The sequence below is a fragment of the Acanthochromis polyacanthus genome, chromosome 13 (assembly GCF_021347895.1).
Source record: "Acanthochromis polyacanthus isolate Apoly-LR-REF ecotype Palm Island chromosome 13, KAUST_Apoly_ChrSc, whole genome shotgun sequence".
NCBI classification, from domain to species: Eukaryota; Metazoa; Chordata; class Actinopteri; family Pomacentridae; genus Acanthochromis; species Acanthochromis polyacanthus.
In genome coordinates, this window is record NC_067125.1 from 2,150,215 (window position 1) to 2,726,930 (window position 576,716).

Below are 576,716 nucleotides of genomic sequence, written 5' to 3' on the forward strand. Positions count from 1 at the left end.
GAACTACAGTTTATTTTACAAGCAGAGACCATGTTTATGACGGCAGCCTTCAGTTTATAACGACTTCTAGAACTCTGGAATCATTGAAGCACACAATAAATAAAAGAAAAAAATCCTGTGTTTTAGTGGATCTGCAGGTTAAAGCCTCTCTGCCTCCTCGCTTCACAGACATGGTTGACGGCAGCATCTTTTTCTCCTTTATTACACGTCGTGTCGTTTTCCTGCCCTTCAGGGTTTTGGCCGTGTTGTGAAATGGAAACTTGTTTTGGGCTGACAGAGGAATGACAGGAAACTAATTAATTTCCAAACAAAGTGAGAGAAGCAGGAAGTCCCACGTCGGTCTGCAGCTCGGTGTCAGAGAGCTCCAGGCGAACGCTGAGCGACCGAGCAGAACAGAGACGAGAAGGAAGGTGGGCGGCCGGTGGACGGAGAACACCGACTCCTCCAGAGGAAAGTCCTGCAGCCTCCTCCATCCACAGCCGCTCTGACTAGAAGGAGAGGAAGGAGTGGGATGGCCGTCTGACCAGGATCTGATCTGGTCCCTAAATAACCCGTCATTGTTATGTAGGGGACCAGAATAAAATGACAAATGACAAAAATGAGACACAAAACGACCAAAATGAGACACAAAATGACCAAAATGAAACACAAAACGACCAAAATGAGACACAAAACGACAGAAATAAGACACAAAACAACCAAAATGAGACACAAAACGACCAAAATGAAACACAAAACGACCAAAATGAGACACAAAACGACAAAAATGAAACACAAAACGACCAAAATGAGACACAAAACGGCAAAAAATGAAACACAAAACGACCAAAATGAGACACAAAATGACAAAAATGAGACACAAAGCGACCAAAATGAAACACAAAACGACCAAAATGAAACACAAAACGACCAAAATGAAACACAAAACGACCAAAATGAGACACAAAACGACAAAAATAAAACACAAAACGACCAAAATGAGACGCAAAACGACAAAAAATAAGACGCAAAACAACCAAAATGAGACACAAAATGACAAAAATAAGACACAAAACGACCAAAATGAGACACAAAGCGACCAAAATGAGACACAAAACGACCAAAATGAGACACAAAATGACAAAAATGAGACACAAAACGACAAAAATAGACACAAAACAAGCAAAATGAAACACAAAACAACCAAAATGGCGAACAAAAATAGCAAAATGAGACACAAAACAACAAAAATGAGACACAAAACAACCAAAATGAGACAAAACGACAAAAACGACACAAAAACAAGACACAAAATGACAAAAAAAACAGGACCTGAAGCAACTAAAATGGGACAAACAAACAACGATAAGTGCCACAAAACGACTAAAGCAGACACAAATGACAAAAAAGACCCAAAACCTCTGAAACGCTTTGATCTGTACAAACTCTCAGAGTATTTTTATCACCCAGTGAGACACAAACGTCACCTGGAGTTAAATTTGTGAGTTTGTCCTTTCTGTCTGCTCGGTTATTTCTGTATGTTTGTGGATTCATAAGGAGCTCGAGTTTGTGGCTAGCTCTTTAAATCACAGTGTGGAGACGTTTAGATGGACCCAACGGAGCTTCATCTGAGGACCAGGGACGTATTTTACCTCTGAAGTTTAGATGAAACTCAGAATGAAATCGTTTTACGACGATGGAAGTCTGATGTGGAAAAAACTCTTTTAGTAGAAATCTGCTATGAAAACCAAGAATGAAAGACTATGAGAAGAACTGGTGATGGATGTGAATCAGCATCATGTGGAGACAGATACTTGACTTAGCTGGGACTTAATACATAATAGCAACAGAGACACATGAATGCAGCTGAAAACACCAAGAAAACTTTCTGACACTAGAAGTTTAAGGATTAAAGCTTCCATGTTGAGGCCCAGAATCCATTTTTCAAAACTTTCAGCTTCAAATGAGACAAAACAACAAAATTTGTTCAAAATGACTAAAACGAGACACAAAATGAGCAAAATGAGACAAAACAACAAGAATGAAACACAAAACGACAGAAACGAGACCACAAATGACAAAGACGAAAATGATGGTGGTTTTTGTTTGAAACTGTTTCAGTTTCTGTAGCTTTAAATGAGTGGCTGCTGTTGGCCCCGCCCCTTCAGGAAGAAGACTTTCTCTGTGACTAACAGAAGACAGAAAGTTTTAACACTCATTCACCTAATGTTTTACTCTGAGGACCATTTTAAAGGAAATATGTGAGAAATATCAGGAACCAAAAGTTACCATGGAGATCTACACACGTGGACAAAATTGTTGGTACCCCTCAGTTAAAGAAGGAAAAACCCACAATTCTCACTGAAATCACTTGAAACTCACAAAAGTAACAATAAATAAAAATTTATTGAAAATTAAATAATCCAAAATAGCCATTACTTTTGAATTGTTGATTAACATAATTATTTTAAAAAACAAACTAATGAAACAGGCCTGGACAAAAATGATGGTACCTCTATAAAAGATTGAAAACTATTTGACCAGAGTGACATGATTAACTCAGGTGTGTCATTTAATTGACATCACAGGTGTTTCCAAACTCATAATCAGTCAGTCTGCCTATTTAAAGGGAGACAAGTAGTCACCCTGCTGTTTGGTGAAAAGGTGTGTACCACACTGAACATGGACAACAGAAAGCGAAGGAGAGAATTGTCCCAGGACATCTGAAAAAAAATGATAGACAAACATCTTAAAGGTAAAGGCTATAAGACCATCTCTAAACAGCTTGAAGTTCCTGTGACAACAGTGGCTCATATTATTCAGAAGTTCAAGACCCACGGGACAGTAGCCAACCTCCCTGGACGTGGCCGCAAGAGGAAAATTGATGACAAATTGAAGAGACGGATCGTTGGAATTGTATCCAAAGAGCCCAGAGCAACCTCCAAAGAAATTAAAGGTGAACTCCAAGGCCAAGGTACATCAGTGTCAGATCGCACCATTCGTCATTGTTTGAGCCAAAGTGGACTTCATGGGAGACGACCAAGGAGGACACCACTGCTGAAAAAAACTCATAAAAAAGCCAGACTGGAATTTGCAAAAATGCATGTTGACAAGCCACAAAGCTTCTGGGAGAATGTCCTTTGGACAGATGAGACCAAACTGGAGCTTTTTGGTAAGGCACATCAACTCTATGTTCATAGACTCAAAAACCAAGCATACGAAGAAAAGAACACTGTCCCTACGGTGAAACATGGAGGAGGCTCAGTAATGTTTTGGGGCTGCTTTGCTGCATCTGGCACAGGGTGTCTTGAAAGTGTGCAAGGTACGATGAAATGTGAAGACTATCAAGGCATTCTGGAGAGAAATGTGCTGCCTAGTGTCAGAAAGCTTGGTCTCAGTCGCAGGTCATGGGTCTTCCAACAGGACAACGATCCAAAACACACAGCCAAAAACACCCAAGAATGGCTGAGAGAAAAGCGTTGGACTATTCTAAAGTGGCCTTCTATGAGCCCAGATCTGAATCCCATTGAACATATGTGGAAGGAGCTGAAACATGCCATTTGGAGAAGAAACCCATCAAACCTGAGACAACTGGAGCTGTTTGCTCATGAGGAGTGGGCCAAAATACCTGTTGACAGCTGCAGAACGCTCATTGACAAATACAGAAATCGTTTAATTGCAGTGATTGCCTCAAAAGGTTGTGCAACAAAATATTAAGTTATGGGTACCATCATTTTTGTCCAGCCCTATTTCATTAGTTTGTTTTTTAAATAATTATGTTAATCAACAATTCAAAAGTGATGGCTGATTTTGATTATTTAATTTTCAATAAATTTTTATTTATTGTTACTTTTGTGAGTTTCAAGTGATTTCAGTGAGAATTGTGGGTTTTTCCTTCTTTAACGGAGGGGTACCAACAATTTTGTCCACGTGTGTAGCTCCTCAGCATCAGTTACCATGGAGATCTAGCTTCTCAGCATCAGATACCATGGAGATCTAGCTCCACAGCATCAGTTACCATGGAGATCTAGCTCCTCAGCATCAGTTACCATGGAGATCTAGCTCCTCAGCATCAGTTACCATGGAGATCTAGCTCCTCAGCATCAGTTACCATGGAGATCTAGCTCCTCAGCATCAGATACCATGGAGATCTAGCTCCACAGCATCAGTTACCATGGAGATCTAGCTCCTCAGCATCAGTTACCATGGAGATCTAGCTCCTCAGCATCAGTTACCATGGAGATCGAGCTCCTCAGCATCAGATACCATGGAGATCTAGCTTCTCAGCATCAGATACCATGGAGATCGAGCTCCACAGCATCAGTTACCATGGAGATCTAGCTCCACAGCATCAGTTACCATGGAGATCTAGCTCCTCAGCATCAGTTACCATGGAGATCTTGCTCCACAGCATCAGTTACCATGGAGATCTAGCTTCTCAGCATCAGTTACCATGGAGCTCTAGCTCCACAGCATCAGTTACCATGGAGATCTAGCTCCTCAGCATCAGTTACCATGGAGATCTAGCTCCTCAGCGTCAGTTACCATGGAGATCTAGTTCCTCAGCATCAGTTACCATGGAGATCTAGCTCTGCCATATCCCGGTTCATTTTCACTTCCTTCCTCACCTGTTCCACCTTTCACCTAGCTCTGGTGTGTTTACAGGAGACTTTGCAGATGTTGTCGAGGATATTTTCTGTTTATCACAGAGCAGATAGTATGACTCCTGGACTTGTAGAAGATGGAGGAGGTTTGTTCTGGTATGTACAGTCGAGATGTGATGAAGACATGCAGACTGCTGCTGTTCTTCCTTAAAGGTTCAGTCTGAAGCGAACAGTCCATCAGGACGATCCATCCAGAAACGAAAGGCTGCAGCTGGTAATCAATGAACTCTGCAGCTTCACGCTGGAGTGTAACAAAATAAATCACACACACACACACACACACACACACACACACACACACACACACACACACACACACACACACACACACACACACACACACACACTGTCAGCTCTACGGTAAATGATGTTTCTCATAAATAAGAAAATCACAGGCTCCTGTGAATCTGCACATAAAGTGAGCTTTATAGAAGGGGAACACACACACACACACACACACACACACACACACACACCGTCACACACATTTACACACATACATGCATACAAACACACACACCGTTGAGTCCATTTCCATTTGTTTCGCTTTGTTATGTCCATGCCCTGCAGCTTTTATTGCGTTGGAAAGTGCATGGAATAAAAATGTTTAATTCATTTTGTTTATTGTAAACACACATCCAGGGAGTCAGAGCAGCTTCAGATCGAACTGAGAGCTTCTGATTTTCTGTCCTACGGCGCCAACATTTGGACTGAAATGAACGACTATAATCAACAGTGGCGTTATAGTTTAATGTGTCTGAAGTGAAACGGTGGAGAAATGTGACTGCATGGTTCTGAAAAATGTCGAAAAGACTTCCAAGTGATTCCATTTAATATGAACTAAATCTCAGTAAAATTTTCCCTGAGAATCATGACATGAAGCATGGCGGTGGCGGCATCATTAGATGAAATGAATCATCAATTGTTAATATTAAGTTAGGACAAAATTAAAGTTACAATTCATAAAAACTGAAAACGGAAAGCATTTCTAAAAATCACATAATAAATTGTACTTTAAATACATTACATACTCTGCAGGTATTTCATGATATAATCTATATATAACTGAATATACAGACTGTTATAAATATGTAAATACTCTGCAGGTATTTTATTACAGACGTGCCGTCCAATCACTGCGGCTGTCTGAGGCTCTGATTTGTGTAACATGTAACTGAGGTGTGCATTATTAACAGCTGCAGTGTTTTTGTTGGTTGTTCTGAAGGATCTCTGAATGTATTTTCTCTAAAAGCTGGACTCAGATTGTGGATGCTGGTCCCAGTGGGAGGGTCGAGGTCAGGTCACTATCATCTGCTTCTGCCTCGGTTTACAGCTCAAAGCTTTTATCCTCTGAAAGCTTCAGCAGCTACAAATAAACCGCTGGACCTGTTTTACAGAATGAAAGCACAGATGTGTGCAGAGTGAACAGAGTATTCCTGAAACCTGACCAGATCTACACGATACCAGGAAGTTTAGATGAACACTAACACCTAGACCTCTATGAACACCTAGACCTCTATGAACACCTAGACCTCTATGAACACCAAGACCTCTATGAACACCTAGACCTTTATGAACACCTAGACCTCTATGAACACCTAGACCTCTGTGAACACCTAGACCTCTATGAACACCTAGACCTTTATGAACACCTAGACCTCTATGAACACCTAGACCTTTATGAACACCTAGACCTTTATGAACACCTAGACCTCTATGGACACCTAGACCTCTATGAACACCTAGACCCCTATGAACACCGAGACCCCTATGAACACCTAGACCCCTATGAACATCTAGACCTCTATGAACATCTAGACCCCTGTGAACATCTAGACCTCTATGAACACCTAGACCTCTATGAACACCTAGACCTCTATGAACACCTAGACCTCTATGAACGCCTAGACCTCTATGAACGCCTAGACCTCTATGAACGCCTAGACCTCTATGAACACCTAGACCTTTATGAACACCTAGACCTCTATGAACACCTAGACCTCTATGAACACCTAGACCCCTATGAACACCTAGACCCCTATGAACATCTAGACCTCTATGAACATCTAGACCCCTGTGAACATCTAGACCTCTATGAACACCTAGACCTCTATGAACACCTAGACCTCTATGAACACCTAGACCTCTATGAACGCCTAGACCTCTATGAACGCCTAGACCTCTATGAACGCCTAGACCTCTATGAACACCTAGACCTTTATGAACACCTAGACCTCTATGAACACCTAGACCTCTATGAACACCTAGACCCCTATGAACACCTAGACCCCTATGAACATCTAGACCTCTATGAACATCTAGACCCCTGTGAACATCAAGACCTCTATGAACACCTAGACCTCTATGAACACCTAGACCTCTATGAACGCCTAGACCTCTATGAACGCCTAGACCTCTATGAACGCCTAGACCTCTATGAACACCTAGACCTTTATGAACACCTAGACCTCTATGAACACCTAGACCTCTATGAACACCTAGACCCCTATGAACACCTAGACCCCTATGAACATCTAGACCTCTATGAACACCTAGACCCCTGTGAACATCTAGACCTCTATGAACACCTAGACCTCTATGAACGCCTCGACCTCTATGAACGCCTAGACCTCTATGAACACCTAGACCTCTATGAACACCAACATCTAGACATTTAACCATCAGATATTTGGGACTTTTGAAGAAAACCAGAATTTCCAGACTCAGAAAGACTAAATTCTCTGTTTTAATGGTGTTGAAATGGAACATACATGTCATTAACATGTTAAAACACATTGAAGCTTTTGTTTCAGACAACATTTTGGTACATTAATGTTCAGTTTTTACTACTTGGAGGTGAAATTATCCATGTTTTTGATGGTTTGGTTGACACAGTTCACGTTTTTTTGTTTTGTTTTTGTTTTGTTTGTTTTTTTACATTTTTGTGTATTAACATTTACATTTTTACCATATGGGATTGATATTATCCAGTTTTGTTTGGTATTAATTGGGTTTTGATGTTTTTTGTTCCACTAAAATTCTTTTTTTTTTACATTTTGGTGAAGTAATGTTCATTTTTTAAAATCATTTGGAAGTGATATTGTCCATGTTTCTTGACAGTTTGGTTGATATGGTCCATGTTTTTAAGCATTTTTTGTGTATGAATGTCCAGATTTTTGACATTTTTGTGCATTAGAATTCAGTTTTTAACAATTAATGTTCTATTTTTACCATTGATGAGTGGTGTTATCCATGTTATTGGTGTTTAAGTCGATAATAGTCATGTTTTTGATTTTTTTTTTTTTTTGCATGTCAATAATTCAGTTCCTGATGGGTATTTTGACATTACAATTCAGGATTGTCATGTTTTGGTGCATTAAGGTTATTTTTTCTGATTCGGAACTGATATTTTTCACATTTTGGATGGTTTGACTGATAATGTTCAGTTTTTTAACATTGTTTGTGTATTAATATGATAAAAACTGAACATTAACGCACCAAAATTTTAAAAATCGTAATTTTAATGTCACAGTACCCATCAAGAACCTAATTATTGATATACAGAAAACATGAACAGCCTGACTATTATCAACTTAAACACCAGAAAACACGGATAATACCACTGTCAAATGGTAAAAACTGAACATCAGTACACCAAAATGTTAACAATCTGAATTTTAAGGCATAAAAAAACATTAAAAATCTGAATATTATCAACCAAAATGTGAAAAACCTGGACAATATCTTTCCTAAATGGTAGAAATTTAACATTAATTGTTAAAAAACAAGATTTTAATGCAGAAGAACCTGAAGAATACCACACTAAAACATTCAAAAACCTGATGTTATTTTTACCAAAAGTCCAAAAATCTGAATTTGACAGTGGTATCATCCATGTTTTTGAAGAAATCCAGAATCTACAGACTCACAAAGACTGAATTCTCTGTTTTAATGGTGTTAAAACGGAGCATAAATGTCGTTAACATGTTAAAACAGATGGAAGCTTGTGTGTAATTAGCGTGTGGAAGAACCTCCATCCGTCCATCTCTTGCTCAGTTTGTCGCCCGTCACGTCTCATCTCTGGAATAGAGGCTGCCGGCGGTGCTGGTCCTCCTCGTTGTTATCCAGCCTCTTCCATCCTCCCTCCACAACGCTGACGGCTGCTCAGCTGACAGGCAGCAGAAGGAGGATGAAGATGGAGGAGGAACCAGAGTACAGTATGAACGATGGTGGAGGAAACGTCGACCTGAATACTAGAACTCCACTCAGAGGACAGAATTAACGAGCCGGGAGGATTGGATCAGAAGAAACTCTGAATTATTGATGATGATTCTATCAAACGATCATGTGATCATCACTTAAACTCAGTAAAACCACTCACACCGTTTGTTTTACTAGAATTCACAAAAAGACTCAGTAAAAGGGGCAGGAATGTTCAATAAAATATAGATTTAAAGGTTATGAACATTTAAAATAAAAATAATGATGTTTTTGGAGTGCTGAGGTGGAAACGTTTCGGACTTGTTTTATCATTAAATGACCCAATTTCCCTTCATGTTGCTTTAATATGTTTTAAAATGTGTAAAATCCAGTTAAATCTCCTGAGTTTGTGTCCATATTAACCAGTAAAGTCATGTTCTTATCCACGATGTGGACGTTTGGGTGCTGAATGATCAATATTTTGATGTTATGCAGATTTTTAATGTTTAAATTGATGGTATACTGTACGGGGTTTTGATGAATTTTGACATTCAAATTCAGGTTTGTACCATTCTGGTGCATTGATGTTAATTTTTTTACCATTTAGGAGTGATATTATCCAACTTTTTGATGTTTTGGTTGATAATATTCAGGTTTTTGATATGAGATTTCAGACGTTTTGGCAGAAATCCAGTAGTTTCATTGTGTCTACATCTTCCAGCTGAGAGCATTGATTGTGTTGTTTTTAAAAGAAACCAGTAAATCAGTCAATGAAGCCTCTGAGGATTCATGAGCAAAGAAGCTTGAATGAATGAAGCTTAAAGACCAAACTGAGCATTCAGACTGACGTGTTCTCCAGGTGAAATGTAAACCAGGTGTGAGCTTCCTGATCCTCAGCAGAACAACATCCATGAATATGAGGCCAGATTCCAGCTCTGGTCAATAAAACAGCCTCTTTATTTGCCCTCCTTTCTGGAGCTCATTTATCTCTGGCAGCGTTGTGCTGAGCTGGCAGCTCTGCTCACCTTCACACCTTCACACCTGCTGCAGGAGCTACAGGAGGAAGATGAAGAACAGCAGGGAGCTGAGGTTTAACCCTCACCTTTACAGAGGAAACGACCAAACCTCTACTGGAGTAAAAGCACCTGAAACCACAGAATCCCTCCAGTAAATAATTAAACCATTCACATCTGATTCTGAATCTACAGTAACTTTAGGATATTTAGTCAGTACATACAAAGTTTTACCTTCATAAGATGAATATTTTCAGAGTTACAGGCCCCTAAAGTCCAGATTCATCATTTTTTAATGGACTTTTTCCATCATTTCTGAGTCTCAGAACTTCATCAGTCCAGCAGATAGAACCATGACATTTAGGAGGAGAAACACATCTGAGTTCTGGGAAAAAAATTATTAAAAAAACTTAAAAGATGGAAAATCACCACAAAAAGAGACAAAATTACCACAATTAAATACAAAATCATCCCCAAAAGAGTCAAAATTACCTTGAAAATTCAAAGATGCCAGCAAAAACACAGCAAATCACCCCAAAATGGACCAAATTATCACAAAAAGGACCAAAATTACCACAAAAAGGACCAAAATTACCACAAAACAGGTACAATTGCAACAAAAACTCAAATTTGACTCAAAAGCAAGCAAAATAACCACAACAAACATTTAAATATGCCAGGAAAACACCCAAAATCACGACATAACGACACAATATGCTGCTGCTACCATGCTTCATCATGATGCTGCCTCCACCGTGCTTCATCATGATGCTGCCTCCACCGTGCTTCATCATGATGCTGCCTCCACCGTGCTTCACATCATGATGCTGCCTCCACCATGCTTCACATCATGATGCTGCCTCCACCATGCTTCATCATGATGCTGCCTCCACCGTGCTTCATCATGATGCTGCCTCCACCGTGCTTCATCATGATGCTGCCTCCACCGTGCTTCATCATGATGCTGCCTCCACCATGCTTCATCATGATGCTGCCTCCACCATGCTTCACATCATGATGCTGCCTCCACCATGCTTCATCATGATGCAGCCTCCACCGTGCTTCACATCATGATGCTGCCTCCACCATGCTTCATCATGATGCAGCCTCCACCGTGCTTCACATCATGATGCTGCCTCCACCATGCTTCATCATGATGCTGCCTCCACCGTGCTTCATCATGATGCAGCCTCCACCGTGCTTCACATCATGATGCTGCCTCCACCATGCTTCATCATGATGCTGCCTCCACCGTGCTTCATCATGATACAGCCTCCACCGTGCTTCACATCATGATGCTGCCTCCACCGTGCTTCACATCATGATGCTGCCTCCACCATGCTTCATCATGATGCAGCCTCCACCATGCTTCATCATGATGCTGCCTCCACCATGCTTCATCATGATGCTGCCTCCACTGTACCATTTGTTTAATTTAACATGAAATGATTGGACTAATTCTTTTTCTTGTGCTTTTTCTCAGGCTGAACTCTCTTTAGTGCCATCTTTTAGCTATTTTCTGCTGTTGTCTGATGTTTTTTTTATTTTGTGTGAAGTTTTTATCATTTTTTTGTGCTTTGTGCTACTTTTGCGATGTTTTAATGTCGTCCTTTAATAATTTATTGTCATTTTCTGATGTTTTTGTGCATTTTATTTCCATCTAAATCTTCCTTTACCTCCAGCTGAAAAGTGCGACTGAACTAAAGTTAATTAATTTTCTTTTCCTCCATCAGACCTCCTCCCTGGGTTTTATGACAAACTAATTGTGAACTTCTGTTCTCCCTCTTTTGTCCTCTGAGCCGATTATTCAGACGTGTGACGTTTGTATCTCAGCGTTAATTGGCTCTAATGATCTTAATAAGTCTCCTTTCAGTCGTACTAATGGACGTTTGTTTCTGTGTGGAGGAGGTCAGGTCTGATGCTGGTCATGGTCTCTACAGAGGCGCTAGCATGTTCTAAATGTGGTAATGTGTTCATGTCAGATGGATCACAGGTTGTCATTTTTGTCATTTTGTGTTTCTTTGTTGTTATTTTGCGTGTCGTTTTTGTCAGTTTGTGTCTCATTTTTTTCATTTTGTGTCTCGTTTTTGTTCTCCATGGGAGCGCTAGCATGTTCTAAGCATGTTATTGTGCTTATGTCAGACGGATCACGGGTTCTCTTGCCGTCATTCATGTTTCCAGATGAGAAAGGACCAAACAGCTCGGTCGACGTCCTCCTCATGCCAGAGCTGCCTGCAGGAGCTCATTAGCGCTAATTAATTGGATAACAGAATCTAATTAAGCTATTAATCATGAGCTTATGTAGACATACTCCTCCTCTTCTTCCTCCTCCTCTTCTTCCTCCTCCTCTTCTTCCTCCTCCTCTTCCTCTGCTTTCTGCTCTGTCAGCGTCTAAAGGTTCCGGAAACAGGAGCTCCATGAAATTCTGTCCTATTTTTCAGAAATAGAACAAAGATTGTCACTTTAAAGGTTTAACAGACACAGAGCCTCATTTTTATTGACCTGAAAACATTTTAAAACACATTTAAAATAAAAATAAGATCAAACACAGGATTCTTCCATTCTAAATGATGTTCCTGTTGCCATCAGATTAAAGATCTCAGCAGGTGAACAGGTAGTTTAAACGAACACAAGTCAGGATAAAACTCAAAGTCCTGCTGGCTTTAAATGTGAAGCTTAATGTGACTCCAACACAAATTAAAATGAATCAGGTTAAATTTGACATTTGTTTTCAGATAGTGACGGCTCTTTTCCCTCTATCTCTCTCTTCGGTGACATGTGTGCCAGTCTCCATCTTTCCTTGCTTGGCCAAAGTCACGGAGAGTCGAGTTCACAGACAGTTAAACCACTTCATTAACTCAAATCACATCCTGTCAGACTTGCAGTCAGGTTTCAGAACTGGCTATGAGTGCATCACTGTCATCCTGAAGGTCCTTGATGACATCTTTACCACTATGGACAACAAGCAGGCCTGCATAGTGACTTCATAGACCTGATCAAGGCCTTTGATTCAGTAGACCACACACTCCTCCTGCAAAGGCTCTCTAGCATCGGCCTGTCCTCAAGCTGTATTAACTGCTCTGCCAGCTACCTGAGATTAATCATTGTATACAGCAAGTAAAGTCAGAGAACTTTAAATCAGGACCTCTGCTCATCACTAAGGGTGTACCTCAAGGCTCCATCTTGGGCCCAACTTTGTTTTCCATCTCCATAAATGATGTGACCACAGCTATTGGCACCTCCCGGATACACCTCTACGCTGATGACACCACTGTTTACTCCACAGGTCCATCACTTCACTCTGCTGCATCTACCCTTCAGCTCAGCCTTCCTTCAGTTCAGGGGTCTTTTAAGGACCTTCACTTGTGCCTCAATTCTAAGAAAACAAAATGTATGCAATTCAACCGGACAAAAATGGTCCCCAGCCCCCCAAAGATCACCTGTGCAGATGGTTCAGATCTGGAGTTCATTAATTCCTACATGTACCTTGGTCTCTGGCTGGACTCTTCACTCTCTTCTATTCCTCACATCAGCATTCTACAGGCTAAAATCAAATCCAGACTGGGGCTTCTTTACCAGAATAAGACCTCCTTTACATATTCTGCCAAAAACACTCTGGTGAAGATGACCATCCTCCCCATGTTTGACGACAGTGATGTCATCTATAAAGTGGCCCCTAAGTGGCCCCTAACTGGCTGGTTGTCCTCCATCATTCATCCTTTCTCCACCCGCCATTACGACCTTTACAAACTGGTGAGTTGGTCCTCCCTTCACACCAGGAGACTCCAGCACTGGCTTCTACTCATCTACCAAAAACTATCAGAGAAGATGTCATGACCTCTCCAACCTCCTGCATCCTCCATAACAACGACCACCTGAGGTCCAGTGGTCTTATGACTCTCTATCTCCAAGGTTCTCACTGTCTTTGGCCTGAATTCCTTTGGATTTGCTGCAGCGATAGATTGGAATTCCCTCCAAAAATCTCTGAAACTTCCATCACCTTAAATTTTAAAACAAAAGCTGCAGCAGACCCCAGCTGACCACTGCACATGCTGAATGTTTTCACTGAACTGTTGCATTAATTTAGGCTGTTGTTAATCTCTGTTTAAGCACTTATGTCATTTTTATATATTTATTTGTTGTCTTTCTTAATGCTGGGGCGTCTGTCCAGGTCGTCATTGGAAATGAGAAATTGCTCTCAACTGATCTTACCTGGTAAAATAAAGAATGATAATAATAATAAAAAACACCAGAAGCTCCCTCCACTGTTATTTTGTGTCTCATTTTTAGCATTTTGTGTCTCATTTTTGTCATTTTGTCTTTGTCATTTTATTTCTTGTTTTGTTTTATGTCTCGTCTTGTTGTTTTGTGTCATGTTTTTCATCATTTTGTGTCTTGTTTTTGTCATTTGTGTCTCATTTTTGTCATTTTGTCTTGTTTTTGTCATTTTGTGTCTTTGTAATTTTGTTTCTCATTTTGTTTTATGTCTCGTTTTGTCGTTTTGTGTCGTTTTAGTTGTTTTGTGTCTTGTTTTAGTTGTTTTGACATTTTGACATTATGTTGTTTTGTGTCGTTTGTGTTCATCTACCAGATTGTGTTATTAGAGTCTGTTCCATGATGTTTCCTCCGGCTCAGAGGCCTTACAGCAGCCGGTTTCCTCTGTCCTCTACTGAGCTTTATTTTTCTTTATTCTTCATTAACTCTCCAGTCAACCAGACCCTGATTGGTTCCTTTCAGAGAGCAGCGATGGGAGGATTGGAGGAACTTCTTCTTCACAGTAAACAGTGATAAAAGGAGGACAGGAAGCTCCCCGGTGGATTCGCTCTGACTCTGAAAAGAGCTTCCTAATCTCAGAGGAGCCACCGGCTAAATAAGCAAATAAATGTCATTCCTCTTATCGCTCCTCTTTCTACTTTTCTTTACTGTCCTCCCAAACACAAAGCAGCCGTGATGTCCATCTCCACGTCCATTGTGGCCTCTCCGTCCTTATCTCACGTCTCCTAATGTGTATTCATGTGCTGTCCAAGGGATCCAGGAGAATATTTTACCTTCAGATCAGCAGAAATGACCTCAGGATTCTTAGAAAGCAGCTAGAAGACAACATTCTGCTCACATCCAAGCTCCCAACACTTCACCACAACACTGTGAACCCTAGATGTATTAACAAAACCAAATTCTAACAAAAGGACGATTACAAAATACAAAACTCTGCTGCTGTTATAGACCAAAAAAAATGTCAACAATAACTAAAATCATGATGCTGCCTCCACCATGCTTCACATCATGATGCTGCCTCCACCATGCTTCACATCATGATGCTGCCTCCACCATGCTTCTCATCATGATGCTGCCTCCACCATGCTTCATCATGATACTGCCTCCACCGTGCTTCATCATGATGCTGCCTCCACCATGCTTCACATCATGATGCTGCCTCCACCGTGCTTCTCATCATGATGCTGCCTCCACCATGCTTCATCATGATGCTGCCACCACCATGCTTCACATCATGATGCTGCCTCCACCGTGCTTCACATCATGATGCTGCCTCCACCATGCTTCATCATGATGCTGCCACCACCATGCTTCACATCATGATGCTACCTCCACCATGCTTCACATCATGATGATGCCTCCACCATGCTTCATCATGATGCTGCCTCCACCATGCTTCACATCATGATGCTGCCTCCACCATGCTTCTCATCATGATGCTGCCTCCACCATGCTTCATCATGATACTGCCTCCACCGTGCTTCATCATGATGCTGCCTCCACCATGCTTCACATCATGATGCTGCCTCCACCGTGCTTCTCATCATGATGCTGCCTCCACCATGCTTCATCATGATGCTGCCACCACCATGCTTCACATCATGATGCTGCCTCCACCATGCTTCACATCATGATGCTGCCTCCACCATGCTTCATCATGATGCTGCCTCCACCGTGCTTCACATCATGATGCTGCCTCCACCGTGCTTCTCATCATGATGCTGCCTCCACCGTGCTTCTCATCATGATGCTGCCTCCACCGTGCTTCATCATGATGCTGCCACCACCATGCTTCACATCATGATGCTGCCTCCACCATGCTTCACATCATGATGATGCCTCCACCATGCTTCATCATGATGCTGCCTCCACCATGCTTCACATCATGATGCTGCCACCACCATGCTTCACATCATGATGCTGCCTCCACCATGCTTCACGTCATGATGCTGCCTCCACCATGCTTCATCATGATGCTGCCTCCACCATGCTTCACATCATGATGCTGCCTCCACCATGCTTCATCATGATGCTGCCTCCACCGTGCTTCACATCATGATACTGCCTCCACCGTGCTTCTCATCATGATGCTGCCTCCACCGTGCTTCTCATCATGATGCTGCCTCCACCATGCTTCATCATGATGCTGCCACCACCATGCTTCATCATGATGCTGCCTCCACCATGCTTCACATCATGATGCTGCCTCCACCATGCTTCACATCATGATGCTGCCTCCACCATGCTTCATCATGATGCTGCCTCCACCATGCTTCACATCATGATGCTGCCTCCACCATGCTTCACATCATGATGCTGCCTCCACCATGCTTCATCATGATGCTGCCTCCACCGTGCTTCACATCATGATGCTGCCTCCACCGTGCTTCTCATCATGATGCTGCCTCCACCATGCTTCATCATGATGCTGCCACCACCATGCTTCATCATGATGCTGCCTCCACCGTGCTTCACATCATGATGCTGCCTCCACCATGCTTCATCATGATGCTGCCTCCACCATGCTTCACATCATGATGCTGCCTCCACCATGCTTCACGTCATGATGCTGCCTCCACCATGCTTCATCATGATGCTGCCTCCACCATGCTTCATCATGATGCTGCCTCCACCATGCTTCACATCATGATGCTGCCTCCACCATGCTTCATCATGATGCTGCCTCCACCGTGCTTCACATCATGATACTGCCTCCACCGTGCTTCTCATCATGATGCTGCCTCCACCGTGCTTCTCATCATGATGCTGCCTCCACCATGCTTCATCATGATGCTGCCACCACCATGCTTCACATCATGATGCTGCCTCCACCATGCTTCATCATGATGCTGCCTCCACCATGCTTCACATCATGATGCTGCCTCCACCATGCTTCACATCATGATGCTGCCTCCACCATGCTTCATCATGATGCTGCCTCCACCGTGCTTCACATCATGATGCTGCCTCCACCGTGCTTCTCATCATGATGCTGCCTCCACCGTGCTTCACATCATGATGCTGCCTCCACCGTGCTTCTCATCATGATGCTGCCTCCACCATGCTTCACATCATGATGCTGCCTCCACCGTGCTTCACATCATGATGCTGCCTCCACCGTGCTTCACATCATGATGCTGCCTCCACCGTGCTTCTCATCATGATGCTGCCTCCACCATGCTTCATCATGATGCTGCCTCCACCGTGCTTCACATCATGATGCTGCCTCCACCGTGCTTCTCATCATGATGCTGCCTCCACCATGCTTCATCATGATGCTGCCACCACCATGCTTCATCATGATGCTGCCTCCACCATGCTTCACATCATGATGCTGCCTCCACCATGCTTCACATCATGATGCTGCCTCCACCATGCTTCATCATGATGCTGCCTCCACCATGCTTCACATCATGATGCTGCCTCCACCATGCTTCACATCATGATGCTGCCTCCACCATGCTTCATCATGATGCTGCCTCCACCGTGCTTCACATCATGATGCTGCCTCCACCGTGCTTCTCATCATGATGCTGCCTCCACCATGCTTCATCATGATGCTGCCACCACCATGCTTCATCATGATGCTGCCTCCACCGTGCTTCACATCATGATGCTGCCTCCACCATGCTTCATCATGATGCTGCCTCCACCATGCTTCACATCATGATGCTGCCTCCACCATGCTTCACGTCATGATGCTGCCTCCACCATGCTTCATCATGATGCTGCCTCCACCATGCTTCATCATGATGCTGCCTCCACCATGCTTCACATCATGATGCTGCCTCCACCATGCTTCATCATGATGCTGCCTCCACCGTGCTTCACATCATGATACTGCCTCCACCGTGCTTCTCATCATGATGCTGCCTCCACCGTGCTTCTCATCATGATGCTGCCTCCACCATGCTTCATCATGATGCTGCCACCACCATGCTTCACATCATGATGCTGCCTCCACCATGCTTCATCATGATGCTGCCTCCACCATGCTTCACATCATGATGCTGCCTCCACCATGCTTCACATCATGATGCTGCCTCCACCATGCTTCATCATGATGCTGCCTCCACCGTGCTTCACATCATGATGCTGCCTCCACCGTGCTTCTCATCATGATGCTGCCTCCACCGTGCTTCACATCATGATGCTGCCTCCACCGTGCTTCTCATCATGATGCTGCCTCCACCGTGCTTCACATCATGATGCTGCCTCCACCGTGCTTCACATCATGATGCTGCCTCCACCGTGCTTCTCATCATGATGCTGCCTCCACCATGCTTCATCATGATGCTGCCTCCACCGTGCTTCACATCATGATGCTGCCACCACCATGCTTCACACCAAAGAACTTTCTTCCAGTTAACTTCAGAGTCTCCATGTCTTTCTGTAACTGCTGTCAGCATGAATATTATGGGATGCACACTAGTTTCAACTTTTAAACCCTTTATAAAGTACCATGTATAAATAAATCAAAACATCGGTATTGTTTGAATAAGTAGACAAAAAGGACAAAGACTGAAAATGTGCATCTGGTTGAGCTTACTACAGGATTTTGTGACAATCAGAGATCCGACAGAAGCCCGTCTGGTTGTGTAAATAAAAACACTGTGCAGACTTGAGCAAGGGAGTCTCCGGTTATTTATCGTGTTTGCAGCAGCTTCAGGCTGTACATCTCTTCAACATCACAGATTAGAGCTCTTCTCCTGCTCCTCCAGGTCTGGGAGGGATTTGCCCTGAGAGAGAGATCTCATGAATCTCTGTTGATGTTTCCCTCCAGGCCTGCAGCTTCCTACCTGGTCCCTCCTCTGTTTGGATTTACGAGTAAATAGCTGCAGTGGAGGAGTACTTCTGAAGTTCATCTCCTCCACATGTCACAATATGTGACATATTGTGTCTTGATTTTGTTGTTTTGTGTCTCATTTTAGTCATTTTGTGTCTTGATTTTGTCATTTCAAGATTTTTTTGGTCGATTTGAGTCTTGTTTTAGTCATTTTGTGTCTCGTTTTAGTCATTTTGTGTCCCGTTTTTTCATTTTGTGTCTCGTTTTAGTCATTTTGTGTCCCGTTTTTTCATTTTGTGTCTCGTTTTAGTCATTCTGTGTCTTGATTTTGTCATTTTTGTCTTGATGTTGTCGTTTCAAGTTTTTTTTGGTCGATTTGAGTCTTGTTTTAGTCATTTTGTGTCTTGATGTTGTTGTTTTGAGTCATGTTTTGCAGTTTTTTGTCTCAATTCTGTCGTTTTATGTCCTGTTATTGTCGTTTTGAGTCTTGTTTTGGTCATTTTGTGTCCTTTTTTGTGGTTTTGTGTCTTGTTTTTGCCGTTCTGAGTCTTGTTTTTGTCAATATCAACACATCACGAGGTAGAGAAACAAACCCCACCACTGAACTTTGCAATGAACGAATGTCAAAAAGTTGTTAAAAGTCGAGGCGGTGGTGTGAACTCACTCAGAGACGGCAGAATGTGAGTAAATGCTCAGATGGTGGAGGACTGGAAGGTTGTTGGCTGTGCGTCTGTGATGTGATTAGTATTTCTGAGGCACCGTGAGCCTTTTAGAGATCTCCTAAAAATAAACAAACCTTAAATCCTCAGCCGCCCAAACACAGCAGTGTGAAATAGGAGCCGGCTGACAGAGAAGCTCTTATCTGAGGCGCAATACATCGAAACAACAGCACAGCTACAGACAGTAGGAGGTTCAAACCCACCGTTTCTGTCTGATAATAAATAATCACACATCCATCCAGACTCATACTGTTGAATCCAACCACTCTGGCCTCCATCTATATCGGAGTTCTGCCACAGATAAAAGGCATTTAACACAGAATAAAGCAGTGACTGTGCGATATTGTGGTATCAGCCCTGGTTCTATGGATTTTTGTGACTACTGGTTGGTGTAAAGTTGTGATTTCTTGATGGAGAAATCAACAGGAGGGTTTGGAGCCACCATCAGGAGAAGAAACAGCAGTTTTTTATTGTTTGAAGCTGCAGTTTCTCAGACTATTGAGGCTGAAACAAAGAGTTTGACTCCGGTGAATCTTAGTTCTCATTGTACAACAGCCAGAAAAACAAATTGCAACAATTGAGCAGTAAAAATAAGGTCAAAGCTGAAGAGAGAAAAATACTAATTAAAGCTGCAAGCAGCGTTGGTTGGGTCCCCACACAAAAAAGTGTAAAATTACCACAAAAACGGCCAAAACGACCACAAAACGACCACAAATCACCACAAAAAGACATCAAATCCCCATCAAAAGAAGTAAAATGAACCCTCAGAACATCTACTTCTTCATCTTCAGTAACTTTATCAGTGATCAGAGTTCTACCTTCATACTATGAATATCTCCAGAGTTCCATAGAGGTGGGTCCAGATTTATCCCTTTCTAATGGACTTATTCCATCATTTTCAGCCTAAATGTTGAGGAGAGAACAGTACTAATTAAAGCTGCAAGCAGCGTTGGTTGGGTCCCCGCACAAAAAAGGCCAAAATGACCACAAAATGACCACAAATCACCACAAAAATAGGGAAATATGCCACAAAACATGCTAAAATTCCACTAAAGGAGTCAAAACGACCACAAAAAAACATCAAATTTCCATCAAAAGAAGTAAAAATAGCCCTCAGAACATCAAGTCCAGATTTGTCACTTTCTAATGGAGTTATTCCATCATTTTGAGCCTAAATGTTGAGGAGAGAACAATACTAATTAAAGCTGCAAGCAGTGTTGGTCAGGTCCTGGTCAGTAAATCCAAACATGTCCACCAGGTGGCGCTGCAGCTGAAAGTGTATTTCAATTTATGGCCTTTTTAAGGTTGAACCATCAAAACTGTCCACCAACCTGCTGTCATTCTGAGTCTTATTTTTATCATTCTGAGTCTTATTTTTATCATTCTGAGTCTTATTTTTGTCATTTTGAGTCTCCTTTTTGTCGTCTTGTTTCTCGCTTTGTCATTTAGTGTCTTGTTTTTGTTGTTTTAGGGTTTGTGTCTTGCTTTCTTGGTTGTGTGTCGTGTTTCACCCTTTTTAGTCTTGTTTTTGTCATTTTAAGTCTTATTTTTGTTGTTTAGCATCACATTCTGTTGTGTTGAGTCTTGTTTATGTTGTTTTGTCTCATTTTGTCGTTTTGAGTCTTGTTTTTGTCATTGTAAGACTTGTTTTGTGTCAGTTTGTGTCTCTTTTTGTCATTTTGTGTCTCTTTTTGTTGTTTTGTGTCTCTTTTTGTCGTTTTGTGTCTCATTTTTGTCATTTTATGCCTTGTTTTTGTCATTTTAAGGCTTCTATAACTTTCTCCTCCATGTCTTCAGATGAATTCAGCTCCGTCGTGACATTTTCTGGCCATATCACAACATTCAGGATTACTTTATCCATCCGTTGGGAAATCTGCCTCGGACATAAAGGCCGCCACATAAATTCGGTGTTGCTGCAGTTCCAGACCTGAGTGCATGGACGAATGCTTCATCATTCCTCTGATTCCTGCGTTAGGAGGTGACGGTGGTTTATTACGGCGTTATCCAGATAGAACGGAGCTGTAGAGGAGAACGCTCTGATTTGTGAGGTTTTTCCGGTAAATATTGCAGATGAGTCAATGTTTATTTCCTCTTTTTTAATTTCTGCCTCTGTTTTTACTCAGTAAATCTGCAGTCTGACGTTATAAAGTCTGTCCAGAAAGCCCAGAACATCGTCCGACATAAAAACATCGTTCTCTGGTGGCTCATTCAAACCAGACGGTGGACAAAAAGAATAACTGTATTTCACACCAGAATACATTAAGTTCTGTGACATTTAGTGCTCTTAAATATTAGAAAGTTTAATAAAAACAAAGTTTATTTCTATAGAACCTTTAAACCTGCTGCTGAGAACAGAAAGGGCAGAAATAAGAGAGTCTATAAAGAAAGTCACACATTATTAGGATCCAGCTGAGGTCAGAAAATCCAACAAAAAGCCGCTCAGACACAAGAACATTCATATTAATATAGATCATTATTGTGGACATTGTGGAGAACAATCTGAGCTGAAACTTTTCTGAAGGAGTCAACTCTGAAGGATGAACAGTTTTCACAACTTTTAATGACAAATAGCATCGATTTTGTTGTTTTCCATCTTATTTTAGTCATTTTGTGTCTTGTTACTCCTGTTGTGTTTCACATTTCTGTAATTTTGAGTCTTGTTTTTGTTGTTTTGTCTTGTTTTTGTTGTTTTGTCTCATTTTTGTTCTGTTGAGTGTCGCTTTTATCGCTTTGTGCCTCGCTTTTGTTTTGTGTCTTGTTTTAGTCCTTTTGACTCTCAGTTTTGTCGTTTTGTGTCATGTTTTTGCTGTTTGTGTCTTGTTGTCGTTTTGAGTCTAGTTTTTGTCATATTGTGTCTTGTTCTTAATTTGAGTCTGGTGTTTTCATTTTATGTCTTGTTTTTGTTGTTTTATTTCGTTTTTGTCAGTTTAAGTCACATTTTTCTCATTTTGTGTCTTGTTTAGTGTCTTGTTTCTGTCAATTTATGTCTTATTTTTGTCATTTTGTGTCTAGTTTTATGCTCGTTTTGAGTCTTACTGTCGTTTGGAGTCTGGTTTTTGTCATTTTGTGTCTTGTTTTATGTTTTGTTTTTATTGTTTTGCATCTCATTTTTGTTTTGTGTGTTGTTTGTGTCATTTAAATCATTTTTGTTGTTTTGTGTCCCATTTTTGTCTTTTTAAATCCTCTTTGTGATGTTTGGGGTCTTGTTTGTGATTAACTTTGCTGGAATTTCTCCTTTTAGACATTCAAACATCTGTAGAGTCTCCAGTAGAACAAACTGGACTTTTGTTGATTCCACAGTTTTCTTAACGGCTTGTCAATCACTGAGGGGTCAACACTTTCAGATTAAACGGTTTCTCCAACTTTGTGAAAAACAGATATCATCGGATTGACAGAACTTCCAGAGATCTGTGTGGATAGGAGCAGAAAGCAGCGCTGCAAACTGTGAACGTCAGTCAGGCTGACAGGAACAGAACTGTAAAGGTCCCGCAGTGGATGACTGACGTGACGAGTGTTCCTGCAGCTAAACACGTCATAAAACAGAACATGCTCACCCATTCCAGGCGTTTTCCGTCTCTGGACACCTAAAAATACATGTGACCACGTCAGACGTCACATTTCATCTGCTCCGTGTTCAGGAGGACGTTCTACCTTCAGGGAGGTCACCGGGTTTACTGAGTTTGTGAAAACATGAGAAGTTAAGATTTAAACCTGCCAGGTCTGTTATCACTGACAAAAACAAATCCAGACGTTGTGATTATTTTGGAAACACAACGACTCCTCTGAGCGACGGGTTCCAGTCGACTGAAAGAAGAGAACGGAAATGGAGGAAAATGGAAAGCTGCTTACTTTTTGTGATATATTCATCTGTCTTTGTGCTGATTTTGTGTCTTTTTGTGGTAATTTGTGTGTTTTTGTGGAACCTTTGTATATTTTTGTCCTGATTTTGTGTACTTTGGACGGTGTTTGTGATGATTTTGTCTCTTTTTGTTAAATTTTGTTTCTTTTTCAGGGATTCTTGGTCTTTTTGTGCTGATTTTTTTCCTTTGGGGTAATTTTGCATCTGTTAGAGGAGATTTTGTGCTTTTTTGTGTTTTATTTACCTATTTTTGTGGTGATTTTCTGATCATTTTACACTTTTTCTGGACATTTTGTGCTTTTTGTGAGATTTCTTGTCTTCTTTTGGTTTCTTTTTGTGATAATTTGTTTTTTTTTTAGATGATTCTAAGGAGGTAATAATTGATCCTGATATTGAACCTGATGCTGCTTTGATCCTAATTTCCTAATCCAGATGATTCTGATGAGTCCTGGTTCTAAACACGAAGCTGCAGCTCTTTAAAGATGTGATCAGAAGTTGCTGTTTAGCCTTTTAAAGGCTGTGGATGAACTCTACTTTTCTGTCTGCGTCCTCCAGAGACATCCGTAAGTGATTTAATATTAGCAGTAAAGGAAGATGAAGGCCTCTCTGGAGCTCACTTAGAGGAGCGTTAACATCAATGAGCGGTTGGAGTAAATATATTTAACATGATGAGAGCAGCAGATAGCGGATACCACCCACCAACTCCCAGAGACGACAGAGCCGCTCAAAGAGTTGAAAAGGAAGCGAAACCTGGAGGATTAGCTCGGATGGCGTCCGCTAAACGGCTTTAGGGTCCAGGAACATGAAAGTGGGAGTCGTGTGGAGGCGTCGTCTTCACGTCTGGAGCTTCTGGTTTGGATTACAGCTCTGAAGAGGCTTGTCAAGGCGGCCAATCAGCAGGCGGGTCTGAAGCCTTCAAGTCGTCGTTGTTCGACTTAAACGAGCCGCTCCAGTCCTGATTATCCAGACTCACCGTTCAGTGCACACAGTTAGACGTCTCATTTTGGACATTTAAGGTCATTACTGGGACATTTGGTGTCTGATTTTATACGATTTTTAATCTCATTTTAGTTGTCTAGTGCCTCATTTTGCTGGTTTTACATTTAGTTACCATTATCTTTTGGACATTTTTTGGTCTAATTTTGGTCATTTTGTGTCACATTTTGGTAGTTGTACGACTTACTGACATTAAAAGTCTAATTTTAGATGGTTTTCTTGGCTTCATTGTGATTATTTTACCTCATTTTAGTGCTTTTGCAATTTGTACATCTCACTTTGGACAGTTTATGCTTATTTTAGTCACTTTAGTCTCATTTTGTTGGTTTTGCATTTTCTTCCTGATATACGTCTTACTCTGGACATTTTAGGTCTGTTTTTTGTATCTCAGTGATGTTGTTCGTCTCATTTCAGATGTCCGCTGCATGGCGTCTATTTCCAGGAACAACTATTTATCCAAGAATAAAGCCTTCTAGCTGTCTCAGAGACACGTTAGAATGAACAGAAATCCGTCTCAGGAACCTCACGTTCTGGGTGATGGAGGTCTAACTGGGCTGAGTGAAGAAAAATCCATCATCAGGATGTAAATGAGGGTGAGCCGCTCTGCTTCTTCATTTAAATAATCAATGAAGAAACCTGCAGAACAGCCACACTTTAATTATATTCCAGAATGAGATGATTCTGCCTCCATTCAGCCACGCTTCCTTCACTGTTGGAACTTTCTGCAGAATAAAAAAGTGAAACTAAACGTTTCTGTTATTGAAGGTGGAGCATGGACCAACATTTAGGAGTTCTACCTGGAGCTCGAACATGTTCCTGGATGTGGAGGATCTTCATGGATCATCAGCAGCATCTATTTCCTCCACATCATGTGGTTGTTCAGTCTGAATCCGTCCTCCATCATAGAACGTCTGGTCCTGAACTGTTGCTGCTCCAGATGATGAAGTTCTTTGACCACGTTCATCCATCTCCACCCGCCTGATGTCCTTAGAATTAAGAACTTAATGAGCTCTGTGGATATTTAAGCAACTTTTCTCTTCTTCAGAACCTCTAAGCTCCTGAAAGAACCTCAAGAAATCAAAGGGGATCCAGAAGGAACTTTGTTAAATGGGGTTCTGTACGTTGTTTTGTCTTTTTGTGGTTGTTTTGCATGATTTTTTGATCCGGTATGTCTTTCTGTGGTTGTTTTGTGTCCTTTGTGGTTGTTTTGTGTCCTTTTGTGGTCGTTTTGTGTCTTTTTGTGGTTGTTTTGCATGATTTTTTGATCCGGTATGTCTTTCTGTGGTTGTTTTGTGTCCTTTGTGGTTGTTTTGTGTCCTTTTGTGGTCGTTTTGTGTCTTTTTGTGGTTGTTTTGCATGATTTTTTCATCCGGTATGTCTTTCTGTGGTTGTTTTGTGTCCTTTGTGGTTGTTTTGTGTCCTTTTGTGGTCGTTTTGTGTCTTTTTGTGGTTGTTTTGCATGATTTTTTGATCCGGTATGTCTTTCTGTGGTTGTTTTGTGTCCTTTGTGGTTGTTTTGTGTCCTTTTGTGGTCGTTTTGTGTCCTTTTGTGGTTGTTTTGCATGGTTTTCTGATCCGGTATGTCTTTCTGTGGTTGTTTTGTGTCCTTTGTGGTTGTTTTGTGTCCTTTTGTGGTCGTTTTGTGTCTTTTTGTGGTTGTTTTGCATGATTTTTTGATCCGGTATGTCTTTCTGTGGTTGTTTTGTGTCCTTTGTGGTTGTTTTGTGTCCTTTTGTGGTCGTTTTGTGTCCTTTTGTGGTTGTTTTGCATGGTTTTCTGATCCGGTATGCCTTTCTGTGGTTGTTTTGTGTCCTTTGTGGTTGTTTGTGTCCTTTGTGGTCGTTTTGTGTCCTTTTGTGGTTGTTTTGTGTCCTTTTGTGGTTGTTTTGTGTCCTTTTGTGGTTGTTTTGCATGGTTTTCTGATCCGGTATGTCTTTCTGTGGTTGTTTTGTGTCCTTTGTGGTTGTTTTGTGTCCTTTGTGGTCGTTTTGTGTCCTTTGTGGTCGTTTTGTGTCCTTTTGTGGTTGTTTTGTGTCCTTTTGTGGTTGTTTTGTGTCCTTTTGTGGTTGTTTTGCATGGTTTTCTGATCCGGTATGCCTTTCTGTGGTTGTTTTGTGTCCTTTGTGGTCGTTTTGTGTCCTTTGTGGTCGTTTTGTGTCCTTTGTGGTCGTTTTGTGTCCTTTTGTGGTTGTTTTGTGTCCTTTTGTGGTCGTTTTGTGTCTTTTTGTGGTCACTGTGTGAGTTTCTGCATTGACTGTTGGTGTTTTTGGCTAAAATTAAACCCACAGACTTCACTTTTATTACAGGTTCTGCCTTCATACACGCTGCTGTGATGGATGGACTAGATGTGGATTCAAAGCAGGAAATGTGTTTTTCCTTCAGCAGCAGCTCCAGGTGGTGATGGTCCTGACCTTCTGGAGTTTCTGCTCTCTGCTCGTTAACCATCAACACCTTCTCACCTTTAGCTCCAGCTCTGTTTGGTTTATTTCTGAGCTCAGTGTGATGAAGAGGAAGACTCCCCACCTCCGTCTTCTTCGTTGGTGTTCAGACAGCAGCAAAAATAAAACGGCATCAAAAGAAGGAACGGAGCGAGGATTTATGATCAAAGACGTGTAAAAGAGCAAAGAGGCCATTGATGTAATTTGTCGCTTTATAAATTTTTTGTCTTATGTTTTTGTCGTTTTGTTTCCCATTTTTGTCATTTTTGTGTCTTGTTTTTATTGTTGGTCCATTCTTTTATTGTTTTGTCTACTTTTTTGTGATGTTTCATGTTGTTTGTGTCATTATATTTCTCATTTTTGTCACTTTGTGTCTTGTTTTTCTCATACTTTGTCTTGTTCTTTGTTGGTTTTTGTCTTTTTTGTCTGACTTTGGTCACTTGTCTCATGTTTTTGTCATTTTGTTTCTCGTTTTTCGTTGTCTTGTTTCCTTTTTGTCTCGCTGGTGTTTGTTTTTTGTCGCTTTGTAACTTTTTTGTCTCTTTTTTATTTTGTTTCATGCTGTTTGTCTTAATTTCTGTCCTTTTGCATCTTGTTTTTGCAATATTTTGTCTTGTTTGTGTCTTATTTTGTCATTTTCTGTTTTTCTTTATTTGTTGTTTTGTGCATCGTTTGTCGTTCGTCCATTTCTTTTGTCATTTTGTAACCTTTTTGTCTCTTTTTTGTTTAGTTTCATGTCATTTGTCTCTTTTTTGTCATTTTATTTCTTGTTTTATCTTTTTGTGTCTCATTTTTGTCCTATTTTGTCTCGTTTTTGCAGTTTTTTGTCTGACTTTGTTGTTTGTCTCGTTTTTGTGGTTTTGTGTTTCCTTTTTGTCTCGCTTGTGCTCATCAATTTGAAGCCAATAACTGAAGATTTTATCCTGCAGAAAACATACACAGGTTTTCTTTCTCTTACATTTTATTTCCTGTTCTTATTGAGCTTTTTGTCGCCGTAACGACGCTCTTCCCTCGGGGATTAATAAACTTCCTCTTATCTTAATGCGATCGTGGCTGAACGAACGAACGTTTCCTCTCAGAACAGGAGAAGTGATTTCCATTATTGAAGGAGACAAGCTGCAGCAGAAATGTTGGAGAGTCTTAGAGGTTAATCAGATTGCTGCAGGCTGAATCATGAATTCTACATTAAGGATAAATAGAATCAAAAATGCATGTCTGACGTGGTTCACCGTGTTCCTCACATGGAGCAGATGTTTCCTTTTATTAAATCAAAACCTTTTCCTCTTATTTCACTCAAAAGAAACATTAATAAGCATACTAACATGACACAATATCCACATTTAAGAGTTTATTTTCCTAAAAAAATTACTTCACGAGTCCAAGAAGACGAATCGTTTTGACTTTGCGCTTTTATTTTGAAATATGGAGGTGTGGCTTTACTTTTGATGCATGTCCTGATTTAATACTTTAAAGACACATTTAGTCAAATTCAGTGAATATTTCCCCATGAAATATTATTGTTGTTTGTTATGCTGGTATGCAGAAAAGGTATTTTTCAAATTAAATTTTTTGTGGTTGTTTTGTATCGCTTTGTGGTCATTTTTTGTCTCTTTGTGGTCATTTTTTGTCTCTTTGTGGTTCTTTTGTGTCTCTTTGTGGTCATTTTTTGTCTCTTTGTGGTTATTTTTTGTCTCTTTGTGGTTCTTTTGTGTCTCTTTGTGGTCATTTTTTGTCTCTTTGTGGTTATTTTTTTGTCTCTTTGTGGTTCTTTTGTGTCTCTTTGTGGTCATTTTTTGTATCTTTGTGGTCATTTTTTGTCTCTTTGTGGTTCTTTTGTGTCTCTTTGTGGTCATTTTTTGTCTCTTTGTGGTTCTTTTGTGTCTCTTTGTGGTTCTTTTGTGTCTCTTTGTGGTCATTTTTGTCTCTTTGTGGTCATTTTTGTCTCTTTCTGGTCATTTTTTGTCTCTTTGTGGTCATTTTTTGTCTCTTTGTGGTTCTTTTGTGTCTCTTTGTGGTCATTTTTGTATCTTTGTGGTCATTTTTTGTCTCTTTGTGGTTCTTTTGTGTCTCTTTGTGGTCATTTTTTGTATCTTTGTGGTCATTTTTTTGTCTCTTTGTGGTTCTTTTGTGTCTCTTTGTGGTCATTTTTTGTCTCTTTGTGGTCATTTTTTGTATCTTTTTGGTTCTTTTGTGTCTCTTTGTGGTCATTTTTTGTATCTTTGTGGTCATTTTTTGTCTCTTTGTGGTTCTTTTGTGTCTCTTTGTGGTCATTTTTTGTATCTTTCTGGTCATTTTTTGTCTCTTTGTGGTTCTTTTGTGTCTCTTTGTGGTCATTTTTTGTCTCTTTGTGGTCATTTTTTGTCTCTTTCTGGTCATTTTTGTCTCTTTGTGGTCATTTTTGTCTCTTTGTGGTTCTTTTGTGTCTCTTTGTGGTCATTTTTTGTATCTTTGTGGTCATTTTTTGTCTCTTTGTGGTTCTTTTGTGTCTCTTTGTGGTCATTTTTTGTCTCTTTGTGGTCATTTTTTTGTATCTTTTTGGTTCTTTTGTGTCTCTTTGTGGTCATTTTTTGTATCTTTGTGGTCATTTTTTGTCTCTTTGTGGTTCTTTGTGTCTCTTTGTGGTCATTTTTTGTATCTTTCTGGTCATTTTTTGTCTCTTTGTGGTTCTTTTGTGTCTCTTTGTGGTCATTTTTTGTCTCTTTGTGGTCATTTTTTGTCTCTTTCTGGTTCTTTTTGTCTCTTTCTGGTCATTTTTTGTCTCTTTGTGGTTCTTTTGTGTCTCTTTGTGGTCATTTTTTGTCTCTTTGTGGTTATTTTTTTGTCTCTTTGTGGTTCTTTTGTGTCTCTTTGTGGTCATTTTTTGTCTCTTTGTGGTTATTTTTTTGTCTCTTTGTGGTTCTTTTGTGTCTCTTTGTGGTCATTTTTTGTATCTTTGTGGTCATTTTTTGTCTCTTTGTGGTTCTTTTGTGTCTCTTTGTGGTCATTTTTTGTCTCTTTGTGGTTCTTTTGTGTCTCTTTGTGGTTCTTTTGTGTCTCTTTGTGGTCATTTTTGTCTCTTTGTGGTCATTTTTTGTCTCTTTCTGGTCATTTTTTGTCTCTTTGTGGTCATTTTTTGTCTCTTTGTGGTTCTTTTGTGTCTCTTTGTGGTCATTTTTTGTCTCTTTCTGGTCATTTTTTGTCTCTTTGTGGTCATTTTTTGTCTCTTTGTGGTTCTTTTGTGTCTCTTTGTGGTCATTTTTTGTATCTTTGTGGTCATTTTTTTGTCTCTTTGTGGTTCTTTTGTGTCTCTTTGTGGTCATTTTTGTATCTTTGTGGTCATTTTTTTGTCTCTTTGTGGTTCTTTTGTGTCTCTTTGTGGTCATTTTTGTCTCTTTGTGGTCATTTTTTGTATCTTTTTGGTTCTTTTGTGTCTCTTTGTGGTCATTTTTTGTATCTTTGTGGTCATTTTTTGTCTCTTTGTGGTTCTTTTGTGTCTCTTTGTGGTCATTTTTTGTATCTTTCTGGTCATTTTTTGTCTCTTTGTGGTTCTTTTGTGTCTCTTTGTGGTCATTTTTTGTCTCTTTGTGGTCATTTTTTGTCTCTTTCTGGTTCTTTTTGTCTCTTTCTGGTCATTTTTTGTCTCTTTGTGGTTGTTTTTTGAGTCTTTGTAAAATGGTAAATGCTCTGTATTTATATACTCTTCCTGAAACAATACTCAAAGCGCTTTACATTATGCATCACATTCACCCATCCAGACACTTTGTGGTCGCTTTGTGTACTTTTGTGGTTATTTTGTGTACTTTTGTGGTTATTTTGTGTGCTTTTGTGGTTATCTTGTGTGCCTGTGTTCATTTTTGTCAGATTCATGAACATTTCCTCATCATTTGTTGCCTGTTTGTTTTGTATATAACATAAAAAGATTTATTTTTCTGCAAATGGGAAACAAAACGCAGCGGTTTTGCTAAGTTACCCAAACTAAGACAATCCACGGTGATGTAGTTCTCCAAAACAATAAGAATTAAAAATAAAACCCAAAGTAACAAAGCAAAATGAATAAACAGGCACAGCTGATGAGGATGATGTCGGTACCTTTCATGTCTTCTATTTAAATCTGTTCCAGCAGCAGACTCTACAGGAGGACAAACAGAGAAGGAAGTTCTTCTGTTCTGTCACATAAAGAGTCAGTTTGGTTTATTTCTATCTGTGATGAAGACGAAGACTTCCAACCTCTGTCTTCTTCGTTGGTATTCAGACACAGCAGTGAAAGTAGAAAATAAAAGAACGAACAGAACGAGGATTTATGATCAAAGACGTCCAGAAGACAACTGAGCGAAGAGGTCAAAACCCAGACAGGAAGTCCTGTAGCTTCAGCTTCCTGCTGTTTTCTGACAGGTTTCATCATCAACGCCTTTTTCTGGACGGATTTATCTTTACTATTTTAGTGTTTACATGTTTTTAAGTGTCTATTTGTGGTAGTTTTGTGTCTTTGTGGTCATTTTGTGTTGCTGTCTTCTTATTTTGTGTCCTTTTGCAGTTGTTTTGTGCCATTTTATGATCTTTTTTGCTTCATTTTGTGAATGTTTTGTGTCTCTTTCTGGTCATTGTGAGTCTTTTGAGGTCAGTTTGCATCATGATCTTTCTTGTGTTTTTGTGGTCAAATAAATTTAGAACTTGAACTGATCCTTTTTATCACCACAAACCCAAACTGTTGGAACCCATTGATTTGCTGTTTGTTGTTGGGTTCCACTAGATTTTCCTGAAGCTCTCTGACAGTTCAAGGTGAACCTTCGTAGCTTCTTCAACACCTTAAAAACTTGGCCAGTTTTGATGTTTTGAGTCATTTAAAATCCGACCACAGAACCAGCTCTCCACCTGAGGATGCTTCCTTTATGTTGGATTTCTGCATTAAGTCGATGACACAACCCAAACAGCAGCCCTGAGCTGCTGAAACACAAGGTCTCCGTCTTGATCTGAAGGTTACGATCCTCCGTCAGGAAGCTCCAGACTCTTCCTCAGCGACTCAGAGCTGCAGATCTGTGAAGTCGGCGGAGCTGAAGGCTGATTGACAGCACGGCGGATGAGATTTGAGTGTGGGAGCATCGGTGGGGAGGCAGCCACTCCGGGAACGTGTGATCTTTCCAGTTTTACTTTCAAAGGCTTGTTATTGGTAGCGCTCAAGGTCAGGGACCCCGCTAAGGCGAGACTTTGAAGTGACAGTGAGCTGAAGGGGAACGAAGCGGCGAGGCTTTAAAAACAGGCGTCCTGAAAACGAGTGGCCGCTGATTAATTGGGACGACAAAACGCTGTCAGTGCTCTTTAATAAACAGCTAAATGTGGGTGGATGGACATGAAAAGTCTCTAATCTGTGCTCAGATACAATCAGCGGGCGCTAATAAGAATCTAATATGGACTAAATGAATGAACGGCGAGTTGGCGGGTGACCAACAAGTCCTCAGACCAGATAAAAAATACAGGAAACACTCCACAAGTCTCTGCTGATGCCTCTGTGGGAGGAATTTAATCATTCTAAGCACTTTCTGATAAAAAACTGACAACAGATCAGTTTTACATCCATTCAGGTGTTAAAGTCTGAAGAATAATTCTGGTTTCTGGAACAAAATGAGACAAAATAAGACTCAGAAAGTAAATTAAACTTTCTGAAAGAGACACAAACGAACATCCATCCATCCATCCTCTATACACCGCTTTATCCTCACTAGGGTCATGGGGGGTGCTGGAGTCTATCCCAGCTGACTCGGGTGAAGGCAGGGGACACCCTGGACAGGTCACCAGTCTGTCACAGGGCTACATATACAGACACACAATCACACTCACATTCACACCTACGGACAATTTAGAGTAACCAATTAACCTCAGCATATTTTTGGACTGTGGGAGGAAGCCGGAGTACCCGGAGAAAACCCACGCATGCACAGGGAGAACATGTAAACTCCATGCAGAAAGACCCCAGGCCGGGATTTGAACCGGGGATCTTCTTTCTGCAAGGGGAAAGTGCTAACCATTACCCACCACAAATGAATAATATGACACAAAATGACAAAAATGTGCAAAAAAAGAGACAAACGAGACAAGAAATGACAAAAGCAAGACACAAAATTGATGATGCCTCCACCGTGCTTCACATCATGATGCTGCCTCCACCGTGCTTCACATCATGACGCTGCCACCACCGTGCTTCACATCATGATGCTGCCTCCACCGTGCTTCACATCATGACGCTGCCACCACCGTGCTTCACATCATGATGCTGCCTCCACCGTGCTTCACATCATGATGCTGCCTCCACCGTGCTTCACATCATGATGCTGCCTCCACCGTGCTTCACGTCATGACGCTGCCACCACCGTGCTTCACATCATGATGCTGCCTCCACCGTGCTTCACGTCATGATGCTGCCACCACCGTGCTTCACATCATGATGCTGCCTCCACCGTGCTTCACATCATGACGCTGCCTCCACCGTGCTTCACATCATGACGCTGCCACCACCGTGCTTCACATCATGATGCTGCCTCCACCGTGCTTCACATCATGATGCTGCCTCTACCGTGCTTCATGTCACATCATGATGTATGACCTTTTTAACAGCAGTATCAGTTTTAATTTCCAACTCATGATTTGCAAGAACATAAAGTTTTTATAAGTTAATTAAGGGATTTTTGGGTGTTTTGTTCTTAATTACCATAAATATAATCATGAAAACATAAGTTGCTGAGATGTAGAGTTTAAAGTCCACACAAAATGAGTTTGATGCAACGTTATTAAACAGCTCAGTGCATCAAATGAATGTTTGTACTTTTATCTTTATTTAATTAGGTGGTAGGAAAACAACGAGTCCATTAAATCCATGTTCAGAGTGTTTGTTAGCAGATCCTTGTTGCTGTTTACCGGTTTTAATTCCCATTCGCAGATCTTCAAAGAGAACGGCAGCGAGAAGCGACACAAGGTCGAGTTTCTCTTTGTTCTAATGAACTTGAGGACGTGTGAATAAATTGCAGTGGGCCATCTGAAGCATCTGAAGACTAATGAATGGAGATCTGTGTGGTGAAGGTCAACCACCGTAGAGATGAGAAACCTGCTGAACCAGTCCATCAGCCGGCATCAAGGCTGGTTTAAACACATAGCAGGAACTAAAACAGGCTGGATTCATGTCTCGTTTGGGTTGTTTTGTGTCTTTTGTGGTAATGTTGCATGGTTTTGTGATCCGTTGTGTGTTTTTGTGGTTGTTTTTGGTCCTCTTATTATTGTTTTGTGTATTTTTGTTGTCACGTTGTGTGCTATTATGGTTGTTTGATGTCTTGTTTGGGTTGGTTTGTGTCTTTTTGCAGTTGTTTTGTCTCATCTTGTGATCCGTTGTGTCTTTTCACGGTTGTTTGTGGTCTTCTTATGGTTGATTTGTGTCTCTTTGTGGTCATTTTGTGTGTTTTTATGGTTGTTTTGTGTCTTTGTGGTCATTTTTTGTCCTTTTGTGATTGTTTTGCTTGTCTTTGTGCTTGCTTTGTATCTGTTTGTGGTCACTGTGTGCCTCTTTTAGGTCAGTTTGCATCCTTTCATGATCTTTGTGTTTCAGTCTTTTTGCATGATTTGTGTCATTTTATGTGTTTTTGTGGTCAACCAGAGAACTTCAACTCCTTCTTGAGTGTCACTTCTGTTCCTGTAAGTCATGATTTGACTATTTTTTAAAACTACAGTGGTTATTTATTCTGTTCTTTGCCTGTTTTTGTCACCATAAACCCAAAACATTGGAACTTGTTGATTTGCTGTTTGCTGTTGGATTCCAGTAGTTCTTCCTGAAGTTCTTTGACAGTTCAAGGTGAACCTTCGAAGCTTCTTCAGCACCTTTAAAACTAAAAAAAAAAGCCGGTTTTGATGCTATGAGTTGTTTAAAATCCATCCACAGAACCGGTTCTGTACCTGAGGGTTCAACCCAAACAGGAGCTCAGAGCTGCTGAAGCACAAGGTCTTTGTCAGTAAAAGTAAGACTCAGACATGTAGCAGGAACTAAAACATGGTTTTATATTAATGTGCTCCACCAGAAGATGTTCCTGGAGGTCTTTTTCTCTCCATAGTAACCAGAACCTTCAGTCTTTCTATAATCTGTCCAGAGTTTGGTGAACTTTCTACCTGTGTATATGTAATGTCTGTCCTCAGATGACTTCCTGTGTGGAGTTTTAAAAAGATGGAGTCGATGCGAGCAGCTGCCTGGGAGAAGATTAAAACCCAGCTGTGTTTTTTACCATCTACAGGAGTCATCCATAAAAACTCTGTCAGGTTTCTCTTTTGATAAACGGCGTGTTTTTATCGATTCCAGCCAGATAAGTGATTGCAGCCGGCGGCCTCGGTGAAGGGATGGCGTAACGACGGCCAACGATTAAGGCGCCACTTTATCTCCATGCAGAGCTGATCGTTTACAGGGAGGAAGTCAGATTGTGTGGCGGCTGTAAAGGCAGAGGTAGAGCCGGATCAAACCAGACATCGGACTTTCCTGACTTCCTGTGCAGACTTAGCAGCAGCACTGACAAGATGCAAGCTGTGATCAGAAGGATTTCTCTCTGTTCAAGATGAAGTGTGAGTCAGCATTCTGCAGGATCAGCGTCAACACCTTTTGTATTTGCACATTTGGGGTTTCATCATGCAGCTCCATGAAAAGGCCAAAACTAACACAAACACACGCAGAACTGGCTCAAAGAAATGTTACAGTTCCACAAAAGACACAAAAATAGACAAAATCACTGCAAACAGGATACAAACTACCACAAAAAACACAAAGTCATCACTAAAAGGTTGAAAATTACCACAAAACTACCCTAAATCACCACAAAAATAAGTGAATACACCAGAAAAAGAGACAAAATCTCCACAGACAGATGAAATATGACCAAAAATTCTCTTCAGTTGTTCCTGAATCAAGCCTTCCACTGGATCAGGATGATTTGTTTTAAAGATATACTGATAAATTATGTTTAGATCTGAGCTGAGTGTTTTCCACCAAATCTACCTGATCCATTATTGCTGTTCCGGCTCAGTTTCTGTCTTTTACGTCTTCCAAACCTGCAGCTCGGCTCGTCTGGGCCACAGAATTCATTAACAAGCTGTACACTGATTCCTTTCAGTTTTTGGTCGACCTGCGACACAAAGAGAGTTCAGTCGTGGACAGACTCATTCGTCAGACGGGTTTGGCTGCTTTCATTATGCATCAAGGCCACATGGACCGGTGGGAGTAAATTAAATTCAGATTTATGTGTGTGGTTTCACAAAAAGTGGACAAAAGCAGTGAGCAGTCTGAGAATCTTCAGCGACAAACTACCGGCGGATTCACAAAGCATCGGTTCTGTTCTCTGTCTAACGAGGAAACCACAACACACCTGAGCTGCTTCACTCTGTCAGAGCAGGAGGAAGAAAAAGGAGTGCGTTGCCGTGGTTACCGAATCATTCCAGACAGGCTGCTGCAGATCGCCTGTTTGACACTTCTGTACACCGTCAGCAGATGTGAGCAGCAGCCGGACGGTTCGGTTTCAGGCTGGAAGTGAAGCGGATCAGATCCACCTGGAGCTGGAGTCAGATCTTACAGTCAGAGTTACGGTGACGGAGGAAAGACGGAAATAACATCTGCTTATGTAGATTATTCTCTGAGTCGTGGTTCCAGAACCACAGAGATGAAAACCAAGGTCAGATCAATAAACTAACGCAATATGTTGAGCTTGAATCCAGAGTTTTCAGGGTCAGGAAGGTTAACCAGCCAGATCACCATGGTAACTGATGCTACACAGCCAGATCACCATGGTAACTGATGCTACACAGCTAACTTCCTTGGAGTTTTTGGTTTAACCTGTTAAACTTTACATTAATTACCCCAGTGAGTGAAGCCATGCAGTTAGAGCATCATAACTGGATGTTCCCATGGTTACCTACATGTGTTCTTCGTATGAATATGTTTTCATGTTTGGTCCTGATTAGCTGCCCGTTTGGTTTTACCGTGCTAAAGCTACAGCTGACAGAACACAGACTAGAAAAGTGATCAGTCCATTATTCTCTGTCTCAGAGAATATTCAATCAGTGACATTAATCTTGATTTGTCCAGAAACGTCTCCGTCGTTCTGGGACGGTGCCAGCCTAAATGTTGACGTTAAAATGAAGGAGGACATGCAGAAGAACAGTCTAATGATGCGTCTGTTATTATTGTTCACAGCATTCATTCAGAAAACGTTTTATACTGGTGTCACAAAGCATTTTTAGAACATCTGTAGCTGTCACAGCCTTTAGAAGGAACGTTCTGGGAACTAGAGGAGAACTAGCCACTGAAAGTTTGACTTGAACTTTACAGAACACCATCAGACAAATTCATTTTAGCTAAAAACATAATTACACTACCGTTCAAAGGTTTGGGCTCATCCAGACAATTCCATGTTTTCCATTAAACTCCCACTTTTATCCATGTGCTAACAAAACTGTACAAGGGTTTTCTAACCATCAATGAGCCTTTCAGCACCATTAGCTAACACAATGTAGCATTAGAACACAGGAGTGATGGTTGCTGGAAATGTTCCTCTGTACCCCTATGGAGATATTCCATTAAAAATCAGCTGTTTACAGATAGAATAGTCATTTAACACATTAACTATGTCTGCACTGGATTTATCATTCATTGACTTTTATCTGCACTGGAAAAAAATGATTTTCTTTCAACAATAAGAGACCCTAAACTTTTGAATGGTAGTGTACATGAGTGTATCGGGGTCCTCGGTTTATGGCCTTTTGTCGTTACGTAGAACTACTTGGTGAGTGAAGTGGATGAACACGTCGTCACGCGTCGCTGTCAGATGGCTTTGTTTCCATTCTCCGGTTGTACGCCATCTTGGCTACATTCGCTAACTTTTTGCCTTCATTATGGCTTCCAAACGTAAGTCAGACTCTGAAGGAAGGCAGGCGTCGCTATGAGGTTCAGTTTGGGTCACAAACCTCTACGAAAAGACGATCCCAGAAAGGTGAATAATAGTGTCTGATTTTCATCCAGAACGTTGAAGCTAACATGACCTCGGAGGAGATTCGCTGCTTCTTTGTGTTAAAAAGAGCTTTTCTGAGGTGGTTCAACATCTGATCTGAACCTTTTGGGAGTTTCTGTTTGCATTTGGTGGACCCAGAACTTTCTGGAGGGATTACATATCTCATCTGGCCTGGGAACACCTGGAGGAAGTGGAAATGATCCTGGGATGACCTGATTAGCCTGGAACCTGGAGAAATGGAAGAAAATGGACGTCTTTAAACAGCTGCTGACTGATAGTTTGATCACTGCTGGGCTTCACTGATGAACCTCTGGAGATGATGCAGAGTCTACAAACACTGAAGGAGGGAAGGCGTCGCTACGAAGGTTCAGTTTGGACCACAAGCCTCTATGAGAACAGAGAACAAAGGATTCCAGACAGGTGAATAATCATTTCTGATTTGCATCCAGAACTTTGAAGCTGCATCTCGAGTGTTTCAAAAATAGCAGAACTTTAACCAAGCTGGGATCTTGTAGAGGAAAACAGAAGCTCTGGTGGAAAGGTGGGCTGATCTGCATGAACACTAATGTTGTATTGGACTGTTGGGCTGTAAAAAGGACTTTCTGTGAGACGTCTCTTCTGATGCTTGGAATAAAAGGAAAGGCGTCTCCATGGGTACAGGGCCAAACACCAGTATCATGATGTACACAATGGCTTTGTTTACATTTTCACTGGAGTTTCGAGTGAAGGTGAAAATCGACTGACTTTGGAGTTCCGTTTTAACGTAAGTCCATTTTCGCTGATTGCTCCATAGGAACTGAACTCCAACATAAATCAAGGACCTGCTGTGTATTTAAAGAATTTTTCTCCCCAAAAACAGGTAAACAAATGGAGGTCCGACTCATCCAAAAAGCAAAAGCTTCACATAAAACCCCTGTATCTGTATGTACAGATATAAATCCACCACATCAGTGAAGCGCTGCTTTGATTCTCCTTCTTTATGGATGGATGCTGCGTAAACCAAACACTCTGTCTTCAGTGTGTTTGTTTCCTGATGCTTTTTCCTTTCAGCTCCATCTGACTTGTGTTTGCTGAGCAAAGATCCTGCAGCTGCTGCTTTCACTGTTTCCACTCGTGTGACGCCTCCAAGTCGGTGGAGTATCTGGACGTTAAAGAAAAGCAGCATGAGACTCTTCAGAGTGCTTCTGTCATACATGTGTGTTCTGCTTTATTAGCCTCTTATCTCAGGGCCTAACTGCCCAGATAAATGAAGCAAACCATCCTGAACACACAGCGGAGAATTCATCCAGAGCAGCAGAAGTTGTGACCTTTTCTGCCGACTGTGTGCTGTCGGCGCTGGAGCTGTGGCTCTTTAAGCCGGCTAATGATCCGTGGAGGAGCCCCGTGGCTCAACCTCTGTAATTATACTCTGTTTCAGTGTGTGTGTTTCTGCAGCTCACACTATCGCTCTCCGTCAGCTTCCTCTCGCCTCCATCCCTCCCTCTGATCCGCGGCTCTCCTCCATCCCTCCGCTTGCCTTTTGTTTCCGTCATCCCTCCGTCTCCTGCAGATTAATTACGTTCTAATGTATGCTCAGCTCTCCTCCTGGGGAAGCCTCCTCCACATCCACCGCCCTGAACGATGGAGCGCTCCGTTCGCAGCACGGGGCGGCCCACACGGGTGGAGCTGCAACTCAAGAGGCCGGGAGTAGATGACAATGCGTCTGTCAAGTGTTTCTTCAGTTTTCTGTCTCTGATAGAAACACGACTTTGCTCTCAAAGAAAAGCAGCAGAGAGACAGACAGCTCTGATTTAACCTTAAAAATTAACCTTTAGAAATGATATGCATCATTTTGTGGTTATTTTGCATCATTTTGTGATTATTTTGTATCATTTTATGATTATTTTGTATCATTTTGTATCAATTTGTGGTTGTTTTGCATTATTTTGTGGTTATCTTGCATCATTTTGTGATTGTTTTGCATCATTTTGTTGTTGTTTTTTTAGTCTTTTTGTTGGATGTTTTCTCTCTTGGTGGCTGTTTTGTGTCTCTGTGGTAATCTTGTATCATTTTGTGGTTATTTTGTGTCTCTTTGTGGTCATTTTGCATCATTTTGTGGTCATTTTGTATCATTTTGTGTCTCTTTGTGGTCATTTTGTATCATTTTGTGTCTCTGTGGTAATCTTGCATCATTTTGTGGTTGTTTTGCATAATTTTGTGGTTGTTTTGGGTCTTCTTGTTGGATGTTTTCTCTCTTGGTGGTCGCTTTGTGTCTCTCTGGTAATCTTGCATCATTTTGTGGTTGTTTTGCATCATTTTGTGGTTGTTTTGCATCATTTTGTGGTCATTTTGTATCATTTTGTGGTTGTTTTGAGTCTTTTTGTTGGATGTTTTCTCTCTTGGTGGTCGCTTTGTGTCTCTCTGGTAATCTTGCATCATTTTGTGGTTGTTTTGCATCATTTTGTGGTTGTTTTGCATCATTTTGTGGTTGTTTTGCATAATTTTGTGGTCATTTTGTATCATTTTGTGCTTGTTTTGAGTCTTTTTGTTGGATGTTTTCTCTCTTGGTGGTCACTTTGTGTCTCTCTGGTAATCTTGCATCATTTTGTGTATGTTTTCTATCTCTTTTCGGTCATGTTGCATCATTTTGTGGTTATTTTGTGTCTCTCTGATCATTTTGCATCATACACAATAGATGATGTATCTGTCAAGTGTTTCTTCAGTTTTCTGCCTTTGATAGAAACACGACTTTGCTCTCAAGGAAAAGCAGCAGAGAGACAGACAGCTCTGATTTAACCTTACAAGTGAACTTTTACAAATGTTACGTCGAGATTAATGTCGGAGTTTTTTGAGTGTGTTTTCTGGCAGAAAGAAACTCAACGTCTCTGCATGACCTTGATGTAACATGTCAGTAAAAAAACAGACCTGGAGCTCTGGACTGATTCTGCTGATAAATCTTCTGCCTAGAAACTTTTAGAAACCACAGCTTGTATCACGTACTGGACACTGCATGCTACGCTCCATAATAGTACACAGTATGGATTTTGCAGCTACAACTACAAAGAGCCATAAAACAGCAACTCAGACAATCAAAACACCAATTAAGCCACCACACTGGAAAAAATGCCCCTCTCAAAACAAGAAAAAATCCTTATTTTAAGGAATTTTTACCTTGAAATAAGTGAAAAAAAATCTGCCAATAGAACAAGTGAAAAGTGGCTTGGTTAGATTTCTTGAAATAAGATCTGATATTTAGAATATTGAGATCTTAAATTAGCTGGGAAAACTTATTTCAAGCTTTATTTTACCAGGATTGTCAAGCTTAACCCTCCTGTTGTCCTCATTTATGGCACAAAAAAATATTGTTGTCTTGTCTGAAAAAAATCAAAATATTCAGCAAAAAATTCCCCAAATTTATAAAAATGTGCAAAATCTTCAGGAAGAAAATTCCTTAAAAGTTTCCCTCAAAAGTTTCATTTAAAAAAAAAAACAAAACAAATTTGGCAAGAAATACAAATAAAAAATAAAAAAAATCTAAAAATTGTGAATATATTCACAAAATGAATAAAAATCTTCAAAAGAAATCCTAAAAATATCTAAAGTGATTCCATATATATCAGCAAAAGTTCTAATATTTTCTTTAAGAACATTCAGGAAAAAATCAACCAAAATCCAGCGAATTTCGCTGGATTTTGGTTGATTTTTTCCTGAATGTTCTTAAAGAAACATTTTTTTTTAGCATTTCTTTTTTTTCCACCAAAAAATGTTCAAAAATTTCTCAAAAAATGTTGAAAATGTGGAAGTTTTCACTGTGAAAATATATATTTTTTGCACATTTTAAAACTTTAAAACGGGCCAATTTGACCCGCAGGACGACACGAGGGTCAAAACTCGATCATTTCAAGATTGTTGGACTTAACAAGATATTGCAGATGCATCGTCTTAAAAAAAGTTCCTGTATCTTGCTGAAATGTCACTTGTTAAGAGAAATGACCTTAAATCAAGTGGGATGAGACATTTTGACTTAAAATAAGACAAATAGACTTGGTAAGATTGTGAGTTTTTGCAGAGCACTGGACCCATAACTACAATATTGTGCATTTAATTTGATGCAACAATGAAGGGAATAAAGAGACGGTCCAGGTTTGTGGTGGGCTCCCTGCTAACTTTTCCATAAAGTCCCTTTCTTTGCAGATGATGTGATTCTGTTCGGTCATCGGCCCTTCAGCAGCATTGGGTTGGTTTGAAGCCACAATTATCTGCAGGAAGTTGATGGATTGATCTTGTACAGGAAAGCAGAAGCTCAGGTGGAGAATTGGGTTGTATTGGACCGCTGGGCTGCACGTTTGCTCAACCCAGAACTCTCTGGAGGGATTACATATCTCACCTGGCCTGGAAACACCCTGTGGATCCCTCAGCAGGAAGTGGAATGTCCTGATCAGCCAACTGAACCTGGAGAAATAGAAGGAAATGGACGTCTTTTGAACTTTATCTCTTGTGTTGCTATGAGGCTCAGTTTGGGCCACAAAGTTCGACGAGAGCAGAAACAAATGAAGGATTCCAGACAGGTGAAAAATAATTTCTGATTTGCATCCAGAACTTTAAAGCTGCATCTCAAGTGTTTCAAAAGAAGCAGAACTTTAACCAAGTTCAAGGAAAGTACAGAATTTGTGCAGAAAATCGCCTTTTTTTCTGAACTATTCTCTTGTTTTGTGCTGTTTTCTCCATCAGTGTGACCTAACAGGTTCAAGAATGATGAGTTTGTATCTAAAGAGCAAAAACACTGGTGCTCATGACAAAAAGCTCATCTCTGTTTCCTTTCTCATCTCAACTGTGACTTGCAAACCTCATTAACATTCAGTATTTTTCTTTGTTCTTGCTGCTCCTGTCTGCAGAACGGCACTAAAATAAATTACAATGTCAAAGCAGTATTTAGCCTTATTTACATACTTTCTTCGTCTTTCACAAACTCAAGGTCAATAAATGCTTCGTGAAATGATAATTAAAAGGCGGAACACAGCCTGAACAGGAGTAAAAACAACTGTAACATTTAAATAAATGCCCAAAGGTAAGTCTAGACAGTTTGGACTTTTCAAAGGTGAGAAAGTTTTCATCTTTAGGAGACTTGACCTCAGAACCTCAGTCTCCTTCGGTTTAATCCATGAAGAACAGAACAAAGCTCTAATGTAGGAATGCAAAATCTGATGCAAGAAATTTGACTTTTATTCTGAATTTCTTGTGGCATCAGTGAAAGTAAATGTTCATGGTTTGTGTGTCTAGAAGAAGCAACCAAAGACTAAAAGAATCATAGAAAACAGGCTGACAGTAACAAACATGATGTTAGATTGTGTTTTTTTGGGTCAAACCATCCTGATCAGCAGCAGGTTCTATCAATCTGATGCATCTGATTGTGTTCCTGGCTCCCTGTTCAGTCATTTCAACCTGTTTATTCCCACACATTAATGAGCAAAGCACTAAATGAACCACGTTTCATTTTCAAACAGTGAATTTCACACCATGAAACTTTGTAAGTCTCTCTGTTATTAAAAAGTTAATTGCATCTTGTGATATCAGGAGACGTGCTGAAATGAGGCTACGCTACTCCAAGTGTCAACGAGGTGTTTCCAGAGCAAAGAGGAGGTTTAAAATGTGCTGCAAGAACAAAGAAGAAGAAGAAGATGAAGTTCTGAAAGTCAGAAATACATTACAGCACAGAGGAATTCTGTTTTTGCATATTCCTGTGGAGGTACCATCAACCATGGTAAGGAGCAGAAAGGGTTAAAGGTGGAGCTCAGTGGTTCAAGAGCTTGAATCCCCAATCCCCAATCCCCAGGCTAATCTGATCAGCCAGAGCCTCAACCGTCGAGCCACTGCTGCACCAAGTGAGCCAAAGCTGGAATATAAGGCATTTTAGTCGATACAACAATGAGGGGAATGAAAACATGATCTTGGTTTTCCATAAAACTCAGTTTCTTTGCAGATGGTGTGGTTCTGTTCACTCACTGAACCTTCAGCAGCACCACGTTGGTTTGTAGCTCCTCTGCAGAAGATCAGTGGATTGATCTTTCACAGGAAAACAGAAACTCAGGTGGAAAGGGAGGTGCAAAAATGAGTTTCTTTGAGGACCTCGTAGTAGCATTGCTGCGTCTTTGTCAGGAACATGAAGTCTTTTGAGGTGGTTCAACATTTGATCTCAAACATTTGAGGGTTTTCTGTGCGCATTTGGTCGACCCAGAACTCTCGAGGGTTTACATATCTCATCTGGCCTGGGAACACCTTGTGAACCTCTCAGCAGGAAGTGGAAATGTTCTTGGGCATCTGGAGCGACCTGATTAGCCTGGAACCTGGAAAAATGGAAGAAAATGGAAGAAAATGGCTGTGTGGATGGAACATTCACCTGGATGTTAACATAATTATTCATACATGGATAATTCATGTGGAGACAGGTGTCCTGACATCAGCGTACACCAGACGTTCTGGTTAATTTATGTTCTCAGCTCACAAACCTCATATCTCACAGGAATAAGATGAAAACTGTAATAGCAGCTACGAACAATGGAACACATTATTATTGAAGCTGGTCTAACTCAGTGTCAGCTCATCTAAAATACGAGGTTTAGATTCTGTTTTCAGTCATTTATTTGTCGTCAACACATCCAGACCTTTTTTCTTTTCAGCTTTTCCTTCTCGGCTCATCTGTCAGATCTCTTTAATTCTTTAAATTCTCCACCTGTTATTTCTTCTTCTTTAATCCAGATGACTTCTGGCCGCTCCTTAATGCTTCCTAATGTTTAAGGCTCTTTATGTATAGAGAAAATCCGTCACAGTGTAGATCTACTGCTGATAATGCTCCAGTTGTAGAGAGGACAGTTTTCTAATTATGTTTCAAAGGGTTTTGCTTTGTGCTGGTCAAAGTGAAGTAAATGAGCTCGACAGTTGGCTCGCTTTGTTTCAGCTTTTATGAAGCCAAAAAGAGGTAATTAAAAATACTACAGAAAGATTGTTAGAAACTGTTTGAAATGAAAAAGATCAAAGAACAACCCGAGTGATCTCTTTTCCTGTGTGATCACTGTGGAATAAAATTAAAACTATTAGCATGCAGCACGCGCTCTCTTTCTTTTTTGGCCTTTTTCTTATTCTTCTGTGTATTAATAAGAAAGAACCGGCCTTGAATACTGATGAATCTGCTCCTGTAATAATCCCATTACGCTGCAGAAAGATGGCAGGCTTGACATGGATCTGGCAATTTGTCAGAAGCATAAGAAAGCGCCTGCTTGGAAAATGTGAATAAAGCTCAGATGATGGTTTTATCTGTTTGTTTAAGGGAGAAGATTGAATTCTCTGTTCATGGATAGAAGCTGACATTTTAAGCCCACCATGGGATATGTTTGAAACCACTCAAAAAAAGCAAGTAAGTTTCAAACATCTTAATAAAGACGTGTTTTCAAGACAAGCATGAAACCGCCTGTCACACAAACTGTCCTACAGCAGTCATTCCAACCTGTTTATTGTCATACATTAACAAAAACTACCTGCGACAGCCCTGGGCCCACAGGCTTCACTTTAAAACACAAAAGTCAAAAAGTGAATTTCACAACACGGAGTCGAGAGGCATTAAGGCCAAATGAATTGTATCTTGTGATATCAGGAAACCTGACAAAACGAGACGAGTCCTCCAAGTGTCAATGAGGTGTTTCCAGAGCAAGGAGGAGCTTTAAAAGGTGCTGGAAGAACAAAAAAGAAGCAGAAAAAGGAATTCAGTTTCTGCACAGCCCTGTTAGTGTAAGAGTGAAGGCTCGACTAAGACGAGGAGCAGAAATGGTAAAAAGGTGTTGCTCAGTGGTTCTGGGGCTCAAATCCCAACTTTATGATTGACCAGAACTCCAACCATTGATCTGCTGCAACAAGCAACTTATAATTGGAATATTATGCTTAGAAGTCGAGGCAACAAAGAGGGGAATGAAAGGATGATCATGGTTTTCCATAAAAGTCAGTTTCTTTGCAGATGATGTGGTTCTGTTGGCTCATCAGATCGTCAGCAGCACCGGGTCGGTTTGTAGCTCCAAGTCTGAAGCCGTGATTCTCAGTCAATGGATTGATCTTGAACAGGAAAACAGAAGCTCAGGTGGAAAGGTGGGCTTGACAGTTCAAACGTAGATGTTGTATTGGACCAGTGCGGTGCAAAAATGAGTTTCAGCTGAGAGATTGAGTTTCTGTATATCCCTGTTGGGGTAAGAGTACAGAGTCGACGAAGATAAGGAGCAGAAAGGGTCAAATCAACGGCTCTAGCACTTGAATCCCCAACTTTTTGATTAACCAATCAACTCAGAACTAGAATATTAGGTGTTTAAGCTGGTGCAACAATGAGGTGAATGAAAAGATAAGCATGGTTTTCCATAAAAGTCCATTTCTTTGCAGATGATGTGGTTCTGTTTCTGCTTAAACCAGCTGGGGTTTGAGTGCAGACTGGACCGTGGTAGAGTGACACCGGAGCAGAAAGGCCTTGCTAAAGGACCATAATTCTAATTGATCAGAACAACCTTTCAACAAACAACACTCAAAAGTCCCAATTTGATCTGCTATAATAATTTTTCAACTTGATTTATAAAGATGAATCGATACTTGTTAAGATCCATGAGAGAAACACAAACTGAACAAGGAGTTCCAGGTCAGGAGCATTGTTTCCTTTAACATTTACATGTTTTACAGTTTTGTTCAGTTATTTACGGTTTTATTTTAAGATCCACGTCCTTGAGCGTCTGTTGTTTAACTTCCTCCCTTTGTCTGTTCTTCCCTCCTCTTTTGATTCATCTCTAAGCTGTATCCCTTTGCCCTGATCACTTCTCTCTTTATATAAAGTCTTGCTTCGTCCCATCTTTTCTTAGTTTGCTACCTTCATGTTCACCTGCTGGATTTTCCTTGTGTTCCTCATCTGCATCTGGTTTCTGTTTTTTAGTTTTTTTAATTTAATTTGTCAAACAGATTACCTTCATGTTTCTGAAACTTGGTGTACACTTGCTCCCATGTCTTCCCCCATGTGCCCAGGGATCAAAAGGACCCCCACATGTTCAAGGACCCCAAAGACCCCAAGGACCCCCATGTGTCCAAGGTCCCCCAGCAACCCTATGTGCCACAGTTCCCCAAGGCCCCCCAGCAACCTAAGGTCCTCCAGTGACCCCAGGTACCCAAGTACCAGCTCTAGCAACCTCAGGTGGTACACTATCCATTCAAGAAGCCAGGATACTGGTCCAAAATGCTGCCCAGAAGCCCCATTAAACCACTAACCTTAGCAGCTTAGCAGGTTTTTAGCTTCTGTTTGTAAGGATGCTAGGAAGCATTTATTCAGTGGCTACAGACAGCTTTCTACTTCTAAAACTTAAGATTACTTGTCTGGTTGAAGCCATCAGATATGACTGGATAACAGATATGTCCGGATTGTGTGCAAGAGGAGACATGAAGACTGTTGGAATCAGTTTGTGAAAGCTTCCCTTCTTGCCGTTTTTCTTCTTCCTTCATATGATTTGATGTTTGTTTAAAACTGCAACACTTTTTGTTTTGTTTGTTTGTTTGTCTTCCACAGGCCTCTCAAGGCTGCCTACACTCGTCCTTGCAACCTCGGATTCCTTTCTCCTGTTATGGATTTATTGTGTCAGCAGCAACAGTCGCCTTTTGTTTGCTGTTGTGTGTTTAAGTAAGTTTTTGACGCCATCGATCAGAATCGCAGAATGAAGGCCTGTAGGTTCTCTACACAGCAACACAATCCTCTCAGCAGATTTACCTCACCGTGGCTTCTTCCTCTTCCCCCAAAGTCAGATTCAAGATGAAGGGTCGTCTTTTGGACACGTTCAGGAGTTTCATGTGAACTGTTTGTTACTGGACTCGTAGGAAGACTTAAAAGTGTTGCAGGAGTGTTGAAAGGAAAAAGTTCAACCACTTTTGATTTTTATACCCACAATGTCCATTTTTATTTTCACCCCTTGGACTGGAGTCGTCCTTACACGAGGAGACATGATGATGATGTTCTCCTGGGAGCAGATTTCTAAAAGTGGTGGACTTTTTTATGCATCTCTGCTTCTTGTTATATTAAAGCAGGTGGTCCAACATGAGGCCCGTGGTCCAAAAGTGGTCCTCCAGAGGGTCCAACATGAGGCCCGTGGTTCAAAAGTGGTCCTCCAGAGGGTCCAACATGAGGCCCGTGGTCCAAAAGCGGTCCTCCAGAGGGTCCAACATGAGGCCCGTGGTTCAAAAGCGGTCCTCCAGAGGGTCCAACATGAGGCCCGTGGTCCAAAAGTGGTCCTCCAGAGGGTCCAACATGAGGCCCGTGGTCCAAAAGCGGTCCTCCAGAGGGTCCAACATGAGGCCCGTGGTTCAAAAGTGGTCCTCCAGAGGGTCCAACATGAGGCCCGTGGTCCAAAAGCGGTCCTCCAGAGGGTCCAATCCGGCCCTCAAAGTGTAAAAATTACAGAGAAGACATTAACTGCAGATTGTAAATTAGTAAAACTATAAATTTAAAATCCCTTCTAGACCATGACAAGATGTTTGATCAGAAAGTAAAATACTATTGTTCAATGTTTTTTTTGTCAGTTTGTCTCATTTTTTAAAAATATTTTGTCTTGTCTTTGTTGTTTTTCATCTTTTGTTGTCTGACTTTTATCATTTGTCGCACGTTTTGATCGTCTTGTGTCTCATTTTTATCATTTCATGTCTCGTCTTTGTCATTTTTGTTTTGTATTTATAGTTTCGTATCTTTTTTTGTTGGTTTTTGTCTTGTTTTAGTCGTTTTGTGTCTCTTTTTTCTCATTTTGTGTCTCATTTTGGTTGTTTTGTGTCTCGTTTCTGTCATTTTTTGCTTTGTATTTATAGTTTCGTATCTTTTTTTGTTGGTTTTTGTCTCATTTGGTCGTTTTGTGTCTCTTTTTTTAATTTTTTGTTTTGTATTTATAGTTTCGTGTCTTTTTTGTAGTTTTTTGTCTTGTTTTAGTCGTTTTGTGTCTCGTTGTTGTTGTTTTGTCTCATTTTGTTGTGTTTTTTTTAAGCAAAGGAAACATTAGGACTTGTGGCTATTTCTAGGTTATTATGTTGTGATTTTACTGGTCTGGTCCACTGGAGATCAGACTGGACTGAATGTTTCCCCTGGACTGAGATGATTCTGATACCCTGCATTAATCTTCTAAACAGCCTACAAACCTCTCATTAAACCTGCAAGCTTCGTCATAGGAATTAGAGACTGTCTGGACGACCAGTGCAACAAGTTTGGGAGAAAAGCAAATGACTGAATATGATGAGCTGTGTTAAACCGACTACTCAGGAGTCTATAAAACCAGAGCAGCATTATCATTTGCAGTGACACTTCTGATAGGATTTTGTGTCTTTTTGCATAAAGACACATGCAAAACAGGACTATTTTACGCCCATTAAACAAATCTGAATCCCATTTTCATGAAGCTTTCCACCGAGCGCATTCATGTAAACATTTGTGAAAGTTTCTTTTATATGTCGTCACTATCGGGGGGAGAAAAAAGCTCGTTTAAGCCGCTAAGCTAATTATCGAAGTGTAACAGCCTGAGTGAGTCGCCCAAATCCTCCTCTGTGTAAATATCAGCGGCGGAAATCGATGTAATTTCAACGATAACAAGCTTACAGAGCCGTAATTTGCTCGGCTTGTCACTTTTTTGCGGCGTTCTAACAGCCGTGCCATGAAAGAGGAGCTGAAGGCGAAGACAAACAACCGACACCGCCAAGTTAGCGCCGTGTTCTGCTGATGGAGGCGGATAAGTGCTGATTTATGCTCAGCCGAGGATTCACGGCGTCGACCGGAGCCGGCAGCGCTCCAGAGAAAAGTTATGGAGGGAGGCAAACTCGTCTCACGCTGACCCTCATGATTCAGCTTTAAACGCAATTTAAGACGCTTCCGTAACTCCTGCGGCATTAATGTCTGGAATTATTTAAATCACCTATAAATTATCTACACTGAGAATAAGAGGCACTGCTGCTGAGAGGTTCTTTAATTTGTCATTTTGTGTCTCGTTTTTGGAATATTTGGCCTTGTTTTTGTTGTTTTGTGTCTTGTTTGTGTAATTTTGTGTCTCATTTTGGTAATATTTTGTCTTGTCTTTTTGTTTTTTTGTCTGACTTTTGTCGTTTGTCTCATATTTTTTGTTTTTTTGTGTCTCGTTTTGTCATTTTGTGTCTCGTTTTTGTAATATTTGGCCTTGATTTGTCACTTTGTGTCTAGTTTGTGTAATTTTGTGTCTCATTTTTGTAATATTTGTCTTTGTTTTTGTTGTTTTGTTTCTCATTTTTATCATTTTACGTCTTGTTTTGTCATTTGTGCATTTTTTTGTCTCTGTCACTGTTGTTGTCGTCTCATTTTTGTAATTTTCTTATAATTTTTTGTCATTTTATGTCTCATTTTTGAAATATTTTATCCTTTTCTGTGTATTGTTTGTCTGAGTGTTGTCATTTTAATCATAAATTAAAATCTTTTATGCTGAGAATGTGAGGCGCTGCTGCTGAGAGCTTCTTTTATTACATCCAGAAAACAGTGACAAATGTGGATGTATTACACATGGAGTTACTAAGAGACAATGAAAAACAAACCAGCCGCTGACTAATTAGCAGCTGTTCGTCTTTGCTGTTAATCAGTGGGAGGAACCACTTTGATACGAGGAGAACCTGAATGTTTGATGACAGATTGGACTCATGTGGACTTAAAGGAACATTCACCACAAAAGCAGATGATTCAGTAAACAAGCTGGGAAAGGAAAGAGTTAACAGGAAGTGGCAATCATCCGAAAGTACACCAGTTAAATTTGTAGTTTACTTTTGCATCAGTGGAACCCTGAGGGAGCCGTCTGTTTAGGATTCTAATTTATTCAAGAAATTAATTCCGCTTGGAGTTACAGAGAAACTCGAGAAGAACCTGCAGGAAGAGGTTTAAAGGCAAAAAATGGTAGTATTAGAGGGTAAATGTAGCATGAGAGGGTAAATGTAGTATTAGAGGGTATATGTAGTATTAGAGGGTAAATGTAGCATTAGAGGGTAAATGTAGTACTAGAGGGTATATGTAGTATTAGAGGGTAAATGTAGCATTAGAGGGTAAATGTAGTACTAGAGGGTAAATGTAGTATTAGAGGGTAAATGTAGCATTAGTGGGTAAATGTAGTACTAGAGGGTATATGTAGTATTAGAGGGTAAATGTAGCATTAGTGGGTAAATGTAGCATTAGAGGGTAAATGTAGCATTAGAGGGTAAATGTAGCATTAGAGGGTAAATGTAGCATTAGAGGGTGTATGTAGTATTAGAGGGTAAATGTAGCATTAGAGGGTAAATGTAGTACTAGAGGGTATATGTAGTGTTAGAGGGTAAATGTAGTATTAGAGGGTAAATGTAGCACTAGAGGGTATATGTAGTATTAGAGGGTAAATGTAGCATTAGAGGGTAAATGTAGTACGAGAGGGTATATGTAGTGTTAGAGGGTAAATGTAGTATTAGAGGGTAAATGTAGCACTAGAGGGTATATGTAGCATTAGAGGGTAAATGTAGTACTAAAGGGTATATGTAGTGTTAGAGGGTAAATGTACTATTAGAGGGTAAATGTAGCATTAGTGGGTATATGTAGCATTAGAGGGTATATGTAGTGTTAGAGGGTAAATGTAGTATTAGAGGGTAAATGTAGCATTAGTGGGTAAATGTAGTACTAGAGGGTAAATGTAGCATTAGAGGGTAAATGTAGTACTAGAGGGTATATGTAGTATTAGAGGGTAAATGTAGCATTAGAGGGTAAATGTAGTGTTAGAGGGTAAATGTAGTGTTAGAGGGTAAATGTAGCATTAGAGGGTAAATGTAGTACTAGAGGGTATATGTAGTATTAGAGGGTAAATGTAGCATTAGAGGGTAAATGTAGCATTAGTGGGTAAATGTAGTACTAGAGGGTATATGTAGTATTAGAGGGTAAATGTATCATTAGTGGGTAAATGTAGTACTAGAGGGGAAATGTAGCATTAGAGGGTAAATGTAGTACTAGAGGGTATATGTAGCATTAGAGGGTAAATGTAGCATTAGTGGGTAAATGTAGTACTCGAGGGTATATGTAGCATTAGTGGGTAAATGTAGTACTAGAGGGTATATGTAGTATTAGAGGGTAAATGTAGCATTAGTGGGTATATGTAGTATTAGAGGGTAAATGTAGTACTCGAGGGTATATGTAGCATTAGAGGGTAAATGTAGTATTAGAGGGTAAATGTAGCATTAGAGGGTAAATGTAGCATTAGTGGGTAAATGTAGTACTAGAGGGTATATGTAGTATTAGAGGGTAAATGTAGCATTAGTGGGTATATGTAGTATTAGAGGGTAAATGTAGCATTAGAGGGTAAATGTAGCATTAGTGGGTATATGTAGTATTAGAGGGTAAATGTAGCATTAGAGGGTAAATGTAGTACTAGAGGGTATATGTAGTGTTAGAGGGTAAATGTAGTATTAGAGGGTAAATGTAGCATTAGTGGGTAAATGTAGTACTAGAGGGTAAATGTAGCATTAGAGGGTAAATGTAGCATTAGAGGGTATATGTAGTATTAGAGGGTAAATGTAGCATTAGAGGGTAAATGTAGTACTAGAGGGTATATGTAGTGTTAGAGGGTAAATGTAGTATTAGAGGGTAAATGTAGCACTAGAGGGTATATGTAGTATTAGAGGGTAAATGTAGCATTAGAGGGTAAATGTAGTACTAGAGGGTATATGTAGTGTTAGAGGGTAAATGTAGTATTAGAGGGTAAATGTAGCACTAGAGGGTATATGTAGCATTAGAGGGTAAATGTAGTACTAAAGGGTATATGTAGTGTTAGAGGGTAAATGTACTATTAGAGGGTAAATGTAGCATTAGTGGGTATATGTAGCATTAGAGGGTAAATGTAGCATTAGAGGGTAAATGTAGTACTAGAGGGTATATGTAGTATTAGAGGGTAAATGTAGCATTAGAGGGTAAATGTAGCATTAGTGGGTAAATGTAGTACTAGAGGGTATATGTAGTATTAGAGGGTAAATGTATCATTAGTGGGTAAATGTAGTACTAGAGGGTAAATGTAGCATTAGAGGGTAAATGTAGTACTAGAGGGTATATGTAGCATTAGAGGGTAAATGTAGTACTAGAGGGTATATGTAGCATTAGTGGGTAAATGTAGTACTAGAGGGTATATGTAGCATTAGAGGGTAAATGTAGTATTAGAGGGTAAATGTAGCATTAGAGGGTAAATGTAGCATTAGTGGGTAAATGTAGTACTAGAGGGTAAATGTAGCATTAGAGGGTAAATGTAGCATTAGAGGGTATATGTAGTATTAGAGGGTAAATGTAGCATTAGAGGGTAAATGTAGTACTAGAGGGTATATGTAGTATTAGAGGGTAAATGTAGCATTAGAGGGTAAATGTAGTACTAGAGGGTATATGTAGTCTTAGAGGGTAAATGTAGTATTAGAGGGTAAATGTAGCATTAGAGGGTAAATGTAGTACTGGAGGGTATATGTAGTGTTAGAGGGTAAATGTAGCATTAGAGGGTAAATGTAGCACTAGAGGGTATATGTAGCATTAGAGGGTAAATGTAGTACTAGAGGGTATATGTAGTGTTAGAGGGTAAATGTACTGTTAGAGGGTAAATGTAGCATTAGTGGGTATATGTAGCATTAGAGGGTATATGTAGTGTTAGAGGGTAAATGTACTATTAGAGGGTAAATGTAGTACTAGAGGGTATATGTAGTGTTAGAGGGTAAATGTAGTATTAGAGGGTAAATGTAGCATTAGTGGGTAAATGTAGTACTAGAGGGTAAATGTAGCATTAGAGGGTAAATGTAGCATTAGAGGGTAAATGTAGCATTAGAGGGTATATGTAGTACTAGAGGGTATATGTAGTGTTAGAGGGTAAATGTAGTATTAGAGGGTAAATGTAGCACTAGAGGGTATATGTAGTGTTAGAGGGTATATGTAGCATTAGAGGGTAAATGTAGTACTAGAGGGTATATGTAGTGTTAGAGGGTAAATGTACTATTAGAGGGTAAATGTAGTACTAGAGGGTATATGTAGTGTTAGAGGGTAAATGTAGTTTTAGAGGGTAAATGTAGCATTAGAGGGTAAATGTAGTACTAGAGGGTAAATGTAGCATTAGAGGGTAAATGTAGTACTAGAGGGTAAATGTAGCATTAGAGGGTAAATGTAGTACTAGAGGGTATATGTAGCATTAGAGGGTAAATGTAGTACGAGAGGGTATATGTAGTGTTAGAGGGTAAATGTAGTATTAGAGGGTAAATGTAGCATTAGTGGGTAAATGTAGTACTAGAGGGTATATGTAGCATTAGAGGGTAAATGTAGTACTAGAGGGTATATGTAGCATTAGAGGGTAAATGTAGTACTAGAGGGTAAATGTAGCATTAGTGGGTAAATGTAGTACTAGAGGGTATATGTAGCATTAGAGGGTAAATGTAGTACTAGAGGGTAAATGTAGCATTAGAGGGTAAATGTAGTACTAGAGGGTATATGTAGCATTAGAGGGTAAATGTAGTACGAGAGGGTATATGTAGTGTTAGAGGGTAAATGTAGTACTAGAGGGTAAATGTAGCATTAGAGGGTAAATGTAGTACTAGAGGGTATATGTAGCATTAGAGGGTAAATGTAGTACTAGAGGGTATATGTAGTGTTAGAGGGTAAATGTAGTATTAGAGGGTAAATGTAGCATGAGAGGGTAAATGTAGCATGAAAGGGTAAATGTAGCATTAGAGGGTAAATGTAGTATTAGAGGGTAAATGTAGCGTTAGAGGGTAAATGTAGCATTAGAGGGTAATGTAGTGTTAGAGGGTAAATGTGGTGTTAGAGGGTAAATGTAGCATTAGAGGGTAAATGTAGCACTAGAGGGTAAATGTAGTATTAGAGGGTAAATGTAGCGTTAGAGGGTAAATGTAGCATTAGAGGGTAATGTAGTGTTAGAGGGTAAATGTGGCGTTAGAGGGTAAATGTAGCATTAGAGGGTAAATGTAGTATTAGAGGGTAAATGTAGCGTGAGAGGGTAAATGTAGCATTAGAGGGTAATGTAGTGTTAGAGGGTAAATGTGGCGTTAGAGGGTAAATGTAGCATTAGAGGGTAAATGTAGCACTAGAGGGTAAATGTAGTATTAGAGGGTAAATGAAGCGTTAGAGGGTAAATGTAGCATTAGAGGGTAATGTAGTGTTAGAGGGTAAATGTGGCGTTAGAGGGTAAATGTAGCATTAGAGGGTAAATGTAGTATTAGAGGGTAAATGTAGCGTTAGAGGGTAAATGTAGCATTAGAGGGTAATGTAGTGTTAGAGGGTAAATGTGGCGTTAGAGGGTAAATGTAGCATTAGAGGGTAAATGTAGCACTAGAGGGTAAATGTAGTATTAGAGGGTAAATGAAGCGTTAGAGGGTAAATGTAGCATTAGAGGGTAATGTAGTGTTAGAGGGTAAATGTGGCGTTAGAGGGTAAATGTAGCATTAGAGGGTATATGTAGCATTAGAAGGTAATGTAGCACTAGAGGGTAAATGTAGTGTTAGAGGGTAAATGTAGCATTAGAGGGTAAATGTAGCATTAGAGGGTAAATGTATCGCTAGAGGGTAAATGTAGCATTAGAGGGACAGAAACAGAAACACAATTTGAGTCAAAATTACAAACAATATTCATATCAAAACAATGGTTTCAACCAAAAATATTTAAATTAATCATCTGTCAATCTGAACTTCTAGTAGTCACCTGGTCGTCTGCAGGATCAGTGAACCATTGTCGTCTTGTTTGTTGTGTTCTTTGTTGTTGAATCGTTGTGTAACTGAATCAATACAATAAATTCCTGCAGACGTCGTACTCCTCGTGTTCTTTATAATGAAAAAAGAAAATGTGCTGAGATAACACTGCATGTGTGTGTTTTATTGCAGAACTAACAATAACTCCCACATGCACACGCACACACACATGCACACACACAGACACACACACTAGAATAATGAGGTTATGCAAATGTGTGTGTTGCATGTAGAGGCTGTACGACAGGAGGCAGGAAAACGCACACAAACACACTAATCACGTTATGCAGCCCAGTGTGTTGTGCGACTGCAGACACCAGACACTAACACACACACACCTACGCACACATGCCTACACACACACACAGACACACACTCTGCAGCAGACTGTGCTCCATAACTAGGTTAGTGTGTATCTGTGTGGTTATTGAGCCGAGGCAGATACGACACTTCACACTAAACTGCAGGTAATTGAGCCACAACAAACAGATGCAACAGACACACACACAGACACACACAGACACACACAGACACACACACACACACACAGACACACACACACAGACACACACACACACACACACTGACACACACACACACACATACATGCGCTAACCTGGTTATGGCAGCGAGCGTGGCTGTTGAGGAGGGAGACCAGGCCGAACGGCTTCTCTCAAACTTTATTACTCTGCCTCCATCATTCACACTCTATTAGAGGGAGGAAGAACAGCAGGAGAAGTGAAAGTGAAAGTGAAGCAGAAATCTATAGGAAGAAATGACACCAAAGAGGAGGACTGGGAGCAGAGAGGGTTTTATGGAGAGTTTATTTCATTCCACTGCAGCACCTCTGAACCGAACCGACAGAAAGTAGAAGCCATCGTTCAAACTGTCCACAGTTGTTGCTGTCGTCGGTTAGTAGTGGAAACTCCAACATGGCAGCTGGTGGAACGGGAAGGATTAACTCCCCGGCCAAAGCATACCAGGTATAAACTGGTCTATACTTGGTATAAACTGGTCTATACTTGGTATAAACCGGTCTATACTTGGTATAAACTGGTCTATACTTGGTATAAACTGCTCCATACTTGGTATAAACTGGTCTATACTTGGTATAAACCGGTCTATACTTGGTATAAACTGGTCTATACTTGGTATAAACTGCTCCATACTTGGTATAAACTGCTCCATACTTGGTATAAACTGGTCTATACTTGGTATAAACCGGTCTATACTTGGTATAAACCGGTCTATACTTGGGTATAAACCGGTCTATACTTGGTATAAACCGGTCTATACTTGGTATAAACCGGTCTATACTTGGGTATAAACCGGTCTATACTTGGTATAAACCGGTCTATACTTGGGTATAAACCGGTCTATACTTGGGTATAAACCGGTCTATACTTGGTATAAACCGGTCTATACTTGGGTATAAACCGGTCTATACTTGGGTATAAACCGGTCTATACTTGGTATAAACCGGTCTATACTTGGTATAAACCGGTCTATACTTGGTACAAACTAGTCTATACCAGGTATAAACTGGTCTATACTTGGTATAAACCGGTCTATACTTGGTACAAACTAGTCTATACCAGGTATAAACTGGTCTATACCAGGTATAAACTGGTCTATACCAGGTATAAACTAGTCCAGGGGTCTGCAACCTTTAACACTCAAAGAGCCATTTCGACCCGTTTCCCACAGAAAAGAAAACACCGGGAGCCGCAAAATCCTTTTGGCATTTAAAATGAAGACAACACTGCATATATCGCTTTTTATTTACTTCTATGCCCTTGTTAATCAGTCATGATTAATTAATTACAAAGCCTCTAATTAGATTCATTTTTTAAATTGTGTCCTTCCACTAATATTTATCTTACTTGGTTCATGTTATTTTTGCTCTTGGACCTCATATGTTACGTAATGTTAGCTGGAAATCAATATTTTGCGAATGTCTATTTAACTTGTAAAATCTATTTATCTATTTATCTTGAGCTAATAACTTTTCTCCGGTAAGTCGCTGCCCTGTTTTCCAAGACGACACTCCTCTGCGTCTCTGACCTGCTGCCGTGTTCTTGCGAGTAACGTGTATTACCCTATCATGAGTACTTTTGACTCAAAGACAAGACGTGTCTTTCTTGGAGTGGAGCTTTAATATACAGGCTTGCCATTCTTGAGTACAAAACGATGTGAAACTACAGGTGTTGCTTCTCCATCTCCTCTGCATCAACCTTGCGCTCTCATGTCCCAGCCAGGGGAAAACCCCAGCAGCACATCCGGTGGAGTGACACGTCAAAATAAGAGCGGTAATTTCACAATAAAACTCTCTATATTAAAATGCATTGAAACGCGCCTGAAAGGCAAAACAATTTATTTTCCAAAGTTACAGGGAGCCACAACAGAGGGCTGAAAGAGCCGCATGCGGCTCCGGAGCCGCGGGTTGCCGACCCCTGGACTAGTCTATACTTGGTATAAACTGGTCTATACTTGGTATAAACTGGTCTGTACTTGGGTATAAACTGGTCTGTACTTGGGTATAAACTGGTCTATACTTGGTATAAACTGGTCTATACTTGGTATAAACTGGTCTATACTTGGTATAAACTGGTCTATACTTGGTATAAACTGGTCTATACTTGGTATAAACTAGTCTATACCAAGTATAAACTGGTCTATACCAGGTATAAACTGGTCTATACTTGGTATAAACTGGTCTATACTTGGTATAAACCGGTCTATACTTGGTATAAACCGGTCTATACTTGGTATAAACTAGTCTATACTTGGTATAAACTGGTCTATACTTGGTATAAACCGGTCTATACTTGGTATAAACTGGTCTATACTTGGTATAAACTGGTCTATACTTGGTATAAACTAGTCTATACCAAGTATAAACTGGTCTATACCAGGTATAAACTGGTCTATACTTGGTATAAACTGGTCTATACTTGGTATAAACCGGTCTATACTTGGTATAAACCGGTCTATACTTGGTATAAACCGGTCTATACTTGGTATAAACTGGTCTATACTTGGTATAAACTAGTCTATACCAAGTATAAACTGGTCTATACCAGGTATAAACTGGTCTATACTTGGTATAAACTGGTCTATACTTGGTATAAACTGGTCTATACTTGGGTATAAACCGGTCTATACTTGGTATAAACCGGTCTATACTTGGTATAAACTTGTCTATACCAGGTATAAACTGGTCTATACTTGGTATAAACTGGTCTATACTTGGTATAAACTGGTCTATACCAGGTATAAACTGGTCTATACTTGGTATAAACTGGTCTATACTTGGTATAAACTAGTCCCAGGTATGAACTGCACACAATCTATAAATACAGAATCCCAGTATATACTTTCATTAAAACTTAATGTAATTCCCATTTGTCAAAGTAATCTCAAACACACCGGTGCTCATTTTACATGTGGTTGTATCTTGTTGTAAAATTCCTCCCTGGAGGTCGAACTAATCTCCCTTTAAGCTGCTGTTGTTGGGATGTTCGTGGCTGCTGCTGTATTCTCAGGTAATCTGCTCAACATGTCATCAACATGCAGGTTAATGCGGCTCAGACGGTAATTTGATGGAGCAGGTTGATGCTCTGACAGCGACCTTTGCATCCAAACCTATTGTGGGGATCTTAATTTGATTTATTTAATTAATCTCAGAGCAGATAGGCATGTCATTAGCGGCAGACAAAGACTAATGACAGCTCTCGCTGTCTGTTCCCTGCTGCTCTTTGTGTTTCATCATGTTGTATCTCCACTCCATCATATTTTTATCTCGTGTTTGTCTTTCTCGCCTTTAGCTTTTTCATCTTCCTGTCCGTCAGAATAATCAGAACAAGATCTGACCTCCTTTCTTGTGTTGGTATTTTATCTTACAGACAGGACTGAAGTGCAGCAGCAGCAGCAGTGAGGATGAACACTGCAGTAAAAAGCAGCAGCAGCAGCCTTGTTCATTGACCTCCTCCGGTGCCCCTGAGTGTTATTATTAGCTAGTGATCACTGTTTCAAGGGCAACGCCAGATAGGTCCCTTAACCCCCTCAGTATGTTAGTGACTGACCATGTGTGTGAGTGCGCTAGCCATTATTAGCTCTAGCTTCATCTTCCCTGTTAACTTTGTGAGTGGAGTCTGCAGGTGATGACACTTTGTTTTTAAAACTGAGGTCACAAAGGGCTTCACCTGCAGTTACAGCGCTCATACAAAGCATTCACCTTGCTTAGAAGTTTTACCGCCTTTTCAGCATTAAAGAGGGTCAAATTAATTTGGCTTATTTAAATTTACAAAAAAAAGAGGCTTTCATGTCCAACAGATTCCTTCAAGGTGAAAATAATAAAGGTAATATAAGCGATTGCATCATTATTTACACCCCTTCCATCAGATTAATGTGAGACGCCAAACACTCCTCATCATCATAAACACAACATCCCCAATGTGAATCATGGTGGTGGAAGCATCATGATGAAGCACGGTGGAGGCAGCATCATGATGTGAAGTACGGTGGAGGCAGCCTCCTGATGTGAAGCACGGTGGAGGCAGCATCATGATGTGAAGTACGGTGGTGGCAGCATCATGATGTGAAGTACGGTGGAGGCAGCCTCCTGATGTGAAGCACGGTGGAGGCAGCCTCCTGATGTGAAGCACGGTGGAGGCAGCATCATGATGTGAAGTACGGTGGAGGCAGCCTCCTGATGTGAAGCACGGTGGAGGCAGCATCATGATGTGAAGTACGGTGGTGGCAGCATCATGATGTGAAGCACGGTGGTGGCAGCATCATGATGTGAAGCACGGTGGAGGCAGCATCATGATGTGAAGCACGGTGGAGGCAGCATCATGATGTGAAGCACGGTGGAGGCAGCATCATGATGTGAAGCACGGTGGAGGCAGCCTCCTGATGTGAAGTACGGTGGAGGCAGCATCATGATGTGAAGTACGGTGGAGGCAGCATCATGATGTGAAGCACGGTGGAGGCAGCATCATGATGTGAAGCACGGTGGAGGCAGCATCATGATGTGAAGCACGGTGGAGGCAGCCTCCTGATGTGAAGCACGGTGGAGGCAGCATCATGATGTGAAGTACGGTGGAGGCAGCCTCCTGATGTGAAGCACGGTGGAGGCAGCATCATGATGTGAAGTACGGTGGTGGCAGCATCATGATGTGAAGCACGGTGGAGGCAGCATCATGATGTGAAGCACGGTGGAGGCAGCATCATGATGTGAAGCACGGTGGAGGCAGCCTCCTGATGTGAAGCACGGTGGAGGCAGCATCATGATGTGAAGCACGGTGGAGGCAGCATCATGATGTGAAGCACGGTGGAGGCAGCATCATGATGTGAAGCACGGTGGAGGCAGCCTCCTGATGTGAAGCACGGTGGAGGCAGCATCATGATGTGAAGCACGGTGGAGGCAGCATCATGATGTGAAGCACGGTGGAGGCAGCATCATGATGTGAAGCACGGTGGAGGAAGCATCATGATGTGAAGCACGGTGGAGGCAGCATCATGATGTGAAGTACGGTGGAGGCAGCATCATGATGTGAAGCACGGTGGAGGCAGCATCATGATGTGAAGCACGGTGGAGGCAGCATCATGATGTGAAGTACGGTGGTGGCAGCATCATGGTGTGAAGCACGGTGGAGGCAGCATCATGATGTGAAGCATGGTGGAGGCAGCATCATGATGTGAAGCACGGTGGAGGCAGCCTCCTGATGTGAAGCACGGTGGAGGCAGCATCATGATGTGAAGCATGGTGGAGGCAGCATCATGATGTGAAGTACGGTGGAGGCAGCCTCCTGATGTGAAGCACGGTGGAGGCAGCATCATGATGTGAAGCACGGTGGAGGCAGCATCATGATGTGAAGCACGGTGGAGGCAGCATCATGATGTGAAGCACGGTGGAGGCAGCCTCCTGATGTGAAGCACGGTGGAGGCAGCATCATGATGTGAAGCACGGTGGAGGCAGCATCATGATGTGAAGCATGGTGGAGGCAGCATCATCATGTGAAGCACGGTGGAGGCAGCCTCCTGATGTGAAGCACGGTGGAGGCAGCATCATGATGTGAAGCACGGTGGAGGCAGCCTCCTGATGTGAAGCACGGTGGAGGCAGCATCATGATGTGAAGTACGGTGGAGGCAGCATCATGATGTGAAGCACGGTGGAGGCAGCATCATGATGTGAAGCACGGTGGAGGAAGCATCATGATGTGAAGCACGGTGGAGGCAGCATCATGATGTGAAGCACGGTGGAGGCAGCATCATGATGTGAAGCACGGTGGAGGCAGCATCATGATGTGAAGCACGGTGGAGGCAGCATCATGATGTGAAGCATGGTGGAGGCAGCATCATCAATCTGGCATATCTGACAGATGTTTAGTGTTCAAAAAACTAAAAATGAATGAATCAACCTTTAAAAAATGCAAAATCTTGTATCAATTCATTTTTTTGTAGTCTTTGCATTGCATTGCTATGTTTCTATAGTATTATATGAAAGTAAAGATAATAAATAAACAGGACTGATCCACTGGATGCCACATTCTCACCAGTCTTCTGACTGTGTTAGCTATTAGCTTGGGGTTTTCTGAGGCTAAATAATCAGAAGTACGGGATGTTTTAATGATGTTTTATCAATCACAAAGTGTTTCTGTCTTCTCCTTTCCTGTAAATTAAATGCAGCAGGTCTGCAGGTTTGCTGTTCTGCAAAGAAAACCTGAAGACATTTTAAGAACCAGTTCCACAGTTAGTCATGTGTGCTATCAGAAGCTCGTTACACGTGTAGAAGCTGCAGCAGCTGTTAGCAGATAACGATTATCCTGCAGTAGATGTCTGGGAATACGGCATGAAGACCATTTTATCTGCGTTCCTCCTTGTTCTCATGTGAAAAACGGTTCAGGTTCAAGTCAAAAACACCAGAGGAAATTAAAAAAGAAATGACCCAAAGGATGTGAGAGTTAATTAAAACTGCTATTATCTGCTTCTGCCAGAGATACAAAAAAAAACCAAAAAAAAAAAAACGCTGAAACTCAGAGTGCTGGACTCCTGAGGTGAAGCCAGAGAAAAGCCTCTCATTTTGTAATAATAAGAGCAGAGAGGATTCTTTACCGGCTTTATCACATGTTTAAACACCGAAGTTTGCAGAGGGGGAACTGATAGGAGAAGGTTTTAAATGCATCTTAACCTCCTCTTACAGTCAAAATGACCCATTTTAATGTTAAAAATAAATTAAATTAAAGTTTACTTTTAACACAAACTCTCATCTGTCTTTATTTTAAATGAGCAGCAGAGAACAGAATTTGTAATTTATCAGCTCCATAAAAAGAAAAAAAAGCATGGTGGCAGCATCATCATCAATCTGGCATATTTGACAAATGTTTTGTGTTTAAAGAAAAGTAATTTTACCTTTAAAAAAATGCCAAATATTACCGTGTCAGGTATATTTTTGCATCATTTGTATTGGAGTATTCTTTTAATTTTTTTTTGCGTGTTAGCATGTTAGCATGTTAGCGTGTTAGCATGGATTATGTACGTTTGCTCTGCTTGTTGTTTCTTTGTGTGAAGCTGTTTGTGACTCAGCGGCTAAATATACACGTCCATGCATATTCATGATGCATTGAGGATAAATAAATTATGGGATGTACGGCGCTGCAGGTCTCCCTTCGTTTGGCTGCCGCTGCCTGTCATCCTCCTCATTCTTATTCTCGTTCCGTCCTCCTCCCCGGCTTCCCTCCCGTGTGCTTCTTTTTTTCCATCCTCCTCTCTTCTCATTTACCTCGGCCCACTCGCCGCCTCCCTCTCTTCGTTTTCTTTCCGCTGTCATCTCTTCCCCGTCACTCTCATCTTCCCCGATGACTCCTTCTTCCCCTCCGTCTCCTCATCCGTCCATCCAGCACCTGTTCCGTCAGCCCATTGCCTCCCTCGGCTCTCATATTTCCACCTCTTTTTTCTCTCTATTCTGTCATTTTCACATTTGCTCTTCTTCTTTTTCCGTCATGTTTTTTTATTTCTATCTGTTTACGCTTGGTATTAATCTGCTGCTGGATATCTGCTGTAGGGGAAAAAATAAAAAAAGCTCTTGGTGTCCAGAGGGATGAAAATGGGATTGAATGTGTCAGGGAGGAAAACCTGGAGGGGAATCAGATCTCAGCCAGTGTCAGCCAGGTGGAAATGCAATTCATGCAGCGGTGAGCATAAATGTGGAAAATTTCAGACATCATCAGCCGGGAAACTCTTTCTGGAGGTTTCTGGTGGCCTCATATCAGCCTGTAAACGTTCTGTAGACTCACATCATTTACAGATACTGCAGGAAGCAGCAGTCGGAGGCAGTTATGGTGAAAATAAAACGTGTTGACGGTCGACTGCACAGAACCAGCAGCATAACTGGAGCTGTGGAAACAGGTGCAGATGAAAAATGTTAATGTTTGTCATCTACAGGAAGTTATGCATAATGGAAATGGAAATGCAGATATCATAACTAACCGGTGAGTCCAGATGTTTTTTCCAGTTTCTTCTATTTGCTCTCATCTCCAAATGTGTGGTTTTGACTCTTACAGATTAAAACAGTTTGGCTGAGGAGAAAACATTTTAAACCTGACAGGATGCTTTGATGAAGGGTGCAGGATCAGTTATATTCTGCTGCGTAGTTCTAAATTTGAACCTTCTGCAGGCGTGTCTCCAACAAAAAAACTGGTCCAGAACCCAACTGGACTCTAAATTTGAATATTTCAAATCAAAAAAATGATGAAATAGAAAAACAAGAACGGTTTGCAAATAACAAGCATTTACTTCTATCTTGTAGAATGGTCTGACTGAACCTTACATCAGTTTGTAATTGTGTTGTGTACAACGGTCTGACTGCACCCTGACTGCCATTCTGTGATTCTTTCATGTAGAATGGTCTGCTGCACCTCACCATCATTCTGCGATCATCTGGTTTGTTTGTATTTCTGTCAGCCAATCACACTCATCGTGGGCGTGGCTAAACAAAGGAAGTTGCTCCCTGAAAATAGTGATTCGCTAATTCGCTAACTGCTAATCCGCAGACATAAAACCAGTTGTACAGCTCTTGGAATAACGTTTCAGTTTCGTAGAATGGATTGATCATCCTGGTATCGGTCTGAGAACCAGACTCTCCGCTAACAACGGTTCCCTTCCCGTTCTGCAGACATGTGGCTCTAAATCTGCTTTTGTTCGTGTTTCCAGTGAAGAGCTTTGCCTCTGAGATTGTCGTTCCTCGTGGCGCTGCAGCTCGGGCCAGAAAACATCTTAATCCGAAAGCTCGTGTTGATCTAACTCATTAGCATCATTAGCATCATTAGCATCCAGCCCGAGGCGCCGTGCTGGCTCTCACCCTTCCTCCTCCAGCCTCCGTCCTCGTCTTCGTCGCCAGGGTCCCTCGTGGACACTTGGCACCGCCGTCCTTCTGTTGGCAGGAGAGTGTGGTTTCCATGGAGGGCTGGAAGGAGGAGATTGGGAGAGAAGAGCAGCAGATGTCTGCGATCCATTAAGTCGGTAATGATCTGGGTGGTGGTGAACTCAGCCTCTCAGCAGGGTGGAGCTCTGCAGAAACACCTGCTCACCTTCCTGTACAACATCTCCCACGATTCCCTTTAAATCATCTGCAGAAACTTTTTCCTCCTCCTCCTCTTCTTCTACTTTCTCATCATGAGCAGATGTGTTCCACAGGCTGTTAAGGAGTCATTTCAATAAAAAAAGTTACATTTTTGTAGAGGAATACCAAACATCTATTCGTGCTGGAGCTCTGCATGTTACTAAGTTTGGTTATCAACACAATGAAGCTAACGGTCTGACTGCAGCTCACTGTCATTCTGTAATTATATACAACCGTTCGTTAAATTAGTGTTTAAACGTACTTAAATCAAGGTAATTAACCCTCGTGTCGTCCTGCAGGTCAAATTAACCCGTTTTAAAGTTTGAAAATGTGGAAAAAATAAATATTTTCACAGCAAAATTTCTGATGTCCACATTTTCAACATTTTTGGGAAATCTTTGAACATTCTTTGGTGGAAGATAAAAATCAACTAAAATCCAGCGAATTTTGTTGGATTTTGGTTGATTTTTATGTGAATGTTCTTAAAGAGAACATTAGAAGTTTTGCTGATGAATATGGAATCACATTAGATATTTTTAGGTTTTTTTTGGAAGATTTTTACTCATTTTTTGAAAATATTTACAAGAATTTTCTTGTCAAATTTCAGAAATTTAGGGAATTTTTTGCAAAGAAACAATATTTTTGGTGCCCGTTGTTACGGACCCCATACAAACAAGAAAGCTCACGGCTCAATAAGGGTAGGAGGCTGTGACACATGAAGAAGGACGCCACACAGAAATGTTACAATTAAACCCACAAGTTTTATTTGGGCAACCCAGAGTGATCAACAAAAGAAACACAAAACAAAAAGGAAACAAAGTAAGGCTGGAGACCCCGGCCGTCACTCCCAGCGTCTCCCCCTAAACTACCTGAAAATAGAAACCAAATCTAAAATAAACAGAAGCCGAATAACGGAACTGCCGATAATCTCCAGCCCAAAGTAACACCACAAAAGGAAACAACAACGTTTCAACTTTGGAGTGCACCGACTTGACTTGCCCCTGACCCACAACTTTTCCCAAGTACGTCACCGCAGCCTGACCGAACTCACACTTCACCAAACTGAGTGTGAGGTTGGCATCAGACAGCCTTCCAAACACCGTCTGAAGCTGCTGCAGATGATCATCCCACGAACTCTAATAAACCACAATATCATCCAAATAAGCCTCGCACACTGACAAGCCCGACAAGACGGTGTTTACCAAACACTGAAACATAGCAGGTGCATTACGCACGCCGAATGGCATCACCGTATACTGCAGGAAAGTGTCAGGGGTCACAAATGCGGAAATCTCACTTGCCCGAGGAGTCAGCGACACCTGCCAATACCCTTTTAACAAGTCGAGTTTCGTCACATAATTGGCACTGCCGACACGATCAACACAATCCTCAGCTCGGGGCAAAGGATAGCAGTCCACCTTCGTGACTTCATTCACCTTCTGAAAGTCTGTGCAGAACCGGTCAGAGCCATCAGACTTACCAGCTAAGAGGCACGGCGAACTCCACCGACTAGAGCTGGGTTCTGCAATACCGTTCTCCAGCATATAATTTACCTGCTGCTGTAAACGGAGGCGCTTATCGGGATTTACTCTGTACGCATGCTGCTTTATCGGTGGAGAATCCCCCACATCGATGTCATGTTGCAGCACGTGGGTCCGAGTCGGCACATCTGAGAACAGAGAAATATGAGATTTTATTATACTGAGCACATCCTCGTGTTGTGACCGAGTCAAATGTAGTAAACACTCATCAAGCTTAGACAACATCTCAGAATTTTTCAACCATCCTTGGACAACAGCACTCGACAGATCGACAACATCTTCAACATCAGACACGGCTAAAACCGCCGGTGACTCCATGGGATCAGCACTGGACAGCGCCCCGTCTACCTGAGCCTCATCAATGCTTTCAGCACTGGACAGCGCCCCGTCTACCTGAGACTCATTGATGCTTTCAGCACTGGACAGCACCCCGTCTACCTGAGACTCATTGATGCTTTCAGCACTGGACAGCGCCTCAGCTATCTGAGCCTCATTGATGCTTTCAGCACTGGACAGCGCCCCGTCTACCTGAGCCTCATTGATGCTTTCAGCACTGGACAGCGCCTCAGCTATCTGAGCCTCATTGATGCTTTCAGCACTGGACAGCGCCCCGTCTACCTGAGACTCATTGATGCTTTCAGCACTGGACAGCGCCCCGTCTACCTGAGACTCATTGATGCTTTCAGCACTGGACAGCGCCCCGTCTACCTGAGCCTCATTGATGCTTTCAGCACTGGACAGCGCCTCAGCTATCTGAGCCTCATTGATGCTTTCAGCACTGGACAGCGCCCCGTCTACCTGAGCCTCATTGATGCTTTCAGCACTGGACAGCGCCCCGGCTACCTGAGTCTCATTGATGCTTTCAGTCCTTAACGGACTCCAGGCAGCAGGCGAAGAGCACAGACTTTAGAGTTTGATGGAAACGCTCGACCGCCCCCTGACTCTCTGGGTGATATGCATTTGGACAACAATGAGGGATACCAAGTTGCGTCATCACTTGTGAAAAAACTCACAACATAAAATTAGATCCCTGATCAGTTTGACTTACCTTAGGCTTTCATGACGGCTGGAGCTGTGATTTTTCACATGGGAACGGCTTCAGGAAACCAAGTTGAGGAGCACATAACGGTCAAAAGAAACTTGTTTCCAGCTTTTGTGCGTGAAAAAGGGCCAACACAGTCAACAACAACACACACAGAGAGAGAGAGAGAGACAGAGAGAGAGAGAGAGAGCAGGCTGCTGCATGTAACAGCCGTAAATGAGGACAAGAGGGTTGAAGGGTTTTTATCAAAGTGAAACTAAAACTGCAGTGTGTGTGTGTGTGTGTGTGTGTGTGTGGTCAGTTTGTGCTTCCTGCATCTGAGAGACAATGTGAATTAAAGCGTGTGTGTGTGTGTGTGTGTGTGTGTGTGTGTGTGTGTGTGTGTGTGTGTGTGTGTGTGTGTGTGTGTGTGTAATGTGATTGTAACTCCCAGGTGATTCAGCCTCTTTTACAATTTATGTATTTGAGCCTCAGCTTCAGTTGTGATCCTCCCAGATGACAGACGCAGCAAGTAATCCCATTACACACACACAATAACACACACACACAACAACACACACACAAACACACACAGACAGACACACGCAGACACACACACAGCAACAGGACGCTGCAGGGCTTCATCTAAATCCTGCAGAAATGGTCTGAGCTGTAAAATAGATTCAGATGAATTCCCAGAAAAACACACATTTGTGTTCACAACATCAACACAAACACACTTCCTGTTTACCCACACAGGCTTTTCTGGAAAAAATAAATTAAATATAAAAACATAAACTGATATTTTACTCTATCTTTTTTTGTTAAATTATCATTAAAATTGAGTAAAATCACAGAAGAAAAGAGCAAATTAAATGTTGATAGTAAACAAACAAACAATCAAACAAAAGGCTGTCATTAAAAAACAAAAGTCTTTCGTTTTAGAAACTATGATCAGGTCTCTCTTGAGAATGAGACTCAGTGTCTCAGTGAGACTAACTGTATAAATAAACGCTAAATGAAATAAATAAACATTATTATTGGAATTATTTTTTCTTAACAGATATTTTTTCACGTAATTTTTTGTAATTTTATAAAAATCCACAATTTTCAACTTTATTTGAATTTGCAGAAAAAACACGCTTTATTTTTTATTAACTATTTAAACTCTATTTGTGGTTGTTTTGTGTCTCTTTGTGGTTGTTTTGTGTCTCTTTGGGGTTATTTTGTGTCTATTTGTGGTTGTTTTGTGTCTTTTTCTGGCTGTTTGCATGTCTTTTTTGTCTTTGTCATCATTTTATGTTGTCTTGTAGTTGTGTATCTGATTTCTTTGTGTTTTTCTGCTCATTTTGTTTTTCTTTCTCTTTGGTTTTGTTCTTCCTTTCTGTGATTGTGTGTGACTCCTTGTGGAGGTATTGTGTGACTCCTTGTGGAGGTTTTGTGTGACTCCTTGTGGAGGTATTGTGTGACTCCTTGTGGAGGTTTTGTGTGACTCCTTGTCGTCCTCCAGCCTTTCATTCTCAGCCTTCTCTCCAGCTGCTTCTAGCCTCTGATGACTCTTTGCTCTGTGACCAGCGGACCTTGAAAACTCTTCATTAGGAGTCTGCAGCCTTCAGAGCTGCAGCTCACTGAGTTCAGAGAGCCCCTTTAGAACATCGTAACGTACTAGAACACCTTTAGAACATCATAATGTACCAGAACTCCTTCAAAACATCACAGCATCCATGAACACCTTTAGAACATGCACAGATTACCTGGAGCATTTGGAACCCACGGAAGCTGCTTTTTCTAAAAGGATGTGAATGGTTTTAGACATTTTCAGCTTAAATGTCACAGAAAGCTTGTTAGAACTGTTCCCTTCCTGTGGGGGAAGTAGAACCTTAATTCAACTCGTTATTTCAGAACATGGCACACATTTCCAAAGCCGGCCTCGTCTGGAGGTAGAAACTCCAACGTTCTGGGATGAGCTGCTGTTAGTCATCGCCGAGGCTTCTCTGCTGTTTGTTCTTCAGCAGGAAACGAGGATGATTAATGTGAGACGCCTTCAGGGAGACCCTCCTGGTCTATTCTGGATCTGGTTCTTCCTACGTTCAACCAACCCAGGAACCAGGAGGACAGGAGTATGCATGATGAATAAATCAGCACCGAGGCAGCGTCAGGCTTTACTTATTTACTGGATACGCTGAGGGACGTCTGAAGGTTCCTGCTGCTGCTCCTCACAGTGGAGTCCGATTATTCTTTAGAAGGTGGATTTCTGTGGAATCGTTGATGTATCGACGTTCTCCGTCCTGCTCCATGAGAATCTGTCAGACTGAGTAATTCATAACTTCCTCTGTTACGTTCCAGATTAAAAATAAAAGAGGAAGAGCCCATCAGGAGGAGTTTGTGGAGAACCAGAGCGTCTTTCATCAGAGACTTGAGCGTAAATTTCTCAGAACTTGGATACTGTGACTTGTAAAATAAAATGTAGCTGCAGGAGGTTTGAGGAGATTTGATTTGTTTATGCTCTCATCAATGGAGGCCACGAACAGAGGGAAGTTCTACGTTCTGCAGATGTCTTCTGAGTTCTCCAGAAATCTGCTTAGTTCTTAAGATATCTTCTAAGTTCTCCAGATATCTGCCTAGCTTTCAAGATATCTTCTTAGTTCTCCAGCTATTTCCTTGACTCTCCAGATATCCTCTAAGTTCTCCAGATATCGTCTTAATTCTTCAAATGTCCTCTTAGTTTTCCAGATATCATCGAAGTTCTCAAAGTGTCTTGCAAGTTCTCCTGTTATCTTAACTCTTCAGATACCTTTAAAGTTCTCTAGATATCGTCTTAGTTTTTCAGATATCTTCTATGTTCTCCAGATATCTTTAAAATTCTCCAGCTATCTTCTTAGTTCTGTAACTGTCCTCTTAGTTTTCCAGATATCAGCGAAGTTCACAAAGTGTATCGCAAGTTCTCCAGATATCTTCTTAGTTCTCCAGATATTTTCTCGACTCTCTTGATATATAATTGACAAGACAAAAACAAGATATATATTGATGTATAACTCTGTATACTGTCCATAAACATGGACTCAGCATGCAAAATTAGAGCAATTATCCTTAGCTAGTCAGCTGTAATACTAACTAGCTAACATGAAAAATAACTCAGAGACATGCTAATACAGTTAGCATCATAGCATTTTAGTTTGCTACAGAACAAATCAACACAAATATTTGTGTTTTTAAGTATATCAAATGTTATTTGTCAGTATTTAAGACAAAAAAACTTTAGCATTATAACTTTTTTCTGTATTTCAGTGATGATTCTCTTTCAGTTTTCTGTTGATTAGCAGTTTGTGTCCTTGGATAAAAACAGTTTTCTTTAATAACATGCTAACTCCTCAGTATTATTAATATTCATGCGTGCTGTTATTGATTTCTGATGTATTCCAGTATTTTATTAAAGTCTCTGTTCTCAGAATAACATCAGCTTCATCTCTGCGACCAGAGGAAGCAAAGAATAAATAATTGTCTGCTTCGATTGAGACTTAAATATATCAATGAATATTGGATGTTTGAATTGGTTATCTTCATCTACGGCTTCAAGGCGGTGAAAATGAGGTTTTGTGGTGTTTCTGTTGTCGTACAGTCATGGATTAACTCCCTAAAAGCTTCTGATTGGTACGGACTCAGAGTGGACAGTAAATCCTCCATTTCTGGAACCAAATCTGTGTTCTTCTGTTTTTCTCTGGTTTGCATCTTTGAAAACATTTCTCCGTTTGGGTATTTATCTTCTGCGGTAAAAGGAAACCCCGTTAGTGTCGATTTGTTCTTGAAATGAAATAAATCCATTCAGGTTTCAACATGAACGCTTTAATGATTCGGTTCCATTGATCTGCTGGTCGCCATGAAAAACATCTGAAAGAAGAAGAAGAAGCAAGAAAAGGAAAAAAATGGAGGATTTAAGAGAATCACTGTGGATATTAAACGCTGTATAACACAAAATAACCACAAATAGAAACATAACAACCACAAAGAGACAAAAAACACAAAGAGACAAAAAAAACAATGAATGAACTAACAGCTGTTTGTAGCTCTGAATAAGAAATTGAAACTAGATGGAATAAAGAAGAAAACAATTAAAGTAACTGCTGCGTTGAACATTCAATGCAGCAAAGACGATTAATTATGATGAATAAAACAATGAACTGTATCATCACAGAAGCGTTTAGTGTTTAAACAGAACATTATTATCAACAGAAATCAGCCTAAATGTGTGTGTGTCGTATGAAGTGTGTGTGTCGTATGAAGTGTGTGTGTCGTATGAAGTGTGTGTGTCGTATGAAGTGTGTGTGGGAGGAAAGACTGCTGCTGAGAGGAGCTCCAGAGCTGCTCTACCTGCCTACACAACACAACAACACAACACAACGCTGCAAACACACATTTATGTCCACATATAAACACATAGATGTATGTTTATTTCTGCAACAGGACGGTTTGATGAGGAGCGGCTCCGTTCACATCAATACGATGAGAAATATTTCACTTTCATGTCTGGTTTTAATCAATACCTCAGAATAATTTACCAGATCAGTAAATTTCAGACTCATTCAGGCCATTTTGTGTCTCTTATTGATAATTATATAATCAAAAGGAGACACAAAATGACTTAAAAATCACACAAAATGATCACATACAGAAAGAAAATAGAGATACAAAGCCATCAAAGAGAGATACAACATAACCACAAAAACATGCACACACAAGAAAGACGAACAAAATGTATCGAAGGAGACACGAAACCACCACAAAAACACACAAAGCAACCACAAAATCACACAAAACAACCACAATGAGACACAAAACACTAGAAAGAGACAAAAAACAACCACAAAGAAACAAAAGACACACATATTAAGATACAAAACAGCCACAAAGAGATACAACTACACACAAAACAACTACAAAAGATATAAAACAACTACAAAAAGACACAATACTACCCAAAGATATAGAACTATAACAAGGAAAAACAAAACAACCACAAATAAAGACAAAACAACCACAAAACGACACAAAGTATCATTTTTTATTTTTCTTATCCATATCTGACAAAAGAATTTCCTTTGGGATGAACAAAGTTTTACCTTATTTTATCTTTTACTATCAAACATCTCAACAACAACAGCACTTCCTGGTTGTGGCTGTCATGTGACAATTACAGTCAATCAAAACCATGGAAGTCTCAGACTGAGATAACTGAAATGAAACTATCCTAAACATATAAATATGCGGTACTAAAGGTGTAAACTCAAAAGTGTAAAAGCTTCTATTGATATTTTACTCACGTTTTAAACTAACAGCAAAATTATAAATGATCAACTGGTGTATCTGACAAATATGCTTTTATTTTATATATACTGCACACAGAAAGTCATGTTTGAACAGATCGTCTGCATACAAACCCTCTGACTACACTCTGTAGAGATAACAGAGATGAGTAAATGTGCTGCAGCCCACTCAGTCTTTGTGTTCATCCTGTTTCTCACCTTTTCATCAAAACCCGTCACTCTGTGTTTACATTTCTGCTCTGTTCCTCTGTTCTTGAACAGACGCTCGTTAGCACCGCTGATCTCACACAGACACACAAACCTGCACCAAATAATACTGCTCTGGATGTTAAACTACATGATTTTACTCCTGTAAGGGGTCGAGGTGTTCATAAAGGTCTAGATGTTCACAGAGGTCTAGGTGTTCATAGAGGTCTAGGTGTTCATAGAGGTCTATGTGTTCACAGAGGTCTAGATGTTCACAGAGGTCCAGATGTTCACAGAGGTCTAGATGTTCATAGAGGTCGAGGTGTTCATAGAGGTCTAGATGTTCATAGAGGTCCAGATGTTCACAGAGGTCTAGATGTTCATAGAGGTCTAGGTGTTCATAGAGGTCCAGGTGTTCATAGAGGTCTAGGTGTTCATAGAGGTCTAGATGTTCACAGAGGTCTCGGTGTTCATAGAGGTCTAGGTGTTCATAGAGGTCTAGGTGTTCATAGAGGTCTAGGTGTTCATAGAGGTCTAGGTGTCCATAGAGGTCTAGGTGTTCATAGAGGTCTCGATGTTCACAGAGGTCTAGCTGTTCACAGAGGTCCAGATGTTCACAGAGGTCTAGATGTTCATAGAGGTCTAGGTGTTCATAGAGGTCCAGGTGTTCATAGAGGTGTAGATGTTCATAGAGGTCTAGGTGTTCATAGAGGTCTAGATGTTCACAGAGGTCTAGATGTTCATAGAGGTCTAGGTGTTCATAGAGGTCGAGATGTTCATAGAGGTCTAGATGTTCATAGAGGTCTAGGTGTTCATAGAGGTCTAGATGTTCATAGAAGTCTAGATGTTCATAGAGGTCTAGGTGTTCATAGAGGTCTAGGTGTTCACAGAGGTCTAGGTGTTCATAGAGGTCTAGATGTTCATAGAGGTCTAGATGTTCACAGAGGTCTAGATGTTCATAGAAGTCTAGATGTTCATAGAGGTGTAGATGTTCATAGAGGTCTAGATGTTCATAGAGGTCTAGATGTTCACAGAGGTCTAGATGTTCATAGAGGTCTAGATGTTCATAGAAGTCTAGATGTTCATAGAGGTGTAGATGTTCACAGAGGTCTAGATGTTCAGAGAGGTCTAGATGTTCATAGAGGTCTAGGTGTTCATAGAGGTCTCGGTGTTCATAGAGGTCTCGGTGTTCACAGAGGTCTAGGTGTTCATAGAGGTCTAGATGTTCATAGAGGTCTAGGTGTTCACAGAGGTCTAGATGTTCACAGAGGTCTAGCTGTTCACAGAGGTCTAGATGTTCATAGAGGTCTAGATGTTCATAGAAGTCTAGATGTTCATAGAGGTCTAGATGTTCACAGAGGTCTAGATGTTCAGAGAGGTCTAGATGTTCATAGAAGTCTAGGTGTTCATAGAGGTCTCGGTGTTCATAGAGGTCTCGGTGTTCACAGAGGTCTAGGTGTTCATAGAGGTCTAGATGTTCATAGAGGTCTAGGTGTTCACAGAGGTCTAGATGTTCACAGAGGTCTAGCTGTTCACAGAGGTCTAGATGTTCATAGAGGTCTAGATGTTCACAGAGGTCTAGGTGTTCACAGAGGTCTCGGTCTTCATAGAGGTCTAGGTGTTCATAGAGGTCTAGATGTTCACAGAGGTCTAGGTGTTCATAGAGGTCTAGATGTTCACAGAGGTCTAGATGTTCATAGAGGTCTAGATGTTCATAGAGGTCTAGATGTTCATAGAGGTCTAGGTGTTCATAGGGGTCTAGATGTTCATAGAGGTCTAGATGTTCATAGAGGTCTAGCTGTTCATAGAGGTCTAGATGTTCACAGAGGTCGAGGTGTTCATAGAGGTCTAGGTGTTCATCGAGGTCTAGGTGTTCATAGAGGTCTAGATGTTCATAGAGGTCTAGATGTTCACAGAGGTCTAGATGTTCATAGAGGTCCAGATGTTCATAGAGGTCTTGGTGTTCATAATCCAACATCATTAAAGTTACAAACTGTCTGTTTTTTTAGACTTTTTGAGAAAAAATGTGAAAAAATTGACTACTGCTGCATCTATGAATAACGTCGTAGCAGTTTTTCAAAATAAAATTCCCCTGCTCTTGACATGCCTTTTATTTTATTGGTTTAATTTGAAATGCACACCTATACTATATATATCCGCCTACTATAGTGAGTGTACCAAGATGTTAACAGTTGCAAATGAGACTGGGTTCACTTGGTTCAGTGGAAACTCAGGTTATTCCGTTTATTTCTGGTTTCCGTCATTTAAAAGGAGCAGCAGTGTGTCGGGTGAGTTCAGAGTTTCGTCATCTGATGTCTGATTTCTGTGCAGAGTTAAATATATTCACTCTGAGATGTTTGGATCCATGGCAGACAGGAAGTTCTAAACTCTCCAAACCTCAGCGTGAAACCGGTTGTGACGCAGGATTTAACGGAAACAAAGCGTCAGTGTGGATGTGAAGGAGCTAATTAATACACTGTCAGGAGGCTCCTTCTGATAAAATGCTGAAAGGAAACCGTGTGTTCTGGGTTTCATGTTCAGTGTTTGGACTGAATGCAGCAGCTGGCGATCAGAAAGAAGTCGCCCAGACGAAGCATAAAGAGATGAACTCCTACAGAGAACAGAATCCACCCACAGTGTTCAGAGAAGAACTAAAGTCATAGAAGATGAGCAACCAGCGCTGAGCTCTTAAGTAAGTCCATAAAGTACAGTCTGTGGTCCACATTACTCCAAATATTGAGGCTCTAACATCAGTAGAATCTGATGTGAGGAAAGTTGGACCAGACAAGGTTTCAGTTTTTACATATTTAGACCTGAAAATGTCCAAAATTACTCAAAAAATTGTCCAAAATGACCTAAACTCATCCAAAATAACTTGGAATTTGCCAAAAATTTGTAAAAAATTGCGCAAATTCCACTTGAAAATGAAAAACAAAAACATGTAATTTTCTAAATCCAGGTTGGTCTAGTGTCTCCATAAAGTTCCTGTCAGTGTTTATCTATGGATGGATCCATGTTTCTACTAAAATCCAGTCACATTTCTCCACCTGTTGAGGCTCTAACATCAGTAGAACCTGATATGAGGAAAGTATGACCAGACAAGGGTCCACTTTTGACATGTTTAGTCTGAATGCTGATGTGGACTCATTGGTAGGAACCAGAACCTGGAGTCTAGATGTTCACAGAGGTCTAGATGTTCATAGAGGTCTAGATGTTCATAGAGGTCTAGATGTTCATAGAGGTCTCGGTGTTCATAGAGGTCTAGATGTTCATGTTCATGGAGGTCTAGGTGTTCATAGAGGTCTAGATGTTCATAGAGGTCTAGATGTTCACAGAGGTCTAGGTGTTCATAGAGGTCTAGGTGTTCATAGAGGTCTTGATGTTCATAGAGGTCTCGATGTTCACAGAGGTCTAGATGTTCATGTTCATGGAGGTCTAGGTGTTCATAGAGGTCTAGATGTTCATAGAGGTCTCGATGTTCACAGAGGTCTAGATGTTCACAGAGGTCTAGATGTTCATGTTCATGGAGGTCTAGGTGTTCACAGAGGTCTCGATGTTCACAGAGGTCTAGATGTTCACAGAGGTCTAGATGTTCATGTTCATGGAGGTCTAGGTGTTCATAGAGGTCTAGGTGTTCATAGAGGTCTAGGTGTTCACAGAGGTCTCGATGTTCACAGAGGTCTAGATGTTCACAGAGGTCTAGATGTTCATGTTCATGGAGGTCTAGGTGTTCATGGAGGTCTAGGTGTTCATAGAGGTCTAGATGTTCATAGAGGTCTAGATGTTCACAGAGGTCTAGATGTTCATAGAGGTCTAGATGTTCATAGAGGTCTAGATGTTCATAGAGGTCTCGGTGTTCATAGAGGTCTAGATGTTCATGTTCATGGAGGTCTAGGTGTTCATAGAGGTCTAGATGTTCATAGAGGTCTAGATGTTCACAGAGGTCTAGGTGTTCATAGAGGTCTAGGTGTTCATAGAGGTCTTGATGTTCATAGAGGTCTCGATGTTCACAGAGGTCTAGATGTTCATGTTCATGGAGGTCTAGGTGTTCATAGAGGTCTAGATGTTCATAGAGGTCTCGATGTTCACAGAGGTCTAGATGTTCACAGAGGTCTAGATGTTCATGTTCATGGAGGTCTAGGTGTTCACAGAGGTCTCGATGTTCACAGAGGTCTAGATGTTCACAGAGGTCTAGATGTTCATGTTCATGGAGGTCTAGGTGTTCATAGAGGTCTAGGTGTTCATAGAGGTCTAGGTGTTCACAGAGGTCTCGATGTTCACAGAGGTCTAGATGTTCACAGAGGTCTAGATGTTCATGTTCATGGAGGTCTAGGTGTTCATGGAGGTCTAGGTGTTCATAGAGGTCTAGATGTTCATAGAGGTCTAGATGTTCACAGAGGTCTAGATGTTCATGTTCATGGAGGTCTAGGTGTTCATAGAGGTCTAGATGTTCATGGAGGTCTAGGTGTTCATAGAGGTCTAGGTGTTCATAGAGGTCTAGGTGTTCATAGAGGTCTAGATGTTCACAGAGGTCTAGATGTTCACAGAGGTCTAGATGTTCATGTTCATGGAGGTCTAGGTGTTCATAGAGGTCTAGATGTTCATAGAGGTCTAGGTGTTCATAGAGGTCTAGATGTTCATAGAGGTCTAGATGTTCATAGAGGTCTAGATGTTCACAGAGGTCTAGATGTTCATGTTCATGGAGGTCTAGGTGTTCATAGAGGTCTAGATGTTCATAGAGGTCTAGATGTTCATAGAGGTCTAGATGTTCACAGAGGTCTAGATGTTCATGTTCATGGAGGTCTAGGTGTTCATGTTCACAGAGGTCTAGGTGTTCATAGAGGTCTTGATGTTCATAGAGGTCTAGATGTTCATGGAGGTCTAGGTGTTCATGTTCATGGAGGTCTAGGTGTTCATAGAGGTCTAGATGTTCATAGAGGTCTAGGTGTTCACAGAGGTCTAGATGTTCATAGAGGTCTAGGTGTTCACAGAGGTCTAGATGTTCATAGAGGTCTAGATGTTGGTGTTCATAGAGGTATTTTTACTCCATTTTCGTCTTTGAAAGAATTACATGGCCATAAACTCAGAGATTTTTGTGATGTCACCATGATGATGTCAGACCTTTTAATATCCCAGCAGATATGTGGAATTTAAATTTAAGCTCCTTATCATCTCACAGATGGTTTTTAATGACTCAGTGTGGATCTAAAATAAGAACGAATGTCTCAATGTCTGAGGAGATGTGGCTTTAGAGCTCCTCTCTGCCAGAATAATTAGAATGTAGGTTTAATGTGCAGGTTTAAATAAATAGATTTAGAAAAGACCGGAAGGATTGAACCTCCATGTGGGCAGAAAACTGACTGAATGAAAATGAGAATACGGGTTAATTTCCTTAGAAAAACGTCCAAAAGAGATGGAATAAGTGTCTTTTTTCAAATTTTTGTTATTTTGTGTCTTATGTTTTCAATTTTGTGTCTTTCATTGTTGTGTCGTGTTTCATTTTTTTTCATTTGATGTCTTGTTTTGTTCATTTTGTCTTTTACTGTAGTTTTGTTTTTGTCATTTTGTGTCTCTGCCATTTTTTGTCATTTTTGTTGTTTTGTGTTTCACTTTGATAATTTTGTGTCTCATTTTTATTATTGTGTCTCATTTTTGTCATTTTCTGTCTTGTTGATGTGATCTTGTGTCTCGTTTTTTGCGTTTCTTGTTTCATTTTGGTCATTTTGTGTCTCATTTATATTAAAAAGAGCACAGAAAAATGTTATAGGTTAATTTTCTCAGAAAAATGTTCAAAAGAGATTCAAATTAAGTGAAAATCTGCATTAAAATTGAGTTTTGTGCTGAGAATGTGAACCTTAATCTTCCTGAAAGACATTCTACAGGTCTTGTTGTTGTTTTGTTGAATAAAGCAGGAAATAAAAAGCACTTTATTCTGTTTTTACCTCCATTATTTTCCCAGAAGGAGGTTCAGGGAAACAACCTGAGGACCGATAATGAAAACACTTTGTAAAATGGTCACTTCAGCTCGGTGTGAGTGTCGGTTTGTCGCTGATATGACACGAAAATAAGCGACTGGGATTCATAAAGTCCGACAGATTCGTGTTCCAATTATTTACAAGTTTTCCTCAGACGTCAGAACTCATCTGGGCTCTGATGATGTGGAATATTTCACATCTGACAGCTCTGGAAAAGCAATTTGTCTGTTTTTGTTTCTTCACCGCCTCAAACGTCATCCTGTCTGACTGAAGAGACGCATTAAAGACACAAAACAGACACAAGAAACATTTTAAAGAGGCCCTGAATGTGATTAGTTGATTATTTGTTTATGATTTCACATCCTGTCTTGTTTATGTTGTTTTGTGTCCTATTTTTCTAATTTTGTGACTCATTCCTGTCATTTTATGTCTCGTTTTTTTCATTTTGTGTCTCATTTTCGTCATTTTGTGCCTCATTTTGGTTGTTTTGTTTCTCGTTTTTGCCGTTTTGTGTCTCTTCTTGGTCATTTTGTGCACTGTTTTTGTCATTTTGAGTCTCATTTTTGTTGTTCTGTGTCTCCTTTTTGTCGTTTTGTGTCTTATTTTTGTCGTTCTGTGTCTTGTTTTTGCCGTTTTGTGTGTCTGGTATAGCTGTGTTCACCAATTCTGGTGCAGTTGAACTAAATGTGTTGTCTTTCTGACACTTATATTGATCGCATAATGATACTTCCACCTCCATGCTTGACGGTTGGCTACAGATTCCAGAGGAGTCAAAGATGAACCAGAAGAACCAAACTGTGATTCTTTTTTCTTCATTAGCATCCTCCATTCTCCTCATTTTCTCCTATTTTCTCCAGCCTCTTCTTCCTTCTCGTCCATCTCTTTTCATCTCTTCACCTCCTCCAGCTCTTCTCTTCTCCATCCATCTCTCTGAAGTTCTTCCTTTCTTCTGTTCTGGTGTTTTCAGAGCAGCAGCATCAGCATTCGTTCCACGCCTGCCGTCCTTTGATAGTCCTCTCGGCTGCCCGGCGGAAGCACGAGTCTGCCGTCGCATTAGTAATCGTCCTCCATCCTCCCTTCCTGTCATTCCATCTTCTTCTTCTTCTCCTCCTTCTTCTTTTCCTTTATTTTCCTCCTGCTTTCTCTGCTCAGTATTCAGCTCAGCTCTCCTCTCACAAGTCGTCCTCTCTCCTGCAATTCCCATTCAGGATCTGAATCTGTGTCTGCTGCAGGATGATCGCCATCAAAAGGAACGAGACGCGAGAAAAGTTGAAAAAGTCACTTTTTCAATGAGGGAATTATGGAAACACGGGGATGTATTAGAGGAATACATAAAATGAAGCTGCTTTATGCATGATTCTGATGTTTTCTGGGCAGATGCTTGGTTTTTCTGCAGCACAAAACTCCAAAAGCAGTTTCCATAAAAAATCAAATCACCGAAATGACAAAACCAGCATCATTTGGTACGACAAGATTCTGTCAAAAATGAAACAAATAAATCATGTCGTGTCATTTTGTGTCTCGTTTTTGGCATTTTTGTTTAGTTTTTGTCATTTTCTATTTCATTTTTGTCATTTCTTCTCTTGTGTCAGACTGACAGATATTCTTCTGTCCAACATCAGCAGAACATAAATCAGAAATATTACATCTGTATGTCTGAGGTGCTTCAATGGAAACCCAGAATCGAACCTTGTGGCTCTTTAAATATTAATGATTTCCAAGTTTAAACATTTATTAGGACACAGCATGAGTTAATAATACTGAACCTCCAGCTAGTCTGTCCTTGGTTTGATCAGCATCATCACGTGAAGCATGGTGGAGGCAGCATCATGATGTGAAGCATGGTGGAGGCAGCATCATGATGTGAAGCATGGTGGAGGCAGCATCATGATGTGAAGCACGGTGGAGGCAGCATCATCACGTGAAGCATGGTGGAGGCAGCATCCTGATATGAAGCACGGTGGTGGCAGCATCATGGTGTGAAGCACGGTGGAGGCAGCATCATGATGTCTCCACCATGCCTCCACCATGCTTCATCATGATGATGCCTCCACCATGCTTCATCATGATGCTGCCTCCACCATGCTTCACATCATGATGATGCCTCCACCATGCTTCATCATGATGCTGCCTCCACCATGCTTCACATCATGATGATGCCTCCACTGTGAATTAAATTAAGGATTTTTCTTACATTTATCTTTTCCACTGTTTTAATGTTTTTTACATAACAGGCAGTTCAGATTTGCGGCTGAATTAGTCCAATATTAAAACTGTTCATTGCCTATTTTAAAATAGTTTTACTGTGTTCAGTCGTAGTTGAGCTGGTGTGCTGGAGCTGCAGCGGCTAGCAGAATATTTGGGAGGACAAAGTGTCAGAGATGTCGTAGATCTGCACAATCTCCTGGAATCAACTGCCAACAGTTCCATCTCAGATACTTTCAGACGTGTTTTATCTGAAATAACTTCTAAATGTATAACCGTGATCCACAGAGAGGAGCTTTAAAGAGCGGCTTCACACGTCTGCTGAAGGTCGTTTCTGCTTTCATCTCAGCTAACTCTGACACTCATCCTGCTCTCCGATCTGGAGCTTCTCCACAGAACTCCTCGTGCGTTTTGATTTAATTTCCAGATACTTTTGACATTTTGGCTTCAAACGATGGAAACTTGATATTAAGTGAGGCGATAGCGGCTCAGATGGAGATTTAAATGCATTCTTAGGACGTAGGTTTGTTTGTTCACCTTTCTAGACGATAGAAGGATCGCTGTGTTGATCCTGCAGAGGAATAAAGTCACTGCAGCAAATCAAATATCTTCCTGAATAACAGTTTTCAACTCGAGGGTTTGAGTCTGTTTGAACAATGATGTCTGAGGAATTATTAACTTATTAAGATAAAAACCTGAAAGTTTCTCCATTTTTTGTCATCACAGCATTGATTCTGAATCTGGAATATCAGACAAATTTATCAGAATTTCTCAGGTTATGGAAAACAAGATTTCAGCTGATTCTTTTTTAACTCAGGACTATCAGAAAAAAGTCTGATATATGCAGAAAATAAAGAAAAACCTCGAGTAAATATGAGACGGTGGAACAGAAATAGTCCTAAAATAAAATATAATTTGAGCTGCAGTGACTGATATGTTTGGTAACTAGGGAGAAACTTAACCAATTCTAATGTACTTAAAACTATTTTAGAAGAATTATTGATCTTTAAAATAGTAAATAGTGAAGTAAATTTCATAAAGATGATTTTATTAATATAAAATAAAGGAAAGGAAAGAAGGAAATTAAATAAGTAAAGAAATAGGTAAATAAAAAGTAAATAAACATGTAATTAAAAAGCAAATAAATAAGCTAATAAATAAATAATTAGATAAATTAATTTTAAAAAATGTCAGTAAATAAGTAAATAAATAAAAATGTTATTAAAATGCAAAGAAATAAAAACAGAATCAGATGCAGTAACCATGTGAGTCCTAAATAAAAGCAGAATCGATGCAGTAACCAGGTGAGTCCTGCAGAGGAACAGTGTTTTCTGGTTTCTAATGATCCTCGGCCGTCTGATGGAGGGTCTCCTGAAGCCCTTTAAGCTGTTCTGGGCTCTAAATGTGCTGGAGAACAGGTGTCAGCTCCACTTCCTGTGGACACTCTTCATCATTTCCTCCTGGGACTCCTTCACCCTCCAACTCTCTCTCTCTCTCTCCTGCTCCCCCATTCATTCCGATGCTCGCTCGCCCCTCGTCCTTCCACCGATGCTCATGCCTTCGCTGCCTCTCTGCACTCAATCTGTCTTTATTTTCGCCCTCTCTTTCTGTCCTGATTGAATCTTATCAAGACCTATTAGGGTGCTCCAGGCCACGTGCGCGCCCACGTGCACGCACGCTCCAGAGCAGCCAATCGGAGCGCGGCGTGGCGCCTCGGGGGTTCGGTGACTCAGACTGAATAAAGCAGTGAATCAACAGCAATTTACTGCTGATGTGTTTGTGCCTTTGTGCATGATGTGCAGCCATGTGTGTGTGTGTGTGTGTGTTTGTGTGCGACTGTGTACGACTGTGTGGGCGTCTAATTGCTGATATGGTTGGGGAGTCCCGCCACAGTCTGTCGGCCAGAAAAAGTTGGGTTTGCCCACAAAGTCTTTCCTCATGGCAAAGTCAAAGCCGGTGCGACGTTTGTCATCAGATCACCTCAGCTACAGTCTGCAGCACGTTAGCACGGCGCTAACTGTCCACACCGGGCTAAATAACATCCAAACAGCACCAAAAAACACATGAAAATAAACTGAATCATGTGCAGAACGTCTAAATAAAGAAACACTATCTGTTGTGCAGCATTTTGGCAGTTCATGTAGAATAACTAAACACAATTCTCAAAGAAAATCAGGTTTCCAGTGAAGCATTAAAGAAAACAAACACAAGATACTAAATTTTGCACCTGCTTCCATTCAGTTTTTAGCTATTTTGACTTGCAGTTACTTTAAACTTCTCTAAAATGACTTACAGTTGAAACAAAAGAATATTCAAAATGAGTCGAGGAGGACCTCTATGCAAGCAAACTGTACCTACATACATTATATAATATATAGTCTGAAAACTGTCTCAGAGAGCGAAATGTGACAGAAAACCAAAGAGAACGACACAATCAAGACAAAAATGTGACAAAATGTCTACAGAAAGAAAAAAATGTCCAAAACAGACATGAAATGATCAAAACAAGATATAAAATGACAAACACGAAACACAACATTATCGGTGTGAGGTAAAAATATGACAACAAGACAAAACAACAAAAGATAGACAAGGAACGATCTAAAACAAGACTCAGAATAACACAAAAAAAGAATATGAAAGACAGACTGACAAGAGGAGACAAAAAAACACAAACCTGTAGTTCTGCACATCGACCACCAACTTCAGGCCCTCCATGAACATCTACACCTCTATGAACATCTGGACTTCTATGAACACCTAGACCTCTATGGACATCTAGACCTCTATGAACATCTAGACCTCTATGAACATCTAGACCTCTATGAACATCTAGACCTCTATGAACATCTAGACCTCTATGAACATCTAGACCTCTATGAACACCTAGACCTCTATGGACATCTGGACTTCTATGAACACCTAGACCTCTATGAACATCTGGACTTCTATGAACACCTAGACCTCTATGGACATCTAGACCTCTATGAACACCTTGACCTCTATGAACATCTAGACCTCTGTGAACATCTAGACCTCTGTGAACACCTAGACCTCTATGAGCATCTAGACCTCTATGAACATCTAGACCTCTATGGACATCTAGACCTCTATGAACATCTAGACCTCTATGAACATCTAGACCTCCATGAACATCTAGACCTCTGTGAACACCTAGACCTCTATGAGCATCTAGACCTCTATGAACATCTAGATCTCTATGAACATCTAGACCTCTGTGAACACCTAGACCTCTATGAGCATCTAGACCTCTATGAACATCTAGACCTCTATGAACACCTAGACCTCTATGAGCATCTAGACCTCTATGAACACCAATAATTATTAAATATTGTAATATTGGGGGAAAAAAATTAAGTCATTTGGGAGAAATTTTGTACAAATGTGAGTCATTCTGGACATGTTTAGACTGTTATTTAACACTTAAAAGAACTTCCTGGGAACAGAATACCACTCTGGTTTGAAGATTTTGAGCTTTTTTTTCCAATTTCAAGGGCCAAAAACAAACAAACAAAAAAAATGCCCTCTGTTGGATGCATTCAACCATTCTGATATGATGGAAACTATTCCGTCTGTTCTCACCACATTTCATGGCTGTTGGAGTTTTATTCCTGGAGATATTCAACTACCAGAAGGGCTTCACAGGGAAGATTTTTTAAAGTTGAAAACAAAAACTTTCAGCTCTAAAAGCATCCTCTAAATCCAGCCGAGACATTTTGCAAAGCTTAGTTTTGGGTTAGTGTTGGTTTAGGTTATTAAAACTACATCTTTAGAGAAGATTAGGAGCCTTAGAGGGTAAATAAAACCTAAATCTTTGTCCGGCTTCATCCAGAGAGTCTCAGGGTAAAACATCCCGCTGTGTTGAAGTTTGAAAGTGAAACTAGTCTTCATCTTCAGTCTGAACACACCTCTGCTCCACAGAATAACATGAAACTGAGCATTAAAGGGAATCCTGTATTCAGAGGGAAGTGATGACAGACAACGGCCGTCTCTCCGGGACCACGAAGTCGTTTAATGTGAGCTTTTTATGGATTTGAAGCTCCGGTTTTGTCTTTGTGCCTCCCTCGGCATTATCTCTGCAGAGACAGGAGGGTTGGAGCTCTGTCGTCTCTCCTCCAGCTGCCAGGACCAAACCCTTTGAATCTTATTTCAGCAGGACAGCAGAGAAGCTTCTTCATGTCCAGGATGACTAAAACACATCCAGTATTAGAGGAGGAGGTTTTCATGGATCTATGCTTATCACAGCAGCTTCCTTGCTTCTTCTACGTCTTTTAATATTTCATATTTATCTCTTTAATCTTCTACATTTTTATGTAGAGACATAAAAACCTTTTGGTCTCGAGGGGCAGCGATGGACTCGAATAAGAAACCTTGTTTGTTCAGACAACAGAGGTGAGATCCATGCTTTTTCTGTTGTTTATATGAGCAAAAAGACTTTAAGGATCTTAACTCTTTATTTTGTATGAATGTCCCTGCAGTCCCTTTGGTAAGAGAGACATTAAACAAACCAAAGTAAGGAACACAATGAGAACAATGGAACATGACATTGTTAATGTAAGGCAAAAATATGACAACTACAAGACAAAACAATAAAAAGTGGACATGGAACGACTAAAACGAGGCACAAAGCAAGAAATACGAAAGACAAAACAGACAGGAGACAAAAAACGACAGTTCTGTAGCTCTGCACGTCTAGCACCAACATCTAGACCTCTATGAACATCTAGACCTCCATGAACACCTAGACCTCTATGAACACCTAGACCTCTATGAACACCTAGACCTCCATGAACACCTAGACCTCTATGAACACCTAGACCTCCATGAACACCTAGACCTCCATGAACACCTAGACCTCTATGAACACCTAGACCTCTATGAACACCTAGACCTCCATGAACACCTAGACCTCCATGAACACCTAGACCTCCATGAACACCTAGACCTCTATGAACACCTAGACCTCTATGAACACCTAGACCTCCATGAACACCTAGACCTCTATGAACACCTAGACCTCCATGAACACCTAGACCTCCATGAACACCTAGACCTCTATGAACACCTAGACCTCCATGAACACCTAGACCTCCATGAACACCTAGACCTCTATGAACACCTAGACCTCTATGAACACCAACATCTAGACCCTTCCAGGAGGAGGTCTTTATTGCTCCAAGTTTATCACAGCAGGTTCCTTCCTTCTTCTCCATCTGTTTATCTTTAATATTTGTCTCTTTAAACTTCTACATTTTTACGTTAATAGTTAGAACCTGAATCATATTAATACGTTTAATGTAAACAGAGCAACACAAACAAAGAAAGAAGTTATTTACATTTCTGATGTTGTTCCACTAATATACACATTATCTGAGCTGGCAGTTATTAAAATCCAGTCATATTACAGAACACATCACTTTTAAACTGCAAAGTTCTATTGAACATCCTGTAAAGCAGAACAAATAACAGTGACGGATCTTTTTATTGCTGTTAAACCTCCTGTGATTCGAATAATGTTTTTCTGTGATGCAGATGAAGTTGTCTCGTTTTCTATCTCGTGTTTGTTGTCTTTAATGCTTCACTGGAAACTGGATTTCCTTGGAGAAGAGCATTAATTTATTCTCCACCAACTGCCAGAACGCCGCGCTGCCAACGCTCACACATAGTTTTTCTTTATTTAGACACTTTGCTCAGTCGACAGGCGTATCAGAGCCGTGCTGCCGCCATCATGCTGGCATCATTAGTACCCACAAGTTCTCGTTAACAGAAATTACTATCACACAGAATCCAGAGAAAGACTGAGATCTGTGAAACATTTGGGCTCAATTGTCTTTGCATTGTGACACCGCAACTGTGAAGCCAATTTAATGGTTCAGTGTCTCCAGAAATCACACTTCACAGACATGAAATGTGGTGAGAACTCAGAAACTTCGCCAAAACCATGTCGGACTCTGTAGTTTTCTCTGGACCCTTGCCTGATCTGACCAGCGATGACATGTTTAGCCGCATGTCGTCGTTTCGCCGCTGGTTGTCTATGTGGTGTCCATCAAACGACGTGGGCTTTATTGATAATTGGAGCTCTTTTTGGGGAAAACCTGGTCTGATTAGGAGAGACGGCATCCATCCCACTTTGGCTGGTGCAGCTCTCATTTCTAGGAATATGGCTGATTTTATTAGTACTCCTAAAGCATGACAACCCAGAGTTAAGACCAGGATGCAGAGTTGTAGTCTTACACACCTCTCTGCAGTTTCCTCACAGCTGTCACCCTCCAGTAATTCAGTTAACTTTATTGAGACTGTGTCTGTCCCCCGACCACCAAAATTCAATAAATTACACAAATCAAAAATATACAAAAGAAATAGTAACCACAAAAATTTAATAAAAATTAATACCACTATTTCAACAGAACACAGAGACAGGAAAATTAAATGTGGTCTGTTAAATATTAGATCTCTCTCGTCTAAATCTCTGCTAGTAAATGAGTTGATAACTGATCACCAGATTGATTTGTTCTGTTTGACTGAAACCTGGTTGCAGCAGGAAGAATTTGTTAGCCTAAACGAATCAACTCCCCCTAGTCATATTAACTGTCATATTCCTGGAATCACAGGCCGAGGAGGAGGAGTAGCAGCAATCTACCATTCTAGTTTAAAACTGAACCAGAGGCCTAAACCTGATTACAGCTCATTTGAAAATCTCACTCTTAGTCTCTCTCATCCAAATTTGAAAGCTCAGAAACCAGTTTTATTTGTTGTTATATATCGTCCTCCTGCTCCTTATTCTGAGTTTTTATCTCAATTCTCAGACTTTTTATCTGAATTAGTGCTCAGTTCAGACAAAGTTATTATTGTGGGTGACTTTAACATTCATGTTGACGTAGACAGCGACAGCCTTACAACAGCTTTTAATTCATTATTAGACTCAATTGGGTTTTCTCAACATGTAAATAAACCAACTCATAGTTTTAATCACACTCTTGACCTTGTCCTGACTTATGGCATAGAAATTGAAGAGTTAACAGTATTTCCCCAGAACCCTCTTCTTTCTGACCATTTTATGATAACATTTCAATTTAAAGTAAAGGATTGTTTAGCAGCTGAGAACAAATATCATTACAGTAGGTGTTTGTCTGACAATTCAGTATCTAAATTTAAGGAAATAATACCCTCACTGTTTACTTCAGCAACACTTACTGATAAATCAGAAGGCAATTATTATTATTTTACCCCCACAGAAGTGGATTATTATGTTAATAATGCTTCAGCCTCACTGCGTACAACTCTTGATAGTGTTGCTCCTGTAAAAAAGAAAGTTATATCTCAGAGAAGACTTGCTCCTTGGTATAATTCCAGCTGCGGACTTTAAAGCAGGCATCCCGAAAGCTGGAAAGAAAGTGGTATTCCACTAATTCAGAGGTAGTGTATGTGGCTTGGAAAAATAGTCTAGTAATCTATAAAAAAGCTCTTCATAATGCCAGGACAACTTATTATTCATCTTTAATAGATGAGAACAAGAACAACCCTAGGTTTCTCTTTAGCACTGTAGCCAGGCTGACAAAGAGTCAGAGCTCTGTTGAACCTTGTATTCCTTTAGTTTTAACCAGTAACGACTTCATGAGCTTCTTTACGCATAAAATAGTTCTGATTAGAGATAAAATTAATCTGACCCTTCCTACAAATGTCACAGATGCTTTTGAATTGGCTGTTAGACCTGATGAATCTTTAGAATTCTTCACTCCTATATGTCTCTCTGAACTAATTTCAACAGTTTCTACATCCAAACCATCAACATGTCTTTTAGATCCTATCCCAACTAGACTCTTCAAGGAGATTTTACCTTTAATTAATTCTTCAATGTTAGATCTGATTAATCTCTCTCTAGTAACAGGCTATGTACCACAGGCTTTTAAGGTTGCTGTCATCAAACCTTTGCTTAAAAAAGCCACTCTAGATCCAGATGTGTTAGCTAACTATAGACCGATATCCAACCTACCATTTCTCTCTAAAATTCTGGAAAGAACAGTTGCAAATCAATTATGTGAACACTTACAAAGGAATAATTTGTTTGAAATGTTTCAGTCAGGCTTCAGAGTGCATCATAGCACAGAAACAGCTCTAGTGAAAGTTACTAATGACCTTCTCATAGCATCAGATAATGGACTAGTCTCTATACTTGTTTTGTTAGATCTCAGTGCAGCGTTTGACACAATCGACCACAACATTTTATTACAGCGTCTAGAACATTCAATTGGCATTAAAGGGACAGCACTGGACTGGTTTAAATCCTACTTATCAGATAGGTTCCAGTTTGTGCATGTCAACAATAACTCTTCTGAGCATACTAAAGTTAATCATGGAGTTCCTCAGGGTTCTGTCTTAGGACCGATACTTTTCACATTATACATGCTTCCTTTAGGCAATATTATTAGGAAGCATTGTATTAACTTCCATTGTTATGCAGATGACACACAATTGTGTTTATCTATGAAGCCAGATGAAACTGATCAGTTAGCTAGACTGCAAGATTGTCTTAAGGACATTAAAACCTGGATGACTTTTAACTTCCTACTGCTAAATTCAGACAAAACTGAAGTCATTGTATTTGGCCCCAAACATCTTAGAAACTCGCTTTCAAAGCAAATAGTTACTCTGGATGGCATCACATTGGCCTCCAGTACTACTGTGAGGAATCTTGGAGTTATTTTTGACCAGGACATGTCCTTTAACTCACACATAAAGCAAGTCTGTAGGACTTCCTTTTTCACCTGCGTAATATTGTAAAAATCAGGAACATTCTGTCTCAGAGTGATGCAGAAAAATTAGTTCATGCTTTTGTTACTTCCAGGCTTGACTATTGCAATTCCTTATTATCGGGTTGTCCAAATAGTTCTCTCAAACATCTACAGTTGATCCAAAACGCTGCTGCGAGAGTACTGACAGGAGTTAGCAAAAGAGATCATATTTCCCCTATACTTGCTTCTCTTCACTGGCTTCCTGTTAAATCCAGAATAGAATTTAAAATCCTTCTTCTGACATATAAAGCTCTTAATAACCAATCTCCATCATATCTTAAAGATCTGATAGTACCTTATTATCCTAGTAGAACTCTTCGCTCTCAAGCTGCAGGCTTACTTGTTGTTCCTAGAATTTCTAAAAGTAGAATGGGAGGCAGAGCCTTCAGTTATCAGGCGCCTCTCCTGTGGAACCTGCTCCCAGTTTGGGTTCGGGAGGCAGACACCCTCTCTATTTTTAAGACCAGGCTTAAAACGTTCCTTTTTGACAAATCTTATAGTTGGGGCTGACTGGGTGACCCACAGGGGTTCGGCTTGTGTCTTCATTTGCACAGCTGACTCCTTCTTGGTCGTCCCTTCGTTCTGCCTCTAGTCATGCTGCTATAGGCCTAGGCTGCTGGGGGACTTTTCTTGACGCACTGAGCCCTTCTCTATCTACCTTTACATTTAATATATATACCATTATTGCAGTACATTCACTCTGTTTCCCCCTGTGCTATTTCTCCGAGTGTCCCTGGTCCCAGAGCTGGATGCTTCAGATCTGTGGTTGATGTTCCACCAGCTGGTCCAGTCTCCACCATGTCCACTGTGGGATGCTGCTGCTGACCTTCCTCCAGCCCTCTGCTTCCAACTCCCTTTTTCCACCAGTCAACTCTGCATTGCCTTCACTATACTGTTATGCTAACTTACATACTGTTTGAATTTTACTGCTAGCTATATATGGAGTATGTTTAATGTCAGAGCCGTACATCATAAGAGTAAATTATGAGTCAGTTTTCAATGTTAGCTTATACTTTGTCTGTGTCACATATCCTGTCATGCATGTATCCAAATGTGTGTTGTGTTTTCCTTGCTTTCCCACCCCTCCCTCTCCTCCCATCCCTCCCCCTTGCCCTCTTCTGTCCTTCTCAACCCGCCCGGCCAGCAGGCAGATGGGTCCCCCTATTTAGAGCCGGGTTCTGCTCGAGGTTTCTTCCCTGTTAAAAGGGTGTTTTTCCTTGCCACTGTCGCCTTTGGGCTTGCTCTGGGGGTCAGGCATTTGGGTTCTGTAAAGCGTCTTGAGACGAGTTGACTGTAATTGACGCTATATAAATAAAATTGAATTGAATTGAATTGAAACTGTTTGCATAAGATCTAAATGATCGATGGCTCCAACATAGGACAAATCTGTCATCATCTGACCTAAAAAATACAGTCTGTGGTCGACATTTCACCAACTTTACAGGTTCTAATATCAGTAGAATCTGATATGGGTAAAGTTTGACCAGACATGCTTCCAGTTTTTACATATTTAGACTCAAAATTTTGTCTGAAAATGTCCAAAATTGCTCAAAAATATGTCCAAAATGACTTTCACATTGTTGAGGTTTCTTAAAATTTGCTAGGAATGACCTCAAACCCTTCCAAAATTTTCTGAATCCAGGTTGGTCTCGTGTCTCCATGAAGTTCCTGTCAGTGTTTATCTATCAGTGGATCCATATTTCTACTAAAATCTGGTCTGTGGTCCACATTTCACCAACTGTTGAGGCTCTAACATCAGTAGAATCTGATGCATGGAAAGTCTTTATATATTTAAACTAAATGTTGATGTGGAACCATTGGTAAAAACCAGAACCTGGAGTTCATAGAGGTCTAGATGTTCATAGAGGTCTAGATGCTCATAGAGGTCTAGGTGTTCATAGAGGTCTAGGTGTTCATAGAGGTCTAGGTGTTCATAGAGGTCTAGGTGTTCATAGAGGTCTAGATGTTCATAGGGGTCTAGATGTTCATAGAGGTCTAGGTGTTCATGGAGGTCTAGGTGTTCATGGAGGTCTAGGTGTTCATAGAGGTCTAGGTGTTCATAGAGGTCTAGGTGTTCATAGAGGTCTAGGTGTTCATAGGGGTCTAGGTGTTCACGGAGGTCTAGGTGTTCACGGAGGTCTAGGTGTTCATAGAGGTCTAGGTGTTCATAGAGGTCTAGGTGTTCATAGGGGTCTAGATGTTCATGGAGGTCTAGGTGTTCATGGAGGTCTAGGTGTTCATGGAGGTCTAGGTGTTCATGGAGGTCTAGGTGTTCATAGAGGTCTAGGTGTTCATAGGGGTCTAGGTGTTCATGGAGGTCTAGGTGTTCACGGAGGTCTAGGTGTTCATAGGGGTCAAGGTGTTCACGGAGGTCTAGGTGTTGGTGTTCATAGAGGTCTTTTGTCATGAAGATCTTTAAAACAGAAGAACTCTTTGACTAAAATGAACATATTAGTCTTCATTTCAGTGCTAACATCTTGTAGTTTCAGATTGTTTGGCACAAGCCTGAAACACAATCCAAACTACATTAGCTTAAAACAGCATTTTGTTTCTGTTGTCGTCTACTTGAAGTCACATTTAAATAACCATAACTGGGACATACTTCACAGCAGATCTTTGTAGATTTTCACCAGCCTTCTACATTCAGTTTCAGATCTCTAGACCAAACCTTATGGGAGACTTTTTAACTTTCTGTAAAATTAACTTCGCAGCTGAATTACAGTGAATCTAACCATCTGTGTATACCTTTAAAATCACACCTATTGTCATTTTCTCTGACATTTTTCACTCTATTTTTGAACTTTATGATCCATGTTGTTGCTTGTGTGCAGAAATTATGCTGTACAGTTTCAGTTTTTTCTGAGTGTCCTGAAAATTGTAGATCTCGTTGAAGTGGAGGAACTTTAAAGTGAGTAAGAACAGCAGAGCAGCGTTTACCAGCATGACAGCAGAGAAATAATCTGCTTTGTTCCCCAGAAACATTTTCATCTTCCCCCGAGCTGTTAGAGCCGCCATCAGTCAGAAAGACAGAAAACTGTGCAGCAGCCGATCGGCATCTTTAAACAACCGCTGGAGGACGAAGCAGACGCTGTAAATACACACCATTCTATCAGTACTAGTGGCACGAATACACAGACACAAACAGGAGTAGAGTTATCTGATGGCATCTGAGAGAGTCGTTTTCTTGTCCGATGAACATTTTCTATGTGTTGGCTGTGTTTTTACATCATCCGTTTGTTGGTTTTCCATCCTTCTTTGACTTCCCTCACAGGTTTAAATTTGTCTGGTTCCTGCTTTGTGTTTTTGGATGCCTTTAGTTCCAGCTTTGACTTTTAGTTATTTTAAGGTTGTTGCTAGAGTTACGGACCCTTACAAGTAGCCTGTGGACTATGGATACGGCACTTTCCATTTGCCAATCAGATACGCGAGATCTGGTCACGTGACTCCCGATAGACGCTAGAGGTACGGACCCGTAGCATCGGTACTACAGGTACGGACCCTAAACCTGACCCTAATACTAACCCTAACCTTAACCTTTGCTTACCTTTTAACAGTTTGCAGTGGTTAGCAGCTTCTTGACTCGCGAGACTCGTGTACGGGTCTGTATCTGTCTGGCAAATGGAAAGTGCCGTATCCGTAGGCCACAGGCTACGGGTACGGGTCCGTATCTGTAGACACTACCTTATTTTAACCTTGGTGTCGTCCTGCGGGTCAAATTGACCATTTTAAAGTTTGAAAATGTGGAAAAAATATTTATATTCACAGTGAATCTTCTGATGTCCACATTTTCTACATTTTTGGGAAATATTTGAACATTTTTGGTGGAATAAAGTGTTAAAAAATATATTTTTTAAGAACATTCACAAAAATCAACACAAATCCGGTGACTTTTGCTTGATTTTGGTTGATTTTTATGTGAATGTTCTTAAAGAAAACATAAGAAGTTTTACTGATATATATGTAATCATTTTTGCATGACATCCAAGTTTTGGGCTCTTAACTGCATCAATATCCAAGTTTATGACATTAATGTTTTTGATGCCTTGCTGCTTTTAGGTCCATTTTTTTATGTTTTGGTGAAATGCTAATCAGGTTTTTGACACTTTTGGTGCACTAACATTCAGGGTTTTGTCACCTAGCTTCCTTTCTATCCAGGTTTTGACAGTTAGACGGGTGTCGGAGCAGACGGGGAACTTTAAACCAACTATTCACAGACTCAGAAAGAGGCTCTTTGAAATGCAAATGCTTCAGGAAAGCTGCCGTCCATCAGGCGTTTTTGATTATTCCTCTATTCTTGACCTTCATACATCAGTAGAAAAGGAAAACTGGTGGGTTTCATCCTTTAGCGTCTCCAGATCCAAAGAATTAGGCAGAAAAACAATCGAAACGTGACTCTTTGTGCAGCATCTGAGCTAAAACTTGTTGTGTTTTCTGCTGAAATATCTGCTCTGTTCACCTGAAATATCCTTTTAGAAATAGTCACTAAAAGCAACAACAGGCTCCTAAAGTTCTCCGACCCCCTGGAGATCAGTGGTAGAACTTTACTGTGATGATTGTTGGATTTAAAGCCTTGCTAAAGGACAGTAGCGGTTTAAGGATTCATCCTGGGACTGATCTTCAAACTTCAAACTCTTTTCACACCTTCCAGCTAGAAGATGTTCAGAAAGTTCCTGCCTGCATCCAGATTAACAGAAGCTTCTCTTTTATTCCACGGAAGGCTTCAGGACGTTTAAAGTGACGAAGCTGAAGAATGAGTCCTCAGAAAGCTCGTCAGTGATTAAACCTGAACACTTTAACTCCTCCAAGGTTCCTCTTTAAATAAAGACCAAGATTTATTAGAAGTTCAGAGGAAATGATTCCAGACTTTTATCTGTTAACTGGGAAGAAAACAGTCGAACAGGGACGGACAGTTTTACAAATATGATGAAGGATTCAGAGGTTTGCTCTATTAATGTACAGTTTAATTTGCATTATCTTTCATAATTTGACATTTTGGTTCAATAATATTCAGGTTTATGACAATTTATTGCATTCATATCCATTTTTTTATGTTTTGGTGAAAAAATAATCGGGTTTTTATCATTTTTGTGTAAAAATATCCAAGTTTCTGACATTTAGATGACTGGACATTGATGTTTTGGTAAAATAGTAATAAAATAGTAAGTTTTTGACATTTTTGTGCACTGAAATCCAGATTTTAGGCATTTTTGTGCAATGATATTAAGGTTTTTGAGACTTTGCTGCATTAATATCTAGGTATTTTTATGTTTTGATGCAATAATATTCAGGTCGTTGATGCTTTACTGCATTAATATCGTGTTTTTTGTCATTTGTGAACAACAATATACAGGTTTATGATATTTTACTGCATCAGTATCCATGTTTTTGGCATTTTTGTGTAATAATATCCAGGTTTTGGACACCTAACTGCATTAATATCCTATTTTTAGGTGTTGTGGTGCAATGATTTTCAGGTTTTTGACACTTTGCTGCAATAATAACTGTTTTCTTTATGTTTTGGTGCAATAAAATCCAAGCTTTTGGCATTTTGGTGCAATAATGCCCAGGTTTTTGATATTTTCCTGCTTTAGTATCCAGTTTTTTGACATTCTGGTGCCTGTGACTTCAGTTATTGTGACACATATTCCATTTTTAGAGCTCAGGAAGGCAATGAGCAGCAAAGTTCAGTCGCATAATTAAATCTACACACCTTAACACCTGAAACTCCTCCAGAGTTCCTGTGTAGAGACGATGATTCATTATAAGTTCAGGTGAAACGCTTCAGCTGTCAGACTTTTACCTGCTGACGAAGAGGAAGCTGTTGGGATCGTAGAGCTGAACGCACCAGACGGACATTTTTAGAACTTCACTTTAAAATAATTGGAATCAATCAAACCAATGAAAACGTTCAGGATTAAGATCAAGAATCACGTTCGACCAACATCTGGATAAAGTCTCCAGACTTTTGAAAAATACCTCTCATTAAAACTCAGTGGGACAGTGAATAACACCAATGATCTTATGGAGGAGATCTGTGGCAGAACGTGAAACTTTTTTAGAGCCAGATTCCAAACTTCTTAGACAACAAGAAAGTTTGACTGGTGGCATCTTTTTAATGTTCTAAAATAAAGTATTTTAACCCAAACTGGATCTTTTCCTCAATTCTTTTGACATGGTGGTGCATCAGAATTCTTTTTTTTTTGTTCTGGGGCCTTAACTTTCACGGTTTTGGCATCTTGGTGCAACAGTATGCAGATTTTTTGACACTTTGCTGCATTAATATCCATTTTTTAAGTTTTGGTGAAATAATATTCAAGTTGTTGATGGATTGGTGTATTATATTCAGGTTTTTGACATTGTGGTGTGATAATATTCAGGGTTTTGACATTTTACTGCATAAATATCCAGATTTTTGAGACTTTGGTGCATCAGTATCCATGTTGTTGGCATTTTTGTGCAATAATATTCAGATTCTTGACATTGTGGTGGTGGCTGTGATTTTAGATATTATGAACTCACATTTCCTTTTGGGGGTTATTTCAGGCTGACCAAGATAACTGAAAGTTCAAGAGAAAACTAAAGACAACCAAAAACAGAATCCAAAGAACTAAAAATCCCAAAACACAAAGCAGGAAAAAGACACATGTAAAATCCATCAGGGAAACCAAAAAGGATGGAAAACCAACAAACAGATGCTATAAAACACAGGCAACACTTAAAAGCCTTTAATTTTGTAAAAATTGACGGTGCGCCTTCTAACCCGGTGCGTCTTATGTGTGCACTGAGTTCCAAAATCTGACTGTCAGACCAATTCCTGCCGACATAGGGACATAATACGTACACGACACACGCTGGCAGCGATAAACCTATTAGAGAACATTACATAAAGCTACGTACAGTACTGACTATTGTCTGAGCTTTCGCGAAAGCCGGCATCATTGCTGTTGATGACCTTGTCGTCCGGAGAGTCGACCGCCGCCTGAGCGGGATGCGGCCGCCGGTAACGAGACTCACTCCGACAATGACGAGAGTGAAGCCGGCATGTTTGATGTTGATATTGCCCGGCTGTTCAATTCAGATACAGAAGACGAGGACTTTGATGGATTTATGACAAAAGATTGATCAAAAAATAATGTGAGTGTATTTTTAAATACGTAGCAGAATAACGTTCAACCAAACTCATTGTTTTTTTTCCCCGTTTCCTTGTTTTAGCATGCGCCCAATAATACGGGTGCGCCTTAAATATGGCTGAAGTACAGAAATAAACCCCGTAATCGAGACTGCGCCTTACAGTCCGACACGCCTTATGGTGCGGAAAATACGATAGTCCCTGAATTTGCCTTTTCTCTATGAGAAGTAGTACCTTAAATTGACCACAAGGTGGTAGCGGAAGACTGTTATTGTCCCTAAGATGGAATAGGATTTTTAGGGTGCGAAAAAGTGCTACGGGTGGCCATCTTACTGAGATATGCCATCTGTGCCAGTTGTGTGTGGATGCAACGCTTGATCGAGAGCTGGATTTACTTAGAAAACAAACCATATATGAAGTATTCAACAAAACCACGATATAACACAACAGAACACAACAAAACCCCAACAAACCACAACAAAATCCCAACAAAAGCCCAACAAAACCACAACAAAACCAACAAAACCACAACAAAAACCAACATAACAACAAAATCACAACAAAATCCAACAAAGCCACAACAAAAACCACAACAAAGCCAACAAAACCCCAACAAACCACAACAAAATCCCAACAAAAGCCCAACAAAACCAACAAAACCACAACAAAAACCAACAAAACAACAAAATCACAACAAAATCCAACAAAGCCACAACAAAAACCACAACAAAGCCAACAAAACCACAACAAAACCCAACAAAACCACAACTAAATTCGACAAAGCCACAACAAAACCCCCAACAAAATCGCAATAAAAACCAATAAAACCAACAAAGCCACAACAAACCACAACAAAAACCAACAAAACAACAAAACCCAACAAAACCACAACTAAATTCAACAAAATCACAAAAAACCCACAAGACCCAACAAAACCACAATAATGAGTTGTATGTGGTCACTACTTCAGAAAGTCACTGTATCATGTTGAAATGCTGGAGTACACATCATGCAGCTGGACTGTGGGTTATTGAGTGAAATTCACCACAGAAATCTTCATTTGGTGAGGTTTTTTCTACAGACTGTGGTGCTATTTCCTCCTCTTTAGTCCATCATTGTGTTAATATTCCTCCATGAAGCTTCACTTGGAAACTCACCCCAGAACACCCACAAAATAATGTATCTTTATAGCTTCATTTGTCTCGAGTCTCATAAAAACACAAAACAGTGTGTGTCTTTTATGGATCGTCTGAACACCTATTGATTAGCCCGTTTAAAGACACCAAACCCTCATTATCTGAAGTCCCCTACAACATGCAGGATTCACACCTTTCCTGACTCATTTGCTGTAATTTGCAGAGCGCCATATGTTCCCAGTGATTGTTTTTCTCAGCAGCAGCAGGTGTGGTTTTCTTTTTCTAAAGTGCCAAATCTCACTTTTAACTGCAGAATCTTGTGTGATTTGCAGCCAGAGTTCAGGAAGGAGTTCGAGTCCACATCTGTGCAGCCAGCCGACAGCTTGAAAGGCTTTTCAGACAAACAAACTTCCCTCAGCATCGCTAAAAAACAGCCAGTCGCTCCGGAAAACTTTCCAAATTGGATGTCCTGTAGGACGGAGGGACACCACCGGCTAAGAGGCTTAAAATTAAAGTGTGAACGTAGAGAGAGGCAAAGACTGGACTCAGAACAAGAGAAGTTTGGTAGAGCAGCAGCTTGGGAGGTCAGGCAGAGTTTATGGGTAGGTTAGCATTTTCTTTCTCTCTGACAACTTCGTAATGACTACTAAGGATGTTTTTGGCTTTACATGGTTATACTGTGGTCTTCCTCAGAGCATCATGTGACATGTTGATGATGTGTTAATACGTGTTAATGACATGTTGAGGTGTCTTATCACTTTTCTTGTTGATATTTTTTAGTGATCTCTCCCCAAAGACAAAAACAAATGTACAGTAGCGTCATTTACAAAAATACTGTGCAAGAAAACATACACAGGAGAAACAGGAAGATCATTCATTCATCATGACGTGAAGCACGGTGGAGGCAGCATCATGACGTGAAGCACGGTGGAGGCAGCATCATGACGTGAAGCACGGTGGTGGCAGCATCATGACGTGAAGCACGGTGGAGGCAGCATCATGACGTGAAGCACGGTGGAGGCAGCATCATGACGTGAAGCACGGTGGAGGCATCATCATGACGTGAAGCACGGTGGAGGCAGCATCATGTTGTGAAGCACGGTGGAGGCAGCATCATGTTGTGAAGCACGGTGGAGGCAGCATCATGATGTGAAGCACGGTGGAGGCAGCATCATGATGTGAAGCACGGTGGAGGCAGCATCATGATATGAAGCACGGTGGAGGCAGCATCATGATGTGAAGCACGGTGGAGGCAGCATCATGATGTGAAGCACGGTGGTGGCAGCATCATGACGTGAAGCACGGTGGAGGCAGCATCATGACGTGAAGCACGGTGGTGGCAGCATCATGACGTGAAGCACGGTGGAGGCAGCATCATGACGTGAAGCACGGTGGAGGCAGCATCATGACGTGAAGCACGGTGGAGGCAGCATCATGTTGTGAAGCACGGTGGAGGCAGCATCATGTTGTGAAGCACGGTGGAGGCAGCATCATGTTGTGAAGCACGGTGGAGGCAGCATCATGATGTGAAGCACGGTGGAGGCAGCATCATGATATGAAGCACGGTGGAGGCAGCATCATGATATGAAGCACGGTGGAGGCAGCATCATGATGTGAAGCACGGTGGAGGCAGCATCATGATGTGAAGCACGGTGGAGGCAGCATCATGTTGTGAAGCACGGTGGAGGCAGCATCATGATGTGAAGCACGGTGGAGGCAGCATCATGATGTGAAGCACGGTGGAGGCAGCATCATGATATGAAGCACGGTGGAGGCAGCATCATGTTGTGAAGCACGGTGGAGGCATCATCATGTTGTGAAGCACGGTGGAGGCAGCATCATGATATGAAGCACGGTGGAGGCAGCATCATGATGTGAAGCACGGTGGAGGCATCATCATGTTGTGAAGCATGGTGGAGGCATCATCATGACGTGACAGCCCGATCTCACGAGGATTCGTGAAACTGTCACGTAAATTTTTGTTTCGGCTTCGTGCGCACCAACACGATTTCGTCATGTTTTTCGTGCCGCTCACCACGAAATGCACACCAATGTATTTTAAACGGCGGACTTTTCGTGCCACTCAGAACGTATTTCAAAAGAATGTGTATATTATATTTTTAATGTAAAACCGCGGCGAATCCAACACTATATTTTGCATGACATCGTCCCTAAACATAACCCTAACCATAACCCTAACCATAACCCTAACCATAAGCCGGTGGTACACTTACCAATTTGCATAGGAATTTCAAGAATGTCCGGCGGCCGGCGGCCGCAAACGCGATCACACAAGCAGTATACGCCGATGGACAGCTTAGATCGTCATGAATCCGCCGGTATAAACCACTTTCAGATGTGATTACCACAGCGAAAAACATTTCGTGGTGAGCGGCACGAAAAACATGACGAAATCGTGTTGGTGCGCACGAAACCGAAACTAAAACTTACATGACAGTTTCACGAATCCCCGTGAGACCGGGTTGGACGTGAAGCACGGTGGAGGCAGCATCATGATGTGAAGCATGGTGGAGGCAGCATCATGATGTGAAGCACGGTGGAGGCAGCATCATGATGAAGCACGGTGGAGGCATCATAACCTGTCAGTCCGACCACCTGATCAAAGATACATCAGATGATTCTCTGAGGAAAACTGCAGCTGAAACATGTAAAGGTAAAAACATCCTTAACAATCATTCAGGTGTTGGATAAAATAAGAACCTGATGAAGACAATCAGTCCGTTCAGAGTTTCTGGTTGTCAAGATTAGGAGAATATTGAGTTTCTGTCTGGTTTTGTTTGGTCAAACGATGATTTTAAAGCTACAGGGGGGTGTTCAGCTGTGAAGCTTGCTGCTTGTCACCAGATTATCTTCGGTGTTTGTGTGAAAACTCCAAGTTTTTGTTAAGTGAAGCCTGAAGCAGCGTCCTGCCGACAGGAATAGCCTCGTGTCCGTGGAGATTAGCTTTAAAAGGATTTCCTTTTGTACTCTGGACCCCCGACTCTTCCTTTTGAGCCGCTGGCAGCAGCTTGAATCTCTGAATGTTTGAAGAGGAAGAAACCTTTTCTCCTGTCCAGGTTCTACAGCCTCACAAGGAGATCTCAACAGTTTGACCTCCAGCTGCTTCCTGCTGATGTCCAGCATCACTCACAACTTTAGATGTTTACTTCCTCATCCGGAGGTTTAGCTCTGTGGATTCAGTCTGATCATTCTATATTTTCAGGTAGAAATGTGAACAGACTTTACCGTCAGCTGTGTGTGTTTGGTTTGGTTTAGACACAAAGATTACTAAGAAAGTTCCGACTTAAGTTTTTGTGAGGACTTTCATCAGATACACACTAAAAGAACAGCAGGATCTTGATGAAGTCTGTCAAAAAAGAAAAATTATTGAACAGAAATGCAAAAAAAATAATACAGCTGCACCTTTGCATGAATTAGATGTTTCTTCGGTTTGACTGATTTCTGTGACCACCTACATGATGCTGCCTCCACCGTGCTTCACATCATGATGCTGCCTCCACCGTGCTTCATCATGATGCTGCCACCACCGTGCTTCATCATGATGCTGCCTCCACCGTGCTTCATCATGATGCTGCCTCCACCGTGCTTCACATCATGATGCTGCCTCCACCGTGCTTCATCATGATGCTGCCTCCACCATGCTTCATCATGATGCTGCCACCACCGTGCTTCACGTCATGATGCTGCCTCCACCACCATACTTCATCATGATGCTGCCTCCACCGTGCTTCACATCATGATGCTGCCTCCACCGTGCTTCATCATGATGCTGCCTCCACCATGCTTCATCATGATGCTGCCTCCACCGTGCTTCATCATGATGCTGCCACCACCGTGCTTCACGTTATGATGCTGCCTCCACCGTGCTTCACGTCATGATGCTGCCTCCACCGTGCTTCACGTCATGATGCTGCCTCCACCGTGCTTCACGTCATGATGCTGCCTCCACCGTGCTTCACGTCATGATGCTGCCTCCACCACCGTACTTCACATCATGATGCTGCCTCCACCGTGCTTCATCATGATGCTGCCTCCACCGTGCTTCATCATGATGCTGCCTCCACCGTGCTTCATCATGATGCTGCCTCCACCGTGCTTCATCATGATGCTGCCACCACCGTGCTTCAACATGATGCAGCCTCCACCGTGCTTCATCATGATGCTGCCACCACCGTGCTTCACATTATGACGCTGCCTCCACCGTGCTTCATCATGATGCTGCCTCCACCGTGCTTCATCATGATGCTGCCACCACCGTGCTTCATCATGATGCTGCTACAGTATTTTTACAGGATCAGTTTATTTACAGTTTTTCAGGTCTTTCAAATACTTCCTCTGCTTCCTTTCTTTCATCCTCCTTTTCCTTCCTGCTTTAAACTCAAATCTTTTCTGCTCTGAGCAGGATGCAGGATGACAAATCCAAACAAAAACACTCCATTTCCTCTCAGTCTTTCCTCTCTGTTATTTTTTCTATTTTCTTCTCTGTTTTCAGTGGTTTTTTCTCTGCAGTCTTTTAACTGTCTCAGTCTGCATCACTGCCTCTCCTCCTCTTCTTCTTCTTTAGACTTCTGTCTTGGACAAAAGTCACCTTTACTGTCATGAGGTCGTACGTGCATGCGTGTGTGCACACGTGCATGTGTGTGTGTGTGTGTGTAATATACACACTTCCTCACTTTAACACTGTTATTGGACCAGTGACAGCTCTGATTCTCTGCTCTCTCTCTTAGTTCAACATGCACGTACACACACACACATGCACGTGCACACACACACACGCATACACACCCAGGACAGACTTACTAACTGTAGTGAGAGCTGACAACAATCCATTGCTGTCCCTTTCTATCAAGTCCTTTATCTGGGAGTGTGTGTGTGTGTGTGGCTTTTAAATTGCTATCTTAAAGGTGACCTCCACTGCAGACAGCAGATATAACACTCTGCTCTAAACTGCTACAAACTGGACGTCAGAGAATCAGAGCCTCTATGAGAATTATTGCTGCCTGAATTATAATTATTGGTATTTTTAATTATTTATTAGAATTATTGTCATTGGGACAATTTCTGTGCAAATGCAGCCAAATGTTTTACATGCAGAACACACATAGCTGCTGCTGCTGGGATAATTAAACCTGCAGCAGCAGAAAGGACACGTTTAAAGCTGTAGAGACGATCAGCTGATCTGAACATCCAGAGATTCTGGACAACTGAAACCAAAATGGAACACTTCAGTGGTTTCCCACAGGTCAGCAGAACAGAGTTGAACATCCAGATTGAAATTTTGTGGGGTTTCTTTGTGTGCATTTGTGTTTCTTTGTGGTCGTTTTCTGTTTCTTTATGGTATTTTTGTGTCTTTCTGTGGTTGTTTTGTGTCTTTTGTGATTGTTTTATGTCTCTTTATGGTATTTGTGTCTCTCTGGTTGTTTTGGGTCTTTGTTGTTGTGAAGCCGGTCAGCAGAACAGATTTGTGTATCCAGATTGAAATCTCCGCTGAAACGGCAGCAGATCTGGATGAGATCAGACCCTGAGGCGGTCCAGGCTCCGTGGTCGCTGCTTCCTATCAGAAACTCTGAGGCTAATTACACTCAGAGAAACCATCTCGGCTCATTACAGAACCCAGAATTAGTTCTGGTCTCTGCTGCGCTGCGTTTCAAGTGTTTTCCTTTTCCCTTCGTCTCCTGTTGTCTCGGATTAAAGTCCCTCAGTGGTCATTGAATAAACTCATCTGCAGCCAATTTAAAACTCTCCTCCACCCTGCGGTAGATTAACCTCTTATTGCTTTTCAGCACTGAATCATAAGAGATTTAATTTGGCTTCTCCCACAAGAATTTACTAAAAATAAACTATTTCACATCAAACTGAGCACAGATTTCTCTCTGAGGTTAGGGATTGCAGAATAAAGACTCCTGGATCTGGTGGATCTAAAGAACACTCCAAGAAACTCTGAGGAAAAGTTGTTGAAAACGTCAGTCTGGATGATTCGAGAACATTTCCAAGTTCCTGAAGATCTCCTGGAGTCCAGTTAAATCCATCCTTAGGAAATAGAAAGAAGATGGAACATTAAGAAATGTGACGAGAGGAGGACGTCCTCAAGACCTGAGAGACTAGAGAGGGAGGCCACCAAGACTCCTATGACTCCTCTGAGGGAGAAAGGTAGGCTGAATCCAAATCTCTGGACTTCGCCGCACTTGCGAACTCGCAGACTTTGCGGGCGCGTTCACAGGAAGTCCGGGAGTGCTGAGGGCTGTCCAAATCCACAATTCATCCAGTCCACAAGGGGCCTCAAGCGGACTTTCTGCAGACTTCCAGAGAGTCTGCTTGGGGTGCAGACTTCTGCAGACTTCACCAGTTTGATTACCCACAATTCATTGCAATACGGATGTGACGTTTAAATTTTTCGATGTTATTATTGCGTCTGGCCTATAAAAGCTGTGCAGTCTGAAGCCGAAATCATGAGCTGAGAAAAATAATGGCGGAAAAAGGACGAAAGCAAGTCCTCCAATGTAAGTAATACCCAAATGAATTATTATAGCGCATACATGATAGTTCTTCAAACAGTGTCACGGAAACGACTGAAACGGACTCCAAGTCTGTCTATTAGCTCCATTCATAATGCTGTAGACTCCCACTGTTGCAGACTTTACGTGATGACGGTAAAGACGTCACATTACGTATGACTGAAGTCCGCGAGGCCTCAGTCTGCAAGTCCAGAGGGTGGAGATATGGATGCAGCCAGACTAGAGAGGGAGGCCACCAAGACTCTATGACTCCTCTGAAGGAGAAAGACACTAATGAAGCACAGTGGTGGCACCATCATGAAGTGAAACACGGTTTTCCATCCAGACGATGAAGCAAACAATCTCTAACGTTATGAATCTAGAACTCGTCGTGTCCCTTTAAGCCGTGGGCGTCCAGGCTGAGACCTTCCCGCCCTACAGAGAGGACCCCAGCAGGGCCCTCAGATCCAGCTCCTGGCCCCAGCAGAGAGGATCATCTCCAGGCTCAGGGAGGCCGGCCATCTGCCCGGACCGGTTGGAGCGAGGATGGAGAGAAACAACAAACGGAAACCTCAACGGGCGACCGGCCGACTGGAGAAAGATTCAGCCAAGAAAGCTGCAGGGAGGACGAAGAGAGAGACGAGTTAAAGACGGGAGAGAGACGCATGGAGGGACGGATGGACAGGAAAATATAACAAACAGGAAGACAGAAAAATAATAAAGAAAAGAGGTCAGTAAAGACACAGGAAGTGGTTGAATAAAACTGGAACCAGAGAAAAAGTTCAGCTAATGATTGATTTTTTTTTTTTTTGCCTCTTTGTGGTTGTTTCGTGTTTTTGGGGTTGTTTTGTGTCTTTTTGCTCGTTTTGTGTGTAATTGTGCGTATTTTGTCTTTTGGTGGTTGTTTTATGTCTTTTCGTTATCGTTTTGTGTCTGATTGCTTTGTGTGTTATTGTCGCAGTTTTGTGCCTCCTTGTGGTTGTTTTGTGGCTCTGTGGTGGTTTTGTGGCTCTTTGTGGTGGTTTTGTGGCTCTGTGGTGGTTTTGTGGCTCTTTGTGGTGGTTTTGTGTCACTTTAAGGTCTTTTCTGTCTTGTCTTCTTCATGGTTATTACTGGCATGTAAATTCATGGAGGATATTAAAAGTTTGGCCAAAAAATGATAAAGTCCAAAAATGAAAATGAAAAACTGGTAAAACTGTCGAGTCAGAGTTACAGAAAAACACAACTTAGAAAGCAGAAATAGGAGCAGCAGAACAAAACAGATGTAATGATGGAGTTCTAGGACTGAAGCTCCTCCTCTGAACCCAGTTTTAGATTATATTTGATTAGCTTCTCGCTTCCATTAAACACATCCCGGTTCTCAGGCGTTAGCAGCGATCTTCTGGAATTGGAATTAGATTCATTAGCCTGAAATCATTTGGAAGAACTGCATCCTCCTCTTTCTGACCTTTTCTTTTCCCAACTAAAAGCTGAACTCTTCCAACAGACTATACCGTAGTTATGCTGTCTATAACCTTTACTAGCTCCAGGATGCTAGCAGCCTTTAGCCTCAACAAACACTGCTGACAAACAGATTCAGACGTGTGATCAAACATTTGTGAATGTATGTTCAGATCTCAGGAGCTCCACCTCTGTGACTCTCAGATCTCCATATTTGCAATTATTTTTTGCGCTAATCCCTTGGAGCTGCAGCAGAAATCAGTGCAGCGACCAAAAGAAGTACTGGAGCAGAGAGACGCAGAGATGGAGCCTCGAGAACGTCAATTTCTGTTGTTTTTAAAGAGCTTCGCTGCTCGTTGTGTTCTTTACAGCGACTCAAAAGACACAGCCGATGACCTGAACTGCTCTAATCCGTCCTGGAAGTAGAAACACTGAAAGTGAGGAAGACGAAGCTGAATGTGAAGAACTAAAAAGAGGTCTGGTTTCGTTTTATGGGAGATTCTTTCATGATGAACCCGATCAGTGCTGTGAGCTAAAGGTTCTCTACAACCATGGAAAAAAAAAAAAAGATGCTCTAAAACACCAAGAGATTTTAAAGCTTCTGTGACCACGAGACACAAAAGCAATGTAAACAAACCTTAGTAAGTTTTATTTGTATAGCGCCTTTCTCAGACCAGAGTCACAAGGCGCTTTACATTTAGGCTACAATAAAAAAAAAGTCATCATTTCCCTCCAATCATAGAAGTCTGAAGATAAAAACAATGAAAGGTAAACTAAATATTGTCTGCATTAAGTCTTTTCACAAACAAGACTTTTCCATGAACTTTTTCTGGCGTGACTCTTTGAAACATGCCTGAATGACAGAACAGAGCTGAGCTTGGAGACCAGCAGCAGGTCTGAGATCAGTCTGTCCACAGTCTGAAACCATCTGCAGCTCCAGAGGGTCACAGCAGGATCGCAAATAAAGAAGAGAAATCATTCTTTCTGGGGAGACACAAACTCACACTTCACTCTGACTCGGTCTGAATGTAGATGATTCTGAACACTAATATTCTGTCAAAGGCCTCAGAGCAAAGACTGTGGAGAAGTGGATGAAATCTCCATGTCTAAGACATCAGATACACAAAACTACCACAATGAGACACAAAACTACCACAATTAATTCAATTAAGTTTTATTTATATAGCGCCAATTACAAATTGTCTCAAGACATTTTACAGAACCCATATGAACCTCCAGAGCAGCCCTAAGGAGGCAGACACAAGCACAGTAGCCTATAGCTAACATAGCTTAAAGCTATTATAGCCTACAGCTAACAGAATTTATAGGCAACATAGCCTAAAGTTAACAAAGCCTATAGCTTCAGTTTATTACAGCTAATGTAGCCTATAGCTAATGTAGCTATAGGGCCTATAGCTAATGTAGCCTATAGCTAATGTAGCTATAAGGCCTATAGCTAATGTAACCTATAGCTAATGTAGCTATAGGGACTATTGCTAACAAAGCCTACAGCTAACACACCCTATAACCAAGATAGACAGATAATTAATGTAGCCTTTAGCTAATGTGGATAACATAGCCTACAGCTAATGTAGCCTATAGTGAATGTAGCTATAGGGCCTATAGCTAACATAACCTATAGCTAATGTAGCCTATAGCTAATGCAATCTGTAGCTAAAGTTTATAATAGCTAATCTAGTCTACAGCTGCTAATGTAGCCTATAGCTAATGTAGATAGCATAGCCTATAGCTAACATAGTCTAGATTTTTTGTGCTATTAAATTGCATTTCATATCTGGTAAAAATTGCAGAAATCAGTTGTGATTTACATGTTAATTGTAAAAAGAATAACATGCACATAATTGTTCACATTAAAAATTTGTGCTGTTAAAATGTGAGACTAAAATTTAAATTAGCTAAAAAAAGTATAATTTCCTTCTATTTATCTGTGGATTTTTACGTTACATATTTAACAGCACATTTTTTAAAACTGGTATTTCCTTCTAGAACTGTTCTTCGTGTGTCGACCATCAGCTTTCCTTTCACTGAGTCCTGTCAGTAACGCTGTTGTGAGTCTTTGTCGGCTTCAGGTGGATTCATGAGGCCGATCACACCGACCTGTCCGGACTAATTACAGCACAAAGCATTAATCTGTGTCTGACTGAAACCGAACCGCCTCCCTGGAGTTATTTCTGCTGCGACAACAACAACGACACAAACCGACAGCAGCTAAGTGACAAACAGAGTGTTGTGTTGTCGTCGTTGTCAGGTACATTGTGTGGAGGTGATCCCTCTCCTCTCTTATCTAGTTGTTCTGTCAGCCTGATGCCTGCCGCACAGCAAACACACACCAAAACACACGACACACACTCCCTGCAGGTAATACATATTAAAACACACACTCAGTGCAGGTAATACACACTAAAACACACACTCAGTGCAGGTAATACACACTAAAACACACACTCAGTGCAGGTAATACACACTAAAACACACACTCAGTGCAGGTAATACACACTAAAACACACAGTCCCTGCAGTCAGAGCAAACAGCGTCCTGAGGACAGTGTGTGTTTTACTGGTGAACTGGCAGCTGGACGTGTTGACTGACTGATGAGATCAGATCAGACGATCTGTAGAGTCACAGCTGGATGGAGGAGGACACAAAAATATGAGGAGAAAATAAAAACTAAAGCAGCTCTGGGTAAACATCTGGACACGAGACAATAACCAGAGAAGAGACAAGACATGAAATGACAAAAAAAATGACCAAAACAAGAAAAAGTGGCACAAAATTATGCAAAAATGATAAAGACAAGACATAAAACCACACAAATGAGATGGAAAACAAAAGTGAGACACACAAAAAAAAAAAAAAATCACAAAAATGATGTGAAAAAGGAAAAAAACGACAGAAATAAAACCAAAAAATGACAAAGATGAGACAGTGTTCCAAAAGACACAAAAATTACACAAATGAGACAGAAAACAAAAATGGGACCTAAAAAAAAAAAAAAAAATCACAAAAATGACAGAAAAAGAAAAAAAGTGGCACAAAAATATGACAAAAGTGAAACAACTGTCCCAAAAAGACATAAAACCAGACAAATGAGACATAAAACAATAAAAACACAACTACAAAAACACACAAAAAGAAAAGTGGAACACAACAAAACCACAAAACTGACACACAACTGTCCCAAAAAGACATAAAAAGTACACAAATGAGACAGAAAACAACAAAAATGAGACATGAAATTACAAAAGATGTCACAAAAAGAGGCATAAAAATTGAAAAAGGTGAGACATAAATGTCCTAACATTAAACCACACAAACAAGACAGAACACAACAAAGAGACACAACAGAACAAAAATGAAACGAAGCAAGAAATAAGGTGGCACAAAATGACAGAAATGACACAAGAATGACAAAGATGAGAAGCAACGCGTACAGAGACAAAATCACACAAACAAGACAGAAAAACAAAAACAGGACAAACGCACAACGACGGCAAAGAACAAAATGACAAAGACAATTGTGTCAAACAGATGTAAAAGTACACAAACAAGACTCAAAACAACTGCAAAAAGATGAAAAAAAACGCAAAACGACCACACAGACACAAAAACCACAAATCGACACACTAACCACAAAGAGACACAAAACAACCGCAAAAAGACATTTGTTTTCAGTCTAAAATCGATGTTTCCTTTCATCTCCGTGTCTTCAGGTCGGCTGAGGCTCCGAGAATAAAGAGCAGATGAATATAAAACAAAGAAAAGATGTAAAGTCACCAACAAGTTTTAACTAGATTTTTTTCATCTTCATAATCACAACGGCAGAAATAAAAAACAAAAACAGGAAGAAACATTTCTGCTGTTGGAGTAAAACAATTTGTGTTGATGTGAAATATCAGCAGCTGTACCTGAGGCCAGAAAACACGACAATCGATACGCACACAGACACACAAAGACTCACTCTGGAGCACACTAGAAGCTGAAGTCTCTGCTGATGGAAAACTCTGCATGTCTGAGAGGAAAACATGAGAAATAGGAGCTCTACAAACACACAAACTGAAGTATGAGAAACAGTGTTTTTACCAACAGGAGAGAAAACATTGAATATTAATTCTGCAAAGCAAACACTGACGATTCCAGTAAAAACATGTTTTAACAAGCAACAAAATCTGCAGAAATGCATCCCCACAGAAGACAGAAAATGCTAAACATGAGTTCTACAAATTGATATACGAGGCTTTGAAAACACAGCAATCAGCAGAGAGGAGGCCGGATTTAATTCATTCTGCAAATAAAGACCAAAAAGTACAAAAGATGTCACTAAAAGCACAATTTTAGAAGCAGCTTGTTACAACTCAACCTCAGAGGTCAGCTGGGTGGAACAGAAACAATCAAAGCAACCACAAAGAGACACAAAACAACCACAAAATGATGCAAAACAACCGCAAAAGGATGCAAAACAACCGCAAAAGGATGCAAAACAACCGCAAAAAGACACAAAACAACCGCAAAAAGACACAAAACGACCACAGAGACAAAAATACAAAAGACGCAAAACAACCACAAAATGATGCAAAACAACCGCAAAAGGATGCAAAACAACCGCAAAAGGATGCAAAACAACCGCAAAAGGATGCAAAACAACCGCAAAAAGACACAAAACCGCAAAAAGACACAAAACGACCACAGAGACAAAAACACAAAAGACGCAAAACAACCACAAAATGATGCAAAACAACTGCAAAATGATGCAAAACAACTGCAAAAGGATGCAAAACAACCGCAAAAGGATGCAAAACAACCGCAAAATGATGCAAAACAACCGCAAAAAGACACAAAACCACAAAATTATGCAAAACAACCTCAAAATGATGCAAAGCAACCGCAAAAGGATGCAAAGCAACCGCAAAAGGATGCAAAGCAACCGCAAAAAGACACAAAACAACCGCAAAAAGACACAAAACGACCACAGAGACAAAAATACAAAAGACGCAAAACAACCACAAAATGATGCAAAACAACCGCAAAAGGATGCAAAACAACCGCAAAAAGACGCAAAACAACCTCAAAATGATGCAAAACAACCGCAAAAGGATGCAAAACAACCGCAAAAGGATGCGAAACAACTGCAAAAAGACACAAAACAACCACAAAATTATGCAAAACAACCGCAAAAAGACGCAAAACAACCGCAAAAAGACACAAAACCACAAAATTATGCAAAACAACCTCAAAATGATGCAAAGCAACCGCAAAAGGATGCAAAGCAACCGCAAAAGGATGCGAAGCAACCTCAAAATGATGCGAAGCAACCGCAAAAGGATGCGAAACAACCGCAAAAGGATGCGAAACAACCGCAAAAGGATGCGAAACAACCGCAAAAGGATGCGAAACAACCGCAAAAGGATGCGAAACAACCGCAAAAAGACGCAAAACAACCGCAAAAAGACGCAAAACAACCGCAAAAAGACGCAAAACGACCACAGAGACAAAAACACAAAAGACGCAAAACAACCACAAAATGATGCAAAACAACCGCAAAAGGATGCAAAACAACCGCAAAAGGATGCAAAACAACCGCAAAAGGATGCAAAACAACCGCAAAAGGATGCAAAACAACCGCAAAAAGACACAAAACGACCACAGAGACAAAAACACAAAAGACGCAAAACAACCACAAAATGATGCAAAACAACCGCAAAAGGATGCGAAACAACTGCAAAAAGACACAAAACAACCACAAAATTATGCAAACAACCGCAAAAAGACGCAAAACAACCGCAAAAAGACGCAAAACGACCACAGAGACAAAAACACAAAAGACGCAAAACAACCACAAAATGATGCAAAACAACCGCAAAAGGATGCAAAACAACCGCAAAAAGACACAAAACCACAAAATGATGCAAAACAACCGCAAAAGACGCAAAACGACCACAGAGACAAAAACACAAAAGACGCAAAACAACCACAAAATGATGCAAAACAACCACAAAATGATGCAAAACAACCGCAAAAGGATGCAAAACGACCGCAAAAGGATGCAAAACGACCGCAAAAAGACGCAAAACGACCACAGAGACAAAAACACAAAAGACGCAAAACAACCACAAAATGATGCAAAACAACCGCAAAAGGATGCAAAACAACCGCAAAAGGATGCAAAACAACCGCAAAAGGATGCAAAACAACCGCAAAAAGACGCAAAACCTCAAAATGATGCAAAACAACCGCAAAAAGACACAACAACCTCAAAAGGATGCAAAACAACCGCAAAAGGATGCAAAACAACCGCAAAAGGATGCAAAACAACCGCAAAAGGATGCAAAACAACCGCAAAAGGATGCAAAACAACCGCAAAAAGACGCAAAACGACCACAGAGACAAAAACACAAAAGATGCAAAACAACCACAAAAAGATGCAAAACATCCACAAAGAGACACAAAATGACCACAAAGAGACACAAAACAACCACAGAGACAAAACAACCACAAAAAGACCACACAATGACGCAAACAACCACAAAGAGACAAACTGTCTCTCTAGACTCTGTAGAGGCTAAAAATATAAATGGTTAAATACATAAGTAAGTTTGAAGCTAAAGGTAGCAGAGTTTTTAAGGTAACACAACAAAGCTCTTGATCCAAACCTAAACACTATGCCGACACCAGCCACTCACAACACAAACTAATGCACACTCATGGCTAGTGCACAGAATTAACTAAACAACACTGGTGCCTCTGAACACACATTAACAACAAAAGCACACAATCCACCACCTTCAGTGGCTACAGGACATAACTAGCTTCTCACCTAGCCAAATGTTAGCCGCTAACAGGAGCTACAGTCTTCACTAAGAGTGTAGCTAGTTAGCCGCTAACAGGAGCTACAGTCTTCACCAAGAGTGTAGCTAGTTAGCCGCTAACAGGAGCTACAGTCTTCACCAAGAGTGTAGCTAGTTAGCCGCTAACAGGAGCTACAGTCTTCACCAAGAGTGTAGCTAGTTAGCCGCTAACAGGAGCTACAGTCTTCACCAAACCTGGAGAACCTCTCAGCCAACTAGCAGCCGCTAACAGAAGCTTGACTTCCAGGTCGTCAGCCCTCAGTGGATACAGAACATACAGAACATACAAAGACTCAAGAGGCACCAGGAAGAACTGGTCCCATTAAACCCTGCCTTCTTCTTCTTCTGAGTTTCCGGCAGGCTGGATGTCTTGCGGCACATTGCAGCCTGGGTGAGCATGCAAAATTGAGACCATTCCTACTTCCAAAGATGTAATCCTGTGGAGTTGATAAAGTGAAGGACGTCGTTCACCGTCCTTGCCTGGTCCTCTCTGGGATTAAGGAGACTCCTCATTGTGATTGATTCCATTCCCTCATGTGACAACTCGGCATATAACTGTGTTCTTTGTTCCTCAGACTAAACCCTTCCTGAGTGTGATTGTTGGATTTATCTTCTCCAGGTGTAGTGACGGCTGCGACCGATTGGATGAAGGTGAGGAGAACCGGGTGGTGGACCAATCAGACGGGTCGGGAGGCGGGGAGAACAACGGCTGGCGTTCAGGTCTTCAACTCTGGACTGATCAGCTGAAATGAGTGGCAGCTGGGGTTCTGATGTCTGTTGTGTTGTGTCTCCTTTTTGTGATTTCATGTCTCCGTTTTGTCATTTTGAGTAATATTTTCATCATTTTGTTTATTTTTTATGTCATTTTGTCTCATTTTCATCATTTGGGGTCTCATTTTTGTCGTTTTGTGTCTTTTTTTGTCATTTTAAGTCTCCTTTTCATAATTTTGTGTGTTTTTTGTCATTTTGTGTCACATTTTTATCACTTTGTGTCTCTTTTTCATCATTTTGTTTCTTGTTTCTATTGTTTTGAATCTCATTTTTGTTATTTTGTTTCTTTTTTCTCATTTTGTCTCATTTTCATCATTTTGTGTCTTATTTTAATCATTTTGTCTCATTTTTGTCATTTTGTGTCTCATTTTCGTTGCTTTGTGTCTCGTTTTGTCATTTTGTGTTTCGTTTTTGTCATTTTGTCTCATTTTTGTCATTCTGAGTCTGCTTTTCATCATTTTGTGTGTTTTGTCATTTTGTGTCACAATTTTAACACTTTGTGTCTCTTTTTCATCATTCTGTTTCTTGTTTCAGTTTTATTAAAATCTCATTTTGTCATTTTCTGTTTCATTTTTCTCATTTTGTCTCATTTTCATCATTTTGTGTCTTATTTTAGTGATTTTGTCTCATTTTTGTCATTTTGTGTCTCACTTTCATTGCTTTGTGTCTCATTTTATCATTTTGTGTCACATTTTTTGTCATTTTCTGTCTCTTTTTCATCATTTTGTTTCTTGTTTCTGTCATTTTGAATCTCATTTTTGTCATTTTGTGTTTTGTTTTTCTCCATTATGTCTCATTTTCATCATTTTGTCTCATTTTCACCATTTTGTGGCTTGCTTCTGTCATTTTGTCTCATTTTCACCATTTTGTCATTTTGTTTCTGTCATTTTTGTCTCATTTTCATCATTTTGTGTCTTGTTGTTGTAATTTTGTGCCTTGTTTTATTGCCTTTTATGTTCCTTCATTTCTTGCTTCAGTTTATGTCGTGTTTTTGGTTAATTTTTGCCACTTGACGTCCAAATTTGGATCCTTAGCTCACCGATTTAGAACAGTCTGGAGTTAAATACGATTCTGTGTCAACATATCGAAGCTTTTCCTCCATTTTCTGAGTGACCAAAATGACACGTCCTGCCTGATGAAAGATGGGCTCATTAGAAACACACTGATGGTAAAACACAACAAACAGAACCTGGTAGAAACACAGCCTTTCCTCTAAACGTAGAAGAGCTCCATTTTTGTGAGAAAAGGTTGATTTTTCTTGCAGTCAGAAAGCTGTTTGACCGTGAATACAGAGCAGACATCACATTAAGGGCACATTTCTGATATTCCTCAGTAACCACAGTCCATTCAGCAGCAGGTCAGAGGCAGCTCTCCATGCTTTGTGGTGGAGAGAGGTCCAACATGTTTACTCAGACTGATGAGTTCAGGAGAAGCTTTCAGTACGAGTCAATCAAAATGACAGGATTTGATTTCTGTGTTTGTTTATTCATCGTGACCTTGCAGAGAGACGGTTTTAGCAGCTGGAAGCGGAAAAGTACATGTTAAAGATTCATCTCCATCATCGAGTGTTTGCTGGCTTCACCTGGAAAGTTCTGGAGGAAAAACGGAATCTTTTTTAACCCCAAGAACACAAAAACTTATGATCAAGCATGGTGGTGGCCGTATCATGCTCTGGGCTTTCTGGAAGTCGTTTTGAGCTGGTTTTGGACTTTCCTGGGACTGTTTGGTTTATTTGTTTGGTTTATTTGTGGCTGTGGATCTGGTGCTGGATGAGGACTGGCTTCACACGGTCTTGGACTTTTTTAGGAGTAGTATAAGTTTGGTTTTGGTCCTGATCCTGTCCTGGTTTTAGACTTTTTTTAGGACTGGTTTCAGACTGTATTTTTGATGGGTCTTAGACTTTTTCTTCAGGAGTACTTTGGGTTTGGTTCTGGTCCTGGCTTTGTACTGTCTTTAGCTTCACATTAACTCTGTACTGTCCACCTGTTTCCAGTCTTTCCAATCAGGACTCATCTATAATCCAATCATGTCTGAGGTCCCGTCTACTCAGAGAACCAATAACAGAGCAGCTCTAGAGGCTGTTTCTTCTTAAACTCAAGGACAAGATGGCAGAAGAAACTAACAGGGAAAGATTTCTGCAAATTTAAAGTCATTAATCAACACATAAAATAATCGACAATAATCGACAAATAAACTGAACTTCAAAAAGTAAAATTATGGCTAAAAATAATGCTTAAGGCTAAAAAAACTGTAATTTCTACACATGTATTATGTACAGATTAAACAAGTAGAGGCAGAGCTACGCTAGCAGTTTCCACATATTTCCGGTCTTCACGCTATACTAAGCTAACTAGTGACTGGTTTAGCTTCTTGTTTACCCTGCAGTTTCCACCTGTTTCTAGTCTTTATGCTAAACTAAGCTAACCAGCTACTGGTTCTAGCTTCATATTAATCTAACTTTAAAATTCTCTTTGTGGCTGCTGGAGTTTAAAACTAAACAGATAAATCAGAATACCGTGTGGTTCATGTCTGCATTTAAAGTGTTCAAGTCGGGATTTTTTGCTTCTTACCACAAAGATAGAATGTAAAAGTGACAAAATTGAAAAAGAAATGCATCCTAACCTTCCTCTAACCTCATATTTACATCAGCATGAACCAGATTAACATGAAAATAGCAGTTATATTCATGCTGGATGAGTATAAGCACCCATTTTTCCTGTTACGGTTAACGTGTTGACTCTGATCTGATTATAAATAAATGCATGGAACAGCTCCAGAACCCAGTAAACACCCTGAAATGTTCGACTTCACGCTGCTTTAAAGCTGATCCAGCCTGTAAATGGGACAGAATAGTTAACTGTGCATCACCTCCTTTCCTTCTGCAGAGCATTCAAGCATTAAAGCACCTTTTCCTCGGACGTCTAGCAGCTTTAATCACAGCTGATGCTTACATACGTCCAGGTCAGTCCGGAAGTTTTACTGAGGAAACCCATCGTCTGTATTCACAACCACCGATTGCACTCCAGTGATGACAGCAGGAGTATCCACTGTACTAGAAACACCAAATAGTCGTGGTTGCAGCACGTAAGAAAGGTTTAATCGGTTTTAGAAAGCTATTGTGTTCACAGACGTTTAGTTGCATAACTTCACAAATATGACCTGAGCTGAAGCTGGTTGTGATTTTTCTGTTGCTTTGGAAACTTTGCATCAAACCTGCAGACAGACAGTAAATAAATCTTTAATTAAATGCAAAGTAGAAGAAGCAGACTGGCTCATTCTGTACTGGAGAATTATCCAGAATCAGAATGATATCCAGACATACCCGTTGTTTGATGGACACCAAACACTGAACATCATCACAAACACACCATTTTCACTGAGAAGCACGGTGGAGGCAGCATCATGATGTGAAGCATGGTGGAGGCAGCATCATGATGAAGCACGGTGGAGGCAGCATCATGACGTGAAGCACGGTGGAGGCAGCATCATGATGTGAAGCACGGTGGAGGCAGCATCATGACGTGAAGCACGGTGGAGGCAGCATCATGACGTGAAACACGGTGGAGGCAGCATCATGATGTGAAGCACGGTGGAGGCAGCATCATGACGTGAAGCACGGTGGAGGCAGCATCATGACGTGAAGCATGGTGGAGGCAGCATCATGACGTGAAGCACGGTGGAGGCAGCATCATGATGAAGCACGGTGGAGGCAGCATCATGATGAAGCATGGTGGAGGCAGCATCATGATGAAGCACGGTGGAGGCAGCATCATGACGTGAAGCACGGTGGTGGCAGCATCATGATGTGAAGCACGGTGGAGGCAGCATCATGATGAAGCACGGTGGAGGCAGCATCATGACGTGAAGCACGGTGGAGGCAGCATCATGATGAAGCACGGTGGAGGCAGCATCATGATGTGAAGCACGGTGGAGGCAGCATCATGATGTGAAGCACGGTGGAGGCAGCATCATGATGTGAAACACGGTGGAGGCAGCATCATGATGTGAAGCACGGTGGAGGCAGCATCATGACGTGAAGCACGGTGGAGGCAGCATCATGACGTGAAGCACGGTGGAGGCAGCATCATGACATGAAGCACGGTGGAGGCAGCATCATGACGTGAAACACGGTGGTGGCAGCATCATGACGTGAAGCACGGTGGAGGCAGCATCATGATGTGAAGCACGGTGGTGGCAGCATCATGACGTGAAGCACGGTGGTGGCAGCATCATGACGTGAAGCACGGTGGAGGCAGCATCATGACGTGAAGCACGGTGGAGGCAGCATCATGACGTGAAGCACGGTGGAGGCAGCATCATGACGTGAAACACGGTGGTGGCAGCATCATGATGTGAAGCACGGTGGAGGCAGCATCATGACGTGAAGCACGGTGGAGGCAGCATCATGACGTGAAACACGGTGGAGGCAGCATCATGATGTGAAGCACGGTGGAGGCAGCATCATGACGTGAAGCACGGTGGAGGCAGCATCATGACGTGAAGCATGGTGGAGGCAGCATCATGACGTGAAGCACGGTGGAGGCAGCATCATGATGAAGCACGGTGGAGGCAGCATCATGATGAAGCATGGTGGAGGCAGCATCATGATGAAGCACGGTGGAGGCAGCATCATGACGTGAAGCACGGTGGTGGCAGCATCATGATGTGAAGCACGGTGGAGGCAGCATCATGATGAAGCACGGTGGAGGCAGCATCATGACGTGAAGCACGGTGGAGGCAGCATCATGATGAAGCACGGTGGAGGCAGCATCATGATGTGAAGCACGGTGGAGGCAGCATCATGATGTGAAGCACGGTGGAGGCAGCATCATGATGTGAAACACGGTGGAGGCAGCATCATGATGTGAAGCACGGTGGAGGCAGCATCATGACGTGAAGCACGGTGGAGGCAGCATCATGACGTGAAGCACGGTGGAGGCAGCATCATGACATGAAGCACGGTGGAGGCAGCATCATGACGTGAAACACGGTGGTGGCAGCATCATGACGTGAAGCACGGTGGAGGCAGCATCATGATGTGAAGCACGGTGGTGGCAGCATCATGACGTGAAGCACGGTGGTGGCAGCATCATGACGTGAAGCACGGTGGAGGCAGCATCATGACGTGAAGCACGGTGGAGGCAGCATCATGACGTGAAACACGGTGGTGGCAGCATCATGATGTGAAGCACGGTGGAGGCAGCATCATGACGTGAAGCACGGTGGAGGCAGCATCATGACGTGAAACACGGTGGAGGCAGCATCATGACGTGAAACACGGTGGAGGCAGCATCATGATGAAGCACGGTGGAGGCAGCATCATGATGAAGCACGGTGGAGGCAGCATCATGATGTGAAGCACGGTGGAGGCAGCATCATGATGAAGCACGGTGGAGGCAGCATCATAACGTGAAGCACGGTGGAGGCAGCATCATAACGTGAAGCACGGTGGAGGCAGCATCATAACGTGAAACACGGTGGTGATGGCATAAAGAATGGAAACAGGTAGTGACTGCTAGCCTAGCTCTGCCTCCTTCTACTTCTTCAGTCTGTACAATAATACGTGTTGTTTTTTAACTTTGAGCACAACGTTTAGCCACTTAGCAACACAAAGGGACATTTAATTATCTCTAGAGCTGTTGTTTAAGCCTCCTAACCTGCCAGCTAATCTGAAAAGAGACGATTTGTTTTGTGTTTTTAATGAAAAAGAAAAAATGCAGAAATTATAGCATTTATTAAGACATTGTTTTCCCACTGCAATCATGTGAATATTGAGGTTTTTCCTGAAGGAAGAGGAACTTTTAATCGTTCTCGAGACTTGTTTCTGCCTGTTAATGAAGCTCTGGAGCTTTAGGAGCCGCTTTCTGTCTCTCTGCTGTCGATATGTGGACGGCTATAAATATTAATACTGATGTAGGTTGAAGAGCGGCTGGGATTGATGAGGAGAATCATTTACAAATCAGACAAACAGCGAGCGCCGGTTTAACCTTGGGCTTCCCCTCGATGGCAGCCTCAGCCTGTCCAGGGCCAGGAGTTAATAGAAGTCTGATGTGAGCCACCGAGGCTCCAGGAGGACATCGCCTTCAGCCGGGTGGAGAGTGGATCGATGTGGAGAGCAGCGTGGGCAGCGCCGCTCATAATTACTGCATGGGAGCAAAGCAGCGGTTTGTGGTCCAAACGAGGTCCAAACGTTGGAGGAACAAACTGCAGAGATCAGCTTCTATAGAATATTCAATAAGGCCTCCTCTGGTTGGTCGTCTTTTATTGATGCTGCGCCTGTTTGTGGGGATCCTGAACAAATACAGCTCTGAAGGAAACATGCTGTGGTCTGGATGTTTGCACATCAACACGCTAAATATCTGTAAAACCTGCAGGAGGACAGAGCATTAGCATGAAATATTAAATGTTTCTGCTTTTAAAATTTATTATTTTACTCCAGATATTTTCCTGAGAACACATCTCATCATATTTAACCATGTTTCATGTCATGATGCTGCCACCACCGTGCTTCGTACACTCAGCAAAAATATAAAATTCTCTGAAACGCCTTTGGAGACGGCTTATGGTGGAGAAATGAACATTCAATACACCAGCAACAGCTCTGGTTGACATTCCTGCTGTCAGCATGCCAATTGCACGCTCCCTCAAATCTTTCCACATCTGTGGCATTGTGCTGTGATAAAACTGCACCTTTCAGAGTGTCCTTTTATTGTGGGCAGTCTAAGGCACACCTGTGCACTAATCATGGTGTCTAATCAGCATCTTGATATGGAACACCTGTGAGGTGGGATGGATTATCTCAGCAGAGGAGAAGTGCTCACTATCACACATTTAGACAGATTTGTGAACAATATTGGAGAGAAATGCTGATATTGTGTATGTGGAAAAAGTTTTAGATCTTTGAGTTCATCTCATAAAAAATGGGAGCAAAAACAAAAGTGTTGGTTTATATTTTTGTTGAATGTATAATGATACTGCCACCACCGTGCTTCACATCATGATGCTACCTCCACCATACTATCATATTTAATTTGTTAATTTAATTCGTTTTAGCATCTGTTCAACATCTTTAAATGTTGTGTTACATTAAAATGTAAAGGTTTTTTCTAAATTCCAGTTTTCAATATAAATTAGTATTGAGTTGAGTTTGATGTCTTTTTACATGCTGTTTGAGCTGTTAGCTGAGAATGTGTGAAGTTTCCCACACAAAGACTTTTTTTTTTTAAAGTTTCTAAACATGTTTTTTTTAGAATTGTTCATTGTTTAGCCCATATGTTGGACAGATGTGTGATGTAGCAAGCTTAATGTGTGCTTTTATCCATAAATACGTGCTTTTGTTGGTGCTCTTTGTGGAATCACAGAATGCAGCGATCGTCTGAATGTCAGCTCACCGCCACCTCTCACCTACGATGACAGCTCCACAAAACGGAGGATAACGAGCAATTAGAGCCGTCTCTGTTCGTCCAATCAGGTCCTAATTAGCATGAAACACGATTACTGGCAAAAAAAATGCAGATAAGGCAGAGATGACTCAAATGAGGAATGATTCAGCGCCGTGCCTGTTTCACATAAATGAATTTAAAAGGTGGCGAGCGGCTCAGGCATCTATTCACAGCTGGATCGGGGCAGAAATAGCAGAGCCAGAGGGGGGCGGGGGCGCTTGTTTATTCATCTGGTTCAGAGTTTGTTTCCTTCTCCTCACATTCATTTGCTGCAGTCATGCATCTGATTTCATTTCCTCTAACGCCCCGGTAGCCCCGCTGACACCGACACAGCCTTTAAATCTGCTGTTTGAGTTTGGATTATTATCTTTGTTTTGATGTTTTTGTGTGTTTCTATCGTATTTAACCTTTTGTACACAAATACATTTTTAAATCAGTGAGGCAGAGCCGGGTTTACTCGTTTCTAGTTTAACATCCTGCTAGAGTCAAAACACACAGAAAGGTTTGACTCGTTTGTTTGCTTTTATTTCGGACAGGAGGTAGAAATCGACCTTTAAAGGACCTGCTGCTGAGAAACACGTCATGATACCGCTACCACCATGCTTCATCATGATGCTACCACCACCATGCTTCACATCATGATGCTGCCTCCACCATGCTTCAGTAGTCTCTTTCTAGCGACTCCTTCAGAGGAGTCATAGAGTCTTGGTGGCCTCCCTCTCTAGTCTCTTTCTCCTTCAGAGGAGTCATAGAGTCTTGGTGGCCTCCCTCTCTAGTCTCTTTCTCCTTCAGAGGAGTCATAGAGTCTTGGTGACCTCCCTCTCTAGTCTCTTTCTCCTTCAGAGGAGTCATAGAGTCTTGGTGGCCTCCCTCTCTAGTCTCTTTCTCCTTCAGAGGAGTCATAGAGTCTTGGTGGCCTCCCTCTCTAGTCTCTCAGGTCTTCAGGACGTCCTGCTCTAGTCACATTTATTCATGTTCCTTCTTCCTTCCATTTCTGAATGATGGACTTCCAGGTCTTCATAAACTTGAAATGGTTTTATATCTGACTTTGTGACTTTTTGTCCCTCCCAGGCCTCCGTACAAATGTGACGTCACCTTGTTAAATGTCATATTTCAAAGTAAATCAAACAGTAATCCTCCTGTACAAGCAGAGCTGGGAACATAACCTGGGTGTTTGGGGATTACATCTTCATATATCTAACTATGTAAATGACAGAGTGCAGTAATGTTTAAATCAACACAGACTCTTCCTGCTCTCTGAACACTGACATCACTACCTCTGACTCATACATGAATTTATTAACACGTGAACTTCACGCTCTTCTTCACGCTGGCTAACACTCACATCATCCAGCTCATTTCTGTTCCCTCGTTTATTTTCTCCTAAAGGCGACTAAACCTACAGAAAATAACAGTTGTTTGTGTTCTGGAAGAAGTTTCAAGGATTCAAGGCCCAGAAAAGGTCATTTCTGCAGCACTTAAAGGGAAGCACTCACTCAAAAGACGGCAGCATTCATGACTTTAAAACGTATGCCACTCTGTTATTTCCAGGTTTCTACGGACTGAATTTGTTACGAACTTCAAACCGCCGTCTGTTATTTTACATTCAGGTCAAAAACTCCATTCTGTTAAAGGGCAGCTCTCCGTCTGGAAGCTCTCCACTCCGTATGCAGCGTAATTCACTCTGTTGTTAATAAATCCACTCTTCAGTCGCCTTCTACTCCTGCTTCTGTCACATTCAAAACACCATTAGAGCAGAGGAGTTTTAAATTCTACATCTGTTTCACTTTTTTAGATTCAGCAGCAGATTGATGTGTTGGAGACTCACTTATAGCAGAACTATGTTTTATTTCTCTGTTCGTTTGACATGAAGGCCTCAGAGAAGCTGAAATCTTCTTTGTTTTCAAATTATTTCACCAGCTTTAACTCATGTTGTTGTTCAGGTAAAGATTACAGTGCTTTCTTCTGGTTCAATCGGTTGGTAATTTCTCATTAAACAAGTAAAATGAGAAACGGATGCAGTGAAGCAACTGTAGAAGCTGGAATGTGGGTCAACAAATCCAGCTACCAAATCCTTCTGCAGCAAAGCATCACTTCTGACACACTTGTGAGGCTGTAAAATGCGAATTTTTCTACTTAAATTTCATTTGGGAGAGACAAATACTAAAATCTAGTGAGATTTAGTGAAAGATCAGCAGACTAAAATATATGCATTTTTTACTTTTTTCCCAAAATGTAAAAAAAAAAAAAATGAAACGGATTAATTTATTTTTGTTTATTGAAAACAAAATTAGGAAAACAAGAACAAGTTTTTTGTTTAATAACTTTTCAAAATTTTAATTAAAAGTCAATACTCATCAATTAAAAAACCTAGGAAAACTGGGCTTTTTGTTGTTTTTCTGATTTAAACCAACAATGAAAACAGCCACATTTCTTTTCTCTTGAACATTAAATACACATTTACGTACCGGTTTGATCCCATTTTTAATTTTTCTATTTTAACCCAAATCATGACATGAAGCATGGTGGAGGCAGCATCATGACATGAAGCACGGTGGAGGCAGCATCATGATGTGAAGCATGGTGGAGGCAGCATCATGACGTGAAGCACGGTGGAGGCAGCATCAATGACATGAAGCATGGTGGAGGCAGCATCATGATGTGAAGCATGGTGGAGGCAGCATCATGACATGAAGCACGGTGGAGGCAGCATCATGATGTGAAGCATGGTGGAGGCAGCATCATGACATGAAGCACGGTGGAGGCAGCATCATGATGTGAAGCATGGTGGAGGCAGCATCATGATGTGAAGCATGGTGGAGGCAGCATCATGATGAAGCATGGTGGAGGCAGCATCATCATGTGAAGCACGGTGGAGGCAGCATCATGATGAAGCATGGTGGTGGTAGTATCTATGTAACAGAAATACTGTTTCCTGTTTACTGACCACAAACAACCCATGTTTATTTGTTTATTAATGCAGTAAACTAGCGTGCTAGCTGTTGTCATCTTTAGCTACAGTCTCTGTTTTCATGTAAATGTCCTCCCTGAGCTGAAGGTGTTTCTACCAGATGATCTCCATCACACCTGTCTCCTACATCCTGCTCAGCTGCAGCTCTTCTAAATGCAGTTTCAGGACTGACATGCTTTCATGCCTCTGGCACATACATGAAACACCGCAGACCAACACATGAGGAGGCGCTGCCAAGAATATAAAGTGAAAATGAAGTGGCAGGCCTGGATTCAGCAGTGTCCCTGTTCCTTTTATTCCACTTGACTCCTCACCTGGATGAGTTAACCTCAGTCGTCTCCAGGATAATCTGCAAGAAGCAGGACGGCGGGTCGCTGAGGTCTGGCAGCAGCTCAGGACAGAACTGTCAATTAAAGTGAAATGTTATGACGTTTAGGAGACTAGCAGCAGCTCTGATGAAGGATCTGGACCTGCAGTTTGGTGAAGAAGCTTGAGAAACCAGCCTGTAAAACGAAGTCAGGCTGGTAGAGATGTCGTATGGAGGGATGCCAAACCTTTTTACTGGATAAATCTGAATAAAATGCTGCTTCTCTGGAGCATCAGAGCTGAAAAAGAGGATGGTGTCACCACAACTAGAGCTCTGAAACAAAACTCCGTCTTCAGATGAACTCTTCCTCTTCTGGACAGAAAAGTGGTAAAAACTCAGACAGTTTCCAGGAGAAACAATCACAACCTGTTAGAGCTGATTACAATCTTATCAGTTAGAGCAGAGTTGTTTTAAGTAATAATAGTTTAACTAATTAAGCTTCTTTTCCAGGTTTTTGACCATCAGACTAGATGATATGTTTGATGGAAACCAAACACTGAACATCATCAAAAACACACCATCCCCACTGTGAAGCATGGTGGAGGCAGCATCATGATGAAGCACGGTGGAGGCAGCATCATGATGTGAAGCATGGTGGAGGCAGCATCATGATGTGAAGCATGGTGGAGGAAGCATCATGATGAAGCATGGTGGAGGCAGCATCATGATGTGAAGCATGGTGGAGGCAGCATCATGATGTGAAGCATGGTGGGAGGAAGCATCATGATGAAGCATGGTGGAGGCAGCATCATGATTGTGAAGCACGGTGGAGGCAGCATCCATGATGAAGCATGGTGGAGGCAGCATCATGACGTGAAAGCACGGTGGAGGCACATCATGATGAAGCACGGTGGAGGCAGCATCATGATGAAGCATGGTGGAGGCAGCATCGTGATGAAGCACGGTGGAGGCAGCATCATGATGAAGCACGGTGGAGGCAGCATCAATGACGTGAAAGCACGGTGGAGCAGCATCATGATGTGAAGCACGGTGGAGGCAGCATCATGATGAAGCTTTGGTGGAGGCAGCATCATGATGAAGCTTGGTGGAGGCAGCATCATGACGTGAAGCACGGTGGAGGCAGCATCATGATGAAGCACGGTGGAGGCAGCATCATGAATGAAGCACGGTGGAGGCAGCATCATGATGAAAGCACGGGGTGGGAGGCAGCATCATGACGTGAAGCACGGTGGAGGCAGCATCATGATGAAGCACGGTGGAGGCAAGCATCATGATGTGAAGCACGGTGGAGGCAGCATCATGATGAAGCAACGGTGGAGGCAGCATCATGATGAAGCACGGTGGAGGCCAGCATCATGATGAAGCATGGTGGAGGCAGCATCATGATGAAGCACGGTGGAGGCAGCATCATGATGAAGCATGGTGGAGGCAGCATCATGATGAAGCAGGTGGAGGCAGCATCATGATGAAGCACGGTGGAGGCAGCAATCATGATGAAGCACGGTGGAGGCAGCATCATGACGTGAAGCACGGTGGAGGCAGCATCATGATGAAGCAACGGTGGAGGCAGCATCATGATGTGAAGCACGTGGAGTAGCATCATGATGAAGCACGGTGGAGGCAGCATCATGATGTGAAGCACGGTGGAGGCAAGCATCATGATGAAGCTTGGTGGAGGAAGCATCATGATGAAGACGGTGGAGGCAGCATCGTGATGTGAAGCACGGTGGAGGCAGCATCGTGATGAAGCACGGTGGAGGCAGCATCGTGATGAAGCACGGTGGAGGTAGCATCATGATGAAGCACGGTGGAGGCAGCATCATGAATGTGAAGCACGGTGGAGGCAGCATCATGATGAAGCTTGGTGGAGGCAGCATCATGATGAAGCACGGTGGAGGCAGCATCGTTGATGAAGCACGGTGGGAAGCAGCATCGTGATGAAGCACGGTGGAGGTAGCATCATGATGAAGCACGGTGGAGGCAGCATCATGATGTGAAGCACGGTGGAGGCAGCATCATGACGTGAAGCATGGTGGAGTTATTTTGTATGTTTTTGAGGAAATGTTTCTTTGTGGTAATTTTGGTCATTTTTTGTCGGTTTGGTCTCTTTTGTGTTGATTTGGGGTGATTTATGGTAATTTTGCATCTTTTTATTTGTGTTGTGTGTTTGTGGTAACGTTCATCTTTTTATGGTATATTCGCCTATTTTTGGTTTGGGTCATTTTTGTGGTAATTTTTTACTTTATTTCCGTACAGTCTTTTTTGTTTGCGGTAGTTTTGGCCTCTTTGTGGAAATTTTGTGTCTTTCTGGTAATTTTGGTCATTTTTCTGTTTTATTGGTTCTGTTTTTGTGTTGATTTGGGGAAATTTTAATGGTCATCACACATCCTTTTTGTGACATATTTGCCTCTTTCAATGGTAATTTTTCCATCTTTTTTTGTTACTTTAGTTTCTACCAGAACTCAGATGTTTCTCCTCCTAAATGTCATGGTTCTATCTGCTGGACTGATGAAGTTCTGAAAAAGTCCACTAGAAAGTGATGAATCTGGATTGCCCTCTGTGGACTTCAGGGACCTGGAACTAATATTCCCAGGATGACGGTAGAACTCTGATCCACTGATAAAGTCACTGGAGATAAAGATGGTTCTTTGTGGTCGTTTTACTTCTTTTAGTAGATATCTGATGTCTTTTGTGGTGATCTGGGATAATTTTGTGATTGTTTTGACTTCTTCAGTGGAATTTTAGCATGTTTTGTGGTATATTCACCTATTTTGTGCTGATTTTCCAAGCTGTGCTATTTTCCAGTATGAAGGTAGAACTCTGGTCATTGATGAAGTTTAGTGGAAGGTGATAAAAATCAGCTGGTTCAGGAGGAGGTTTGACTGATGTTTTTCCTCCAGCAGAAATAAATCCTCGGCGTCTCCTAGACGTCTTCAGCGGCAGCAGAACAGAAAACCTGTCAGACATCCCAGAATACCGCCGTCACAGACAAGGAGTTTAAAAAGAGTCCTGGAGACGTTAAACTGTCGGAGAAAATGATTCTGACGCTTCAGCGGTCGGGAACGCCGCTTTGACTGATTCAAATATGGGTTTACATATTCCACTACTTCATGTTTCTGCAGCGACGAGGACTCGGTTATGATGGGATGTCGGAGGACTTTACCCAACGGGGGAATTGAAAAGTGTTAACTGTCCTTGAGACGTCTGTTTTTTAAAGAGAAGTTGGAAAAACATCCCGTATTCACTTCTTTATGGGTCCTACAGAGTAATGTTTGGTTGCAGGACATTCAGTTTTTCAGCATTTTTCTGATAATTTCCCTCCAATAAGGAAGAGATTGTTCTATTATTAGTGAAAGTTTGATTGATTTATCTCAGATGTTACACTCCCATCCTCTTTTTCTTCACATCTGGATACTGTCACACCAAAATGTTAAATATCTGTACATTAATACACAAAAAATGGTAAATACCTGAACAATATCAACCAAACCATCAAATAACGCGGAAACATCACTTCCAAATGGTAAACACTGAACATTCAAACACCAAAATGATAAAAATCTAAATATTAATACACAAAAAACATAAAAAAACCTGAATGTTCAGCCAAATCATTGAAAAGAAATGATTACTCCTAAATGTTAAAAACTGAAAATTAGTGCACCAAAACGTTAAAAATCTAATCATCAAAAAAACAGTGTATTTTCAGCCAAAATAAATTTTAATGCCAGTGGTACTGCAGCTGTCTGTCAGCTGCAGTACCATCACTGTGAAAGGAATCAGAAACCTAACATGAAGATAGTATTTATGGCATCACCAAGTGAATGCGTAGGTAGGTTTCCATGGCATCACGATGCATCCTGTCACCCTGCTGTAGCTGCACAGCCAGAATCTCTGTAGCTCAGAAAAAAATACTGTTAGAGAGAGAAAAGGTTTAGCAGCAGCATCAGTTACCATGGAGATCCAGCTCCTCAGCATCAGTTACCATGGAGATGTAGCTCCTCAGCATCAGTTACCATGGAGATCTAGCTCCTCAGCATCAGTTACCATGGAGATAGCTCCTCAGCATCAGTTACCATGGAGATCTAGCTCCTCAGCATCAGTTACCATGGAGATCCTCCTCAGCATCAGTTACCATGGAGATCTAGCTCCACAGCATCAGTTACCATGGAGATCCAGCTCCTCAGCATCAGTTACCATGGAGATCTAGCTCCACAGCATCAGTTACCATGGAGATGTAGCTCCTCAGCATCAGTTACCATGGAGATGTAGCTCCACAGCATCAGTTACCATGGAGATCTAGCTCCACAGCATTAGTTACCATGGAGATGTAGCTCCTCAGCATCAGTTACCATGGAGATGTAGCTCCACAGCATCAGTTACCATGGAGATCTAGCTCCTCAGCATCAGTTACCATGGAGATGTAGCTCCTCAGCATTCCCTTGCATTTTTCTAGTGGATTCATGTGTCATTTTATGATGATTTTGTGTTATGACTCCTGCTCCAGCCCCTGTTCCTCTCCTTCCTGTTCACTCTGCATCCCTCTGTCCTTCTGTCCTCTCTCCTGTCTCCACTCTGCTGATTGCTGTGATCAGCTGCAGTAATCAGTTCACCTGTCCACCATCAGCTCCAGGTAAATCAGCTCACCTGTCCACCATCAGCTCCAGGTAAATCAGCTCACCTGTTCACCATCAGCTCCAGGTAAATCAGCTCACCTGTTCACCTACATGTGGAGCTGTACTTCTAGTGCTGCTGCATTTTGTGTCCGTTCTGTGTCATTCTTTGTTTGTTCATTTTCTGCTGTTTTGTTCATTAAACTTTTATTTGAGGTCAGCTCGGTTTAATTTTCCTTTTCATTGTCTTAGTTCTGGTTCTTGTTTGTTTAATAAACCTCCTCTTCTTTTTAATGTGACGTTTCTGACATGTTCTGTGTCTGACGTCTGGGTTCCCTGATCCCTCACCACAACAATTAACTGACTTTTTGTGCCCATTTCATGCCTTCTTGTCATGATTTTGAGTGTTTTTGTGGTGATTTTGTGTCTTTCCGTTGTGGTTTTGTAACTTTTGTGGGGGTTTTGAGTCTTTTTGTGTGGAGATCTGGGGGTTTTCTAGTTGATGTTATGCTTGTTAGCTGTGATTTTGTGTCTTTACAGTGATTCCACGTCTTATTTTGGTGATTTGGCAAATGTTTGTGGTGATTTTGTGCTCATTTGATGACTTCTTATCATGTTTTTGTGTTGATTTTGTGTCATTCTGTTGTGATTTTGCATCTTTTGTGGTCATTTTATAATTTTGTTGTTGATTATGAGTTTTCTAGTTGATTTTATGTCTTTTGTGATGTTTTATGTCTTTTTTACTGATTTTCTTTTGTCTTTTGTGGGGATTTTGTGTCTTTTTGTGTTCGTTTGATGCCTTCTTGTCATGATTTTGAGTGTGTTGTGCTGATTTCATGCATTTTCAAGTGATTTTGTGTCTTTCTGTGGAGACTTGGGGCTTTTCTAGTGGATTTTGTGTCTTCTTCTTGTAGTGATTCCACGTCTGATCGTAGAGATCTGGCATACTTATGTGGTGACTTGGTGTCTTTGTCGAGGATTTTTCATTTTTTCTGGTGATTTTGAGCCTCTTTGTGTAGACTTTCAGTGTTTTTGTGTAGCTGATGCGTTGGTTGTTGGTTTTTTTGTTCTTTAAGCTGCTAATAATAAACTGTTGGTTAAATGTTCTCGTATCGACAAGGAAGCAAACTGTAAAACAGGAGGTGACTTTCAGTTCTCTGTTTTTTTTTTCTATTAGCTGAATATTTCCAATAAAAAGCGTGTCGCTGGAGCCTCGGTGACTTTGTGGGTCAGTGGTACAACTTTAAATGAAGCAGCTGCTCCAGGTGTAGTCGATAAATCCTGATTTATTCTCAGCAGGTGAATCTTTTAATGGAGCTGAAGTCCTGCAGTCTGACTCTCTTTATTTATTCAGTTTGTCTCTTCAGCTCCTGATAGATCCTCCAGTGGACCAGACTCTGCTCTTTTCCCACTGAAACTTTCCTTTTCTTCTTTCTTCATGTTTATTTGTGCCTAGCTGCTGTAAAATGTGAGTTTTACCCTTAAATTTAAAACCTGTTTGTGGTCACTTTGTCCAATGTTTTAGTCGTTTTATGTATTTTATGGTGTCCTTAGAATTGCACATTTATTTGCTGTTTTTTTTTTTTTTGTAAAAACTATCTGGTTTAGTTCAGAAACTGATCAGGATCTCACGTTTTAAAAGGATTCATTTCAACATTTACTTCACTGAAATCGATGGACTTTTTCTCATCTGACTGGAAAAGTAAAAACTGCTGCTTTCAGTCCCAGAAACTCTTCATGAATCAACGTTTTATGATTTTCTGACACCAGAGCCGCCGGCCTTCAGTAAGTCGTGTCCTGATCAGGGCTCCTTTGTTTCTGCTGCAGTGCATTGTGGGAAGGCGTCCGTCAAACTGAACTTCAGTCCATTTTTCTGCTCGTGTTCTGAGCTCCATGTCGGTCCTTCTGTGCTGATTTCATGTTGCTGCTGATTGTGTGTCTTTTTGTGCTGCTTTTGTAACTTTTTGTAGAGATTTTCAGAGTTTTTATGGAGAGCTGGTGCCTTTTTTGTGCAGATTTTGAGTTGTAGCTGATTTTTGTGTCTTTCTGATGTGAATTTGCGTCTTTTTGTGGAGATTTTGCATCTTTGTAGTTGATTTTATGTCTTTGTGAAGACTGAGGTTTGACAGTTGATTCTGCATCTTTCTGTTGTGATTTTGCGTTTTTCTGTTGTCATTTTGCGTACTTTAAAGGTGATTTTGTGTTATTATTGTGATTTTTGTTTTTTCATTTTTGTTTTTTTGTCTTTGTATTTTCTTTATTATTTTTGTTCTTTTATTATTTTGTGTTTTGTTGTACTTTCATGGTGATTTGGTCTTTTTGTTGATTTTGCGTACTTTCAGGGTGGCTTTGTGTTTTTTTGTTATTTTGTGTACTTTCATGATGATTTTGGGTTTTTCTGTTGTGATTTTGTGTCTTTTTGTTGTGATTTTGTGTACTTTCATGGTGACTTTGGGTTTTTCTCGTTATTTTGCGTACCTGTAACACCTTGAAATTAACCAGATTCTCAGTGTTTCTCTGTTTTATTTTCCTCCCAGTGTGCAGCTCAGAGATAAAAACCATGTTGTTTTAATGTCACAGCGCCTTGCTGTAACGTTGAGCGTTAATGTGAGGTTTCCCTTAAACACCAACATGAACACACTCCAACACTCTGCTCTCGGCCTCCATTTGTTCCTGTTAGCTGCAGAGACGAGGAGGCGTCGGATCGACACGGAATGGATGGACGGCGGACGTGCTGAGAAGTGTTTACATTATTCATGTGGGAATAACGCTGGTAACCACGGCGACGTCCATCCATCAGCCGGCCACCGTCCTCCCTCCGCTCAGAGAAACTGCATTTATTCTCATTTGCTGCTCGGATTTCCTCCAACCTCTCTGGTTCCTTCCACTTCCTCCGTCTGCCTGGAAGTTTTCTAAGTTCATCACCAGAAAGTTAAACCACCGACGACACGTTAAACCACCGACGACACGTTAAACCACCGACGACACGTTAAACCACCACCGAACGTTAAACCACCACCGACACGTTAAACCACAGACGACACGTTAAACCACACGACACGTTAAACCACCGACGACACGTTTAAACCACCGACGACACGTTAAAACCACCACCGACACGTTAAACCACCGACGACACGTTAAAGCACCGACGACGACACGTTAAACCACCACCGACACGTTAAACCACACCGACACGTTAAAACCACAGACGACACGTTAAACCACACCGACACGTTAAACCACCGCACGACACGTTTAAACCACCGACGACACGTTAAACCACCACCGACACGTTAAACCACCGACGACACGTTAAGCACCGACGACACGTTAAACCACCACCGACACGTTAAAACCACCAGACACGTTAAACCACCGACGACACGTTAAACCACCACCGACACGTTAAACCACCGACGACACGTTAAACACCACCGACACGTTAAACACACCACGACACGTTAAACCACCGACGACACGTTAAACCACCACCGACACGTTAAACCACCACCGACACGTTAAACCACGACGACACGTTAAAGCACCGACGACACGTTAAAGCACACGACGACACGTTAAACCACCAACCGACACGTTAAACCACAGACGACACGTTAAACACAACCACCACACGTTAAACCACCGACGACACGTTAAACCACCGACGACACGTTAAACCACCGATGACACGTTAAAAACCACCGACGACACGTTAAACCACCACCGACACGTTAAACACAGACGACAACGTTAAACCACCGACGACACGTTAAAGCACGACGACCGCTAAACCACCAGACACGTTAAACCACCGACGACACGTTAAACCACCGACGACACGTTAAAGCACCACCGACACGTTAAACCACCGACGACACGTTAAACCCCGACGACACGTTAAACCACAGACGACAGTTAACCACCACCGACACGTTAAACCAAGACGACACGTTAAACACCGACGACACGTTAAAGCACCGACGACACGTTAAACCACCACCGACACGTTAAACCACAGACGACACGTTAAATCACGATGACACGTTAAACCACAGACGACACGTTAAACCACGACGACACGTTAAACCACCACCGACACGTTAAACCACCGACGACACGTTAAACACAGACGACACGTTAAACCACCACCAACACGTTAAACCACAGACGACACGTTAAATCACCGATGACACGTTAAACCACAGACGACACGTTAAACCACCACCGAACGTTAAACCACCGACGACACGTTAAACCACAGACGACACGTTAAACCACCACCGACACGTTAAACCACAGACGACACGTTAAACACACCGACACGTTAAACCACCGACGACACGTTAAAGCCACCGACGACACGTTAAACACCGACGACACGTTAACCACCACCGACACGTTAAACCACCGACGACACGTTAAACCACCGACGACACGTTAAAGCACCGACGACACGTTAAAGCACCAACGACACGTTACCACCACACGACACGTTAAAGCACCACCGACACGTTAAACCACCGATGACACGTTAAAGCACCAACGACACGTTAAACCACCGACGACACGTTAACCACAGACGACACGTTAAACCACCGACGACACGTTAAACCACAGACGACACGTTAAACCACCACCGACACGTTAAACCACCGACGACACGTTAAACCACAGACGACACGTTAAACCACTGCCGATACGTTAAACCACCACACGACACGTTAAACCACCGACGACACGTTAAACCACCGACGACACGTTAAACCACAGACGACACGTTAAACCACCGACGACACGTTAAACCACGACGACACGTTAAACCACCACGACACGTTAAACCACCGACGACACGTTAAACCACACGACACGTTAAACCACCGACGACCGTTAAACCACAGACGACACGTTAAACCACCACCGACACGTTAAACCACCGACGACACGTTAAACACCACGACACGACGTTAAAACACGACGACACGTTAAACCACCGACGACACGTTAAACCACCGACGACACGTTAAACCACCACGTTAAACCACCGACACGAACTAAAGCACCGACGACACGTTAAACCACCACGACACGTTAAAGCACCGACGACACGTTAAACCACCACCGACACGTTAAAGCACCACCGACACGTTAAACCACCGACGACACGTTAAAGCACCAACGACACGTTAAACCACCGACGACACGTTAAACCACAGACGACACGTTAAACCACCGACGACACGTTAAACCACCACCGACACGTTAAACCACCGACGACACGTTAAACCACAGACGACACGTTAAACCACTGCCGATACGTTAAACCACAGACGACACGTTAAACCACCACCGACACGTTAAACCACCGACGACACGTTAAACCACAGACGACACGTTAAACCACTGCCGATACGTTAAACCACAGACGACACGCTAAACCACCACCGACACGTTAAACCACCGACGACACGTTAAACCACAGACGACACGTTAAACCACTGCCGATACGTTAAACCACAGACGACACGTTAAACCACCACCGACACGTTAAACCACCACCGACACGTTAAACCACCACCGACACGTTAAAGCACCGACGATACGTTAAAGCACCGACGACACGTTAAACCACCACCGACACGTTAAACCACCACCGACACGTTAAACCACCGACGACACGTTAAACCACCGACGACACGTTAAAGCACCGACGACACGTTAAACCACAGACGACACGTTAAACACAGACGACACGTTAAACCACCACCGACACGTTAAACCACCACCGACACGTTAAACCACCGACGACACGTTAAACCACCGACGACACGTTAAAGCACCAACGACACGTTAAACCACCGACGACACGTTAAACCACAGACGACACGTTAAACCACCGACGACACGTTAAACCACCACCGACACGTTAAACCACCGACGACACGTTAAACCACAGACGACACGTTAAACCACTGCCGATACGTTAAACCACAGACGACACGTTAAACCACCACCGACACGTTAAACCACCGACGACACGTTAAACCACAGACGACACGTTAAACCACTGCCGATACGTTAAACCACAGACGACACGCTAAACCACCACCGACACGTTAAACCACCGACGACACGTTAAACCACAGACGACACGTTAAACCACTGCCGATACGTTAAACCACAGACGACACGTTAAACCACCACCGACACGTTAAACCACCACCGACACGTTAAACCACCACCGACACGTTAAAGCACCGACGATACGTTAAAGCACCGACGACACGTTAAACCACCACCGACACGTTAAACCACCACCGACACGTTAAACCACCGACGACACGTTAAACCACCGACGACACGTTAAAGCACCGACGACACGTTAAACCACAGACGACACGTTAAACCACAGACGACACGTTAAACCACCACCGACACGTTAAACCACCACCGACACGTTAAACCACCGACGACACGTTAAACCACCGACGACACGTTAAAGCACCGACGACACGTTAAACCACAGACGACACGTTAAACCACCGACGACACGTTAAACCACAGACGACACGTTAAACCACAGACGACACGTTAAACCACCGACGACACGTTAAACCACCGACGACACGTTAAACCACAGACGACACGTTAAACCACCACCGACACGTTAAAGCACCACCGACACGTTAAACCACAGACGACACGTTAAACCACCGACGACACGTTAAACCACCGACAACACGTTAAACCACCACCGACACGTTAAAGCACCGACGACACGTTAAAGCACCGACGACACGTTAAAGCACCGACGACACGTTAAACCACCGACGACACGGTAAACCACCGACGACACGTTAAACCACCGACGACACGTTAAACCACCACCGACACGTTAAACCACAGACGACACGTTAAACCACCACCGACACGTTAAACCACCACCGACACGTTAAACCACAGACGACACGTTAAACCACCGACGACACGTTAAACCACCGACAACACGTTAAACCACCACCGACACGTTAAAGCACCGACGACACGTTAAAGCACCGACGACACGTTAAAGCACCGACGACACGTTAAAGCACCGACGACACGTTAAACCACCGACGACACGGTAAACCACCGACGACACGTTAAACCACCGACGACACGTTAAACCACCACCGACACGTTAAACCACCGACGACACGTTAAACCACCGACGACACGTTAAACCACCGACGACACGTTAAACCACCGACGACACGTTAAACCACCGACGACACGTTAAACCACAGACGACACGTTAAACCACCGACGACACGGTAAACCACCGACTACACGTTAAACCACCGACGACACGTTAAACCACCGACGACACGGTAAACCACCGACGACACGGTAAACCACCGACGACACGTTAAACCACCGACGACACGTTAAACCACCACCGACACGTTAAACCACCGACGACACGTTAAACCACCGACGACACGTTAAACCACCGACGACACGTTAAACCACCGACGACACGTTAAACCACCGACGACACGTTAAACCACAGACGACACGTTAAACCACCGACGACACGGTAAACCACCGACTACACGTTAAACCACCGACGACACGTTAAACCACCGACGACACGGTAAACCACCGACGACACGTTAAAGCACCGACGACACGTTAAACCACCGACGACACGTTAAACCACCGACGACACGTTAAACCACCGACGACACGTTAAACCACCGACGACACGTTAAACCACCACCGACACGTTAAACCACCACCGACGACACGTTAAACCACCGACGACACGTTAAACCACCGAATCCAAGAAGATATGTGTCCAGAATGACCGAGAAGGAAACAACGATGGATCGCTTACTGCGTTAATTAACTTTATGCTGTCTAAAATGTAACAGAATTGCATAAAACTTTCCAAAATGCATGAGAATGTCCCAATATTTGTCCAGAAAGACTTGAAATGTGTCCAAAACTTTTTTTAGTTTGACTTAAAATCCGTCCCAAGTGATTGAAAACACAGAAAATTACCAAAAAAAACCTAAAAAAAAAAAGTTTATCCGTCCGTCATCACAACAGTCTGACATGTGAGTCTTTTCATGATGATTTTTGTCTTTTCCTGATCTTGTATTTTTCATGATAATTTTCTGTCTTTTTATGATTTTGTGGTGATTTTGTCTTTTTGTGCTCATTTGATGCCTTCTTGTCATGATCTTTAGTGTTTTTGTTGAGATTTCATTCATTTTTCTGAGGATTTTATATCTTTCTGTGGGATTTCACATCTTACTGTGTTGGTTTTGTGTCTTTTTGTAGTGATTCCACGTCTTATTGGGTTTATAACGATTTTGTTTGGGTTTTTGTTGTGATTTTACATCTTATTGTGGTGATTTGTGTCTTTTTATGATGATTTCATATTCAAATATTTCATCACATTTCTTCCATGACCATGTGTTCTACGACTTCTTCTGTATAAATACTTTTTATTGTTCTGTTCTAGTGTTACTTATTTCAGTCATTATCTGTCATTTTCTGCTTTTTTCTGAGTCCATCTGCTTTAAGGATGTCCTCACATCTTCATCCATCATCTTTAGTTCTTCTTCTCTGCAGCTCTTTGATTGTTTTTCCTCTTCTTTCCAGTTCTTTTCTGTTTTCCAGGATCATTTTTCCTTTCAAACCTCTCCGTCCTCGTCCGTCTGTTCCGTCACTGTGGCTCTAATCAGACCTCCATCCATCCATCCTGGTTCCTCCGTCTGAATCTTCTAGAACTGATCACGTTTCCAGGATGGATTCGCTCTCTGTTCTTTCATTCTTCATGCTCTACTTCTTCCTCCTCGTTCTGCGGCTGTTCTCTGCATAGATCGGCGGTACGTTGGCAGCATCGATCTTCTTCCTACTCGTCTCTTTGTGGAGGACGGAGCGTCTCGTTCCTCTGGTTCCTCAGAGAATCCCCGTCTCCCTAAATATCCCTTTGTTCTGAGTCAGTCCATGGCCAGGAACACGGAGCAGCAGGTGGAAGAAAAGAACGTTCCACAGCGTTACGTACGTTAGACTGCAGAAAGATGGCGTCAGAGAATGTTTAAGAAAATGTTCTGTTATAGGTTTGAATCCAGTGTTTCACGCCAACGTTCAGAGAATGTTTCAGTAGTTTTCCAGTAAGTTTACGTTTAACGTCAGCGTTCAGATGTTCTCAGGAACGTTGACGATGTTCTACCGATCACAGAGAGGAACGTTCAACAAATGTTGTCCAGATGTTATCGAAGGATTTAGAAGACGTTCCTGTAATGTGAAATATAAACAACTTGGAGAAAATAAACAGAAGTTTGTCTTGTAAACTGAAGTAGAAAACAACTTTATCTGGCTTTTTACCTTAAAACAACCTGATAAGGCTGTAAAAAAAAAAAAAGAGCTGAAAATAGTAAAGAATGTTCTCAAAATCACGCATTTAATAATGTGAAAACAAGCTAAGGAACAGAGAGATGCTTGTTTTCAGATTTGATCTTTTCTCTGAAGCGCTGAAGGTGCAAAACGGTTCAAGATGAGTTCAAAAAAACACATCAAACTCGACCAAAGCTCAGAAAATTACAGAGATTTCTTGTTAAAAGCAGCTTCTATTCTGCTTTTTATGCAAAACAACTCTGCAAGATGTTCTACATTCAAAGAAAAGCAGAAACACGTCATGCATCTTTAGTTGTGATTTCACATTTGCTCATTTGATCTGTTTTGATCAATTTTTATCATTTCCTCGTCTTTTTTTTGTAGTGATCTGACAGATTATTGTTTTTTTTCGCCTCTTTTGGTTGGAAGTTTTCATCTTCTTGTGTTTATTTTGCATCCGTTTGTGATGACTTTGCATAGTTTCCTCATGATTTCATAGATTTTATGCTGATTTTGTGTCTTTCTGTGTTGTTTTCACATCTTCTCGTGTTTATTTTTGCTCCTTTTTCTGTTGACTTTTGCACATTTTGGTGGTAAACTTTCATCTTTTTGTGGTGATTCTGTGCCTTCTTGTGGTAATGCCGTGTTGTTTTGTGTTAATTTTGCTTATTTTTGCGGTGATTTTTCCTCTGTGAGGAATTTTCATCTTGTCCTCATGATTTCACACATTTTTATGATAATTTTGAGTCTTTGTTGCAATTCTGCGTTGTTTTGTGGTGATTTAGCATCTCTTTGAGGAAATTTGTGTCAATTTGCTCCTTTTTAAGAAGTTTTTTAATTAATTTTTCATATTTTTCTGATAATTCTGCATATCTTTGCGACAATTTGCATCTTTTCCTGGTGATTTCATGGATTTTTGTGGTGATTTTGAGTCTTCACTGGGGATTCCGTGTCTTTTTGTGGTGATTTTACGTCTTTGTGATGAATTTCGTCTTTTCCTGGTGATTTCACATTCCTCTTGTGAAATCCTGTGTGGTAATGATCTTTCCACCGTTTTCTGGTTATTTAGCTTCTCTGTTGGTGTACTGTAGCTGTTCGCTGCTCTTTCAGTGTTTTCTTGTGGTTCCCTGCAGTTCTTTTGAGTAATTTTGTCTCTTTTTTTTTTCAGCTTTGCATCCATTTAAATGTCTTTCTCCTCATTCTTTTAATGTTTTGTGTGTTTGGTTGCATTTAGACCTGGAAAATACGCCACAGTTCCTGCAAACACACATTTAGGAGATCTAACACATCACACCTGAAGATCTTCTGTCAGTTGATTTATTCACTCTAAACAAGCTAACATGCAGTTTTGTCATTTTTCAGGCACAGATTTTGTTTTTTTAACACATTTTGTGGCATAAAAACACCCTCAGGAGCTCAGAAACGTGTTTTATTGGTAAAGAACAGGAACCAGTTGCCTTTCTGCATAAAAACACCAAATGATGGAGCGTGCTGCATTAAAAACAGACATAGAGGAGGTTCTGGTCTGCTTCCTTCTCGTCACACTGCTGCATCCAGAGATGGACTTCATTCATCACAGTCTCTGATTAACGTTCCAGAGCAGAGGGACGGCGGTTCAATTACTAAAACAGACGTTCCATCAGACACAGCAGCAGGAACGTTGGAGAGGTTTCATTCAAACACCGATTCTTTCTGAGAGTCCACAAGAGCCTTTCTGTCCTCAGACCGTCATTAAAGCAGGAATTTCCCCTTTTCCTTCTCCAATTCTTCACAGAATGTTTTACAGATCATCACCGTCTTTGGTGTTTCTGTCCTTTTGTCCACATCAGGTTCTACTGATGTTAGAGCCTCAACATTTGAAGAAATGTGGACCAAAGACTGGATTTTAGTAGAAACATGGATCCATCCATAGATAAACAATGACAGGAACTTTATTCAGACACAATTGCCAATAATTAAAACATTTTTAACAAAATCCAAGATGGTGCAACAAAATATGTCCAGAATTCCATCAGAAACACGACACGGACCAATCCAGAACTCAACCGAACGACATGAAAATGTGAATGTTGTGCAACACAAAACAATTAAACAGGAAGTAGATTTAATTTTTCTCTTTCAGAAAGGTCTGAGTCACCAACGATCCATCAATGAAACGACTCTTCTAAAATCCGCTAACATGTAATCAAACTAAAGGTGACATCCTCCAACACTAACTCATTAGTAACTGCGGTTATTCAGTCTCTTCAGTGGGTTTCAGGTTTTTAGGAGGCTGGTCTGAGCTGGACGGAGACTAAAGAGCAGATGAAACGAGGTGGAAGATGTTCTAGATGGAAACAAAGGCTGGACGTGGAGGCTGAAGGTGGAGGGAAGCTGCTCTCACATGCATTTCATCTTTATTTCATCAGTTTCAGGAGCTGGAGGCTGTTTGAGGAGGGATGGAATGAACGGACCGTTTGTTGGATTTTAAGGAGAGACGAGGTTCTGAAGGAAGAATGGAATACTGAGTGTGTTTGACTCGCCTTAAAGTGACGTTTAAGAATCTGATTTTCAGTCTTTGTGCTGATTCCACATCTTTCTGTGACAAATTTGCATCTTTTCCTCATGATTCCACGTTGTATTGTGATGATGTTGGTGCTGAATTTGTATCTTTTTGTGGTAATATTGTGTGTTTTGTGGTAATTTCATGCCTTTTAGTGGTGACTTCACATTTTCTTAGTGATTTTGCCTCTTTTGGTGGTAAATTTTCATCTTTTTCTGTTAATTTTGCATATTTTTGTGGTGTTTTTGCATCTGTTTGTGTCAAATTTGCATCTTTTCCTTGTGATTGCACACTGTTTTGAGTAATTTGTCTCATTTTCCATCTGTTTAAATCTCATTTTTTTCATGTTTTGTGTTTGTTTTTTTCATATAGACCACATTTCATGCAAACACACAGTTAGGAGATCCGACATATCAGACCTAAACGTCTTCTTTCTGTTGACTTATTAAATCTAAAACATGTTGACGTCCATCTAAAGTAAATACTGTAAAGAAAGTGAAACCTGAGGCCTGTTCTGGAACACAGATGGATTTTATCACCTCTCTGCTTCCATAAACTTCAGCCTTCATTCCTTATTTTCTCTCATTTGTTTAAATATTCAGCTGCTCTGGAGAAACGCTGCTGCTACACGTTTAAACTCAGTTATTGGGTTTATTAGAGGAAAGTGTTTAGACTAAATCTAATTCCTCTGCTGTTTTGGAGCTGCTTTTAAACTCTGACACAGTTTGTGTCGCCGCTGTAATTTTAAAGAGGAACGACGGCTGAAGAGGCTTTTTATTAGAACCTGTAAACGTATAGAAGTTCCTCTGACAGGCTAGCCAGGCTTTTATTTTGTAGTTCTTTTAGCAGGAAGCTGAGATTTCCAGAGTTTAAATGGCTTCCATCCATCCATTCATCCATTTATTCATCCATCTTCCATCCATCCATCCATCCATCCATCCATCCATCCATCCATCCATCCATCTATATCAATGAATCCTCCAAGTATATCTCTGGTTTATCTCATGTTTAACTCTGGTTTATCTCATGTTTAACTCTGGTTTATCTCTAAGTTTGACTCTGGTTTATTTCTGGTTTATCTCATGTTTAAGTCTGGTTTATCTCATGTTTAACTCTGGTTTATCTCTGGTTTATCTCTGGTTTATCTCATGTTTAACTCTGGTTTATCTCTGGTTTATCTCTGGTTTGTCTCTGGTTTGTCTCTGGTTTGACTCTGGTTTGTCTCTGGTTTATTTCTGGTTTATCTCTGGTTTGACTCTGGTTTATCTCTGGTTTATCCCTGGTTTATCTCTGGTTTAACTCTAGTTTATCTCTGGTTTATCTCTGGTTTATCCCTGGTTTATCTCTGGTTTGACTCTGGTTTATCTCTGGCTAATCTCATGTTTATCCCTGGTTTATCTCTGGTTTATCTCTGGTTTATCCCTGGTTTATCTCTGGTTTAACTCTAGTTTATCTCTAGTTTATCTCTGGTTTATCTCTGGTTTATCTCTGGTTTAACTCTGGTTTATCTCTGGTTTGACTCTGGTTTATCTCTGGCTAATCTCATGTTTATCCCTGGTTTATCTCTGGTTTATCTCTGGTTTATCTCTGGTTTGACTCTGGTTTATCTCTGGCTAATCTCATGTTTATCCCTGGTTTATCCCTGGTTTATCTCTGGTTTAACTCTAGTTTATCTCTAGTTTATCTCTAGTTTATCTCTGGTTTATCTCTGGTTTATCTCTGGTTTATCTCTGGTTTGTCTCTGATTTATCTCTGGCTAATCTCATGTTTATCCCTGGTTTATCTCTGGTTTATCTCTGGTTTATCTCTGGTTTGACTCTGGTTTATCTCTGGCTAATCTCATGTTTATCCCTGGTTTATCCCTGGTTTATCTCTGGTTTAACTCTAGTTTATCTCTAGTTTATCTCTAGTTTATCTCTGGTTTATCTCTGGTTTATCTCTGGTTTATCTCTGGTTTGTCTCTGATTTATCTCTGGCTAATCTCATGTTTTTCCCTGGTTTATCCCGGGTTTATCTCTGGTTTATCTCTGGTTTAACTCTGGTTTATCTCACGTCTCAGTGACTAATCTCTTCAGAAACAGGACTCTTGAGCAGTCGGTGTGACTTCCTGGATGAATCCTCTGAAGGCTGGCGTCTCAGAGGCGGATCTGCAGGACGTTGGATGAGGACAGATTGTTTTCCATTTGTGTTATTGATGAACTGATCATCTGCTGCTCTAATCAGAGCTCCGTTCCAGAGGGCGTTTGTTCTCTGGTCAGGGATCAATACTTCTATCAATACCTCCGTCTGACAGCGATGACCTAATAAACACTCTGATCTGTGATTCTTCTTCTCCTGGTTTCTGCTGCAGATTCAGGACTGATGATGGTTATTCTAAATAAACTTTACTTCATGGTCAAAATTTCAGTAAAATACATAAAAATGTATGCTTTAATTTTAGCCAAAAACACGAATGACCGTACAGCAGGTAACTGTAAAAAAAAAAACAACAACTTTTAATTCAGTAATAAAAGCTTTTATTTTTAAATACCATTAACATATAAATTATTGTTTTTATTAAACAAAATTGGGATTTTTTTTTTTAATATTTCAGTTTAAAGAAGATAAGTTACTGGTCATTTTGCAGTCCTTCAAATACAGTGTCTGTTAAGTGAATTTATCTTAAATCCAGTGGGATGAGACATTTAGACTAAAAAGACAAACAGACTTGGTAGGATTTAGACTCCTCTGAAGCACTTTTTGGATCGTTATTGCTGCAGAAACTCTACAACCGGCTCTAATTTCTGCGGTTTAGTTCGTACGTTTCCTGTTCATTTTCGTTCACGTGACGTATCTGCCGTCTGAACACGGCTTTAGCGTGTTGCAGCGGCTGACCTCTGGTTCCTGGCGTGTTAAATCCGGAGCAGAGGGCCTCCTCAGACCTCCTGGAGGACCTGGACCTCACGCTAACGGACAGAATGTGGCGTTTGGCAGCAGAACACACGTTTGATCCTCGCTGACCTTTAGTTTGGCTCCCAGTCGCCTCTAATCCCTTCGTATCCGTGCTCCTCTGTTCCATCATCTGTCGTTGAATGTTTATTGATCTCGTAGACGTAAACCGTCACATATCGGTTTTATCTTTAACTCATTCCTCCTCTCTCTCTTCTTGAATTCTTTTCTCCTCAAAGTGAATTTGTTTGAAGTGCTGCTAATTCTTCTTCCTCGTTGTTCCGTGTTTGCACGTCATTTTGGAAATGTCACAAAAGCATAAATAATGAAAATGAGAGACAGTGTTTCATGTTTGTCTCATGTTTTGTTGTTTTGTGTCTCATTTTTGTCATTCTATGTCCTGCTTTTTTATTGTTTTTTGAGGGTTTTTTTTGTCTCACTTGTGTTATCTAAAACTTCATCTCCTGTCTCATTTTTATCATTTCGTGTCTCATTTTTATTGTTTTTTGTTGTTTTATGTCTTGTTTTAGTTGTTTTGTCTTTTTTTGCCGTCTCATTTTTGACATTTTGCATCTTATTGTCATTTTATGTTTCGTTTTTGTCATTTTGTCTCGCTTTGGGTCTCATTTTTGATATTTTGTGTCTTTTTTGTCATTTTATGTCTTGTTTATTACCGTCCAGAAAAACTGCATTTTCCGGAAGGTATTGTTTTCAGCTGCATGGTCTTGCTTGCTTGCTTGTTTATCTGTAACAATTTGGTTTCCGTGCGATAACTCCATAAAATATTGATGTGGCCTCACCATATTTGGTACACAGGTGTACCATAATAAGACACAGGTCAAGTTCGCATTTGGTGATCTTGACCTAATTTTCAAGGTCACAGGGGTCATCTTTGTAAATGTGGTGTCCGATGTCACTGGCTCATGTCCATGACATACAGATGACCTCGCCGGGCGGTCCAAGTTTGGTAAAACTTCTTGTGTCATTTTGTGTCTCATTTTCGATATTTTGTCTCATTTTTGTCATTCTATGTGCTGTTTTTATTGTTTTTTGAGGGTTTTTTGTCTCACTTGTGTGTCTCATTTTTATTGTTTTTGTCTTTTTTGTCGTTTTATGTCTTGTTTTTTTGTTTGTTTGTGTCTCATTTTGTCTCGTTTTAGGTCTCATTCTTGATATTTTGTCTCATTTTTGTGTTTTTGTGTCTTTTTTTGTCATTTTGTGTTTTGTTTCTGCCATTTTGTGTCTCATTCTTGATATTTTGTCTCATTTTTGTCTTTTCGTGTCTCGTGTTTGTCGTTTTATGTCGAACAATGCGTTTGTTTTTTCACAGCAGACAGACTAACAGAGCAGAGTGTTGACCGTTTCCTAACCTCATAGAGCTGACTGTCAGAGGTCATCAGATGTTTTCCTTTAATGTAAATGTTGTCATGTTTGTTGTTAATAATCCACTGAAAGGTGTGTGTTTGCTGGTTGAACATCTACGTCCTCCCACTCTTTGAGTCCTTTCGGGCTGAAAGGAGCCGATCGATGGCTGAAGACCTCTTTGTCCGGGAAGCAGAGACCTCGGTGAGACGTAGAGAAGAGCTTTCCGTCTCCATCCATCCTTCTCTCCGTCCTTCAGACGTCGACCGTTAATTGATTCATAACGGAGGTTTTTATCGCGTCTGTCGCCTTGAAGCAACATGGAGGCCACAAACGGATGCATTTAAAACCCGACACCGACGTTAAAGAAACGTTGATGTTCTTCAGTTCAGCAGTTTTCTCATTAGTTTCTCTGTTGTGTAAAATCAGATGCATTATTTGACACAAAACAACATTATTATTTATATAATCACAACTTAATGCTGTTAGTTTGACTTTTAGACTCCAAGACTGGAGGAAGACGAGACACAAAATCACAAAAACAAGACATAAAATGACAAGAATGAAACAAAAATGAGACAAAACGACAAAAGCAAGACACAAAACGACAAAAATGAGACACAAAAAGACATGACATAACAAAAACAAGACACACAGAATGATGAGAAAGAGACACAAATGACAAAAAGACATGAAATAACAAAAAGCAAGACACAAAATGACAAAAAAGACATGACATAACAAAAACGAGACATAAAACGACAAAAATGAGACACAAAACAAAAAAGCAAGACACAAAACAAAAAACAAGACACAAAACGACAAACTCGAGACACAAAATCAAATAAACAAGACATGAAATGACAAGAATGAAACAAAAAACGACAAAAATGAGACAAAACGACAAAAGCAAGACACAAAACGACAAAAAAAGACATGAAATAACAAAAACGAGACACAAAAAGACAAAAATGAGACACAAAAAGACATGAAATAACAAAAACAAGACACACAGAATGATGAAAAAGAGACACAAAATGACAAAAAGACATGAAATAACAAAAAGCAAGACACAAAATGACCAAAATGAGAGCCAAAGCGACATGCAGCGCTGCTCTCCTGTTCTGGGTTCTTCTGTGTCCAAACAGAACCGGATCCAGGCACAGATTCTCCAGTGAAGCGGTCCGTTTGGAGGCTGGAGCTCTGCAGCAGATCAGTCCTGCTCCAGGATGGTCAGAAACCATAAATAACCCATCTGTATCCTCTGGTTTCACAGCAGCAGCAGACAGACACACAACCAGTAAAAACAGCCCTAGTGGTGGGTTTGAATGAAGCAAGGACAATAAAATGTTTTATGAACCAGTTTAAATGAAATGCAAAGCGGCAGTTCTCCAGACCGGTCAGCAATAAGAAGAAACACAACAACAGAAAAACGTCACATTGTCATAAATACTGAGGAGGAAGAGAGCAGCATGAATGTGTTTAAATGTCTCTTTGTGGTTGTTTTGTGTCTCTTTGTGGTCGTTTTGTGTCTCTGTGGTTGTTTTGTGTGTCTGTGGTTGTTTTGTGTCTCTGTGGTTGTTTTGTGTGTCTTTGTGGTCGTTTTGTGTCTCTTTGTGGTCGTTTTGTGTCTCTTTGTGGTCGTTTTGTGTCTCTTTGTGGTTGTTTTTTGTGTCTTTGTGGTTGTTTTGTGTCTCTGTGTGGTTGTTTTGTGTCTCTTTGTGGTCGTTTTGTGTCTCTTTGTGGTCGTTTTGTGTCTCTTTGTGGTTGTTTTGTGTGTCTTTGTGGTTGTTTTGTGTCTCTTTGTGGTTGTTTTGTGTCTCTTTGTGGTTGTTTTGTGTCTCTGTGTGGTTGTTTTGTGTCTCTTTGTGGTTGTTTTGTGTCTCTTTGTGGTTGTTCTGTGTCTCTTCGTGGTTGTTTTGTCTGTCTGTGGTTGTTTTGTGTCTCTTTTTGGTTTTTTTGTGTCTCTTTGTGGTTGTTTTGTGTGTCTTTGTGGTTGTTTTGTGTCTCTGTGTGGTTGTTTTGTGTCTCTTTGTGGTTGTTTTGTGTGTCTTTGTGGTTGTTCTGTGTCTCTTCGTGGTTGTTTTGTCTCTCTGTGGTTGTTTTGTGTCTCTTTTTGTTTTTTTGTGTCTCTTTGTGGTTGTTTTGTGTGTCTTTGTGGTCGTTTTGAGTCTCTTTGTGGTTGTTTTGTGTGTCTTTGTGGTTGTTTTGTGTCTCTTTGGTTGTTTTGTGTCTCTTTGTGTTTTTTTGTGTGTTTTTTGTCAGCAGCAGCGTCTCTTCAATTCTTTCCATTTCTGATGTTCTGCAGACCAAACCTCCATAAATCTTCTTGTTTTCCGTCTTTTCTTTGGTTCTCCGACTGTTTCAGAGCTTCGGCCTGCAGTGATCAGCCTGTAATGGAACCATCACCCTCGGCTAATGGAGCTGTGTGTTACTGTGTATGTTACTGTGTCTGTGTGTGTGTTACTGTGTGTTTCTGTGTGTGTGTTACTGTTTTAGTGTGTGTTTGTGTGTGTTTGTGTGTTGGAAGAGGCCGGCCTCCGTGGCCTCCTGAAGCTGAGCTAAAAGGGGTGAGCTGCTGTTTCTGCTCGGGTCAAACTCTCCTGTGCTCTGTTTGTTTTTTCTCTTTCTGTCTTTAATGGGAATCTCTCTGGAGCTGGGAGGTTCAACGGGCGGTCCGGGGCCCTCTGGGGTCCTCTGTCCTTCTCAACCCGCCCGGCCAGCAGGCAGATGGGTCCCCCCTATTTAGAGCCGGGTTCTGCTCGAGGTTTCTTCCCTGTTAAAAGGGTGTTTTTCCTTGCCACTGTCGCCTTTGGGCTTGCTCTGGGGGTCAGGCATATGGGTTCTGTAAAGCGTCTTGAGACGATTTGACTGTAATTGACGCTATATAAATAAAATTGAATTGAATTGAATTGAATTGAAGGGACTCTCAGGTCAGATGTTTTAATGAAGCTGCAGATTACAAAATTAAATCAGGGCAGTCCAGAAGATCTGATTCTGTTTCTACAACTAAACCTGAGCTGCTGTGAAGTGTAACAGCCCCTGTCACGTCCATACGTACATGTGTAACAACCTAAATAAAATGACAAAAATGAGACACAAAATGACAAAAATGAGACACAAAATGTCAAAAACAAGAAACAAAGTGACAGGAATGAGATAAAACGACAAAAATAAGAAACAAAATGACAAAAATGAGACCCAAAATGAGAAGAGTGAGACACAAAACGTCAAAAACGAGAAACAAAGTGACACAAAACAACTAAAAAGACACCAAATGAGACTCAAAATGATAAGAATGAGACAAAAAATGACCACAAGAAGAAACAAAATAACTGGAACAAGACACTAGATGACAAAAACGAAACACAAAATGACAAAAAAAACACATGAATAACAACAGGGAGACACAAAATGTCAAAACAAGAAGCAAAATGACCGGAACAAGATAAAACGACAAAAATGAGACACAAAACGACAAAACAGGACATGAAATAACAAAAGTGAGACACAAAGTAAAAACCCTATAGCGTCTGTACATACTACTTCATGTGTAATCACTGAGTAGAAAGTCGATGTTTCTAAACCTACACCCTCAGATCACATCTACACGTACTACTTCATGTGAAACAACCTGATCCTTTATTATATTCTACACGACAGACTGTTCCTCCGTCTTTCCTGCCTTCTGATGCGGATTTTGTGGATCAAATTATTTTGCTTTAAAGCAAAATTACACAGAATTCATGAAACTGCACTTGAGAATGCATTCAGGTTGTATCAGGAGGTAATTTCATGGAGAGTGACTGATATTTAGAGTCATCACAACAAAAGATGAACAAGAAATAAAGCAGATCTGTATGAAATGTAGACATGAAAATACAGGAGAAGACCAGTCCCATAGCAGGAGAATTAGCAGCAAAGAGGAGAGTGCATCAGTAGGGTTAGTATGGGTTATGGTTAGTAGGGTCAGCATGAGTTAGGGTTAGTAGGGTTAGTAGGGTTAAGCTTAGTCGGATTAGTAAGGTTAGTAGGGTTAAGGTTAGTAGGGTTAGTAGGGTTAGTAGGGTTAAGGTTAGTAGGTTTACGCTTAGTAGAGTTAGTAGGGTTAGTAGGGTTAAGGTTAGTAGAGTTAGTCGGGTTAGTAGGGTTAAGGTTAGTAGGTTTACGCTTAGTAGAGTTAGTAGGGTTAGTAGGGTTAAGGTTAGTAGGATTAATAGAGTTAGTCTGAAAATTGTGGTCATTCATTTATGTCGACTGATATTGACCATTTCTGATTCCATCCAGAGACAACGACGACAAAATAAAATCTTTCTCCTTCAGTGGAGTCATAGCTGTCTTGGTGGCCTCAGTCATTAGTCTTTCGTGCACCTGTTTAACTGATTAGTTTCAATTGGAATGTAATTTTTGCTGTGTTACTGAGTTTCATGGCTGCTTGTACAAACCAGATGAGAATCTAATAACTGACTAGATTTTCTGAGAAACATCAGATTCTCTGAACAGCTGCAGCTCCGACGGATTCCATCGATCGTCCAGCTCGTCATCGATCGACATTCTGTGATCTGAAATAAGAGATTTAACGAGTCCAGTCATTAGAACCCGTTAACCAGGAGTCGGAATGTGGGTGTCGATGTTTAATATAATAATATAAGTCTGGAAGTTAAACGACTACAACAAAGTCACAGCAAACAGACTGAGCTGGTCTTTCATTAGAAACCGTCTGATTGTTTCTGTTGGGTTCTGTCTGGTGTTCGTTTCAGATCACTGAACCGTCACACTTTAGAGTTCAGTTTGACCTCCAACACTGATTCATTTAGATGGAAGGAAACTGAACTGGATCCATGCTTCCTGGTGTTATTTATCTCATTCTTTTAACTTTTTCAGTCTTTTTGGTCTTTTTTCGATTTTTTTTTGTCATTTTCATTGTTTTTTGTTTTTTGTTGTCTGTCTCATTTTTGGATGTTTTTTGTCTATATTTTTGTCATTTTTAATCTTTTGGTATCTATTTCTCATTTTTTGTTATTGTCAATCTTTTTGTTGCTCTTTTGTCTCATTTTTATTGTCATTTTCAGTCTCTTCTTTTGTTTGTCTCATTTGCTGTAATTTTCAGTCTGATGTGTAAAGGTCCATTTCTCACCTCCAGCACTGATGGATTTATACAGGATGAAGCTGGACTGAGGAGGTTTTGATGTCGTGTTTCTTGTGATGCAGCAGCTGTGAGAAGAGACGCATTTCTTAGGAAACGACATGAAGCCGGCGATGATTCAATAACTGGATCGATACCGGCCTCGTCTGTTTACCGGAGAGCAGAACATGAGGCCAGCAGAGACACGTTTCCATCGCTGCATGTTTGTGGAGGTCAGCGTTAATCCTCACTGCATCTAATCTGCACTTTAAGGTTTAATGATAGGCGATGTAAACTTCACTCAGCGGCGCATCGATCAATGTGAAAACTCACGTCTCTCCTGGTTCTTCATATTTATGCAGCATGGCTGCCAACTACGCTCACAAAGAGGAGTTCCAGGGATTAGATGGAGCCGGCAGCACTGGCGACTGATCCCAGGACTTAGACCGATCCCCCCCATGAGACAAACGTTTCCCCTAAAACTGTTTGGGAACATTCAGTATGGGTTCTCTGTGGCTGAATTCAGGCTGATCAGAGGACATTGGTCTGAATTATTAATTAAAAAAGGTTAGGGTTAGATTGCCATGGTAACTGATGTTTTACAGGACGATCGCCATGGTAACTGATATTTTACAGGAAGATCGCCATGGTAACTGATGTTTTACAGGAAGATCTCCGTGGTAATTGATGTTTTACAGGATGATCGCCATGGTAACTGATGTTTTACAGGTAGATCGCCATGGTAACTGATGTTTTACAGGTAGATCGCCATGGTAACTGATGTTTTACAGGAAGATCGCCATGGTAACTGATGCTTTACAGGAAGATCTCCATGGTAACTGATGTTTTACAGGTAGATCGTCATGGTAACTGATGTTTTACAGGATGATCGCCATGGTAACTGATGTTTTACAGGAAGATCTCCATGGTAACTGATGTTTTACAGGATGATCTCCATGGTAGCTGATGTTTTACAGGTAGATCGCCATGGTAACTGATGTTTTACAGGATGATCGCCATGGTAACTGATGTTTTACAGGTAGATCGCCATGGTAACTGATGTTTTACAGGAAGATCTCCATGGTAGCTGATGTTTTACAGGTAGATCGCCATGGTAACTGATGTTTTACAGGTAGATCTCCATGGTAACTGATGTTTTACAGCATCTCCTGATGATTCTTTTTCAGCTCCACAGATTCTCAGGTTTCATCTCCAAACTGTTGATCTGTATGTTAATTCCACCAAACAATGTTTTTATGAGCAGAACTCTCCAGATGTTTCCTCCAGTTCTGCAGCTCTTTACTGATATCTGAGCCTCTCACTGCCACAGCTCCGAGAGTTTCCATGGTTTAACTTACTTTAATATGTCATCGTTATCCAGATAAATGTATGTTCACGCCTGCAGGAAACCCTGAGGCTGGTCGGTGACTGAACGAGTCAGATTCCATCCATGCAGTGACACCAGAACATGAACAGAGCTGTAGACTGTAGCTGGAAACACATGGAGGCAGCCAACCTCACCCGGCTAACGAACATACAGACAACAGTCAGGATAACGAGAGCTGCAGCAGAATTCACAGCTCCTGGAAGCTAAAAGAAAAGAAAGACTCCACAGACAGGAAACTAACGATGGACAAAACAGAACTAGACGAGAGCAGAAAGGAAAGATGGAAGAAGAATGTGGAGCTGATGATGCTGCCACCACCATGCTTCACACTTTTAATGCTGTGTTTGTGATGATGCTTGAGGTCTGCTAGTCGGTCAGACAGACATGAGTTCTCTCCATGAAGCACAGCTATCGCCTCCATTTACCTGCTGGAGACGAGCTCTGAGGTTTATGAATATCTCCTCTGTCAGGTGCACTTGGAGGCAACACACCACCTGTCCAAACATCCTCTGGATTCCAGCTGGTCGACGGCGTTTGGCTCCTGAAACAACCGAGATGCAGGAAGAAGAAGAAGAAAAAGAGGGAGTTATCTTCTAGCCTCCAGCAGCAGCAGCAGTCAGAGCGACTGAGCTTCACCAGGTTTTAATGGGAGTCTTTGCTGCTGGGAAAACACTGGACCAGGATCTTAAAGAACCTGCAGGATTCTTCTGAGTGAGACAGATAAAGATGTAGAGACCAGAACAGACAGAATAAATGGATTTAAATCAGCTGCATGTAGAAGGATGGAGGGCAGGAATAACCTCTAACTCCTCTGTCTCATCCACTCCACCGTCCTGCTTTAATCGGACCTGGTTCTGGAGGGGTCTGGGGTTCAGTTCTGGCCCGGGGAGGCTCCAGGGCCGGCTCTGATTGGAGGGTCAGCGGTTCACGGCTGCACCACATCAGAGAAATCAGACAAAGCTGCTCAGCAAATGGAGCTGAGGGCCTCTGAGGGGACGTTTAACCTCGATCTGACCCGACAGAACCAACGGAAACAGGGCCGGTGGTACCTCCAACCTCCCCCGTCCTCCCCCGTCCTCCCCCAGTTGCTAAATTACACCTGTCAGGTAGTGACGCTCACATCCAGGGTGAGTTTATTCATGAGTTACTCAGCTTTCTGCGTCTGTTCAGGCTTAGATTTGTATTTAAAACTCAGGCAGCCATGAAGTGTGGTGAGAACAGAACAGATGAGAATGAAAGTGGACATTGTGACCCCAGAAAGGTCCAAAATAAGAAAAAGATCACTCAAAATCACTTAGAATTGTCCAAATAGACAATAATAATGTATAAATTTATGCATGGACCCATGTTTCCTGCTAAAAATGCAGTCTTTCACCAACTGTTGAGGCTCTAACATCAGTAGAATCTGATTTTTTAGATGTTTAGACTAAATGTTGATGTGGAACCATTGGTAGGAACCAGAACCTGGAGTTCATAGAGGTCTAGGCATTCATGGAGGTCTAGATGTTTATAGAGGTCTCGATGTTCACAGAGGTCTAGATGTTCACAGAGGTCTAGGTGTTCATAGAGGTCTAGGTGTTCATAGAGGTCTAGGTGTTCACAGAGGTCTAGGTGTTCACAGAGGTCTAGATGTTCATAGAGGTCTAGGTGTTCATAGAGGTCTAGGTGTTCACAGAGGTCTAGGTGTTCACAGAGGTCTAGATGTTCACAGAGGTCTAGGTGTTCATAGAGGTCTAGATGTTCACAGAGGTCTAGGTGTTCATAGAGGTCTAGGTGTTCACAGAGGTCTAGATGTTCACAGAGGTCTAGATGTTCACAGAGGTCTAGGTGTTCATAGAGGTCTAGGCGTTCATGGAGGTCTAGATGTTTATAGAGGTCTTGGTGTTCATAGAGGTCTAGGTGTTCATAGAGGTCTAGGTGTTCACAGAGGTCTAGGTGTTCACAGAGGTCTAGATGTTCATAGAGGTCTAGATGTTCACAGAGGTCTAGGTGTTCATAGAGGTCTAGGTGTTCATAGAGGTCTAGATGTTCACAGAGGTCTAGGTGTTCACAGAGGTCTAGGTGTTCACAGAGGTCTAGGTGTTCACAGAGGTCTAGATGTTCATAGAGGTCTAGATGTTCACAGAGGTCTAGGTGTTCATAGAGGTCTAGGTGTTCATAGAGGTCTAGATGTTCATAGAGGTCTAGGTGTTCACAGAGGTCTAGGTGTTCACAGAGGTCTAGATGTTCATAGAGGTCTAGGTGTTCATAGAGGTCTAGGTGTTCATAGAGGTCTAGGTGTTCACAGAGGTCTAGATGTTCACAGAGGTCTAGGTGTTCATAGAGGTCTAGGTGTTCACAGAGGTCTAGGTGTTCACAGAGGTCTAGGTTTTCACAGAGGTCTAGGTGTTCATAGAGGTCTAGATGTTCATAGAGGTCTAGATGTTCACAGAGGTCTAGGTGTTCATAGAGGTCTAGATGTTCATAGAGGTCTAGGTGTTCACAGAGGTCTAGGTGTTCATAGAGGTCTAGATGTTCACAGAGGTCTAGATGTTCACAGAGGTCTAGGTGTTCACATTCAGTCTCAGACTCTTGGTGTTTCCACAAAGAAAAACTAACCTTAACTCAGTCATTTTCCCCTCAGAGTCTTTACATCACATAGTTTCAGTTTATTTCTATCCAGTTCTAAAACCTGTAATCTTGTATTTTTTCCACGTTTAACCAGCTTTAGTAGAAACTGCAGAATGTCTGTGACCTTCATGTTGAGTTTTGTGAATAACAACAGATTTTATAGCGACTTGTAAAGAACGAGGAGCAGAAAGTTCACATTCAGCCGAGCAAACGTGAAACGAGAGCGTAAATGAGAGTTTTCTTCTTTATCTCCGGCTGGAGTGGAGTCAGACTGTGGATATGTTCTGATGTTCTTCCCTGTGGGCCTCAGATGACACCCCGGCGTTCTTCTCTCTGCAGATAATCCAGGAAGGCAGGCAGAGCTGTGGACTTCCAGCCGGACGCAGAGCTCAGACAGACAGAAAACAATTTAGGACGCCGGCGTTCCTCTGGTTTCACTCGCCGCTCTGCATTTTAAACACAGATGATGAAATTATGACTCAACACCAACATCTCTGCTTCTACTTCCACGAAGATAATACCAAGAAGTGACCTGAATTCATTATCAGAGCCTCTGAGGGGGAATGTAGGACAAGAAAACTCTGCTGACTGCGTCTCTGCAGTGATGATGCTGCTGGTTTAGAGATGAAAACCAGCTTTATTAGTTGGTTAGCATGGTTTAATGGTGGTTTTAGTGCACTGGAAGACAAATGAAAAGCAGGAAACTCCTAAAAAACACAGATTTAAACAACCAAAGCAGAAATGAAGTCATAGTAATTTGTCCTATTTTTAATTTGTAAAGTAGAAATTACTAAATAAGTCCCATGAGAATCTGCATTTTGATGATTTGGGGTCACTTTTCATGTTTTTCTGCACTTTTTCCTGCTAAAATCACTCCAGATTTGTCCAAACTACCTCCAAACTCGTACAAACGTGAGGTAAAGTTATCCAAAGTGTCACATTTGGTTTCTTAAAATATGTTTTAAAAGCTTAAATTCAGAGCTGCTGCTGCATCTAAAAGCAGAAAACAGTGAAACCACCAATGATGCCACTTTACTGCTGATCCAGGACGGGATGAATAAGATATGGTATTTTCTGTGTGATTGGGTTTGCAGACAGAGCTGAAAACTTTCAATAAATCCCTTTTTGTCTGATGTTTAAGCTGAGCGTTGCCGGTGAGAGCAGGAACTTCATTATTAAAGTGAATCTCAGATGAATCATACATCAGTAACGGTCTGATTCCTGCATGAGCCGCCGCACTAAACAGCACGTCGTCAATATTTCAGAGAAAAAACAATAAGAAGAACCCCAGTATGTGTTTCATGGAGGCCAGCGGAGCTCCTGCAGGTTGGGAATAATCAGAGGAAGGAGCATGTTTTCTGTTCCACCCATCCTTCACCGTTCTCCTGCTTCATTCCAGCCGACAGCCGCTGACGACGTGTGGGAAGTGTTGTATCCTGTCAGAACGGATACCGAGTGTTCCTGCACACCTTTCAGGACTCCCTGACAGGAAGCAAAGCGTACATTATTCACCCAAACACCACGAAGATGAAAAACGCCACATCACAGGTAGAACTCTGCAAACGTTCTCCCAGAAGTTACGTTCCTCTACCACCAAACTGCTTTCTCCTTCCACTTCCACTGAAGGAAACATTAAGAATTTAGTAAAACTGAAGCATCAAGTTCACATATTGAGGTTAAGACCCAACAGAGCTGTTTAGTTTGGTTTTCCCTCCATAATTTACATTAAAATGATGCAAAATACCACAATTACTTGATGTTTTGACTTGAAAAATGTCCAAAATGATGCAAAATGTGGTCAAAATAAGATCAAGATTGTCCAAAATGATAATAATGAATCATTATTGACTGCTGAAAATGGATAGTAACTGTAAGAACCTTCAACCCAAAGGTGGTCCAGTGTCTCCATAAAGTTCCTGTCAGCTTATATCTATGGATGGATCCATGTTTCCACTAAAATCCAGTCTGTGGTCCACATTTCTCCACCTGCTGAGGCTCTAACATCAGTAGAATCTGATGGTTAAAGTTTGACCAGACAAGGCTCCAGTTTTTACATATTTTGATTTGAAAACTGTGCAAAATAACTCAAAATCTTTTCAAAATGAGATAAAGATTGACCAAAATGACAATAATAAATAAGTATTCATGCTTGAAGATAGGAAAAGAAGTGCTAAATGGAAGTTTCTGGAGCCGAGAACCAGAAAAAAAACCCGCTTCATTTTCCCCAAATGTGAGTCTGGGAGGTTGAGCAGATTATTTGCAGACTGATTGCTATCACAGCTGAGCTTCCTCCGGCCTGCTTTCCACCCAAACTCTGCAGAAACGGAGAGAAAAATCCCATCAGGAGCCACACATGCGGCGTATCCATCACATCCGTCCAGCCTCCTCCTCCTCCTCACACTGCCTCCGATAGCATCGCCGCCTCCTGTAGGGAAAACCTGCGCCGCTTCCTTATCGCAGGAACAATGCGACCGAGTGCACCACCGCCGCCGCCGCCTTATCAGCAGCACGATGCTCCAGTAAAAACCAGCACAATGCCACACTGACTGCTGATTCCAGCCGGACCGTGTTGACGACTGGATACTTAACCCCTCGCTGCTAAACCGTGAACGAAACCATCAACCAAGTCCTTAGTCTACATTTCCTTCCAATGTGCTGCTGCTTTTTCAACATGACACTCAAATCAAAACATAGACTTTAGAGTTTTTTTTGCTAATTTGACTTAAAATGTGCCCAAAATTACTCACATTTTGCCCAAAAGGATTTAAAATGTGTCATCAGATGCCCTACATGACTTAAATTTTGTCCAAAATTGGCAAAAATTGTCCAAAATGACAAAACAATTGCCCAGAATCACTTGAAATTTAAGTAAAATATGTTTAAGATTGTCCAAAATGTCAATATTAACTGAAAATGGAAAACAAAAAAACTTTCAAACCTCTAATCCAGGTTGGTCCAGTGTCTCCATAAAGTTCCTGTCAGTGTCTATCTATGGATGGATCCATGTTTCTACTAAAATCCAGTCTGTGGTCCACATTTCTCCACCTGTTGAGGCTCTAACATCAATAGAATCTGATGGTTAAAGTTGGACCAGACAAGGTTCCAGTTTCTGGATGTTTTTGATTGAACCTCCTCTAAGACGAGTAGGAATTGCTTAAACTTTGTCCATAAAGATTTGAAATCTGTCCAAAACGTCATAGAAATGGTTCAAAATGACTCTTTTCGTCCTGACATGTTGCTGCTTTTCTCAACCAAAGACCTCAAAACAAACAGCTAAAGATGTGAAACGGCCAGAGGAAGGTTGTGTTCGTGTTTCCTGCTTTATTCAATCCTAAATGTTGTGTTAACGCGCTGGAGGTGTGCAGCTTCCCTCTGACTGCAGACACGTTTAAATATTTAACAGTCATTTGCATTGAGAGGACTTTCACGGGTCACTGTTGTCCTGATGGAGGCTTTCAGCTGCAGAAGGAAACAGGAAGCTGGATGAAGGATGCTGCTGGAAACAGTGAGATGATAAGTATTCTGTTTTTACGGTGGAACTGAGACCAGAGCAAACACATCTGAACATTATTTCACTTTTTCACTTCAAAATCTGTCCAAAAATAATCCAAATTAGACTAAACTCTGCCCAAAATGACTCAAAATTAGACTAAAATGATCTGAAATTTGCCCCAAATGAGTAAAAATTGTCCAAAATGACAGAATTGGTTGATTATTGGACCTTGATAGTGGGGAAAAAAGCATTTTTTTTGTCTGACTGGTTTCCGATTGTTTCTAAAACTGTTTTCAGTTTTGGTTTAGGACTGGTTTCAGACTGTATTCTGACTGGTTCTGACTGGTTTAGGTCTGATTTTGGCCCTGGTTTTAGATCTTTTTAGGACCTTTTCAGGACTGGTTTCAGACTGTCTTAGGCAGGTCTTTTTAACGCCAAGAACACCAAACCTACCACCAAGCATGGAGGAGGCAGTATCATGCTCTGGGGCTTCCTAGAAGAGCTTCTGGACTGGTTTCAGACTGGATGCTGGACTGGTTCTGGAAGTTCTTGGGACTATTTGGTTTGGTTTAGGAATTATTTGACTCTGGATCTGGTCCTGGATGAGGACTGGTGTCAGACGCTCTTAGGTGGATCTTGGACTTCTTTTAGGAGGAGTTTAGGTCTGGTTTTAGTCTTGGTACTGTACTGGATTTTCACTTGTTTAGGACTGGTTTCAGAGTGGATTCTAACTGGTTCTGAACATTTTTCTTGGACTGGTTTAGGTTTGATTTTGGTCCTGGTTTTAGGCCTAGTTTTGGACTGGTTTACTTCTGGTTTCAGGACCAGTTAAGGACTGGTTCCAGACTGTATTCTGACCGGTTCTGAATTATTTTTGGGCTGGTTTAGGTTTGATTTTGGTCCTGGTTTTAGATCTTTTTAGGACTGGTTTCAGACTGTTTTTGGGCAGTTCTTGGACTATTTTTAGGAGTAGTTTAGGTTTAGTTTTCGTCTTGATACTGTACTGGTTTTTGATCTTTTTAGGACTGGTTTCAGAGTGTATTCTGACTTGTTCTGAACATTTTTGGTCCTGGTTTTAGATCTTTTTAGGACTGGTTTCAGACTGTTTTTGGGCAGTTCTTGGACTATTTTTAGGAGTAGTTTAGGTTTAGTTTTCGTCTTGATACTGTACTGGTTTTTGATCTTTTTAGGACTGGTTTCAGAGTGTATTCTGACTTGTTCTGAACATTTTTGGTCCTGGTTTTTGATCTTTTTAGGACTGGTTTCAGACTGTCTTGGTCTTTTTTTTAACCCTTAGAACACCAAACTGACCATCAAGCATGGAGGTGGCAGCATCATGCTCTGGGGCTGTTCTGCTGTACGTGTACATGGAATCATTAGCAATAATTCCTGTATTTAGGACATGTTTTCGTGTCTTGCTTTGCCTGTTTCATGTCTCCTCCATTGTGTGATCCAGTCCTACCAGCCGGTCCACTCGTCCCACTTTTTCTGCTCTGGGTTTTCTTTGGGTCAGTACAGCTAATGTATTTTGTTTTCACAGCTTCTCTTCAGTTCTGACCTATTTTCTGGGCCCCGGTGCTTGTTTTGTGCATTTATTATAGTCATTTTCTGGTTTTATCCGACTCCACCTGGTTTCCAGCTGTAGCAGCGTGTCATCGCTCCCTGTGAAGGACTGATTCTGAATAAACATGATCATTCAGCTGATTATTCACTAATGAAGTCAGGATTATCCTTCAGAGTAATCTCCTAATTATCATATGTACAGTAGATTTAACCTGACCCACAGTTTGATGAGTGTTTTTGCTTCTTGAAGATGTTTCATGTAACCATGGTTTCCAGATTGATGATGACGGTTTCATTTCTGTAATCAGTGGATGAATTTAATGTCAGGATTTTACACCAAAATCACAAATGATAATTAATCCTCTGTTCACTGTTTCTGAGCCGAGCTGCATTTATTTATTCATCCAGCAGCTTTGCTTTTACTCTCAGTCTGCTTTGTGGTCTCTGGGTTTTGTGTTGCTCATTGTTTTGTATCTAGTTTTTGTCATTTTGTGTCTCATTTTTATTATTTTTTGTCTCGTTTTTGTCGTTTTCTGTTTCATTTCTGTCATTGTTTCTCATTTTTGTCATTTTGTGTCTTATTTTTGTCATCTTTTGTCTCACTTTACTGTTTTCTGTCTTTTTTCCATTCTGTCTCGTTTTTGTTGTTTTGTGTCTAGTTTTGTTCATTTCTTTCAAATTTTTGTCGTTTTCTGTCTGTATTTTTCAAATATTTTTCTATAATAGAGTCTCATATTTCCTCTCTAATTTTTCTGCTTTTCCTTTAATACTTTCCCGTCTTTCCTCTCTAATTTTTCTGCTTTTCCTTTAATACTTTCCCATCTTTCCTCTCTAATTTTCTGCTTTTCCTTTAATACTTTCCCATCTTTCCTCTCTAATTCTTCAGCTTTTCCTTTAATATTTTCCCGTCTTTCCTCTCTAATTTTTCTGCTTTTCCTTTAATATTTTCCCGTCTTTCCTCTCTAATTTTTCTGCTTTTCCTTTAATACTTTCCCATCTTTCCTCTCTAATTTTTCTGCTTTTCCTTTAATATTTTCCCGTCTTTCCTCTCTAATTTTTCTGCTTTTCCTTTAATACTTTCCCATCTTTCCTCTCTAATTTTTCTGCTTTTCCTTTAATACTTTCCCATCTTTCCTCTCTAATTTTTCTGCTTTTCCTTTAATATTTTCCCGTCTTTCCTCTCTAATTTTTCTGCTTTTCCTTTAATACTTTCCCATCTTTCCTCTCTAATTTTTCTGCTTTTCCTTTAATACTTTCCCGTCTTTCCTCTCTAATTTTTCTGCTTTTCCTTTAATACTTTCCCATCTTTCCTCTCTAATTTTTCTGCTTTTCCTTTAATATTTTCCCGTCTTTCCTCTCTAATTTTTCTGCTTTTCCTTTAATACTTTCCCATCTTTCCTCTCTAATTTTTCTGCTTTTCCTTTAATACTTTCCCATCTTTCCTCTCTAATTTTTCTGCTTTTCCTTTAATACTTTCCCATCTTTCCTCTCTAATTTTTCTGCTTTTCCTTTAATATTTTCCCGTCTTTCCTCTCTAATTTTTCTGCTTTTCCTTTAATACTTTCCCGTCTTTCCTCTCTAATTTTTCTGCTTTTCCTTTAATATTTTCCCGTCTTTCCTCTCTAATTTTTCTGCTTTTCCTTTAATATTTCCCGTCTTTCCTCTCTAATTTTTCTGCTTTTCCTTTAATATTTTCCCGTCTTTCCTCTCTAATTTTTCTGCTTTTCCTTTAATACTTTCCCATCTTTCCTCTCTAATTTTTCTGCTTTTCCTTTAATATTTCCCGTCTTTCCTCTCTAATTCTTCAGCTTTTCCTTTAATACTTTCCCGTCTTTCCTCTCTAATTTTTCTGCTTTTCCTTTAATATTTTCCCATCTTTCCTCTCTAATTTTTCTGCTTTTCCTTTAATATTTTCCCGTCTTTCCTCTCTAATTTTTCTGCTTTTCCTTTAATATTTCCCGTCTTTCCTCTCTAATTTTTCTGCTTTTCCTTTAATATTTCCCGTCTTTCCTCTCTAATTTTCTGCTTTTCCTTTAATATTTTCCCGTCTTTCCTCTCTAATTTTTCTGCTTTTCCTTTAATACTTTCCCATCTTTCCTCTCTAATTTTTCTGCTTTTCCTTTAATATTTCCCGTCTTTCCTCTCTAATTCTTCAGCTTTTCCTTTAATACTTTCCCGTCTTTCCTCTCTAATTTTTCTGCTTTTCCTTTAATACTTTCCCGTCTTTCCTCTCTAATTTTTCTGCTTTTCCTTTAATATTTTCCCGTCTTTCCTCTCTAATTTTTCTGCTTTTCCTTAATATTTCCCGTCTTTCCTCTCTAATTTTTCTGCTTTTCCTTTAATATTTTCCCGTCTTTCCTCTCTAATTTTTCTGCTTTTCCTTTAATATTTTCCCGTCTTTCCTCTCTCATTTTTCTGCTTTTCCTTTAATACTTTCCCGTCTTTCCTCTCTAATTTTTCTGCTTTTCCTTTAATACTTTCCCGTCCTTCCTCTCTAATTTTTCTGCTTTTCCTTTAATATTTCCCGTCTTTCCTCTCTAATTTTTCTGCTTTTCCTTTAATATTTTCCCGTCTTTCCTCTCTAATTTTTCTGCTTTTCCTTTAATATTTTCCCGTCTTTCCTCTCTAATTTTTCTGCTTTTCCTTTAATACTTTCCCGTCTTTCCTCTCTAATTTTTCTGCTTTTCCTTTAATACTTTCCCATCTTTCCTCTCTAATTTTTCTGCTTTTCCTTTAATACTTTCCCGTCTTTCCTCTCTAATTTTTCTGCTTTTCCTTTAATACTTTCCCATCTTTCCTCTCTAATTTTTCTGCTTTTCCTTTAATATTTTCCCGTCTTTCCTCTCTAATTCTTCAGCTTTTCCTTTAATATTTTCCCATCTTTCCTCTCTAATTTTTCTGCTTTTCCTTTAATATTTCCCGTCTTTCCTCTCTAATTCTTCAGCTTTTCCTTTAATATTTTCCCGTCTTTCCTCTCTAATTTTTCTGCTTTTCCTTTAATATTTTCCCGTCTTTCCTCTCTAATTTTTCTGCTTTTCCTTTAATATTTCCCGTCTTTCCTCTCTAATTCTTCAGCTTTTCCTTTAATATTTTCCCGTCTTTCCTCTCTAATTTTTCTGCTTTTCCTTTAATACTTTCCCATCTTTCCTCTCTAATTCTTCAGCTTTTCCTTTAATATTTTCCCGTCTTTCCTCTCTAATTTTTCTGCTTTTCCTTTAATACTTTCCCATCTTTCCTCTCTAATTTTTCTGCTTTTCCTTTAATACTTTCCCGTCTTTCCTCTCTAATTCTTCAGCTTTTCCTTTAATATTTTCCCGTCTTTCCTCTCTAATTTTTCTGCTTTTCCTTTAATACTTTCCCATCTTTCCTCTCTAATTTTTCTGCTTTTCCTTTAATACTTTCCCGTCTTTCCTCTCTAATTCTTCAGCTTTTCCTTTAATACTTTCCCGTCTTTCCTCTCTAATTCTTCAGCTTTTCCTTTAATATTTTCCCGTCTTTCCTCTCTAATTTTTCTGCTTTTCCTTTAATATTTCCCATCTTTCCTCTCTAATTTTTCTGCTTTTCCTTTAATATTTCCCATCTTTCCTCTCTAATTTTTCTGCTTTTCCTTTAATACTTTCCCATCTTTCCTCTCTAATTTTTCTGCTTTTCCTTTAATACTTTCCCATCTTTCCTCTCTAATTCTTCAGCTTTTCCTTTAATATTTTCCCGTCTTTCCTCTCTAATTTTTCTGCTTTTCCTTTAATACTTTCCCATCTTTCCTCTCTAATTTTTCTGCTTTTCCTTTAATATTTTCCCGTCTTTCCTCTCTAATTTTTCTGCTTTTCCTTTAATACTTTCCCATCTTTCCTCTCTAATTTTTCTGCTTTTCCTTTAATACTTTCCCATCTTTCCTCTCTAATTTTTCTGCTTTTCCTTTAATATTTTCCCGTCTTTCCTCTCCTCTCCCCTCCAGTTTTCTCCCTCCTCCGGCTCTAAACCTCCCGCTGGTTCATTAAGGAAAAATGCGAGTTATTAACATATCTGCTCGTGTTTCTGCTCTCGGAAAACATTTGTCTAATGACGCGCTTCTTCCTTTTCATGCCGGCGTTATTTATTATGAGAATTAATTTCCTTTTCCCCTTTAGTTCCAGCTTTATTTATTTATATTTCCCTTCACCTTCCAGCCTCCCGCTGGATCGTAAAGCATCGATTTGCTGCAGGGTTCTTTATTCCAGCTTGATTGTGGTGCTAAAGTGCTGCTAACGGGACCTTTGTTTGTCCGTCTGGGGTTTTAGTTTGATCTGTTTTGGATCGGTGTCCATCAGCAGAGCTCAGCAGGAAGGCGTTCACTCCTGTCCATGAATATGCAATATGTCAGTAATTATGGCTGTGCTGTTCCGCCTCGAGGACAATCTGACGGATTACATAACGGACATAAAGAACGTGGAACATATGCAGATGACGTCCAGGAGGATGTGGACGGAGACGCAGGTTCTCACAGCAGGAAGCTTTAACATTTTATGGACCTTCAGTTGTCAGAGATGAAAGGAGAGGAAGGAAAATAAACATGAAACGAGATGGAATCCTGGCCTCATTAGCAGGACGGCGTACTGTTCCTCATATTCATTCTTTATGTCGTGTATCCTCCTAGATGGTTGGGTTCTGACGCATTTCCAGAGATGTAAAGTTGAGTTTGAGGCCACTTTATGCAAATCAGAGGCATCCATCGCCCAGAAACTACAGAAAAACTGATAAAATAATCAGTCAGAAATGAAGATTCATGTTTGCATCATGTTGTGTCTCATAAACCGAAACACAAATGACACAAACGAGACGCAAAATGACACAAAATTAAGCATATGAGCCACAAAATGACACAAAATGACACAAACAAGAAAAAATTACACAAAATTACTCATATGAGACAGAAAATGACACAAATGAGACACAAAGTGACACAAAATGAGACACTAAGTGACATAAATGAGACACAAAATGATAAACAAGAACAAATGAGACACAAAGTAACATAAATGAGACACAAAATGAAATAAATGAGACACAAAGTAACATAAATGAGACACAAAATGGCATAAATGAGACACAAAATGATAAACAAGAACAAATGAGGCACACGTTGACACAAACAAGACATGAAATGACATAAATGAGACACAAAGTAACATAAATGAGACACAAAGTAACATAAATGAGACACAAAATGGCATAAATGAGACACAAAATGATAAACAAGAACAAATGAGGCACACGTTGACACAAACAAGACATGAAATGACATAAATGAGACACAAAGTAACATAAATGAGACACAAAGTAACATAAATGAGACACAAAATGAGAAACAAGAACAAATGAGGCACACATTGAAACAAACAACACATGAAATGACACAAATGAGACACAAAGTAACATAAATGAGACACAAAACTACAGAACTGTGGCTCGGTGGCATATAGATGCTCCAACATGCTGTGTTCAGTGATCCCACAGACGTTTTTGAGTCTCAACAACAAAATTGTCGCTCTTCACCTGATTTGTGTCCCTATAACGTCTTCATCTAATCAAATTTCAAGTTGAACCGTGTTTGTTTTGACAGAGATTCAGATCCTCACAGACGGAGCTGGACGTCTTTACATAAGTGGACTTCAGGGACTGTTGAAAGTGTAGCAGGAGCTGTGGGAGCAGAGCAGCGCTGCACGAGGGCGTCTCATTAACAGAAATGACCACCGAATGGACTACTTCTGACTGTTATAGATACAGTTTCTGAAAAGTTTTGGCCCCTCAAACACAGAACTTTAAGGAAGTGCTGCTTCAACACCACCCTCAGGTTCACGTCTCTGTTTTCTACCCACTCATGTCGAGACTCGGCGCCTCCGCGGTCCGACTCTGTGGATTTCCTCCTTCAGGCAGCTGAAGTATCCTCCAGTTCTGATCACTTGAGGGGGTAAAGTTGGAAATTGACAGGTGGGCCGACACAGCGCCATCAATAATGTACCAGACTGTTGTAGCGAAGAACCCCGAGGACCAAACTCACACAATCTGTGAGCTCCAGCACTGTGTTTGAAAGAAATCAGACGCCCAGAAGGGACCCAGAGCAGCATCTAATCAAGACTCCTGCTTTATATTTCACCATCCAGCCTCACGGAGAGGAGAAACTGGAGCAGAACCACTGAACCTGGACTGATTGTGTATCCGTTCTGAGGGAAAAGAAAATTAAAGGTGCATTTGAAAAGTAGATTTACCGACAGCTGCCGATAGATTTATAAAACATCGTAACGAGCAGCAACACATTCATTACAGGTGATCTGAATAATTAAAAAGCAATTTATTCAGACGGAAGCAGAGCAGTGGTGGACAACTGGGTCCAAACAGAAACCCCTCCTATAAATAAATAAATAAAAAACCTTTAAAAAGATGTAGAATTACATCACAGAAATTCAATAGAGTCATAAATTACTCAGTAACTGCAAGACGTGAAGAAAGGTGAAGAACCAATGTGGTAAAATGCGACTTAAATGAGTTTTTTCTGCTTCCAGTGAAGAAATGAGGTAACACAACTCCTGTGTAACAACCTAAATGAAGAGCTCCCAGATTGAGATGCAATCAAGCTAATCAGCGTTAGCTTGATTGCTTTTCAATTTTGGACAAATTTGTGCAGATTTGTTGATGATATTAACCATATTTACACTCTAGATTGGTCCCATTCTGCAGAGAAAAGCCGACAACTCCATAAAACACTGAATATTTACGCAGTTTGCTGGTTGGTTGATGCTCAGATATGTAAACACGCCGCAGTCCTAAAACAACACAGAATGAACTTTGTCAGCTCTGTTTTATGAATGCAGATGTGGAATAAAGCCGGGGTGATTCAATTAGGCAGGAAACATCTCGGAGGCCACATACGTAAAGAAAGCTGTCAGCAGCAGATCAGTGTTCCAGGCTGAGGAGGTGGATGGAGGTCAGTCGTCTTCTCTTTGAGGTTCTGGCTCCAGGAGGTCCACGTCTGGAGCTGCTGGGGTTTAAAAAACAGAAAATTACATTGAAGATCCCCTCCAGGTCCAGCGGTGAATTAAATCATGAAATCCACCCATCTGCTTTGTCAGAAACTCCTGTTTTTTTGGGGTTTTTTGGTTTTCTTGCCCTGGACACAACAGTGACTAAAAGAAAATGTGACTTTCATTACTGAGTCAAATGAGGGTTAGGATCCCGGCTGGATGGAGGATGCCTTCTGGAGCGCAGATGAACAATAATCTGTGTGGCAGATGCACCAGAGAGCACACAAGTCATAAAAACAAGGCGCCTGCCAGAGGCCGTGTGCTGAATCACCGCGCTAAATGAGGAATTTATTAAGAAACCAGGATTTGCTTGCTCATGCAATCTGCAGCGACGAAGTGAAATGAGATAAATGGGTGGTATCCGGTGCTTCCTTCAGTGTGCCCTTGGTGTGTTATTACCGGAGGATTTCGCTGATGATGTCCTCAACCGGAGACACTCCTAATGAATGAACAAGTAGGTGAGAGTGTTTGGCTGAAGGACGCTGACAGATGAGGACTCCTCATCAGGGAAATGACAGGTTTCCGCCTGAAAATCACCTGTTTGCAGCAAGCGACATCGTTTGTCATCGTGTTCCGTCTGTTCAGAGCAGTCAAAGTTGTCAACAGGCTTCTCTGAACTTGTTCTGCTGGATGTCAGAGCTGCATTGGTTGTAAAAAGAAAATTAAAACTAAGCTTTTTAAACTCTTATTTATTAAATAATCTCATGTCAACAATGACTACACAATAATTAATAGTGAAGTTCCACAGAGCTCCGTGCTGGGATAGATGTTTTTATGCATGTTCCTTTTAGTTGCTGTTGTTCAGAAACACTACATAAATGTTGGTGTCTATGCAGATGGCATCCCACTTTATTTATCTATGAAACAAGTGAATCAAATCTATATCAACGCGGTAAACATGAAAACTCAGTGTTTTTCTTAATGCTTGTCCTGCTGGACCTCAGAGCTGCATTTTCTACTATAAAGTTCTGATCACTGGTGTCAGAAACTGGAACATTTAGGTGAGATTAAAGGAACAGAAGTGTCCTAGTTTTAGTCTTATTTATCAGATAAACGCATGTCAACAATGACTATTGTGAGCACATAATTTAATTAAGGAGTTCTGTGGTGTTCTGTGCTAGGATAGATGTTTTTTACCTTATACATGCTGTATTTAGGAAATATTTTAAAAATACACTTAGAGATGTTCACTTCGATGCAGACGACTCCGTGCTATGGACAGATATCTGGTGATCTGGACGAAACAAGTTAATCAAATATTAGTCAAAACTGTTAACACGAATACTCAACTGTTTTCTTATTACTGGTTCTGTTGGATCACAAAGCTGTATTTGTAATAGAAAGTTTGAATCAGAGGTGGGAGCATTTATTTGGGTTTAGAGGATCCACACTAGGCTCATTTAAGTCTTATTTTTCAGATACACTCATGTCAACAATGACTATTTCATTTATTAATGGGGTTCCACAGGGTTCAGTGTTAGGACAGATGCTTTTCAATTTTATTCTTTTTATTCAGTTCAATTTATTGTCAATCAAACATGTTAAGACCCGAAGGAATGAAAATAGTTTCCCAGGTCCAGCAGCGCAACAAACAAATTAAAGTTTGCTGTAAAATAGAAAAATAGACCTATAATAAATAAATAAATATCCTAAACACCTATAATGAATCGACTACACTGTTTAAAAAACTTGCACATGCTTCTTTCAGGTAATGTTTATTCGGAAACACTGGACCAATGTTCATTTCTATGCTATATTTACACACAGGCTGATTAAACTTCCAGCACGTCTAAAGAACCTGAAGGTTTCTAATTTCTGCTTCATTAAAGCAACTTTTGTTTTCAAACACCTCAGAGGTCACCAGCATGCACACTACAAGATGATAAAAAACAAAATACATGCAAAATGACAAAAATATCTGTATAGAAGCAGTTATGGAGAACATAACTACTGTGGACTGCACTGTCTTCACTTGCAGTGAGCAAACGAGGACTTATTCCTGACCAGGATACGTCCTTTAGGTCAGTGAACATCAGCTGGTTTTTAACTGCGTCTCTCACCACCTGGTGACACCTCTGACCAAGACGGAAGGCTGTGTCCAAACATGTCAGGGATAAATTTGGACTAAATTACGTGTCTAATCACAGAAATAAGGTTAAAACATTACAGTAACTTTAGACACTGTGGACTTCATTGGATTAATGTTCTGAATTGTTGAATGTTGATTCTTTTCCATGGATTGTTCATGTCTTCTTTTGCTCTCTGTTTTGTTTTCAGGCCAACATTAGTGCTGAACTGTGGAAAACTCCTTCACCATAAAACAACATATGTCACTTAATCTGTTAATGTGCCGACATGCGGTTCAGACTTGTGCTGTGCTGAGCTGTCGCAGCTGTTGTGACTGTAAGAAGAATGGAAAAGTGAGCTCTGTGCTCGTTCACACATGAAGCCAACATGTTCAGATTAATGGAAAACAGAGCGTCTCTCAAAGGGGCTTTTGTTGTAGCACAAAGACCGTAAATCTGCGACAGCTCAGGTCGATTCCAGCTAAACTGGACCATGACTGAAGCTTTTAGGGACAAATCCCATTGAGGAATGCTATTTTAGAGCAAAACTTCCATTTCTGTTGATCTAATGTTCTTGTAATTACAGTCTTACAAATAAAGAGTTGGATAATAAATGTGCTTTCTCAGTTAAAGCAGTGAAAAAGTTGAGTTCTGTCACCACAAATATTAGAGATTCAGGAAGCTTTGCAGTGTTTAAAAGCAGCCTGAAGGTTTGGCCAATGATTTTGTGTTGCTTTTTGGATTAATTGTCCTGTGGTTGTTCTTTTCTGTGCTTGCCCAGAGACAACAGATGCTAATTAGCAACTAGCAAACTAAAGAGAACAATATACAACAGAATGGAACAATGCAGTTGAACTAAGAAGCAGTCATGGTTTATTTTGGGATTTTGTCAGAAAAGAAGATCAACTAAAACTGCTTTGTCAGATGAATGATTCCTGAATTTTTGACCTTTGACAGCAATTTGTCTTACAGTCGTAAAATTATGGCATATGAGCACAGATTTTATGTATTTGTGTTGAAATTACCTTAAAAATCATCATTTAACAACCAACAACCTGCTCCTGATGGGAGCTTTGACTTTCCACTCCAGCCGTCCTTATTTCAAAACCAGATTGTGCTGTTATTGAGGATATTTTTACCCAGATATGTGTCTAAACAGGAGGTGAAGTGGTGTTGAGTGCAGCTCTTGCAGCACAAAAACATTATTTCTTGGAGTGAAACTTGAAGAAGATCGACTTGAAGTGGAGAATATGCTTTGGTGTCTTCGCCAGACGAACATGATGTGAATGAAGAACGCGGCTAATTAACAATCCTCCAACTGTGTTCAAAGAACTCAGCTTCCTGGATGAGAATTAAAAGAAGAACTTCAGCCTGACTGACAGATATTAGTCTGTATAATTTGGGCTCTAATACAGAAACAAATTCAGAAACGAGACTCAGAAGTCATAAAAAACACATCATGTGCCAAAAACACATGGGAGACCATTTAATAAATTAGATACAGTCACCTAATTATTTCATCACAACAGGAATAAACTGATCGACTGGTTGGCCCGAGAGCAGAGATGCAAATAATGAAAGCATGGTGGTGGCAGCATCATGATGAGAAGCATGGTGGTGGCAGCATCATGATGAAGCATGGTGGAGGCAGCATCATGATGAAGCACGGTGGAGGCAGCATCATGATGTGAAGCATAGTGGAGGCAGCATCATGATGAGAAGCACGGTGGAGGCTGCATCATGATGTGAAGCATGGTGGAGGCAGCATCATGATGAAGCACGGTGGAGGCAGCATCATGATGTGAAGCATAGTGGAGGCAGCATCATGATGAAGCATGGTGGAGGCAGCATCATGATGTGAAGCACGGTGGTGGCAGCATCATGATGAAGCATGGTGGAGGCAGCATCATGATGAGAAGCACGGTGGAGGCTGCATCATGATGTGAAGCATAGTGGAGGCTGCATCATGATGAAGCACGGTGGAGGCAGCATCATGATGTGAAGCACGGTGGAGGCTGCATCATGATGTGAAGCATAGTGGAGGCTGCATCATGATGAAGCACGGTGGAGGCAGCATCATGATGTGAAGCACGGTGGAGGCTGCATCATGATGTGAAGCACGGTGGAGGCAGCATCATGATGTGAAGCACGGTGGAGGCAGCATCATGATGTGAAGCACGGGTGGAGGCTGCATCATGATGAAGCATGGTGGAGGCAGCATCATGATGTGAAGCACGGTGGAGGCAGCATCATGATGTGAAGCACGGTGGAGGCAGCATCATGATGTGAAGCACGGTGGAGGCTGCATCATGATGAAGCATGGTGGAGGCAGCATCATGATGTGAAGCACGGTGGAGGCTGCATCATGATGTGAAGCACGGTGGAGGCAGCATCATGATGAAGCACGGTGGTGGCAGCATCATGATGAAGCACGGTGGAGGCAGCATCATGATGTGAAGCATAGTGGAGCTGCATCATGATGAAGCATGGTGGAGGCAGCATCATGATGAGAAGCACAGTGGAGGCTGCATCATGATGTGAAGCATAGTGGAGGCTGCATCATGATGAAGCATGGTGGAGGCAGCATCATGATGTGAAGCACGGTGGAGGCAGCATCATGATGTGAAGCACGGTGGAGGCAGCATCATGATGTGAAGCACGGTGGAGGCAGCATCATGATGAAGCATGGTGGAGGCAGCATCATGATGAAGCACGGTGGAGGCTGCATCATGATGAAGCATGGTGGAGGCAGCATCATGATGTGAAGCACGGTGGTGGCAGCATCATGATGAAGCATGGTGGAGGCAGCATCATGATGTGAAGCATAGTGTGGCAGCATCATGATGTGAAGCACGGTGGAGGCAGCATCATGATGTGAAGCATAGTGGAGGCTGCATCATGATGAAGCATGGTGGAGGCAGCATCATGATGTGAACACGGTGGAGCTGCATCATGATGAAGCATGGTGGAGGCAGCATCATGATGTGAAGCACGGTGGAGGCAGCATCATGATGTGAAGCATAGTGGAGGCAGCATCATGATGAGAAGCACGGTGGAGGCTGCATCATGATGTGAAGCACGGTGGAGGCAGCATCATGATGAAGCACGGTGGTGGCAGCATCATGATGAAGCACGTGGAGGCAGCATCATGATGTGAAGCAAGTGGAGGCTGCATCATGATGAAGCATGGTGGAGGCAGCATCATGATGAGAAGCACGGTGGAGGCTGCATCAGGATGTGAAGGCATAGTGGAGGCTGCATCATGATGAAGCATGGTGGAGGCAGCATCATGATGTGAAGCACGGTGGAGGCAGCATCATGATGTGAAGCACGGAGGAGGCAGCATCATGATGTGAAGCACGGTGGAGGCTGCATCATGATGAAGCATGGTGGAGGCAGCATCATGATGTGAAGCACGGTGAGGCAGCATCATGATGTGAAGCACGGTGGAGGCCAGCATCATGATGTGAAGCACGGTGGAGGCTGCATCATGATGAAGCATGGTGGAGGCAGCATCATGAGTGAAGCACGGTGGTGGCAGGCATCATGATGAAGCATGGTGGAGGCAGCATCATGATGTTGAAGCACGGTGGAGGCTGTATCATGATGAAGCATGGTGGAGCAGCATCATGATGTGAAGCACGGTGGAGGCAGCAATCATGATGTGAAGCACGGTGGAGGCAGCATCATGATGTGAAGCACGGTGGAGGCTGCATCATGATGAAGCATGGTGGAGGCAGCATTCATGATGTGAAGCACGGTGGAGGCTGCATACATGATGAAGCATGTGGAGGCAGCATCATGATGTTGAAAGCACGGTGGAGGCAGCATCATGATGTGAAGCACGGTGGAGGCAGCATCATGATGTGAAGCACGGTGGAGGCTGCATCATGATGAAGCAATGGTGGAGGCAGCATCATGATGTGAAGCACGGTGGTGGCAGCATCATGATGAAGCATGGTGGAGGCAGCATCATGATGTGAAGCACGGTGGAGGCTGCATCAATGATGAAGCATGTGGAGGCAGCATCATGATGGAAGCACGGTGGAGGCAGCATCATGATGTGAAGCACGGTGGAGGCAGCATCATGATGTGAAGCAACGGTGGAGGCCTGCATCATGATGAAGCATGGTGGAGGCAGCATCATGATGTGAAGCACGGTGGAGGCAGCATCATGATGAAGCATGGTGGAGGCAGCATCATGATGTGAAGCACGGTGGTGGCAGCATCATGATGAAGCATGGTGGAGGCAGCATCATGATGTGAAGCACGGTGGAGGCTGCATCATGATGAAGCATGGTGGAGGCAGCATCATGATGTGAAGCACGGTGGAGCAGCATCATGATGTGAAGCACGGTGGAGCTGCATCCATGATGAAGCATGGTGGAGGCAGCATCATGATGTGAAGCACGGTGGAGGCTGCATCATGATGAAGCATGGTGGAGGCAGCATCATGATGTGAAGCACGGTGGAGCAGCATCATGATGTGAAGCACGGTGGAGGCAGCATCATGATGTGAAGCACGGTGGAGGCTGCATCATGATGAAGCATGGTGGAGGCAGCATCATGATGTGAAGCACGGTGGTGGCAGCATCATGATGAAGCATGGTGGAGGCAGCATCATGATGAAGCATGGTGGAGGCAGCATCATGATGTGAAGCACGGTGGAGGCAGCATCATGATGTGAAGCACGGTGGAGGCAGCATCATGATGTGAGCACGGTGGAGGCTGCATCAATGATGAAGCATGGTGGAGGCAAGCATCATGATGTTGAAGCACGGTGGTGGCAGCATCATGATGAAGCATGGTGGAGGCAGCATCATGATGTGAAGCACGGTGGAGGCTGCATCATGATGAAGCATGGTGGAGGCAGCATCATGATGTGAAGCACGGTGGAGGCAGCATCATGATGTGAAGCACGGTGGAGGCAGCATCATGATGTGAAGCACGGTGGAGCTGCATCATGATGAAGCATGGTGGAGGCAGCATCATGATGTGAAGCACGGTGGAGGCAGCATCATGATGAAGCAATGGTGGAGGCAGCATCATGATGTGAAGCACGGTGGGTGGCAGCATCATGATGAAGCATGGTGGAGGCAGCATCATGATGTGAAGCACGGTGGAGGCTGCATCATGATGAAGCATGGTGGAGGCAGCATCATGATGTGAAGCACGGTGGAGGCAGCATCATGATGTGAAGCACGGTGGAGGCTGCATCATGATGAAGCATGGTGGAGGCAGCATCATGATGTGAAGCACGGTGGAGGCTGCATCATGATGAAGCATGGTGGAGGCAGCATCATGATGTGAAGCACGGTGGAGGCAGCATCATGATGTGAAGCACGGTGGAGGCTGCATCATGATGAAGCATGGTGGAGGCAGCATCATGATGTGAAGCACGGTGGTGGCAGCATCATGATGAAGCATGGTGGAGGCAGCATCATGATGAAGCATGGTGGAGGCAGCATCATGATGTGAAGCACGGTGGTGGCAGCATCATGATGAAGCATGGTGGAGGCAGCATCATGATGTGAAGCACGGTGGAGGCTGCATCATGATGAAGCATGGTGGAGGCAGCATCATGATGTGAAGCAGCGGTGGAGGCAGCATCATGATGTGAAGCACGGTGGAGGCTGCATCATGATGAAGCATGGTGGAGGCAGCATCATGATGTGAAGCACGGTGGAGGCTGCATCATGATGAAGCATGGTGGGAGGCAGCATCATGATGTGAAGCACGGTGGAGGCAGCATCATGATGTGAAGCATGGTGGAGCAGCATCATGATGTGAAGCACGGTGGAGGCTGCATCATGATGAAGCATGGTGGAGGCAGCATCATGATGTGAAGCACGGTGGTGGCAGCATCATGATGAAGCATGGTGGAGGCAGCATCATGATGTGAAGCACGGTGGAGGCTGCATCATGATGAAGCATGGTGGTGGCAGCATCATGATGTGAAGCACGGTGGAGGCAGCATCATGATGAAGCATGGTGGAGCAGCATCATGATGTGAAGCACGGTGGAGGCTGCATCATGATGAAGCATGGTGGAGCAGCATCATGATGTGAGCACGGTGGTGGCAGCATCATGATGTGAAGCACGGTGGAGGCAGCATCATGATGTGAAGCACGGTGGAGGCTGCATCATGATGAAGCATGGTGGAGGCAGCATCATGATGAGAAGCACGGTGGAGGCAGCATCATGATGTGAAGCACGGTGGAGGCAGCATCATGATGTGAAGCACGGTGGAGGCTGCATCATGATGAAGCACGGTGGAGGCAGCATCATGATGTGAAGCACGGTGGAGGCAGCATCATGATGAAGCACGGTGGAGGCAGCATCATGATGTGAAGCACGGTGGAGGCTGCATCATGATGAGAAGCATGGTGGAGGCAGCATCATCATGATCTATGGATATCAGTCTGTACAATATGGGCTCTAATGTAGGAAATAAATTCATAAAATCAGATCATCATTGTGCCTAAAAACATGTGGGAAACAGTTTTTCTTTCCATCCATGAGACCTTCAATAATTCAGGTGAAGTCACCTAAATTTTCCATCACAAAGGGAATAAACCGATCGACTGGTTCGCTTCAGAACAGAGAAGCAAATAATGAAAGACTCCAGCTGAAGTCTGAAGACAGAGGTGTTCATGGATGTTTCACTCTCATCTCCAGAAGCAGCAGCCGACGGTATCAAAGTTAAGTCTTCACCGCTGTGAGGAAAGTAAATCAGCAGCGGAGGATGAAAATTTTCCCCTGAAATCCAATTATTTCAGGATCGCTCCGTGCTGCTGCTCCATGCTACCTGTGGCTGATTACCGCTTTCATTAGGAATTATTCCTTGGCTCGTGTCGCCAGTAAAACACACTGTACTGAGCCACAGTTCACTGTCTAGGCTGATTGTTGTTCTGGCAGCAGAAAATAGGCCACCTCTTAGAAATGATTAGACCCAGGCAGCTGCTGTGTTCCGTCTGTGTGGAGAAATAAATGATTTTCTTATTTCCATGAACAACGAGTAAACAGGCCGTCTGCAGTCTCCACCTCTCACAACATTCTCAACACATTTTCTCCTAATTCTGAGGCTAACACACAAATACATGACCTGATGGCGCTAACAGAGGACACAGACAAACAAGATTTAATTAGACAAACACACAAATAGAGGAATAAAACGGGGATTCTCTGAACTCTGTTAGTTCCTGACTCATCACAGAAAGAATCCACTGTTTTATGACAATCGGTCGTCAACATGGAGATAAACTTTTACAGGGAAGCTGGGATTTGGGCATTTTCCAAGAAACGTCCTGGAACTCCGAGCCCAACAACGTCCAGAACCTGAACACTGAACATCATCACAAACACACCATCCCACTGTGAAGCACGGTGGTGGCAGCATCATGATGAAGCATGGTGGAGGCAGCATCATGACGTGTGCAGCTATGACTTTGTTGCTATAGTGAGTGTATAGAAACTCCACGCCTTTCCTCAGATGTAACATTTAGATGATCTCCTTTAGTCCTGATCTGTCTCTGTTCCAGTAACGATGAATAACCAGGATCCATGCTGCCTGTCTTTAGCAGCGCCCAGGGTCTGGTTTGTTTTTCTGTCCTGTTTTTACGGCGTTGGCATCCAGAATGTTGTCTTTATTCCTCTAAAGTGAGCTTGGACGGAGATGCAGGAACAGCAGGAGAGCTGGTGTCTTCAGTGAATCAGAGATGATTCCCCCTCATGCATGAATCACTCGGTAATAACATCTAATTTTACTCTCTACCCTGATGAGGAACACAAGGAAATAGAAACTGTAGTCAGAGCTTAGGGCTGAGGCATCCATCTGAGAGACGTTTAGATGTTTTCATGGATGTTCTGGTCCCAGGTTTAGTCCATAGCTCAGATTTATTTATTATTCAGGATCAAAAACTAAACTCTGCAAAACATTTTGGATGAATTTTAAAGTTTTCTTGTGTTTTCAAACCTGTGAATTTCAAATTTTTACATTCAAGGTCTAGATGTTGGTTTTCACAGAGGTCTAGGTGTTCATAGAGGTCTAGATGTTCATAGAGGTCTAGGTGTTCATAGAGGTCTAGGTGTTCACAGAGGTCTAGGTGTTCATAGAGGTCTAGGTGTTCATAGAGGTCTAGGTGTTCATAGAGGTCTAGGTGTTCATAGAGGTCTAGGTGTTCATAGAGGTCTAGGTGTTCATAGAGGTCTAGGTGTTCATAGAGGTCTAGATGTTCATAGAGGTCTAGATGTTCATAGAGGTCTAGGTGTTCACAGAGGTCTAGGTGTTCACAGAGGTCTAGGTGTTCATAGAGGTCTAGGTGTTCATAGAGGTCTAGGTGTTCATAGAGGTCTAGGTGTTCATAGAGGTCTAGGTGTTCATAGAGGTCTAGGTGTTCATAGAGGTCTAGGTGTTCATAGAGGTCTAGATGTTCATAGAGGTCTAGGTGTCCATAGAGGTCTCGGTGTTCACAGAGGTCTAGGTGTTCATAGAGGTCTAGATGTTCACAGAGGTCTAGGTGTTCATAGAGGTCTAGGTGTTCATAGAGGTCTAGGTGTTCATAGAGGTCTAGGTGTCCAGAGGTCTAGGTGTTCATAGAGGTCTAGGTGTTCATAGAGGTCTAGATGTTCATAGAGGTCTAGATGTACATAGAGGTCTAGGTGTTCATAGAGGTCTAGGTGTTCATAGAGGTCTTGGTGTTCATAGAGGTCTAGGTGTATAGAGGTCTAGGTGTTCATAGAGGTCTAGGTGTCCAGAGGTCTAGGTGTTCATAGAGGTCTAGATGTTCATAGAGGTCTAGGTGTTCACAGAGGTCTAGATGTTCATAGAGGTCTAGATGTTCATAGAGGTCTAGGTGTTCATAGAGGTCTAGGTGTTCAATAGAGGTCGAGGTGTACATAGAGGTCTAGGTGTTCATAGAGGTCTAGGTGTCCACAGAGGTCTAGGTGTTCATAGAGGTCTAGGTGTTCATAGAGGTCTAGATGTTCACAGAGGTCTCGATGTTCATAGAGGTCTAGGTGTTCATAGAGGTCTAGGTGTTCACAGAGAGTCTAGGTGTTTCATAGAGGTCTAGATGTTCATAGAGGTCTAGGTGTTCACAGAGGTCTAGATGTTCATAGAGGTCTAGATGTTCATAGAGGGTCTAGGTGTTTCATAGAGGTCTAGGTGTTCATAGAGGTCTAGGTGTTCATAGAGGTCGAGGTGTACATAGAGGTCTAGGTGTTCATAGAGGTCTAGGTGTCCACAGAGGTCTAGGTTGTTCATAGAGGTCTAGGTGTTCATAGAGGTCTAGATGTTTCACAGAGGTCTCGATGTTCATAGAGGTCTAGGTGTCACAGAGGTCTAGGTGTTCACAGAGGTCTCGGTGTTCATGAGGTCTAGATGTTCATAGAGGTCTAGGTGTTCATTAGAGGTCTAGGTGTTCATAGAGGTCTAGGTGTTCATAGAGGTCTTGGTGTTCATAGAGGTCTAGGTGTACATAGAGGTCTAGGGTTTCATAGAGGTCTAGGTGTCCACAGAGGTCGAGGTGTTCATAGAGGTCTAGATGTTCATAGAGGTCTTGGTGTCCACAGAGGTCTCGGTGTTCACAGAGGCTCGGTGTTCACAGAGGTCTAGGTGTTCATAAGAGGTCTAGATGTTCACAGAGGTCTAGGGTTCATAGAGGTCTAGGTGTTCACAGAGGTCTAGGTGTTCACAGAGGTCTAGGTGTTCATAGAGGTCTAGGTGTTCATAGAGGTCTAGGTGTTCATAAGAGGTCTAGGTGTCCACAGAGGTCTCGGTGTTCATAGAGGTCTAGGTGTTCATAAGAGGTCTAGATGTTCATAGAGGTCTAGATGTTCATAGAGGTCCTAGGTGTTCATTAGAGGTCTAGGTGTTCATAGAGGTCTAGATGTTCATAGAGGTCTCGGTGTTCATAGAGGTCTAGGTGTCCACAGAGGTCTAGGTGTTCATAGAGGTCTAGGTGTTCACAGAGGTCTAGGTGTTCACAGAGGTCTAGATGTTCATAGAGGTCTCGGTGTTCACAGAGGTCTAGGTGTTCATAGAGGTCTAGGTGTCCACAGAGGTCTCGGTGTTCATAGAGGTCTAGGTGTTCATAGAGGTCTAGATGTTCATAGAGGTCTAGATGTTCATAGAGGTCTAGATGTTCATAGAGGTCTAGGTGTTCACAGAGGTCTAGGTGTTCACAGAGGTCTTAGATGTTCAATAGAGGTCTAGGTGTTCATAGAGGTCTAGATGTTCATAGAGGTCTAGATGTTCACAGAGGTCTAGATGTTCATAGAGGTCTAGGTGTTCACAGAGGTCTAGGTGTTCATAGAGGTCTCGATGTTCATAGAGGTCTAGGTGTTCATAGAGGGTCTAGGTGTTCACAGGAGGTCTAGATGTTCATAGAGGTCTGGGTGTTCATAGGGGTCTAGGTGTTCATAGAGGTCTAAGATTGGTGTGTTTTTGTGGTGATTTTGTGGTTTTTAATGATGATTTACCATCTTGTTGTGGTGACTTTGTAATCTTTTCTTCATGATTCTTCATTTTTCATCAGGATTCTGCATGTTTTTCTGGAGATTTTCTATCAGTCTCTTGTGGTTTTGTTCCTTTTTGGGATCATTTTTCGTTTTTTTTACGTGTTTTTGCAGTTTGTCCTGAGATGATCGGAGCAGACCATCAGTCTCCTGGACATTATCAAAAGGGTTTATGAAATTGAATTCCAACAGCTTGTAATTTTGGCTTCTTCTGTGTGGATTCATCCTTTTTCTGTAGAGGTTTTAGTTACATTCATACTGACAAGCCACGTTTCTGCTACATTTCCCTGCATTTAATCATTAAATAAAGCTTATTTTCACCTTGTTCCTCTTTGTGGCTCCAAATTTTCGTCCTAATTTGAGCCATTAAACATCTGTAGTTGGTGAATTTGCTGCCTGGAGCAGAGCTAAAGGTCACAGCCACCCTTCAGTAGAAGACAAGGACTTTAAAGTTGAAATCATCTGACGGAGCAAACGGCTAACTCCTCTCTGATGCCTCATTAGAACGTTCAGCACAGCTGGGTGTTTTTAATTAAAAGTGGATCATTTTTGTTCATTAAACACTAAACTCAGTCCTGAACCTCTGATATCTGGAAACATCACAGAGCCAGGGACTTCCTGTTGTTTCACAATAAAATGTAAAACCTCATCTGGTCATCGATATTTAGGAATCCCTGCAGACCTTAAATCAAAGGGAAACTCTGATTGGTCCACTAATTATGACATCACTACTTTTTCTGGTGATTTTGCATCTTTTGGGTTGATTTTGAAACAGTTTGTGGTGATTTTGTGTCTCTTCTTGAATATTTTACATGTTTTTGTTGTCATTTCGCATCTTTTATGGTTATCTAACATTTTTTGTGGTGATTTTGCATCTTTTGTGGTGATTCTATATCTTCTTATCATGATTTTGCATCTTTTTGTTGTAATTTTGCATCTTTTGTTGTGATTTTGCATGTTGTAGTGACAGTTATAATGTTTATGTGGTAAATTTGTATGTTTTAGTGATGCTTCTGCATCTTTCCATGGGGATTGTGTACCTTCTGTTTCGATTTTTTCCCGTTTTGTTTTGATTTTGTATCTTTTTGTTGTGATTTTGTGTGATTTGATGATGATTTTGCACGTTGTAGTGAATAGTTTTCCTCTTTTTGTGGTGATTTTACATCTTTTGTGGGAGCATTGCATTTCTTCGTGGTGATTCTGCATCTTTTAATCATGATTTAGCACATCTTGGTGATAAATTTGGGTCTTTTGTCGCGATTTTGCACGTTTTACTGCTGATTCTGCATCTTTTTATGGGGATTTTAAACTTTTTGTTTTGATTTTGGATCTTCTTGTTGCGATTTTGCGTGTTTCGATGATAATTTTTCATGTTTTGTGATAGCTTTGCTTGTTTTGAGGGGATTTTGCATCTTTTTGTTGCGATTTTGCATATTTGTGGTGATTTTGCATCTTTTTATAATAATTTTGCACTTTTAGTAGTGTTTTACATTGTTTAGTGATGATTTTGTATCTTTGTGTGATTATTTTGCATCTTTTGTGGTATTTTTCAATATTTTTTGGTGACTTTAAATCTTCTAGTGACAATTTTGCATTTTTTAATGGTGATCTCATGTGTTTCAGTGACAATTTTGTGTCTTTTAATGATGATTTTGTATCTTTAAGTGATGATTTTGCGTCTTTTCAGGATTATTTTCCATTCTTTGTTCTTTTTTACTGCCGTTATCAGAACAGATCGGCCCTCACCTGCTTGTTTTCACATGCAGCCGCAGCAGGAAGCCCTATTTTCTGAAAAGTGAAAGTAAAAATGGGTGTTTGTGGCCTGAGTTTCACCCTGAAGGTTTGGTGTCGGCCGTCATCGTGTTGCTGCCGCTTAATGGAAGAACCTCCAGCAGCGTCTCTCCACAGGAAACTAATGGAGGCAACAGCAGCTTCATCTTTCAGCAGCAGCAGCTCCGGGTTCATTACTGCTCAGAAGAACCACAAGGACGCAGAATAAAAAGCCCTCATTGTGTTTCTGTTCCCTCCAGCTCCACTCAGGCAGGTTTGTCTAGAAGATGTTCAGCTGGAAATAAACCCAGGATCTCAGCTGGAGTGGCTTTGCACCATTTTGTGGTGATTTCACATCTTTTTGTTTTGATTTTACACCAAATTTAAGCAATTTTGCACCATTTTGTGGTGATTTTCTATCTTTTGTTGTAATTTTGCATATTTTTGTGTTGATTTTGCCCATTTTGTGGTGATTTCACATCTTTTTGTGGTAATTGTGCACTCTTTGTGGTGATTTGCACTATTTTTGTGGGGGTTTACATGTTTTGTGGTCATTTAACATCATTTTGTGGTGATTTTTCATATTTTTATGACAATTCAACACTATTTTGTGATATTTCACATGTTTATTTGAGGTTTAGCAGCACCTTGTGTCTGTTTTTCATGTCTTGTGTTGTATTCTTGTAATTTTGTGTCATAATTTTGTTGTTTGTCATGATTTTCTTGTATTCTTTTGTGTAGTTGTGTCTCCTTTGTGTAGTTGTGTTGTCGTGTTGAGTCTCCTTGGTGTAGTTGTGTAGTTGTGTTGTGTCTCCTTTGTGTAGTTGTGTTGTTAACCACAGATAAACGTTTGTGTGGTTTCAGCTGCAGTGTTTCCTGAACAAAGGAGGAAGACCAAAAGTGTGTAGCGGAGGATGAAGGAGGACATTTATCAGGGAGTGTGTGTGTGTGTGTGGTCTGTGTGTGTCTGTGTTAGTGTGTGTGTGTGTGTGTGTGTGTCTGTTGTCGTATCACACCAGTCCAGGTCGTCTCTGCCGAGAGACTGAGAGGTGAAAAGGCGAAGGACAAAGACACACAAAGGCTTTGTTTAGTTCATCATAAACACACACACACACACACACACAGACACACACACAGACACACAGACACACACACACAACACACCACACACACACACACACACACACACACACACACACACACACACAGATGCTGTTATGAAGCACAGAGTCGTGATTCAACCAACAGATGGTGAAGACGGCAGCAGCTTCCACAGTTTTACTCAGACATCTCTACAACTTCACAAAAACGCACAAAAACGAGACAACACTCCTGTGTGTGAAGATGTGTTTCTATACCGGCCTGTTTGTGTTGTTGTGTGTCGTTTTGTGCTTTGTTTCCGTTGTCTGTTTCTCATTTAGTGTCTCATTTATGTCATTTTTTGTTATTTTTTTTTGTTTTTGTGTCATTTTGTGTGTTGTTTTGTGTCTTTTTGTGTATTTTCTCTGTTGTTTTGTATCGTTTTGTGCTGCTTTCTGTCTTTTTTGTGTTGTTTTGTGTCTTTTTTGTCATTTTGTGTGCGTCGTGCTTCACACCATGATGCTGAGTCCTACAAACAATACTGGTTCTGTTTTCTGATAATTCACCAGAAATGTTTCACATGTTTTTGTTGTCCTTGTGTAACATTTTAAGGTTATTTTGTGTTACGCTGTTGTCGTTTCACATTTTTATGGTTACTTTGTCTAACGTTTTAGTCCTTTTATGTGTTTTTGTGGTCATTTTGTTCAATGTTTTAGTCCTTTTATGTCCTTTTGTGCTCATTTTGTTCAATGTTTTAGTCCTTTTATGTCTTTTTGTGCTCATTTTGTTCAATGTTTTAGTCCTTTTATGTCTTTTTGTGCTCATTTTGTTCAATGTTTTAGTCGTTTTATGTCCTTTTGTGCTCATTTTGTTCAATGTTTTAGTCGTTTTATGTCCTTTTGTGCTCATTTTGTTCAATGTTTTAGTCGTTTTATATCTTTTTGTGCTCATTTTGTTCAATGTTTTAGTCGTTTTATGTCCTTTTGTGCTCATTTTGTTCAATGTTTTAGTCATTTTATGTCCTTTTGTGCTCATTTTGTTCAATGTTTTAGTCGTTTTATGTCCTTTTGTGCTCATTTTGTTCAATGTTTTAGTCGTTTTTATATCTTTTTGTGCTCATTTTGTTCAATGTTTTAGTCGTTTTATGTCCTTTTGTGCTCATTTTGTTCAATGTTTTAGTCATTTTATGTCCTTTTGTGCTCATTTTGTTCAATGTTTTAGTCATTTTATGTTTAATGAGACAAAGAGACAGCCAGAAACTGCTGCTCTGAGTTCACAGTGTTAATATTCACATCGTTTTTCATATTTTACTCGTTTCCTAGATGTGTTTCTACTCTACTTTCACCTCTTCATGCCAGATTTCCACAGAAAGCTGCAGCGCCGGCGGTCCAAAGAAGTGAACTAAAGGCAGAGCCGGTTCTTTTTCAATCACGTCCTGCAGAAAGGAAGGAGGAGAGAAGAAAAAGAGACGACGATGACGAGAAACTGAGAGAGGAAGGAGTCAGAGAGTGAGAGACAGAAGGAATTAGAGATGAAGAGGAGGGAGGAGGATAATTACCCATCATCCTCTTCAGAGCTGCAGGAAGTCGGATTCACGGCGTTTTTCTGTCATCAGCAGGTCAGAGGCCGAGGAAGACGAGGAGGAAAGATGAAGGTTTTATTTCAGGAACTGGAGTTTTACTTATTCTAATTATCTCATTAAATCTTCTCCTGTTTTCATCACTTTGTATCTCATTTTTATCATTTTGGGTCTCATTTTTATCACTTTGCATCTCATTTTTATCATTTTGTGTCTCATTTTTATCTCATTTTTGTTAGTTTGTGTTGTTTTGTGACTTGTTTTCATCATTTTGTGTCTCGTTTTGTTTTTTGTGTCTTGTTTGTGTTATTTTGGTTTTCATTTTTGTCATTTTGTGTCTTGTTTTTGTTATTTTGTGTCGTTTTGTGTCAAAAACGCCAAGAATTTGCCACAAAACAACAATAATGAGACACAAAACTACAAAAATGAGACACAAAATGATGAAAACAGGACAAAAATGAGACACAAAATGATGAAAACAGGACACAGAATGACACCTACAGTCCATCATCTGTAGGTTGTGATCACTGATTGTGTAGTTGCTGCTGGTTTTCTGTGCTTTTCGTCCACATTAATGAAACATATTGAGCGTTGTTGTCGTCGTCGTCGTGCTGACTCACCGTTCGGTCCGGACCATTAAAACCTGGACTCGCTGAACTCTGCTCGGCCGTCTGGTGAAAACAGAGTCCAGAGCAGCAGCTGGAGGAGATAATGGGCCGACGGAGCTGCAGGAGAAACACCAGATTCAGGTTTGATTCAGCGGCAGGACGACTCATTCTGGATGATTTTAAACAGAGAAGCCTGTTCTCAGAGCGTTAAAACAAACTTTTTCTCACCTCAAGCTGACAATCTCCTGAAGATCTGAAGCCATGTCTGAAGCTGCAAACGTGATTATACAAACACTATACGCCGATGGAAAGCTTAGATTCTCATGAATCCGCCGTTATAAAACCACTTTCAGATGTGATTACCACAGCGGGTGAGAAAAACACATTTGTCCAACAAATAACGTAAAACAGCACAACTCACCTTTGAAGGCTCAAAACTAGTCACAGATGAAAATATTCCACAAAAACGGCCATAATCCAACCTTGGACATCCAGACAAAACCAGCCAGTAAAATATTTTGTCCAAAACATGTCCTGAAATCAGTAAACAATCCACAAATAGCTAGTTTTCGTGAACGTGCACCTATTTGGGATAGACTCCAGCACCCCCCACAACCCCAGTGAGGATAAAGCGGAGTACAGAGGATGGATGGATGGATGGGTGGGTGGGTGGATGGGTGGATGGATGGATGGATGGGTGGATGGATGGGTGGATGGATGGATGGATGGATGGATGGATGGGTGGATGGATGGATGGATGGATGGGTGGATGGATGGATGGGTGGATGGGTGAGTGGATGGATGGATGGGTGGATGGATGGGTGGGTGGATGGGTGGGTGGGTGGATGGGTGGGTGGATGGATGGATGGATGGGTGGATGGATGGATGGATGGATGGGTGGGTGGGTGGATGGATGGATGGGTGGGTGGATGGATGGATGGGTGGGTGGATGGGTGGATGGATGGATGGGTGGATGGGTGGATGGGTGGGTGGGTGGGTGGATGGATGGATGGATGGGTGGATGGATGGATGGATGGATGGGTGGTGGGTGGATGGATGGATGGATGGATGGATGGATGGATGGATGGATGGGTGGATGGATGGATGGATGGATGGATGGATGGATGGATGGATGGATGGATGGATGGGTATTAGCGAACTTCAGTAGAAATTTCAGGCAGAATTGACTGCAGTATAGAGGGCTACCCACTATTGTCTCTCACTTTCTCATTTTGTGTCGTATTGTTGTCATTTTGTGTCTGATTTTTCTCTGATTTTGTCATTTTGTTTTATTTTACGTCTCGTTTCTGTCAGTTTGTGCCTTATTTTTGTCATTTTTTGTTTCATTTTTGTTATTTTACATCTCGTTTCTGTCATTTGTGTCTTATTTTTGTCATTTTTTGTTTCATTTTGTTATTTTACATCTCGTTTCTGTCACTTTGTGCCTTATTTTCTTTTTCTTTTTCCTCACAGGTCTACAGATGCATCTTTTTCTGTATAATGTCGCATTAAAAAGTGCTAAAAGTCACATTTAAAGCGTGCTTTGTCCTGAACTAAAGGATCTTTGATAAAACTGAACCTGATTTGTGCTCAACAATCAAACAATCCTGATAATGGAGTCAACAGTGGGCGAACCATGAAGCGATGCTGCTTTTAACGGCATAATGGAGCCGATGCCTTTCATCCACAGACTCTGCTGCTGTTATTACCGGCTGCAGATGGAAAAAAACACAATGCAGGACGCAAAAATAGCACTCAAGGTGCACAACAGGACGGAAAAACAATAAAAATGTGGTTAATTAGACGATTATTTGAAAGAAAAGTGGTTAAAATGAAGCTAAAAGGAGGATTTAAGTGTGCAGAGGTGGAGATCTGAGGATCAGAAACAGAAAAACAGCTTGATGTAAAATAAATGAGGTGATGAAGTTCCAGCAGTTAGAGGTCTGTATCATTTATTATGAGGTTTCCATGAGCTCTGATTCTCATCATGTGGGCGTAGAATGACGTCCTGAAGGCAAACGTAGATTCAGATTTAACAAACAAAGCCAGCTGTTTGTTTGTACGTTCATTATCTGTTCAGAATCTTTCAGCGGTTTTTAGACAGAAAACTGAAGGAAGTCGGTTCAAATGAGGACAGGAGAGGAAACGAGACAAAGGACGGATTATTCTGGAAAAGACAACAGAAGAAAAGAAAAGAAACCACAAGACAAAAGTAAGAACAAGACAAATCCACAACAAAACAAAAACAAAACAAAACAAAATCCACAACAAAACAAAACCAAAACAGAACAAAAGAAAATCCACAACAAAACAAAAACAAAACAAAACAAAACAAAATCCACAACAAAACAAAACAAAAACAAAACAAAAATAAAACAAAACAAAATCCACAACAAAACAAAACAAAACAAAGCAAAAGAAAATCCACAACAAAACAAAACAAAAAAAACAAAACAAAATCCACAACAAAACAAAACAAAAACAAAACAAAACAAAGCAAAACAAAAGTAAGAACAAAACAAAACAAAACAAAACAAAATCCACAACAAACAAAACAAAAACAAAACAAAAGTAAGAACAAACAAAACAAAACAAAATAAAATAAAACAAAACAAAATCCACAACAAAACAAAACAAAACAAAACAAAAACAAAACAAAACAAAAGTAAGAACAAAACAAAACAAAATAAACAAAACAAAACAAAATCCACAACAAAACAAAACAAAAACAAAACAAAACAAAAACAAAACAAAACAAAAGTAAGAACAAACAAAACAAAATAAAACAAAACAAAACAAAATCCACAACAAAACAAAACAAAAACAAAAACAAAACAAAACAAAAGTAAGAACAAAACACAACAAACAAAATCCACAACAAAACAAAACAAAAACAAAAACAAAACAAAACAAAACAAAAACAAAACAAAACAAAAGTAAGAACAAAACAAAACAAAACAAAATAAAACAAAACAAAATCCACAACAAAACAAAACAAAAACAAAACAAAACAAAAACAAAACAAAACAAAAGTAAGAACAAAACAAAACAAAATAAAACAAAACAAAACAAAATCCACAACAAAACAAAACAAAAACAAAACAAAACAAAAGTAAGAACAAAACACAACAAAACAAAATCCACAACAAAACAAAACAAAAACAAAACAAAACAAAAGTAAGAACAAAACAAAACAAAATAAAATCCACAACAAAACAAAACAAAAACAAAACAAAATCCACAACAAAACAAAAACCAAAACAGAACAAAAGAAAATCCACAACAAAACAAAAACAAAACAAAACAAAACAAAATCCACAACAAAACAAAAACAAAAACAAAACAAAACAAAACAGAACAAAAGAAAATCCACAACAAAACAAAAACAAAACAAAACAAAACAAAATCCACAACAAAACAAAACAAAAACAAAACAAAATAAAACAAAACAAAATCCACAACAAAACAAAAACAAAACAAAGCAAAAGAAAATCCACAACAAAACAAAAACAAAACAAAACAAAACAAAATCCACAACAAAACAAAACAAAAACAAAACAAAACAAAGCAAAACAAAAGTAAGAACAAAACAAAACAAAACAAAACAAAATCCACAACAAAACAAAACAAAAACAAAACAAAAGTAAGAACAAAACAAAACAAAACAAAATAAAACAAAACAAAACAAAATCCACAACAAAACAAAAACAAAACAAAACAAAACAAAACAAAACAAAAACAAAACAAAAGTAAGAACAAAACAAAACAAACAAACAAAACAAAATCCACAACAAAACAAAACAAAAACAAAACAAAACAAAAGTAAGAACAAAACACAACAAAACAAAATCCACAACAAAACAAAACAAAAACAAAACAAAACAAAAGTAAGAACAAAACAAAACAAAAGAAAATCTACAACAAAACAAAAACAAAAACAGAACAAAATAAAATCCACAACAAAACAAAACAAAAACAAAACAAAACAAAAGTAAGAACAAAAAAGAAACAAAAGAAAATCTACAACAAAACAAAAACAAAAACAGAACAAAACAGAAACAAAAGAAAATCCACAACAAAATACAACAAAGCAAAGCAAAAAGAAAAGAAAACAACAAAACGCAAACAAAACAATGAAAAGAAAACCCAAAACCAAACTAATCACAGAAGACATTTCTCTTTGTGTTCATTCTGCATCTTTTGTCAACAAAACATTTTCTGGTATTTAATATCATGTAAAGTTTTATCTATCGTGGAAAAAAAAGACCTTTTCTGTAGTTTAATTGTGAATCTACAGAATATGAACTGCAAACCCACAAAATATTAGAAAAAAATTGCTGCACTTTCCTGCAAATAAAAACACCTTTAAATGAAGTGTTGAGTTTGTGCTTCATCTGCTGTAATTTCTGTAAATTAATGAAGCAAGAAAGAGTGCTGTGTTCAGAACCAGACTTTCATTCTTCTGTACGACCTTTCTGGAATAATAACTGCATTTTTATGAGCTCATTTCACTGCTTTAGACACTGTTTGGTCGTTTAATCCACAGAAATGCTTCAGTTTCTGTCATATTTTCACATCTTTGGAGCATCACTGACCTGTGAGATCCACAAGTTTGAAAAAAAAATCTGCTCATAAAAACAGCTTCTCTCAAGAAGCTTTTTAAATCATTTATTTATGTCAGACTGTGGGAGGATTTTCCCAAAATGTAAAAGAATCTTTCACAAAGCTTTGAGGAGAAACTCGAACCTGAAGAATACGAATAAAAACAGATTAAAAGTGGAATATCTGAGATGCAGCCGACTAAAAGTATGACTTTAATGACGGAATGAATCAGCTCTGATGTCTTCATTTCTACTAAAAGCTCTCTGGACTGGATCTGATCTGCATATTACAGGAAGCGTTTTTATTGTTTTTAATCATGAAACATCGTTTAGCAGAAAACATCCAGAGTCGTTGACACTTCCTGTTCGTCTTCACGCAAACTTCAACAAACTTCAAGTTATTTTCAGGGTTTGTCGACTCATTTTGGGTCGTCACAACGAATTACAGACAAGTCTGTTCTCAGTGTTTGGTTGTGTGTCTTGTTTTTGTTGTTCTGTTGCTCGTTTTGTTGCTTTTTGTCTAGTTTTTGTCATTTGATGTTTTTTCATTTTGGCTTTGTTATTTTGTGTCTTGTTTTTGTCCTTTTGTGTCGTTTTGTGTCTCGTCTGGTCATTTTGGACACATTCTGAGTCACTTTCTTGATAAATTTTGAGTCATTTGAACTTGATTTGGACCAATTTAATTCTTTCTGGACCATCTTGAGTCATATCTTGTGCGTTCTGCTTCATTCATTCAGAAAATCTTGATGAGGGAGGTCATGGGAGTTCAACCTGCCAGTCTACATGCGTTTGTGGATCTGGAGAAGGTCTCTGTGGGGGTACTGAGGGAGAACAGGGTACCAGACTCTCTGATACAAGACATTCAGTCCCTGAACAACCAAAGTGAGAGCTGTATCCACAGACTCAGCCCAAAGTCAGACTGGTTTCCAGTGGGTGTTGGACTCCTCCAGGGCTGTCCTTGTCTCTGATCCTGTTTGTGGTCTTCATGGATCTCAAGGTTCAGTCAGGGTGAGGAGGGTGTCTGGTTTGGAGACCTCAGGATCTCTGCTTTTTGTAGTTGCTGTGGTTCTGTTGGTTCCTCAGACCTTCAGCAGCACTGGAGGGGTTTGCAGGTGAGTGTGAAGTGGTGGAGATGAAGATCAGAACCTCCATGTCTGAGACCATGGTTCTCTGATGGAAACCAGTGGATTGGTCCCTCTGGGTTGGAGGGAGTTGTTTCCCCAAGAGAATGAGTTCAAGTATCTCAGGATCTTGTTCACTAGTGATGGAAAATGGAGCTAGAGATGAACAGGAGGATTGGTGGAGCATCAGCAGTAATGAAGGCGTTGTACTGAACCATCGTGGTGAAGAGGGAGCTGAGCCTGAAGGAGAAGATCTCAGTTTACCATCCATCTACGTTCCAACCCTCACCTATGGTCATGAGCTCTGGGTAGTGACCCAAAGAATGAGATCATGGATACAAGCGTCTGAAATGAGCTTCCTCTGTAGGGAGTCTGAGCTCAGCCTTAGAGATAGGAGGAGAAGATCAGACATCTGGAGGGAGCTCAGAGTAGAGCTGCTGATCCTTCAGCTCTGAAGGAACCAGTGGAGGTGGTTTGGACATCTGATTCAGATCCTCCAGGGAGACTTCCTTTGGAGGTTTTCTGAACACGTCCTCCTGGGAGGAGACCCCAGGGTAGACCCAGGGGTTATATATCTCATCTGGCCTGGGAACGCCTCAGGAGGAACGTCTAGAATGATCTGCTTCATCTGCTGCCTCCACAACCCAACCCCGGATAAGAGGAAGAACATGGATGAAGGATGGATGGATGGATGGATGGATGGATGATGGATGGATGGATGGATGGATGATGGATGGATGGATGATGGATGGATGGATGGATGGATGATGGATGGATGGATGGATGATGGATGGATGGATGGATGGATGATGGATGGATGGATGGATGATGGATGGATGGATGGATGGATGGATGGATGGATGATGGATGGATGGATGGATGATGGATGATGGATGGATGGATGGATGATGGATGGATGGATGGATGGATGGATGGATGGATGATGGATGATGGATGGATGGATGGATGGATGATGGATGATGGATGGATGGATGGATGGATGGATGGATGATGGATGGATGATGGATGATGGATGGATGGATGGATGGATGATGGATGATGGATGGATGCTTCTGCTTCATCATTCCAAAGAACAGATGAAAACGAGACACAAAAAGAAGAAGAAAGAAAAGCAGATGATGGACGTGAAGGTCAGGAGTTCAGTGAGACGACGTTTCCTCTGAAAGACGACAAACTCTGCAGCAGAATGACTTCATAGAAAGTCTCAAACGGAAACTTTCCTGAATGCAGGTGGGTTTGTTTCCGTCTGTTTCCTCAGCACTTGGTTTTATTCCATCAATCATGAGCTGCTCAGATTACGTTGAGCTCTTCATGAGCGCTGTGCTGTTTGGTTTGATTTGGTTTGTCACAGAGCAGCTGTTCAATTTTTAAAGTGAAGAAACTCATTCTGGTTCCGTCGGCCACAAAAAATAGAAGATTGTTCTGAGCAGATCCAGGTGTGGTTTAGTTATTAAGTTATTCTGCTCATTTACACCATGTTTGGCTTCATTCTGGCTAAAAACAATAAAAACATTTCTTTGCATAAATCAGTTTTTCTTCCTAATAAACAGCTACTTTAAAGATGTTCCATCTGTTAAACCTGGAAAAGTGACTTACTGCAAACTTTTTCAACAGAAAAACCTCCTCAGACCAGAAAACTTTAACTATTTATGGTTAAAACTGTTTTATTTGATGTACAGGCATGAAATATATTTCATTTTGGTTGATGGCTATGACTGGTATTTATATTGTAAGTGACAATTTTGTGGTATTTTCTAAGATTCACAAGAGTCATGGTACTTGTGTCCAAACTTATGGCCATGGCTGTATTTTACAGAATTTTACAGTTCTCAGGATTAGGGATGATAATCGATAAGAAATTATCGATGTCAATGCCATTATCGGTGCTACTTATCGATTCGATTCCTTATCGATTCTCTTATCAATGCAGCGTCACAGTGATTACATTCAGCCTTTTCTTCGTTTCTCTTGAAAAAGTGAAGCCATGCCCGCGATCGCTTCTTCCGCTCCATGGATTGTTCCTGCTGTGGGCTCTAATCTCGCGACAACTGCACCCACGCAACTGAATACGGCAGGTCTCGCGAGGCTTCTTCTTCTTCATTGGTTTTATGACGGTTGGCATCCATCACTTTGGTGCACTACCGCCCCATTCTCACAACGAGGCTAGTGACAGAGTTCAGTTTGGAGAGACAGAACGTTTTTTATTATTATTTTTTAAAAGAATGACATACAGGCAGCAGTGAATGTCCATAGGTCTGTATTTGCCCACCAGCTCTCTGGGTCCAACGTTTCAATGTATTAGTAACGTGTTAATGGTCGTGCGTGGAAGCTAGCCATATCATGCTAGCTCTGAGAAGGAAATGAGGGTGGCGTTCAGCTGACTGTGGTCTCCAGCAGAATAAAATCGCAGATGTAGCACAGGTATGTATGTGAAGTGTGGCAGAGTGTAAGTCGTTTTTAGAGTTGTGGTTTGGAGGTTGTTAGTTGGGAAATTCGCCGACAGAAATTGTGACGGCAGGATGAAGTGACGTCAAGGCATCGATAACGGGAACCGGTTCTCAAAACGACATTCGATTCCGAGAAATTGATCCATTTCTTATCGATGGCATCGAGGAACCGGTTCTCGATTATCATCCCTACTCAGGATTGCTTTTGTCATTTTTTGTCACTTTTTTGTCCAATTTTTTTTGTCTCTTTTTGTTTTGTTTCGTGCTGTTGGTCTAATTTTTTGTCAATTTCTGACTCGTTTTTCTAATATTTTGTCTCGTTTTTGTTGTTTTTTGCCTTTGTCGTTTTGTGTTTCCTTTTTGTCTCGCTTGTGCTGTTAGTTAATTTTTTGTCCTTTTATTTATCGCTTTTGGTCTCATTTTATCATATTTTGTCTTGTTTTGTTGTTTTTTTCATCTTTTTTGTCTTATTATTGTAACATTTGTCTTATTTTGTGTCATATTTTATATCTCATTTTTGTCATATTTAGTCTTGTTTTTATTGTTATTTGTCTTTTCTTGTCTCTTTTTTTTCCCCAATATTTTGTCTCATTTTTGTTGTTTTTGCCGTTGTATCGGTCATTTTGGGAGTATTTTATGTATTTTTTATAGTTTTTGTCTCATTTTTCTCATATTTTGTCTACTTTTTGGTCTTTTTTTGTCTCATTTTCTCATATTTTGTCTAGTTTTTGGTCTTTTTTGTCTCATTATTCTCATATTTTGTCTAGTTTTTGGTCTTTTTTGTCTCATTTTATCATCCCCCCCCACTCTAAAAGGACTTTTTCCGAACACAAAGCTTCATTTTCAACATAAAACACTTTCCTGCTGCTCCGGATCCGTTGGGACAAAGCTGCCGGAGGATTTTAATAAAGCAGGAAGATGTTTGGACTCAGATGGAAGTCCGTTTATCAGCCGTCGGCCAAATTAAAGAACTTTTTATTAAACGTCCAGCAGCAGTAATTACATTACCCAGAGACGCTTCTGTTTGGCCCTTTAGCTGATTTACTCTCTTTAAATGATGATGAAACTATTGTTGGGGAGGTTTTATAAATAACTTTGCTCAGATTAGCTGTGAGCGTTCGGCCTCCAGAGGGAGAAAACTGATAAAAACGGAGTTTAAATGAAGAAAACGGAGGATTTAAATGACATCCTGACCTCAGAAGAACCAAAGACGTTTGGTTGATTCTGAAAATTCTGTTTATTTGTTTGCAGAAGCAACAATATTCAGGTAAAAATACACTTTTAAAGTTGTCATATGCAGCAGAAAATGTGCTTTTAGAGAAACATGATGAGTTTTAATCAACATTATGAGGACATTTGAGCATTTAAACACAAAAAAAACAGTGAAATGTGTTTTAGTTGGACTGTTCTGATGAAAATAAAACATTTAAAGCAGGCAGACTGAAAAATAAACTGCAAAGAAGTGATGATTTTAATTAATTAGTTCTCTCCAATCACATAAAATCCAATAAAGTAACAAACAAACAACCTCACCTTTCTCTTCCATGTTCTCGTTTATTTTATCTTAACCGTCTCTGTAGAAATTAAGCAGACAACGTTTTGACTGAGGGATGCATTTAATAGGAACAAAAAGGTGCAAAACCACCTCAGAAACACACTAAATCACCACATAAAACGTGCAAATTGCCATAAAAGATGCCAAATCATCATAAATATTTGGAAAATCCCAACAAAAATATGCAAAATTACCACTAAAACTTGCTGAATTATCACAGAAAGGTGCAAATCCACCATGAAAAGATGCAAAATCACCACAGAAACATATCAAATCACCACAGAAATACAAAAAAAATCACAACTAAACATGTAAATTACCATGAAAAGATGCCATATCTCTGCAAAACCACAACAAAAATATTCAAAATTACCACTGAAAAGTGCAAAAATCACCACAGAAATGCACTAAAAACATGCAAATTCTAATGAGAATGTGCCAAAGCACAGAAAAAAATGCAGAAACACAACAAAGTGACCACGGCAAGGAGCAAAATCACAATAAAATCTGATCCAAAAGATGCAAAAGCACCACGAGAAAAGCATTTCCTAAAAACAGGAAGCCCCTCCCCAGTTGGTCTGGTCCGTGATGTCACTGTGACATCACCAACACTGAGAGAACCAGGAAGTGCTGAGACCTCTTGATAAACGTCTGGAGAAGGCGGTGAGTCTGAAGCAAAGCGTCTTTTCTTTGACGGAACTTTAAACTAAAACTGGTGAAATTATAGTGAAGTACAGCAGAAAATTCATTTAGTTTTTATCTGTAACACATTAAAAAAAAACAACAGGTGGTTCAGAAAAAGTAGGAAAAAAGCCAAACTACTTCAGGGCATCCGTGTGAATTCATGATATTTAAAATAACACTAAATTAATTTTTCTCTATCGTAAGCTGCTTTTAATTGTAATTTCTGCCATCAAATCCTCATATTTTACAGAATTTTACAACATTTTGCAGATTTTATCCAGTGAGAGATCCATTAAATGAAGAATGAAGAAAAATGATTAAATTCAATTTTAAAAGGGAGATAAAAGCAAAAATAATCTGTTTTAGTGTAAAGTTATGATTTGGAAAATGATATTATTTGCTGCCTAAATCAATTTTTCTCTATAGTAGCCTGCTTTTAATTTGAATTCCTGCAAAAGCAGCATGATATTTCATCATGTTTAACCGCATTTTACTAATTTTCCCAGTGAGAGGTCTATAAAATGTGTCTTATCTTCACTTATGTTTTAGATGTAAAAATTGGGAGAAAAAGCAGATATAGTCTGTTTCAATGCATCAGTGTGAAGTTATTTTAGATTATTTGTCTGTATTTTGGTAAATCTATACACTGCTGTTGTATTTTGTGTCTTTTTCTGGTGGTTTTGATGTTTTTTTTTTTAACATTTCTGGCTGATTTTGGTTCTTTTTGAAGTCATTTTGAATGTTTTTTGTGCTGAATTTTAGCTTCATTTTTGGGATTTCATCTGTTTTGTGGTGATTTTGGGTGTTTTCGCTGACATATTGGAATGCTTCAGGGTGGCTTTGGCTCTTTTTGAGGTGATTTTGTGTCTTTTTGTGGTAATTTTGGCTGGTTTGTGGTGATTTTGCATGTTTATTGTACTAAATTTCAGATTTAGTTGCAACTTCACTTGTTTTGTGGTAGTTTTGGTCCTTTTTGTGGTAAAATTTGGCCGTTCTTGTGATGATTTTCCATGTTTATGCTGGCATATTTCAATGTTTCACTATAATTTTGACTTTTTTTGTCTAATTTTGCAAATTTTTCTTCTAAATATGAGTTTATGTTTTTTTTTGGTAATTTTGGTGTGTTTTGTGGTCATTTAGGCCATTTTCGAGTATTTAGATAATTATTTTAGGTGATTTAACTGTATTTTGGTAAATCTATACTGTACTGCTGTTGTGTTTTCTGATGACACACTGCAGTGGATCTTCTGTACTTCTTGATGCTTTGACTGTAATGTTCAGTCAGCGTTGTTGTTAAATGAAGAATCCTTGGTGTTGCTGCAGAAAATCGATCACAGACTGAATATTTGTCGTATTTTTCACGTCTTTTCTGATTAGTGGGAGCAAACGTTTTGTTTCCAGGAACTCAATCAGTCCTGGAGTGAATAATTCTGGATAAAAAGCTCTTCTTTAATGATCACAAACGCCAGCGGCTGCTCTTTCTGTCTGCAGATTACGGTTTTTATGAAATGAAAACTTTAATGAAATGCAGCTGAAGCGTGGGGATTAAACGTGTCGGCTCATACTTTCAGTCTATCGCGTTAATCTATGCGTTTGTGGCGACATGTGGACATGTAGGTCACAGATTAAACCCCGTAAATAACACCACACTGCAGTTCTTTACTGACCTCTGGACCGGGTTTCCTGAATCAAACCCGCTAATCGCTGCTAAAAGAATGAAGGTTTTAACTCTAAAGTTCACTTTAACTTACTGTTATTCTTTCCATTTTTTTGTTCCGTGTGGTTAAATTGCAGATATTACATTACGGGGAAAATAGCATTAAAGATCAATTTATTGTTAAAAAAGGTGAAAATGTAAATTAAATTCACATAAAAATCTGTAGTTTCTTCTTTGATATTATTTAACTATAAAATTATAGATTTTAAATGAATTTAAAGTAAAGAGTGTTGTTCTTTTACAGCCATTTAAAAGAAAAATTATGACAAAAAAGCATTAATTTACATATTAGCTGTAAAATAACACTAAACAGAAGGCCTGTTGCTGACAGATTTTTAGTTCTGTTGGTACTTATTGTAATGTTTTTACTGTTATTTACTTTTATTACTATATTTTAAGATTTATTTTTGTTATTTACTCTCTGTATTTCCTGATTTAAAAAGGGATGTTTTTCCACCATTTTCAGTTCACTGAGGACATATTAAATCAGGACCAGGTGAGGCTCCGTTCACTCTTTATTACCGGTTTAGTTTCCCAGACGTCTCCTGAGATCCAGTGGTTTAAATCCACTCTGTTTCCTGCTGCATGCATTCATCGTTCACAAAATGACAAAAACAAGACACAAAACGACAAAAAATGAGACAAAAATGACAAAAAATGAGACGAAAATGACAAAAAATGAGACAAAAATGACACAAATTGAGACACAAAAGGATCAAAATGAGACACAAAATGACAAAAAATGAGACAAAAATGGCAAAAAATGAGACAAAAATGACACAAATTGAGACACAAAATGACAAAAAAAAGAGACAAAAAATGAGAAAAATTTAGACATAAAATGATTACAAATTAGACATAAAGTGGCAAAAAGAAAATATGGCAAAAATGAAAAATCAGACATGAAATGACAAAAAACTTGGCGAAAATGACAAAAACGCCACAAAAAATGACAAATGAGACACAAAATGACAATAAATTGGATAAAATGACAAAAATGAGACAGACTCCTGAGATTTTAGTGGTTTAAATCTAGTCCATTTCCTGCTGCTTGTGTTTATCATGGAGGCGTCCCCACTCGTCCATCGTCGGCGTCCCCTCGTCCCTCAGCTCTTTGCTGGAGACTGGAGGCACGTTTCCACGGCGATGCAGCGTTGTGCATTCAGAGCACGCCTGGTGCTGCTAATTGTAATTCAGCGGCGCTAACGGCGGCCGCCCTGAGCGGCTCCACTTCACTCCTCTCCAGCCTCATTTAGGATCATTCTCATGTCAGTCAGTAAACAAGGACTCTGAAACATCGGCTTCTCAGTCCCTTCTGTGAGAGTTAAAACTCATTCCTGCTGCTTCTGAAGCAACAAAACCTACAAACGTCTTCACTTCAGAGCTGAAGACGGACAAGTGTTAAAATCTGATTTAGAGGAAACACATAGAAGAAATAAACCTGAAAGTTAAGGTTCTGTAAAATCTGCCTCCTCAGAGTCAGCTGATTCTGTATCTACAGGAACGTTAGTGGAGTTAGACTCAAAAACAGTAAAACGAGACACAAAGTGACGGCAAAACTTAGACACAAAATGACAAAAATGAGACACAATGTGACAACAAATTATACCAAGTGCACAAAAGAGAACAAAAAAAGAGACCCAAAGCAACATAAACAAGATAAGGAAAACCCCAGAAAAATTCAATAAAGAAAAGAAATGACACAAATCATACATAAAACAATAGAAAAGAGACAAAAAGACACACAAAATGATGACAACTAAAAAGGCAAAACATAAAATGACAAAGTAAGACCAAAAACACAAGAGACAAAGAGAGACAAAAAAGAGACACAAAAGAAAAACAATAAAACGGCAAAACACAACATGAGACACAAAATGCAACAAAACAAAATCAAAATTAATAAATGACACAAATGAAATAAAAAAAATACAAACAACGTGAAACAAGACAAAAAGACACAAAAGGTTGAAAATAATGGCAAAAAAAATGATAATGCTGCCTCCACCGTGCTTCACCTCATGATGCTGCCTCCACCGTGCTTCACATCATGATGCTGCCTCCACCGTGCTTCACCTCACGATGCTGCCTCCACCGTGCTTCACATCATGATGCTGCCTCCACCGTGCTTCACATCATGATGCTGCCACCACCGTGCTTCATCATGATGCTGCCACCACCATGCTTCACATCATGATGCTGCCTCCACCGTGCTTCACATCATGATGCTGCCACCACCGTGCTTCATCATGATGCTGCCACCACCATGCTTCACATCATGATGCTGCCTCCACCGTGCTTCACCTCATGATGCTGCCTCCACCGTGCTTCACCTCATGATGCTGCCTCCACCGTGCTTCATCATGATGCTGCCACCACCATGCTTCACATCATGATGCTGCCACCACCATGCTTCACATCATGATGCTGCCTCCACCGTGCTTCACCTCATGATGCTGCCTCCACCGTGCTTCACCTCATGATGCTGCCTCCACCGTGCTTCATCATGATGCTGCCACCACCATGCTTCACATCATGATGCTGCCTCCACCGTGCTTCACATCATGATGCTGCCACCACCGTGCTTCATCATGATGCTGCCACCACCATGCTTCACATCATGATGCTGCCTCCACCGTGCTTCACATCATGATGCTGCCTCCACCGTGCTTCACATCATAATGCTGCCTCCACCGTGCTTCACCTCATGATGCCGCCTCCACCGTGCTTCACATCATAATGCTGCCTCCACCGTGCTTCATCTCATGATGCTGCCTCCACCGTACTTCACATCATGATGCCGCCTCCACCGTGCTTCACATCATGATGCCGCCTCCACCGTGCTTCACCTCATGATGCCGCCTCCACCGTGCTTCACATCATGATGCCGCCTCCACCGTGCTTCACATCATGATGCTGCCACCACCGTACTTCACATCATGATGCCGCCTCCACCGTGCTTCACATCATGATGCCGCCTCCACCGTGCTTCACATCATGATGCTGCCTCCACCGTGCTTCACATCATGATGCTGCCTCCACCGTGCTTCACCTCATGATGCTGCCTCCACCGTGCTTCACCTCATGATGCTGCCTCCACCGTGCTTCACCTCATGATGCTGCCTCCACCGTGCTTCACATCATGATGCTGCCTCCACCGTGCTTCACATCATGATGCTGCCTCCACCGTGCTTCACCTCATGATGCCGCCTCCACCGTGCTTCACCTCATGATGCCGCCTCCACCGTGCTTCACCTCATGATGCCGCCTCCACCGTGCTTCACATCATGATGCCGCCTCCACCGTGCTTCATCTCATGATGCCGCCTCCACCGTGCTTCACATCATGATGCTGCCACCACCATGCTTCACATCATGATGCTGCCTCCACCGTGCTTCACATCATGATGCTGCCACCACCATGCTTCACATCATGATGCTGCCTCCACCGTGCTTCACATCATGATGCTGCCACCACCATGCTTCACATCATGATGCTGCCTCCACCGTGCTTCACATCATGATGCTGCCTCCACCGTGCTTCACATCATGATGCTGCCACCACCGTGCTTCATCATGATGCTGCCACCACCATGCTTCACATCATGATGCTGCCACCACCATGCTTCACATCATGATGCTGCCTCCACCGTGCTTCACATCATGATGCTGCCACCACCGTGCTTCATCATGATGCTGCCACCACCATGCTTCACATCATGATGCTGCCTCCACCGTGCTTCACCTCATGATGCTGCCTCCACCGTGCTTCACATCATGATGCTGCCTCCACCGTGCTTCACCTCATGATGCCGCCTCCACCGTGCTTCACATCATAATGCTGCCTCCACCGTGCTTCATCTCATGATGCTGCCTCCACCGTGCTTCACATCATGATGCCGCCTCCACCGTGCTTCACATCATGATGCCGCCTCCACCGTGCTTCACCTCATGATGCCGCCTCCACCGTGCTTCACATCATGATGCCGCCTCCACCGTGCTTCACATCATGATGCTGCCACCACCGTACTTCACATCATGATGCCGCCTCCACCGTGCTTCACATCATGATGCCGCCTCCACCGTGCTTCACATCATGATGCCGCCTCCACCGTGCTTCACATCATGATGCCGCCACCACCGTGCTTCACATCATGATGCTGCCTCCACCGTGCTTCACATCATGATGCCGCCTCCACCGTGCTTCACCTCATGATGCTGCCTCCACCGTGCTTCACATCATGATGCTGCCTCCACCGTGCTTCACATCATGATGCCGCCTCCACCGTGCTTCACATCATGATGCTGCCTCCACCGTGCTTCACATCATGATGCTGCCACCACCGTGCTTCACATCATGATGCTGCCTCCACCGTGCTTCACATCATGATGCTGCCTCCACCGTGCTTCACATCATGATGCTGCCTCCACCATGCTTAAATGACATCAGCCTCCATTTCTAACTATTATAGACTTAGTTTTTAATAAACGGTTCATGGCTGTTTAAGACAATTCCCGAAAACAGTTTTGTCATTAAAATCCTGTGAAAATCTAACTAGAAAACATCAGATGTGATAAAATATGATTCATATTCATGTGAACTTCCTAACTTCAGGGTCAGTTATTGAGTAAAGCTGATCACAGTGTTCTGTGACGCTTCGGTACGACCCGTGCTCTCCTGAACACGGATCAAACATGTTAATTCCAGGTGCTTTGATGTCACCGTGACTCCACCTGGACGTTCAACAATGGGACGCCTGTCCTCTGCTGCTTCCTGCTAGCATTCAGACTCTGTCGCTCTCCACATTCAGACTCTTTTTTACACCTGCCGCTCGCTATTTTCCTTTTTGTCATCAAAGAAAGACCTTGTGCTAACTTTCCTCCACACCGCCGGCACATTCTCTGCTTTTCAACACGGAGAACTCAATTATCCTCAGACATAAAAAACAAAATGTTTTAATCTATAACGAGTTGTTCTTCATAAATGAGTAATACGTGTAACTATTGATTCTTATTGATGATAAATAAACCATCTGGCTGCTTCTGATTTATCGATCAGTTAAAGACACGGATCAGAACTCTCTTTTATCCAGTCTGATTCATCTCTACTGTCTATATGTTTAATCCTGATAATAACTGCAAGATCAAGCCTCATTTTTCCATTTTTCATCTTAATAAACCCCCATATGTTGAAATGTACCAGAGAGGGAACACTTGTCTTTGAATAACTGGTGAAAGGCGACAGGATGATGTCTGTAATCCCGCTAAGTCGCCTCATTTGAATCAGCCGTTAGATTTAGTTCAATGTCCAGAAACTGAGATAAATCAGATCCAAACAGAGACATTCTGCAGGCTGTGAGAAGTCCTTTGAAAGTCCTAAAGCCCAGGAACCCCCATCTATCTATCTATCCATCCATCCATCCATCCATCCATCCATCCATCCATCTATCCATCTATCCATCTATCTATCTATCTATCTATCTGCCTATTCGTCTGCAGAGGTGGAAGAAGTGTTCAGATCCTGTATTTATTAAAAGTACCACAGCAGAAATGTGAAAAAGAACTCCATTCTGAGTGTTTTTGTGGCAGCTTGTAGCTCCGGTTTGATGTTCAGGGACAGCAGATGAAGCTGAAGCCTCCACAAGACATGATTAATTCAAGAGGAAGGAAGAAAAATCAAAGTTCTGACACAAATCTGTTCTCAGTTTTACTCTAATCTTTGTTTTTCACTCAGATTTTGGATCAGTTGACAATTTAGTGAAATGTGACACGTTTCATCTAAATCACGAGTCGACTGCAGACACTCACGACTATGAACGACTATACATGATTAAAAACAATCATAGACTACTACACAAAACTACACACGACTATAGATGACAACATATGACTATAGATGACAACACACGACTATAGATGACAACAGACGACCATAGATGACAACACACGACTATAGATAACACACGACTATAGATGACAACACACGACTACAGATGACAACAGCCGACTATAGATGACAACACACGACTATAGATGACAACACACGACTACAGATGACAACACACGACTATAGATGACAACAGACGACCATAGATGACAACACACGACTATAGATAACACACGACTATAGATGACAACACACGACTACAGATGACAACAGACGACTATAGATGACAACACACGACTACAGATGACAACAGACGACTATAGATGACAACACACGACTACAGATGACGACTATAGATGACAACACACGACTATAGATGACAACAGATGACTATAGATGACAACACACGACTATAGATGACATCATATGACTATAGATGACAACATATGACTATAGATGACAACACACGACTATAGATGACAACACACGACTATAGATGACAACATATGACTATAGATGACAACACACGACTATAGATGACAACAGACGACCATAGATGACAACACACGACTATAGATAACACACGACTATAGATGACAACACACGACTACAGATGACAACAGACGACTATAGATGACAACACACGACTACAGATGACAACAGACGACTATAGATGACAACACACGACTATAGATGACAACACACGACTACAGATGACGACTATAGATGACAACACACGACTATAGATGACAACAGATGACTATAGATGACAACATATGACAACATAAGACATCTGTACATGACAATACACCACTATAGACTACAGTGACTATAGACTACTACACACAACTATAGATGACTGTAAACAACTATATATGACAACAGATGACTGTAGACGACAATAGATGACTGTAGATGACTATAGACGACTATAGATGACTGTAGATGAGTGTAAGATAAGATAAGATAGACTTTATTGATCTCACAAAGGAGAAATTTACTGTTACAGGGCTCTTAGGAACAAAAAACAGAGGAGTGCAAAAAGTCACAAAAGTGCAAAAAAACTAGCTGACGCCTGGATTCAAACCCCAACCTTCCTGGTGAAAGACAGCTACTCTACCAACTGAGCCATGCTGCTCCATAGACAACTGTAGATGACTGTAGATGACTATAGAGGATTGTAGACGATTATAGACAAATATAGATGACTATAGATGATTATAGACGACTGTAGACGACTGTAGACGACTGTAGACGACTGTAGACGACTGTAGATGACTGTAGATGACTGTAGACGACAATAGATGACTGTAGACAACTATAGATGACTATAGATGACTATAGATGACTGTAGACGACTATAGACGACTATAGGCGACTATAGAGGACTGTAGACGACTGTAGACGACTGTAGATGACTATAGATGACTATAGATGACTGTAGATGACTGTAGATGACTGTAGATGACTGTAGATGACTGTAGATGGCTGTAGACGACTATAGAGGACTGTAGTTGACTGTCGATGGCTATAGACGACTATAGAGGACTGTAGTTGACTGTCGATGGCTATAGACGACTGTAGATGGCTATAGAGGACTGTAGTTGACTGTAGATGACTGTAGACGACTATAGACGACTGTAGACAACTGTAGATGACTGTAGATGACTGTAGATGACTATAGAGGATTGTAGACGATTATAGACAAATATAGATGACTATAGATGATTATAGATGACTGTAGAAGACTGTAGACGACTGTAGATGACTGTAGATGACTGTAGATGACTGTAGACGACAATAGATGACTGTAGACAACTATAGATGACTATAGATGACTATAGATGACTGTAGACGACTATAGACGACAATAGGCGACTATAGAGGACTGTAGATGACTGTAGACGACTGTAGATGACTATAGATGACTATAGATGACTATAGATGACTATAGATGACTGTAGACGACTATAGACGACTATAGACGACTATAGGCGACTATAGAGGACTGTAGACAACTGTAGATGACTATAGATGACTATAGATGACTGTAGATGACTGTAGATGGCTATAGACGACTATAGAGGACTGTAGTTGACTGTCGATGGCTATAGACGACTGTAGATGGCTATAGAGGACTGTAGTTGACTGTAGATGACTGTAGACGACTATAGACGACTGTAGATGACTGTAGATGACTATAGATGACTGTAGATGGCTGTAGATGACTGTAGATGACTGTAGACGACTATAGACGACTGTAGACAACTGTAGATGACTGTAGATGACTGTAGATGACTATAGAGGATTGTAGACGATTATAGACAAATATAGATGACTATAGATGATTATAGATGACTGTAGACGACTGTAGACGACTGTAGATGACTTTAGATGACTGTAGACGACAATAGATGACTGTAGACAACTATAGATGACTATAGATGACTATAGATGACTATAGATGACTGTAGACGACTATAGACGACTATAGGCGACTATAGAGGACTGTAGACGACTGTAGACGACTGTAGATGACTATAGATGACTATAGATGACTGTAGATGACTGTAGATGACTGTAGATGGCTATAGACGACTATAGAGGACTGTAGTTGACTGTCGATGACTATAGACGACTGTAGATGGCTATAGAGGACTGTAGTTGACTGTAGATGACTGTAGACGACTGTAGACGACTGTAGACGACTGTAGATGACTATAGATGACTGTAGATGGCTGTAGATGACTGTAGATGACTGTAGACGACTATAGACGACTGTAGATGACTGTAGATGACTGTAGATGACTATAGATGACTATAGACGACTGTAGATGACTATAGACGACTATAGAGGACTGTAGATGACTGTAGATGGCTATAGACGACTGTAGATGGCTATAGACGACTGTAGATGACTGTAGATGACTATAGATGACTGCAGATGGCTATAGACGACTGTAGATGACTGTAGATGACTATAGATGACTGCAGACGACTGTAGACGACTGTAGACGACTGTAGATGACTGTAGATGACTGTAGAGGACTGTAGATGACTATAGAGGACTGTAGATGACTATGGATGACTGTAGACGACTGTAGATGACTGTAGATGACTATAGATGACTGTAGATGGCTATAGACGACTGTAGATGACTGTAGATGACTATAGATGACTGCAGACGACTGTAGACGACTGTAGACGACTGTAGATGACTGTAGATGACTGTAGACGACAATAGATGACTGTAGACAACTTTAGATGACTATAGATGACTATAGATGACTGTAGACGACTATAGACGACTATAGGCGACTATAGAGGACTGTAGACGACTGTAGACGACTGTAGATGACTATAGATGACTATAGATGACTGTAGATGACTGTAGATGGCTATAGACGACTATAGAGGACTGTAGTTGACTGTCGATGGCTATAGACGACTGTAGATGGCTATAGATGACTGTAGATGACTGTAGATGGCTGTAGATGACTGTAGATGACTGTAGACGACTATAGACAACTGTAGACAACTGTAGTTGACTGTAGATGACTATAGAGGACTGTAGATGACTATGGATGACTGTAGACGACTGTAGATGACTGTAGATGGCTGTAGATGACTGTAGATGACTGTAGACGACTATAGACAACTGTAGACAACTGTAGTTGACTGTAGATGGCTATAGAGGACTGTAGATGACTGTAGATGGCTGTAGATGACTGTAGATGACTGTAGACGACTATAGACAACTGTAGACAACTGTAGTTGACTGTAGATGACTATAGAGGACTGTAGATGACTATGGATGACTGTAGACGACTGTAGATGACTGTAGATGACTATAGATGACTGTAGATGGCTATAGACGACTGTAGACGACTGTAGACGACTGTAGACAACTGTAGATGACTGTAGATGACTATAGACGACTATAGAGGACTGTAGACGACTGTAGATGACTGTAGACGACTATAGAGGACTGTAGACGACTGTAGATCACTGTAGATGACTATAGACGACTGTAGACGACTATAGATGACTGTAGATGCTATAGACGACTGTAGATCACTGTAGATGACTATAGAGGACTGTAGACGACTGTAGATGACTATAGATGACTATAGATGACTGTAGACGACTATAGATGACTGTAGATGCTATAGACGACTGTAGATGACTGTAGATGACTGTAGACGACAATAGATGACTGTAGACAACTATAGATGACTATAGATGACTATAGATGACTATAGATGACTGTAGACGACTATAGACGACTATAGACGACTATAGGCGACTATAGAGGACTGTAGACGACTGTAGATGACTATAGATGACTATAGATGACTGTAGATGACTGTAGATGGCTATAGACGACTATAGAGGACTGTAGTTGACTGTCGATGGCTATAGACGACTGTAGATGGCTATAGAGGACTGTAGTTGACTGTAGATGACTGTAGACGACTATAGACGACTGTAGATGACTGTAGATGACTATAGATGACTGTAGATGGCTGTAGATGACTGTAGATGACTGTAGACGACTATAGACGACTGTAGACAACTGTAGATGACTGTAGATGACTGTAGATGACTATAGAGGATTGTAGACGATTATAGACAAATATAGATGACTACAGATGATTATAGATGACTGTAGACGACTGTAGACGACTGTAGACGACTGTAGACGACTGTAGATGACTGTAGATGACTGTAGACGACAATAGATGACTGTAGACAACTATAGATGACTATAGATGACTATAGATGACTATAGATGACTGTAGACGACTATAGACGACTATAGGCGACTATAGAGGACTGTAGACGACTGTAGACGACTGTAGATGACTATAGATGACTATAGATGACTGTAGATGACTGTAGATGACTGTAGATGGCTATAGACGACTATAGAGGACTGTAGTTGACTGTCGATGACTATAGACGACTGTAGATGGCTATAGAGGACTGTAGTTGACTGTAGATGACTGTAGACGACTGTAGACGACTGTAGACGACTGTAGATGACTGTAGATGGCTGTAGATGACTGTAGATGACTGTAGACGACTATAGACGACTGTAGATGACTGTAGATGACTGTAGATGACTATAGATGACTATAGACGACTGTAGATGACTATAGACGACTATAGAGGACTGTAGATGACTGTAGATGGCTATAGACGACTGTAGATGGCTATAGACGACTGTAGATGACTGTAGATGACTATAGATGACTGCAGATGGCTATAGACGACTGTAGATGACTGTAGATGACTATAGATGACTGCAGACGACTGTAGACGACTGTAGACGACTGTAGATGACTGTAGATGACTGTAGAGGACTGTAGATGACTATAGAGGACTGCAGACGACTGTAGACGACTGTAGACGACTGTAGATGACTGTAGATGACTATAGATGACTGTAGATGGCTATAGACGACTGTAGATGACTGTAGATGACTATAGATGACTGCAGACGACTGTAGACGACTGTAGACGACTGTAGATGACTGTAGATGACTGTAGACGACAATAGATGACTGTAGACAACTTTAGATGACTATAGATGACTATAGATGACTGTAGACGACTATAGACGACTATAGGCGACTATAGAGGACTGTAGACGACTGTAGACGACTGTAGATGACTATAGATGACTATAGATGACTGTAGATGACTGTAGATGGCTATAGACGACTATAGAGGACTGTAGTTGACTGTCGATGGCTATAGACGACTGTAGATGGCTATAGATGACTGTAGATGACTGTAGATGGCTGTAGATGACTGTAGATGACTGTAGACGACTATAGACAACTGTAGACAACTGTAGTTGACTGTAGATGACTATAGAGGACTGTAGATGACTATGGATGACTGTAGACGACTGTAGATGACTGTAGATGGCTGTAGATGACTGTAGATGACTGTAGACGACTATAGACAACTGTAGACAACTGTAGTTGACTGTAGATGGCTATAGAGGACTGTAGATGACTGTAGATGGCTGTAGATGACTGTAGATGACTGTAGACGACTATAGACAACTGTAGACAACTGTAGTTGACTGTAGATGACTATAGAGGACTGTAGATGACTATGGATGACTGTAGACGACTGTAGATGACTGTAGATGACTATAGATGACTGTAGATGGCTATAGACGACTGTAGACGACTGTAGACGACTGTAGACAACTGTAGATGACTGTAGATGACTATAGACGACTATAGAGGACTGTAGACGACTGTAGATGACTGTAGACGACTATAGAGGACTGTAGACGACTGTAGATCACTGTAGATGACTATAGACGACTGTAGACGACTATAGATGACTGTAGATGCTATAGACGACTGTAGATGACTGTAGATGACTATAGAGGACTGTAGACGACTGTAGATGACTATAGACGACTATAGAGGACTGTAGATGACTAGATGACTATAGATGACTATAGATGGCTATAGACGACTGTAGATGACTGTAGACGACTATAGAGGACTGTAGACGACTGTAGACGACTGTAGATGACTATAGATGACTGTAGATGGCTATAGACAACGGTAGATGACTGTAGACGACTATAGATGACTGTAGACGACTATAGACGACTGTAAATGACTGTAGATGGCTGTAGACGACTGTAGATGACTATAGATGACTGTAGACGACTGTAGATGACTATAGACGACTATAGAGGACTGTAGATGACTAGATGACTATAGATGACTATAGATGGCTATAGACGACTGTAGATGACTGTAGACGACTATAGAGGACTGTAGACGACTGTAGACGACTGTAGATGACTATAGATGACTGTAGATGGCTATAGACAACGGTAGATGACTGTAGACGACTATAGATGACTGTAGACGACTATAGACGACTGTAAATGACTGTAGATGGCTGTAGACGACTGTAGATGACTGTAGATGGCTATAGACGACTGTAGATGACTGTAGACGACAATAGATGACTGTAGACGACTATAGATGACTGTAGACGGCTATAGACAACTGTAGACGACTATAGAGGACTGTAGACGACTATAGATGACTGTAGACGGCTATAGACGACTGTAGACGACTATAGAGGACTGTAGACGACTATAGAGGACTGTAGACGACTATAGAGGACTGTAGAGGACTGTAGACGACTGTAGATGACTGTAAACGACTATAGAGGACTGTAGACGACTATAGACGACTGTAGACGGCTGTAGATGACTGTAGATGGCTGTAGACGACTATAGAGGACTATAGATGACTGTAGACGACTATAGACGACTGTAGACCACTTTACACGATTATACACAACTATGCATGAATCTATTGTACACTTTTCTTAATTGTGTCAAATTCTTCTCCTGAACCTGAACCAGAACTTCTAAATGTTCCTGTTTTGTGTATTTTGTGGTGTCTGATGAAGCTGGATGTTTTTTTGTTTTTACCCTTATCCCCTACAGACTCCTCAGATCCACACTTTATTATTTCTTTAGCCTCATCCTTCTGTGCCGTCTGTTGGGTTGCCAGGTTGCAGCAGAAATCCTTCAGTCAGGTTCAAAAAAAAAAAAGAACTTCTCAAAGGAACAAACTTCTCTGTGTCTGACGATCAACCTGCAGATTGTTAGCTTTAAAATTCACCACCATGATGCTGCCACCACCATGCCCTCTGATATCTAATATGCTTATATTATCTGATGTATTAGATTAATTGATTATTTTGCAGAATTCTGTTTTCACTTTGACATGAAAGAGTCTTTATTGGTCCCGGATAGATAGATAGATAGATAGATAGATAGATAGATAGATAGATAGATAGATAGATAGATAGATAGATAGATAGATAGATATGGGTGTGTCGTTTCTCCGGTGCCCCCCTCCTCCCCCTCCCTCCACCGTCGGTCGTCCTCGTGCGCCAACAGCCGCCTCCGACCGGCGGGAAGCACGCGCTGGATTCCGTGGCAGAAATTCAAACTTTAACGATCCATTAGATGAGAATTTTTTTTAAAAAAAAATCTTCTTCAGCTTCACCTGTACGGGAGGGGACGTACACCGGAGGATCTAACCGGACACCGGACGGAGGTCTGACCGACAATGTGACGCTGTGGAGCGGCGACGGAGGATTATGTGTTCGGTCTGTACCGGAGGCTCTAAAAATAGGCGAGTTTCGGTGCGCGGAGTGAAGCTGCAGCTCTGAAGAAGTGTTTGTGCTCGTTAACGTCTCCGTGGTGGATTAGGAGCGGATACCGGAGGATACCGAGGCTACCGGAGCCAGGCTACCGGACCGGGCTGCTACGGTGGGTGGATGTTTGGATGCTGCACTCAAGGACACCTTCTTCTCTTCTTCTGGGCTTCTAACCGGAGCGGGATTTCTGCACACCGACGTTACCGGAATTAGAGGCTCCGTGCGGCACTTTCTGTGTGGATACCGTGGCTCGGCTCGGCTCGGCTCGGCTCGGCTCACCGGACGGCACTGGCTCCGGTACTTTGGGCGCACCGTTGGAGCATCCCGGGGAGGCTGCGGCTCCGTCCCTCCGCCCACCGGCGTCTCTTTTCAGGATTTATTCCACCGGCACCTGGATCCCGTTGCTTCGGTATTTTTCTCCTCTGACTGCGCGCGCGTCTGCTCCGCTTCTACCGCACACACGCACGCACACACACGCGCGCACAGAAGTCCCCAGATCGGCTCCGAGCAGCCGGGAGTTGGATACGAGCTCCGTTTCTGCCGCCCGCTTTCTGGGCTTCTTGTGATTTAAAACCGGGACCGGGAGTGAAGGAGGATTTACCGGGGAGGAGAGGAGCCGCAGATCGATGAAGGTAAGGCTGCTCTGATCATGCGGGGTGTGCGTGTGACGGTGGCGGGGCTCTGCGGCTCCTCGGTGCCACCGGAGGATGCCCGGCCAGGCGCGCCGCGGTGCCAACAGTTTTATTCTGAGCGGCCGGACAGTGAGTCGTGGCTGTAATGTGGTGAGACTTTGCTGTCCCCTGGCTCGGTGTGTGACTGCTCCGGTTGTTCCCGGTGCTGCGGGGAGCTCCGTGCCCTCCTCCCGGGGCTGCGGACTCCTGATCCCGGAGCTGCGAACATCCCGCTGCTCGCTGCGCTCCGGGGGAGAATTTGTTCGGGATGGTTATTATTTCCGTGTGTGTGTGCTTGCTGGGAGGATGGCGCATGCATGGGAATGTGCGCGCGTGCACGGGCTGCCAGGCGCATGCACTGTGTGTGTGTGTGTGTGTTTTTGTAGAGGAGGAGGAGGAGGAGGAGGAGGGGGCTCTCCGTGTGTTTCTGAAGCTGCCTCATCATGCCGCTCCAGCTGAGTGGCGTTATACAGCCGCATCTATTATGCAGGAGGAGAGGAGATGAGAACACGAGGAGAGGAGAGGAGAGAGAGGAGAAAATAAAACATGAGGCTGCAGAATAAGATCCAGAAAATCACACTTATGCGTTACAGAGGAGCTTCAGGATCTGATGGTGCTTCTGCTTCCTGAAGCTTCCTGGAGCCTGGAGGTGGATTTATGGAGCAAAATGACTCAAAATTTCTCCAAAATTACTCACAAATTCACCAAAATGACACAAACATTGTCCAAAATGTCCAAAATTTGCACAAAATGACTCAAAAATGCTCCAAATGCCTCAAGAATTCCCCAAAATGACTTAGCAATGCTCCAAAGTGTCTCAAAAACTCTCCAAAATGTCAAACGTTTGGGCAGAGTGAGTCAAAAAATTCCACCAAAATGACCAAAAACGCTAAAAAATGTCTTCAATTTGCACAAAATTACTTGAAAATTCTCCAAAATCACACAAAAATTCTCCAAAATAACTCCAAAATTCTACAAAATGACTCAAAGATGAACAGAATGTCATTAAATATCTCCTAAATTACTCACGAATTCCTCAGAATGACTCAAAAAATTCTCCAAAATGTCTGAAGTTTATGCAAAATCACTCAAAGCTCCAAAATGTCTCACATAGAAAGACTCAAAACATCTCAAAATGACTAAAAATTCCCCTAAAATGACTTGAATTTGGACAAAATAACTCAAAAATATCTCTGAAATTGCACACAAATTCCCCAAAATGACTGAAAAATTCCCCAGAATGTCTCAAATTTGAACAAAACTACTCACAATTTCCCCAGAATGACAACAATTCTCCAAAATGTCAAAAGTTTATGCAAATTGTATCCAATTTGTACAGCACGATTCAAAAATTCCCCCAAAATGACTAAAAAATCCTCTAACATGTCTTTAATTTGCACAAAATGACTCAAAAAGTCTCCATAATGACTGAAAAATCCCCCAAAATGACTTGAATTTGGACAAAATTACTCAAAATACCTTTAAAATTACTCATAAATTCCCCCAAAATGACTGAAAAATATCTCCAAAATGTCTCAGATTTGCGCAAAATGAGTAAAAAAACACAAAAAAATCCTCAAAATGACAAAAAAATTCTCCCAAACATCTTAAATTTGTCCAAAATGACTGAAAACTGGAAGCTGTAGTGCTGTAACACGTGAGAACTGAGCGTGCAGATGTTTGTTCTGCTGCTGGTGGCTGCAGATGAGCTGAAGGCTCAAGCTCCAGAGGACGTTCTGCAGGTCTGGCTCCTCAGCTGGAGGTGGATTTGTGGGATTTCTGTGCTTAATTCTTCTTTCTGAAAGATGGAATTGTGTTGTTTTTTCTGACAGAAGTTGCAGTTTGATTGTGATGTGTTTGTTCAAAGCCGAGCCTCAGTTCAAAGTTTAAAGGTTTCTTTCATCACATATATTTTGATTTACAGTCTTTGCAATCCACTAGTTCCTTTTTTTTTCATCAGAAGCGTTTAAAAAAGGAGGACAGCTTTGTAGAACACGACAGGTTGAACCATGGGTCAAACGTGTCGCACAAAATGACTCAAAAATTCTCTAAAATGACTCAAATTGCTGTAAAATACATTAAATTTGCACAAAAGCTCAAACTTTCTTCTAAACGACTCTAAAATGTCTAAAAATTCCTCAAAATGAACGAAAAATGCTCCAAAATGTCTTAAATTTGTGCAACATGATTCAAATATTCTCTAAAATATCTAAAATTTATACAAAATGACTCAGAAATGCTCCAAAATGACTCAAATTTGTAAAGAATGACTCCAATACATCCAAAGCTGCTGGTAGCTGCAGATGAGCTGGTGGAGGATGCAGCTCCAGAACCTCGGAGAGCTCCAGATTCAGGATGCAGAAGAAACAGAATGACTCAAGAATTCACAAAAATGACCGAAAAATACTCCAAAATGTGTCAAAGTTGGACAAAATGACTCAAAAATTCTCGTAAATCATTCAAAATACCCTAAAATGTCTAAAGTTTGCACAAAATAGCTAAAAAATCCCCCCAAAATACTCCAGAATGCTCCAAAATGTCTAAGATTTGTATGAAAATGACTCAAAAACCCTCCAAAATGTCTCAAATTTGGACAAAATGATTCAAAATATCTTTTAAAAGACTCAAAAGTCGCTGAAAAAAACTCAAAAATTCTCCAAAATGACTCAAATTTGCACAGAATGACTTAAATATTCTCTAAAATATCCTAAATTTATGCAAAATGTCTGAAAAATGCATAGAATATCTACATTGGCAGTTGTTGTGATCCGCTGGTTTCATTTTTTCACATTTGGATGTTAAATCGGTTCATCTGTGACTCCTACAGGAGCTGCTGAACACAGCAGACATTTTGTTCTTTGAATCCTCTCATCGATTCTCATCGTCTTTATTTCCTGTTGTTGTTGAGGCGGTGGCAGCTGTAGACCAACACACCTCCCATCCTCCACATGTGGAGTTCACCTCCACTTCCTGTCCTCTCCTCCAGCTGACCTCTGACCTCCTCCATCCCTCAGCAGGTGATGAAGTGATGTTCTGCAGCTCCTCCACGGGGAACCTGAAGCCTCCACTGCTGCAGCTCTGCATGCTTTCCTCTCATTAGCAGCCTCTTCTTCTTCTTCTACCTCCACATTTAGCTCAGTCAGGATCTCTGTCTCCAGGATTTCTCGCTCCAAAAGGTCTCAAATTTGTACAGAATGACTCAGAAATTCTCTAAAATGCCCTACATTTGTAATAAATGACTCAGAATATCTGCAAACAACTAAAAATATGTTCAAAAATGTCTTCAATTTGGACAAAAATTTCCCAAAATGATTCAAATGTTCGACAAAGTGACACAAAAAATTCCATGAAATGACTTAAAATATCTACAAAATGTCTCAAAATGTTTCTAATCGATCAGAATGACTCAGAAATACTAAAAAAGACAAAAGTTCTCTAAAATTACTCAAAATTTCTCTAAAATGTCTAAAATTTTTATAAAATGACTCAGCAATTCTCCAAAATGTCTTAAATTTGCACAAAATGACACAAAAATTCTCCAAAATATTTGCATTGTCCCAAAATGTATGGAGCAGTCTGGATCTCTAAATATACATAATTGTAGAAAATAAAAAAGTAGAAAATTTACAGAAAAATTCACAAGACTGCATGAAAACTGTGGTTTTCTTGGTAGGTATAGTCGTGGACGTTTTGACAAGAAACGGTCGGGTTTCACCTCAAACCCTGAAATGACCTCAGAAATCACCACAAAAAGACGTGAATTCATGTCGAAAAGAGGCAAAATCACAATAAAAACCCATGAAATTACCAGAAAAAGACATGAAGTCATCACAAAGATGCAAAATCATCACAAAAAGATGTGAAATTACAACAAAATAAAAGGAAATCACAACAAAGAGGCAAAATCACAATAAAAACCCATGAAATCACCAGAAAAAGATGTGAAGTCTTGTCAAAAAGTGGCAAAATCACAATAAAAACCCATGAAATCACCAGAAAAAGACATGAAGTCATCACAAAGACGCAAAATCATCACAAAAAGATGTGAAATTACAAACAAATGAAAGGAAATCACAACAAAGAGGCAAAATCACAATAAAAACCCATGAAATCACCAGAAAAAGACATGAAGTCATCACAAAGATGCAAAATCATCACAAAAAGATGTGAAATTACAACAAAATAAAAGGAAATCACAACACAAAAATGCAAAATTACCACAAAAAGACGTAAAATCTGCACAAAAGATGAGAAGTCACTTTAAAAACGATGAAATCACCAGAAAAAGACATGGAGACACAAAATCATCACAAAAATACGGAACCCTAAATCACTGTAAAAGATGTGAATTCACCTCAGAAACCCCCCATAAAAAGATCAGATCAGTTAAAGTTCAGGTTCTGTTTGATTTGTACTCATTTGTGTGTTTTTTACAATCTTTTTTAGTCTGAAACAAATCAAAGAAGCAGAGAACGCGTGGTGTTAGTGTTGGTTAGACAGACAGGTTGGCGTTAGACGGTCAGTACGAGGCCGGCTGGAGGTCTGATAATACAAAGGTGTTCATGCGGCTGGAGTGCTGTGTTGTTTTGTGGCGACTGTTACCGTCTGAGAGCATTACAACGTGCTTCACATCCCACCTCCACACTCACTCTCTGCTGTTTCCATCTCCGACACATTCGCTGCCGTGGCGTCCTTTTGTCAGGCGGCACAGAAAAGACCCAACCTGTCATTTCTGAAAGCAAACATCTCGCTGTAAAATGTTTTCCACAACAAAAAAGATCCCAGCACGACAAGTGGAGGCTACATCGGCTCACGTCGTTCGTTAATCTGCTCTCGACGGCTTTAAATGTGACGCAGACACAAATTGAAAAGTGTTAAGACTTCAATAAACAATCAACACGAATGCTCGTAGCTTTAGCATCCCTCATCTGTGCATGTAAAAGGCTAGCATTGCCTTAGGGTTAGGGTGGACAGGAAGTGATTGATATCTGGCCTGTATATGCTCCAATCTGCCTCACACTTCACATGTATGATCAAAGCCAGGCCTTCTACAGATACATAGGCCAAAATACACTCTCAGTCTCAGCGCCACCTGGTGGACATACTTGGATGTGAGGACCCGATCAACGCTGCTTGCAGCTTTAATTAGGGTCCGAGCACCAAGAGTGTGAAGACCTTGTAGCAGGGACGTCAAACTCATCTTAGTCCAGGTTCCATATTCAGCTGTTTGATCTCCAGTGGACCGGACCAGTAAAACCACAGAATCATAACCTACAACCTGAATGTTCTTAACAAAAATAAGATCAGTTTCAACAACATTCAGCCTCAGATTATCATTTACACATTTCAACTGATGTAGTATTTTAGTTTATGATCAAAACAACAGAAGTCAGTCAAAAAAAGACAAAACAACAAACAGAAGACAAAATATTACAAAAACGAGACACAAAGTGACAAAAACGAGACACAAAACGACAAAAGCAAAAAAAAGATAAATGACACAAAATGAAACAAAAAAGACGCAAACAACACAAGTGAGACAAAAAAATCACACAATGACAAAAATGATGCTCAAAACAAATAAAGCAAGACATGAAGTAAGGACAAAAGTAAGACTAAAAAAACAAGCGAGACAAAAAGGAAACAAAAAACAACAAAAACATGAGACAAATGACAAAATTCAGACAAGAAACAAAAAAGACAAAATATTACAAAAATGAGACACAAAACGACAAAAGCAAAATGAAAAAATTAGATAAACGACATGAAACAAAACAAAAAAGACAAAAAAATTACACAAAAGCTAGAAACAAGACAAAAAAATGACAAAGGGGGAAACAAAACAAGAAAAACTATGCTCAAAAAAACAAATAAAGCAAAACATAAAGACACAAACGAGACAAAAATGAAACAGAAAATGGTAAAAACAAGAGACAAATGTCAAATCAGAAGAAAAAAGGCAAAAAAACAACAAAAACAAAACAAAATATTACAAAAATGAGACGGAAAATGACTAATGAACACCGAACGATCTAGTAACGCTGCTTGCAGCTTTAATTAGGGTCCGAGCATCGAATGGGGTGAAGACCTTCTTGAAGTGTAAGGAACTATTTTCCTCCACTATTTTTCTTTGTTTAGCTGTCTTTTCATTTGGACATTTGAAGGCCTGAAAATACTTCAAAACACGCGAAACATTGCACATGCACCTGAGAAATTTTATATTTCAGGGGAATTGCAAAGACGTGAGCCAAAGTGGCTTCATAGCACCAAATGGCCAACATCTACTACAAACAGTACGTGTCACCTAGAGTTATGAAATTTAATGCACATATGTAATTCATCAAGACGCACAAAAATGTAATTGACACCCATGCCCAAAACACAACAGGAAGTCAGCCATTTTGAATTATGTGTCGCATCTTGGACTATTCTTCTTCATGCCTCAGCTTCTTTAATGTGAACATTTCCCCCATGAGGCATCAATAAGGCATATTTTATCTGATATTAGCAGGTTCTATGAATGCTGTTTTCTCACGTGTGAGCTAAAAAAAAAAATCAAATTAGCTTAAATTTGTGGGACCCAGCTTGTGATTTTTAAATTTTTACCCAATATAAAGACATAAGAATTGAAGAGAAAAGTCAAGATGGCAGCTTCAGTCCTTTTTATTTGGTGGAAACAAGCAGCTTTAAAGTGTGAAGCAGAAGAAAAACACATCCAGAGACGGATGCTTCTCGCTAACATCACACACTATTCATAGAACATCCTGTTTTTAATTGAAAAACACCTCCCGTCTGCTCTGTTAGCTCCTCGCACCTTTAATTGCTAACCAGCGTCACCACCAGCCTGGATTCACGTGTCTCTGAAACAGCAGCAGGGGAATCAGTTACGTCACGTCCAGACTTCCAGATAATTAATTTTAATGCTGATGTGAGGTTATTCTTACTTACAGCGAGATTGAAACTGATCCTGAGTCAGTTTGATGCTAATTAGCCCCAAAGAGGCTAATTTTACACCTTTTGATTGTATATTTTCTGACATCTACACAGTCTGGACACAGTCTTTAGCCTCTTTCAGACCATCTCCAGTGAAAATCAGGAGTCTTTGCTTTGTTAAAATGTCTGACTGGTGGTTTTATCAGCTAGAAGACGCATCATGGGTGAAATAGCAGTAATGTTTGAGTATTTCCATCTTAAAACTGCATCGAATCGAACACCGAACAACGGATTCAAACTTCTGGGGTTTCGTATGTCACAAAGCTTACGGACCAATCCTGTCAGGTTGTAGGTTTTGGTTTCCTGTATCTTGATTCTTCTTCAAAAGATCTGATTGATTAAAACATGGATGGCTGAATCATTATGGCTGAATATGTGCAACAGAAATACGAGTGATGATGCTGAAGTAGCATGTGATGCTATGATGTTCTCCTCTTTATGCTGATCGATCAATTGGTTGGTTGAGATCAATAACAGTTTGTCTGCTGCAGTTCTGTCACTTTTATTTCCCACTATGGTCCAGATCTTAGAGCATTATTAGTTATTCTTTTCCAGACTGTGTTTCTGTTTAATCTGTGGTTGCCTGCTAACTTAGCGGCTGGCCGCTAGCGTAGCATTAGCCCCTGTGAAAGCATCTAATTTCTTCATTTTAAGATATGTTTGTAACTCTTGTACAGATATTACAGGTTGTTTTTCTGCAGAGAGATGAACCAGTCAGTTAGAACAGAGCGTTGAAGTTAACCAGACTTCAGAAAGATGCTGCTACAGATAGCGTTAGCTTCAGGCTAAGTGGCACAAGTTTCAGTTGAAATGACACCAACAAGAGAATTATTGTTTTTTTCTGTAATGGGGAAACAGGGCATGCTTGTAATAGATTGCAGCGTTATTTATAACTTTAGCAACATCTGCTAGCTCATCCTGCAAACACGGCGCTTAATTAGCAGAGCTGCTACATTCTGCTAATGTGCTCGTCTGTCTCTCTGTGTAAACAATCACAATAGATTGCATCAGAGTTAAAGAAGCACCTGGAGTTTATTTAGCATTAATTAGTCAATAAATGCCAATAATTACGGAGGAAAAAGCCAAATATCGGTGTTGATAATTGGTCAGACATTAGCATTAGCCACTGTGAAAACTACTCATGTCCTGCTCTGTGTTGATGGCTGTGCTTATTGTTGAGCTTTTACAGGTCTGTTAAAGTTAATCTGACTGTAGAAATGTCATGGTGCTCCAGATAGCATTAGCTGTGGGCTAAGAGAGACACAGCTAGCCTCTCAGAGATAGCATTAATGCCATCACCAACAAGTGAATTTTTGAAGCATCATTTTGTGTAACAGGAAAACAGCATGTTTTTGTAAGACAACTTTAGCAACAGCCGCTAACTCACCTTCCAAACAGTCCGCTAATTTACAAATTTGCTTTTCTGTCTCTCTGTGTAAACAATCGCAGTTTAAGAGTTTAATTAGCAATAATCCGTCAATAAATACCAATAAATAGAAGAAGTCTTTTGCAGATCTGTCAGTTACAGCAGAGTTAAAGTTGATCTAACTGTAGAAACATGTTGCAATGCTCCAGATAGGGTTAGCTGCAGGCTAAAAGGCACGGCTAGCCTATCAGTAATAACATTAGCGTAGCGCCTTTGACACTTTGTATTTCATTTTTGTTGTGTCATGTCTCATTTTTGTCATTTTGTGTCTATATTTTGTCATTTCATGTTTAATTTTTTACATTTTTTATCTCAATTTTGTTTTTTGTGTCTCCTTTTTGTTTTGTTCCTCATTTTTGTGATTTGTGCCTCACATTTGTGTCATTTTGTCAAATTTTTAAACAGTCCATTAATTTACAAATGTGATTCTTTGTCTCTCTGTGTAAACAATCACATTTTTTGAGTTTAAATAGCAATAATTTGTCATTAAATACCAATAACTGTATTAAAAAAGAGCCAGATTTCTGTTGATTCCTCTTTAAATTCAGTCATTGTGTCGTTTGTCGTTGTTTGAGGACAGCTGCAGGTGAGCTGATGTGGAGGGACTTCATGAATCCAAAGATCTGATTTCCCGGCTGTAAAGGAGGATTATTTTCTCAGTAAAACATTGAAACTCTGCAGCTTTGATTCCCAGAGATGAGTTCTGAGACGGACTTTAAAGCTTCTTAGCGAAACAACAGCAACACTTTTAATTTCCTCGGAGAAGTTTGAAGTTGTTTGGTGAGGTAGTTTGTGTTTTGATGTCTGCAAGCTGTCGAGCAGAACTGTTTCCATCCTGAGGAACTTTGTTTGAAGAAGCGCTGCAGGCAGTCGGCTTTCCTTCTCTTGTCTTTTGTTTATCTGGACGTCTCCGTCAGAGCTGACCACATCATAACGCTGAGTTACATTCCTGGGTGGTTTATTTATTTATTTTACTTATTTTCCTGCATCCTGTCTGGTTAAAGAATTAATCTGAGGCTTAATCTGCGGCTGCAGCTCTACGCCCAATCCCTCCACCCATCCTTCCATCCATCCTCCATCCTTCCATCCATCCTTCCATCCATCCTCCATCCTTCCATCCATCCTCCATCCTTCCATCCATCCTTCCATCCATCCTCCATCTGCCTCCTCGTCCATCTGTCCGTCCAACCGGCCGCCGGTCGCCTCGCCTGAACCTCGCCTTCTACTTTCAATTCCTTCCTCCACGTGTCGTTTGGTGTCATTTTGTGACGTGATTTTCTCCTCTGAGTTGTCATTTTTGTCATTTTTGTGTCTCATTCCTATCGTTTTGTCTCATTTTTATCATTTTCTGTAATTTCATGTCTCATTTTGCCTCATTTTTGTTGTTTCATGTCCAGTTTGTGTCATTTCATGTCTCATTTTTGTCATTTTGTCTCATTTTGACTTATTTTATCATTTTGTGTCTCATTTTGTCTCACTTTTATTTTTAGCATTTTGTCTCCTTTGACTTCCTTTACCTGACATTAAACAATTTGTGTTTTATTTTAAAGATGTTAAGTTACATTTAGAAGATTAAAATATGCAGAAACGTCATGCAAAATGTCTCCATCTTCTCTCTCCTCCTCCTCCTCCTCCTCCTCCTTCTTCTCCTCCTCCTCCTTCTCCTGTGTCCTCCTCCTCCTCCTCCACCTTCTTCTTCTTCTTCTGCTTCCTCCTCTTCCTTCTTCTTCCTCCTCTCCTCCTCCTCCTCCTCCTTCTCCTGTGTCCTCCTCCTCCTCCTCCACCTTCTTCTTCTTCTTCTGCTTCCTCCTCTCCTCCTCCTCCTCTTCCTTCTTCTTCCTCCTCTCCTCCTCCTCCTCCTCCGTCTACTGTGTCCTCCTACTCTCCAGCTGAAGGTCATGTCTAACAGCTGTCTGATGGTGATTTAGGAGAAACCAACACAATAACAGACGGAAGTCTCCATCAGAGCTCAGATTGATCTTCTTCTTCTCTTCTTCTGGAGAACGTTCAGCAGAAACAGCACGGTTTATCTGCTCAGATCCAGAACCTGATGAGTCCTCGGGTCGTTTGTTAGACAGAAATGTAAAATCTTCTCAGATTCCAGCCTCGAGAATGAGAAGGTTCTGTCTGTGGATTGAGTTTGTCGGCTGTCAGAAGAAGCAGGAAGCTTTTCTTTGTTATTCATTCATCTCACAGTTAGCAGCTCTGGAGCAGTGGAAAGATGGACTGCGATGTTGTCTCAATGGGACAGTTTGTCTCATTTTTTGGCCTTTTGAGTCTCATTCTTGTAATTTTGTGTCTCATGTTGTCTCATTTTTGTTGTTTTGTGTCTCATTCTTTCTCATTTTTGTCATTTTGTCTCATTTTTGGCCTTTTGAGTCTCATTCTTGTAATTTTGTGTCTCATGTTGTCTCATTTTTGTTGCTTTGTGTCTCATTCTTTCTCATTTTGTCATTTTGTCTCATTTTTTCGCTTCTTGTCTTGTCTTTGTCATTTTTTCAAATTTTTGTAAGTTTATGTCTCACTTTGTCTCATTTTTCTCATTTTGTGTCTCATTTTTGCCATTTTGCGTCTCATTTTTCTCATTCAGGTCCTGTTGGTGTCGTATTTTTTTTCACAGTTTTTCTTATTTTTGCCATTTTATGTCTGTGGTTTGTGTCATTTTGTCATTTTGTGTAACCTCGGACCAACACCGGGTGCTTTCCTCATGTTTTAGTTTCATGTTTTGTTGTTTTTTTGTCTCATGTTTGCATCAATCTGTCTTCTTTATGTTGTTTTGTGTAATTTTGTGTCTCAGTTTTGTCGCCTTTCATCCCTCTTGTGTCTCCTTTTCTTATTTCATTTTTAATCATTTTGTGTCTCATTTTTGTCATTCAGGTCCTGTTGGTGCCATATTTTTTTCTCAGTTTTTCTTATTTTTGTCATTTTTTGTCTCGTTGTCATCATTCAGGTCCTGTTAGTCACATTTTTATCTCAATTTTCTCATTTTTGTCATTTTTTTGTCTTGATTTTTCTCGTTTTTGTCATTTTGTTACTGTGATTTGTGTCATTTTGTCTATTTTTTATTGTTTTGTTTCTCTGTGGGACAGTTTTCTCTCCTTTGGTGGCTCTTGTTGTCTTGTTTGTGTCACTCTGTGTCCACTTTGTGTGTCTAACGTCGTGTCCTGTCTGTCATGTGGTGTTAAGGCTGCTGGCCTCCTTCTCCTCCTGAATCATCTGAAGCCTCCAAAAGGCCAAAGGCTTTGTGTCTGTATGTGTGTGTGTGTGTGTGTGTGTGTGTGTGTCTGTGTTGTGTGTGTTTTGTGTGGTTGTGTGTCGGTCCCTTCCAGATTAAAAGACTGTGGATTTTACAGGCAGAAACAGAGGAGTGCTGCAGAGAGGGAGGCAGATGGAGGTTAGAGCGAGGTGAAGCCTCTGTAGATTTACCCTCCATTTCACTGTCCATCACACACACACACAAAGCACACACACAGTAACACACACAGTAACACACACAGTAACACAGACATTCAGTAAAGCTGTGTGTTCTTGCTGCTCCTCTCCTGCTTCTTTCTCCTCCTAGTTTAGTTTAAATGAGATCTCTCTAATAGTTTTATGTTTTTCTGCTTCTAATTCGGGAGCGTTTTATTTCTCTGTGTTTTAAAGCTCCTTAACCTGCTCTCACCCTCAGCTTCCTGATCTGGGAGCAGCTTTAGTTCCGACCTGCTGCCGTGTTCAGAGTCGCTTTCCTCATGTTTTAGTTTCATGTTTTGTTGTTTTTTTGTCTCATGTTTGCGTCAATCTGTCTTCTTTATGTTGTTTTGTGTCATTTTGTGTCTCAGTTTTGTCGCCTTTCATCCCTCTTGTGTCTCCTTTTCTTATTTCATTTTTAATCATTTTGTGTCTTGTTTGTGTAATTTTGTCACTTTTCAACTCAGTTTGTTGATTTGTCTTTTTTTGTTGTTTTATGTCTTATTTTGCCATTTTATGTCTCGTTTTTGTCATTTAGTGTCATTTTTTGTCTCTTTTGTCATTTTTGTCTCATTTTTATTTCATTTTGTCTCATGTTTTGTGTGTTTTTTTATCATTTTATGTCTCATTTTTGTCATTTTGTATTTTACTTTTGCCATTTTGTGTCATTTTTGTCATTCTGCATCTTTGGTCATTTTGTGTTGCTTTTTGTCTCGTGTTTTGCTTTGTCAATTTATATCTTATTTATTCCATTTTATCTCATTTTATGTCTCATTTTTGTCATTTCATGTAATGTTTTTATTTTGTGTCTTTATATGTTTTGTTTAGTCAAATTTTTTGTCATTTTGTGCTATTTTGTATTATTTTCTGTCTCATTTTTGTCGTTTCGTGTCTTGTTTTTGTGTCCTTTCTGCTGTTTTGTGTTTTTTAGGCTCTTTTTGACCCGTTGTGTCTCATTTGTGTAGTTTTGTCTCATGGTGAAGGTTATTTTTTCACTGAAGAGTCCTCATGATTCTGATTTTACATCCAATCTGAACCAAGCTCCTGTTTGAGAGTTTTTTTAATCACAGATTAGTGTCACTGAATCATGATTTTAAACACGATATTTCTTCTGTGGTTCTTCAGTTATTTCTGCCCCGGTGTTGGGAGCACGTAGACTGATTATATTCCAGAATTATTTCCTCTCGGAGCTGAAGGTTGTTGGTTCTGACCTCACAGCTGTGGAGGAATCTTTTCCTATAAATATCGGCAGAAGCTCTCGGGGTTGAAATGGTTTTTAAGATCTCCTGGTTTCCCTCCGGAGCTGCTTCAGCTGCTGACGCATCTCATCTGATCGTCAATTCAGTCGTTTAGTGGAGAAAACAGCAACTCTGCTCTTTTACTGAAGGTTAATGTGAGTTATTTCCTGTGGTGATGAACTCTGGGGTTTATGTCACAAATAGACTTTCTCTGGATTTCATCTGTTTTAGTGCAGTAAGAGGACAAACTCTACATTTAAACTGCTAACAATGAAGTTTAGGAATGCAGTCGAGCTTCAGATTTTAACGTTTTTAACGTTATAATTTAGTAAACCTTGAAGCCTACAGTCACAACCTGTCTGTGTTTCTACATCTGTCTGTGGCTGAGTTTAATTTTATCACATTTAACTCCAGTCTGCAGCTGGTGATGGTTTTATTTCTATTTTTTCTGAAAGTCAGAGCTGTTCAGGACCAATCATAGACCTGTGTGTGTGTGTGTGTGTGTGTGTGTGTGTGTGTGTGTGTGTGTGTGTGTGCCGCTGACACACTCCCTGGATGTCATGTTTGATGTAATGAGCTTCATGGGTGAGTGTCTCCATGTCTGGTCATTAAACAGAGATTCTGAGATGAGAGATGATCTGTCTGGAATTGATGGATGGAGGGAAGAGGAAGGAAGGTCATTTTCGGTCTCATTTTTGTCATATTATGTCTCATTTTTTCTCATTTGTCATTTTGTGTCTCATTTTTTTCAAAATTTGGATCATTTTGTGTCTCATTTTTTCTCATTGATGTTATTTTGTGTCTCATTTTTATCATTTTGCATCTCATTTTTTCTCATTTCTGTACTTTTGTGTCTAGTTTTTGTTTTTTGCACCTCATTTTTCATTTTGCGTCTCATTCTTTCTTATTTTGTATCTCATTTTGTCTCATTTTTGATATTTTGTCTCATTTTTTCTCATTTTGTGTCTAATTTTTCTCATTTGTTCTCATTTTGTATCCAATTTTGTCTCTTCAATATTTTGTCTCATTTTTACTATTTGTCTCATTTTTTCCTCGTTTTTCTCATTTTGTGTTTCATTTTTTGTCATTTCTGTAATTTTTTGTCTATTTTTTGTTTTCTGTATCTTTTTTTTAAATTTTAAGTCTCATTTTTGTCTCCCTCCCTCAGGAGGATGGAAGGAAGAGGATGGATGGATTTAGGAAACAGAAATAGAGGCAATCGTGACATTTAACCTAAAAAATGATTCTTTGTTAAGTCAAACATTTTTATTAATTTAAATGTGTTTTTATCCATGTACAGGCTCTATAAACATTGTTTTTTATTAATATCCTTCATTAAATGCTAAAAAACACACAGTCCCGTGTAAAATTAAGGATAAAAAATGACTTTTAATCATGATAAAACGACAAAAACGAGAAACACAATGACTAAAATAAGACACAAAATGACAAAAACAAAACAAAAAAATTACAAAAACAAACATAAAATGGTAAAAATGAGACACAAAATGACAATGAGAAAAATGACTAAAATGAGATAATTTACACATTATCCAGTTGCATTGAAATGACAGAAGGAAAGAAATTTTATTTAAAACAAATATAACACTAAAAACACATCTGAACTCTATGAAATAGTGTCAAAAATCTAGATAATACGTCATCTGTGTAGGTTCTCATTCATCAGGTCATGGTTATCCAGAGTAGTTTAAATCAATCCACTGGACTTTAAGAAAGTCCTTGAAGACGTTTCTCCTCTCATCCAAGAGGCTTCTTCAGTTCTGGTGGTGGTTGGTGTTGCCTCAGCTTTTAAACCTCTGTGAGGTGTGTCCAGGGCTATATAATCTATATAATACATCTTGATGCTATAAAATATTGCTGCTTGGCGACCACCAGCTGCTTTCCTGGTGCATTATGGGATGTTTTTAGTGACTTTATGGGGTTTTAATTCAACACACCAGAAGCACTGAAATCCTTTAAAGTGCGATGGAGAATAACGTCCAGGTCACGGGAGGAAACAGGAAGTAGAAGTTCAATGACACCAGACCAGAGTTGGAATCTCCTGGTGGATCGGTTCTGAAGGTTGTAGCTCCTCTTAGAAGGTTGTTGGATGGTTCTGATTCGTTGGGAAGCAGAAACCTCGGCAGACGGGAAGTGGAGTTACTGAGACTTTTAGACTTTTTTCATGGATCCTGATGAAGCTGGTGAGTGAAATGTGATTCCAACCGGTGAGTTTCCTGGAATGAGGCTGGCTGTTTTCATGTGGAGTCACTGATGATGGGTTTATCCTGGACGAGAACACATCCCTATTAGAATACAGGCAGTTGTTAACACTAATGTGCAGCTTTTGATTCCTAAATGTGGTTAAAAGCAGTCAAAACTGGAGCAATTTTCAGCATCAAAAACAAGAATCGACAGCAGACTATGGGAAATTGATAGAATATTATATTTAGAATGTTATTGGTAGCTTTACAGAGATGCTCTCAAACGGGCCATTTTTACAAATCATTTTGTTTATTGCAGTAAGTAAAGTCATTTTTCCTTTGTTTCTACAATTATCTTTGAATAGATATGTGCAATCCAGCTAAAACCTGCAGAAAACCAACTAAAACCAACTAAAACCAACTAAAACTGTCACGGGCTAGGCTGGACAGACCAACACAGAGAGCACCACTACCAGAACCGGAATGATTGCAAGGATTTATTGAGGGAGGATGAATGTGAAGTGAGAGCAGGAACCAGAGTGCAGGGACCAGGGAATGCGGAAGCAGAGGAATGTGGCCGGGTGGGTCCGGAGCCGGGGATCGGCGGTGGTCTGTGGTCCGGGCGGGAGCCGGAGCGTTTGGATGACGGAGTGGATCCCTGGCGGCCAGACTTCAGGGCTAGAAGTCAGCGGAGGAGGCAGAAGGCAGTTCTCTGATGATCCGGGGGGAACTGAAGGGTTATCCGTGTCAGGCGGGGACGATGCTTTTGTCGGTGCAGTTCTGAGAAGGGGCTCCGGGAGGCTGAGTGCTGATGGTGTCTGGCCGGTAATGTTCCGGGAGGTGAGTCGGAGGGCCGTGAGCAGGCGGCGTCTGCTGCGGCTTCAGCAGCCGGGAGGGAAAAGGGGTTTCAGGAGGGGGTCCAGGCGGAACAGGGAATCCGAAAGGGTAGGGGACTGGCGCCGAATGGGTTGGGGGGTTCGGGTAAGGGTTCCAGGCAGGGAGGCTCCCGGGCAGCGGGTTCTGAAAGAGGGCAGGAGAAGGAACGTTAGAAAACGTCAAAAAACACAATAGACTTCAGGAGGCTAGAAGGTGAACTGACTGAGCAGTATATTTCAACAATCTGGCAGGGTGTGGAGTGCTGAACCGGTATTTATTGCAAGGTGAGTGATCAGGGTGATTTCTTCCAGCTGCCCGGGGCTCGAGGAGGAGACTGATTACCCGAGTAGAGACAGCTGTGAAGCCGAGCTCTACTCGGGTGTCGTCCTGCAAGGAAAAACAGGGGAAGAGGGATGGATGGGAGACCAAAGAGCAGACAGGGAGAGAAAACAGGATAGAGGGTAAGGGAGGGGGGTTAGTTTGGGATGCCAGGTGGGGAGGGATAAGAAGAGGGCCCTGACAGTACCCCCCCCTCAACGGGCGCCTCCCGGCGCCCCTCGAAGCCGATCAGGGTGGTTCCGGTAGAAGTCGGTGATGAGGGAAGGGTCCAAAATCCGACTACTGGGGACCCAGCATCGTTCTTCCGGGCCGTAGCCTTCCCAGTCCACCAGATATTGACGCCCCCTACCCCGGCGGCGGACATCCAAGAGGCGGGAGACTGTGTATATCGGTTCACCGTCTAGCAAGCGGGGGGGTGGAGGGGCCGGAACGGGAGGGGCCAGGGGGCTTTCCTGAACCGGCTTGACCTGGGAAACGTGGAAGGTGGGATGGATTTTCATGGCAGCGGGGAGTTTCAAACGAACTGCGGATGGATTGATTATTTTGTCAATAGGGAAAGGACCAATGAATCGGGGAGCCAGTTTCTTGGAGGGGACACGGAGGGGAAGATCCTTGGCCCGAAGCCAGACCTTCTGGCCCGGGGTGTAGATGGGCGCCTCGGAACGATGGCGATTCGCCTGATCCTGGTTTTTGCGAGAGGCACGGAGGAGGGCGGCGCGAGCCTGGCGCCAGGTGCGGGCGCACCGGCGGAGGTGCGCCTCCACTGATGGAACCTCGATCTCACTCTCCCGGTCTGGGAAGAGAGGCGGAGGGTAGCCGTAGGCGCAGTGAAAAGGCGACAGCCCGGTGGAGGAGCAGGGCAAGGTGTTATGTGCGTATTCCACCCAGGGGAGTTGTGAGTTCCAGGAGCTGGGGTTCTTGGACGCCAGGCAGCGCAGGGTGGCCTCCATTTCCTGGTTCAGCCGCTCCGTCTGGCCGTTGCTTTGCGGATGAAAACCGGAAGATAGGCTCACCTTGGCCCCGAGAGCGGTACAGAAGGACCGCCAGACCTGCGATGTAAATTGGGGTCCACGATCCGAGACGATGTCGGTGGGAATGCCATGGGCTCGGAATACGTGGGCCACCAGCAGGTCGGCGGTCTCACGGGCTGAAGGGAGTTTAGACAGAGCAATGAAATGTGCAAACTTAGAGAGCCGATCAATTATAGAGAGGATGGTTGTCATACCTTGTGATGGGGGTAAGCCAGTGACGAAATCCAGGGAAATATGGGACCAAGGTCGGCGTGGAATTGGGAGGGGTTGTAAGAGACCAGCGACAGGTTGGTTAGGGGTTTTGTTTTGTGCACAGACGGAGCAGGCTGAAACGAACTCACGGCAGTCGTGGTTCATAGAGGGCCACCAGAACCGCCGGCGAAGAACCGCCAATGTCCTGGAGACCCCTGGGTGGCACGTTAACTGACTGGAGTGGCACCAGCGGAGCACGTCTGGACGGACGGTCTCCGGGACGAACAGCGTTCCTGGGGGACCGCTCTCGGGAAAAACTTGGTTTTGTTGGGCCCGGCGGACGGTTGTTTCAATATCCCAGGTTAGGCAAGCCAGGTGACAGGGAGACAGAACTGGTTCAGGATCTTCGGGTGCGTTCTCTTTAGAGTAGACGCGAGACAAGGCATCGGGTTTGGCGTTTCTGGTTCCGGGTCGGTAAGAAAGAGTGAAACAGAATCTATCGAAAAATAGAGCCCACCTGGCTTGCCGGGGATTCAGTCGTTTCGCTGACCGGAGGTACTGGAGGTTCTTGTGGTCGGTCCACACCAGGAACGGCTGTTCTGCCCCCTCCAGCCAGTGCCGCCACTCCTCCAGAGCCAATTTCACTGCCAATAGCTCCCGATCTCCCACCGCATAGTTTCTCTCAGCCGGGGTGAGTTTCCGGGAATAGAAGGCGCACGGATGGAGAATCCCATCTCCGCCGGTGCGCTGCGAAAGCACCGCCCCCACTCCGGTGTCCGAGGCGTCCACTTCCACTATAAACTGCAGGCCAGGGTCCGGCTGGACCAGGATCGGGGCGGAGGTGAAATGGTTCTTGAGGGTCTGGAAGGCGGTTTGTGCCATGGGGGACCAGATGAACTTACGGGAGGTGGACGTGAGGGCGGTCAAGGGTGCAGTGATTTGACTATAGTTCCTGATGAAGCGGCGGTAGAAGTTGGCGAAGCCCAGGAACCGCTGGAGCTGTTTGCGGTCCCCGGGCTCCGGCCAACCCTCCACCGCCGCCACCTTGGCTGGATCCATCCTGATCTTCCCAGCAGCAATGATGTAACCCAGGAAGGGCACCGTCGACGCGTGAAACACGCACTTTTCAGCCTTCAAAAAAAGGCGGTTCTCCCGGAGACGTTCGATTACCTTCCGTACGTGCCGACGGTGCTCCTCCAGGCTGCCGGAGAAGATCAGGATGTCGTCGAGGTATACGAAGACAAACCGGTTCAGGAAGTCACGTAGCACATCATTGACTAGATGTTGGAAGACAGCCGGGGCATTGGTGAGGCCAAAGGGCATGACTAGGTATTCAAAGTGGCCCAAGGGGGTGTTAAAGGCTGTCTTCCATTCATCTCCCTCCCGTATCCGGACCAGGTGGTAGGCGTTGCGTAAGTCCAGTTTAGTGAAAATGGTGGCTCCGTGGAGTGGGGTAAATGCTGAGTCCAGAAGGGGAAGGGGATATTTATTGCGGACGGTAATCTGGTTTACCCCCCGGTAGTCCACACAGGGGCGCAGTCCTCCATCTTTCTTTCCCACGAAGAAGAATCCTGCACCAACAGGAGATGTCGAGGGGCGAATCAACCCAGCCGCTAATGACTCTTTTATGTAATCTTCCATAGCCTTTTGCTCTGGTTTGGAGAGGTTGTATAATTTTCCGCTGGGCAAGGGGGCGTCTTTCTGGAGCTCGATGGCGCAATCGTAAGGTCGGTGGGGAGGGAGAGAGAGGGCTTGGTCTTTATCGAATGCGGGAGCTAGGTCATGATATTCTGTGGGGACTCCAGTGAGATCGGGGGGATTGGGACGGGCAGGCGGCGTGGGACTACCAGGGGCCGGGGCAGAAAGAAGGCAGGTGGCATGGCAGTTGGAACTCCACGAAAGAATCTTCCCCTGGGACCAGTCGATGTGGGGGTTGTGGAGCCTTAGCCAGGGATATCCAAGGACCAGGGGGGTGTGTAGGTTGGGGAGAGAGCAAAAGGAGAGGGATTCGGAGTGATTACCAGATATGCGGATGGAGATGGGGATTGTTTGGGCCTTGATGTGTGCTAGACGGTGACCATTTAGAGAGAATGCCGAAAGGGGTGGTTTAATAAATTCAGTGGGAATCTGTAGTTGTTGAACCAGGGACTCGTCGATAAAGTTCCCCTCTGCACCCGAATCCACCAACGCCGCGACTGAACGCTGGCGACCTCTCCACTCGAGAGTGGTTGTCACCCGGAGGTGAGTCGACGGGGAGGAAATCATCGTTCGGCTCACCAGGACCCCCCCGGTCACTGGCGAGCCACGATTTTTCCCGACTTGGCCGGGCAGGTGGCTGAATAGTGTCCCATCTCTCCACAGTACAGGCAGGCGCCCCGTTGTCGGCGCGCCGCCTTTTCTTCCTCGGAGAGGTGGGCCCGGCCAAGCTGCATGGGCTCCTCCCCTGGCGTGAACTGGACTGGGGCAGAAGGGAACGGCCGACTCTGGGTGACTACGGAACGAGGTGGGCTGGTTTTGGGAGGAGGACCGGTGGCGCCGGGATAGGGGGACCGAGGCTGGGCGGGGAGGCGGGGCCGTTGGTATGAGGAAACCAGGGATCTCCTTTGTCTCCGGCGCTCCCGGAGCCGGTTATCCAACCGGATCGTCAGGTCGATGAGCTCTCTCAGGGATCCCAATTCCTCCTTCGGTGCTAACTCATCCTTAAGTTCCTCATTTAAGCCCTCCTGGAAATGGTAACGGAGAGCCGAATCATTCCAGTCACATTCGGCCGCCAGGGTCCGAAACTCGACAGCATATTCTGCTACGCTCCGGCTTCCCTGCTTTAAACTGCCCAGTCGCTTGGCTGCATTTTGCCCCTGGACCGGGTGGTCGAACACTTCCCTCATGGCCTCGACGAATGCTGTATAGGAGTCACAGACTGGGTTGTCATTCATCCAGACCGCCGATCCCCAGCGCCGCGCTGCTCCCCAGCGCCGCGCTGCTCCAGTGAGTAGACTCAATGTATAGGAAATCTTTTGTTCATCTGTGCTGTAGGTCAGCGGTTGCATCGCAAATACTAGTGACGTCTGCATGAGGAACTCTTGACAGGTTCCTTGGTCTCCTGAATAACGTTCTGGAGTGGGGATGAAAGGTTCACGGGCTGGAGGAGAAGCTGGAGCAGCGGGCCGTCGATCTGGAGGGGGGGAGAAATGGATAACTGGGGGGCTACGACCTGTGGATAGCTGGACAAGGGAGGAAGCTACTTGTGATAACTGGGCTGTAATATTACTCATCTGGGTATTCATATGGCGGGTGGTGTCTGCTAAATCTTGCAGGGCTTGACTATGCTGATTCAGGAGAGACGGGGCTGAAGCTACTTGGACCATTTGGCTGGACAAGGCGGTGAGTTGGGCATTCATCTGCTGGTTGGTTTCAGTTAACTCACGGAGGGTTTGGTGATGTTGTCCTAGTAGATTTCCCTGACTGGTGACGGCCTGCATGATGTCGGGTGAGGATGACTGGTCCGGTGCTGATAGCGGGCTCTCCGGGTCCATGTTTATGGCCAGATTGTTCTGTCACGGGCTAGGCTGGGCAGACCAACACAGAGAGCACCACTACCAGAACCGGAATGATTGCAAGGATTTATTGAGGGAGGATGAATGTGAAGTGAGAGCAGGAACCAGAGTGCAGGGACCAGGGAATGCGGAAGCAGAGGAATGTGGCCGGGTGGGTCCGGAGCCGGGGATCGGCGGTGGTCTGTGGTCCGGGCGGGAGCCGGAGCGTTTGGATGACGGAGTGGATCCCTGGCGGCCAGACTTCAGGGCTAGAAGTCAGCGGAGGAGGCAGAAGGCAGTTCTCTGATGATCCGGGGGGAACTGAAGGGTTATCCGTGTCAGGCGGGGACGATGCTTTTGTCGGTGCAGTTCTGAGAAGGGGCTCCGGGAGGCTGAGTGCTGATGGTGTCTGGCCGGTAATGTTCCGGGAGGTGAGTCGGAGGGCCGTGAGCAGGCGGCGTCTGCTGCGGCTTCAGCAGCCGGGAGGGAAAAGGGGTTTCAGGAGGGGGTCCAGGCGGAACAGGGAATCCGAAAGGGTAGGGGACTGGCGCCGAATGGGTTGGGGGGTTCGGGTAAGGGTTCCAGGCAGGGAGGCTCCCGGGCAGCGGGTTCTGAAAGAGGGCAGGAGAAGGAACGTTAGAAAACGTCAAAAAACACAATAGACTTCAGGAGGCTAGAAGGTGAACTGACTGAGCAGTATATTTCAACAATCTGGCAGGGTGTGGAGTGCTGAACCGGTATTTATTGCAAGGTGAGTGATCAGGGTGATTTCTTCCAGCTGCCCGGGGCTCGAGGAGGAGACTGATTACCCGAGTAGAGACAGCTGTGAAGCCGAGCTCTACTCGGGTGTCGTCCTGCAAGGAAAAACAGGGGAAGAGGGATGGATGGGAGACCAAAGAGCAGACAGGGAGAGAAAACAGGATAGAGGGTAAGGGAGGGGGGTTAGTTTGGGATGCCAGGTGGGGAGGGATAAGAAGAGGGCCCTGACAAAAACCAAGTAAAACCAAGTAAAACCAAGTAAAACCAAGTAAAACCAACTAAAACCTCCAGAAACCCTACTGAAACCTGCAGTTTTAGAACTCTTGGTGCTTCTCAGTCTTATTGTATTTGAAAATCGAGCTTTTGTGCCTAAAATGAACCACAAAGTCTGTAAAAATCAGAACATTTTTCTGTCTTTTCTAATCTTTATCTGGTTCTAAGTGTTGAACAGTGTTGGTGGATCTCAGTTCTGGATCAAAATCAGTAAAGTTATTGATCACAATTAATAGTTTATAGCTTTATGTGAACAGAAATCTGACATTTAGCGATTTCCTCTTTATCTGGTTCATGTCCGTTAGATTCAGTCAAACCTCCATCCATCAGTCCTTCCTCTCCATCACCTCCTCCTCCGTCCTCTAACTTCCTCCCTGACCCCTCCATCACCTCCTCCTCCGTCCTCTAACTTCCTCCCTGACCCCTCCATCACCTCCCCCTCCGTCCTCTAACTTCTTCCCTGACCCCTCCATCACCTCCCCCTCCGTCCTCTAACTTCCTCCCTGACCCCTCCATCACCTCCTCCTCCGTCCTCTAACTTCCTCCCTGACCCCTCCATCACCTCCTCCTCCGTCCTCTAACTTCCTCCCTGACCCCTCCATCACCTCCCCCTCCGTCCTCTAACTTCCTCCCTGACCCCTCCATCACCTCCCCCTCCGTCCTCTAACTTCCTCCCTGACCCCTCCATCACCTCCCCCTCCGTCCTCTAACTTCCTCCCTGACCCCTCCATCACCTCCTCCTCCGTCCTCTAACTTCCTCCCTGACCCCTCCATCACCTCCTCCTCCGTCCTCTAACTTCCTCCCTGACCCCTCCATCACCTCCCCCTCCGTCCTCTAACTTCCTCCCTGACCCCTCCATCACCTCCTCCTCCGTCCTCTAACTTCCTCCCTGACCCCTCCATCACCTCCTCCTCCGTCCTCTAACTTCCTCCCTGACCCCTCCATCACCTCCCCCTCCGTCCTCTAACTTCCTCCCTGACCCCTCCATCACCTCCCCCTCCGTCCTCTAACTTCCTCCCTGACCCCTCCATCACCTCCCCCTCCGTCCTCTAACTTCCTCCCTGACCCCTCCATCACCTCCTCCTCCGTCCTCTAACTTCCTCCCTGACCCCTCCATCACCTCCTCCTCCGTCCTCTAACTTCCTCCCTGACCCCTCCATCACCTCCCCCTCCGTCCTCTAACTTCCTCCCTGACCCCTCCATCACCTCCCCCTCCGTCCTCTAACTTCCTCCCTGACCCCTCCATCACCTCCTCCTCCGTCCTCTAACTTCCTCCCTGACCCCTCCATCACCTCCTCCTCCGTCCTCTAACTTCCTCCCTGACCCCTCCATCACCTCCCCCTCCGTCCTCTAACTTCCTCCCTGACCCCTCCATCACCTCCTCCTCCGTCCTCTAACTTCCTCCCTGACCCTCCATCACCTCCCCCTCCGTCCTCTAACTTCCTCCCTGACCCCTCCATCACCTCCTCCTCCGTCCTCTAACTTCCTCCCTGACCCCTCCATCACCTCCTCTCGGCCTCCATCATCCTCGCCTCTCTGCAGCTCATCAGCGTTATTGCAGAGCCGACCCTCTTTCATCATCATCATCATCGTCGTCGTTACGGGAGGTTAAAGATCCGTCGTTGCCGAGGATGTCGTCAGAACATGTTTTTCTTTCATCCTTCTGCTGCAGAACCGTCCACAGATTTAATAGTTTTAATATCGACTGATGGTGAATCTTTGTGTTTGCAGTTAGATTTGGTGATAATCCGTCTGGTGGGCAGAAATAGAGATGATGTCTGACCTCATTATAGCAACACTCACCTCCGTCTGCAGGAAAACTGAACACAAACCTGCAGAAAAACAGCTACAATCAGAAGAAAATCAGCTACAACCTGCAGAAAACCAACTAAAATCAACTAAAACCCACAGAAAACCAGCTAAGACCTGTAGAAAACCAACTAAAACAAACTATAACCTATAGAAAACCAACTGAAACCTTCAGAAGACCAACTACAACCTGCAAAAAAACAATTAAAACCTGCAGAAAACAGTTAAATCAACTAAAACTTGTAGAAAACCAACTAAAACCAACTGAAACTGCTGCTCTGAGTCTGATTTTGTGCAGCTGTTGTGTTTGCAGAGATTTAAATGTTGGTTTTTGTGTCAGAAATCATCTAAAAAATAAGGAATATGTGACTAAATTAGACCTAACAGGTTGTTGTGACTCATCTGGAGTCAATGAGGAAGAATGGAAAAGACTTAAATGTTAAAGAATCAAGGATCCAAGAAAGTCTCATCGTTAGCCGGTTAAAGCGTTCCTTCTCGGTTCTCCTCTCGGTTCTCCTCTCGGTTCTCCTCTCGGTTCTCCTCTCGGTTAAAGCGTTCCTTCTCGGTTCTCCTCTCGGTTCTCCTCTCGGTTCTCCTCCCAGTTAAAGCGTTCCTTCTCGGTTCTCCTTCTCGGTTCTCCTCCCAGTTAAAGCGTTCCTTCTCGGTTCTCCTCTCGGTTCTCCTCTCGGTTCTCCTCCCAGTTAAAGCGTTCCTTCTCGGTTCTCCTTCTCGGTTCTCCTCCCAGTTAAAGCGTTCCTTCTCGGTTCTCCTTCTCGGTTCTCCTCCCGGTTAAAGCGTTCCTTCTCGGTTCTCCTTCTCGGTTCTCCTCTCGGTTCTCCTCTCGGTTAAAGCGTTCCTTCTCGGTTCTCCTTCTCGGTTCTCCTTCTCGGTTCTCCTCTCGGTTCTCCTCTCGGTTCTCCTCCCAGTTAAAGCGTTCCTTCTCGGTTCTCCTCTCGGTTCTCCTCTCGGTTAAAGCGTTCCTTCTCGGTTCTCCTCTCGGTTCTCCTCTCGGTTCTCCTCTCGGTTAAAGCGTTCCTTCTCGGTTCTCCTCTCGGTTCTCCTCTCGGTTAAAGCGTTCCTTCTTGGTTCTCCTTCTTGGTTCTCCTCTCGGTTCTCCTCTCGGTTAAAGCGTTCCTTCTCGGTTCTCCTCTCGGTTCTCCTCTCGGTTCTCCTCTCGGTTAAAGCGTTCCTTCTCGGTTCTCCTCTCGGTTCTCCTCTCGGTTAAAGCGTTCCTTCTCGGTTCTCCTCCCAGTTAAAGCGTTCCTTCTCGGTTCTCCTCTCGGTTCTCCTCTCGGTTAAAGCGTTCCTTCTCGGTTCTCCTCTCGGTTCTCCTCTCGGTTGAAGGGTCTTGTTCCTCCTGCAGATCCTTGTCCTCCTGACTTCCTCTGGTTCATTCTTTGTGTTTCTTCGTCAGAACAAAGCTCCTCGTATCGATCTTCAGCTTCCCCTTTGCTCTGCAGCTTCGTGCTCTGAATTCAGACCAAGTGTTTTTAAAGGTTCTGCTGCGACCTCTGAGGAACCTTCTGCTGTCCTCAGAACAGTGCGGTTGTTTTCAAACCCTTCAGATCAGGAAAAGCTCCTCTGATTGGACCCTACCATCTGCAGAAGAACCTGGAGCTGTGGGACGTGACGGTCCGTCAGAACGGAGGCGTAGCGTCTTAATTCCACGCTCATCGAGGGAACGCCGCTGCTCAGCTCCGACTAATGAGTCCAGCAGCAGCTTAATCAGGACGTTTAATGAGACACAAATCCCACTTCTGCTCCAGCGGAAGCACAAATATCTGCTGCAGAAAGAACGTCCAAACACCTATCTGTCCGTCCGCTGCAGTGAAACTCATCCACGAACCGTTAAAACGACATCTGATCTGTAAACTTCCTGTATTTTCTGAAAACATTCTGACTGTTTGACTTTTATTCAGGACTTTATTTGCTTTAAATTCACACAAATCTACAGATTTACGTCACAAAAATGCAGCAAAATACAACTGAAAAGGAACATATCTCATAAAAAGCTGTCGTTTATGGGGAATAATTAGAACTAAAGTCTGATCTGATGTGATCTGTGCAGCTGTTTTTTTGCCATCCCATGCTTCTGCTCAGCTCATTTCATGTCTTCCTGTAGCAACACAGTTTCTGCTGTTTGTTGTCAACATGCATCTGGTTTCAGAGATCAATACATCTGATCAGGTATTTCTGATCAGTGGCCATGATAATGACTAAAACAAGACACAAAACGACATAAACGAGACACAAAACAACTAAAATGAGACAGAAGGACGTGGATGAGACACAAAATGACATAAAACGAAATAAACGAGACACAAAGCAACATAAACAAAACAGAAAATGAGACGAAACAACGTAAACGAGACACAAAACAACATAAACAGAACACAAAACGAGACAAAACGACATAAACGAGACACAAAACAACTAAAATGAGACAGAAGGATGTGGATGAGACACAAAATGACATAAAACGAAATAAACGAGACACAAAGCAACATAAACAAAACAGAAAATGAGATGAAACAACGTAAACGAGACACAAAACAACATAAACAGAACACAAAACGAGACAAAACGACATAAACTAGACACAAAACAACTAAAATGAGACAGAAGGACGTGGATGAGACACAAAATGACATAAAACGAAATAAACGAGACACAAAGCAACATAAACAAAACAGAAAATGAGACAAAACGACATAAACGAGACACAAAACAACTAAAATGAGACATAAAATGAGACGAAACGGCATAAACGAGACAAAATGACAAATGAGACAAAATGACAAATGAGACACAAAACAATTAAAATGAGACAAAAGAACGTGAATGAGACATAAAATGACATAAAACGAAATAAACGAGAGACAAAACAACATAAACAAAAATGAAAATGAGATGAAACAACGTAAACGAGACACAAAACAACATAAACAAAACATAAAACGAGACAAAACGACATAAACGAGACATAAAACGAGATAAACAGAACACAAAACGAGACAAAATGACATAAACGAGACACAAAACAACTAAAATGAGACAGAAGGACGTGGATGAGACACAAAATGACATAAAACGAAATAAACGAGACACAAAACAACATAAAAAAAACAGAAAATGAGACAAAACGACATAAACGAGACACAAAACAACTAAAATGAGACATAAAATGAGACGAAACGGCATAAACGAGACAAAATGACAAATGAGACAAAATGACAAATGAGACACAAAACAATTAAAATGAGACAAAAGAACGTGGATGAGACAAAATGACAAAACGAAATAAACGAGACACAAAACAACATAAACAAAAATGAAAATGAGATGAAACAACGTAAACGAGACACAAAATGACATAAACAAAACATAAAACGAGACAAAACGACATAAACGAGACATAAAACGAGATAAACAGAACACAAAACGAGACAAAATGACATAAACGAGACACAAAACGACATAAACAAAACATAAACGAGACAAAACGACATAAACGAGACATAAAACGAGATAAACAGAACACAAAACGAGACAAAATGACATAAACGAGACACAAAACAACTAAAATGAGACAGAAGGACGTGGATGAGACACAAAATGACATAAAACGAAATAAACGAGACACAAAACAACATAAAAAAAACAGAAAATGAGACAAAACGACATAAACGAGACACAAAACAACTAAAATGAGACATAAAATGAGACGAAACGGCATAAACGAGACAAAATGACAAATGAGACACAAAACAATTAAAATGAGACAAAAGAACGTGGATGAGACAAAATGACAAAACGAAATAAACGAGACACAAAACAACATAAACAAAAATGAAAATGAGATGAAACAATGTAAACGAGACACAAAATGACATAAACAAAACATAAAACGAGACAAAACGACATAAAGGAGACATAAAACGAGATAAACAGAACACAAAACGAGACAAAATGACATAAACGAGACACAAAACGACATAAACAAAACATAAAACGAGACAAAACGACATAAACGAGACATAAAACGTTTCCTTTCCGTCCAGAGCTCGCTCCTGACGCTTGAGCCATGAATCCTTCATGTTGCTTCTGAAGTCCTGTTCAGATCAAACGTCGTCTTTTCTCTGGTCTTCTGCTCAGAACAGGAAGTTTGTGGCTGAAGTGAGACGTTTCCAGCAGAAACCAGGTTTTTAGAGCAGCGTTTGGATGTTTTCCTGAGAACAGAACAGCGGGAAGTCGTGTCTGGAGGCTGGTTTAGTGGAAAAGGTTGATGCAGTGTTTGTGGATTAGAAATGCTCGTTAATCTCATTAGATTAAGTCCAGCGGGGCTTAATTCAGTCAATGAGTGGATGAAGATTCCCTTTAATGTGCCAGGAACGGACTTTTCAGGAAAACGCTGGGTTTTTATGTGGATAAATGTTTATTAGAGATTTAAAACGGAGACAGAAAAGAGCTGAAACACGTCAAAGCGTCTACGTGTCCAACAGATTTATGGTTTTATGTCACTGGAACCCTGAAAAACGGAGAATTATCTTCGATTCTGGAGCCCAGAAAACAGATCCAGCAAATATTCAGGAGATAGAACTATTGTCAGTTTAATTTTAGGAGTTTTAAGGAAAATGAGGCGACATTTTTGACACTGGTGGGAGATGGAGTGTTTGTAGAACGACAGAAATCAGAAAGACGAGAAAAGTCTTTGCTTATTTATCCAAGAAAGGTTTTATAAAATGCCTAAAAGGATTTTAACCTGTACAAAATGACTCGAAAATTGGCCAAAACTTCCTAAAATGTGTCAAAATTACTCAAAAATCGGATAAAATCTCGTAAAATATGTTCAAAACGACATGAAAATGTTGCTGAATTGCTAAAACAATTGTCCAACAAGACTTGAAACTTATCACAGCTTCAGTTTGACAGTTTTTGACACATATTTCTTGGCTGTGTTTCAGTTAAACCTGTTTCTTCTGCTCTCTAACATCCAGCAGCAGCTCCGTCTTTTCGTCACCTGAACCCGTCGATCGTAAAAACCTCGTTACGCTTCGGCTGAACGTCGTCTCCGAGGGTTTCTGCTCCTGAACCGCGGCGCTAAATGTGTTTTTAGAGGAAAGCTAATCGGCAGCAGATTGTTTTCTGTCGACATAATGAGGAAACGCAGTTAATTAACTCGTTTGGCAGCTCGTAAATACATTAAGTCACAACTTCTTTCATTCCTCCGCCTGACGCTCTCCGTGTTATTAAGGTTTAATGGAGACGTTGAACGTTTAAGGTCACAGAAGCTTGTCATCGTTCAAACCTAAATGTTGTTTCTGGACCAAATCCAGCAGAACGACTCCATTAGAGACGGAAAAGTCATTTGGTTGTTCCATTATTAGAGCAGATATTAACAGAAACGGTCCGTTATGTGATGAATTTGTTCTCCTCAAGGTGTTTTTTCTACAAGTTTTACGTCGTTTCCTTCACGATGACAGGACAATCTGTGGAGTTGGTTTGACTTTTAGCTTCATTTGGAGGAAATCATTCCGTTTTTTGCAACACAAAGGGCACAATAAGATGCAGAACTATCATGAAACCGTACAAAATCGCCACGAAAGATGCAAATTACCACAAAGAAGCACAAATCAACACAAAAAGATGGAAAATCAGAGAAAAACGATACAAAATTACCACAGAAATGTGCAAAAATCAATGCAAAATGACCCAAAATTACAATTAAACCATAATGAAAAGATGCAAATTTACCACAAAGAGGCTCCGTTTAGTTGAATAATTGAAGATATTTTGATTGAAACCCGTCTGAATTTAAAAACTGGATGTAAAACGTTGAAACCAAATGTTTGGTTTGAGTTTAAATCATCGGAGCAGCAGGAAAGCCGACATCCTCTGGCCTCTCTCTGGGTTTTTACCAGCCGGCTGGAGGTTTGTCAGATTCCCGCTGCTGTTAAATTACAGACGAGATGACGATTCAATGAACAATCTGAAACCAAACCGTCAGAGCGTCTTTAAGCTCAGCGGGAGGCCCAAGACTCCTGACCTCTATCACAAACCTGCTGCAGATTCCAGAGAAAACGTCTAAAACATCCAGATTTAACGGAGAGGGAGGAGAACGGCACAAAAAAAGGCAAAAACCAACACGAAAAGATCCAGGTTAGCCAGAAAAACGAGCAAATTCACCACAAAAAGATGCAAAATCATCATGAAAAGATGCAAAATGATCGCACAAAGGCACAAAATCTACACAAAAACACAAGTTAGCCACAAACTCACCACAACGGCACAAAGTCAGCACAAAATGGTTCAAAATCACCGCGAAAACATGCAACTTAGCCACAAAATGGTGCAAAATCACAACACAAAGTTGTAAAATCACCACAGTGAGGTGCAAAATTATCATAAAGATGCAAAGTCATCATGAAAAAATGAAAAGTTATCGCAGAGGCGCAAAATGAGCACAAAAAGATGCAAAATCATCATGAAAAAGCACAAAATCACCACAGTAGGACGCACAACTATCACGAAAACATGAAAGTTAGCCACAAAAAGGTGCAAAATTCTGACAATAACATGCAAATCAACACAAAAAGGCACAAAATCAACACAATGAACCGCAAAACACTCACAAAAAGACACAAGATCACAACCCAAACATGCAAAATCAACAGAAAAAGACACAAAACCACAACAAAAAGATCCAAAACCTTCTTAAAAACATGTGAAATCACTATAAAGACAAAAAGATAGCACAAAGTCACACAAAACCACCACAAAAGATGCAATGCCATCAGCAAAATATGAAAAATGAACACAATAAGATGCAAAAACCTCAAAAAGGTGCAAAATTAGCATAAAGAGGCGTAACATCTCCACAGTAGGCTGCAAATCCATCCCGAAAAGATGAAAAATTAAAAAGAAAAAAAGCACAAAATCACCACTTAAGGTCCTAAATTATCTCAAAAAGATACAAAACCACCACAAAAAGATGCAAAATCAACACAACAAACATGAAAAACCAACAAAAGAGATGTAAAACGTCTCCGAAAAGACGCAAAACCAATACAAAAGATGTAAAACTACCATGAAAAAACACAAAATGATCAAAAACGGCACAAAATTACAACTAAAGGATGCAAAATGATCACAAAAAGATCCAAAACCTTCTTAAAACCACAAAAAATCACCATAAAGGCGCAAATGTATCACAAAAACATCAAAACCATCTTACACATGCCAAATTAGTAGAAAGACTACAAAAAAATGACATGACCACGAAAAATGGAAGAACTACAAGGAAAAGACACAAAATCCCCATAAATCCCCATAAAATCACACTTGAAAGATGCAAAATCAGCACAAAAACAGACTAAATGACCACGAAGCCCACAAAAATCACCACACTAAGATGCAAAAATGCCACAAAATGACCAAAAAATCCCCACAAAAAGACACCAAGATGAAGAACCTGCTAGTTTTTGGACAAATTTCACTGCTAAATATGACCAACAATGGCCATTTGCAGGAGAACAACACATTCAACGAAAGATGCAAAATCAACACAAAGATGTTAAATCACCAGAGAGTTTCAAAATCATGACAATACCAGTCAAAACCAACCATAGACTGTATATAAAGATGGACGTAGCATCTGGCTCCAGAATTGAAGCCAACCCGGAAGTGTCAAAAACTTACAATATCCCGCCGTCCGCTAGGGTTGGCTCCAAGAAGCTTTTTCTCCATAGACCCCAATTCATTTTTGGAGAAAATAAAATTTGATAGACTGATGTTCTACAGCTCAGGATTTTTTTCCCGTTAGTTTTCATGGTCAAAATGAGAGATCAGGTGGCCGATCTTAACATAAATCAATACTGAATTTTAAATAAATCGTTAAAGTTGGCGGAGCCAGGGGGCGTGGCTATACTTGATGGACAGTCCCATAGACTGGTCCTGCCCCGAGTTGCTCTCCGGTCCAGTCTGTTTGATGACGCTTTTTACGTCACTGGCTCCAAAAAATCCAAAACGGCGACCAGGAAGTAGCAAAATCCGGGCTTCATTTTCTCGGCGTTGAAACCAACGGGTGACGTCACGGTTAGTTTACGCCTGAAACCAACACAGAAAGATGCAAAGTTATCACAGAAGGTGTAAAACCATCATTAAAAGACGTAAAATCAGCAGAAAAAGATGAAAAGCCATCGTGAAAAAATGCAAAATCAACACAAAATAGCACAAAGTCAAAACACAAAGTTACAAATTCACCATTAAAAAGATGTAAAATCTGCACTGAAAAATGCAGAACCATCAGAAAACGATGCAACGTCTCCAGAAAGACGTAAAATCACCACAAAAGATTCTAAACCATCTCAAGGAAAAGCAAATCAACAGAAAACATGTAAAACAACCAAGAAAAGATGTAAAATCACCACAATAAGATGTAAAACCTTTAAAAAAAACGATGTAAAATGACTGAGAAAGATGCAAAACCATCAAAAAGATGCAAACCACCACAACAATATGTGAAATCAGCACAAAAAGGTACAAAATCATCACAGAAAAAGATGCAAAACGACCAGAAAATGACCAGAAAATCAGCACCAAGATGCAAACCACCTGGAAATTCTAGAAAACGTTAAAATATCTGAGAGAAATGTGTTTATTTTATGAATCCACAGCAGAAAGATGGTTCATTTAAAGGCATGAATCAGCAGAAAGAACAGCTAAAATCAGACTTGTCAGTCAGGTTCCACTCTCGGTCTTTGCTTCGTCGTTGCCGTTTGGGTTTTCTTTGTCTTTTCTATTTGCGTCTCTCGTCTTTCTGTGAAGTCGACAAACCGTCTGAGCTGCAGAACTCAGCAGGGATCGACGGATTTAAATCAAAGAATCGTTTCTGATCTGAAGGTGAACTAAAACGTCGCCTCCTCAGCAGGACTCAGAGCCGGATGGATGAAGACTGTCAGCCTGATTGACGAAGCTCCCGACGTTTCTGATGCTGTTCTTCTGCAGTTTGTAGCAGAAAAACAAACAAGGAAACAGTGGATTTATCGGCCTATTTTCAGTTCACACCTAGAAAAGTCGTGTTTGGACTCAACTTTAAAGACATCGTAGCTGCTTTTATCAGACTTCATGAGATATAACAGCTTGGAAGATGTAAAATGGCCTAAAAAGATGCAAAATAGCAACAAAAAAAATGCAAAAAAGACCACAGAAAGATGTGAAATGACCTAAAAAGATGCAAAATAGCAACAAACAAATGTAAAAAGACCACAGAAAGATGTAAAATGACCACAAAAGATGCAAAAAGACCACAGAAAGATGTAAACTGACCTAAAAAGATGCAAAATAGCAACAAACAAATGTAAAAAGATCACAGAAAGATGTAAACTGACCTAAAAAGATGCAAAATAGCAACAAACAAATGTAAAAAGACCACAGAAAGATGTAAACTGAAAAAAAAGATACAAAAAGACCACAGAAAGATGTAAACTGACCTAAAAAAGATACAAAAAGACCACAGAAAGATGTAAAATGACCACAGAAAGATGTAAAATGACCTCAAAAAGATGCAAAAAGACCACAGAAAGATGTAAAATGACCTCAAAAAGATGCAAAAAGACCACAGAAAGATGTAAAATGACCAAAAAACGATGCAAAAAGACCACAGAAAGATGCAAAAAGACCACAGAAAGATGTAAAATGACCTAAAAAGATGCAAAATAGCGACAAACAAATGTAAAAAGACCACAGAGGGATGTAAAATGACCTAAAAAAGATGCAAAAAGACCACAAAATGACAAAAGATACAAAATGACCACAGATGTTAAATGAGCACAAAATGATGCAAAAGAGCACGTAAAGACATAAAAATAATAAAAATCGTCACAAAAAGACCCCAAATGACCCATTCATTCTAAATATTCCTTTTTATTCTTTTATTCCATTCCTCAGTGTAATTCATCCATAGGATCACTAATCTCTCTGATCTTTAGTCCGATTCTTGCTGCTGAAAACTCAATTTGTTGAATCGATGCTCAGCTTGTTGCTGGTCGATGAATCCTGGACAGAAAGACTCCGGTGAAGCTTCTTTCCTTCCAGTCGGCCGTTAAATGGACGGCGTGACTCAGACAAACGTCCCTAATTATCCTCCGTCACGTCGACTGACTCACATCCAGCCTAAATGCTGATTAGTCACCGTCCCAACGCTCTCTCAGTCCTCGTATTCCTGGAAACACCAACCGTAAAACACACCAGAGGATTCAATAATTAGGCTCTGAACGTCGTTTCATCTCCTGGAAGATGTAAAACCAGCAGAAAAGATGTAAAACCGCTATAAAAAGATGCAAAACCAGCAGAGGAAGGCACAAAATCAGCACAGAAGATGCAAAATCGTCATATAAAGATGCTAAATGATCCCAAAAAGATGCTACATTTTCACAAAAAGATGCTAAAACATCACAAAAACATGCAAAACATCATAAAAAGTTGTAAAATCATCACAAAAGATGCTAAACTGTCACATAAAGTTGTGAAATTTCCATAAAAAGATGCAAAATTATCACAAAAAGATGCAAAACATCATGAAAAGTTGGAATCACAAAAAGATGCTAAATCCAATGAAAATCTGCAAAATTATCACAGTAACATGAAAAAGGCATCGTAAAAAGATGTGAAACCAGGAGTTAAAGTATTTCTTTTTCCAGAAATCCTCTGAATGTGTGCAGCGCTCTGCCTGGTCTGATCGTTTCATGGTGTAAAATATTCAGGTTAGAACGATTTAATTTGCTGCAAACGCCAGATTTTAATGCTGATTTAGGATCCATTGAAGCCAGAACTAAGAACTACAGATGTTCCTCATGTCAGACGTTCTGTAGAGCGGCTTCTACATGTCAGATGTTTGTGGTGATTCTGAAAAAGACGAAGGTTTGATCAGCCGGAGGGGAGAAGATCTGGAAGAGAACGGACAAATGAAGCGAAGGCGAGGAGGAGGAGGATAAAAGTGGACGCTGGGCTGAAGCAGATAAATGGAGAGAACCAGAAGAAGGGATTAAGAAAGAGGAAGTAGGAGGAGACGCCTGAACGGTCAGGAACAAAAGGAGGAAGGAAAGGAGAGGAGCTGGGATTAAAGTCTGGAGATAAACTCTGATTTATCCAGGAGTCAGTCGGTGGTTTTACCTCCTCAGTGCTGCTGGTAGTCCATCACATGTTGTTGTTGGTGACTGAAGGAACCAACAAACCAGCAGCTCAGATGGAAAAAGCTCCTCCTAATAGAGCACATTTCTGTTTGTTTCTGTCTCTAGAAGGACTAGATGAGGTTTTCCCTTTCATTCACTGTGTTTCTGTGACGATAAAAGGTCTGATTCGACATTAAATCATGCTAACGGATTCTAATAGATGCCAACAACAAAAATATCAGCCTGTAAATGTGTAGGAAATGGAGCATTTAATGTTTAATTAAGCTAGCAGTGGGCACCAAGACAGAGACCTACTGTGGTGGTTAGTTACCCCCGTAGAAAGCTAACATTTACGACAAAACCACCACACAATGATGTAAAATCACCAAAAAAAACATGTCAAATTACCCCAAAAGGCACAAATTTGTTATGAAAAGATACAAAATCATCACAAAAGCTAAAAAAATTATGCTACAAAAGTAGCAAAACTATGTAAAATGAGCACAAAAGACACAAAATCACCACATTGAAATGCAAAATGACCATAAAATGATTCAGTATCACTAGAAAAACGCAAAATCACCACATAAAAACGTGAAACTCCCAATGCAGTAGTTCTAGAAGTCTTTATGTCCTGTTGATGCAGTAGTTCTAGAAGTCTTTATTTCCTGTTGATGCAGTAGTTCTAGAAGTCTTTATGTCCTGTTGATGCAGTAGTTCTAGAAGTCTTTATGTCCAGTTGATGCAGTAGTTCTAGAAGTCTTTATTTCCTGTTGATGCAGTAGTTCTAGAAGTCTTTATTTCCTGTTGATGCAGTAGTTCTAGAAGTCTATATGTCCTGTTGATGCAGTAGTTCTAGAAGTCTTCATTTCCTGTTGATGCAGTAGTTCTAGAAGTCTTTATTTCCTGTTGATGCAGTAGTTCTAGAAGTCTTCATTTCCTGTTGATGCTGTAGTTCTAGAAGTCTTTATGTCCTGTTGATGCAGTAGTTCTAGAAGTCTTTATGTCCTGTTGATGCAGTAGTTCTAGAAGTCTTTATTTCCTGTTGATGCAGTAGTTCTAGAAGTCTTTATTTCCTGTTGATGCAGTAGTTCTAGAAGTCTTTATGTCCTGTTGATGCAGTAGTTCTAGAAGTCTATATGTCCTGTTGATGCAGTAGTTCTAGAAGTCTTCATTTCCTGTTGATGCAGTAGTTCTAGAAGTCTTCATTTCCTGTTGATGCAGTAGTTCTAGAAGTCTTCATTTCCTGTTGATGCTGTAGTTCTAGAAGTCTTTATTTCCTGTTGATGCAGTAGTTCTAGAAGTCTTTATTTCCTGTTGATGCAGTAGTTCTAGAAGTATTTATTTCCTGTTGATGCAGTAGTTCTAGAAGTCTTTATTTCCTGTTGATGCAGTAGTTCTAGAAGTCTTTATGTCCTGTTGATGCAGTAGTTCTAGAAGTCTATATGTCCTGTTGATGCAGTAGTTCTAGAAGTCTTCATTTCCTGTTGATGCAGTAGTTCTAGAAGTCTTCATTTCCTGTTGATGCAGTAGTTCTAGAAGTCTTCATTTCCTGTTGATGCTGTAGTTCTAGAAGTCTTTATGTCCTGTTGATGCTGTAGTTCTAGAAGTCTTTATGTCCTGTTGATGCAGTAGTTCTAGAAGTCTTTATGTCCTGTTGATGCAGTAGTTCTAGAAGTCTTTATTTCCTGTTGATGCAGTAGTTCTAGAAGTCTTTATGTCCTGTTGATGCAGTAGTTCTAGAAGTCTTTATTTCCTGTTGATGCTGTAGTTCTAGAAGTCTTCATTTCCTGTTGATGCTGTAGTTCTAGAAGTCTTTATTTCCTGTTGATGCAGTAGTTCTAGAAGTCTTTATGTCCTGTTGATGCAGTAGTTCTAGAAGTCTTTATGTCCTGTTGATGCAGTAGTTCTAGAAGTCTTTATGTCCTGTTGATGCAGTAGTTCTAGAAGTCTTTATGTCCTGTTGATGCAGTAGTTCTAGAAGTCTTCATTTCCTGTTGATGCAGTAGTTCTAGAAGTCTTTATTTCCTGTTGATGCAGTAGTTCTAGAAGTCTTCATTTCCTGTTGATGCTGTAGTTCTAGAAGTCTTTATGTCCTGTTGATGCAGTAGTTCTAGAAGTCTTTATGTCCTGTTGATGCAGTAGTTCTAGAAGTCTTCATTTCCTGTTGATGCAGTAGTTCTAGACGTCTTCATTTCCTGTTGATGCAGTAGTTCTAGAAGTCTTTATTTCCTGTTGATGCTGTAGTTCTAGAAGTCTTTATTTCCTGTTGATGCAGTAGTTCTAGAAGTCTTTATGTCCTGTTGATGCAGTAGTTCTAGAAGTCTATATGTCCTGTTGATGCAGTAGTTCTAGAAGTCTTCATTTCCTGTTGATGCAGTAGTTCTAGAAGTCTTCATTTCCTGTTGATGCAGTAGTTCTAGAAGTCTTTATGTCCTGTTGATGCAGTAGTTCTAGAAGTCTTTATGTCCTGTTGATGCAGTAGTTCTAGAAGTCTTTATGTCCTGTTGATGCAGTAGTTCTAGAAGTCTTCATTTCCTGTTGATGCAGTAGTTCTAGAAGTCTTTATTTCCTGTTGATGCAGTAGTTCTAGAAGTCTTCATTTCCTGTTGATGCTGTAGTTCTAGAAGTCTTTATGTCCTGTTGATGCAGTAGTTCTAGAAGTCTTTATGTCCTGTTGATGCAGTAGTTCTAGAAGTCTTCATTTCCTGTTGATGCAGTAGTTCTAGAAGTCTTTATTTCCTGTTGATGCAGTAGTTCTAGAAGTCTTCATTTCCTGTTGATGCTGTAGTTCTAGAAGTCTTTATGTCCTGTTGATGCAGTAGTTCTAGAAGTCTTCATTTCCTGTTGATGCAGTAGTTCTAGAAGTCTTTATTTCCTGTTGATGCTGTAGTTCTAGAAGTCTTTATTTCCTGTTGATGCAGTAGTTCTAGAAGTCTTTATGTCCTGTTGATGCAGTAGTTCTAGAAGTCTATATGTCCTGTTGATGCAGTAGTTCTAGAAGTCTTTATGTCCTGTTGATGCAGTAGTTCTAGAAGTCTTTATGTCCTGTTGATGCAGTAGTTCTAGAAGTCTTTATGTCCTGTTGATGCAGTAGTTCTAGAAGTCTTTATGTCCTGTTCATGCAGTAGTTCTAGAAGTCTTTATTTCCTGTTCATGCAGTAGTTCTAGAAGTCTTTATGTCCTGTTCATGCAGTAGTTCTAGAAGTCTTTATGTCCTGTTGATGCAGTAGTTCTAGAAGTCTTTTATGGTCTCTCCTCACCACTAATCCAATCAGCCTCCATGCTCCTGTTCTCACATTACGCTGTTCTAGAGGAACCAGTGCTGAGTCGGCTGCATTTATTTACATCACAGGAGCTTTGTGTTGCTGGTGTTTTATTTTCTCACCTTCGTCTTCCTGTTTCCTGTCTTCTGCTCTCTGATTGGTTCAGTTCTGTTTTCCTTTTTTCTGTCCTGATTTCCAACTGTTTGTGTTTTTAACTCAGCAGGACGAGTCTGGGAGCAGAAAGAGTCGGTTAGAGGTCTTTATTCATGCTGAGACTCCCAGAAATAGAAGCAAAACCATCTGGTTCTTCTGTTTACGCTCTAATCTCACCTGAACCGACGCAGTAATCAGAGTTTTATCACCTGATGCTAATTCTGAAACAGCAAAAATACTTATTCAACTGTTTGCATCAGTTTTCCGAGAAAATTACAGGATGTTCAGCCAATGAACTACATCGAAATATTCTTATTTATCGGTCTACATCGTCTGAAAAGGTCTGTTAAGATAGATGAAGATGCAAAACCATCACATAAAGACACAAGATCACCACAATAAGATGTGAAACTGCAAAAAGACACATTTGTAATGTAAAGATGCAAAATCATCACAAGTGAATAGAAATTAAATTATCATTAATTTACCATGAATTAAATGTAGTTTAAATCAACTAACGAGGAATTTTGAGCCTAAATTACACATAAAATGACCTAAATGCAGCTTTATATGAACCCATCAATAGAATGTTTGCAGCTTAAATAGTTTGTCTAATTCAGAAAATTTAATTATTATTATTATTTTTTAAAATTTGTTTTGCAGCCAAGTACCAGGAACAGTTTAGTTTTTAGTGTAATTACGACGTCTACCCTTTCATACTACAGGACTCATTAAAATCACTTTTTTTCACCTGCAAATGAATCCTTTTTTCTGTGATTTTACTCATTATTTTCATGTAATTTAACTAAAACAGCAGTAAAATGTCAGGAAATAATTCTTTTACAACAGGAGTGACACAAAAAATGACAACCAGCAACATAAACACAAATAAAAATAGATTTTTTTCCCCATTTTTTTTAGTATAAATCTGCTCCATGTCGGAGCTTCGGGTTTCCACGGCGACATTTCTCCTCTCTGCTGGGAATAAGTCTTTGTTCCTGTGTTGGCTCTGATCATTATCCTTCCAGTTTTATCCTGACAGGAGGATTTAAAGCCATAACAGGAGTCTAATTACAGCTGAGGAGCAGAAAATGTTCAGGCTTTTATTCTGAAGGAACACCACTCCACTATATTTACTTAAAATTAACATTTTTTTAGTTTTACTGTCAGTTACGTCGCTGTTTGTGTATTTTACTGTAAATTTACTCAAACACAGAACTGGAGCTCAGTTGAAAGAATATTTTATGCGTTTTCAAACCTTTACAGAAGAAAAGAAACTTCATTTTTTGTTCAATAGTACAAATATTTTGCCTTGAAATCCCAAAGTTTTCTTCTAAACAGTTTAAAATTCCTATTCTGGGAGTAAATAGTTGATTTTAGATCAATTCTTTGCTCTAAAATACTTTATTTTCAACTCTTCAGTCACTGATTTTATCCTGAAGTGTCTACGTTTTACATTTAAATAATTAAATAATTGCATATTTCTTCAAATATTGTGCATTTTACTGAATTTTATTTAGAGTGTCTGCACTTTTTTTGGAGATAAATGATTGTTATTCTGTCTTTTGGGGGGGGGGGTGTCTCTAAAATGTCAGAAAATCATGAAAAACATGCAGAATTTTTACCTTCAGTGTCCAAAAATACTCCGTTTATTGTCACAGAGGAACGAAACCAGAAAATATTCACATTAAATGACCTAGAATAACTGAATTTAGACTGATTTTATTCAATAAAGTAACTCAAACTGACTAATTCATGAATAAAACATGTGTTTCTGTTATTAATTTAGCGTTTCTACTTTCACAAAGGTAGAAAAATGGAATTAAAAGTGACTTCCCTGCTTTAAAAACCTCTAAACTGGGCCTGTGGTGTCGTCATGTGTTGTTTTCGGAGCAGCAGAGTGAACTGAAGGGAACATTTTGTGCGTTTCTGACCTCGACACAGACTCACATCTCATCACGGAGGACGGCTTCTCTATTAGAAGTGCAGCTGACTAATCCCTGCTCCACAATAATCTCTGTTTCCGTCCAGCCGCTCTCCCACAGACACACATTTGTTCCAGAAAACACAAAACAGAAACCAGAAATCCGCCGTCTCACAAAAAAACAACACAAAAACACAACAACGACACAAAGCAGGAAGAGGAGATTAGCGGCGTTTTCATGCAGAATTCAGAAACAAGAAGCTGAATGTTAACCAGAACCTCCTGAGAGGAAAGAAGCTGTGTGAGGCGACTACAATGAGAGCACAGCAGTAATCTGATTACTTCAGCAGCAGAATGAGGGATTACAGTTACTGGATTACAGATACTGGGAGGAATTTAGTCTTTTTGTGTGACTTTCTGATGTTTGTAGGTCATTTGGGGGCAGAAAAACATGCTTTGTTATGTTTATTCTTACTGTTTTTAAGAGATAGTTCAACTTTTTATACATCTTTCTGTTAGCATTTAATGCTAACTGTGCCCTTCCTGTTATGCAGTTAGCATTCCAGGTGGCTAATTTTGTGTTTCCATGTTTAAAAGCAAACATTTGAAATAATTCATGCAGAAATCTGTGCTTTTCTTGTTTTTAAAAGATAATTCCACCTGTTTTATATATTTCCCGTTAGCATTAAATGCTAACTTTCCTCTTCCTACACAAACATTCCACTTCTGCCTGATGTTAGATGCTAACTTTAGCTTCTGTAGCGTGTTCTCCGCAGACCAGATGTTGAAATATTCACATTTTATTCAGCTACTTTGGTTTGACAGCATTGAATGAATCCATTTTCTCTTGCTTTTGCTCCTCAGTATTTTTTCTGTGTCTTTGTTTTGCAATTCGTGGTCAAAACTGAGAAATTTTGTGTTTTAGCGAAGTTTCAATGCTAAGAAATAGCATTCTCCTGAGACTCTTGATGTAAAACTTCCATGCTATAAGACAAAATGCATCTGCTGTCGAGTAAATAGAGTCACGTTTGAGTCGACTTTTCTTCACTTTTCTTTAAAGGATTTGTCGAAATAAACAGAGAACAGAAAAGACGCTGCCATTTATCTTAACACTGGAAAAATTAGCTTTTATGTGTTTGGTGTTGATGATTAAAGGTGTTGTAGTTGTAACATGAATGATGATTATTCTAAGTTTTTGGGATGAATCCGCTGTTTAGTCTCTAAAATGTCAGAAAATAGTGAAAAATATGCATAGTTTTTACCTTAAATGTCTTGTTTTGTCCAAAAATATTGAATTTACTGTCATAAAGCAGGAAAGAAACCAGGATATTTAAATATTGTACTTTTAATTTCACTATATTTATCTGGAATAAGCAGTTTATTACAAGTTTTACAGTAAATTACATCCTTGTTTATGTGTTTTACTGTAAATTCACTCAAATACGGAACTGGAGCTCCGTTAAATGAGAATTTTATGCATTTTCAGACATTTACAGAAGAAGTCTGTGTAGGTTCTCATTCATCCAGGTCATGGCTATCCAAAGTTGTTTAAATCAAAGTTCTTTAGTCCAGTGGATTGATTTAAACAACTTTACAGAAGAAAAAACTTTTTTGTTTCATCAGTCACAGCTGGATACTGCAGCATCTCTGGCTTCATTTTACCTGAAATATACCAGTTTTCTTCTAAAATACAAGAGAAAATAGTGTTTATTGTAGATCACCGCTGGTGTTCTGGATCTGAAGTTACCTACAGAGACTTCCTGTTGAGAAAAAGTTGGATCGTTCTTCTTCTCTGCAGCCAAAGATCCGTCCAGAATCGTGTGTTTGGGTTGTTTTATCCACCTGCTGGTGTTGTTTAAAAGGAATTTGGCCAAAAAACAGTAAAGCAGAGGGAGAACGTCCCCCGCTAACTGGAAAAGTTTGCATTTGTTGTTGGAAGAAGCTTCGTGTTTCTTCCCGGAGGAAAGGTCCAGCATTAAACATGCGACTACTGATAAAACATCCCATAATTAAGGCTTTGGTCAAGCCGCCCGCTCAGGTTTTAGTGTTTGAGTCGAAGAGCTTCAGTGTCGTAAATAAAAACCTGATTTCAACCTGCAGGGAAACGTTCAGGTCAGAGGTGTTTTCCAGGTTGAAAGCTGTCGTCCTGCTGTTTGTAGCATCAATATTTCATGATTGTTTCCTGAAAAAAACCCAACGTTTGGAGTTCACCAAATATCAGAAGCTGAGGTGTGAAAAATCCATTTGTGTGACATGATGATTCATGCAGAAATCTGTGCTTTTCTTATTGTTTTAAAAGATCGTTCCTCTTGTTTTACGTATTTCCTGTTAGCATTGAATTTAGCCTTTTCACATTCAGTCCTGGTGTTTTTAGTTAGTTCGTTTGGAGGCAGAAAAGAGACACCAAATGAGGAAAGACACGCTTTATTATGGTTTCTTCTTATTGTTTTAAAGATAATTCCACTTTTTAATGTATTCATTGTTAGCATTGAATGCTAACTTTGCACTTCCTGTTATGCAGTTAGCGTTCCAGGTGGCTAATTTCTGTGTTTTCAGGTTTGAAAACGCATATTCATCATAATTCATGGCGAAATTTGTTTTTAGTTCATTTAGGGGCAGAAAAGAGGGACCAAATGAGGAAAAACATGCTTTATTATGCTTTTTGTTATTGTTTTCAAAAGATAAATTCGTTTTTTTTGTATTTTCAGTTAGCGTTGAATGCTAACTTTGCACTTCCTGTTATGCAGTTAGCGTTCCAGGCGGCTAATTTCTGTATTTTCAGGTTTGAAAACAAACATTTGTAATTACTAATGTAGAAATCTGTGGTTTTCTTGTTGTTTTCAAAAGACAAATTCACTTTTTTATGTATTTCCCTTGAGCGTTGAATGCTAACTTTGCCCTTCCTGTTATGCAGTTAGCATTCTGGGCGGCTAATTTCTTTGTATTCAGATTTAAAAGCAAACATTCGTAAGGAATCCTGCAAAGAATGTCCAAGTACTGTCGAAACTGTACAAAAATCCCTCTCTGGATGTGGAGAAGAAGTGGAGGCTTACAGAATCTGAAGTCAGAAGCTTTCGTAGATCTTTCCTTTACTGTCAGTGTTTCTGTAGATTCTGTGAGTTAGTCGTGTTTTTTGTGTCCATCAGGTCTTTGGGGTGAATCTGGTGAAACTTCCTGATGTCAGGAAACAACAGAGAGGCTTAGATGGTGTCCGTCTCATAGAGCTGCTCTGTTTTGTTTGCAGGTGTTGTTCTATGTATGAAGTGAGAGTAAAATGCAGTTTATTACGTTTACATGACGGCCTTCCTCACAGTAATGCACATAATTCTGAAGTACAACGATTACCGAGTCTCTGAGTTCAGGTTTAGTGGCTCTGAAGGTGGAAAACAATCAGCTGGGATTGACTACTAGCTAAATATCAGACTGAAAATGTGGATTTATGAACTAAACAGACTGAACCGTGAGAACATTCATCTTCAGCCTGGATCTTCTTCTTGACCTTTGGCGGCGTTTTACCGTCAGAACTTTCTGCAGAACAAACCGGTCCTTTCTGTCATTTCTGTGAGAGGACGGTTTGAAAGGCGGCGGACCTGAATCGATGTGTCCAGACAGGTCTAAAGCTGCAGATGTTTAAAGGTCAGGAACAGCTGGAACATCTGGAGCTTACAGAATGGGAACCGTCGATGGAGGATCAACGCCGCTGACATCAGGACGAATTAAACGCATCGATTAGCTTCAAGCTGCTGCCCACTTTCAGGTTCAAACCTCTAAAACCTTCGTCAGCAGGTTTCTGTAGAGCATCCAGCCTCAGGTTTCAGTTCTTATCCTGAAATGATCACAACAAACGTTCAGGAGGGTTCACCAGCAGCAGATAAAGTCCTCAGATCGCTTCAGACTAAGCTAGAAACAAAAGATTTTCAATTATTAACACCAGAAAAATGGGAAAATGAGGTAATTTATAGAAACAAGCTGCACAGAAAGTGTCCTAAGTGTCCAACAGTTCTCTCAATTTGTTCAAAATCACTCAAAATTTGCCAAAATGACTTGAAATCTTTCAGAATCTCTCAATACTTGTCTGAAATTACTCAAATTATGTCTGGTGTGACTTGAAATTTGCCAAAATGTGTTCAAAATGAAATAAAATTGGTACAGAATTAACCAAAAATTGCCTAAAATGACTTGAAATGTGTCTAAAGTCTCTCAAAATCTGTCCTAAATCCATGAGTGTCCAACATGACTCATAAATTGATCATTGTGATTCTAAATTTGTCCAAAATTAGTTAAAAACCTCAAAAATGAACTCAGAAATATGATTTAAACCGTATTTAGATGTTCTGGACATGTTTCAAGTCATTTTAGACACATTTTCAGTAATTCTGGGCCAATGTTGAGTCATTTTGGACAAATCCTAAAAGATTTAGGACAAGTCTGGACCATTTCTGAGTCATATTTCAGTCATTTTGAACACATTCACAGGTTTCAGAGCAGTTTCTAGTCATTCTGGACCGTTTTTGATGATGATGTTTTGGACACATGTGGGTCATTTGGGGCTATTTCAGAGTTATGTTTGACACATTTTGAGTCATTTTGAACATATTTTGAGTTGTTTTGGACCAATTCTGAGATATTTAGAACTAGAGACAAGTTTGGACCATTCCCAGTCATTTTGAACACATTCAGAGGTTTCAGAGCAGTCTCTCGGCATTTTGGACATTTTTTGTGGACCAACAAGTTTTAAGACGTTTTGGACAATGTGGACTATTTTAGTTGGACACCTTTTGAGTCATTTTGGACAAATCTTCAATAATTCTGGACCAATCTCGAGTAATTTTGACAGACTGTAGGGTTTTTGGACGAGTTTTAACAATCAAATATTTGGATTCTTTTTCTGATTCTTGTCGTTCTAGCGGTGTTATGCTGAAACCGAAGACATTTCAGAGTTCATATTTGAGGTTTTTAACTCATTTTGGACACAATTAGAGTCATGATGACCAATTTTGGAGTCATACTGGACGCAGTTTGAGTTATTTTGGACAGATGTTGGTTAATTCTGGACCAGCTTTAAGTAATTGTGGCAAATTTTGAGTCATGCTGGACAAAATTTGAGTTGTTTCAGACAAATTTCAAGAGATTTTCCAGCACACTAATGGATTTTAAGTCATTTTTGACAATTCTTTAGACCGATATTTATTTCTCAACATTTAAAGGTTCTTTGAGGACGCTTCCTGCAGATATTTAGACTTAATAATGTTTTAAAACACACAGAATCATTAAAAGCAGCATTTATCACCACTGGAACATAAATATCCTGGTTGTTATTCTGTATACTGCATGATTCAAAGTTTATTTTCCTGAATCATTCCGTCGTGGACCTCAGAGAAGCTCTTAAATGCCAACACGTTGAGCCGTTTACGTTCCTTCATGGCCTCCTCGTCGCTCTTCTCCTCTTTCATTCGTCTTTCTCCTCAGAGTTCTGAAAAAGAAGTTCATTTAATATTGTAAATTAATGTATTTTTTCTGTGACATCAGTAGATATGTTATTAAAAATCTGTGAAATAACAGTTTAAATGTTTACCGTTCTTCAATCCTCAATGGTATTCTTTCAAGTAATGAAAAAAATCTGTAAAATGACAATGTTTTTGTCATAAAATGTCAGGTCTGTATGAAATATTCTGTCATCTGGAGGAAGCGATAAATCAGTGGAGGATGTGGAGGAGCCTCCTGATGTTTGCTCTGTTTGTCCAGGTGAGGACGGAGCAGGTTTAGATCTTCTTTATCTCTTCCTCCAGGCTGGGATTAAATCTGGAACACAAACAGACTGAACTCTCCGTCACACCGAGCCTCGGGTTCTGAAGGAACAAAAACAGAGATAAGAACTCCGTTAGCAGCAGCTGGATCATCAGCAGAGTCTGATCCAGCAGCTTCTACTGACACCACGGCCTTTATTTTTAGATTATGCTGTCAGAAGGAGGATAATTCTACATGATCAGGACCAGAAAGAGTTCATTAATGAGTGGAGGGAAAATGCTCCCAGCTCATCCTTTTCATTTAGGAAGCAGAAAAACATTAAACATGAGGAGAAAAATATCTCCTAATTATATAAAGATAAGGAGAAAAATATGTCCTAAAATATAAACATTAACAGAAAAATGTGTCTCTGTCATCGTCTCAAATGACTCAGTAATTCTCCAGAATTGACTTGATTTCACCAAATTACTGAATATTTCTCCAAACTGACTTCATATTTGTCTGAAATGATTCAATGATTGATTAAAAGACTCAGTAATGGACCAAAATGACTCAGTTGTCCTGGTCCTGGTTCTGGTTCTGGTCCTGGTCCTGGTCTTGGTTCTTTTTTTGTCTCTGGTCCCGGTTCTTTTATTGTTTTTTGTTTTTTGTTTTTCGTGGTCCTGGTCTTGGTCTTGGTCCTGGTTTTGTCTCTGGTCATGGTCATGGTCCTGGTCCTGGTTCTGGTCCTGGTCCTGGTCCTGGTCATGGTCCTGGTTTTGTCTCTGGTCCTGGTTTTGTCTCTGGTCCTGGTCCTGGTTCTGGTCCTGGTCCTGGTCATGGTCCTGGTTTTGTCTCTGGTCCTGGTTTTGTCTCTGGTCCTGGTCATGGTCCTGGTCATGGTCCTGGTCCTTGTCCTTGTCCTGGTCCTGGTCCTGGTTTTGTCTCTGGTCCTGGTCCTGGTCCTTGTCCTTGTCCTTGTCCTTGTCCTTGTCCTTGTCCTTGTCCTTGTCCTTGTCCTGGTCCTGGTCCTGGTCCTTGTCCTTGTCCTTGTCCTTGTCCTGGTCCTGGTCCTTGTCCTTGTCCTTGTCCTTCTCCTTCTCCTTCTCCTTCTCCTTGTCCTGGTCCTGGTCCTGGTCCTGGTCCTGGTCCTGGTCCTGGTCCTGGTCCTTGTCCTTGTCCTTGTCCTGGTCCTGGTCCTGGTCCTTGTCCTGGCCCTGGTCCTGGTTTTGTCTCTGGTCATGGTCCTTTCCTTTCTTTTCCTTTCTAAGCTTCACCCTGAATCTCTGCTGCTGTTTTTCTGTTTGCTGCAGTCAGAGGAGGTCTAGTTTTAGTTAAAGGTTGGAGAGTTTCAGTGAAACACTAAAACAAAGTGATAAAAGATGATTAAAGTGGTGCTAAAGCCTCCTGATGAACGTGTTTCAGTCTTCTTCAGGAGGAAACCGTCCACCGTCTGGTCTAATGTGCTCTTAATGTTCCTCCTTGAATAAGAAGTTTCTGCTTCCTGTTGGACTCATGCAGCTTCTCTGACCTTCTGACCTCCTGACAGCCTTTCAAACCTGCTGCTCCCACACAGAATGTGGAGATAATTAGAGAGTTTAGCAGCTAAAACCTGTTTAAACTGCGGCAGAAATCCAAATGAAGCCCAGAGAAGCCTGGCAGAGCTGGACATCAGACTCATTAAAAGCAGAGCAGTAATAACCTGTAAACACCCACAGCTAGAAACACTGTCTGGACCTGAACAGTCCACTGTTTTACTTTATGATCAAAACCACACAAAAAACACCAAAACAAGACAAAATATGACAAAAACGAGACACAAAACGACAGATTGGACCCCCTGGAGGACCAGTTCTGGGCTGCGTGCCGCATGTTGGACACCCTGGTTAGAGTTTAGTTTGACTTCTTCAGAATATGTGCAGGAATGGTGACTTTTTATAGCTTTTAGCTGCAGAAAATAATTAATTTTGAGTCGATATCGTGAACCTTTCTGCACAAATCTGCATTTTAGTGAAAACCTGCAGCTCCACACTGTCAGTTCCTGTTTATTAAAGGTTAACGTGTTTATTTTACAGCTGTGACGTCACAAATTCTGCCTGTTTTGTTAAAATACAGACAATAAAAAAATATTAAAATTCAGCCCCCAGATGGTGTTTCACCTGCAGTTATGACATTCGGTACGCATGTGTAACTCACCAGGACACACAAGAAAGCCTTTTGCACCAAAACACCCAAAACACAACAGGAAGTCGGCCATTTTGAATTATGACTCATATTTTGGGTCATTTTTGGACGCTTTCAAAGGCTATAAACTCAAACACAGTAACACCGAGAGAGCTGTAATTTGGCCAGGATGTAACGGGGTATAAATCAGGCTATTTTCTCCAGACTTTTGTCTTCCCCACACTTTTTAAGACCCTGAACTCACCAGGTCATGTGACACACCCACATGACCATGGGAGCCAATCTTGTGCCACCAGAGCATTCTGAAGCTCCCCTTTCTCCTCTCATCCTCAGTGGAACTGAACAATAAACATTGAAACCTCAGCATCAGTCTGTTACAATGTTCTGTTATCTTCTATAAAATGATTCATACATGCATGAACGTCGTATTCATGACCTTATGAAGAACTGATGGGTATCGTGATGCACCGATCGGATTTGGTTACATTTTCACTTTCAGACTTCCTGTGAAAATCGAAGTCTGTTAGTCTGAAGGACCAGAACTCTGACGTAGTCATTGTGTGTCTTTATAATGAAGTGTCTCACTGGGTCATTTTGTGTTTTCCTGTGCTCATGTTGTGTCTTTTTTCTGCTTGTTTTGTGTGTCTTTGTGCTCATTTTCCTTCGTTTTTGGTCATTTTGGTAAAAAATTGAAAGAAAAATCTGTCATTTTAGTGATTAGTTATTTTAGTCACTTGTAAAAGTTCCATCCTCCTAAACGTGGAGATCTTTCAGATTTTCTGTCTTTTCTTTCTTTTCATAACAGACTCTATGCAGACTAGAGACCGTTCCAGTGGCCCTCCATGTTCTGATCTCCAGTTCTCTGATTTTATCTCCGTTCGGTCGTCTGTTTCCGTGTTTCCTCAGACTTCTGCTTCAGTTCAGAACCACAGAATCAGATTAACATCTTCCTCTGATCGCTGCTCTGCAACGCCGACTCAATCTGATGTGGACAGCGCCGCCGGCCGGCTCATCACACACCACCATATATGCACACTGAACACACACTGTATGCACACTGAATACACGCTGAACACACACTGTATGCACACTGAACACACACTGAACACACACTGAATACACACTGAATACACACTGTATGCACACTGAACACACACTGAACACACACTGAATACACACTGAACACACACTGAACACACACTGAATACACACTGAACACACACTGTATGCACACTGAACACACACTGAACACACACTGAATACACACTGAACACACACTGAACACACACTGAACACACACTGAATACACACTGAACACACACTGAACACACACTGAATACACACTGAACACACACTGAATACACACTGAATACACACTGAACACACACTGAATACACACTGAACACACACTGAATACACACTGAACACACACTGAACACACACTGAATACACACTGAATACACACTGAACACACACTGAACACACACTGAACACACACTGTATGCACACTGAACACACACTGAACACACACTGAACACACACTGAACACACACTGAACACACACTGAACGCACACTGTACGCACACTGAACACACACTGAACACACACTGAATACACACTGAATACACACTGAACACACACTGAATACACACTGAATACACACTGAACACACACTGAACACACACTGAATACACACTGAACACACACTGTATGCACACTGAACACACACTGAACGCACACTGAACACACACTGAATACACACTGAATACACACTGAACACACACTGAACACACACTGAACACACACTGAATACACACTGAATACACACTGAACACACACTGAACACACACTGAATACACACTGAATACACACTGAACACACACTGAACACACACTGAATACACACTGAACACACACTGTATGCACACTGAACACACACTGAACACACACTGAACACACACTGAACGCACACTGAACACACACTGAATACACACTGAATACACACTGAACACACACTGAACACACACTGAACACACACTGAATACACACTGAATACACACTGAACACACACTGAACACACACTGAATACACACTGAACACACACTGAACACACACTGAATACACACTGAACGCACACTGAACGCACACTGTATGCACACTGTATGCACACTGAACACACACTGAATACACACTGAACACACACTGAATACACACTGAATACACACTGAACACACACTGAATACACACTGAATACACACTGAACACACACTGAACACACACTGAACACACACTGAATACATGCAAAGTACATACTCTATGCACACTGTATGCAGACTAAATACACACTGAACACACACTGAACACACACTGAATACACACTGAATACACACTGTATGCACACTGAACACACACTGAACACACACTGAACACACACTGAACACACACTGAACACACACTGAATACACACTGAACACACACTGAACACACACTGAACACACACTGAATACACACTGAATACACACTGAACGCACACTGAACGCACACTGTATGCACACTGAACACACACTGAACACACACTGAACACACACTGAACACACACTGAATACACACTGAACACACACTGAACACACACTGAATACACACTGAATACACACTGAATACACACTGAACACACACTGAACACACACTGAACACACACTGTACGCACACTGAACACACACTGAACACACACTGAACACACACTGAACACATGCAAAGTACATACTCTATGCACACTGTATGCAGACTAAATACACACTGTATGCAGACTGAATACACACTGTATGCAGACTGAATACACACTAACACACACTGTATGCAGACTGAATACACACTAACACACACTGTATGCAGACTGAATACACACTAACACACTGTATGCAGACTGAATACACACTGTATGCAGACTGAATACACACTGAACACACACTGAACACACACTGAACACACACTGAATACACACTGAATACACACTGAACACACACTGAACACACACTGAATACACACTGAACACACACTGAACGCACACTGAACGCACACTGAACGCACACTGAACGCACACTGTATGCACACTGTATGCACACTGAACACACACTGAATACACACTGAACACACACTGAACACACACTGAATACACACTGAATACACACTGAACACACACTGAACACACACTGAACACACACTGAATACATGCAAAGTACATACTCTATGCACACTGTATGCAGACTAAATACACACTGAACACACACTGAACACACACTGAACACACACTGAATACATGCAAAGTACATACTCTATGCACACTGTATGCAGACTAAATACACACTGAACACACACTGAACACACACTGAACACACACTGAACACACACTGAACACACACTGAACACACACTGAACACACACTGAACACACACTGAATACACACTGAACACACACTGAACGCACACTGTACGCACACTGAACACACACTGAACACACACTGAACACACACTGAACACACACTGAACACACACTGAATACATGCAAAGTACATACTCTATGCACACTGTATGCAGACTAAATACACACTGTATGCAGACTGAATACACACTGTATGCAGACAAAATACACACTGTATGCAGACTGAATACACACTGTATGCAGACTGAATACACACTAACACACACTGTATGCAGACTGAATACACACTAACACACACTGTATGCAGACTGAATACACACTAACACACTGTATGCAGACTGAATACACACTGTATGCAGACTGAATACACACTAACACACACTGTATGCAGACTAAATACACACTAACACACACTGTATGCAGACTAAATACACACTGTATGCAGACTAAATACACACTAACACACACTGTATGCAGACTAAATACACACTAACACACACTGTATGCAGACTGAATACACACTAACACACACTGTATGCAGACTGAATACACACTAACACACACTGTATGCAGACTAAATACACACTAACACACACTGTATGCAGACTAAATACACACTGTATGCAGACTGAATACACACTAACACACACTGTATGCAGACTAAATACACACTAACACACACTGTATGCAGACTAAATACACACTGTATGCAGACTAAATACACACTGTATGCAGACTAAATACACACTGTATGCAGACTAAATACACACTGTATGCAGACTGAATACACACTGTATGCAGACTAAATACACACTGTATGCAGACTAAATACACACTGTATGCAGACTAAATACACACTGTATGCAGACTAAATACACACTGTATGCAGACTAAATACACACTGTATGCAGACTGAATACACACTGTATGCAGACTGAATACACACTGTATGCAGACTGAATACACACTGTATGCAGACTGAATACACACTGTATGCAGACTGAATACACACTGTATGCAGACTGAATACACACTAACACACACTGTATGCAGACTAAATACACACTAACACACACTGTATGCAGACTAAATACACACTAACACACACTGTATGCAGACTAAATACACACTGTATGCAGACTGAATACACACTAACACACACTGTATGCAGACTAAATACACACTAACACACACTGTATGCAGACTGAATACACACTAACACACACTGTATGCAGACTAAATACACACTAACACACACTGTATGCAGACTAAATACACACTAACACACACTGTATGCAGACTAAATACACACTGTATGCAGACTAAATACACACTAACACACTGTATGCAGACTGAATACACACTAACACACACAGTATGCAGACTGAATACACACTGTATGCAGACTGAATACACACTAACACACACAGTATGCAGACTGAATACACACTAACACACTGTATGCAGACTGAATACACACTAACACACACAGTATGCAGACTGAATACACACTGTATGCAGACTGAATACACACTAACACACACTGTATGCAGACTAAATACACACTAACACACACTGTATGCAGACTAAATACACACTAACACACACTGTATGCAGACTAAATACACACTAACACACTGTATGCAGACTGAATACACACTAACACACACAGTATGCAGACTGAATACACACTGTATGCAGACTGAATACACACTGTATGCAGACTGAATACACACTAACACACTGTATGCAGACTGAATACACACTAACACACTGTATGCAGACTGAATACACACTAACACACACAGTATGCAGACTGAATACACACTGTATGCAGACTGAATACACACTAACACACACTGTATGCAGACTGAATACACACTAACACACACAGTATGCAGACTGAATACACACTGTATGCAGACTGAATACACACTAACACACACAGTATGCAGACTGAATACACACTAACACACTGTATGCAGACTGAATACACACTAACACACACTGTATGCAGACTGAATACACACTAACACACACAGTATGCAGACTGAATACACACTGTATGCAGACTGAATACACACTAACACACACAGTATGCAGACTGAATACACACTAACACACTGTATGCAGACTAAATACACACTAACACACTGTATGCAGACTGAATACACACTAACACACACAGTATGCAGACTGAATACACACTGTATGCAGACTGAATACACACTAACACACTGTATGCAGACTGAATACACACTAACACACACAGTATGCAGACTGAATACACACTGTATGCAGACTGAATACACACTGAACACACACTGTATGCAGACTGAATACACACTAACACACACAGTATGCAGACTGAATACACACTGTATGCAGACTGAATACACACTAACACACACTGTATGCAGACTGAATACACACTAACACACACTGTATGCAGACTGAATACACACTAACACACACTGTATGCAGACTGAATACACACTAACACACACTGTATGCAGACTGAATACACACTAACACACACTGTATGCAGACTGAATACACACTAACACACACTGTATGCACGAGGCTGACCAAATTCTCTGCAGGAGCCTCAGATCTCGGTTCTCCGGTCAGAAAGAGACAATTCCACCTTTAGATCGTCTCTGAATGATTCATGAAGCACAGATCTAAACACACACTGAACACACACATGGCTGCTTTCACACACCTGAGGCACGAAGCCCTTATCCTCCACAAAGACACACTGCAGCTCACAGAAGAAGAAGAAGAAGAAGGTCAATCACAGAGACACTTTAGACAATTACTGAGTCAACAACTGTCCTAAATGACTTAATAATTGTCCAAAATAACTCGCTAATTGTCTAAAATGAAGTTTTAATTCCAAAAATGTGCCGTTTTTCTTTTCCTGCTCCGTCTTCTGCAGCTGCTTCATCATTTTATTCTTACTTTAAACTTGTCGTGTTGCTTCAGGACGGCCGTTTGTTTTCTCCTGATGGATTATCTTTAATAAGATAAGCAGACGATCCTCTGCTTTTAATTCTCCCTCCAGAGTTTGTGGCAGCGATGCTTCTGTCCTCTCTGAGGTTTTCTAATCCATAATTCAGATCAAAATTTAATTAGTGAGTGTGGAAATTCTCCCCTGGAGGCAAAAAGTCTGACAGTGGTTTTATATTTTAGAAATCAGACAGAAAGAGTTCTTCTAGAAACCGATTAGAAACTGCCTTTAATTTGACTGAAGCTGGTTTTAAATATGTTTCAGGTTTTTGTGAAAATAATGTTAAGTTTCGGGATTTTCTCTCTTACTCTTTTTTTAAAATAAAAGTTATAATTTTTTTCTCATTTTTCTCATTTTGTGTCATTTTGTGGGTCTTTTCTGCTATTTTATTTTTCCTTTTTTTATCATTTTGTGTCTCATTTTTGTTATTTTTGTCTTGTTTTTGTCATTTTGTGTCATTTTTGTCTTGTTTTTGTTGTTTTGTGTCTCATTTTGTATTTATCATGTTAATTATGGTTCTCAGCTGCTACAAATGCAGTAATGACGACTTTAGATTCGTTTTTATACCACCTGATGAATTAACCTCCTTTAATTGTTTTATCTCTGAGCAGTGGTTTGTGTTTACATGCAGAGTGTGTGTGTGTGTGTGTGTGTTTATTGAACGTATACTGAATGCTAATGCAGTCGCTGCTCAGCACTTCTTGTGGAAACTCTGTGCTGTCATCAGCATAAAAACTTTGCAGCTGAATGCCGTTAGCCCAGAGAGCAGCTTGTGTTCTTAAAGGAATAAAAGGTGGAAAAGAGCCGATCAGAGCTCCATAGAACATCAGCAGAGGTCTGCAGAGAATCACACAGAGCTTCTTCTACAGCATTTACACCTGCAGCTCACTGGAATAATCATAACTTTAGTATCATAATATTTTCATTGTTTTTACTTCTAACAATAATAGCTATTATTATCAATATTAAATACTTAATTATTATTATTGCTAAGTATTTAGCATTATTATCAGTAATACCTGGTGTTTTTAAGAATAACACTTATTAATACTAATTATTATTATTCTATCATGTTATATTTTATTACATTAGGTCACATAACTGTATATTTTGTTATATGACAATTATATTCTATTTATACATATTTTATTTTTATATTCTCACGTCACGTTATTTAGTTTCTGAGCTGTATGTGGCAGAATATTTTTCTCTGGGATTAATAAAATGTTTGTCTTAATTAATGGTCTCAGTCTTTCAGTTTATTGTCATTTAAATATGTTCAAACCAAAAAGGAATGAAATGTATGACCCAGGTCCAGCAGAATAAATCACATTATTCCGTTTAATAGCTCAGACAGACCTGTAATAAATAATTAAAGAAGCTGAAAGCCAATAATAAACACATCACATCGTTAAAAACAACAAACAAGCAGCAGGTTCATAAATTAAAAATGCTTCAGTTGTAATTCTTTGTGTGTTTTTCTGCTTTTCTTGGCGTCTCGGTTCAGTTTTCAGTGTCGTTTTAAATCAGATCTTTATCTGCTAATCATCACATCATAAACGCTCCTTAGCCAATCAGCCGCCGTCGTGTTCACCATCGCAGCTGATTGTCAGGTCGCCGAGGAAACGGCTGCAGACGTAACTTTACATGTCTAAACATTGAAATGGAAACCAGAGATATGAAGGACTATCTGCAGATCAAAGCAGCCGACCGGCTTTTAAAAACTCCAGTAGTCCGATTTCATTCAGCCCGGGAAGGCTTCTGATGATCTGCTCCGTCTGATGAGATTTCCTGAGAAATAAGTCGAGGGAGGAGACGGATGGAGGAAGTAGTGCTGCTTTGTATTCGCAGCTGACTGATCAATCTGTTTTTTACTCGTCGTTCCATTCGCCTCCTCTCTGCCGGTGTGCAGAAGTCGTCCCTCACAAACGTAGACGGAACGTTTCTCCTCATGACGACTTCCATCCGTCTCCACAATGAACCCATTTCCATGCGAGCCGCTCCGTTCTCGTCGTCTCTTTATTGCGAAGGAGACGCAGTTTGGCGACAAAACGTTAAAAGATGAAACGAGAGTTCGATGTTTCCTCCAACATCACGTCTGACTCATGACTTCCTTCCTCTGATGGCAAAGACGAGCAGTTTAATGTGCTTGTTCTGCAGTTTAAGAGCTGCAGTTTGGTGTTTTATTCTAGTTTACTTGTTGTTTGTCTCTTTAAACCTGCAAAGGCTTGAAAGGCGGCTTTGTTTTACAGCTGAACGATTTGAAAATTTAGTCTAGAAGATGTAAAAAATAACCTAAAGGGACTGAAAAGTTTCTGAATCTCGTGCAAACTACCAAATATTGTGTTTTTGTTTGTTTGTGCCATTTTTGTCTGAGATCCATTAAACTAGGAGCTGCAGTAACTTTTAGAACACTGTTGGCTCTTTATAGCTGTAAAAGTAGCAAAGACGGCTTCATATCTGTTAATTTCTGCCATTTTCACCTAAGATTCATCAAACTAAAGTGGTTTCAAGTTGCTGTAACTGCTACAGAACTTACTTTCATGCTAATAAATGTCTTTGTTTGTGTTTCGTTGTCGTTTCAGGTGTCAGGAAGGATTGATTTTGCCTCCAGATGACAGACCGGTAAGTGAAACTCTACATTCAGGTTGTTTTTACGATGCTGGCTGGAGAATCTGTGCATTGTTGTAGCTGTCTGGTGTGCTGTGAGCTGGTCAGGACCTTCTGTCTTCATGTAAACGGTTGGATGGACCGAGATGAAGGAGTAAAAGCTGCATGCACATTCAGACGGTGGGTTTAAGACGATACGATGGCAGGTAGAAAGCCAGACGTCAAACTGTGGACGTGGATGAATTACAGGCTGCTGCAGGGCCGTCCTTTCACTGAAACACAAGTAAAAGCAGCTGAACATCCTGATAGAGCTGCTGGTTATCAGGCCGACAGCTGAATAATGATATCACATCATCCTGGATCGTCCACGTTCCGTTTTAACAAAGACGCTGATTAATGTGGAAGTGATCCGTCTTTTCTCAGAGCCGTGTGGTGAGGTTCAGTCTGAGGTTTTGTTTTGTCGTCAGCGGTCCGATCAGACGGCTAGCAGACCGTGAGCTGATGTTCACTGAATTTGCCAGAAGGTGTGCTGGAATGGAGCCGCTGATTTCAGCTTTAGGATGCGCTTCAGGGCGTTTGGGTTATCGAACCAGTGCAGCTCAGATTTATGCGTCGGGACTCATCAGATCACCGAGGAGTCACGGAAGAGTCACGTTGGCTTCTTTAAGTAAAAATCACACATTACTAGTATGTGGATGGATTTAGGTGCTACTTTGTGCCTCCAAACTCCAAAAGGAAAATGCTTTACTACTAGAAAATAGGCCAAGCGTGTAAATCTGTGTTTTTAGAAATGGCAATTTGGACTTTTGCTACATTAGACTGTAATATGGTACTGCTTTCTTTTACTGTATTTACTCTGGCTGGGTAAATCTGACTTCAGAACTCCTTGTTTCACTGTTTTTAAATCATTTTTGGTCCCATAACTGTCTGAGATGCTGCAGGAACTAAGTGGAGACTAGAAGCTTCTCTGTACACAGCCTTAGGTAGCATCTGATGTAGCCTACATGCTTCAGCTTTGGTAAATCTGACGTGAGAACTTCTAGTTCCACTAGAAAATCTTCACTATAAGCACTGCAATGCTAGTGGGGACTGGAGGCTTCTAGCTAGCATCTCCCATAACCTACATGCTTCAGCTTTGGTAAATCGAACATTACAACATGTTATTTTACTCATTTTAAGCTCATCTTTGGTCTCCTAGCTGTTAGAGTTTCTACACTGCAGTAACTAAGTGGAGACTTGAGGCTTCTCTGTGTACAACCTTCTAGCTAGCATCTGACGTAGCCTACATGCTGTAACTTTTGTAAATCTGACATACCCTGCATGCTTTAAGTTGGGTAAATCTGATATTACAAAACTTTATTTCTCTCTTTTCAAACAAATATCTGGTCTCACAGCTGTCTGCAGAGCTGCACTGTAGTGGAGACTAGAGGCTTCTCCGTGTACAACCTTTCAACTAGCATGTGCTGTGGCTTCCATGTTTTAACTTAGGTAAATCAGACATTAGAACTCCTTATTTCACTAGAAAACCTCCTCTATGAGCACCGTTGTGCTCGTGGAGACGAGAGGCCTCTCTGTGTACCACCTTTCAACTAGCATCTATGTTTAAACTTCAGTAAATCTGACATTAGAGCACTTTATTTCACTTTTTTGAAGTGAATTTGAGATGAATTGTTTGGGGAACTCAGTGAGCCATCTTCGGTGTAATTTTAATTATTTTAGCTCGAGGAGAATCACTGGATTCAGGTGGAAATTAACTGTACTTTGTGTTTAATTTTAGTGCAAAAAATGTCTTTTAGCGGGATTGCAGCACAACATGGAGGTGAAATCAGTGGTTTGTGCATTTTATAACTAAAATCAATGAATAATCTTGTAAAATACACAGTTTGGAGTTTGTTTTTCTTCTTCTCTGCATGACCCTGCATGCAGCCACTACAGGAGAACCTCCTGTTTATGGGGTTTAAAGGAATATCTGTATAAATGGTAAAACTAGCTTCCTGTCAGCACATTGGCTCAGTGTGACGCCACCGTTTCCATACGCTGCTGCTCAGGCATGTCGGACACATCTGTGTGAATGTTGGGAGTATGATTAACGTGATCATGAGCTGCTGTTCCTTCTGCTTTTAGGACTTCAGCCGACACGCACACTGAAGTTCAGGTTTGAAGATGAGCTCCAGTAGAAAGTACCCAGTCAGAGCTTTAATCCTACATTTTTAACATTCCTGCAGTAAAATAACTTCCCCCTTTCAATATTTTACTTCATTTTTTTTAAAATTTTGATATTAAAAAAAAGCTAAAAACTAACACCAGATCTATTTTTGTATCCATCCAAGTGACAGTCTGAAGACAAAATCTGGTTTAGGATCCAAAATTAGACAAACAAGACTTGAAACAAGAAACAAAACTTTTCAAAACGAAGGAAAGGAAGAAAAAACACAAATGACAAAAAACCCCACAAACTTAGACAAAAATCTGACACAAAACGACAGAAATGTGACAACACAAATGAGACAAAAGAGACACAAAATGACAAAAAAATGTCAAAAGAAAAAATAAGACAAAAACTGTCACAGTCTAAACACAAAAAAATCTGGGTTTTCTTCCAAAATGTGACAAAATGATGCAAATGACACTCAAAACAAAACAAAAAAAAGCGAGACACAAAATGGCATGAAATATGTCAGAGACAAAATTAGACAAAGAAGACACAAAGCAATGAAAAAGCAAGACACAAAATGGCCAAAAAACGCAAACAAGATAGCAAAAGAGACACAAAATGACAAAAAATGTGACAAAAATGAAAGAAGTCAGACACAAAACTACAAAAAAATGGCAAAATAATAAAATAAGACACAAAACTACATAGAAGAGACACAAAACTAGACAAAGAAGACAAAAAATTACAAAATAAGATTATAATGTAACTACTATATGTTATACTGTACTAAGATAAGATAAGATAAGATAGACTTTATTAATCTCACAAAGGAGAAATTTAACATTACAGGGCTCTTAGAAACAAAAACAAAAAACAGGAGTGCAAAAGTCACGAAAGTGCAAGAACAAGATAATAAATCTTGCACATAATAACAACTACACAGTAGTGTTCTACAGTCTGATGGCAGTGGGGATGAAGGACCTGCGGTAGCGCTCCTTCTTGCACTGAGGGTGTCTGAGTCTCGTGCTAAAGGAGCTGCTCAGCTCCACTACAGTCCGGTGCAGTGGGTGGGAGCTGTTGTCCATGATGGATGAGAGCTTGGTCAACATCCTCCTCTCACCCACATCCATCACAGAGTCCAGTGGGCAGCCCAGGACAGAGCTGGCCCTCTTGGTCAGCTTGTTCAGTCTCTTCATGTCCCGCTCTGTGCTGCCCGGGGCCCAGCAGACGACAGCGTAGAGGAAAGCAGAGGCTACCACAGTGTCGTAGAAAGTCCTTAGTCGAGGTCTGCACACTCCGAAGGACCTCAGCCTCCTCAGAAGGTGGAGGCGACTCTGGCCCTTCTTGTACAGAGCATCGGTGTTGTGGGACCAGTCCAGTTTATTGTTGAGGTGAACACCCAGGTACTTGAAACTGTCCACTGTTTCAATGTCCTGCCCCTGGATGTTCACTGGTGGATATGGGAGTGTCCTTCTCCTGAAGTCGACCACCATCTCCTTCGTCTTACTGGTGTTGAGACACAGATGGTTGCGCTCACACCAGTCCACAAAGTCCATGATGACCGACCGATATTCCAGCTCGTTCCCCTCAGACACACGGTCCACAATGGCGGAGTCATCGGAGAACTTCTGGAGATGGCAGCTGTCCGTGTTGTAGGTGAAGTCCGAGGTGTAGATGGTGAAGAGGAAGGGCGAGAGGACGGTGCCCTGGGGCGCCCCCGTGCTGCAGACTACCACCTCTGACTCACAGCCACGCAGCCGCACGTACTGTGGACGGTCAGTGAGGTAGTCAGTGGTCCAGGCAGCGAGATGTCCATCAACTCCCGCGTCCACCAGCTTCCCCCGCAGCAGCGCCGGCCTGATGGTGTTGAAGGCGCTGGAGAAGTCAAAGAACATGACTCTCACAGCGCTGCCGGCGCTCTCCAGGTGAGTGAGCGCTCGCTGCAGCAGGTAGATGACGGCGTCTTCTACCCCCATGTTGGGCCTGTAGGCAAACTGCAGCGGGTCCAGGTCGGAGCTCACCACTGAGCGGAGGTGGTGGAGGAGGAGCCTCTCCATGGTCTTCATGAGGTGGGAGGTGAGGGCGACAGGTCTGTAGTGGGCCAGTTCCTTGGCGTGAGCTGTTTTAGGGACTGGGACCACACAGGAGGTTTTCCACAGGACGGGGACCCGCTCCAGGCTGAGGCTCAGGTTGTAGAGGTGACAGAGGACCTCACAGAGCTGGTCTGAGCAGGTCCTCAGCAGCCTGGGACTGATGCCGTCTGGTCCAGCAGATTTCCTCTGCTTCAGTCGCCTCAGCTCTCTCCTCACCTGGTCCAGTGTGAAGGAGAGGGGGGAGTGAGGTGGGCTGCAGGGGGTGGGAGTAGTCCGTGTGGGTGAATTGGGGGCCGGTGAAGGTGTCGCAGGAAGGGGAGGGTCTGCTGGGCTGGGGATGTGTGAAGAGGGGGGAGCAGGAAAGAGGGCAGAGGGGGTGGGGGGAGAGTCAAATCTGTTAAAGTAACAGTTCAGCTCATCCGCCCTGCGCTGGTCTCCATCAGCTGTCCCTCTGGCACTCTGTCCATGTCCAGAAATGTTCTTAAGTCCTCTCCACACGTCCCGCGCGTTGTTCTGAACCAGCTTCTCCTCCAGCCTCTTCCCATAGTCCTTCTTGGCCCTTCTGATCCGCCACTGGAGCTCACGCTGCACTCTCTTCTGCTCCTCTCTGTCCCCTGAGATGAAAGCCCGTTTCTTCTGGTTCAGGAGGGCTTTGAGCTCAGGGGTGACCCAGGGGTGGTTGTTGGAGAAGCACCGTACCGTCCGAGTTGGCACAGTGCTGTCCACGCAGAAGTTGATGTAATCTGTGATGCAGTGCGTGAGGCCATCGATGTCGTCTCCATGAGGACTGTAGAGCACGCTCCAGTCTGTGGTCTGGAAACAGTCTCTGAGTCTCTCACTGGCCTCATCTGTCCATGCCTTCACAGTTCTCTTCTGCACAGGTCCTCTTCTCACCTTGGGTGTGTAGTGGGGGAGCAGATGAACCAGGTTGTGGTCAGAGCGGCCCAGTGGGGGGAGGGGGGCAGCGGTGTAGGCGCCTTTCACATTCACATACAGTAAGTCCAGTGTCTTATCACCCTGTGTGTGACACGTGACATACTGTGTGAAAGTAGGGAGAAAGGCAGAGAGGGAGGCGTGGTTGAAGTCTCCACTGATCAGGACGAGCGCCCGGGGATGGCGGCTCTGGGCTTCGCTCACGGCGCTGTGGAGTCTTTCACACGCTGTCCCTGCATGAGCTGATGGTGGATGTACACGCAAAACACAATCACGTGCGAGAACTCCCTCGGTAGATAATACGGCCGCAGCGCCACCGTAAGCATCTCCAAGTCCCGCGTGCACAGCTGTTCCTTCACGTGCACATTTGCTGGGTTACACCACCGCTCATTCACGTACACAGCCAGTCCTCCCCCAGACTTTTTGCCGCTTCCCACCGCGTTCCGGTCCACACGCGCGAGTGTAAAACCGTTCAGGGAAACCACAGAGTCCGGTGTATGTCCATTCAGCCACGTCTCCGTGAAACACATGAGGCGACACTCACGATGCTCCTTCAGCCGCGTCAGCGTGGCCAGCTCCTCTACCTTGTTGGTGATGGAGAGGACGTTCTCCATGATGATAGAGGGAAAGTAAGTCCTGCGCTTTCGCCGTCCTCCTCTGCAGCCTCTTCTTTTCCTCCGTATATCCGCGGGGACATGGGGCCTCTCCGTGTAGAGAAAGGAGGAGCTGCGGAGGCCGAGAAGGGTCTCAGTGTGTAGCGTCTTTGTTCCTCAGAGCGGCCGCCGCTGTGCCCAGAGGGCTCACCTGAAGCAAGTCCAAAAAGTGCAAAAAACAGCACAACTCCGAATAAAAGTGTGATAAAAGTGGGTTTCCTATATGCACGATGGCACAAAGCTTCACCCACTTTAAGGAAAAATAGGAAAAAGTGCCTATTTACAATAGAAAAAACGAAAAGTAAGAAAAAAGGGTTGAGAGCTCCCGTAACCAGCTGCTGCTCGCACAGCGCCATCTTAATCTGTACTAGTATATTATTACTATTCTATATTATATATACTCTTGTATTATTACTATTATCTGAAATCCTGTGATTCCAGTCGATCTTTCTGGAACAAAACGTGGCTTTAGCAGTGAGTTAAAGTTCAGGTGTCTTCCTGTTTGAAATAAAACAGGACTTTAGCTGTAAATAGCAGCAGTGATGGATGATGTTTTCACTGCAGCAGCTTCTCTCTGCTCTTTTCTGCTCCAATAAAATCTGCTCCAGTGTTTCTGTGTTCACACTTCCTGCTGCAGGAGCTTTTATTGCGTGTTAATGCCGTCCGTGTGCATGCGTGTAGGTGTGACTTCATGCATCTGTGCATTTACATGTGCTTTAAATATGTTTTATGTGTGCTCATGTGTTCATTACGTGTTACTCCCCACGTCACAGTGAAGCTGGAGCAGGAGGTAGGCGGAGATTTAGCAGATTATAAGACTGTAAGAGTCTGAAAATACAAAATCCACAATTATTGGTAATCAGTAAAGGTCTCTGTGGCTGCCTGCTAGCTTAGCTTCTAGCCGTTAGCGTAGTATTAGCTGCTATGAATGTTTTGATTTATGGAGATGTTTGTGCTTCTTGTTCTGTTTTTCTCATTTCCCACTAAGGTGCAGATCTCAAAGCATTGTTAGCTCCTGTTTTCCTGATTCTGTTTCAAGTTAATCTGTGGCTGCCTGCGAACTTAGCTGCTAGCTGTTAGTCGCTAGCTGTTAGCGTAGCGTTAGCTGCTGTGAAATAATATCTAATACATCCTGATTTATGGAGATATATTTCTGCTTCTTGTTCTGTTTTCAGAGGTTTCTGATTCAACCACATATTTATTACATTTTTTTCATTCACTTGAAATGTAAATTCATTTAAAAACAGAAAGTTTTGTTGAATTTTGTACATTTTATGACAATATCTAGAAGTGCGTTATTTTAATGTGAAATATTTTAACATTTTTAGGTTCAGTTCCAACAAACTGTGGTCAATTTGTGTGATTAATTTATCATCTATAACCGTGTGGTTTGGTGGCCTTAAAGGAAACAGGATTTATTTATTTTTTACTTAGATTTTCTCCTAATTGTTCCAAGCAAACGTCTTAATTCTTGTTCTTATGGATCCTCTGAAAGCTCATCAGGAGCTGGATTTCCTCACTTTTTTAAAATGTATGTCTAAAGTTAAAAAGAAAACTTGTCCTCCTTCAGATGTTTGATGGAGTTCCAGGAAGACGTCCCAGATCCCAGATCTGCTCATGAACAGATTCCTCTCATTTCACTGCTTCCAGTCTGCTCCTTTGAAGTTTGTTCAAACCGAAGCGTCGTCCTCAGACTCACCGACGGGAAAAAAAACAGACTTTTCTCTGATGTTTAAAGAAGCAAACCGTCAGTGAAGCTGCATCTGGATTCTGGAGTGATTTATTTAAAAAAAAAAACATAAACTGTTCAAACCTGTCAGAAAGAGGAAAACAGGAGCTTCAGAAACAGTGAAAATAACAAAAATAACCTGCTTTAGCTCATTTAAATCCAGAACAACTCCAGCTTTACCATCACACGCTGTAAAAGAAAGTTGTTTTGTGTCTCGTTTCGGTCCTTTAGTGTCTCATTTTTGTTGTTTTGCTAAACTAGACGCTAACATTAGCATTGATAGACACAGACTTGCCTGCTTTTAAACTTCAGGAGATCCTGGAGGAGCATTTTACAGCTTTAATGAAAAAGCTGCAGAAAAAATTAATTATGTGAAGTTCTGACGCTTTGTTTTGCTCGTTTCAGTCTTTAAACTTAGTTTTTGTAATATTTCAGCACTGATATCATGGAAAATAATACAGTAAATAAGAAATTAGAGGAAGTTTGGGGTGTTATGATGCTTTATTTCAGTCCAGGATAGAACTTTTCCAAGATTGCCACGAGCAAAAATGCAAAAACAATCTCCATTTTATTGGGAAACATCCACAATATTGTTTTCATGTTTGGAGATAATAAAATTAAGTAAATATTAATGATAAATGGTTACAAATGGATCCAAAATCCAACAAAATAGAGCTTTATTTTGGAAGTTCCTCCACAGTGGTGAATGTGAACCAACTCTTTTATTTGTAAGAGTGTAATTTCTGATTTAAATTTCTGATTTCTGATTTATTTTCTAGACTAATAAACAAGCTTATTGGTTTGTAATACGGAAGAAAATGGTGAGAAACGTGCAAATATCTGTTTTTTTTAATATGTTCAGTTTATTGCCACAGAAGAGGAAAGAAACTAGAAAATATCAACAATTAAGAAGCTGCAATCTGACAAAAGTCCTTAAAACTGCTGAATTAATGATAAAAAGAGCCTGCAGATTAATTTAATATTTGATTTCTAACTCATTATTTGCTGCAGTTCTACTCTAAAACCAAACCCGTCCTGATCTTTACCTCCCTTATTAATAACTGAAGCACTTTGCTGCCTTTTAAATTCACATTATTTGTGTTTTTGTGCGTTTCAGGGACACAAAATGAAGAAATAATTGCTGCTCAGAGTCAGAAGTGATTCACTAATTAAACCTGACGGCAGCTTTTTGCTCTTAATCCATGAAAGCGACGACGGCAGCAGCTTTAGGTTCAGTCTGAACTCCACCGATTACAGATAATGAACCTCTTTTTTCTTGTTGGTTGTTGTGAAATAGCAGACATTAGCTGCAAAATTAGTTATTTAATCAAGTTTTTCACACAAAAAAATCAGATTTCAAGCTTTCAAAAGAGGTGCAGCTTCTTCAGTTTATGATAGAAAACAGATTTTTTTGAGTTTCTGACAAATTATAAGACGAGACGAAACACTAGAAGACCTGGACTCAACGATAAAAGGAAGAGCAGCAGATGTTGCAAAAACACAAAGTCTGTAAAGATCTTGCAAAAATTACCAAAACGACCTTGTAAAAAGTACAAAACTGTCTACAAAGATTTTGCAAAAAGTCCACAAATATCTTGCAATAAGTCCAAAAAATTCTATAAAGAGCTTTGGTCTCCTTTGGTTTCAGCGGCCAAATAACCCAACCCGGTCTCACGGGGATTCGTGAAACTGTCACGTAAGTTTTAGTTTCGGTTTCGTGCGCACCAACACGATTTCGTCATGTTTTTCGTGCCGCTCACCACGAAATGTTTTTTGCTGTGGTAATCACATCTGAAAGTGGTTTATACCGGCGGATTCATGACGATCTAAGCTGTCCATCGGCGTATACTGCTTGTGTGATCGCGTTTGCGGCCGCCGGCCGCCGGACATTCTTGAAATTCCTATGCAAATTGGTAAGTGTACCACCGGGTTATGGTTAGGTTATGGTTAGGGTTATGGTTAGGGTTATGGTTAGGTTATGGTTAGGTTATGGTTAGGGTTATGGTTAGGGTTATGTTTAGGAACGATGTCATGCAAAATATAGCGTTGGATTCGCCACGGTTTTACATTAAAAATATAATATACACATTCTTTTGAAATACGTTCTGAGTGGCACGAAAAGTCCGCCGTTTAAAATACATTGGTGCGCATTTCGTGGTGAGCGGCACGAAAAACATGACGAAATCGTGTTGGTGCGCACGAAGCCGAAACAAAAATTTACGTGACAGTTTCACGAATCCTCGTGAGATCGGGCTGAATAACCAGGATTTCCAACATTTTACAGCCTTAGAAACAAGAACTGATCGATCGACACCATTAGGACCATCAGGAAGTCTAAAATGGTTGTTTTCAACACAACAGACGTCCAAAAGAAGAAGTAAGCCAACGAACAGACATGAAACCAAAGTAGAATGGTGGAAATTTAGCCTCCCAACGATTGGTGCTCCCCAACACCGACCTCTGATTGCAGCGACTTTTAAAGCATCGATTGGAGCTGTTTGTGATGTTTGTGTAGATGTGAGATCTTTAGCCTCTGGAAACTGGTTCTTAGAAGGTTCACCAGCTGAACCACTTCTAGTCTGGTTTGTAACAGTGGAAAAAGGAGAATTTGGCCCTGAGGACTTCACAGACATGGTGGTATTTCAGAAAAACACCGTCAGAAAACACCAAATATTTAGCTCTGGTGGTAGAAGTTTCTCTGGAAGACACCAACAGATGATCTTTAAATGGAAATTTTGTATGTTTTTAATGGCAATTCTGTGTCTTTTTGAGACAATTTTGTATCTTCAAGTGATGATTTTGTATCTTTTTGTGGCAATTTTGCATCTTTTGTATCTTTTAGTGGATATTTTGTGTCTGTAATTGGAAATTTTCTCTCTTTCAGTAGCAATTTTGCATCTTTTAGTGACAGGTTTGTGTCTTTTAGTGGCAATTTTGTGACTTTTAGTGGCAATATTGTGTCTGTTAGTGGTGATTTTGCATCTTCTTGTATCGATTTTGTATCTTTAAGTGGCATTTTTGCATCTTTTAGTGGCAAATTTGTATCTTTTGGTGTCAATTTTGTATCTTTTGGTGTCAATTTTGTATCTTTTAGTGGTGATTTTGTATCTTTTAGTTCTGTTGATAAAAGTTCCTCTGAAAGACACCAACAGATGATCTTCTTTGTTCTAAGTTTGACAGTCTGATGGATTTTTTAAAGACGTGTCCACATTTTTCAACAGAAAAACCAGCAGTGGGTTTAAAAATGTGCCGCAGTGCCTCATTGACGACAAAGAACCTTTGACTTCCTGCAGCTGTACGTTCAGGATTCACCTGGCGAAGGGACGACTCTGCTTAATATTTGATATTTCTCCCCTCCCGGCGCTGCACAGCTCCATTAAAATGCTGCATAAATCACCACCTCTCTGAAATAAAGGGCACTTTAGGGCGGCTGATGGAGAGTTTCTCTTATTGCCAAGTCGTCTTTCCATCCAGTTTGAAAAAGTCGAGGCGAGGTCTGAAGTTTGATCAAGTTTTTTTTGGCTCCTGGCCCCGAAAAGTGAAGCAATATGAGCCCTCGTCAAAGGTTAGCGCAGTAAAACGGCTCCAAAGAGAGGTTTGTTCATCTTTACAGACCTGAGAAGGTAATAATCTGCAGCCTTCCACCAGAGAGCAGACATCAGATTGCTTTTCTCTTCTTTCCCAACTCCTTTAAACATTTCATGACCCTTTGGAGGTTCTGCTGCATCTGGAGCAGGAGATATTCTTAAAGTATGGAGCAGAAATCAGTTTTAACACAACGATCCTCACAGGAAGCTGTTTAGCAGACGACTTCTAATGGACGCCACAAAAATGAGGATTTTGTGTCTTTAAGTGATCATTCTGTGCATTTTAGTGGCAATTGTGCATCTTTAAGTGTTACATTTCTTTTAGTGGTTATTTTGTATCTTTTTGTGGAAATTTTGTGTCTTTTAGTGGCAAATTTTCATTTTTTAGTGGCAATTTTGTATCTTTTAGTGGCATTTTTTGTATCTTTTAGCGGCGATTTTTCACTTTTATTGGTAATTTTGTGTCTTTAAGAGGTAATTTTGTAACTTTTTGTGGTGATTTTGCATCTTTAAGTATCAATTTTGCATATCAATTTTAAGTATTTATTTTTGTATATTTAAGTAAAGATTTTCTATCTTTTATTGGCAAATTTGTATTTTTTAGTGCCGATTTTGTGTCTTTTAGCGGCGATTTAGCAGCTTTTAATGGCAATTTTGTGTCTTTAAGTGGTAATTTTCCGTCTTTTTGTGGTGATTTTGCATATTTAAGTATCAATTTTGCGTCATTTAGTGGTATTTTTGTATCTTCAAGTGGTGATTTTCCATCATTTAGTGGTGATTTATCATCTTTTGCTTCTTCTTTAAACACTTCATGACCCTCTAGCGGCTTTGCTGCATTTGTAGAGGGAAATATTCTAATAGCACTCATTGTTGTGCCGTAGAAATCAATCTGAACACAACTGCAGCATCACCGATCCTCACAGGAAGCTGTTTAGTAAACACGTCTTCTAACGGCCGCCGCCTCGGAGGAGCCAATCACCGAACTCTGAGTGTAATTAAATTAAATGTGCTCGTTCTGGATCAAAGTTATACCCGCAATTCATAAAAAATCACATTAAAGCGGCAGTTAGACTGAATCTATTAGCGATTCTAGTAATTGTAGCCATCAGTCTGTGTCGTTAGAGGTGAGCTTTTAGCCTCCATTATCCGTCTCATCTCCCTGCGAGACCACCCATCGCTTTCAATTTACACTCCCACTAGCCCTGCTGCAGCTGGAGGCTCACGTGCACGCTCCTCCCGTGTGTTTTTTAGCAGAAAACACACGTCTGTGCACACGGACAGCGACGGAGGCCCTCGTTAGCGTAGCATCAGGTACGCAGAGGAGGATCCCTTAATTGCGTTCCTCTGGGCTCGACTGGCCTTCCCTGGAGAGTCAACGGTCCTCTTTGATCTTAACGAGTCTTATTGGGCGACATGGCAACGGCAACGGCGGTGCTGGCGGCCCGGTGGTTGTTGGAGCAGAATGAAGGGCTGGACTGGCACGAAGCCGCCGCTGCAGGGAGGTTTGGGATCGACGGGATCGGAGAACACAATGGAAAATATTATCTCTCAGCTGATTGTTCCGAGTCCAGTCAGGGTTTATAGAAACAATAGCGGGAGCTTTATGGGGACAGTTTGGCTGCAGCTCACTGAAGACAAACAGCCAGAAGTCTTCTAAGTTTAGTTAGTTTGCATTTAGAGCAGGAGATATTCTAATGGAGCTCGTCGTACGGTAGGAATCAGTTTTACTGCAGCATCACCGATCCTCACAGGAAGCTGTTTAGCAAACACAACTTCTAATGGACGACACAAAAATGAGGATTTTGTGTCTTTTTGTTGCAATTTTGCATCTTTTAATGGCGATTTTGAATCGTTAAGTGACAATTTTGTATCTTCAAATGGCAATTTTGTATCTTTTTGTTGCAGTTTTGCTTCTTTTTGCTGCAATTTTGTATCTTTAAGTGACAATTTTGCATGTTTTTGTGGCAATTTTGTATCTTTTTGTTGCAGTTTTGCATCTTGAAATGGTGAGTTTGCATCTTAAAGAGTCCTGTCAGGTTTTGCTAAAACAATAGCTGCAGCTTTGTGGGGACGGTTTGGCTGCAGCTCACTGAAGAGGAACAAACATGGAGCGGTGCCGTTAAAGTTTTCTAAGTTTAGATGCTGCAGTTCGTTTGTCAGCAGAGAATCCAGCTCTGAAAGCACAACAACAGCCCATCCCATACGAGGAGAGCAATCTTTTACTGGCTTCCTCTTGTGTAACAGACTTTTATTGATCCGGTTATCATTTTAGAGGCTGCAGTTTGTTGTGTTTTGTCTAATTCAGTTCACCTTCACGTGTCAAACCGACCAATCAGGCAGCAGCTGTTCAGGTAATCAGTTTAACGGAAGAAGGAGAGGTAATTATGATCATTAATTAACCATTTACAGCTCGTCTGCTTCTAATTATTACAAATTATACGTCTTCAGGTTTTGGATTACCATCCTGGATCGACTTCCTGTTTATGCTCTTATTGGATGTAACTGAGTGGTGAAACACAGAATCAATGAACAAACAGGAGGCGTGAACACATAATCAGCTTCTAATTGAAATCACAAATTGAAAACTTGTCTTCACAGATATGATAATTTGGTCCATGATGCGGAAAATCGACCTCAGACTTGTGTTCATGCTGCTGGAAGTGCCAATAAAAAATGCCTCTAATTGTAAGAAAGACTAATTAACTGAACTCAACGTCTTAAAATTGGAATTATGAGCTTCATTGTCATGATAAGGCAATGCAGGACACGATGAATTCTAGATAAACCTTACAAAAAAAGAACGAAAAAGTCTATAAATATCTTGCAAAAAATACAAACAATCTATGTGGAACTTGCAAAAACTACAAAACATTTATATAGACATTGCAAAAAGTACAAAACCTCATAAAGATCTTGCAAAAAGTACAAAAAGTCTATATAGACATTGAAAAAAAAAACACCAAAATATCTATATGTACCTTTCAAAAAGTACAAAAGGTCCATAAAAGACTTACGAAAGTCCATAAAGATCTTGCAAAAAGTACAAAAAGTCTATAACGATCTTGTAAAAAATACAAAATGTCCATAAAGATCTCACAAAAAACACAATGTCCATAAAGATCTTATAAAAAAGTACAAAAGTCTACAAATATCTCACAAGAAGTACAAAATATCTGTATAGATCTTGCAGAAAGTACAGAGTCTATAAAGATTGAACGGCAAGTACAAAAGGTCGATTAATATCTTGCAAAAAGGCCAAAAAGTACAAAAAATCTACAAATGCCTTGCAAAAGATACAAATTGTCTATACAGACCTTTCAAAAAGTTCATAGGGCCCTTGACATTTAGCATCTTTTTGTGGACATTTAGCATCTTTTACTGGACATTTATTGTCTTTTAGTGGACATTTTTCATCTTTTAATGAACATTTATCATCTTTTAGTGGTAATTTTCCATCTTTTTGTGGTCATTTAACATCTCTTATTTTACATCCTCTGGTGCTGATTTCATGTCTTTTAATGGACATTTATCGCCTTTTTGTGGTCATTTTCCATCTTTTACTGGACATTTATTGTCTTTTCCTGCTGATTTTGCATCTAATCCAGCTGAAACCTGTGATGCAGGTTCATGTTTTGGAGCTGCTGCTGGTGTTTGTGGTTTTGCTGATGGCTGCTGTCATCGTTTCTGTCTGTCAGCTCATTTGCACAGCCGGGTTTCACATTCAGCTTTGATCGGCTCTAACACTCTCTGACTAACACCCGGTGAAACAAACCAACAGTCTGCAGAGAGAGAACCTTTATTTAACACACTGACGTCCACACAAATACATCCACGTTATGAACGTAACCGAGGCTGTGATCTCCTCTGAAACTACCTGTCTTTTGTCTGTTTTCACTCATATTTAGAGATTTCCAGGAGATAAACAGAAAATGAGTCAGCGACAGTTTAATTAGCATGGTTGTTTAATCAAAAGAAATATGGAAATCAGTTTTAGCTGCTGTTTTAGTAAAAACTGAGTCATGACCGAAACCAGATGAGTTCTACGCTTTCAGTAAAATGTTCACATTGAAATTATTGCTCCCTAAACAGTGTCGTAAATACACACATGCAGCTAATATGTTAGCAGCTAGCTAGCCATTGTTAAAATCAGTCTGTGTACGTGAAATCTGTTCACCTCTGAGAAAAAAAAACAGACAGAAGCTAACACGAGTTAGCTATACTTAGCTAGTATATGTGCATGATGCTGCCTCCACCGTGCTTAACACCATGATGCTGCCTCCACCATGCTTAACGTCATGATGCTGCCTCCACCATGCTTCACATCATGATGCTGCCTCCACCATGCTTCACATCATGATGCTGCCTCCACCATGCTTCACATCATGATGCTACCTCCACCATGCTTCACATCATGATGCTGCCTCCACCATGCTTCACATCATGATGCTGCCTCCACCATGCTTCACGTCATGATGCTCATCTCCTCAAAGAACCTTCTTCCAGGTGTCTTCAGGGTCTCCTCATGTCTTTCTATAACTGACTGTAAGCATGAATATTATGTGCTGTATCATCATATGTGATAGGTGGTTGGTCAGAACAAGTTCTAGACAATGAAAGAACAAACCTGGATCATCTGTAGATAAAATAATCCTCTAAAGTTTGAAGGTCAAACTGGTCAGTCCTGCTGGTTTCTCCCATACTTCACGTGGTCTCGAGTCTCTTCGGTGTTCCTCAGTGGATCTGAAAGTGGATTTACCGTGGTGTTTCTGAACCATGTTCCTCTGGTGCTGACTAATTGAGTTTTCATGGTGACGAGCGGCAGCAGAAAGCATCATCCTCTGCTCTCTGTGTGGGGAAGAATTAGGAATCATTAGGCGGAGACTCAGATGTTTGGGGATTAGAAGGTGTCGGGCACTGGAGCAGAGGAGCGGCAAATTGTTGTCATGGAGACGGAGGGCGGAGTCGGCTAATCTGAGCGCTAATTAATTTCTCAGTCAGACTGGAGCGGTGAACACAAGGCTCAGAGGCGACGGATGCAGGAGACGCCGTGAAGCTGCAGAAAAATCGAAAAGATGTAAGAGAGGAGCTTCAGCCGAGCATCGACTGCTACATGGTACAGCTAACATGCTAACACGCTAACATGCTAACAGCACTGGAGATCCTTCAACAAACCAACCAAGATGTTTTTCTGTTGCAGTCTGACTTTCAGAAACTCCATATTTACTCTTAAAACCTCATGGATGCGTTTGTTTTCTGCTGTAGGAAGGATTCATTTTGAGGTTTTTCACTGCAGGCAAAATCTAAACGCAAACATGGATGTGCATTTCATAAAAGAACATCTTCCTAATCTGTTTCTTCGATATCTTCTTTGCACAAAAATATGGCTTCATCAGGCTCCAAACCCCAAGATTTTTGTCCTATTCCTTGGTGAAATTGGTAAAATAGTTTGTACATTAATGTTTTTATACTTATTTACTCTCGGGGTACGACTGTAGTTTGTGAATTGTTCCACCAGCAGACCAGATTGTTGAATATCATCACCTAAATACCAACAATTCTGCATTTTTTTTGTAAATGCCAGCCATTTTTGCAACAATTTTGCACATGACAGGAACTTTAGGACCTTATTTCTTCAATCTCTTCTTTGCATAAACAAAATATGGCTTTAAAAGGCCCCAAACCCCACATTTTTGTTCTGTTTCTTGGTGAAACTGGTAAAATAATTTGTATATTAGTGTTTTTGTGCTGGTTTGTACATGAGATTCCACCACAGTGAGTGAATTGTTCCAGCAGTAGACCAGATTTCACCTGAATACCAACAGTTTTGCACTTTTGCTGTAAATAACAGAAACTTTTGCACCTTATTTCTTCAATCTCTTCTTTAGCTAAACAAAATATGGTTTCAAAAGGCTCCAAAATTCAAGATTTTTGTCATATTTCTTGGTGAAGTTGCTAAAATACATTGTAAATATTGTATATTATCACCTACATGACAACAATTTTGCACCTTTTTTGTTGACAGAACAGAATGTCTTTGGGTTTTTGTTGAGCCTGAAGTCTCAGCGTGTCTTTAAGTGTTATTTCTTTTATGTAAACAATCAATTTTATAATTAAATTCCTAATTAGTGACACGTCTGACTTCAGGTTTCTGTACGATGCAACAAACTGATGAGATTATTGGGGGTTCGGTTGTTATTTTTACCCTCCACACGCACCGATGCTAGAGCTAATGTGGAGCTAAAAGGAATGAGAAGCTAACAGAAATTAGAGGTTAACAGGAATGTGAAGCTAAATGTGGAGCTACAGGAATGTGGATCTAACAGAAATGAGGCACTAACCAGAAAGTAGAGCTAATGTGGTGCTAACAGTAATGTGGAGCTAATGTGGAGCTAACAGAAATAAGGAGCTAACAGGAATGAGGCACTAACTGAAATGTAGAGCTAATGTGGAGCTAACAGGAATGAGGAGCTAACAGTAATGTACAGCTAATGTGAAGCTAACAGGAATGAGAAGCTAACAGAAATGTAGAGCTAATGTGAAGCTAACAGGAATGAGAAGCTAACAGAAATGTAGAGCTAATGTGAAGCTAACAGGAATGAGAAGCTAACATAAATGTAGAGCTAATGTGGAGCTAACAGGAATGAGGAGCTAACAGAAATGTAGAGCTAATGTGAAGCTAACAGGAATGAGAAGCGAACAGGAATGAGGAGTTAACAGAAATGTAGAGCTAACGTTAATGTGAAACTAACACAAACAGTGGACATTTCTGCGACCCAAACGGTTTATTTTAACCATTTAAAACGCCAAAATGTCTCTTTTATTTGTGGCGCTGGAAGCTGCAGCGAGTTTCAGTCAAAGGCGTCGAGACTATTTCTGGCTTCTTTCGGTGAAATCAGAAAAGAGTCGAATTTTACAAACTCGTAGGAGGTTTTGGCCCGAAGCCATTCAGAGCAAAGAAGAAGAAGAAATAAAAACCTGTTGATTCTTCTGCCAACCGGCTCTGGAAAGCTGCCTGTGATTCTGCACACAGTAACCTGAAATACTGAAATACACCGCTCTTATTCCTTATTTACTGTAGATATAATATTCAGATATACTGCAGATGAGTCACGCAGCAACAGCACAACTCGTAGTACTACGTGGAACAAAATACACCCAAGAATCACAGAATATCTGAAAGGTAAAACTAGAAATAAAATTAAAGTTAAACCAAGATAATATAAATATGTCCTATCTAGTAAATATGCAAGAATTATTAATGCAGTACCGTCATTTATTTACAGGATAAATGTGGAACTTGGAGCTAGCAGAAATACGGAGCTAACAGGAATGAGATGCTAACAAAATGAGAAGCTAACAGGACTGAGGAGCTAATAGAAATGTAGAGCTAATATGGAGCTAGCAGCAATCAGGAGCTAATTGTGTAGTTAAAAGGAAAGTGATCTAACAGAAATGAAGTGCTAACAGGATTGTGGAGATACCAGAAATGTGGAGCTAATGTGGAGCTAGCACGAATGGAGCACAGACAAAAATGAGAAGCTAACAGGAATGTGGAGCTAACAGGAGTGTAGAAATAATGAGGACCTAACAGAAATGAGAAGCTCACAGAAAACAGGAATGTGGAGCTGACAGAAATGTAGCGGTGATGCAGCGCTAACAGGAATGTAGAACTAATGTGTGACTAACAGGAATGAGAAGCTAACGGAAATGAGAAGCTAATAGAAATAACAAACTAACAGAAATGTGGAGCTAGCAGGAATGTTCGGCTAATGTGGTGCTAACAGGAATGTGTAGCGAACAGAAATGTAGAACTAATGTGTAGTTAACAGGAATGAGAAGCTAACAGAATGAGAAGCTAACAGGACCGAAGAGCTATTAGGAATGTAGAGCTAACGTGGAGCTAACAGAAATAAGGAGCTTGCAGGAATGTGGAGCTAACATTAATATGGAGCTAATATGGAGCAAAGAGGAATGTGGAACTAACAGGAGCGAGGAGCTAATGTGGCGCTAACAGGAATGTGGCGCTAATGTGGAGCTAACGGGACTCAGAAGCTAACAGAATGAGAAGCTAACAGGACTCAGGAGCTAACAGGAATGTAGAGCTAATGTGGCGCTAACAGGAATGAGAAGCTAACAGAATGAGAAGCTGATGTTGAGCTAACAGGATTGAGAATCTAGCAGGAATGAGGACCTAATATGGAGCTAAGAGGAATAGGATGCTAACAAGAATGAGGAGCTAACAGAAATGTGGGGCTAATGAGAAACTACCAGGAATGTGAAACTAATGAGAAGCTAGCAGAAGCATGAAGCTAATGAGAAGCTAACAGGAGCATGAAGCTAGCAGCATGCAGATGTCGGTGTGGGTTTCTGGCTGGAAGCATCTTTCTGTCAGCTCCTCTATTTGTCCAGCTGCTGTCGATCACATTTGACATCGCTAATAGGCTTTAAACGCGAGCTGACACATCTGGCAGCGGCCGGCTGACGTGACGACAGCGAGCCGACAGACTCACACCTCAGCACACAGCAGCTGGCAACACAACACACAGCTGGATTAGCCCAATTAGCTGCTCTGACACGAGCTCTTCTGGCTCCGCTCGTCATGTCTGATTAACATGTCTCACCACTTTGTGCTTCAAAAACACCGTTTTAGATGCTATGAAGTGGTTTTATTTTTAAACCGTTAGCCTTACTTCAGCTTAGCTTATTTAAATGAGCTTCTGAGGAAGCACTAATGTGGGCAGAAAAGTGAGAATTAACACAATATTTCCTCAAAAAGGCCCCAAAACTTAATAGTGAGCTCAGTTTTAGGGATGTTTTTTGACATTTTCTTGGTGAATTTGGTAAAATTATTGCTATTTTAGTGTTTTTGTACTCAATTACACATGAGTGTTCCACCAACAGTCCAGATTATTGTATATTATCACCTAAATACCAACAAATTTACACACTTATTGCAAATACCAACAATTTCTGCTTCACATTTTTTCCATTTTTTCTTTGCATAAATAAAATGCGGCTTTGAAAAAGCCCAAATCTTTCGTGGTGATCTTACTTTTTAGGATATTTTCATTATATCTCTTGGTAAAAATAAATAACTTTATATGAGTGTTTTTGTTTTGATTTCCAAATGTAGTGATGGTGGGTTGTTCCACCAGCAGCCCATACTACTGTATATTTTCACCTAAATACCAACAATTTTGCACATTCATCATAAAAAACAGCAATATTTGGACATTATTTGCAAAGAACAGCAATTTTTTTTCATCTTATTTGTTTCATTTCTTCTTTGCATCAACACAATATGGCTTTAGATATTTTTGTCACATTTCTTGGTAAAAGCTCCTTTATTTCTTCGACCAGCACTGTTTGCACATTAACTGCACGTTGGTTTCCTTATTTTTCTTCAACGTACCGTGACGGATGCCTTGAATTTCCCCAAAGGGATGAATAAAGTCTCCGTCTTTCCATCTGAAACATGTTGAGAACAAGTGATGAACAAATCACAGAGCTCCAGAGACAACAATACATGGATATTTGATGAGTACAAGCCTGTAAAAACAGCCTCGTTGCAGAAAAAATAAATAACTAGCATTGAAAGCTAACGCTATCTTGGCTGCAGGTCTTCTGCTGGGTCACGTCTGCAGCAGAAGACGCTGATGTTTGGTGGCGGCGCTGATGGATTGGACCTGGCTGGGCTGATAAATGGGGCAGCACCCTCTCCTCTCATGTAATGAGTTTTATTGACGAGGGCGGCTCGCTGTGATTAGCGCCGCTAATAGACAAACAACTGTCCGCTCTGATATCCAGCAGCAGCAGCAGGGGAGGTCTGATTCCTCCTGGAGCTTCCACACTTCTAATCTTCTGCTGATGTTGGCAGGAAACGTCGCCTGGAGGCTGAAGGGGTTTAAAGTCACGAACCACAGAAGGAAGAATCAGAAACAGCTCATCGATTCAGAGTCTGAGAAATTTAGAAATTGGTCTTATTTCTGTCATTTTGTGTCTAACTTTTGTCTAATTCTGTCTCTTTTTTGACTTATTTCATGTCAAACTGGATGAATGAAGCGTTGTCCTGCAGCAGTAATAAGAACCAAACTGGTCTGAAGGAAATTAGAAGCTTCATGTAGCTGTAGGTCTGAGGAGGCCTCCTGATCCAAGCTTAAACTTTCATAATGTTCTGTAGTCCGCCTGATGACTGTTCGTCTCCCGGCTTTAATATACATCTTTAATATACATCTTTAATATATATTATTCAGCTTTCATTTTACTTGATGGCCGGCCGGAGCCTCCAAACGTCAGAACCGATCTTAACCCAGGAGCAGAACACCATCGATCAGCTACCAGAGAAGAAGTTCACACAGATTAATGAAGGAGGAGAAATAAAAAGTCAGACGGAGCTCATGAATACGCTCCATCGTTAGGAAGAACTTCTACTGTCAGCAGATAAATGTCAGAGATTCCTCCTTCAGCATTTAAAAAAAACATCCAGACTTCATTCTGGAGGATTTCTGTTCCTGAAACCACTGACAAGATACAAAATCACCACAAAAAGATGCACAACCACAACTTAAAGATGTAAAATCACCACAAAAAGATGCACAACCACAACTTAAAGATGCAAAATCACCACAAAAAGATGCACAACCACAACTTAAAGATGCAAAATCACCACGAAAAGATGCACAACCACAACTTAAAGATGCAAAATCACCACAAAAAGATGCACAACCACAACTTAAAGATGTAAAATCACCACAAAAAGATGCACAACCACAACTTAAAGATGCAAAATCACCACGAAAAGATGCACAACCACAACTTAAAGATGCAAAATCACCACAAAAAGATGCACAACCACAACTTAAAGATGCAAAATCACCACAAAAAGATGCACAACCACAACTTAAAGATGTAAAATCACCACAAAAAGATGCACAACCACAACTTAAAGATGTAAAATCACCACAAAAAGATGCACAACCACAACTTAAAGATGCAAAATCACCACAAAAAGATGCACAACCACAACTTAAAGATGCAAAATCACCACAAAAAGATGCACAACCACAACTTAAAGATGTAAAATCACCACAAAAAGATGCACAACCACAACTTAAAGATGCAAAATCACCACAAAAAGATGCACAACCACAACTTAAAGATGCAAAATCACCACAAAAAGATGCACAACCACAACTTAAAGATGCAAAATTAGCACGAAAAGATGCAAAATTGTAATTTTTTTTATGTCATTTTTGTTGTTTTGTCTAATTTTTTGTCTTGTTTTTGTTGTTTTTTGTCTCACTTGTGTTGTCATATTTCTGTCCCTTGTGTATCTTTTTCATTGTTTTGTGTCTTCTTTTTTACCTCTAGCTTGTTGTTTCTCTGTATTTGTGTCTGATTTTTGTTGTTTTCTGTCTTTTTTCTGTCTAATTGTGTGTTTTCTTGGACTTATTTCACGTCATTTGTCTAATTTTTTTCTCATTTTGTGTCTCATTTTCATTGTTTTGTCATTTTTTGTGTGGGTTTGTCTGTGTTTTTTTTTTTTTTGCCATTTTGTATTTTGTGTAATTTTGTGTCCCTTTTTTTGTCTTGTATCACATCATTTGTCTTTTTTTGTCATTTTGTGTGTGTTTTTGGTCATTTTTGGGTCTTATTTCTGTTATTTTGTGTCTAATTTTTGTCTAATTGTGTGGATATTTTGTATTTTTGTGTCTGTTTTGTAGTTTTATGTTGTCTTGGTCTCATTAAGTCTCTTTTGCAACTTATTTCATGTCATTACTTCATTTTTTGTCCTCTTTTTTGTAATTTCGTGGCTTATTTCATGTCATTTGTGTCTATATTTCCATGGTTGTTGGCATCTTTCAGCTCCTATTTGATCAGAGAATCAGGATTTGTGAAGCAACTTTAATGAAAAAGGAGCTTTTTCTCCCCTCCTTGTTTCCCGTCTTCTACTAAAATCCTGTTTTCTGATTATTTTTCGGCTCCAGTGCTTTGTTGTTTTCGTGTTTTTATTTGGTTGGTAATTGGTTGTAATGTTGCAGCGTGCTCTTAAACTGAAGTAATGTGTTTTAATGAGGCTGTTTTCCCTAAATGTCAGCCTGTTAATGAGCCGTTTGCTGCTCTGACCTTCCTGTTTGCTCTGAAGCTCAACGTTTTAATGAGGAACTCCTGGTTTTAGCGCCGCTGGTCGCAGATATCGGACTTTTAATGAGTCCAAACACAGGCTGGACTCTCTCTGGACGCCTTCACCAAAACTACGTCCCAGTACGAGTTCATTTCACAATAAAAGCTGCTAAATGGTGAAACGTTGTCAGTTTTTAGCATCTGTTTGTGGTGAACCCAGTCGAGCAGATCTGATGACTAATTAATTAAACAGAAAGTTGTGAGGAAAACGGTCCACGTGGATCCATCGTTTGGTCACATTTTCAGAAGGAAACTAAAAAAAACTTCACTCTAGGGTTCGAGTTCTGCAGGTTCTGCCTCTTCGTTTGGACAGAGTCGTTCTTTTTGGGTGTAAAAACAAAGAAATTTAGAAATGACATGAATGCAGGTCAGAGGAAGAGATCAGGTTTTTAACTTGTACAAGAACAAAAGTATCATTTATGTGTGGACACCATTTAGATTTCTGCCAATTAAAAAAATCACATTTTTAAATCAATAATGTGCATTTTCTTTGTTTCAAATAATGACAAATGTGTGTGTCTCTGTGTGTGTGTGTGTGTGTGTGTGTAATTGTACAGGCTACAATTTATAACCGGAAACAAAACAGGAAAAACTGTAAAATAATAACAATAAATTGTTAAAGAGGAAAAACATCAAATTAAAACCATTAACTCTCATGTTGTCCTCATTTACAGGCACCAAAAATATTGTTTCCTTGTCTGAAAAAAATCCAAAAATTTAGCAATTTTGCAAAACCTTCAGGAAGAAAGTTTGAATAATTTCTTAAAAGTTTTATTTTAAAAAAAATCCCCAAATTTGGCACGAAAATTCTTGTAAATATTTTTTAAAAATGAGTAAAAATTGTCCCAAAAAAATCCTAAAAATATCTAAAGTGATTCCATAAATATCAGTAAAACTTCTAATATTTTCTTTAAGAACATTCACATAAAAATCAATCAAAATCCAGCGAATTTTACTGGATTTTGGTTGATTTTTAACATTTCTTTTTTCCACCAAAAAATGTTCAAAAATTTCCCCAAAACTGTTGAGAATGTGGACACCAGAAGTTTTACTGTGAATTTTTTTTCCCCCACACTTTCAAACTTTAAACCGGGTCAATTTTGACCCGCCGGACGACACGAGGGTTAAACCGCTTTATCTGACATTATTTATCATTCTGGCCTTTTTTTATTTTTGTTTTTACAGTTAAGATGGAAATTCATACTTTTTCTCTGATTTTACATTAAATTCTCTGTAATCTGTAAAATAATAACAAATTATTCCAAAGAATGAAGCTAAAAACTATTAAACTGTTAAACATTTAACAAGCAAACTGAGTAAAAAAATCAAGAAACACCAAACATGTTTGTGTTTTTTACTGTTCCACGTCTTCTTCCCTTCTCGCTCTTTTTTGGACCTTTCAGTGGTTCTCAGCAGAACGCTTCTGCAGCTTTGGTCCTTTAAACTTCTCGTGGTCGTAGTTTGTCTTCAGACGGTCAGAAATAATCCAGAGGACTGGAACACCTCCACGTCTCCTGAATCATTCAGAGCCTCGCTGCGTTCCAAAGGAAACCTTCTGCTCGTCTTCGTTTGTCGTCTCTGAGCTAAAAATAAGCCTTTGTCTCCGGGAAGAGAAGCAGCCGAGAGGAGGAAATTCATCAGAGGAACTTTTAGAACGTTCAGCCTCATGGAGAACCAGGAGGGAACGTTCCCACAACGGCAGCCTGACTGAGGTTTTGCTTTTGCTTTTTTACATTTTCAAAGTTTGATCATTATTCATTGTTGTCATTTTGGACAAATTCTGACTCATTCTGCCAAAATTTCAACAAATTTTGGAAGAAATATTTCAGCTAATGTTGGACAGATTGGACTCTTTTTGGACAAACTTTAACACATTCTGCACAGATTTTGACTCTTTTTGGACAAATGTTGACTCCATTGGACTGATGTGACTCATTGTGGAAAAATATCAAAATGAATAAATATTTTACAGCTCTTAATTAGGACTGCTGTTGGTGTAAAAACAGAAAATAATTTGAATAGGTGACATTTTTGGCAGTTTTTTGATGCAGACATTTTTGTCTTTAAGCTCCTGAGTGGGAGATTTTTTATTTCTATTTATTTTTATTTATTTTAATCTGACACTGCACTAAAGAGTACTGCATCAGAAACATCCAGAATAAGTGAACTAAACAAACAGCAGCACTGTGTGAACAAACTGACCTTTGAAGACTTACGGGTCCTCATCCTCAGTGCATATCTCTTCTTCTGTGCTGTTTTCTGCTCTGTGGTGTAAAAAAGCTGCTGCAGCCGAACATGAGACGCAGAAAGAGCTGCATCATTCCTTCACACCAAGAAAAGAAAGTCATTATCCTCCAGCAGCCGCTCTGCAGAGCCGCCGGCCGGCTAACAATCGCAGAGCTAATTAGCTTCTTGAATAGCGAACACGATAAGGAAGACGTCTGACGACGGATAGCGAGCCGAGACGAGGAAATGAAAGAGATAACCAGAGAAGAGAGCGATAGAGGACACTTCACACCATGAAACCAGCCACAGCTCGCAGTTTTTAGGATTTATTTAGAGTCTGTGTGAGTTGATGTTAAACCCAACCGTCCAGAGACCGACCTGATCCATTTTACTGGTCCAACTACATCAAAGTTACTCAAATATATCTGGAAAAAACACAGTGTTCCTGCTCCAGGTTGTTCCTTCATGTTCTGTAGGAGGTCAGGAACCTTCTAGAACACCGTCAGACTGCAGGAAGTTGGTTTTTGGAAGTAAAGAGACACCATGACAAAGACCGATGTACAGACTAATGAGCTCCTACATTCAAGAGAAGAGGAGCTTTATGGCTGGTTTTAGACTGGTTTAAGACCAGTTTACGCTTTGGTTTCAATCCAGTTTCAGACTGGTTTTAGGCTGGTTTCAGACTACCTTTTGGGTTGATTTTAGACAAGTTTTGTACTAGTTTAGGAGTTGGTTTCAGACTGGTTTTTAGACTAGTTTTGGGCCAGTTTACGGTTTGGTTTCAGTCTTGGCTTAGACTGACTTACAACTGCTTCCAGAACAGATTTTAGGCTGATTTTAAACTGGTTTAGGACCAGTTTAGGTCTTGGTTTCAGTCTCGTTTTAGACTGGTTTCAGACTAGCTCTTGGGTTGATTCTAGACTAGTTTTGTACTAGTTTAGGAGTTGGTTTCAGACTGGTTTTAGACTGGTTTTGTTTTAGACTAGTTTTGTACTAGTTTAGGAGTTGGTTTCAGACTGGTTTTAGACTGGTTTTGTTTTAGACTGGTTTTGGACCAGTTTAGGAGTTGGTTTCAGACTGGTTTTAGACTGGTTTTGTTTTAGACTGGTTTTGGACCAGTTTAGGAGTTGGTTTCAGACTGGTTTTAGACTAGTTTCAGACTAGCTTTTGGGCTGATTTTAGAATGGTTTTGGACCACTTTAGGTCTTGGTTTCGGTCTCGTTTTAGACTGGTTTTTCCTGTTTTGTTGCAGACATTTGTGTCTTTGAGGTCCTGAATCTTATGTTTGTTTGTTTGTTTGTTTGTTTGTTTGTTTGTTTGTTTGTCAGTCATGATAAGGACTGAGGCTGGTTTAATAATTCTAAGTTTAAATGCACCATTTATTATTCACCATGTCTGTGGAAAATTGATTTAAAATTTTGGATTTTTCTGAACTGAAAATTAACAAATCTCTGTGTATCTTGATGCTCAAACTGTTAAACCATCTTCAAAGTTTATCTGCAGCACAAACACGTCTCAGCAGGATTATTTTTGCGCTCGGTCAGCAGCTCGCCTCCTCGTTTCTCAGCCGTCGACGGCACAATGGGCCTCGATCAGCCAACAGCCTCCTCCAAAGGCTGGAAAACAGAAAAAAGTGAGAACAATGAGGAGAATGATTCACGTTTTCTTCTGCTCTCAGCTGAAGGAAACACACAAACTGACTTATGAAAGTTTTTATCCCTCCAGGCTGAAGTCTTTCCTCCTGCTGGTCTCAGATCTGCCGCAGCACACTTTTATTTTCCGTCTTATTTAATGAAAACTCAGCAGAACAAGGAGGAAAATAAAAACAACAACAATATTTCTGATGTACAGGAAGCCATGAAGCCCTGCTGGCATTTCTACAGCACACAGTGGCAGGAAAGAGGTTTGTTTCCTGAAAATAAGAACTGTTATCTTCCTTTTTTCTGTGTATTTTTTCATCATTTGTCCTCATTAATGCAGTCCTTCTTAACTTTGGCGGTTTTCTTGTTTTTCCCAGAAACAGCAGCTCTGCTTTGTAAACAAACTGGCATTTAAAAAGTTTAAGACCCCACAAATAATGCAAATTAGTTGTGTTTGTTTATTTATTTAGCAATGTAGCATTTTGGGCTGGTTCCAGACTGGTTTAGACTGGTTTAGACTGGTTTAGACTGGTTCCAGACTGGTTTAGACTGGTTTAGACTGGTTTTAGACTGGTTTAGACTGGTTTAGACTGGTTTTAGACTACCTTTTGGACTCATTTCAGACTGGTTGTGGATGAGTTTAGCACTTGGCTTCAGTCTTGTTTTAGACTGGTTTAGACTGGTTTAGACGAGTTTCAGACTGGTTTAGACTGGTTTAGACTGGTTTAGACGAGTTTCAGACTGGTTTAGACTGGTTTAGACTGGTTTACACTGGTTTAGACTGGTTTTAGGCTGGTTCCAGACTGGTTTAGACTAGAGATGCACCAATCAATCGGCCGCCGATTTAAAAAGCCGGTTTTATATCCAATCGGCCCCAACCGGTGACCGGCCGATCACTGTCTTAATTTGCCGGTTTTCCCCATAGGTTTTCCCAGGGCAAACTGATCCGCATGGGCATGCACCCCGCATGGGCATGCACCGCGCATGCGCATGCGGGTCAAGCACTGCGTATCGGCTCAGAGCAAAACAGCTAAAAACTAGCAAGACTCAGGAACAAAACATGTCGGTAATATGGACTTATTTCACTGTGTGCCAGATCGACCCAAAACACGCTGTTTGTAATGCTTGCAAGTCAAAAGTCAGCCGTGGAGGGTCAACGCCTAAGACATTTGGAACAACAAACTTAATACGCCACTTGGAAAAGAAGCACGCAGGCTTGTTTAGCAAATATAAGGACGACAATGCCGCTAAGAGGAGGGATGTGGCAGAGTCGCAGCAGCCACAACAACCATCCGCCGTGGCTCCTATGTTCGACATCAACACTGAAAAGTCCAAAGCCACCACTATGAAAATAATGGAGTTCATGGCACTGGACGACCAGCCGTTTAGCGTTGTACAGGATAAAGGCTTCGTAAATCTGATGAAACACCTGAATCCACGGTACAAATTACCAAGCAGGCGGTACTTTTCTGACACGGCGCTGCCAGAGTTGTTTGAGAGCGTGTCAGGCCACATACACAAACTGCTGGACGGCACTAAATCCCCGGTCAGTTTCACAACGGACATTTGGACTTCTAACGTGAGCTTAATGTCAATGTTGAGCCTGACTGCTCAGTGGCTGGATGATGAGTTTGAGCTACATCAAGTCCTTCTACACTGTGAAGAATGCCCCGGGTCCCACACCGCCGACAATGTTGTTTGAATATAAGTTAATTATTGACCTGTAAACTGGACTGAATGTTATGGTCAGTGTTGAAAATAAATCTGCTCAGGAGGCACTGTTGAAGGTTTTATTCTTGAAAAGGAGGGTTATGATAGCATATAGCCTATCATTAGTTGTGGTTTTAATTGTAGTTATATAAGAAAAATGTTGTCTGGTAGAGGGGTACTTGTATTAAATTTGGGAAAGGCTACTCAAGCCAAACAAATATGGTGTCTATTATATGATTATAATTATTTCTCAGATAGAAAATCGGTATCGGAAAAACCGGTTTTGGCAGGTCAGACCTCCTTTAAAACCGGAAATCGGTATCGGCCAAGAATTTTGCAATCGGTGCATCTCTAGTTTAGACTGGTTTAGACGAGTTTCAGACTGGTTTAGACTGGTTTAGACTGGTTTAGACTGGTTTTAGACTGGTTTTAGACTACCTTTTGGACTCATTTCAGACTGGTTGTGGATGAGTTTAGCACTTGGCTTCAGTCTTGTTTTAGACTGGTTTCAGATCAGGTTTTGGGCTGATTTTAGACTGGTTTTGGACCAGTTTTGGACTTGTTTGTGGCTGGTTTTTGATACAGGTATTTGTGTTTTTTAGGTCCTTAATTATTATTATTATTATTATTATTATTATTGTTAATAATTACTGTATTTATTTCGTTTTCCACAGTTATGATGAGGATTGATGTTGTTTCTCTTTTATTTTGTAAAAGACAAACAACATCACAGGAGGCTAATCATAACAAGTTGTAGCCAAAAAATATTTTTAAAAATTAGCAAAATGTAACAGAGAATATTAAATTCGATTAAAATCAAATAAATTGGTTTAATTTAATTAAAAAATAATGGTAATAATAAATGAAAAATCTTATTTTATTTTGAGGAAGAGGATCAAGTTGTAGAAAGTTAATTTTATTCAAAATACATTATAAAATCACATAAAATATAAGAGAAAACATTCAAAATAATCTTATTATCAAATAAAAAGCCAAAATTCAACAATATTTTGAAGAGAAAACTTTGTTAATCCTGGAGGGAGATGAAGTTGTTCCTGCAGCTGGAGATTCAATGAAAGAGTAAACACAATTAAATTAAAGTAAATTACATTTAAAAAAAATAAATGGTGTCAAAACAGCTGCTTCTAAACTATAATTTTATTTTGAGGCTAATTCTAGTGAGTTGTGGCAAAAAAAACATTAAAAAATAACAAAATATAAAATAGAACATTCAAAATAATATTAAACATACTTAAAATTAAATTAAATTAAATTAAAAATCAAAAAAATTTAAATAAAATGAAAAATATTAAGTTAAATTAGGTTAGATAGACCTAATTTTATTTTGAAGAAGAGGATCGAATCACAGGAAGTTCATTGTGGTGAACTGTGGCCAATAAAGCATTTTTAAAAATTAGCAAAATGAAGCAGATAACATTGAAAATCAGCTTTTTATCCAACAAAAAGCCAAAATACCGCAATGATCTGTGAAGAGCGTGTGTAAGTTGTAAAGTAAAACATTATTTGTTCGGTTAAACGGGATTAAAGGACCTAAAATCGTGTCTGAAACAGATTCATGTTTTCCTCTTTCCTGAGCTTCTCGTTTTTTTGTTGGTTTTTTTGCAGCGTTTCTGCGCCTCTGATCGCTTCTTTCTGTTTTTCTACAAACCTCAGAAACCTCACAGCCTCTTCAGATCCGTTTAGAATTTAAATGTGAGACCTGGAGCTGAATCTGAGAGAAAAGAAACGGATTATTGTGTCAAACTGCACCGGCCTTTCACCGTCGACTCGCTTCGACCTGAAATTACTGCAAGGAAGGAAATAAAATGCTGCTGCTTCAGAAACAGAACCACAGAAGTCTGAGACTTAAAGTGGAGAATTTTTACCTAATTTGAACCTCAATCCTACAAATATGTGACAGTTAATGAATATTTATGAGCAGAGCTGACTGAAGGGGAAAATAATGTTGGGATGGAACATTTTATGGCACTTTAATGCAGATATTTGTGTCTTTAAGGACCTGAATATGAAGGGAAAGAAATGTTAATATACTGACATTGTTTGATGCAGACATTTGTGTCTTTAACGTCCTGATAAATATGAGTTTTGTTTCTTTATTGCGGCTTTGATCAGGACTGATGCTATTTTAAAGATTTATCATTTAACTTCAGTTTTGTGGATTTTTGGGTGCAGAAATGAGTCTTTAAGGTCCTGAATATGATTTTTGTTTGTTTACTGCAGCTGTGATCAGGACTGATGTTGGTTAAAAATGTCTTTAAGGTCCTGACTTATTTGTTTAAATTATTTTTATTTCTGTGTTTTGTGCCGTTATGATCAGGACTGATTGTAAAACTCCTCATGTAAAGTGGAGAATAATGAATATTTACTGTTTGTGGGAGTTTTTGTGTCTTTAAGGTCCTGAATATCATTTTTGATTGTTTTTTTAAACTTTTTATTCTGCAGATATTTGGCTGGTTTATGACTGAATGTTTTTGTTTTGGCATCCTGACAGACGTTTATGTTTCATCTGATGCATAAAACCAGAAACAAACGCCTTTCATTGACTTCCATTCATTTCCTGGAAACCCAAACGTTCTCCTGAACCGTTTCTGTGGAAACATGAGGATTTGTGTTGGTGGAGGTTTGCTTTAGAGGCTTTCTGTCCTCATAAGACGAGGAATTCACATCATATGAGTGTGCAGCGATCAGAGGAAATCACTGGCTTCCTGCAGTGATGATTGGTGGTCTTTATCTGCAGAAACATGATGCTCCTCATGCTGCTGCCTCTTTGTCTCTTTATTTGTGGAGTTTCAGAGCATTTTTAGCTTTTGGTTTTGATTTTTTTTTGTGCAATCTGAGTGATATTTTTGCATCTTTAACATCAGAAAATGCATCTAAGAGCATGTGTAACATCTGGAAATACATTTACGTTTAAATATTTTCTGTGTTTTTGTGTAATTTGAGGTTTTCTCAGTGATGAGTTTCCATCTTTAATAACAAACAGTGCATCTAAAAGCACGGACATCAACAGTCTGTGTGTTTTTATGTAATCTGAGGTTTGCATTTGGAGATTTTTAAAAAAGATTTAACACTAAAAAATGCCTCTAAAAACATATTATTGTTTATTAGTGAAGTTTTGTTGTGTTTTGTTGCTACTGTGTTGATTTTTATGCACAAACTGTGTTTTTGTGAAATCTGAGGTTTTCTTAATGATGATTTTACTTTTTTTTTTTTTTTTACATCTTTAGCTGCAGAAAATGCATCTAAAACATGTACAGGTATTTATTTATGAAGTTTTAGCTCATTTTTAGCTTCTGTGATGATTTTTACACACCAGGTATGTGTGTGTGTGTGTGTGTGTATGTGTGTGTGTGTGTGCGTGTGTGTGTGTGTGTGTGTGTGTGTGTGTGTGTGTGTGTGTGTGTGTGTGTGTGTGTGTGTGTGTGTGTGTGTGAGAGAGAGAGAGAGAGAGAGAGGACAGTGGGGGGATTTAACCAGGCTGAGCAGGAGATAGATGGTCGCCAGGTGATGGAGGCGGTCGCCGTGGCGACAGTCAGGAGGGTGACTTAGCGACCCGTCATCAAATTACTTCCCCGAAAAAGTACTGAAGATAAATTCACATTTATGTGGAGGAAGTCAGGGGGAGGGAATAGAGATAAGAGGGGGAGGAAATAGAGATAAGAGGGGGAGGAAATAGAGATGAGAGGGGGAGGAAATAGAGATAAGAGGGGGAGGAAATAGAGATGAGAGGGGGAGGAAATAGAGATAAGAGGGGGAGGAAATAGAGATGAGAGGGGGAGGAAATAGAGATAAGAGGGGGAGGAAATAGAGATAAGAGGGGGAGGAAATAGAGATAAGAGGGGGAGGAAATAGAGATGAGAGGGGGAGGAAATAGAGATAAGAGGGGGAGGAAATAGAGATGAGAGGGGGAGGAAATAGAGATAAGAGGGGGAGGAAATAGAGATAAGAGGGGGAGGAAATAGAGATGAGAGGGGGAGGAAATAGAGATAAGAGGGGGAGGAAATAGAGATAAGAGGGGGAGGAAATAGAGATGTGAGAGATGAGGGTAAACGATCGAGATGAAGGTAAATAATTATAGAGATGAGGGTAATCTTTGTCTCCAGAATCTTTGCCTCTTATCTCCTCCATCGATCCCCTGTCAGCTCTAACCGATGGATCGGCGTTTGATTGGCGGGTCCTGTTATCTGTCACCGTGACGATGGAGAAAATTCAATCTCAGTGTCGTCCGTGGAGCGGTTTCCCCCGGTAACGCCCCCCCTCACCGTGGAAACGACACAGAGAGGGTCAGGCTGACAGACACCATCTGTCAGCGTCAGTCAGAGGAGAGACTGAGTGTATGTGTGTGTGTGTGTGTGTGTGTGTGTGTGTGTGTGTGTGTGTGTGTGTGTGTTCTTGTACTTGCTACATGGTGAGTACCATTTTCTGCATTTAACTATCAAAGTGAGGACATTTTTACAAAGTGAGGACATTCTGGCCGGTCCTCTCTTTGAAACAGCCATGTTTGAGGGTGAAGACTTGTTTTTAGAGAACAGGTATGAATTGAGGTTTGGTTAGGGTAAGGATTAGGGTTAGGCGATCAGTTGTGATGGTTAAGGTTAGGGTAAGGCTCTAGGAAATGCATTACGCCTATGGATGTCCTCACTAAGATAGAAGTACAAACATGTGTGTGTGTGTGTGTGTATGTGTGTGTGTGTGTGTGTGTGTGTGTGTCTGTGTGTGTGTGTGTGTGTGTGTGTGTGTGTGTGTGTGTGTGTGTGTGTGTGTGTCTCCATCCAGGTGTGTTTTCTGGGTTCTATCAGTGTTTGTCCAGATGTTCGATGAACTGGATGCTGCTGGACAGATGTTTGTTTGTTTGTTTTCTTATCTGATGTGTATTTGACGGTTTCCATGGTTACGTCTCATAATTTCTGACAGAAAAGAGGCGACGAGACGAATTTATGATCAAGTTTCAGAATAGAGCTTATAATAAATAATAAATACAGTAAATATTACTAATTATTTTATGAGTCTTCTAATAAAGCTTCACTTTGAGACGCAGTCGACAGATTTCCATCGTGGTGTTTTTTTGTTGTTTTTTTTTTACCAGATTTTATTTTTATTTTATTCTTTTCATGCTCAGTGTTTTGTGTTTCCATTCACATGCTTTCTATGAATTCCTCCTAGAAAGGCGTCATGTTTTATTTGTGCAGCAGCTGGATCATGAATTCTGCATCATGGAGGGAGAAGTCTGGATGTTCTAAAGTCTGACATGAGATCAGCTTATCATGGATCCATTAGTCTGGTCTTAATCTGAGTTCTGACCACAGATTCTTCACATTAATCCTCAGATCGGGAGAACAACATGCTCAAAAACCTGCAGAACACGGTTTATCTTTTATTCTGACAGCTCGGAGCAGATGCAGCCTTTATTTTGGTGAATTTAACACTTTTCCTGCTCCTTCTTAAACGACTGTTTACAGCTGCTTATTGACTCTTTACGGCATTTTTTCCTGCAGCTACGACCTGTTTAGAACCTCCAGACCTCCCCCCTGCATGATGCAGAATTCATGATCAAACACGTGACGAGTTTCTAGGAGGAATTCATAGAAAGCATCTGAAAGGAAACACAAAACACTGAGCATGAAAATAGGACAATAAAAGATAAAAATCTGGTTAAAAAAACACGATGAAAATCACTACATTCATACACAAATATACACAATTTACAAAGGTAAACAAAAAACACAAATATAATCCATTTTTAACTGGAAAGATTCATAAAATGTCCAAAAATATTCACAAAATGACCACAAATATACACAAAATAACCGCAAATATACACAAAATGACCACAAATATACACAAGATAGCCGCAAATATACACAAAATGACCACAGATATACAGTTTAACATGTATTAAAGTCACAACACGTCACTTTAACATGTTTTAGAGTCATTTTTGTGTATAATTGTAGTTATTTTATATATATATATATATATATATATATATATAGTCTATCTTTCTCCTGATTGTATAATGTATATTTGTGGTTATTTTGTGTGTATTAGTGATTATTTTATGTGTATTTTTGTAATCATTTTCTGTATATATGTCGTTGTTTTATAAATATTTGAAGACGTGTTCATTCAGTGGCTTATATTCAGAATAATATTTGTTATTTTCCTTTAGCTGTGCTGCGTTTTGGAGGAAAACAAAACATTTACATTGTTTATATTTACAGAATATTCATCATTTAGTTCAAACTTTGTGGGTCATCAACACTTTATTGAAATTCAGTCATTCTCTTTAATAATTTTTTGACAAAACCCCACAAACAAAATGCAAACAGCTATAAAATCCCCTCTAAAATGTGGTGATTTACATATATTTATTAGCCATACTAGCGCTGTTGTAATAATTCTTGGTTTCTGGTGTTTCTGAGCCTGAATCCTCGCCTCCGTCTCCCTCCAGACTTGTTGCTGTTAAATCTGAAGCTAATCTGTAGCTCGGAGTCGTGCTAGCGCTGCTGCTAATCTTCTAGCCTGCAGCATTAGCTTGTTGCTAAGGCTAATCCGGGGCCGTGCTAACGCTAATCCGCTGATCCAGCTGTCAGTCGGGAGACTCACCTGTTTTATTATTTATTATTTATTCTGTAATCTTCTCTGTAATCCACCTGCTGAGACACATGAAGTCGATCCTTCACCTCACATAAACCTGCTGCTGCTGCTCTGAGTCTGCACTTATTTGTGGGAATAAATCACACATGCATGCTGTCCAGGATTAGGATTCTGCTCAGTGCTGTTTTATAAAGTGGTCTATCAGTAAATTTAGCCTGCATGTGTTTTTTTAGAGGATAAAAGTGGATTTATTGTCAGAGCTACTCATCTGAAGCTCATGAGGTCTTACTGAAGTAGACTTACAGAAATGTACAGATTTATTAAAGAAAACTCCTTGAAAGAGCTGAACACTGCTGACTTTAGCACATTTTACCAAACAGAAGGACTGTTTACAGCAGGCTGATCCATAAGTGTTCAAAATGACCGGAATTGGTCCAAAATAAGTCAAAAAGCGGTAGAAATGGTTCAAAATGATGGAAAGTGGTCCAAAATGAGTCCAAAAATGGTTTGAAATGACTGAAAATGGTCCTAAATCAATGAAAAATGTGTCAGGCTTATTTGAAATTACTAAAATTGACCTAAAGTGAAGGAATTATTGGTCAAAATGGCTACAACTGGTATAAAATGAATTAAAAATGGTTAAAATGGGTGAAAACTGGTTCATGAATAAAAAATTGGTCATTAATAGTTTGAAATAACTAAAAGTCTGAAATTATTTTAAAAGTGGTGGTAAATCAATTCAAAATGTTTGGAAGTCACTAAAACTGCTCTAAAGTTATTTAAGATTTGTTAAGAAGTGTTCAGAATGACTGACGGTGGTCAAATGAGTCAGAAATGGTTAAAATGGTTTGTGACTAAAACTGATCACGTGGTTTTAAATGAGTAAAACTGGTCTGACATGGACCAAAATGGTTCCGTTGTTGTTCTTGTGATTGAACCAGATATTATCTGTAATGCAACAAAACAACAGAACAGTGTAAAAACAATGATTTATGGTTTTTTAAATTGTTATTATTCCTGTTTTTTTGCTTTGAAACAGCAAATATCTTCAAAATAACAGTTTGTTTTACCTTTTTAAGTCTCTAATATACAGATTTCTTTCAGTGAAATAACTAAAAATGTTGAACAAAAGAGAGAAACTCTGATGAATGTCACTGTCAGTCAAAGTTCTCTTTTCCTGCATTCCTGCTTTGTTTTGTCTGAAAATGAGATGAAATGACAGAAAGACGACAGAGAAGCTGTTCTCTAACTTCATCCCTCCTGTTGTGACCTGAATCTGACTCCTCAGTGCTTTTATTTCTGCTGCTCTTTGAGGAGAAGTTTCCTCCTCGCTGAGAGGAAGAAGGTGAACCAGGAGAAGAAGCTGCAGGAATATTAATGAATCCTGATGCAACCTGTTGACATTCCTCTTCTTCTCCTTCCTGTTCAGGTGGAGGGCGTCCTCATTAGCTGCTTGTCCCGTCGTCACCCCGAGGAGGCCGGTGATGTGACCGGACTGAGAATCCTCCACAACCTCAGGTAGGTTCTCCAGAGAGGCTCCTTTAGCTTCTTAGAACTTCAGGTAGGTCCTCCAGAGAGGATTCATGAAGCTCTGGTTCTGATGTTTGTCCTGAAGTCTGGAAGGAAACCGTCCAGATGTTCATTCAGTAAAACAGTGGAAATGCTGTGTTGTACATGCCGATAGTGATTCAAGGCTGCAACAAAATGAAAGGCAGAGTTCATAAAGTTCTTCTAGAGGTTGATGTTTGTGTTAGAAGGTGGTGAAAAGTCAAGAAAAGTCATTGTGGTGTTTATTAGATGTATTCTTGAGCAGATTTCATGTGTTTTTTATGAAAATTTAGCATCTTTTAGTAATGATTTAGCATCCTTTAACAGTATTTGAGCATCTTTTGTTGAGGATTTAGCATCTTTTAACAGTATTTTAGCATCTTTTGGTAATGATTTAGCATCTTTTAACAGTATTTTAGCATCTTTTGGTAATGATTTAGCGTCGTTTAACAGTATTTTAGCATCTTTTGATGATGATTTAGCATCCTTTAACAGTATTTTAGCATCTTTTGGTAATGATTTAGCTTCTTTTAACAGTATTTTAGCATCTTTTGATGATGATTTAGCATCCTTTAACAGTATTTTAGCATCTTTTGGTAATGATTTAGCATCTTTTAACAGTATTTTAGCATCTTTTGGTAATGATTTAGCATCTTTTAACAGTATTTTAGCATCTTTTGGTAATGATTTAGCATCTTTTAACAGTATTTTAGCATCTTTTGGTAATGATTTAGCGTCGTTTAACAGTATTTTAGCATCTTTTGATGATGATTTAGCATCCTTTAACAGTATTTTAGCATCTTTTGGTAATGATTTAGCATCTTTTAACAGTATTTTAGCATCTTTTGATGATGATTTAGCTTCTTTTAACAGTATTTTAGCATCTTTTGGTAATGATTTAGCATCTTTTAACAGTATTTTAGCATCTTTTGATGATGATTTAGCTTCTTTTAACAGTATTTTAGCATCTTTTGGTGATGATTTAGCATCCTTTAACAGTATTTTAGCATCTTTTATGAATGATTTAGCATCTTTTTATCAAAATTTAGCATCTTTTGCATTTTTGTGGTATCTTAACATCTTTTACCGTAATTCTGAATATTTTTGAGAAGATTTCATGTCGTTTGATGAGAATTCAGCATCTTCAGCATCTGCTTCTTTTGATCTTTGATGGTAAATATATATATATAAATATATATATATATATATATATATATATATATATATATATATATATACATATATATATATTTATATGAGAAGATTTCAAATCTTTATATGAGAATTTTGTGTCTTTTGGTAACGATTTTGCATTTCTTGTGATATTTTAGCATCTTTTATGGTAATTATATGTATTTTTGAATTGATTTCATGTCTTTTAATGAGAAATTAGCATCTTTTATGGTAAATATACATATGTCTGAGCAGATTTCATATTTTTATATGAAATTTAGCATCTTTTGGTCATAATTTAGTTTCTTTTGGTATTTTTGCATCTTTAATGGTTAGTCTATGGATTTTTGAGCAGATTTTGCATCTGTTTATGAGAATTGAGCGTCTTTTGGTAATTATTTAGCATTTCTTGTGGTTTGTGTACCTATTTTTGACTTCATTCTTGCTCTGTTTGTTGTGGTTTCTATCAGAAATTCACAAAAGTATATTCCTTTTTATTTAATTCCTGCATCTCCCGTTCATTTCCCCTAAATCTGACCCTCACATTCTCCATCGAGGACTTAATTCCTAAAGTCTGTGCAGCTTTTCTTTTTTTCTACGAAATATAAATCCTGGTAAAAACTTCTGTTTAGCCAGCTGATCCAGAGTGACTCACAACAGCACAAAGCTGCAGCGAATCCCAGCGCTGGGCGTCCAGAAGAAGAGCTGTAAGAGGATTTCAGGGGACAAAGGAGGCCGTAAATATTCAGCGTCCGTAAAAAAAGGGATCCCGCTCCGTGCTGCTGTATTATTACTGTAGCGTACCGGGCCATGAAATAGGAGCTGAGAGGACAGGAGTGTTGTTCAGAGTCGCTCGGCCGGGAAAATGAGCTCCATGCAATAATAGAGAACACAAAAAGCCAGGAGTGTCCAGACATGTGGTGAACAGCTGATGATTAAAGCCCAGCCAACGCTCCGACGTCCTGCAGGGCCGATTGATAGCTGCTCAGGTTCCATCACTCCTGCAGATGAACGCTGCTCAGAATGTCACAAATCACAAAATCTGTACAAAAAACAAAAAAAATCCACTGAAAGATGCAAAATGACCACAAAACAAGCAAAAACATCACCACAAAAAGAGATAACTATACCACACAGACACAACACCATAAAAAATCCACTGAAAGATGCAAAATGACCACAAAACAAGCAAAAAAATCACCACAAAAAGAGATAACTATACCACACAGACACAACATCACCATAAAAAAATCCACTGAAAGATGCAAAATGACAACAAAAAGACCAAAAATCTCCACAAAAAAGGTAAATATCCCATAGAGACACAAAATCACCACAACAAAGGTCAAAGCTATCATAAAATGACCCCAAATCACCACAGAAATACACAAATTTACCACAAACGACACAAAATCTCCCCGAAAAGGGAAACATTACCACAGAAGAGACCAAACCGCCAAAACAGAGCCACACTTACCACAAACAAACACAAAATGTGCCCAAAAATCACCATGAAAACCACTCGGTTGGAAAATGAGCTTCATATAGTGAGAGAGAAGACAAAACCCCGGAATGTGACGAGCAGCCGATGATTAAAGCCGAAGAAACGAAGGTTCCATCGCCACGCAGGTAGAAAAAAAATGGGCTTCTCCAGACGACCTTGTTCCGTTTGATGGTTTCTATGGAAACTCCGGTCAATCTAAAGCTGCACAAACATCAAAATGTTCTTTAATCGCTGCCAAAGTTTCACAGGATAGTCTTTTGTTCCCACACAAAATCAAACAAATCACAAAATCTGCACAACAAGACACAAAAAATCCACTGACAGCTGCAAAATCACCACAAACTGACCAAAAATCACCACAAAAAGATGCAAAATGACTGCTGAACGACCAAAACTACCAAAATATGACCCCAAATCACCTCAAAAATAGGCGAGTGTACCACAATAGGACCAAAAATCACAACAGAATCAGTCAACATGACCAGAAAAAGACACTAACTGTCAAAACACGACCACAATTACCACAAAGAAACACAAAATCACCACAAAACAATGTAAATATACCTCTGAACTTCAGTATTATGGGATGTATCGTAGTTTAATGTCACAAAGACACAAAAATACCCCGTTAAATGATCGAAATGTCACTGAACAAGAAAAATAAGCAAGAAACTGTAGACTCAAAGCAAAAACGAGACGCAAAACAAGACAATGTGACCACAAAAAGAAGAAACATTCCCAAACACACAGAAACTAGAACAATGAGACACAAAATGACAAAAAAAAATCAATATTTTCCTTCCTTTACACTCAAAATTCACAAACCTGCTGAGCAACACCATGATGCTGCCTCCACCGTGCTTCACATCATGATGCTGCCTCCACCATGCTTCACATCATGATGCTGCCTCCACCATGCTTCATCATGATGCTGCCACCACCGTGCTTCATCATGATGCTGCCTCCACCGTGCTTCACATCATGATGCTGCCTCCACCATGCTTCATCATGATGCTGCCTCCACCGTGCTTCACATCATGATGCTGCCTCCACCGTGCTTCATCATGATGCTGCCTCCACCGTGCTTCACATCATGATGCTGCCTCCACCGTGCTTCACATCATGATGCTGCCTCCACCATGCTTCATCATGATGCTGCCTCCACCGTGCTTCACATCATGATGCTGCCTCCACCGTGCTTCACATCATGATGCTGCCTCCACCGTGCTTCATCATGATGCTGCCTCCACCGTGCTTCATCATGATGCTGCCTCCACCGTGCTTCACATCATGATGCTGCCTCCACCATGCTTCATCATGATGCTGCCTTCACCATGCTTCATCATGATGCTGCCTCCACCGTGCTTCATCATGATGCTGCCTCCACCGTGCTTCACATCATGATGCTGCCGCCACTGTGCTTCACATCATGATGCTGCCTCCACCATGCTTCATCATGATGCTGCCTCCACCGTGCTTCATATCATGATGCTGCCTCCACCGTGCTTCATATCATGATGCTGCCTCCACCGTGCTTCACATCATGATGCTGCCTCCACCATGCTTCATATCATGATGCTGCCTCCACCGTGCTTCATATCATGATGCTGCCTCCACCGTGCTTCATATCATGATGCTGCCTCCACCGTGCTTCACATCATGATGCTGTCGCCACTGTGCTTCACATCATGATGCTGCCTCCACCATGCTTCATCATGATGCTGCCTCCACCGTGCTTCATATCATGATGCTGCCTCCACCGTGCTTCACATCATGATGCTGCCTCCACCATGCTTCATCATGATGCTGCCTCCACCATGCTTCATCATGATGCTGCCTCCACCGTGCTTCATCATGATGCTGCCTCCACCGTGCTTCATATCATGATGCTGCCTCCACCGTGCTTCATCATGATGCTGCCTCCACCGTGCTTCATCATGATGCTGCCTCCACCGTGCTTCATATCATGATGCTGCCTCCACCGTGCTTCATATCATGATGCTGCCTCCACTGTGCTTCATATCATGATGCTGCCTCCACCGTGCTTCATATCATGATGCTGCCTCCACCGTGCTTCATCATGATGCTGCCTCCACCGTGCTTCATCATGATGCTGCCTCCACCGTGCTTCATCATGATTCTGCCACCACCATGCTTTAGTACAAAATCTGCATTTTCTACTTACTTTTTATGACAATTATTGGAAATTCTGCTGAAAAAAATTAGTCAGTTGTGGTAAAAGTTGCAGAAAAGCAGCATTTTTGTGAATATTTTTTCATTCTTAGTGTTTAATGTGAAATCAAAGTTGGGTTGTAGTAGAATCTTTTTGGGTCCAGTTTTTTGACATGAAACCAGGTTTTATTCCTATTTTTTCCACCGCACATTGATCCTTTAGCTGTCTGTGTGAGTCTTCCTGCTGGTTCTTTGCATACGACTGCAGGATTCTCAGCTGAAGCTTGATTCTTCAGAGCCGGTCCACAAATAATTTCCATTTGCGTAGCGGCTCCGTCCCCAGAGCTCCTGTCGAGGCTAAAAATAAAACTCCTCAAACTGCCTCAGATTGAAAACACAGAGCTCAGCGTGGAACTGGAAAACCATCTGACGCTGCAGATTTAGCGTCTCACGGATCCTTCAGGAGGAGGATGGAACCCGATTCATGGTTCTACCAGGAGGTGTTGGTTCTGGAGGAGGATGGAACCCTTATTAGACCTGGATAGTTAGCAAGTTAGCTAGTTGACACATTCTTTGTTTCTTTCTGTTTATTCTATTTATATTGTTATTTAGCATTCAGCTGGCTAGTTAGCTTATTAGCAAGTTAATTTCTTTCTTTCTTTCTTTCTTTCTTTCTTTCTTTCTTTCTTTCTTGTTGCCATGTATCTCTGTGGTATAAATGACTAAATAATGAATAATAAATTAGCTCTAATAGGACAGAGTTGTGCTCCTGCTGACCTCCATCCCTCTAAATCTGACCTTTAGCTCCTCTCACGTCGTTTTTTCTTGTCGGTTTTATTACCTGAATGAATCCAGAGCGTTGATAAAACTTTCCCCTGAACAGAATCGATGGAGGGACGCTGTGAACTTTGAGAAATGCCATTTAAATGCCACTTCCTGCTTCCTACACTTCAGCCGTCTCGTCACTTTTCTGTTTTTAAATACGTTTTTCCATTAAGTCCCAGTTATTTCTGTCACCACTGCTGAAAACACGACATGTTGGGCCGAGAGACTTCCAGTTCAGACTTTAACCTCCAGATAAACAACGTGTTTACAACCAGTTCAGACTTTAACCTCCAGCTAAACAACGTGTTTACAACCAGTTCAGACTTTAACCTCCAGATAAACAACGTGTTTACAACCAGTTCAGACTTTAACCTCCAGCTAAACAACGTGTTTACAACCAGTTCAGACTTTAACCTCCAGGTAAACAACGTGTTTACAACCAGTTCAGACTTTAACCTCCAGATAAACAACGTGTTTACAACCAGTTCAGACTTTAACCTCCAGATAAACAACGTGTTTACAACCAGTTCAGACTTTAACCTCCAGATAAACAACGTGTTTACAACCAGTTCAGACTTTAACCTCCAGATAAACAACGTGTTTACAACCAGTTCAGACTTTAACCTCCAGATAAACAACGTGTTTACAACCAGTTCAGACTTTAACCTCCAGCTAAACAACGTGTTTACAACCAGTTCAGACTTTAACCTCCAGGTAAACAACGTGTTTACAACCAGTTCAGACTTTAACCTCCAGATAAACAACGTGTTTACAACCAGTTCAGACTTTAACCTCCAGATAAACAACGTGTTTACAACCAGTTCAGACTTTAACCTCCAGATAAACAACGTGTTTACAACCAGTTCAGACTTTAACCTCCAGATAAACAACGTGTTTACAACCAGTTCAGACTTTAACCTCCAGATAAACAACGTGTTTACAACCAGTTCAGACTTTAACCTCCAGATAAACAACGTGTTTACAACCAGTTCAGACTTTAACCTCCAGATAAACAACGTGTTTACAACCAGTTCAGACTTTAACCTCCAGATAAACAACGTGTTTACAACCAGTTCAGACTTTAACCTCCAGATAAACAACGTGTTTACAACCAGTTCAGACTTTAACCTCCAGGTAAACAACGTGTTTACAACCAGTTCAGACTTTAACCTCCAGATAAACAACATGTTTACAACCAGTTCAGACTTTAACCTCCAGGTAAACAACATGTTTACAACCAGTTCAGACTTTAACCTCCAGATAAACAACATGTTTACAACCAGTTCAGACTTTAACCTCCAGGTAAACAACGTGTTTACAACCAGTTCAGACTTTAACCTCCAGATAAACAACGTGTTTACAACCAGTTCAGACTTTAACCTCCAGATAAACAACATGTTTACAACCAGTTCAGACTTTAACCTCCAGATAAACAACATGTTTACAACCAGTTCAGACTTTAACCTCCAGGTAAACAACATGTTTACAACCAGTTCAGACTTTAACCTCCAGATAAACAACGTGTTTACAACCAGTTCAGACTTTAACCTCCAGGTAAACAACATGTTTACAACCAGTTCAGACTTTAACCTCCAGGTAAACAACATGTTTACAACCAGTTCAGACTTTAACCTCCAGGTAAACAACATGTTTACAACCAGTTCAGACTTTAACCTCCAGATAAACAACATGTTTACAACCAGTTCAGACTTTAACCTCCAGGTAAACAACATGTTTACAACCAGTTGGGAGAATAACTGTAGTTTAGGAATTTAAGAGGCTGTAGAGCAGGGGTCGGCAATTAAGTTTGGCCAGATTTTTTCCAACCCATTACATGGCGGGCCACAACCAAAACAATGGTTAATTTATTGAATTAATAGGGGAGGATGAAAATGATAGGCGCTCGTGAAATGACACAACAGATGTACTGAGACATTCAAGCTGGCTGATGGAGGTTAAATTTGCTGACTGTCCATTGGGGGCGCTATTAATTATCTGCACATTTGTTAAAAAACAACAACAACCACCCCACACACATTTCCACGTGTTGCTATTAGCTGTGGAAAAAATGGCACTATCAAAAAATCTAAAGAGAAAAGTTAGCAGTGAAAACAGGATCTTTCATGAGGAATGGACAGAGAACTATGCATTCATCCTGCCCAGTTTTATTAATGCAAAGCCCACCTGCCTGATCTGTAACGAAGTTGTCTCGGTATGCAAAGAATACAATATTAGACGGCACCACGAAACGAAGCATGCTAACTTCAAGGTTGCGTTCCCTCAGAAGACAGAGGCACGAAAGCACAAGATCGAAGCCCTGAAAAGTCCTTATGGACACAGCAACAGGATCTTGGTGTGAGGTCTCACATCCCAACAGAAGGTAACTAGCGCATCTCTAAAAGCGTCCTGGGTGCTCACAAAGCACAACAAGCCATTCACTGATGCAGAGGTCTTCAAGGAGATGATGGTGACAGTTTTGGAGGAACTTGATGCCAACAAGTCGATGGATGGTGTGATCCAGTCAGTGAAACAGATGTCGCTCTCTGCCAGGTCAGCGGCCCGCCGCATAGAAGCGCTGTCTGATGCGGTGGAGGGTGTAATTATCAACGGTGTCAGTCACACAAACTACTTTTCCTTAGCCATTGATGAGAGCACTGACGACTCGGATGTAGCCCAGTTGTGAGATATTTTGATGGGAAGGATTTCAAGGAAGAACTGTTGTCTCTAATTCCATTAGAAGGGCACACCACTGGAGAAGCTATATATGCAAAACTGGAAGGTTTAAGTTGCATTCCTTATCATTTGAGAGGGTTAACCTGATCGTGACAGACGGGGCTCCTGCTATGGTGGGAAAGCACAGAGGCCTGGTGAGCAGGCTGAAAGAACACGCCCCCCAAATGCATGTGCTGCACTGCCTCATCCACCAAAGAGTCCTCTGTGCCAGACTGAATGGTGAGCTCAAGGATGTGATGGACAAAGTGATGAAAGTCATTCATTTTGTCAGAGGTACATCAAGCACCCAGCATAGGCTTTTCCGACAATTTGTGGCTGAGTCAGCAGATGCCACCCACGATGACTTGCTGCTTCACAATGATGTGTGCTGGTTAAGCAAGGGGAAAGCGCTGGATCGCTTCTGTGCGCTACTGAATGAGATCAAAGCATTCCTTGGAATGAGCAAGAGCAAGGCAGCAGCTGACCACCTTATCCTGCTGGAGGATGAAAAGTTCATGTCCAATGTAGCGTTTTTATCTGACATATTTGGCCACCTAAACCTGCTTAACCTTCAGCTACAGAGAAGACACAAAGCCATCGTGAACATGGTTGAAAAACTGGAGTCATTCACGAGGAAGCTTGAGATGCTTGAGGCAGACACATCTACTGGAAGGCTCCTCCATTTCAGCACACTGAAGAAGACAGCGGGAGAAGTGACGGAGCTGATGGTTGACTTCATCAAGGGGCTTCGAGCCAACTTCACTTCTCGGTTTGATGACTACTCCATCCCAAAAGACATCATTGACTTTATACGTGACCCTGCAGTAAAACCAGCCGACAACTTCTCCTCCCTGGCAAAAGAAATGATCCCCTCTTTAGATCAGGCTGCGCTGGAGATGGAAATGGTTGATTTCCAAACCACTTCCGTTGTGCGAGATGCGCTCAGAAGTGCGGAGACTGTTAGTGCCTTTTGGGTGGGCTTACTAGGCTCTGAGGAATACGGCAACCTCAAGAAACTCGCACTTTTCATTCTGACCATGTTCCCTTGCACCTACGTGTTCTTCTCAGCAATGAATGCAATAAAGATGCACGAGAGAAATAGACTGACTAACCAAAACCTCTATTTCGCCAGAAATCCAGAAAATAGTGACCAGCGGGAAATGCCACTTTTCACACTGGATGAGTAGTTATTGTGTCTGAAATCTGAACTGTATTTTTAATGAATGTGGCTGGACATAATTCAGGGCTACTGTAAGCATGTCTGTTCTGTCATTTCTGGGCCGAGCCCGGCAGCCCACGGTCGAATGGATTCAGCCTTTTTGCTCTGATTTGCTCCGATTTGCTTCCGACAGTGCAATGCATTGTTATCTGTTTATATTTGTTGTGCCATCACAGTCATATAAAGGCCTAAATAACATGCACTTTATGTTTGAAACATTTTTGTTTCTACACCTGTGTTTGATGTCTGGCCTGTTTGAAAGAAGTGTTTTAATTTTTACAATAATATGACGCTTATGTCTGTTGTTTGAGTGACAACTTGTGTTCTAGAGACTATTGGAATTTCAGCACCAGGCGCTGTCCGCTGACGTCGTTTGTTTTTGCATGTTGAGCGTCCACGCTGCACCTCGCTGATGCGCTTATTCACCCTCATATCAAATAAGAATTTAGATCGATTGAAATGTTTCTGTTCTGAAAAATGAAGTTTCAAAATAAAAAGCTTTTTTGAGACTATGATTTATTTTTAGTATGATTTATTTTGTTATTTTCATTCTCTAGTTCAAACAATCTCACGGGCCAGATGTTTATGTGCCGCTAATTGCTGTCCTATGCTGTAGAGGGTTTGTATTGGTTAGACTTGTGTTTTACTGGTTTTATTGGAATTTTATTGGTGTTTTACTGGTTGTACTGGTGTTTTTATTGGTGTTTTACTGGTTGTACTGGTGTTTTACTGGTTGTTTACTGTTTTTTTCTGGTTGTTTACTGGTTGTTTACTGTTTTTTTCTGGTTGTTTACTGGTTATACTGGTTTAGAGCTGCCAGGCTTGCTTTCAAGGTCTACATCTGAGTAAATTTGCCCCTCGTTGGTCAGAACTTGAATTGGAAGTGATTTATTTTGCTTAATAAGCTCTAAAATAAAAAGATAAACCACAAAACAATCATTCATCCCTTTAAAACATCGGAGGAAGTTTATTTTCTGTTAGATTTTACAGTAAAAGGTGTCGACGTGTAAATATTCATGCCTTCTTTAAAGCCTGTTGTGCTTTTATCCTGAATATATGCAGAGTTGAATGTGCATTTCTGCTAATTATTCTGTTTGCTGCTGCAGACGGAGGATGTTTGTGAATGGAAATGAGTTTAAGTCCAGAAAGAAACCTCTTTATGTCGGTTTGTTGTCTTCTCTTACTTCGTCTCTCTCTTCTTTTTCCATTTTATTCAAACTTTCTCTGCTCTTTCAAGTTATTCTTTGATTGCTTCTTCCCTCCTCCTCCTCTCTGCTCGCTGGATGATAATGTTGGTATCGTCCGAGAGCTCCTCGATCAAAGACTCCATCGTGAATAATAATTAGGAGGCGATTAGCTGCTGGGAGAGATAGCGACGCCGCTCAGCCACACACGCTTTAAACACCCATTTTAATGCTGTTAGCGTTAGCGTAGCCGCCTGTAGAGCTACAACATGACTCATGTATGAACTCATATGTACACAGAACAAACAGTAAACACAGAATAAACACACAACAACAACATGTTTATCTGGGTACACTCATAAATAATTAGCTGTTTATCATGTTTGTTTATGCGGGGTTATTGTGTTTCATGAAGCTCTGAGTAGCCAAATCACAAAGTAAAAGTCATAAATCGAATAAAAAGTCAACTCAAGTCCACGTTTGAAGCTTTATTTCATGAATCCCTAATAAGTGATGGCTCATCTTTAGGTGGTTTTTGATGTTTCTTTGGTCATTTCGAGTCTAAATTGTAATTTCAGCTCTTTTTGTGGTAATTTGGAGTCATTTTGTAGCTGTTTTGCACCTTTTTGCGATATTATTGTATCTTTTAGTGGTAATTTTCCATCTTTTTGTGGTGGTTTGAAATGTTTCTTTGCTCATTTCGAGTCTTTTCGTGGTAATCTTGAGTCATTATGCGTCAGTTTAGCACCTTCTTGTCTCGGTTTTGCACCTTTGTGTAGCAGTTTCACAACGTTTTGTGGCACTTTTTCATTGTGTTGTGGTCATTTCGGGGTCATTTTGAGTCCTAACTGAAATTTCATGCCTTTTTGTGGTAAATTGGAGTCGTTTTGTAGCTGTTTTACACCTTTTTGTCTCAGTTTTTCATGTTTTTGAGGTGGTTTCATGCCGTTTTGTGGCAATTTTGTGTCATGTTGTGGTGTTTTGTAGCAATTTGCACCATTTAGTATCAGTTTTGCACCTTTTTGCGATGTTTTTGTATCTTTTAGTGGTGGTTTTACATCATTTTGGGACAGTTTTACATTGTGTTGTGGCGATTTTTTGGTAATTCCAAGTCTGAAATGTAATTTTGGCTCTTTTTGTGGCAGTTTGGGGTTATTTTGTAGCTCTATTGCACTTTTTTCCTTGCACCTTTTTGCGATGTTTTTGCATCTTTTCGTGGTGGTTTTAAACGTTTATTTGGCCATTTTGAGTCTTAGTGTGTCTTTTCATGGGAATTTTGAGTCATTTTGTGGCTGTTTAGTACCTTCTTGTCTTGTCTTTTTGTAGCGGTTTCACAATGTTTTGTGGCAGTTTTGCATCATGTTGTGGTGATTTTGAATGTTTTTTGTGGTAGTCTTGAGTTGTTTTGTGGCTGTTGTGGACTTTTTTTCTCAGTTTTACATCATGTTTTGGTGATTTTGTGGTAAGTTTGAATCTGAGCTGTAATTCTGGCTCTTTTTGTGGTGATTTTGAGTCATTTTCTAGCTGTTTTGCACCTTTTTGCGGTGTTTTTGTATCTTTTTGTGGCAGTTTTGCGTCATCTTGTGGTGATTTTGTGGTGGTTTTAAACGTGTCGTTGATCATTTTGACTCTGTGGTGATTTTGAGTCATTTTCTTGCTGTTTTGCACCTTTTTGCAATGTCTTTGTATCTTTTTGTGGCAGTTTTGCATCATCTTGTGGTGATTTTGTGGTGGTTTTAAACGTGTCTTTGATCATTTTGACTCTGATCATTTTGACTTTTTGTGGTGATTTTGAGTCATTTTCTTGCTGTTTTGCACCTTTTTGCAGTGTTTTTGTATCTTTTTGTGGCATTTTGCGTCATCTTGTGGCGATTTTGTGATGGTTTTAAACGTGTCTTTGATCATTTTGACTCTTTGTGGTGATTTTGAGTCATTTTCTTGCTGTTTTGCACCTTTTTGTCTCATTTTTACATTGTCTTGTGGTGTTATTTCCATCTTTTTGTGCTGATTTATTTTGCTTAATAATCTCTAAAGTGAAAAGATACATCACAAATCTGACCGGAGCTGAGGTCACATGACTCCACATCTGCGTTGCCATGGTTACACGAGTCCTCAGAAGCTCTAAAAAGTCCTGCTCTTCGTCTTCTGCTGGCCTGCTTTCATGTGTGTGATGTTAAAAGTGTGAGGAGAGGCAATGGGGTTCTCTGTGTATGGGTTTGTGTGAGTTATTGGCTTTATTTTCGCCCTCGGTCTTTTCATTCCGCCTCTATTGATGTGGATCTCAGTCTTCTCTGTACAAACAGCAGAGCAGCAGTGACTCAGTGAGCATTCCCTTCAGCTGGAGGATCATCCAGGAATAAACACTCACAGCTCCCATCAGCGATCCTCCGACTCCTCTGAATCACGCCGTGGATTCTAGAAAATGTCAGAAACGTAGCGTCCAAACCCATTGCATCATCCAATAGATCGATAGATGTGTTTTAGGGCCAGCTTCGCACCTTTTTGGTGGTTTGGACTGTTTTAGTCGTGGTTTTACATCTTTTTGTGGTGGTTTTGGGCTGACTCTGTCTTGGTTTTAAATGTTTCTTCGGTAATTTGGAGTCTGAACTGTAATTTACTCTGTTTTTGTGGTAATTGTGAGTCATTTTGTGGCAGTATTGTACCTTTTTGCAATGGTTTTGTTTCATGATATCGCATTCCAAATTATTTTCAGTCTTAAGAAGTTTTGTCTCTTTTTGTGGCAGTTCCCAACATGAAGCATGGTGGTGACAGCAGTCTCTTTTGTGGTGATTTATCGCATTTTTGTGGCAGTTCAGCAAGTTTTTGTGATGGTTCCACATCTTCTTGTGGCAATTTTGCGTCGTAATTTGGCGACTTGATGTCTTGTGGTGGTTTTGCATCTTTTTGTGATCGTCTTTTGTTTTTTTTTTGGTTTTGAATGTGTTTTTGGTCATGTTGACTCTATTTTGTCTCTTTTTGTTGTAAGTTGGAATCTTTTTAGCATCTTTTGCGATGATTTTTCATTTTTTCATGATATCACGTACCCAGTTATTTTCAGTCTTCCAGTTTTTGTCTCTATTTGTGGCCAAAGTAAAGCATGGTGGTGGCAGCATCATGGGGATACTTTCCTTCAGCAGGGTTGTAGCTGGACTTGGAAAGAGCTGTTTACTGATGATCCTTGTGTATCTTGAAGGTGAAATCTTTTCTCTTTGAAGGAGATGTTCTTTGTTAGCGTTCATCAAATAATCTGAATTATTTGAATAAAATCCACAGATACTTACATGTTATAGGCGCTGTACATCTTCACAGCTCAGGATTCTGCTGAACCTGATCCAACCTACTGTATGTCCCTTTAATCCTCATTTTTGCAGCAGTGTCTCAGTTGCACAGCGTACTGAACCAAACCCAGCCAGGTTTAGTCGATGTCTTCATCTCCCGCTGGTTGTTCTTTGAAGCTGAATCTGAATCTGCTGCAGGATCCGCTGGGCCTCCTCTCAGACTGAACGTGAGTCAGCAGAGTAAAGTGCAGAGGTCGGAGTCGTGGCTCTGCAGATGATTCATGTTTCCCTCTCTGCTGTGTAAATGACTCACCATTTAAACCACCAAAGGTCACGTTTAATCTTCGTTGCTTTTGTAGTTCCTGCTGCCCCGAAGACAGACAGAAAACACAAACCGAGTCCGGATGTTGATCTGCGTCTCATGCGGTTAGTTCAGAGCATCGTTTATTCCTGCTCTGTCCTCTGCTTTCATTCCCGCCTCCTGGTCCCGTTTCTGTTCAGAAAACATCATAACACCCTCAATTAGCCGCTCGGCTCGGCGTGTCGCCGTGGAACAAACTCACATCGGCCTCTCCGGTGTGGAAACGCTGAATCCTGAAGACAGAGGAAGAGTCGGGGAAGCAGGAAGAATGAAAAGATGCTGCTCAGGTTGTTTTTACTGAGATAAAATCTGAGGTTCAGTCTGGAAGCAGCGACTGCCTCTTTGTTTTACATGATGCTGATCACGATATGTTCACCTCGTCTCTGTTGTTTGCTGTGAAATCACCATAAAAGACACAAAAACATCACATTGTGTAGATCGACATGCCAAGCCACTGCAGGACACAGAATCACCAGAATAAGATGTGAAAAGGGCACAAAAAGACACTAAGGCGCCATAACAAAAGCCATTATTACCACAACAAAAACACATTTCAATCACGTCTGTGAAGGTTCGCAGTCATCTAGGTCATCTTCAGGTCAAGGTTTTAGTTCTGGCAGCTGGACTTATTCTTATGATCTTGAAAACGTTTCGCATCTCATCTGAGCAGAAAACTCCCCCAAAATCCCCCAGAAATCCTCAAAATCCCCACTAAAAGAAACAAAATTACACCAAGACTCAAAGCTACAAGAAAACATTCAAAAATAAACACAATAATGAAAAACCACCACAAAACATGCAGAAACTGTTACAATAAGACTCAACATCACCAGAAAAAGAGCCAAAATGACACTAAGACTGGAAATTACCAAAGACATTTTAAAACCACCACAAAATGATGCAGAACTGCCTCAAAACAGCACGAAGCCGCCAATAAAAGACACAAAAACCCTCACAGCCTGTAGATCGGCATGCTAAGACACCACAGGACACAAAGTAACCACAATGAGATGTGAAAGCGTCACAAAAAATGCTAAACTGACACAAAAATATGAAAACAGTTATAAAAAAAACATGACATCATCACCACAAAACACAAGATTACCACAATAACATGCAAAATTACCAAGAAAAGACGTGGAACCACCACAAAAAGTTGCTAAACTGAAATAAAAAAGACTTCACCACAAAAAGAAACAAAATTACAGGTAAGCAAAAAAGAAAAAAACATTTAAAACCACCACAAAATCACCCAAACATGGTGCAAAACTGCCAGAAAACTGTGAAAGCAGCAAAAGCATTGTCCAGTAACATCAGTCCTATTATAATAGAATATAATGCAATGTGATATAACAGCAGTACTTTGTTGTATTTCATTGTTCAGACGTCATATAACAGTGTATATATATGTGTGTGTTTGTGTGTTTTATGTAATGAGCGGCTAATTTGCAGTTTGTTTGTTTGTTTGTTCTTCTGCATCACGCGTGTGCTTGTGCTCATGTATGTGCTTCATGCGTGATCTCTGCCTGTAATTATAGCAGCTGGAAGTGGGTCAGAGAGACGAGGCTGGAGGAGAAACAATCCATGAACGATGAGAAGATCTGGTAGATCTTTAACCTCCCACAGACTCCATTCTCCTCCTCCTTCTTCTTCTTTTTCTTGTTCTTCTCCTCCTCCTCCTTCTTCTTCTTCTTCTCCTTCTTCTCCTCCTCTTTCTCCTTCCCATCCTCCTTTCTTCCACTCTGCCTCCATCTTTCAGAGAGCTGTGAATAGAAACTCTTTCATCAAGCTGAGATCATTTAAAGTGTTTATCTTCACACAGAAAGAGGTTCTGAAGGCTTCTCAGTCTCCACCGGGGAGACTCTCACTCTTTTCACTGTTTACACTCTACATAAAACACTTTAATATTTATGCATTCTTTACGTAGGACATTTAGAATTTTAGGTTTTTCTTATTGTTACCTGCCAACCAACCAACAAACCAACCAACCAACCAACCAACCAACCAACCAACCAACCAACCAACCAACCCACCAAACAACTGACCGACCGACCAACAAACCAATCAATCAACCAATCAACCAATCGACCGACCGACCGACCAACTGAACAACAAACCAATCAACAAACCAGCCAACCAACCAACCAACTAACCATCCAGCCGACCAACCAAACAACCGACCAACTGACTGACCGGTAATAAATTAAATAGATCGTACTACTACCACTACTACTACTACTACTAATAATAATAATAATAATACTAAAAAATAAATATGGAAATAAGTAAATACATAGTGAAATAGAATACAATTAAATAAAATACAGTAAAAAATAAAGTAGATGGTAATAATAATAATATAGTGGTAATAATAACAAATATAAATATCGTAAAAGAAAATGAATATATAAATACATAGATTATCAATAAAACAGCAACAATGATAATGATAATACAAATAATGTCATTAAATCATTGTTCTGAATGAGGATGTAGGACTGAGGGTCTCAGTTTTCTGAATGAACCTTCCTGTTTGCTCACATAAAAACATGTAGAGCTGATAGAAACTCTTCTCTCCACGGTTCCTGTGAAATCCTGCAGCGTTCGTCTTCCTGTGAATCCCGCTGTTCAGCAGAATGTGCTCTGTCTGGTTCTGAAACTCTCCCACATTCTCATGGAACTAGCTTCACACTAGCCGATGCTAACGGTGATGAATAAAGCCATTATCGGACTCCGTTCTGTGGTTCTTCTACCTGCAGCGTGAAAAGCAGCGAGCTGCAGCGATAATGAAGCTGTCAAACACGCCGTACGTCCTTTAATTATTCACCAGGACTCTGAATGTTCTCTGCAGCCACCGCGCTTCCATTATTAATGAGGCTGCGACACAATTAGAGAGGTGGAAGTCCACGGTGTCCAGAAGGTAAACCAGAGTCTACAAAAGATTCTGACTGATGCTTCATTAAGGCGGAAAAAAACTCATTCCATGTGTTCTTTAACAGAACTACAGGACCTTAATATCTGAAGATTTGTGTGTTTGATCAGTAATCAGGGGCCAATACTCATTCAGTACTGACATTTTGGACAATTCAGAGTTGTTTTGGAGTCATTTTGAGTCACTTTTGGTACATTTTGGACAAATTTCCCGTCAAAATACCAAAAAATGGAACCTTGGCTGATAATACTTAGTACTGTTACCATCTACTCACATTAGAGCCTCAACAGGTGGTGAAATGTGGACCAAAGACTGTATTTAAGTAGAAACATGGATCCATCCATACATAAACACTGACAGGAACTCTATGGAGACACTAGACAAGCCTGGACTGAACATTTGAAAGTTCTTTCTTCATTTTCAAGATCAGTTTGGAAAATTACCAATTCAAGTTATTTTGGACAATTTTTGGAGTAATGTTTGACATCTTTTTATATTTTTGGGCCAGATTAAAGTCAAAACAGAAAAAAAAAAAACTGTCGCACTTTTCCATTTTCAAAGGCAAATTATTACAAATTTGGCCTCTAATGAAGCCACAATATGAAGTTTGAGCAAGAATTTGGACTGAATTCTTCGACTTCACATCCATCTTAAATTCTCAGCATGTTCACACTGAGGTCAGCAGAGCATGTTGTATTTTCTCCACTAGAGTAGATAAATAAAGCCAAATAAAGTCCATATCTTCCAGTGGCCATTGGATGGAACAGGATAGTTGTTTGTGTAAAACAGTTTCCTCCACTTTGGACTGAACCGACTCTGGGATGAAGCAGAGACTGTGGGTGGGAGGGAAAACAAAATCTGTTTCCTGTGAGGATGCAGAGTGACGAAGAGCACGATGTCCTGATCAGAACTCTGCTGCTGGCAGCTTCACAGCAATCGCTTCATACCAGAGGTCCGCTAATGATGACGAGACGGAGCAGGAAACGTAAAGTTACAGCTCCAGAAAAATACTACAGGAAGAAGGCGCTTTATTCTTTAATAAGTCACTGTTAAAATCAGCTAAAAGGAAGCTGACCTGTGGTGTACAGCCGATGTGTTGCATTTATTTTTTATTTATTTATTTATCTTATGTTATTAATACACAGGAAACTGAACATTTCAAGTGAATGAGCAGCAAAGGATTGAGGCTCTATGTCATGTTTATGTACAGTTTTATTACATGTGGAGCTACGTGTGGCTAATTAACCAACCAACCAACCAACCAACCAGCCAATCATCCAACCAACCAACCAACCAACCAACCAACCAATCATCCAACCAACCAACCAACCAACCAACCAACCAACCAACCAACCAACCAACCAACCAACCAACCAGCCAATCATCCAACCAACCAACCAACCAACCAACCAACCAACCAACCAACCAATCATCCAACCAACCAACCAACCAACCAACCAGCCAATCATCCAACCGACCAACCAACCAACCAATCATCCAACCAACCAACCAACCAACCAATCAACCAATCATCCAACCAAGTATCCAACCAACCCATCATCCAACCAACCAACCAACCAATCATCCAACCAACAAACCAACAAACCAATCAACCAATCAAGTATCCAACCAACCAAATAAACCAACCAATCATCCAACCAAGTATCCAGGCAACCAACCAACCAATTATCCAACCACGTATCCAACCAACCAACCAACCAACCAACCATCCAACCAACCAACCAACCAACCAATCATCCAACCAACCAACCAACCATCCATCCAATCAAGTATCCAACCAACAATCCAACCAACCAATCATCCAATCAACCAATCAACCAATCAAGTATCCAACCAACCAACCAACCAACCAATCATCCAACCAACCACTTAAGTAACCAACTAACCACCTCATTTGACAAAATTTCCAATTTTCAGACGTTTAACAAACAAAAAATATCTTCTTATTGCTATTTTTATTCTCAGTTGTCATGATTTTGCTGCTCATGTTTTATATTTTTATTTCCAGCTGCCTGAGATGTCTTTGCAAGAATTTATTACACAAAACACAATCTGAATGCTGTTAAAGATTTCGTCTTTGAGGCCAGAAAAGTGTTCTTTTTTCCATGTTCTGTTGTTAGAATCATTTGAACCGCTCTGTGAAAACACAAGTAGAAGAATCTGTCTGCACTGAATAAACTAACTAAACTTTTATACAACAGAAATAGATGTTTAAAAGACTGTAGATGTGACTAAACTTTACATACATGTAGATTTAAACACGTCTATGTTCTGTTTTCTGCTGATAAAGCCTTTCTTCGTTCATTAATCAGCGGCGTCACTAAACAGACTCCCGACCATCAGCGGCGCCTAAATTGCTTGGAAGATGAACGGCTAAAAGCGGCACTTTGAGATTACTTTTAAAATTAACTACCAAAGTCGGCGGCTCCAAATTGGCTGCAGAATTATCAATTAAAGGCAACAGAACCTAAATAGCTCGCTGCAAAATAACCGCTGTACATTATCAGCAACAAACGGAAAGTTTTTTCTTTTTAAAAAGTGTATGGACTCAGAAAAGAAAATCTCATTAACAGAAAAATCGTTTAAATGAGGAGCATCAGTAACGTTCGTTTTTTTATATTTCTCTCAGTGGTTTTAAAGCTGCAGCTTCATTCTGGAGATAAATTCCTCCTCTGTGCTGTTTCTGGAGGTTTTATGCTCCAACAAAGTGGAAAAATTCTCCATTTTCAGCCTTAAACATGTGAGAAGTCTGGTCTGACCGGATTTTAAACATGGATCCATCCATATGTATCCACTGAAAGGTACTTTATGCAGACATGACACCACCGTTGTTGGAAAAGTTTGGAGTTTTTTCTATTTTCAAGGGCAAACAATCATCCATTATTGACATTTAGGACAATTTTGAGTCATTTTAGGCAATTATAGAGTTTTTTTCAGTCATTTTTCTACAAATTCTGTGTTATTTTAGATAAATTTTGAGTCAAAACAACAAAATCTTGGTGTCTTTGCGTACAATATTTAATACTGGTTACCATCTACTGTTGTTAGAGCCTCAGCAGGTGGAGAAATTTAGACCAAAGACTGGATTTTAGTAGAAATATGGATCCATCCATAGATATACACTGACAGGAATTTTATGGAGACACTAGACCAGCCTGTTTCATGTTATTTTGGTCATATTTTTAGGTGACTTCAGAAAGTTTTTACTAATTTTAGAACATGTACGAGTCATTTTGGACAAATATTGAGTCAGTTTAACACTTAAAGGAACTTTCTGGAGACACTATACCAGCATTGTTTGAAAGTTTAGAACTTTTATTACCCTCAGCAATCATCCATAATCATCCATTTTTGACATTTAGAACAATTTTTACTCATTTTCCCATGTTTAAAGCATTTTGACAGATTTTGAGTCATTTTGCACCATTTTTTAAAACTAATTTGGACCAAATATTAAGTAAAAATATCTGGAACATTGTCTGGTCAAACATCAGGTTCTACTGATGTTAGAGCCTCAACAGTTGGAGAAATGTGGATTTTAGTAGAAACATGGATCCATCCATAGATAGACACTGACAGGAACTTCGTGGAGACACTAGACCAACCTGGATTGGAGGTTTTGCTTTTTTCGTTCCCATTTTCGAGGTCCAGTAGTCCTTCATTATTGACATTTTGGACAATTTTAAGTCACATTCACCAAATCTCAAGTAATTCTGGATTAATTTTAGACAAAGTTTTGGTTATTTTGATAGGAATTACTCGGTATTACCATTCTGGCAGTTAGTTTCAATCATTTCTGCATGTTTGAAGTCATTTTAGACAAACATTGAGTCATTTTGCACAGTCTTACACAGTCTTACAGGAACTTTCTTTGGACATAATCCCACTGTTGTTTGAAAGTTTTACGCTTTTAATGGAACCATATTGATAAATTTTATCAAGAATTTTGCCTAAATCACCAACAAGTGTTGGATAAGGGGCTTGTTTGAGGAAGATTAGAAGGAGAGGAGTGAAACTAAAGCAGAACAATGTGCATATCCAGCTTTGTGTGACGGTTTCATAATCTGTTCAGTGGAACACTAAATTAGCAGAGATTCCTTCAGGGCAGAATCAGCAGCTGATAACACTCGGCTTTATTCTCATCTCGTCGTTACGTCACGTCTCTGAGCTCTGTGATTGGCCGGATGGATGCAGCTACTTTCGTTAGTTAATTATGTGGTTTTAATAAGAAGGAGAAGGGGCTGGAGGGAGGATGAGAGTTCATTCCACCTTCAGCCTGAACAGACGTTTAATCAGCCAGAAGAACTGGAATCTGTCTTTAAGCTGCTGTTGGAGGAAAGTATTCAGTTTCTAGAGGTTTTGAAGGCATGAAAAGGCATCGAGAGCAGCAAAATCAACTTTACATTTCAAACAAGAGGCTGTACAAAGTGACCAAGTACATTTACTCAACCTTTACTGAAGTATTTCCATTTTACGCTCCTTTCTACTCCTACTTCTAATTATGGTATTTTTGCATCTACTGCATTTATTTTACAGCTTTAGTCATGCTGCACGTTTACATGATGAAAACTGAACAGATGAAACAAATAAATTAGGGTTTGGTTGGTTGGTTTACTGGTTGGGTGGTTGGTTAGTTTACTGGCTGGTTGGTTGGTTGGTTGATTGGTTGGTTGGTTTACTGGCTGGTTGGTTGGTTGGTTGGTTGGTTGGTTGGTTGGTTGGTTGGTTGGTTGGTTGGTTGGTTAGTTTACTGGCTGGTTGGTTGGTTGGTTGGTTTACTGGCTGGTTGGTTGGTTGGTTGGTTGGTTAGTTTACTGGCTGGTTGGTTGGTTGGTTGGTTAGTTGGTTTACTGGCTGGTTGGTTGGCTGGTTGGTTGGTTGGTTGGTTTACTGTTTGTTTTACTGGCTGGTTGGTTGGTTGGTTTACTGGTTGGTTGGTTGGTTGGTTTACTGTTTGTTTTACTGGCTGGTTGGTTGGTTGGTTTACTGGCTGGTTGGTTGGTTGGTTTACTGGCTGGTTGATTGGTTGGTTGGTTTACTGTTTGTTTTACTGGCTGGTTGGTTGGTTGGTTGGTTGGTTTACTGGTTGGTTTACTGGTTGATTGGTTGGTTGGTTTACTGGTTGGTTTACTGGTTGATTGGTTGGTTGGTTGGTTAGTTTACTGGTTGTTTACTGGCTGGTTAGTTGGTTGGTTCATGTTTTTGCATGTTTCAAGTCCTTTTTTTTACACATTTTGAGTGATTTTGAGAAGTTTCGTACCAAGTTTAGAACAGGGATGAGTTCTTCTGGACATTTTGCACAGTTTTACTGTTTCTTTGAAGTCTTTATTTGAAAATTTTGCATTTTTTATTCACTTACAAGAGCAAATAATGACACATCCGGACTCTAATGAAGCCATAATAATAAACTTTATCCAGTATTTTGACTAAATCACCAACCAGAAAAGCTGCAGGTCGATCATTTTGTCAGGAAGCTGATTCTGGCTGCAGCTGTGCACGGTGGCGCTAACCAAAGACTCTTAATTATGGAGCAGCCAGACAAGCAGAGAGTTTGTGTGTTTGTTTTCACACGCGTGTGTCGGCGTCTCATCAGCAGCTGAGTTATTATCCTGGAAGTGTTGGATGTCTGCGTTGTGAAATGGAAGCGGTGCTAGCATGCTAAGCTTCCAGGAGAGCAGCCATCTGTTGGCTGTTTGTGTGTTTGTGTCGTCGCCCCCGTGGGTGATGCAAACTCAGTGTCAAAAGAAGGGATTAATTAAGCCGTGAGCGAAACGCCGCCGCGCCGTCCCAAAGAGAAGCGAGGCTTCATAAGAGGAATGCAGGAAGAATAGATTCTTATTAGCAGCTCAGAAATCTGCAGGAAAGAGTCTGAAGAAGAGACTGGAAAGAAATAAAGCAGCTGTTTTAGTTCAGGAAAATAAAGAAAAATGTGTTTTAGTCCAGAACCAAGAAGCTCAGTACTAGCTGGGATTAAATCAGATGTTTGATTGTTCGTATGAATACAGATGTCCTCAGGATGAAGGTAGAACTCTGATCAGTGATGAAGCTACTGCAGATGAAGAACCAGATGGTCTGAGGGGTAATTTAGACCCTTTTTGTGGAGATATGGTGTCTTTTTGTAGTGATTTGGGCTCATTCTTTGGTAGTTTTGACCGTTTTTGTGCTGATTTTGAAACTGAAGGAACTGAAAATAAATGTTCAGAATCCATTGGTGGCGATGAAAGGAGCTGTTTTATTTCAGAAAAAATAACAAAAAAAAAAAATCTTTTAGTCCAGAACCAACCTGTGATTAAATGTTTGGTACGGTGGCCTTTCTGGGACATCTCATTCTGCAGAAGTTCCTTCCTGAATGCTAATGTCACGTTAGCATATTGGGATTCTTTCTGCAGCCGCAGCAGATTAAAACGCTTCAGAATCAATTAAATTCCCATCAGGTCATGAACCGGAGTGTTGATTAAATTCAAATTTGGACCGGCTGGTGGCCGACGGTCGCCGTGGTTCCTCTGATCATGTTTGTCCACTGGATGAATGTAGATCAGCTACCAGTTGTTGATGTTTTTATGGGTGATTATTGTCTGTTTTTATTCATCAGACAGTAATAAACAGAATTTAAAGTGTGTGCAGATAGAAGATGGTTGTTAGAGAATGTAAATGATAAATGTTTCACAGAATGCATTAAAGTTTACCCAGAATGTTTTTCAAGTGTTCTCTGGTGAATTATCAGAAAACGGAAACACATCCAGTCATACCGATGAAAACTATGCTATATCCCATAATATTCATGTTTACAGTCGTTATAGAAACACATGTGGAGCTTTGTGACCATCACATTTAACGCAAAGACCGCCACAGTTTGAAGCATGGTGGTGGCAGCATCATGATGTGAAGCACGGTGGAGGCAGCATCATGATGTGAAGCACGGTGGAGGCAGCATCATGACATGAAGCACGGTGGAGGCAGCATCATGATGTGAAGCACGGTGGAGGCAGCATCATGATGAAGCACGGTGGAGGCAGCATCATGATGTGAAGCACGGTGGAGGCAGCATCATGATGAAGCACGGTGGAGGCAGCATCATGATGTGAAGCACGGTGGAGGCAGCATCATGATGTGAAGCATGGTGGAGGCAGCATCATGATGAAGCACGGTGGAGGCAGCATCATGATGAAGCACGGTGGAGGCAGCATCATGATGTGAAGCATGGTGGAGGCAGCATCATGACGTGAAGCATGGTGGAGGCAGCATCATGATGTGAAGCATGGTGGAGGCAGCATCATGATGTGAAGCACGGTGGAGGCAGCATCATGATGTGAAGCACGGTGGAGGCAGCATCATGATGAAGCACGGTGGAGGCAGCATCATGATGTGAAGCACGGTGGAGGCAGCATCATGATGAAGCATGGTGGAGGCAGCATCATGATGTGAAGCACGGTGGAGGAAGCATCATGGTGTGAAACACTTTTCATTTTTTTGTGCTGGTTTTTGCATAAGTTTGGTCTTTTTGTGGGAATTTTGCATTTTTTTATGGTTATTTTTGGTCTTTTTGTCCAGATTTTGTGTTTATTTGTGGTAATTTTGGCCTTTTTGTGGATATTTTGAGTGTTTTGTTGATTATTCATCTTTTTTTGTGGTCATTTGGAGTCACTCTGTGTTAGTTTTGTATCTTTCAGTGAATTTTTTGAGTATTTTTGTGCAGATTTTGCTTTTTTGTGGTAATTTTGGATATTTTGGGGTAATTGTGGATATTTTTGTGTTAGTTTTGAACCTATTTGTGATAATTTTGTATTATTTGGAGAAAATTTTGTGTCAGTCTGTGGTAATTTTGCACCTTTTTGAAGTAATTGTATGTCTTTTGTGGTGATTTGGGGTCATTTTGTGGTAATTTTGGCTGATTTGTGGTACTTTTGCATCCTTTCAGCTCGTTTTGATTCTGCTTGTAGTAGTGTTGGACTTTTGCATCTTTCAGTGGATTTTTTGTGTCTCTTTGTCCAGATTTTGCTTTTTTTCGTGGTAATTTGGGCCTTTTTTGGTGGTTTGGTCTCTTTTTGTGATAATTTTCCATCATGTTTTTACTTATTTTCGTGTCATTTTATTTTCTATCAGAACTCAGATGTGTCTCCTCCTAAATGTCATGTTTCTGTCTGCTGGACTGATGAAGGTCTGAAAAAGTCCATTAAAAGGAGATAAATCTGGACCACCTCTGTGGACTTCAAGGACCTGGATCTGGAGGTAGAACTTATGGTAGATAAAAACAGAATCAGACGGAGCTCCCATTGATTTTTCTTGGAAGCTTTTTACAGCTGATTGCTTTTCAAACATCTCCAGGTGATTTATTGGTCGTGTTGGAATCTTTTCCTCCTCGTCAGAAAGACCTCGTGTCGTCCGAATCGATACGAATCTGACCTCTGATCTGACCCCAGAGCAGCACAGAGGCTCATGGTAGCACATACTGACAGGAAGTACAGATGGACCGACGTCATGTTGGTCTGAAACCTTCTGGAGGCGGGTTTGCACCATTTAGGGGTCATTTTGCACCTTTTTGTGGTAATATTTGAACTTTTTAATCATCATTTTGCGTCTTTTTGTAGTAATTTTGGCTATTTTTGTGGTAATTTTGGATCTTTTTGTGGTAATTTTGACTCTTTGTAGTAATTTTGCCTCTTTTTGGGAAAATCTTTATCATTTAGTGATAATTTTGCATCTTTTTTTGTTAATATTGGATCTTTTTGTGGTCATTTTGCGTCTTTTTTGTTAATTTTGGATCTTTTTGTGGTAATTTTGGATCTTTTTGTGGTAATTTTGCATCTTTTGGGGGAAATCTTTATCCTTTAGTGATAATTTGGGTCTTTTTGTGGTAATTTTGGATCATTTGGGGACAATTTGAGTCGGTGGTATTTTAGCGTCTTCTTGTAATTTTGGATGTATGTATGTCAGCAAAATTTGCATCCGTTTATGGTAATTTTGTGTCCTCTTGTGATAATTTTGGGTCTTTTTATGATAATTTTACATCTTTCTGTGGTAATTTTGCATCTTTTAGGGAAAATTTGAGTGGGTTTGTGGTAATTTGTAATCTTTTTGTGGTCATTTTGCGTGTTTTTGTGCATTTTTGCACCTATTTGTGGTAATTTTGCGTGTTTTTGGTGTCTGTTGTGGTTTTTGTGCCTCTTGTGTCCTCTTTCAGAATCAGAATCAGAATCACTTTATTCATCCCTGAAGGGAAATTCATTCCTTGAGGATGCTGATGTTTCAGACGTTTATTGAGGCTGTTTCGTTGTTCTGTTGGATAAACAAAGAACAATCCGGTGTGTTCTCGCTGCAGAAACCTCTCAGAGACTAAATGAAGTTGTTTTAGCTGCTGACAGCTCTGAGATGACAGAACTGTAAAAGTTTCCTTCTGGAGTTCAGGACTCTAAAAGCACATCCGACGCCTCGTGTTCTCGCTGGAGACGGGTTTGGCATTTAATTCCAGCCCAGCGATCCGTTGTTTTTTTAAAGGAACAGACAGGATCGTTTGTGTTCTCGTCTGGGTTTGTTCTACGAGCCTCCAGCTGTGACAAGATGATAAATGTGTGAGGGAATAAAACGCTGTCAGAACATTTCCCCCGGTAGAAGACGGCTACAGGAACAAGGCTGGAGATGTTCTGGCGTTAAGTGGACATAAAAACCAGACGGAGAACCGAAGAACGACGACAGGAGACCAGATAGGAACAGGAAGCCTCAGGACAGCAGTCTGTTAGGATCATCTGTACGACAAATAAACCTCGTTTTTGTCTTTAAACTCCAGAGTCAAGCTGGAGTTAGTTTGGTTTATGGTGTCAGGGAACGTTCTCACAACATTGGAGAACGTCACTGACAAGTTCTAATATTATTATAAAGAAAATGTCTCAAAGAGTGTTTGAAAATTTTCAGTAATCTTGGATCTTTTTGTGGTCATTTTGTGTCTTTCTTGGGTAATTTTGGACCTTTTAGGGCAAAATTTCTGTAATTTTTGTGCATATTTTGTGGTCATTTTGCATCTTTTTGACATAATTTTCAATTATCCTCATATTGGGGTAATTTTGGGTAAAATTTGAGTCAGTTTGTGGTCATTGTGTCTCTTTTGTGGAACATTTGTGTTAGTTTTGTATCTTTTGGTTAAAATTTGTGGCAAACTTGCATCTTTTTGTGGTAATTTTGTATCTCTTTGTGGTATTTTTTGCATTTTCTGTGGTAATTTTGCATCTCTTTGTGGTAATTTTGCATCTTTTTGTGGTAATTTTTGCATCTTTTTGTGGTAATTTTTGCATCTTTTTGTGGTATTTTTTGCATCTTCTGTGGTAATTTTGCCTCTTTTGGGTCAGTTTGTCATAATTTTCCATCTCCTTGTGATAATTTTGCATCTCTTTGTGTTGAACATTGACTAGCTAATGCTAGCATGCTGCCGCTAGCTGTTTGTTTTTGGGACTATGGAGGTTCTGGAGTTCTGCTGAGTATAATGCAGCCCTGCAGCGCCTCCTCCTCTGCAGAACGTGGACGGGTTTAAATGGAGAGTCTCCCAGCGGCTCCTCGGCGTGTAAAGCGATCGCCGTCATGAATATTTAACGAGCGTTAATACCGCCAGATATTAGCCGGAGCCACCCGCTCAGGAAATCAATACGATCACGGAGAAGTGGCAGAGAGAGGCGCTGCTCGATGAATTTTTAATAGACTCCATCCACGACTCTGGGGGTTTGGAACAACTGTGACCTGCAGGAGGCTCAGAGGAACAGGAAACAGGAAGTGATGTCAAACTGTGACCTACAGGAGGCTCAGAGGAACAGGAAATAGGAAGTGATCTGCAAGTAATGAAATAAACAAAGTTATGATGTAAAAAAAAGTGTAACACGGTTCAGGATCAATAACCAGATCTATAAATAACTGGATCCATAAATAACCAGATGCATAAATAACCAGGACTGAGTATTAACTGTGTTAAATGTGTGGAGGAAAAAGGAAGAGTCACGTCCTAAAAATGGAGTTGGAGGATAAAACCACAGAAAATCTGGATGACATGAGGAGGATTTAACAACATTTAGGGGCTGTTTGGCGTCTTTTTGTGGTAATTTTGCATGTTTTGGGCATGATTTGAGGTGATGTTGCACTGTTTAGGGGTCATTTTGCATCTTTCTGGAGAAAATTTGAGTCAGTTTGTGTTAATTTTGCTCCTACTTGTGGTAATGTTGCGCCTTTTGGGGAAAATTTATGGTAAAGTTGCATTTTTGTGATAATTTTGTGTCTTTTCGGGAAAATCTGAGTCAGTTTGTGGTAATTTTGTGTTTTCTGTGGTAATTTAGCGGTTTTTGTGGTATTTTTTCATCTTTTTGGGGCAAATTTGAGTCAGTTTGTGGTAATTTTGTATATTTTTGAGTTTGTCTGGTTTCAAATAATCTAATTTGCCATAAATACAAATTTTCTGTACATATTTATAATTTATTTTGGCTAATAAGACTGCAGCTGGATCTCAGTCTGGAATCGAGTCACTACCAACATATTAAGTCTCATAATATCCAGATTTATTTAAATGAGTCAAACTGTAAGGTCTGAAGGATTGCTGCCGTCCTGAAAAACATTTTATTACCTTGTTCTTATTTAGCAGAGACAGTAAAACAACAGCAAACAGCAGCAGGATGTTTAGACTCATTTTTAGTCCTGGAATGATTGAAAACAAAGAAAAGCCATCAGCAGCGACGTGTCAGACGAGTTCAGGCTTTTAGAAACTTAATTAAAAAGCAAGAACTTCATTTAAAACAAATTAATCTCCAGAAACAAGAAACCAAATGTCCTGTAAACAAACATACACGTGAAATATCGGAGCTGTTTGTGTGATTCTGTCATTAAGACGTCAAATAAGTTCATTTCACAGAACCTGAAGCTTCGCTGTCAAAACAAATGAGGCTCTAGTTTTCTTCTTATCGTCCTGAAAGGAAAACAGACGTTGGTTAATTTACCTCCAGAGTCAAACTGCAGCTCAGAGTCACTTAATTAATCGTATTTATTCTGTTTTAATAAAAACAAACTGGTTGTATTTGTTTTTATGTTCATTTCCACTAATTTCTGTCCTAAAGTCACATCCAGTCTCTTGTTTTTAGAGTTTCTATAGGAAGTCTCTTGTTTTTAGAGTTTCTATAGGAAGTCTCTTGTTTTTAGAGTTTCTACAGGAAGTCTCTTGTTTTTAGAGTTTCTATAGGAAGTCTCTTGTTTTTAGAGTTTCTACAGGAAGTCTCTTGTTTTTAGAGTTTCTATAGGAAGTCTCTTGTTTTTAGAGTTTCTACAGGAAGTCTCTTGTTTCTAGAGTTTCTACAGGAAGTCTCTTGTTTCTAGAGTTTCTACAGGAAGTCTCTTGTTTTTAGAGTTTCTATAGGAAGTCTCTTGTTTTTAGAGTTTCTACAGGAAGTCTCTTGTTTCTAGAGTTTCTACAGGAAGTCTCTTGTTTTTAGAGTTTCTATAGGAAGTCTCTTGTTTCTAGAGTTTCTACAGGAAGTCTTTTGTTTCTAGAGTTTTTACAGGAAGTCTTTTGTTTCTAGAGTTTTTACAGGAAGTCTTTTGTTTCTGGAGTTTCTACAGGAAGTCTCTTGTTTCTAGAGTTTTCAAGTTTTTACAGGAAGTCTCTTGTTTCTAGAGTTTTTACAGGAAGTCTATTGTTTCTAAAGTTTTTAAAGGAAGTTTCGTGTTTCTAGTGTTTTTAAAAGAAGTCTCTTGTTTCTAGAGTTTCTACAGGAAGTCTCTTGTTTCTAGAGTTTCTACAGGAAGTCTCTTGTTTCTAGAGTTTTTAAAGGAAGTGTCTTGTTTCTAGAGTTTCTACAGGAAGTCTTTTGTTTCTAGAGTTTTTACAGGAAGTCTCTTGTTTCTAGAGATTCTACAGGAAGTCTCTTGTTTCTAGAGTTTCTACAGGAAGTCTCTTGTTTCTAGAGTTTCTACAGGAAGTCTCTTGTTTCTAGAGTTTCTACAGGAAGTCTCTTGTTTCTAGAGTTTTTAAAGGAAGTGTCTTGTTTCTAGAGTTTCTACAGGAAGTCTTTTGTTTCTAGAGTTTTTACAGGAAGTCTCTTGTTTCTAGAGATTCTACAGGAAGTCTCTTGTTTCTAGAGTTTCTACAGGAAGTCTCTTGTTTCTAGAGTTTCTACAGGAAGTCTCTTGTTTCTAGAGTTTTGATGCAGTTTTCCAGGTTCCTCTGCTGCTGTTGAACCGTGTGAACGTCGGTTTGTTCTCAGTCTTATCTCAGAAGCTGGATTACTGCTGCAGACCCTGGAGGTCTGATGGAGGTCTGAGAGCTTCATTTCCATCGATCAGTCGGTCCTCCAGAGTGCAGCAGCTTCATTAACATTCTGATTAGTTCCTCTCTGAAACAAATAATGAGCTGTGAGCTCCTCTGAAGGTCATGTCCAGGTGACTCCAGTCATCAGTTCGACCTCAATCTGTCATCAGTTTACGTCTTCACCAGGCTGTTTCTGGGAAGTCTGTTCTCTGTAGAGTTTACTCCAACAAAAAGATCAAAATCAGCTCCAGAAAGAAGCAAAATTACCCCTAAAATACATGGATTCTCATAAGAAGATGTGAAATGTCTACAAAAAGATGTGAAATCACCACTAAAACAGACAAAAAAGACACAGTGTCACCACAAAATGCCACACAGTCACCACAAAAACACTCAAACTTACCCCAAAATTTCAAGATTTTCACAAAAACATGAAAATTCTCCACCCAAAAGGAAAAAATCACCAAAAAGATGCAAATCCTAACAACAAGCAAGCTAAATTTCAACAAAAAAAGATGATAAATCACTAAAAAAGAAGCAAAAATATCTACAAATGAACTACATATTTTCAAAAACATGCAAAATTTCAACAAAATGCAAAATCACTTTTTTATTTGAAGCAAATGTATTAAAAAAGAAGCAAAATCTCAAGAAAAACACACAAACATCACAAAAAGTGGTGACTAAGTATGCATTTGATGATCTAATTTAACGTTTAATTTTAAATATCCTCATGAAAACTGAAAATCTGTCGTCTGTTTGTGTTTTTAGTTTTAAAACTGTAAAAATCAGTGTAATTATATGAAAATTGAAGAGATTTTGTAGCCTTTTAGTCCTAAACTCTTTATGCAGTAAATTCTCAGGTTTTGTTTATTTTCTGCCTTTTTCTTTAAGTTTAACTAACTAAAACTTCCTGTCATGAAGCCATGCTGATCAGACTCCTGACTGACGGCAGCAGATGGAGCTTTTTCGTCTTTTCTCTTCTGTTTACTGAACATTTTGCTCTCCAGCTGCTCAGGAATCCTTTCTTCTCGGTTCTTCCTCCTCTGGTCGGAGCATCAGGCCTCATCCAGGAGCTCCGTTTGTTTCTTTCTGAGTTTATTTAACGCTCCTTCAGACTCATCAATGCTGAAACTAGAGAAGAAAGGTTCGTTGATGAGGAACTGGACGGCTTCCTTTGATCTTAATGAGCCTGAAGATCAACTCTAACATTGTCCTTCAGGAATGTCTTCTCTCTGGAAGAAGAGAAAAGGGACTTCAGTCATACGGCAGAAAACCCAGCTGCAGATCCACTCAGATTAGATTCAAAATCACACAAACGAGACATAAAACTATACAAATGAGAAACAAAATGACATAAAATGACACAAAACAACAAATATGAGACACTAAACTACAAATATGAGACACACAACTACAAATATGAGACACTAAACTACAAATATGAGACACAAAGCCACAAATATGAGACACTAAACTACAAATGTGAGACACACAACTACAAATATGAGACAGACAGCTACAAATATGAGACAAAACTACAAATATGAGACAACACTATAAATATGAGACAGAAAACTACAAATATGAGACAGACAACTACAAATATGAGACACTAAACTACAAATGTGAGAAACTAAATTACAAATATGAGACAAAACTACAAATATGAGACAACACTATAAATATGAGACAGAAAGCTACAAATATGAGACACACAACTACAAATATGAGACACTAAACTACAAATATGAGACACTAAACTACAAATATGAGACACAAAGCCACAAATATGAGACACTAAACTACAAATATGAGACACTAAACTACAAATATGAGACACAAAACCACAAATATGAGACACAAAACCACAAATATGAGACACTAAATTACAAATATGAGACACTAAACTACAAATATGAGACACTAAACTACAAATGTGAGACACACAACTACAAATATGAGACAAAACTACAAATATGAGACAACACTATAAATATGAGACAGAAAACTACAAATATGAGACACAAAACTACAAATATGAGACACACAACTACAAATATGAGACACTAAACTACAAATATGAGACACTAAACTACAAATATGAGACACACAACTACAAATATGAGACACTAAACTACAAATATGAGACACACAACTACAAATATGAGACACTAAACTACAAATATGAGACACTAAACTACAAATATGAGACACACAACTACAAATATGAGACACTAAACTACAAATATGAGACACAAAGCCACAAATATGAGACACTAAATGAGACACTAAACTACAAATATGAGACACAAAACCACAAATATGAGACACTAAATTGCAAATATGAGACACTAAATTACAAATATGAGACACTAAACTACAAATATGAGACACAAAGCCACAAATATGAGACACTAAACTACAAATATGAGACACTAAACTACAAATATGAGACACAAAACCACAAATATGAGACACAAAACCACAAATATGAGACACTAAATTACAAATATGAGACACTAAACTACAAATATGAGACACTAAACTACAAATGTGAGACACACAACTACAAATATGAGACAAAACTACAAATATGAGACAACACTATAAATATGAGACAGAAAACTACAAATATGAGACACAAAACTACAAATATGAGACAGAAAACTACAAATATGAGACACAAAGTCACAAATATGAGACACTAAACTACAAATATGAGACACTAAACTACAAATATGAGACACAAAACCACAAATATGAGACACTAAATTACAAATATGAGACACTAAATTACAAATATGAGACACTAAATTACAAATATGAGACACTAAACTACAAATATGAGACACTAAACTACAAATATGAGACACTAAACTACAAATGTGAGACACACAACTACAAATATGAGACAAAACTACAAATATGAGACAACACTATAAATATGAGACAGAAAACTACAAATATGAGACAGAAAACTACAAATATGAGACACTAAACTACAAATATGAGACACTAAACTACAAATATGAGACACAAAACTACAAATATGAGACACTAAACTACAAATATGAGACACAAAACCACAAATATGAGACACAAAACCACAAATATGAGACACTAAATTACAAATATGAGACACTAAACTACAAATATGAGACACTAAACTACAAATGTGAGACACACAACTACAAATATGAGACAAAACTACAAATATGAGACAACACTATAAATATGAGACAGAAAACTACAAATATGAGACACAAAACTACAAATATGAGACAGAAAACTACAAATATGAGACACAAAGTCACAAATATGAGACACTAAACTACAAATATGAGACACTAAACTACAAATATGAGACACAAAACCACAAATATGAGACACTAAATTACAAATATGAGACACTAAATTACAAATATGAGACACTAAACTACAAATATGAGACACTAAACTACAAATATGAGACGCTAAACTACAAATGTGAGACACACAACTACAAATATGAGACAAAACTACAAATATGAGACAACACTATAAATATGAGACAGAAAACTACAAATATGAGACAGAAAACTACAAATATGAGACACTAAACTACAAATATGAGACACTAAACTACAAATATGAGACACAAAACCACAAATATGAGACACTAAATTACAAATATGAGACACTAAATTACAAATATGAGACACTAAACTACAAATATGAGACACTAAACTACAAATATGAGACACTAAACTACAAATGTGAGACACACAACTACAAATATGAGACAAAACTACAAATATTAGACAACACTATAAATATGAGACAGAAAACTACAAATATGAGACACAAAACTACAAATATGAGACAGAAAACTACAAATATGAGACACTAAACTACAAATATGAGACACAAAACTACAAATATGAGACACTAAACTACAAATATGAGACACAAAACTACAAATATGAGACAGAAAACTACAAATATGAGACACAAAGTCACAAATATGAGACACTAAACTACAAATATGAGACACTAAACTACAAATATGAGACACAAAACCACAAATATGAGACACTAAATTACAAATATGAGACACTAAATTACAAATATGAGACACTAAACTACAAATATGAGACACTAAACTACAAATATGAGACACTAAACTACAAATGTGAGACACACAACTACAAATATGAGACAAAACTACAAATATGAGACAACACTATAAATATGAGACAGAAAACTACAAATATGAGACAGAAAACTACAAATATGAGACACTAAACTACAAATATGAGACACTAAACTACAAATATGAGACACAAAACCACAAATATGAGACACTAAATTACAAATATGAGACACTAAATTACAAATATGAGACACTAAACTACAAATATGAGACACTAAACTACAAATATGAGACACTAAACTACAAATGTGAGACACACAACTACAAATATGAGACAAAACTACAAATATGAGACAACACTATAAATATGAGACAGAAAACTACAAATATGAGACACAAAACTACAAATATGAGACAGAAAACTACAAATATGAGACACAAAGTCACAAATATGAGACACTAAACTACAAATATGAGACACTAAACTACAAATATGAGACACAAAACCACAAATATGAGACACTAAATTACAAATATGAGACACTAAATTACAAATATGAGACACTAAATTACAAATATGAGACACTAAACTACAAATATGAGACACAAAGCCACAAATATGAGACACTAAACTACAAATATGAGACACTAAACTACAAATATGAGACACAAAACCACAAATATGAGACACAAAACCACAAATATGAGACACTAAATTACAAATATGAGACACTAAACTACAAATATGAGACACTAAACTACAAATGTGAGACACACAACTACAAATATGAGACAAAACTACAAATATGAGACAACACTATAAATATGAGACAGAAAACTACAAATATGAGACACAAAACTACAAATATGAGACACACAACTACAAATATGAGACACACAACTACAAATATGAGACACTAAACTACAAATATGAGACACTAAACTACAAATATGAGACACAAAACTACAAATATGAGACACACAACTACAAATATGAGACACTAAACTACAAATATGAGACACTAAACTACAAATATGAGACACACAACTACAAATATGAGACACTAAACTACAAATATGAGACACAAAGCCACAAATATGAGACACTAAACTACAAATATGAGACACAAAACCACAAATATGAGACACTAAATTACAAATATGAGACACTAAATTACAAATATGAGACACTAAACTACAAATATGAGACACAAAGCCACAAATATGAGACACTAAACTACAAATATGAGACACTAAACTACAAATATGAGACACAAAGCCACAAATATGAGACACTAAACTACAACACAAATGAATCTCACATGACACAAATGAGACTCAAATTAAATTAGATAATAGATTAAATTAATTGAAGAAACAAAAATAAGAAATTAAAAAGAGAATCAGTGGGAAGAATGAGAAGATACATGAAAATCTGTTTTAATTTCTATACGTTCAATAATCATGAATTAATTAGAAGCATTTGGTTTTTATTTGCTGTTTTACCTTCTCCTTTAGCAGTGATTTTAGCGTTCATCTTCCTGCTGCTCCAGAGGAAAACTCTCCACTGTTGGATTTGACAGAACGACAGTCAAACCTGGTTTCATTTGAGGTAAAGATCTCTGGGTTTATTGATCTCTGCTGGCTTTGAATCTGATTAACTGGTTAAATCCTGAAGCTTCCCAGCAGCCACTGGTTCACATCCAGGAAGTGACTCAGGAAGTTAATTAGATGATAATTAATCAGTCCGGTCCACCATTCATTCAGTGTCACCGTTATTGTACCATAAATATTTCTGATAGGCTCACCACCTGCAGCCTGACCTCGTTTAGCTCGTTAGGAACAAACAGGAAGCAGCAGGCAAGAATCCAGAGCTTCTGATTGGACGAAACACTCAGAGAGATTTGATTTAGGCACAATGATAGTTACATTTACGGTCAATTGATTTAAAATCCTTATCACAATTTGTCATAATGCGCTTAGCAACTGGTAAAGTCTCCATAAAAAGACCAAAATCATCAACAAGACTAAAATTACCACAAAAATCTGTGAGATAAATGAGAAAAAAATATTTAAAATCAACACAAAGAGACAAAAAAAGCAAAATCAATTCACAAAAGCATAAAATGTCCTCACAAAGATTCAAAACCATCAAAAGAAGATTCAAAACAACACAAAACATGTAAAACTGCCAAGAAAGATGCAAAATTAACACAAAATGACCAAAAAAGGAACCAAGATCAACACAAAAACACGTAAAATCATCACAAAAAGTAACAAAAAGATTGTCCAGTTTCTAAGTCTTTACAGCATTGATCCAACCTGGCAACCCAGAACTGTGCAGAAACCGATGCTGAGGAGCTAGATCTCCATGGTAACTGATGCTACACCAGATAATTTTTAAACTGGACTTTATTTACAGTTTTGGACATTAATTGTTTGTTTTCTTCTACAGTAAACACATAAATAAATATTTTGTGTCAACATCAATAATCTGTATTTTCACAATAAAAGTCAGTATTTTTTGGATATTTTATGTTATTTTTAAAAATAATTAGTCCAGTTTTTGAAGCTTATTTTATCGTTTTTGAAGCAATGTTACAGCTCATTTATTAATTTAATAATATTTTTATTCTTTATGTGACTTCTTCAGCTGCTGTAGTTTTTGTGTATTTTTACATCGTGTGTCTGGTTAAACTGATCTGAACCTGGCAACCCACAGCTGCTGTTAAATCCTCCGACTGGAACGTTTCCTCTAAACTCCCGTCTCTAAATCCTCTTGACTCCTCGCCTCCGCAGATTTCAAACGCTCCAACCTGGCAACCCGTGCCCCGCATCGACCCGAACACTTCACTTCTGAAGATGCTTCCCAGCGAGCCGCCTACAAATCCACTCAGAAATCACTCCAACATGGCAACCCTGCACCACTGTAGAGCCTCTTCCAACCTGGCAACCGCAGCAGGAGCAGAGATAATCTGAGGAGGACAAACTCCTCCTCCTCCTCCTCGTCTCCGCCGTTTGTTTTTACAGTTTCAGAGTTTAGAGAAGAAGGAAAACAGATTTTTGCCCTAAATAGCAGCGTGTTTATTTTTTATTGACATATTTACAGATAAATTCATCCACGAGGAACACAGCTGCAGCAAATGTTGATATTTTTTAAATGAGAGAGAAAAAAAGGTGAAAATCAGGCTGCAAACATTCAAAAACAGACCTGGCAACCCTAAACAAACCTGGCAACCCTGAACAGGTTTCAAAATGTATAGATCTTTTCCCCTAAATGTCAAAAACACAGAATAAAATCTTTAAAATAAATCAGTTTTCTTTCTGTCCCTCGGTAAAATCAGGATAATTTAACGACATTAAAGAGCAGAAAAAATCCTCTGGAGTTGATGATTAGATCATTATTAGGCATATTTTATTGAAAAAGGGGGATTTTTACTGTTCCAGTGACTCAAACTCCTCAAAGAATCAACATAATTGAACCTTCAGCTGTTAGAGCCGCTCTGATCAGAACAGGAAAATTAACCGACAGCCGATTGGTCCAGAAGAACTCGTTAGAATTAATTAGTATTTAATTAATAGAAGAAGAAATAAAAAATAAAACCTCCATCAGACGTGATTCTGTGGTTTGATTTACACAGAAAGCAGGAAGTTTATTATTACTGTACAGACCTGGTAACTCTAAACAAACCTGGCAACCCTGGAAACAGCTTCTGTTTGTTGTTGTTTGTTAAAAAATTCTTAATTTGATTTTTTTCTGCAAGAAAATCAGAACTGGACAAAAATGCATACACGACTACACACAAACACACGACTACACACACAAACACACACTAACACACTCCTCCTTTCAGCTGCAGTGTCTCTTCTTCTCCTTCTTTTTTCCTTCTTATTTCTTCTTCTTCTTTCTTCTTCTCCTTCTCCTTCCTCTGTATTTTTCTCTTTCTTTCTGTTTTTAGCTCCGTTTGAAGTCGGGCTGGATTCGGTCACGCAGCTAAAAATCCTTTTATCACAGAAAAAGGAGGAAAGAAAATGGAATCCTTCTTCTGGCTGAACTCTGATGAGTTTCCAGGAGAAAAACCACAACATTTATTTATCATATTATTAGATATATTATTTATTTATTCTACTGAGCAAAAGGAGCCTCAGTGTTACTACAAAACAAAAGCATAAAAACAATAAAACTCTCCTAGAATCGTGGGTTTTCTTAAGTTGTCCTTCAGTGTTTTTGTGCCAGTTTTGCAGGTTTTTGTGTTTTGTTTGAATCTTTTTTCTCATGTATCTCTCATATTTTTGTGGTATTTTGAGTTTTGGGGATGATTTTGCGTCTTTTGTGGTGATTTTTAGCTTTTTGTGCCACGTTTGCATCTTTTTGCGATGCTTTTTCATCTTTTGCAGTAGTTTTCATCTTTATCTGGTGGGTTTAAGATAAGATAAAGATCAATTTTGTGTGTTTCTGTGGTGATTTTAGGTCCATTTCTGGTGATGTTGCATCTTATTTTGGTGGTTTTGCATCTTATTTTGGTGGTGTTGCATCTTATTTTGGTGGTTTTGCATCTTTTTGTTCATCCATCCTCTATACACCGCTTTATCCTCACTAGGGTCATGGGGGTGCTGGAGTCTATCCCAGCTGACTCAGGTGAAGGCAGGGGACACCCTGGACAGGTCACCAGTCTGTCACAGGGCTACATATACAGACACACAATCACACTCACATTCACACCTACGGACAATTTAGAGTAACCAATTAACCTCAGCATGTTTTTGGACTGTGGGAGGAAGCCGGAGTACCCGGAGAAAACCCACGCATGCACAGGGAGAACATGCAAACTCCATGCAGAAAGATCCCAGGCCCAGGCCGGGTACCTTCTTGGGGATCTTCTTGCTGCAAGGCCAAAGTGCTAACTACTACGCCACTGAGCAGCCCATCTTTTTGTTCAGATTTTGTATATTTCTGTGCTGATTTTGTGTCTTTGTGGTGGTCTTTTGTCTGTCATTGCATCAGTTTTCTTCTTTTTAAACACCAGAGATGTTCGGACCAATGAGTCGTTGGGTCAGAGGATTTAGACCAACGCTTCTCTGATCTTACAAAACCAACCTTCAGACATAATCTTCTACATTTTCCTCTTTAAATCTCCTCTAATGAACACTTCAGGTCTCACTCCTACTCCTGAATCTTCTTCCACTCTTCTGGATCCAGCAGACAGAAGCGGTTGGAAGTGGAGGGTGTTGGGTTGCCAGGTCTGTCTTCGGTCAGATAGTTTCCTCTGGAGTGAATCCAGATTCAAATCAGACCTCAGGTGATGGAAATGATCTGAAACGTTGCTGTTGCTGTTCAGAGGTGTTTGCAGAGGGAGAATGAGCGTTTCCAGTTCAGCTACCAACCCCAGGGAGCCGTTATTCTGGTCTTTAGCACGCCGCCGGGTTGCCAGATCTGATTAAACTAAAAATAAGCAGCGACATCAGAGGAAGTCGAGTGTTCCCTGGCTGCAGGGAGCGGCGGGTTGCCAGGTTGGCACGAGTAAAACCCTTCATTTTCACAAATAGAGTCATGTTTTAGGGACAGAATGGAGGAATCTGGAAGTTTTAGGTTGCCAGGTTGGATCAGCGCTTTAAAGAAAATGGACAGTCTCTGTGGTGATTTTGTGTCTTTTGTTGGTGATTTTTTGTTTTTGCTTTTTGTGGTGATTTGATGCCATTATGTGACAATTTTGTGTCTTTTTGTGGTGATTTTGAGTCTTTTTGTGGTGATTTTGTGTATTTTAATGATGATTTTGTCTCTTTCTGTTGTAATTTTCTATCTTTTCATTTTGATTTTGTGACTTCCTGTGGTGATTTTGTGTCTTTTTGTGACGATTTTGTGTCTTTTTGTGGTTATTTTGTGTATTTTAATGATGATTTTGTGTCTTTTTCTGGTGATTTTGTGTTTTTCGTTGTGATTCCACATGTTATTGTGATGATTTTGCATGCTTTTGTGTCTTTTGTTCTCATTTTTGTGTGTTTGTGGTGATTTTGTGTATTTTAATGATGAATATGTGTTTTTTATTGGTGATTATGTGTTTTTTGTTGTGATTCCACATCTTATTGTGATGATTTTGCATACTTTTGTGTCTTTTGTTGTCATTTTTGTGTCTTTCATTGGTGATTTTGTGTCTTTCAGTGATCATTTTCTATCTTTTCATTTTGATTTTGTGACTTCCTGTGATGATTTTGTGTTTTTTTTGTGTTTTTTTGTGGTAATTTCAGGCTTTTAATGGTAACTTTGAGTTCCATTGTGGTGATATGCATGTTTTTGTGGTGATTTTGTGTCTTTTTGTGCCTTTTTATGGTGACTTTGTCTTTGTGTGTTGGTCTTGTGTCTCATTGTGGAGATTTTGTGTTTTTTATGATGATTTTTTGTGTTTTTGTGCTGCTTCGATGACTTTTTGTGGTGATTACGGGTCCTTTTAGTGGATTTTGATTTTGTTTCTTTTTTCTGTTGATTTAATTCCTTTTTTGGTGATTTTGCAGCTGTCAAGATTCTAAATCTTTTTGTGTTGATTTTGTTTCTTTTATGAAGATTTTTTTGTGTTTTTGTGTTGTTTTGATGCATTGTTATGGGGATTTTGAGTGTTTTTGTGGTGATTCTGAGCATTTTTTGGTGATTTTGCATCTTTTTAGGGAGCTTTTGATGGTTTTTGTGGTGATTCTGAGCATTTTTTGCTGATTTTGCATCTTTTCAGAGTGATTTAACACACCGTCGGGTTGCCAGATCTGATTTCTGCAGCTGCTGACCCTAAAAATAAGCAGCGATATCAGAAGAAGTCAAGTGTTTTCTGGCTGCAGGAAGCCGCGGGTTGCCAGGTTGAGGCGGTTTGGGTGTTTATGATGGCTCTACTAGGAGGCCGTTTGATGCTGGAGGAGAGGTTTTATTAATGAGGGGGACGTTGCCAGGTTGGAGGAACAGATGGAGTCATCAGGCGGAGGACAGGAGGGAAAATAAAAACAGGTTATTTCATTTTTACATGGCAGAGAGGGGGACGGGCGCCAGTTTGGCACGAGTAAAACCTGTCACTTAAAATCCAGTCGTGTTGTCGAGGCCAAAAGAAGGAATCTGTAGGTTTTAGGTTGGATCAGTGCTGCAAAGACTGAGAAAATAGACAGTCTTTGTGGTGATTTTGAGTCTTTTTTGGTGATTTTTCATGTTTTGATGGTGATTTTGTGTCCTTTTGTGTTGATTTTGTGTATTTTAATGATGATCTTTTATGGTGATTTCATGCATTTTTAATGTGATTTTGTGCCTTTTTGTGGTGATTTTCCATCTTTTATTGGTGATTTTGAGTGTTTCAGTGGTAATTTCCTTTTTATTTTGATTTTGTGACCTCCTTTGGTGATTTTGTGTCTTTTTCTGGTGATTTTGTGTTGTGTTTTGATGGTGATTTGGTGCGTTTTAGTCTTGATTTTGCATCTTTGATGTGATTTTGTGGTGATTTTGGATCTCTGTCAAGATTCTGCATCTTTTTGTGATGATTTTTTTGTCTTTTTCTGTTGATTTCATGCCTTTTTCTGTTGATTTTGTGTCTTTTTGTGCTGGTTTGATGCCTTTTTCTGGTGATTTCACATCGCTGTCAGCATCCAAACTGAGTTATTTCCTTGAGGAGGGAGATAACGGGAGTCGTTCACCAGCCGTGGGGTTGCCAGGTTAGATTGCTGCAAGTTTGACCTCAACAGTCATTGGGGCCTTTTGAGGAAAAATGGGGTAATGGAGGTAATTTAGAGCAAGAGGAGTCCTACTTTTGCTCGGTGCAGCTGTGCTGTCGGGTTAAATGTGTCGTTTTGTTGGAGTTTACACTGAAACACGTACAGAGGAAGACGGCTGGTGGAAATTTGTGTTATTGGGGACACAATGGAGGAATCTGCACAGCTTTGGGTTGCCAGGTTGGATCCATGCTGTAAAGCCTGGACAGACTTTGTGCTTGTTTGGAGTCTTTTTGTGATTATTTTACATGTTTTGTGATCATTGCATGCCTCTTTGTGGTGATTTTGTATCTTTTTGTGGGGATTTTGTTTCTTTTTATGAAAATTTAACATTTTTTTGTGACATTTTTGCATCTTTTTATGGGATTTAGAATCTTTCCGTGGTAATTTAGAATGTTTTCATGAGTTTTAGCGTCTTTTTGTCATAATTTTGCATCTTTTTGTGGTGACTTTGCACCTTTTTATGGGATTTTGCCTCTTTATGTGATGATTTAACATCTTTTCAAGGGATTTTGAATGTTTCGTATAATTTAGCATCTTTTGTGAAGATTTAGCATCTTTTTGTGGGAATTTCACAACTTCATGTGCTCATTTTGCATCTTTAAGTGGCAATTACACCTATTTTTGTCGTAATTTTACGTCTTGTAATGATTTTGTATCTTTTAATGGCAATTTTCCATATTTTAGTGGTAATTTTACATCTTTTTACGGCAATTTTACATCTTTAATGGTGATTCTACATCTTTTTATGATAATTTAGCATCTTTTAGAGGTAATATTACATCTTATTTTGGTAATTTTGTATCTTTTTTGTGGTTATTTTGGTCAATAATTGTCCCTAATGTTCATGTTTTGTCCTCACAGCTCTTTCGGGTCTAATTTTAGCAGAAAAACTGACTTTACCTCTGTACTGTCAACAAAGACTCGTGTTTTGGTATTTGGTCGACGGAATGTCGCTTTTTTAATGGAATTAAATCAATAATAATTTCACTGAAGCATCATCTTTTATCAGCTGACAGTAAAAGACAACGACCCGCTCAGTAAACTCTCCTGTCCACCGCACACCGTTAACCTTTATCTCCAGCTGCTCCTTCAGTCGCTGTTTTTATGGGACTTTCCTCCTTTGCATCTTTCTGTGTTCCCTTTATACCCGTTTGTAGAGATTTTGAAGTTTGGAGTTGATTCTACATCTTATTTTAGTGATTTTGAGTGTTTTTATGCTGCTTTGATGCCTTTTTGTGGAGATTTTGAATTAGTGTAGTTAATTTTTGGTCTTCTAGTGCTGATTTTGTGTCATTTTGTGGTGATTTTGTGTCATTTTGTGGTGATTTTGTGTCATTTTATGCTGATTTTGTGTCATTTTATGCTGATTTTGTGTCTTTTTGTGGGGATTTGATGCCTTTCTGTAGAGATTTTTAGTTTATGTAGTTTGTTTTATGTGTTTATGCATTGGTCTTATTACTTTTTGTGATAATTTGATGCCATTTGGTGATGGTTTTGTACCTTTTTGGGAGTTTTTGTGGTTCATTCTACATCTTATTGCCGTGATTTTGAGCATTTTATGATCATCTGACGTCTTTTTGTGCTGATTTTGCTTTGATATTATGACTTTTTGTGGGGATTTGATGCCTTTAGTGGTGATTTTGTTGCTTTTTGTGCAGATTTTGCGACCTTTTGTAGCGATTTTAAGTTTGTAGTTGGTTCTACATCGTATTTTAGTGATTTTGAGCATTTTTATGGTTATTTGATTACTTTGAGTAGATTTTGTGCCTTTTTGTGCTGATTTGATTCTTTTTTCTGCTGATTTTTTAATTTTTTGTCGTGGCTTTGAGTTGTAGTTCATTTTGTGTCTTTTGCTGCTGATTTTGTGCGTTTTCAAGGTGATTTTGTGTCTTTTTGTGTTAAATTGGTGCCTTTTTGATGTCATTTTAAGTGTTTTTGTGGTGATTTTGCATCTTTGTCAAGATTCCACATCTTTCTGTGTTGGTTTTATATTTTTCTGTGCTGATTTGATGCTTTTTTTGTGGCAGTTTTATACCTTTCTGTGCTGATTTGATGCCTTTTTGTGGTGGTTTTGAGCCCCTTTGTGTTCATTTTGCATCTCGTTGTGATGACTTAGGAACTGGAGAGTGAGGAGATCTAAAAACTGCAGCTTCCAGAAAACACTGTCAGGTTTCAGTGAAGATTTTTACCTACAAAGGAAGTGGGTTCCTTCCTTCAGAGCTTTTTACCCGACAGACTGGAGATGACTGTAAAGTGGCTTCATTACTGCATAGAAATGCAAACAGTAAATGTTGTCGGACAGACGAAGCACAAAGAGGCTGCAGGCGGTGAAAGTGAAGCGAGGATGTTTTCAAAGCCGCCTATCGAATGCTTTATTTTCAATTAGCCTCATGCATGGAGCAGCCGACAGGAACAGGATCAATATTTGATGTGAGCAACCTTTAAAGACAACAGCGGCTCCTCAGGTGACTGGGGTTTCCAGGTCTTCTTGGTTGTTCACACCATCCGCTGGCCTTCTTGTCGTTTCAAAGAGCTGCTCCACTGTCTCGGGTGTTGTTCAGAGTTTTTGTTGCTATTCTGCTACTAGGGACCCAAAACTAAGCTCTGTGACATGTTTTAACTGAATCTGGAGATTTTTTCATGTTTCAAACCTGGATTTTTTTTTTTTTTTTTGGTATTTTCAACCTCAAACCCCCATCTCACCTGTGAAACCATTTTAGTGCTTCAATGTAAATTTCTCACACATCAAACTTGATGAAAACTCAGAGAATAGATTCCAGCAGATGAGAGTGACTGAATGGACCCAGCAGAGGACACATTTTTATAAATAATTGGATTTTGAAAATGGAATGTAAAAGTTCCATCAAATTCCTGTAAGAATCTGATGTGGGGGAAGTTGGACCATTCAAGGCTGCAGCTTTTAGAAGTTTTGACTTAAAATTTGTCCAAAATAACTTCAAACGTGTCCTAATTTCTCATAATTTACTCAGATTGATTCCAAATCTGTCTAAAATGATTTGAAATTTGCCAAAGATTAGTAAAAAAAAGAATTGTCCAAAATGACCTTGAAAATAGAAAATATTTGCGATTTTTGAAAGCAGGTTGGTCTAGTGTCTCCATAAAGTTCCTGTCAGTGTTTATCTATCAGTGGATCCATGTTTCTACTAAAATCCAGTCTGTGGTCCACATTTCTCCAACTGTTGAGGCTCTAACATCAGTAGAATCTGATGGGTTGAAGTTTTTAGATGTTTAGACTAAATGTTGATGTGGAACCATTGGTAGGAACCAGAACCTCGAGTTCATAGAGTTCTAGATGTTCATAGAGGTCTAGGTGTTCATACAGGTCTAGATGTTCATAGAGGTCTAGGTGTTCATAGAGGTCTAGATGTTCATAGAGGTCTAGGTGTTCATAGAGGTCTAGGTGTCCATAGAGGTCTAAGTGTCCATAGAGGTCTAGATGTTCACAGAGGTCTAGATGTTCACAGAGGTCTAGATGTTCATAGAGGTCTAGGTGTTCATAGAGGTCTAGGTGTTCACAGAGGTCTAGATGTTCACAGAGGTCTAGATGTTCACAGAGGTCTAGATGTTCATAGAGGTCTAGATGTTCATAGAGGTCTAGATGTTCATAGAGGTCTAGGTGTTCATAGAGGTCTAGATGTTCATAGAGGTCTAGATGTTCATAGAGGTCTAGATGTTCATAGAGGTCTAGATGTTCACAGAGGTCTAGGTGTTCACAGAGGTCTAGATGTTCACAGAGGTCTAGATGTTCATAGAGGTCTAGATGTTCATAGAGGTCTAGGTGTTCATAGAGGTCTAGATGTTCATAGAGGTCTAGATGTTCATAGAGGTCTAGGTGTTCATAGAGGTCTAGGTGTTCACAGAGGTCTAGATGTTCACAGAGGTCTAGATGTTCATAGAGGTCTAGATGTTCATAGAGGTCTAGGTGTTCACAGAGGTCTAGATGTTCATAGAGGTCTAGGTGTTCATAGAGGTCTAGATGTTCATAGAGGTCTAGGTGTTCATAGAGGTCTAGGTGTTCATAGAGGTCTAGGTGTTCATAGAGGTCTAGATGTCCATAGAGGTCTAGATGTTCATAGAGGTCTAGGTGTTCATAGAGGTCTAGGTGTTCACAGAGGTCTAGATGTTCATAGAGGTCTAGGTGTTCATAGAGGTCTAGATGTTCATAGAGGTCTAGGTGTTCATAGAGGTCTAGGTGTTCATAGAGGTCTAGGTGTTCATAGAGGTCTAGATGTCCATAGAGGTCTAGATGTTCATAGAGGTCTAGATGTTGATGTTGGTATAAATTCTAATATATTTACATATTTTCTGTTATTTCTACAGCCTCCATGTGTTTTCAAGACAGTCTGTGTGGTATAAATAATTTGTTCTCCGTTTCTCATTGCAATACAAGTAAATGAATAAAAAAATAGAACACCTATTAATTTACACATTAACCATAGAAAGCAGACCAAGCTGTAGATAATATTTACAATTAATTGGTTTAATAATGATTTTTATTTTTTTGTAACTTAACTATGACTTCTAAACCAAACAGCCTTCATCATGCTAAATTCTACATTTTTAAAAAAAATGTTTTTTGTACAAATTGTAATATATTTACAATATTTTCTGATATTTTTCAGATCATAAGTGATGTTTTTCTCCATTTTTCATTAAAATATAACCAGTAAATCCATAAATAGCAGCTATACGGTGTGTTTTAGGTGCATATAGTAGAAAACTGTTGTTTATTAATGTGCTGTTTTCATCTTATTTGTTCTGGCAGCGACGATGCTTTTTTTTAATGATGACTTCTTTCTTTTCCCACAATTAAAGAACCGACAGCATAGTAAAAATAGCAAGGTTTCAGATCTCACAAACAGTTTTTTTCTTCTCTCCTTCACACACTGTTGTACCTGCAAAAATATCTGGATGTGACAGCGATTTTCCACTTCAGGGAACAGACAAACACCTCGCAGCTACCAGACGCTGGGATTCAAATTAAAACGCCAATTGCTGTTTTTTAAAGCGGGTTTTTGCTTCTACCGGCCGCGGCGTCCTCCGGGAAAGTTAAAAAAGAATCAGGACGGTGGACAAAGCAGAGCGGCGGCCAAGATGGCGATATGTTTTCCAGAAGTGCTGACAGTTCCCAACCAGAAAATGTGCTTAGAAACCCAGACAATCTCCTGCAGTCACCTATTTAGTCTTTTCCACTCCGGTCTCAATGGATCTTTTTATGAGTGTGGAAGTTTCGGAAGTGGGCCAAAGTCGCCTCCCATAAGTCTCAGTGGGAGGCTGGAAGTGGTGTTTAGTGGAGAGGTGACAGACAGCAGAGGCGTAAATAAAAGGAAAGTCGAGTGGAAGCGACTTCACACCATCTGGATGTGGTGTTTCTACTCCCAGAGGCCTCCAGCTCGGCTCCATGTTTTAGCATCGCGGCTAACGGTCGCGTTGAGTCCCGACAAGCATCAGACAAGGTCAACGTTAAACCTGCCTGCTGTCCACTGGGAGTTAATGCAGGTACATCCAGCCAGCAGGGCTCCAACTCTCACGCTTTGGCCGTGAGACAAACGCAACTCATTCCTTCACTCGCTCTCACGCCACACTCCAAATATCACACTGGTTAAAAAACAAACGCTCCACTTTGCTGTTATGGGAATATGTAACCTTTGGGTAAATCCAGTTTGCGTTTTTACTCCAGAGAACTCCAGGTTTGTGAGCATCCGGTCCACATTTTCCGTCCTACACGCTCTTCATTCATTGTGCAGCTGCAGGCTGGATGTCTCTGAGTGTAACAGCCTGTGGAGCTGCCCGGCAGTGGCAGATCTGTGGGGCCACTGCTCCCCCGTGATCTCAAAAATTTTATACTATTAATTTCCAAAATTTTTCGTCGGAAATTTACATTACTGAGGCTGCACAGTTGTCTAGTGGTTAGCACTTTTGCCTTGCAGCAAGAAGATCCCCGGTTCAAATCCCAGCCTGGGCCTGGGATCTTTCTGCATGGAGTTTGCATGTTCTCCCTGTGCATGCGTGGGTTTTCTCCGGGTACTCCGGCTTCCTCCCACAGTCCAAAAACATGCTGAGGTTAATTGGTTACTCTAAATTGTCCGTAGGTGTGAATGTGAGTGTGATTGTGTGTCTGTATATGTAGCCCTGTGACAGACTGGTGACCTGTCCAGGGTGTCCCCTGCCTTCAGTCAGCTGGGATAGACTCCAGCACCCCCCATGACCCTAGTGAGGATAAAGAGGTGGATAGAGAGGTGTACATAGCAACATTCAAAACAGTGTATTTTCATAAAAATAAAAACAAGCAAACATGATGCTTCTATTTAATAAAATGAACAAATATTTTTATGAGGAATGTCTCAAACCAAAGTCACAGAAAGGGATTGATTTTTTTAAGTGACTGGCATCAACATCAACCTATGAAATACATTCTTTGGTCGACATTTGACCAACTTTTAAGGCTCTACAGTAGGTACAGAAAGTATTCAGACCCCTTGAAATGTTTCACTCTGTGTGTCATTGCAGCCATTTGCCAAAATCAAAAAAGTTCATTTTATTTCTCATTAATGTACACTCAGCACCCCATCTTGACACAAAAAAACAGAAATGCAGAAATTTTTGCAAATGTATTAAAAAATAAAAACTGAAATATGACATGTTCAGAAGTATTCAGAGCCTGTGCTCAGTATTGAGTAGAAGCTCCTTTTCAGCTCGTACAGCCATGAGTCTTCTCGGGAATGACAAGTTTTTCACACCTGTAACATCAGTAGAATCTGATGGGTTAAAGTTTGACCAGACAAAGGTACAGTTTTTAGATGTCTACACTTGAAATTTGTCAAAAATGGGCAAAAATAAATCAGCCAAAATGAATAAAAAACAGACAATTATGGGACAATATGGGAATTATCAATATGGGACAATATGGGAATGAAGAATTATCTGCCCTTTAAAATAGAAAAAAAGCTTGAAATGTTCATTCTAGGACAGTATTATGTCTCCATAAAGTTCCTGTCAGTGTTTATCTATGGATGGATCCATGTTTCTACTAAAATCCAGTCTTTGGTCCACATTTCTCCACCTTTAGAGCCTCTAACATCAGTAGAACCTGATGGTTAAAGTTGGACCAGACAAGCTTCCAGTTTTTACATATTTTGATTTGAAATTGGTCCAAAATGACTTCAAACTTCTCATAATTTCTCATAATTTACCCAGAATGATTCCAAATCTGTCTTAAAAATTGTGAAAATCAAAAATTGTCCAATATGACCTTAAAAACAGATTTTTTTTTTAATTACAATTTTCTAATCCATGTTGTAGTGTCCCTATAAAGTTCCTGTCAGTGTTTGTCTGTGGATGGATCCAAGGCTGCGGTTTTTACTGTTCTGACTTTTGATCCGTAGCTTGAATCCACGGCCACACAGTAGATATGTAAGAAAGAGACAACACTAGTGGTGGTCATTAAGCTCCACAGAAGTCTTTGTCTTGGTGCCCTTCACTGGCTAAACCTCTGGTCTGTACAGTGTTAAAAATAACACGGTGTGAGGAAACTTCTTACTTTACTTTCAGAGCCTGAATCTGCATCAGTGGTTTTATGTGTGCCTCCAGACACAGCACAGATCTGAGCATATGCTTTTATTTCTGTTTGTATAAAACATCCTGACACCAGTTTTACCTCATCTCAACTCATCATCCTGCCTCTAAAGCTACACAGCGAGCATCTAAACATGTGTTCGTCCCCTGAAAACGTTGATTTCCCTTTAATCACAGCGCTGATTGGTAAAAGATGCCTCCCTTCTGCGCTGCTGATTGTACAAACAACAACGAGAGTTAAATGTGCTAACCACAGAGCTGGTTAACCGTATGTAATTTTCCTCCGTCGCTTCCATCTGTCTTTATGTTCTCATTCATGCGGTCTGCAGGAAATAACTCAGACATGAGCCATCTGTTGGTGATTGTGGCTTTAAACGCTGCAGAACAACAGCGTGGTGTTTTCAGGACACTCAGACCTATAATTTATATTCTACTGGTCATTTACAGGAGCATGATGGACAGCAGTTTTTGGTCATTTTTGGCAAATTTAGATTATTTTCGACAGATCTGGAGTCATTCTAAGTACATTATGAGAATTTGGGACAAGTTTAAAGTCATTTTTCGACAATTTTTTGCGTAATTTTGGACATTAATCTATATTTTTGTACAAGTTTTCAAATCAAAATATGTAAAAAGGGGAACCTTGTCTGGTCAAACTTTAACCATCAGGTTCTGCTGATGTTAGAGCCTCAGCAGGTGGAGAAATGTGGACCAGAGTCTGTATTTTAGGAGAAATATGGATCCATCCATAGATATACACTGACAGGAACTTTATGGAGACACTAGACCAGCCTGGACTGGATATTTTGGGCTTTTTTTCCATTTTTGAAGGCTATTAATTATTGCTTCTTGTCATTTTGGTCAATTTTTTAAAAGATTTTTACATAAATGTTTACCTTATTTCTGACAATTTTTTTGTTACCTTTGACAATTTCCACTCATTTTAGACAAGTTACAAGTTAAAAAAGCAACAGATGGGAACATTGGCTTGTAAAACGAGTCAAATGTCACATTTTTACTAATTTTGGACAAACTTCAGACAGATTTCAAGTCATTTTGGGATTTTTTTTTACTCATTTTGGACATATTTGTCTACTTTTGGACTAGTTTCAAGTTTAAATATGTAAAAGGCGAGACTATAGCTGAACAGGTGATGAGTTTTCTTCACGGATTGATTGATTAGATGCAGCAAACGTTCCCAACTGACTCTGAAAAGTAATATCTAAAAAATAAAGATGAAATAAGTCCTCGCCAAGAAACTTTGTTTGATGTTTGATCTCAAACCGGCAAAACAAACCTCTTCTCTCAAACGCTCCCTCACAAGCACTGACCCTCAAAATTCACCAATAAAGGTCGCCATGGCAACAGATGCGGTAGAAGACAGGCTTCCTATAGGGCGTAGACGGAAACATAGCAGAATAAAAGAATCGCTGGAACAGAAAATGTCATCGAATGAACAAAACACAAGCAGAAGGAGTTCAGGTTGTTTTGTAGAAGCGACTGCAGACGCCATCCTCAAATCAGGTCCACAAATGTACATTCAGATAAAACTAAAGTGCATTTTTAATTCTGTTTTGAGGTTAATATGATGTAACCCTGCTGTTATGTTCCCATTTTCAAGTAAGCAAATCTTTAGAAAGTGAATTCTCCTCATTGAACCATTGGTCTGTGAGAGATAGAAAACAAGTGCACTTATTATTGATAGAAATGGTTCATAACGGAGTTAATAATGAGATATAAACTGTGTTTTGTTGGGATTGTTTCGGTTTCTGACACTTCTGGATATTTAACCCTCCTGTTGTCCTCATTTACAGGCACCAAAAAATATTGTTTCCTTGTCTGAAAAAAATCCAAAAAATCTGCAAAAAAATTTCCCAAATTTCTGAAAATTTACAAAACCTTAAGGAAGAAAATTCCAATAATTCCTTAAAAGTTTCCCTTAAAAAATTTATCTAAAAAATCCCCAATTTTGACAAGAAAATTCTTGTCAATATTTTCAAAAAAACTGAGTAAAAATCTTCAAAAAAATCCTAAAAATATCTAAAGTGATTACATATACATCAGTAAAACTTCTAATATTTTATTTCAGAATATTCACATAAAAATCAACCAAAATCCAGCGAAACTTGCTGGACTTTGGTTGATTTTTATGTGAATGTTCTGAAAGAAACATTTTTAACATTTCTTTTTTTTTTATACCAAAAGAGTTCCAAGATTTCCCCAAAAATGTTTTCACTATGAAAATATATTTTCATTCCACATTTTCAAACTTTAAAACGGGTCAATTTGACCTGCAGGAAAACAGGAGGGTTAAACATCATTGCTGTTTCTGAGAAACAAACTTAACAGGAGGGTTCATTTGGAATTTAACAGAATTTGCTGACAGAGCCACAGAGTCTGATTTTGCCTAAAAACGACAAATATCAGAGTCTGCATCTCATGTAAGACTTAAGTTTTATCCCTTGTGATTGTTTAGGCGGCAAAAATCCTTGGTTTTGTTTTGGTCCATTCGCTGCATTTATTGGCACAAAGTTGTCAAAACAAGGAGAGCACAAGATGTGGTGGGTTGCATTGTATAAAATAAAACTACGTGATTAAGTTCAGAAAAATATTAAGCCTTGGTAGACAGTCTAATATGGACGCTTTGTTTTGTTTAGCTATCAAAATTATTTTGCAAGAGTTAGAAAAAACACCCTGGTTTGGATATTTTAGGAAAACTACAAGGCTAAAATAAAGCTTCTCCTCCATTTTTTAAGGATAACAAGGTGAAAAGTCCTGCTCCATTTCATAAAGGATTAGTTGGCCGAAAAATAACGACAATAAACCAATTAAATAAATGGAAAAGATACATTTTAAATGTAATCTGACTGTCATGGTCTTTGGTTTTTGTTTGCTATTCTTACTTAAAATCAACTTTTAAAACTGGATTAAAAATTACAGTAATTATTTCCATAACACACAAAAATACTTATAAAAATCAGAAAAATTTAAAGTGGGTTGTTGGTTCAACACAAAAAGGTTGATGCAAACTGTTATGTTATTTATTTGGGGCTAACACATGCTAATCAGAGCTAACAGGAGCCAAATGAAGCTAAAAGGCACCAATAGGAGCTAACTAGAGCTACATGGAGGAAAAAGATGCTAATATGATTCATCAGAAGCTAACAGGAGATATCTGTCATTCACAAATATTATTAGAAGTCCTCAGCTACTTGATGCTAACTTGAGCATACAAATGCTAATAAGAGGTAATGAAGCTAATAAGTGCCAACATGAGCTAAGCAACGCTAACTGGATGCTAAATGGAGTAAATGAAAGCTCATAAGAGCTAACAGGGGATATGTGTGGTTAGCAAGAACTAATAGAAGCCCTCAGCTACTTGATGCTAACTGGAGCGTGCCAATGCTAATAAGTGAAGCCAAATGAAGCCAAAAGGCACCAATAGGAGCTAACTAGAGCTACATGGAGCCAAAAGAGGCTAATAGGAGCCATCGAGAGCTAACAGGACATATCTGTAGCTCACAAATGCTAATAGAAGTCCGGCGCTACTTGATGCTAACTGAAGTTCGTTCAACAAGTTATTTTTTGTTTATTTTGTTGTTGTTTAGTCTTTCTGATTGACTGGAACAGTGTTGTTTGGAGCCACTTTGTGTCTGTTGTTTCTGGGTTTTCATCTCACAAAACTTAGATTTAAATGGAATCTTCTGAGGTTGAGTTATTCATAAAGCTGCTTCCTCGTAAATCTTTAAATTTGAATTTAATTAGATTTAATAAACAAGTTCAGATTTGATGAAATGTGAGTGAACTTCAACCCACATCTCATCTTTTACAAGTTTCTGCTGCTGGCTTTGGACCAACTTGGGTTCTTTTCCCCTCTCTGCAGGAATAACTTTGACGGACAGCCGGCCGAGCCAATGACAGGCCTTTTGGACTTATAACTCGTGCACAGTTTTTACGTGCGCACCTGGAGGACGTGCACGTGAACCCGGATGAGCCCGGTGAGCAGAGGTCGGCCGCCCTCCCTGATAAAGAGGTAGGTTTAGATAATTCTATAATCAGCTGAGCCGATGATTGATTCTGATTGGCTCGTTAGCGATGACTCAGCTTTGATTGGAAGAAGTGATTTGGAAATGCTGATTTTTAACAGGTGGAGCTGTTTGATATTATGTTTGGAGCATTTTGGAGGACGTGTGCGGTTGAATTTAATAATGGGTGAATTTAGAGTGGTTTCATCTGTTGTCTTTACATATTTTATGCATTTTTTTACTCGTTGTGCGTCTTAAAACAGACATTACCAGATGAAAATATGACCTACATGGCGTTTAATAACGAAGAACATTTAAATTCCAACTAGTATGAAGCGTTTCTGGACAATAGACAGAGTGTACATTTGAGTAAAAAACTCCACATCCTGTCTGGACCCCATTCCCACTTTACTTCTGAAAAACTGCCTCCCTGTCCTCTCCCCCCTCATCTCCAACATCATCAACACCTCCCTCAGTCCTGGCTCTGTCCCCTCACCCCTCAAACTTGGATCTGTCTCCCCCATCCTCAAAAACCTGGTCTGGATCCAACCTCCCTTTCATCTCCAGAACACTAGAACCTGTCATTGCCGCCCAGTTGAAAACCCATCTCACCTCCAACAACCTGTATGAAACCTTTCAATCTGGATTCCGCTCTCATCACAGCACTGAAACCTCTCTCCTCAAGGTCGCCAACGATCTCCTCCTCTCCTCTGATTCTGGACACATCACCATCCTCATCCTCCTCGACTTCTCTGCAGCATTTGACACAATCAAATCACTCCATCCTCCTGTCCCGCCTTCAATCCTCCATTAACATCACTGGCACCGCCCTCACCTGGTTCACATCCTGTCTCACCAATAGACAGTAGTTCATCAAGGTCAACAACTGCACATCCTCCACTGCCCCTCAGTCCCATGGTGTCCCTCAAGGATCAGTCCTTGGCCCCCTCCTCTTCATCCTGTACCTCCTCCCTCTCAGCAACATCATCAACCGCCATAACCAATAGAAGCTAACTGGAGCTGCATGGAGCAAAAATATGCTAACAGGAGCTACCAGAAGCTATTTGAAGGTCTACTTATATGAGTAATATTGTTTTGAGAAGAAATAAGTTCATATTTTGTTTTTTTTCTTGGGGTCTCAATCAGGAATTCATTCACTCTGAAGGTTTTACTGAAGATGTTGTTCAGTGTTTGTTTCTTCTGGACTCGACAGATAAACTATTCAGGTTATGTTGTTGGAAATAAAGCGTTATGTCAGGGTGAGTGGTATTTATGAGGCTTGTGGTCTGTCAGTGGTTAGGATGTAGTGCAGTATTTGGAATAAATAGACCCAGAGACTCTGTCAGCCGTAAAAGTAAGTCGAGTCCACAGCAGAAGACAAATGACCCCAGAGAGATTAATAAGTTTAACAGGGTTGTTCAGGATGTGACACCGAGACGCCGCCGCCGCTGTAAAGTATCCTGTTTCCACTCGGTCGCAGCAGGTTTGATGGATTAATGTTGGATTTCCATAGTTTGTCGTGTTGTACTTTAAAAAGTCGCCCGTTTTAATTGATTCTATGCTTCAGCAGTAATTTAATCATTTATCGCTTGCAGTCACTTTTATCTTGTTTCTGTCTAATAGAGATTCATTATGAACGGACTTAACGCAGAAATAATAAAGCTGCAAAGTTGTGCAGTTCCAGTGGTATCACATAATCTATCAGGATTAATGCTTAAATTGAGTAAATGTTGCTTTTCTTCTGGTTTCCACCCAACAGATTTGAGAGCTGCTGTTGAATTTTGGATGGTTTACCCCCAAAAAAGAAGTAAAAAAAAAAAACCTGTCCTGAGTCCTGTTTTCTTGGAATATACAACTTTAGTTTACAAAAAAATAAAAGCAGACACCGCGGTTCATTGTGTTCTCACATAAAATATGATTTAAACAAGCTAACAAGAGCCAGCTGGAGCTAAAAGGTGCTAACAGGAGCCCTTTGAAGCTATAGATAAGCACAAAGAGGTCACCAAGAGCTAACAGGAGATATCTGATGCTGACAGGATCCATCAGAATCTAACATTAGCTATCTGACGCTAAAAGGTGCTAACTAAAGCAGACAGTAACCAACAGGAGATAACAAGAGCCAGCTGGAGCTAAGGGGATGCTAACAAGAGCCCTCTGAAAGTATAGATATGCTAATAGAGGCCACCAGGAGCTAATGAGGGATATCTGTCTCTAACACAACCCATCAGAGTCCAGTATTAGCTATCTGACGCTAACAGGTGCTAACTAAAACAGACAGTAACCAACAGGAGATGACAACAGCCAGCTGGAGCTATGGGGATGCTAACAAGAGCTCTCTAAAGCTATAGATACGCTAATAGAGGTGCTAACAGGAGCCCTTTGAATCTCCCAGAAGCCAGTAGAAGCTAGCAGGTGATTTCTGTGGCTACCAAGAGCTGAAAGGAAGCATCAGAGTCAAACATTAGCTTTCTGATGCCAACAAGTGCTAACGGAAGCTAACAGAAGCCAATAAGAGTCGACAAAAGCCATTTGAAGCTAAAGAGTGTCAATTGGAGCTCAGCAGAGCTAAATGGACACTAGTAGAAGCTAACTGATAGGAACTGCTATATACCACTAGGGGCTAACAAGCGATATCTGTTGTTAACAAGAGCTAATCTGAACCATTAGGAACTAACTTAAGCTATCTGATGCTCAGAAGTGCTAACTGGAGCTAACAGACGCTAATATGAACTACTAGGAGTTATCAAGAATTAATAGGATTCATCAGTGCAAGAGGAGTGAACCAGAGCTATGCTAATAGTAGCCAGCTGGGGTCATTATGAGCTAATAGTGGATTTTTGGAGCCAACAGACATTGTGTTTACTTAAGCAAAGCTAATAGGACCTGTCAGGGGCTAACATAAGCTACCTGATTGAATTCAATTCTATTCAATTCAATTCAATTCAATTTTATTTATATAGCGTCAATTACAATCAAATCGTCTCAAGACGCTTTACAGAACCCATAAGCCTGACCCCCAGAGCAAGCCCAAAGGTGACAGTGGCAAGAAAACACCCTTTTAACAGGGAATGATGTGAACACAGGTTAGCTGTAGAAACAGGAGTGAACCATACCTACGCTTATAGGCGCTAGCTGGAGTCATTAGGTGCTAAAAGTTTTTTTTTGGAGCTAACAGAAGTTATGTTTACTAAAGCAGACCTAATAGGATCCACCAGGGGCTAGCATAAGCTCCCTGATGCGAACAGGTGCTAAGTGAAGGTAACAAAAGCTGATACGAACTACTGGGAGTTAAGTCAAGAATTAATAGGATTCATCAGGGCGATTGGAGTGAACCAGAGCTATGCTAATAGGAGCTAGCTGGAGTCATTAGGAGCTAATGGGGGATTTTTGGAGCTAATAGAAGTTACGTTTATTAACGCAGACCCAATAGGATCCACCAGGGGCTAACATAAGCTACCTGATGCCAACACCGGCTAACTGTAGCTACAAGAGTGAACCAGGGCTATGCTAATAGGAGCTACCTGTAGTCATTAGGAGCTAAAAGAGGATTTGTGGAGCTAACAGACGTTCTGTTTACTTTAGCAGAACTAACAAAAGAAGCCTTTTTTTATGGGTTAACGCTCATAAATCTGCAGCTCCAGCGGCCCGATCGTGACCCTACTGAAGGCTTTTATTCACCGTCATAATCGAAGGAGAAAACATTTCAAACGGCTCGCAATTACAGCGAGCGTCGGTGTGTGTGTGCGAGGCGGCGGCGGAGGCTAATGCAGCCTTAATAGCCACATTTAGTCCCTTGTTCCGACTAGATCGTTTGAAGCAACTCCGACAAGCAAATAGCTCCATTAGGTAGCTATAGATCTCATAACACTCTCACACACACACACCTACACGCTGCTGTTTCATTAATTCACACTCATATCTGTTGGAGTGTCGCCCAGGACTCTCCCATCGCAGATAATTTGCTGCTGCAGGAGTTTGCTAATGAGACGGAGTGGCAGCTGTAATGGCAGGTGTGGAGCCGGATCAGAGCGACCAGACGAGCCGAGAATAACGGGCACGAGCCGAATAATAAGAAGGACAGATGAGAGCCATGGTAATAAGAGCCACGGTAACGAGAAAGACGGTAACAAGAGCCACGGTAACGAGAAAGACGGTAACAAGCGCCACGGTAACGAGAAAGTCGGTAACAAGAGCCACGGTAACGAGAAAGACGGTAACAAGAGCCACGGTAACGAGAAAGTCGGTAACAAGAGCCACGGTAACGAGAAAGACGGTAACAAGCGCCACGGTAACGAGAAAGACGGTAACAAGAGCCACGGTAACGAGAAAGTCGGTAACAAGCGCCACGGTAACGAAAGCTCTGACAACGAGAGCCACGGTAACGAGAGCTCTGACAACGAGAGCCACGGTAACGAGAGCTCCAACAGAAGCCCTAATGACCAAACAGCAGAGGGAAGACTCACCTGCTCTGATGAAAACTCACCTGAAAAGGAGAACATTTCAGAAGTTCTTCCTGTTCTTCCAGAGCGGCTCCATAATGAACTCATAAATAGTCTCCATTAGCGGTGAAGCCTCCATGTCGCCGCAGATTCCTGCAGAGCGTCTGGGCAGAATGCTGAAGGTGTTTTTATCTTCACTAGGCCTCCATTATCCACCGTTCTGCTGCTGAACATCCCCCTGTAACCTCAAACACCAACCACAAACCCAAAGCAGGAAAAAGCAGCTTTTATTTCTGATGTGTTGGACTGGAAACCTTCAGGTTGCTGGGAAAAACTGTTGAGAATCAGAAAACACATCTTCAGATTTACTGCTGCTGCCACCAATGACACAAAAGGATGCAAACAAGATGCAAAAGAGACGCAGAATTTTGACACAAAATGATTGTAAAAAAATATGCAAATGGGAAAAAAATGATACAAGTGAGACACAAAATTACCAAATTATGCAAATGAGACACAAAAGGACACAAATAAGACACAAATTGATACAAACAAAAGACACAGAACATCACAAACGAGACACAACATGTTCTAAAGACTGAAGTTGAAAAGTTCTAGAAACTATGGAGTGTTTGTTAAAGACAGCTGGATGGAGGTGGTTACCTCCACTGAAGTCTTTGCCACGGTGACGTCTTTAAAGTCTTACATCTCAATAAACATTAGGAGGATTTATTAATCTTTAACATCTATCAAATCCCTGAAACTAGCACATAAACCTGCTAAATAAAGTGATCTGAATCCTCTAAACTCCTGATGAAGCCTGGGTCACATCCTCTCCTCTCACCGGTCACACCATCGTTTAATGTCAGCAACTTTCCACGCTCTGCCGGAACATTTCTGCTGCCTGAGCATAAAATAATAAAATAAACTCAGTCCAGGAGGTGTGCTGTTGAATAAAGCTACAGTTTGTCAATTAGAATAGAATAGTGGTGATTCAGCAGCAGACGTCTGGTTCTGATGATGGAGGAGCAAATAAAGTCCTGGTATCTGCTGCCCAGAGTTAGCAGAGTTTCAGTGAGACACAAAATGACAAAAAACGAGACACAAAATGACAAAAATGAGACACAAAATGACAAAAAACGAGACACAAAATGACAAAAACGAGACATAAATTGACAAAAACGAGGCACAAAATGACAAAAACAAGACACAAAATGACAAAAACGAGACATAAATTGACAAAAACGAGACACAAAATGGCATAAAATGACAAAACGAGACACAAAATGATAAAAACAAGACACAACATGACAAAACGAGACACAAAATGACAAAAACGAGACACAAAATGACAAAAACGAGACACAAAATGACAAAAACGAGACACAAAATGGCATAAAATGACAAAACGAGACACAAAATGACAAAAACGAGACACAAAATGACAAAAAAACGAGACATAAAATGACAAAAACGAGACACAAAATGACAAAACGAGACACAAAATGACAAAATGAGACACAAAATGACAAAACGAGACATAAAATGACAAAAACGAGACACAAAATGACCAAAACGAGGCACAAAATGGCATAAAATGACAAAACGAGACACAAAATGACAAAAAACGAGACACAAAATGGCATAAAATGACAAAACGAGACACAAAATGACCAAAACGAGACACAAAATGACAAAAAACGAGACACAAAATGGCATAAAATGACAAAACGAGACACAAAATGACCAAAACGAGGCACAAAATGGCATAAAATGACAAAACGAGACACAAAATGACAAAAACGAGACACAAAATGACAAAAAAACGAGACATAAAATGACAAAAACGAGACACAAAATGACAAAAAAACGAGACATAAAATGACAAAAACGAGACACAAAATGACAAAAATGTGTAGTTTCTTGTTTTTTTTTACGTATTTTACGTATTCAGAGTAACCTTTATTGAGGCGATTCATCAAAAACGATGCATAAATTAGTAGAATTAAAGACATTTTTGACCATTTAGTAAATGAAACATCCAGTATTCTTCAGTAAATGACCCCTTAATTAATGAAACTAGTTAAAAACATTGATTTATTTCCCCTTTTCTTCATTCTCACCATGTTGAAGGTGGTGTTATTTTATTTCCTGCTGTTTAACTCGTCTGCGTCCCTCTGTTGTGTTTATTTTGTTGAATATTCTGTTTTAAATGTTGCCAGCGGTGGTAGCGTTCCTCCAGTGTTCCGTCTGCGTTCCAGCGATAGTCTTTCCTGGCGTTTCATTATCTTTTAATTGGCAGCAGAGTCTATAAATACACATTTATTATTTAACGACGTCTGAATGTGTTTCAGGAATAAGAAGCTCTCCTCTTAAGCTCCGGCCTCGTTTCATAAATATTTCCTGCTGGCCTCAGAACGGATTTAAGGAAAGATAATGAGGAGAACTAAGCTGAGAGTTGGAGGAAAAAGCAAAAAGCAAACAGCTCTCAGAGAAATGAGAGATTCAGCTTTCACTGGGAGGAAAACCAAAGTTCAAACGACTTCCCACAAACTGCCTTTAATCAACAGCTGAAGCTGGAAATGTAGAATGGGTTCCTCGGCTTGTTGTCACAATTTATACATTTATAAAGAAAGAAGCTTTAAGCTGAGATCAGAACCAAAGAAAACTCTGATATTAACAATGAAAAAACAAATAAAAACATCTAGTTTAAAAAAAGAAAACTGCTTTTTGGTCATGATTTTATCTGTAATTATTACAAAACATGGAAAACTGGTAAATACCTTTTTTTTCTTTCCAAAAAAAAATGTTATTTAAAATGTAAATTTTTACAGTATGTTAAAATCACTGCAGGAAACTGTTGTTTTTCATATTTTCTGATAATTGAGCCGTTTTAGACCATAATGAAGTCATTTTTTATAATTATTGAGTCATTTTTATAATTATTGAGTCATTTTTATAATTATTGAGTCATTTTTAATAATTATTGAGTCATTTTTATAATTATTGAGTCATTTTTAATAATTACTGAATCATTTTTTATAATTATTGAGTCATTTTTATAATTATTGAGTCATTTTTTATAATTATTGAGTCATTTTTAATAATTATTGAGTCATTTTAATAATTATTGAGTCATTTTTATAATTATTGAGTCATTTTTATAATTATTGAGTCATTTTTAATAATTATTGAGTCATTTTTATAATTATTGAGTCATTTTTATAATTATTGAGTCATTTTTAATAATTACTGAATCATTTTTTATAATTATTGAGTCATTTTTATAATTATTGAGTCATTTTTATAATTATTGAGTCATTTTTAATAATTATTGAGTCATTTTTATAATTATTGAGTCATTTTTATAATTATTGAGTCATTTTTAATAATAATTGAGTCATTTTTTATAATTATTGAGTCATTTTTAATAATAATTGAGTCATTTTTTATAATTATTGAGTCATTTTTTATAATTATTGAGTCATTTTTAATAATTATTGAGTCATTTTTATAATTATTGAGTCATTTTTATAATTATTGAGTCATTTTTAATAATTACTGAATCATTTTTTATAATTATTGAGTCATTTTTATAATTATTGAGTCATTTTTTATAATTATTGAGTCATTTTTATAATTATTGAGTAATTTTTATAATTATTGAATCATTTTTTATAATTATTGAGTCATTTTTATAATTATTGAGTCATTTTTTATAATTATTGACTCATTTTTATAATTATTGAGTCATTTTTATAATTATTGAGTCATTTTTATAATTATTGAGTCATTTTTTATAATTATTGAGTCATTTTTATAATTATTGAGTAATTTTTATAATTATTGAATCATTTTTATAATTATTGAGTCATTTTTATAATTATTGAGTCATTTTTTATAATTATTGACTCATTTTTATAATTATTGAGTCATTTTTATAATTATTGAGTCATTTTTATAATTATTGAGTCATTTTTATAATTATTGAGTCATTTTTAATAATTACTGAATCATTTTTTATAATTATTGAGTCATTTTTATAATTATTGAGTCATTTTTTATAATTATTGAGTCATTTTTATAATTATTGAGTCATTTTTAATAATTATTGAGTCATTTTTATAATTATTGAGTCATTTTTATAATTATTGAGTCATTTTTAATAATTACTGAATCATTTTTTATAATTATTGAGTCATTTTTATAATTATTGAGTCATTTTTATAATTATTGAGTCATTTTTTATAATTATTGAGTCATTTTTATAATTATTGAGTCATTTTTATAATTATTGAATCATTTTTATAATTATTGAATCCTTTTTAATAATTATTGAGTCATTGTTTTATAATTATTGAGTCATTTTTTATAATTATTGAGTCATTTTTATAATTATTGAATCATTTTTATAATTATTGAGTCATTTTTATAATTATTGAGTCATTTTTAATAATTATTGAGTCATTTTTATAATTATTGAGTCATTTTTATAATTATTGAGTCATTTTTAATAATTACTGAATCATTTTTATAATTATTGAGTCATTTTATAATTATTGAGTCATTTTTATAATTATTGAGTCATTTTTTATAATTATTGAGTCATTTTTATAATTATTGAGTCATTTTATAATTATTGAATCATTTTTTATAATTATTGAATCCTTTTTAATAATTATTGAGTCATTGTTTTATAATTATTGAGTCATTTTTTATAATTATTGAGTCATTTTTATAATTATTGAATCATTTTTTATAATTATTGAGTCATTTTTATAATTATTGAGTCATTTTTAATAATTATTGAGTCATTTTTATAATTATTGAGTCATTTTTATAATTATTGAGTCATTTTTAATAATTACTGAATCATTTTTTATAATTATTGAGTCATTTTTATAATTATTGAGTCATTTTATAATTATTGAGTCATTTTTTATAATTATTGAGTCATTTTTATAATTATTGAGTCATTTTTTATAATTATTGAATCATTTTTTATAATTATTGAGTCCTTTTTAATAATTATTGAGTCATTGTTTTATAATTATTGAGTCATTTTTAATAATTATTGTCATTTTATAATTATTGAGTCATTTTTATAATTATTGAATCATTTTTTATAATTATTGAATCATTTTTTATAATTATTGAGTCATTTTTTTTATAATTATTAAGTCATTGTTTTATAATTACTGAGTCTTTTTTATAATTATTGAGTCATTTTTAATAATTATTGAGTCATTTTTAATAATTACTGAGTCATTTTTATAATTACTGAGTCTTTTTATAATTATTGAGTCATTTTTTTTATAATTATTAAGTCATTGTTTTATAATTACTGAGTCTTTTTTATAATTATTGAGTCATTTTTAATAATTATTGAGTCATTTTTAATAATTACTGAGTCATTTTTATAATTACTGAGTCTTTTTTTATAATTATTGAGTCATTTTTAATAATTATTGAGTCATTTTTATAATTATTGAGTCATTTTTATAATTATTGAGTCATTTTTAATAATTATTGAGTCATTTTTATAGTTATTGAGTCGTTTTAAGCTGTTATTGACTCATTTTGAAGCATTATTTCCCCGTCCCAGCTGCATGTGTTTCCTGTTTTTTTCTTGTGAATAAAGTCCAGTAAAAAGGCTGTTAGTGGGTTTAGAGTTTAATTAGCGCTGGGTGTGGATCTTCATTTCCAGGACGCTCCGTCAGCTCGCTGCTGGACCTCGGAGGCTCTAAAAGCAGTGATATTCTGCTTCAGTGGACACAAAACCACCAGGCCTCATTTGCTAAAGTTGGACTGGAGGCTTTATCTGTAACTCCTGCTGCTGAATCCGGCTTTTCTGCTTCAGTTCTGAGCTTCAGTTCTGCTAAAGTCCTTCCTGATGCAGATGTAACATGGACTTAAACTCTGATTCTGTAGTTAATTTAATGCAGACGCTGAATATTTCACTATAAATGATCATTAAATGACGTTATGTCTCTAAAGTGTTGTCAAATCGCTGCAGGTTGTTGTGTTTAATGCTGAATTGGTGATCTGCTCTGTTTCAAATTTAATTCAATTACTGAGTCATTTTAGACAAACACTGAAAAACTGGACAATTGTTGAGTCATTTTGGACAATTATTAAATCCTTTTGGACAATTAATGAGTCATTCTGAGCAGTTGAGTCATTCTGAGTGAATGCTAAGTCATTCAGACAATTGTTGAGAACATTTTTAGATAATTATTGAGTCATTTTAGACCTGAATTGAGTCATTTTGGACAATTAAGTCAATTTGGACAAATATTGAGTAACTTTAGACTGACTTTGAGTCATTTTAGACAGTTATTGAGCCATTTTGGACAAATATGGAAATATTTGGAACACTTGATCCAATGAAGTTCATAGTGTCTAAAGTTACTACAATATTTAGCCTTTTTTCTGTGATCAGACACATAAACACCAGCTGATGTTCACTGGGGCGGTGCCGACCTGTCAGAATTTAACAGATATTTCAGTTCACTATTGAGTCACTTCAGACAATTATCAAGTCATTTTGCAGTCATTGCATCATGTCGGTAGCCTAGCCGCACTAGACCCATGTTCTGAAGACTCAAGGGTCTAGGGAAGCTCGACAGGGAGGGAGGCGGGCTAAAAGGTTGTCTATCAAATCACTCTGCAGCAATCGGGTAGGTATACAACCAATCAGTGCAACGAATGGGCTCCTAGAGCGCCGGAAATCAGAGGATGCGGGAGTTTGGTGAAGCCTTATTTATACTGTCAATGGGTGAAGCTCAAGTATATTCAGGGATGAGAATTTTCCGCGGATCCGTGGAATTCCGCGGATTTTATCATTGCCAGGATCATTCTTGTGAATCGTCTAAATTCGAGGAGAAAATTTTTTTGGGGGGTGAGGTATGTTTATGGTCGGCGAGTCGTAATATTGAACGGCTGCTAATATCCACCGCGCTGAATGCTAGCTGCCACTCAGTGAGAGCAGTCATGTACAGTCCTGTAATCCAATCACCATGAAGTGTAGAGTGCAGGGATGGGAATTTTCCGCCGATTTCCTTTCAAGTTTGAACACTTTATTGTCGCTGATACTCCTGCGAGATGGAAACGACGTTAACGATAGCTTGTTAACGACGATTGTAAACGGCCCAGCGATTGGAAGTCGCTGTGCCGCCGCTGCCGCGGCACACATATCCCCCCACCGCCCCCCCACCCCCACCCCACCCCCGTCAACAACTTTCCGCTGGAATCAGAACTTGCTGATCCCATCCCTGTATATTACAGACATGTTAACAGAAAGATTATTCAGAGTCGGTGCTAATGGAGCTCAACGTCTGTTGTCGTTTTTGTTGTCGACCGTGGCAGAGAATTAAATTCGTTGCTGTGGGTTGTGTAGCACGGCTAGGCTAGCATATTGGGCCATTATTTCATCTTTTTTAGAAATTTTTGGAGTGATTTCAGTCAATTAATAAATCATTTTAGACAATTATTGAATCATTTTCATCAATTATTGAGCCATTTTAGACAATAATGAAGTCACTTTTATCCATGTTTGAGTCATTTCAGACAGCTATTGAGTCATTTCTGTCAGCCATTAAGTCAGTGCAGGGTGTGAATTATCGCGGTTTGGCTTTTATATCTGTGTGCTGTCTGATATCCAGTAAAGGGTGAGCAGACTGTGTGGATTTAATTCTGTGCTGCAGATCCAGAGAGCTGCAGTGAACTGAAAACCTGAATCAGTCGACATGAAACTCCGTCTGAAGGATCCAGAGCCTCGTTTTCACCGTTTTCAGCTCCTCTGGGAGGATAAAAGCTGAGCAAAGAACCAGATCTGCTGATTTCAGAGAGAAACGTGGAAAACTGTGACACAGAAACCTCAGTCTGACCAGTTTGATGTAAATATTCATCAGGATTACAGAGGACAGGATCCGGTTTTAGTGAATAAATAGCAGAATAAATCGTGTCAGTCAGCTCCAGAACGGTTCTGCAAAGTTATTATGTGTCATTTATTTAAAAAAAAAAAAACAAAGCAGAAAAATTATGTCCAAAAATATTTTAAAAATATTAGACAATATATATTTTCTATCCATATGTGTATTTCTTTCAAATGATGGCAAATATCTGTAAAATAATTATATTATTGTGAATTTAAATACAGTAAAATGAGTGCAATTTTAGAATCACACATTAAAGAACAAATAACTTCACAAAAACAATACAGGTTTTTGATGTTAATGTTATTTGGAGCTTTTTGTTTGTTCTATTTGACAATTACTGAATCATTTTAGACAATTATTAAATCATTTTAGACAATTAATGAGTCATTTCGGGGACAATGCCGTCACTTTCAGTACATCCTGGTTAAATTTAGATAATCACTGAGTCATTTTAATCATGATTAAATCATTTTAAACAGTAATGGAGTTGTTTTGTCCAATTCTTCAGTCATTTTGTTCAACTATGGAAATATTTTGGACAAATATTGAGTCATATTCCAAAATTATTGAGTAAATTTCCATGACTAAGTTTCAACAACTCAATTAATTATGAGCAGGTTTTGAATAATGTTGGGTTTTTTGTGCAATTTATGATAATTTTTGATTAATTTCGGGCAGTTTTTCAATATTTTTAAGACCTTTTTCATTGTTTTGTCATTCTGGACAATCACTAAGTCATTGTGGATGATTATAGAGTGACTGTGGTCAGTTTACTGAGTTATTTTGGTCATTATTAAATCATTTTGGACAGTAATTGAGTCGTTTTGGTTATATATTGAGCCGTTTGTCCATTTTCTTGGTGGTTTTGTATGTTTTTCTCTCAGTGCGGGTGTGTTGGACCTCTTTGGTGAGTTGTCTCTTCGCTGTAGTATTTTTGCTTCTTCCTGTTTTCCTGCTGTTTTGCCTCTTTTCTTTCTACATATTTACCTTCTACCGTTGCTAGCGTTCCCCCTCAGCTCCGGATCACTGAGACTTCAGGACTCTCTGGCAGAGATCTGAGCGGTTCAGGTCGGATCGTCTTCGTTTTCTTCGTTGGCTCCAAAGCACAAAGTAAATCTGGTCGTTGGCGAACCGACTGCTGGGGTTCAAACTCGTCTCTCTGAGTCAAACTGCTGCCAAAAGGCTCTGGAAAGATGCCTGCCAGGTTATTTTAGACTTTATTTATTTCTTCACTCATCACAGTTTTCACCCTAAAATGTGCCTGAAGTCGTTTAGGATGCAGCTTTCATGCATAATATGATCAGAGATGTCGAAAACTGCAGCAGAAATGCACTCATACTGGTAAATGTCTGTATTTATAGAGCGCTTTAGTGTGCTTTTAGTGTCTTTTTGTGTAAATTTCACATCTTTTTTTCGTGAATTGAGGTATTTTGTTTGTAATTTTGAGTCTTTTGTGGAGAATATTTGTGTTTTGCAAAGTTGTTTCTTATTTCTTAATGAAATAATGTGTGTTTTTGTTGCAGTTTTACGGCTTTCAGTGGTGATTTTCTTGTGTATTTTTGTGAAGATTTTCAACCTTCAGCTTTAAAAGTTGTCAGCTAAACTAATAATACTGATATTACAACTAATAGCTGGTGATTTTGTGTCTTTTTGTGGAAATTTCATGGATTTTTTTGGTGATTTGGTGTAATTTTGTGTCTTCTATGGAGATTATTTGTGTTTTGCAAAGATCCTGCTTTTTTTTTTAGTGAATTTGTATGTTTTTGTTGCAGTTTTATGCCTTTTGGTCGTAATTTTTGTGAAGATTTGTGGAGATTTTTAACCTTTAGCTGTAAAAGCGGGCAGCTAAATAAGAGCCACTCACAAATGATTTGATATTTGAAGCTAAAATTCAACAGATCTCCTTATAAATATTTATAATTTATGCTCTCATCATCAGTGAAGGTTTTAGTATGAATTTCAGATTCAATAATCGGTGGAATCTGGTGTTTTTCGTGCAGCACGTTGAGGGAATCTGCAGGAAAACAAATCCCAGGCTTTAATAATAAACTTAGCCGGTTCGACTCCAACAAACGGGTTCAGCCGGGTCAAACCAAGAACCGAGGACAGGATTTAAAGGTAGAGCAGCTTTAGTGAAACATCAAACTCATAAAACAGCAGAATCACAGCAGGAAGGTGGAACAGGAGGGTTCAAACATCTGTCCACCTGCAGATAGTTTAGGAAAAAGCCAGAAGTCTTCTTAAATGATTGTACACATAAAAATGCAGTACAACATCCAATGACTCTGTAAATCTGAACTTTCTGTGAAGGAATCATTGAAACACGTGAATCTGTGTCACAAAAACAACCATTAGTTTGGTTATTTCACAGATTTAGGAAAGATCTTCTGGGAAACTGATTGAACTACCAGTTTTCATGATGTGGAAAGTTGTGTTTAACTTTCTTCTCTTCTTTAACTTCTCCTGAGTGATTCTGATTGACTACAGCTGCTGACTCCTCTGAGCCAGTGTCATGTAAATTAATGCGAAAATGACCAAAATGAGGTACAAAACGACACAAAAATAAATAAAATAAGATAGAATTGAGGCAAAAGGAGCCAAAACAGGGAAAACTGTGACTGAATTGTTCAGTTGCTGCACAGAAACATGAATAATACGTAGAAAGCTGTTCATCAAATGAGTCCGTCATCATTATTGATTCCTGTCGACTACAGCTGCTGACTCTGATCCAGTTTAAGAACCCATTAGATCCACTCATTAGAGTCAAACACTACAGGGGGAAAATCTATCACCAAACCCACCATCAGGCATGGAGGAGGCAGTATCATGCTCTGGGGCTTTCTAGAAGAGCTTCTGGACTGGTTTATGTTTGGTTCCAGTCTTAGTTCTCCTGGTTTTGGGTGGATTTAAAGTTGGTTTAGGATTTTTTTGACTCTGGATCTGGTCCTGGATGAGGACTGGTTTAGGACAGTCTTGGACTTTAATTAGGAGTAGTTTAGGTTTGGTTTTGGTCCCGATGCTGTACTGGTTTTTGAAGTTTTAGGACTGGTTTCAGACTGTATTCTGACTGGCGCTGAACATTTTTAGGACTGGTTTTTGGGTGGTTCTTGCACTTGTTCTTCAAGAGTAGCGTTGGTTTGGTTTTGGTCCTTCTCTTGTACTGGTTTTTAACTTTTTTAGGGCTGGTTTCATAATGTTTCTAAGATTGGTTTATTACAAGTTTTAGGACCGGTTCCAGAGTGTCTTTGGCGGGTCCTTTTTTTTAACCCCAAGAACACCAAACATACCATCAAGCATGGAGGAGGCAGTATCATGCTCTGGGGCTTTCTGGGAGAGCTTCTGGACTGGTTTCAGACTGGATGTTGCACTGGTTCTGAATGTTTTTTAGGACTGGTTTAGGTTTGATTTTGGTCCTGGTTTCAGACCTTTTTAGGACTGGTTTAGGACTGGTTTAGGATTGTTTTAGGACTGTCTGGAGCTGGTCTATTTTCCCTCCAGCTCCACTCTAACTTCTCTAGAACTCAGGTTTAGAAGACAGTTGGACTTCTTTCTGCTTTTCTGCTGTGTTGATGCAGTGTGTTTGCCTTTGCTCAGTGTTTCTTTGCTTTGGGTCTGAGTTGGTCTTTTGTCTGAGTTCCTCCTCGCATCGATCCGTTATTAAACTGGTCTTCTCTGCTGCAGCTGGGTGGAAGTTCAGAGTGACTAATGTGGAGTCTGAAGATGATGTCAGTGTTTCTGCATCGACTGAATCCTGATGTTTATGGAGGAATGTAGGTGCTTGTTTGTGTTTCCTCCAGAACTCCCCGGTGGTTCGTTAGAGTTTCTTCTGGTTCCACAGCTCAAACTGAACTCTGTCCTACTTCACTGTTTCTGTAAACAAAGGCGTTAAAACATCCGAACTGACGGTGAATTATCAGGACGATTAGCAGCCACGCTCGTTAAATCCATGAAGAAGAAAGTTCAGCTGTTTGGTTTCTGCAGCTCAGCTTGAAATGAGTTTTAAGAACAGAATTAATGGAAACATTTCAGGGTTTTCTTTCTGTTGGGTCATCAGTAATAGTAGAGGAAGATCATTACCTCCTAATGCAGCAAAGAAGTCTAACTAATGATCCTTTTAGCAGAAACACGGATCCACACATAGATATATAGATATATATGCACTTACAGAAACTGTATGGAGACACTACACCAGCTGGGTTTTTCCATTTTCAGACAATTAATTATTAATTACTGTCCCTTTGGACAATTTTAAACCTTGTTTTGGATGAATTTTGAGTTATTTTCAACAATTTTCACTCATTTGGGCAATTTTGTACTAATTTTGGACAAATTTTGAGAAGTTTTAGACAGATTTCAAGTCACTGTGGCCAGTTTCTGCTCATTTTGGACATATTTTATGAGTCATTTTCTACAGATTTCTTCTGTGGGTGGATTCATCTGTAAACATCCACAGCTCATCTGTCATTGAATTAACAAGAGAAGATAAAGAGTTTGAGTGTTAAATTTACTGCAGCAGCCGCAGGACGTGTGCATGTGTTGTCATGTGGGAAGCCAGCGGGGTCACGTAAAGAACATGGCAGACTGGACATGATGATAGAAACATGCGCTCAACATGCAACTCCCAGTGGAAAGGACAATCTGTTCCAACCTCTCGTCAGCTCAATGCTTCCACACTGCTTCCTGTTAAAAATAAACGTCTTCTTGCTGATTTCAGGCCAACGCAGCAGGAGTTTAACACCAAATATACAGAAAAAGCCGGGAGAGAAGCTCATAGAAAAGGTTTTCAATCGATTCCTGCAGCAGGTGGAAGACAAATGAATCAGTGGATTAAATGCTGCTTTGGTTAAATCAGCCTCATCCAGATGACAGTTTGATGCTAACGGGGTAAATGCTGGAGCCGCTCCAAAGGGCTCCTACCAATGGTTCCACATCAACATTTAGTCTAAACATCTAAAAACCTTCCTCACATCAGATTCTGCTGATGTTAGAGCCTCAGCAGTTGGTGAATTGTGGACCAAAGACTGGATGGATCCATATTTCTATTAAAATACATCTTTGGTCAACATTTTACCAACTTTTGAGGCTCTAATCTCATGTGTGCTTCCAGTTTCTTACTATTTGGACTTGAAAATTGCACCAAATTGCCAAAAAAAAAAAATCCCTAAAGACCTGTCCAAAATGAATAAAAACCATCTGTAATTTGGCAAAATGTGACCAAGATGATTTGATACATGTCCAGAGTTACTCTAGAATATCCACAATTAGTTAAAAACCGTGTTTGAAAGGATTCAAAATTCACTTGAAGCCTGGCCAAGATCACTTACATGCCTTAAAATGACATTACTGAACAATTATTGGTCCTTTAAAATGGGGGGGGGGGGGGGGGGGGGGGGGGGGTAGGAAAATATCCAATCCAGGCTGGTCCAGTGTCTCCATAAAGTTCCTGTCAGTGTTTATCTATGGATGGATCCATGTTTCTGCTAACATACAGTCTTTGGTCCACATTTCTCCACCTGCTGAGGCTCTAACATCAATAGAATGTAATTTTTGGCAAATTTGACCAGACAAGGTTCCAGTTTTTAGATGTTTAGACACAGAATCTGTCCAGAATAAGTTGCAAATGGTCTCAAACAACAACAATAATGACTGTTCTACCTTCATAATTTATATAAAGTGTTAAATTTTCCAGTTTTTGTACATTTTGACTTGACGCCTGATTAAACACAGTGTGTGTTCATATTTATTAGAAGTTCGGTCTTTGTGGTTCCTGCGTGGCTGAAATCCTGATAAAAGCAGCAGAGAGAGCTCCAGACTCCCAGCCTGGTGTGTTTTCTTATTTTGGTGGGCTCAGCGTGAGTGGATCATGTGCTGGGCTGTGTGTCGGCCATCTGTTAGAATATTGAGTGGAACAGACCAGTATTATTCCCACAATCCCTCCCCTGCTGTCCTCCTCTCTGCCATCTCTCATCCCCTCCCTCTCCGTCCACAGCTCTTCTTTTTACTTTCACTTCTTTTAAAACCATCAAATGAAGCTAAAACAGCGCAGTCATCGGCGTGTCGGCGGTTAATTTCCTACACAACAAGCCGACTCTCAGAGAGCTTTAGAGATGTCCCGTTCATTTATTCTGTCCTTGATGTGTAAATATCCACACGTATGCACGGTTTAGTTATTATTTTATTATTCCCTATATTCCTGAAGCAGCACCAACAGCCCAAACCAAATCCCTTTTTAAAAAACATTTCTGATGGAAAAGCCTTTTTTTTTTGTCTTGTTTGGGTCATTTATGTCTCATTTATGTCTGTTTTTTGGTCATATTTTGCCTCTTTTTTGATAGTGATCTGTCATTTTTGTCTATTTTGGACCATTTTTGTCTCATTTTGATAATTTTTGTCTAATTATTGGCCATTTATTATGTCTATTTTTTGGTAATTTGTGTCTACTTTTGGCCATTTTTGTCTATTTTTGGTTATATTTTGCTTCTTTCTGTAGTAATTTTTGTCATTTCTATTTATTTTTTAGTCATTTGTGTCTAATTTTGGCCATTTTTGTCTATTTTTGGTTACATTAGTCTCTTTTCTGTAGTAATCTTTGTCATTTTTGTCATTTTACGTTATATTTTTCCTATTTTTCCATTTTTTTTTGGTCTCATCTTTGTCATTTTTGGCTATTTTTTTGCCTTGTCTTTGGTTGTTTTATTGTAATTATTTGTTATTTTTTTGCTGCGGTTTTATTTTGGTCATTTCATTTATTTTGTTCATGTTTTGTCTCTTTTTGTAGGTTTTTTAAATTTAATTTTGGTCATTTTATATCATATTTTCTCTCTTTTTTTGCCAGTTTTTTGGTCTCATTTGGTCATTGTACTTCATATTTTACCTCGTCTTTGGTATTTTTATTGTCTTATTTTGGTAGATTTTTGTCTATTTTTGGACATATTTTGTCTGTCAGGTAATTTTTTGTCTTTTTTGGGGTAAATTTTGTCAGTATTTCATCATATTTTGCTTTTCTGTTGTTTTAAAACAAATGAGGCAAAAAGAACAGTGTCATTGGTGAATCTTCATTTACATTTTCCACACAACAAGCCGATGAGCTGAGTGGATAACTGAGGCGCAGTGTGTTGGAGTTTAGAGTGTGAAACGTAAATAATGTGAGTCATGTAGGAGAACAGCAAACAGTGGAGGAAGAACTTAACGTGAAATACAGCGACAGCAACGATGTTAAAAAGCTCTGTCCAAAGGTGGAAGCTGGAGAAATGTGGACCAAAGACTGGATTTTAGCAGAAATATGGATCCATCCATAGATACACCCCCTGTCAAAAGTTTTGGGACACTTTCTTATTCAAATAAATACGAACCCGTCTGAAAACTTTTGACAGTGGGTGTACACACTGACAGGAGCTTTATGGAGACACTAGACCAGACTTTCTACCATTTTCAAACGTCAATAATCTTTCATTATTGACATTTTGGATGATTCCCCCCCTCTTTTTTTTTTTTTTTACAAACTAAAAGTCATTTCTTATTTTGGCTCACTTTGGTAAAAATTCAAATAGAACTCAGTTTATAGCAGTTCCAAGTCAAATATTTAACATTTACACCCCCTGTCAAAAGTTTTGGGACACTTTCTCATTCAAATAAATTAGAACCCGTCTCAAAACTTTTGACAGGGAGTGTACATATTTTGATTCAAATCAGAGAATAAGGAACATTTTCACTGTTTTCAGGAGGTTTCCTTTTGGAGTTGCACTGATGACTTCTGTACATTTATTTCCATGTTAACGCCACAGTTTTTCACTTAAATCTGAGTATTTTTATGGTTTAACCTGCAGTGGAGGATCTAATATCTTTACTCAGAGTCAAAGTTGTTCATATCTTGCTGCTTTCCACATCAGTTTGCTTTTCTTTTCTTGACTAAATTACGTTAATTTTACTGTTTATTAGTAGATTTTCAAATCCAAACGCTCCATTTAACGAGTTTAAATGCAGAAATCGTAGACGTTGAAGCTCCGTACGTCTCTAAAACATCCACATCTCTGGTTCTGTATTATAATGCACTTTCAGTAATGACAGTTTCTCTACACATTTATCTATCCACTCTTGATTTTCCTCCATAAAAAGCAGAACAACGGTTTAAGTTTATTCCAGCAAACTGTATTAAAATCACAGTGTGAAATGGAAGCAAAGGTTCATATTTATATTCAAAGTGTCTTATAAAGTCCTGAAGCAGCTAATAAACCGTAAAGTCAACATGTTTTAGTCAAGAAAAGGAAAGAAAACTCATCTAGAAAGCAGCAAGTCTGCAGATATAAACAACTTTCATGCTGAGTAAAGATATTAGATCCTCCACTGCAGGTTAAACCATAAAAATATTAATATTCTGAGGATTAAATCTACTGGGAGGTCGACTACAGCAGTCCTAAAGTCTGACAAAGTTCTGTTATCAGGCTGTAGGTCTCCCAGTAACCACGTTTTTTTTCTCCAGATTCATGTAAAACTCTTGATTTTCCTCCATAAAAAGCAAAATAACCATTTAGTTTAAGTTCATGTAAGTTTATTAAACATACATTTTGCTTTTTATGGAGGAAAATCAAGTCAGTAGATTAATCTGTAGAAAAACAAGAACTCTGTGTGAATGATTTGTTGCTTTTCTTTCCTTTCCTTCTCTAAAACACATTAATTTACTGTTAATGAGTGGATTTTCAGATCAAAACGCTCCATTTAAAGAGTCTAAATGCAGAAATTGTTGACTTGAAGTCTCTAAAATGTCCACATTTCTGGCTGTAAAGGAAATCCATCCTGGAGGTCCATAACTCTTCTGTTAGAACAAGAGTTGACGTTCAGACGACAGGAATCTCATTTCTGTTGTTCCATCCGTTTTAAATCTCTGACGGCTCACAGCCAGATGATTTGGTGCCGACTGACGGATCGTCCTTGACTCTCGGTTCCATCCAGAGGTTTTTATTCCTCACACGATCCTGACCTCCGACCTCCTGGGAAGAGAGCGATCAGAGAAAGCTTCATGTTAGCGTCAGGAGGTTTTACAGCAGCAGCCACATTATAAAATACCACACTCTCATATTCCTGCATTAAAATCACTTAAAAATAAATGTTCAATTACAAGCACAGCTTATCATGAAATCTTTTATGAAAAATAATTCTATATGTTGATAAGTTGGACCTGTAGAATGATGTATTGTGTTTTGGTTATTTCCTCATAGAACAGGCAGAATATTTTTAGTTTATGGACTAAATGAACTTAGTGATGTTAGCAGCTATGTTAGCCCCAAATAAGTAGCATTAGCAGATACATTAGCCCAAATAAGTAGCATTAGCAGCTACATTAGCCCAAATAAGTAGCATTAGCAGCTACATTAGCCCAAATAAGTAACATTAGCAGCTACGTTAGCCCAAATAAGTAACATTAGCAGATACGTTAGCCCAAATAAGTAGCATTAGCAGCTACATTAGCCCAAATAAGTAACATTAGCAGCTACATTATCCCAAATACGTAGCATTAGCAGATACATTAGCCCAAATAAGTAGCATTAGCAGCTACATTAGCCCAAATAAGTAACATTAGCAGCTACGTTAGCCCAAATAAGTAACATTAGCAGATACGTTAGCCCAAATAAGTAGCATTAGCAGCTACATTAGCCCAAATAAGTAACATTAGCAGCTACATTATCCCAAATACGTAGCATTAGCAGATACATTAGCCCAAATAAGTAGCATTAGCAGATACATTAGCCCAAATAAGTAGCATTAGCAGCTACATTAGCCCAAATAAGTAGCACTAGCAGATACATTAGCCCAAATAAGTAGCATTAGCAGCTACATTAGCCCAAATAAGTAGCATTAGCAGCTACATTAGCCCAAATAAGTAACATTAGCAGATACGTTAGCCCAAATAAGTAGCATTAGCAGCTACATTAGCCCAAATAAGTAGCATTAGCAGCTACGTTAGCCCCAAATAAGTAACGTTAGCAGCTAAGTTAGCCCAAATAAGTAGCATTAGCAGCTACATTAGCCTAAACAAGTAGCATTAGCAGCTACGTTAGCCCCAAATAAGTAACGTTAGCAGCTAAGTTAGCCCAAATAAGTAGCATTAGCAGCTACATTAGCCTAAACAAGTAACGTTATTCACCATGTTTGCGCTAGCACTCAACACTGCCTGCTACATTAGCCTAGGCTTGTAACAATAACTGCTACATTAGCCCAAACACATAGCATTAGCTCCCGTGTTAGCATTAACAAGTAAAATTAGCTGCCAGGTTAGCTCAAATGAGTAGTATTAGCTACCAATGTAGCCCAAATGAGGAGCATTCTGTTACTGTCTCAGAGTTCCTCCTGTAGAGGAAGGAATGGGATTAAGTTTAAACCTCTGAGCTGCTCTTAAAGAAGAACAACTGGTGGTGAATTAATGAGAGGAGGATAAATATGGATGAGGTTCTCCTCTCAGGGATCTTTATTTTCCTCATTACTCTGGACCACCCGGTTCAGGAGGTTTCTCTTCAGACGTCTAAAAGCTCTGCTGGAGGTTTTTATTTTTCTCTGACCGTCTGATTCTCAGGAGAAGATCTCAGGATTTATTCTCCTTCTGCTCACAAACAAGAACGAAACTACAACTTTTAGCTTTGAAACTTTAACTTTTCTGGTGAATCATTTGAATGCTGTTTTTTGTTTGTCTCATTTTAGTCATTTTTCCCCCATTTGTATCTCATTTATATCGAATTTGTCTCATTTAATCTCATTTTGGACATTTATGTCACATTTTGGTTGTTTTGGTCTAATTTATTTCTCATTTTGGTCATTTTATATTATTTATATATATTGATATCTCATTTATATATTTTGTTTAAGAAGCTGTGTTTTTTAAAATAAATCTTTCACAATATTTGACCGTCAAATTACACTTTTTTAATTTTATTTTAAAAAAATAGACATAAAATGTGTTATTTTTTATTCATTTTTATATATTTTTTTCCATTTTCCTCATCTGCATTTTTACAAATATTCACATTTTATTATTTTTACTTAATTTCAATGAGCAAAAATGTCATAATTTCACAGATATTGAACGAAGTATTAACATGTTTTCTTTATAAATGTTATATTACAGGCTTTTCCTGTTTTATTGGTTTATAAACATTTTCTTGGTGAGAATCAGTTTTTCTGTTGAATGTTTCTCTTCTTAAAGTTCTCCCAGATGGTGAAACTGCAGTAATACAAAGTAAAACGCAGTAAAACGCAGTAATACTCAGTAGTACGCAGTAACAAATGTGTGATGATCTGCTTTAATCACTGCGGATGAGTTCACCAGGAGTGCTGCTATTTTTATTCCTTCATTGTTTTATCGTTCTTCTCCGTCTTCGTTTCTAATCGCTGCTGATTTTTCACGTTTTATTTGCAGGAACACAAATAAAAGTCTCTTTTTTTAGTTTTATTGATGATTTTCTGCAGCCGTGACCTCGTTTAAAGGAGGGAATAAAAAGAAACGCAGCTCTAGAGTCTGAATAAATCAGCTTTATTGTTATTATTATTATCATTGTTATTCATCCTGCAGCTTCAGATGTTGCTTATTATGGGATGGCAAAATGCAAAATGACCATGAAGACACGCAAAAAGAACACAAAGACACACGAAACAGCAGGAAGTGGATTCAAATTAACACAAACACGTGCAAAACCAACACAAACAGAGAAAAAACAACAACCAGAAAGACGTGAAAAAATCCTGAAAACAAACATTAAAGATCACAAAAGCACAAGAAAGACAAAAATTAGCACAAACACATGCTAGATCAATGAAAACAGTCATGAAGCCTCCTCTCAGACACACAGAAGTACCACAACGTGATGCAAACAGGATGCAAAGAGACACACAACAACCACAAAAAGACTTAAAACTGTGAAAAAAAGATGCAAAATGACCGCAAAGACGCACAAAAGGGCCAGAAAAAGATTAAAAGTGACTGAAAATTAGTAAAATGCATGAAAAACTAAAGCACATAGAGATAAAAAAAAAATCCTTAGACACACAAAAACATCATAACTAGATGTAGAATGTCTGAAAAGAAACACAACAACCACAAAATACTTGAATTCATAATTATGTCTCATTTATATCTCATTTTGGTCATATTAACATCTCATTTGTATTTCATTTATATCTCTTTCTAGTTGTATTTGTCTCATTTTTACCTAATTTTGCAAATAGAAATGTAGCTCTAGAGTCTGAATAAATCTACTTTTTGATCTAATTATGGTTGTTGATATCTAATTTTGGTCATTTTAGTCTCATTTTGGTCATTTTAGTCTCATCTATATCTCATTTTTGTTTCATTTACACCTCGTTTCGGTCATTTATATCTCATTTATATCTCACTTTGGTCATTTTTGTCTCATTTTTATCTTATTTGTGTCTCATCAATATCTCCTTTACTTCCTTTTGTCTCATTTATATTTCATTTGTCTTATGTATATCTCACGTATTTCTCATTTTTGCCATTTACATCTCAAATAGATCTGCTTTTGGTCATTTATATCTCATCTATATCTCATTTATATCTCATTTTGGTCATTTTTCTTGTCATTTTTATCTCATTTGGGTTATTATTGTCTCATTTGTATCTCATTTATATCTCATTAGTCTCATTTATATCTCATTTTGGTCATTTTTCTTGTCATTTTTATCTCATTTGGGTCATTTTTGTCTCATTTGTATCTCATTTATATCTCATTAGTCTCATTTATATCTCATTTTGGTCGTTTTCTTGTCATTTTTATCTCATTTGGGTCATTTTTGTCTCATTTGTATCTCATTTATATCTCATTAGTCTAATTTATATCTCATTTTGGTTGTTTTTGTCTCATTAAACCACAAAACACTTCAACTTATTAAAACAAGATGCAAAATGACTGTAAACACACAAAATGTCCAGAAAAAGACTAGAATTGACCAACAATGGCACAAAATGAACATGAATACATGCAAAACCAAAGCAATCACAGATAAAACTACCTGTTAGACACACAGAGAGGCTTCTAAGAGACACAAAACAACCACAAAAAAGTTATTTTTCATGTTTTGTTTGCAGGAATCATCGTTTTTTTTAGTTTTATTGCGGCTCCATGATGATTTTCTGCAGCCGTGACCTCGTTTAAAGGCGAGAATAAAAAGAAACGCAGCTCTAGAGTCTGAATAAATCAGCTTTATTGTTATTATTTTTATCATTATTCATTCCTGTGGTCGGGCTCTAATTAACAGCATCAGTTTCTGGTATTGATTATCTCCTCGGCTGCTTGTCCAATCGATCGCTTCTAATCTCCTCTAACGTCGCTTCTTCTGATCGATCGATGATTCGTGGAGTTTTTCTCTGAATCAGATGCAAATAATCACATCATAAACAGAAAAAACACATAAAACATGGCAGGAATGAACAGAATCTGCTTTCTCCATGAAGAACAGCAGCTTCAGACGCTCTGAACCCTCTGAACGTTTGCATGATGTCAGTTTGAAAATAAAACGTGTCGTCCTTTCACAACGTTTGCTCCTGACTGTTGGTGTGGATGTTCTGTTGAAGCTGTGGCTCTGCGTTAATCAGCTGAAACGGAAAAACTGCTGACGGTTCCAAAGTTTCTCTGGTTTCCTTTCAAAGTTCCTGAAGTTCTCTCAGAACAAACATCACAGAAATAGAAGTTAATTAACAGAATCTTTTAATCCTTCGTCCTGAACATTTAATCTGCATCAGATCTTTCTCTTTTTGTGTGTTTTTGTGTCATTTCGTGCCTCAATCTGGTGATTTTACATCTAATTTTGTATTGATTTACAGAACTTTTTGACTCTTTTGTTACAAATTTCTCCTATTTTTAAAAAAATTTGTCTCATTTTGGTCAAATTTTTTTGCTCCATTTCGGTAGTTTAATCTAATTTTGCACCAATTTACGATATTTTGCCTCATTTTTGTCTTATTTTATTCATTTTTGTGTCATTCAGGTCATTTTCTGTCTAGTTTTATATTGATTTCCAGTATTTCTACTCTTTTCACTTCAATTTTCTCTTTTTGTGTTATACATTTTTGTGTAATTTTCTGGCCCATTTTTGGTCGTTTAATATCTAATTTTGGTCATTTTTGCATCAGTTTATACTATTCTGGGTGTTTTTGCCTCAGTTATCTCATATTTTGCTTCTTTTTGTATCATTTCAGTCATTTTATATCAAATTTTGGTCATTTTTGTGTCAATTTAGATTATTTTTGGTGTTTTTGCCTCAGTTTTGTATTATTTTATTCATTTTTGTGCCTCATTTTTGGTCATTTTACATCTAATTTTGGTCATTTCGGCATCAATCCACATCATTTTGGCTGTTTTTAACTTGACAGAGAGGGAAGCTTAGTCGCAAAAAAAAAAAAAGAAACAGTCAGAATGAAACCCGCTCTTAATGATGACAAAGGATGAAAGCTAAAACTTCACCAATAATCCACCATCCTGCACATTTAATCTGCTTTAAATCACACATTTAACTGCGTCGTGTTTATATGTCGTAGTTTCCACGCCGTTTTCTGGGTCGTCTGAGTTTTTAGGAGGCATTTTCCACATAAAAATACTGGATATTTAAAAGCCTCCCACAGGAACTACCGCTGCTTTGCAGAAATGATCCTGAAGCGGCGCATCGACGCTTCGTTTCCTTTCGCTGTAGAAACTGTCACCTCTCCATCAGCTCGCCAACAGCCTCCATCTGCTGCCGAGTCGGAGCTGTCAAAAGAAAGAGTCGGAAAAACGACGCTAAGAGGAAGACGGAGGAGAAGAAAGGAATGTAAATCACCGTCTGATTGTTCTGCTTCCACACAGGCAAAAGAAACAAAGGATGACGGTCGATTTATTGAGTCTTATTCAGCGAGAGAAGCTTTAATCTGAGACTTCTGGACTCTCCAGCTGGTGGAAGCCTGCAGAGAAAAACATGATTTGTTTTCAGAGGACGGATTTTGGACGAACAAACACGGACTGGTGCATGCATAGCAGAAAGAACTACAGTGGAAATATGAGTCAAATTATGCATGAGGAAAGATTTTCTGGACAAAAACATCCTGTTTGGAGTTTCCCAGGCTTTAAGAGTGTAGTTTGGTTTTCCAAAATATGCGTTTCTTTGCAGATGATACCCTTATAATATTAGACCAACCATGCAGCTGCTTTAAGAAAGGTTTTTCAAGGTTCTACCTGTAATTTTGCTGCAAAAACCAACATCATCCATGGACTCGTGCATCTATATTACAAAAAGTGCGGTTAAAATATCTTTACTAAATCAATTTTTACATTAAATATGATCATTTTTCAAAATAAAACTGTCCCATTTGGAGTTTCCCATGCTTTAAGAGCGTAGTTTGGTTTTTCTTTGCAGATGATACCCTTATAATATTAGACCAACCATGCAGCTGCTTTAAGAAAGATTTTTCAAGGTTCTACCTGTAATTTTGCTGCAAAAACCAACATCATCCATGGACTCATGCGCGTATAGTACAAAAACTAAGGTGAAAATATCATTACTAAATAAAAATATACCTTAAATTTGATTATTTTCTGGAAAAAAAACAACATTACATTGGGAGTTCCGGATGCTTTAAGAGTGTAGTTTGGTTTCTAAAAAATGTGTTTCTTTGCAGATGACATCCTCATAATATTAGACAAACCATGCAGCTGCTCTAAGAAAGATTCTACCTGCAACTTCACCGTGTTCTAACCTGTAATGTTGTGTTGTAGCCCTATAAGCTTCAGTCAATTCCAGCCATTTTCAGTACAAAAAATCGCTAATATTCTATTTGTAAATAAAAATATGACGAGAAATACAGGGAATTTGGACGCGCATCGCGAGGTGCATTTCTTCGAAAACGACCGATTCGTGGATTTTATACCGACTTCAGGACATGTTTTGGACAAAATAGTTTACTGGCTTGTTTCATCTGGATGTCCAAGGTTGGATTATGGCCGTTTTTTGTGGAATATTTTCTTCTGTGTGTAATAATGAACCCGGAAATGTGAGTCGCGCTGTGTACGTTAAAGCCGTGTACAGAGAACGGATGGATGGATATTCGTTGTTTGTCGGACAAATGTGTTTATATTACCCGCTGTGGTAATCACATCTGAAAGTGGTTTATACCGGCGGATTCATGAGAATCTAAGCTTTCCATCGGTGTATAATATTTCTATTATCGAGTTGGCAGTGTCGTTCTGTTTCGAAAAATGCTTATGCAGATATCAAAACGACCTGCCCGCAGGCCGCTGAACCGCAACGGGTTAACCAGAGGATTGTTGTTTTCAGACTAACTTCACCCTGTTCTAACCTGTAATGTTGTTTCTAACCAGAGGATTGTTGTTTTCAGACTAACTTCACCCTGTTCTAACCTGTAATGTCGTTTCTAACCAGAGGATTGTTGTTTTCAGACTAACTTCACCCTGTTCTAACCTGTAATGTCGTTTCTAACCAGAGGATTGTTGTTTTCAGACTAACTTCACCCTGTTCTAACCTGTAATGTCGTTTCTAACCAGAGGATTGTTGTTTTCAGACTAACTTCACCCTGTTCTAACCTGTTATATTGTGTTGTAGAGAGGATTGTTGTGTTTTCAGACTAACTTCACCCTGTTCTAACCTGTAATGTTGTTTTGTGTTTGCAGGCTGTTGCAGATTGAATCCTGTTGACTGTTCCTGACTGGATCCTGCTGATACTGAAGCCCTGAACCGGTGGGTCGGATGGTTTCCTGGTTAACACTGTTGATTTTAAAAGGTTTCAGAATCCTGCTAAAGACATAAAAACTGGTGTTAAACGTGCAGTTAGTTGTGATTTACGGACAGTTTGTGGCAGCAGATCGGTGGTTTGGCGTTATTTTGCCGTCGTCTTGTTTTATGGTAGTTTTGCATTTCTTTGTACTGATTTTGCATCTGTTTCTGGTAGTTCAGGTGCTTTTGTGGTGATTTTTGCATTTTGTATTGTAGTTTTGGCCGTTTATGGAAATTTTGTGTCTTTTTGTGGTGATTTGTGTTTGTTTGTGATAATTGTGGCCCTGTTTTGGCGGTTTGGTCTCTTTTTGTCGTCATTTTGTATCTTTTGGTGGTGACTTTGTGTCTTTTGTATATTGTGGTGGTTTGGGGTCATTTTGTGGTGTTTTTGTGTCTTTTGTGCTATATTCACCAATATTTGTGGTGATTTAGGGTCATTTTGTGGTATTTTTGACAGTTTTTGTGGGACTGTTGCTTTTTTATTGCTGATTTTGCATCTCTTTGTGGTAGTTTGGCTAGGGTTAGGGTTGTGATGACGTTACATTTTTTTGTGGTAGTTTTGGCCTCTGTGTGGGAATTTTGTGCTTTTTGTGGTGATTTTGATCTTTTTGTGCAGATCTTGTGTTTCTTTGTGGTAACTGTGGCTCTATTTTGGTGGATTGGTCTCATTTTGTGGACATTTTGTGTCTTTTTGTGGTATATTCGCCTATATTTGTGGTGGTTTGGGGTCGTTTTCTGGTAGTTTTGTCCATTTTTGTGGTAATTATTCTTTTTTTCTGCTGACTTTGTGTCATTTTACTTTTTTGTGGTGATTTTGTGTTTTTTTTCTGATGATTTTGCATGTTTTTTGTCATTTAGACAGTAAAGACAGAAGAATAGAGACACTAATAATAAATGTAGACGGAGCTGCAGAACTTTAATTCATTACTTTTATTCCATCAGAGATCAGTTTGTGTTTCCGCGTGATCAGCTGCTTTGTGTTGACGTTGATCATCTTCAAGACTTTGTTGGTTTCTTTTGGGTTCTTCTGTTCTTTGAGGAGAACTTTTGGTCTCCGTCAGCAGAAACAGAAAATAGAGAGAAAGAAAAAAACAAAACAGTAGAACGCTGGAGGCCAAAAATCTGCAGCTGGAAGAAAGCAGCATCCAGATAAAAAAACACACACACTACAAACACACACCATGCACACGACAAACACACTATTTTTATCTCACTGCTTTTCCTCTTTCCCTCCTTCTTCTCCTCATCTTTCTTCCTTTTATTTATCTTCTTCTTTTCTCTTCTTTTTTCTTATCAGCAGAACCCAAATAAAAACAACTAAAATGTGACGGAAAACAACAGAAAACAACCAAAACGAGACACAAAATTAGGAAAATGAGACCCAAAAAACTCAGATTTTCTGAATTTACATGTCATTTTTTTGTACATAAACTGATCATAACTGATAAAAACCAACATAACATTGAGCTAATTGATCTTATTTATAAATAAATTCTTAGAAATTATGATATTTGTCCTAAGAATTATGACAGAGTCGGCAAATAATGTAAGATCTTGTCCGATTTCCATATTAAATGCTGGAGTTTAAATCCTTATTTTATGAGTTAAACGTGTCAAAAACATCTCAGCTTACAGAACATTAGAGAGACAACAAATCCACATTTTTACAGGAAATAAAGCAGACATAAAGCAGCATTTATCTTTGAATTCTGTGGAGCAATAAGGGAGTTCTCCTGGTAAATCCTCAGAAGTCATTAAGCTTTTATTTTGAAGGTGACGCTTCAGAGGAAACGTAGATTTATGTGTTTTGAAGTGGAGGTGAAAGGTTTAAAATGTTTTGACGTCAAAAGGCTGAAGTGTTGCATGTTTTTAAAAAGTGTTTGTGTGAAATAAAGACACAATAATCTGGAGCTGTTAACGGATCCAGGCGTTAAGCTTCCTGTTGTCTTGGTAACCTGCCCGACGGAGCGTTTGAAGTTCCCTTGTTTAGATGAAAACCTCCTGACACTTGTGTGTTTTTAATGCTGCGTTTGTGTCTCTGTGTGTTTTTGTTGGAAGAAGCCGAGAGAACAACAACCAGGCCGTTTTTGGATGTTTTCAAGAGCGAGTTCCTCATAGGGGAAACTTTGAGAGACGTGACGAAGATGCGAGCACCCGGCCAACGCTGCTTGCAGCTTTAATTAGTATCAACATCCAAGCACTGAGAGTGAGGACCCTAATGAAATGCAAGGAATCGCTATTATTTTTCGGTGGACTTTTGAATCCTTGTTTTGTCGGCCTAAAGATACTTGAGAACGCATCAAAATTTGTGCATACATACCAGAAACCCAACAGGAAGTCAGCCATTTTGAATTAATTGTCAGATTTGGGGCGTTTTTGGACATTTTTAAGAGTAAACTCCTCATAGGGGAAACTCCACAAGACGTGAAGTTTGGGCAGAAGAAAAAAGAGGAATGAGTGATGAAAGGTTAGAAATATCTTCTGTAAAGGTCTGAGGGCGTGGCCATGTCTGAGCAGCAAGGATGCAAGGACCCGACCAATGGTGCTTGCAGCTTTAATTATTACTAGCATCCAAGCACTGAAAGTACAAGAACCCTATTGGAACGCAAAGAATTAATATTATTTTTCAGCAGACTTTTGAATTGCGTGTTTGTCGGCCTAAAGATGCTCAAAAACACACCAAAATTTGCACATACATACCCGGAACCCAACAGGAAATTGGCTATTGTGAATTAATTGTCAGATTTTTTGTTTGTGTGTCTTCAATAAAGACACAATAATCTGGAAGTGTTTGCATTAAGCTTCCTGTTGTCTCGGTACCCTGCCTGACGGAGCGTTTGAAGTTCCCTCATTGAGATGAAAACCTCCTGACACTTGTGTGTTTTTAACGCCGGTGCATGTTTTTGTTGTGAGAAGCCGACAGAACAACAAGGTGCTTTACCTGGACGCTGCCAGACACCTGTCGGCTGCAGCCGCACAGCCGGACTCACCTTCCAATGGAAGGAGTGTGTGTGTGTGTCCCGCTGTGAGTGTGAACACACCTGAGCACACACACAGGTGGACAGATGGTCGGCAGACAATGGAAATTTCCATGACAGACACTCGGGGTTCAGGTCATCTCCGGTGGTTTCTCAAGTTCAGGCTTTTAATCTGAAGTTATTGTGGCCGTTTAACCTACTGGGACGAATGTTTTTTAAATTTGGCATAAATATTAGCTTTTATGCTGCTGCTAATGGCCAGAATGAGACACAAACAACAGAAAAGAGACAGAAAACAACAGAAAACAACAAAAATGAAAATCAAAACAACACAAAGGAGACACAAAATGATAACAATGAGACACAAACAACAGAAAACCAAAGCAAAACACAAAACAGCAGAAATGAGACGAAGAGCAACACAAAACAACAGCAATAAGACATGAACTAAAACAACACACTAAACAACAAAATATGACACAAAATGACCAAAATAAGACATCAAACAAAAGCAATGAGACACAAAACAACAGAAAACAACAAAAATGAGACACAAAATGTGACACAAAACAACAGAAATGAGAAACAAAACAGCAAAAAATACCAGAAAATTGTTGCTGTTTAACTCACTGGGACGAATTTTTTTTTCTTGAAGTTGCCCCAAACAGTACTTTTTATGCTGCTGCATGTCAGAGCACACAAAAAAGCCTCTTGCATGTATACCCGAAACCCAACAGGAAGTCGGCCATTTTGAATTAATTGTTAGATTTGGGCCATTTTTTGGCCGTTTTCATGAGCAAACTCCTCATAGGAGGTAACTCCTAGAGATGTGAAATTTGGTCAGTAGATAAAACAGACATTAGTGATGAAAGTTATAAAAAGTATTCCACAATCGTCTTAAGAGCGTGGCCATGGCTAAGGAGCAAAGAGGCGAGTTCCCGACCAATGGTGCTTGCAGCTTTAATTATTATTATTACTTCTGTGCCCTTTGAGCCGTGTATTATTTATAACATTATGTATAAAATCTAAGTTTAAGCAGCTCTTCTTGGTGTTTAATTGTTCTCTGTACATTCTACGGATGCTTTATTGTTATTTTTTGATATTTAATGTACATCCCCTGTCAAAAGTTTTAGGACGCTTTCTCATTTAAATGAATGAGAAAGCGTCCTGAAACTTTTGACAGGGGGTGTATAATCCAGTACGCTGGTGTTTACTTCTGCATCCCTAGCACTCACATTAAACAGTTTGACAGTACTATAACTTACGTTAAGTAAGTAATATTTATTTATTGTCTTTGTAGGTCATGAGAATAATCAAACTGAAGTAAAAATCATCTTTTATCTTCCGCCTGATGAAACACATCTACACACTCTTCAGTCCAACACGTATACGTACTTTAAATTAAATTCACTCCTGACACTTTTGTCGCCTGTTTAATTTGTTTGGGAGCATTTAAATGTTATTTTCTTCCACTTCACCTCCTCTGCACCCGCTCAGTGAATAGATTTGATTTCAGCACAATGCGTCTGATTAAAGAGTCATAAAAGATTAAGGTGATGCCACTTAACGGCCGTGGAAAGTCTTAAATGGCTGCTTGAGCTCCCACGTTCAAACAGAGCAAACAGAAAGATTGAATTAAAGAAGAAACCTGAAGCAGGAGTCACCGAACTTCTGCAAATAAAAACCATCGCCTGAGCTTCCTGTTTGAAATGAAAGCATCAGTTGAACCGTAAAAAGTAAATAAATCAACACAGTTTGTGCCGGTTTCTCTTTTTGAACCATTGATCTTCATATTTTAATGGAATAAACAGTTCAGTCGAGCAGAGATTCCTGGAAAAACAGAATAAAGTTCATATTAACATGGAATCAGCACCAATTTTCTGGCATTTACCAGCAAGGAAAGACTTTTATTGTGTATATTTAACTGTATTTTAAAACATCTTGCAGGTTTCCCAACATTTAGATTAATTAAATCAGTGTGATTTTATAGTCTGGATGGTGTTTCTAAGCTTAAAAATGAATCCAACACTCAAGCTTCATTCAATTCAAAGACATTTATTCCAATAAAAGTTTGAATTAATGAGATTTTACTGCATTTTGAAGATTCTTACATGTTTTTGGAAGCAGAATTGGACTTTAAGGTGTCAAAGAAAATGTACAAAACAACGTTAGTATAACAAATATTCAATAATATTTAGAAGATGTTTTACAATATGCCAACATTTAGGCCAATTTAATGTGGTATTATGGTCCAGACAGTGTCATTAAACTTAAAATAACTTCTTCATTCCATTCAAAGACATTTATTCCAATAAAGTTAGAATTAATGAGATTTTTTTTTGAAGATTCTTAGATAGTTTTTTGTTGCTGGAATTGAAATCTAGGGCTGGAAGTTTCCAAAACAATATTAATACCACAAAAATGTGATAATAATAATTAGATTTAATTTGATAAAATGTGGAAAATTTGCAAGATTTTGTCATCTTTACATTAATTCAGTGTGATTAGTGTTTGTTGAGATTGCACCGATGGCACAAGTGGGACAATAAAGTATATTTAATCAATTTTATCGTCTAGAAAGTGTCGATAAAATTCATTATTTATTTATTAAAGTTATTTGAAAATTCAAGTTTCATTCAGTTCAAGGAAGTTTATTCCAGTACAAATTAGAATTAATGACATTTTGCTGTATTTTGAAGGTTTTTTGATGCTTTGTCAGAAATGTGCAAAACCATGTTAATGTCGTAAAATTTTCAAAAAAGATATTCTACAAAAGCTGCCCTGTGACAGACTGGTGACCTGTCCAGGGTGTCCCCTGCCTTCGCCCCAGTCAGCTGGGATAGACTCCAGCAACCCCCCCCCCACCCCACCCCCCCCCCCCGCGACCCCAGTGAGGATAAAGCGGTGTATAGAGAATGGATGGATATTCTACAAAAGCTTGCAGATTTTGTAATCTTTTCAATCATTCAGTTTGGTTTTCCAGTCCAGGCAGTGTTAACAATCTATTAGGCTAGCATATTTTCAAGATTTTGTAATACAGTGAACCCTCGTTTATCGCGGGGGTTACGTTCCAAAAAGAACCCGCGATAGGTGAAATCCGTGAAGTAGTCAGCTTTATTTTTTACAGTTATTATACAATACTGCACTTGGGGGAGCGCTGCAGCTGCAGCCAGGTGGACGCCGCAGCGGTACTCTTGCCTCAGAGAGCGGGCGGCTGAATCAATTGGAGCAGTCGGGGGTGGGGAAGGCTCGCACCGGCGCTCTTCTCCTGGGGAACGCGGCTGCGGTGGCCAGAGACGGCTGGGGACCACGTCCACTGTCCGGTTGACGGCGGGGGAAAAGAAGGCTGCTCTGTCGGCTCCGTCTTTCAGGGTGTCTCACCAGTGGCGTATCCAGGACTTTTTTACCGGGGTGGCCTTGATGGGACACAAAGCTAGTGTGGGGTGGCTATGGCATAGCGGAGTTTAATGCCATGTACGCAGCCGACCACATCCCCTCTTTCTCCCATGTTTTCCTGTCTCATAAGTGTTAAATAAAGGTGTCTATTCTGGTTTATTTTTAAATTCCATTTCCCATTATTACATGGGCGTAACCACCATCTCAGAAGTGAGGGGGACAAATTTTTCAGAGCGATTTAATTACATTTAATTGCACCGTCCTTAGTGGCTAAAGAACCACATAATCCCTAACAGCCACAGTACAATACCAGGGGACCAACTAGGCTGGTTCTTTAAACTATAAAGTATAAAACTTTAAACCATAAAATCTAAAGTTTTAGTGGCCAAACTCTAGTTGAGTTGACAACAATGTCCCTTGAACATCTACTGGACGAGTAGCCAAAGGTGCCAAACACTGAACATGAAATGATCAGTACTGCCTGGTTTCTCCCTGCAATAGATATCTTATTTTCAGGAAGTTATAATCTCTCCTTACCTGTAAAGACCCTACATCCTTGTCCCTGCTGCTGGCCTCTGATCCATCTCCTCCCTGACTCTGCTCTTTCTGTTATGGCAATAAACATAAAAAATGTGGTAAGAAAAATTCTGAAATAGCATTAGGAAGAGTAAAAATTGCAGTAGAATTTAACCTCAAAATCACTTTAACCCATAGATACATATTTTTTTTTCACCTCTGCAGACCCTGCATGGTCACATTACTGCTGGCCTCTGGTCCATCTCCTGCCTGACTCTGCTCTTTTTTATGGAAATAATCATTAAAAAATCTGAAAATCAAAATTCTGAGATAGAATTAGAAAGAGAAGCAGTAAAAATAGTTGTAAATTTATACCATAGATAGCCTATTCTTTTTTCTCCTCCCTGACTCTCCTCTTTTGGGACCAAAAGACTTAAATACATGGAGAGCAATTGTGAGCACATCTTCTGCCCAGAAATGAAAGAGGACTGGGTTTATTCCAAGAATAGACTAATTAGCAGTAATGTAACAGAGGCAACCACATTTAAATTATTAACTAGCTTAACATACTGATATATTGCCACGTTTTACCTTGTCATCATTTAGCTAACAAGTCTAACATTGTTTGCATCCAACAAGGTCACACAACTTACACGGTTTGTTTGGAAAAAACAGTGTAAAGTTTTTTGCTTCTTGCTAGCTCTGGCTGGTTTGCTAAACATTACTCCAGACGCACGTTCAGCACTGCTCAGCACAGCAGCACGTCTCCTGTGGAACACCTGCGTTAGCATGCGCTCATGGTGCATTCAAAGACGGCTCGGGAAAACACGTTACTGGATGCTAATAACGGGTTTAGCTGTTGTAACGGCTGAAAAAAGTGCGGGGGACAGAGGGGACAGATGTGGAAAGTGCGGGGGACATGTCCCACGCGTACCCCGCGTCCGTTACGCCCATGTGACCAACTACCTATCAGATCTGGGGTGGCCGCAGGGGTGGCCAATGAGATTTCAGGGGTGGCCCCGGCCACCCCAGGCCACCCCCTAAAATCACCATTGTGTCTCACTACATGAAGACCAAGGAGAGAAATGATCCAGCGCTCCACAGCAGGCAGCGCTGGCCTGTATGGCAGAGGAGACGAGGCGCGGAGACTGTTCACGTTGGTCAGTCCCTTAGCCAATCAGGATGCAGAACACAATGCGCTGTTTAAAAAAAGCATAAAAAAACTGCCCTAAAAAAATCTGTGAAACAGTGAAGCCGTGAAAGGTGAACCACGTTATAGCGAGGGTTCACTGTATTTGAATTAATTCAGTGTGATTATATATTCCAGACTGTCAGTAGGCTAAAAAATTATTTTAAAAATCAAGTTTCATTCAATTCCCAGACATTTATTTCAATAAAAGTTAGAATTATTAATATTATACAGCATTTTGAAGGGTCATTGATGCTTTTTTTGGCTTTCTAAGGTTTCAAAAATGTATGAAAGAACATTAAAATTACAAATAGCTGATAACTGCTTCAAAAGATTTGCCAAAAAAGATTTTACATGGTAATAATTTCCATTTTATCCAACTCTTTCTTTTGAAACAGGCAGTATATAAGTCATGTGGATGCCATATTTGATGCTTTTTAATGACAGTTTTAATAATTTTCCAGTTTTCTGCTCCACTATTGAACTCATTTATAAAACTACGATCACAGCTGGAGATTTAACAGTTAAATAATAACAAGAGCTTCTAAAGTTTAGATTTTAGCTCATTTTAGGGGATAAATCACCAGTTTTTGAGTCATTCTGTGATTTTAAACCGGTCTGATTCCTTCCTGTTGGGATGTGTGTGGACTTTGTTGTGATTGTGGCATCGATTGAGTGTCGTCCCGTTTGACAAACAGCCTCTAATGTGTTTCTGTGTTTAGGTTGCAGCAGCATCAGCAGCTTTTTAACAAGTGCCCCCGGTGTGATCTTAGCCGTGATGAACAGCTTCATCTATAGCTTTATTAACAGCCCCGACGCGACACTCCCGCTCTGATAAACGCTCTCATATTTGTAGTTGTGTCTGGGCTAAGAGGCCCAGAGTGTCCATCGTCTGCTGCTTGGTTAAATGATCTACAGCCTCAGCGTCTCCGTGCTTTATGGTGTAAAGTTGTATCTATTGAGGTACATCTTCCTTTAAATCTCATCATTGATGCCCTTTATGACAACATCTGTTTAAACATATTTTATGCCGTGCAGCTTTATGGGACGCTGCACACGCGTCGCCCTGAAATGTTCGTAAAATATTTCCCCTGCAGCACGTTTGACTTACATCTATGACATGTGGTAGACATGTGCAGCACGTCAGGACACAGAAAAAAGAATCTTGCACACATACCCAAAACCCAACAGGAAGTCGGCCATTTTGAATTAAATTTCATATTTTCTGACTTTTTGCATTCAAAAGTGAACTCCTCATAGGGGGTAACTCTAAGAGATGGGAAGTTTGGGCAGTAGGTAAAGAGGCAATTAGTGACGAAAAGTTATCAAAATTTTCCATAAAAGTCTCAGGGCTGGCCCTGGCTTAGGAGCCGACCAATGATGCTTGCAGCTTTAATTATTATTAGGGTCCAAGTACTGAAAATGTAAGAACCCTATCGAAATGCAAGGAATTATTATTATTTTTCAGTGGACTTTTGAATCACATTTTTGTCAGCCTAAAGATCCTCAAAAATGCATCAAAATTTGCACGCTCATACCCGAACCCAACAGGAAGTCAGCCATTTTGAAGTAATTGTCAGATTTGGGGCATTTTGGGGTTATTTTTCAAGAGCGACCTCCTCATAGGGGGTAACTGTAAGAGACGTGAAGTGTGGGCAGGAGATCAAAGAGGCATTAGTGATCAAATGTTATCAAGATCTTCCACAAAAGTCTCAGGGTGTGGATATAGCTGAGGAGCAAGGATATGAGGACCTGACGAGCGCTGCTTGCAGCTTTAATTATTCTTAGGCTCCAAACACTGGAAGTGTAAAAACCATACTGGAATGCAAGGAATTATTACTTATTTTCATTTGAGTCATTTTACATCTAATTTTGGTCATTTTGGCATCAATTTACATTATTGTGGCTCTTTTTGAATCAATTTTGTGTCATGTCACATAAAATGTTGTCATATTTTTGTAATTTTGCATCTAATTTTGGTTATTTCAGCACCTGAATAAAATGTGATAAACACACCTTTGTACATCAACAAAACAGATCATTGAAGTAGCTTTATGTATATTATTTACCCATCTATAAATATATAAAAGTGGATGGACTGATTGTGACTTTACACTGAAGTGAGGATTTAATATGTTTCTTTAATTAACAAGTCGGTTCTGTCCTCTGCTTCACCCCGGTTCTGGTTCTGGTTCTGGTTCCTCCTCTCTAAAGCCTGCAGACTAATTAGCAGAGCGGAGGAACCGTTGTTCTTTAAACAGAGCTAGCGGCTGAACAGAGTCCGAGGCTAATGAGCTGCTTCCCTCCCACACATTAAACGGGTTTACGCTGTTTTCATCCAGCAGCAGCTCCATGAAGACGACAAATATTATTCAGCTTATTACAATCCAATTATGGAAACGTTCCGGGGATCTTTGATTTCTTTCTGGAGATTATAGTAAACGCAGGATATCTAATTAAAATCTAATGTTCTCGTCCTGGAACATGGTTTTTATGTATCGACGTTAAACAGTTTCACTTCCTTAAACTCGCGTTCTTCCACTTTATGCTGCACTTCAATTAAAAACTCCTGTTCAGAGTCTCTGAGGGAAACTTTATGTCCAATCCTGATCAAGTTTTCCTAAAAAAAATGTTCTTTTTGCATGTGAAGTGTTGGAAAATGGTGAATGTTGTTTAAATTGTTCAAATCAATCCAAACAGGAAATAAATATATAAGAAAAAATCCAGTAAAATACAGAAACAAAAGGATTCATTTTCATATAGAAACAAGTTCAAAACCATAAATAATCCACATTAAATATCTGTATTATTATGAATGTAATTTATAACCATAAAATTACACTAATTTTCAGTATTTAAATAATAATAATAATTAAAATAGTTTTCATGCAGATATTTGCCAAAACTTTTTTAGAATTTTTGAATGCTGGACTGTTTGTAAACATATTTTTTCAACATGATTGAATAAAATTAATTAATTTATTATTATCATATTATTATGATCAATATTCAATATATTACATGTTATGTATGTTATATGTAATCCTATTATTATATGCACATCTTATGTAGTATTTTAGATGAACTGGCAGATTTGGGGCGTTTTGGGGCCATTTTTGGACATTTTGAAGAGCGAGCTCCTCATAGGGGGTAACTTTAAGAGACGTGAAGTTTAGGCAGCAGAAAAAAGAGGCATTAGTGATGAAAAACTATTAAAATATTCTGCAAAAGCCTAAGGGAGTGGCCATGGGGGCCCCTGGATGTTTTTGGCCCCATCAGTGCTTGGACATGAGCAGCACTACTTGCAGCTTTAATTATTATCAGGGTCCAAACACGGAAAGTACGAAAACCCTGCTGGAAAGCAAGGAATTGTTATTGTTTTTTCAGTGGACTTTTGAATCGCATTTTTGTTGGCCTATAGGTAATCGAAAATGCATCAGAATTTGCACACACGTACCCAAACCCAACAGGCCATTTTGACTTAATTGTCAAACTTGGGTCCATTTTTGGACATTTTTAAAGAGTGAGCTCCGCATAGGGGGTAACTTTAAGAGACATGAAGTTTTGTCAGTAGAAAAAAGAGGCATTAGTGACGGCCATGATGGTCTTAACTAACTCTGAAATCTATTGTCGGCTTCTTTTTTTTTTGAAGAGGTCCGTGTACTTTGACAGATAAACAAAGGTGGAACATTCTGCAGAAAACCCATTTTAGAATCTATAAAACGTTCCCGCAACGTTGCAGATAATCAAGGTTCTCGGTGCGGCATTCGGTTTTGAGAGCATTGAAGCGTAACGGCGTTCTCATCGAAACGTTTTCCTGCCTTTACGACGAACATTCTGAGAACTAAAAGAAAACATCAGCAGAACTTCCTCAGAATGTTTTCAGAATTAAAACATCCCAATAATGGCTCCATTAGATCAGCTGCAGCGGTCTCAGATGATGATGCAGTGAAGTTGTTCCTGCAGAATGTCGACGGTTCTTATTTTAGTGGAACGTTATCCTCAGTGAGCTGAGCTAACAGAACCCTGCAGCTTTAAGGCTTGAATCCTGATCAGAACGCTCATTTCCATCCTCCTGCTGTTGTTTCCCTGAAGGCTTTACGGCAGCAGCAGCAGCGTTCACCTTCAGCCCGGTGACTCAGAGCCTCTCAGACTGACTCAGAGACGCTCAGACGGACCTTTTGTGCTTCGTTCAGCTGAAAATAGACGGATGTGGACGAGTGTTTGGGTCGATACTGCAGAACGGAGAGCAGAAACAAACGAGTGAACGGAAACAAACGAGTGAACGGAAACAAACGAGTGAACAGAAACCCGGATGACAAATTGACCACAAACGTTTCATATCAGAGAGGAAGAAGGAGCTCATCACAGAGAAAAGATGTTCAGGAAATGAACTTTCTCTGCTCAGTTTCTTCATTCAAACATGATGAAATTCCATTCCATTGTTTGAAAAGAAAATTCTGAATATTAAATGATTAAAAAGGGCAAAAACGTTTTTTTAAATGAAAGAAGTTTTTAATTGTAATTTTAAAATCAATTTAGTGTGCTATTCTTTTCACCAAAATTTATCACAAAAGCTACATCACCATGGGAAAGTAAAATCACTGCAAAAAGATGTAAAATTGCCAGAAAAAGACGCAAAATCACCAAAAAATGATGCACAATCACCAGAAAAAGATGCAAAACCATCACAAAAATATGTAAAATCACCACAAAAAGATGTAAATTTAACACAAAAAGATGCAACATCATGAGAAAACATGCACCGTTTGAAGCGTTTGCTTCTCCTTCTGCTCTTTTTGTGTCTGTGGGGTTTTTTTGTCTCAGTTTGTCGTCATTTTGTGTCTTTCTGTGTTTCATTTCTACACTTTTGTGTCTCCAGTCGACCTCTACAGAAATGAAACCCGTCTGACTGTGAATTTCTAAACTTTCTCTGAATCTGGGATCGTTTGGTTTCCCTCAGAGGACACAGACTGGTTTTCTGTTTCAGTGATTTTCACACCAGCTGCTCTCAGATCAGTGCTGGGCTCTGAAGAAAACACCGGCAGCTCCGTTATCGTTTAGAATAAATCTACTGGAGACGATTAATGTCACCTGCAGCATCTTCTGGGTTCAGTTTCATGCAGTGGAGCAAAAAAAATACCCCAAAATACCCATGAAATACCTTAAAATACCTAAAAATACCCATAAAACACCTGAGGTGAAACTGCCCCAGTGAGGAACACGTCCATGGACCAGCAGAAGATCAAAGCTGCTGTTCAGACAGATCCATGAAGAGGTTTTATTTCCACACATTGATTTCTCTGGTGTCTCCTCTGACTGATTGCTGCTCACATTCAGTTTCATGTTAATGAAATCCTCTCTGGGTTTTATTATTTCCTCTGTTGTTCCTCAGTAATTATGGAAATGTTTTCATTCCTCCTGCCGGCTTATCTGGGCTCCGATACCGACGGAGGCGAGGAAACGGTTCTGGTGGGTCTGTTAACGAGCAAACAAACACAAAAAGACAGAGAACAATCACAAAGACACACAAAACTACCAGAAAAATACACAAAACAACCGTAAGGACGCACAAAGCAAACACAAAAAGAAAGAGAATAATCCAAAAGAGATGCAAAACTACTAGAAAAATACACAAAACAACCGTAAAGATGCACAAACACAAAAATACACAAAACAACCGTAAAGATGCACAAAGCAAACACAAAAAGACAGAGAATAATCACAAAGACACACAAAACTACTAGAAAAATACACAAAACAACCGTAAAGATGCACAAAGCAAACACAAAAAGAAAGAGAATAATCCAAAAGAGATGCAAAACTACTAGAAAAATACACAAAACAATCACAAAGACGCACACAGCAAGCACAAAAAGACACAATACTACTCTAAAAATACTGAAAAAGTCAAAAAGAGACAGAAAATTAACACAGACAAAAAACGACCACAAAAAGACAAAACAACCAAAAAGAGACAGAAAATTAACACAAAAAGGCACCAAAACGACGACAAAGATGCAAAACATCAACAAAGAGACACAAAACAAACACAGACACACAAAACAACCACAAAGACACAAAACAACCACAGAGAGACAGAAAATGGAAACGCAACACAAAGACGTTCCACCTGCAGATTTAAAGGTCTCTGCTGCTGGTTTGGTTCAGAATCTCTGACATTGATGCTGCTGGCCGTCGACCACCTCATTGTCTCATTTAGTGTCGCATACACACACACACACGCACACACACACACACACACACACACACACACACACACACACACACACACACACACACACACACACACACACACACACACACACTCCTATTGTCTGCAGCTTATCACCGGGCAGCATGTTTGTGTTCCTGCAGACACACAAACACACAGCAGGCGTTGTTGTTGTTGTTGTTTACCTGCAGGATCGCTGCCAGTCCATCCCCCAGGACAGACACACACACACACACACACACACACACAAACAAACACACACTCACACGCAAACCTCCGGCGCTTTGTCCAAAACACACACATGCATGAATACGTTCAACAGCTCCAAATTTAGACACAAAGACACACAGGAAACACACAAAGACACACAGACACACACACACACACACACACACACACACAGACAGACACACACACACACACACAGACAGACACACACAGACACACAACGTGGAGGTGAGAAGAGATGAGAGCTGAAACTAAAAGAGGACGAAGCCGACGGGACGTTCAGGTTCAGGTTCAGTGAGACGGAAACCAGAAAACCTCCAGGAGGAAAGAAGATGTCATCACCTGAACACACGTCACCTGGAAGTACCCCCAACAGGCTGGAAAGTGCCTTAGAATGCACAGAAAATACATCAAAATACACAGAAAATGCCTCAAAATACACAAAAAATACATCAAAATACACAGAAAATACATCAAAATACACAAAAAATACCTGAAAGTACCCCCAGCAGGCTGGAAAGTGCCTCAGAATGCACAGAAAATACATCAAAATACATAAAAAATGCCTCAAAATACACAGAAAATACATCAAAATACACAAAAAATACCTGGAAGTACCCCCAGCAGGCTGGAAAGTGCCTCAGAATGCACAGAAAATACATCAAAATACACAGAAAATGCCTCAAAATACACAAAAAATACATCAAAATACACAGAAAATACATCAAAATACACAAAAAATACCTGAAAGTACCCCCAGCAGGCTGGAAAGTGCCTCAAAATACACAGAAAATACATCAAAATACACAGAAAATACATCAAAATACACAGAAAATACCCCAATATACACAGAAAATACCCCAATATACACAGAAAGTGCCTCAAAATACACAGAAAGTGCCTCAAAAATACACAGAAAACGCCTCATAATATCCCCAAAGTTTGGGGGTGACGTAAAATAACCACCAAAAGATTCTAAATCGCCACAAAAGATGCAACATTTATGAAAAATTAGGTAGAATCACCACAAAAACATGCTAAAGCAACATGCTAAATCACTCCAAACAGATGCGGAATTCACAAAATATTCAAAATTATCAAAAAAAAGACACAAAATTACCACAAAGAGACGCAAAATTACCACCAAAAGATACAAAATCACCACAAAAGCTATGCAAAATCAATGCAAAAATATGCAGAATTACTGCAAAATGACCACAAAAACATGCAAAATCATCTAAAAACAGTATACAAAGTCACCAGAAAAAGACACAAAATAACCAAAAATGGTGCAAAAATCTCCCAAAAATACACAAAATTATTACCAGAAGGATGCGAATTAACCAAAAAAAGGATGCGAAATTTGTGACAAAAATAGAATTACCAAAAAAGATGCTAAGTCACTGCAAAAAGATGCAAAATTACCACAAAGGACACAACATTTGTGAGAAAAATAGACAAAATTACCAAAAAAAGATGCAAAATCACCACCAAAAAACACAAAATTACAAAAAAATAAGCAAAATCCTCCAAAAATATACAAAATTTTCACCAAATGATGCAAAATAACCAAGAAAGGATGCAAAAATGGTGACAAAAATAGACAGAATTAGAGAAATAGATGCAAAATCACCACAAAGAGATGCAAAATTACAAAAAATAAGCAAAATCCTCCAAAAATATATAGTTTTCACGAAATGATGCAAAAATAACCAAGAAAGGATGCAAAAATGGTGACAAAAATAGACAGAATTACCAAAAAAAGATGCTAAATCACTGCAAAAATGATGCAAAATCACCACAAAATATGCTAAATTATCTCTAAATGATACAAAAGTACCAAAAAATGATGAAAAATTTGTTACAAAAACAGACAGAATTACCAAAAAGATGCAGATGTCGTTTGCACCTGTCTTGGCCATTCTTGATTTTCTGCTGATTATGTGGAGAATTCTGGAGCGTTCTGGTCGTTTGATGAACCCGTCTTGGATCTTTTTAGCGTCGGTGGAGCGCGTGTTCTTCACAGATCTTCGTGTTTATCCAACAAACATGTCTTAAAGCAGCACGTCGTCTTCTGTCCGGTGTCAGAGAGGAGCTTCCATCCCCAGACGAGGCGGTGATGATTCGTGTCCGAACAAAGACTCGGCCTCCCGATGCGCTTCGAGTGCTCGGCTAATGAGGCGTCCGTCCCTCGCCGTCTGTCCGGCAGCCAGCGGGGTGATGAACTCTCCGTCTGTCAGATTCCTCTGAAGCTCCGAGAAACGCTCCGATTCAGGCGTTTCCAGGAGTCGGCTTCGTCCAGCGACCCCGAGCTCTTTGGATCCTCCTCCGTCTGTTGAAACTTGTTCACGACGACTCAGATCTGTCCAGAAAGACAGGAAGGAATATTTACCTGCCCCAAAATATCCAAACAATAAAACAGAATGTAAGGCGAAACGCAACCGGTAGAAAACTGGTGGCAGCATCAGTTACCATGGCGACAGTCCGACGGGTTTGAAGATGAAGGTCAGCGATGAAGGTCAGCCATTTATTCAGGTGCTAAACTGAGCGTTTACACGACCGATACGTGTAAAAATATGACAAGAAACACATAAAGCATCAGTGTTCAGGTCCACGGGTGGAAATTATGCTCAGCAGAAAAAAATAGGTCCTAAAAATATGAATATAAGAAGAAACATATGTCCCAAAATAATAAAAGATAGGTAATAAAAATATGAATATAATAAGAAAAATATGTCCCAAAATATTAAAAGATAGGTAATAAAAATATGAATATAATAAGAAAAATATGTCCCAAAATATTAAAAGATAGGTAATAAAAATATGAATATAATAAGAAAAATATGTCCCAAAATATTAAAAGATAGGTAATAAAAATATGAATATAATAAGAAAAATATGTCCCAAAATATTAAAAGATAGGTAATAAAAATATGAATATAATAAGAAAAATATGTCCCAAAATATTAAAAGATAGGTAATAAAAATATGACCATAAGAAGAAACATATGTCCCAAAATATTAAAAGATAGGTAATAAAAATATGAATTTAAGAAGAAACATATGTCCCAAAATATTAAAAGATAGATCATAAAAATATGAATATAATAAGAAACATATGTCCCAAAATTAATATAAAAAATGTTTCCTATAAATAGGAAAATATGTCCTAAAATTATGGAAAAATACGTCTTTGAAATATAAAAAAATCTGTCATACAAATATAAATATAAACAGAGAAATAGGTCCTAAAATACTATTTTTTTAAAATAATCTTAAAAATATAAATAAAATATGTTCTGAAATAATATAAAAATATGTCCTGAAAATTTAAATATATGTCACAAAAATATGTTAAAAATCTGTCATAAAAATATAAACATGAGAAGAAAAAATATTTCCCAAAATAATATAAAAATATACTCTGAAAATATAAACATAACCAGAAAAATATGTACTAAAATGATATTAAAAATAATTCATAAAAATATAAAATATCTCCTAAAATAGTATTTAAATTATATGTTCATATATTCATTTGAACACATTTAGATTGAATTGGGACCAGCAGTTAGACGATACATCCAGCATGGTGAAACATCTCTCTAGATCTGATCTGTGGAGGCTTAGAAATGGACTAAAACTTGTTAGAATGATTAAAACCGTGTCCAAATCCCTCACGTTTCCTCTCCGATGCCACTTGTAGCTTCTGTTAACACATCATCATCCTCCTCGTCCAATCAGACGGCGTTTCTCTGAACAGTAGAACATCCCCGGTCTTCTTGTTATCTGCTGTCTCTTCCTGTCGTCCTCCTCCTCCTCGGCTTATTGACATGCTAATCCTCTTGTCGGCGGCCGGCGGTGAGCTCCGTGTTCTCTTATCTCGCTCAGGTGATTGTTTGTGGAGCTTTCTTCTGCAGGAATATGAGACTGTGGAGGTGAACACAATCACAGTAATTACAGACGCCGCTTAGCTGCCGACACGGCGGCTTTTTCAAGAGGCTGCTGCTGCCACAGATGTTTATTTTCTGTTTGAAAAAAAACCTCGTCGGTGTAAAAGACACAGTTTGGTGTTTGGTTATTCAGAATGCAGCTTTAAAAACTCAATAACACACAAACTGTGCTGCTTCTACTCAGCAGTTTAACCTTCTGAATTCATAAAACACATCTTTTATTTGGAAAAAAGCCCAAACTAAAGCAGTTTCTCTGAGCCACAAACTGTAAATAGTCGTCTGCTAAAACAGTTCTGTTGGGAAATTAATCAAGAATAAACTTGAATCGGTGGTTAAACTGGACTGAAAGTGGTTCAAAATACCAAATATAACGTCCAAAATGGCTCAAAGTGGTCATAAAATCTAAAAAAAATGTCAGTGTTAAACTAGTTTCAGTCATTTTTGGACTATTCTCAACTTATTTTTTATTTTAGGCTTAAAGGACCATCAAACTTAAAAAATGGTTTTAAGCAAAGGCTTAATTTGGTGGAAACTGGACTAAAAGTGTTTCAGAATATTAACAATTGTCCAAAATCGCTCAAGTTGTTCATAATAACCGGACAAGAATATCATTTCAAGTAGTTTTTGGACAATTTTAGACTTAGAGACAATTAAACTTTAAATAAAGGCTTAAATTGGTGATAACTGGACTAAAGGTTGTTCAAAATATCAGAAATTGTTGTTGGTTTTGGACACGTTTTAAGTCAGACAGTCATACTTAAAACATTAATCACATATAAGCTGACATTGATGGAAAACTGGACTGAAAGTTGTTCAAAATACCAAAAACATGTTTAAATTCATTCAAGTTGTTCGTAATGACTGAAAAATTCTCATTTTGAACCAGTTTCAAGTCATTTTTGGACATTTTTTGAGTCATTTTGAACACTTTTAGACTAAAAAGACCATCAAACGTTAAAAAAATCAATCAATTAAAGGCTTAAATTTGTAGAAAACTGGACTAAAAGTGTTTAAAATTTCAAAAATGTGGTTAAATTGATGCTAGTTTTTCATAAAGACTGAAAAACTGTCAATTTGAACCAGTTTCAAGTCACTTTTGAACTTTTTTTTAGTAATTTTAGGACATTTTTGGACTGCGGGTCGATTAAACCTACCGGTTCATAAAATAAAATCAGCTCGGCTCAGAAACAGTGAACAGAGAAGACAGTTGTTGGAGATCCATTCAGCATGAGGAAACATCTTTCTATTGTCTGTTCTGTCCTCATTATAAACATTTTAGTCATTCTGAACTACTTTCAAGTAATTATTGAGAGTTTTCATGTTAGTTTGGACGAGTTTTGAGTCATTTTTGGCATTTTTTGTTACTTTGGACAAAGTTTTAGTCAAATTTGGACAATTTTATACGACTCTGGGCAAGTTTTAGGTTATTTTAGAAACGTTTTTAGTCATTTTGGACGGGGGTTTTTTAGGTATTTTGGACATTTAGACTGAGAGGGAAGTGCAGCTCGGCTCAGAAACAACAGAGCAGACAGTTGTTCAGCATGGTGAAACATCTCTGTAGATTTGATGAGCTGAGGCTCAAAACTGGATGAAAAATTGTTGGAAATACCAAAAAAATCTAATGAAATGCTCAAATCTTCCACGATGACTGAAAAAAAGTCATTTTAATGCAGTTTGTAGAACTTTTGGTGGGTTTTTAAGCTATTTTGGACACATTTAGTTCATTTTCTGTTACTCTGGATGACTTCTGAGTCCGTTTGGAGAATAAAACCTTATTTTGGAGAGATTTCAGGATCATTTTACGCCTTAATTTCAAGTTTTTGTTCAAGCAAAAGGCAACATTCTGGATAAAAGCCAACATAAATGCAGATAATTACTGTTTAAAGCCATAAACAGCTGATAATGTTGGATAACGTGTGAATGACACACGTCTCTTCTTTCTTCACGTCAAATTAAACCAACTTTATTTCTATAATAAGCTTTAAAACAGAAACATCTGACGGCTTAAAGTCTCGTTTCTTCACTTGATCTGAGCAGGAATCGTGGTTCTGATCTTTACAAACCGTTTGCTGTTTTTCTGGAAGAAGAGTTGATGCAAAAATATTCAAGAAGAATTGTGCTCACCAGGAGACGCACACAATCAGCAGATTAAATACAGGAGAACACACACACACATGGTGTGAGTTTAGAGGAGAACACACACAGAGCGCTGACATTCAGGAACAGAGTTAGACAAAACACAATCGCACACATAAAGTCACACACACACGATGCTGGAAAACATTCACATAAATAATGAAAAAAAGCAGTTTTTACCAGAATTAAACATAAGAATTTACTGATATTTGATTATTTATTGTTAAATTATAGAAAAAAAGTGAATTTGTTCCTTCATTTGAGCCAAAAAATGATAAAAACAACATTTTTTTGCTGTCTGTAGGTCAGAAACAGACGAATATTTGATGTTTTTTGTTATTTGAAAAGAAGAAAATATAGATGTTAAGAACTGGAAAAGAGTAAATACATTTTTGATTTGTTATTCTATTGATTTTTCCTTTTTTGTGTTTTTCATTGCAGATATTATTTAGTAAAAATCCTAAAAATATATATATAAGTTGAATGTAAAAGAAATTAAATTAAATTTAGCTGTATAAATTCTGCTCAAATGTAAAAAATAGAGAAATAAAACATATGTTGACTGTAAAAAAAATATTAAAATAAATGAATATTAAATTAAAATATAGACAGGCCAAAAGTATTAATAATATTTACTTCAAAAAATCACATAAATAAAAAGATACTGACTGTAAAATGATAAAAATAAAATAAAATAAAATACAAACAGGCCCATTCAGTAAATATTGTCCACGTCAAAAATCTGTATAAATAGCAAATTATTATTTTGTGACTCTATTTTAAAATGGCTAAAATATTATTGTTTTAAAGAAATTTGCTGGTATTTGAAAAAAAGGTTGAAAAATTGTTTTAAAAAATTTAATATGTGACTTAAATTTCACAGTTTTACTGCAATTAATTTAAAAAATCTGATTATTTTACAGATATTTGCCGTTAACTTTACCATTTTTCAATCTTGTACTGCTTTTTAAATTTATTTTTTACTGACAGTCATGAGGACAGATTCTCTTTTTTCCATATTTTTTTCCAGATTTTTATTCTTATTTTTTCCAAAAATTTTTATTCTTTTTTTCCAGATTTTGTTTTATTTATTTTTTTTCCAGATTTTTATTCTTATTTTTTCCAAAAATTTTTATTCTTATTTTTTCCAGATTTTGTTTTATTTTTTTTTCCAGATTTTTATTCTTATTTTTTCCAAAAATTTTTATTCTTATTTTTTCCAGATTTTGTTTTATTTTTTTTCCAGATTTTTATTCTTATTTTTTCCAGATTTTTTTCTTTTTTCCATATTTTTATTCTTATAATTTCCAGATTTTTTTCTTATTTTCTCCAGATTTATTTTTATTTTTCAGTATTTTTATAATTCAGTGTTGAAGTTGAACCACAGAAATAAAAAGCGTCAGAATAATTGTCCTCCGTCTCGCTGTGACCTGATTCAGCCTCAGAGTCCCGCTGAGACGAAGACGATCCCACTGATGATGATGATGATTGTCTTCATCAAACACACACACACACACACACACACTGTAACACACACACACACACACACACACACACACACACACACACACACACACACACACCTTTACAGTCTGCAGGAAGCTCACAGTTTGTTCACAGCTTGAACTAAAACCTCGTCAGTTTCCTCGGCGTGAAGAAGAATCTGCTTCTGAAGCGTCCAGGTGTGTCTCAGTTCATCGTCCTCCTGAAACTCCGTCTGATTGGTTCTCTGACGCTAATGATGATGTCACAGCGGGGCGTCCTGGTGCATGCTGGGAAGGAGAGCTTCTGCTATAAAAAAATAAGAAAAACTGGACAAATATGGAAAAAAATGTCCACATACCCAAAAATAAAAAATAAAGCACAGAAATACAAAGATGTTGACTGTAAAAAATCAAATAAAATCAAATACAAACAGGCCAAATCTGTAAATAATATCCACATTAATAATCACAGAAATACAAAGTTGTTGACTGTAAAAAATAAAAAAGTAAAAAATATTTTCAAAAAATCAAAAAAATAAAATATAATATAAACAGGTTAAATATTTTAATGATTTTCACATTAAAAAAAATCACAGAAATACAAAGATGTTGACTGTAAAAAATAAAAAAGTAAAAAATATTTTCAAAAAATCAAAAAAATAAAATATAATATAAACAGGTTAAATATTTTAATGATTTTCACATTAAAAAAATCACAGAAATACAAAGATGTTGACTGTAAAAAATAAAAAAGTAAAAAATATTTTCAAAAAATCAAAAAATAAAATATAATATAAACAGGTTAAATATTTTAATGATTTTCACATTAAAAAAATCACAGAAATACAAAGATGTTGACTGTAAAAATAAAATAAAAATATCTAAAACGTAACGTTTTCAGGAGTAAATGAAATGACATAGAAGGTGCAGATAAGTTTCCATCATGAATAAACGGTCCGTCTTTGCTCTCAGATGATAAAACTTGTTTTATTCAGTTCTGAGTTAAATGTTCAGAAAAAAAAATGTTTCCATCCAACATGAAGCTCAATATCTATTTAATCAAAGTCTAAAACCACCTAAAAACACTTTATTTTTAGTGAAACTGAAGAGGTTTACTGAAAATCCATCTACCTTTTCCAATGAAATGCTTTAAATGCTTCAGCAATTCTTCATGATATTAAACTTTAAACTTCACTAAAACCATCCGTCTTTGCGTCTCAGAGGATAAAACTGTATTCTGCTCCTGCTAGACTTTACTGTGTAGAAGACTGAGGCTCAGAACCTCATCACTGACTGCCATTATCATGAAGTACTGCTGGTTTAATACCAGATTTTGAAGCATTTCATGGGAAAAGGTTGATGGATTTCCATCAGACCTCTTCAGTTTTATCAAAAACAAAAGAGTTTTAGGTGCTTTTTGACTTTTACTAGATAGTTACTGAGCTTCATGTTGGATGGAAACAACTTTTTCTGAACATTTAACTAATAAAACTGATCAGTTTCTACTTCTAGAGACTCCAAACAGAATCAAACTCGTCCGATTCCCTCTGATGTTAAAGAATAATTTGACCAAATTGGCAAATTTGTCTGATTCCAGCTGATTTCTTCAACCTCATCAAACTTTTCCAGCAAAATGCTTCAAAATCTGGTGTTTAAACTCATTTAGAATGAAGTGAAACTCGTCAGAAAACCAGATAAGCACTGAGAAACAACAAACTGAGCAGCTTTCTGGGGCCTGCAGCTGCTGAAAGTCTCTTTAAAATGCAGAGAGAAGCTCGATTATGAACACACTAAGTCCGGTTCCGATGGAGGAAATGAGAGTAAATATGTGTGAAACGTATAAATAAGAAATCAGACGCGGTGGACGCTCCAATCAAACCGGGCTCGGATCAAAAACAGCGACACAATCAGCGTTTTGTGGACGGCATCCAGGAATGAGAGGTGGCCGATCAAAGCCTCATTAGACGCTTTTCTCTGAGAGGAACTTTGATCTCTGCAGCCTTTGAGCCGCTGATTGATTCCGGCAGCGTTAATGTGGACGACAGAGCCGAGACGGAACAAATAGTTCGGCTCCTCGATGGCTTTGTTCAGCATAAATTAGTAGAAAACCAACAAGTGCCCTGGAAACACCGAGTCTGGTGCAGTCGTTTGACGTACAACACCAAAAACCTGCAGTTTAATGAGTGTTTAGTGGTTTAATTTTCAGAATCTAACAACCATAAAACGAGCAAAATATTCCACAAAACAACCACAAAAACACATACAACAACCAAAATGTGACACTAAAACAGTAAGATGAAGGCATGAAACGAGCAAAATGTGACGCAAACACCACAAAAAGATGGAAACGATGCTAAACACTCAAAATGAACACAAAAAAGTGTAAAGTTATCAGAATATCGTACAAAAGAAGTGATGCAAACAGTCACAAAAACACAGAAAATTACCAAGATGTCCCATAAATTAACCACAAAGACGTTTTTAGTTGATTAATGTGTGTTTGACCTGTGTTTAGCATGTTTTAAGTGGTTCAATATTTAACGTGTTTTTAGTGGTTTAACGTGTGTTTAGCGTGTTTTTAGTGGTTCAATATTTAACGTGTTTTTAGTGGTTTAATGTGCGTTTAGCGTGTTTTTAGTGGTTTAACGTGTGTTTAGCGTGTTTTTAGTGGTTCAATATTTAACGTGTTTTTAGTGGTTTAACGTGTGTTTAGCATGTTTTAAGTGGTTCAATATTTAACGTGTTTTTAGTGGTTTAACGTGTGTTTAGCATGTTTTTAGTGGTTCAATATTTAACGTGTTTTTAGTGGTTTAATGTGCGTTTAGCGTGTTTTTAGTGGTTTAACGTGTGTTTAGCGTGTTTTTAGTGGTTCAATATTTAACGTGTTTTTAGTGGTTTAATGTGCGTTTAGCGTGTTTTTAGTGGTTTAACGTGTGTTTAGCGTGTTTTTAGTGGTTCAATATTTAACGTGTTTTTAGTGGTTTAACGTGTGTTTAGCGTGTTTTTAGTGGTTCAATATTTAACGTGTTTTTAGTGGTTTAATGTGCGTTTAGCGTGTTTTTAGTGGTTTAACGTGTGTTTAGCATGTTTTAAGTGGTTCAATATTTAACGTGTTTTTAGTGGTTTAACGTGTGTTTAGCGTGTTTTTAGTGGTTCAATATTTAACGTGTTTTTAGTGGTTTAATGTGCGTTTAGCGTGTTTTTAGTGGTTTAACGTGTGTTTAGCGTGTTTTTAGTGGTTCAATATTTAACGTGTTTTTAGTGGTTTAACGTGTGTTTAACATGTTTTAAGCGGTTTAATGTGTGTTTAACGTGTGTTTAGCATGTTATTAGTGGTTCAAGATTTAACGTGTTTTTAGTGGTTTAACGTGTGTTTAACGTGTGTTTAACGTGTGTTTAGCGTGTTTTTAGTGCTTCAATATTTAACGTGTTTTTAGTGGTTTAATATTTAACGTGTTTTTAGTGGTTTAACGTGTTTTTAGCGTGTTTTTTTTGTGGTTCAGTGTCATCAGAATCTGGTTCTAACGTGGAGGAAGAATCTTCAGGATGATGATGAAATGATTTATAGAGAAAATGTAGAAAATTGGCCCTAAAAGCTCCTTTTCTGCTCACATCCATCACAGCTGACGTCTTAATGGATCTGCAGAAACAGGAAGCGTTTGAATGTCGTTTATTTCTGTCACTGTGATGCTAATTAGCCGCCGCGGCGCTCAGATGTGAGACTTTAAACCTGCAGCTGGAATCAGAATCAGTGAGTAGACATCAGTCATTTCAACTGTTGTTATCTAGCAGTGAAATTATGATTCATTTACACTTTGACACGTTAAATGAATGAATGAATAAATAAATGAATAAATGTATCAAACTGACCCAAACTGTAAATAATGTCCAAATCAAAAATCTGCATTTTTATAAATAATTTGTTCTTTTACAGTGTTTGACAGGAAAATTACACATTTTTAAATGCATTCTAGACAGACTTAGACAGGTTTAGTTTGCTAGCTACCTAACAGACAGGTCCCAGGGAGTTTTTACTGATGGTCACAAGTCAGACTTTCTGGAAATACGCAAAGGTGTGCCACAAGGTTCAGTTTTAGCCCCCATCCTGTTTTCTCTTCTTATATGACCTTGGAAAAGATATTCTTAACCCTCCTGCTGTCTTCATTTATGGGCACCAAAAATATTCCTTGCCTGAAAAAATTCCAAAAATTCAGAAAAAATTCCCCAAATTTCTAAAAATTTGCAAAACCTTCGGGAAGAAAATTCCAATAATTCCTTTGAAATTTCCCTTAAAAGTTTTATTTAAAAAATCCCCCAAATTTGTCAAGAAAATTCTTGTATTTTCAAAAAATTAGTAAAAATCTTCCAGAAAAATCCTAAAAATATATGTCATGATTTCATTTACATAAATAAACTTCTAATATTCTCTTAAGAACATTTTTAATATTTATTTTTTCTCATCAAAAAATGTTCAAAGATTTCCAAAAAATGTTGAAAATGTGGACATCAGAAGTTTCACTGTCAAAATATTTTTTTCCCACTTTTTCGAACTTTAAAAAGGATCAAGTTGACCTGCAGGACGACACGAGGGTGAAAGCTAAACTACGCCTGTATGCAGACGATACTGTCATCTATTCATCTGCTTCTTCTCCAAATCAAGCCATTGATGATCTCCACTGACCCGTTTTAAAGTTTGAAAATGTGGGAAAAATAACTTCTGATGTCCACATTTTGAACATTTTTGGGAAATCTTTAAACATTTTTTGGTGGAATAAAAGAAATACGAAAAAAATGCTTCTTTAAGACCATGTGAATGGTCTTAATATCATCCAGAAGATGATCTAAGGTACTAATGAGGCTGCAGTGCTTCTTACAGATGGTTGTGTAGCAGAGAGTCGATGTTCTGAAACGTCTGTGTGATGGTGAGCGAGTATTGACATGAAATCTTATTGATTTGAATCCAAATGCAGCAGCAGAGAGATGAACAGAATGTAAACAGAAAGCTGCTGCTGAGACATGATATGATGGTAAAATAACAACAGTGTGACACAAAACAACCCCAGAATGATGTAAACCGACCACACTGTAGCGGAAAACGATGTAAAACAGCTGCAATGTAAAACAGGTGAAATGCGTCAGTAAATGACCACAAAAAAGCACAAAATGACCAAAATTTCACACAAAACAACCTCAAATTGACATAAAAATAATCAAGAAGTGACGCTACCACAGAAATGATATGAAATGAACACAATTTTTAAAAAATGACCACGAAACACAAGAAACAACCAAACTGCTTCACATCATGATGCTGCCACCACCATGCTTCACATCATGATGCTGCCACCACCATGCTTCACATCATGATGCTGCCACCACCATGCTTCACATCATGATGCTGCCACCACCATGCTTCATCATGATGCTGCCTCCACCGTGCTTCACATCATGATGCTGCCTCCACCGTGCTTCACATGATGATGCTGCCTCCACCGTGCTTCACATCATGATGCTGCCACCACCGTGCTTCACATCATGATGCTGCCACCACCATGCTTCATCATGATGCTGCCTCCACCGTGCTTCACATCATGATGCTGCCTCCACCGTGCTTCACATCATGATGCTGCCTCCACCGTGCTTCACATCATGATGCTGCCACCACCGTGCTTCACATCATGATGCTGCCACCACCATGCTTCATCATGATGCTGCCTCCACCGTGCTTCACATCATGATGCTGCCTCCACCGTGCTTCACATGATGATGCTGCCTCCACCGTGCTTCACATCATGATGCTGCCTCCACCGTGCTTCACATGATGATGCTGCCTCCACCATGCTTCACATCATGATGCTGCCACCACCGTGCTTCACATCATGATGCTGCCACCACCATGCTTCATCATGATGCTGCCTCCACCGTGCTTCACATCATGATGCTGCCTCCACCATGCTTCATCATGATGCTGCCTCCACCGTGCTTCACATCATGATGCTGCCTCCACCGTGCTTCACATGATGATGCTGCCTCCACCGTGCTTCACATCATGATGCTGCCTCCACCGTGCTTCACATGATGATGCTGCCTCCACCATGCTTCACATCATGATGCTGCCACCACCGTGCTTCACATCATGATGCTGCCTCCACCATGCTTCACATCATGATGCTGCCACCACCATGCTTCATCATGATGCTGCCTCCACCGTGCTTCACATCATGATGCTGCCACCACCATGCTTCATCATGATGCTGCCTCCACCGTGCTTCACATCATGATGCTGCCACCACCGTGCTTCACATCATGATGCTGCCACCACCATGCTTCACATCATGATGCTGCCTCCACCGTGCTTCACATCATGATGCTGCCTCCACCGTGCTTCATCATGATGCTGCCTCCACCGTGCTTCACATCATGATGCTGCCTCCACCGTGCTTCACATCATGATGCTGCCTCCACCGTGCTTCACATGATGATGCTGCCTCCACCGTGCTTCACATGATGATGCTGCCTCCACCGTGCTTCACATCATGATGCTGCCACCACCGTGCTTCACATCATGATGCTGCCTCCACCGTGCTTCACATCATGATGCTGCCTCCACCGTGCTTCACATCATGATGCTGCCTCCACTGTGCTTCACAGAGGAGATGCTGTCCAACATTTTGTTTTGTTTGGCAGTAAAATCCCTTTAAGGAAAGATGGTTCATGTGAGATTTTTTTTTGTGTTAGTTTTTGCGTTTAATATAAACATAATGAAAGCATAATCTAATCCTCTCTGAACATAATGGGAATTGTAAATGCATGTAAATGTGAACAGAAGTGGAGTTAGAGCAGAGAGCAGCAGCGTTTCATTCTGATGAAGATGCAGCAGCAGCTTATTGAGACCAACAGGAGCTCAGAATATTTACAGTCACATGAATATGAAGTGTTTCCTCTCCGTGTACTCATCTCTTTAACTCAGTGGCCTTCAGTGTGCACGTCGTTGGTGTGCACATGTGTGTTAGCATGATTTCATTAGCGCTAAACAGGCAGCCCAACATCCCCCCCAGCTGGTTGGAAACCGTAACTTCCTCCGTCTCTTTATTTTCCTCCTCCCTCCTCCTCCATCATGTTGTTTATCAGCCAGGATAATTAGCTGCACCTCAAGTCTCTGTAGGTCTGATTGCATTTCTGGGTTTTGTTCCCCCTCGGCTCGACTTCCTCACCCTGTTTGTGTTGCTTCGTTTGTTGCAGCGTCGGTTTAAAAGGAAGCAGGCGATGGCTGACATTTTTATGTTGCACAAAATGATCACAAAAAGCACAAAATGGCGCAAATTTCCACACAAAACAACCCCAAATTGACATGCAATAAACAAAAAAGGATGCAAGAGATCATGAAATAATATGAAATGGCTGAAATATGAGGGAAAATGACCCTAAAGCACATAAAATTACCAAAATGTTTCACAAGACAACCCCAAATTGACATAAATAACAAACACATGGATGGGAAATTATAACAAAATGATATGAAATTACAAAAATGTGAAGAAAATGTTCACAGAAACACATAAAATAACCAAAATGTCAAACAAGACGGTCACAAAAAGACACTAAATTTAAAAAAAAAAAAGCATAAAATGGCCAAAGTTTACACACTGAGCAAGCCCAAGTTGGCGTTAAACAACCAGCAAGGGATGCAAACGATCACAAAATGGCCCAAATAGGGTGCAAAATGGCCATGAAAACACATAATATTACCAAAATGTTGCACAAAATGACCACAAAAAGACCCATACCACACAAAAAAACTTGACAAAAGCACCAAAAAAAGGGAAAAAAACAACTATAATGGAATACAAAACAACCAGAAAATAATGTAAAACGACCAAACTGTAACGTAAAAAGACGTAAAACTGGAAAATTACCAAAATGTGACACTAAATGACTTCAAAAAAGCATAAAATGACCCAAATTTTGACACAAAACAACCTCAAATTGACATAAAATGACCAAAAAGGGATGCAAATGACAACAAAATTCTATGAAATAAACAAAATATGAGACAAATGGTCACAAAAATACATAAAATTACAATATATTGCACAAAATGATCACAAAAAGACACAAAACAAACAAAATGTGACACAAAACAGCCCTAAATGATATAAAATGATCAAACTGTAATGAAAAAAGACATAAAACAGCTGAAATGTTGCACAAAAACAATCACAAAAAGACATAAAATGACCAAAATGTGACGCAAACACCACAGAAAGATGGAAAATTAATGAACTGTGATGCTAATGATGACAAAAAGGTACAAAATGAAAAAAAGAATGTCTACAAAACAATCCCAAAGTGACAACAAATAACCAAAAAAATATGCAAATGACTACAAAATGATATGAAATGACCAAAATGTGAGGAAAAATAATCACATTTAGGCTTAAAATGGATAAAATGTGATGCAAACACCACAAAAACTCATAAAATGGTGTCTCTCTAGTCTCTTTCTCCTTCAGAGGAGTCATAGAGTCTTGGTGTCCTCCCTCTCTGGTCTCTTTCTCCTTCAGAGGAATCATAGAGTCTTGGTGGCCTCCCTCTCTGGTCTCTTTCTCCATCAGAGGAGTCATAGAGTCTTGGTGGCCTCCCTCTCTAGTCTCTTTCTCCTTCAGAGGAGTCATGGAGTCTTGGTGGCCTCCCTCTCTAGTCTCTTTCTCCTTCAGAGGAGTCATGGAGTCTTGGTGTCCTCCCTCTCTAGTCTCTTTCTCCTTCAGAGGAGTCATGGAGTCTTGGTGGCCTCCCTCTCTAGTCTCTTTCTCCTTCAGAGGAGTCATGGAGTCTTGGTGGCCTCCCTCTCTGGTCTCTTTCTCCATCAGAGGAGTCACAGAGTCTTGGTGTCCTCCCTCTCTGGTCTCTTTCTCCTTCAGAGGAGTCATAGAGTCTTGGTGGCCTCCCTCTCTGGTCTCTTTCTCCTTCAGAGGAGTCATATAGTCTTGGTGGCCTCCCTCTCTGGTCTCTTTCTCCATCAGAGGAGTCACAGAGTCTTGGTGGCCTCCCTCTCTGGTCTCTTTCTCCTTCAGAGGAGTCATATAGTCTTGGTGGCCTCCCTCTCTGGTCTCTTTCTCCATCAGAGGAGTCATAGAGTCTTGGTGTCCTCCCTCTCTAGTCTCTTTCTCCTTCAGAGGAGTCATAGAGTCTTGGTGGCCTCCCTCTCTAGTCTCTTTCTCCTTCAGAGGAGTCATAGAGTCTTGGTGGCCTCCCTCTCTAGTCTCTTTCTCCTTCAGAGGAGTCATAGAGTCTTGGTGGCCTCCCTCTCTAGTCTCTTTCTCCTTCAGAGGAGTCATAGAGTCTTGGTGGCCTCCCTCTCTAGTCTCTTTCTCCTTCCAAGGAGTCATAGAGTCTTGGTGGCCTCCCTCTCTAGTCTCTTTCTCCTTCAGAGGAGTCATAGAGTCTTGGTGGCCTCCTTCTCTAGTCTCTTTCTCATTAGCGGCTGGGATTGAGGCGTTTCTCTAAGAGACTGACGAAGCGTGAAACTCAATCAACATGTAAATGAACACGTCAGCCTCCGATCACACGTTTCATTACGGTGAGGAGCGAGGGACGTGTCAGCCTGCGTGTCCTGGTGGCATGTGCGTATGTACATGCTAATATTAAACACACTGTTTTTGAGGGTGGATGAAGGGAAGCAGAGAGGATGGAGGAGTGCCTGTGAGTCTGAAAAGAGAACTGTTTTGCATTTTTCTCACGCTAGGCCGGCCTGGCCAAACAAATTAAATCTGTTCTCAGAAGCTCCAGTGTTCCTCGGAGACTCCGGCACCTAAATTCAACCGCAGCCTCGGCCTGAAAGTCGTCCCATAAATCAGCATACATTAATGCTGATACGGTCGCACACTCCGAGGATTTCTGCTCTCGTTAGTTTAACGTTTTATTTGGGTTTTTTTGACCACAGTTCACCAAAAAAAGACTCTAGAAGCAGCAGTTTCACCTCATTCCTCTTCAAAAAACTAATCAAACGGTCAGTTTTCAACCATTTCTGTGGAGATTTGGCTGTTTGAGGCACACCATGATGCTGCCTCCACCATGCCTCAAGTCATGATGCTGCCACCACCATGTTTCGTCATGATGCTGCCACCACCATGCTTCATCATGACGCTGCCTCCACCGTGCTTCATCATGATGCTGCCTCCACCATACTTCATCATGACGCTGCCTCCACCGTGCTTCATCATGACGCTGTCACCACCATACTTCATCATGATGCTGCCTCCACCGTGCTTCATCATGACGCTGTCACCACCGTGCTTCATCATGATGCTGCCACCACCATACTTCATCATGACGCTGCCTCCACCATGCTTCATCATGACGCTGCCTCCACCGTGCTTCATCATGACGCTGCCTCCCCCGTGCTTCATCATGATGCTGCCACCACCATACTTCATCATGACGCTGCCACCACCATGCTTCATCATGACGCTGCCTCCACCGTGCTTCATCATGACGCTGCCTCCACCGTGCTTCATCATGACGCTGTCACCACCGTGCTTCATCATGATGCTGCCTCCACCATACTTCATCATGACGCTGCCTCCACCGTGCTTCATCATGACGCTGCCTCCACCGTGCTTCATCATGATGCTGCCTCCACCATACTTCATCATGACGCTGCCTCCACCGTGCTTCATCATGATGCTGCCTCCACCATACTTCATCATGACGCTGCCTCCACCGTGCTTCATCATGACGCTGTCACCACCGTGCTTCATCATGATGCTGCCACCACCATGCTTCATCATGATGCTGCCTCCACCGTGCTTCATCATGACGCTGCCTCCACCATACTTCATCATGATGCTGCCACCACCGTGCTTCATCATGACGCTGCCTCCACCGTGCTTCATCATGACGCTGCCTCCACCGTGCTTCATCATGACGCTGCCTCCCCCGTGCTTCATCATGATGCTGCCACCACCATGCTTCATCATGATGCTGCCTCCACCATACTTCATCATGACGCTGCCTCCACCGTGCTTCATCATGATGCTGCCTCCACCATACTTCATCATGATGCTGCCACCACCATGCTTCATCATGACGCTGCCTCCACCGTGCTTCATCATGACGCTGCCTCCCCCGTGCTTCATCATGATGCTGCCACCACCATGCTTCATCATGATGCTGCCTCCACCGTGCTTCATCATGACGCTGCCTCCACCGTGCTTCATCATGACGCTGTCACCACCGTGCTTCATCATGATGCTGTCACCACCATGCTTCATCATGATGCTGCCTCCACCATACTTCATCATGACGCTGCCTCCACCGTGCTTCATCATGATGCTGCCTCCACCATACTTCATCATGACGCTGCCTCCACCGTGCTTCATCATGACGCTGCCTCCACCATACTTCATCATGACGCTGCCTCCACCGTGCTTCATCATGATGCTGCCTCCACCATACTTCATCATGACGCTGCCTCCACCGTGCTTCATCATGACGCTGCCTCCACCATACTTCATCATGACGCTGCCTCCCCCGTGCTTCATCATGATGCTGCCACCACCATGCTTCATCATGATGCTGCCTCCACCATACTTCATCATGACGCTGCCTCCACCGTGCTTCATCATGACGCTGCCTCCACCGTGCTTCATCATGATGCTGCCACCACCATGCTTCATCATGACGCTGCCTCCACCGTGCTTCATCATGACGCTGCCTCCCCCATGCTTCATCATGATGCTGCCTCCACCATACTTCATCATGATGCTGCCTCCACCATGCTTCATCATGATGCTGCCTCCACCATACTTCATCATGACGCTGCCTCCACCGTGCTTCATCATGACGCTGCCTCCACCGTGCTTCATCATGATGCTGCCACCACCATGCTTCATCATGACGCTGCCTCCCCCATGCTTCATCATGATGCTGCCACCACCATGCTTCATCATGATGCTGCCTCCACCATACTTCATCATGATGCTGCCTCCACCATGCTCCATCATGATGCTGCCTCCCCCATGCTTCATCATGATGCTGCCACCACCATGCTTCATCATGATGCTGCCTCCACCATACTTCATCATGATGCTGCCTCCACCATGCTCCATCATGATGCTGCCTCCACCGTGCTTCACATCATGATGCTGCCTCCACCATGCTTCATCGTTTTTGAATTCCACCAGATCAGATATGAGGAACATGAAGGAGATCTGAGCTTCAAATTCTGATATTTTATCTAAAAACTCAACAAAAATAATCAGTGATTTGGTTTTGAAGAGGCCCATCACGTTAAAAGATGAGTGAGTAATTTACTGAACTAACTTCTTCTTCTTCTTCTCCTCTTATTGCAGCATCTCAGCAGCCATGGACGTCTCTTCTTCGTTGGTGTGTCCCCTCCTGGTCCTCCTCCTGGTCCTCCTGTCCTCACTGCCCTCTGGTTCCTCCTCCATGTTGTGTCCAAAGCGCTGTACCTGCCAGAACCTCCTCCCGTCCTACACGGTCCTCTGCGCCAAGACGGGCCTCCTCTTCGTTCCTCCCAACATCGACCGGCAGACGGCCGAGCTCCGTCTGATGGACAACTTCATCACCACGCTGAGACACCGGGACTTCGCCAACATGTCCAGCCTGGTGGGTGTTAGAGCCTTTACAGAACCTTTACAGAACATTTAGACAGCCTTTACAGAACCTTTAGAGAACCTTTGCGAAACTTTTAAGAAACCTTTACAGAACCTTTGCAAAACCTTCACAGAGCCTTTAGAAAACCTTTACAGAACCTTTACTGAACCTTTCGAAAACCTACCCATGATCTTTAGAGAACCTTTACAGAACCTTTGCAAAACCTTTATGGAACCTTTACAGAAGTTTTAGAGAGCCTTTAGAAAACCTTTACAGAACCTTTACTGGACCTTTACAGAACATTTACAGAGCCTTTATAAAACCTTGACACAACCTTTATGTGATGTTTGCAGAGCTTTTACAGAACCTTTACAGAACCTTTACAGAACTTTCACAGAACATTTAGAGAACCTTTACAGAACCTTTACAGAACCTTTTCAAACACATTTTTGTAGCAGAAGGTGTGAGGAGGATCTGATCGATCTGGGCTATTTGGATTGAACTGATTTGTTGGGATGGAATTGATCTGTTTAGACTGAATTGATTTGTTTTGACTGAATTGATCTGTTGGGATTGGTCGGTTCCTCTTCTGGTGGTGTCTCAGATTCTGATCAGCATCACTTTAGTGTTTTTTTTTTGTTAAGGTCAGTGGAATTTGGGAACCCAAAAGAGAACACATAGAGTGGAAATACAGAGGGTACAGTCAGATTTATTCTCAATCAACCAAAAACTAGCCCCTAAGGCCAAAAACCTCCCTATCAAAGGGAAAGAGGGCGGTCGGCTCTGAAGGCTGACCGTGTGAGTGGAGGTACCACTGAGTCCAACAGCAAGGCAGAGCTGGTCGGTGTAGTCCACAGATCCAGGACCTTCATGTGGAGGTCTGGAGGCCTCACTGGAGCAGGCAGCTCCATCGATCAGTGTGGTGGAGGCACAAAGTCACTCACCGTCCAAACAGTTCCACACCGCATGCTGTGTGAAACCTGCTTTAAGGCCGATGATGATGACGATCAGCCACAGCTGCTCTTCCTCTGCTGATCAGCAGAAGGAGGAGGCAACAGCAGCACTGTAAAAAATGAAAGTTTTCCAAAGTTTTTACCTTTATTTTGTTGGAAAGATGAACTCTTTTACAGATTTAGAGTACGGTACTATTTACTATAAAAACTCTATCAGATGGCAAATTAAAGTGTTATTTTTATTAAATGACAGAAAATAAATCACTGAAACAATAGTATTTATTGAAATGCTGCCAGTAAAATGTAGTTCAAAATGTCACAAGTCTGAGTTGTAACTAATTATTATTCGTTCTTTTAAGACATTCGACCATAAATTTTTAACAATTTTTTCCTGTTAAAATGAAAAACAAATATTATTATTTTACAGATATTTGAAATAGTTGAAAAATGAGACACCAAATAACAAAAATGTGACTTTAAATGACGAAAATGAGACACAAAATGATAACAAATGAGACATTAAGTTGTGGCGATAGCCAAAGTAAAAGGAATTCTATGGAATATGTTCAGATAGTGTGCATTCACCTGACCTCCACGCCCATCCGCCCATCTGCATTCCAGCAAAATCCAGCACAAAATGATATAAATGAGATACGATATAATAAAATTGAGACAAAAAAAGTGACACAAAATAATCAAAAACAACACAAATGAGACACAAAAGGAGTTTTTAAAATGGTAGAATTAATTTTCATCTCAATTTTAAAGCTGGAAAAAATAACTAAATTACAATATTGTTTTTAATAAATAATATTATTTTACAGATATTACCACTTATTTGATCTGTTTGTTTGCTTATTTGGTTTATTTTTATTTATTTATTTAGCAAACGATGGAATTAATTTAATTTGAAGCTGCAAATATTAAACTAAAAAAATTACAATATCATTTTTAATAAATAATATTAATTTACACTGTTTTATTATTTTATTTTTTTGGTTTAGTTTTTCTTTGTCCTTTTAAAAAAATGTATAATTATTTTTTTACAAGTGGTAGAATTAATTTGCATCTCAACTTTAAAGCTGGAAATAATGAAATAAATAAAATTACACGTTTTACAAAAATAAATCTTATTTTATAGACTGTACAGATCTACATAGTTGTTTGTTTAATAAGGGATATTTAAAAAAATTTCATCTATTTTTCATCTATTAATTATTATTACGATTCATTATAAATGTTATTAATTATTGATATTATTAATTATTAACATTAATTTTTTGGAGAGTTTATCTTGTGAACTGTTGGATCCTGAGGTCGGCTTTTAGCCCCACATGGACAGATCTGCTCCCTGAACGTTTCACTGACGTTTACTTTGTTCTATCAGATCCACCTGACGCTGAGCAGGAACACCATCAGTCAGATCCGACCGTACGCCTTCGCTGACCTCCAGGACCTCCACGCCCTCCACCTGGACGCCAACCGCCTCACCGTCCTGGACGACGCCCACTTCCAGGGTCTGGTCAACCTGAGACACCTGATCCTGGCCAACAACCAGCTGCACAGCATCTCAGAGGGAGCTTTTCAGGTATTAATTAATAAAGATATTAAAATATTTTCATGTTAGCATCAATGTTAGCATCTCAGTGGGAGCCTTTCAGGTAAATAAATTAAAATAAAACTGTTTTAATTAATGTTAAATCAATGTTAGCATCTCAGATCAAATCTTCCAGGTACATAATGATAAAAACGCAAATTTTTTGGTCATTTTGTGTAAAAATTTTTTCATTTAGTTACTTGTTTTTCTCATTTAGTGTCTCATTTTTATCATTTTGTGTCTCATTTTTGGTCACTTAATGTTTAAGTTTTATAATTTAGTGTCTCATTTTTGTCATTTTGTGTCTCTTTTTTGTCATTTAGTGCCTCATTTTTTTTTTATCATTTTGTGTCTCATTTTTGGTCACTTAATGTTTAAATTTTAAAATTTATGTCTAATTTTTGTAGTTTTGTGTCTTAATTTTTGTCATTTAGTGTCTCATTTTTGTCATTTTTGGTCATTTCATGCCAAAATTCTGTCATTTCGTGTCTCATTTTTGTAGTTTTGTGCTTCATTTTTGTCATTTAGTGTTTCATATTTCTGTTTTTTGGTCATTTAAGTTTTCTCATTTTGCGTGTCATTTGTCATGTTTTGGTCATTTTATGCCAAATTGTCGTCATTTAATGTCTCGTTTTTGCCATTTTTGGTCATTTTATGTCTAGATTTCATCATGTTGTGTCTTATTTTTAGCATTTTGTGTCTCATTTTTTTAGCTTTATGTCTCATTTTGTGTCTGGCATTCTTCTTTTAGTGTCTTGTTCGTCTCATTTTTGGTATTTTTTTGTTAAAATTCTGTCATTTTTATGTCTTGTTTTTGTCAGTGTGAGTTTCTTTTGTGTCATTTTTTGTCTCATATTTGCCATTGTGTGTCTCTTATTTGTCATTTTGTGTCTCTTTTGTCTTGTTTTGTTTTATAGTAAGTTTGCTTAATTGATCATATAATTTAAATATGCACAGAAGGCTGATAGAGACACAAAACTCACAGAAATTGGAGCTACAAATGCAGAAACAACAGGTTAAACATTCATAGAACCTTTTTAAAATACAACAGGAGAAACTCTACATGAATTAATGAGTGAAAAAGTCGACACTAAAAACCTAAAACTATTATTTTATTGATGTGTGGTTCAGTTTGTAGCAGAATAAGTTCTACTTCGGTTTAATTTCCTATTTTAATGTGCTATAGAGAAACAGTCCTATGATAAATAAATGAGGACAGACAGAATTAGCCAGTTAGCCTCTGGCCTTCATCAGCTGGAATTATCATTTTAATTTAAAGCTAATCTTTGTTCAGCTACAAATGGACTTTTACTTCACTAATGTGCAACAGAATTTACTGTTTCTCAGTTTAATTAAAGCAGCGCTCTGAAAATGGACCAGAATCTGTCAGAAAATCATCAAGAAACATTCAGAAAAATCCATCATTCACAGACAACAACAAATAAGTGCAGAACGCAGTTCTATTGCACACTAAATGGTAAAAAATAAGACACTAAATGTTAAAGAAGAGACAAATGAGAAGTAAAATGATAAAAATGACATGCTGGATGTTAAAATCCACACAAATGAGAATTAAAATGACAACAAATGAGACACTACTTGACAAAAATGAGACAAATGAGAATTAAAATGACAAAAATGAGACATTAGATTTAAAAGAACAGAGAAATGAGAAATAAAATGACAAAAATGAGACACTGACAAAAACGAGACATCAAATGACAAAAATGAGACAAATGAGAAATAAAATGACAAAAATGAGACACTTCTTGATAAAAACGTAACAAATGAGATGCAAAACAACAAAAACAGCACACCAAATGACCAAAATGAGACACTAGATGTGAAAAAAACAGACAAATAAGAGATAACATGACAAAAATGAGACAAATGAGATGTAAAGCATCAATAACATCCACGCCTGACTCATTAATGCCCCATATACTAAAAATATTCAAAAGAACAATAAAAAATAGATTAAATTAAGTTAAATAAGCCATTGTACATAAATACTGTAAGACGTTAGGACGATATTTACTGAAAAAAAAAAAATTCTGCAGATTTAAACAGTTCAAAGCTCCCCAAAGCAGTGGCTTAAAGAACTTAAATGTACTTAAAAATGTGCAGCTGTAATTTATTAGTTTGTTTGTTGTTTCTTCTCATTTTTTTGTCTTGGTTTTCTATTTTTGTGTCTCATTTATCTCATTTTTGTCATTTTATTTCTCATTTGTCCTATTTATTTTTTACATGCAGTGTTTCATTTTCATCATTTTATTTCTCATTTGTGTCATTTCTTTACATCTAGTGTGTCATTTTTGTCATTCACTTCGTTGTTATTGACATTTTGCATCTCAATTGTCTAATTCTTGTCATTCTTCATCTCATTTATCTCATTCATTGTCATTTCATGTCTCATTTGTCTCTTTTCTCTACATTTAATGTCTCATTTTTTTCATTTATTGTCTCATTGTGTAATTTTATTTCTCATTTGTCTCATTTTTTATCATTTAGTGTGTTGTTACTGTCATTTTACGTGTCATTTATCCCATTTTTGTCATTGCATTTCTCATTTGTCTCTTTTTGTTTGAATCTAGTTCATTTCTTCTCATTTTCTGCTGTTAAAACTGGTCTCACAGCTCTTAAAGTTCCTTTTGTGTAGAAACGAGGTGATAAATGAGCTGTGGTGAATAATTCCAGTAATTACAGGCGGATCAGCGGCTGCTTTATCTGCTGTTCTGATGATCACAATAACCTGGAGGCAATTAGACCAACAACCAGCTCTGATTGCATGTCTTCCTCTGTTTTAAACCTAAAATCTCTTCTCCTCTTCATCTGAAACATCCCATTAGTGCAGCTTTTCTGCTTTCAGTTGCTCCTTTCTTATTATTTTCTCCTCTATGTTTTAAAGATAAGACATTTGCATCAAAGCAGCAAATAATAAACTGCAAAAATGTAGAAATATCAGTTTAAAAAGTGTAAAAATAAACAAGAAACATGCACAGATTCCCTGGAAAGAGGAAATGAATGGAGTTATTCTTTCCTCCTTCTGGCTGTCGTCTCTTTTTTTTTCAAACTTTTTCTTAATTTTTCTCCTGTAAAACTGTAAATCACATCTGAAATGTCGACTTTATTCTATTTTACTTTACAGCATTTCATCGTTAAATTACACTCTTCACTACAGTGTATTTCTTGTTGTTATTTTACAGATTTTCTCTGTTATTTTATCTGAATTTACAAATATGTAAGAAAATCACGGTAAAATGTTTTATGTTGATTGGAAAAAAAACAAATATAAAGCTTAACAAATATCATCTATATCAGAAATTACCTTTGTTTTTTGTTTTTTCACAATAATTTGTAAACTTGGTCAAAGTGACTCAAAATGATTCATAAAATTATTAAATACTCGTCCAAAGACTGAAACATGCACAAAATGTCACAAATATTCTCCAAATTGACCAAAACAAATCCACAAAATGACTCAAAGACTCTACTTATAATATTAATAACAACAACTTGTACAGCAGGTTTGTTTTTTAAAAAGTTATCTTTCTAACATATTTTCTGTATTTTTAAGGTGAATGTGGAAACAAACGTTTTTCTACAGTGTGCATTCCTTTTCTGTGCATTCATGTTATAACACTGTCATCTGACTTCCTGTGACATCACTTCCTGTCAGGACTTCCTGGAGACCCTGGAGGACCTGGACCTGAGCTACAACAACCTGGTGGACATCCCCTGGGAGACGGTGGCCCTGCTGGTCAGCGTCAACACCCTGAGTCTGGACCACAACCTGATCGAGAGCGTCCCTGAAGGCATCTTCTCCAACCTGCACAAGCTGGCCAGGTGAGGAGACCCGAGCGTTCCCTCTGACCTCCGTAATGAAACACGGCAGAATAAAAGCTCCGGAGCCGACAGCTGCAGCTTGTTTACAGCTCCATCTGGGTATTTTTAGGCTCCACTCGCTTTTTATTTTTGTAGCTCAAACGCTGATGATCCAGTCTGAGCTGCTGGCGTCGCCCACACATCCAGATCCTCCTTCAGTTAAACCTCCACAGCTCCTCGTTTCCACCAGAAATCTGCAGCTAGAGGCTGAGGAGGCAGATATTCCACCAGATTATTTAAGTTTCATGTCAAACGTTCCTGAAAAGATGATTTTCATGAAGAAACAACCAACAAAATCCATCCAAAAATATGTCCAAAATTACTCAAACTTCAAGCAAAATTACTTACAAGTGGCCATAAATGACTCAAAAGTAGCCTAAAATAACTTAAAACTGACTGATTTTTTTTTAAAAAAAGATTCAAACTACTTCAAAATGTTTAAAATTTACACAAAATCACTCAGAAATGCTCCAAAATTTCTTACTTTTGAACAAAATGGCTCAAATTCACCCAAAATGGCTCAAAAAATGTCTCAAAAATCCCCAAAATGTCTCAAAAATTCTCCAAAATGACTGAAAATGACCAAAATTAATCCAAAAGGACTCAGAATGACTCAAAATTAATCCAGAATCATTCAAAATTTAATCAAAATGACTTTGAAATGGTCATAAAAGACTCTAAAATTCTATGAAATGACTCAAACATTACCCAAAATGACTCATAAATGCTCCGAAATTACTCTAAATTCCCCCAAAGCACTCAAAATTCTCCAAAGTGACTCACAAATTTTCAAAAAGAAATTTTAAAAATCTGTAAAATAACTCAAAAAATCCCCTGAATGATACAAAAATCCTCTAAAATGACTCAAAAAATCCCCAAAATGTCTCAAAAATCATCAAAATGACTCAAAAATTGTCCAAAATGTCCCAAAAACTCTCAAAATGACTCAAAAATAAAAAAAAAATGATTCAAAAGTGACTCAAAGATTGCACAGAGCTTCACATTTCCGTCATAAATCTGCAGCTAGAGGCTGAATAGGCAGATATTCCATCAGATAGTTCAAGTTTCAGGAGAAATGTGCCTGAAAAGATGCTTTTCATGAAGAAACAACGAACGCTCAGCTGTTTATTTCGGTAAACAGGTTTAAGACTCATCTCCAGGATGTTTTGTTTCCTCTGAAGCCTCAGCTTTAAAATAAACCGTTCATAATCACGTTTTGTTGATGAGCTGCTCGTTAATTTAATACATTTCTGAACCAATTTCACGTAAAAGTGGAGCAGCTAAACTAAATCCTCCACGTCGCACCGCGCTTCCAGGGAATATTTCGCTTTCCAGACTCATCAGAAGCTCAGAAATATTGTTCAAAATAACCTGAACCTCGTCCAGAATTCCTCCAAAATGAATCAGAATTCCTCCACATGACTCCACAATCCTCCAAAATTCAACCAAAATGACTCAAAATATCTCCAAAATGTCTTAAATTTGTATAAAATGACAAAAAAAATCTACAAAATGAGTGAAAAATCTCTGAAATATGTAAAATTTGTATTAAATAACTCAAAATTCTACAAAGTGACTCAAAAATGACCCAAAATGATTTTAAAAATGTCCCTCATGTCTTAAACATGCACAACATGACTGAAACAATCTCCAAAATGACTCAAAATTTGTTTCAAATTTGCACAAAAGATTCAAAAATTCCCCAAAATGACTCAAATTTGTACAAAATTTCTCAAAGATTTCTTTAAAAAATGACCCAGAAATTTCCCAAATTGTTCCAAAATGACTCAAAATTTGTCCAAACCATCCAGTGAAAGTAAGAAATGTGATGTTAAAATGAAGAATAATAATATAAAATTGGATTTTTGTGAATTTTTGAACGAATAAAGTGATTTTGTAATGATTTTTTAAGGTTTTAAGTCCAGATGAACTCATGAAACCTTCAGCGTTCATTTAAAAGCTAAAACTCTGACAGTTTCTGGCTCTGAAAGTTTGGTTTTGTTTCCCATTTTGTTCATTAATCCCATTTTTTAGCTTCAACTCGACCTTTTCCTGTGCTTTTCGGCCTGCAGGTCTCTTCTGTGTTTACACGTCGGCAGTAATTTCACTAAAAGCCGTTTTAAACTCCATCTGTCAACTTTTCCAGCTGACGGCGCTTTATTAACGTCGTCGGGTTCAGGAGGAACGACTTCCTGCTCCGTCTGCTTTCCCCTTAATTAGAAATGTTTTACACCATGGATCTGCTGACGCTGCACGTTGGAGGAACTCTGGAGTTTAATTTTGGAGATTTATTGCAGTTCAAAGCTTTAGTTGGTATTTTATATCCAACACAGATTCAGCCACAACATTAAAACCAGCCGTCTAACAGCGTTTGTTTCAAATGCCTCCAAAAATGAATCCAAAAATCGTCAAAAAATACTAAAATATTCAGAAATGAGGGAAAATTTCTCCAAGATGTTTTGCATTTTGTCCAAAATGACTCAAAATTGGTCCAAAACAATGTCTAATCTGTCCTAAAGTACTTACAATGACGGCAAATTAACTTTAAATTGTCCAAAATTACTAATTATAATTGTTCCACATGACTCAAAATTTCCTCAAACTACCCAAAATTGGTCGAAAATAACCTGAAGTAGACTCAAAACATTTCCAAAATGACTCAGATTTTTACAAAATGACTAAAAAATTCTACAAAATTACTCAGAAATTCCCCCAACTGACTCAAATTTTTACAAATTGACTCAAAAATTCTACAAAATGACTCAAATTTGTAGAAAATTATTCAAAAATTTCCCAAAATGACTCAAAAATTCTACACAATGACAAAAAAATGCCCCAAAATGACAAAAAAAAAGTCCCAAAATGGCTCAAATTTGTACAAAATGTCTCAGAAATGTCCCAAAATGGCTCAAAAATGCTCAGGAATGTCTCAACAAAACACAAAATCATTCGAAAATTCTCTAGAATGACTCATAAATGCTCCAGAATGTCTGAAATTTGTACAAAATCACTCAAAAATGTGTCCGATTTATAATTTTTTATTTTCTTCTATTTATTTAACCTGTATTTTACCAGGTAAGTTAATTGAGAACTAGTTCTCATTTTCGATAAAGACCTGGTCAAATGTTTCACAAATTCTCCAAAATGACTCAAAAAAAGTCAGCATTGACTCAATAAATATCATAATAAGTTGAAATCTGTCTAAATGGACTCAAAGATGAAGAAAGTTTGATGAAAAAGAGCCAATAAAACATCCAAAGGAGAGAAAAAGTGAAACTGAAGGAGAGGAAACGATTGAATCTGTGGTCAGAATGAAGTTTTCATTTAAAGGAAACCATGAAGCCGATGTCTCTGATTGGCTTCAATAAGCTGGAGAACCGGTGGATGCACACGTTTGCCTTTTTTCTGCTTCACCTGGACTCACTAAAGAGGGAATGTTTGAATAATTACACAGAAACGATAAGAAAACAGCAACTAAACTGGAATTAAAGTGACTTCAAAGACGCCGCGGACACTTTGAAGATTAGAAATTAAACGAGTGACGGTTCAGTTTAAAGAGTTTCCTCCAAAGAACCGCTCAGCATGCCGGTTTATTTCAGCCAAATGATCCGAAAACTGTAGCGGATGACTAGTTTACATGTAAATAATGACAATAAAGGCTTTCATTGTCTTTTTCTCTGTATTTTATGCCTTTGTTAGTTTAAAATTAGTCCTATTAGCTCCTTTGAACGTTACCTTCTTCCTACAAATCCAACAAATCACCTCCTTCTTTTTCATTTAGCTCAAGTCAAATGTGCAATATTTGGCCTCACAAATAGACACTCACTGAAATCCACTCGGATGGATTGCTGTAAGTTAAAGAGTTGATGCCTTTAAACCATCGTGGAAGATAGCAAGTGATTCAAAATAACTCAAAATGGTTTAAAATACCTTCAAAGATGTCCTAAATGTGCCCAAAGTGACTCGGAGTTAAACTCATGAGCAAAAAGAACGAGACTTGTCCCAAATTACTTGAAACATGTCCCAAATGCTTTAAATTTGTCCCTAAACGATTTAATTTTGGTCATAAATCACTTGAAACATTGCCTAAATTACTAAAAATGTGTCCAGACTTACTTAGAGTTGTTCAACATGATTGAAAACTTGTTCCAAGTGACTCAAAAATTGTCCCAAATGGATTCAAAATTGCTCCAAAATACCTTGAAAGATGTTCAAATTGGCTCAAAACTTGTTTAAAACGACTAAAGACTACTCCAAAAACACTCACATTTGTCCAAAATTACCTGAAATTTGTCCTGAATGTTTTAAATTTTGCCCCAAATGACTCAATTTTGGTCAGAAATAACTTGAAATGTTGCCTAAATTACTAAAACTGTGTCTGTTCAAAATGGCTCAGCATTTGTTCTAACTCTTCACATCTCCTCCACCAGGCTGGACATGACGTCCAACAAGCTGAAGAAGATCCCTCCAGACCCGCTGTTCCTCAGGATCCCCGTCTACGCCAAGATGAAGGGTTCTCCTCTGACGGCGCTGGTTCTGAGTTTCGGAGGAAACCCGCTGCACTGTAACTGTGAACTGGTTTGGCTTCGTCGACTGACCCGAGAGGACGACCTGGAAACCTGCGCTTCGCCCAAAGACCTGGCTGGGAAGTACTTCTGGACCATCAGAGAGGTCAGTAGCATCTTACTAGGATCATGTCAGAAGAATGGTCTGGTACAGCTGCAATATAGTACAGTATCTCAGAAATCGTCCAACAATGTCCAGCAACAACAATTGTTGGACTGTCTTGGCTGACACGTCTCTACAATGTCGCCTGGGCATCGGGTAAAGTGTCTGTGGAAAGTTTAGTCCAGTGTGCTGGAAGGGAGACTGACCAACTGTCGAACCTCGGATTCAGGAGGAACAATGTGGATTCTGTCCTGGTCGTGGAACGGTGGATCAGCTGCTGAGGAGGTCATGGGAGTTGGACCTGCCAGTCTACATGCGTTTATGGATCTGGAGGTCTACGACTGTGTCCTCTGAGGGTCTCTGTGGGGGTACTGAGGGAGAACAGGGTACCAGACTCTCTGATACAAGACATTCAGTCCCTGAACAACCAAAGTGAGAGCTGTATCCAAAGCTCAGCAGAAAGTCAGACTGGTTTCCAGTGGGTGTTGGACTCCTCCAGGGCTGTCCCTCGTCTCTGATCCTGTTTGTGGTCTTCATGGATCTCAAGGTTCAGTCAGGGTGAGGAGGGTGTCTGGTTTGGAGACCTCAGGATCTCTGCTTTTTGTAGTTGCTGTGGTTCTGTTGGTTCCTCAGACCTTCAGCAGCACTGGAGCGGTTTGCAGGTGAGTGTGAAGTGGTGGAGATGAAGATCAGAACCTCCATGTCTGAGACCATGGTTCTCTGATGGAAACCGGTGGATTGGTCCTTCTGGGTTGGAGGGAGTTGTTTCCCCAAGAGAATGAGTTCAAGTATCTCAGGATCTTGTTCACTAGTGATGGTAAAATGAAGCATGAGATGAACAGGAGGATTGGTGCAGCGTCAGCAGTGATGAAGGCGTTGTACTGAACCATCGCGGTGAAGAAGGAGCTGAGCCTGAAGGAGAAGATCTCAGTTTACCATCCATCTACGTTCCAACTCTCACCTATGGTCATGAGCTCTGGGTAGTGACCCAAAGAATGAGATCATGGATACAAGCGTCTGAAATGAGCTTCCTCTGTAGGGTGTCTGGGCTCAGCCTTAGAGATAGGAGGAGAAGATCAGACATCTGGAGGAAGCTCAGAGTAGAGCTGCTGATCCTTCAGCTCTGAAGGAACCAGTGGAGGTGGTTTGGACATCTGATTCAGATCCTCCAGGGAGATTTCCTTTAGAGGTTTTCTGAACATGTCCTCCTGGGAGGAGACCCCAGGGTAGACCCAGAACCCTCTGGAGGGATTATGTATCTCATCTGGCCCAGGAACGCCTCGGGATCCCCAGGAAGAGCTGGAAAGTGCTGCTGGTGGAAGGAACGTCTGGAACGACCTGCTGCATCTGCTGCCTCCAAAACCCAAACCCGGATGGATGGATGGATGGATGGATGGATGGATGGATGGATGGATGGATGGATGGATGGATGGATGGATGGATGGCGCTCAGTAACATCGCATCAGAATAATGTGGGATTTCCGCTGATTTAAATGTGACTTTGACATCTAGAACTTTCTTTAGCTTCAGTTTCACCATTTATCCCTAAAAACAGAAAAGTTCTGAGTCACTGTTTCCAGCCAAACGTGGAGCTGTAACCTCCCGACGACGGAATCTGCCCTCGGAGTGTGTTTTGGGTCCTAATGCTCCAAACTCAGTGGTGAAATGTGATTTTCCAGCGTGTTAACTCCAGCCCTCTGTGGATATTTAATCAGTTCGTTCCTCAAGGACACACGATCCGGCAGATGGTCGGTGTCGCCGTGGACCCAACCTTCTGCTCAAAGTGACGAGTTTGAAATGCAAAAAGATTCATTCCGAGGAAATGCCGAAGGTTTATTGAGCCACATAGATGATGAAGTACGAGGGAAAATTAGGCCGCGAGAGGAATAAATAAAGCAGATGCGGTCCGGTGTTTAGCCTTTACCCGCACACACACGCTTTTATTGGTCTATTTAACAAGGAAAGTGCACATTAAATAAACATTACTGCAAATGTAGCAGCTATTTTTCACCAGCGTTCCCCGGAGACTTGTTACAAAGGACGGCAAGAATAACACAAAAACAGATTTTTTAATAAAATATGAGCATGTAGGGAAATAAGAGGAAGTTAACCCCTTCACTCTTCAAATCCACAAGCTCATTTATTTAGCTTCCATCCTTTTTAGGCAAAGCAAGAGACTTTGCTTGGTTCCGACTGAGTTTAAGTTTGGTTTCCCATTTTTTAAAAAAAATAAAGACCAAGTGCTGAGTAAAAGTGTTATTTAGGGGTTATTAGGTTGATGAAGCTCAAAAATATAACTGTTCGATGTGTCATCCCCTGTAATGTGCTCTCATATTTATAAAAGTCTAATGAAATTCCTTTAATAACAACAGAGGACTGTAAAACAAAAGCTGTCCAATAGCTTTTGGACAGGGGAACATCAAGAAAATCAAAAAAATTGAGCTTATTGTTGTTTTTGGGCATTTAAACCTGCACAACATATCCTGTTTTTTAACCCTAAAAAGTTCCTACAATGGAAAACAACCTTATTTTTATCTGAAAGGGACCGAAAATGACAAAACAAACATCATTTTGTATTGAAGGAGATTTGAGACTAGAGATTAAGATCGTAAAATCATTAGGTAGTGCCTGGTTGTTCCACCAGGTGGAACCTCTTACTGTTTAACACAGTAGAGACCAGAGGGCAAGCAGGGAGCATTGTGGGGATTTAGCTAACAATGGGCACCATGACAAATACTTCTATGATGCTGAATGACCTCCAGAATACGTAACAGTTGATTCAGCAACCAGTAGTATGCGTCTGTAGCTTTACTTTAGCAACCAGCGGAGGCAGGCAGTTCATGTTAGAGCATTGTGGGAGTTTATCTTGTAAAGGGGCACCATGACAAAGACTTCTGTGATGATTAAGGATCTCCAGTAAACATAACAGTAATTGTCAAAAATAACTGAAAATTCATCAAAAATTACTCTAAACATGTCTAGATTGACCTACAATTGCATCCAGTTGTTCAAAAATGGTCAAAAAAGACTCCTAACTGGCCAAAATGATCCAACGTTTGTTCCACATGACCCAAAAACTGTCCATATCAGCTACAAAATTGTCCAGAACTCCTTTAAATTAATCCAAAATGATTTGAAACCTGTTCTAAGTTACTAAAAATGTGCAAACATGACTAAATTGACTCAAAAAGACTCAGATTTGCATAAAATATAAAATATCTTGTAATTTCCCAAGAAGTTACTAAATGTTTCCCAATGATTCAAAAATTGTCAAAAATGACTCCAAACGTGTTTAGATTTACCTAAAATTGCCCAAAAATGGCCAAAAGAAGACTCCTAATTGGTCTAAAATAACTTGAAACCCATCTTAAATAACACAAAACTGGACCAAGATGATCCAGGGTTTGCTTTAGTTTCACCATTTACCCAGATAAACAGAGAAGATCTGAGTCACTGTATAATATTGCACTGATCCTTTCACATGTTATAGCATAATCTGTGTTTTTTTATGATAATTCTGCGGAAAAAGGTCAAGAAAGTCATCTAAGACTCACATCCCCAGTTGCTATCCTCCTATAAATGCCGGTAACTACATTATAAAGAAGCTCAGACGGCTTTAAAGAAGGTCTGCTGGAGATTAGTTACAGGTAGATATGGAGGGAGTAAAGGTTGGAGGAACCCGCCGCGAGAACTGTTCTTCATCCAAACGCCTGCTGGGAAAAGGCCTCGGTGTATGTCTGAGCTAGCGCCGATACACGAGGAGATAAAAACAGAATTAAGTGGAGCGTCTGGAGAGGATGATGCAGAGGGCTTCATCACCTGGAGATCCCACAGAGCCCCGAGAGCGATAAGTGTTGGTGCACCTCCAGATAAAGGCGGGATTAATTGGAGTCGTCTTAAGGAGGACGGCGTTCAGAACCTCAGGTAATAGCCGCGGATCTCCCTGGGAGAGGTGCTGTAGGATCGCTTTAAGAGGATTAGCCTGGTGAAGAGCTCGACCCCCAGGCCTCCATGTCACTCAAGTGCATATTAACACTGGCAGAGGTAATAGCTTCTTTGGCACCGCAAGGACAAGAGAGTTCTTCCATCAGGGGTCAGGTGTTAGCCGGAGACGGAAGACGGTCCACTGGACATCCAGCTGAACATAAAATACCATCATTTATTGATTCTAGTAGGGAAAACTTTGTTACAGCAACTCAGAACCAACATCTGACATCTCTGGTATCTGAGGTGTTTGTTGGATGTAAAATGCAAAAAAAAAGGGACAAGTGACACAAAAAAAGACAAAAAATGACAAAAGTGAGAAACAAAATGACAAAAACATGGGACAAATGACAAAAGTCAGACAAAAAAAAGACTAAAAACATCAAAAATGAGACAAACAACACGGAAAAACCTAAAATGAGACCAAAAATGAGACAAAATAGTTAAAAAGCGTTACCAAAAAAATGGACATAGAAGGACAAAAACAAGACAAAAATGACAAAAATTAGAAACAAAATGACAAAAGTCAGACAAAAACAACAAAAACAAGACAAAATAGTACAAAAATGAGACACAAAATGACAAAAACATGAGACAAACGACATGAAACAAAAAAACTAGCCAAAAAATAACAAACCAACAAAATATGAACACAAGTGAGACAAAAAAGACACAAAAGGACAGAACTCTTTGCCAAAAGTATTTTTAGTCTGACTTTTGCCAAAGTATACAGTCTAGATAATATAAACAAATGTCTCATGAGCAAAGAAGATTATTTGCATATCTCAACTTAAATGTCAACTAAACATACTGTTGAAAAAATGTCCACATAAGCATATAGAAAGGTCTTTGAAAATGTGTAAAATATGCGTGGAAATAAACATTTGTACCCTGAAGGCTCCAGACTGACACTTGAGGGTTTGAAGTTGTGAATAACAGACTTCAGGCTGTTTCTCCTCTAAACATCCTCCTGCTTTCACACTTTCCACCCAGCAGCCCCGCTCAATCACCGCCTTTTACCCCGAGCTCAACGGGAGCATCGGAGGGTCAGACCGTGATACGCCATCGAGAGGTTTATTTGAAGCCACGGTCATCAGGTCGGCAATCATCTCTGTTGGTAACAGGACCCGAGAAAGGACCCAGAAATAAAGGGTTTGGAGGCACGCTGAGTGATAAGAAGCCTGGATAAGCCTCGGCCGGCCTGCAGGAAGACTCTGGACAGCTTTACGCAGGCTTAGGAGCCACTGGGTGGGTTTTAAATAATGCAAGGGCTGAAAAACTCCGAGATCACTTAATCTCCATGTGCAAACAAGGCTCCTGAAAACTCTGGAGGAGCACAACATCGCCAGCTAGTCAGAGCAAGCACATATCTGGAGTTTTATCTGGTAGAATCTGTTCATGTTGGTTTTGTTTCTGTCAACAGGAGGAGTTTGTCTGCAAGCCAGAAACACCAGAGAGACAAAAACGAGACACAAAATGACAAAAAATTGGACAGAAGACATGAAACAAAACAAAAAATTGGACACACACTAGACAAAAAATGACAAAAAAGGACAATACAAAACAACAAGAGTGAGACGCAAAACAATGAATAAAGTGAAACACAAAAAGATAAAAACAAGACCAAAAAAAACACAAGTGAGACATAGAATAAAACGTGTTGGTTTGTTTTGTGCCAACAGGAGGAGTTTGTCTGCGAGCCGCCAATGATCACTCGCCACACCTCCAAGATGTTCGTGATGGAGGGCCAGGAGGTGAGTCTGCGCTGCAAGTCCATCGGAGACCCCGAACCGTCCACCCACTGGGTCAGTCCGGACGGGAAGCTGATCGGAAACACGTCCAGGACCGTCTGCTACGAGAACGGCTCGCTGGACATCCTGAAGGCCTCCGTCAAGGTAAACAAGCAGCTTCAGCGTTTAAGGAATAATGTCATGTTTGTCCCCAAGGTCAATGTTAGTTACATGTTTGTGCATCTTGACGAGGTACATATGTGTACCAAATTTCATAACTCTAGGTAACACGTACTTGCCATAGTTCCTGTTTGGAATTTTCCAGGTCGCACTATGGAGGCATTTTGGCATGGACATGTGCAATCCCCCGAAAATATCAAATTTTTTGCCAATCCTGATGTGTGTGCAAATTTTCACGCCTTTTTGGGTATTTTTAGACCTTCAAAAGTCCAATTCAAAAAGTGGACAAAGAACTAATTAAAGCTGCAAGTAGCACTGAACGGGTCCTTGCATCCTTGCTGGTCAGCGAATTCAAGCATGTCCATCAGGTGGCACTGCAACCCAGAGTTTGACATTTTTGATGGCGATCTATCATAGCTGTCCACCAGGTGGCGTTACCACTGTGAATATGTATAGTTATATGGATGTGATGAGGGCTGGAGTCTGATCAAACGTAAAGTTTGAGGCAGATTAGAGCATGTACAGGCTACTTAGACAGCACTTCCTGTTTCATGGCGAATTGTCGAAATTACGCTGGCCACCATTTCCATGTCCTCAGACTTGTTGGGAGCATTTCACTAACTTTTGATCACAGCGGCTGGTTGTACATCCTGGGCAAATTTCGGGTTTCTCTTCATTACCAAGTTTGAGTTTGTAGCTTTTGAAAATGTCCACAACTGACCATAAATTGTCTAAAATATGGCATATAATTCAATTCTTCCTGTTGTGTTTTGAGCATGGCTGTCATTTACATTTTTGTGCGTCTTGACGAGTTACATCTGCCTACCAAATTTCACAGCTGTAAGTGACACAACGTGTGCAGTTCCACTAAAATATCAAATTTTTCACTTGTCCTGATGTGAGCACAAATTTTCGAGTATTTCTAGACCTTCAAAAGTCCAAGTAAAGAAGCAGACAGAATGAAAAAGAAGAAAAACCCAATGACCCAAAGAAAGAAAGAAACTGGTTGTTGGTTGGTTGGTAGGTAAGTACTTTGGTTGGTAGGTAGGTAAATTCCAGAGAAATTCAAGTTCAATTCAAATAATATAGTGATGTTTTGTGGAGTCAGAGGTCTGCTCAGATTAATTCAGAAGTTTGCAAACATGATAAAATAAGACGCAAATGACGCGTTGAGCTGAATCTCTGATGGATCTGTTACCTTGTCTTGAGTCAAAAGCTGCTGCTGATGTTGGAGCTGAGGCCGCTATCGGTCTCGTACAGTTTTTATTTTGACATCCCATTCAGAGTTCGATCCATGGAGGATAGTCCTCCTGTTTAAATGCAGCGCTGCACACCATCAGGTCCTCATTATAGATGCAGCAGTCAGACAGAAAAGCAGCTCTGGACTTTACACAACCTGCAGAAACACAGCGGTTCAACACAGAGACGCATGTTTTGATGCTGAACGTCTTCATGAGTCCATCAAATGAATTCAGCTCAGCACACTTTTCCAAATATACTGATAAATTTTTTTAAAACTATGGACAGTTCATGTTGGCAAGCAGAGAGCATTGTGCGGGTTTAGCTAGTGAACGTGCACCATGACAAAGGCTTGTGTGGAGCTTAACGACTTCCAACCAGAGCTCAGTTGGAATCTAGTAGCATTAGCGGCTTGTTGTTAAACAGTAAGAGACTCCACCTGGTGGAACAACCAGGTACTGCAGCTAATCTGCGATACATTTTCTGACTTGCACAACCTTCTTCCTGATATTTTGCATCTCATTTTTGTCATTTTGTATTTTCTTTCTGGTGGTTTGTCTCATTTTGTGTCTCAGTTGTCATTTTGTCTCAGGTTTTGGCATTTTCTGCCTTGAACACTGTGGCTGGTGTCCATTAACTGTCACAGAAGTCTTTGTCATGGTGCCCATTCCTAGCTACATATTTACTGACATTGTGACCCTCTTCTTATTCTGTCTTATCGGTTTTTATATTTATATTCGGTTAAATAATTAACAAAGTGTAGAATCAGCTCAAAAGCTAGTCTAAAACCAGTATAAAACCAATCTGAAACCAAGCCCTTAACTGGTCCAAAACCAGTATAAAATCAGCCCCAAAGCTATTCTCAACACGCATTCATGAGTTCTGGTTGGAGGTCATTGTCATGGTGCCCGTTGCTGCTAAACTCTCACAATGCTCTCTGCTTTAACATGAACTGTGGTCTGAGTGACGCCTCCTCTGGTCTCTACAGTGTTAAACAGGAAGAGGCTCCACCTGGTGAAACAACCAGGAACTGCAGCTGATAAAATGTGGATAAATGTTCTTTTTCTCTGTTTCTGTGGTTTCCAGGATTCAGGAAAGTTCACCTGCATCGCCTCCAACGCTGCCGGAGAGGCCACGGCTCCCGTCGAGTTGGTCGTCAACCCGTCTCCGCACTTCGACCCAAAGCTGGACCCCGACCCGGGACCGTCGGACATCCCCACGTCCATCAAGTCCAACATCAGCGGGGGCCAGGCCCGGTCCGACCAGCAGAGGGTCAGCGTGTCTGACCTGACGTCCAGCTCCGCCACCATCCGCTGGCCTCCACAGAACCACATCCCAGGAGTCCGGATGTACCAGATCCAGTACAACAGCTCCACCGACGACATCCTCATCTACAGGTAGGACCGGGGGCTTGGTTCTGTCAGGTTTGGTTCAGATGGAATGAACGTTTCTGGGTCACAACTGTGAAGAGATCCTGCAATGTGCTTTACGTTGTGTTGCACTGAATCGTGGGTAAATCAAGAAGATGGATGTTCATGGAATATTTCTCATTTCCTGTCGGCCGTGCTCTGAATTGTTCATCTATTTGTAGACGTGTGGAGTTACTGCTGGTTGTAATTATCTGCCTGAAACTGGAGCTTATAAATAACAAAAGTTATTAGAAGGAAAACGGTCGTGCAGCAGATTAAGATGGGTTAGACGTGGAATTCCCTCATAAATCTTTTAGATTTCTAGCAAACAGTGAACTCTTGGCAATGCAAAGTTTGCCGCAGTCATATTATAACATGCAAATTAGATTTTTGACTAATTTGATGCAGATTTCAGCTAAAACAGTAAAAAAAAATCATTGCAAACAGCTGATTTTAGTCCTGTTTATGGCTGCAGGTTTACTGTTTTGCAGGAAGTTGATCCACTGTTTTTAAAAAATAGTGAAATTCTGGTAGGAGACCAGAATAAACCACCTTAAAGCAGTCTGGACTGGTTGGTTCTGGCTTTCTGCTTGTCAGATGCAACAACAGAAAGATCCTGACATGACAAACAGAGGCAGTTTCAGGTTTTTTTTTGTTGTTTTGAAATCAAACATCTCAGCGAGCAACAAAGGAAGCGATTTGGATTCAGGCAGCAGCATTTATTTTTCAAAAAACCAACTCGTCAGTGATGCCGGAGAGGAACAGGTGGAGAGAGGAAGAGTCCAGCCTCGAGCAAACATCTGTTAATGAAAACCTTCAATGTTCTCACGACGGTCCGCCTGGAAAAGCCCGAGACCCTCGGCGGGATTCAGACGGCAGACAGGTGGAGACGGAAAAACAGAAGAACGTGATGACAGAAGATGGGATGGAGGCTGATGGATCCTGCTGGGAAATCAGCGGCGAGGAGGATGTGAAAACCTGGAATGAAAAGAGCCGATGGAAAAACCAGAAAGACGAACAAAACGCAAAAAATAGACAAAAAACACAAGCGAGACAAAAAGGAAACACAAAACGACAACAAACGAGACAAATGACAAGGTAGATAAAAAGACCAAAAAACAACAAAAACAAGATAAAATATTACAAAATTGAAACACAAAGCAACAAAAAATGACAAAAAAGGAACAAAATGCAAAAAAATAGACAAAAAAGTGAGACAAAAAGGAAACACAAAACAACAAAAACGAAAACGAAAGTGACAAAAACATGAGACAAACGACACGTAACAAAACAAAAAGTAGATAAAAATTAGACAAGAAAGCTACAAAGCGACAAAAAATGGACGTGACATAAAAAAGACACAAAAGGACAAAAACAAGACAAAAAGTTGCAACAGTGAGAAACAAAATGACAAAAACATGAGACAAACAAAACAAGGCAAAATATTAACAAATGACAGAAATGAGACACAAAACAACAAAACAATGGGCAAAAAACACAAGAGAGACAAAAAGGAAACACAAAACGACAAAAAACAAGAAGCAAAATGACATAAACATGAGATAAACGACAAAAGCAGACAAAAAAGACAAAAAAACAAAAAGTATTACAAAATGAGACACAAAACAATTTTAAAAAATTAACATAAAACAGAAGCGAAACAAAAAGAAAACACAAAACGACAAAAATGAAAAACAAAATGACAAAAAATGAGACGAAGGACAAAAGTCAGACAAAAAAGACAAAAAAATCACAAAATATGACAAAATCAGACACAAAAGAGCAAAAATGAGAAAAAATGACAAACAATTTTTTAAAAAATTAACAAAAAACAGAAGCGAGACAAAAAGGAAACACAAAATGACAAAAAATGAGACAAACGACAAAAGTCAAACAAAAAAACAACAAAAACATCCCAAAATATTACAAAATCAGACACAAAAGAACAAGAATGAGAAACAAAATGACAAAAAATGACATAAACAACAAAAAGTCAAACAAAAGAGACAAAAAGATACGAAGTGACAAAAAATAAATGACACAAAAAAGACACAAAAGGACAAAAATGAAAGAAAAAATTACAAAAGCAAGAAACAACAAAGGAACAAAGAACAATCTAGTATTTTACTTTATGATCCAAACAACTTGTCATGGTCTAGAAATGATTTAAATTTATAGTTTCACTAATCTACAATCTACAGTTAATGTCTTCTCTGTAATTTTTACACTTTGAGGGCCGGATTGGACCCTCTGGAGGACCACTTTTGGACCACGGGCCTCATGTTGGACCCTCTGGAGGACCACTTTTGGACCACGGGCCTCATGTTGGACCCTCTGGAGGACCGCTTTTGGACCACGGGCCTCATGTTGGACCCTCTGGAGGACCGCTTTTGGTCCACGGGCCTCACGTTGGACCCTCTGGAGGACCGCTTTTGGACCACGGGCCTCACGTTGGACCCTCTGGAGGACCGCTTTTGGACCACGGGCCTCACGTTGGACCCTCTGGAGGACCGCTTTTGGACCACGGGCCTCACGTTGGACCCTCTGGAGGACCGCTTTTGGCCCACGGGCCTCACGTTGGACCCTCTGGAGGACCGCTTTTGGACCACGGGCCTCATATTGGACCCTCTGGAGGACCGCTTTTGGCCCACGGGCCTCATGTTGGACCCTCTGGAGGACCGCTTTTGGACCACGGGCCTCATGTTGGACCCTCTGGAGGACCGCTTTTGGACCACGGGCCTCATGTTGGACCCTCTGGAGGACCGCTTTTGGACCACGGGCCTCATGTTGGACCCTCTGGAGGACCGCTTTTGGACCACGGGCCTCATGTTGGACCCTCTGGAGGACCGCTTTTGGACCACGGGCCTCATGTTGGACCCTCTGGAGGACCGCTTTTGGTCCACGGGCCTCATGTTGGACCTTCTGGAGGACCGCTTTTGGACCACGGGCCTCATGTTGGACCCTCTGGAGGACCGCTTTTGGACCACGGGCCTCATGTCGGACCCTCTGGAGGACCGCTTTTGGCCCACGGGCCTCATGTTGGACCCTCTGGAGGACCGCTTTTGGCCCACGGGCCTCATGTTGGACCCTCTGGAGGACCGCTTTTGGACCACGGGCCTCATGTTGGACCTTCTGGAGGACCGCTTTTGGCCCACGGGCCTCATGTTGGACCCTCTGGATTTTGCAGAGTTTTTGATCAATTGTTTAGCTGCTAACCTCCAGATGTGGATTTCAGAGAGTTTTTGAGGCTCTAGCGTCACTCCGACCGGCCACTCAGCCGTCGCCTAGCAACCCCATCCAGGATGCATAATGGAGTGTTATTACGGAGCGCTTGGAGGGCGACAGATGACGGTTTGAAACATCCACCGCCTTAATTCCCGTTTTAACCTCAGAGTAAATCACCGTTTTCTGGCCACAGCACTCTGGATGTTTTATACGGCGCTCCATGGAGGTGATGTGGTCGTTTTATTTTTTATTGACCGGTGAACAGAAACGAAACGTCCTGGAATGCACCGACTGAGTCCTAATGGGACAGCAAAGCATCTTTTATCAGCCGAATGAAGCCATTTTGTGGTCTGATTTTGTTGGGTTTCGGTGAAAAACAACAACGTCAGAGGTTAAATTAAACTTCCACCTCATTTTTCCATCGATAAGCAGACAGTAGAAGATGTGGCAAGGGTTTTAATTTAACCACCTCCATCGATGGCCGAACCCTAGTAACGCATTTTAGAGGAAGAAGAAGAAAAAGTTTATGAAGTCGTTTGAATAATTAGGCGTCTGTTGAAAATTTTAATTGGAAGAACATAATCTAATAACCACACAGTTAAGATTAGGGGAAATGATAGTTGTAATTTAAGAAAATTACCCTGAAATTAGTCAGATGTATTACTGACCCATCCATCCACTGATCTCCTCCCTGAGCCAGTTTCCATATTGTACATCAAAAATTAACTATTTCTTGCTTTTTCATGCAACTAAAGTAGCAAAATGGAAAATAAATTACACGAACAGACCACAATACACAAAAATCACAGTCATAATTAGAGAAAATGATGTTTATCTTGCATTTCATTGGTCCATCCATCTACCCCAACCTCCTCCATGAGCTATATATTCTTTACAACGAGCTGTTTCCTGCTTTCTTCATACAACTTTTTGACAGATTTGTTACTTTAAAATAATCTTAAATCATCTTTTGACGCTGTTCTGAGTCTATTGTCCCAAATATGTACTTCAGAGATTAAAAATGAGGTTTTTTTTGCAGCTGCAGAATCATAAACTCGACTAAATGAGCAACAGAAGTGTCATCAATCAGCGATTAAATGCTTTTTAAATCTAAATATAATCAGCTAATAAACTGTTAAAGAGAATCATAAAAGGAAAAACTCATTTAGGTTTAATTTCCTTTAATCTTAGGCGACCCAGATTAGTCATTTAGTGAAACAGGAAGGACTTGGTTTTACTTCCTGTTTCCTCTTGTTGGGTACCTGAGCTGCACAGGTGTTTGTTTCTGTGTATTTTCTGCAGTTTCACCGTCGGTTCTTGGTTCCTGCGCTAACGTTCCGTCCTCTGAGGCAGTCTGAGGCGCCGTCATGCAGCTTCTCTTCTCTTCTGAAGGTCAACAGTTTGGAAACCAGAGTTCAGGGCGGTAAAATAAAATAAGTGCAGCTGTTGTTCCCAGAGAACCCGGAGCTGCTGCAGCAGAACGTTAGAAATGAAAACAGCTCCATCCGGTCCACAGGCAGGGAAGAACTGGACGTTACATCTGGCAGGGAACGTTCCCACGTCGGATAACGTTACCCACAAGTTCTAATGATGTTTTAAAGTTCGAGTCTGATGTTCAAAGAACGTTTTAAGAATGTTTCTGCTTTCAAATAATGTTCTAGTGAGAATAACCGTCCTCCAAACAATCAGAGGATGTTCTATCGTTCAACGGAGGAACGTTCTCAAACCAACCTTCAATAAATGTCCTCCAGATGTGATGACAGAACATTTTATAATGTTCCTGTAGTGTGATGTATTGAAGGTAGAACGCACATTTTACAGATTTTCCCTGTTTTGCTTCAAATAACAGACATGAAAATGACAGAAAAGGTGTAAAAATACATTATTTAAATGTTTATTTATTAAAGAAGGATTGAGAAATGGTAAATATATAAATTTAGATTAAGTTTATTTTAATGAAATTTAGTTAATGTTAACTGTAAAAAAAGAATATATTAATAAAAATAAACAAGCAGGCCAGAACTTTTACAAAAAATAAATAGTTCTCTTACAATCTGTAAAACGAGCATTTATTAAATCACCTGAAGATGTTATTTAACATTTTTTAAACATTTATTTAATGTGATATTATTCAGCTGGCTTTAATTTTTTCTGCTGCCAGATTTCACAGTTTTTTCTACGTTTTTTTTTTTACCGTTTTAGTTTTAGTGTGGAAGGATGAAGGGAGGAAATGAGATCAGATTGTGCTGAGCAACGAGGCTTCAGGTTTCCTCAAAGTCACTCTAAAGTCATTTCTTCCTTCTCCATCCTCGGTCTCTTCATCTTTTCATCTTTCCTCTCCTTCAGCTGAATGTCGTCGGGTCCCTCCGGCTCAGAAAAACCTCCGTCCAGCTTCTAGAACCGCATCAGAAGATTTTACTGTCGAGGAAATCTAAAAACAGAAGCTCAACACGGATTTTCACGTCTGAGAATGAAAATATCAGCGGTCGGTCCTGAAATCTGAATCAAAAACAGCAAAAACATTATTTTACACATATTTACCTTCATTTGAAAGAAGAATTGTGTACAATAAGCAGTGAAAAATGGGAAGTAATTCAAAATACAGATTATTTTAATGATTTTCCCGGGTAGAGTTCGAGTCGTTGTTTTCAGCTTTTCTAAACATCCCAGTTTTTAAAGTCTAATTTCTATTTAATGATAAAATAATTATCAGCTGGAAGAACAGAACTCTGATCAGAAGGAGGGAACCAGACAGAACAAATCATCAGGACTCCTGGAAAAAATTATTGATTGAGTTTTTAATGATGGGAGTCAATGGGAGCCAGATGGTTATAGAGGCAGCACCTAGTGGCGGCCAGTGGTACTACATACATATACATATACACTTCCTGTCAGAAGTTTTGAGACACTTTCTCATTCAAATAAATTAGAACTCGTCTCAAAACTTTTGACAGAGGGTGTACATATGTGTGTGTGTGTGTGTGTGTGTGTGTGTGTGTGTGTGTGTGTGTGTGTAGTTGCATTGTACTAACCCTTTTTACTGTACTTAAATAAAATGTTCTCCTTTTTTTCAAATTACAGAAATTTCTTGCAAAATCACCTGAAAAAAGTTTGAATTTTCATGTTAATGGTTAAAAAACAAACATTTTTTTTTACTATATTTAAATTAGTAATTAATTTATTTTATGTATATTCTGGTGTTATTTGAAAAAAAACTATGCATATTAACAGAAAATGATGAATAATTTGATGATTTTTCTGTTTTGTTAAAGTACAGAAAATATTTAGTGGAGGCAAGAAATAGACGCTTTAAATCTGTATTTTCATAAATGATAATTAAGTCTTTTAAAATGTGTGCACTGCACTTAATTTAGCTAAAAAATATCAGTATTTCGCAGATATTTGAGTGATGAAAGTGTGACTGCATCTTGTTTGACGGTTAAACAGTTTAATACAGTTTAAACCTCTGAGGAGAAGCAAAGATTCCTGCAGCTGTTTGCAGAGACAGATTCAGATTCTCACCGTTTAATAATGAAGCTTTCAAACACGGAGCGGTTAAAGCGAGCCGTAACCGTGTTGGATAAATAATCCAGGTTGGGTTTGTGCTGCTGAATTATTCACCGGGCTGACAAAGAGGAAACCTCCAGGTCCTGATTCTCTCCAAACTACATTATTCAGATTTAAAGTGGTTTTCATTATGTAGGATTCTAACTGGTTCTCCGCCTGGAGCAACGTAAAGTCTGACGGTAACCTTGACTGTAAGTCCAGCAGCAGATCTTCATTTAATCTAAGTCACAGCTTTAAAACACTGCAGTTATACAGAAGGGCACACAAAAGGACAAAGCGGGGTGTTTGAGTGCAGTAGTCTCTGATTTCATTATTAAAAACAGTAAAACAGCCGCAGGAAAACTGGAATTTATTGTCAGTTCATCATCAGAACTACCGGGAGGTGCTGATCTGAACAAAAGTACAATATAACACAACATAAACGACAGCAAGCGATAAAAATACAGCAGAAAGCATCAAAAGCCAGAGACAAAGAGAGATACAAAGGACACAAAACTGAACAAAAAACACATGAAACAACAGAAATGAGACACAAAACTGAGAAGATACAACATGAATGAAAGACAAAACAAGACCCAAAACAACAGAAACGAGACACAAAATGACCGAAAGAAGACAAAGCTGTCCCAAAGAGACACAAAGCAACAAGAATGAGTCGTAAAGCAACAAACATCCATCCATCCATCCATCTTCTTCCTCTTATCGGGGTCGGGTATTGGAGGCATCAGATGATCCAGGTCGTTCCAGATGTTCCTCCTACCAGCAACACTTTCCAGCTCTTCCTGGAGGCCCGAGGCATTCCCAGATGAGATACATAATCCCTCCAGAGGGTTCTGGGTCTACCCCGTGGTCTCCTCCCAGGAGGACGTGTTCAGAAAACCTCCAAAGGAAGTCTCCCTGGAGGATCTGAATCAGATGTCCAAACCACCTCCACTGGTTCCTTCAGAGGTGAAGGATCAGCAGCTCTACTCTGAGCTCCCTCCAGATGTCGGATCTTCTCCTCCTATCTCTAAGGCTGAGCTCAGACTCCCTACAGAGGAAGCTCATTTCAGATGCTTGTATCCATGATCTCATTCTTTGGGTCTCTACCCAGAGCTCATGACCATAGGTGAGAGTTGGAACGTAGATGGATGGTAAACTGAGATCTTCTCCTTCAGGCTCAGCTCCCTCTTGACCACGATGGTTCAGTACAACGCCTTCATTACTGCTGATGCTGCACCAATCCTCCTGTTCATCTCTAGCTCCATTTTCCATCACTAGTGAACAAGATCCTGAGATACTTGAACTCATTCTCTTGGGGAAACAACTCCCTCCAACCCAGAGGGACCAATCCACTGGCTTCCATCAGAGAACCATGGTCTCAGACTTGGAGGTTCTGATCTTCATCTCCACCACTTCACACTGACCTGCAAACCGCTCCAGTGCTGCTGAAGGTCTGAGGAACCAACAGAACCACATCAACTACAAAAAGCAGAGATCCTGAGGTCTCCAAACCAGACACCCTCCTCACCCTGACTGAACCTTGAGATCCATGAAGACCACAAACAGGATCAGAGACCAGGACAGCCCTGGAGGAGTCCAACACCCACTGGAAACCAGTCTGACTTTGGGCTGAGTCTGTGGATACAGCTCTCACTTTGGTTGTTCAGGGACTGAATGTCTTGTATCAGAGAGTTTGGTACCCTGTTCTCCTTCAGTACCCCCACAGAGACCCTCAGGGGACACGGTCGTAGACCTTCTCCAAATCCTCAAAGCACATGTAGACTGGCAGGTCTAACTTCCATGACCTCCTCAGCAGCTCTGCAGGGTAAAGATCTGGTCCACTGTACAACAATCAGGATGGAATCTGCATTGTTCCTCCTGAATCCGAGGTTTGACAGTCGGGTGGAGCCTCTCTTATCACACTTCTCCGGCACCCTAGAGGAAACTAGGGTGCTGGAGAAGTGTGATACCCCTGTAGTCGGAACACACTCTCTGGTCCTCCTTTTTGAAGATGGGAACCACCACCCCGATCTGCCACTCCACAGCTACCATACTCGAAGCTCATGCAACATTAAAGAGACATGTCAACCAGGACAGTCCAACAATGTCCAGAGCCTTCAGCATCTCAGGGCGGATCTCTTCCACACCTGGCACCTTCCAACCGAGGAGCTTCTTAACTCTTTGATGTGCAGTGTGGGTCAGGAGATAAAGATTTGATGCACAAAATGTGTCATTTTTTAACCATTTTATGCATCAAAGGGTTAACTACCTCGGCAACTTCTGCCATGGATGTGGACGAAGTTTCCTCCAAGTCTTCAGGTTCTGCCTCCCTCACAGAGGGCGTGTTTATGGAATTAGGAGTTCCTCAAAGTGCTCTTTCCACCATCCGACACTATCCCCAGAACGGGTCAGCAGTTCTCCACTCGACTGTATACAGCCTGAGCAAATCCCTGCCTCCCCTTCCTGAGGCATCGAACAGTTTGCCAGAACTTCCTATTTCACCTATCTTTGTCCTAAGGCGCTCTGGTACCAGGTGTACTTAAGAGAACCTTCTGCTCCAACATGGTGTTTGTTATGGATAATCTATGACTAGAACAGAAGTCCAGTAGCAAATCAGATCGGGCAGGCAGTTCCTCTCAGTCACCTCCTCCAGGTTTCTCCATCGGTGCCCACATGAACATTGAAGTCCTCCAGGAGAACTATGGAGTCCCCGGGTGGAACCCCTTCCAGGAACCACCCAGAGACTCCAAGAAGGTCGAGTATTCTGAGCTGCTGTTTGGTGCATCAACACCAACAACAGTCAGAGTTTTCCCCTCTACAACACACACGAGACACAAAATGGCACAAACAAAAGACAAAACAACAAAAACTAGTCAAAAAAAGAGAACAAAAATCAGATGCAAAACACCAAAAACAGAAAAAAATAACAAAAATCAGTACAACAATGAGACACAAAACAAAAAGTAGAAACGATAAAACAAAAACTGGAAACACCAAAACAAAAGTGAGAAAAAACAACAAAAATGAGAACAAACAAAAAAATGAGAAGCAAAATAACAAATACCAGAAATAAAACAACAAAATCAGACAGCACAACAAAAACTACAAACAAGAAAAGAGACACAAAAACTGGAAACAAAACAACAAAAACTAGAAACAAAACAACAAAAATGAGACACAAAACAACAAAAACACAAAACACAACATCACAAATGAGACACAAAATGACAAAAAAATAGACTAAATGACACAAATGAGACAAAACAACAAAGATGAGATGCAAACTTTCACATTGAGGCCGACGGTGATGACAGCGGCTGCATTTGTTTGTTGAAGCGTTAGCGTTAGCATTAGCAGAGAACCGTCCATATCTAGAATGAAAACACCTCTAGAAGAGAACACCAGAACTGACCTCTGAACACCGACGCTTTATCTCCGTCACCCTGAAGCTGTGAAAGGCCTGCAGGTCCTCCAGGGTTTCTAATTCCACCCTTCTGCTGCTGATAAATAGAAGGAACCCGGCAACAGCTGACACCAGCGCAATAAATGGACCTCCAGCAGATAAAGGACACACACATCTGGACAGAAATACAAATGGAGACACCTCTCCATGCCGTTTCCGTGACCACAATCATAAAAGCAGCTGGTCTGAAGCTGTGTTAGCCTTTAAATGGAAAGAAAACCATGAGGAGGGAGTTTAAAACCACCTGGGGCTTTAAAACGCTGCATTTATACATAAAAATTCACAGTAGGACGGTGTTTGATGATATATTCTCTTTTTTTATTAGTAAAAGCAGCAAAACGCAAGCAAGAAAGCGGGAATTCAACATAAAAATAAAAACTAAAGGGAAAATGAGACAAAATGACACAAGTGAGACACAAACCAAGCAAAATAAGACACAACATGACGGGTGAGACGCAAAATGACACAAAATTAGGCACAAAATGACACAAACGAGACACAAAGCAACACAAATAAAGCGTAAAACAACAGAAATGAGGAACAAAACAAATGACGTAAAGTTGACACAATCCAGACACAAAGCAACACGAAGGAGACAAAACAGTAGCAGACACAAAAAACGAGACATAAAATGACTACAATAAGACAGAAAATGACAAAAACAAGACACAGAATGACTAAAATGAGAAACAAAACAACAAAAACAAGACACAAAGCGACATAAATGAGACACAAAATAACAAACTTAAAATACAAAACGGAAAAATTGCCACCACCATGCTTCATCATGATGCTGCCTCCACCATGCTTCATCATGATGCTGCCTCCACCGTGCTTCACATCATGATGCTGCCTCCACCATGCTTCACATCATGATGCTGCCTCCACCGTGCTTCATGTCATGATGCTGCCTCCACCGTGCTTCACGTCATGATGCTGCCTCCACCGTGCTTCACATGATGATGCTGCCTCCACCGTGCTTCATCATGATGCTGCCTCCACCGTGCTTCACGTCATGATGCTGCCTCCACCGTGCTTCACATCATGATGCTGCCTCCACCATGCTTCATCATGATGCTGCCTCCACCGTGCTTCACATCATGATGCTGCCACCACCGTGCTTCATCATGATGCTGCCTCCACCGTGCTTCACGTCATGATGCTGCCTCCACCGTGCTTCACATCATGATGCTGCCTCCACCGTGCTTCACATCATGATGCTGCCTCCACCATGCTTCATCATGATGCTGCCTCCACCGTGCTTCACATGATGATGCTGCCTCCACCGTGCTTCACATCATGATGCTGCCACCACCGTGCTTCATCATGATGCTGCCACCACCGTGCTTCACATCATGATGCTGCCACCACCATGCTTCATCATGATGCTGCCACCACCATGCTTCATCATGATGCTGCCTCCACCGTGCTTCACATCATGATGCTGCCTCCACCATGCTTCACGTCATGATGCTGCCTCCACCATGCTTCACATCATGATGCTGCCTCCACCGTGCTTCACATCATGATGCTGCCTCCACCATGCTTCATCATGATGCTGCCTCCACCATGCTTCACATCATGATGCTGCCTCCACCATGCTTCACATCATGATGCTGCCTCCACCGTGCTTCACATCATGATGCTGCCTCCACCATGCTTCACGTCATGATGCTGCCTCCACCATGCTTCACATCATGATGCTGCCTCCACCGTGCTTCACATCATGATGCTGCCTCCACCATGCTTCATCATGATACTGCCTCCACCGTGCTTCACATCATGATGCTGCCTCCACCGTGCTTCACATCATGATGCTGCCTCCACCATGCTTCATCATGATGCTGCCTCCACCGTGCTTCACATCATGATGCTGCCTCCACCGTGCTTCACATCATGATGCTGCCTCCACCGTGCTTTACATCAAATTGCCAGCTGTCAGTTCAGAAACCTGCTTTATATTTCCATCTCAGGCTGAAAAGTTGCAGAGTTTCTATTTATTCTCGATGGATTCATTTTCTCAGGGACTTCCTACATTGTAAAACACAAACTTAAACACCAACAGGACTCTTCTGAGCTCTGTGAAGCGTCCAGCTGCATCTTTTATTTAATTCTCCTGCTATTAGAGTGGTTCTGTCTCCTGGCTGCCGTAGCAACACGATCCCCCCTCAGGGATTCATAAAAAGGTCGTATTTTCTGTGTGTTTGTGCAGCAGAACAAATGTCCACGTTCCTCTGCTCAATTATCATTCCATCGATAGCATCTCCTCCCTCCGTCTTTGTTCTCTTTCCTTTTTTTAGCCGCTCTCTGCTCTCACATTAGTCGAAGGAATCTCTGCAGGCTCTTCAGGGTGGTGAGTGGTTAAAATCCTGCTCTGATTTTTAGACTGCAGCGGCTGCAGCTCTGCTGGGGAGTTTAAAAGGTAAAAGTTGAATTCCTGTGATAAAGTTCAACAGCAGAATGTGTCTCTTTTAGCAAATTACAGCAGAAATGCACCTAAAACATGCAGTAGTTGTTCAGTAGTTCAGTGTTCAGTAATGCAGTAAATGTTCTTGTCCCGACACCACATCTAAAAAAAACAAGGAGAAAAGAATGTTTGGAAATATTTTTTTAAACACCAAATAAGACTGGAGTTCCCCCTAAAATGACATGACCTCTTGTCCTGCCCCCCGATGACCAAACTGGATAATAAAACACTTCAAATGAAATTTAAATCTCCTTTTTATGGTTTTATTTTTTCATTGATGTCTCTTGTAATTGTGGGAACATTTTTTTAATCAACTTAATATTTGACATAATTATTATTATTTAGGGAACGTGTCCTATAACATGTTAGCAGAACCCGTTAATAAGGTTTTTGTCATTTTCTGTCTTGTTTTTACCATTTTATATCTTGTTTGTGTCATTTTGTGTCTTGTTATTGCCATTTTGTCTCATTTTTCTCATTTTCTGTCTTGTTTTTACCATTTTTATCTTGTTTTTGTCTTTCTGTGTCTCGTTTTTCTCATTTTCTGTCTTGTTTTTAACATTTTTTAACTCATTTTTGTCATTTTATGTCTTGTTTTTGTTATTTTGTGTCTCGTTTTTGTCATTTTGTGTCTCGTTTATTATTTTGTGTCTCGTTTTGTCATTTTTCATCTCATTTTTGTCATTTTGTGTCTCATTTTTGTCATTTTGTGTCTCGTTTTTGTCATTTTGTGTCTCGTTTTTGTCATTTTTCATCTCGTTTTTGTCATTTTGTGTCTCATTTTTGTTGTTTTGTCTCATTTTGAAATTTTGTGTCTCGTTTATCATTTTGTGTCCCATTTTTGTCATTTTGTGTCTCATTTTTGTCGTTTTGTGTCTCATTTTTGTTGTTTTGTCTCTCATTTCTGTCATTTTGTGTCTCATTTTGTCGTTTTGTGTCTCGTTTTTGTCATTTTGTGTCTCATTTTGTCGTTTTATGTCTCATTTTCGTCGTTTTGTGTCTCGTTTATCATTTTGTGTCTCATTTTTGTTATTTTGTGTCTCGTTTTTGTCATTTTGTGTCTCGTTTATTATTTTGTGTCTCGTTTTGTCATTTTTCATCTCATTTTTGTCATTTTGTGTCTCATTTTTGTCATTTTGTGTCTCGTTTTTGTCATTTTTCATCTCATTTTTGTCATTTTGTGTCTCATTTTTGTCATTTTTCATCTTGTTTTTGTCATTTTGTGTCTCATTTTTGTTGTTTTGTGTCTCATTTTGAAATTTTGTGTCTTGTTTATCATTTTGTGTCCCATTTTTGTCATTTTGTGTCTCATTTTTGTCGTTTTGTGTCTCATTTTTGTCGTTTTGTGTCTCATTTTTGTCATTTGGTGCCTTATTTTTGTGACTGACTAATCTTGCACACAGACAGACGTACTGTATGCATTCCTTGACTGAGTAATGAATGGGATGCAAGAAATTGAGGCATCCTGTGGACAGAGTTTCAGCTGGAACCAATCTGTCTGGTTTTTACAAACTGTATTTTTCTAGTTTTCCATTCTGAGCTGCCACAGAGCCTCCGTTTTATCTCGGCTGCTCCCGGTGTTGATGTGTGTCGTCGTTAATCTCACCATAAATAAAGATGCAGCAGCAGAACAAACACTGTTCCCTGATCTGGTTCACATTTCCAATGCCGAGTTTTCCAGCCTCACAGGAGATTGGAGTTGAAGTAGAAAACTGAAGTGGAGGGAAAATACAGACAGAAAAGAGACAAGAGGACGCTGCAGTTTCAATCATCGGTCTGGAAATCAAAGGTTGGAGGAAGATGAAAGAAGAAGAAGTAGGAGAAATAAAGAATATGTCACAGAGGAAAAGAGATGTTAATACACAAACTTCACATCTTTCATTCTCAGCTGTGACAGCGACGCAGAGAATAAAACCCTCCGTTCGTCTGAGTGTCAGCAGTTTACCGGACAGACCACAGAGAGCTATTCATCAGAAAAAGAGAAATAATAAATTAGGAAATAGAGTCACAGCTCTGCTTCCTGCAGAGATCTGAGGGACGTCTTCATGTTGAAACAACACCAGAAACCGGAATTCACGGCTTCACCTGCTGCTGACGAGAAAAACATCAAATTTATCTGCATGTTTTCTGATCATTCAGGCTCTTATAAGATGAAAACACGTGAAAACATGCAGGAATCCATGAATTAAGACAGAGGAGTCAGTCAGTTTCAGGGTCAGAGACGAGAAAAGCCCTCAGAGAGCCCAGTCCTCCTCCAAGGCTGCGCATTCCCCCTTATGGAACTGTCAGGACCGCAGTGGAGTTATGTGACGACCTGCACTGGTTTAAAAACAGCAAAAACGAGACGCAATATGACAACAAGAAGACACAAAACGACGAAAACAAGACAAAAAATGACAAAATGAGACACAAAACCACAGAAACGAGACACAAAATAAAAAAACAAGGCACACAATGACAAAATGAGACACACAATGACAAAACGAGACACAAAACAACAAAAACAAGACAAAAAATGACAAATTGAGACACAAAACCACAGAAACGAGACACAAAATGAAAAAAACGAGACACAAAATGACAAAAACAAGGCACACAATGACAAAATAAGACACACAATGACAAAATGAGACTCAAAACAACAAAAATGAGACACAAAATGACAAAATGAGACTCAAAACAACAAAAATGAGACACAAAATGACAAAATGAGACTCAAAACGACAGAAATGAGACACAAAATGTCAAAATGAGACGTAATATGACAACAAGACTACACAAAATGACAAAAACAAGACACAAAATGACAAGACACAAAATGACAAAAATGGGACACAAAACGACAAAAATGAGACACAAAATGTCAAACATGAGACACAAAATGACAAAATGAGACACAAGCAATGAAACGAGACACAAAATGACAAAAACAAGACACAAAACCGTCAGGATCTTGCTCTGGCCCCTGTCCTTCTTCCCCCTTTCTTCCTCTTTTCCCTCCTTTCTTGTTTCCTGATCTGTTTGGGTTTTGTCCGGTCTTTTTGGTTCCCTGTCTGTCACCTCTCATGTCTCTCTCTCTACCTTCACTCTACCTGCTGATGACCTCAATGACCGTCAGCTGCAGTAATCAGTAAACTCAGCTCACCTGTCCATGAGCTCTGAATTGTCGGTTCAAATAAACAACACTATCGTATAGTAATAACGACAAAATGAACCTAATCCAACTAGAATTTTAAAAAATTCAACAGTTTTTTTTCTCCTTCTTGAGGATTCTTGAGTCATTTATGCACCAACATTCATGTGACTTCTGAAGCTACATCAGTCAGTTAGAACTGAATAAACTTCTTAAATGAAGGTGAAACATGAAGGATCATGGCTCAGTTAAAAGCAGAACAATCTAACTCTGAGTTTCTTCTTCTGTGGTCGTCTCCTCCAGGATGATCCCAGCCAACCATAAATACTTCCTGCTGAGCGACCTGGCGTCTTCCAGGGATTATGAGCTCTGTGTTTTGGCCGTTTACGACGACGGCATCACAGCTCTGACCGGAACCAAGCTGGTCGGCTGCGTTTCCTTCAGTACCGACTCCGAGTACGGACGCTGCCACTCCATACGAGACCAGGTGAGACTCTCTGGAGTCTTCTGGACAGATCTGTTGGGTCAAAAACAAACGGACAGCAACTTAGATGATCAGGTTTGGTAGAATGAAGGTGAGGCCTTTAACCCCAACAACACCAACCGACCACCCAGCATGGTGGTGGCAGTATCATGCTCTGTGGTGCTCTTTAGGGAGGTCTGAGACTTTTTATTCAGGAGCAGTTTTGGTTTTGTTCTGGTTTTTTTACTTTGTTTTTTACTGGTTTACGACTGGTTTTAAGAAAGAGTAAGGACTGGTTTCACACGGTCTTAGACGAGTCTTGGACTTTTCCTAGAAGGAGTTAAGGTTTGTTTTTGTTCTCAAATTTGTGCTGGTTTGACTTTTTCAGGACTGGTTTTAGACTGTATTCTGACTGCTTCTGAACTTTTTTTTGGTTGGTTTAGGTTTGATTTTTGGACTATTTTAGGAGTAGTTTAGGTTTGGTGTTGGTCCCAATTTTGTACTGGTTTTAGACTTTTTGTGACTGGTTTAGGACCGTCTTGGGCGGGTCTCTGACTTTATTTTTAGAAATTGTTTAAGTTTGATTTTGGTTCTGATGTGCTGGTTTTAGACTTCATGTAACTGGTTTCAGACTAGTTTACTACTGGTTTTAGGACTGAATAAGGACAGTTTCAGACTGTATTTTGAGCAGTTTTTTTTGACTAGTTTAAGTTTGGTTTTGGTCCCAAATCTTCTATATTTTGACTAGTTCAATCTGTATTCTGACTGGTTCTGAACATTTCAGGACTGGTTTAGATTTGATTTTGGACGTCTTTAGGACTAGTTTCACACTTTCTTGGGTGGGTCTTGGACTGTTTTTCAGGACTAGTTTGGTTTTGGTCCTGATTCTGTACTGGGTTTTGACTGTTTCAGGACTGGTTTCAGACTGTTTCTAAAACTGGTTTTGGTTTAGGACTGGTTTCAGACTGTATTGACTGGTTCTGAACACTTGTTGGACTGGTTTAGGTTTGATGGTGGTCCTGATTTTAGATATTTTTAGGACTGGTCTCAGACTGTCTTGGCAGGTGTTTTGTTTTGTTTTTTTAACCCCAAGCTCACCAAACCTACCATAAAGCATGGTAGTGACAGTATCATGCCCCGGGGCTTTCTAGAAGAGCTGCTTTAAAGAACTTTAAAGTGTTGTTGCACCATTTCTGACATGCTTTCATACCAATGGGACATTTTCTACCTTCCTTATCCCTCCTGTTCCACCTTTAAATCTATAGTGTGGTTTCTCTTCTAGGGTCGTTCTTATATGTTGGTGTTAAACCTCGTCCCAGAGTTCAGGAACCAACTTTTTAGGACTCCTGAATCACACATTCTGTACTCCAGACTGAGTCGGTGCATCTTCCTGATCTTCCCTTGCAGTTCCTGGGCGGCACCATGATCATCATCATCGGCGGGATCATCGTGGCGTCCGTCCTCGTCTTCATCTTCATCCTGCTAATGAAGTACAAGCTGCACAGTAACCACTACAAGCAGAAGGCCGTGGCTCGCCACGCCAACGTCTGCTCGCAGACCAATGGGGGAGGAGGGGGCGGGGCCAACATCCTGGCCCTGCCGCCGTCCTCCTCCTCAGCAGGACAAGGTGAGCAGAAGAGGAATCAGGTGAGTCGTCTTCAAACCTGCTTCTCATGATCTGATGCCATGTTGTTGTTGTTCTCCAGGCGGAGGCGCCAATAAAAACTCCCAACCTTCGTCCTCGTCGGAGGCGATGGGCGGAGCTTCCCTTCGAGGGACGACCGTAGTGGACTTAAACCCCGCCCACGACGACGACGCCATCTCCCAATAACACACGAGAAAACTGTCATCACTCCCACAAGCCACCAAACCAATACTCCACCTCCCCACCCCTCTTTTTTATTTGTTGCTGGTGCCTGGAGCCAAACTCCGCCTTACCCGAGGAGCAGCTCCTGTCATTGGTGAGTAACAGCGGTCAGGTGGGGAAATCGGCCAATCAGAAGCAAGGATGGTAGTAAACAAACAGTTGAATGTTTAGACACTTCCTCTGATTGTTTAAAAATGTTTTTTGTTGTGATTTCTCATCATTTTGAGGTGATTTTGAGTCTTTGTCATAGTTTCATATCTTTTTGTGGTGATTTTGCAATTTTCCATTTTAGTTTTGAAAGGTTTTTCATCTATTTGTGGGGGTTTTAAGTGTTGTCATGATTTTGTCATTTTTGTTGTGATTTCTCATTTTGAGGTGATTTGGAATCTTTGTCGTAGTTTCATATCTATTTGTGGAGATTTTACATATTTTCATGTTGGTTTTGTGTGTTTTTGACGTGATTTTATCTCTTTTTAAAGTAATTTCTATGAGGTGATTTTGAGTCTTTGTACCAGTTTCAGATCTTTTTGTGGCAATTCTGTGCCCATTTGTGGTGGTTTACATATTTTCATGGTGGTTTTTCATCCTTTCATGGCAGTTTTGTGTCTTTTCATGGTGGTTTTGGGGATTTTTGTCATGCTTTTGTCTCTTTTGTAGTAATTTGTTACCTTTGTGAGGTGATTTTGAGTCTTTGTGGAAGTTTCACATGCTTTTTTTTAGGATTTTGAAACTTTTCATGGTAATTTTGCATCTTTTTGTCGTGGTTTTTCATCGTCTCATGCTGGTTTTGCATGTCTTTGTCGTGATTTTCTCTCTTTTTGTCGTAATTTGGCGTCTCTATGAGGGGATTTAGAGTCTTTGTGGTAATTACACATCTTAACGTGGGATTTTTCATTTTTTCATCCTACTTTTGTACTGCTTTGAATGGTTTCTCATCTTTACATGGTGGTTTTGTGTGTTTTTTCCATGAATTTGTCTCTTTTTATAGTGTTTTGAGTCTTTGTAGTGGTTTCGTATCTTTCCGTGACGATTTTGCGATTCATCTTTTTGTAGTGATTTTGTGTGTTTTTGTTGTTTAAGTCTCTTTTTTGCAGTGATTTCTCATCTCTATGAAATGATTTGGAGTCTTTGTAGTGGTTTTGTGGCAATTTTATGCCTTTTGCCGTGATTTTTTTAATCTTTTCATGCTAGTTTCTCATGTTTTTGTCTCTTTCTGTATTAATTTAGCATTTTTGTGAGGGGATTTTGAATCTTTCTGCTAGTTTCACGTCTTTATGTGGTGATTTAATATATTTTCTTAGTGGTACTGTGTCTGTCTGGAGTGACTGTATTTTTTTATGGAGATTTAGCGTCTTTTTTTAACTTTGTACTGAAATGATCAGAGAACTTTATCAACTCATGATTTCACATATTTTTATAGCATTTTTTCGCATTTTCAGGGTGGTTTTTGCATGTTTTTATCTTGATTTCACCTGTCTTTGTGGTAATCTGGCGTCTTTATGTGGAGATTTTCAGCCTCCTCAGAGTTCTGGAGGCAGAAACAGGTGATTCTCTCGGATAAAGCGAAACTGTCACAAGTTGCCGTTACGGTTGTCAGTTTTAATTATTGCGGCTTAATTTCTGAGAAACTGCAGCTCTAAATATGACTTCAACAGCCGGAAAAGTCAGTTTATGAATCAGAGCCGTAGAGAATTCAAAAGTCTTTTTCATCGCAGGTGGGAAGGAAACATGAAGCAACGGGTGGAAGCGAGTCAGAGTTTAGAAGTTTAATGTCACTAGTTTAGCTGCACATGGAGACGCATTGGACAGCAATCGAAGCTCCTTTACATGCTGTTTGGCTGAAAAACATGAAAACAAAGTGTGCAAACAAGCTAAAGCGTAGTGAAACACACACAGTCAGGCTTAAACTAGGATTGTTGATGTGCAGAATCATCAGAACATATAAATACAAATAGTTGTTTTATGCATTGTTCAAAATATGCACTATAGAAAATATACACTGTGCAAAATGTCATGCATATTAAAATCAAAATATATTATAAATAAAAGCAAATTATTTTATCTTCACTATTGTCTTTGAATTGTACTGGCAATGCAATTGTACACATGTAAAGAATTTGTAGAAACAGCAAACATCTAACATTAAAAACTACAAAAATAACTAATATCTATAAAATATTTTTACTGATTTAAATGCAGTAAAAGAGAGAAATTTAACAGTCACACATTGTAAATTAGCAACTTACTATTTGTGAAAATACGTACAAGTCAACGTTAAATTAATGCTTATCTTCCGTGACTTTACCAGATGTTATCTGTAATTTAACAAGGCAAGAAAAACATCTGTAAAGACTACGGTTTAAAAAGTATTGATCATTTTTAATCCTTTACATAAAAACAAAACTCAAATGACAAAAATGTAAATCACGGTATTTTGATATCTGATGTAAATATAGTAAAAAATACTCTAACTTTAGATTCAAATCATGTAAATGCACAAATTATTGATAAAAAACACAGTTTTTAGTTGTTTTTAATTACTAATATTATTTCTATGTCTTTTTCTATTTCTAATTTAACAAACAGGGAAAATATCTACTATTGTTTAAAAAATTCAGGTAAACTATGTGGAAGCAATATTTTTTAATAGTGATCGTTAAAGAGAGGAAAAGAAAATTGCATTTCTTCTAACAGCCAGCAGGGGGCGACTCTTCTGGCTGCTAAAGGAAACCTGATTTGTATCGATGTCTATTAGAAAATGAGACTCTTTCTTACTTGGTAAACATTTTGTAAGAACATTTATGGTCTCGGTTGTTAGTTTTAAGCCTCCTTTATTGCAGCATGATGCTACTTTAGCAAATTATTGATGCATTTTATAGAAAATAAATGATAAAGCAGTTTTTATTTGGGGGAAAGACTGTCTTGTTATGATGCCTTCTATCTTTTTTTAGTCGCATCTACGTCTAAATTTTACAATAAAAGCTTCAAAATGGCAGTTTACAAACCAACGCAGTGGCTGCAGATTTAAGAACTAAGAGATGATAATATTCTTTCTAAATAATAATTATAGTAATGATAACAACCAAATTAGTAAACACTTTGAAGATGCAAAATAAATCACTGCACTGTAATTTTAGCACTTTTCCGCACATTTACATCAAATTTCAATATTTGCATGCCATACGCTTAAATATATGCATAAATATTGTGCTAAGGAAGCTAAATTAGCTGTTTCCATAAATAATAAAGCTATCAGCTGACGGTGTGAGATAAATCAGCCAAAACTAGACTTAAACTTTCTCAGTTTTTATGAAACAGCCTGAGGAATAACCTCCGCCGAGTGCTGCAGTCGTTCATCTGTTCCAGTACAAATATATATTTCTGGTTTTATTGCCCGCAGCCTCATGAGCACCAGTCTACAACGCCACAACCTCGGCTGGTTTCTGCACACTTTCTTTGTTTTCGAGGGAGTTTCCGAACGTTTATTTGACGATGAAAACGAAGCGCTTTATTGCTTTCCACCTCGAGCAAACGCCCTCCCTCCTTCACTCAGAGTCGTCTCTCCCTCTCAGTACAAACAAGCCGTGTCTCCCTGTAGTCGTTTGTTTGATTTTAATGAGTTGTTTTGTTGTTGCCGCTTCCTTTTCTTTCTTTTCTCCGAGTTGAAGGTCGTTTTGTTTGTCTGTCATCCTTCAGCGCGGCCTTTTTCCTCTTCATCTTGTGATATTTCTGCTCCCAATTTCACTCCCAAATTGATATGTATTCCCTATCTCGAGATATCCTTCAAAGCTCCGGAGGATTGCCTCTCCTTCGCACAGTTTACGAGCTGTTTCTCTTCTTTTTATCTCCGTGTGAATTGTAATATCAGCGCCGTGTAGCTCGACACGAACGCCGTCAAGGTGAGCATCTTAACCGAGTGAGTCGTGACGCCGGTAGTTCGTGTCCTGTTTGGCTTTTTGCAACTAGAGAAGTGGCAGGAACATGACGGAGGATCGTCTTTTATCTATCGTGTGGTTTTGCCTTGACCTGTTTCACGTATTTTCCAGGAGTTTACTTGTTTTTTAAAGCCATATTTATGCAGTTGCTCTGGGCTGACTTTTGGATGCCTTTTTGTGATGCAGAAGTTCCAGTTGGAAAATAAAAATCAGGTTTTAAGGCAGTCAGATATACCACATAAACAAAGGCACACAACACAAAATTAAAGCTGCAAGCGGTGTTGAACGGGTCCTCGAATCTTTTTGCCTTGACTATCCCACTCCTGTCCACCAGCTCTACAACTGAGTGCATATCGGCCTGTGAATGTGATTATGGACGGACTCTGATCATACATGTAAAGTTTCAGGCAGACTGGTGCATGTACAGGCTAGTTATACATCACTTACTGTGTGATGGTGAAACATCCAAAATGGCCACATTCCGCTGTTCACCATTTCCATGCTCTCAGACTTTTGTGGAGCATTTTGATAACTTTTGATCGCCTGTGTCTAGTGTACGTCCTGGACGATTTTCAGCTCTCTCGAGGTTAGTCTGTTTGAGTTTATAGCTTTAAAAAATATCCAAATATGACAAATTGTCCAAAATATGAATCATATTTAAAATTCCTGACTTCCTGTTGGATTTTGGGTATCGATGCAAGACTTTTTTGTGCATCCTGACGAGTTACATATGCGTACGGAATTTTGTAGTTGTAGGTGAAACGCTGTCCGGGGAGTGAATTTTCACAATATTCCAGGGGGCGCTATGAAGCCATTTTGGCACACACGTGTTCCCCTACAATATCAAATTTTCTGCCGGTCCTGATGTCTCCCAATTTCCCCCCGTTTTCGAGTATGTGTAGGGCGTCAAAAATGCATTTCTTCAGGCCAACACAAAGTGTAATAATAAATCCTTGCATTCCAATAGGTTCCTCGTACCACTGCGTGGTTCTCGGCCCCTAATTAAAGCTGCAAGCACCTTGAATGGGTCCTCACATCCTTGCTGGTCAGTGAATCCAAGCATGTCCACTAGGTGGCGCCGTGACTGAGTGTATTCCGGCCTAGGTATGTTATCTGATCCCACATGTAAAGTTTGAGGCAGATTGGAGCATGTACAGGCTAGTTGTACCGCCCTTCCTGTTTCATGGCGAATTGTCGAAATTGCCACCATTTCCCGGCCCTCAGACTTTTCTGGTCCAAAATTGTCCAAAACATGACCCATAAATCAATGTGGCTGACTTCCTGTTGGGTTTTGGGCATGGGTGTCATTTACATTTTTGTTCGTCTTGATGAGTTACTTATGTCTACCAAATTTCTTAGCTGTCGGTGACACGTAGTGGCTGTAGTTCCTGTTAGCTAAGTGCTCTGGTTAATTGACTGTAATCAGTTTTACAGACAAAATATTCGAAACGAAAAACACGGGCTAAACAAAGAAACTTACTGAGGCCTCTAGCCTTGATCTGATCTGCTGTGATAGCTCGTTGGCTTTCATGATGCTTAATCAGCCTCTAAAGTCAGCAGATCTCGAACCGATCGAGGACTGGAGGGACGTGAATTAAAATTAAGTCCAGTAATTAAGTCTTCACATCCCAACTCCAGGGATTTAGGGGATTTACCGCTGAAGCCTTGTTGCCTGAAACCACCAGAGACCTCCAGAAGTCTGTAGAGTCCAAACCTCAACAGATCAGACCTGCTTAGGAGGGAATACCGCGGCTAGTCGCTGTAAATGGAGAAAAGTATTATCGTTTCCCAAATTACAAGATGCTTCGCAGCGCCTGAATTAGTCTGCCAAGAACTTCTGTGGTTTAAATTTGGCTTAATAAACACATTTCACTAAAAAAAAAAAACTCTGAGGCGAACCCATAATGCAGCACAGCAAACAGACACTCCTGGGAATGTGGAAACGTCTCGCTGTTATATTACGACTCAATTTCTTTAATGACCAGGAGCAAAATATCTTCATCTTCCACCACTTTTTCTCCCCTCTGTCCTCTCCTTCCTCGTACATGGAACATTTATGATCTATTCTCTCGTGTGTCTCGACTCCATCTCCTTCTCCTTCTGGTCGTCCCATCCTCCGTCCGTCCGTCCATTCATCATCCCTCCATACTGCTGCTTCCTCTTTCATCTAACCGTGGCACCGTCCCTCCTCTACTGCTTGTAATAACACACTTCCCGACTAAAAAACACACATTTCATCACACACACCTCCGTGTTGTTGTTTTTTCTGGTGGAAGTAATCTCAGCTGCCCTGAGGCCATTTGTTGTGGGTTTAATATCCATCACACAAACAGAAGTAATCTCCACGCACCTGCTTCCTCTCTCCGGCCCGAATCAACCGAACTGCCGTTTTTGCCACAAAACGCATTGCGCTGCCTGCATTCCTGCTGCACATGCAAACCGCTTTTTTATTTTGCTTTCACAACACTTTCCTGATTAAAAATTCCAGCCCTGTGTCGGCAGATTTTCACTCATCCACTTTAAGCAGTTGTCTCAAACTCTGGCATCTTTTCTGGTTCGGTGGGTCTTTTTAACCGGTTTGGTTTGGGTCCAAGCATCCTGTTGAAAAGGAAAAATCACTGCAGATCGATGCAAAGTTGTGTTGAACGATCCCCATCTCTACCAGGATGACAATACCTCCATTTTCAGGGCAGAAATGGTCAATAAATGGCAAAAAAAAAAGATGCAAATTGGACACTTAAAGTGGATTTTGGACAGATCTGTTAGACAACGTCCTCCAAAAGCATCGAATATCTTTCAGACAAGTAGTTTGTCCCTCAGCATGGTTTAAAGACTTGGTAAATCAGTTCAAAGCTGCATTGAAGCTATTCTGGTGACTTCATGTATTGCTAGGGCACTATAAGTTGGTTTTTCCTTTAGTTTCTACAAACATATATAATATGAAAATATCGTATAAATGGAATACGTTTAAGGATAATCTGTGAAAACTGCAAAAAGAGGAGCGTAACTGATTTTGTTCTGGATAGTGAACATTGCTGAACATATCCGTGATAATTTAAATGTACAAATGAGAATTAAAATGTACAAAAAGTACATATAAAGGTGCAACTTTATCTAAATATATGTTGGGTCAATACTGTAGTCATCTGCCGTGTTTTCTGCTTTAAAATGAAATGATATAGATGCCAAGACAAGATTTTTGTGGTTTGATGACGACGTTAGGCAAGTTAAGCCGAAATCATCGTAGTTGTCCAAAAATCTACCTGATGTGACTGATTTAATGTATGAAAGTTCAGTCATGTTATGTAATCTCTTTTTAATGAAATAGCTAATGCTAAATGCTACCTTAACATTAGAGAAATTGGCTGCCCATACAGCTACTTTGGCTAGTGTTATACGGCGCATTCAGTCAAAACTAACAACCTAAAATAGTTGTGATAAATACAGATTAAAAAACAACAGATTAGCTAGCTAGTTCAGCTTTGTCTTCTTCTTTTCACTGCTTTTCCTAATCTTGGATTGTACACAAAAGGAAAGCCTCTGGGTCAAAAAAGTGCCTTAAACCTGCAGTTTTTCTGCTGGCCAGCAGGGGGGAAAGCCATAATCGCAATCCAGTTGCATGAAAGTCTGAGAAAATGAGCCGACTTGTTGCCTCAGTAAACATTTTCCTTCCGAGTTTATGGACTCCATGGCTTGTTTTCATCAGACAGATCCTCATTTTGTCAATTCTGATTGCAATTCGAGGAAATTAGAATGGAAAATAGTCTAAAAACTAAAATAACGGCCAAATCCAAGGTTTAAAGCTTCAAACAGTAAATCCACAAGCCAATAAGAGATGACATGGTGGCTTTGTCCATGTTTTATATACAGTTTAAGCCAGTGACGCATCATTTGGCATTTATTTGGTCATTCAGTGACCAGAAGGATCTGTATCTGAATGAGATTGTGGAAATTCTATCAGTCTAAACAATGTCAGAATTATTTGGGATAGCACAAGAATGCAAATCAGTTATCAATATCCAACGTTTTTCTGGGTTTTTTAAACGTTTTAATGTGGAAATTTTACATATTCTGCCTTCATATTCGTCGTTATGTTGGAACTGGTTGGCAAACGGAGGATAAACGTGTCGTCACGCGGCGCTACAAGACGGTTTGTTTCCATTCTCTGGTTGTACGCTACCTTGGATTGCGCTACTTTTGCTAAGGTTTTGCCCTTCATTAAGGCTCCCAAGAGTGATCAGGTTGTAAAAACAGAACAATATATTCTGTTATCTTCTTGTAGAATGATTCATACAAGCATGAAAGTCGTAGGTGTTCATGGCTCTTCTGAAGAACTGATCGATATCGTGATGCACAGAACGACGTTGGTCAAGGACCCCCTGTATGTCTTCAGTGGTTTTGGACATTCGGTCAGACAGTTTAGATGAAAATTGTAGTCATTTGTCTTGCTTTCAGCTTTAAAATGAAACGATGTAGATGCCAAGAAAAGCTTTTTAGATTAGGAGATGCAGTGCTCGAGATGGAGTACAAAGAAACCGGACTTCTCTTAAAGACATTTCACCTCTCATCAAGGAGGCTTCTTCAGCTTTGAAGAGCCGATGGACGGTGGATAAGAGGTGAAACACGAGGTGAAACATCTTTAACAAGCAGAAAGAGTCCGGTTTGCTTTCACTGCAGCTCTTAGCGTTATTAAGACCGAGAGTCTCTGCAGACATTTAAACGTGGAGCTGAAAAAGAAGCCGATGATGCTGATATTAGCGGCCGACGCTAACGCCATCCCACCATCCCAGCCACGATTACCACAAACAGGGAGGCAGGGAGCAGATATCACGGCAGGGAGCTGTCGTTCACTCGGCTTTTATTATTTTATTATCCCCAGCAGCAGCAGAACAGCAGCGTAGAGCCACAGTGGCACCCGGTGGCCGCTCCGGGCACTGCAGCGCATTCTCAGGCTTTTATTTTTACCCTCATGTATCCAGGGAAAATATAACGATACCGCTGTTCACTTTCATCCATTCACACTCGTGTAGTCCCACTGGGAGCTCCGGTGCAGCGAAGCGAGAGCAAACAAAGATTTAAAACCAGGAAGATGTCTGTATGTGAGCTTTACAGGGAGAGGATGTGCTCCGTTAGCCACCTAGGAGCAAAGAGTCACTCCTTATAATAACTGTCCTCAGTAAATATGATCAAAGCTTCGCATCTGTATACAGAGGATCCACAAAAAGTCCGATTTAGGTATTACTTTAACAGATTTGCCTTAATCTTATCTTCATTATCTGAGAAAATGAACCAACCGCAGATTTAGTCCTTAGATTGTGACACCTGGAGTGGATGGAAAACTGATTTGGTCTGAATGCATCAAGTCTGCCATAATGTGACGCAAAATGATGTAAAACAAGCAAACTGTGATGAGAAAAGACATTGAAAAGAAATACAGGGTGACCCAAAAGTCTGGAAACAAAGTTTAACTGCAGTGTCTGTTTGAGTTGGGGGTGCATGAATTCACTCTTATTTTACCCATTTTTGTTATAGCATAATAAAATAACTTAAAAGCATAGTATTTGCCGAGTGCAATAACTCAGAAGAAAATGAATAGAAGCATCAGGTCCAGGTATGCTGGAGCATCACTTCTAAATGCAGCCATCAGTGTCAGATTTCTAAACTCTTGATGCTAAAGTATCTGACAGTTTTAATTTTTTTAAACATCCAAAAGTACTATGAGGCAACATTTACTGGCCAGTTTGAGGAACCTTCATAAGCATGAATTCCAGAAGATACACTAATCTGTGACTCTTCTGAATATATCTGTGGTACTGATTTATTGAAATAAGATTATATTATTTGGATTATAGACTTTTCATTTGTTTCCAAACTTTTGGGTCACCCTGTATTGCAAAAAATGGCCACATAAAGACATAAAACAACCAAAATGTGACACAAAATAACCACAAAAATATGGAAAATGACCAAAATGTTATAAAACAAACAGGATTGAGTACAAAACTACCAAAAAACGGTTCTTTTGGGTCCAGTTTTTGCTGTTTTGTATTGTGGTTTTTTTTTGTAGTTTTGTGTCTCATTTGTGTGGTTTTGTGTTCTTTTGTCTCTTGTTTGTTTCTTCTGTTTAATTTTTGTAGTTTTGTGCCTCTTTTGTCATTTTATGTCTTTTTGTCCAATTTTGTGTCTAATTTTCTGAATTTATGTTGTGTTTTTGTCATTTTGTATTTTGTTTTTTTTTCTCATTTGTTTCCTGTCTCGCGTGCTGTTTAGTGTCTTGTTTGGGTTTCTTTTGTGTTTTGTCTCATTTTCATCGTGTGTAATTTTTGTTGCCCTATTTCTCTTATGTATTTCTTTTCTCATTTTCCGTCTCATTTTTTTGTCATCTTGTATTATTTTGTGTTTTTCTTAACATTTCGTTTCTTGTTTTGTTTGTTTTTTTAACATTTTGTCTCTTGCTTTGTTTTATTAACATTGTCTCTTGCTTTGTTTGTTTTTCTAACATTTCGTCTCTTGTTTTGTGTTTGTTTTTTTAACATTTTGTCTCTTGTTTTGTGTTTGTTTTTTTAACATTGTCTCTTGTTTTGTGTTTGTTTTTTTTAACATTTCGTCTCTTGTTTTGTTTGTTTTTATACATTTCGTCTCTTGTTTTGTGTTTGTTTTTTTAACATTTCTTCTCTTGTTTTGTTTGTTTTTTAACATTTCGTCTCTTGTTTTGTTTGTTTTTATAAATTCCGTCTCTTGTTTTGTGTTTGTTTTTTTAACATTTCATCTCTTGTTTTGTTTGTTTTTTAACATTCCGTCTCTTGTTTTGTGTTTGTTTTTTTTAACATTTCGTCTCTTGTTTGTTTTTTTAAAATTGTCTCTTGTTTTGTGTTTGTTTTTTTCACATTCCGTCTCTTGTTTTGTGTTTGTTTTTTTAACATTTCGTCTCTTGTTTGTTTTTTTAAAATTGTCTCTTGTTTTGTGTTTGTTTTTTTAACATTCCGTCTCTTGTTTTGTGTTTGTTTTTTTAACATTTCGTCTCTTGTTTGTTTTTTTAAAATTGTCTCTTGTTTTGTGTTTGTTTTTCTAACATTTCGTCTCTTGTTTTGTGTTTGTTTTTTTAACATTGTCTCTTGTTTTGTGTTTGTTTTTTTAACATTTCGTCTCTTGTTTTGTTTGTTTTTATACATTTCGTCTCTTGTTTTGTGTTTGTTTTTTTAACATTTCTTCTCTTGTTTTGTTTGTTTTTTAACATTTCGTCTCTTGTTTTGTTTGTTTTTATAAATTCCGTCTCTTGTTTTGTGTTTGTTTTTTTAACATTTCGTCTCTTGTTTTGTTTGTTTTTTTAACATTCCGTCTCTTGTTTTGTTTGTTTTTTTAACATTCCGTCTCTTGTTTTGTGTTTGTTTTTTTTAACATTTCGTCTCTTGTTTGTTTTTTTAAAATTGTCTCTTGTTTTGTGTTTGTTTTTTTAACATTCCGTCTCTTGTTTTGTGTTTGTTTTTTTAACATTTCGTCTCTTGTTTGTTTTTTTAAAATTGTCTCTTGTTTTGTGTTTTTTAAACATTGTCTCTTGTTCTGTTTTTTTCTTAACATTTGGTCACTTGTGCCTCATTTGTGTTGTTTCCTGTTTGTTTTTCGTCATGCTGTCATTCCTGTCATTTCATGCCTCCTGTTCATCATGTTGTCATGTCATGTTTGTGTTTTGTGTTTGTGTTGACATGTCCTCTATTTCTAAATTCCTGACACATCTCTTGGATAACTAAACAGAACTTTTTCAAGATGATCTGATGTAATTTATACGCCTGGGACGTTGGTAAAAAATCCCTCTGCTCAGGAAAACCTTGAATGTTCACCAACGCTGCAGCTAATTCAGGAAACTCTGAGCCCGTCTTCATTTGACCTGGAAACAGCTTCATAATTGCTCTCTGCTGCTAAACCGAGGCGTTACATCTCCACTTCAGAAGCTAATTTCAACTTAAAGTTTCCTCCCGGTAAATGCGGCGAGCGTGCGTTAGCAGAGCATCTATTTCTGCAGCCTCTCGGCGTGAGAGGTGGCTCGCTGAAGCTAAAATAAAACAATAAAACAAAGGCTGGTTTTAATCTCCCATTGAGGAGACAGAGAGACGAGGACAGACGGACAGATTTACCAAGACAGGCAGACAGAAGGATGGATTACGGTATATTTAGAGGAAGGAGAGAAGAGGCGAACAAACAGCAGAAGAACAGATGAGTCACCGAGACAGTTATTGACGAGGAGAGATGGAGGGATAAAGGAGGAGGAGGATGAAGATGAAGAGTCTGGAAATAGAAAGCTGGAGCTTAGATTTACTGACTGACAGAAAATATTTACTGTAGAATCATGAAGAAACACCAGCAGCTGGTTTACGGTTCATTAATGTAGAACTAGAGCCAGTAGATTAATGTAGAAACAGACACAGTAGGATATGAGCTTATAGTTTTGTTTCTTTTGTGTCCTTTTTCTTGTTTTAGTAGCTTTCTCTCTTTTTCATCATTTCGAGTCTCTTTCTCTCATTGTGTCTCATTGCTCTCATTTCTCTGGTTTTGTCTGATTCAGTGTCTTTTTTTCATTTTGTCTCATCTCCTGTCTCATTTCTTTCAATTTGTCTAATCTATCATTTTGTCTCTCACTTTCTGTAATTTCTCTCATTTTGTCATGTTTTTCTCATTGTCTCATTTCTCTTTGTCTCATTTTCTCATTTATCTAATTTTCTCTCATTTTGCCACATTTCTATCATTTTGTGTCATTTTCTATCTTTCTGTCTTATTTTCTCTCATTTTTCGTATTTCTTCTCATTTAGTGTCTTTTTTCAATCATTTTGTCTCACTTCTCTCATTGCCTCATTTTGTACCTCATTTCTCTCATTTTGTGTCTCATTTCTCTCTGTCCTGTTTTGAGTCTCGTTCATGTAATGTCTTGTTTGTGTCATTTTATGTCTTGTTTTTTGTGTCCCATTCATTATTTTGTATCTTTTTTGTGTAATTTTCTCTCATTTTCGTCATTTTCCGTGTGTTTCAGGTCGTTTTGTTTCCTTTCTTGTCTCATTTTTGTGTTGTGGTGCGTCTTTTTCCTTCTGTCCGTCACTCAGTCGGTGTATTTTTGCTCTCGGACAGACGGATGTTTGAACTCTGGTCTCCTCTGTGTGTTTTCAGATTCCTACATTGAGCTTCACAACGCTGGAGGGAGTCGAAGCTGGAAGGAGGTGAGTCGACACACCGACAGACACACAACTGTAGAGAATCCAGTTATAGGCTGGACACACCGACAGACACTCGGTAAACCTCAGGAACCTGTTATTATGTCACTTCCCCCTTCTCCTTCCACCACTTCCTGGCTGCTCATTAACACTTCCTGTCTACAGTCGTTATTCTTCTTCTCTTCTCCGCGCCTTGTTTCTTTCTTTCTGATACACTTTCTTCCATCGTCTCTTTTATGTATCTCCCTTCCACATCTGTCAGTTTCTGTAATGTCATTTTGTGTCTCATTTTTTGTCGTTTTGTGTCTTGTTTGTTGTTTTAAGTCACGGCCCTGGGTCTCTGCTGTGATTTGCATTGTGAGCAGCTGGTTGTCCTGTATCTGAAGACTGATTGGTTCTGGAAATCGACCTCCACCAATCCAGATGCCAGGTGGATTGGCTTGTTTGTGTCTCATGCAGCGTTCGTCGGCGGTTCTAGAGTCGAGCTGCCCAGTTAGGGACAGGAATACTGATTGTGGTGCTTATTGTGTGTGTGGAGAGGAATCCATTGTTTGGTTTAGGGGTGCTACTGCCCTGTGTTTTGGTTAGGAGGTTCCTTTGTATGATCTTTGATTTTCTTTCAGTCGGGTAAAAACAGCTTCTGAACAAAGTTAACTTGACGTGTTTTTTCTTTCTTTTTCAGTAGCACCCATCCGCATTTAATTCATTCAACTTTTTGTATTTTATTGTGAATCTACTTTGACCAGAATAAATTGCAGCCATCCTCTGTAAATCACCGTTGGTTTTGTTTTCTTTGGTTCCAGTGAATGGTTCAGTGTGTGAATGTGTGAATGTGACGCATCGTGTAAATCGCTTTGGGTATCTTTCAGGTATAGTAAAGCACTATATAAACACAGACATTTACCAGCCGGGTTGTAACATTTTATGTCTTGTTTGTATCATTTTTGTGCCTCATTTGTAGCCATTTTGTCTCGTTTTTGTCATTTTTTTGTCCAGTTTTTGTAGTTTTGTCTTATTTGTCTCATGATTGTTGTTGTGTCTCAATGATGTCATTTTGTGTGTTATGTTTGTTATTTTGTGTCTTGTTTTTATTATGTTTCCTGCTTTGTTGTTTGCTTAGTGTATCATTGTTGTCATTTTGTGTCGTTTTTGTAGTTTTATGTCTGATTCATGTCAGTTTGTCTCATTTTTGTCATTGCGTGTCTCTTTGTGACAGTTGCGTCCTTTCTGTACTTTTGGGTCTCGTTTTTGTTGTTTTGTGTCGATTTTGTGTCTAATTTTTTTCCTGTTTTGCTTGTGTTGCCTTGTTTATTTTTGTTGTTTTGTGTCATCTTATGTTGTTGTTTTCATTTTGTGTCATTTTATATGACTCCGCCAAGGAACGCGGTGGACTGATGTGACGGCGTACGTTTGTGAATCTGTGTGTAACGTGACTCACAAACAGACTGAGGGATTTGGATGAAATTTTCAGTGAAAGTCAGAAATGACACAAAGACCACCTCATTAAAATTTCACAATGATGCGGCTTACAGTCTGGATCCACGGCTTTAAGGATTTCCCATTGCGAGATACAGCTGCTGGCACAGCATCACTGTAACCATGACAACAAGTGAACACTGTCAGTTAGCTGTTTATGATCACATGATTGTGATCCTACGACAAAATGACTGATTTATCAGTTGGAAATCACACAAGGAACAACTGATTAAACTGTGGGGGGCTTCTGAGTCCCATCAATTCCTGCTGCCCGCTACAGATTTAGGTCACGTATGTCGCAACATGGAAACACAACGCCATAGTTTAGTATGTCATCCAAAATGTGGGAAAAAACATCATGGATTGGTGAGTTATTCAACAAATGAAAACAGATTTCACATTGCATTGTTGAGACATGACAGTTCAGAGTGGTGATGGCGATTGGAAGGAAGCTGTTTCTATGTCTGTTTGTTCTCGTTTTAATTCATCTGCAACACCGTCCAGAGGACAACAGATCACCGAGCTGAGAACCAGGATGTGAACTGTGCTTGATGTTCTGAGCTCTGCTGAGACGCCGGGTGGAGTAGGTGTCCATGAGGGAGAGGAGAGGACGGCAAACACTGCTGTGCTGCGTTGACAGTCCTGTCTAGTATGTCAAGGAAATTATGGTCTAAGACGTTATAGTTTAGTAGGTCATCCAAAACGTGGAAAAAAGTAATGCAAGCCGTGAAAGCACTATAGAGCAGTTTTCTTTGAAAAAAAAAACTCATCATGAATTTTGTCCAAAAAAACAAAAAACGTCATAGGATAATATGTAGGAAAAAATGCCATTTTTTCAACATGTCTGAAAAACATGCCATATGATGAAAAAATGTAAAATAGGCTGTTTAAAACATGTTGGAGCAGTTTTCTTTGGAAAAAAAAACTCATCATGAATTTTGTCCAAAAAAACGTCATAGTATAACATGTCGGAAAAAAATGCGATTTTTCAACATGTGGTAAAAACATGCTATATGATGAAATAATGTAAATTACGCCGCAAAAAAACACCATAGAGCAGTTTTCTTTGAAAAAAAAATATCATGAATTTTGTCCAAAAAAAAAACGTCATAGTATAGTATGTCGAAAAAATGCGATTTTTTAAAAATGTCTTAGAAACATGCCATATGAATGAATAATGTAAAGTAGACCATTTAAAACACTATAGAGCAGTTTTTTTGAAAAAGAAATATCATGAATTTTGTCCAAAAAAAAACGTCAGTATACTATGTCGAGAAAAAAATGCTATTTTTTCAACATGTGGTAAAAATATGCCATATGATGAAATAATGTAAAGTAGGCCGTGAAAAACACTGTATGATGGGGTCCCTGTATAGCTCAACAGATTAAGTGAGTGAACCATGTATAAGGGCTGTTTCCTGATCCAGTGGCCTGGGTTCAGTTCCCTCTTAAGGCATGTTTCCCCCCCTCACTGCCTGTTAATCTCTCTACACTGCACCTATCTCATAAAGCAGGAGAAAGAAAAAAAAGAATAACACTTCTCTAAAAAATACCATATGATGAAATAATGTAAAGTAGACCATTTAAAACACTATAGAGCAGTTTTCTTTAAAAAAGAATCATCAAGAATTTTGTCCAAAAAAAACGTCATAGTATAGTATGTCGAAAAAAAATGCGATTTTTCAACATGTGGTAAAAACATGCTATATGATGAAATAATGTAAAATGGGCCGTGAAAAACACTGTAGAGCAGTTTTCTTTGAAAAAAAATACCATGAATTTTGTCCAAAAAAAACGTCATAGTATAGTATGTCGAAAAAAAAGCCATTTTTTAAAAATGTCTTAGAAACATGCCATATGATGAAATAATGTAAAGTAGGCCATGAAAAACACTGTATGACGGGGTCCCTGTATAGCTCAACAGATTAAGTGAGTGAACCATGTATAAGGGCTGTTCTCTGATCCAGCAGCCTGGGTTCAATTCCCTCTTAAGGCATATTTCCCCCCCTCACTGCCTGTTAATCTCTCTACACTGCACCTATCTCATAAAGCAGGAGAAAGAAAAAAAGAATAACACTTCTCTAAAAAATACCATATGATGAAATAATGTAAAGTAGACCATTTAAAACACTACAGAGCAGTTTTCTTTAAAAAAGAATCATCAAGAATTTTGTCCAAAAAAAACGTCATAGTATAGTATGTCGAAAAAAAATGCGATTTTTTAAAAATGTTTTAGAAACATGCCATAATAATAAATAATGTAAAGTAGACCATTTAAAACACTATAGAGCAGTTTTTTTGAAAAAAAATATAATGAATTTTGTCCAAAAAAAAACGTGAGTATACTATGTCGAGAAAAAAATGCTATTTTTCAACATGTGGTAAAAATATGCCATATGATGAAATAATGTAAAGTAGACCATTTAAAACACTATAGAGCAGTTTTCTTTAAAAAAGAATCATCATGAATTTTGTCCAAAAAAAACGTCATAGTATAGTATGTCGAAAAAAAATGCGATTTTTTGAAAATGTTTTAGAAACATGCCATATGATGAAAAAATGTAAAGTAGACCATTTAAAACACTATAGAGCAGTTTTTTTGAAAAAAAATATAATGAATTTTGTCCAAAAAAACGTGAGTATACTATGTCGAGAAAAAAATGCTATTTTTCAACATGTGGTAAAAACATGCCATATGATGAAATAATGTAAAGTAGACCATTTAAAACACTATAGAGCAGTTTTCTTTAAAAAAGAATCATCATGAATTTTGTCCAAAAAAACGTCATAGTATAGTATGTCGAAAAAAAATGCGATTTTTTAAAAATGTTTTAGAAACATGCCATATGAATAAATAATGTAAAGTAGACCATTTAAAACACTATAGAGCAGTTTTCTTTGAAAAAAAATTATCATGAATTTTGTGCAAAAACCGCAATAGTATACTATGTGGAAAAAAATGCTATTTTTCAACATGTGGTAAAAACATGCTATATGATGAAATAATGTAAAGTAGGCCGTGAAAAACACTATAGAGCAGTTTTCTTGGAAAAAAAATCATCATGAATTTTGTCCAAAAAAACGTCATAGTATAGTATGTTGGAAAAAAATGCGATTTTTTAAAAATGTCTTAGAAACATGCCATATGATGAAAAAATGTAAAGTAGACCATTTAAAACACCATAGAGCAGTTTTTTTGAAAAAAAAATATCATGAATTTTGTCCAAAAAAAAACGTGAGTATACTATGTCGAGAAAAAAATGCTATTTTTCAACATGTGGTAAAAACATGCCATATGATGAAATAATGTAAAGTAGGCCATGAAAAACACTGTATGACAGGGTCCCTGTATAGCTCAACAGATTAAGTGAGTGAACCATGTATAAGGGCTGTTTCCTGATCCAGTGGCCTGGGTTCGATTCCCTCTTAAGGCATGTTTCCCCCCCTCACTGCCTGTTAATCTCTCTACACTGCACCTATCTCATAAAGCAGGAGAAAGAAAAAAAAGAATAACACTTCTCTAAAAAAATACCATATGATGAAATAATGTAAAGTAGACCATTTAAAACACTATAGAGCAGTTTTCTTTAAAAAAGAATCATCAAGAATTTTGTCCAAAAAAAACGTCATAGTATAGTATGTCGAAAAAAAATGCGATTTTTTAAAAATGTTTTAGAAACATGCCATAATAATAAATAATGTAAAGTAGACCATTTAAAACACCATAGAGCAGTTTTTTTGAAAAAAAATATAATGAATTTTGTCCAAAAAAAACGTGAGTATACTATGTCGAGAAAAAAATGCTATTTTTCAACATGTGGTAAAAATATGCCATATGATGAAATAATGTAAAGTAGACCATTTAAAACACTATTGAGCAGTTTTCTTTAAAAAAGAATCATCATGAATTTTGTCCAAAAAAAAGTCATAGTATAGTATGTCGAAAAAAAATGCGATTTTTTAAAAATGTTTTAGAAACATGCCATATGAATAAATAATGTAAAGTAGACCATTTAAAACACTATAGAGCAGTTTTCTTTAAAGAAAATATCATGAATTTTGTCCAAAAAAAACGTCATAGTATAGTATGTCGAAAAAAAATGCGATTTTTTGAAAATGTTTTAGAAACATGCCATATGAATAAATAATGTAAAGTAGACCATTTAAAACACTATAGAGCAGTTTTCTTTGAAAAAAAATTATCATGAATTTTGTGCAAAAACCGCAATAGTATACTATGTGGAAAAAAATGCTATTTTTCAACATGTGGTAAAAACATGCTATATGATGAAATAATGTAAAATGGGCCGTGAAAAACACTATAGAGCAGTTTTCTTTGAAAAAAAAATACCATGAATTTTGTCCAAAAAAAACGTCATAGTATAGTATGTCGAAAAAAAAGCCATTTTTTAAAAATGTCTTAGAAACATGCCATATGATGAAATAATGTAAAGTAGGCCATGAAAAACACTGTATGACGGGGTCCCTGTATAGCTCAACAGATTAAGTGAGTGAACCATGTATAAGGGCTGTTCTCTGATCCAGTGGCCTGGGTTCGATTCCCTCTTAAGGCATGTTTCCCCCCCTCACTGCCTGTTAATCTCTCTACACTGCACCTATCTCATAAAGCAGGAGAAAGAAAAAAAGAATAACACTTCTCTAAAAAAAATACCATATGATGAAATAATGTAAAGTAGACCATTTAAAACACTACAGAGCAGTTTTCTTTAAAAAAGAATCATCAAGAATTTTGTCCAAAAAAAACGTCATAGTATAGTATGTCGAAAAAAAATGCGATGTTTTAGAAACATGCCATAATAATAAATAATGTAAAGTAGACCATTTAAAACACTATAGAGCAGTTTTTTTGAAAAAAAAATATAATGAATTTTGTCCAAAAAAAAACGTGAGTATACTATGTCGAGAAAAAATGCTATTTTTCAACATGTGGTAAAAACATGCCATATGATGAAATAATGTAAAGTAGACCATTTAAAACACTATAGAGCAGTTTTCTTTAAAAAAGAATCATCATGAATTTTGTCCAAAAAAAACGTCATAGTATAGTATGTCGAAAAAAAATGCGATTTTTTAAAAATGTTTTAGAAACATGCCATATGAATAAATAATGTAAAGTAGACCATTTAAAACACTATTGAGCAGTTTTCTTTAGAAAAGAATCATCATGAATTTTGTCCAAAAAAAACGTCATAGTATAGTATGTCGAAAAAAATGCGATTTTTTAAAAATGTTTTAGAAACATGCCATATGATGAAATAATGTAAAGTAGGCCATGAAAAACACTGTATGACGGGGTCCCTGTATAGCTCAACAGATTAAGTGAGTGAACCATGTATAAGGGCTGTTTCCTGATCCAGTGGCCTGGGTTCGATTCCCTCTTAAGGCATGTTTCCCCCCCTCACTGCCTGTTAATCTCTCTACACTGCACCTATCTCATAAAGCAGGAGAAAGAAAAAAAAGAATAACACTTCTCTAAAAAAATACCATATGATGAAATAATGTAAAGTAGACCATTTAAAACACTATAGAGCAGTTTTCTTTAAAAAAGAATCATCAAGAATTTTGTCCAAAAAAAACGTCATAGTATAGTATGTCGAAAAAAAATGCGATGTTTTAGAAACATGCCATAATAATAAATAATGTAAAGTAGACCATTTAAAACACTATAGAGCAGTTTTTTTGAAAAAAAAATATAATGAATTTTGTCCAAAAAAAAACGTGAGTATACTATGTCGAGAAAAAAATGCTATTTTTCAACATGTGGTAAAAACATGCCATATGATGAAATAATGTAAAGTAGACCATTTAAAACACTATAGAGCAGTTTTCTTTAAAAAAGAATCATCATGAATTTTGTCCAAAAAAAACGTCATAGTATAGTATGTCGAAAAAAAATGCGATTTTTTAAAAATGTTTTAGAAACATGCCATATGAATAAATAATGTAAAGTAGACCATTTAAAACACTATAGAGCAGTTTTCTTTAGAAAAGAATCATCATGAATTTTGTCCAAAAAAAACGTCATAGTATAGTATGTCGAAAAAAAATGCGATTTTTTAAAAATGTTTTAGAAACATGCCATATGATGAAATAATGTAAAGTAGGCCATGAAAAACACTGTATGACGGGGTCCCTGTATAGCTCAACAGATTAAGTGAGTGAACCATGTATAAGGGCTGTTCTCTGATCCAGTGGCCTGGGTTCGATTCCCTCTTAAGGCATGTTTCCCCCCCTCACTGCCTGTTAATCTCTCTACACTGCACCTATCTCATAAAGCAGGAGAAAGAAAAAAAAGAATAACACTTCTCTAAAAAAATACCATATGATGAAATAATGTAAAGTAGACCATTTAAAACACTATAGAGCAGTTTTCTTTAAAAAAGAATCATCAAGAATTTTGTCCAAAAAAAACGTCATAGTATAGTATGTCGAAAAAAAATGCGATGTTTTAGAAACATGCCATAATAATAAATAATGTAAAGTAGACCATTTAAAACACTACAGAGCAGTTTTCTTTAAAAAAGAATCATCAAGAATTTTGTCCAAAAAAAACGTCATAGTATAGTATGTCGAAAAAAAATGCGATTTTTTAAAAATGTTTTAGAAACATGCCATAATAATAAATAATGTAAAGTAGACCATTTAAAACACCATAGAGCAGTTTTTTTGAAAAAAAATATAATGAATTTTGTCCAAAAAAAACATGAGTATACTATGTCGAGAAAAAAATGCTATTTTTCAACATGTGGTAAAAATATGCCATATGATGAAATAATGTAAAGTAGACCATTTAAAACACTATTGAGCAGTTTTCTTTAAAAAGAATCATCATGAATTTTGTCCAAAAAAAAGTCATAGTATAGTATGTCGAAAAAAAATGCGATTTTTTAAAAATGTTTTAGAAACATGCCATATGAATAAATAATGTAAAGTAGACCATTTAAAACACTATAGAGCAGTTTTCTTTAAAGAAAATATCATGAATTTTGTCCAAAAAAAAGGTCATAGTATAGTATGTCGAAAAAAAATGCGATTTTTTGAAAATGTTTTAGAAACATGCCATATGATGAAATAATGTAAAGTAGACCATTTAAAACACTATAGAGCAGTTTTCTTTAAAGAAAATATCATGAATTTTGTCCAAAAAAAACGTCATAGTATAGTATGTCGAAAAAAAATGCGATTTTTTAAAAATGTTTTAGAAACATGCCATATGAATAAATAATGTAAAGTAGACCATTTAAAACACTATAGAGCAGTTTTCTTTTAAAAAAAATATCATGAATTTTGTCCAAAAAAAAACATGAGTATAGTATGTCGAGAAAAAATGCTATTTTTCAACATGTGGTAAAAACATGCCATATGATGAAATAATGTAGACCATTTAAAACACTATAGAGCAGTTTTCTTTCAAAATGAAATCATCATGAATTTTGTCCAAAAAAACGTCATAGTATAGTATGTCGAAAAAAAAGCTATTTTTCAACATGTGGTAAAAACATGCCATATGATGAAATAATGTAAAATAGACCATTTAAAACACCATAGAGCAGTTTTCTGTGAAAAAAATCATTATGAATTTTTTCCCCAAAAAATGTCATTTTTCCAACATGTGATAAAAACATGTTCTATGGGCGCACTCGTATAGCCTCACAGGTTCAGCAGGTGACCCATGTACAGGGGCTGGTCTCTGACAGAACGACCTGGGTTTGATTCCTGCTCAAGGTCCTTTGCTGCATGTCTTCATCCAACTCTTCTTCTCTCCAATTTCATGTTTACCTTCACTGCCACTGTCTAAAGAAGGCAAAAACAAAATATTAACCGAAAAAACGCCACAGTGTAGTTAGTATGTTGGAAAAAACGGGTTTTTTTCAACATGTCATTAAAACATGCCATATGATGAAATAATGTAAAGTCGACCATTTAAAACACTATAGAGCAGTTTTCTTTGAAAAAGAAATCATCATGAATTTTGTCCAAAAAACCGTCATAGTATAGTATGTCGAGAAAAAAATGCGATTTTTCAACATGTCATTAAAACATGCTATATGATGAAATAATGTAAAGTAGGCCGTGAAAATCACTGTAGAGCAGTTTTCTTTGAAAAAAAATCATCATGAATTTTGTCCTTGTTCTTGTGCATTCTGGTCAAATTTAACGCATCATTTAGTGTCGTTCCTGCCTTTAAGGGTCATTTCTGTGTCATTTTTTGTCATTTTCTTCTATTTGGTGTTATTTTAGCATCCTTTTTTGTCATTTTGTGTCATCTTGGTGCTGTTTAAAATCTGAAGCTGGAGTGGTGGACGGTGGAAGCGGCATACTTCAGACCCCTGCAGAGTTCTGCTGGCCGTTGTGTGATTTTCTCGGAGTTGTGGGAGGATCTGAGCTCCATTTGTTTTCTGTAAATAAACGGGGAAGTCTCGAGTGTGAAGCAGAAAACAAAGAACATGTTGAAGGAATCCGCAGCCTAAAAATAAAAAGAGCGACGAAGCAGAAAAACAAAAGTGAACAACGGAATAAATTAGACGGTTTTTAGTCACTTCAGCGATTATTTATTCAGAGGATTAAATTCAGATCCAGAGATGAGAGGGAAAACAAAAACAGTAGGTCTTCTTTAAACCAGCTGATGTCTCCATGCTTCAGCTGCAACCACCAACTTTCACTCACTTTGATGCTTTATTTATGTAAAAATAGTGAAATAATGACACATTTGCAACATTTGCATATACATACATTTGCATTTTTCAATTCTTCATATTTTCTCTTTAAATAACACAGATTTTAGCTGATCTGAATACAGTAAAAACACAGTTTTTGTTGGTTGTTTGGTTAAACATTAAGGCATCTTTTTCTGTAATTTAACTCAACAGGAAAATCTGTAAAATTCTAAAAGCGTGTTGACAAAATAAAAGTCTAAAGTCAAACATTTTATTCCATAAATGAGTGAATCTTCTCTCTTTATTCTCCTCCAGGGTTCAACCTTCACACCCTGACCATCAGGTATCTGAGCCCTGGACTCACCTGGACCCTCCGACACCACCAGGACCAGGACCAGGACCAGGACCAGGACCTTCGTGGGTGGGACCTGTTGGAGCAGACGAACCAGAGCGATCACTGTGGACGCTCTTCTTCTTCTTCTTCTGCTCCGGTTCTGCTGGATTTAATCCTGGATTACTCCGAACGGATTACTTGACGTTTTATTTTTTCCAGGATGTTGTCGTGGTCGTCGGGCGGCGCCACTTCCTGTTTCCTCCAGCCAGCGTCCAGTCACATGCCAAAGGATCTCAGCTTCGGTATTCTAACCCCGGGAGAATATGCAGACGCCTCTCTACCGTCAGTAATAACAAAACCAGACTCTCTCTTTCTTCTTCTGGCACTTTAGTCTCACGTTTCCGTCCCATCTCCCCCTCCGTCCCTCCGTCCCTCCGTCCCTCCCTCCGTCCGTCGTTTCCCTCTCCAGCAGCTCGATGGTATATCTGCAGTAATCTTCTGGCTGTGGACGGCATAGATCAATAGTCGGTGTGTTTGGTGGATCGGTTCTTCTTCTCTGTGTCGGAGTGTGAAATAAAACCCTGAAGAAGAGCAAGCGGTTTGTAAAAGACGGCCGGCAGAACTCGTCCTTCCTCTTCCTCCTCCTTCTTCTTCTTCTTCTACTTCTTCCCTCTTTGCCGTTCGACAGTGTCTGTGTTTGTACGTGACATACACCTTACAGTCTGCGATGGTTTGATACTCATGATTTACTTTGAATATAACGAAACAAACGACCACAACGAGGAGAAAACTAAAGAAAAAACAACACCATGAAGACTACGACATGCGACATGGGGATTTTATGCTTTCATAGATACAATTATGTGGATTTATAATGAAATAAAAAGGTATTTTTCTTGGAAAAAAGCGATGTGTTGTTACTCAGATGTCAACAGATCAAGAAAAGATGTTTTGAAAGTGAAGAAAATGAGTTCATGATAAGGAAAAATGAGCCTTTAGTGATGAAAAATTAGTTAAAACCGGGGAAAACGAGCCCCAAGGGAGGAAAAATTTGTTCACAATGGGGAGAAATGAGTTCAAAGGGAGGAAAATCAGCCTACAGTGAGGAAAATTTAGGTCACAGCGGGGTAAAATGATGGGAAAGTGAGTGAAAATGAGCTCATATTGAGTAAAAATGAACCAACAGTGAGGGAAAATGAGGCCTTGTTGATCTACTAGAGGACCTGCTATCGATGCTGCTTTGAGTCCTTGTTTCCTGACACTTTCACAATAAAAGCTTTCAGGGTTTTCAGCTCCGTCTTCTGCCCTGAACTCAGCAGAAATGAAACACCTGAGCGGCCGACTCGTCGCAGCGCCTCCACGTTTTCCTTCTTCTCAGAGCAGCGGCATCAAAACAATCGATGCTGAAACCAGCTGAGTAAGGAGAAGAAAACCCAGAATTATCCACAGAGCTGGAGGGTTTAGAGCGATAAGAAAGGTTTGTTTAGGAGGCTTTGAACTAAAACTGGCTGAATATTTACATCCTACCAGGACGTCATGTTGGGTTTCCAGAAACGCCCATCGTCATTTTTCACCTTCACTGGATTTTAGAGAGCAAATAATGAAATAATTCAGTAAATCATCGACTACAGTTAACCTTCCTGCTCCTCTCTCAGAGGTTCGGTAATGTGGGCTGGATTTTGAAGATGTTCTGTTTTTCCAGATCTGAAATTTAGTAATTTCATTCCTCAAAGAAGAAACTAATTCTGAAACCAGTTTTAAGGATGATATCTACAAAAATAAAACGTCTACGTCCAAAAACTGTGGTGAGAACTCAGACTGGATAGTTTCCATCAGAGGACAAAAATGTAATTATTCATCATTAAAAGTGGAAAAAAATGTCATTTTTTCTATCCAGCTTGGTCTAGTATCTCCATAAAGTGCCTGTAAGTCAGTGCCATCCGTTTTTGAGAAGACATCGATGCAACAAAAACAGAATTCAGGATTTTAGCTGAAAGCTGCTGCATCAAATCCAGAACGGATCTAAAAAAAAACATCTGAAGAACAGAAGGAAATGAAACCAGCAGCTGCTAGTAACAGCTCAGAACGTCTTTAAAATCCATCCTGTCTGTAGCAATGAAATCCAAAACATAAAACTAAACAAACACTGATGGAGGAATGAAACTGAAATTTATTTTACAAACAAAAACATCATTTCAAAGAGAAATTATGTTTAACAAATACTTTGTTAAACAGTAACGATCCTCAGGGCCAGTGACCCCCTAATTAACTTATTCAGCTGTCAGGGAATCACCGGACCAGCTCTCCATCCTACGGGTCCGGTTCTACTGCCCCCTGAGATCTAGCTCAGAGGGATGCTGCAGAACTGTTAAGCTGGTAGACGAGGAAAATTCACCTAGCTTCTCACTGCCTCCATCCAGATGCTTAATCCTGCTTCCTCTGATTATTAATTTAACTGAGTCGCCACTTTGGTAAAGTTAAACTTAATCACCAGACACGCCTGTTAACGGCAGCTTTTCCTCTCATGGATCTTACACTTGGTAAGTTTCTAGGTTTAATTCAGAGCTTATGGACATTTAGACAACCTCTAGGATATGTTTATACAGGGCCAACCTGACCCTATGACTAGGTAACCTTTCAGAACCTCTACTGCTGTTATGCACACAATAACCTGACTTTTTACATCCAGAGCTCGATGTATAAGTATCATTCAGGGATAAAAATAGCACTTCCAATCTGTTGTCTTTAATTGCAGAATAAAGCTTTATTAAAATAGATCTCAGCAGGGCAAAAGCATCGCCAATAAATCATCAGACAAATAATCAAACATTAGATAATATTCAAATCCCTCATCATAACTCCTAACTGGTACCATGCTTTCATTAAAGAAGAGTAATAATCACCCAAAATATGTCATTTGGAGGGAGTAGAGCAGACGGTGTGGCCACACCCGGCCGCTCACCTGAGACCCGACAGGAACCCAGGGGGAAGCTGGAGAGAGTGTTTACCCACACTGCACATTTCTGCACAATGTGCACAGACTTACCAGAAACTCCCCAAAAATATATACAGAGCTAATGAACCTCTACGGGCGTTATTTAATACTAACCTATCTTAGCTCCAGATTACTCACTAGTTCAGTAATCCCTTATCTTCCCAGGGTGATCAGACTCTTCTGTAAACATCTACATTTCACAGTAATCTAAACCTTGAAAGCATTCTCATTTATCTAGTGCTAGTAAACCTGAACCTCCTGACCCCTCTGCTAACCAAGGCCCTCACTGCTCCCAGTGAGGTGCTGCCCTCTAGTGGTCACTTCTGATACAAAGGTTCAGGAACATGCATTTGAAAAACACAATCACTCCTCTCCTCCTGAACCCTATCAGACAGTATTCATCGTTCAACATCAAAGAATGTAAAAAGGACACATTTAAAGAAACAACCGACTTATAACAATGTATAAAAATAATCAACCCATCATTCTTCTGAATGAGGCACTCTGCTGATTTCTACACTGTTTCAAAATTAAAGAAGATAAAAAGTAGCGTTTGGTCAGTTCACACATTCATCAGGTTACAGCATTTAGCATTATAAATCACAGTTATAATATCACACTGTGCTCTCTCATTCTGCTGCCACTCCTTCATAATCCTCATGGCTGACTAGGGGATCCCATCCATGAAAACTGACAACAGTTATTATACTGAATTTTACAGTTTCACTAAATTACAGAAAATATTGAGTGAAATCTCTGAACAAAAGTGATAACTGTTTAAAAAAACAGGTGAAGACTGTAAATCATGTCTGCCATTCTTATTGTATAGAAATTCATAAAAATGTGATTATTTTACAGACATTTGATTTCATTTTTAAGAAAAATTACCAATGAGGGACTAAAATATTTTATGTTTTTTACTGTTAGATGACAGATTTTCTAAGTTTTGCTAAATTCCAGATAATATCCATTAAAAACACTAAAAAAACAATATTAATTTAGATTTTAACCATGAAAAACAGACCAAAACTGTAAATAACGTCCACATTAAAAATCAGTATTTTTCCAACCTGACTGTATTTTTTCCTGGATTTAAATCAGCTGAAATATTGTTGTTTTCTGTAGAAGTTGTTGTTGTTTCACTTCTGGATGAAAGTTTATTTCATGGACAAAAGCAGACAGATCATTTTCTGGATGTTTCTTGGTAAATCGTGGATCACTGGAGCTCAGCGACGACGTTTGTTTCTTCATTTCTGCTTCTGGTTTCTACAGAGCTGGAAAGATGAGACAGAAAACAAGTCTGATAAAGACTAAAACAGCTTTTCTGTTTCTATGAAACATTTATTCTACGTACAGTGTTTTCTGTTTCTGTTAAACGTGTATTATACGTACTATTTTCTAGAGTAGAAGCAGGTGACAGAGATGAGAAGAACCATCACCAGCAGGTGGACGACAAGTCTGATGATCAAATCCATCAGAGGAGCTGAAAAACAGAAGAAAACACATTATTACTGACATTATTTTAGGATTAAACACATTATTGTTGCAGTTAAACGTGATAAGTAGCTTCAGTTTTGGTTCCTGTCTTTGTGAAATAAGTAGGATTCAGAAAGTTGACAAACTTCAGTTTTAGCAGCCTCCTTGTGCAGCGATAAACTGCTCCCAGAGCTCCTGCTACACTTCAGACACAACCGTGACACACTCACACAAGTTAGCTTGTTTAGTCCACGTTTCCTCCCTTCAAACAACTTGTTTTCAGCAGTTTTTTTAACAGAATTTAAGACTAAATGAATCCATAAATGAATGCTCTTTCACCAACAAACCTGTCTGTGTCTTTATAACGCTAAAACAAAGAATAAAATAACAGAAAACCTGTTAAATCTTTGCTCCTGACACTCGGCAGACTGTTTAGTCGTGGTTTTAATTTCAAAGTTGTGGGAAATTTTTAACAAATCTACATTTGTTCTCCTTTAACCAGCAGTTTGTAGAATAAATAAGATTCAAGTTGTAACTATAAACAAGAAAAACTGACCTAATTCAATGATTAGCTCTAGAATTAGCCTCCTGGTGCAACAACAAACTGCTCCCAGAGCTCCTGCTACACTTCAAACGTAGCCATGACACACTCACACAAGTTAGCTTCATTTAGTCCAAAACAGACACTTTTTACTACAAAATACATCCTGAAATGAATCTACTTTAGCTGTCTAAGTAGCCTCCTGGTGCAGCGATAAACTGCTCCCAGAGCTCCTGCTACACTCTGAATGTGACCGTGACACACTGTTAGCTTGATTCTAGCTTGATTTAGTCCATCTTTTTTACCTTTATCACTGCACTAGGAAGCTACTTTGAACAGAAAAGATTTTTATTTTATATTAAAAACTAAAACAAGTTATTTGGAGGAAGTAAATGTGGACTAAATAAAGCTGCATGTATGGAGTGTGTCACGGTCACATTCAAAGTGTAGCAGGAGCACTGGGAGCAGTCGATCGCTGCATCAGGAGGCTAGTTAGACAGCTAAAGTTGATAAAATTGAACTTTCTGAATCAGATTTACAGTGCCTATCATAAGTATTCCCGAGTGGCCGAGTCAAAGCCCAGACCTCAATCCTATAGAGAATTTGTGGCTGGACTTGAAAAGAGCTGTTCATGCCCGATACCCGGGCAACCTGACAGAGCTTGAGCAGTTTTGCAAAGAAGAATGGAGCAAAATTGCAGTGGGCAGATGTGCAGACTGATTGAGACCTATCCACACAGACTCACTGCTGTGATTGCAGCCAAAGGTGATCTACTAAATACTGACTTGAAGGGGGTGAATAATTATGCAAACAATTATTTTCATTTATATAATTTTCTTTCATTAACATTACTTTATAGAAATCTGTTTTCACTTTGACATTAAAGAGTTTTTTCCAATAATTATTTGTGTTAAAAAAGCTAAATTTTATTGACCATGATTGATTTATGAAAGCAATAAAAGGATAAAACATCAAAGGGGGTAAATACACACGTGGACAAAATTGTTGGTACCCCTCGGTTAAAGAAGGAAAAACCCACAATTCTCACTGAAATCACTTGAAACTCACAAAAGTAACAATAAATAAAAATTTATTGAAAATTAAATAATCAAAAACAGCCATCACTTTTGAATTGTTGATTAACATAATTATTTAAAAAAACAAACTAATGAAACAGGCCTGGACAAAAATGATGGTACCTCTATAAAAGATTGAAAACTATTTGACCAGAGTGACATGATTAACTCAGGTGTGTCATTTAATTGACATCACAGGTGTTTCCAAACTCATAATCAGTCAGTCTGCCTATTTAAAGGGAGACAAGTAGTCACCCTGCTGTTTGGTGAAAAGGTGTGTACCACACTGAACATGGACAACAGAAAGCGAAGGAGAGAATTGTCCCAGGACATCCGAAAAAAAATGATAGACAAACATCTTAAAGGTAAAGGCTATAAGACCATCTCTAAACAGCTTGAAGTTCCTGTGACAACAGTGGCTCATATTATTCAGAAGTTCAAGACCCACGGGACAGTAGCCAACCTCCCTGGACGTGGCCGCAAGAGGAAAATTGATGACAAATTGAAGAGACGGATCGTTGGAATTGTATCCAAAGAGCCCAGAGCAACCTCCAAAGAAATTAAAGGTGAACTCCAAGGCCAAGGTACATCAGTGTCAGATCGCACCATTCGTCGTTGTTTGAGCCAAAGTGGACTTCATGGGAGACGACCAAGGAGGACACCACTGCTGAAAAAAACTCATAAAAAAGCCAGACTGGAATTTGCAAAAATGCATGTTGACAAGCCACAAAGCTTCTGGGAGAATGTCCTTTGGACAGATGAGACCAAACTGGAGCTTTTTGGTAAGGCACATCAACTCTATGTTCATAGACTCAAAAACCAAGCATACGAAGAAAAGAACACTGTCCCTACGGTGAAACATGGAGGAGGCTCAGTAATGTTTTGGGGCTGCTTTGCTGCATCTGGCACAGGGTGTCTTGAAAGTGTGCAAGGTACGATGAAATCTGAAGACTATCAAGGCATTCTGGAGAGAAATGTGCTGCCTAGTGTCAGAAAGCTTGGTCTCAGTCGCAGGTCATGGGTCTTCCAACAGGACAACGATCCAAAGCACACAGCCAAAAACACCCAAGAATGGCTGAGAGAAAAGCGTTGGACTATTCTAAAGTGGCCTTCTATGAGCCCAGATCTGAATCCCATTGAACATATGTGGAAGGAGCTGAAACATGCCATTTGGAGAAGACACCCATCAAACCTGAGACAACTGGAGCAGTTTGCTCATGAGGAGTGGGCCAAAATACCTGTTGACAGCTGCAGAACGCTCATTGACAAATACAGAAATCGTTTAATTGCAGTGATTGCCTCAAAAGGTTGTGCAACAAAATATTAAGTTATGGGTACCATCATTTTTGTCCAGCCCTATTTCATTAGTTTGTTTTTTTAAATAATTATGTTAATCAACAATTCAAAAGTGATGGCTGATTTTGATTATTTAATTTTCAATAAATTTTTATTTATTGTTACTTTTGTGAGTTTCAAGTGATTTCAGTGAGAATTGTGGGTTTTTCCTTCTTTAACTGAGGGGTACCAACAATTTTGTCCACGTGTGTACTTATGATAGGCCCTGTATTTCACAAACTGCTGTTAAAAGAGGAACAAGTACAGATTTGTAGAAAAAGCAGTCCAGGTTTGGCCTCTGCATGAATAAAATCACCACAGTGTCTGTCTTTGTACTGGAATTAAGACACCAATAAGCCTGAGGAGGTCTGTCTGAGCAGAAAGTAGAACTTGTGTTCCCCTCCTGGACTCTGAAGCTACCTGAGGGGATGAGATAGATGGGCCGGCTGGTGGAGGAGAAGTTATGGGAGAAGACGTAGAGGTGGTAAATACAGGTGTACGTCCCTCTGTGGAGGCCTTCTGCAGCAGGAAACAGGAAAACGGCCGAATGTGTGACGGCTGGAAGGACGTAGTTGAGCGTTGAGCTGGAGGAGTTGAAGACGAGCTGGAAGGAACCTCCTGGATACTGAGGCCTGGTGGAGCAGATGATGCTGAAGTTGGAGCCCAAGAGGACCCTAACCTTCTGCTGCTGGACTTCAAGACGGGACGAAGACACGGAGATGTTTGGTTGAACCAGCAGATCTGGAAACACAGAGGTTCCTTAATCTACACTGTAAAAAATCAGCTGTTTTAACTGTTATTTGGTGAAGAATTACTGTTATTTAAATTACATTTTGAATTTAGATTTCTTAATGTATTTTAAAACTCTAACATGTTTTGTTACAGATATTTACTGTTGGTGGAAGAAAAACTCTGATAAAATGTTTTTTTAAACTGCTACTTTACAGATTTTCAGAGTTTTGTTAAATTAAAGATAATTTCCAGTCAAACAGTAAAAACTAACTCATGATGGTCATCTGAATAAATAATGTCTCCATGGTGGATCTTTGTGGCTGCTGCAGCTGCACACTGAGGGAAAGAAGGAACCAAGAAGCAGAATTTGTGCTCCTTAGTTCATCTTTCAGAGGAAACACCTGAAGCTGTTGTTACCTGAACAGACCACCTGCAGACTCCAGGAAGATTCAGTCACATTGTTCAGAACCAGACAGTCCTGAAGGGAAATAGTCGACTGGAAGCAGGAGGACTCGATACGCCACACATGTCTACTTGATCCACTTCTCTCTAAATCTGTAGTCACGATAGAACCACATCCGAGCTGAGAACACACTGCTGATGCTGCTGCTGCTGATGTCCAGGTGTGGTTCCGGTACCAGTCCCTGTCCATCACAGGCCTCCACTCTTCATGGACCTTCATCTGCAGCTCACCTGCACAGGTGCTTCTGTTTCCCACCAGCCTCACTTGGTCTGAAGCTGAGAGGAGACAGGAGCAGCTCTGAGAAGGTTCTACTGATGTGTTCTGAACAACGTTTTCTCTGTTTCCAGAATGTTCTCCTAAAAAGTAGAAGAACTAAAGATGTCTTGGTGAGAACATTGTTAGACTGAACGTTCTCCAAACGTTGTGGAAACGTTTGACAGATTCTAGAACATGTTCCCTCAACAACATCTTCAGAACGTCTTCAGAAAACGTTCCTGCATCCTGACATCAACACCTCAGACAACAGACAGTCTTTGCAGACAGAACGTTCCACCTTTGTGGAAACATCTTTTAAAGAACGTTCTGTCGTCTGAGGTGGTAACACCTTAAAAACATTTTCTGAATGTTTCATTGAAAACGTCATTTGTTATCATCAGTGTTTGAAAGAAGAACGTTCCCTCAACATACAAGCTAAACCTTCCTCCTCTAATAATGTCACATTACAGGAACGTTTTATGAACATCATCTGAGGCCTGGAGAACATCTGGAAAACCTTTTGAATATTGGTTTGAGAACCTGATCTGAGTTTCTGACAACATCCTCTGAATGCTGCATTCAGACTTTTTGTTCTTTACAGGAACATCACTGTAAACTTTCTGAGAACATTCTCTGAACATTTGATGAGTTTTTTCTTCATAAAATCATGAACACTTGTGGGTAACGTTCTCCAACGCTGTGGGAACGTTACCTGCTGTCTGGGAGTGATTCCAGCTGCAGCTTTACCTGAGCAGGTGAGTGTGACGGTGGTTCCAGGTGAGCAGGTGTCTCTATCTGAGCGCTCACAGTGCAGCAGAGCAGACTCATGGCCTCCACACCGGAACTCTGGGATCCACTCTGGAGCTTCTCCATAGAGTTCCTCCTTAAACCCTGAAGGAGAACCACAGCCCAGCTCCCTGCAGACCACCTCAGCATCCTGCAGGTCAAATCCATCTGAACACACTGAGGACCACACCTGGTTCCTCTTCACCTGCAGTCTACCTGAACACCGGTGAGTCCCGCCCACCAGCCTCACAGAGTCTGCAGGAGGAGATAGAAGATCAGAAGGTTCAACATTTGGACAAATTACATCCAAACTACTGATTCTGCTCCACCAGGACTCCTATGAGACATCATGATGTGAAGCATGGTGGTGGCAGCATCATGATGTTCCTCAGCAGGTCCTGGAAGGCTTGTAAAGGGAGAGGGTAAATGAATACAGCAAAGTCTAGAGAAATCCTGGAGGACAACCTGAAGCAGTCTGAAGAGAACTGAGACTTGGAGAAGATCAGTTTTCCATCCAGACCATGAGTCGAAGCAAACAGTCAAAGATACTCAGAAACGGTTTAAAGACAACAAGGAGGAAGTTCTGGAGTCCAGACCTGAATCCAGCTGAGGATTAGAGTCTGGACCTGAAAAGTTCTGTTCTCTCAGGATCCCTGTGGAACCTGACATTTATGTCTAATGGAATCTACTGCTGCTGTGATTATTGGTGTTACCTGAGCAGGTGACTTCCAAGCTGTCAGAGATCTGTTCATGATTCATTGTCACACATTGCTTCAGAGCAGAAAGAGGGCAGTAGGGATTGATCCACCAAGCGTCTTTATGTGGATATTCTGGTCTGTTTACTGCTGAGACTGCAGGACCACAGTCCAGCCGTCCACAGATCAGAGCCGCCACCTTCAGGTTCCAGTCGGGGTTTGGGATTTTCATCACTCTCCAGACTCCATCATGTTTCATCTTCAGTCTACCAGCACAACGGTTGGCTCCTCCCTCCAACCGAACATCATCAGAGTCTGAACAGAAAGAGACTGATTACAGAAAGTGACTGAAAAAGAAGAAAAACTGAAATGAACGCTGCAGTTTTACCTGAGCAGGTGAGTGTGACGGTGGTTCCAGGTGAGCAGGTGTCTCTATCTGAGCGCTCACAGTGCAGCAGAGCAGACTCATGGCCTCCACACCGGAACTCTGGGATCCACTCTGGAGCTTCTCCATAGAGTTCCTCCTCAAACCCTGAAGGAGAACCACAGCCCAGCTCCCTGCAGACCACCTCAGCATCCTGCTGGTCAAATCCATCTGAACACACTGAGGACCACACCTGGTTCCTCTTCACCTGCAGTCTACCTGAACACACATTAGACCTGTCCACCAGCCTCACAGAGTCTGCAGGAGGAGACAGAAGATCAGAAGGTTCAATATTTGTACAAATTACATCCAAACTACTGATTCTGCTCCAAAACATCAGTGCTCAGTGCTGATTCACACGGTAAAAATTACAGTATTTTAACAATTTTCATTTGTGATATCTATTTTTTAAAATTATATTATTTTTCCCTGTTTGTTAAAATTCCAGATAAAATCTCATAAAGTCACAAAATAAAAGGATTCATTTACATGTTGACTGTTCAGGTGTTTAATGCAGGAAGAAGTGTTTTCTAGACGTGGAGAGTTGGAAAGTTTGGATGTAAAAAATAAAAAGTTTTCTGGATACTTAAAGTCCTTCACTTGGGGCAGAACCTCCTCCAACCTGGAGGGAACAATCCACCAGTTTCCAGCTGAAAACCATGATGAAGACTTGGAGGAGCTGACTCACATCCCAGTCGCTTCACATTCAGCTGCAAACTGCTCCAGAGCTGCTGAAGGTCTGATGAAGCCAACAGAACCACATCATCTACATAAAGCAGAGACGTGATCCTGAGCTCCCCAAACCGGACACCCTCCTCACCCCAGCTGGACCTTGAGATCCAGTTCATGAAGACCACAAACAGGATCAGAGACAAGGACAGTCCTGGTGGAGTCCAACATCCACAGGAAACATGTCTGACTTTGTGCCAAGAACACTAAACACAGCTTCATTTTGGTCGTACAGGGACTGAATGGCTCAGCGAGTTTGGTACCCCATAATCCCTCAGTGCCCTTTGGAGAGACCTACGGAAGACACGGTCGAGGATGTTTCCAAATCCACAATAGACATGTGGACTGGCTGGTTAAACTCCCATGAGCCTGTCAGCAGCTCTGCAGGATAAAGATCTGATCCACTGTTCCACATCCAGGATGGAATCATTGTTCCATTGTTTCCTAAAGACTCTCTTCACCAAGGAGAAAAGTGGAGTTCTAAAAACAACAAAGAACGATCTGGAGGAGCACCTGAGAGCAACCCACTCTGAACTCTGACCCAAAGCGCAACGAACACCTTGCCATTCCTGCAGATATTCCACCGTTTGCCCCCCCAGAGCATCAGTTTGAGACCGGTCCTCCAACATGGAAGGAGGTGGAGAGGTTTGTCCATCGGGTGAGAACAGCTTCAGCTCCTGGGCCAAACGGAGTCCCATACAAGGTGTACAAGAATGCACCAGACGTCTGTATGTTTCTCTGGGGCCTCATGAGGATGGTATCGCAGAAGGGGTCCATTCCCAAAACGTGGCGTAGGGCAGGCGGAATCCTTATCCCAAAGGAGAAAGACGCAGCGAACATCAGCCAGTTCCGCCCAAAGTGGAGGGTAAGATCTTCTTCGGAGTCATTGCACAAAGGATGGCCCAGTACCTGCACAGAAATGAGTATGTGGACACATCCGTTCAGAAGGCAGGAATATCGGGATTCTCTGGGTGCCTAGAACATGCCAGTATGATCTGGCACCAGATCCAAATGGCTAAACGGGAGAAAAGGGACCTCCACACAGTATTCTTGGATCTTGAGAACGCCTTCGGCTCTGTGCCCCATGAACTCCTGTGGACTGCCTTCAAGTTCTTTAACATCCCGGATCTGCAGTTTTGCTTCTCTACGCCTGAATTTAGCACCTCATGGTAGCACCTGGAGGTAGGCATCATGGCCAGATGTACCGTATCTCCATTGGCGTTCACCATGGCGAGGGAGGTCATCATTCGGGCCTCAAAATGGGTTGTACGAGGACAAAGACTCAGCTCTTGTCGACGCCTCCCTCCTCTCAGAGCCTACATGGACGACATCACCACCCTGACTACCACCCAGAGGAACACTACTGATGATGCGTACCCGTAAATTCATTCCTCCTTCAAGTCTACCACCCACCATTCATCGTTAAGAACTATTGCATGTGCTTGCACAGAATAATAACATCTCATTCTGTGTTTTCTGGAATCTCCTGTATCTGAGGTTCAACAATCAGTTGGAGCCTCCCTTCTAGTTCTCTGGAGTAAACTATTCCGGGATGGCTGAGCAGTGTGATACCCCGATAGTTGGAGCTCAGCCTCTGGTTCCCCTATTTTAAAAATAGGAACCACCACCCTGGTCTGCCACTCCACAGGCACTTCTCCAGGTTGTTTTCTCCTGACTAGATCCTTGCTTGTGTTGCATCTACTCACTTTGGATAAAAGTGTCTGCTAAATGAAATTGCAGAAAACGTACCCAATGTCCAGCTGACATTGAAGAGTCAGCAAAGACAGCCTAACAATGTCCATAACTTTCAGCATCTCAGGGTGAATCTCTTCCACATCTGGCACTTTTCCACTGAAGACTTTCTTGACTACCTCGCCAACTTCAACTACGGATATGGACATAGATTCCCCTGAGCCTTCAGGCTCTGGGGCCTTAGTGGTGAACATGTTTACCAGGTTAAGGAGTTCCTCAAAGTGCTCTTTCCACCACACAGGAATGTCTCCAGTCTTGGTCAGCAGTTCCTCCGCCTAGTTGCACATAGCCTGGGGAAGGCCTTGCCTCTCCTTCCTGAAGCGTAGAACAGTTTGCCTGAATTTCCTCAAGGCCAACTGAAAATCCTTCTGAACAGCCTCTTTGAATTCCTCCCACACCTGAGTTTTAGCTTCCACAACTGCTGCAGCCCTTTTGGCCGTCTGGTATCTGTCTACTGCTTCAGGAGACCCCTAAGCCAACCAGGCCAAAAATCCTCCTCCTTCAGCCTGGTGGCCTCCTTCACCGTTGGTGTCCACCAGCAGGTTTTAGGTTGGAACCACAACAGACACCAGAGACCTTCTGGCCACAGCTCCTAACAGCCGTTTCTACAATGGAGGTTCTGAACATGGTGCACTCAGATTCCTCATCCTAAATTTGACCTGGGATGAAGGAGAAACTCTTCTGGAGGTGGGAGTTGAAACCCCCCTAGACCAGGACCTCCAACAGACTTTCCCAGTTCACTACAGGGTTGGGTTTACCAGGTCTGTCTGGATGTCTTCTCCATCATCACTGACAGCTCTGGTCCTCTCTTCATCCAAGTGTCTGAGACATTCAGCTGCAGTTCTGAAGACACGACTCCAGAGTCCATCATCAACCTTTGGTCTGAGGTGTTCTGGTACCAGCTACACTGATGAGTCATCTTATGCTCAAACATGGTGTGTGTTATGGACAATCCATAACTAGCACAGAAGTCCAACAACAGAACCCCACTCAGGTCAACATCAGGACGTTCCTCCCAATCACCTCCTCAGAGTGTCTCCATCATGACCGATATGAGAGGTTGAAGTCCTCCAGGAGAACTTTGGAGTCTCCAGGTGGAACCCCTTCCAGGAACCACCCAGAGACTCCAAGAAGGTCAAGTATTCTGAGCTGCTGTTTGGTGCATCAACACCAACAACAGTCAGTTTTCCCTCCACAACATCCAGCAGCAGAGAGTCGACCCTCTGGTTCTCCAGGAAGAACTCCAACAAAGCAAAGAGAGTCCAACCCCTCTCCAGGAGTCTGGTTCCAGAACTGTGTGAGGTGAACCCAACTATATCTATCTGGTACCGTTCCACCTCCAGCACCAGGTCAGGTTCCTTCCCCACCATTGAGGTTCCGCGTCAGGTCCCACAACCCACAACCGGTCTACACTGATTTAAATACACTGAAAACTGTTTTCCCTGTTATATTTCAGTGGAAACACATTTTACCAAAACACTAAAGTTGATTCTTGATGGTTTTACCTGAGCAGGTGACCTCTATGACACCAGAGGAGGTTTCATGTTTTGTGAAACAGTCAATATAATACTTGGAAGTGCAGCCATATTCAAATCCCCAGGTGCTTTTTGAACCCGTCTCTCTTATCCTGGTTGAAAGTGGAGATCCACAGTCCAGGTCTCTGCACACTCTGCTGGCAGACCACAGCTCCCAGTACGGATCGTCCACTGGTCTCCATTCATCCCAGCTTCTCACCTCCACAGTGCCCTCACACTGGCCGGATCCTTCAACCAACCGAAGCCAACCTGGATCTGGGTGGAAACAGCAGCACAGGATAAACAAACACAACCAGGATTTTACGTTCAAACTGTCCTGCTGGAGATGTTTCCTCCTACCTGAGCAGGTGAGTGTGACGGTGGTTCCAGGTGAGCAGGTGTCTCTATCTGAGCGCTCACAGTGCAGCAGAGCAGAATCATGGCCTCCACACCGGAACTCTGGGATCCACTCTGGAGCTTCTCCATAGAGTTCCACCTCAAACCCTGAATGAGAACCACAGCCCAGCTCCCTGCAGACCACCTCAGCATCCTGCAGGTCAAATCCGTCTGAACACACTGAGGACCACACCTGGTTCCTCTTCACCTGCAGTCTACCTGAACACAGGTCAGTCCCGCCCACCAGCCTCACAGAGTCTGCAGGAGGAGATAGAAGATCAGAAGGTTCAATATTTGGAGAAATTACATCCAAACTACTGATTCTGCTCCAAAACATCAGTGCTGATTGACATGGTAAAGATTACAGCATTTTAACAGTTTTTATCTGAACATTTTTAGAATAATTTATTCATATTTTACAGTTTAATTCATTAATCAGTTTCAGTCACTTTTTAACATTGTCATCACATTCATACAGATTTTCCTTGTCGCTAAATGATATATATATATACACACACACACATACAGGTGTTGCACAGTGACGTAGTGGTTAGCACTTTCGCCTTGCAGCAAGAAGATCCCCGGTTCAAATCCCGGGGCGGGCCTGGGATCTTTCTGCATGGAGTTTGCATGTTTTCCCTGTGCATGCGTGTGTTTTCTGGCTTCCTCCCACAGTCCAAAAATATGCTGAGGTTAATTGATAACTCTAAATTGCCCATAGGTGTAAATGTGTGTGTGATTGTTTGTCTGTATATGTAGCCCTGCAACAGACTGGTGACCTGTCCAGGGTGTCCCCTGCCTTCTCCCGAGTCAGCTGGGATAGGCTACAGCACCCCCCGCGACCCTAGTGAGGATGAAGCGGTGTATAGAGAATGGATGGATATATATACAGACCTGATCAAAATCTTAAGACCAGTTGAAAAATTGCTATAATTTACCTTTTGCACATTTGGATCTTAATGAGGTTTTAATTAGAGCTACAATATGCAAAAGCAAGAAGGGGGAGTGTGACAAAAAGCACTTTGAAAAAGTACTTTATTGAAAACAAATAAACTTAAATAGGCTGTTCATCAGCTGATCAACTGGCCGTTTAAGACCAAAAGTTTAAGACCATCGCTCAAAAATTACAAAAAAACTCTCCAAACCATCCATCCATCCATTTTCTTCCGCTTATCCGGGGCCGGGTCGTGGAGGCAGCAGGCGAAGCAGGTCGTTCCAGATGTCCCTCCCCCCAGCGACGCTTTCCAGCTCTTCCTGGGGGATCCCAAGGCGTTCCCAGGCCAGACGAGATACATAATCCTTCCAGCGAGTTCTGGGTCTGCCCCGGGGTCTCCTCCCAGGAGGACATATTCACAGAACCTCCAAAGGAAGTCTCCCTGGAGGCATCCGAATCAGATGGCCAAACCACCTCAACTGGCTCCTTTCGATGGGAAGGAGCAGCGGCTCTACTCCGAGCTCCCTCCGGATGTCTGAGCTCCTCACCCTATCTCTAAGGCTGAGCCCAGCCACCCTATGGAGGAAGCTCATTTCGGCCGCTTGTATCCGCGATCTTGTTCTTTCGGTCACTACCCAAAGCTCATGACCATAGGTGAGGGTTGGAACGTTGATGGACTGGTAAATCAAGAGCTTCGCTTTACGGCTCAGCTTCCTCTTCACCACGACTGTTCGGTACAACGCCCGCATTACTGTTGATGCCGCACCAATCCGCCTGTTCTTCTCTTGCTCCATTTTCCCATCACTCGTGAACAAGAACCCGAGATACTTCAACTCCTTCGCTTGGGGAAGCAACTCCCCCCCAACCCGGAGGAAGCAATCCACCAGTTTCCGGCAGAGAACCATGGCCTCGGACTTGGAGGTGCTGATCCGCATCCCTGCCACTTCACACTCGGCAGCAAACCGCTCCAGTGCGTGCTGGAGGTCACGGTCTGAGGACGCCAACAAAACCACATCATCCGCAAAAAGCAGACATGTGATCCTGAGGCTCCCAAACCAAAAACCCTCCCCACCACGACTGTGTCTTGAAATCCTGTCCATGAAAACCACAAACAGGATTGGAGACAAGAGGCAGCCCTGGCGGAGTCCAACACCTCCCGGAAACGTGTCTGACTTATTGCTGAGTATGCGGACACAGCTCTCACTTTGGTCGTACAGGGACCGAACGACTCGTAGCAACGAGTCTGGGACCCCATACTCGCGCAGTGCCCCCCACAGAGCCCCTCAGGGGACACGGTCATAGGCCTTCTCCAGATCCACAAAACACATGTAGACTGGCAGGTCATACTCCCATGACCCCCTCAGCAGCTCCGCAAGGGTAAAGAGCTGGTCCGCTGTTCCACGACTGGGACGGAATCCGCATTGCTCCTCCTGAATCCGAGGTTCGACTATCTGTCGGAACCTCCCTTCCAGCACCCTAGAGTAAACTTTCCCGGGGAGGCTGAGAAGTGTGATACCGCGGTAGTTGGCACACACTCTCCAGTCCCCCTTTTTGATAATAGGGACCACCACCCCGGTCTGCCACTCCACAGGTACTGTATCCGATGCTCACGTGACATTGTATAGACGTGTCAACCAAGACAGTCCAACAAAGTCCAGAGCCTTCAGCATCTCAGGGCGAATCTTGTCCACACCTGGCGCCTTGCCACCAAAGAGCTTCTTAACTACCTCGGCAACCTCTGCCACGGATATGGATGAAGATCCCCCCCGAGTCTTTAGGCTCAGTTTCAGTGTTTATATATATATATATATATATATATATATATATATATATATATATGTATATATAAACACTGAAACAACTATGAGTTTTGTCAAGATGGTGGTATGAGATCCCAGAATCAGCCACAGGGGTAAATAACAGCTAAATAAGGGAACATTGTGATATTAACCTGTGATTTATGATCAAATTATGCCATGGCCTAATGAATGTGTTTAAACTAACACAAATGCCTATCTTTTATATAATCTTTATTTGAAAGTGTAAAAATCAGAAGAGTGTCTCACTGTGAAAAATGATGTTTTTGGTGACTTTGGTGATGTTTTTGAGAGATTCGGGTCAGGGGCCAAAAGTATAATCTGTTTTTCTGACCAAACCAACAAATGAAAAAGGGAAAAACGGCTCAATTTTTGTTTTTTCGTTTTCAACCAAAAACAAAAAAACGTTTTTTTTTTCTTTCTCAATTCAAAACCAAAAACGAAACCAACACAAGCAAATGTCGTTTTTTGGATTTCAATTTTTCGTTTTTTCGTTTCAGGTCTCAAAACAAAAAAACGGAAGCATGTGACCCCTGACCGTCACGGGTCAAATGGACTCCCTACCAAAATAAAAGCCTTACTAATAAATGGGTAATAAAAGATACATTACGTTAAATAGCGTTTTTATTTTTGCACAGTATTTATTATATACACTACTAGGCCTGTGATAATGTTAGAAAATAATAATAATTATTATTATTATTATTATTAATAATAATAATAACAATGCAACTAACAACAATACTACTACTACTATAGTTAATACAATGATGTCAGAGTGCAATGACCATTTTTTTGTCTTTGGAAAATCCCAACTTTGGTAGACTTAAACAGTGGTTTAGCTTGAATGTGTGAAGCGATCACAAAAGTGGTTAAGACATAACAAACTTGTTATACTGGTAAATGAAACAAGCACATATTCTGTATAGGCTCTTTATATACCAGCACATGGCATAAGCTCTCCCATTGAAAAACAATAACACATTTTTGGTCTTTTCTGTAGGTCTGGTAGCCTAGCTGCGCTAGACAACCCACGACAACGAATTTAATTCTCTGCCAGGGAGGGTCTAGTTACCCTCCATAAGGCTCAAGGCTGGATTCTCCTAAAACTGGCCGGACCAATCACCATGAAGTGTAGAGTCAGAAAGCGGGCGTAACGAAGTGACGACAGAGGCGCGACAATTCTGACAGAAACAACCGGCGCACAATAAACAGTTATCTTTCGACTCGGCTTTGGCCACAGCCCTTAAAGATTTGAAGCTAAAATTCAACTTGAAAGATAAACAAAGGACGGCACTTAAGTGTTTCATTGAGAAGAAAGACGTATTTGGACTTATGCCGACCGGATATGGCAAATCCTTAATATACCAGTTGGCTCCGCTGGTTGGGAAGCTAATGGGACTTAGCCACAATCCGCCGGTGCTCTCGGAACTACATCAGCCTATTCGTTGCGTTGATTGGTTGTATACCTACCCAATTGCTGCAGAGGGATTTGATAGACAACCTTTTAGCCCGCCTCCCTCCCTGTCGAGCTTCCCTAGACCCTTGTGCCGTCAGAAACATGGGTGTAGCATGGCTAGGCTATAGGTCTGGCATTCAGGAAACAGAATGCCAGAAAGATAGTTGCACTCACAGAGAGCGCCTATGAAGAGCTCCAGAGGAGAAAGAGGAGGAGGAGTAGGTAAGAAACATTTTATTAATCCAAAAAACACAAAAATAAATTCTAAATTCTGTTGTAAACATCTGCATATCTGAATAGAGATGTATATGTTGGGAGCCCTTGTTAATTGTAGTGTGGTTTTTTTTTATTTGTCTTTAAATACAAGGAGCTCATGACTATTCTATATTAAATTAAATAGTCTCCTAAAAGTTGAAAACAGCAATCTAAACGGAATTGTAATAAATATTGTAATAAATAAAGTCAATAATAAAATAATAAAAAATAAAATAATAAATAAAATAATAAAGTCGTTGTAATAAACAATGACTGCCGTTTAGATTGCTGTCTTCAACTTTTAGGAGATTATTTAATTTAATGCCAAAGTTGGGATTTTCCAAAGACAAAAAATGGTCATTGCACTCTGACATCATTGTATTAACTATAGTAGTAGTAGTATTGTTGTTAGTTGTATTGTTGTTAATAATAATAATAATAATTATCATTATTATTTTCTAACATTATCACAAGCCTAGTAGTGTATATAATAAATACTGTGCAAAAATAAAAACGCTATTTAACGTAATGTATCTTTTATTACCCATTTATTAGTAAGGCTTTTATTTTGGTAGGGAGTCCATTTGACCCGTGACAGTCAGGGGTCACATGCTTCCGTTTTTTTGTTTTGAGACCTGAAACAAAAAAACGAAAAATTGAAATCCAAAAAACAACATTTGCTTGTGTTGTTTTCGTTTTTGGTTTTGAATTGAGAAAGAAAAAAAAACGTTTTTTTCGTTTTTGGTTGAAAACGAAAAAACAAAAATTGAGCCGTTTTTCCCTTTTTCATTTGTTGGTTTGGTCAAAAAACAGATTATACTTTTGGCCCCTGGCCTATTTGACTCATGAGGAACTCATGCTTTATGAAATGGAAATGTTTTTGAGAGAGTTGATTACCATGAAACTGAGATTGTTTCAGAAAGAGTTTTGATTACTGTTAAACTAAGAGGTTTTAAAGCTGGTAACTGAGGTATAAGAAGTCAGAGCTAAGGTGAACTCGGATCAAGTGTTCACGGTGAAGGTTATTAAACTCAAAATAGATTTGGGGGATTTTTGTGATTCTGCCATCTGCTTCTCCATTTCCTGATCAGAGGCCTGTTCTGAGTTGCAGATGGAAAAAAGTACAATAATAAGTGGGACTGAGTGGAAGGGCCCAGACAGTCCAAAATAGATGGTTTTAGCTCCTCAAACATGCAGAGGTGTTATGATCGATGAGAGCATGGAGAGAATGAAGTCACTGCTCAAGTTAATTTAGCATGAGATCATTGCTATGTTAAATAAGTCTGCTGTCGTTGCATATGCAAAAGGTTCAGTTTAGTATAAAATACACCTGATCGAGACGCAAGTTGGGAGTCGTTGCGGGGTCATCACTCGATGCCTGCCAGGCAACTGGGCAGAGAGGATTTTATCACGTAACTCTGGAGGGGCCCTTCAACGTGATCTGCAAAGGAATAACTGTTCTATTGGAACTATGGACCAAAGTACTGCTTTTTCTGCTCTGTTTGAGGATGACAGAGGACTGTGATCTAAGAATAACACTGACTGAAGGAACATTACTGAACTTTATTATTTCCAAAGGAATGAAACTAGAGAGGATTAACAAAGTTTTACTGGCCCAAACAACAAGAATGGATATAAGCAGATCTAAATCTGGACCCAACCCCCGTCCACTTCCTCCTTGAGCCAGTGAGCCTCAAAGGCTTGTCGGGTTTCAGGAGAGCAGTCGACTACGTCCAAGCCGGCTGCTCTGCCCTCCAAATTATAAAATCTGGGTGATTATTACTTCTCTTTTATGAAAGCATAGTTCCACTTCTGAGTGGTGTTAAGCCATTGAAAGAATATTAATGTTTGATTGTTGTGATTTAAAGGCATTATGGAGGATGTTTTTTGTTTAGTTTGTCTGATTCACATAAAATGAATATACTGACCTTTAGTGGACTTGTATGTATGGTCTCTAAAAGAAAAAAAATAATAATTGTGGACATGGCAGGACCTGAAAAACATCAACCAATCAACGCGCTCGGACCGAGGCGTTTGGTTTGCTCCCTTTCCTGTCAATCAAAAATCTTCCGGCTCAGGCCTAGTTACGTAGATTACGTACGCCTTGGACTTACGTGTTTTCTGTATGTGTTGCTTTGGTATAGCTTCGTAGTTAGCTGGCGACTTGTTTTGCTCATCTTTTTTTACATAATGGCAGATAAAGATCCAGGGGGACCCAGCCGTAAAAGACAACTTCATGAGTCCTACGCAAGTTTCTGGAGGGGGGCGTTTCTACGTAAATGTTAAGAGGGGGGAGGTTAGAGGGGGGTGAGGGAGAGGTTGTATGTGTGCATGCTATGTTCAAAGTCGTAGGAAATTAAATCTCCTCTCATGCCTTTAAGAGCTTATGCTGCCCCTGCTGAAATATTATTATAAACATTTTTCCTGCAATTAAAGTTAACAGATTGGAAATTCCCTTTATCCCTATCACAATGATTAATCAATTATGAATATTTTCTCTGGTGGTAAAAAGTCACGTTATTGTGTGCATTACATCTAAAAAAGGTTCTGAAAGGTTCCTAGTCTTTGGGGCCATGGGTGGCCTTGTTTAAACTTATCCCAGGGGTTTTCTATTGTCCAAACCTCTAAACTTTAACCTAGTAACTTACCAAGTGCCAGACCGGTTAAAAGGAACGCTGCCGTTAACAAACGTGACTGGTAATTAATTTAACCACTCAGAAAGGGCTGGTCAGTGAAGTTAATTATCAGAGGAAGCAGGATAGAGGTCTGGATGGAGGCAGTGAGAAGCTAGGTGACTTTCTTCGCTGACCAGCTTAAACGTTCTTCAGAATCCCACCTGAGTCAGACCCTCTGGGCAAGCAAGCAACCGGACCATTAGATGGAGAGCTGCTCCAGTGATTCTCTTACAATTAATTCATTAATTTTGGTTAATTGAAGAAGATTAATTGCTGAAACCTTTTGGGTTTTAACAGTTTAGATACGGACTGACAAAAAACAAGCCCAAATTTAAAATTTTGTTCACACAAAAATGTCTGTGAAGGTTCTCATCCGTCCAAGTCATCTTAAGGTGAAGGGTTTAGTTCAGGCAGCTGGACTTATTCTTGTGATCTTGAAGATGTTTCACCTCTCATCCGAGAGGCTTCTTCTACTAGTTTTAGAACTGAAGAAGTCGCTCGGATGAGAGGTGAAACGTCTTCAAGATCACAAGAATAAGTCCAGCTGCCTGAACTAAACCCTTCACGTTCACACAAAAACTTGAATTTTGACCTAATTCTTTTCAACTTTACAGATTTTCCATGTTTTGTTAAATTACAGATACTATCTGTTAAAATCACAGAAAGAAACATTAATTTACATGTAGACTGCAGAAAAAAAGACCAAATCTGTGGATAAGTTTTTCTGAAAAATCTGTATTTTTACAAACATCATTTTTTTTCTCTCATCAAAAAGTTTCACCGTAAAATTTTTACCGCGTTTCAATGAGAAAAAGATATCTTTATTTTACTGAAATTTCACACTATTTGAAAAAAAGGACATATTTTAAAGACTTCAGAAATAATTTGTGTGTAAAGTGTGTTCAAATTATCTTGTAAAAAAAAACAAGAAAGAAAAATTAGAATTTTTTGGAAACAAATTGTAAATAATGTTTATTGCAAATGTTTATTCCAAATAGCAATTTATTTTTTACAGTGATTGACAGTAAAATTTTTATTTCTCCTGTATTTAAATGAGCAAAAAAAAACCATAAGTTTACTGGTATTTGTCATGATTATTATTATTATTATTATTATTATTATTATTCTTAGTGGTTCCTCCTCACCTGAGCAGGTGATCTCCACTCTGAAGGGGGGCCGTTCTGGAGTTCCTTCAGCTCTGGACTCATCTCTGGTGACCAAGTCTTGTGGAGGTTCCTGGTCCAGAGTTCTCCTGAGTGAAACCACAGAACCACAGCTGATCCTCCTGCAGACCTGATCTGCTGCCGTCAGGTCCCAGTCCAGGTTCTGGTCCCTCACTGGTTCCCAGTCCGACTGACGCTGCTGCTCCAGTCTGCCAGAACAGGGACTCGGACCTCCGACCAGCCGGACCTCAGCAGGACTCGCTGATGGGACAGGAAGTGGAGGCTTTCAAAATAAGACTCCCAGGAATTTATCAAAACAATGAAAATCAGTAAAATAGCAGCGATCAGCCCTAAAATACAAACTTTGATTCAAATAATGACAAAGATCAGGAAAATAATTAGATTTATTGCTATATGTCTAAATAGAGTTCAAAAGAAAATGAAGAACTTTAGTTTTCTTCTTTTTACAGTCAACATCTAAGTGCATATATCTGTATTTATCTATTTTAGGGCTGGGACTTTAACGTGTTCATTCACATCAATCAACTGCAGAACAAAGCATTAAAAACAACCCTTTTCATCACACCTTTCTCAGTTCCCTAATTTCTGTCACACCAGTAACTCTGATGAACACTTCAGTCCAGTAGGTGGCGCTAATGAACCTAAAATCTGTTTCCAGTGAAGAAGATCCACAGGAGTGACGTCAGCACATAATAAAGCTTAATGAAGAGTGAAGGAAGACGAGACGCATTGAGCTTGGTGGGCGCAAAGTTTTCTTTGAAAAAAACGTCCAGATGGCAGCTTGGATAAAAGCTGGTTGAGTGCAAACTGTGCAACAAAGTTTTCTGATCACCTCAGAGTAAAACATGCTGCAGAATGCCTGATTCCAGAGCATTTTCAATTCAGCTCCATTTTTGTGTGTTTTTTCATTAATAGACATTTTAACAGCAAATTGGTGAAGAAAAAGTCACTAGAATGCATGAAATTAACAGTTTGATGCTGAAATTCCAACAAATCCTGCAGCCATGTGTAGTTTTCTGAACAAATTAGTTCAGAAAATTCACCCAGAAAGCAGGAAATTAATAATTTCGTGCTCAGATTCCGACAAATTATGCAGTCTTAAGTTATTTTTCATTAATAAAGACATTTTAACAGCAAATTCTTGCAGAAAATGAACAAGCTGGTGCAGAAAAATGACCCAGAATGCATTAACTACATGTTTGATGCTCAAATTTCCTACCAACGCTGCAGCCTTGTGTTGCTTTTAAATAAACAAAGACTTTTTAACAGCAAATTGCTGCAAACAACAAACAAATTGGTGCAGAAAAGCGATCCATATTGCATTAAACTAATAGTTTGACAGCCATATTTCTTACAAAGCATTTTAACACTAAATAGGTGCAGAAAATAAACAAATAGATGCAGAAAAATGATCCAGAATGCCGGAAATGAACTATTTGGTGCTCAAATTTCCTCCCAAAGCTGCAGTCTAATGTTAGATTTTATTTACAGACATTTTAACAGTAAATTTGCACAGAAAATGAACAAATTAGTAAAAATGACCCAGAATGCATTAAATTAATTGTTTGACGCTGAGATTTCCTCCCAAAGCTGCAGCCTTGAACACACCAGTGAGCTTTTCTTTCTGTATTCTGTGTTCCTTTCAGTATTTGTGGTGGATGCATCAGTTCAGAGCTTGGAGAATCAAAGTGTAAACGTGTCCGTCAGTAAATAAGGTCCTACCTGAGCTGCACAAACCCACAAACAGCGTCAGAGCTCTGAGGTCCATGTCGGCGGCTGCAGACTGAACTTATTTCCTCCTTTAACGTCTTTATCAGACCAGAGTGGGTTCAGCCTCCTGCTGCTGCTTTAAGGAAACATTTTACAGCAAAGATCCTGCAGAAACCACAAACAAACACTGAAGGTCTTTATTTCAGAAGAAAAAAAAATAGCTCAGTGGTAGAGTGGCGGTCTTGCAACCAGAAGGTTACCGGTTCAATCCTTGGCCTGGAGAGCTCGTGTTGTGGTGTCCCTGAGCAAGACGACGAACCCCTAACTGCTCCTGATGGGTCATGGTTAGCGTCTTGCGCAGCAGCTCCTGCCATGAGTGAATGTGATGCATCTTGTCACATTGGGTACCTTATAGGTATAGTAAAAGCGCTGTATAAATACAGACCATTTAAAGAATTATTTATGGTGAACCAAACATATCAAATTATTGACGTTTGCTGACTTAAATCCAGTAAAATAGCATAATTTCATGGTGAAACGTTGCATTCTCTGCTGTCATTTTACTATTTTTTAGATCTAAATGATCAAAACAGGGAACATCTGTAAAATTAAACTAAACCAGCTAAATAAATAAAAAAAAGCTTCTGTAGGCAGATTTCTGCTGCAGAGCTAAAAGCTCAGAAGAGGAAATCATCTTATCACGTAGAATTTCCTGAAAATAGAGATCAGAAATACAGATGAAAACACGAGTCAGCAGAAACATCAAACATTTGGTCCACACACCTAAACATGGCTGCACAGTTGGTAACTATTAGAATAATAAATTAATGGATTGGAGCCTTTTTAAATCATGAAAAGTCTAAATTCTGTGACTGCAGCTTCTTAAATGTGAATATTTTCTGCTTTCTTTCCTCCTCTGTGACACTAAACTCAACATCTTTGGACAAAACACACTTTTGTCGTCTTGGACTTCAGGAAATTCACATTTTTCACCATTTTCACATATTTTATAAACCAAACAGCTGACTGTAGCTTATTGCTGAGCAGAGCAGGCCAGACGGTGATGAACTCGGTGGAGAAGTCAAAGAGCGTGACTCTCACAGTGCTGCCTGCCTCCTCCAGGTGGGAATAAGCTCTGTGCAGCAGGAAGATGACGGCATCTTCCACTCCAATAAGGGGCTGCTACGTGATCTGCAGGACGTCCAGCGATGATCCGACAACGGTACGAGGTTCCTCAGGATGAGTCTCTCCAGTGGCTTCATAACGTGACGTCAGGCCACTGGGCTGTAGTCACTGTGTGTGTTGGGGCTCTTCTTCTTGGGCACAGGAACCAGGCATGAGGTTTTCCACCGCTCAGGAACAAACATCTGGCTCAGGCTCAAGTTGAAGACGTGATGGAAGATCCACACAGCTGAGGAGCACATCCCTTCAGCACGCTGGGGCTGACGCCTTCAGGTCAGCAGCCTTTCCTGGACGAAGAACTGAACTCTTTTCTCACATCCTCAGAGGTGATGGGAGAGGATGGAGAGAGCCTGGGTGGTGGAGGAGGGCAGGAGAGCTGAGGTGTGGAGGTGGATGAAGGTGTAGGGGAGCAGGGGAAGGAGTGGGGGTAGGTTGGTGGAGGGAGGGGGTGGTAATAACAGGGGTATGAGGTGAGTGATGGGGGAGGGGAGTTATGAGAGGAGCTGGGGGGAGGGTGGTACCTGCTACAGTTTGGACCTCTGCTCGCTTCAGCTAACCCAGATGTTGTTGCTGTTTCAGAATCATGGCTGTAGCACCACCACATCATTATTGGAAATGAGAATCAGTTCTCAACTAGCTGATCTGGTAAAATAAAGGTTACACATATAAATAAACTAGGATGACCATATTCTGTTTCTCTGAAAAGAGGACACACTTCCAGTTCGCGTGCGAAAAATTTTCAGTCCCCCCCCCCCCCCCCCCCCCCCCTTTTTAGGGGTTTTCCGTGGGTCAGGGGGCTTTCTGTGCTTCGAACTCAGTTAAACAGATATTCTGAATTCCCCAGAAAAGAACACTTTACCTGGATATACAGAAAAATAGCCCAAAACACTCACAAACAGTTGCTTTATAAATAATATATTTATTAATTTAAAGCAATTCTCCTAAACAATATAATCAGTCACATACAAATATGGCATGCTCTAGTCTTTAATAGTTATTGACTCAAGTTGTGTAGGAACACATGTATTCAGATGTTTAACAAAATAATCATCTCTCTTAAGTCTGACACTTACACCTTAGTTAGGAAAAGTGAGGTAGAGTACCATTCTTCTAAATAACCTCCCAATTATAAATTATGTAAAAATAGAAATAATGCCTCAAAATATTAAACAAAAAGAAAAAAGAGAGGTAGCCTATTCTTCAATGTTCAGTTAGCCCATTCTTCAAAATAATGTGTCTAATGGCAAATGAAAAAAATATAGAAATAATGCCTCAAGTCAACAGTCCTTTTTTCCTTCTTTTTCCTTTTCTTATTAGCTACAGAGACATAAGTCCCAGCTTTGCAGACTGTACATTCTGCCTCCCATTTGACACGACCCGGACGAAAACAGGGGTACTTTTTTCGCATTTCATCAGTGAAATGACATTTGCGTTTCGGCATTTTCTTTCGGTTCGAGTGTTCTCTCCCAGTGTGTCTACCTTCCTGTCAGCCTGCGAGGAGTGAGTGTGGAGCGCCTCTGTACTGCTTTGTGAATGATTAATACACGTTCCGGGGTTCAGCTCAAACTCCGCCTCTCAGAGCGTGTTTCCAAAGGAACCATTCAACGTGAATGATAAATACACTGGTCTGTGACGCGCTCAAGCTAGGCAAGATCAAAAACCCGGACATTTGAAGGACTTTATAAATGCCGGCCGGACAGCCTCTCTAAAGAGGACATGTCCGAGCAAAAGAGGACGTATGGTCACCCTAAAATAAACAGTCTGGACCTCTGCTAGCTTTAGCCTGGCCTTCCAGTGTGGAGCTCAGCTAAAGATGGTTCACCTTCTCATTATCTTAGACACAAAACAACAAAAATGAGACACAAAATGGCCAAAACAAGACATTAAACCACAGAAAACAAAGTACCGTTTATGCAAGACAGACATGTTCCCTTTGACTGAACCTGTCTTATCTTATGCTTAAACTGACTGCTGTTTGAGGTGTTAAAACCGACATGTAGCATTTCTAAAAAATACATATCAGCATTTCAAAGAAGCCTTTGCTTTAACTGTTGGGTTTTTCCTCATGTGCAGCTACATGGATGTACACCAGGAAGACTTGCTGAAGAATGAGGATATAATGAGCTGCCTCTCTCAGTCTCTTCATACTCTCCCATAGACTGCTCTGTTCTGTGTCATTTTGTACCTTTGAAGCTTCAGATAAAACACAAAGACAACTTGTGATTCTCAATAGACTAATTTCTTCAACCTGAACAGCTGATAAAGAATTTTCCACACCAGATACTGATAGATAAATGTGGAGGTTTGATCCTCTTTGAACTGGAATCTGTTGGTAAAGGTGACAGACTGATTTCTTTCCTCCTCTGTGACACTAAACTCAACATCTTTGGATCTTTTGTCGTCTTGGACTTCAGAAAATTCAGATTTTTCACCATTTTCACATATTTTATAAACCAAACAGCTGACTGATGAAGACTCACACACAAAATGACTAAAACAAGACACAGAACAACAGAAAGATGGCCTCCAGCTCAGTCCTCTGTTTGCTTTTACAACCAACAACTGCATACTTTTCTGATCCTACAGACTTTTAAATCTACAATGAAGACAGAATTCTGCTTCTGAAAATAAACCTCCTGCTCTCTGCTGCTCTACCTGTTAGCAGAACTATCCAACTAGCCTGGGCCTCTGCTATCTTAAGCCTGGACCTCTGCTACCTCTAGCCTGGACCTCTGCTACCTCTAGCCTGGACCTCTGCTAGCTTTAGCCTGGACCTCTGCTAGCTTTAGCCTGGACCTCTGCTAGCTCTAGTCTAGACTTCTGCTAGCTTTAGCCGGGCCTCTGCTAGCTTTAGTCTGGACCTCTGCTAGCTCTAGTCTGGACCTCTGCTAGCTCTAGTCTGGACCTTTGCTAGCTCTAGCCTGGACCTCTGCTACCTCTAGCCTGGGCCTCTGCTAGCTCTAGCCTGGACCTCTGCTACCTCTAGCCTGGACCTCTGCTACCTCTAGCCTGGACCTCTGCTACCTCTAGCCTGGACCTCTGCTAGCTTTAGCCTGGACCTCTGCTAGCTTTAGCCTGGACCTCTGCTAGCTCTAGTCTAGACTTCTGCTAGCTTTAGCCGGGCCTCTGCTAGCTTTAGTCTGGACCTCTGCTAGCTCTAGTCTGGACCTCTGCTACCTCTAGCCTGGACCTCTGCTAGCTTTAGCCTGGACCTTTGCTAGCTCTAGTCTAGACTTCTGCTAGCTTTAGCCGGGCCTCTGCTAGCTTTAGCCCGGACCTCTGCTAAAGATGGTTCTTCTTCTCATTATCTTGCTTTTCTTTTTATCTGCACTGAATCCTGGGTACTTTACTATCTCAAGACCTTTCCCCTCTGCAAAATGACCAAAACAAGATGCAAAAGAACAGAAATGAGACACAAAACACACAAAACAACAAAAATAACACACAAAACAATAGAAACAAGACACAAAATGAGAAAAAACAATCACAAGAAACAAAATGACCAAAACAAGACATAAAACAACAGAAATATATAGCCTGGACTTCTGCCAACTGTAGCCTGGCCTGGTCAACACAAACACCACACGAAACAACAAAATTGAGACACAAAATGACTAAAACAAGACATAAAGCTCTTGACAATGAGCCTCCGCGTCTCAATGAGACAACCTGTATAAATAAAGGCTAAATATAATTTAAGAAACAACAGATAAACATAACCTCGGCACAAAACAACAAAAATGACACCAAACAAGAGAAACAGGATAAACAAACTACAGAAAAGAGACACACAACAGACAGAGACAGAAAATAACAGAAACGAGACATGAGATGAAAAATGCTAAAGATGAGAGAAAAACAAACCCAAACTGTCTGCTTGAGCTTGTAGAGTCTTTAAAAGTAGAAATAGTTTTTAAAAGGGTGTTTTTCTTGCCACTGTCGCCTTAGGGCTGCTCTGGGGTTCAGGCATATGGGTTCTGTAAAGCATCTTGAGACAATTTGACTGTAATTGGTAATATATAAATAGAGTTGAAATTGAATTGAATATCTTTAGACAACATTTGATGTTCCAGTGTGGGTAAAACCTCATAGAAACATGTTGATTCCAGGTTTTTAGATTCTAGGAACACAAATAATCAATAATATTGAACTTTATTGTTTTGTTTTCTGTCCTTCCGCTCCTTTAACTCCTGGATGAATAAAACCTGCAGCTGGTTGAAGATGCAAACAGGAAAAAAAACTTGTTATCAGATTTCTGTGGAGGTGTCGATCTGAGTGTTGAGCAACATCACTAACTGCTGGTGGCTTTTTTTTAACTTTAAGGCTTCCAGCTAAGAGAACATGGAAACTGATGCTGTTAGATAAATGTGGAGGTTTGATCCAGTTTGAACCAGAATCTGTTGATAAAGGCGACAAACACACGACATAGAGGGACCAGATGATGACAACGAGACACAAAATTAAACAAACGAGACGTAAAATTATCAAAATAAAACAAAAAACAACAGAAGTGACACACATGACGACATTTCTGTGCGTTTGCATGTGTGTCCTTGTGTCGGTGTGTGTGTGTCATTGTGTTTGTTATGTACTGTATGTGAATGTCTGTGTAGGTTCTCATTCATCCAGGTCATGGTTATCCAAAGTTGTTGGGATCACTATATTGTTGCGAGAGGATGTACAGGACAACATTTTGCCCTTTTTGGATTGTGAGGTCCGCATAGAAGAGGACAGAAGTCTGAGTGTTGGGGTATACAGGAAACCAACACACACGGACCAGTACCTGCTTTTTGACTCTCACCATCCACTGGAGCACAAGATAGGAGTCATCAGGACCCTGCAACACAGGGCTGACAAGTTACCCACAAGTACCCAAGGCCAGGAAAAAGAACACAAACACCTGAAAGGGGCACTGAAAACTTGTGGATGCCCTGACTGGACCTTTGTGAAGGCTCACACAAGATCCAGAAAGTAGAACAACCCAGTGAAGACGGAAGAGAAGGAGAGCAGGCGCAACAATACAGTGATCCCATGTGTGTCTGGTGTGTCTGAAAAACTGAGGATTTTCAACAAACACCAGATCCCTGTCTTTTTTAAGCCAAATAACACCCTCAGGCAAAGACTGGTCCACCCAAAAGACCCCACACCACACAGCCAGAAGAGCAACCTGGTGTATGCAGTTAAATGCAGTGAGGAATGCTCAGATCTCTACATAGGGGAAACCAAACAGCCACTTAACAAGCGCATGGCTCAACACAGGAGAGCCAGTTCCTCAGGACAGGATTGGGCAGTCTTCCTTCACCTTAAGGAAGAAGGACACTCGTTTCAGGACACCAATGTTCAGGTTTTGTACAGGGAGGACAGATGGTTTGAGAGAGGAGTGAAAGAAGCCATCATGTCAAAGTAGAGAAGTCATCTCTGAACAGGGGGGTGGTCTGTGACATCATCTTTCACCAATTTACAATCAGGTCCTTTCAAAACTCCCCAAAAGAACTACTCATGCTAATGACCACCATTAGCTGTGGCTTAGAGCGGGATGCCCAATGATCAAAGGGTCGGTGGTTCAATTCCCGCTCTCACCTAGTCATGTGCTGTTGTGTCCTTGGGCAAGACACTTTACCCGCCTTCCCTCCAGTGCTGCTCTCACACTGGTGTGTGAATGTTGGTGGTGGTCAGAGGGGCCGTAGGCGTGGATTAACAGCCACGCTTCCGTCGGTCTGCCCCAGGGCAGCTGTGGCTACAAATGTAGCTTACCACCACCAGAGTGAGAATGTGTGAGTGAATGAATAATGGATCCATTGTGAAGCGCCTTGAAAAGCGCTATATAAATCTAATCCATTATTATTATTAGCACACGAGGGCTCAGTGACATCTGTGCATTTCAACGACCCCCACCGATACTCACAACGACCATCGTTGAGTAGTCAGATGAGTTTTGGTATCGGTCGTTGGAATAATAGCCCTGGACACGCCTCACAGAGGTTTAAAAGCTGAGGCAACACCAACCACCACCAGAACTGAAGAAGCCTCTTGGATGAGAGGTGAAACGTCTTCAAGGAACTTTCTTAAAGTCCAGTAGATTGATTTAAACTACTTTGGATGCTGTATGTGAATGTTTGTCTCTGTGTTTGTATGTGTGTCTGCTTTTGTCTACATGTGTTTTTTGTTTCTTTGTCTATGTGTGTCTTCATTTGTGTTTTTATGCATGTATGTGAATGTTTGTTTTTGTTTGTGTCTTTGTGAATGTATGTTTGTGTGCGTTGTGTGTAGGTATTTGCGTATTGTGTCTTTGTGTGTATGTATGTCTGTATAACATTTTACTGCCTTAGATGGACAATAAAGTTTATTCTGTTCAATTCTAATGTATCATTAGCTCCACAGTTATCTGTCCGTACACTGTTAGAGAGAAAAAAACTGAAGCAAAGACCAGAGATATGAACTCAGAACTGAACAGAGATTAACGCTCATCAGTACCAGTTCTGCAGAGGAACATAAACGTAGATTTATTTATATCTGCTGATCATTAAAACTGCAGTTATTGATCCGTTATGACTGATCAGCTGTGACCTGCAGGATACTTAGCTACAGCTAACAGCTAACGAGTTTATGACACTAACCTGATTTAGCATCAGTGTGAACACTGAATCAGGAAACATCACCTGAGATTTACAGAACAACTTTAAAACACGATGTTAGAACATGTTTATATCAGAGGTTACAGACTGACGTTAACTTACAGTAACTTCACTGCTTTATATGTGATGTTGTCCAGATGTGGAGAACAGTACAACTAGTTACAAAGATGACTAACACTTACCTGCAGAGTTTATCTTCATTTTTGCAGAGTAACATTGTTAGCAGCAGCGCAGGTAAACAGCAGAAGCCGTAAATGTGGGTGGGACAGAGAGCCCTCGACTCTCAGTCTGACCAATCACTGCTCTCCAGCTCCAAAAATTCAAGATTTTTAAAAAAAATTGAAACAAAGCCCAAAAATTCAAGATGTCAACCAGGAAGTAGCAAAGCCCTGGTTTCGTTTTCTCAGTGCAGAAACCAGCAGGCGACGTCACGGTAGCCACGTCCATCTTTACATACAGTGTGATTAAAACGGCATCAATAAGAAAATAAACATTTACTTACCAAACTATGAGAGTCCTTTCAGTGTCTGCTGGGAGAAAACTGGTTAAAACACGCCAACAGGCAGAAAAACTGTCTGGAAAACGTTCTGCTGCTGCACCGATAAATAAACAGTTACATCACAAATACAGACGAATTAACGATTATTCTATCAGAATTAACCCAAACGAGGAGCGCAGACTTTACCAGACGACCTGCCAATCATTCCAGACCACACTGTCAATCAAGTAGCCCCGCCCCCTGACATCACTAAAACTCTAACTCTATATAAAACTCAGTACTGATTTATTTTAAGATCGGCCACCATATCTCTGGCTTTGACCTTGAAAAATACCAAACTGAAACCCTGAGCCGTAGAACAGCAGTCTCTGGTGTTTTTGCTGTTTGGTTCTGTGGAGCTTTTTGGTCCATCTTTACTACAGGGTCATTCTGTGTGGTTTCACCAGATTGTGGTTGCTGCACCATTTTCAAATTAGTCCTAAATTTGCATGCCATTAGATAGTCACAAAAGAACTTTCTATGCTAAATTGTAGGCCTGTAGCTCAAATAGTTTGAGTTATGGGGGTCTGAAATTTTCAGAATATTCTATAAAAAGCCTCACCAGCGTTTTTTGCATCTTTAAGTGGTTATTTGTCAGCCTCTAGACAGACCAGAGAGCTGTGAGTTGGTAGACAAGGCCTCTGCATGTAGCTAGTGCCCCACAAACATCCCCAGGTGTTTCCCTACACTCTGCAGGCCATGGGGGCTTGCTAAAAATGCTAAAAATTAAGAGACACCTACTCACGAGTGGAGTTTGGGACCTTAAAAGTACTAGAAATACTGCACAGAAGTGTTCTAACACCCCTGGGTTCCATTCTACACAAACTTGTGTGATAACTTAGCAAACTGGAGCTTTCTAGGTACCTCAGTTTGGAAAATATGAGCTCCCAAAGTTGGACGAGATTTTTAATTGGCTATTTTGGGTGTCAAAAATCTCAGTGTGGGACAGGTACCAGAGACCCCAAATTTTTCTACAAGACAGTTCCATCTGTCTTCTATCACTGTACAAAAAAGCAGCAGGGTTATATTTGTAGTTACTGAGATATTCTTACTCCAAATGGCATGGGTGATGTCAGAATGTTTTTTTGCTTTTCAGTACTTTAAATTGGGATACAAGTATTAGTAGTCATTCCAACGGTAGTATTATGTATGTTTGGTTCTTTGTTAAAGGTGACGACCTTCAAAAAGTGTGATGGTATAACTTAGGTATACCTAAGTTATAACTTAGGTAGAGGTTCTTTTGCTTGTAACATGACATTGTACAATTAAATTTAACATGTTTAATCCCACTGCACTGATACTGTAAAATTCATCATTATTGTTATTTTTAAATTAATCAACCATAAACTACTACAGAGCTCCCTGAATTCAAGTTAGTACATGTAATTAGTATGTGTGTGTTATAATTACATGTATGCATTGCAAATAGGTGTCAACATGTCATTACACTTTTTGAAGGTAGTCACCTTTAATAACTAACATTTCAAAAAGAACAAAACATACATAATACTACCATTGGAATGACTACTAATACTTGTATCCCAATTTAAAGTACTGAAAAGCAAAAAACCATTTTGACATCACCCATGCCATTTTGAGTAAGAATATCTCAGTAACTACAAATATAACCCTGCTGCTTTTTTGTACAGTGATAGAAGACAGATGGAACTGTCTTGTAGAAAAATTTGGGGTCTCTGGTACCTGTCCCACACTGAGATTTTTGACACCCAAAATAGCCAATTAAAAATCTCGTCCAACTTTGGGAGCTCATATTTTCCAAACTGAGGAACCTAGAAAGCTCCAGTTTGCTAAGTTATCACACAAGTTTGTGTAGAATGGAACCCAGGGGTGTTAGAACACTTCTGTGCAGTATTTCTAGTACTTTTAAGGTCCCAAACTCCACTCGTGAGTAGGTATCTCTTAATTTTTATCATTTTTATCAAGCCCCCACGGCCTGCAGAGTGTAGGGAAACACCTGGGGATGTTTGTGGGGCACTAGCTACATGCAGAGGCCTTGTTTACCAACTCACAGCTCTCTGGTATGTCTAGAGGCTGACAAATAACCACTGAAAGATGAAAAAAAACGCTGGTGAGGCTTTTTATAGAATATTCTGAAAATTTCAGACCCCCATAACTCAAACTATTTGAGCTACAGGCCTACAATTTAGCATAGAAAGTACTTTTATGACTATCTAATGGCATGCAAATTTAGGACTAATTTGAAAATGGTGCAGCAACACCCCCAAGGAATATCTGGTCATTTCACCTGGAATGGCCCTACAGTCTATGGTCTAAATCTATCTTGTGATATTTTCAGAAATCAGAGTTCAGACGATCCCTTCATAGATCTGTTCATCATTTAAAAGCTAAAACTGATTAATTATTTTATCTCCTAAAGGCTTTTCTGAAGCAGATCAGACAAGAACTTCTTGAAACCAAAAAACGGTTCAAATACAGCCTTTCAGCAACAACAAAATCCACAAATAATGTTAAACTTTTTATTCTAAACTTGCCAAAGTGGTGGTTGCATCACAGACAAACACCTCCAGGATCAGGTCGGTGAATAAAAACTGGTGTTGGGCAGCTCAGGGCCAGTCTGCTCCAGTCCACAGTTAAATTAGTGTCTTCATCTCAGCTCAGCGCGTTTTTAGAGTTCTTAAAGGTGAAAACTAAACTTCAGCAGCTCTTTAAAAAGCAGATTACAGTGTTGGAAAAAAGACAAAACAGAACATAAGACGCCTTAATCTGTGTACCGCCGCCGCCGCCGTGCCTTTGGGCAAACGCTGGGCTTCATTTGGTAGGAAGGAAAGCAGCTTTTAGGGTCCAGCAGCTGATAAACATCCTCTACAGTCAGAAGTGAGGCGGGCGGTGCGCCACCAGGTGTCCACTGTTGGCTTTGTCCCTCAGCATGGTGAGCGCCGTGTTGGAGAAGTCCCTCAGGACGTCCACGGTCTCCCGCTGCAGCAGCAGAGACTCCTGGACGAACTCCTGCTGGCTCTCCACCAGCAGCTGCACCGACTGGGCCAGGACCTCCAGGGACCGGGACACCGACGTCAGCAGCATCCGGCTGGCCCGCTGCTGCTCCAGGCTCTGGGCCGCCAGCTGGGCCACCTGGTCCTGAGAGCCCCGAGAGGACGCTCCGGCCGGGAGGGGGTCCGCCGGGGAGGAGGTGGAGGGCGTGGAGGTGGAAGCAGCAGGAGGAGGAGCTGGAGGTGGTGGGATGGAGGAGGGATCAGAGGTAGCATCAGAGGCTGCAGGAGGAACCGAGCTGGTGGGTGACGGAGGAGGAGGAGGAGCTGAGGATGAAGCTGCATCTGAAGGAGGAGAAGGTCCAGGTGGAGGTTTAGAGGAGGAGCTGTGGTTGGGGGCAGGGTTCTGGTTCTGGCTGCTGCTCCTGGAGTAGGTGTGGACGGGTTTGACCCTCATCAGGGCGTCGTCCGGCAGCGGGTCCAGGGAGGTGGAGGAGGGCGGCGGGGCTGACGGAGGGTACGACGAGAACATGGAGTCATCCGTCTCCTCCAAGTCCATGGTTTGTTCTGACCAAAGAGAAGAAGAGTGGGTTTAGTCATCGTGCAAATGTGGCAAAAAACTTGCATCAGGCTCGTTTCCTCTGAGCCAGGAGAGTCAGAATCTCCTCAGTCCAGGTTCCACATTCAGCCCAGTTTGATCTGAAGTGGACCGACCAGTAGAACCAGAGCACAATGACCGATAAGTAACCACAGCTCCTGATGGCTCCTTTGTTTTGCTGCACAAATGTTCACATTTCAGGAATTATCTTTTTACTAAACATCATGAACAACCTGAAGTTTACGAAGGAAAACAAATTCAGTGTCATCAGCATTCATCCTCAGTTTATCATTTCCACATTACAACTTCCAGATCACAGAGTGTCTACAAAGGAACACAACATTTAGTGGTCTGGACCTGAACCACAGAGGATTTACTGGAGGATCACAACCACAAAAGTCAGATGAAAAAACTCACAAAAACCAACAAGAACAATTGTTACAAAAATGAGAGAGAAAATGACAAAAACCGCAGTGGACAGCAAAAAGACAGATCAACAAAGCAGAGAAGAAAACCCACATGGGTCGATCTTTAGTCCTAATCAGACCAAACTCCCAACAGCAGAATAACCTCCGGTGCTACTTGTAGCAGCTTTCCACAACTTTGAACCGTTCTAACGAGGAACCGACTGATTATCGTTATCAATAAATTGCTGACTGACTATTTATTCCTCTGTCTGTTGTCTCATGAATGTCTTTCAATCAGAGACTGCAAAAACAAGAAACACAAGCCAGGAAGTTAGCTTTCACTGTGGCTAAAGCTACGCTAACAGCTAGCTGCTAAGTCTGGAAAGGCGTCTAGAAAACAATCAACAAAAACAGAGTCTGGAAAGCGACAAATAACACTTTAAGAAGGTGTTATTTTTATCAGCTTTCCAGGATCAATCTGTTATTTTCCACTTCTTTGAACCGTTGTAACTGTGGACAGAATGATTACAGAAATAATTAATAACTAATACTGAAACAGTAACAGACTTGTAAATATGAATTTCTATCATGTTGCAGTAAAAGCAGACTCTCACCTCCATCTTCAGCCGGGTCCAAGTCAGACGAGGAATGAAAAGCTTCGCCTGCAAAACAAAAATCACATTTTTACCGAGGAACCAGCAGCAGGTACAAAGTTTACGGTGGAACAATGTGTCAGAGCAGCTCAAATGTTTTTATTTAAGGATTACTTCACTAAAACTCACCAAATCCTCCTGGAGTTTGATGAACAAAGTCCTGTCAGACCTGACTGGATCCTTAACCTCTGCCCCAAACACTTTATAAACGAGGAGTTAATTAAGCCTCGCCTGCTGTTTCTTCTGCACTGGACTGAAATTTATTCTGAACGTTGATGGAACCCGGAGGATTCGTGTCCGTGTGTGAGCGGTTGTTCATCGTCTGTTTTCTGCTGATGGTAAATAAGACGGCAGACACACGATGATGCTGATTTCTAACTGAGGTTAAAACAGCATTTAACTCATTCTGATGTGTGAGCAGCGTGGATCTAAAACGTCTGATGGAGTTCACTGCAAACGTTTTCACTTTATGGGTTTGGAAAGTTTAAAAGTCACTTCATGCATTTTAAAAATCTAAGTTAAAGAATAAATGTGCTGAAAGGTTTGGTGGAAATCTTAAGCGCATTAAAATGTGGTTAAAACTGCCTCTTTTTAAGACACGACCGGAAAAATAAACTACACTCATGACATTTATTTCAGTTTCATCTCATGTGAAACTGACAAACAATCTGAGTAAAATAACCTTTAGAGTGCTAGTATTTGCAGTGATGTGAAGCCTTTTTCCTTTTTTCCACCGTCTTGTTGCTCTGCTGCCACTGGCTAACTGATGGATAAAAGAAAAAGCGGCTGTTGGCTCAGTGAGTGGTTTTATGAAGGACGCTGGCTAAGAAAACGCTGCACACTGAGGGGATTAGAGCTCCTTCTTCTGGCTGAAAATCACATCAGAAACATTCATTCTGATTTAGTTTTTAAATCACAATGACTTTGGAGCGGCGCACACAAACTCATCACCAGTCCCTCCAGGAGTCTGCGACATTAATGCAAACTCAACCGTTCTCTGTGAATAACTGCACAACTTTTCCACAACTCTGGCCCACCTCCTGTGAGTTCGGTGCTACGGCGGTGATCCGGTATCCGTACGTAACGTACACATGCAGAACACACGCCTGTGCTCAGCGGGAGGTCAGACAGTGAACGGTTTGGTGGAGTACTGAGCTCTGAGTGTTTTTCTGGTTAACGGACGTGATAAGGCGTGTGTGTGTGTGAACACCAGGATGTGACAGTAACTTTAATGCCACTCACAGATGTGTCCACATGTGATTCATTCCGTAGTAAACGATCATTTAGCGTCTTAAATCTACCAACCACTGATCTGACTGCTGCCAGCTCATGGAAATGGTTAAAATTAGTTTAGGAAGAAGTATCGTCAATTAAAATGCTAGAATCTGTTCTAAAAGCAACGGTCGCTGTCTACCACGATTACAATAACACGCTGAAAAGGTTTCAACTTTTTAGAAAAGCTGCAGAGAATTCAGGCATTTTAAGGCCACAACAATCTGGAAAAACGAGGGACTGGTGATGCTGACGCTACTTTAGAGTCCACTGATGGTGTTTTCTTACCACAGAGCTCCTTCTCTGGGGAGGACAGCGGTGAGATGTCGTAGGAAGCTCCCTGGAGGTGAGAGCTGTCGGTCAGGCTGAGGTAGGAGTAGGCCGGAGGGTTGGAGCCTTTACCGTACGGACCCGACAAGTCGTCGTCTTCTCCCAAGTCCAGGTCGCTGTCACCGTCTGGACGGAAGGAAATTAAGAAGTGGTCGGTTAACGAGAAGATGGGACGTCTAGAAACGCCCCGACACCGTCTGCAGCATCAGTTTAGAAGCTAATAAAGACGATCAGTTATGTATGGAAGTAAAGAGAAAATAAACACAAGTTAACATGACAAACACCTGCAGGAGCAAGAAAATCTGAAAAAAGAGCCGAGAACTGATCAGCACTAGAATCTGACATTTATTTAGTGGAGTTAATATTCATCGTAGAATATTTTAAAAAGCTTTTTAACGCTGTCCAGAGACAACAACAACACAAGTTTAATATTGGGTCATTCCATATCATTTCAACCAGTGGTTCCCACCTGACCCTCTCAGATTTTTCTAAGTTTTTACATACATTTACAGCATCAATTTCTTTATTAAAAAGACCTAAATAGTTATCTTACATCCATCCAGCAGGTCTGGAGCCTTTCTAGGAAGATCTTTGTCATTTTGTCAGCGCTGTGCTTCGTTGTGGTCGTCGTTAAAGCTCTCCTAACGATGAATGATCACAGAACATCTTCCTCACCTCCTCTGGGACTCATCATCAGGATCTTGTGGACCATCCTCTCCACGGGGCCCAGCTTCTTCTTCCTCAGGTTGCTGCCGTTGGGGCCTCGCAGGGCCGCGATGCGTCGCTTTCCGTCGCATTTCAGGTCGGCCCATTTCTTCATGATCTGACGGACCTGCCAGAAAATAAAACAAAAAAAGCTTTAACAGGTGTTTTAATGTGAAAAGAAAAAGCTGCTGGACTGTGTCTGGTGGTGCAGAAAGGTGGGAGGAGGTCAGAATTACATGAGAGAAGGTTGATTTAAAACTGGAATAAAAATTCTGTAAAAAGGACTTAAATGTTAAATAGAATAATAACAAATAAATAAAGAAAATAAACTACTAAATATCCCCAAAACTTGAATTAAATGTCTGTAAAAAGGACTTAAACGCCTCATAAAAAAATCTCAAAAAACAAAGTATCCCAAAAATATTAAATATCCAACAAATTTTAAAAATATATTAAACATTAATTAAATTCCCACAGAAGTGGCCAAAAAAATATATCAAAGTGTCTCTAAAATATGCTGAAAATTATTAATAAAACGTCTAAAAACACCCCAAAAATATCAGCAAAATATTCATAAAATATTCAACAAAATCTGAATAAAATCTTTGGAAAATATTTTAACTGGATAAAAAGCAAAGTGGACTGATAAATATTCCTGAAATGTTTTATTATTAAAATGTTTAATTATATATAGATATAAAATAAAAATAAAAAAATCGCACAAATACTTAGAGAAAATATCCCAAACATTTTAGTTAAAAGTGAGAAAAAAATGTAAATAAAAAAATTTTAAAAAGGAAAATGTCCGACAAACATTGAATTATTAAAAAAATAAATATGGAAAAAATACCAATAAAATCCCTAAATCTGGCCAAAGAAATTAATAAAGTGTCTCTAAAATATAACAGCAAATATTCATAAAAAGTCACACTCAAAAGTATTTTTAAAAAGTTTATAAAACATATTTAAATGCTTCACTGTAACCTATAATATACCAGTCATGTGAGACAAACCAGAACTTTCACTGCAATCATTAATTACATTTTGCTGCACTTTAAAGTCAGATTTTTGAGGCAGTATTTGTCGCTGTAATGAGGTATTTACACGTGTCTGAATACTTCTTCACCTCTGGATAAGGACCTCATAAAGCCCTACTTCATACAAACTGAATGATCCTTTAATGGACATTTACACACTAAAAAGTCCGTAGAAATCCTCTGTTTGAAGTAAATGACACATTTCTGCAGGTCAGAAAGCACAGATAAACGACGTAAACAAACCTCTCTGTGGTTCTCTCCCAGACCGTTGATCTGATCGGTGATTTCAGCCCACGTCTGTTTCTTGGTTTCAGCAGACACGCCCTGGTTAAACTTCCCTACAGGGATGAAGGTAAAACCAGAGAGATGCTCATCAGAGGATCACTCATTCATCAGAGGCATCACTCATTCATCAGAGGATCACTCATTCATCAGAGGCTCACTCATTCATCAGAGGCATCACTCATTCATCAGAGGCATCACTCATTCATCAGAGGATCACTCATTCATCAGAGGCATCACCCATTCATCAGAGGATCACTCATTCATCAGAGGATCACTCATTCATCAGAGGCTCGCTCATTCATCAGAGGCATCACTCATTCATCAGAGGATCACTCATTCATCAGAGGCATCACTCATTCATCAGAGGATCACTCATTCATCAGAGGCATCACTCATTCATCAGAGGCATCACCCATTCATCAGAGGATCACTCATTCATCAGAGGATCACTCATTCATCAGAGGCATCACTCATTCATCAGAGGATCACTCATTCATCAGAGGCATCACTCATTCATCAGAGGCATCACCCATTCATCAGAGGCATCACCCATTCATCAGAGGATCACTCATTCATCAGAGGATCACTCATTCATCAGAGGATCACTCATTCATCAGAGGCATCACTCATTCATCAGAGGCATCACTCATTCATCAGAGGCATCACTCATTCATCAGAGGCATCACCCATTCATCAGAGGCATCACTCATTCATCAGAGGATCACTCATTCATCAGAGGCATCACTCATTCATCAGAGCATCACTCATTCATCAGAGGCATCACCCATTCATCAGAGGCATCACCCATTCATCAGAGACATCACTCATTCATCAGAGGATCACTCATTCATCAGAGGCATCACTCATTCATCAGAGGCTCACTCATTCATCAGAGGCATCACTCATTCATCAGAGGCATCACTCATTCATCAGAGGATCACTCATTCATCAGAGGCATCACTCATTCATCAGAGGCATCACTCATTCATCAGAGGATCACTCATTCATCAGAGGCATCACTCATTCATCAGAGGCATCACTCATTCATCAGAGGATCACTCATTCATCAGAGGCTCACTCATTCATCAGAGGCTCACTCATTCATCAGAGGCATCACTCATTCATCAGAGGCATCACTCATTCATCAGAGGCTCACTCATTCATCAGAGGCATCACCCATTCATCAGAGGATCACTCATTCATCAGAGGCTCACTCATTCATCAGAGGCATCACTCATTCATCAGAGGCATCACTCATTCATCAGAGGCATCACTCATTCATCAGAGGCATCACCCATTCATCAGAGGATCACTCATTCATCAGAGGCTCACTCATTCATCAGAGGCTCACTCATTCATCAGAGGCATCACTCATTCATCAGAGGATCACTCATTCATCAGAGGCTCACTCATTCATCAGGCTCACCCATTCATCAGAGGATCACTCATTCATCAGAGGCTCACTCATTCATCAGAGGCATCACCCATTCATCAGAGGATCACTCATTCATCAGAGGATCACTCATTCATCAGAGGCTCACTCATTCATCAGAGGCATCACCCATTCATCAGAGGATCACTCATTCATCAGAGGGATCACTCATTCATCAGAGGATCACTCATTCATCAGAGGCTCACCCATTCATCAGAGGATCACTCATTCATCAGAGGCTCACTCATTCATCAGAGGCATCACCCATTCATCAGAGGATCACTCATTCATCAGAGGCATCACCCATTCATCAGAGGTAGAGTGCCTGTATAATGAGAGTGGCGACAACTGGGGATTTGAAGCCATTTTGTTTCCATTCACTCAATATGGGACGCGCAGCGCGAGGTGCACATTCACGAAAACTATGGATTGCTTACTGATTTCAAGACATGTTTTGGACAAAATATTTTACTGGCTTGTTTTGTCTGGATGTCCAAGGTTGGATTATGGCCGTTTTTTGTGGAATATTTTCATCTGTGACCAGTTTTGAGCCTTCAAAGGTGAGTTGTGCTGTTTACGTTATTTGCTGTTTGTTGGACAAATGTGTTTATATTACCCGCTGTGGTAGTCACATCTGAAAGTGGTTTATACCGGCGGATTCATGAGAATCTAAGCTTTCCATGGATGTATAATGTTTCTATCATCAAGTTTGCAGCTTCGGTCAATTTAGCAAAATACGTTTTCACATACGGGCCGCTGAAGTTTAACGGGTTACCTCGTTAAACTTCAGCGGCCCGTATTTCATGCATCTCCATGCATGAAAATGGTCAAAGTCAAAATAACCACAACTGCCTAAAATCACATCAAGCTTTTCTATCTGTCATTCACCCATACATCATAACATGAAAGTACATACATGGGACTAACCTGGCACAGAAACCATGATGAAGTCGGTTTCCGTCCCACTCTCCGGACTTTATTTTCCCACAGTTTCATTCTTTCACGATTACTGAGAAATCTAAACATGTGTAATCCCTTCCATGATCGATTTGTGCACCCAAAGGCACAACAGCCCGTCATTTTTCAGGTATTTAGGGAGCGAAAAAGGACCTAGAATTACTCTCTGCAGTGTAAACAACGTTAACAGGAAAACCCGGCGTTCATGAACAGGAAACAAAATGGCGCCCATAGATCACATGACCAAAATTGATTGGACCCGTCATCTCGCCACTCTGATATACAGGCACTCTAATCAGAGGGATCACTCATTCATCAGAGGATCACTCATTCATCAGAGGTGGGATTCTGCACACTGTCGCCCTCTGCTGGTCAGGATCCGGAACATTTCTGCAGCTGAAACACTTCCATCTGAACAACTGCAGGAGGACTTCTGTCAGCAGTTTGTGCGATAACACGATCACTTTCATGTGTCATATTTAATTTTCCTGTGTTGTTATAATTGGCAGCATTACTTCAAGCTACACATTTTCTCTCAGCGATGTATCGTACTTCTATCTTGTTGTTTTCTACTTATTAGGCACTGCATTTCTTATGTCATTCTGATTTTTCTGACCAAAAGGAGGGAAAAGACTTCATTTTTTTGTGACCTTGCATGTCTGAGATGCTGTAAAAACGTTTACAGGACACAAAAACAAACAGTGTTTAAATAGGGATGCACCGATGCCAATGCTATTCTGATACCAGAGCTCTGTTTGCTTCAACATTACTATAATCATTGTTGATTTTAAATGAGGCTGTGATAAACTCCTCTACAAGTAAGTATGACACATACCAATGCATGTCCTAAAAGGCAGCTTGAGGTAAGGACATGGTCACAAAGACCAGAAATCCTGTTAATGGGAAAATTCCCATCCTGAAAACAAGTATGCAGCTGTAAAGGTTTCAGAGTGACTGCCAATATTTGTTCAATCCAAGACGGATACACACACAGGGTAAACTTCTGTAACACAATTTACTGGAAGACACAAACGTCTGGTGTTCACCAAAGACTTTTCATCTCTTCAGAAAAAGGGCTTCTCCATTTTAAATACATTTTAACAGCTGAATGTGAATAAAATCACTTTAAAACTGGACAAACATTCAATAAATCCTCTAATTATCTTAACATTTAACCCTCCTATTATCTTTGACTCCATTCAGTGCTGAAAGCCTCTAAATCAATGATCTGCATCTTTGCTTTCCTTCATATTTAACGACTTTTCGTACAACGTTAAGGTGATGATGTGTTTTCAGCGTCCTGTACACATCGTGTTCATCGGTGTTCTTTGGCATCCAACAGCATCAAAACCTTCAAAGATTCTCAGAGTTCTGGTTCTGCTCGACAATCTACCCCAGAAAGATATTTAATCATCTTGTCGGCGCAGTTTGTTAGAAGATTAAAACGTTGGGTGTTCGTTAGAAATTTTACGCAACTACAGACGAAGCTGAAAAAAACAGCTAATTTCTACATTTTGAACACATTTCAGCAGCTGGACCTGAATAACGTCTCTTTAAAACTGGACAGATGTTGAGGAAATTCTCTAATTATCTTAATTCTACTATTCTACTGTAAAATACACACGTGGACAAAATTGTTGGTACCCCTCAGTTAAAGAAGGAAAAACCCACAATTCTCACTGAAATCACTTGAAACTCACAAAAGTAACAATAAATAAAAATTTATTGAAAATTAAATAATCAAAATCAGCCATCACTTTTGAATTGTTGATTAACATAATTATTTAAAAAAACAAACTAATGAAATAGGGCTGGACAAAAATGATGGTACCCATAACTTCATATTTTGTTGCACAACCTTTTGAGGCAATCACTGCAATTAAACGATTTCTGTATTTGTCAATGAGCGTTCTGCAGCTGTCAACAGGTATTTTGGCCCACTCCTCATGAGCAAACAGCTCCAGTTGTCTCAGGTTTGATGGGTGTCTTCTCCAAATGGCATGTTTCAGCTCCTTCCACATATGTTCAATGGGATTCAGATCTGGGCTCATAGAAGGCCACTTTAGAATAGTCCAACGCTTTTCTCTCAGCCATTCTTGGGTGTTTTTGGCGGTGTGTTTTGGATCGTTGTCCTGTTGGAAGACCCATGACCTGCGACTGAGACCAAGCTTTCTGACACTAGGCAGCACATTTCTCTCCAGAATGCCTTGATAGTCTTCAGATTTCATCGTACCTTGCACACTTTCAAGACACCCTGTGCCAGATGCAGCAAAGCAGCCCCAAAACATTACTGAGCCTCCTCCATGTTTCACCGTAGGGACAGTGTTCTTTTCTTCGTATGCTTGGTTTTTGAGTCTATGAACATAGAGTTGATGTGCCTTACCAAAAAGCTCCAGTTTGGTCTCATCTGTCCAAAGGACATTCTGCCAGAAGCTTTGTGGCTTGTCAACATGCATTTTTGCAAATTCCAGTCTGGCTTTTTTATGAGTTTTTTTCAGCAGTGGTGTCCTCCTTGGTCGTCTCCCATGAAGTCCACTTTGGCTCAAACAACGACGAATGGTGCGATCTGACACTGATGTACCTTGGCCTTGGAGTTCACCTTTAATTTCTTTGGAGGTTGCTCTGGGCTCTTTGGATACAATTCCAACGATCCGTCTCTTCAATTTGTCGTCAATTTTCCTCTTGCGGCCACGTCCAGGGAGGTTGGCTACTGTCCCGTGGGTCTTGAACTTCTGAATAATATGAGCCACTGTTGTCACAGGAACTTCAAGCTGTTTAGAGATGGTCTTGTAGCCTTTACCTTTAAGATGTTTGTCTATCATTTTTTTTCGGATGTCCTGGGACAATTCTGTCCTTCGCTTTCTGTTGTCCATGTTCAGTGTGGTACACACCTTTTCACCAAACAGCAGGGTGACTACTTGTCTCCCTTTAAATAGGCAGACTGACTGATTATGAGTTTGGAAACACCTGTGATGTCAATTAAATGACACACCTGAGTTAATCATGTCACTCTGGTCAAATAGTTTTCAATCTTTTATAGAGGTACCATCATTTTTGTCCAGGCCTGTTTCATTAGTTTGTTTTTTTAAATAATTATGTTAATCAACAATTCAAAAGTGATGGCTGATTTTGATTATTTAATTTTCAATAAATTTTTATTTATTGTTACTTTTGTGAGTTTCAAGTGATTTCAGTGAGAATTGTGGGTTTTTCCTTCTTTAACTGAGGGGTACCAACAATTTTGTCCACGTGTGTACGTCCACACAGCAGACATGTGATGAAACGTTGGCAGACGACATTAACCCTCCTGTTGTCTTCATTTACCAAAAAATACTGTTTCCTTGTCTGGAAAAAAGCCAAAAATTCAGCCAAAAAATTCCCCAAATGATTGAAAATTTGCAAAACCTTCATGAAGAACATTCCAATAATTCCTTAAAAGTTTCCCTTAAAAGTTTTCTCAAAAAAATAAAAATAAATCCCCCAAATTTGGCAAGAAAGTTCTTGCCAAATAAAAATCTTCCAAAAAATCCTAAAAATATCTAAAGTGATATCCCAGGCGTTTTAATTACATGCAAGGAAAAAAAAATAAGAAATGCAATAAAGTCCTAAAACATTCACAAAATACGCCACGAATAAAATGTAACGCAGATATTAAAGAAAAATGAGAAAAAAATTCCAATTAAATCCCTAAAAAATGGCCGAAAAACCTATCCAAGTGTCTCTAAAATGTGCTGAATATTAATAAAATGTCTAAAAACACTCATGGCATTCATAAAACATCCAAATGTAAAATAGCAGCTTTGGGTGAAGCTGAGCATCCCCGCTGTGGGTACAGGACCAACAGAACAGAGAGCTCGTGGTCACAGCCAGCACTCACTGAGGATGATGTAGCGGTTCCTCTTCACCGCCTCCAGCAGCAGCTTGACCTCGGTGAAGGAGAACCTCGGCTTGGCCCTCAGCCCTCCTCTTGCTCCTCCCACCTTGAAGTCGTCGTCGTCGTCTCTCCACGCGGTCGACATGGCTTCGGCGATGCTCGGCCCGGTTTCCACGCCCTCCACGCCTGCCTGGTTCCGACTCAGCTGCCAGTCCGGACCGGAGACGCCGTCCTGACTGCGCAGGACCGGGAAGAAAAACGTCCAGAGAACGACAAGGGAGGAAAGCGAGAAAGAAAGCACGGAGAGATGAATTAAACGGACAGAAATAGGAGCTGAACACACAATAAACAGAACTACAGATGGACCCACAGTATGAGCTCAGTAGCATTTTAGTTTCACAGTAATCCAAGTTTACAGCTCCAGGCAACAGATTTGCACCTTTTTAACCCTCGTGTCGTCCTGTGGGTCAAACTGACCCGTTCTGAAGTTTGAAAATGTGGAAAAAAATCTTTTTCTTCATTCAAACTTCTGATGTCCATGTTTTCAGGAAATTTTGAAAACATTTTTGGTGGAAAAAAAGAAATGTTAAAACTGTTTCTTTCAGGACATTCACAAAGAAATCAACCAAAATCCAGTAAAATTCGCTAAATTTTGGTTGATTTTTATGTGAATGCTCTTAAAGAAAATATTAGATGTTTTACTGACATATATGGAATCCATTTAGATATTTTTAGGATTTGTTTTTTGGAAGATTTTTACTCATTTTTTGAAAATATTTATAAGAATCTTCCTGCCAAATTATAGGGATTTTTTTTTTTTAAATAAGGCTTTTACGGAAAACTTTCAAGGAATTCTTGGAATTTTCTTCATGAAGGTTTTGCAAATTTTCAGAAATTTGGGGAATTTTTGGCTGATTTTCTGGATTTTTTTTCAGACGAGGAAACAGTATTTTTAGGTGCCCATAAATGAAGACAACAGGAGGGTTAAAAGTCCATTTTTCTACTTTTGTTCTGGATGTTTTCTTAAGATACATTCACTTGTAAGTTCAGAAATTTAAATAAATGCAGATGTTTCAAGTCTCTCTGAAGTGTTTTTCAGATAAGCAGGGGTATAAACATAACTAGAAATTTATTATTATTATTGTTATTATTATTCCGTAAGAGGTCAAAACTGGCGTTGTGTTTCACCCTGTTCACCACTTGGTGGCAGTATAAACAGTGTCCAGTCAGCACAAAGTTGTAGGACAGACGTTTTTTCACATCAGGGCAAAAAAAACCCACAAGTTTCACAGCCAGGAATGTCCAACAAAATAGAAAAAGAAACACATGTGAGACTGTAAATTTGTGCAATAGCTTTAGAAGCGCTAAACTGAAGCAGCTTTTGTAATCGTAGAGAACAGGCTCGTCTTTTTTTCTACATAAAGAACCACCTTCTTTCCTCCGTCCTCCTGCCTGTGACATGGAAATCAACCTTATGTCGAATCAAAGGATGTCTCAGCTGCTAAAATGCATTTAGAATAGAGAAGAGATTCATGTATAATCCAGCTGTGTGTCCGTCCTTCCAGATGACGCGCTCAGATTGATTTCTGGTGGCAGGCCGGAGGATGGAGGAGACCAGGAGGCGATAAACAGAAACGCTTTGGCCTCGATTCGTCTCTCCTCGCTTCTCAGGTGTGAAGATGCGATGGAAAGAGGAGGAATCGAGGATGTGAAAGAGAAAAATGAGGAAGCACGTCCTGGTTTTCTGTCAGGATGCGTCGCTACACTGCCCCCTCCTGGTGGAACTTTAACAGGAACATCATGAGTCATGGTTTGATGTTTGCAGCCGTCCGTCTTTATCAGACTTATTGTTAACTACTGCATTAACTACGAAAAATTTTGATAATTAGTTTGGACAAAAACTGTCAATTCTGTGACTGTAGGATCCTACATATGAAAGATGTCTGGGTTCCTCCTGTATGACTATATATTAGTTATCTGTAGATTTCAGACAAAAGAAAACATCTATCATCCGTAACATTTTATAGACTGAAAAAACAAATTAAGAAAAAAAAATCTATGCGAGTCGCTGCCATAATATAACAAGATTCCTAAATATTAATCTATTTCTACAATCACTTCTTTTTCTATTACATCTATTTTTGACTTAATAATCTATTAATCAGCATTATACTGAGCTCAGCTGTGGACACTATTCTGGTTTTTAAACACTCTTTTTCTACCAAAACTAAATTATTAGTAGTAAATATAATTCTAATTTTAATTATTATTATTTGAGTGTTAAATTCTGTGCTGTTAAACTGCCCAACATGTGAAGATGTTGATCATTTAAACGTTAAAAACTTCTTAATTCCGCTAAATGACTGGAAATCATAACATTGCGATATTTCTGGTCACGTGGTTCCTGGCAGCCAATCAGCGGCGGCGTCTCTGAGCCTTTGTTGAGCTGCTGCCTGGCGGCTAACGGGGGGAGCTGCCCGGTGATTCTGCCGTCTCTGTCCGGTACACCGGGGCTCCACGTCACGTCTACCGAACCGGACTCGCTCGGACCATCGGTGCGGATCCGTGAATGTGTCGTGAACGGTAAACGGGAGCTTGTAACGCCGTCCGGTAGCGTAGTCCGCTGCGTTAAGTAGAGCTACCCGACCGGGACAGAGGACGAACTGACGGCTAGCTCCGGTTCCGTTTTTTTGTTTTTGGTAGCGCAGTGTCGCTGTTCGTGCCTTTTTTTCCGGCGCTAAAACGACCCGTTTAGCGGCGCGGCGCGGCGAAGCGCCGGCGTTAGAAACGGCGGAATCGGTAGGAAATAATTACCCGTTAAGATGGCGCAGGGCTCCCCTCCTTCCTCCGCGTTTCTCCCGAAAGTTCGGAGTGACGACAAACACGCGAAATGCGCAGACTCCGCAGCGCGCGAGATTTTCTCTTTTTGCTTGCCTTGAACGCGCAACACGTTGGAGGCGGACGCGCGCCCCCATCTGCCCTGGAACACAGTGTGCAGCAAAGAGCCACAAACTACCACAAAACTCACGAATTCTGCACAAATAACTGACTTTTATTATGTTTAATTAAAAAAATGACAATTAAAAGTCCCCAGCATGCTCATTATTGAACCTAAATATTACTAATGTGTCCCAAAACCATGCAGGCCAGACTTTTATGCACAATTTTACACAAAAATCAGCACGATTAACTCCAATTGTTGGTATTTTATTAAAAACTGTCCAAAGTCATGCACACTGTCTTTCTGTGCACGTTTACACTCAAAATCTGCACATATAATTTATATTAATATTTCTTAATATACATTTATAATTAATGCTCATCACAACGCTCCTTAGATAATTCCTCCCCTAAGGCCATGTTTCCGTGCTCACTTTTACACCAAAATTCTGCACAATTAACTCCGATTGTTGGTATTTTATGTAAAACTATCATGCAATTAACTCTCGTAAACTGAATTTGTCCAAAGCCATGCTTGACATTTTTATTTTACGCAAAAAATCTAGCCCCTGCTGTTACTATATTGCCCCAAACCATGGATGCCATCCATCTGTGCAGAATTTTACCCAAAAATTCTGCACATTTACCTCCTGCTGTTGGTCATAAACCTCCTCATGCTTATAGTTGCCCTTAAACCACCCCTTCCCCTGGTAATTTTCCAAAGCCATGCTCACTATGTTCCTTTGCACTTCATGCAAAAATTCTGCACATTTACCTCCAGTTATTTGTGTTTCAAAGAGAAAAAAACACATTAAACCTCCTCACAATGCTCCTATTTGCCTCTAGTAAACATAAAATCCTGTTCTTTGTACGCCTCTGTGTTTATTTCCTGACATAAGCTGATCATCAGATAACTTCTTTCCTTAAACCACATCAAACACAGGATATTTATGTGCAGATGTTTACACAAAAATGCTGCACAATTAACTCTTTTTTCTGTATTTTATGAAAAATCTACATCTAAATCTCCTCCTCTTGGACCAGCCAATGCTCTGAACATAATTAACCTGTCCAAAGTCACTGCATACTTCTTTTGATACACCAAAACTATTAATAAAACTGATGATAAATGGTCTGTCTTTGAATTCTGTGCACATTTTTACATAAAATTACACAAAATTAACTCCATTTGCTGGTATTTCTTGATAGAAAAAGTAATTAAACCATGAATCTGTGTAGACTTTGCATACAAAAAAGTGTGAATTCTGCACAATTAAGACTTATTTTTGGTTTTAAAAGAGAAAAACTGATGATTTAACTTGTCATCCTCTTTGAACCACACAGTTTATTTGTCTACAGGGATGGACGCCATGTTTCTGTTCACATTTTCACCCAAAAAAATCAACACAGTTTACTCTAGTTGTTGGTATTTTATTAAAAACTAAAACGCTGTTAGCTCTTGCAAATATAATTTGTGCAAAGAGCATTAATCTGTGCACAGTTTCATACAAAAATTCTTCAAGTTTTGCTCTAATTATTGGTATTTAATGAAGAAAATGCTAATTAAACCTCCTCATAGACCACTCTTAAGCTTTCTCTGCATAATTAAATCTTCTATCTGTACATTTTTGCACACAAAAAGCACAAATTCTGCACAGCTGTTGGTATTTCTATATTAAAACTGATGATTGAAGTTTTTCCCTTCGAGCTAATTGGTAATTAATGTGTCATCAGGACTGCACACTGTGTTTCTGTGCACACTTTTACACAAAAAATATGCACTTTTATGAAGAAAGCTGATGACTAAACGTCGTCACAATGCTCCAAAGTTAACTCCTCGGCCTAAACCACACTATTAATGTGTGCAAAGCTGGACATGACAGGGTTCTGTGCACACTCTCACACTAGAATTCTGCACGATCAGCGTATGTTGCTGATAGTTAGGTGAAAACAGATGACCGAACCTCATCATTGTGCTCAGTGCTTCCCCTCATCCACGTCATGAATCTATCCACGGGCGTGCACGACATGTTTCTGTGCACGTTTTTACACCTAAATTCTGCACGATCGCCTCCAATTCTTGACATTTCATGAAGAAAACAACCCCTAGACAGCCCTTATACTTGTAATGAAGACATGTAGTGCATATTTCTGTGCACGCTCTTACACAAAAATCACAAAATCTGCCACAATTGACTCCTATTGTTCGTGTTTTATTGGAATAACTGATGAATTAACCTCCAATATTTGTCCCTCTTTTGTACAGTTTGATATTTGTTTGAACACAGGAATGCACACCGTGTTTCTGTGCACATTTTTACGTTATAATTCTGCACAAATGCCTCCTATTGTTCATGAAGCAAACTAATTAAAGCTTCCCTCTGTGGTTATAATTGCCCCTGGACTCCAGTTACCCTTAGACGACGTAATTTAGACACCCAGTATATTTCTGTGAACATGACTTCTGCAGAAAATAAGTGTGAATTCTGCACAGTTGTTGATGATTGCACCTCGTCTCCCCTGAGTCCACATCATGAATCCACCCAGTGAATACACACCATGTGTCTGTGTGCACTTTTACACTAGAATTCTGCGGGATTAGCTCATGGTGTTGATGTTCCTTTAGAATAACAGATGATTACACCTCATCATGATGCTTGGAACTCCTCCCCCTGTAATGCAACTAATAATTAACTTGTCACAGTGAAAGCACACTGTGTTTCCATGCGCATTTTTACACCAAAATTCATCACAAATACCTCCGATTGTTGGTATTTCATGAAGACAACAGCTGATTAAACCTCCTCACTGTGCTTATAAATGTCCCTAGACTTCAATAATACCTCTAATTAAGACATGTATGTCATATTTCTGCACAATTTATTCATATTGTTGGTGTTTTATTGGAATAACCGATAAATTAATCTCCAATATTTGTGGAAAATATGTAAAATTAAATTAAATTAGGTAAAAACATAATGGAATGCTCAAAAACTGTGAAAATGGTTATAAAAAAGTATACTTTTTAGCATATTTAAGGACAGTTAGATGATCTAATTTTACAGTCACACAGTGGAAAAAGTGTTTTACTATTTTGTCTGTAAATAAATAAAACAGAAAATCTATTAAACAAAAACTGTGTTTAATTACATTTATTTTGCAGTTTTTCAGTCCTTCATGCACTTATTTTTCTTTCAAATAAAGTCAAATATCTGTAATATTTTTAAACTTTTTGCTAATTTAATCTTTAAAAGATTATATTTTATTATTTGTAAAAATACGGATCTTTTATGCGGACATTTTGTACAATTAGTTTTATTTTTTAGGATAAATAATGCTTTATTTTCTCCCCCTGTGATTTTACAGAACATCTGTAAAAATAAATAAAATGTTTTTATTACTAATCTTCAATTTTTCTTTAAAATATTGTCCAATATTTTAATTTTTAAAGTATTTTCTGCTAAATGTATTCACCCTAATATTTACTCTGCATAATTAAGACATTTAGTGCATATTTCTGTGCACACTTTTGCACAAAAATCTCAAATTCTGCACAATTTACTCCCATTGTTGGTGTTTTATTAGAATAACTGATGAATTTGTGTCCAATATTTGTCCCTCTATTGTACGATTAGATATTGATTTGAGCACAGGAATGCACATCTTCCTTCTGTGCTCACATTTACGCAAAAAACATTCAGCCTAATTAAGTCTCCATGATGAACAAAGGTACCTAAACCTGCTCATAATTGCCTTCTAGACAACCCTTCCCCTTAATCCACATAATTAAACCCTGTTTTTTGTATTTCTGTGCACGCTTTTACAGAAAAAAATCACAAATTCTGCACCGTTACCTCTTATTTCGTGATAAAAACTGATGATTTAACCTTCTCACAAATGCTCATAATTAATGATTAAATCCAAATGCATGCACACCTTGTTTCTGTGCACATTTTTTTATTCACAACATTCATATTTTGGCATTTAATCACAACAAACACCAGCATACATGCTAATCCAGCGGTGCCACTTTGTCCTGTCTGCTGTGTGTGTTTAAAGTCATATTAATGCAGATTTATTATCAGCACAAGTTACAGGTCTGACTTGGAGCTTTACTCAACGCCACAATAAAAGCTGACATTCATAGCAGTTTGTGGGGAAAAAACACGCACAAAAAGCACAAATAACTGCGTTTATTTGGCGAGAAATGCTCCGATTTGTGGCCTTGGAGGAAATAAAAGCACCGATCCGTCTTTTCACCACCATTTTATATCAACACAGAGGAGAAAAAGAAGATGGAGAGAGCTGGAAGGTCCACGTTTGTCCGCTTGGTGTCCTCAGAGATCCTCCTTTTTCAAAGAATACGTGTTTCCTTGTTGAGAGCAGTTCCGTGTTGGACCTGCAGAGGGCGCCACTGCCTTCACTTTACCCACTAAATCAGAGCAGAGGAAGGGAGGAGGGCTGTGAACTGATGCTTATGTTGGGAAATTAGCAGTTTTCTTATCTTTAGAGCATATTTTCTGCTCAGACGAAGTCACTCCTGCATCGAGACACGAGACGCCACGACTCAGAAAGACGATTTCTGTTGCTTCTTCTTGTTTTTTCAGTTTCTAAGTTGGATTCTGCTCAACGCTGCTGCAGCCTGTGGTGCTTTTACACTTTAAAGCTTCTAACTTCCTGCAGAGGGCGAATGTGATGTAATAAAATCAGAGAAAACCGTAATATAAATAATAAAACACAAGATAAGAGCAGCTAAGGATAATAATAATAATAATAACAACATGTTGGAGGAGTTCATGATGAGAAATGGTAAGCGGACGACAACAAAAGCAGAGAAAGTAGAAAAGCTTCTATTGCTTCATGAGGTTGTGGGCTTTCTGGTTGGCGGCTTCGATACGCGACACGTTCAGGATGGCCTGCAGAGAAACAGCAAAGACAGAAGTTTAGAATAGAAGTCCTAAAAGCAGCTGGTACGAGCATTTAATGCAACTTTACCATCCATTAGTGGCTTTGTTCATGACAAAAAATGATCTTTAAGCTTCAGTAACATGAAGAATATGTTGCTTTGATTTCACCACTCAATGTCTAGTTAAATGACTAGTTAAAAATATTAATACAAAATAAAAATCTGGCAGAAAAGGTGACAGAAAACACAGAAAATACAATGTCTGAATTGTTTTAAACGTCTTTAAACTGGTTCCCAGTATGCTTCGGTCTTTAAACTGGTTCCCCAGTATGTTTCAGGTCTTCATGGTTTCACTCCTGGTTTTATTCCAGTCTCTGAGGACCTTGATGGTCTTTTCTTAGTTTTAGAAGATAGAATCACTTCCTCTCTGAGTTTTATTTCATCTTTTGCTGGTTTTAGTTCTGTTTTTATTCCACTAATAATCTTTCTGCCTCTTTTGTCGCTCTGATGGTTTTATCCACCTTTGGATTCTGATCATTGACGACTGTTTGCTGCTCCACAGATAAAGTTTAGTATTAATATTATTTTTTGTTGTTATATTTGCGTACCTTCCCCTGGAATCCGTTCTATCTGGACGTTCTGCGTGTCGATCTCGTTGCCCATGTCCAGAGCCATACTCTTCAGGTTCCCGATGATGCTGCCGACGTGAGCTAAGTTCTTCCTCCATCTCATCCTCACGGGCATCGTTGGTCACCCTGACAGAAGGCAGGACAGGTGAGGGACAGGTGAGCTACAGGTGAGCTACAGGTGAGCTCCAAGTGAGCTACATGCTAGCTACAGGTGAGCTACATGCTAGCTACAGGTGAGCTCCAAGTGAGCTACAGGTGAGCTAAAGGTGAGGTGTGCTGGTGTTTGTGCAGCTGCCTGATGGTCATACAGCAGAACAAACATTCCTCTGTAACTTTACTTGCGGATGTAGCCGCCGCTCATCATCATCTGTTCCCGCTCGTCCACCACCCGAGACGAAGGCGGCTGATTGGACACAACGCCGTCCTGGCCGGAGGCTCCGCCCCAAACCGCCTTGTACGCGCCGCTTTCCTCGAAGGCCTTCAGTCTGACACAGAATTAAAGAGCTTTCACCTGTTTTTATTTAGTTAAACCTGAGGAGTCAGTGCTTCAAAATAAAAGCCCCGATGCCAAATTTAGATTTATAGAAAGTTTCTTCAGGTGAAAGATGACTTTAACAGCTATTAAAATGTGGCAGAATGTTTGGCTTTAACTGCAGTTTTTTTAGCAGTTTTACTAAAAGTCATTAACAAAAACATCAGTCAAACCAGTTTTCTATCTGCTGACAAGCTTCCTGCACATCTCTGCTGGGATTTTTTCCACCCTTTATTTTCATATTTATGTCAATTTAAATCAAAATTTGGCACCAGGATGGATAATTTCAGCTTTAAGTGTTTATCTAATGAGATGAAAACTTTGAAGCAGCAAAACAAACAACAAAACATCTAAAAGCAGCTAAAACCAATATTAGGAGGCCTTTGGTCTGGCAAAGAATTATTATTGTTATTATTTGTATTTATAATCATATTATAAAGAAATACATAAATATTATGTATTATTTGTGGAAATTTACAACTTAAACTATAAATAAATGTTAAATAATGGTCACAAGGTGCTCCAAAACATACTGAAAAATAACGCTAAATTTATGGGTTTTCTTTTTGCTATTTCACACGAGACTTAAAATCACAGATGTGTTTTCCAGAGTAGTGCCTGGTGTTCATGGCCTTCTTCCCCCTGAATAACTGAAAATAAAGCCTGTGGTCCACCTACTTATCACAGGAGCAGAGGCCACAGCACTTCCCCAGGTCGGTGAGTTTTTCTCGGCCTCCTTCATGTCAGAGTTGATCTGATCCAGACCTTCCTCTATTCGCTCCAGCTGCTCTACGAAGACGGAAAAACAAACCCAGAACAGAAACAAAAAGAAATTATTCCCGAAAAGCAACTGAAAACCAGCCACCAGCAACTGAACAAGAAACCCCAAAACCAGGAGCAAGTGAAGCTGCTGCAGCAGATAAGCTGATGTTCCAGCAGGATTTATACACTGCCCGTCCAAAAAAAGTCACCACCTGGACTGAATTAGGTGACGAGGCCTAATTGGGCCTTCCATTGCCCAGGGACTACAGACGGAAATTAGCAAACAGCTATAATCTGGTGCAAGCATCTTTTCTTTTTAGGATTAATGTGTTTGTACATTGTCCCTGTTAACTAAACTAATAAACTAAACTAAACATTGGAAATTACTGCAGTGATGAATGTGTTTTCCATTTCTTAATCAACCGTGTGGGAAGACATATCCTGTGGTCACAGAGAGGATGTTAATCTGTCTCAGAAGGGTCAAATTATTGGCCTGCATCAAGCAAAGAAAACTACTAAGGAGATGAAACTACAAAAACGCATTAAAACTGTCCAGCACATGCTTAAAAACCTGAAGGATAGTGGAGAACATCATCTTTCAGGAACAAACTTAGATGATCGTAGGAAACCAACAGCAGAACTCACGGCTGTTTAATAGTGAAAGTAAGAACATTTCTAAATGAAGGGAACTCAAAAGGATTGGAACTAAACAGCTGGAGCTCTAAGAAAACACTGATCAGTGAGAATGATCAGAAAAAAAGGTTTGCTGTGGAGCATAAAGATTGGACTCTGGATCAATGGAAGAAGGTCATGTGGTCTGATGAGTCCAGATTTACCCTGTTCCAGGGTGATGGGGGCAGAAGTTTAGGTCTGGTTTTGGTCCTGACTTTGTGCTGATTTTAGACTTTTTAAGGGCTGGTTTAGGACTGGTTTCACAATGTCTTGGACTTTTTAAAGAATAGGTTTCAGACTGTCTTAGGCAGGCCTTGGACTTTCTATAAACCCTAAGAACATCAAACCTACCATCAGGCATGGTGGTGGCAGTATCATGCTCTGTGGAACTGGAGCTTTCACAAAGTAAATGGAATAATGAAGAAGGAGGATCACCTCCATGTTCTTCAGGAAAACCTAAAACCATCAGTTTTAGGTGTTTGTGCAGCAGCCTGATCGTATTCCTGTCATAAAGTTGGATGTTTCAACCAGACAATGAGTCCAAACACACATCAGACGTGGTAAAGAAATGATTCCATCAGGCTGGAATGAAGGTTCTAGACTTGTCTCCCCAAAGTCCTTAAAACCCATCAAGAACCTGAAGAACCAAGTCAGAAAGTCCATAAATTTAGTGGAACGGCACCAGAACTGGTGGCGTTCCACTAAATTTATCTTTCTGTCTCAGACTTGAGTCAGTTAAATTGATAGTATAATGATACCACCACCTCCATGCCCGGCAGTAGGTTTAGAGTCCAGAGGAGTCGAAGATAAACTAGCAGATGGGGGCATCAGGGTAAGAAGAGTGGATGAAGTGATGCCCTCATCATGTCTAGTGTCTACCAGCCTGTGGGGGTTAGGGTTATGATCTGGGTTTGGTCAGGTTAAACAAAGTTATGTTCCCAAAGAATGAGGTCAGCTGACTACCTGAAGATACTGAAGGACCAGGTCTTTACATCAGTGGAGGTTTTCTTCTATGCCAGGATTCATGGGGTCACACTGAGAATGAGTGGATCAGATCTCAGCCCCACGGAGAACCTTTGGGATGTTCTGGAGAATACTTTGTCTGACTCTCCAGAAGAAGATCTTGGTAGAAAATTAGTCCACCTCTGGACAGAAGAAAATGCTGTGACTTTACAGCAGCTTATGGAAACAATGCCACAGAGAATGAGTGTCGTTCTCAGAGCTGAAGGTCCAATGAAATATTAGAGTGTGAGACTTTTTTGGACGGACAGCGTATCTCCAACATTTACTGTAGACTGGTCTACCAGTGATGTTTACTGGTCTACCGGTGATGTTCACTGGTCTACCGGTGATGTTCACTGGTCTACCGGTGATGTTTACTGGTCTACCGGTGATGTTCACTGGTCTACCGGTGATGTTCACTGGTCTACCGGTGATGTTTACTGGTCTACCGGTGATGTTCACTGGTCTACCGGTGATGTTTACTGGTCTACCAGTGATATTACTCATCTACCAGTGATGTTTACTGGTCTACCAGTGATATTTACTCATCTACCAGTGATGTTTACTGGTCACCAGTGATGTTTACTGGTCACCAGTGATGTTTACTGGTCTACCGGTGATGTTCACTGGTCTACCGGTGATGTTTACTGGTCTACCAGTGATATTTACTCATCTACCAGTGATGTTTACTGGTCACCAGTGATGTTCACTGGTCTACCGGTGATGTTCACTGGTCTACCAGTGATGTTTACTGGTCACCAGTGATGTTTACTGGTCTACCGGTGATGTTCACTGGTCTACCGGTGATGTTTACTGGTCTACCGGTGATGTTCACTGGTCTACCAGTGATGTTTACTGGTCTACCAGTGATATTTACTCATCTACCAGTGATGTTTACTGGTCACCAGTGATGTTTACTGGTCTACCGGTGATGTTTACTGGTCTACCGGTGATGTTCACTGGTCTACCGGTGATGTTTACTGGTCTACCAGTGATATTTACTCATCTACCAGTGATGTTTACTGGTCACCAGTGATGTTTACTGGTCACCAGTGATGTTTACTGGTCTACCAGTGATGTTTACTGGTCTACCAGTGATATTTACTCATCTACCAGTGATGTTTACTGGTCACCAGTGATGTTTACTGGTCTACCGGTGATGTTCACTGGTCTACCGGTGATGTTTACTGGTCTACCAGTGATATTTACTCATCTACCAGTGATGTTTACTGGTCACCAGTGATGTTCACTGGTCTACCAGTGATGTTTACTGGTCTACCAGTGATATTTACTCATCTACCAGTGATGTTTACTGGTCTACCAGTGATATTTACTCATCTATCAGTGATGTTTACTGGTCACCAGTGATGTTTACTGGTCACCAGTGATGTTTACTGGTCTACTGGTGATGTTTACTGGTCTACCGGTGATGTTTACTGGTCACCAGTGATGTTTACTGGTCACTAGTGATGTTTACTGGTCACCAGTGATGTTTACTGGTCACTAGTGATGTTTACTGGTCACCAGTGATGTTTACTGGTCCACAGAGCTGCGTACTTCCTGATTGGCCAGACACACAGTCCACAGCACTGAGCCATGTCTGTCAGGTTCTTTTCAGCTTCCCTCATGTCTCTGTTGATGGAGTCCATTCCTTCTTCTATGCGCTCCAGCTGCTCTGTTAGAGACAGTTCAGAACGGAACACTGGTCTGACTGGTCTGACTGGTCTGACTGGTCTGACTGGTCTGACTGGTGGATATAAAACTCAACCAACAGTCTTCTAACACTTTTGTTTTGCTGTGATTGACTAATAATACAAAACAAACTGACCTAAGCTGACATTTTGCCCTGAATAAACTGATAAAGTGTTGGTTCACTCAGATATGAAGTAGAAATCCTGTGAAAACACAGACATATTGAACATATCTGAGCTTTATTTCATCTAAGAACTCCAGCTGTGGATTAAAAAAGAGGATTTAAGCAGCGATAAGGTGAAGAATTACCTCCTTGTTCGTCCAGCATCACCACGGTTCTGATCCCGACGTCTTTACTCTGGAGGACGGAAACAGAAAATCACTTCCAGTTGACTTAAAACAGGTTTGATTTCAGGCTTAATGTTCTCCTGCTGTTAATCCATAGAATGCAGATCTTCTGGACACTGATTTGGAGAAAATAGCTGATTGTTTTTTTTTACCTCCTCCACCAGCTGAATCATCCTCCGAGTGCTCTCCAGCGACTGAAACACACAAAAATACACCAATTAATGCAAAATAAATCAATATTAAATTCATATTTTATAGAACAGAACAAATGATAAGACTCTAAAATGAATGTAAATCCAAGCAGGTGCGATTATTTCTGAATATTTGAACCTAAATCATGACAATTTCTGAAGAATTTTTAAATTAATTTGGTATTCTGATGCTGTAATAAAAGGATTCCAACAGATCATGTAAAAACAAATAAACAAATAAAAAGCGAAAATATTTACTTCACCAAGTGTGATGAAATAAAATAAAAATATGCAGTAGCAGCTGGTCAAACTTTAAAAATTCATGTTTTTAAATAAAATAAAAAATCATAATAGAAAAATCATAATTTAAAAAAGCAATAATAGTAATAATAAAAAAGAAATAAATACTATTGCTTATAATAATAATAATAATAAATAATAATAACAAAAGTAAAAAATAATAAAAACAACAGATAAATATTACTATTAATAATAATAATAAATAATAATAATAATAATAATAATAATAATAATAATAATAATAGACAATTAATTAAAAATACACATACCAAATAAAAACAAAGGTTTCTCTTGGAGAATTCAGGGAATCATCCAGTTTTAATGTCTATTTCTTTATAATTCTATTTTAAACCTTGTCAAATTAATTTCCATAATTAATAAAGTTGCTATAAAATGTTATTGTTTATTATTTATCAGGTAAAATTGTGTTTTCTTCAATTCCTTCATGTTCTAATCTGCAATATTTATTTATTCACTTGTATGATTATTATTTAAGTCTTTAACTGGAACGTTTGATCATAATTCCGGTTAAAAAAAAAAAATCACAACTTTTATGAGTTTAAAATGAAACAAAGCAGAAATAAAAGCTGCTGAAGCCGCTGTTTCTGCAGCTGCTCTGTTTACATGACGGGCTGTGTGTGTGTGTGTGTGTGTGTGTGTGTGTGTGTGTGTGTGTGTGTGTGTGTGTGTTTGTGTGTTTTGTGTAAATATCACGTCGGTCTTTGGGGATTTTCCCACTGAGGCGATGATGAGGAGACAAATGACTTCGACCTGCAGTAACCTTTAAACCCCAGAGAGAGAGAGAGTGTGTGTGTGTGTGTGTGTGTGTGTGTGTGTGTGTGTGTGTGTGTGTGTGTGTGTGTGTGTGTGTGTGTGTGTCGTTGCACCAGGAGACCAGCTGTCTCCGTGGTAACCAGGTGAGCCAGGTGTGGCTGAAGCGTTCCTCATCTGATCTCTTTGTGTCATTTAGTTTCTGTTTGTTTTATAATTTAATTAAAATCCACAGAAGTTAATGAAACGGACGTTTATCAATAATTTATCAACCATTTACACTCCACTCAGTGCTTTTTTCCGTAAAAAATGAAGATTTTTGGAGGTTTCGACTGTGATTTTATCAAACTATTTACTGTTATTTTACAGATTTTTTCTGTTTACTTAAATTACAAGTCATATTTAGTAAAATAACAGAAAAAATAAATTATTTTAGACACTTAAAAACTAATAATTTTCTTTTTACATTGTGAAACATAGGAAAGTTGTTATATTAAACTTCACCTGTTAAAGTCGATTTATTGTTTGTTTTTATTTGTTCTTTATTATAATCTGAGTAAATATCCAGTGGATCTTTAAAAATCCATCTGAGGTTCTTTATTAGGAACATTTTTTACAACAGACAGCCTCAGATTAAATCTTCAAACCGTCTTAAAGCAGTAAAAAACCTCCAGACGACGTTTAAATAATTTATCAATGTGTTGATGCTGAGAATCTCTCACCTCATCTGTCACCTGATTGGCTCTCCTCTGCAGCTCCTCCTGCTCTGATAGGACGGGAGGGTCGGCCATGTTTCTGTGTGTGTGTGTGTGTGTGTGTGTGTGTGTGTGTGTGTGTGTGTGTGTGTGTGTGTGTGTGTGTGTGTGTGTGTGTGTGTGTGTGTGTGTGTTCAGTCCCAGGTGACCAGATTAGCAATCAGATGGTTTTGTCACCTGCAGAGAAGCAAACTGGAGAAAGAAAGGGTCGTTATTTTTAAACGAGAAGTCGAGAGACAAACACAAACACTTGGTTTCAGTTTTATTGAACAATTTCACCTTTTTATGATGAGAACAGCTCAAACACAAACACACTGCAACAGATTTATTTTGATTTGTGTTGAATAATTGTCAGTTTCTCTGATTATTTCCAACATCGATGTACAAATGTTCAGTAAAATCAGCTTCAAATGTTGTTAAATTCATTTATGAAGAAAACACAAAATGAACCTCTATGGACACCTAGACCTCTATGAACATCTAGACCTCTATGAACACCTAGACCTCTGTGAACATCTAGACTTCTGTGAACACCTAGACCTCTATGAACACCTAGACCTCTGTGAACACCTAGACCTCTGTGAACATCTAGACCTCTGTGAACATCTAGACCTCTGTGAACACCTAGACCTCTATGAACACCTAGACCTCTATGAACACCTAGACCTCTATGAAAACCAACATCTAGACCTCTGTGAACACCTAGACCTCTATGAAAACCAGCATCTAGACCTCTGTGAACATCTAGACCTCTGTGAACACCTAGACCTCTGTGAACATCTAGACCTCTGTGAACATCTAGACCTCTGTGAACATCTAGACCTCTGTGAACATCTAGACCTCTATGAAAACCAACATCTAGACCTCTGTGAACACCTAGACCTCTATGAAACCAGCATCTAGACCTCTGTGAACATCTAGACCTCTGTGAACACCTAGACCTCTGTGAACATCTAGACCTCTGTGAACATCTAGACCTCTGTGAACATCTAGACCTCTGTGAACATCTAGACCTCTGTGAACACCTAGACCTCTGTGAACACCTAGACCTCTGTGAACACCTAGACCTCTATGAACATCTAGACCTCTATGAACACCTAGACCTCTGTGAACATCTAGACCTCTATGAACACCTAGACCTCTGTGAACATCTAGACCTCTGTGAACACCTAGACCTCTATGAACACCTAGACCTCTATGAACACCTAGACCTCTGTGAACATCTAGACCTCTGTGAACATCTAGACCTCTGTGAACACCTAGACCTCTATGAAAACCAACATCTAGACCTCTGTGAACATCTAGACCTCTGTGAACACCTAGACCTCTATGAACACCTAGACCTCTGTGAACATCTAGACCTCTGTGAACACCTAGACCTCTATGAACACCTAGACCTCTGTGAACATCTAGACCTCTGTGAACACCTAGACCTCTGTGAACATCTAGACCTCTGTGAACACCTAGACCTCTATGAACACCTAGACCTCTATGAACACCTAGACCTCTGTGAACACCTAGACCTCTATGGACACCTAGACCTCTATGAACACCTAGACCTCTATGAACACCTAGACCTCTATGAACATCTAGACCTCTGTGAACACCTAGACCTCTGTGAACACCTAGACCTCTATGAACACCTAGACCTCTGTGAACATCTAGACCTCTATGAACACCTAGACCTCTGTGAACATCTAGACCTCTATGAACACCTAGACCTCTATGAACACCTAGACCTCTATGAACACCTAGACCTCTGTGAACATCTAGACCAACCTGGGTTGAACATTTTATACATTTTTTCCATTTTAGGGTCATTTTTGGACAATTTTACTCATTTTTGGCAAATTTCAAGTCATTGTAGACAGAGTTTGAGCCATTCTAAGTAGATGAGAAATCTGGACAAGTTTGAAGTCATTTTGGATTATTTTTGAGTAACTTTGTACATTTTTCTATATTTTTGAATCAGCTGGCAGCTTCAAGTCTAAACATCTAAATCTTGAACCTTGTCTAGTCAGACTTTCCTCACATCAGATTCTACCGATGTTAGAGCCTCAAAAGTTGGAGAAATGTGACACAAAGGATATTTTTCAAGAAAGATTTGAATAATTTTGTACTGGTTTTCTGATCTTCGTAACCCAACTAAACCCAGTTTAACCTCTACCAATCATTGCAGCTCCACAGAAACTAGCTCAGTAATTTGTTGGTTCTCCTGACAACCAGCTAGTTAACGTCCAGCAAGCTGATTACTTGGTTACTGCTAATCTGTCTCCTCTGAACCATTTCAGGAAATGTCAAACTGGGAAAAGGCATGTGACAGATTGTAAAAACAACCACTAGTCACCACAAAAAGATATCAATTCACCTCAGAATCACCCCAGAGACATGGAATCATGAGACGAGGTAGTTCTGTTTTCTCTAATTCGATGTTCAGGTGATGATTCTCAAAGTATCATAAAGCTTCTAAACCTGCAGCGTCTTTCACAACAACAACACACACAACCACGTCAAAAATAATTAAAAATCACTCCAAAGACTCAAAATAATCACATAAACACTCAAAATCACCACAAAGAGACTCGTACTCAACACATAGACACGAAATCACAACGATTGAAAATCATCACTAAAAGACAGAAAATCAGCCTAAAAAAGCTCCAAACCACGAGAACAATGAGTCTGAGCTCTAATTAGCCGTCAGCTGTTTGATCCTCCTGATCCTCCTTCACAATCGTTTCTTTTCAGACGTCCTAATTAGTCCTGAAACACTCATCAGCTGTTTGAATAAAAACCACCAAACAAGAAGAAGAACCAGGAACAGAGGAAGATCTGAGGAGCAACAAGAAAAAACAGAAGGACAACAGGTTGTTGCAAAGATTTTTGTTGTTGCTGATTTCTGCAGCACCACAAAAAGATGCAAAATCATTACAAAGACATTCAACCTCACATGAGACTACCACAAAAGACATGAGACTACCACAAAAGACGTGAGACTACCACAAAAGATGTGAGACTACCACAAAAGACATGAGACTACTAAAAAAGACGTGAGACTACCACAAAAGATGTGAGACTACCACAAAAGACATGAGACTACTAAAAAAGACGTGAGACTACCACAAAAGACGTGAGACTACTAAAAAGACGTGAGACTACCACAAAAGACATGAGACTACTAAAAAGACATGAGACTACCACAAAAGACGTGAGACTATCACAAAAGATGTGAGACTACCACAAAAGACATGAGACTACTAAAAAAGACGTGAGACTACCACAAAAGACATGAGACTACTAAAAAAGACGTGAGACTACCACAAAAGACGTGAGACTACCACAAAAGACGTGAGACTACCACAAAAGACGTGAGACTACCACAAAAGACATGAGACTACTAAAAAAGACGTGAGACTACCACAAAAGACGTGAGACTACCACAAAAGACGTGAGACTACCACAAAAGACGTGAGACTACCACAAAAGACGTGAGACTACCACAAAAGACGTGAGACTACCACAAAAGACGTGAGACTACCACAAAAGACATGAGACTACCACAAAAGACATGAGACTACCACAAAAGACATGAATTTTCTTTCCAAATTTGGGGATATTTTTTTAGATAAAACTTTTTAGGGAAACTTTGAAGGAATTATTGAAATTTTCTTCTTGAAGGTTTTGCAAGTTTTCAGAAATTTGGGGAATTTTTTTGCTGACTTTTTGGAATTTTTTCAGACAAGAAAACACTATTTTTTGGTAAATGAGGACAACAGGAGGGTTGTGTGGAACATTACAGCATGTGCTACTTAGTAGACCCCATCATAACCTTTGATATTTGTAGTCTCTGATGACCTCGTTAAGCTGTTCTGTGTCTCTAATGACCTTTCAAAAAACCCCATTGGGCAGAAAATGTTCGAAAGGAAAGCACCGTTTGTGCAAGACAGACATGTTCCCTTTGACTGAACCTGTCTTATGCTTAAACTGACTGCTGTCTGAGGTGTTAAAACCATAGACTGTATATATAATGGACGTAGCATCTGGCTCCAGAATTGAAGCCAACCCGGAAGTGTCAAAAACTTGCAATATCACGCCGTCCGCGAGGGCTGGCTCCAAAAAGCTTTTTCTCCATAGACCCCAATTCATTTTTGGAAAAAATAAAATTTGATAGACTGATGTTCTACAGCTCAGGATTTTTCCCCCGTTAGTTTTCATGGTCAAAATGAGAGATCAGGTGGCCGATCTTAAAATAAATCAATACTGAATTTTAAATAAATCGTTAAAGTTGGCGGAGCCAGGGGGCGTGGCTATACTTGACAGACAGCAACAGAAGCCTCTGCGGTAAAATGTGGGCGGGATAAGAGAGTCCTCAGCCAATCCTGCCCCTAGTTGCTCTCTGGTCCAGTCTGTTTGATGACGCTTTTTACGTCACTGGCTCCAAAAAATCCAGAACGGCGACCAGGAAGTAGCAAAATCCGGGCTTCATTTTCTCGGCGTTGAAACCAACGGGTGATGTCACGGTTAGTTTACGCCTGGTTAAAACCCACATGTCGCATTTCTAAAAACAATATGAGATGACATTGTGCACCTGAGTCTCCATGTGTTTTTGTCTTTGCTAAAGCTTTTACTGAGCTGTTGGGTTTTTCCCTCATGTGGATCATCTGCTGCAGAATGAGGATATAATGAGCTGCCTCTCTCAGTCTCTTCATACTCTCCCATAGACTGCTCTGTGTCATTTTATGCCTTTAAAGTTTCAAATAAAACACAAAGACAAAGACATACTCAACAGGCTCCATTGGCACCCCTGGTTAAGATGTGTTGAAAGCCTTAAAATAAATTCAGTTTTTATTGCAGAAGCAAACTCTCACACTGAAAACTGTAGAAAAATGTATTATAGGAGAAGGTTAGGTGCTGTTTTGTTGACAAAAGTGTGTTGTACAAAATATTAATATCAGGGCTGCTAATAATTGTGGCACATATGATTTGCTGTAAAAGAATTATTTCTTAATGTGAGATTTTGTTCTCCACTGAATAAATGCACTTGAATTAAAGACTGGATTTTCCTCTTTTTTATTGTGGTCCTATATTATTTAGAAAAAACTGAATTTATTAGAAGCTAAAGAACACATCTGAACCAGGGGTCCAATAATTATGGAGGGCGCTGTATTTCTTCAACCTGAACAACTGATAAAGAATTTTCCACAACAATGAAACCACCTCAAAACCACCACAAAGGAGGAAAATCATCCCAAAAAGATCAGAAACTATCACAAAAAGTAACACAATCACCACAAAATACTAAAAACCATCACAAAAAAACTCAGAATTACAACAAAAACATTCTAGATCACCGGAAATTACTCAAAATTCCCACAAAAAACCCAAAATTACAACAAAAACAGCTAAATGTGTGGCCAAGAGATGTAAACTCACCACAAAAACGTATAAAATCACCACAAAAAGACTCAAAATTATCAGAAAACTCTTCAAATGCAAGGCAAAAGGACGCAAAATCATGTCAGAAAAGCTCCAAAATCAACCAGGAAGCAGACAAAATCACCCAGAAAAAGTCTAAATGAAGCTCCAAACCGCCTCCAAGGAGGAAAATCATCACATAAAACACAAAAACCTGATTTATGGAATATTCCACGTCTTCATTCTGCTCGTGTTTTTATGTACAGGTTAGATTTGAACATTTCATTGTTTCTTTGCTCATATTTTCACTAAAACCTCTGTTAGTCTTAAATAAAATCCAGATTCTAACAGTTTAGTTGTAGTTATTAATCAAACTGTCATCGAGTTAAACCTTTAGCGGCTTCCTCTGCGTCTTTATTTGGTTTATTTCCTTTAGAAAGTGTTCAGATAATGAACATAATTTATTATTTTTACCTTCTGTCGGCTCCTCTTCACAGTTTCCCAACAATAAACAGATTAATGTTGCATAAATCCTCCTCAGCAGTAACCTGTTGTTCCTCCTCTGACTCTCCTCAGCATCTGCTCCTCTGCTCCTCTTCCTGCTGCACAAGCCACGCCCACATACAACCAAACCCCGCCCACACCCACATGCCCCGCCCTGTTGTTGGTGTTCCAGTTTAAAGCAGAAGTTCATCATCAGAGGAATAAAAACAGATTCCAGCTCCAGTTTTAACATGAAAAAGGTTTCAAATGTCTGTAATGCCTCAGAATATGTTTATTTAAAGACTACAGCTCCCAGGATAATAAAAATATGGATCATTTCTTAGTTTTTTTATGTTAAGTTAATGTATAAATCCTGTTAATTTCAGCACAAATGATGGAAAATATCTGTAAATTAATTACTTAAAAAATTAACTGCTCTTTATGAAAACACTGATTTTTTTTATCTGGACTTTATGTGCAACTTGTTCCTTTGTTTTTGTTTGTTTTGTGTCTTTTTTGTCAGCATTTAAATTAATTTTCTTTTCTGTATCTTTTACTGGATATTATCTATAATTTAACAACACAATAAACATCTGGAAACTGTTCAAACTATTACTAACTATTATTATTATTATTAATAATAATATATCCTGAATAATAATAATCACAAGAAGAATAAAATATACTTAATACATAAGTTTTCTTTAAACTAACGGCAAATAACTGACAGAAAAAAGAAAAAATCTGTAAACAAACTGTTTTTAAATCCTTAATATGCGTCTTCTTTAAATTTCAAATAACATCAAATATCTGTAAAATATCTATATTTTTGCAGATATAAATCCAGTCAGAAACTGTAATTAAAAAACAAAATATTAGAAAAGAATTATTGTCTTTTTTAATAATTGTTTTTCAGTTTTAACTTTTTTTCAGGTAAGAAATTAATTTTATTATGTGTAATTTAACAAAACAGCTTCAAAAATTATTTCATGTTTTTCAACATTTTTTAAATTTAAAATATCAAATATCTGTGAAATATCAATGTATTTTCAGATTTAAATAGTCAGAACCTGCCTTATTCAAAAAATGTAATAATTTTTTTTTTTTTTTTTTTAATTTTGGAAGTTATCTAAAGTTTCATCTTCTTCTCTGGGATTTTATTAAACATTATCTGTAACTTAACAAAGCTAAAAAAAAAAAAAGTTTTAAGTTCATTAACATTTACACACGTGGACAAAATTGTTGGTACCCCTCAGTTAAAGAAGGAAAAACCCACAATTCTCACTGAAATCACTTGAAACTCACAAAAGTAACAATAAATAAAAATTTATTGAAAATTAAATAATCAAAAACAGCCATTACTTTTGAATTGGTGATTAACATAATTATTTAAAAGGATAGAGACAGGATGGAGACAGAATAGAGACAGGATAGAGACAGAATAGAGACAGGATAGAGACAGAATAGAGACAGGATAGAGACAGGATGGAGACAGAATGGAGACAGAATAGAGACAGAATAGAGACAGGATAGAGACAGGATAGAGACAGGATAGAGACAGAATGGAGACAGGATAGAGACAGGATAGAGACAGAATAGAGACAGGATGGAGACAGGATGGAGACAGAATAGAGACAGAATAGAGACAGGATAGAGACAGGATAGAGACAGGATAGAGACAGGATAGAGACAGGATAGAGACAGGATGGAGACAGAATGGAGACAGGATAGAGACAGGATAGAGACAGAATAGAGACAGGATGGAGACAGGATGGAGACAGAATGGAGACAGGATAGAGACAGAATGGAGACAGAATGGAGACAGGATGGAGACAGAATGGAGACAGGATAGAGACAGGATGGAGACAGGATAGAGACAGAATGGAGACAGAATGGAGACAGGATGGAGACAGGATGGAGACAGGATGGAGACAGAATGGAGACAGAATGGAGACAGAATGGAGACAGGATAGAGACAGGATGGAGACAGGATGGAGACAGGATGGAGACAGGATGGAGACAGGATGGAGACAGAATGGAGAGAGGATAGAGACAGGATAGAGACAGAATGGAGACAGGATGGAGACAGGATGGAGACAGGATGGAGACAGGATAGAGACAGAATGGAGACAGGATGGAGACAGGATGGAGACAGAATGGAGACAGGATGGAGACAGGATGGAGACAGGATGGAGACAGGATAGAGACAGGATGGAGACAGGATGGAGACAGAATGGAGACAGGATGGAGACAGAATGGAGACAGGATGGAGACAGGATGGAGACAGAATGGAGAGAGGATAGAGACAGGATAGAGACAGGATAGAGACAGAATAGAGACAGGATAGAGACAGAATGGAGACAGAATGGAGACAGAATGGAGACAGAATGGAGACAGAATGGAGACAGGATGGAGACAGAATGGAGACAGAATGGAGACAGGATGGAGACAGGATGGAGACAGAATGGAGACAGAATGGAGAGAGGATAGAGAGAGGATAGAGACAGGATGGAGACAGGATGGAGACAGAATAGAGACAGGATAGAGACAGGATAGAGACAGGATAGAGACAGGATGGAGACAGAATGGAGACAGGATGGAGACAGAATGGAGACAGAATGGAGACAGGATAGAGAGAGGATAGAGACAGGATGGAGACAGGATGGAGACAGGATGGAGACAGAATAGAGACAGGATAGAGACAGGATAGAGACAGGATGGAGACAGGATGGAGACAGGATGGAGACAGGATGGAGACAGAATGGAGACAGGATGGAGACAGGATGGAGACAGAATAGAGACAAGATAGAGACAAGATAGAGACAAGATAGAGACAAGATAGAGACAGAATGGAGACAGGAAAGAGACAGGATGGAGACAGAATAGAGACAGGATAGAGACAGAATAGAGACAGGATAGAGACAGGATAGAAACAGGATGGAGACAGAATGGAGACAGGATAGAGACAGGATGGAGACAGAATGGAGACAGGATAGAGACAGAATGGAGACAGGATGGAGACAGAATGGAGACAGGATGGAGACAGAATAGAGACAGAATGGAGACAGAATGGAGACAGAATGGAGACAGAATGGAGACAGAATGGAGACAGAATGGAGACAGGATGGAGACAGGATGGAGACAGGATGGAGACAGAATGGAGACAGGATGGAGACAGAATGGAGACAGAATGGAGACAGAATGGAGACAGGATGGAGACAGAATGGAGACAGGATGGAGACAGAATGGAGACAGAATGGAGACAGGATGGAGACAGGATGGAGACAGAATGGAGACAGAATGGAGACAGGATGGAGACAGGATGGAGACAGGATGGAGACAGAATGGAGACAGAATGGAGACAGGATGGAGACAGGATGGAGACAGAATGGAGACAGGATAGAGACAGAATGGAGACAGAATGGAGACAGGATAGAGACAGAATGGAGACAGGATGGAGACAGAATGGAGACAGAATGGAGACAGGATGGAGACAGAATAGAGACAGAATGGAGACAGAATGGAGACAGAATGGAGACAGAATGGAGACAGGATGGAGACAGAATGGAGACAGAATGGAGACAGAATGGAGACAGGATGGAGACAGGATGGAGACAGGATGGAGACAGAATGGAGACAGGATGGAGACAGAATGGAGACAGAATGGAGACAGAATGGAGACAGGATGGAGACAGAATGGAGACAGGATGGAGACAGGATGGAGACAGGATGGAGACAGAATGGAGACAGGATGGAGACAGGATGGAGACAGAATGGAGACAGGATAGAGACAGGATGGAGACAGAATGGAGACAGGATAGAGACAGGATAGAGACAGGATGGAGACAGAATGGAGACAGGATAGAGACAGGATGGAGACAGAATGGAGACAGGATAGAGACAGGATAGAGACAGAATAGAGACAGGATAGAGACAGAATGGAGACAGGATGGAGACAGAATGGAGACAGAATGGAGACAGGATGGAGACAGAATAGAGACAGAATGGAGACAGAATGGAGACAGAATGGAGACAGGATGGAGACAGAATGGAGACAGAATGGAGACAGGATGGAGACAGAATAGAGACAGAATAGAGACAGGATAGAGACAGAATGGAGACAGGATGGAGACAGAATGGAGACAGAATGGAGACAGGATGGAGACAGGATGGAGACAGAATGGAGACAGGATGGAGACAGAATGGAGACAGAATGGAGACAGAATGGAGACAGGATGGAGACAGAATGGAGACAGGATGGAGACAGGATGGAGACAGGATGGAGACAGGATGGAGACAGAATAGAGACAGGATGGAGACAGGATGGAGACAGAATGGAGACAGAATGGAGACAGGATGGAGACAGGATGGAGACAGAATAGAGACAGGATAGAGACAGAGTAGAGACAGAATAGAGACAGAATAGAGACAGGATGGAGACAGGATGGAGACAGGATGGAGACAGAATAGAGACAGAATAGAGACAGGATAGAGACAGGATGGAGACAGAATGGAGACAGGATGGAGACAGAATGGAGACAGAATGGAGACAGGATGGAGACAGAATAGAGACAGAATAGAGACAGGATGGAGACAGGATGGAGACAGAATGGAGACAGAATGGAGACAGGATGGAGACAGGATGGAGACAGAATGGAGACAGGATAGAGACAGGATGGAGACAGAATGGAGACAGAATGGAGACAGAATGGAGACAGAATGGAGACAGGATGGAGACAGGATGGAGACAGAATGGAGACAGGATAGAGACAGAATGGAGACAGAATGGAGACAGGATAGAGACAGAATGGAGACAGGATGGAGACAGGATGGAGACAGAATGGAGACAGAATGGAGACAGGATAGAGACAGGATGGAGACAGGATGGAGACAGGATGGAGACAGAATAGAGACAGAATAGAGACAGGATAGAGACAGGATGGAGACAGAATGGAGACAGGATGGAGACAGAATGGAGACAGAATGGAGACAGGATGGAGACAGAATGGAGACAGAATAGAGACAGGATAGAGACAGAATGGAGACAGGATGGAGACAGAATGGAGACAGAATGGAGACAGGATGGAGACAGAATAGAGACAGAATAGAGACAGGATAGAGACAGAATGGAGACAGGATGGAGACAGAATGGAGACAGAATGGAGACAGGATGGAGACAGGATGGAGACAGAATGGAGACAGGATGGAGACAGAATGGAGACAGAATGGAGACAGAATGGAGACAGGATGGAGACAGAATGGAGACAGGATGGAGACAGGATGGAGACAGGATGGAGACAGGATGGAGACAGAATAGAGACAGGATGGAGACAGGATGGAGACAGAATGGAGACAGAATGGAGACAGGATGGAGACAGGATGGAGACAGAATAGAGACAGGATAGAGACAGAGTAGAGACAGAATAGAGACAGAATAGAGACAGGATGGAGACAGGATGGAGACAGGATGGAGACAGAATAGAGACAGAATAGAGACAGGATAGAGACAGGATGGAGACAGAATGGAGACAGGATGGAGACAGAATGGAGACAGAATGGAGACAGGATGGAGACAGAATAGAGACAGAATAGAGACAGGATGGAGACAGGATGGAGACAGAATGGAGACAGAATGGAGACAGGATGGAGACAGGATGGAGACAGAATGGAGACAGGATAGAGACAGGATGGAGACAGAATGGAGACAGAATGGAGACAGAATGGAGACAGAATGGAGACAGGATGGAGACAGGATGGAGACAGAATGGAGACAGGATAGAGACAGAATGGAGACAGAATGGAGACAGGATAGAGACAGAATGGAGACAGGATGGAGACAGGATGGAGACAGAATGGAGACAGAATGGAGACAGAATGGAGACAGGATAGAGACAGAATAGAGACAGGATGGAGACAGGATGGAGACAGAATGGAGACAGAATGGAGACAGGATGGAGACAGGATGGAGACAGAATAGAGACAGAATAGAGACAGGATGGAGACAGGATGGAGACAGAATGGAGACAGGATGGAGACAGGATGGAGACAGGATGGAGACAGGATGGAGACAGAATGGAGACAGGATGGAGACAGGATGGAGACAGAATGGAGACAGGACGGAGACAGGACGGAGACAAAATGGAGACAGAATGGAGACAGGATGGAGACAGGATGGAGACAGAATGGAGACAGAATGGAGACAGAATGGAGACAGGATGGAGACAGGATGGAGACAGGATGGAGACAGAATGGAGACAGAATGGAGACAGGATGGAGACAGGATGGAGACAGAATGGAGACAGAATGGAGACAGAATGGAGACAGGATGGAGACAGGATGGAGACAGGATGGAGACAGGATGGAGACAGAATGGAGACAGGATGGAGACAGAATGGAGACAGGATGGAGACAGAATGGAGACAGGATGGAGACAGGATGGAGACAGGATGGAGACAGAATGGAGACAGGATGGAGACAGGATGGAGACAGAATGGAGACAGGATGGAGACAGGATGGAGACAGGATGGAGACAGAATGGAGACAGAATGGAGACAGGATGGAGACAGGATGGAGACAGGATGGAGACAGAATAGAGACAGGATGGAGACAGGATGGAGGCAGAATGGAGACAGAATGGAGACAGAATGGAGACAGAATGGAGACAGAATGGAGACAGGATGGAGACAGAATGGAGACAGGATGGAGACAGAATGGAGACAGGATGGAGAGAGGATAGAGACAGGTGGGAATCCAAAGGGGGACAAGAAGTCCAGGTGGGAGTACAGGAGCAGAGATTAGACCATGAAGCTGTAAGCAGAACACAGAAGTGTGTGGTCCAGCAGGGAGTGAGAGGCTGATGTGGGTTCATAAAGTGGAGGAGGAGCTAAATGATGACGATGACTGCAGCTGATTGACAGAGCTGTAATCAGACAGGTGAGACAGAGTGAGACAGGTAGAAAGACAGACGGAGAACAGATGCAGACAGACGGAGGCAGAGAGACAAGACAAGGAGAGACAGGAGACATGGACGAGTGAGGGGCAGATACAGGAGAGAGAGCAGAGAGAGAGAGAGAGAGGAAAAGGAGGGAGAAGAGGAGGAGCAGGAGCAGGGACCATAACACTGGATATAAACAGAAAAGAGCCAACAAACAATCCAGTTAAAGTCACTTTATTCTGTCAAACATTCAGAGTCAGTTTAATAAAACCGCTCAATCCAAATAATACGTACAATAAATCCTATAAATGTGTCAATCTTAGAGCTTTATTTTGGTCCCAGAATTAAAGAATGAAAGTATTTCTTCTTCATGAGTACATGGTCAGCTGGAGCCACTGGAACACAAACAGAGAAAACACGTTAAGGTTTCATTATGAGCTGGTGTTTGAATTCTGTCTGAACATTTCTCTGATATCTGAACACCAGAATCCACACGAAAGAAGACTTAAAATCAGAAAAAGCAGCAAGTCCTGCACTCTTAAAACAAATTTAAATACAGTTATTCTAAGTAAATTGAATTAAAAAGCATTTTAAAACTGGTTAAAATCCCTTAGGAGTTTAAAAAAAAACATGTATGTATATAATTATATTTTAAAAATGATTAAAATCTGGCTGCAGGGGTGTCAGTAAGAAAAATAAACTGAAGATCATTTTAAAATTGTGAAAATCTGTCAGGAATTAAAAAATATCTAAAGATAATTTCAAAAAATATTAAAATCTGGCAGCAACAGTTTCAAAATATATTTGTTAAAATGGTTAAATCTGTTAGGAACAAAAGATTTTATTTTTAGGCTAAAATCTGTCAAGAATTTTAAAAAAAATCTTTAAAAAAGTGATTAAAATGTGATCGCAAGGTTGTCAATAAGAAAAAAATTGTTTTTTTAAATGATTAAAATCTGTCAGGAATAAAAATTAAATAAAAATTATTTTTGTTAAATGATTAAAATATGGCCGCAAAATAAAAATTGAACGTCTACACTGCTGAAACAATAATTTAATAATAAAGTCATGTAGTTGAGTTTTCTGCACACTTTTATTTTACGCTGAACGTGCAGAAAACCAACAGCAGTCACACATTAAACAAAGTAAAGTTCATATTTGATGGTTAGCAGCAGCACCGAGTGAAACTGTGAGTTTTAGAACTTTTTTCTCTTTTTTCCGCTGATGAAAACCAAACTTGCTCAGAAATAGAATAAAGAAAATGTGTTTCACCTCCTTGATGTCGAGGTCGATGGAGCCGCTGTTGTCTTTGTCCAGAGTCTTAAACGCTCCTGCAGGAATAAACAGGTTCTCTCACTGACAGATCAATAATCAATCAATCATCTGACTATAAAGAGGAGCCGGTAGCTGATTGCAAATATTGATTATTTAATAATCTGTTGGTTGTTTTAACGGTTTATGTCTTTGTTCTGATCAGAGAAAAGGAAATGTGGCGTCCATGAAACGGATCAATAAACAGATCAATAACTCTGTTTCAGGACTTTAGCTGAATTATTTCTCAGTTGAGGAACTTCCGTTTGGAGTGAAGAAAACGAAGGAAAAGTATCAGAAAACGTTCCTTAAAAACACGGTTTTTGTAAACAGGAAGTGACTCACTGCACATGGCGTCCAGTCGCACCAGGCAGCCAATGAAATTATCGAAGTCCATGTCGCCGTGTTCGTCGCTATAGCGACGGATAATCAGCTGGAAGAGCTGATCGTTGAGAGGGAAACCTGCAAACACGCAAAAATACACAATAACACATAATAACACACACTATCACATAGATCTGACCAGACCCTAACAGAGTCTCCACTCTGTTTCCTCTCTATAATCTATAAAATATGAATAAATGTGTTTTCTTACCTGCATCCTTGAAGGCCCCTGGCAGCTCTCTGGAGCAGATCAGACCTGATCGGTCAGTGTCATGTCTCAAATACACACCCTGCACACAAACACACAACAAGATTAGAATCACTCAAAGCTGGTCACAAACTAGTCTAGATTTACTAACAGGACTAAAAAATGACAAAATATAATTTAAAATGGTTCAAAAGGACCCATCCAGATTATCCCTAAAATGAACCAAACTGACTCTGACTGACTCTGACTGACTCTGACTGACTCTCACTGACTCTCACTGACTCTCACTGACTCTCACTGACTCTGACTGACTCTGACTGACTCTGACTGACTCTGACTGACTCTGACTGACTCTGACTGACTCTGACTGACTCTGACTGACTCTCACTGACTCTCACTGACTCTCATTGACTCTCACTGACTCTCACTGACTCTCACTGACTCTCACTGACCTGCCATCTCTTGATGTTGTTCCACAGATACTTGAACTCATGGAATCCCAGTTTGCCGGTGCTGTCGCTCTGAAGGATGACGAGTCAAAGTCAAACCAAAAACACAAACTTTTCACTTTGTTTCCTTTGATTTTAAAAGAGAAAGACTTTGATGGAAAAAGCTCCAATTAAATCTGGACTAGAGTTCACCAGAAGACATGTGGAGACTCTGAAGACACCTGGAAGAAGGTTCTTTGGTCTGAGGAGACCAGGATGGAGCTTTATGTCCATCAGACTAGATGATATGTTTGATGGACACCAAACACTGAACATGACCACAAACACACCATCCACAATGTGAAGCACTGTGGAGGCAGCATCATGACGAAGCACGGTGGAGGCGGCATCATGATGTGAAGCATGGTGGTGGCAGCATCATGATGTGAAGCATGGTGGTGGCAGCATCATGATGTGAAGCACGGTGGAGGCAGCATCATAGGTTCTTATTATATTTTAACAGCTTACATTATCGTATGCTATTAGCTACTGTTGGCTCTACTTTCTGTGGAAGGATACGTCCATGACGGCCACCATACTCCTGCAGGACTCGATGCTGAATCCGTCGGTCTTCAGGCCTCCGTCTGAAACAGGAAGTGGACAGCATTAGCTTAGCTTAACTTGCTGTATTTAAACACGGCTTCGTGAAATCTAAAAGATTAAAGCTCACGTTTGGTGAGGATCTTGTTGAGGATGTCCATCAGCTCGTTGGGACTCACCTCCATGTCCTGGAAACACAAACAGGAAGTAGAACAGAGTCACTCACAGCTGCTTCCTCTCGTTTTACTACATCTTATTTTCCAGCTTCTGACTCACGGCTGTAAAAAACTAACGATGATCTCAGCTCTAAAACCTCCGATTTGTTGCCAGAACGCTGAGGAAACTCGTTTCTATTTTTAAAAAGTGGTGAAACTCCCAGAGATGAAGTGAAATCAGACGCTGGAGGATTTTATTAAACGCAGCTGAAGATCTTTTTTCTGAAACACTGATTTCATGGGAAACACTGAAACAGTTTTCACATTTTAGTTTTTTTCTACTTTTTCTTCTGACTTACTGCAAAACTCTCTAACTACTATAGTTTTGTGTATTTTTCGATGTTTTTGAGCGACGAAAAAAATCAATAAAATTACACAAGTTGTCAAATTATTAAAATTAAAAATAATATAAACTATAAAAATTGAAATACTTCATATGAAAACACTCAGATAATATATATTTAAAAATCATACATGTATAGGTAATATGATGGAATTTCCCCCTCAAGTTCTATTTATTTGTTTAACACAAAAAATGTAAATTTAAATGGAAAATATGATAAAATTGAGATTTATAGTAATGAAATAAATATATGAAGTAATACTAAAATATAATAAAAATGTAAAATAACATGCTAAAAAATAAAAATAAAAATGTGAATATCTACAGTTTAAGTTCACAATAAAACATATAAAATACTGAAATAAACATTAAATAATATAAAATATAATAAAACATAAATATAAAATTAAATCATTAATAAAACTATATACATATACATGTAATATTATGGAAATGTCCCTTTACTTTAAAAAAAAAGAAAGAAAATGTAAGTAAAATTAAAATGTAATATATTATTAAATTGTGATTTTTAAAATTCACAATAAAATATTTAAATGAATCAAATAAATTAAGTAAATAATATAAAAATATAATATAAATACAAAATAACATGCTAAAATAGTTTTTTTAAACTCTGAATATTTACAGTACAAATATATTTAATATTTGGGAAATTTTCCCTTTAAGTTTTAGACTTTTTTATGATTAAAGAAATACAAATGATATTCAAATTAAAAATAATATTAAACTGTTATTTCAAGTCCACAATAAAATATTTAAAATAATCAAATAAATATGCAAAATAACATAAAAAATATGAAGATTTTAAAAACATATTTTATATATTTTTTAACTATTGTTGTTGTTATTATTAGTCTATTATTATGATTATTATGATTATTATTATTATTGTTATTAATATTGTTGTTATTATTATGATAATAAGAATAACAATAATAACAACAAAATTGTGAATACATGTATATTTATGGAGACAAAAGTGATAAAATTCATGACATTTAACAATAAAAGACATCTTGGTTATTGTAATTTTACACAGAATTGTTCATCAAATTAGAGATATTTTGCATAATTTTAAAACTTTACATTGAAAAAACATTGAAATAAAGTTTGTTATTGGTATATAAAATCTTTAACCATTAATAATGTGTCAAAATACTGTTTTTTTCAGTAGATTTATCCTTTATATGAATTATTTCTATTATTGTTATATGTTATTGGTAATTTAACTGCTTTTAGACATGGAATAGCCTTAATGAGAATTAAAAAGACAAAAAAATACAAAACGAACGCTATAAAATGTGTTTTAGTTGTGGAAGGCCGCAGTGAGGTGGTTATAGACGGTGTTTTTGGTCGTCCAAGCAGCTTTTTATGATGTTTTTGAGTGTGATGAAACAAAAGGAGCTGCTCTGGGAGGAGGAGGAACTAAAACGTTGTTCTTCCAGCAGGAGTCAGTAGATCAGACTCCTCCTTCCACAGAGGAGTCAGAGCCGGTCTGACTGGAGAACTCCTCCCTCCATGACTCACTGCTAACCTCAGAAACACCACGGCAGGAATGTAGAAGAAGATCAGACGGAAACGCCCCGCAGCCAAACCCAGAGCCACCACTTAGATGTTAGTTATCTCTGCAGGAAAACCATAAAAGCTGAGCCATAAATCCTCTGAATGAGAACAACAGTGGTTCAGAAAAACATGTGAGGAGGAAAACAGCAAACAGAGGAGTAAAGATCAGCTGGAAAAGTCACGGAAAGTTGGATTTTAGACGTCAAATTAAAAAAACAAGCTTCTGAAAAGAGCATTTTACCACAATTTTACACTTTAAAAGATGCACAACATTTCTCTGTTAGTCCCTTTCTCCATCAGAGGAGTCATAGAGTCTTGGTGTCCTCCCTCTCTGGTCTCTTTCTCCATCAGAGGAGTCATAGAGTCTTGGTGTCCTCCCTCTCTGGTCTCTTTCTCCATCAGAGGAGTCATAGAGTCTTGGTGTCCTCCCTCTCTGGTCTCTTTCTCCTTCAGAGGAGTCACAGAGTCTTGGTGGCCTCCCTCTCTGGTCTCTTTCTCTTTCAGAGGAGTCACAGAGTCTTGGTGGCCTCCCTCTCTGGTCTCTTTCTCCTTCAGAGGAGTCACAGAGTCTTGGTGGCCTCCCTCTCTGGTCTCTTTCTCCATCAGAGGAGTCATAGAGTCTTGGTGTCCTCCCTCTCTGGTCTCTTTCTCCATCAGAGGAGTCATAGAGTCTTGGTGGCCTCCCTCTCTGGTCTCTTTCTCCATCAGAGGAGTCATAGAGTCTTGGTGGCCTCCCTCTCTGGTCTCTTTCTCCATCAGAGGAGTCATAGAGTCTTGGTGGCCTCCCTCTCTGGTCTCTTTCTCCATCAGAGGAGTCACAGAGTCTTGGTGGCCTCCCTCTCTGGTCTCTTTCTCCTTCAGAGGAGTCACAGAGTCTTGGTGGCCTCCCTCTCTGGTCTCTTTCTCCTTCAGAGGAGTCACAGAGTCTTGGTGGCCTCCCTCTCTGGTCTCTTTCTCCATCAGAGGAGTCACAGAGTCTTGGTGGCCTCCCTCTCTGGTCTCTTTCTCCTTCAGAGGAGTCACAGAGTCTTGGTGGCCTCCCTCTCTGGTCTCTTTCTCTTTCAGAGGAGTCACAGAGTCTTGGTGGCCTCCCTCTCTGGTCTCTTTCTCTTTCAGAGGAGTCATAGAGTCTTGGTGTCCTCCCTCTCTGGTCTCTTTCTCCTTCAGAGGAGTCATAGAGTCTTGGTGGCCTCCCTCTCTGGTCTCTTTCTCTTTCAGAGGAGTCATAGAGTCTTGGTGGCCTCCCTCTCTGGTCTCTTTCTCCTTCAGAGGAGTCACAGAGTCTTGGTGGCCTCCCTCTCTGGTCTCTTTCTCTTTCAGAGGAGTCATAGAGTCTTGGTGTCCTCCCTCTCTGGTCTCTTTCTCCTTCAGAGGAGTCACAGAGTCTTGGTGGCCTCCCTCTCTGGTCTCTTTCTCTTTCAGAGGAGTCACAGAGTCTTGGTGGCCTCCCTCTCTGGTCTCTTTCTCTTTCAGAGGAGTCATGGAGTCTTGGTGGCCTCCCTCTCTGGTCTCTTTCTCCTTCAGAGGAGTCACAGAGTCTTGGTGGCCTCCCTCTCTGGTCTCTTTCTCTTTCAGAGGAGTCACAGAGTCTTGGTGGCCTCCCTCTCTGGTCTCTTTCTCTTTCAGAGGAGTCATGGAGTCTTGGTGGCCTCCCTCTCTGGTCTCTTTCTCCTTCAGAGGAGTCATAGAGTCTTGGTGTCCTCCCTCTCTGGTCTCTTTCTCCTTCAGAGGAGTCATAGAGTCTTGGTGGCCTCCCTCTCTGGTCTCTTTCTCTTTCAGAGGAGTCATAGAGTCTTGGTGTCCTCCCTCTCTGGTCTCTTTCTCCTTCAGAGGAGTCACAGAGTCTTGGTGGCCTCCCTCTCTGGTCTCTTTCTCCTTCAGAGGAGTCACAGAGTCTTGGTGTCCTCCCTCTCTGGTCTCTTTCTCCTTCAGAGGAGTCATAGAGTCTTGGTGGCCTCTCTCTCTGGTCTCTTTCTCCATCAGAGGAGTCATAGAGTCTTGGTGGCCTCCCTCTCTGGTCTCTTTCTCTTTCAGAGGAGTCATAGAGTCTTGGTGGCCTCTCTCTCTGGTCTCTTACTCCTTCAGAGGAGTCATAGAGTCTTGGTGTCCTCCCTCTCTGGTCTCTTTCTCCTTCAGAGGAGTCATAGAGTCTTGGTGGCCTCCCTCTCTAGTCTCTTTCTCCTTCAGAGGAGTCATAGAGTCTTGGTGGCCTCCCTCTCTGATCTCTTTCTCCTTCAGAGGAGTCATAGAGTCTTGGTGTCCTCCCTCTCTAGTCTCTTTCTTCTCGGTCTTAGGTTTTGAGGACGTCCTGCTCTGGTCAGATTCAGACGAATTTTTGGCAACTTTTCCATTTTTAATATTTTTTCTGCGTCAGTTTTGACAGATTTTAAAGTAAATATGGATCCTTTATGATGAATTAAAGCTTTGAGTTGTTTTCAATCATCGGTTTGGACATTTTTGGACGATCTATGGAAGTTTTAAGATCTGATTGTCCTTTTCAGTCACTTTTAATCCCTTTTGTCAAATTAAACAGGTTTAACGTGTTTTTGTTTTGTGGACAGGTTTTCATTTTTCCTCCTTTATTCTGTATTTTCCTGCCAGCCATGCAGACAGAACTAAAGGAGTTCACGTTTTAGGAACTTTAATGCATTTATTTTGCTCTAAAGTGAGTATTTCTCATATTTCAGTCGGGTTTCTTCAGCTTATTGTCATCGAATCAGGACGTTTCTTTGCAAACGTTCCAGTTCCTACAGATTCTATAGTTCAGTTCTTCAGACGACAGAGTTTCTGCTGCACCCACTTTCTGGACTTTCTAGTTCTGCTGAATGTCGACCTGCTTCCAGGTGATTCAGCTGCTCGGCACGTTCTCTTTTCTGTCTTTTTAAAGGCGTCGCCTGTCTACCAGCTGCTTCAAGCTCCGCCCTCTTTTCTGTCTTTGTTCCTCACCTGTCCTCTGCTGGTTTCGTGACAAAGACAGAAACACTGAAACACCTTTATGATGATATTATTATTATTGAAATTTGGACATTATTGGACCAAAATGTAAAAAAAAGGACAGTATTGCATTAAAATATCAAAAATTTGGAAATTTATGCATCAAAATGTCAACAACTTGGATATTAACCTTGGATGTTAATGCATCAGAATATGTGCAAATGAAGCATTAAAGCTCCTACAAACATGGACTAGTTTAGTTCTTTCAGCAAAATACAGAAAAACTGCAGCATCAGGACAGAACTCTGGGAAAAAAAACCTGCTTTGGTGTTTTCTGACATTGTTTTAAAGAAATCAGGGCTAAAAAAGCACAAAATTAAGTTTAATTTTTAAAAACTTGATCTGTAATTCACAGCAACACGATCTAAAAGGTCGATTTCAGCTGTAAAGGAGTTGTGTTGACGTAAAAAGTTCATATTTTGTGTATTTTTAACACAAATTTCCGGGTTGGTTGACAAGAACTAAACTGGAGTTGAGGAAACTTCAAAACGTTGTGATTTTTGAGATGTTCTGACAGATTAAAGCTGCAAAAACTTCATATTTTGTGTATTTTTAATTCAAATGTCTGCCCTTTGTAGTCGATCGATTAAATTTTTGTTGTTTTTTGCTTCCAAGATTTAAACATTAAGGGTTGAAACAAACATTTGCAGTAAAAACAGTGAAAAAAAGTGAATTACCAACAAATTCCTGTTGAATTAATTCACTAAATCTAAAGTAATCAACGAACAAAAGCAGAAACTTGAAGTTGAAATTACATAAAATATGAATTTCACCAACAATACGTTAACTCGACTCATCTTTACTGATTTATGTGAAATTATTTTTGTGAGTTTTGAACTAAATTAACAGAATTATGATGAGAATTAAAACTTCATCTTCCTCCAGTCAGATTGTCTTCCGCGATTTTTACTTTTTCAGTTGTCAAAACATAAAAATAATGTTTGGAAATTTAAATCGGTGAATTAGTTTCAGTTTTTTGGTCATTTTAACATGAACTAAGCGGTAGAATCAGGTTTCTTTGGATTCTTTTCCGCTGACTGAACACCCCCGAGTTAGAGCAGCGGTGGACCGGTCCACTGTGACGGGGGTGAAGCCGGACCGTACCATCTCAGTCTGAACACATTCTGGGTTAAACTGGACTCACGTCTCCGGCCAGCTGCTTGAAAACCCTCCTGAACTGCTGCTCCTCTTCGCTTTCGTGAGCCTCGGCGAAGTTGAGCGGTCTGCGAGGAGGAATCTGCAAAATAAATAAAAATAAATAAACAAAAACACAAGAAGCTTCTGTTGGCAGCAAACACAGAATGCTCAGTCTGAGAGCTGCTTTAGTGTCCATTCATTCATTCAGCCGCTTAAAGCCAACTTTCACTATTTCTCATTTCATATCATAGAATATAAAAACAACACAAACTGATCCTTAAAGTCACCGTTAATCTGATAATTACACATTTATTCTGCACTTTGGAGTCTAATTTCTCTGTTTTTTAGTCCCATTTTTCTGCAGCAAAAACTCCATTTTTCACGCATTTTAAATATTTTCCTTCAAAGAAAATTTAAATCAAGTTTGTGACTTTTAAGATGCAGATTTGTTCGAGCTTAACGCAGAAATAAGTTGAAATCACGTCAGTCAGAATGTGTTTTTTATGATATAAAACTTAATATTAATATTACCTAATTATTATTGAAATGATTCAAACACTGTAAAATGAATCACATGAACGGAGAAGAAATACAGAAAAAAGTGTTTTAATGTGAGTTACATTTATTTCAATTTAAAATAAATTCCATTAAATCTAAATTCAATTATTACTTTTTAATTCTTTTAATTTAAATTTGAGATAAATTAAATTATCTGTAACTCAACAAAACACAAAATTTCTATCAATTCACAGTTCAATTTTTAAATTTTTTTAACAGAATTTGTTGAAATGCAAAATTTAATTTTTGTTTTTTTAAATTTCATGTTATTTTTACAGTTGATGTATAAAAATAACATGGAATTTACACTTTTTCTGTGACCTTTTATAGTGAATTTCTGTAATTTAACAAAACAAAACAGAAAATCTGTAAAAATAATAGTGTGATCAATTATTTTCCATTTTACAGATTTTAATATTGATTTTTTATTTTTTAAATAAAGGCAAATATCTGTCAAATGATGATGTTTTTTGTACATTTAAATGCAGTATTTTTGTTGTGATTTTTACAGGGTTTTAAAAGAACAAATGAGGTTTTTTTTTTTACAGTTAACATAAAAAAAATCCTTCTTTTTATGTGTTTATTATTTTATGATAGAATTTAAAATGGGAAAATCTGTAAACAAAACAGTAAATTTAAAAAAAGAAGTTGAAAAAAGTTTTGCTTTTCCAGTTAATGTGTAAATTATTGTTATTATTTTTATTTTACTAGATGCTATTCGCATTAATTAAAACAGGGAAAATCAATAAACATTTTCTGAAAATTAAACTTGAAAACTGTGTAATCATTGTATGTCTTTCAGCTGTTAAAATATACAAAAAGTAAAGTTCTGTTTAAAAAATTACTGTAAATTAAAAAATTAATCTAAAATCTTCACATTCTACGGCGTGGAATTGACTTTACTCAGTTATAAAAAAAAGAGCTGCGTTGATTTAAAGGATCTGATGATAACTGACGGGTTCTGTGTTTTTTACTTACGGGGTCTGAGGGGATGAACTGACTCGGATCGATGTCGCTGTTGGAGGGAAAAGCAGCAGACGTTAGCCTAGCTTAGCACAAACACTGGGAGTGAAGGGAAACTGCTAGCGTGGCTCACCTGATGACATTGATGATGCCTCCGATGAACTTCTTGGCCAGAAACATCGTGCCGTCTGTCGGACAGAAGGAGGAAAACAGAGATTATCGGAGCGTTTATGTTCAGGAGGGAAAACAAAAACAAATAAACAACTTTGTTTTGAACATTTTAAATGCAAAAAAAAATGTTTTTAAACAAAACTTAGGCTGTGAAAGAAAACACTCTTTAACTTTATATTTTAAATAATTTACTGTTATTTCACTAATTTTCAAAGATTTCTAAAAAATGTGGACAATATCTGGTAAGATCGCAAAATTAGCATTAATTTACTTTATCATTACTGTCAAAACAAACAAACAAACAAACAAACAAACAAACGACATCCAAAATCTATAGTTTGCTACTTCATTCTTTAAAAAAGAGGTTTGCCCATTACTTTTCATCTTGACTGTTAAATTAAAAAATAAAAAAAAAACTCCAAACTGTAAACAATGAAATAAATAAAACTCAACATTTTTATTTTAAGAAACAGTCATTTGTTCTTTATGGAGTCACAGGAGTGCCACGTCAAAATACACATAAATAAATAAACAAATAAGTAAATAAACAAATAAAATAAATGTGGCAATATAAAGAGAAATAAATAACTAAATAAATAAAAAGGAAAATTTTGCCTTTGCTTTTACCTTTTCTGTTTTTTTCCTTTTATTTATTTATTTATTTCTCTTTATATTTCCACATTTATTTATTTATTTATATTTTGATGTGGCACTCCTGTGACTCCATAGATCTTTTCCCACATTTGACTGTAAAATGATTTTTTGCTGTATTTAAATCAGCAAAATACTTAATTATTTTCAACACATTTTCCAGGATTTGAAAGAAAACTTACAGATAATAAAGACTGGAAAACGATAAATAATATTTTAAATCGTTTTTTAAACATATTTTTACCGTTTTGTTTGATCACAGACAATATTTAGTGAAATAAAAGTCAAATCACAAAAAACACATTAATTTACAGAATTTTATTTGCACACGTTTGTTAAAAAAATAATCATTTGTGAAAAGTAATTCATAAAAACATACTTAAATGATGAAAACAGTGATTAATGAATAAAAACATTATGGAACTACTCGTCACTTCACTGCTAAAGCACAGCAAAATAATGTATTAATCTACATATTTAATACTTAAAAACTGCCTTTAAAGTTGAATTTATAGCAAAAAACGACAATAAAATGCTGCAAACATTTAAAAGGTGCAGTGAAATGATCAAACACGAGCAGTTTGTCTATTTAAAGCACGTTTTAACCTGTTAACAGGCGATTTTTCTTCTTTTTAAAACACTTTTTCTGTGTTGTGTTGACGTTATTCTAAACGAAAATTATATACAATAAAGAGTGAAAAAATATATTTATACAATTTACCTGTTTTGTTCAATTACAGATAATATATAGTGAAAATCAAAGAAAAATATAAATGTCCATAAATTACATGTTATCAAGAAACACAAAAGGGAAAAAAATTTAGGAGAAAACTGCAAATAATGTTAAAATCTAACATCTATATCTTTAATATGTGATACTATGTTCTTTTTCAGCATTTTTAAGTAATTTTTTTTACTGTATTTAAATTAAAATTTAAAGCAGAAAACAACATTAAAAGCTGCAGTCGCTTAAATGCAGCAGTGAAATGATCAAACACGAGCAGTTTGTGGATTTAAAGCACATTTAAAACCGTTCACAGGTCATTTCTCTTCCTATAAAAATATTTTTAAATTGTTTTTGGTGCATTTAAAGCAGAATTTAAAGCAGAAAACAACATTAAAATGCCGCAAACGTTTAAAAGCTGCAGTGAAATGATCCACCATGAGCAGTCTGCACATTTAAAGAACGTTTTTAACTTTTTACAGATGACTTTTCTTCCGTTTTAAAGTCTTTTCTGCTGCTTTCCGTTAAATAGAAGACAGACTCCACCTTCACACATCACAGTGTCGAGTTGTTTCCCTCCAGAGGCTCTTTTCAGGCTTTTATTGACTCTCTGACTCACATTTCACTCGTTTACTTCAACTCTGACTGCAGCATTCAGGGTTTTTCCGCTGCTAAGTATCAGGTGTCACATCAGTTTAAAGTCTACAAACGAGACAAAGAGGAGGTTTAGTTTTACTCACGGAGAGTTTGTTGAGCCGAAGACAGACCAGGAGGACAGACCAGGAGCACGGAGAGCTTCAGAGGACTGGAGCGGAGAGGCTGGAGGTGGATTTATTCAGCAGGACGCTCCCACTGACAGAACCAGCCCGGAGTTATTCACCACTCATCATCTTCATCTTCATCTTCATCAGCAGCTCCACCCAGTACGACACACACACGCACAGAAAAAAAACACTCTGTAAGGTCCTAAAACCCTCCGAATTCCCTGAAAGGAAATGAGTTTAAATCGGTTTGTGGTGCGTTCAGGGACCAACAGGAAAGTTCAGAGAGTCCTGTGTAACCCCGTGTCAGAGGTGGGGTTTTTCATTTCTGCTTTTTTTCTTTGTTCGTTTTACATTTTTAATGCTTTAATTAATCATTAGCGTTTGTATTATTTTAGTCATTTTACTTTTAAATTTTTTTATTGTATTTTTCTTAAAATCCAAGTTTCGTATTTGCTCAGCGAAACCTTCTGTTCTCCTCCTCGGCCTCTCACTAGCTACAGATAGTATCTGATTGTATTGATTGTATTTATATATAGGACCTACATATATGTGTTTATACATTGTATCTATATATCTGTATTATGCATCTATATGTTTAGGAATTATATCTTTATAATATAGCTATACATTCATACATTTTATCTGTATATCTATATTATGTGTGTGTATGTATAGATATATATATATACTATTTTATGCCTTTATATATATATATATATATATATATATATATATATATATATACATATACACACATATACATCTGTGTGTGTAAATGTATATACATATATTATACATATATACATACATATATATATATATATATATATATATATATATATATATATATATATATATATATATATATATATATATATATATATATATATATATATATATATACATATACACACATATACATCTGTGTGTGTAAATGTATATACATATATTATACATATATACATACATATATATATATATATATATATATATATATATATATATATATATATACATGTTTATACAGTGTAGTTATATAACTGTGTCTATATGTTGCATCTATATAACTGCATATTATATACCTGATATTATATCTATATATGAATATTTATATGTTTATACGTTGTAGCTGTCATATCTCTGAATGTCAGTCAAGTTTAGTGTAAACAAAATGAAAAACTGCACAATCTGACATTTTGGTAGCTTTGGTTGTTTGCATGTTACAGAATCCACTGTTTAAAGTGACTGTGATCCATTAGAAGAAGAAGAAAAAAGAACAACCAGGTGACATGCTAGTTATTAAAAGAAGCTCCATCTTTAAATGCGCCGACGAAGTGAAGAACCGTTTGACCAGCTAATGACAACAAAGCAGCTGTCTGCGTGTGATCCACCCACAGAAATATGTAAAGAATGTTCCTCAGGGTTCCTGTTCTACTGGGTGGAACTGACTTCTGCTCGTGGTCCATATCTGAGACACGACACACTCCACTGCTGACAGCTGACAGTTTGTTATAAATTTAA

At 39.9% G+C, this 576,716-nt stretch overlaps 7 protein-coding genes and 2 long non-coding RNA genes across 23 annotated transcripts; 1 reads left to right on the plus strand and 8 right to left on the minus strand.

Annotated features, from left to right (window-relative positions):
- Nucleotides 1-199,547: 199,547 nt before the first annotated feature.
- On the minus strand, nucleotides 199,548-202,648 carry LOC127536926 (uncharacterized). Of its 4 annotated transcripts, none has more exons than XR_007946156.1 (4): nucleotides 201,094-202,648; nucleotides 200,717-200,774; nucleotides 199,764-199,879; nucleotides 199,548-199,676 (listed from the first exon to the last, which is right to left on the minus strand). It is a non-coding gene; the product is annotated as an uncharacterized LOC127536926 (long non-coding RNA). The 4 variants fall into 4 exon arrangements; XR_007946157.1 differs by having other exon boundaries at nucleotides 201,065-202,648; XR_007946160.1 differs by lacking the exon at nucleotides 200,717-200,774.
- Nucleotides 202,649-210,627: 7,979 nt separating this feature from the next.
- Nucleotides 210,628-486,657, plus strand: si:cabz01090165.1 (uncharacterized protein LOC100333421 homolog). 3 transcript variants are annotated; one of them, XM_051958378.1, is made up of 16 exons: nucleotides 210,641-211,567; nucleotides 269,191-269,230; nucleotides 306,172-306,260; nucleotides 360,296-360,445; nucleotides 389,481-389,547; nucleotides 424,052-424,328; nucleotides 426,657-426,857; nucleotides 430,546-430,712; nucleotides 435,182-435,422; nucleotides 441,086-441,298; nucleotides 443,639-443,949; nucleotides 460,102-460,285; nucleotides 461,669-461,888; nucleotides 461,968-462,222; nucleotides 475,220-475,269; nucleotides 485,733-486,657. In XM_051958378.1, exons 6-14 carry the CDS (start codon nucleotides 424,065-424,067, stop codon nucleotides 462,090-462,092), a joined length of 1,926 nt encoding a protein of 641 aa, XP_051814338.1. In that variant the 5' UTR covers nucleotides 210,641-211,567; nucleotides 269,191-269,230; nucleotides 306,172-306,260; nucleotides 360,296-360,445; nucleotides 389,481-389,547; nucleotides 424,052-424,064; the 3' UTR covers nucleotides 462,093-462,222; nucleotides 475,220-475,269; nucleotides 485,733-486,657. The 3 variants fall into 3 exon arrangements, with proteins under 3 accessions (XP_051814337.1, XP_051814338.1, XP_051814339.1); XM_051958379.1 differs by lacking the exon at nucleotides 485,733-486,657 and adding an exon at nucleotides 475,588-476,035; XM_051958377.1 differs by lacking the exons at nucleotides 460,102-460,285; nucleotides 461,669-461,888; nucleotides 461,968-462,222; nucleotides 475,220-475,269; nucleotides 485,733-486,657 and adding an exon at nucleotides 446,196-459,336 and having other exon boundaries at nucleotides 210,628-211,567.
- LOC127536853 (uncharacterized) lies at nucleotides 221,545-221,988 on the minus strand. Its single transcript, XM_051958194.1, has 2 exons — nucleotides 221,977-221,988; nucleotides 221,545-221,890 (listed from the first exon to the last, which is right to left on the minus strand). The coding sequence occupies exons 1-2, from the start codon at nucleotides 221,986-221,988 to the stop codon at nucleotides 221,579-221,581; spliced, it is 324 nt and encodes a 107-aa protein (XP_051814154.1). The 3' UTR covers nucleotides 221,545-221,578.
- On the minus strand, nucleotides 234,078-235,330 carry LOC127536925 (uncharacterized). 6 transcript variants are annotated; one of them, XR_007946155.1, is made up of 3 exons: nucleotides 235,042-235,330; nucleotides 234,397-234,998; nucleotides 234,078-234,353 (listed from the first exon to the last, which is right to left on the minus strand). It is a non-coding gene; the product is annotated as an uncharacterized LOC127536925 (long non-coding RNA). The 6 variants fall into 6 exon arrangements; XR_007946151.1 differs by having other exon boundaries at nucleotides 234,397-234,826; nucleotides 234,913-235,330; XR_007946150.1 differs by having other exon boundaries at nucleotides 234,397-234,783; nucleotides 234,827-235,330.
- LOC127536924 (uncharacterized) lies at nucleotides 311,859-314,095 on the minus strand. 2 transcript variants are annotated; one of them, XM_051958385.1, is made up of 3 exons: nucleotides 313,513-314,095; nucleotides 313,303-313,470; nucleotides 311,859-313,218 (listed from the first exon to the last, which is right to left on the minus strand). In XM_051958385.1, exons 1-3 carry the CDS (start codon nucleotides 313,695-313,697, stop codon nucleotides 312,153-312,155), a joined length of 1,419 nt encoding a protein of 472 aa, XP_051814345.1. In that variant the 5' UTR covers nucleotides 313,698-314,095; the 3' UTR covers nucleotides 311,859-312,152. The 2 variants fall into 2 exon arrangements, with proteins under 2 accessions (XP_051814345.1, XP_051814344.1); XM_051958384.1 differs by having other exon boundaries at nucleotides 311,859-313,470; nucleotides 313,513-313,697.
- Nucleotides 486,658-488,490: 1,833 nt separating the features above from the next.
- LOC127536923 (CD5 antigen-like) lies at nucleotides 488,491-511,456 on the minus strand. 4 transcript variants are annotated; one of them, XM_051958381.1, is made up of 10 exons: nucleotides 511,215-511,445; nucleotides 510,967-511,119; nucleotides 509,206-509,484; nucleotides 496,494-496,787; nucleotides 496,124-496,420; nucleotides 495,372-495,665; nucleotides 494,324-494,644; nucleotides 493,595-493,915; nucleotides 490,139-490,229; nucleotides 488,491-490,020 (listed from the first exon to the last, which is right to left on the minus strand). In XM_051958381.1, exons 2-10 carry the CDS (start codon nucleotides 511,010-511,012, stop codon nucleotides 489,963-489,965), a joined length of 2,001 nt encoding a protein of 666 aa, XP_051814341.1. In that variant the 5' UTR covers nucleotides 511,013-511,119; nucleotides 511,215-511,445; the 3' UTR covers nucleotides 488,491-489,962. The 4 variants fall into 4 exon arrangements, with proteins under 4 accessions (XP_051814341.1, XP_051814342.1, XP_051814340.1 ...); XM_051958382.1 differs by lacking the exon at nucleotides 490,139-490,229 and having other exon boundaries at nucleotides 511,215-511,431; XM_051958380.1 differs by lacking the exons at nucleotides 488,491-490,020; nucleotides 490,139-490,229 and having other exon boundaries at nucleotides 493,374-493,915; nucleotides 511,215-511,456.
- A 10,337-nt stretch (nucleotides 511,457-521,793) lies between these two features.
- On the minus strand, nucleotides 521,794-536,809 carry zgc:113149 (uncharacterized protein LOC541363 homolog). The gene is made up of 7 exons (XM_022202249.2): nucleotides 536,643-536,809; nucleotides 533,832-534,064; nucleotides 527,524-527,618; nucleotides 526,214-526,370; nucleotides 525,497-525,664; nucleotides 523,898-523,945; nucleotides 521,794-522,845 (listed from the first exon to the last, which is right to left on the minus strand). Exons 1-7 carry the CDS (start codon nucleotides 536,801-536,803, stop codon nucleotides 522,160-522,162), a joined length of 1,548 nt encoding a protein of 515 aa, XP_022057941.2. The 5' UTR covers nucleotides 536,804-536,809; the 3' UTR covers nucleotides 521,794-522,159.
- Nucleotides 536,810-540,686: 3,877 nt separating this feature from the next.
- On the minus strand, nucleotides 540,687-555,354 carry zgc:101731 (SNARE_SNAP25N and SNARE_SNAP23C domain-containing protein). Its single transcript, XM_051958135.1, is given in 9 exon segments — nucleotides 540,687-541,688; nucleotides 542,288-542,391; nucleotides 542,393-542,429; nucleotides 542,642-542,788; nucleotides 546,829-546,946; nucleotides 547,273-547,321; nucleotides 547,464-547,505; nucleotides 549,296-549,520; nucleotides 555,218-555,354. Coding segments are annotated over 8 exon segments (636 nt in total). The 5' UTR covers nucleotides 549,365-549,520; nucleotides 555,218-555,354; the 3' UTR covers nucleotides 540,687-541,618.
- Nucleotides 555,355-562,378: 7,024 nt separating this feature from the next.
- capns1b (calpain, small subunit 1 b) lies at nucleotides 562,379-575,626 on the minus strand. Its single transcript, XM_051958107.1, has 11 exons — nucleotides 575,172-575,626; nucleotides 573,019-573,073; nucleotides 572,901-572,937; nucleotides 571,372-571,464; nucleotides 565,222-565,279; nucleotides 565,071-565,135; nucleotides 564,516-564,584; nucleotides 564,067-564,145; nucleotides 563,817-563,933; nucleotides 563,433-563,491; nucleotides 562,379-562,555 (listed from the first exon to the last, which is right to left on the minus strand). Exons 2-11 carry the CDS (start codon nucleotides 573,063-573,065, stop codon nucleotides 562,529-562,531), a joined length of 651 nt encoding a protein of 216 aa, XP_051814067.1. The 5' UTR covers nucleotides 573,066-573,073; nucleotides 575,172-575,626; the 3' UTR covers nucleotides 562,379-562,528.
- Nucleotides 575,627-576,716: the final 1,090 nt, after the last annotated feature.

Coding starts and splice junctions, on each gene's coding strand:
- LOC127536924 (XM_051958384.1), bottom strand. CDS start 313,697: ATGTTGTTTACCTGGAGGTTAAAGTCTGAACTGGTTGTAAACATGTTG. Junction 313,471..313,512: donor AACATGTTGTTTACCTGGAG/GTTAAAGTCTGA, acceptor GTTTATCTGGAG/GTTAAAGTCTGAACTGGTTG.
- si:cabz01090165.1 (XM_051958377.1), top strand. CDS start 424,065: ATGGACGTCTCTTCTTCGTTGGTGTGTCCCCTCCTGGTCCTCCTCCTG. Junction 426,858..430,545: donor TCTCAGAGGGAGCTTTTCAG/GTATTAATTAAT, acceptor ACTTCCTGTCAG/GACTTCCTGGAGACCCTGGA. Junction 443,950..446,195: donor GACGACATCCTCATCTACAG/GTAGGACCGGGG, acceptor TTACACTTTGAG/GGCCGGATTGGACCCTCTGG.
- LOC127536923 (XM_051958380.1), bottom strand. CDS start 511,012: ATGGACCTCAGAGCTCTGACGCTGTTTGTGGGTTTGTGCAGCTCAG. Junction 494,645..495,371: donor CGTCACACTCACCTGCTCAG/GTAAAGCTGCAG, acceptor GTCTCCTCTCAG/CTTCAGACCAAGTGAGGCTG. Junction 493,916..494,323: donor TCTGCAGGTGGTCTGTTCAG/GTAACAACAGCT, acceptor CTGTGTTTCCAG/ATCTGCTGGTTCAACCAAAC.
- zgc:113149 (XM_022202249.2), bottom strand. CDS start 536,803: ATGGGGGCGCGCGTCCGCCTCCAACGTGTTGCGCGTTCAAGGCAAGCA. Junction 527,619..533,831: donor GAACCGCTACATCATCCTCA/GTGAGTGCTGGC, acceptor TCATCCCTGTAG/GGAAGTTTAACCAGGGCGTG. Junction 526,371..527,523: donor TGGGAGAGAACCACAGAGAG/GTTTGTTTACGT, acceptor ATTTTCTGGCAG/GTCCGTCAGATCATGAAGAA.
- capns1b (XM_051958107.1), bottom strand. CDS start 573,065: ATGTTTCTGGCCAAGAAGTTCATCGGAGGCATCATCAATGTCATCAG. Junction 565,280..571,371: donor TCAAGCAGCTGGCCGGAGAC/GTGAGTCCAGTT, acceptor TTGTGTTTCCAG/GACATGGAGGTGAGTCCCAA. Junction 564,146..564,515: donor ACAACATCAAGAGATGGCAG/GTCAGTGAGAGT, acceptor GTTTGTGTGCAG/GGTGTGTATTTGAGACATGA.